At 39.8% G+C, this 541,774-nt stretch overlaps 4 protein-coding genes, 2 non-coding genes and 1 pseudogene across 13 annotated transcripts; all 7 read right to left on the bottom strand.

Moving 5' to 3' along the window:
- Positions 1 to 3,263: 3,263 nt before the first annotated feature.
- Positions 3,264 to 104,196, bottom strand: CDK13 (cyclin dependent kinase 13). 8 transcript variants are annotated; one of them, XM_045578604.1, is made up of 16 exons: positions 102,895 to 104,196; positions 73,655 to 73,832; positions 73,179 to 73,618; positions 69,073 to 69,243; positions 67,697 to 67,851; positions 66,001 to 66,171; positions 44,996 to 45,185; positions 44,072 to 44,128; positions 33,217 to 33,318; positions 33,046 to 33,123; positions 19,807 to 19,923; positions 19,099 to 19,230; positions 12,960 to 13,007; positions 11,044 to 11,249; positions 5,262 to 5,717; positions 3,264 to 4,695 (listed from the first exon to the last, which is right to left on the bottom strand). In XM_045578604.1, the coding sequence occupies exons 1-16, from the start codon at positions 104,181 to 104,183 to the stop codon at positions 3,845 to 3,847; spliced, it is 4,641 nt and encodes a 1,546-aa protein (XP_045434560.1). In that variant the 5' UTR covers positions 104,184 to 104,196; the 3' UTR covers positions 3,264 to 3,844. The 8 variants fall into 8 exon arrangements, with proteins under 8 accessions (XP_045434560.1, XP_045434558.1, XP_045434561.1 ...); XM_045578602.1 differs by having other exon boundaries at positions 73,179 to 73,832; XM_045578605.1 differs by having other exon boundaries at positions 5,262 to 5,537; positions 73,179 to 73,832.
- LOC118714524 lies at positions 61,269 to 62,334 on the bottom strand (annotated as a pseudogene).
- LOC118714642 lies at positions 85,601 to 85,790 on the bottom strand. The gene has a single exon (XR_004986645.1). It is a non-coding gene; the product is annotated as a U2 spliceosomal RNA (small nuclear RNA).
- A 45,364-nt stretch (positions 104,197 to 149,560) lies between the features above and the next one.
- RALA (RAS like proto-oncogene A) lies at positions 149,561 to 177,427 on the bottom strand. Its single transcript, XM_036429795.2, has 5 exons — positions 177,284 to 177,427; positions 167,247 to 167,395; positions 160,353 to 160,561; positions 154,343 to 154,517; positions 149,561 to 151,310 (listed from the first exon to the last, which is right to left on the bottom strand). Exons 2-5 carry the CDS (start codon positions 167,358 to 167,360, stop codon positions 151,188 to 151,190), a joined length of 621 nt encoding a protein of 206 aa, XP_036285688.1. The 5' UTR covers positions 167,361 to 167,395; positions 177,284 to 177,427; the 3' UTR covers positions 149,561 to 151,187.
- A 17,105-nt stretch (positions 177,428 to 194,532) lies between these two features.
- On the bottom strand, positions 194,533 to 199,778 carry YAE1 (YAE1 maturation factor of ABCE1). Its single transcript, XM_036429794.2, has 3 exons — positions 199,587 to 199,778; positions 198,037 to 198,158; positions 194,533 to 195,136 (listed from the first exon to the last, which is right to left on the bottom strand). The coding sequence occupies exons 1-3, from the start codon at positions 199,713 to 199,715 to the stop codon at positions 194,707 to 194,709; spliced, it is 681 nt and encodes a 226-aa protein (XP_036285687.1). The 5' UTR covers positions 199,716 to 199,778; the 3' UTR covers positions 194,533 to 194,706.
- Positions 199,779 to 231,754: 31,976 nt separating this feature from the next.
- On the bottom strand, positions 231,755 to 231,858 carry LOC118714604. The gene has a single exon (XR_004986615.1). It is a non-coding gene; the product is annotated as a U6 spliceosomal RNA (small nuclear RNA).
- A 19,287-nt stretch (positions 231,859 to 251,145) lies between these two features.
- POU6F2 (POU class 6 homeobox 2) lies at positions 251,146 to 528,477 on the bottom strand. The gene is made up of 11 exons (XM_045575991.1): positions 528,325 to 528,477; positions 525,852 to 525,920; positions 514,376 to 514,697; positions 435,943 to 436,034; positions 434,241 to 434,469; positions 344,600 to 344,955; positions 292,733 to 292,879; positions 275,610 to 275,816; positions 262,081 to 262,249; positions 254,964 to 255,132; positions 251,146 to 252,010 (listed from the first exon to the last, which is right to left on the bottom strand). The coding sequence occupies exons 1-11, from the start codon at positions 528,475 to 528,477 to the stop codon at positions 251,506 to 251,508; spliced, it is 2,418 nt and encodes an 805-aa protein (XP_045431947.1). The 3' UTR covers positions 251,146 to 251,505.
- Positions 528,478 to 541,774: the final 13,297 nt, after the last annotated feature.

The raw sequence follows: 541,774 nt of genomic DNA, 5'->3' as shown, positions 1-541,774 counted from the left end.
TTAAAATTTTATTTTCTCCATCTTCAACTGGATCCCTTGATACTTTTTTAAAGCTTTTATTTTTAATTAAAGTAGGAACAGTTTAAGGAATTATCTGGAGAGGCCTCTGGTATCTGACAAACCATTGCTTCCCTTATAAAACAACTTAAAAATCATAAAACCATGATAAAGTATAAAAGCAATGTTTGCAGGCTTGCTGATATCACTCTTCTTCCTACAAATAGAAAATACTACACTTTAATGGTTCAGTCATATTTTCTAATTGTTGGATATTTAAGTAACTATTATCTTTTTAAAAAGAGGAGCCTCCTTTTTAAAGACTACCCACATATGAAAGTCCATAATTAAATTTTCTATAATAGTTGATTTTTCTATTTTTTCTGGATTGTTTGTTGATTTTTTAAAGTCATCTGACTTAGTGGTTCAGTATTATAAATTTAATTTTTTTTTTTTTTACTAAAATGCTGGTATTTTAATAGTCAATTTTCCTATTGAAAAGTTAAGTATTTTCTGCAGAATTTAGACTTAGCTAGAGGAACTAGCACTGGCAATCCATCTAAGTCTCATTTTTCTTAGCAGTAAAGTGAAGAGATGGACCAGCTGGCTTTAAATTACTTGGACATCCTGTTCAGACTTTTAAAATATCAAAACCAATATCCTAGGGAATCAGTAGATCTTTATTCAAAACATGTATTTCAGACTTACTTCAAAAAAATAAGTAAGTAAAGGACCTAGGGTGAGAAATTATTAAAATTAACTACGCTCATAGCAAATACTGGTCCTCTAACTCATAAATACCAGTGAGATTAGTCTGGAAGCATTTAACCCACTTATCTTCCATTTTTCTCAAGAAATCTTGATATTTCCTACAAATTGGCTTACTACAAACTAGGTAGATGCAACTTAAAATTTGTTTTCTTCAGTTTCCAGTTATTCTATTCTTTCTAGAACCTTATTTCTGTATTCAAATATGACAATAATTTACAAAGACATTCACATTTTCAAGTGGCAAATACCACTAGCTTTTCAAGACACTTTAAAAATCTCCCTGTTTACTGTCAGCCTACTAAAAGTATGACTTAATGCCTTTCATGTTTACTGATGTAGTCCAAGTAATTAGAACATACTTGGCACTTGGTAGGCACTAAATATATATTTACTGATAGAATGAAGCTCTGAATCACAGCTAACACATTATCTTAATTTACATTTGAAAACTATTTTAATCAATAACCCCCTGAAAATGAGTCTTTTTTAAATTACAGGGATGACTATAGCTCTCCAACACATAATGAACTAAATAAAGATGGGAAACATAAGGAGTTGAATGCAGGAAAACTTGCTGTGTCAGGAAATACACAAAGGAATTTCACATGGGCGACAAACATTTTCTTCTTTTGATTGGTCAATCTATTCCGTTTTCATTTTATTTGGAATCCAACTTACCGTGTGGTTGTTTTCCAAAAAAGTTAAGCAATATTTTATGTTCCTTAGATTTCACTCCAGAATACCCAGTGATTACTGCAATTATTATAACCTACAGAATTAGCAATTTCCTAACCCTGCTCTTATTAGTCCAAATTCCTAAAATATTAAATGCTGTAAGATTTTTAAAATGCTATAAGGATTTTACTACCATATCAGGGCAATATTCAAGTAACAACTTCCCTATTCATCCAGCCACTCTCGCAACATAAATACATAACTAAAAGGTTTTGAAAAACTATCCAAACACAGTTCAATTGTATATAAAATATTTAATTTTTAAAACACAGGCTATTCATGTCACATAAATATCTTCAATTTTATGTTAGCTACTATGGTCAGCAGAATTAACAAGTATGACTATTAAGAATAACTTAGATACTGTCACTTATAGGAAAGTCTAAAGCTCTAAGACTCACCATATTAAAATTTCAGATACTTGAATACTGTAGCTATTTTGTAAAATTTCAAAGTATTTCTTCACTTCCTGCAATGCAGTTTCATTATAAGTTGTTAGTACTTAATATCCAAATAAAAGCAAAGTAAGTTTTTCTTTCATTTCTCCCCAACAACAAAAAAGTTGCATCAAAAAATAAAATGGTCAACTGACATCGTTTTATAGCAGTAAAATGGTAAATTATCCACTTTAAAATATTCTTACTCTCACCAAGCTAGAATGCTTCCCATATACTACATTAAACGAAGGCTCGCAAGTCAGATAAAGGGCACAAGGTTAAAAGACTGGCTTTAGAACTGGAGGGATTTCCAGTCTGTAACAGTTGTTTCAATTTAAGATTCCAAATCAGATTCCAGGAGAGAAGAGTGAAAACAAAACGGTTAATTGACACAACTCTCATTTCCAGACTCTCTTTTTTCAGTTAGTGATGTGGAAACACTGGTTATGTACCTTTGGTTCCTGTCTAAAATTATTATAATTATCTGTGTGAGTGTGCACAACAAGTTAGATTTAACACATTACAATTTAAATAAGAATTTCTCCATTCTTTGTTGCTTTTAATTTTTAAAAATGCTGAATTGAACTGAAGTCCTAATAAATCTCACAGGTGAGAGGAGTTTTCTCTCACTTTTTCTTTGCTTGCAATAAATTCAATTTAGGCATTGTTTGTAATTAACAAGTGAACAGTGTTAATTTTTTCTTAAAATATGGTGTTTGCTACCCCGCCCCCAGGTGTTAATAGAATTATGCAAATTATGTTTGTTATGCCCTGTTTCTATGTTACTATGACAAAAGGAAATGGAACGACATGGCAGCCTAAAAGAAAACATGCTCTGAAATTCTCATTAAGCTATTGCTTTCAAAAAAAATTTTTTTTTTTTACTTTCAACATTTAAATGGCAGAACTTTTTAGACCTCATTGGAAGTGAAGTACTGATCGCAGTTCTATTCCCTTTCTTTACTCTCACTCCCTTTTCAAGAGAAGGTGGTAGTGGAAGATAACACAGCCCAAAGACAGGCAGAAAAGGAGAAAGGGTGATAGGCAGACAATGGATCTAACAGGAACTGAACAGGCAGCCCTAAACCCCCAAGAGCTCCCTTCTTCTTCAATACAATGTATTGATTCCCTTCAGAAGACAAATGGGTGTAAAGGTTAACTACTTTTTCAGACCTTAAGCTTACCTGTTAAGGCACTTACTTACCCTCCCCACCCCACCCATATTTTTCATATAAAACCCACTTTTCATTTGAATGCTTTTTGCTAGGTTATGATAATCTGCAAAATAAAACAAAAATAACATTGACCATTTTTTTTTTTTATAAAACTTGCTTCAAGAGAAAGGTTGTGTTTTATTTTCTGAAATGAGCACAAAGTACACCTTTCACAATAACACTGAAAGCAGGTGCAAAGACTGACAGTGACCTTTGACTAAAGGTAGCTTTGTAAAAAGAAAAATACCAAATAAATCAGTGCCCTTTCTGATTGTTGTAAAACTGGAGAAGGAAGGGATTGGTTGGTTGTTACATAAAAGTTGGTCCAAACTTACAAAAAAAAAGCACAAATGTGCATAGTTCAGATCTGCAAGAGGGCCATAAAGAACTTTTATGTCCCTAATATTAGCATCCACTTAAAACTGCAAGAATACAAAATAAAACTGTTAACTAGAATTTGTGAAGATGTACAATCAATAGATCTAGTTTTTAGAACAGCATGAATTTAAGCAAAGGTGGGGTTTTTTTGTTTTTTTGGTCTTTTTAAACTATTGTATGCAAGACCCTTTCCACATAAAAATAAAGCTGTTGTTGAATTAATATTATTCAAGTCTCTTGGATTGCTGCCTTAAACTGCAGCTAGAAAAGTCTTTCCAGATAAAAATGATGTGCCTGAGGAAAAACTGATACTCAGTAAGGCAGCCCTCTGCCTCGACCCCTGCCGGCTGGCGTGCTAATGTGTCCCCTGTATCCTTGTGAGTAGCCAGGTCCTTGGGCAGGAGAAGTCCAGGTCTGTCCGTGCATGAGGCTGGGGCCCCCCGGGTTTTCCTGTAAGGTACCACCATAGTTATAGTTGTGCATCTTGGCTGGCAAAGGATGAGTACTCTCTGGCCCTGTGGAAGGGTCACCGCTGTTCGCCAGGACTGCGATGGGGCCATGGCTATATTCAAATCTGTGGTCCTTGTCTCCACTAAACAGCATGGGAGCAGTGTTGAGGTAAATGTCTCCATAGCCAGCCACTGAAGTGGGAAACGACTCGGAAAAGGCAGGAGGCTGGGGTGGACCACCAGAATGAGATGAAGTGTTACTGTAGTTATCCAAAGGCTGAATATCTGAGTTCCCAAGGAAGCTACGTCGTTCCAGTGGTAGCGCAGAGCCACCTCCTAGACCATCATTACTAATATAAGGAGCAGAAGAGAAAGAAGAGGATCCAAAATTGTCCTTGTAGTCCGAAGGGGGTGCATAAGTATCACCTGCCTGGTAGTCAATACCACCTTCTCTTTTGGGGTCCTCCTGGGGTTGGTGCTGAGTGAGCAGCTGCAGCAGGGCTGCCTTCACTCCGGCATGAGGGTCAGTCAGGGAAGAACCAGTGGCGGGAACGTGCTGGTTTTCTGTCCGATAATCCAGGTCATCTTCAGTGACTGGTGGTGGTTCAGGTGGTTCCGGAGGTCGTTGGTCAGGAGGCAGAATACGAGGCCGCTCTGGTTCTGGTGTGAGCTCCAACATCCTCATGTCTTGGTGCTGAATGAGATCATTTTGCCCTAAGTGAAGAAAGAAGAAGAAAAAAAAGAGTCAAAATATACTGTGGAAAATCAAATGTTCAAAATAGTTAATGTTTCCTATGGGTGGTCCTAAAAGACTTCCATCTCTGTGCAACCACTCACCGCCACCCCCCCCCCCAAAAAAAAAATAGAAAAGGGAAACAGTATATAAACCCTAATACTGCCTACTAACATTTAAATGTCTGGTGACCAAAAATTATATTATATTTGACTTTATAAAGGTATCTCATATATGCCTGTTTATTGTTTGAAGAACAAAAGCTACTGTATATGCAAAATTTCTGCCTTGGTCAATCATCCTGTTATAGCTGGAGTAAAAGATTATTTCTTAACCATAGAAATCCATGATATTCATAATAAGTTATATCGCACATGGATAATTTGCTAAAGAATCAATGTCTAGAAGTAAACAGATTAAAAAACCTAAGACCTGAGAATTTTCAGACATTTCCTTGCAATGCCACTCAACAATACACATTACAGATAATCAACAGTAAGAAACCAGTGTGGACGCAGCTCCATTGGTGGTCCATCTGCACACTCACCCGACACCGGAGTGCTAGGTTCTGGAGGCGGTCTGAGTTGTAGCGATGCTGCTTCGTGGCCCGATCCGTTTTCCCTTTCCTCTAGTAGCACTTCTTTCTGCTTTGACTGCTGAGCCTTTATTAACTGAGTCAACAGAACTGCAAATGCACTCTGCACGGCCGCCTGGGCAGCATCAGCTTCCACTTTCGGCTGGGCGCTCCGAGCCGAAGGCTGAATTCCTCCCAGCGGTTTTGAAGACTCCTGTTGTGGTGTTGATGGATCTGTCTGTTTTTCACCTGTTGCCAAAATTCCAGCAGGAAGGTTTATTTTATTTAGCTGTTGTTCAGTCTCAGAGATAACCTTAATGTTCAACACTTGAACAAAATCAGCCATATTAATACTTGTTTTAGATTGTAGTAGGTTTAGTAGAATTGCCAATTCAGTGTGGTTTAACTGCTGTCCAGGGCCTGTTTTTACTAAAGACAAAATTTGTATTGATTAGAATTGCCATAATCATGGCTGCCCCACCCACAAAATGGCTCTGTATGACCACATGAAAATGTGTATTTGTAGGACAGTGTTTAAGAAACACTGTAAAAAGGGAATCTTATTTTAATTTAATTTCATATTCATTTAAGACAGAACTATATGTAAATTTTTTTAAAAGACTGTGGTCCATTCTGAATAAATTATCTTTAGGAACAAATATTTCAAAAGGGAAATCAAGACTATCACTAGAACCCTATACTATAAAAGTAACTAGGAAATGTCACCTGTGAATGGGAATGAACGACGATAAAGACGACGATACTCCAGTGTCAGGTAATTTCCAAGCATTTTTATATCCTCTATTACAACAATATAAGGCATGCTCTATTATTAGCCCCATTTTTAAATGAAGAAGAAATGTTATATAACTAGAGGCCGAATGCATGAAATTCATGCAAAGGGCTCAGCCCTCGCAGCCTGGACAGCTTGCCTCAAACCCTTGCAACCCTGGCTTCATCTGGAAGGATGTCCGGAAGGTTGTTTGGCTGTCTGGTCTAATTAGCATATTTTGTTATTATTATTATAGATACCAGTTTTAGATTAAATCAAATCAAACTTTTATAAGTTATTCTTGTGACCTGTAGCATTAATAAGGAACAAAGTTTGATTACTATACCCCAAAGGCCATTTTCCCTCATTTTCGCTTTCATTTCTCTATTAACAGAGGCAGACTCTGTGAGCTCAGAAGTACTCTTTATGGTGTCTCCTCTACAGAAGTGGCATTTCCCTATTTCAAGACACTTACTGATTAATGGAGAAAATTAAGCAAAGAGGATACATTCCTATTTCAAAAAAAAAAATCAATTTTCACTTAATAGTGAATTTTTTTAAAAAGGAAAACAATAAAATAAAATTAAACTCTCCACCATTAACAGGGTTATTAAATATGTAGATAACAAAATGAGCCCAGAAAGGGCAATTCATTTTTTACCAGCTAAAATAGAATGAGCCGAAACCGGTTTGGCTCAATGGATAGAGCGTCGGCTTGGGGACTGAAGGGTCCCGGGTTCGATTCCGGTCAAGGGCATGTACCTTGCTTGCGGGCATATCCCCAGTAGGGGGTGTGCAAGAGGCAGCTGATCGATGACTCTCTCTCATCGATGTTTCTAACTCTCTATCTCTCTCCCTTCCTCTCTGTACAAAATCAATAAAATATATATAAAAAAATAATAATAAAATAAAATAAAATAGAATAGAATGAAATAACTAAACTTCCACTAGGTTTGCTAGTGGACTAAAGACAACAGTTCCATGAATAGGAGGAGAAATAAAGACCTGATAGTCTTGTTAAGGAAGATGACAACTGTAACCTGACTACCATCCACACTTCATATTACTGACCTCTCAGATCCTGTTTCAGTAGATGGTATATAAAATATGTAGCTTAAGTAAAAATTAAGAAAACTTCCTGTTGCTTCTCTTTGCCTTTCTCCATATTTTACAAATTTTAACATGAAAATAAACTGAACTTGATTTAGATAGCCTTCATAATATGTACAATAGAAATGTTTTCCAGAGCTATGAATAAAATATTTTAATGTATAAAGGAAATTCATTTTAAAAAGAAATTCTGAATACTCCTCTACAAGAAATAAAAATTGCTGCTGCTTTTTAAAGTAATATTTATCAATAACTTAATGTTGTCTGACTAAGGTCAAGTATGAGCTTGCAGATTATATCGGAAAGCATTAATGGTAATCTTACTCAAGCTTTCTCAGCTAATCTAGTCTATATTTACACCCAACCACCAAAAGTTAAATCTGATTCACGGATCCTTTATCATCAATTAACTAACCAACCAATATTTACTCACCTCTTACTATGTGCTACGCTACCTTTTCAGGTTTAATAATTACCACCTACACACACACACACACACACACACACACACACACACACACACCTACATACAGGCAGACCTTGGAAATAGAGTGGGTTTGGTGCCACACAAATAAAGCAAATATTGCAAGTCAACACACATTTTTTGGTTTCCCAGCACATATAAAAATTATGTTTATTCTATATTGAAGTCTATTAAGTATGCAACAGCATTATTTCTAAAGTATGGCTTGCATACTTAATAAAAAATACTTAATATTATATGAAAACTTTATTTAAAAAAATACTTTATTACTAAAAAAATGCTAACCATCATGAGCCTTCAGCTGGTCAATAACCTTTTTGCTGGTGGAGGGTCTTGCCTCAATGTTGATGGCTGCTGACTGACCAAGTGTAGCAGTAGCTGAAGGTTGGGGTAACAGTTTCTTTGCAGCATACAATGCTATTTGATAACACTTTACCAAAGTAAAACTTTTTTCAAAATTGGAGTCAAACCTCTCAAACCCTGAAGTTGCTTTATCACCTAAGATTATGTAGTATTCTAAATCCTTTATCATTTCACCTATTGTCACAGGAGTACCACTTTCTTTTTTCTCTGAGTAACAACTTTCATCTGTTAAAAGTTATATCAGTTTGGTTACAGCAATTCAGTCACATCTTCAGGCTTCACTTCTGCTTCCAGGTCTCTTGCTCTTCCCACCACATCTTACTTCCTCCTCTGAAGTCTTGAACATCAAAGTCATCTACTAGGTTTGGAATCATCTTCCAAATGCCTGTTAATGTTCTTTAGATATCGTCCCACACATCATGAATGTTCTTTATGGCATACAGGTTTTTACTTTGCTCAAATCCATCAGAGGAATCACTATCTATGGCAGCTATACTCTTACAAAATGTATTTCCTAAGTAGTAAGACTTTAAAGTTGAAATTGCTCCTACATCCATAAGCTGTAGAATGGGTGCTAACAGGCATGAAAACAACATTAATCTCGCTGTAGATCTCCATCAGAGATCTTGGGTGACTATGTGCATTGTCAATGAGTAGTATATTCTGAAACAAATCTCATTTTTTTGCTGAGAATTAAGCCTCAACTGTGGGCTTACAATATTCAGTGACCTATGCTGTAAACAACTGTCCAGTCCTCCAGGCTTTGTTGTCCCACTTACAAAGCACAGGCAGAGTAGATTTACCATAATTCTTAAGGACACGGAGATTTTCAGAATGATAAATGAGCATTGGCTTTAACTTAAAGTTACTAGCTGCATTGGCCTCTAACAACAGTTAGCCTGTCCTCTGAAACCAGGCCTTGACTTCTGCTGTCTAGCTATCAAAGTCGTAGATAGCATCTTCTTTCATTTTAAGGATGTATTTCTACATTGAAAATCTGTTGTTTAGAGTAGCCACCATCATTAATTACCTTAGCTAGATCTTCTTGATAACTTGCTGCAGCTTCTACATTATTACTTGCAGCTTTTCTGGCACTTTTATGTTATGAAGATGGCTTCTTTCCTTAAACCTCATGAAGCGCCCTAACTGGTTTGGCTCAGTGGATAGAGCATCAGTCTATGGACTGAAGGGTCCCAGGTTCGATTCTGGTCAGGAGCATGTACCTTGGTTGCTGACACATCCCTGGTAGGGGGGATGTGCAGGAGGCAGCTAATCAATGTTTCTCTCTCATTGATGTTTCTAACTCTCTATCCTTTTCCCTTCCTCTCTGTAAAAAAATCAATATATTAAAAAAAACAAAAAACAAACCTCATGAAGCAATCTCTGCTAGCTCCAAATATTTCTTCTGCCATTTCCTTACCTCTCTTAGCCATCACAGAATTGAGGAGAGTTATGGCCTTGCTTTGAATTAGGCTGTTCCTACCATTTGTGGTGTTTACTAGAGTAGTACTTTTAATTTCCTTCAGTAACTTTTCTTTTGCATTCACAACTTGATTAACTGGTGCAAGAGGCCTAGCTTTTGGTCTTACACTGCTTTTGGCATGCCTTCCTTACTAAACTTAATCATTTCTAGCTTTTGATTTAAAGTGTAGCTCTTCCTTTCCCTTGAACACGTAAAAGCCATTATGAGGTTATTGACTGGCCCAATTTCAATTTACTATTGTGTCTGAGGAGATAGGGAGGTCCAAGGAGATGGGAAGAGATGGTCAAAAGTCAATAGAGCAGTCAGAACACATATAACGTTTATCAATTAAGTAAGCTATCTTCTATGGCACTGTTGGGGCGCCCCTAAACAATTCGAACAGTAACATCAAAGATCACTGGTCACCGCCCTGGCCGGTGTGGCTGCAGATGGTTGAGCGAAGTCCCACACACCAAAAGGTCACCAATTTCTCATCAGGGCACATAGGCACCCCTGGTTGGGGTGCATACAGGAGGCAATCAATCAATGTTTCTCTGTTACATCAATGTTTCCCCCTCTCCCCCCTAAAATCAATAAAAAATATATTTAAAAAATAAAAGACCAATCACTGATCACCACAATAAACATAATAATGAAAAAGTTTGAAATATTCTGAGAGTTACCAAAATGTGACTAACGAATAAATGCTGTTGGAAAAATGGCGCTGAAATACTTGTTCAAAGCAGGATTACCATAAACGTTCAATTTATGAAAATTGCAGTATCTATGAAGTGCAATAAAGTGTAGCACAATAAAACAAAGTATGCCTGTATTTATTTCATATCTGCCTGTCTACACACACACACACACACACACACACACACACACACGCTAAATCTGAATGCTTTCTGATCTCTTGAGGCCAAATGAGGGAGTAGATTCCATTTTTGAAAAAGTTAACATTGAAGAGATTGATTTCTCATGAAAAAGCTTACTCTTACAACAGATTGAGTCAGAGGGAAAAATTTAAGTTTTTCCCAAATATCCTTCTTTGTAACCCTTCAAAGTCATTTGTGGCACAAAATCAGATTCCAATCTTTTGAGATTCTATAATATAATGGGAAATATATTAAGAGTAATTTCTGAGGACATTATAGACAGTACAAAAGAGCTTCTATTATAATTTTGGCTGTTTTCTTATATCCCTCTTACTTCTTGAGCATTCAGACATTAAATGCTGAGCCTCAGTGACAACAGTTTTAGCAAAAGACCTACTGATTCCTGTACTAAGAGGAAAAAGAAAGTAGAGAAATCTGACTAACAATTAGTCATATATAATTTGAGACCCTCTTTGTTAAGTTCATCTTACCTTGAGGTTGCTTACTATTGTGATGCCAGTACCAGTGACACATCTGTACTGGCACAAGTAAATAACAAAGAAATATCAAGTTCAGTGAATAAACCTTAATGTTCAACTTTTAACCTCCCACACTTTAGCATAAGAACAATATAATCAACAGTAGCCACAAAACAACTGGAAGAAAACCATGGGAGCATTACTGACCAGGTGCCACATTCGAGTTGCCCTGAGATTTCAGTTGTGAAGTTGGCAGCACACCCTGGGGTGTGTTCGTTCTGCTGTCATCCAAGCCCAGAGACAAGTCCTTTTTGGGGGCTTTAACTGTGGAAACATCATCAGTCATGCCCATTTGCTTCTGTCTTCTTCGCTTTTTACTCCACAACTCATGACAGTCTTGCCATAAAGGAAGGCTAGAAAAAAAAGAATAAAATGGTTTCTCAGTGGCATTTCTTAACAACAAAATACTAATATTTCTAAACAACCAAAATGCCACTCCCACACCCCTGCAAGTTGTTCTTGAAGACTTGACACACAGGCTGTACAACTGTTCCAATAACAATTGGCCTTGATGCACACCTCCTTCAGTACTTCATCTTTATAAATAGACTGTGGCTTCTGAATAATCAACAAATAATCATTTATTAAAACTATAAATGAAGAGTGTAAGGTCAGCCCTAGCTGATTTGGCTCAGTGGATAAAGTGTCGGCCTGCAGACTGAAGGGTCCTGGGTTTGATACCGGTGTCAAAGGCACATGCACAGATTGCGGGTTTGATCCCCAGTAGGGGGAATGCAGGAGGCAGCCAATCAATGATTTCGCATCACTGATGTTTCTATCTCTCCCTCTCCCTTCTTCTCTGAAATCAATAAAAATATATTTTTAAAAAAGAATGTATAAAAATAGGTTACATTTATCCTTGGTACAGTCTTTTAAAGCCAATTCTTATCATAGAACATCATACATTGAATACGATATTACAAAAGGCAAAAAAAATATGCCATTTGCAGAAATTAGACTAGACAGAGGATTGAAAGTACACAGACTAGGACATAACAACTATGAAAATTTTTCTTGCAAAAACTTTTAACTTTTTAATACCCTCGTATTTGCTTCTGTAAGCAAATGTCCTAGAATTAAACTGATGCTACAGGAATTTCAAAAAAAGAAAATCCAGGCTCATTATTCATCAACGAAAGTTTTGAATAGCTAGCAAGTATTATCAAAATTACCTTCAATTATGAAACAACTCTACCTGAATGTAATTTCATAAACCTAACAACAGTGCAGAATAACTTTTGCTTAAAAAGAGACTTAAGTATTTGATTTATAAATGTTTCTGTTTACCCTAATAATCCAATATTATGTCTATTTAAAGATGAGAAAATTAAGGCTTGGAAAGGTTAATAAACTTGCCCAGAATAACTACAATTTTCCTTAAGAAGCCCTGACCTGATGATGCAAGTCTGCAGTCTTCAGCCTATATATGTTTTCCTCTAAGGATACATGAAGACTTTTTTTTTTTAATTGTTTTAAAATAATTTCTATATCCACATGTCCTTTTTCCTACAACTGATCTTTGAGAATGGCCTGCACATTCAGCAAATTCTTTCATACCTCCTCTTTTACAGTTATTCTTATCTCATGTTATAAAAGAAAAGCATATGCAACAACATGGTTGAGTCTTAGCAATGTAATATAGTATTACGTTTAAAAAAAAATCATTCCCAAAAGATTACAAATAGCATGACCCCCTTTTATAAAATTAAAAACTAAAATTTAAAAATATAAATTACTATGAGTACATGTAGATGGCAACAAAAAGTTTATACAAAAGAAAACAGGGATGATGGTTACTTCAGGTACAGGAAGGCAAAGGGATATGGGTTGTGGAGTAGGGTTGGAGTGGGGAAAGGTATGATATGATTAAAATAGATTATTTTCAAGATTCTAGCTTTCATTTGGTAGGCTCATAGCTGCTTATCAACATCATTTAAAATAACTAATTAGGTAACTAAAGGGGAAAAAAAGAGAGCCATGCATGGACCAACAATGAGTGATACAAGGATTATGATTAAACCAAGTTTATGCACCTGAGGTCCAAAAACAAAACAAAGGCATACCTCTTAGCCATCTTACTATGATGCATTGCCTCAGCGTGTAATAACCTCCTGGAGTAACAAACAAAGGGACAATTTGAAATGTTGATATAGGGAAGCTGTAAGGCATCATAATCCCACCAAAGCCTTTCCTCTCTGTTTTCTCCCCTAGCCCCTCTCTCTGTGTGTGCCTGTGTTTTTTATAAGACATGCAGCCTTAGCCTCTGCTGGGACATTCTGAATTCAGACGAACTGCAGTAACGAGTGACTTTACTTCCACCATCCAAATATTCTGGGAATGCATGGCTCTTATGAAAGAGTCCCACGAGTGTAAAGCAAAAAAAAAAATCCACTAAAAGGGCCGAAGCTGGTTTGGCTCAGTGGATAGAGCGTCGGCCTGCGGACTGAAAGGTCCCGGGTTCGATTCCGGTCAGGGGCACATACCTTGGTTGCGGGCACATCCCCAGTGGGGGTGTGCAGGGGGCAGCTGGTAGATGAATCTCTCTCATCGACGTTTCTAACTCTCTATCCCTCTCAATTCCTTTCTGTGTAACATCAATAAAATATATATTTTTTTAAAATCCACTAAAAGGGCTTTGTTCCCTCCCATAATTTAAAGGCAAGAGATTCTTTATGGATGATTTCAACACTCATCTTTAGGTCAGATAAACATCACCCAACAAATAGCTAACACAGTATTAAGTCAGTGTTGCTGATTAACAGATGTACCAGGAATGTTTTCTAGGATGAACACATTTTTATGTTCTTTTCTGAAGGTTCAAATACTGGCACAGCCAGTTATTGTGTCTCATTAGGCAAGTAATGACCTCTGTGCCTCAATTTTAAAAATGAGATAACTATACAAGATAGGGTAGAGGTAATATATGTTAATATATGTAAGTGCTTGGGCATGGTTAGGCAATATATTCATGTATGATTCCATTTATCATCATTCAGTAAGGTAGCTTAAAGCTATTGTTATTAAATCATACCATGAAATATTTATGCAAATAGAGCTGGTCACATTTTACTTTATGCATTATTTAATACTTTATACTTGCTATGAAGAAAAAAAAATTATAGGCTAGGTGCCATTCTAATTCACTTTTTAGCAATTTTTTTTCTCTTCATTAATTTGACAGGACATCTAACACAATTAAGAGAGTTACTTTTTTATATTTTTTAATACTCCACTCTCATTTGATTATTCTTAAAATATTGATCAGAAGAGTGTTTACACACACATATTTCCTAAAGGAATACCATACCTTTCTTCATCGTCCTTAGTTCATAAATAATTTGTAATTTTAATTATCTATTACATATTATAAAATGAAAGATAAGATAGTTTATAATACTTTTATTTAAATATTAGATTGACATCTTTATAATTTTACCTGACTGCCTTAGTGATATATCCCATAACTTATTACTTGTTTACAGAATTTTCATCAAAATGTGTATTAATGTTTATTTTTAATGAAAAAAATGTAGTCAGGTACATTCTGATAAAAACAGTGAATTTAGGTATTAATTTGACAATATGAACAGTGTTTCCAATTAAGTTATGTGGGAGACACTTTTCATAAGTTGAAGGGAATACATCTATAGTTCCAAGGTTTTGACAGAAACATATAGTTTAAAAATGTAATAAGAAAAATTTAATAAATTGGCAAAGTAACACTAGAATGACATGCTAACTTCCTAACCTTTTCTAAGTATACTGGTTTAAACACGTATGAATTAAAAAACAAAAAAAAAGTAACAAGTATCAGAGGTATTTTAATAGGTATTCATAAAGCTTCTTTGGTTTACTTTCCCAAAATTTGAAAAATTAAGTGATTAATGACTGAATAACTTATCTTTTGGCAAGTCATGGGGTTTCCAGGCTTTACTGTCAGAAAAATTAAAGGAGGAAAAAATCTTAAGTTTATATTTTAAAGATCATTAAAATAACATTAGATGACAGATTACTTTGTGGTTTTGGAAATATAATATGGAGGGAATTTAAAACTCAGTGATGTAACTATGACAAAACTCCACCTATTCTCAAATGCTTGTTTACAATGTACTTATTAAAATAATATTAAAATTAATGTGGAACTGTTGCATTCTAGGATAAGTACTATTAATTGATATGCAAATTACATGGGGAAATTAGCCCTATTTATTTTATTAGGTTGCTTTTCCAACAAAATCTAATATTTTTCTCCTTTTCTAAACTGAAATGTATGCTATTAATATTTGCAATGACAAATTAATCAAGAAGAAAAAGAAAACTGTAGTCAGTTTTTAAAAATAAAATTTCCATTTATGTGTATACATATGTTTTAAAAATGTATAACAAGGTAATCAATTAATACTTTGGAGCAAAAATATATGTTGCATTAAAAATCTACAGAAGCAATATAAGTTCAAAATGAAAAAAAGAGCAATGTCAAATTGTTAGTTTCTTCATACATTTTTCTTGTTGTTGTTAATCCTCACCAAAGGATATTTTTCCACTGATTTTTTGAGAGAATGGGAGGGAGAGAGATAGAGAGAAACATTGACGTGAGAGAGACACATCGATTAATTGTCTCGTGCATGTGCCCCAGGGACCCTGGATCAAGCCTGCAACCAATGTATGTGCCCTTGAGCAGAATCAAACCTGAGACCCTTCAGTCTGTGGGTTGACACTCTATCCACTAAACCAAACAGGCACGACTCTTCACATATTTTCTAAGGAAATGTTTGGGAATATAAAGGTAAGATATTTTTATTTCATTGAATATATTTTTAAGAGTGATATAACTGCTCTATTTAAGTGTCAATGTTTATGATACATTGAAAATTACATCTTTTGCAACTATTTAAACCATTGATTTTAAAAATTTAGATATCAATTAAAATGTACTTTTATACAGTTTTACCAGAATTCTTTCATGTGTACTACTTAAACCAATATGTCAATTTAGATCAACTTAGACATTATCAATATATAAGAAAAATTACATTATATTCCTCTTGATATAATAAAGCAGAAAGCACACGTTACTATCTAGCTAATTCTTGCAAAAAATAAATAAAAAGAAGTTACTCTAATCCTGATATTAAAAAAAAAAAAAAACAACAACAACAACAAAAAAAAAACAATTAAAGTCAGATTTTAGGCTGAAACCGGTTTGGCTCAATGGCCTGCGGACTGAAAGGTTCCGGGTTCAATTCCAGTCAAGGGCATGTACCTTGGTTGGGGGCACATCCAAGGGGGGGGTGTGCAAGAGGCAGCTGATCAATGATTCTCTCTCATCGATGTTTCTAACTCTCTATCCCTCTCTCTCCCTCTCTGTAAAAAATCAATAAAATATATTTTAAAAAATAATAATAAAGTCAGATTTTAGAATGTTTTACAAAACAGCTAGCCTGGTGTCAATATCATAAAAATCTTTTCCAAACAGTGGTTAAAGACTGAAAACACATGACAGCTAAATGAAATATGTAAGCTCTGCCCTAAAACAAAGGCTATAAAAGAATATTATTATGGAGAAATTTGACTATAGGCTATTAGATATTACAATGTTAAATTTCTTATGCTTTATACAGAATTAGTCTTAGTTCTTATAGAATCACTTATAAATGAAGCATTACTTCCACAATATATTATTCAAACAGTTCAAATAAAAGTTTACATAGATTGATAAAGCAAATATGTCCAAATATTAGCTGTTAAATCTAGGAGAACATATGAATGCTCATTGTATTATTTTTTCTATTTTAATGTAAATGAGAAAATTTTCAAATCCAAAATTGAAAAAAATTCTTTAAAGGAATACTAGAGCCAGTTTCATGACAGCTAATAGCTACTGATGAGCAAAACAAACAAAAACCCATGAGACAATTCAACATTTAATAATTCGGTCCCTCAATATACCAGACTAGAGGCCTAGGGTACAGATTTGTGCACCAATGAGGTCCCTCGGCCTGGCCTGTGGGATTGGGCGGAAACTGGCTAACATCCCTTGAGGTGTCCCAGATTGCGAGGGCGAAGGCCAGGCTGAGGGACCCCACTGGTGCACGATTGGGGCCAGGAAGGGACTGTGAGAGGGCTCTAGTGCATATCTGACCCATCTTGCTCAGTCCTGATTGGCTGAACTCCAACAGCAAGCTAACCTACCAGAGTGTCTGCTCCCTGGTGGTCAGTGCACATCATAGTAAGCAGTTGAGTGGCCTTAGCATATTATTAGTATACTAGAGGCCCAGTGTGCAAAATTTGAGCATGGTGGGGAAGGGGGTAGTTTCCCCTCAGCCCAGCCTGCACCCTCTTCAATCTGAGACCCCCTTGAGAGATGTCCAACTGCCTGTTAGACATCCCTCTCACAATCTGGGACTGCTGACTCCCAAACGCTTGCCTGCCTAACAGCCTGACCACCCCCTAACTACTCCCCTGCCAGCCTGATAGAGGTCTGACTGCTCCCCTACCTGCCCTCCCCTGCCAGCCTGGTCCCCGCCCCAACTACCCTCCTCTATAGGCCTGGTCCCCCCAAAGTGCCCTCCCCTGAAGGCCTAGGCATTCCTAACTGTCTTCCCCTGCAGGCCATCTTGTGGTGGCCATCTTTGACCACATGGGAGTGGCCATATTGTATGTTGGGAGTGGTGGTCAATTTGAATATTACCGCTTTACCGCTTTATTAGATAGGATTATGCTTTGGTTGAACTGATGACTGGACAACCAGACACTTAGCATATTAGGCTTTTATTTTTTACTTTTTATTTTTTTTAAGTAGATTTTCTTTCTTTTTTTTAAGACTATTATCCCATGTTTTTAAAATATATTTTATTAATTTTTTACAGAGAGGAAGAGGGAGGGATAGAGAGTTAGAAACATCGATGAGAGAGAATCATCGATCAGCTGCCTCTTACACACCTCCTACTGGAGATGTGCCCGCAACCAAGGTATATGCCCTTGACTGGAATCTAGAAACATCCATGAGAGAGAATCATCTATCAGCTGCCTCTTACACACCTCCTACTGGAGATGTGCCCGCAACCAAGGTATATGCCCTTGACTGGAATCGAACCCGGGACCTTTCAGTCCGCAGGCCGACGTTTATCCACTGAGCCAAACTGGTCTCGGCTAGGCTTTTATTTTATAGGATATATCCTTTAAGCCTTTCAAATCATCTCCACAAAGAGATGATTTGTATACAGCAAAAACTTAATGAAGCTGAGTATGAAGGTCTCACAGAAATATTGTAAACCCAATCTAAGTGATAAGTGAGAGAGTCAGGATTTGAACTTCAAAGCCCATGTTTGTTCATTTATAATATGTTCTGTATTAAGTGGAAACATTTTATTATTGTACACACAGGCTTGTTTTATGACACTCATCAACATTTTTTAAATTATTATGAAAATGCCTTCTAAGTTTCTAGATCTTGCCAAGAAGAACCACCAAATCATCTGCTTTGTCCTCTCTCTGTCTCCAAATCAATATTAGAGAAATTATAGGAGCCACAAGAGAGTCAAGTTTAAAAAAAAACACAGCTATTCTGACTCCCAAACTTGATGCATTCCACCCTTCCCTTCCCCACTGGACAATAAACTAATTTTATACAGGCTTTTAATACTAATATTCTTTTATCCAGTGATTAAACATTTATTATATAGTCTGCCAAGGAATATATTAGAACTCCTTTCTCTTACTGGACTAACTAGAGTTTGAGAGCGGGGTCCACCCTTTACTGTATTTGTATTCTTGGGCAAGTTTCTTAACCTCTTTGAGCCTGCTTCCTCCTCTGTAAAATTGTGATGATGATAATAATACTCACCTCAGAAGACCATAAAGATGAATGTAACACATCAAAAATGTTTAGCATTCGCACTCAAAATTTTAGCAACACCAACTAATAGTATAAGCAGTAGTATGGGTACTACAATAAGCTGCAGCATTAATATCTTCTTTGAATTAAAATATATTAATAAAATTAGCTAGAGAAAGACTACTTTTGTTAGTCCTACGGTTAGCTGAACATTAAGCATTCTAGATATGCAAATTATATATTTTATACTGTTATTCTATTTCTTTTTATTTATTCTTTTTTTTTTTCCGGATAGTTACATACAGATCTTATTGAACCCGTCCCGTTTCTTTGCATATGGGATCCAATGATAAAAAGTCACTTACTCAGGTGGGGGCATCTTTGAGGGTTCCACATCCCGTAGGAACTCACACTGAAGAGCTTGCTCTGCAGTGCAGCGCTTACTAGGATCCAAGGCCAGCATGTAATCAAATAAGTCTAGTGCGGCTGCAGGAATACTGACATGAGAGGATTAGAAAAGTTATTCGTGGTCTTTGACACAAGTTTAATGTTTCTTTAGAAGCTTATTACAAGTACTAGCATTTTATAACATGTTCATAACAACTTATTCCAGTAAATACCAATTTTCTTTTGAAAAATACGTTCACATATTTTTATAACTATCATTCTAATAATTTTAGTTTTGGCAAACAACAGTATATTTTATTACTCTATGGGCAATTTGCTGTCATAACACAAATTAAGAATTGAACAGAAAAGTTTCCTACAATAAAAATAAAAGCCTGAGCTCAAGTTGAAAGATGTTCCAACAAAATTTAAAATAATGTTAAAAGTTTTTTCTATGTAAACACCAAATCTAACACACAATCCCAAACCAGTGGTTCCATAATGGTGGTGAAATGGTAATTTGCACGTAGCAAAGGGAAACTCAAAATAAAATGACACAGAATAATTGTGATAGATCTACTTTGAGTCAGTAGAGAATTGAGTAACATTTAACATTCATAGTAAATTACTAAAAAACAAACAAAAACATTCAATGCAATATGGATGTTTAAGCAACCCCTTCTTACAAAACAAATTCTTCTCTTAACTTTCGACGATATTGCTTCTTTGGTTTCATGGTGTTGAAATACGGTAGTTTGATTACATCGGGCCACACTGCAGGACATGGACTCCCACATATACGGCTAAACACACAAAAAGAAGTACATCACTATAAATTACACAGACAAAATAATACATACAACTGCCATACAATACATCAACTCATTTAAGTCCTGACATAAATATAGAAATTTTATTAAATATTTCACTCAGCTCAATGTAATTACTTGTTTTAAGAAATCAATTTATTTTCAGTGGATACATCTAATACTCCAAACATTCCAGTTCCTAGAAGGAAACCTTATTTATAAAATCAAATCTTAAAGGGTAACACTCAAAATATGCTGATCATATGTTAAACAAAATAATTTTATCCCAATAAATTAAGAAACAAGAGTTTAGTATATGCTTTTCTCTGATTTTATAGGTAGCTGTCATTTACCTCTTTTCATGAATATAATGAAGTTTGTAATAAAAGCAGAAACAGATATACTGCACTCAGGAAGATAAGTACATTGTAAATGAAGACTATTAAATTCTGTCAACTGGTTAACCCTAAAAGTAACATTCTTGAAACATTTAAGTTCTTTAAAATGACGCCACAGATTTCAAGGTATTAAGAAACTTTAACTGCTTTACTCTCTGCTTATCTGTATATTGAAAATACTAATTTTTAAAAAGGTATTTTTTAAATAATCTCACCTGAGATGTTTTTGAACACACACACACACAGAGAGAGAGAGAGAGAGAGAGAGAGAGAGAGAGAGAGAGAGAGAGAGAGAGAGAGAGAAATTGAGAGAAATTGAGAGACTGAGAGAGAGAGAGAAATGTCAATGTGACAGAGAAACATCAATTGGTTGACTCCCATATGCAGTATGTGACCTGCTTGGGAATCAAACCACCACCTTTTGCTGTTCAGCAAGCATGTCAAACTCAAAGGCTACCATGGGCCAAATAAATAAGATTTACGTTTTTGTGGGCCGCAAAAAAAAAAAAAAAAAAAAAAAAAAAGCAAGCTTTAATTTTCATAGAAATATAGGTTTATTTCGATAAAGACATGTTAAATACAAAGAGATGAAATGAGTAACCATTAATATAAATTATAGAACATTTTAATAAAAATTAATATTTTTAACATTAACTTACCAGACACTGAATAACTGCACAAATTAATAAGCATATCACAAATAAATCTATTTTTCTTGTTCTCCAAAGTCAAAATACTTCCTGTTGCGCACACCAAGCAAGTCAGTACATGACTAATGACATGGCAATTGACTGCTAAAATATTCGTAAGGCGTGTAAGGAAAATGAATGCAACACAGTAACAGTAGTCAGTCATTAGCGAACACTGTAGTTTGTTATTAATAATTATGTGTAACAGAATATTTAAAAATCAAACTACAAAATTTTTATTAAAATGTTTCTTACGTAATTATATTGGCTGGGCCACAAAAATATTGATTGTGGGCTGCGAGTTTGACATGCTGGTTTGGTGTACAGGACAACAGTTCCAATCAATTGAACCGCCCAACCAGGGTGAAAACCCTCATAATTATTTTATTAATTAGTAAGTCTTTGTTACAATAATTTATAGAAGAAATGCTATAACAAATAGGCAACTCCAATTAGTAAATAATTAAAAACTGATTTTGGTAATAGATAAAAAAAAATGGTTAAATATGCTTAACTTGAATATACTAAATCTCAAGGATAAAATATATAGTATATAAAATAATCAGCTGGTCTTTAAATGTAAAAAGAAAAGGCCCATGTGTTGCTAACTAAAAATATTCTATATATACATAATTATGAATGTATGTCCCAAAGTGCATAAGCATTTGACAAGTGAAACTGCCATTCTCAGAAACACATATTTATTAAGAGAACCTCTGACACTTTTAAAATTACATGTCAACCAAACTGTGCTTTTTGATAATCTCCCTTATCTATGAGGGATATGTTCCAAGACCTTCAATGGATGCCTGTAACCACGAATAGTAATAAACCCTATGTATGCAATGTTTTTTTCCTATACATGCATACACACTAATGGTCAAGTTTAATGTATAAATTAGGCACAGCAAGAAATTAACAACCCTAATAATCAAATAGAAAAATTATAACAATATTCTATAATAAAAGTTATATGAATGTGATCTCTTTCAAAATGTCTTTTCTTTTTTTATTGATTTCAGAGAGGAAGAGAGAGTGAGAAAAAGATGGAAACATCAATGATGAGGATTGGCTGACTCCTGCATACACCCTGATTGGGGATCGAACCCACAACCTGGGTATGTGTCTTAAAAACCTGTTAACCGGGGAGTTCCCTTTTTAATTACGCAACATACAATGGGCGCATACTCTTTCACTAGGACGTGTCAGTACGTCACACCAGTGGACCTAATTTTATATTATTATTTTTTTAATTTATACTTAATTAAAATAAATGAAATATGTATTTTTTGTTTATATATAAAGCACAAAGGAAAATACAAAATTACGAACAAATAGAAAAGAACAACAACAAAAAAATGGAAACATCGAATTAAAAAATTATAAATTTTACAAACAATTATAAAGATTATAAAAAATATATACTATCCCTCTCAGGGTGCAACATATATTTCAAGGACGTATTCATACGTCCTACCCGTTCCCGATATTGTTTATGTTTGACGTATTTATACGTCACGCTCGGTTAACAGGTTAACCAGGAATTGAATCTGCCACTTCTTTGTGTACAGTATGATGCTCCAACCAACTGAGCAACACCAGCCAGGGCTCTCTCAAAATATCTCATTGCACTGCACTCACCCTTATACAGTGTGGGCACCCTGCACAAAAGGATGATTCATGTTCCCCATGGGAAGAAATGGGCTGACGTAAGATTTCATCATTGCACTACTGGGAACATCACATAATTTAAAACTATGATTTATTGCTAGAATGTTACATTTAATATTTTCAGACCAAGGGTAACCAAAATTGAAACCACAGATAACGAGGACTACTGTAGCTTTTTTTATTTTTATAAGCCCAAGCTTTAAGAAAAGTACCCAAATCTTATTCTTTGTCCACTTCCAATCTTTTCTCTCTTAAGAAAGCAAGCCAAACTCAGGAGTACGGCCTTTTATAATCTGGTCCCAACTGCCTTTCCTACTCTCATCTCCCAATATCTCTCTTCTCATAGACCAACCATGCCTGCATACTGCTGCTCATATTCCTTTCTTCCTGGATGCTACCTAGCTGAATCTTTATCATTTCTCAAGGGTCAGATAAAAAGCAATTCATTCAGAGAGGTCTTCTTTATCCCCAATACTACTCAAAATGATTGCTCTTTGCATGCTACTTGTTTCCTTTGATACTATATCATCCTACTTTGTATTTTAGTTGTTTATATGTACGTTTGTCTTACTAAATTATAATTTGGGAACCATGACCTTTAAACAATATACAAGTGGGAAAAGAAATAAGACAAATATGTTAATGTCAAAGAGAAGTACTCAGGCAAAAGCATGGAAGTAGCTAAATTTAGACATTTAGGAGGAAGACTAAGAAAATCAGTACAGGAGGAATTTAGAGCTCAGGGAGGTTTACCTGGAAGATAAACAGATGCCACACAATTCAGTTTTAAGAGGCAGTTTGCCTAACTAAAGTTAACCCTTAAACATACAGTTCTTATATTATACAGAGATCTTTTTCAGTAAATTTATTTTATAATTTTAACATCTTTTCTCTAGCTTACTTTATTATAAGAATACAGAATATATGTAACAAAATATTTATTAACTGACTTTCTATTATTTGACAAGGCTTCTTGTCAATAATAGGCTATTAGTAGTTCAGTTTTGGAAGAGTCAAAGTTATACTCAGATTTGACTGCATCTGGGGTCGGTGCTCCAACTTCCCATGTTATTCAAATGTCAACTGTATAATGAAGGCAAATTTTAGAACTGAATCCTGTGTGATAATGATCAAATTGCACTGCATAAGAATTTGTTTCTTCTTTCATAAAACAGAGATTAATTTTACTTAAGAGCTATGAAATTAAATGAGCTAGCATTCTGGCCCATTAATCTACACTAATAAAAGAGAAAGATGCAAATTGACCATATCTTCTCCACGCCCACCAGCAAATAAGAAGTATGCAAATTAACCCATCAAAGATTGTGGGTTAATTTGCATACACAGGCACTGAGTGGCAGGGGGCAAGATGTTTGCATCATCGCCATGGCAACGACACAGGCATTCTGCACCACCCCAGCCACTCAGGGCAGCCTTGAAAGGTGGAAAGGCGGCTCCCGGCTGGAGCGAAAGCAGTGCGGCCAGCCAGGGGAAGGAAGGCCCGTTCTTGCACGAATCTTCGTGCACTGGACCTCTACTAGCCTTCAATAAATATCAGTTTCATTACCTCTTAGCTAAAGAGTTTCAATTATTTCATTATATATGTGGTGAAAAATTATCTAAGTCTTAAAGTTATCAATTGGTAGCAGCATACAGGATGGAACAGACATACTGAGGCTTGGAAAGTTACTAGAAACTAGGGAAGCAGATAGGAATTGATAATAACTATATATTAGTAACATCTGTGCCTGATGATCAGCGAGCTATCCCAAAATCATTTACTGAAGATGTCCTAAAATGTATCATATGGTAAAACCCAAATATCTGAGGTCTAAATTTGGAATCTATTCTTATCTGATTTTTATATTCTGATGTCAATACTATATGACAGTTTTACATTTTTTATGAGACTGGCAGGACAAACCCGTCTCTCTACCTACCTATTCCTCTAATTAGTCCTCCCAGAATTTCCTTGCAGATAAAATATAGAATCAATACTGCCACACTCCAAAAGTAAGAGCATCCTATTGGAATTCAACTACTGCTCTGAATTTATAGATTAATCCAGAAAGTATTGCTATCCTTACAAAGCTTAAAATTTCTATCACAAAAATATTAAACTTTATACTTCATTCATTTTAATATATATTTTTTCAATTAGATCTTGTATATTTCTTTTTACAGATATGTTTTGTTTTTACTTTTTAAAAACTTGTTCCTATCCTTATTGTATTTCCTAAGCAGTAAGTAGGAAAGTTTTACTGTAGGAAAAATTTGAGATAAAAATTTTAGGCAACCATCTGAGATTCTATGATCCCTAACAGTTTTAACAGTTGTCTCTTTGAGGCTTTCTAGGTTAATACTAGTAACTAAAGTTGTATTACCTATATTAATTATAATTAGTTGTATTAATTGTATTGCCTGTAATCAGAATTCATCCATTTTTTTTCAAATGAGTGTACCTCTTTATCATTATGGGATGTTACATTATATAGTAATTTCCAATCAATGTTAGAATGATATTGATGCACTACACAATACTGGGTAGTTTTGTTATGTTTCTGATTTTAATGGGAGTACTTTCACCGTTTACCACTGGAAAAGATGACGACTTTGGTGTGAAAACAATACATAACAAAGATAGTTACAGGTACACAGAAATTCACCCACATATTGTTAAGGAAACATTTATTTATTCCTTTTTACTATAGGCTTTGTTTTTGTAGCTTTAAATATTTAAAGGATGCTTTAGGTTAATCAGTTTAATTTTTAGAAACCTTATAATCATTACCTGCATTTCCTTCCCTAAGCTACTAATGTAGTAAAGGATTTCCTTAATACTTGATTGTCCTTACATTCAGACAAGGAATACCACCTAGGCCTAATAAAAGTACTATTATTTTAGTAACATGCTGCATTCTACTTGTTAATTTGTCCTGCATCAATACTCATGTGAGATTGGTATAAAGCAGCAGTTTTCAAAATTGAGGTCCTAAGACCCTTGGGTGTGCCTTAGACCCTTCAAGGGCCTGGCACTTTGAAGGTATTAACTAAGCCTTTATGTGCCCTTTTCAATGTGTTGACTTTCTACTGATAGTACAGAGCCAATAGTGGGTAAAACTACCAGAACCGTAACCTGATTCAAGGCAATGACAACAAACAAGGCAGTAAGTACTCTTCACTACCACACAATCTAGGGACAAGGCAGAAGCCAGTTCTACTTAAGAATGTATTTGTTGAAGCAGCAAAAAATATTAATGTATTAAACACCAATACTTTGAGAAATCATCTTTTTAACAGTCTCAGTAATGAAATAGAAAATACTCATAAAGCACTTCTGCACCACAAAATCTGATAGCTACCTTGAGAAGCACCTGAACAATTATTTGAGTTGCAAGCTGAGGTAGCTGCTTTATTCACGGATCACCTTTTTTACCTGCAAAAACAACTAACAAACTATGATCATTCAGACTTGGGTATCTGTCAGACATTTTCTCAAATACGTTCAAAGTCAGTTTGTTACTTCAGGAAGACAATTGCAATATTTACTGCCAATTACACAATTCGAGCTTTCAGGAGAAAAATCAGAATACTAGAAAGCTTGTTATCTACACCATGAAATTGACAGCTTCACAATAAATACCTACAGGGTCCTCTGCTGAGACCAGTGGTGATAATAAATAATAAAATGTTACATGTGGAAAAGATGCTCAATTCAGTGATACAATATTTTCCAAATGAAAAATACATAGTTTACAAAATCATCAGATTTGTAAAAGATCCATTCAGATGGCAAGAGAGACCAATGGATTCAATATATTAGAGTACAAAGTATTCCTTCATTTGGTTTCAGATTGCACATTATAACTAACCTATAAAAAATTACCATTTATTTAGTACAGCTTCAAAAAAGAATATGCACAAAGAGTTGAAAAGACTGAGAATAGTGTATCACAGACATGAGGATCCCAGATGTATCGGGTCTAGTAATAATTAATGTCATTTTTAAACATTCGTTTAAAATCTTGCTTGGTGTTGACTTGTATTGACATAACCTTCAAACACGTGGTATCTACAGAACGTGTGAAGTGCAATTAACAAGTTTTGCTTGAAAAAGTTTGTGTTTGGTTTGGTTTTTGTTGCAAAACTAGGGCTAAGAAGATGGCGGATGAAGAGCATATTCGGCACTACATGCTTTACGAGTTCCAATTAGGAAGAAAAGCAAGTGAGGCTGCAAAAAACATCTGTAGTGCTCTTGGTCAAAATGCCAGCGTTGGTTTGAGAAATTTTGCGAGGGAAATTTTTCGTTAGATGACAAGAGTAGTTGAGGCCGTGTGTCCAATTTTGATCAAGAAGCTCTTCAAGCTCTTTTGGTGCAAAATCCTCAAATTACCCAACAAGAGCTTGCGACAACTTTAAATTGTTCACAAAAAACAATTTCCAATCAATTGCGTGCACTTGGCAAAGTCCAAAAGTTTGGAAAATGGGTTCCTCATGAGTTGACCGACAACAACCGTAATCAAAGAGTCACAATTTGCAGTTCGCTCCTCTCTCGTCAAAACCGTTTGCCGTTTTTAGAGCAAATTGTTACCGGAGATGAAGAATGGGTGCTGTATGTTAATTTGAAAGGGTGGCCTCAATGGTTGGACAAAAATGAGGCTCCGCAGCCCACGCCAAAACCTGACTTGCATGCGAAAAAAGTGATGTGTGTTTGGTGGAATTTTAAAGAAATTCTTCATTATGAACTTTTACCATCTAACCAAACCATTACAAGTGCAGTGTATAGTGCCCAATTGGAAAGGTTAGCCCAAGCTTTAAGAGAAAAAGAACCCGCGCTGATTAATCAGAAGGGCGTAATTCTTCACCACGATAACGCACGACCGCATACTGCAAGAATCAATGCTGAAAAACTGCGCCAGTTGGAATGGGAAGTTCTCCCTCAACCTGCATATTCTCCTGATATTGCCCCTTCCGATTACCATTTGTTTTGTTCTTTGCAAAACTTTCTTCTTGGAAAAAAATTTAATAATGAAGAATGCCTCAAAAATGCATTGACCGAATTTTTTGCATCAAAATCACAAGAATTTTACAACAGAGGGATTAAAATGCTTCCTGAGCGTTGGGCACAAGTAGTAGAAAACAACGGCAACTATATTGTTGATTAAATTTTGTTGTATTGTTTAAATAAATTCGATTTAAAAAAGTATTAGAAAACGACATTAATTATTACTAGACCTAATACTTACTAAGCCAAACAGTAAAAGATTTGTACAAATATACAAATGCTACTCATTTCACCAATATTTATTTCCATTTAGGAAATAATGATTTTTTACGATTTTAGATGTTATTTTCAACCTATTCTTTTTAAATGAATTAAAAGTACTTTTAATTTCTGATGTGGTAAATATCAATAAATACTACCAACATAAACAAAAGCTCCTGGGACCTTTCATAATATTTAAAAGTGTAGATACGTTTTGATTAAGAAGCACAAGTTTACGGAATTTTTTGTTATGATTTAAAAATGATATATATGCTTCATTTTTTTTAAAATGGGAACTTTCCTTCTTTTCCTATATTCTGAAAAAAGCCAAAGCCTGTGCCTTTAATGTTTTTAAAATTTCACCTGATTCACCAAATAGGCCTGAGGCTTTGGAGGGAAAGAGTAGTGGGGGGAATAGGGGAAGGTTGGATAGAGAGAAGCAGGATTCTTTTTACTCCAATCTATTTTCAATTTCTTCCATGATTATGTCTTTTATTTCATATGTAACGTATACTGCGTGATATATAAACGGTCTTTCGCTGGCAGCTAGAATTCTTAGAGTTAAAAGGGTTGACTCTTGTGTAAAAGCATTTTGCCCTCATTCATCCTATTATGTCCTCACCTTTGCTTTTCACTCTTTTTCCATCATTTTTTAAAAACTTTATTTTAGAGAGGAAAAAATCGGGAGCAGGAAAGGGAGAGAGAGACAGAAACGTCGATTTGATGTCCCAATTGTTTATGTAATCACTGTCTGATTCTTACATCTTCCCTGACCAGGAAGGGACCTGCAACCTTGGTGTATCAGGAGGACACTCTAACCAACTCAGCTATCCGGCCAGAGCTTGCCATCACTTTTTAACTCATGCCCTTCTATCACAAACTTTTTGTGATATGCCCAAGATACTTTCTGGAGCAAGGCAACATACAGACTACTTGCGTACTATAGTATGGTAGTATAAAGCTCTTTAAGACAGATTCTGATTAGTATTCCCACTCTTGATCAGTTTACACATTATTTTTATAATCAAACTCTAGACCTCATCATTTCTGAGGTGTGTGGTGTTTTTCTTTTTTAAGATGGCAGAAATATCCCATTACTGCAAATAAGATGAGGGGGAGGAGTATGTATTGGAAAACTTACATTTATTTAATTCTTATAGCCCTAAGCATAAGTCCTATTTTACTTGTGAAGAAACAAACATTACAGAACTTACCGTAAGTTACAAGTGCAGGAAGTAGCTGATGGTCACTAGAACCGAGGTCTGTAAGGTTCCAAAGCCCACCCCTTTCAATATACTCTGCTGCCTCCTTCAAATCAGAGAGACTTGTTTCTTTTATCAGAAACTTCCATTTTTTCTTCATATTTTAAAAAATAATGCTATAGAATCAAAGTTGAAGCATCTTTTTCTGTTTTAAATATATCTTACCAACAAAACAAAAACATTCTGAAATATATAAATTGGATAGTAAAACAGATCCATGTTGAGATAAACAATTCCAGACTCTTGATGTGTTTGTTTTACCTAAAAGGGATCAAATCAAACATAGACTTCTGGAAAACTGCTCTTTTCATGGAATTATGCTGCTTTTCCATGTTAGTATCTTCAGATTTATCACTTCCTTGTTAATTACTATACACTTTGCTGCTAAGCAGATGGACTGAGCTTGCTTTCTTTTCCCATGTGGTTCACACTAAACTGAGTTAACGTGCTCATAAATAACTCAACTACACTCATGCCTCAGGATTTTGATTACTTTGCTGTTGCCTCATTTCTTTCAGATTTCTGCTCAAAAATTCCCTTCTACCTACAACACTACCTTCTACCATTTTCCATCTCCATTCACATATAATCATTTGATATATTTTATTGTTTGTTTGTTGTCTTTAACTAGGAAGTAAAAGAAGTTGAGTGCCAGTTATGAGACACTGAGATAGCCTTGACCCTCCATTGTATCCTAAAAGAACCTATGAGCTGGAACACAACCAGCAATCAATAAATACTGTTCAATTAATCTCCTAACTTGAAATGTCTTCTGTATTATAATGTAAGGTCCATATAAACTAGTTTTATTTCTGGACTTTCCATATAATCTTATTGATTTATCTATGTATCATGTGCCAGTAGAAAATAATCTTATTAGTGACTATAATTTTGCTTTAACATAAGCCAAAGTTTCCTTCTTTTTGAGAATTTTCTTGGTTATTGCCATATTTATCTTTCCAGGATGAACATAAAAAAATCAAACATCATTTTAAAATATGTTTTTTAAGTTCTCATTAGAATTACGATATAGAATGAATTATCATCTTTAAAAACAATTAAGCCTTCCTAGTCAAAAACAAGATATAGCTCTACAATAGTTATTCAATCTTCTTTATAGTTTTAAACAGGACATTGTAGTCTTCAATATATCTGGAGAATATATTGTGGTGGTTTTTAAAAAAGCATCTTTCCTACCATATTTCTAACTGGTGATTATTGGTTCATATTTTATAAAAGCTATTGTTTTTAATATGTATATATAACATATACGAGAACATTTTTGTGTATATACACACACACACTTTTCTTAACACTTCCCATTTTACCAAGTTTGTTATTTAAGATAGTTCAGGTAATTCCTTTCTGTTGCATACATGCATATATGTGATGTTATCTATAATAATAAAAGCATAACATGCTAATTAGACCGGACAGCCGAACGACCTTCCAGACAAATTTCATGCATTAGGCCTCTAAGTCATACATAAATTATGACAATACTGCCTTCATTTTTCCACTATTATACCTCTTATTGGACCCCTTTTCTAATTCTATTAGGTAACTGGTTAGTACTTCTAAAACACTCTTAAATAATACTAGAAGACAACTTTTTATCCTTCTTGTCTTTACTTTTAATATTTCACCACTAAATATTATTGAGGCTACTAATTTGTGGTACACATTTTTATCGGGTTAAAGAAATATCTCTCTACACTTCCTCAGTTTAGCAAGTTTTTATTTCTAGAAAATGCCTATTTTAACACCTATCAAGATAAACTTATTATTTTACTTCTATTAAAGTGTAGTTATAAGAACAGACTTCCTAATACTGAAGTATCCTTGTATTCTTGAATTGAACTTTACTTGACTTTCTGCAAGTTAATTTTCTAATGAAAAGCCTGACACTATTGAATTTTTGGACTAATATTCTATAGAAATTTTTCATGTTGTCATTGTCAATTTGATGTTTTTATCACACTAACTTTCTATAAAGTTTTATTTCTTATATGGTACTGAGAATTGGTTAGAAGTTCAGATACTAAGGTAAAACTGTCTACATTTGAATTTGAATTTTGTCACCATTCTAGTTGTTTGACCCTGGACAAATTCTTTATTTCTGTAAGGTCCATTTTTCTTAACTTATAAAAAGAAAACATAGGGTTGTCACAGAGCTCAACTGTGGCCAATTCAGGTGAAATTCTTAGAACAATGCTTGCATCATATGTGTGAACTTATTATTAAAATAGATGCCCTAGTATCCAATACAACGAGAACAAACAGTAACTGAAAAAAATGGTTAGAGGGAATCATTAAAAAAAAAAAAAAAAGATACACAGATACATAATTTAAACATTTTATTTTAACATGAAATTTATAATGAACATTTATTCTCCAATCTCCTGACAGAGCCAAGGCTTTCGCTTTGCACAGAGGATTCACTGAATGGGATTCTACATTAGCTTTCTTACACAAACCACATTCATACATATCAAAAACAATCAGAGTGTCTTCTAAATTTTTATGACTTTTCTTTCTAATTTATATCTATTTGCCAAACTTTAAGTCCTGGCAAAGCACTGCATCTGTCTATATTTAATTAAATGACAAATATACAGTAATAAAAAGTAGGCATAAAAGAATGGAAACAACTGCCTATTGGTCATCATACTCTTCAACTAGTGTGATAGTTAACAGAATTACTAGCTGCAAAAATTCAGCTTCCCATGTTACCTAAGCCAGCATTATTTACAGAAGAAATGAAAAGTTATCTATTAACCTAACAAGTCTATTGAAGAAAAAATTCATAGTATATTGGTATCTATGTCTCATATCAATTTCTTTTCTAAAACTTGTCATGCATATTTTGAAACACTTATGCAAATATTACAAATTGTAAATTAATCCTATATAATAAAGGGGTAATATGCAAATTGACTCCAAGAGCGGAACAACCAGTCGCTATGATGCGCTAACCACCAGAACACTCAACGCAGGAACTGTCCCCGGGTGGTTAGTGCGCTTCCACAGAAGGAGCGCCACTCAGCCAGAAGCTGGCTCATGGCTGGCCAGTTCAAAGGTGGTGGCAGGAGCCTCTCCCACCTATGTGGTGGCGCTAAGCCATTAGTCAGACATTCCTGAAGGGCTCCCGAGTTGCCAGAGGGATGTCTGATTGCCACCTTAGGCCAGATCCCCTGGGGAATGGGCCTAAGCCAGGAGGTGGACATCCCTGAGGGCTCCCAGACTGCGAGAGGGCACAGGCGGGGCTGAGGGATGAATTTTCATGCACCAAACCTCTAGTATTGTATATTATATTGTAAATGAAGAGAAAGGTGACAATGTATGATAATAACTTATAACCTAGGTCATAGGGTGGGCTCAAATCATGAAGACCTGTGCTTCATGATGAATAAATTTTGCTGTGTATACATACGTAGATACATATAAACATATATGCAAATGTATATAAGAGTATTTCTTTGCAATATCCCAAAACATTAATTCTTCCATCCTGTCATACTTAATAAAAATGTACCTACCATTCATTTTCTCCTCCCTCATATTTACTCAACCTATCCCTGTCCCATCTTTTCTACTTCAAGCCCTGTGATTTAATCACATACACAAAAAAAAGATTTAGGGACTTTAGATCCTTAATTTTACTAGATGAGGTATCAAAGTGCCTGCAATCTAGTTTCTCGATCATTCAGCAGTCATTAGAGCCTTCAAATTACCAAGCTATTCTCCTTCTGAAAACACATTCTGAAAGATTTTAAATATCCTACAGTGTAACCACCTCCACTCAGCAAATATTACAATCATGAGCTTACCTTATTAATTCTAGTTGTGCAAGTTCCTGATTTGCTTGAAATATGGGTTTTTTAGTGAAGAGTTCACCAAGGATACATCTAATGGAAAAAATAGCCATCAGTAGTAAATGATATAGATTTTACTTAACAAGGGTTTCAAGTAAATTAAACCAATCAATAAGCCTATCTTACCCACAGCTCCACACATCAATCGCCGGTGTATACCGTTCTTCTCCCAACAGCAGTTCAGGTGGACGGTACCATAAAGTGATGACCTTGTTAGTGTACGGCCGACTAAAACAAAAAAAACAAGCAAAAAAAACAAACACCAACTTTTTAGATCTGTTAGAATAAGAGAAATTCTCCTAAGAAATATTAGTTTGGCTGCTCAAAAAAAACTCTAAAATCCTAATTAAAATCACTTTCATATGCCTACTAAATATAGACAAATATATGATTATAAAATATATGAGAGCAATGTGATTAACTAAAAAATTCCCTTAATATATAAAAATAAAAATTGGCTGGTTTTAATGGTAATGTGGCCAAAAGAAAGATCTTTTTATCAACTCCACTGCTCAGTACTGCTTTTCCTTTCTATAATAATGTTTAAAGAGATTAACTGGCTTAAAGGGAGTTGATTTTGACCAAATCCGGCAAATTACTAATATATAGCAAGATAGTTTCAACTGGAACACCTAACAAAAGTTTTCAACATAACTCTGGCAATCTTTCATTGGTTTCAATCCACTTTAGTATGTGAACAGAAAGTACAGAAATGTAGATTGTAGTGCTGAGGTCTATGCTGCAAAAAATCACTAGCAACAGATATGATATTTGGTCAGATGATTCCTTTGTCACATTCATACATACAGCATATATATATATATATGCATGCTGTATGTATATATATATATATATAGCTACCTCTTTATTTATCATAGAAAAGATTATCTAGTTGCAATAGGGACAAGTTTTACCACCACAGTACAAATTATCTGGCAAAATGTTTTCAATCCCTAAAGATTGGTCATATTCTACTGATTTACATGATTAAAGAGGGTCTGAAGAAATTAGAGGTGGTTCTTTCACTGATCATTTTTAGGATATATACTTCAGGGTGTTCATACATGTTTAGATCAATTCTAAACCTCATTCTGGCTATCATCGGAATCACAAGAATGCCAAAGCCATCTCAAAGGAAATGCCCCATTAAGGCTGTACTCCACCTGAGGTTGGCTTAGCCCTGGACCAGTTATGGGAGTATCCTATATAATAAAAGTCTAATATGCTAAGTGTCTGGTCAACAGGTCGACCGTTCAACCAATCAAAGCATAATATGCTAATGATTGCTAAGGTCACCCAACTGCTCCCTATGATGTGCACTGACCACCAGGGGGCAAATGCTCCAACCAGTAGGTTAGCTTGCTGCTGGTGTACAGCCTATTGGGACTGAGCAAAAGGGCCAGACACCATGGAGACCTCCCGCAGTCCCTCCCTGGCTGGCCAACTTCCAACATCCCTCCCTGGCCCTGATCGTGCACTGTTGGGATCCCTCAGCCTGGCCTGCACCCTCTCACAATCCAGGACTACTTGGGAGATGTCAAAAAGCCGGTTTCAGCCCAATCCTGCAGGCCAGGTTGAGGGACCCCACTAGTGCACAAATTCATGCACTGGGGCTCTAGTATAATTTATAAAGTGATTTCCTCTTGATAATCAGAGGTCTGAAGTTCCAGATAGCATAAGACCTCAGCAGCCTGCACCCAGCCAAATTTCTCCAAACAATTTCAACACTTGTGCTATATGCCATCAATCTGGGCATCACAGCATTATCACAGGCAGGATTATAGTAACAGTGTGCCAGAGCAGGAAAAAAGATTGGCCTTGGTATAAATTATAAAAATAAGGAATACAGTATAAGAAGTATATGTTCAATAGCAAATTAGAATTTGACTTTTCTAACATTATTAAAGTTCTTTTTTTTTTTTTAGTGGTTTTTGTTTACCAGAATCACTTATTTTCACTTAAGGACTTTTAAATTCTAGACACTAAATTTGTATCACACTAGAATAATTACTTGTAAGCTGGACTTATTAGTAATTATTGTAGTGTGATACAAATTCTTTAAAAATGTTTATCTCTATTATCTCATTCTTTAAAAATATGTTTATCTCTATTATAAATTTGAAATTCCTTTCCTATTTTTCTCATTCAAATCCTATACCTCTTTCAAGGCACAGTGAAAGACCCATCTCCATAATGACTAATTTCTGTTTACAATAGATTAATTTTCACATTCTGAAATTTGTATCACACTACTATATTAGACACTCCATTTTAATTTTTTACCTTCTTAAGAGTCAAAAGACCCTAGAGACCATTCTTTTTTTTTTTTAATAATAATAATACCTGCTCAGTGTAGTTATTTTTTAAAGATATATTTTTATTGATTTCAAAGAGGAAGGAAGAGGAAGAGATAGCTAGAAACATCAATGATGAGAGAGAATCACTGACTGGCTGCCTCCTCCATGTCCCCTACTAGAGATCGAGCCCATAACCTGGGCATGTGCCCTTGGCTGAAATTGAACCTGCGACCTTTCAGTCCACAGGCTGATGCTCTATCCATTGAACCAAATGAGCTAGGGCCCAGAGACCATTCTTTACTATGAACCCCACACTCAAAGCCTGAACAACGCTGGTATAGGGTAGACACCTTAATGATTAGAGCCTGCAACTTTAGGTTACATACATGAATTAGTGAGCTGGGTGAAAGAATAAAGCTTGTGAAAATTATGAAGACTGGTTGTCTAAAACATTTCAAGCAACTATAAGTATATGAAACCCATGCTCTTATTACTAAAGTGTACCAAGATATCTATAGTAAAGAAAATGTTTAAATTAATATAAACCTATCTGTAAATAGCTAATTTTTAAATCTTTTTATGTTTAAATGTAGCCTACTCCAATCCATTAGGGCAAATAAATAAATAAATAAATAAATAAGAGGACAATTTAATCTGGTTAAATTACAATTAAATCAGTAATCTAAATGAGAAAGTCCCATTATTTGTCGTTATTCATGGTATGAGTGATCTTTTATATTACCATGGTTCCAACAGTGTCCAGTGTCTCCCAGATATCCTCTTCATTATCTATAATTCCCAAAGTTACCTGCACTAATCTATACCAGAAGCATCCTCCAGATCAGGATAACCTTTTTACAAATCAAAATTAATGAAAGTTACTATGAATGTATCTTGAATTTTAGGGTATATAAAAATATAAAGTTTAAAATATGGTCCCTGTTTTTAAAAATAACTATAATTCTAGCTTGAGTGGAAATGAAAGAACATAAGTAATAAAATCAGTGCTAAGGTGACAGTTTTATCATTAATATAATAATTTCACCCAGTACAAATATCGAAGAGGCAATACTTCTCTACCATTTAACCTATTAATATACAAAGAGCTTTGGAGAAATTTACTTGTTTTTAATGGCAGTTTTATGAAAAAACACTAGATGGCGACATTGCCTTCCAAAAATGTTCTCTAGTTATTTTGATCAGTTTTTAGAACCATAAAATGTTTTTCAATACCTTATAAATAAGGATTTTAGAGATTTTAAATCCTTCACCTTAAAGTTAAGAACAATGAGGTCTAGAGAGATTAAGTGACTTGCCCAATATTCCACAACTGGTTAAACAACAATGCCAGGACTAGAGCCTACAGGTTTTATGTTACTTGCATTAAAAAAGTAAATGTGCTAAATTATAGTTTTTTTCTATAGAAAATGAAATTAATTTCAACTTATATGGAAAGCACATACTTTTTTATATCGGACAATCACATAAAATGAAGATATATTCCATCATTTGGAAAAGCACTGGAGTAATTTAGTAAAATAAAAACTCAAAAGAGGGTCACAGCAAAAGTTAAGCTTAAAAAAGCTACTAAAAATAATTAATCAAATGTAGTAATTGATGGGAACTTCTGTTCTCCAGATCTATATTTCCCAATGGCAAATAAAATAAAATATGAATAACTAATGTTCAAAATGAGAAAATGATTCTTTGAGTTTTTAAAGGAATTGTTTTTCCTTCTCATTTTAATCTAGTAATTCTTTTTTTTTTCTTATATTGCAGTTCACACAGCGTAAATCCATCTTGTTCACACCCACACAATGTTCAATTCTTCCATATTAGCTGTAACTTCATCCAGTTTTCCTCAAACTCAAAAAAGATACCCAAAACTACAAGAGTGAGAAGATGTGGTTGATGCTATTAGAGTGATAAGCTCAAATTTCTCTATTTTTAAACAAATAAACCCTATAGTAATTTCTTGAAACCTTTAGTTATTCTGTCCATTGCTAATTACTTAGAAAACATTTCAAAGTAATATTTCTTTGATTTGACATTTGAATGGATAGGAATTATGGTCAAGCCCTAACTTTCTGTTTATAATTAAAAAAAAATATGAATGAAAAATCATTTGCTGTATGTTTAGTTCAATATCCAGAAAACTTGGGACAACACAATATAATCTGGTAAAGGCAGGTTTCAGTATGTTAGAAATCAGTTGTTATTAAACTTTACTGGAACTATTTTTATCTCAAAATCATCCCATTAAAATAATCCTACTTCTCTGGATTTTTAAAGAAATTGAAATTATTCAAATTTGAAAAAGGTAAGTTTTAAAGGAATACATGAACTCCCGAAGGATATGATATTTACTTATGAGATAAAATTAAATACCAAAATTTTACCTTACAAATTTGATTAAGTAGAAAAATTCAGTATATATTATATAAAAATGCAAAGATTTAAAAATTTCCTACTTTTCTAAGCTCAAAATTCCCATATTACTTCAGCACGGCAATAGTAATGGCTCAGTGAACATACCACACCCACGGCAAAGCCAACATTACATTTTAAAAGTTTTGATAGATAAAATTTGGCTTTAAAATTAGATTTCCTGCCCTAACTGGTTTGGCTCAGTGGATATAGCGTCGGCCTGTGGACTGAGGGGTCCCAGGTTCGATTCTAGTCAAGAGCATGTTCCTTAGTTGCAGGGACATTCCCCTTAGGGGGTGTACAGGCGGCAGCTGATTGATGTTTTTCTCTCATAGATGTTTCTAACTCTCTATCCCCCTCCCTTTCTCTCTGTAAAAAATCAATGAAATATAATTTTTTAGAAATCACATTTCCTGGAACATATCTATTCTAATGTGAATAATTATGTGCATAAAAAGAAACTGAGATGGGAAATGGTAATTTAGCTGTTCTCCATCTATACTGGCACCTAACATAAAAACAAAAAAAGTGAATTTATATTCAAGTATGACAGACACATACTGTATTATGAAAGAATGATTCAATTACAGTGAAATCTCAACCAGCTAAGCAGATAGACGCCTTAATTAAGTAGAATATCCCCCTAAAGAACAGGCACTGAAATTTAGTCATTCAAAAACCATACTTCAAGTGAAGTGCTGGATTAAGTACACATTTGGACCAATTCATTTTTTACCATGAGGCACTATTATATCTGAAGGAAAGAATAAAAAATTGGGAGTTGGAAACCCTGAACTCTATATATACTCTTAACTCTGCCAAGAACTTATTTTTTTATATTTAAAGTCACTCAACCCTTTCTGGATCTGTTTTCTCAAATGCAAAATGAGGATTATACCTTTTAAGCTCTAGATTAATTTTAAATTTAAAATAAAAGTCAACTGTACGTTAAAATAAAATATTAATTAAAAGTGTAGTGGGTAAAACAAAAGCAAAAAAAAGGCTCTGGCTAAAGTAGGTAGAGGGGACTGCCACCATGTTCACAATAACCCATCCACACTACAGTTTCTGAGGTTTTCACGGAACTCAAATGGATCCAAAACACACTATTTAACAACCTCCTGAACAGTAAACAATGAAAATAACTTTCAGAATGATGTCATGGGCACTGCAAGATTAAAAAATAAACAGATTTTTTTCACTCTAAAAAATTCAAACAAAACTGGATTTTTTTTTCAACTAATCTGAAACTTGCAAAAACTCAGTGAAAGTAAATATCTATTTTTAAGAATTCTAATGAACTAGTATTTCATTATATTAAATATAGTTACACTGAAGAAATTACAGAGTTGCCATACATAAAGAATGTTAGAATTAAATATGTATTTAAAAGTAAATTATACTATCTGAAAGGAAAGAAATGGGCTAAACTAGAGCATTATAAACTCAGTTGATTCCAGTTTGTTTATATAAAATAAGCTACTTTGCAAAACATGTTTTATAATTCCACACTAGTTCTAATAAAACAACTCATATTTCACTACAACCAGGCATAAAAAGTACCAAAGCAGGATATACATGCCAACTTTCACCAGAGAAACTCGACACAAAAAAGTTACTAGTATACACTAAACTTCTTCACAAGTTTGCTTAAATAAAAGGCTCTAAGGAGCTTAAAACAAACAAATACAATTATAGATATAACTATAATTTTAAAAAAAGAAGTTCAAAGTAATAATTAAAACAAAATGTATAGGTTTAAACATGCAATATAAAAAGCATATACTAGGGTTTTCCATTAAAGACAAAAATTGCAAATGACATTAAGTCTCAGTAAGTATAAATTTCTAAAATATTCCTAAATTCACTGAATTACAACTGCAATATCAAAAGGCTTCCTGAATAATCAATGGAAAACTCACAGGAGAGAACCCTGATACCCAAGGACCAAACATGGAGACCACACAGAAACTGGTAGGAGAGCCGTGGGCACGAAAGAGCTAGATGGGCACCCACAGATGGCAACTGAAGCCCCAGAGAGATATCTCAGCTGTTGGGAGGTGTCACTGAGAAAGCTAGGATCTAATCCTGAAGCTGAGCTCCCCAGCAGAGAGCACCAAACTAAGGAGGGTACTCACGTAACATTTAGCTATGAAAAGCATTGGGGTGCTGTCTGCCAGGGACACCCTCTTGAAGGGCCAAGACACAAAAATTCCCTGTGGAGCCACCCACCTTGTGCTCTGGCAGAGGGAGGGTGAAGTGGATTGGAGCTGTGAAACAACCCAGGACTGAGGACTGGGTGGGGTGGGGGTTAGAGCTCAGAAGGCAGACACCCCAAGTTTCCTGGGCTGAGTCATTCCCTCATACAGAGGAGGACATCTTTCCCACTAAGACATCTGTCTAGCCTGCGGGGAAGACAATCAACACACCCTATTGGAAAACATCTTGCCCTGAGGCTACTTAAGAGATTAGCAATTAGCCTCCAGGCATAAGAAACTGCCCCGCCCTATTAAAAAAAAAAACAAAAAAACTCTCCCTACACCTGAGGACAGTTGCCTGGAGGCAATTCAAGTCAGAATGCTATCAGTCTGTAGACAGTCTGGAGGCTTTGCATCTTTGCCTGATCCAATTAGTCAGAAACAGCCTTTAACAGTCTTGCACTAGAGATTGAGAGGTGTAGAGGATCTACCTAATACATAGTGACAAATCCAAAGAGACAACCAAAATGAGGAAACAAAGAAATAACCCCCAAATGAAAAAACTAGTGAATTCTCCAGAAGAGATAAATGAAGCAGAGAGAAGAAATTTATCTGAAACGGAGTTCAGAGTAATGATGGTTAAAATGCTCAACAGTATGAAAAAAAGATACAGTACCTATGGAAAAAAAAATAGTCTGAGATAAAGAATGAGATAACACAAATAAGGAACACATTGGAAGGAATACACAGCAGATTAGGGGAAGCTGAGGATCAAATCAGTGAATTACAAGACAGAGTTGAAAATATCACTCAATTGGAGAACCAAAAAGAAAAAACAATTAAAAAACAGGAGGTTAGCTTAAGGCAACTGTGAGACAATGTGAAATGTAACAATATTAGAAGAGTGGGTGTGCCAGAAGAGGCAGAAAGAGATATCGAGAAGGTGTTTGAAGAAATAATGGTAAAAAACTTCCCTAACCTGATAAAGGAAAAAGTCACATAAGTTCAGGAGGCACAGAGAACCCCAAACAGACCCATACACAGATACATCATAATTAAAATGCCAAAAATTAAAGACAAAAAATTTTAAAGGCAGCAAGAGAAAAGAAAACTGTTACCTACAAAGGAGTTCCCATAAGGCTGACACCTGATTTCTCATCATAAAATCTGCAGGCCAGAAGGGAATAGCATGAAGTACTCAAGGTAATGGAAAGCAAAGATCTGAGACCAAGGTTACTACCGTGTTTCCCCGAAAATAAGACCGACTTACAGATTTCCTTCTGAGTGAAATATAAGGCATCCCCCCGAAAATAAGGCCCCCTCTAGGCTAACCATGAGAGATTTGGTCCCCTGATTCTGAAAAAAATGGAGTCACAAGAAACTCACCAGGAAATTCAGGAATTGGATTGTTATGATGATGTTCCAGAAGATGATGACATGATTGTCATTGAATAAATGAGTAAATTCTTGATACTGTAGGATTCACAGTTTGCCTGGTTTTTGTTGACAACTACCGTACTACCCTATCGTATACAGGTAATAAATTTCCTTTATTTTCATTTAACAATAATGTGTACCGTATTCTTCTTCATGGAAAAATAAGACATCCCCTGAAAATAAGACCAAGCGCATCTTTGGGAGCAAAAATTAATATAAGGTACTGTCTTATTTTCAGGGAAAAAGGGTATAAACAGCACAGCTATCATTCAAAATAGATGGTTAAATAAAGACCTTCCCAGCCAAAAAAAAAAAAAAAAAAAAAAAAAAAAGGCTAAAGGAGTTCATCACTACCAAGCCAGCATTACAAGAAATGCTAAAGGGGTTGCTGTAAGGGATTGCTAAGAAGCAACAGAGAGAGAAATCTAGCCATACAGAATTAAAATGGCTATTAATAAGTACCTCTCAATAATATTGTAAATTTAAATGGATTAAATGCTCCAGTAAAAAGGGGTAAGATAGTTGAATGGATACAAAAACTTGATGCTGTTTACAAGAGACCCACCTCAAAACAAAAGACACTCACAGGATGAAAGTAAAGAGATGGAAAAAAATTTTCCATGCAAAATGGAAAAGAAAAAAAGCTGGAGTAGCAATATTCATATCGGACAAAATAAGACTTTAAAATGAAGGCCATCACAAGAGACAACAAAGGTCACTACATAATACTAAAGGGACCCATCCAACAAGAGGATATAACCCTGGTAAACATTTATTCACCCAATATAGGTGCACTTAAATATATAAAAGAAATTTCTAGAGGACTTTAATGGAGAGATTGACAACAATACAGTCATAGGAGAAGACTTTAACACCGGTCTGACTTCTCGGGACAGATCTTCCAGACAAAAACTTAACAAGGAAAATAGACTCTAAAGGACACACTGGATCAGACAGATTCAATAGACATTTATAAAACATTTCACCCCAACACAGCAGAATATATATTCTTCTCAAGTGCACATGGGTCATTCACAAAGATAGACCACATGTTAGGACACAAAACAAATCTCTATAAATTCAAACAGATTGAAATCATATTACACATCTTTCTCAGATCACAGAGGAATGATACCAGAAATCAAATACAGTAAAAACCCCCAAAAACATTCCAATATTTGGAGGCTAAATGGCATGTTATTTAACAATGAATGGGTTAAAAAAAAAAATCAAAAACTTCCTGGAAACAAATGAAAATAAACACACAAATCTCTGGGACACAGCTAAAGCAGTCCTGAGAAGGAAGTTCATAGCACTACAGCCGTACTTCAATAAAAACAAGAAAAATCAGCAATAAATTATTTAACCCTACAAATTAGAACTAGAAAGAGAACAAGAAAAGCCCAGAATAAATAGAAGGAAGTAAATTATAAAGATTATAATAATAAGAAATAACACAGAGACTAAAAAACAATATAAAAAAAAATCAATGAAACCAAGAGCTGGTTCTTTGAAAGGATAAACAAAATCAATTAACCATTAGCCAGACTCATCAAGAAACAAATAAATAAAATCAGAACCAAAGTGGAGAAGTAATCACAGGTACCACAGAAATACAAAAGATTGTAAGAAAGTCAAAATAATTATATGACAACAAGCTAGACAATGTGGATGAAACAGACAAATTCCTAGAAAAATTACAATATCCCAAAACTGAATCAGGAAGAAACAACAAATCTGAATAGGCCAATAACAACCGATGCAATAGAACATTAATAAAAATGAATAAAAAACTCCCAACAAACAAAAGCCCAGGTCCAGACAGCTTCACAGGAGAGTTTATCCAAACATTCAAAGAATATATAACACCTATACTCCCCAAACTATGTCAGAAAATTTAAGAGGAAGGAACACTTCCAAACTCTTTTTATGAGGCCAGCATTATTCTAATTCCAAAACCAGATAAAGACACTATGAAAAAAGTGTTACAGGCCAATATCCCTGATGAAAATAGATGCTAAAATCAAATGAGCCAGGGCTTCATGTAACATTTATTATATTTAAAATAATTTTTCTTTCTTTTTTTTAATATATATTTTATTGATTTTTTACAGAGAGGAAGGGAGAGAGATAGAGAGCTAGAAACGTCGATGAGTGAGAAACATCGACCAGCTGCCTCCTGCACACCCCCCACTAGGGATGTGCCCGCAACCAAAGTACATGCCCTTGACCAGAATCGAACCTGAGACCCTTCAGTCCGCAGACCAACGCTCCACCACTGAGCCAAACCGGCTTCGGCTAAAATAATTTTTCTTGAAATAAAAAAAAAAACAACTGAAAAAAATTCCCAAGTTCAGTTAAGTTACATTTACAATGGCACATTTTAAAAGAAATTATATTTACCTCTGTGTTAAAAACACTATTTTAGAATTGAGATAGGATGTAAAATTCTGTAATTAAAATAGTCAACTCAATTATGGTATAGATTTATTACCCCATTTATTAAACTAAAAAAAGTAAATTTCCTTTTTCTTAAAAAAACAACTACTATCAATAGGTATTCTTACACAGCTTCTAAAACTGGTCTCTGATGTCTATAATATTCATTTAAAGTTCTCTTACCTTTCTTCTGAGCTATACAATCGAGCGAGTCCAAAATCTGCAAGTTTTATCTGCCCTCTGGTGGAAGAAAACAAAATGAATAGAAGATATTATTCTATTTTGAAGTGATCATATAAAATCATGTTCTTAGAACTAATAAAAAATATATAAACTTTAACTTTGATCACACTGCATTACTCAAGGTACTATAGGTATAGGAAAGTATATAAACTTGGGATAAAATAAGGTAAAAAATTTTCCTTTGGAGAAGTTCAGATAATACCACAATATTAGTACTATTTTTATTATTATTATTATTATTACTGTTATTACAGTAGTATTAATATAACAGTATTTCAGCACTATTTAGTTGCTATTTAGAAAAGTATACTTCAAAGAAAATTACACAAAATGAGGCAATTACTACTACTCAGTAATAAGACAAATTACTTGTTCAAGTCGATAATGTTCAAGATCTAAATCACATTGTTTTAAATTTAAATTTATTTTCCGGTTCTTAGAGGGGTGAGGTGCCTGGAACACTTTACACTAACTAAAATCAGGACCAGACATGCTTCACTTAAACTAACAAATCATACCAATTACAATAAACTTATTAGGAGTTCAGGTGCTATTAGTAAAATACTCAATATAAACTGTGTGTGTGTGTGTGCACGCGCGCACGCACGGCGTGTATTCATCAACTATTTATATTCTCAGCAAAGCTTCCAGTCAAAAGAAGGCTATTAGTAAAGTATTTGGAATAAAAAATTATATGCAAATTTTCAGCTGTGTGTGTTTAAGTGGGGGGAGGGGGAGGGCAAAGGAGGTTGGCAGCATAGCCCCTCAGTTGTTCAAGGGTCAACTGTAATCTAAATTTAAAATCCTAAACAAAATCAAGGTAAACACTATATAACATTCACTTTGAACATAGTTATGTCATACCTATTATTTAGAAGAATATTTGAACATTTAATATCCCTATGCAAGAAGTTCTTCTTATGACAATAATCCAGACCTTCCATGAGCTGTCTCATAAATGACTTTATGTGATTTTCATTAAAATGAACCAAGCCTGATTCCAGTAGTCCCATCAGATCATGGTCCATATATTCAAATACCAGATAAAATGCACCTAAGAACAAGAACAATTGAAATATTAAAGATTTTAATTCTTACAACTTTTCTATAGGTTCAAAAAATATTTTAATTCTATAGTGAAAACCAATCCTTTCCTTATCAATATCACTTTGATAATGTTCATCTTTCTCTCTGAATTTACTATCAATAAATACATCCCAAGGACACATTTAACCCAGTTTTTGTCTCGTAAACAAAACTCTTACTATATAATCATCCCTGTTGATTTTCACATAGCACAGTTTCTGGATATAAATAATGTAAAATAAATTCTTAACTGTTTTTACATATTGAACAAATTGTCTCTCAGCAAAAAGGGAATAAAATCAGTGCAACTCAAAGACAATTTGAAGGTGGCAAAAGAGTTGTTTTTAATTTTAAAAAAATCTAAGCTCAGTTGGACTTTAGATGACTCCCTTTAAGCCTTCTATATATAATTTCATTCTATCTATATAGCACCAGAGCATTTGAAAGCATACAAATTACAACTTTATATTATAAAGCCAGCTTAATCCTATCAAAACATAACATAGCACATACACAACTGTACTTATGATATTCAAAAATCCTAAGTGAAACTTACATAAATTGAATCCAAAGCTGTATCAAAAAATATCCCAATTGAGTAGAGATTAATTCAGCAATTCAAGAATGGAAAAGCGGATAAAATTTAATACTACATCTATTTGTCAAAAAGAAAAAGTATCAATATGTCCAAAAAAGGCATCTGAAGAAAGTTTACAATCAGTTTCTAATTAAAAACAAACTTAATGACTGTCTAAAAATCCAAAAGAATAAAAAGTTACAGAAAACCTTACAAAAGGCAAACAACTTCATATATGTCAGCAATAATTCATTAGAAAACAAAATTTAAATGATTCCATAATAAAAAAAATTGTATTACAAATGACTAGGAATAAATTTTAATAAGAATTAAAAACCAGAGTACCAGCCAAAATGCTTCTGATAAACATTTGCTCTAACAGAAATTAATATGACTTATTATACTATTAGAACAAGATAGAGTAGTGTAATATACTGAGTGGCCAGATTATTATGATCTCTGAATGCATAATAATCTTGGGGGGCGGGGAGGGGGGGGGGAGAGAGAGAGAGAGAGAGAGAGAGAGAGAGAGAGAGAGAGAGAGAGAGAAAATATATATGTGTGTGTGTGTGTGTGTGTGTGTGTGTGTGTGTGTGTGTTAGAGGCTCAGTGCATGAATTTGTGCATGGGTGGGGTCCAGCCAGCCTGGCCAGGAGAAGGAGACATGGGCAGTTGATGGGCCTGCCTGCTGGTTGAACTCCTGGTAGAGGGGACAATTTGAATATTAGCCTTTTATTATATAGGATATACACTGAGTGACCAGATTATCATGTGTTCAGAGATCATAATAACCTTGCCACTCAGTGTATAATAAACACCAGAAAACAAACACCAAATACACAGGGTGTTCCAAAAAAATGTATACCAGTATATACAACTTTGAATAATTATAAATGCATTATTAAAATACATTTCATTTTCAAAATCATGCTATTAGCTGTTAAATTGTGTATACATTTTTTGAGGATACCCTGTATATCTAATAATTATGAAAACATTTTAAGTCAGTGAACAAAAATAGAAATTCTAAGATAGAATCAAAAGGATATGCTGGAAACCAAAAACAGCATAACAGAAGTAAAGAAAGCCTTGACATGCTCATTAGTTTGAAGGATATGGCCTAGCAAAGAATAAGTGAGTCTGAAGATAGATCAATAGAAATTTTCAAAACAAAAATGCAAAGGAAAAGACAAAATATCTCCAAATTGTGGACAATTACAAAAAGTGTTAACATATGTGTAATGGGAATATAAGAAACAACAGAAAAAGAGAAAATGGAAAACAAGAAATATGTAAAATAAAAATGACTGAAATTTCCTCAAATTAATAAAATATATGAAAACCACATATCTAAGAAACTAGGGAGGACATCAAGAGGAACAGCAAAACTGCTGAGAATCAAAGACAAAAAGAAAACCTTGACAGAAGCTAGAGGGAAAATATCCTATATAATAAAGAGTTAATATGCAAACTGACCCTCATGCTCTCGCATCACAAGATGGCCGCCCCACATCATCACAAGATGGCTGTCCCCACAATGTCACAAGATAGCTAGCAGAGAAGGGCAGTGGGCGGGAGGTTGGGGAGGCGATTAACCAGGCCTGCAAAGGAGGGTAGTTGGGAATGATCAGGCCTGCAGGGAAGCAATTAGGTGTCAATCACGCTGGCAGGGGAGTGATTAGGTGTCAATCAGGCCAGCATGCCAGCAATTAGGGGGCTATCAGGCTGGCAGGCAGAATGGTTAGGGGTAATCAGGCAGCCAGGCAGGTGAATGGTTAGGAGTCAGCAGTCCCAGATAGTGGAAGGAACTAAATTGGCAGTCAAACATCCCTCAAAGGGTCCCAGATTGGAGAGGGTGCAAGCTGGGCTGAGGGACACCCACCCCCCTCCAGTGCATGAATTTTGTGCACCAGGCCTCTAGTCTTACCTATAATCATATTCAAAGACTTAAAGTGTTGAAAGAAAAATCCACCAACCTAAAATTCCCTATTCCATATCCAGCAAAATCATTCTTCAAAAGTGACAGAGAAATAAGAACATTCTCAAAAAAAGGAAGAAATTTGTCACCAGATCTGCTTTGCCAAAGGCCAAAAAAATCTTCAGAAAGAAGGAAAATGATACAAGATAGGAACTCAGATCCACATAAAAAAAGAAAGAACATTAGAAAGTAATAAAGGTAAAACAAAATTTTCATTTTTATTAGTTGATCTGTTTGTTCAAAATAACAGCAATGTTTCCTGTGACTAGCTTATGAATGATTAATAATAATGTTATACCAAATGGGAGCGAGGAACTGGAAATGCTCTGTTATGAGGTACCTATACTACCTATAAAGTAGTACAATGTTATTTTTTAAATTATAAATGTATTCTGTGAACATAAGCACAACTACTATAGATAACTTTAAAAATAAGCCTTTGTTGATATGCTAAGAAAAGGAGGGGGAAAACTGAATCATATGAAAAGTTTAATGAAGGCCACGGAAGGCAGAAAAAGAGTGGAAGGGGGTTGAGGGGGGGGAAGACAAATAGAAAAATAACAAATATGGAAGATATTAATCTAACTATATCAATAATCACTTTCCATACCAATGGTCTAAATATACCAATTAAAACATAGAGACTGGTAAAGTGGATAGAAAAATAAGACCCAACTACATATTTCCTACAAACATACACTTTAAATATAAATACAGAGAGCCCTGCAGTTGTCACCAACTGGTGGTCCGAAAAGTTGGTGACCTCTGAAGAACATCCTCCCATACACCAAAAGGTTACAGGTTTGATTCTTAGTCAGGACACATACCTAGATTGTGGGCTCAACCCTGATCACAGCGTGTAGAAGTGGCAACTGATCCACATTTCTCTCTCCTCCCCCCACCTCTCTTTCCCCCCCTTCCTTCTCCCCTTAAAAATCTTTTCTCTCTAAAAATCAATAAAAACATGTCCTTGGGCAAGGATTAAAAAATAGAGATATACAAAGATTAAAATGAAAGAACAGAGAAAGTTATGCCATACTATCACTAATTTTTAAAAAAAGCAGGAGTAATTTATTAATTTCAAACAGACCAGATTTAAGAGCAAGGTAAGTTATCAGAAATAAAAGGGTCAATTCTCCAAGAACATATAATAACCTTTACTGTGTTCACTCCTTATAAAAGGCTGCCAAAATACATCAGGAAAAAAAACTGAAAGCATTACACTGGTAAATAAATATATTACGTCTATATGGTACTTCATCCAACAATAACAAAATACGTATTCTTCTCATATTCACATGAACCATTCACCTATACAGAGAACACTCAGGACCATAAAACACACCTAAACAAATTTAAAAGAAATAATACAAAGTATGCCAATGAAATAAAACTAAAAATCAGTAACAGGAAGATAGCTGAAAAACCAAAAAACACTCAAGAGTTTAAAAAAATTAAAACTTTTAAATGACCCCTGGGTTAAAGATGAAGTCTAAAAAGAAGCTTTAAAATATTTTGAAATAAATAAAATAAAAACAACTAAAATATGTGGGATACAGCAAAGCTACTCCTTAGAGAAAAATTATAACACTAAATAAATGTATTAGAAAAGAAGATCTATAATCAACAACCTAACTATCCTCTTTAGGAATGTAGAGAAAGAGCAAATTAAATTTATAAGTACGGTAAGCAGAAAAGTAGAAATACAGTTAAACCTTGGTTCTCGAACATCTCCCCAGTTTGAATAATTTGGTTCCCAACCAAGTTGTTCACAGAAAAAAATGTCATTACCTTGTTTCCCCGAAAATAAGACATCCTCCGAAAATAAGACCTACTTACAAGTTTCCTTCTGAGTGAAATATAAGGCCTACCTCCAGATTCTTGATATTGCAATAAACAAGCCATTCAAAGACAATTTGCGCATGGAAATTAATGACTACATTGAAAATAGAATGGAGAGAAATCAGCACGGAAACTTTTGAAACCTAAACTGCAAGAAGTTGTGACTTGGGTGAAAAATTCATGGGAGAAAATCACTGACAGCTGCATTGCAAATGCACTGTGAGCAGGCTACCTTGACTAGAAGTACTCATTTAAAGACAGTGCTATTGCTAAACTTGAGAGATTTGGTCCACTGATTCTGAAAGAAATGGAGTCACAAGAAATTCACCAGGAAATTCAGGAATTGGATTGTTATGATGATGTTCCAGAAGATGATGACATGTCATTGAATAAATGAGTAAATTCTTGATACTGTGGGATTCACAGTTTGTCTGGCTTGTGTTGACAACTACCGTACTGTATACAGGTAATAAATGTCCTTTATTTTCATTTAACAATAAATGTGTACCGTATTCTTCTTCATGGAAAAATAAGACATCCCCTGAAAATAAGACCAAGCGCCATCTTTGGGAGCAAAAATTAATATAAGGCACTGTCTTATTTTCAGGGAAACAGGGTAGACATGTGCTGTATATAAGCAAGGTTAAAATGGAATCATTTGTGTCTAAAACAGATTAACTCATTTATTTATTTTAAATCTTTATTGTTGAGAGTATTACAAATGTCCCCCACCCCCATCCCCAGTGCCCACCGCCTCCTTATTCCAGCCCCATCCCAGGCCAATTTACATTTCAAATAGGAAAAATGGATTTACTTTTCAAACAAATCACTTCTCAAACAGCCTTCGGATGAAAGAAGTTTGAGAACTGAGGTTTTGCAGTAATAAATATCAGAACTTTAAGTCAATGATATTGAAAACAGGAACTCAACAGGGGTGGGGGGAAGATCAACAAAACTAAAAGCTGTTTCTTTGCAAAGATCAATAAAAGTGGTAAACTTTTTTTGATATTTCCACTGCAGAAGCCTTCCATGAGAAGCAAGGATCCCAGCCCCACACCAAACCCCCAACCCAGGATTTCCAAGTTTGGAAGAGAAGTCTCCTTAACTTCAAGCTGTAAACACCAGCAGGGATTGTGGCTGAGTGACAATGGAGGCTGCTGGAGACCCATACACCTCCTCTTAAAGGGCTGACTTACAAAGTTACATGGTCCTACTTCCTCTGAGCTCCAGCACCAGGCAGTGGCTTTGGGGAATCCACTTTAATTCAGTGGACATACGAGGAGGAACTGGACTGTCTGGCATCAGGGCAGGAATTCAGAGGTGGCTTTCACCCAGACAGTGGTGCTCACAGGGATTACTGTTCCTATCCTGAGACCTCCCCTGTCCCAGAGCTGACTGGCAGCCATATCTGAGATTCTAACAGCCTGGCTCACACTGTTTACTCTGCCCTGGAGATTACCTGAGACCCCCCTCCATCCAATTTGCAACCCCACCCAAGTTGTTTGCAGTGGGTTTTCCTTATTAAATAGCCTGTTCTACTTCAGGCTTCAGACTTTGCTAAAATCTCTCAGACAAGCAGCAGCTGGCATGAGTTTGCCCCAAACCTATCAGTAAAAAGCTCATGACTTGGCACTAGCACCAGCCTGCATTGCTTCACAGCAGGGCCTCTTCCAAGCCCAATACAAAGAGCAGCCACCTACAGACCACTCTGAGGCTCATGATAGGTGGCCCTAAGTAGTGGCTGACTTGCACTTCCCAAAGGTCCCAGAGCCATTTTAATTCAGTGGACAGCTTCAGACCATGCCAGATTACATTTCTATATATGCACAAGTGACATACTCAAGGGGCAGATTCAATTAGCACCAAAACCCCACTGATGCAAGTCCTACTCCATAGGGGTGTCTCCTGCACAGCAACTCTTCCACTGTAGTCATAGCTGGTCCTCAGAACCAATTGGTCTAGACCTGAGTTCCTCCCAATGATGCCAACAGCAATCAGGGCTCAACTACAACAAGACTGTGAACACCACCCACACAGGGACTCACCTAGAGTGCCCAGGTCAGGTGACTGGAGAGGTTGAACCACTGGGCCCTATAGGACACCTAATAAACAAGGCCACTCCATCATTACAGGAGACACAGCAGCTCTATCTAAAACATAGAAATAAACACTGGAAAGCAACCAAAATGTGGAGGCAAAGAAACACGTCACAAATGAAAGAAATGCAAGCAAGCAAACCATTAGACAACATTCAAAACAATGATTAAAGGTTACTCAAGGATCTTAATGAGAGCTTCAAGGGACTTGAGAGCTTCAAAGAACTTAGTGAGACTTTCAAGGATCTAAGTATGAATTTCAAAGACATAAAAAAGGACCAGTCAGCAATTAAGCATACACTAACTGAAATAAAGAATAATTTACAGGGATTCAACAGTACAGTAGAGGATTCTGAGAACCAAATCAATGATTTGGGATATGAGGAAGCAAAAAACAACCAAGCAGAAGAGAAAAAGAAAAAAAAAAGAACCCAAAAATATTAAGAGTGTAAGGAGCCTCTGGGACATACCAACATTCAAATAATGGGGGTACCAGAAGGAGAAGAGAGAGCAAGCAAAATATTGAATAACTATTTGAAGAAATAATGACAGGAAACTTCCTCTACCTGGTGAAAAAAACAGACTTACAAGTCCAAGAAGCACAGATAGTACCAAACAAGAAAAAACCCAAAGAGGCCCACACCAAGACACAGCATAATTATAATGCCAAGGGCTAAAGTCAAAGAGAATTTTTAAAAGCAGCAAGAGAAAAGCAGTTAGTTACCTACAAGGAAGTGCCCATATGATTGTCAGCTGATTTCTCAAGAGAAACTTTACAGGCCAAGAGAGAGTAACAAGATCTATGAATAGAAAGGACCTACAATCAAGATTACTCTACCCAGCAAAGCTATCATTTAGAATTGAGGGTCAGATAAAGAGTTTCACAGACAAGAAAAAGCTAAAAGAGTTCATCACCACCAAACTAGGATTACATGAAATGTTAAAGGGTATTCTTTAAGAAGAGGAAGAAGGCTCTGGCTGGTTTGGCTCACTGGATAGAACGTTGGCCTGTGGACAAGGGCACATACCCAGGTTCAAATATGGTCAAGGGCACATACCCAGGTTGCCATTTGATTCCTGGGGGGGGCAACCAATCAATGATTCTTTCTCATCACTGATTTTTCTATCTCTCTGCCCCTCTCCCTTCCTTTCTGAAATCAATATATATATATATATATATATATATATATATATATATATATATATATATTAAAGAAGAGGAAGGAGAAGAAAAAGAAGAAAATGGCAATAAATACATATCAACAAATGAATCTAAAAAATAGAAATAAACAAGAAATCTAATGAACAAAATAAAATGATGAATAAAATATAATCAGAGACATGGAAACCTGTAAGAGACTAACAAATCTCCAAGGGAAGGGGGTGAGGGGTGGGAAGAGATTAACCAAAGATCTTTATGCTTATATGCATTACCTATGGATAGAGACAATAAGGTGGTAAACCTGGTGCAGGGCAGGAACTGGGTGGCAGGGGGACAATGGTGAGAAAAAAACGGGGAGATTTGTAATCTTCTCAGCAATAAAGATTAAAATAAAATAAAAAAAAGAATGAAAACAATTTCTTTTGCAATTGTCACAAAAATAAAATACCTAGGAATAAACTTAAAGAATCTGAACGACCTATAAACTGAAAACTACATGGCATTATTAAGGGAGATTGAAAAAGACACAAAGAAATGGAAAGATATTCTAATTTCATGAGCTGGAAGAACCAACATAATTAAAATGGCCCCATTAGCCAAAGCAACATACAAAATCCCAATGACAGTTTTTAAAGAAATAAAACAAAAAAATCATCAGTTTTGTATGGAACTGCTAAAGACGCTGAGTAGCCGGGACCGGTTTAGCTCAATGGATAGAGCGTCGGCTTGGGGACTGACGGGACCCGGGTTCGATTCCGGTCAAGGGCATGTACCTTGGTTGCGGGCAAATCCCCAGTAGGGGGTGTGCAAGAGGCAACTGATCGATGACTCTCTCTCATCGATGTTTCTAACTCTCTATCTCTCTCCCTTCCTCTCTGTACAAAATCAATAAAATATATATTTTTTTAAAAAAAATAAATAAAGACGCTGAATAGTCCAAGTATCCTGAGAAAAAAGAACAAAGCTGGAGGTATCACACTACCTGATTTCAAATTATGCTACAGAGCTATGATAATCAAAAAAGCATGATATTGGCAGAAAAATAGATACACAGATCAATGAGACATATTGGGAACCCAGATATGAAACCACATGTATATGGATAAATTTTTGACAAAGGAGCCAGTAGCACACAATGGAGTAAAGAAAGCCTCTTCAATAAATGGTGCTGGGAAAATTGGAAAGCCACATACAAAAGAATGAAACTGGATTACAGTTTGTCCTCTTGTATAAAAATTAACTCAAAATGGATCAAAGATAAACATGAGATCTAAAACAATAAATTACAAAAAAGAAAACATAAGTTCTAAACTTATGAACCTTGGTCATAGAGAACATTTTGAGCTTGACTCCAAAGGCAAGTAAAATAAAGGCAAAAATAAATGAATGGGACATAACAATCTAAAAAGCTTCTGCATAGCATAAGAAACCAACAAAACATAGGCAACAGACTGAAGGGAAGATATCTGTAAACAATAGCTTCAACCAAGACTTAATATTCAAACTATAGCAAAAAAAAACCAAAAAAACGGTTTGGCTCAGTGGACAGAGCGTTGGCCTGCGGGCTGAAAGGTCCCAGGTTCGATTCCGGTCAAGGGCATGTACCTTGGTTGCAGGCACATCCCTAGCAGGATGTGCAAGAGGCAGCTGATCGATGATTCTCTCTCATCGATGTTTCTAGCTCTCTATCCCTCTCTCTTTCTCTCTGTTAAAAATCAATAAAATATATATTTAAATATATATATATTCAAACTACATAAAGAATACATAAAACTCAATATGAAACAAACAACCCAATTAAAAAATGGGTAGAGTACATGAACAGACACCTCTCCCAAAAAGACATACAAACAGCCAAGAGATAAATAAAAACATGTTCAACCTCACTAGCAATTAGGGAAATGCAAATCAAAACTACAGTGAGGTATCATCTCACACATGTTGGAATGGCTATTATCAACAAGACAATAACAAGTGGAGAAGTTGTAGAAAAAAGGGAACCTTCATTCACTACTGGTGTGAATGTAGACCAGGATAGCCACTATGAAAAACAATCTGGTGACTTCTCAAAAAATCAAGAACAGAGCGACCACATGACCCAGCAATCCCTCTCCTGGGTATGTACACCAACAACTCAAAAACATGTATTCGCAAAAAAACACATATGCACCCCTATGTTCACTGCAGCATTATTCAGTGCCAAGTCATGAGACAACCAATGTGACCTTTGATAGAGGATTGGATAAAGATGATGTGGTACATATATACAATGGAATACTACTCAGCCACAGAAAATACAAAATACTGCCATGTGCAAGAACATCAATGGACCTTGAGAATATTATGCTAAGTGAAATAAGGTAGGCAGAAATTGCTAAGAACCAAATGATTCGGGATATAGAATTGAAACTCGTGGACACAAACAACAGTGTAGTGGTTGCCAAAGGGTAGGGGATAAAAGGAGATCAATATATGGCAACGGGAGATGATTTGACTTTGGGTGGTGGGCACACAGTGCAATATAAAGATCTTATAATGCAGAAATCCACACCTGAAACCCAACCTACATGATCCTATTAACCAATGTCATCCCAACATCTATATATATATAAACCTAAGCGACCGAGGGACCGAATGGTCGCTAGATGCGCACTGACCACCAGGGAGCAGACACTCAACGCAGGAGCTATCTGTCTTCTGCTGGTTCGTGCGCTCCCAATAGCAGGAGCACCACTCAGCTGACCATTGGGCACCAGACACAGGGCTCATGGCTGGCAAGTGCAGCTGCAGTGGTGCAAGCCTCTCCCACTGGGCACCTCCCCAGCCACCTGCTGCTTCCAGCACTACTACATCCCTCGGGGGATGTCAGACTGTAGCTTTCGGCCCAATCCCTGCAGGCCAGGCTGAGGGACCCCACCGGTACACGAATCCATCCTCTGGGCCTTTAGTATTTAATATAAAAAATAAAATAAAAAAATAATAAATATCTGAATAGCCAACAGAATATTGAATACAGTATTAAAGGAGAATGAAGTTAGAGAGCTGTTACTATTTGACTTCAACACTCACTATAAAGCTACAATAATCAATATTAGTGTTGTAGTATTAGCAAAAGAACAGATAAGTTGGTCAATGAAACAAAACAGAAAGTTCACAAAATAGACCTTTACAAAGAGTCAACAGATCTTAGATAACAGAGCAAAAATACTTCACTAGCATAAAGGTGGTCTTTTCAACAAATGCTGCTGGAACAAGTAAACACAGATATAAAAACAAAAACAAACAAGACTCCTTCCTCACCTCACACCCCCTCCCCAACAAAAAAAAATTCTAGATACAGATCTTACATAGATCTAAGGATAAAATACAAAACTGCAAAACTCTTAGAAAGGGACATAGGAGAAAATTTAGGTGAACATACATTTGGTGATGACTTAGTAGATACACCACCAAAATCAAAACCTGTAAAGAAGAAATGATCTTTTTGTGTAAGATGTTGAACTTCATTAAAATGTAAAATGTCAACTCTGAGAAAGACACTGTTAATAGGATGAAATGACAAACCACAGACTGGGAGAAAATCTTTATAAAGCATATATCTTTTTTTTTTTTTTTTAAGTATCCAACATATGCAAAAAGTCTTAAAAATCAACAATAAGTAAACAAACAGCCCAATTAAAAAAGTGGGCAAAATATATAAAGAGACACACCCCCAAAGAAAATGGACACCCATATAAGCATATGAAAGTATTCTCAAAATATTTCATTAGAAAATGACAAATTAAAACAATAATGGGAAATCATATATACATCAGAATGGCAAAAATCTGAAACACTGATAATACCAAGTGCTGATAAGGATTTGGACCACCATTCATTGCTTGTGGCAATACAAAATGATACAGCCACTGAAAACAGTGTAGCCGAAACCGGTTTGGCTCAGTGGTAGGGCGTCCGTCTGCGGACTGAAAGGTCCCAAGTTCGATTCCGGTCAGGGGCATGTACTTTGGTTGCGGGCACATCCCCGGTAGGGGGTGTGCAAGAGGCAGCTGGTTGATGTTTCTCTCTCATCGACGTTTCTATTATAGCTCTCTCTCTCTCTCTCCCTTCCTCTATGTAAAAAATCAATAAAATATATTTTTAAAAAAAGAAAAGAAAACAGTGTAAAAGTTTCTAACAAAATCCAACATATTCTTATCATATGATACAGCAATCTGACTCCTTGGTATTTATCAAAAATAGCTGAAAACTTATGGTCTTCCCAGAAACCTGCACATGAATATTTATTAACGCCTTTACTCACAATCATCAAAATTTGAAAGCAGCCAAAATGAATTAAAGAAAAATAAACTGTGGTACATTGAGACAATGGAACATTAATCAGCACTAAAAAGAAATGATGTATGAAAATCCATGGAACAAACATACATGCATATAATAAGTGAAAGGAGTCAACCTGAAAAGGTTACATACTGTATGTTTCTAACTATATGACATTCTGGAAAAAGCAAAACTATGGAGACAGTAAAAAATTCAGTGGTTGCCAGGGTTTCAAGAGGTGAGAATGAACAGGTGGAAGAGAAGATTTTTAAGACAGAATATTATGTGTGTATGTGTCTATCTGTCAGTCAGTCAGATTCTCTGTATCTATGGGATTTCCTATGCCTCTGTCTTTGTCTCTATTTCTGTGTCCTGGGTCCAGTGGAACTCTCTCAGACTCCACTGAACTCTGTGCCTGTGTTGGACTCTGTCTCTGCTTGGCTTACCCGAGTGGACGGGAGGGAAAGAGAGAGAGAGAAAAAAAGGGGGGAAAAATGACAAGAGAATGTGGGGAACCGAGCCTGCAACCAACGTATGTTTGAGTACCCGTGACCCCAATCGAACCCAGGACCCTTCAATCTGAGGGCCGACGCTCTATCCACTGAACCAGACAGGCCAGGGCTCAGTTTCCATTCTTTAGCACAGAAGGTCTAGAAGGATACAACAGGCTGATAACAGTGTGTTGGGCAGAAAGTCGCAACAGAAAACGGGAAATTTTTTTTTTATTCCCATAGTTTAGCATTAGTTCAACAATTATGGTAAGCTAATAATACTTTTTACAGAGGAATTTTACTTTCAAAAGAAAAAATTACAGTATAGTTATAAGCCGTTAAGATACACACTATTTTAAATTCAGTAAAAGCTAGTCACATTAAACTCTATTCTCATAGGCAAAGCAATAAAATGTAATGAGAACAACCCAGGGAAATAAATTATTGTGCTACTTGCATTTCTGATCCCCTTCTTTGAGTAGTACATGATACAGTCATTATTGTTCACTGTAATTAGGTTGAATCCTTCAATATCTGCCCACCAAAAGATCTGAACAACCATTGACAAGAAGTCAAGCCAAACATTTGAGGATTGAGAATCAATTTGACCTGACTTCTACTTTGTCAATTTCCAATCATCAACTCGAGAACAACATGGTGCTACTGAGGCATTCTAAGACAGGCTATTTTAGGATGGGCCTCCCTAAATCTATACCTCTCATCCAAGTTTTAGTCAAACTTGGATATTCTACAACCCAAATGCACACTGGCTTAAATAAAAAAAGAAAAATTTATTGATCTTCTAAAAATTTTTCTTGGTTTGGAGTAAGGAGTAAAATAGAGCTTTTAAAAATTTTATGGCAAGAGTCCCTCTCTCCATTTCTCAGTGCTGGCTGTATCTCAGAACCCATACTGCTCAGGTGGTCGCTGCAACAACAGACCCTTCTTGTTTTGAGGCTCACATCTCATACTTATCGACAGGACATCGTTCTATCTGTGAAATCTTAGGAAAAATCTCAAACTCTGGGCAGAACTGAAAGGATCCGAGTGACATATCGCTAGGGAACTGGAAGTGGAGCCAGCTACACAGCTACATGGACTTAATTAGATAAAAGGTGGATCCTCACAAAAGGCCAATGTATTCTATCTATGACTATATTGTCCATTCAGAAGCCATTAGCCACAAATACCCACAAGAGCATCTGAAACATGGCCAGACTCACTAAGATGAGACATACTATGGATTTTGAAGACTCAGTACAAAAAAAAAAAAAAAAAAGTAAAAAATAATCCCCAAATTTTAATATTTATTACATGTTAAAACAATATTTTGGGTAAAATAATTATATTAAAAATATATGGCAAAGGGAGCACAGGATAAACAAAGAAAGTAAACAATTTCTCTGGCACACCAATTTAAATTAAACTAAATTGTCTACCTATTACTAATTCCAAAATCATGACCAATTAGGAAAAGGTGAAATCATAGCTAGCACAATTTACAAAAATGTGTTTTAAAATTCTTATAATAAAATTATTCCTAATTAAAAAAACATTTCAAGAAAAGGATGTGAAAGACCAATCTACTTTCAGTTATGCCTTCTATAAATGATATATATTAACCTAGAGACTATTTGTTCAAAAATAATAAATCAGTAATGGCTGAAAGCAAACATAAAGAATAGGAATAGAAATAGTGAATGTGAACCAAAAAGCTACAAGCTTCCCTTGCAAATCCTAATTTATTTTGTAATATATATTTATAAGAACTCTTTATATTATATCAATTATTTTAGGATTTTACTTTTGTGAGACTTTATACAAAACAGTCAACAGAAATATATTTTTATTAATTACAAAAATGAGTAAGAGTAGCCTAATACAGTAATACAAATAGATAAGGTAGCACTGCAGATAACTAAATAATTATATCATAATGCTTGAACTAATAGGCTTTAAAATGCAGTGGTATTCTGAAAGATGAAACCTGACTCAGGAATCATGAGGAGAAATTTAAGCTGAGATTTATAGCAGGACTTAGAGCAAGCAACTGATGGGGACAGGGACATGCTCAGTCTGAGATACCTTTGTAAAATGTGAACATGGAGGGATCTACTGACTAGAGTTTTTTCAGAAAAGCCAAAACATTCGAGAAGCAAATCAATATAATAAATATTGCCCATTAAAAGAAAAAAACTGAGAAATTACTACTGGTTAGGCAAGAGATCATTAGTGACCTTATTTTTATAAAATAGCAGGAAAATTCAGACCAATTAATGAATGAAAAAATGAGAAAGTACAGACAGCAAATATTAATTACTCTTTCAAAAAGTTTGGCAACAAAGAGTAATGGAGCCACTGGCTGACTCAAATCAGAGAAAGATTTGTCTGTTTAAGACAGTTATTTGAGGTTTAGTGTTGCAAGTAAGAAGCCAATGAAGAGGGAAGAGTTTGAAGAGATGACACACATCACTTCCTAAGAACCTGAAAGTTATCAGCTCTGACCAGGAAGGAGAAATAATACCTACTCTAAAATAAAGGAGTGAAATGAGTGAAGAGTAAAGAAAAGGCATGGGAAGTTAGAAGTTGAGAGACTTGAAAGAGTGAACTCTCATTGGTAAGTGTAAGCTTCTTTGTAGAGAATGAAGCAATTTCTTCTTTAAGAAAACAGGAATGTTTGCTTCGTAGAAAGGAAGCAGCAGCTGACTAAGGACTGTCCAGCAGTCCTCAAGTTCCAGCTCTATAGGCCAGAAATCTGAGCAGAAAATAATCTACATGGTTATATGATTTCCCCCTTGTTAAGTTTAATATTTAAAAAAAGGTGATCAATTCAAGATTGAAGGTTAGGACAGGTTTATAACAGAAGGACAAATCAAGAGGTATGAATTTATTTGTGAAGAGTCTTAGAAAATCATTAATTACAACTCCAACTATCTTTATAAATTCAAAAGTGTAACGTGTATTAGAATTGTTTCTCAAATTCAAATCAGAAATAATCAATAAAGAAGTTAACAGACATGATTTAACAGTTCTAACTGTAAAACTAAGGCTACAAAAAAAAATACATTGTTCTTTGAGAAAACAAAAAATCAAGTACTAAATATTGGTAATATGTAAATTTTCAAGACATTTGTATCAAACTCAAAAACATTTCTACCTGAAATCTACAAAGAAAAAAAACGAGGCAAAACATTTCTTCCTGTGGCCATCTTTGCCTTTAATCCATAACTGCTAGAAAACATTTCTAGCTTTAACAGGAGGAAGTGAATTAACCTAACATAATATTTGAGTCCCAACCTATATATTATCACTGAGGATGGATGGGGACACTCCTCCATTCTCCTTTGAACTTGTGTTCTTTTCCTTGTTCCTTTAACTCCACCCCAGCCCCAATCCTTAGCTCTTAGGTTAGAATATCCAAGACAGCCCAAGTCATACTCACTATACTGGTAATGTAGGCCATAGGGTAGAAACCTTGTCTATCTAATTTATTGCCTGTTCCCAGCAAGTAGAACAATGCATGGAATTTAATAGGTATTCAACCAATATTTTCTTCTAAAAGTATTCATGGATCTTATTTCAACACACACATCACTCAGAATATTCTGCAGCTCACTCTTGTGTGACAAAATGACAACTGGTAAAGAATGTATAGGCAGACCCATATTCTAGATAAATTTCCTTGTATAGAAGATCCACAAAAATGCTGTCAGAAGTATACCAAAGATCACCTTTGGTATACTTCCCTCACTGATCACCATCCAATTCCTTCATAGGAAGACTTCACAGAATGTCAGGGGATTTCTAGGATATACTAAGATGTGTTCATCATACTCAATTTGAATAATTTAAATAGGAAAGACAACTGTTTTCGAGGGTTGAACTGACTTTTGTCTTTAAACCTAGACTATACCTTGCCTACTTAAGGACTTTTGAAGAGAAAACTCCAGTATTTGTTTTCATTCTTGAGTATTCTGCTTCCATCTGAGACAGAAAATTGTCCATTTTCTTTTAACCAACCTCCTGTCCACACACCCCCGCCCCTCTCTAGGACTGCTTTCAAGTTATCTTTTCAAGTCCCAACTACTTCCTGCTCAATTCTGCTTCTTTAGTCAATTCCTGAGCCCTCCTTTTCCTAGCATTCATCTTTTACTTCAATTCTCTGACAGAGGCATTATAGGATGGGACCACTAACAGCTTGATGAATAATATTCCTTTATCCTGGTTCCTCTGTATACTGCACACATAGCATGGACTCCATGACCTGATCCATGTCCCCATTGAAGTCCAGATAGGCCTATTTAATATCAACCAGCTCTTCTTCAGAATCTCTTTGTCTACTTGAAAGCTTGAATGTCTTAAAGAGATAATATTTTTAAAGAGTATCCTCCAATATATCTCCCAATTCTTATCTTGGTTGAGCACACATCAGAAACCTCATCCACTCTCCCTGCTCATCATACACGGCTCTCTGTCACTCAGAATGCAATACTTTCCCAAGAATCTGGAAGTGGCATCTGGCATCCTCCTTGTTGTCATCATCCACCTGGTCTAGGAGACCTTGTGGTGGCCATGTGGGACTGTGCCTCACAGGGCACACCCAACACTGGATAGAGATAGGTGATGGCGAACACTTCCTTATACAGCTAGTTTAACCAATCCAATCACAGCTAGTTAGATGTGACTAGAGCTTTTTACTCTTCTTAAAACTTTTAATATTAATAATTAGAGACTACCTCTTTTTTTAACTTCTGGGTCAGCACCATTCCTGATATCTGATCTCCACATAAATTTCAGTAGAGCACTAAAACTAAAATATTAATTTCTCCCAAACTTCCATCCTCTCTGCTTAATTATAAACTATTATTATATTTATATTAACTATCTATTTCTGCCCTCACGATGTACCAACAAGCTATAACAGCAAATTTTACTGTGTACTTCCTATGTGCAATATTCTAAGATAAGTGTTTCTTACGCATTATTTCATTTATTATAACAAATCTATGAGCTAGGTACCATTACACCACTTCCAGATGAGGAAAACTGTACGTAATGATGGAAAAAGCAAGGATTCAAACTATATTCTTAACCACTACATGTAATTCCCATTACTATTACTTTATTAAATCTGCCTCAAAAGAACATTATTTCTTATTCACCGATTTAGGAAATAATTGGCAGGGGAAAGCCCCACCTCCAGCCCTTTCTATTTCCACTACACCCTCCCTACTTTGCCACAGATTCCTTTTCCTTTAAACTCTTTGCCATTGGTTATCTCCTGGTAGACACCAATATATTCTGATTTCTCTATGTTTTATAAATTCTGAATTTCAACACATGATACTAACTCTGTTTCCTTGTGACCCAGAAATGGAAGTCATTTTCTCCCCTGAAAAGGATTATTTGCTATAATTCACTGAATATAACTAAAGCACCTTCCTATATCTTTACCTGATTATGCAAAATTCACAATCATGATAGGTTCATTTGGTTAATCTGGAACAGATTACAATCTGTTTTATAAACACTTTTCTCCTCAATTCAATTCAACATTTACTGAGTACTAACATAAGAAACACGTGGAAAAGAAGGAAACCAGATGGCTAGGTAGTTTTTCTGTAAGTCACTCAAAATATCAACATTCCTACTATGTAAAAACATTTAACATCTGTGCTAGCCAGTTTGACTCAGCGGATAGAGCGTTGGCCCAAAGACTGAAGGATCCCGGGTTCAATTAGAGTCAATGGCAGGTAACTCAGCTGCAGCAGGCTCTATCTCTGGCCCTGGTCAGGGCATGTGCCGGAGGGAGGCAACCAATCGATGTTCCTCTCTCTCTGTCTTTCCCCATCCCTTCTACTTTCTCTAAAAATCGATGGGAAAATATCTTCGGGTGAGGATTAACAACAACAACAAAAAATCATATTTAACACCAAGAAAAACATTAATATACTAATAAAAATGGGCAAAAGACATAAACAAGTATTTTAAGGGTAAAGAAATTATATGGACACAAGAAATCATCAATCTCCATAGTAATAAGCAATTAATTATTAAAAAGATAAAATACAATTTTTTATCTATCAAATTACTAAAGGTCAAATAAAATTACTAAAAATGCTAGTTCAAATACACGATAAGCACTGTACTATTTTTGTTTTAAAGAAGGTAAAAGTTAATATTTTAGTTTCTTGGCATAGATTTAAGGTCAAGAACCATTTTTGGTCCTAATCTACTTCTACAGCTTCATTTTCTACAGGTCTACCACTTCCCCCACCAGTTATCCCTCTCAATTCACACAATATTTTCATCATAATATGGATTTGCCCCCCCCCCCTATATTTTTACTGATTTCAAAGAGAGAAAGGGAGAGGGAGAGAAGCATCAGTGATAAGAGAGAATCATGGATAGGCTACCTCTTGCACATTAGGAATCAAGCCTACAACCTAAGCATGTGCCTTGACTGGGAATCAAACCGTGACCGCCTGGTTTATAGGTCAATGCTCAACCACTTAGCCACACTGACTAGGGTAGAACATGGAATTATTGAAAGCTAGTTGGGATTTTTTTGTGTGTGTCTTAAATAATTTTATTGCAATCTAATTCATATACGGTACATTCACCCATTTAGAGTACACAATTAAACTGGTTTTAATGTATTTGCAGTTATACAGCCATCTTCAAATTGAGTTCTAGAGCACTGTCATCACTACAAAGAGAGCCTCGTCTCATTAACATTCAATCTCCACTTACAACCCCCTCTCCAAGTCTGTAGCTAGGGCTCTTAAATTGTGTGTGTCTATATTCAGCAGAAAATGGAAAGACTGGTCAAGTAAGGCCTTACTAATGAATAAAGCAACATTCAAATTGAGACCTATTGGATGAGAAGTTAGCCTTTTAAATCAGGTGCATGCATATTTGTGTGTATGTGTGTGGTGTGTGGTATGTGTGTGCTGAGAGTGCAGATGTTTAAGTCCAGGGAAGCAGCATGCTTAAGGAAGAGAAGTGAAATGGCGTATATAACAATTCAAAAGGTCAATGTAACTAAAGTTTGGTGTGCAATCAAAAAAACGGCAAAGATGGGATTGAAGAATGGTCAGGCAGTGTGGCTACACAGATCAAAGAAACAGGAGGTTCAGGGTATAATGGAGAAAAAGCAAGTATTAATTTGATTATAATACGAGGGTAATAAACATTTCCACACAACCCTCAGATAAAATTTTTAATTAAATTTTAGGGAGAGAGAATATGTGTAGTTGAGGACAAAAGGAAGCTAAGACCATGTTCAATCAGAACATACCCACTTAAAACTCTTTTATGTTAGAGTTCGGTGTTGTTGTTTTTTAATATATTTTTATTGATTTCAGAGAAGAAGGGAGAGGGGGAGAGAGAGATAAAAACATCAATGGTGAGAGAGAATCATTCATTGATCAGCTGCCTCTTGCAAAACTCCTAATGGGGATCGAGTCCACAACCCATGCTTGTGCTCTTGACTGGAATCAAACCTGGGACCCTTCAGTCTCCAAGCCGATGCTCTATCCACTGAGCCAAACCAGCTAAGGCTACTAGAATTAGTTTGAAAAAAAATTCTGCTCTTCAAAAACCACAGATTATAAAGTAGGTAGCATTGGCTCCAAAATCTTACTCTGAAGATCTAAAAGCTACTGGCAATAGAGCTTTTCTTTTTTCTTTTCTTTTTTTTTTAATTAAATATATTTTATTGATTTCTTATAAAGAGGAAGGGAGAGAGATAGAGTAAGAAACATCGATGAGAGAGATTCATAGATCAGCTGCCTCTTGCACACCCCCTAATGGGGATGTGCCCGCAACCAAGGTACATGCCCTTGACCGGAATTGAACCCAGGACCCTTCAGTCCTCAGGCTGACACTCTATCCACTGAGCCAAACCGGTTTGGGCAAGTAGAGCTTTTCTTTCACCCATCATGTTCCCTAATGATAATTATTTTAATAAATACACTAATTTCTTTTCAGCTTTTCTGCTAAAAGCCAACCATGTAACAGGTACAATTTATTCAATGCAATTTCAGGTAAGATTTTTGACTCCACACTTTTAGAATTAATATATAAACCTACCATAAAGTTCCTTGTGTGTTAAGACATTATAACATTAAAAATGTAAGGTATAAATATTCTACTACTACTATAAATTGTTTCTCGATCACACTGATGCTCAAAAACCACTAACATAAATAAACTCTTCAACTACGTTTACTTAAAAGGTCAACACCTATAACAAAATCTGCAAGATAGCTTAATCATGAATACACAGAATGGTCCTGTAAACATGCACACATACCTTTATCCTTCTTAAAATCCAAAGCATCTTCTTTATCGGTAACTATCTCCTTCATATTAATAATACTCTGATGAGTAAGCTGCCGAAGAATTTTAATTTCTCGAATTGCTGTAATCGGAAAGCCTTCCTTTTCATTATCTAGACGTACTTTTTTTAAGGCAACCATTTCTCCTATTAGAAAATTAAATAAAATCAAGTTACTAGCTGACAAAAACCACATGACATTTTTCTTAATTTTAAATTTATTTTAATTCATAATATTTGTTACTCTCTTCAAATTACAAGCCCAAAAATATATTTTAATTTCCAACATACCACATTATAATGTTGATAGCTTAAGGAATTAGATCTCTGGCTAAATAACTTATGAGATATTTATCTAAGCTGTGATACAACTGTATAAAAATATAGGGTAGGTGCATATATACTGTTACTTTATGCTCTCTAAGATAAATGAAAAAAGCATGATGAGAAAGATTAGATACATTACACTGCCATTTTTGGTAAGTAAAGAAGGGGAAGATAAATATATACAATAAGGTTATATATGCATAAAATCCCTCTGAACAGAGGAGAAAAATTCTGTAGACTGCACAGGTGAGAAATGCTAAGACTATTATCTTGCCTAAAGTTGTCCAATTATCCAGTAGTGAAAGTGGGATTCAAAATCTGGTTTAGCTATCTCAAAATTTGCTCTTCCCACTCCTCTAATAGCCTAATAATTTACACATATTTGTGTCAGATAAAACCTAAATAAGTAAAATACACACATGCATATATACAAATTTTATTATAAGAAAATATTCATCACTATAATAAAGGTTTGTTCATTCTACTTTGGAGAAAAAAGAATCCTGTATTTACAAATTTTTTTACAAGAAAAATATTTTTATCTTTAGTAATTGAAATGTATTTGACTCTTTAATAGGGAATTCTAAAATGTGTAGTAACTCCTTGTTTTACTAAACAGCTTTAAAGGTTATAATTTAATCTCATTTTGATAAAGCGGAATCATCATTATCAATACTATTACTTCATGCTGTAAATGCCTTCAGCAGGTTCTAAGTATAAGGTAGTCCAACCCATATTAAATGGCTTGAAATAGCTATACTATTTTAATCTACTGATTATTTCAACAAGGAATTATAAGATTATACTCTGGCTCAGAGCATTACTTTGTTAAATATACAGCCTCTGACAGTTACATTTTCCTCTTCAGTAAGGCCTTTTAAAACTTTCTCTCAGGTTCCTGATTATGTTCTGAAAGATTCAGCTGCTAAATCTGGCCTCCAAATAAAGGGTAATTTCTACAGAAGAAAAAAAAAATAATTTTGGCCAAAATAAGTGTTGTATAAGGCTTACTACAACAGATTCATTACTAAGTCTAATAACATCGATATACTTTTTTCCCTCTGATTACTGACAATGTAAGAATTTATTCACCATAAAAAAAGAAACCTAAATCCCAGCATACTACATATTACAGATACTAAACACTTTTAGAAAGTATAAATGATTGCACACCCACTTACATATACTCAATTCTTACATAAGTGCATATATAAAACAAGAGGAAACAAAAATATAATAAAAATTTAACTGTTTTCCTAAAAATTGCTGAAGTTAGTTATCCATTAGAAAAGAAACACAAATACATTCCACTGTCCTAAAGATCCATAGCATTTGGCATTCTTACCAGTGTCTTTATCCCTGGCCTTGTAAACTTGTCCATAGGTTCCTTCTCCAATAATTCCGATGATATCAAATTTATCCACGCATCGTTTTCCCCAGTCAATATCTTTTTCTTTGATTTCACCATAGCGAGGCCCACATATTCTATCAAATACAGTTCTCAAGTTTTTATATACAATCAAGCAAACTGAATAAACTGCTAAATACTCAATCTCCTCCCACCACCTTAATCCTACATCCTTTATTTCCCCATACCCTTCCACATTTGAATGCAAGTAACTCTGGGATTTGGTACTATAGAGTATCATGAAAGTCAAGGTATCAATCTCCACACTGACTCTTCTTTTGTACCATAGCACTTAAACTGAGGAAGAAAAGAAGTAAAGCTTGTATGAAGGACTTTCAGAAATAAAACCTCATTTTGCAGTGAGTGGACAAAACCAACATAAGTATGAAGAGTCAAAGTTAAGTTCTCTAACCAACCTCCAGAAAGTTTTCTTTTTCATTCATGACTATATATCTGCTTTCAAAACACAGAATTTTAATAATGAGCATTACCAAAAATCTAACTATAAGTCTCACTGATGAATTTAGACTCATGATAGATAAAATTATCTTAAAAATGGAAACACCAGAAACACTTGTCTGAAAGTACACAAGTATTAATAAAATCAACGCTCAAGAATCCACACTTTAAGCGTGTGTATGTGTGTGTGAGAGAACTACATATATTAGATGTTCTTTTAAAAAATGTAGTTTTATAGTAATATTCTGTAGTAATAGAAAGCTATATAATGGGATAAAGCTATTAATACTCAAAGAAAGACTATTTTGAAAGTTTTCTAGCTTTCTGCTCCATACTAGAAAAATCATCTCATATTCTTGTAATAGGTGCTACCTGAATAGCAATGCTTACATTGGATGTAACTCAAACTCTTACACATTTGATTGGTTAAGTTAAAAAAAAAAAAGATAGATCAACCTTCTCCCCGTTTAACTGATGCCGCCAAGGAAAGACCAGCAGCTTGTCCATTACTAATTTTGTTTGGAATTACTTAATGCTGACTGCCACTTTGTCCAATTTCAGTGTTTCTGTTATTTAAATATCTTCATTACTAAAGTTATCTTTAACACATACAATAACCCCCAAAATCAATACATTACAAACTGTGAGAGAAAATTTAATTTAATTTTATTAATCATTTTGAATAGGTATGCAGGCTATTATGAAATTTTCAAAACTCTAATAAGAGTTTATTCAGATATTTAAGTAGGACAAATAAATACACTTTTTATTATTTTAAATCTTAATTTTGTGTTTTATAATGATCCAGAATCACCTCTGGCCAATTTAAGAGCAGGTAGAAAGCAAGCACATACTTAGGCCTCTTTTTACTATGTAACTGTGTTGTTGTTTTCTTTTCCTCTGGACTCTTTGAGAGATCATCTCCTCCTGGTAGCTCAGGGGGCAATGGTAAATCAGCAAGTAGACATCGTAATTTCTTTTCTACTTCTTTTTTAACTGCTTTTACAGAAATATTTCCTCGTAAGCTAAAAAAAGAAAGGAGTCAGACAAAAATAAACAAAAAACACAAACCACAAAACTTTATTTCACTGAGAAATAAAAATGCAGCCATGTCTTACATTTAAGTAGCATACAATAGCAAAATACTGAACTAAGTTTCTTATTTTCCAGATAAAATATTATATCATAATCAAATGCAAATTTAAAAATATGTGGTAAAAAGTATGTAGAATTTCATAACTAAGGAAATTTGAACAAAGTATGGATTACCTATATTGGCTCATTAATTTTAAGCTATGTACCATACAAATGTTGTTTATAATGAGGAAATTGAGTGCAGGGTAGATGGGGGACTCTAATTTTTCTGTAAAAATGTGTGTATTTTTAAAAATAATATATAATTACTATAAGGCTATATTAGAACAAAAAGTAAACTGTTGTGTTTTTTTTTTAGAACACAGTCAGGTAAGCAACAGGATAAATACTACACAAATGGATTCCAGGGTAAAGTAGTATCTAACGGGTATTTTATTCAGGGTTGAAAGACAATAAGAGCTTCTTTCTAGAAATGGGAAAATTTGTACTCTGTTTAAAAATAAGCTTATTGCCAAGACCTGTTTGGCTCAATGGATAGAGCGTTGGCTTGGGGACTGAAAGGTCCTGGGTTCGATTCCGGGCAAGGGCATGTACCTTGGTTGCAGGCATATCCCCAGTAGGGGGTGTGCAAGAGGCAGCTGATCGATGTCTATCTCTCATCGATGTTTCTAACTCTCTATCTCTCTCCCTTCCTCTCTGTACAAAATCAATAAAATATATTTAAAATAAACAAATAAATAAAAATAAGCTTATTTATTTATAAGACTAAGTTGCTAACTTGTAATTAGGCTTTAGTAAAAAAAAAATTCTCATTTATCTCAGGATTCAAAACATTTTGGGAGGGAAAAACTAAACTAAAAGTCTTAACTTTACTTACAACTTAAAATTTAAAAGACTGCCTATATTCCAATATGTCATTATATGAACTATTAAGTTCAGCAAGATTCACAGATTTAAGAGAAATGAAATACTGTTTTTGAAGAACAACATTACATAATTAAAAACATTGTATCTTCACTGAATACCTGCAATAAGCTATTTGGAAATGTGTGTTTTTTTTAAGTTTCCATATACTACAGCAATAAAAATAAAATGCATTAACAAGAAATGTATAAGACCTAAAGAAGAAAATGAAAACATTTGACTGATGAAAATAAATTTGACTGAAAAGAAACAATGTTTTTGTATGGAAACTATAATATTGTCAGTCTCCAAGTTAATTATTACATTTAACAGAATCCCAAACAAAACCAAAGAAAGAGTCTTTTTTAAAAATATTTTTAAAATTGATCTCAGAGAGGATGGGAGAGGGAACTGATTGATGATTCTCTCTCACATTGATGTTTCTTTCTCTCTCATTCTCCCTCTAAAATAAATGAGCACACTGAGACTCAGAGGAACTGCAGAAGGCAGAGGTACTGAGGCACGAACGCGGAGAGGGCTGGCAACTGAGTACACAGCTGGCTTTCTCAACCGGGAGGGAGACAAAAACTCCCAACGGCTCTGAACTCCAGATTCTGGCGACTCAGACTCAATCGGGGAGAAACTGGACTGCCTGGCAGCAGGCAAAACTCGACGGTGGCTTTCTCTCGGAGGTGCTTACAGTGATTACCTCAGGACACTGAGACCTAGGGCCTCTTAGGGCAAGGCAGATGGGAAGCCATTGCGGTCTGGTCCACCCTGGGACTCCGCCCATCCAAGCTGATAACAGAGGCTGTTGAAGAATAAAAGGAGACAGCCAAAACCGGTTTGGCTCAGTGGATAGAGAGTCGGCCTGCGGACTGAAAAGTCCCGGGTTCGATTCCGGTCAAGGGCATATACCTTTGTTGCAGGCACAACCCCAGTGGGGGGTGTGCAGGAGGCAGCTGATCGATGATTCTCTCTCATCAATGTTTCTGGCTCTCTATCCCTCTCTGTAAAAAAAAAAACAAATAAAATATACATTTAAAAAAATAGTTTAAAAAAAAAAATCCCCACAGGCCAAATTTCCAACACTTGGATCATCAAAAGGAAGAGTGACTGTAACTGGTCTTGAATTAAACTGTTGACCACCCACGTTAGTAGTAATACTTAGTAGTCCTAAGAAACATCTATGCCCTGGCCGCTGAGGCTCAGCTGGCTGGAGCACTGTCCCAGGTTGAGAGTGCAATCCCTCATCACGGTGCATATAGGAGGCAACTGACTGATGCTTCTCTCTCACATTGATGTTTCTTTCTCTCATCCTCCCTCTAAAGTAAATGAAAACATATCCTCAAGTGAGGATTTAAAAAAAAACAAAAAAAACACACATATATCCAGTAAACATACAAACACAAAGAAATAAAAGCAGAGACACAACAAAGAGAAAAACAGAAAAGGTAGATCAAAAGAAATTTTTTAATAACCAAATATGAAATGTGTCACCATCTTATTAAAAACAGATGCACAGAGAATATCCTCCTTGAGCATTCACATGGGTATGGCCGGAGTTCTTGAAAATATCAGCAGTACAAGTTTACCCCTAAAGCACATATGAAGAATAAAGTAGAGAACAAGTCTCACTGGCCCAGAATCCCTGGATTCTCAGGTACTAATAATAAGTGACTCAAATCTGCAATCACTGTACTGAAAAGCCCATTCCAGCACTCATGAAAATTCAAAATCACTGTTATGAACCTTCAATGCTCCTAGATAAAACCTGGAATTATCACAATAATAGCAGTAAAATGCAATAACACCAAATTAAGTTGAATGGGATATCTTGGTAACATTTTTTTTATTGTAGGAAAAAAGAGCTCCAGAAAGCATGAGACAGGAAATTTTTTTTTTCAAGTTATAAAATTTTCACAATGCTAACCAAAGCGAGCACTTGAAAGAACTGCCCACATGGTGTTTTTATCTGCTTGTTTTAGAAGAATTCTTTCTGCTAGGAAAATTGTCCATATAGTTGCTTCTCAATAGAAAGTAAGAAGGAAAACAGCTCTAATTTCTTCACAAAAATAAAAATTGAAAAAATTAAGTAGTATAATAGGCAGATATAACACAATAGCATAATACATCTAACTTAGCATACATTTCAGAAATTTACACATAGTTTTACCTTCATCCTCTTAAAAATAAAATGTTCCAAAATAAAAAGCAAGCCACATCCCCAATATTCACAATAAAAATCTGTAAATATATTAAAGGAAAGCATAACCACATTACGGGTTTTCTGTAATATATAATTAATCTCCAACTGCAAAAATTTAAAAGGCCACTAAAGAAACTTAAAAAAGCAAGATACATGCTTTATATCACCTAGGGCAGATTCTCTCATAAAATATCCTGTCTCTAACACTATCATCAAGGAATATTAAATTAAAGTATATACTGGCAGTTCTAATTCTCAACCTCAAACTGATATATACATCGTATTCCAAGACAATGGCTAAATTTTCCAGGGAATTCTTAACATAAGCTATAATTTTGTCATTCTACAATGTGCTTCATTTTAAGATGATATATTAGAAAGAAAATTAATCCACATATTTTTTGTAAGTTTTTTTTTTTGGGGGGGGGATAAGTCAAATAATTTCTCACTTCAAACTTACATATTTTTTTTTTTAAACAATTATTGACCTGCTCTAGCCAGTTTAGCTTAGTGAACAGAGCATCGGCCCACGGACTGAAGGGTCCTAGGTTCGATTCCAGTCAAGGGCATATACCCTGGTCCTTGGTCAGGACGCATGAGAAAGACAATCGATGTGTCTCTCACATCAACCTTTCTCTCTCAGTCGCTCCCTCTCTCTTCCACTCTTTCTAAAAGTCAATGAAAAAATATCCTCGAGTGAGAATTAACAAAAAAATAATAATAAGCAGTTATTAACAAATTTTCTGCACTTACCTATCAGCATCTTTATCTTCAGGCAGCATTGGAGGCAAAGGTAATGGTGGTAATGTAGAGGTCACTAGAGCCACATGGTGTTCCTTCTCCTTGGCGCCTGTGCTTGGTGTAAGTGGTTTGGTTTTCTCTTTAAGAGATACTGGTTCCTCCTTTATAGCAGCAGATTTACTCTCCTTCCCAACTGCTTTCTTGGTGGTTTTATCTACAATCAAGTTATTGTCCACCTTTGTTACCTGAATAAGTGGCTTTGTTTTTGCCTTGTCATTTTTTAAAGTTCCACCACTTGAGGGAGAAGGTGCAGGCTCAGTCTTAAGTTTCTTCACATCCTTCACATGGTTTGTCTGTGATGCGCTGGCACCAGTTTCTGTGTTCGCCTTGGTAGGTGTAGAAGTGTTTGAGGCTTTGGCAGCTTTGGCAGCGGCCTCAGCAGCCTTGGCTGCCTCTGCAGCTTTCGCTGCCTCTGCAGCTCTTGCTGCCTCTGCAGCTCGTGCTTTTTTATTCTTGTTCAATTCAGCTGCCAGGCTACTCTTCAGAGTTAGTGTGCTAGGAGAAATGCTAGAATGACGACTTCTGGATCTAGACAATCTGTGCCTACTACGAGATCTTGAATGCCTAGATGAATATGGGCTTCTGCTTCGGGATTTGGCAGACCGTCTGGCAGAAAATAATTAAGATTTAAGTCAGTAATTCAGAAAAGTTCAGTTAAAATTTATAAAAACTGCTAACTCCAGCCTGTGAAATGAAAGATTTATTTAATTTCAAAATCATAATATAGTTTTTGTGGATTTTTTTTTTAAGTGCTTTTAAGTATAACATTGTCTGGTGATCTGGTGGCTATGGTTTTACTGAAACTAGAGCGAATATCTTAATCTTGATCTAGCCTACAAATGCTCAAAGGTGAGGTTGGATGAAAACAGATTCTGAGAGAAGAAATACTGTTAAGAATTAGGAGAAGTCCATCAGGTGTGGCTCGGTGGTTGAGCACTGACCCATGAACCAGGAGGTCATGGTTCAATGGCCTCGATACCCAATGGGGGGGCCAGGAAACTGATCAAAGATTCTCTCTCATCATTGATGTTTCTATCTCTCTCTTTCACTCCCCCATCCTCTCTGAAATCAATAAAAACATTAAAAAAAAAAAAAAAGAATTAGGAGGAAAAGTGTGACAAGGCATCACTACTGTCTAAGAAAACAGAAGCAGGCAACAAGGATACTAGGGATAGGAGTAGCAGAGTGACTGATCTTTTACCAGGGAGACAATCTACACCTCAAAAGCATCTTTACCCATTAAATTCAGGAGGTCTGTCTACAAGAGTGAAAAAGACAAAACCTGTCATTAGGCAATAAGTAAAAGTTCCTAAATCTTGGGAACTGCTTAATGACTATGCAATTCACTTCTCACTTCTCAGAAATTATTGGAGGCCCAGCCTGTTTGGCTCAGTGGTTGAGTATTGACCTATGAACCTGGGGGGGGGGGGGGGGGGGTCACAGTTTGATTTCCAGTCAGGGCACATGCCCAGGTTGCAAGCTCAATCCCCAATGTGCAGTGTGTAGGAGGCAGCCAATCAATGATTTCCTCTCATCATTGATGTTTCTATGTCTCTCTCCCTTCCTCTCTCTGAAATCAGTTACATATATATATATATATATATATATATATATATATATATATATGCAAAGGACCTGAAAAGGTATTTCTCCAAAGACAATATACTGATGGCCAAAAGACATATGAAAAAATACTAAATATCACTAATCATCAAAGAGATGCAAATTTAGCGGAGACCAGTTTGGCTCAATGGATAGAGCGTCGGCTTGGGGACTGAAAGGTCACGGGTTCGATTCCGGTCAAGGGCATGTACCTTGGTTGCGGGCATATCCCCAGTAGGGGGTGTGCAAGAGGCAGCTGGTCGATGACTCTCTCTCATCGATGTTTCTAGCTCTCTATCTCTCTCCCTTCCTCTCTGTACAAAATCAATAGTATATATTAAAAACAAAGAGATGCAAATTTAAACTACAATAAGATATTACCTCACACTTGCCAGGATGGCTATCACCAATAAATCAACAAACATGTGCTGGCTGGAATGTGGACAAAAAGAAACCATCATGCACTGTTAGTGGGAATGCAAACTGGTACAGCCACTGTGGAAAACAAGATGGCATTTCCTAAAAAAAAAATTTCTTTAATGGAAGTGCCTTTTGACCCAGTGATCCCATTTCTGGGAATATATTCTAAAAAGCCCAAAACACTAATGTGAAAGAATATACGCACCCCTATGTTTGTTGCAGCATTATTTACAACAGCCAAGATCTGGAAACAGCCCAAGTGCCCATCAGAAGATCAGTGGATGAAAAAGCTGTGGTACATTTACACAATGGAATACTATTCGACCATCAAAAAGAATAAACTATTATGCTCTGTGACAGTATGGAGAGCATTATGCTAAATGAAATAAGCCAGTCTGAGAAAGACAAATACCATATGATCTCACTTATATGTGCAATCTAATGAATGAAATAAACTGACAAACAAAACAGAAACAGAGGCATGGATACATGGAACAGACTGACAGCCGACAGAGGGGAGGGACACCTGGGGGCTAATTGAAAGAAGATGAAGGGATTAGCCAAAAACACATATATACAGCCCAGCCAGTGTGGCTCAATGGAGGTCATGGTTCAATTCCCAGTCAGGGCACACCATGGTTGCAGGCTTGGTCCCCATCGTGCAGGAGGGCAGCTGATCAACTGTTCTCTCTCATCATTAATGTTCCTCTCTCTCTCCCTCTTTCCCTCCCTCTCTGAAATCAACAAAAATATATCTTAAATAAACCACATAGATACATAACACACAGACAACAGTGTGGTAGCCAGAGGGAAAGAGGGTTAAGGCTAGGTTGAAGTGGACAACGTGGGAGGGTATAGAGACCAAAAGAACTCTGCCTAGGGTGATGGGACACAATGCAGTGCACAGGTAATGTTTTATTGAATTGTACACTTGAAAACTGTATGGTTTTACAAATCGATCACCCCAATAAATTCAATGAAAAATAAAGACCCTATGATTACATAGTACCCAGTACCCATTCAGGATCATATCTCCATCACAAGTTCCCTATTTTAATCACATCTTAAAAAGTAAGTCCCTTTTTGCCATATAGGATAACATCTTCACAGGTTCACAGGAATATCTTTGGGCAGGGGTGGGGCATTATTCAGACTACACACCCTCATCTTCAATTCTCCAAGGTACTGTTCTATTTCAGACCTCATTAACTCTCCTGTAGGTTTCCTTCCTTAACTTATTAAAAATAACTCATCTTTTCACATATCTAATCTTTCCCTGCTCCAATTATTTATATGGACATGATAACTAAAGTAATCCTCACTGTTCAGCGATTATTACATGTCCCCAATTCACTCACCTTCCTTCTCTTTTTAGTACCTATTCCAAATCTTCAAAACTCTCAAGTTCACCCACTATTCCCAATGTCTTCTTTTCTTTTCTTTTCTTCTTTTTTTATATTTTATTGATTTTTTAAAGAGAGGAAAAGAGAGGGATAGAGAGTGAGATACATCAATGAGAGAGAAACATTGATCAGCTGCCTCTTGCACACCCTCTACTGGGGATGTGCCTGCAACGAAGGAATATGCCCTTGACCGGTATCAAACCTGGGACCCTTCACTCCACAGGCAGACACTCTATCCACAGAGCCAAACCAGTTAAGGCCCAATGTTTTTTTTTTTAACATCACCATACTTCTATTTCTCAGAAAAAATAAAAAGATTATCAAAAGCATGTCTCTCTCTCTAACCAGTTTGGCTCAGTGAATAGAGCATCAGCCTGTGAAGAGCATCAGTCCTGGGTTCGATTCTGGTCCAGGCACATGCCTGGGTTGTGGGCTAGATCCCCAGTGTGGGGTGTGCAGGAGCAGCCTATCAATGATTCTCTCTCATCCCTGATATTTCTAAGTCGCTCTCCCTCTCCCCTTTTCTCTAAAAACCAATAAACATTTAAAAACAAACGAAAAACATGTCTCTTGCCTGCAAATGTAATCTTTATCTCCATCCAAGTTACATTACACCTGAGTAGAGGTGTTTCTCTTTCTATCCAAGGCTAAGTCCTCTAAAATGCTATCAATCTCATACTCTCTAGATCAGTGTTTTTCAACCTTTTTTGGGCAAAGGCACACTTGTTTCATGAAAAAAATCACGAGGCACACCACCATTAGAAAATGTTAAAAAATTTAACTCTGTGCCTATATTGACTATATATAAAGTAATTCTCTTGAATAGGAATCAAATAAACACAAAGAAAGTATTTTATAATTACTTTATTATGAAATATTAAGTAAACAAAATAGTGAAAAATTATAAAATTCTTGTCTTGTCTGCACCTACGGCACACCAGGCAACATCAGTGTGCCGCGGAACAGCGGTTGAAAAACGCTGCTCTAGATCAGTGGTTCTCAACCTTTCTAATACAGTTCCTCATGTTGTTGTGACACCCCCACCCCACAACCACATAATTATTTTCGTTACTACTTCGTAACTGTAATTTTGCTACTGTTAATGAATTGCAATGTAAATATCTGTGTTTTCCGAAAGTCTTAGGCTCTACAAAGAACTGCTAGCAGGGTTGCCTAAGACCATCCAAAAACACAAATATTTACATTACAATTCACAACAGCAGCAAAATTAGTTATGAAATAGCAACGTAAAGAATTTTGTGGTTGGGGGTCATCACAACATGAGGAACTGTATTAAAGGGTCTCAGCATTAGAAACGTTGAGAACCACTGATCTAGGTCTAAGAGTGTGGTCTACGGCCAGCAACACTGGCATCATCTGAAAGCTTGTCAGAAATGTATCTCTGGCCTCAACCCAGACCCTCTGACACAGAACCTGCATTTAATAAGACCCTCAGTAAAGTTTCAGATGGACTATACTGAACACCTCTACTGCAATAGTCCATTTGCTTTCTAGTCTCAAGGAATAAATTAAATCAAGCCTCTAAGCTTTTAAAATACAGGCCAGAAAAAAACATGCAAATGATGATACCTTGATACTGTATTTTTACCTCTTCTTCCAATTACAGCCAAATTCTGGCTCATACCTTCACTGTAATTACTGAGGTGACCAATGATCTACCTTTCCTTTATTTTGGGGGGTTGGAGAAAGGAGAGAAGAAAAATATCAATATCTGTGATGACAATGTTGATCACACCCTTACAAAACACTTCCTAACTACTTCCACTACTTTTTTCCTGATTCTTTTCTTACTTCTATGATTTTCAGTGCTCTTTAAGGTTATCTTCTTCACTATACTCATTCTCCCACAATAATTTATTTTATGCTAATGGATAGCTTTAATTATCACTTAAGTATTGATTACCCCACCAAGTCATCCTCCCTCTTATTTCCGACCTCACCCATTTGGCTCAGTGGATAGAGCATCGGCCTTCGGACTAAAGGGTCCTGGGCTCGATTCTGGTCCAAGGGCATGTACCTTGGTTTTGGGCTCAATCCCCAGTAGGGGGCGTGCAGAAGGCAGCTGATGGATGTTTCTCATCTATGTTTCTAACTCTCTATCCTTCTCCCTTCCTCTCTATAAAAATAAAATACATCAAAAAATAAATGTACTCTCAATAACGTAAGATCTCTGTACATCAACATTCCTCATCTATAAAAAAGATAATAAAATGGGAATAATCTTAAATCAACAACACACTCTTGTTTCCTCTCCAAACCCACCCTCCTTTCTCCTTAAATATATCCTATTCTCAGGCAATGGCATTCACTGAAATAGCAGAAATCCGTAAGTCATTCTACATTTCTTTCCTCCCTTCTTCCATATCCACTGATATCCAAGACCTGCTACATATAAGCATCTCTCCAGTTTCCCAAGCTCTTCATTCCAATAGTTACTAGTTCACATTAGGGCTTATATCATCTCTCCCTTGGCCCAATTATAATAGTATAGAGACCAAAACCATAAAACATCCATTTCCAAAATATCCTTTTTGCCAGGTTCCCTACCTCTAGTCTCTACCTTTTCCAATGTATTCTCCATACTGCCACCTGCATCTTTCAGTTATCCCTCTACAAAACTCTTCACAGCCTTGCACTACATACAAAGGCCTTGCCAAACCATCCCAAAACGCATAAAGAGAAACATTTCTCCGACACTCCTCTCACCTCTTTTATCTGCTAAGCAAAGAGATACTTCATATCAAAGCATCAGGTCTACAAGATCTCTATATAAAGTTCTCCCTTAGGAAGTCAGGCAGCTGAAGATGTTCCTTTTCCTTTGATTCTACTACCTTTTGGTCATATCTCATCAGAATAATTGAATCATCTGTCTTCCCTAACTAAACTGAGATCACTGTGACTTCATAGCCCTACTTAGCACAAACATGGCAATAGCAGATGCTTAATAAATATTTGCAGAATTCAGTATATTGCTGATAGTATTTTTACCAAGTTAATTCACTTTCCTTAGCCTGGAACCCTGCCATTCTTATCAATTTCTGAATCTGCCTAATGCTTCTTTCTATGCCTTTACTCCTACAGATTCATCTAAGAATTCTCTCTTCCTTCCATCTCCTATTAAAGTCCAATCTATCTTTTAAGGCCTAATTCAGGAGTCTTTCAGAAACCCTTACCACCAACACCAAGAAAGCAACAAGCTCTCCTTGCTTGCTTGAATCCCCACAGCACATTATATGAGTTTTATGACTCAACATTGCACTTTGTGTACCACAGTAGAGGCCCAGTGCATGAATTTGTGCACAGGTGGGGTCCAGATGGCCCACCCTGATTGGGGGGGGGGGGGGGGGAGGCTGCGGGAGGTTGGCCGGCTGGCTGCGCCCCAAATCTGGCCCATTGGCTGATCACAGTGCAGGTCATAGTGACTAGTTGTTCTGGTTGCTTGGCTTTTATATATATAGATTGTCTACTAGACTACATCCTCTTTGAGGAGCAGAATAGACCTCTTTAAGGTCTTTTTTTTTTTTTTTTTAATCACTCCATACCTCTTAGCATAATACCACATAAAATAGCAGTCTTTTACTAAATAAACAAACATACTTCATTGAATCTCAGTTTACAAAACACTTTTCTAGACATTTTTTACTTGCTCTTCATAGCAACCAAGATATAAAAGAAAGCGGATGGGGGGACTAAAATAAAGATGGTTAAGAAGTTTATTTAGAATCCAGGAGCTATGAAGAAATACAGTCAAACTCAAGACCAAGTTTTCCAATTCAAAGTCAGGCACTACTTATTGCTACTACACCATACTACATCCTTCCCCTTCACTTATTTGATTCTTATTTATCTTCATGGATCAAGCTAAAGTACCATCTCCTCTATAACCTCCACATTTGCTGAAATCACCTAATACTTGTTACATACTGCCTTGTATTTTATGTCTTGGCTTTTAAAAACATAAGCTGGATTGTCTTAAGACTTTCCAATGCATTTCGAATAAAAGTCAAAATCTTTGTCATCCACAAGACCCAAACTGCCTCTCATCCTTGGGCTCCAACCATACTAGACTCTTCTGATTCTTCAAAAGGTCATACTTCTTCCTGACTTGATATGTTCACACATACTGTTTTCTCTTGGGATGCTTAGATCATCACATGGCTGATTCTTTCTCGTCATTCAGGGCTCCATTTATCAACTGCACAGTGAGACCTCCCCTCACCAGAAAGATATGTGAACACATCTACAATATACCCCTCTCCTCCACTAGTATGGGTTAGCATTACATTGCCAGTGTCTAAAGCTTTTACTGTCATGCAACAAGGGATCAAAAGATTTCTATTGAATTGATGAATAAAAACAAGTAAACAGGTTATCTTCTCTGAATACCTGTAAATACTAGCAGAATAGTTTGCGTCATTGATAACCAGCTATCAATGGTCATAGGTCCAATGATAAAATTCTACTTAAACTAAAAAAATAGAAAACAATTACATTTAGTTAATTGGTATCTTCATATAAACACTGAGAAGATTTTATTTTATATCAAACATCTTACACCCATTTTCTAATACAAAGTTAATAATCAAAACTAGTATTTCTAATGTAAACATTTCCTTATTTTTAATAACAGAGGGTCTTCATGATTATAAAAATAATACAGTCACATAAGAAACACAAATCACCAGTAAAGAAATTAAAATGCTCCCTTCTCTTTGGTAACCAGAAAAGGCAAAATAAAATAATGGTGATAAATTTCCATCCATCAGAATGGCCAAAATAGAACTTTCGAAAATACCAAGTATTCATGAGAATGCAGAGAAATGATCACACATAAATTATCAATTTATAAATATAAATTGTTAAAGGAATATAAAATTCTTAAGGCTTTTATTTTTTTATTTTTTTAATATATATTTTATTGATTTTTCACAGAAAGGAAGAGAAATAGAGTTAGAAACATCGATGAGAGAGAATCATCGATGAGAGAGAATCATCGATCAGCTGCCTCTTGCACACCCCCTACTGGGGATGTGCCTGCAACCAAGGTACATGCCCTTGCCCGGAATCGAACCCGGGACCTTTCAGTCCGCAGGCCGACGCTCTATCCACTGAGCCAAACCGGTCCCGGCAAAATTCTTAAGGCTTTTAAAAAGTCGGTTTGGTAATATCTATCAAATGCTTTTGATCTGCAATTTTACTTACAAGAATACTTCTTAGAAAATATTTTCAATTTTGTCAAAAAGTTATTACACAATATCCTTTAAAGGATAGCTTGTAATATGGAAAAATCAGCTTAGTACCCAACAACTGATAGTTAAATAAAGCTTGATAAATTTCATTATGGAATATTATCTAGCCTTATGGAAAGACCTTCAAATCCTACTACTTTTTATAAAAGCATGTAAATAATATTTATGGCAAACACTCTTAACATTTATATGCATATATGTTTGTAATTATATACACAGAAAAGGATGTACTTCAATCTACTCACATGGTTATATGATTGGAAGGTAATGGGAATGAAAAGACATAAAGGGCTTCTTTTACATCTTGCTCTGTATGCGACTGTACTGTTTTCAGTGATTTCGTATGTGATTTAAATATAAAGAGAGGGCAGATTAAAAGAAGCAAAGTAACTTCATAATGGAAAACTAAAGAAATACAGAAAATTTTAAATAACCACCACTGGAAATTACTATACACCAAAACATATAGTATAAATTAAAATTTAAAAGGTTGTACAGATTTATTCTTACTCCACTATACCAACTGCTTAACTTCAAATAATTAAATCTAGAAAACGAGTGCTTTTAGTAATACTAGCTAAATAAAGAAAATACTACCAACATTATGCATATATTTTTCATTAACAAATAGATGATTTCTTTTTTTTTCTAGCCCCTAGGATAGTAATGGGTAATAACATAGGCTCATGTTTCAGGTCAACCAAAACACCCAGAATTTTTTACTGCAAAAATTACTCTCTCTGGGAAACAACTTTCATCGAAAAATAAAACTGGGCCCTAGCCGGTTTAGCTCAGTAGATGGAGCATCGGCCTGCGGACTGAGGGGTCCCGGGTTCCATTCCGGTCAAGGGCACATGCCGGGTTGTGGGCTTGATCCGCGGTGGAGGGCATACAGGAGGCAGCTGATCAATGATTCTCTCTCATCATTGATGTTTCTATCTCTCTCCTCTTCCTTCCTCCCTGAAATCAATAAAGAAATATAAAAAATAAAAATAAAAAATATTTCTGGAAATTTCAGAGCTATCATTTTGTGGAGAAAGACTGAATACATTTCCTATATAATCAGGAACAGGACAAGGAAGTCCAATTTAACACTGTACTTGAGATTCTAGCTATTTTAATTAGACAAGACAAAAATAAAAAGAATCCAAGACTGAAAGGGAAAAAAGGTAAAACTATACCTCTGGAGAGACTTAATCTTGTATATAGAAAATCTGAAGGAATCCACTAATAAACTATTAAGACTAAGAAATAAGTCAGGAAAAGAGAAGATAAATGAAAAATATTATTATAGAAAAATATTATAGTTCTATACATCAGCAAATGATCAAAATAAAATTACAAAAAAAAAAAAAACACAAACAAACAAACAAAAAAACTCCTATTTTCAATAGCCTTAACAAGAAATCCAGGAATTTAACAAAAGTGCAAGGATTCTGAAAACTTCAGAACACAATTGAAAATATAAAGGAAACTGTAACTAAATGGAATGAAATTTAATGTTCATACGATTAGATGATTTAACATTAAAATGTCAATATTCTCTTATTGATCAACAGATTCAATGCAACCCTTACAAAAGCCTCAGTTACCTTCTTTGCACCAATTGGCAACTGATCCTAAAATTCACATGGAAATGCAGCCCCCACACATCAAAGAAAGAAAAAAAAAGTCAAGCAATCTGAAAGAAAATTGGAAGACTCCCTGTTTCAAAAATCACTAAAAAGGCAGAATAATCAAGAATGTGTGGTATAGTAAAACCTCAATTTTGTGGCCTTTGATTTAACAGACTAGATTTAATGGACAAAATTCCCAGTCTGTATGTCATATGTGAAAATTATAACCCTGTTCTTTTTAAAATGCTTTTAATAGGATGGTCTTAAATATTTTTGTTAACTCACTGTTATTTTTAATAAATTTTATCAAATAAGCCATATGTTGGAAAAAAACACTAATAATTTCTCAGACATGAATTACTATTACGTTTATACAGCTATCTATGAAACCCTAATTTGCAAATAGACCAAGCAGCAAAACAACAAAACAATCAGTTGCTATGACAAGCACTGACCACTAGGGGGTGCGTGTGGAACATGGTATCGGCCGTGGTGGAATTTGTGGAGCAGGTGAGTGGGGGCGCCAGATCAAGGCAGGGCACAGGTCCCTGTCATCGGGGCAAGCCTCTGGTTGTTACTGAAAATTCTTTGCTCCTGTACGCCAAGATCCCGCCCAGCGCTCGCACCTGCTGCCGGCACTGGCCCCACTCGCACCCACTGCCAACACTGGAGCTGCCACATTATGCCAGTCCCAATCACTTGGCACCATCAGCAGCAGGTGCAAGTGGTGGTTGCTGGCCCCGATTGCCCCTGCAGGTTTCTCCACTTCCCCCTGCTCCTGAGGGGTGATCGGGGCAGCAGCCACCACTTGCACCCGGTGACAGTACCAACCCTGCTCACACCCACTGCTGGCACCAGCCCCTTTTGCTCCATGCTGTCAGTGGGTGCGAGCGGGGCCAGCGCCCTCAGCACATAAGAGCAGCAGTGGTGGGAGCGGGGCTGCCAGCAGACAGGGGACTGGGGGCCATGGCAGGAGGGGCCAGGCGAGGGTATGGAGGAAGGGCCGAGACCAGCCCTTGTGCCCACACCACAGCCTCACGGCCCACAGTTCCTTTCAAGGTGCACAAATTCGTTCACTGGACCCCTAGTAGTCTACATATATAAATCCAAGAATCACCACTCTTAAGCAATGTCATAGAATGATTAGCAAGTGATCACGCTGCATCCCTCAGTAATTGGTTCTGTTGCTGCTCAGTAATTGGTTCTGTTGTTTCTAGTGGAACTCTGCAGCAACTTTGCCCAGCTGGGCTCTAGGCCATGCCTCAGCTGTATGCATTTGTTTACTATAAGTTACTGATGAATTCATGCATTTAAATTCAGTTGAAATTTAAAATTACAGTAATACATGTAGAAAAATCTTTTGTGAAATTGAATTTTTCATACATGCTTAATTTTAATTACACAAATGTGTCAGCATAAGTAAAAACAAATAAACTAATTTATCCATTTTTAACATGCTCATTCAGAAAATCCACTTTATGACACTTTCGCCTTAACAGATACTCCCTAGCCCCAACTAGTCTTATATTGAGGTCTTACTGTATAGGTATAGCTCAAGGACACAGAAAATAGTGCTGAAGGTCTGCAGCAGAGTAGGGGAGCAAAGGAGGAGTGTGAAATGGGGAACATCTGTAGCACTGTCAACAACAAATTTTAAAGAATGCCAATGAAGAGAGAATTGTCATTTTAACAACTGGGACAACTAAATATCCACATGCAAAAGAATGAAGTTGGGCCTCTTTCTCTCACCATAAAGAAAAATTATCTCTAAACAGATCAAAGACCAAGATGTAAAGTTTAAACTGTAAAACTATTTGAAGAAAATATATTTGTGACCTTCAGTTAGGCAAAGACTTGTTTGATATGACACCAAGGCATTAACAAAAGAAAAAAACAAAGTGAACTTCAACAAAATTTAAAACTTTTGTGCTTTAATGGACATCATCAAAGGGATACAATGGGAGAAAATATTTGAGAATTAAGTACCTGCACCATAGTTTATTTTAACTATTCCTTTATTCACTGTACTTAGGTTGTTTCAAGTTCATTTGTTTGTTTTTTCCCCTTGGTGCACTGTTCCCAAAGGTACTGCAATACCGGGTTGATTCGTGGAGTGGCCGGAGCAAGCTCCAATTCCATCTCCCTATTCCAAAAATACATTTAATATAATGTTCTCAGATAGAGAATGTATCAGATATTAAACTGATAAGAACAGATACTACACTTGATCTTAGCAAAAGGCCGAGAAGCGATCAAGTTGTTTTTCAATTTGGTAGGCATTATTCATCCCATTTTATAAGAATAACCAAGTTCAAAAAAGGTAAGTTAATGGAAATGCTTACTATTACTCTGCTACAAAAGCACCTAAATTCATATCTGTGTAATTTCTAAGCCCTTGCTTTTTTTTCTACTGGATAATTACCCATCTAATAGTCATTTGATTGTTTTTTGACATCCTAGAACTTCTTTCTTTTCTTCTTCTTTTGAGTCCAGAAACAATGACTCAAAAGCTAAATGACTTGTTCAATGTTACACTATCAGAATGGCCAAAATGGTTATGAACAAATCACCTGGGAATATTCCACTTCTTTATATTAAACTAAAACTAACTCTCCTGAATACAAGAATTCCTCTCTCTAGATGAAGAATGTTACAAGTCATTTAAGAGATTTGTATCCAGAGTATAATAGGAATTCTTAAGATTCAACAATAAGAAGACAAACCAATTTTAAAATTCGTAAAGGATCTGAATGAACATTTCCCCCCCCAAAAAATATATATAAATAGCCAACTAACACATGAAAAGATGTTTAGCATCATTAGTCATAATGAGATATCATTTTAAATTCCAGGATGATAATAATAATAAAAGACAACTAATGCCAAGGATATGAAGAAATCAGAACCCTCATATATTACTGGTCAGAATATAAAAATGATATAGCCACTTTGAAAATAGTTTGGCAGTTCCTTAAAACGTTAAACATAGAACTACCATTCATCCCAAAATTTCATTCCTAGGTATATACCCAAGAAAAATAAACTATACATAAATGTTCACAGAAGTATAATTCATAATAGCCAAAATATGTAAACAACCCAACCAATAAAAAATTCAATATATCCATACAATGGAATAATAGTTGCCATAAAAAGGAATGTACTGAAACATAATACAACATAGATGAGTCTTAAAAACCTTACACTTGAGTAAAAAAAGAGCATGAACTGTATGATTCCATTTATATGAAACTAGAAGCCTGGTGCATGGTGCATGAAATTCATGCACAAGTAGGGTCCCCTAGGCCTGACTGGCAATCAGGGCCAATCTGTGGGGTGACAGGCAGGGTGATTGGGGATCCCACACTGGCACCTGCCTTGGACCTGCAGGCTGGGAGCAGCTCCTGTACTGAGCATCTGCCCCCTGGTGGTCAGTGCATGTCATAGCAACTAGTCATTCTACCGTTTGGTTGATTTGCATAGGTTTTTATTATATAGGACTATTGGCCAGGTGCATGAAATTCAGTCCTCAGCCCGGCCTACACCCTCTCCAATCTGGGACCCTTAGAGGGATGCCAGTTTAGACCCAATCCCTTTTGCAATCCGGGACCGCTGGCTCATACCCATTCTGCTTGCCCTAAACTGCCCCCTCAACGGGCCTGATCGTCTCCAACTGCCCCCTTGCCAGCCTGCTTGCCCCCAACTGCCCCCCTGCTGACCTGATCGTCCCCAACTGCCCTCCCCTTCTGGCTTGCTCACCCCTTACTGCCTTTGCTCCACCATGGCTTTGTCCAGAAGGACATCCAGAAGGTCCCCCAGTTTAATTAGCATATTACCCTTTTATTAGTATAGAAGATGCCCAGAATAGGCAAATCCATAAAGACAGAAAATAGTTGCCAGGCACTGCAAGAGGTGGGAATGGGGAGTGATTACTAACAAGTGCAGTTTTGTGTGTTTTTTGGGGAGAGGGGGTGATTAATATGTCCTAAAATTAGTGATGATGGCTGTACAGCTCTGTAAATACACTAAAGACCACTGATAGTAGCACTTAAAATTAAAATAAATTGCCTGGTGTATTTGAATTTTATCTCAAAAAAGGTGTGATTTTTAAAACTAGGGGGGAAAAAATAAAACTATTTTGTCTGTTCTAAAAGTATACTTCCTTTCCTTTATGTTCCTTACACAACACTAAAAGTTAAAAAAATGAAAGACACATGGCTGACTTTTTACAGAGTGGCTCAACTAAACAAGTTCTAATTCACTGAGCATAAAATCTACGACTGTCTTCATGTTTCACTTTAAAAGATGGCGAGGAGTAGAGGAAGAGTGTAATACTTTATTTGCCCAAAGGCACATACTTTTGATTAATGTAGCTCTATTTATTGTGAATTTATTCATAAGCCAACATTGGACCCTGTTAATATCAACAGGACTTTTTTATTCTTTTTTAATTCTGAGGTTTGCTGGCCAGTGTAGCCAGATGGTTGAGCATCGACCCATGAACCAGGAGGTCACGGTTCAATTCCTAGCCAGGCACATGCCCAGGTTGCAGGCTCAATCCCCAGTGTGAGGTGTGCAGGGAGCAGCTGATCAATGATTCTCTCTCATCATTGTTTCTATCTCTCTATCCCTCTCCATTCCTCTCTGAAATCAATGAAAAAATATATATTTTTTAAATTCTGAGATTCTGGATATTTTCTTATCTCCATCACTTTAACATCATTTTCTGGGTGCCTATTACCTATCAGTGCTTAAAAGACATAAGATTTAAAAAGAACCTCATGGGACTTACAATCTAGTGACTAAAGTAAAAACAAAATATTATGAAAATAGTTGTCAAGCCAGAATCAAAGTACTGAGGGATAAAAAGTACATGTAGAACTCCATACCCAGCAAAAATGTCTTTCAAAATGGAGGTTTTCAGACAAATGAAACAGCAGACCTACATTATAAGAAATATTCAAAGCCATTCCTTTTGACAGAGGAAAATACTACATATCAAAGTTTGAATATGCACAAAGAGATGAGAAAGTATTTGCAAAAGTAGCTTTTCTCATTTTAAAATTTCATGTATGTATAATACGCATAAATTATACATATGTAGAAATAAAGCATGAAAAGAATAGTACTAGAGAGGAAGAAAATGAAAGTATACTTTTGTAATGTCATATTATGCATGAAAATAGACTGATCAATTGAAGAGAGATATTTTAAAACATGGAGAAAAACTGTGTGACCATTAGGTAAAGTTTTTTTTTTAGGGCGGGGGGAGCCTACAAAAAGCATGTTATAAAAGAAAAACTACTAAATTGGATTTTATCAAAATTTAAAATCTTTGCTCTTTGAAATTAAGGAAAGGCAAGCCACAGTCTGAGAAAAAAACATTTGCAAAACGTGTCTAACAAGAAGCTTGTTTACAGAATATGCACAGAATCCTTACAATTTAGTAAGACAATAAAATTCATGAAGAATATGGACAAAATATTTTAAGACACTTCACAAAAGATATGAAAAGCCAATAGGCATATGGAAAGATGCTATACATTGTTAGTCTTTAGAGAATTGCAAGCAAAACCACAGTGATATGCCACTACTCATCTACTACAATAGCTAAAATCAAAGACTGGCATAAACTGAAATCTTAGTGAGGATGTAAAATTACCAATGTTCAAGTAACTAAAACAAGAGCTGTATTCCTATGTTCACAGCAGCTTTGTTTAGCCCAAAACTAAAAATAACTCAAAATGTTCAACTTAGTGAATAAGCAAATTAATGGTATGTCCGTAAGTGGAGTATTACCCATAAAAAGGAACAAACCACCTGAACATGCAACATTGATGAACCTCAAAACCATATTAAGTGAAGGTAGACAACAAAAACGACATACTACGGCCCTGGCTAAGTAGCTCGGTTGGTGCAACAATCCCTGGTTGTGGTGCTTACAGGAAGCAATTGATCAATGTTTCTCTCTCACCCCGCCTTCTTTTCTCTCTAAAATCAAAAGCATATCTTCAGGTATTAGGATTAAAAACACACACATACATACCATGTAATTCCATTTACATAAAGTTCAATACAGATAAAAGCAATGTGATGGAAAGCAGATCAGTAGTTGCCAAGAACCACAGGTAAAAGTAGGGGACAGAATGAAAGGAATGTGGGAAACGTCTGGAGGGAGGCTGGAAATGTTCTTTTTATAGTGATTGTGGTGGTTACACAAGTGTATCTTTGTCAAAATCCACTCAATTATACAATTAACATTGATGAATTATACTGTATATAAATCATACCTCAACGTAACTTATTTGTGGTTTTTTTTAAATGAATTACTGAAACATCCAATATATCTAAGAAGGAGAGGCAACAACTCTAATATAATCTGAATACAGTAAGTATTCATAAAAGTGATCTCAGTGCTAAAGAAATTAAGAGAAATCACTTCTGGATGAGATTAATGAAGGCTTCATAGATGACACCGGAACTATGGTTGGAAGAATGGTCAATAGGATTGGCTAATTGAGTCAAGGGCATAAACTAAAGAACAGAGGGCTTTCAATTCCACGCTTTTAAAACAGTAGGAAGTCTAGACCCATTGAAATAGAGAACAATCTGGATGGTTACCAAAGGGAAGGTGTAGAAGGATGGGTAAAACAAAAAAAACACAAAAAAACCTGAAGTGGAAGTTATCTTATTCACTTTTATCATGTTAACTTGCTCTACAGCTGCCATTACAGAAATGTCAGTGGTCAGTGATTCAGACTTCTGGAGTAAAGGGCTTTAAGAAGCTTCCACTATTAAAAGTTCCCAAGTTTTTATTATTATACTAGAGGCCCAGTGCACAAATTTGTGCATGAGTGGGGTCGGGCTGGGCCAATCAGGGGCAGGGACGGGGGCAGCCTGGGGGAGGGGCCTGAAGACCCACTGAGCTGGAGCTGAGCATGGGCCCCACCAGGCTTCCCAGGGAGGACGGCCTCAGAGAGGAAACAAATCACCATAAGGCTCTGCAAAGAGGTCCTGAGCTTCCTTTAGCCAGGCAGACTCAGAGCTGGTGTCTGTGTGTGCATTAAACACAGCCCAGCACTCGCCTTTGTCTGCTGGTCAAATCCATTGCATCAAAAAATGTGTTCCCTTCTTCTCTTTGGGCCCTTACAACAAATACAGCCCAACTGGAAGACACAGTCCCCAGCAGCAGAGCCAGGCCCCATAATCACCAGGAATTTAGGCCTAAGGCAACTGGGTAGCAATCACCACCAAAGAGAACACACTTTTAAAGTCTTAATTCTCTCCTAAAATATGTCCTCTTTAGCTGGGCTAGATTGAACTAAGGAACCAAAGACCAAGTTTCCTTTGAGGTGGGATCCACTGGGAGCTGGCTGGTGGCAAGGCCTTCCCCACAAGCTCAGGTGCTCTGAGCCGGTCTTTTTCTGGTGGTGCCAGGTCCTGGGCTGCTGGTTGGGCAGCAGATCTACAGGGCTTCTCTCCGTCCCCTTCCTGGCCTCCTGAGCAGTACCCTCCGGCCTGGCACACCAGGCAGCTGTAACCAGAGCCAGGACTCAGAGAGCAAAGGAGCTGGCCTGCGCCAAGGGGGACCTGCAGGTGGCCAGGCTGCACCCCATACTCCGCTTCTCAGTCTCACTCACATGGATCAAGCCAAAGCCCGCTGCCTGAGACTGGCGCCATGGGGAGAGGGGTGCAGCAGGGAGAGGGGTGACCTGCCAGCCTTGGTGACGATCAACTTGGTATCCAATTGACTTAATTCATTCCACTGAGCCTTCATCTCAAGCTGCACACTCACGGTGGCCACCTTTGTGTTCTTCTTTACCAGCGCCTTGGCGGCAGCTGTACAACTAACCCTGGGGCCCCCGGGCTCACGTAGCGGCCCCTGCAGCTCACGTGTCATAGCGACCAGTTGTTCGCTATAACGGTCGCTGGGCTTTTATTATATAGGTAAACTTAAGATAGAGCAATAAACCTCCATAGGGCAAATTAATGATACTTCAATTATGAAGGGATGTCAGTCCCACCATCAAGGTTTCATTCATGAATACCAATAATTGGGAATTTATCAACCAATAAAACCAACCAGCATTCTAAGACTGAAAAATAATAATCTCGCTTTAAATAGCATATGAAGTTGTGAAGGGATTGAGCAAAATGGAGCTTAAAAATTCATGGACTCAGTATAGTGATTGTGGGGAGATAGGGGGAGATGGCAGAGGGTATGGGAGGATAAATGGTGATGGACAGAGACTTGACTGGGGTGGTTAACACACGATACAGTGGACAGATGATGTGTTATAGAATTGTGCATCTGAAACCTATAGAATTTTAACCAGTGTCACTCCAATAAAGTCAATAAAAAGGGGAAAAAGTACCATATGCAGTGCTGTTCAACCCCTTTAAAAAAGCTGCTTTTGTTTATTGAAGTATTGCTTATACCAGCAAATACTGAAAACAACTAAAGTGTCCATTTGTGAGGGCTGGTTCCATAAACTAGGAGGCAGTCACACACATAATGGAATACTACACAGCTTTGGAATAAAAGAATAAGAAAACTCTTTCTGTACCTACATAGAAAGGTTCCAGGACATATTGTTAAGGACAAAAAGCAAGTTACCAGCCAAAACCGGTTTGGCTCAATGGATAGAGCGTCAGCTTGGGGACTGAAAGGTCCCGGGTTCGATTCCGGTCAAGGGCATGTACCTTGGTTGCGGGCATATCCCCAGTAGGGGGTGTGCAAGAGGCAGCTGATCGATGAATCTCTCTCATTGATGTTTCTAACTATCTCTCTCCCTTCCTCTCTGTACAAAATCAATAAAATATATATTAAAAAAAAAAAGCAAGTTACCAAAAAGTTATATAGTTTGCTGCCTTTTGTATAAAAGAATAGGAAGGGAAATAAGAACATACGTTCACCTTTGCTTTTGTTTAAAAAAAAACAATAGACCAATATGAGACAACTGAGTGGCATATAAGGGGCAGAGAGAAAAATTCTATTCACCCACATCAAGTGAATCTTTATATCCTCCTAAAAGAAAAAATGAAAGGAAAATAAGGAGTCCAGTTTGTATTTTGATCAGCATCCTATATAATAAAAGCCCAGCGACCAAATGGCAGAATGACCAGAACAACAGGTCGACAGTCGCTGTGATGCGCACTGACCACCAGGATGCAGACGCTCAATGAAGGAGCTGCCTGCCCCCTAATGGTCAATGCACTCTCACAGTGGGACTGCTGCTCTGTTCACTGGGATGAGTGGCTGCTACCCCTGTGAGAGCAGCTGCTCAAAGGGCAGGTCCACAGCCACTCGGCTGACCAGAATGAGCAGTGCTCCCGCAGCAGGCTGATCCCCGCAGGCCGTGCTCCCCACCAGTGCACAAATCCTGTGCAACAGGCCTCTAGTATATAAGAAGAAGTCAGGGTAGTTTGGGTGAATCTTGGGTGGGAAATCTTAAATGCCCAACACAAGAATTTGAATCTGGCCTGGCTGGCATGGCTCAGTGATAGAACATCGACCTATGAACCAGAAGATCATGGTTCAATTCCCGTCAGGGCACGTGCCCAGGTTGCATGCTCGATCCCCATTATAGATGATTCTCTCTCATCATTGATATTTTTATCCCACTCCCCGTCTCCCTTCCTCTCTGAAATAAATACAAATTTATTTTAAAAAAAAGAATTTGAATCTGTAAATGTTTTATAGGAAAATGGCAGAATCAAAGTGATATTTTAAGATTAATTTCAAAGCAGAAGACAGTAGGAGCTTGAAGAGGAAAGGCCCAAAAAAATGCAAATCCAACAATAAGAAGATCCACAAATTAAGAAGATTTAAACTAAATCAGTGTGGACTAGAGACCATTGCAAAAGCACCAACAGATCAAGAAATTTATTAAAAGTGGGGAAGAAGAAAAGATAAATATTTACTTTAAGCATTGGCCGTCTGGGAGAACCGACTACCTCTTAAAACACTTGCACACACACATGCAAATCAAAAACTTCTTCAGCCCTAGTCAGTTTGGCCCAGTGGATAGAGGGTCAGCCTGCGGACTGAAGGGTCCCAGATTTGATTCTGGCCAAGGGCACATGCCTGGGTTGCAGGCTCGATCCCTAGTAGGGGGCATGCAGGAGGCAGCCAATCAATGATTCTCTCCTATCATTGATGTTTCTCTCTCTCTCTCCCTCTTCCTTCCTCTCTGAGATTAATAAAGAAATGTCTTTTTAAAAAAACTTCTTAAAACATAATCAAGGTTAAAAAACAAAAGACGACTTATGAAAAATACTTACTAATTAAAGCCATGCACACACAAAAAAACAGTTAATATCTCTAATACAAAAAAAAGATTCTTAAAAACTAATATGAAAACAAAGAATCAAAATAAAAGAACCAAAAAATAGGTAAAAATAAATTTAGCATTATTAGATATTAAAGAACTGCAACTGAAAACAGGAACAGGATAACTGACAACTCCACAGACAGTGGAGACTAAGGAAATGGGCACTCGCACATTTGGAAAATACAAATTGATAAAAGCTTTCTGAAGATGCAATATGACAGAATTATCAAAACTACAAATGTGCATAGCATTTCTGGCCCAAAAATTCTACCCCTGGGAAATGTAATCTAGAAGATATTATGGGACAAATACACATAAAATTTGCAATAGATATATAAACATAGCAAAAATAAGTCCTCTAACCGAAACCGGTTTGGCTCAGTGCATAGAGCATCGGCCTGCAGACTCAGGGTTCCCAGGTTCAGCTGAAACTGGTTTGGCTCAGTGGACAGAGCATCAGCCTGCGGAATGAAAAGGTCCCAGGTTCGATTCCGGTCAAGGGCATGTACCTTGGTTGTGGGCACATCCCCAGTATGGTGTGTGTAGAAGGCAGCTGATTGATGTTTCTCTCTCATCCATGTTTCTAACTCACTATTTCTCTCCCTTCCTCTCTGTAAAAAAAAAATCAATGAAATATTTCTTTTTAAAAATAAGTCCTCTAGGTGCTTACAGTGTAAGAGTAGCAAAATAGACTTGGCCAAACAAGTTATAAATATACCAATAGAATGGAATCCTAGGAATCAATAAATAGAATATATACTTATGGATTACAGGGAATAAAATAGCATTATAGTATGTTCCCATTTACATAAGGTTTTATGTCCCTATGTACATATGCATAGAAAAGTCTAGAAGACTGTTTGTTCATCAAAATATCAAGGGTGAAACATCTCAAGTGTTCACCTTGAGTCTCTTACCCTTTTCTATACTAACTGAACATTTCTAGAAGCCTCTTCTATCTTTATAAACAAGTGAAAAACAGTATCTGAAAAAATATGATTCCAATAAAAGTAAAATAATTCATGTAATGTTGGACAAAATTAAGTTTTGTCAAAAAAAAAAAAAAAAAAAAATCTCAGTGAATGTGTCCCTATGCAACTGAAACTAAAGAAACAGAAAAGTGAGAAGGCACACAGCCCATTAACTATTTTCAGCTTTCAGTTTATCTCACTATCCTTTTTCCATTTTATAAAAATTCCAGTTTTAATCTAAATTTTACCCTCTAATCTACATTTTATTTTCCAAATATATTAAGAACATGAGATTCTCCCACAATTTAGATATGCACAATTTAGAAATTTAACAAAAATCAGTGCAAACAATACTAATATTTCTGATCATTTTGCTTCCAAAACCCATTTTAAAGCTTACAGGTATCTACATATGAAACAAAGCAAAACAAAATAAAAACTTAATATTTATTTTAAAAGCATACAAGAGAAAAAACTAATGATCTTAAATCCAGACTTAGTGGTTGAGCATCGACCTAATGAGCAAGGAGGTATCTCTCATCACTGATATTCTCTCTCTCTTCCTCTCCCTTCCTTTCTGAAATCAATGAAGTTACTTTAAAAAATAAAAAAGTAAGTAAAATTATCTTAAATAGTGAATGTTAAGCAACTAATTTTAAACTGGTTTTTCAGAAATAGCTACAACTTTTCATTTAGCTCAGAAAATTTTAAAAAAAAAAAAAAAAAAGAAAGATCACTAATCATTTATCTTTATCAGTATACAACAGAGCACAAATAAAAACACTAGATGTGAATTTATTATATTCACAATAAAAGTGATTCCCAGCTTCAACCTATTTGGTAAAGAAGCTATAAAAAGGTTCTTAAATTCTCTCCTCATAAATCAGTTATTATTTTCCCTATCCTAGCATATATGTGAACCAAAATAGCAAGTTTAGAAACACAATTGATATCTGTGCAGAGATTAATTTGCATTAATCTGTAGAGAAAAATTGTATTTCAATCTAATAAACATTTTAGTGTAATTACTTTAAGAAAAAAGGTATTTCAATTAATTCAACCACTAATACACTTTGGAATTTGTCTTCTAGGAGCTTACAGTCTAGTAGGGAAAACACAAATATAGCCAGCCAAGTAGTCAAAATATTAAATAGGGTTTTTTAAGCCCCATAATAAAGATAAAGCAAAGTGCAAGGAATATAAAAAAAGGAATAAACTTTTTTAGATGAATGCAGAAAGGTTACAAGATGGAGTGGAATTTGAGTTGGGTTTTGAATGCAAAACTGGAGACAGAGAAGAGAAAAAAGGGCATTTCAAGCTAAAAGAACAGCAAGAGTAAAATTATAGAGCAATGGTTCTCAACTTCTCTAATGCCGAGACCCTTTAATACAGTTCCTCATGTTGTGGTGACCTCCAGCCATAAAATTATTTTCATTGCTACTTCATAACTAATTTTGCTATTGTTATGAATTGTAAATATCTGTGTTTTCCGATGGTCTTAGGCACTACAGAGAACAGCTAGCAGGGTCACCTAAGACCATCAAAAAACACAAATATTTACATTATGATTCATAACAGTAGCAAAATTAGTTATGAAGTAGCAACGAAAATAATGTTATGGTTGGAGGTCACCACAACATGAGGAACTGTATTAAAGGGTCTCGGCATTAGAGAGGTTGAGAACCACTGTTATAGAGAAATGAAAGTGCCTCTAAAAACAGAATTCTGATAGAATGGGGCCAGATCTTAAAAGGCATTACCTGATTATGCATTAGAAAGCTTGGACTTAATTCTACAATATATAATGAAAGTGACACATCTACCCAAGACTTTTTAAAAATTCTAATAAAGAAATATATATATATATATATATATATATATATATATAAAGGCCAACATGCTAAGTGTACCTCTGCTCACCTGATCAGTCGCTATGATGTGCATTATGGGACAGATGCTCAACACAGGAGCTGCTGAGCTGCAGTGACTTGGCAGCGGCAGTTCTTGGGTGACGCACCCCGAAACCAGAGAAGAGGGAGTCCAATTCCAAGCAGGGCTGCGCAATTCTACCTTTGACCATGGGTTATCAGGCGTCTTCAAACTACGGCCTGCGGGCCACATGCGGCCCGCAGAGGAGTCTGATCCGGCCCGCCAGGTTTTTTGGGCAGTGAGCGCAGCCGAGGTGTTACAGTAGGAATTAGTAGTTCATATAGTCCGGCCCTCCAGCTCTCTGAGGGACCGTGATCTGGCCCCCACTTTAAAAAGTTTGAGGACGCCTGGGTTATGTTGTTGTTGGGCACTGTCAGCCCCGAATCTGGTTTGCTGTATACATGAGTTTGTGTTCCACACCCTGTACAACAGCAACTTTGCAGAGTGCCCTCTTGCACTCTGGGACCCTTTGGAGGATGTCAGAGAGCCAGTTTCAGCCCGATCCCCACAGGGAGGGACCATGGGAAGTTGACTCTAGGGCGTGTCCAGCCTGTCTCACCAATCCCACCCCACCAAGTCCCACCCCACCAACCACTTTCTAATTAATTTCCTTTCAATGTGCACAAATCTGTGGTCACTAGTCCTCCTATATAATAAAAGGCTAATATGCAAATTGACCAAACAGCATAATGACCGGTCGCTATGACATGCACTGACTACCAGGGGGCAGACGCTCAATGCAGATGCGTCCTGGTGGTCAGTAAACTCCCACAGGGGAAGCACCACTCAGCCAGAAGCCCTGAGCCAGGCTCATGGCTGGCAAACACAGTGGTGGTGGTGGGAACCACTCCCACCTCCATGGCAACAGTCGGGGGATGTCCAAGTGCTGGCTTAGGCATGCTCCCCATGGGCACAGGCTGAGCTGAGGGATCCCCCTCAAGTGCATCAATTTCATGCACCAGGCCTCTAGTTAGAAGTAAAAGAATAAGTGAATAAGGAAGAAATAATAACAGGAAGTGCAACTTAAAAAAGAGAGAGAGGGCATGAACTAAAGAGCTAAAAATGGAAATGGGATAAATAACTTGTGTTAAAACAAAAATGTGGTAAGGGCTGAGTAGATATACCGTATTTTTCGGACCATAAGACGCCCTTTTTTTCCCCCAGAAGTGGGGGGAAAAAGTCCCTGCATCTTATGGTCCAAATATAGCCTACACATATACTTTTAAAAAAAAGTTTTTTTACTTGCCCGGCTCTGTGTGGTCTCTGTGTGCTTGCCCGGCTCTAAAATGGTTCTAAATGCTGCTGTTTACTTTACAGGGTTGATTACATGTGTTTATGACTGTGATGTTGGGTTTTAATGCACATAAAATATTTTAGGACACTATTTGTTTCAGAATATTTTCTTCTTCATTTCCCTTCTGTAAAAACTGGTGCGTCTTATGGTCCGGAGCGTCTTATGGTCCAAAAAATACGGTAAATGTCAAGTAAGGTTTGGTCAGAAAAAGAAGCAAAATACAAGGCCATCTTAATAATGAAGAGGATTAAAAAAATTTGGAGTTAAGAGAGTTTACCTAAAGTTACAGCCCTTCTGAGTGTTTCTGCATTTATTCTAGTATGCCATATTTTTGACACTTTTAAAAGCATTTTAAGAATTTGCCGGGACCGGTTTGGCTCAGTGGATAGAGCATTAGCCTGCGGACTGAAAGGTCCCGGGTTCGATTCCGGGCAAGGGCATGTACCTTGTTTGCGGGCACATCCCCAGTGGGGGGGGTGGGGGGGAGGGGTGTGTGTGTGCGCAAGAGGCAGCTGGTCGATGTTTCTCTCTCATCGACGTTTCTAACTCTCTGTCCCTCTCAATTCCTTTCTGTGTAAAATCAATAAAATATATTTAAATAAATAAATAATAAATAAAAATAAAAAGAATTCCATTCATCTGAGGATACCCATGACTTACTTCTAAGTATATATTAAAAACAGTAATTTTAGGAGCTTCTTTTTTTTTAAATTCTTGAATGTCTTCATTTTGTATATTTTAGAACAGTAGTGTTTAGAACAAAACACTAAATAATCCATGACAGAGATGCCCGACATCATATGCAAGTGAATACTAATAAATTCACTTACATCTAGGTCCACTCATCTTTAGATTCTCAGGCTCTTATTAATTTTCCATAATGGAGACTCTGCTACTTCATGATAGAACAGAACTTCAATAGGTTCAGAGAGAGAACCAATTATATATATAACAACTTACTATATTAATTGTACCTGATCTGACTTGATCAACTTCGGATCAAGAATCCCATTGCAAAACAACCATCAGTAACCAATAGTAATTATGTCTTTAAGAAATGTGTTTTTTTTTAGCCTCCTATTCATAAAAGCTATGAATTAGTAAAGACAAAATGAGATGAAAGAATCTTTAGAAGAATTTGTTTTTTTTAAATCCTCAAATGTTGCAATGGTGGCCAGGAAAACATAAATTAATAGATAAATTTCCAAACAGGAATGAAATTTTAGCAAAACAAATTATGTGAGGTGGCCAGCTCCCTTGAATGCCAGGTAAAGTTCGATACAGCATAACACCAAAAGCATATATACTTTAGAATAAGACCGATCCAATCTGACCTTGGAACAAATCACTTAACTTTTTAGAGTTTCCATTTCCCAAACTATCAACAGAAGTGTTTCTAACTACCGATAACTACCGTATTTTGTTTTGGGGGTGAATGTACTTTAAATATTTATCAATGCCTGGCACATAGTAAAACTCATCTTAGTACCTTTCCTAAACAGTGCACCCTCACATTTATTACAGGGCCAATCAACAAAATTATGTGACTTTGCACGCCCCAACATTCAAGTATTAAAGAAAATATGGCAAACTGGTTATACAGGGGGGAAAAGTAAAGCTACAAAAGGAATGATTAAAAGAAAAGCCTGAGCAAAGAACTGAAGATTCAAATAAAGGCAAAGCGAAAGAGCTATTATAACGTAGATGTCATAACATGGAGAGGATTTATTCTAGGAACTAATACCAAGAAAAATATCAATCATGATTTCAATACTAGTATTTTGAATGTGTTTGCAGTTCCTTAAAAATATTTACATTGACAATTTATTCATATGTAAGCTCCATGCGGGCTAGAAAAAGATCCAATGCTTATTTCCTGCAGCATAGCATGTGGTCTATAATAAATACTTATATAATCCAGGCCCACATGAATATTTCTTATGCTCAGTAAAGTCTATCATCCCTTCATTTACCCTTTCAACAATTATTGAGTCTACTTCTGTCCGACACTATGATTAGCACTAGGATTAGAATGGTGGTCAAGATAGGCTAGTTGCCTTCATGGAGCTCCCAATCCAGTAGTCTATTCCTTAAACAATATGGGTCACCTACCACAAATACTATATTGTAAAAATAAAATTTTGTATTAAACTGGACAAGTGAATTCAATTAATTGTTCCTGAACAATAATTAATACATTTGCTATATTAAAAAAACCTTATGTTTTTCAACCAACTATGTTAGCTACAAATTCTGGGTCCCACATTTTAAGCAGGACATTTGACATGTGGAAAATCTAAAAAGCATGCCTTATGAAAAATGAGTTTTGAGGCCAAGAAAAGACTCAAAAGATATGGTAACTGTCTTTATATTTTAAAGAAGCAGCATACAGGTGTGCTCTGTATCATTTCAAATAGTTAAACTTGAAGCAATGGGTAGAACTGTCACAGAGCTGGATTTCTGTTTCAATATGAAGAATTCTAATAATTCAATAACATCTAAACCACATTAGATTTCTTAATACTCTAAACTAGGGGTGTCGAACTCAATCAGAGAAGGGGCCAAAATCTAAAATCCAGCCTAAATCTCGGGCCGAATGGTTTACTGAACAGTCATAAACTGTCATTGTGATGGAAACGCAGCGGAGTGCAGTGATGACAGCGCGGTGCGGGCCACATTGCAAGGCCTGGCGGGACGGATTTGGCCCACGGGCCTTGTGTTTGACACATGTGCTCTAAACTATATCTATACATAAATTTTCATTTAATTCTTGAAATACACACCACAAAACAGATATTTTCCTGTTACAGCATAGGAAACTGAGTCTCCAAGGATCTTGCTTAAAACCCAGGCAAATCAAGACTAGACTTTGAGCCTTAGATCTAATGAAATAAGCTGACTTCAAAGCAATATCTTCCCAACTCTAGATGTATTCAGGGACACACCAAATCATCAGCTGTCAGGAATGTTAGTCAAGATATTCTCAAGTTCATTCCAAATCCAATCTTTTAGAAATACTAGTGGTCAATATAAACACCATGAATATTTCAGTCATGAATGGTCCTCTAGAAGTTAAGTTTCATAAGGGCAAGGACCTTGTCTTTCTTCATTGCTATATCCCAGTCCCTAGAACAGTATCTGGCACATAATACATACTCAATAAATATTTGCTAAATATGAATAATCCTAACACACGTACCACTACTATGTCAAATTAACGAAATGCACAGCACTATTAGATAACAAAGGACCTTGTAAAGTATCCAGCAACTAAAAAGCCTACTAGACACAAAATCCATTCTTAATATTATATCCTACTTAAAATCACTATCTAAAGTCCTGAAATTTAGCCTAATCTATTTTCAAAAACAAATTCAATTAAAAGAAAAAACACCACATAAACCATTTGGCAAACCTAAAATATCTTAACAAAAAGTAAAATACAAGGTCTTACAAGATGTAAAGAATGAATTTGGTGAAATGACTTTTCAGAGTTGACAGTCTGCTTAAAGCATAAATCAACTAGCATTCTGAGAGTGCTTCAACACTATGAATGAAGAGATGTATACAGCTGTTTTAGTTTAAAGATAAACGCACACCTGTATCTCTATTCACATCACATCTTTACAAACACTAGGCTGGCACTTCAAAAACATCTGCTAATTTTACATATATTATACTGAGTCAATATAATTCACACATAGAGGTACATTAATGAAAGAAAACTAAGACCAATAGGAAAATCACAATCAATGCAAATGTCACTCTGTAAGAGGCCTAGAGTATTCCAGACATCTTAAAGAATTTAAGAACATGCAAAATACTCAAAAGTTCCTTATAATTCAGCGTGCTTACAGATAGTCATATATCAATGCTCACACTTTTTTTTTTTTTTGGAGAAATACAAAAAAGGCATAATAGCTATATGAAAAATTTACTCCAATGTGCTAGGTTAAATTTACCTTTTAAAAGACTTTTAAACATAGATTCTGATATGTAAGGGTCCACTAGTATTTTACTTTAAAGTAAATGTAAATAATAACTCAGAATAATAGTTAATGTGAGAATGTACTAGAAGATTCACTTGGTTACACTGGACTACATCAACTAGATTACATTTGCACGTAATTAACAACTGGGTGTCATAGAAAACCTACAACCTTAAAAAAACACACACACACCAACAATCTTGTCTTTGTCATTTTTCTACTTTTTGAAATAATGACTGAAAGACTGCGTAAGAAACTATACCACCAAAAATACTGCAAAATGAACTCTTTCTTGTCTTCAAGAATTTAGAACTAAAACCTTTTTTCCCATATTAATTCACTTTACAGAAAAGCTCCTTTTCCATGGATGACACACTAGCAATCTACATCTACACCGGACATCATCACGTGACTCAAATCCTCCTTTATAATACTTAGTCCCTAAACTGCAGTGCATTCCTATCTTCAACAATGAAACCTCTCCAGGTGGTTTTCAAAAAAAAAAAAAAAAAAAAAAAAAAGTATGACAAGTTAAACACGCTCTAGGCTTATCCAAGTGAACTGTGCTGGAAAAACAAAGAGCAGTTGGGAGAAATCGGTTGACATATTAATGCAACAAGTTTAAAACTTTGAACCCTTCCTTAGGAATCAGAAAAAGGCTCTGTGGACCTGTTGCTCTGTCCCTCCAACCTCCCCTCCCCCCAAAAGGCATCACGGGCGCCCCAACGCCTCTGGATACTAGGAGCGCCCCGGGTGGGGTGGGGTGGGGTGGTCTGGTCTCGGGGGCAGGGGGTCTGAGAGCCCAGGCGCCCCCTCCCCTGGCCCGGGGCGGCCACTCACCTGATGGGCGGGCTGTAGGGGCTCCGGGAGCGCCGCCAGCTGCTGCTGCTGTAGGGGCTGGGGGACACGTCGCCGCCGCGCTCGTACGAGCTGTGGCGGCTGTAGCTGGGCGAGCGGCGGCGGCTGTAGGGGCTCGGCGAGCGGCGCCGCGAGTAGGGGCTGCCGCCGCCCGCGGGGCTGGGCGACTTGCGGCTCCGCAGGCCGTGCGAAGCCCGGTGCGACACCGGGCTGTCGTCCCGGCCGCCCAGCGGGCTCAGGGAGCGCTGCCGCCGCCGGTAGGCCTTGGGCTCGGTCCTGTCCTCGCGGTAGGCCTTGGGCGGCTCCTTGTAGGCGGAGGGCGGCTCCTTGGACGCCTTAGTCCGGCTCCGGCGAGCCTTGGCGTCGCGGTCCTTGCGGCCGCTGCTGCTGCTGGACGTGGCCGAGGCGCTCTTGCGGCGGCCGCCGCTGCTGCTGCTGCTGCCGCTCTTGGCGGCCTCGGCGCGCTCCTCGCCGCCGTGGCCGTGGCGGCTGCGGGACTTGGAGGCCTCGCCGCCGCCGCCGCCGCCGCCGCCCGCGCGCTGCCCGTCCCGCCGCCGGTGCTCGCGGTGGCGCTCCTTGCTGCGGCCGCTGCTGCGGCGCCGGTCCCGGCGGGGCCTGCGCCCGGACCCCGACCCGGAGCCCTCCCCGCGCCGCTGGGTGCCGGAGGAGGAGGCCGGACTCCCGCCGCTGCCCCCCGCCCCCCCGGCAGCCGTGGGCGCCGCTGCTGCCGCCGCCGCAGAGGCCGAGGCCGAGGCCGGGGCCGGGGCCGGGGCCGCGGCGGCGCCCCCCAGCAGCAGCCCCTGCTCGGACTGCGAGCTCACATCCTCGTACTCCACCAGCGGGGTCACACCCCCGCCGCTGCCCGCGCCGCCCCCGCCGTCCTGCTGCGGCTGCGGCAGCGAGAAGACCCGGCGCTTCTCCGCCTCCTGCCCGGCGCGGGGCCCGCGGCGCCGCTTCTGCCGCCCTCCGGGGCGCCTCTTGCCTCTCGCCAGCCGCTTGACCTCCAGAGGGGGGCCCGGGCTGAAGCAAGAGGAGGAGGCCGCGGCGGCGGCGGCGGCTGCGGCGGCGGCGGCCGTGCCGGGGGCAGCCAGGAAGAGCAGCGGCGGCGGGGGCGGCGGCGGTTGCAGGAGCTGCGGCTGCAGGAGCGGCAGCAGCAGCGGCGGCTGCTGAGGGGACAGGAATCGCCTCCGCTTGCGGCGTTCCTCCAACTTCTTCTCCGCCCAGCTCAGGCCCCCGCCTCCCCCCAGCGCCGTGTCCGAGCTGCTCGGCATCGCCTAGGGCTGGCCGCAGCGGAGCGCGGCGCGGGCGCGGCCTCGTCCTCCCCCCGGGTCAGACCCCGGCCATCGCTCCCGCCGGAAACGGGGCCGCAGCGGCGGCGGCGGCGGCAGCGGCGGCGGCGGCACACGGAGCACCGGGGCGGGCGGTCGGCAGGCGCGGCCACGATAATCCGGGTCGGGACGCGGGTCCCCGGGTTCCAGGTCACCGTGGGCTGGTAACGCAGCGGCCTCCAGGCCCGAGGAGCAGCGAGGATCCGGGCGAGCAGGCAGGCAGGCAAGCAAAGGGGCAGGCGGAGCTCCGGAGTCCGCGCCGCCGGTCGTCCGGTCCCGAGCGGCACACACAGCCGAGGCGCCGGGCGCTGACCTGCGGGGGGCGGTCCCGAGTCCTCCAAGTGCCCCCGGGGCTCGGGGAGCGGCCTGGGCCGCGCTCGGCTCCGGCGGCGCAACGCGGAAGTACCACCTTCGTCGGCGTCGCTTCACTCCATCGCGCCCTGACGTTGGGTGCGAGTTCAGGGGAGGAGGGGAGGGGGCGAGACAACAACACGCCTCCTCCGCCTCCTCCTCCGCGTCGACGTCGTCTTCCAGGGGGTGGCGGTGGCGGTGGCGACACACGGCGGGCGCCTCGGAAATGGCTGGGTCTTGACAACTCCCGGCCTAGGGCCTCGCGCACTTTGCGGCCCGCAGGGGCGCGGCGGCGGCGGCCGGGCTGCGGCGGCTCTCGGTCGGGACAGCGAGTGTGCGGAGCCGGGCGGGGGCCCGTTTCCGGGGCGATGGGGGCGGAGATGGGGTCGGAGGGGGTTGTGAGTCCGTGGCGGGGTGGGCAGAGGAGCCCCGGACTTTCTCCTTCCTTCGCCGGCGCGAGCAGAGGTGGCGGCGCTGCCCCCTTTCCTCCTCTCCGCTCCGCCTCCCACGAGGAGGTTTCTGGGGTGTGTGGCCGGGTCCCGCTTCGCTCCTCCCCTTCCCTCTCCGCTCCCCCGTCGTCAGGCGGAGGGAGGGCCGCGGGGCTCGGTGGTTGGACCCTAACCTTCACAACCCCTCCTTCTCGCCCCGCTCCCTCGGCCTCTCCCCGGGCCCCGACGCCGGGCCGGGAGCGCGCACGCAGGCCGCGCTCCGAGGGAGCCGGAGGGGAGTGGGTGCCGGGCGCGAAGGAGGCGGGAACAAAGCGGCCTCGCACGGGGCGGGCTCGCTCCCGCCGGCGTCGGGCGCCCCGACCGGATGTGACGCGCTGACTTCCGGCGGGGGCGAGCGTGCGTGTGATGCGGGGTGAAAGAAAGGAGAGGCGCGGCGCGCCGCCCACCGCCGTGGGCCGTGCCCGTTGCTGACGTCCCGGGGTGCAGGGCCGGCCCCGACCCTCCCGCAGGCGCCGCCCCGCCCCGCCGGCCTGTGGAAAGGTCAGAGCGAGAGACCAGAGCCTGGAGGCTCGGGCTGGAATAAAGAATGCCGTTCGTAGGCCTTGGGGCTCGGTAGTCACCCATCCTCTTGCCCCCAAAGCCAGCCCCGGGGTGGGGACGGCTGGGCGCAGGAGAACAGCCAAGGGGAGCGAAGGTGGCGTTCACTTCAGTGGCCTCACGTACACCCAGATTCAAGGCCGCATCTTCACCTGAAAGCACACTTGGAAATCACTGTGTCGAGCTTTATAAACGCTTAAGTTTACTTTATTAAAAAAGAAAAGAAAAAGCCTTAAACTAATTCTGGGGAATAAGTGAAACGTCAAAAGGGGCCGTTGGAAACTGTCAGGATTACCAACGACCTTGAAGTCAGAACATCTTGCTCAAATGAGGACTGCCCTCTCTTAGCTCTTCACCCACTTTCTTCTTAACATCGAAATCTGTGGGGCTGTCAAAAAGTAACTGTTCTGGAACCTCACATCTCATTTGTTGTCTTTTGTGGGGGCGGGGAAAGGGGGTGTACGATTTTTTAAAATATACTTTTATTGATTTCAGAAAGGAAGGGAGGAAGAGAAAGAGATACATCACTAATGAGGGAGGATCCCGGATTGCTGCCTCCTGCACACCCCACACAGGCAGATCGAGGCTGTAAACCCCGGCATGTCCTTCTGGGAATCAAACCGTGACCTCTTGGTTCATAGGTCAAGCTCAACCATTGAGCCAAGCCAGTAGGGTTCATTTCCTGTCTTGCCAGGCTTGCTTTTTTATTTATAACTAGAGGTCAGGACTGCGAGTGTGCGGAGCTGGGGGCAGTGGGTGTGTCCCTCAGCCCAGCCTGCACCCTCTCCAATCTGGGACCCCTCCAAGGATGTCCAACTGCCTGTTTAGGCACGATCCCAGTAGGGGGTGATCAGGCTGGCAGGCAGATCACCATCCAGGACTGCTGGCTCCCAACTGCTTACCTGCCTGCCTTCCTGATTGCCCCTAACCGCTTCAGTATGTCAGCCTGATCACCCCCTAATCACTCCCCTGCCAGCCTGATTGATGCCTAACTGCCAGCCTATTTGCCCCTGACTGCCTTCCCCTTCAGGCCTGGTTACCCCTAACTGCCCTTCCCTGCAGGCCCGGTTGCCCCCAACTGCTCTCCCCTTGTAGGCCTGGGACTCCCCTCCCCGAACTGCCCTTCCCTGCAGGTTCAGTCGCCCACAACTTCCCTCCTTTGCTAGCCTGGTTACCCCTACTGCCCTCCCCTCAGGCTTGATTGCTTCCAACTGCTCTCCCTTGCAGGCCTGGTTCCTCCCAACTGCTCTCCCCTGCTGGCCATCTTGTGGTGGCCATCTTGTGTCCACATGGGGGCAGCCATCTTTGACCACATGAGGGCAGCAATCTTGTGTGTTGGAGTGATGGTCAATCTGCATATTACTCTTTTATTAGATAGGATTGGACACTTCGAATAATTAGGTTAAAAATATAAATAGCTTACTGGGTTTTAATATGATTTGTTGAAAATAAAAGTTAAGTCCATTCAATTGGCTACATGAAGTCACCCCTTTGCAGATTTTTGTGTTCAGACCATTCGGTTCTTAGTTCTTAAACATCTGGTATCTATCCCTCATTCATACCTTAGTTTAAATATTTTAATTAGCTTAACATCCACTAACACTGTACCTCAAACTGGACTGATCTAAGAGCAGACTTAAATGAAAAAATGAATACAAAGGGTATTTGTTGCTGAAAGAAAAGAGGAGCAAAAGAATCCATAATCTAGAAGTCAAAGCATTTCTTAAGAGTTTCTTTTGTTTGTTTAATTTGTTGTTTTAAACAAGATCAACCTACCTTATCATTCTACTTTGAAAAGCCTGATGTAACAGAACAAGGAGCAAATACAAGATTTATCTAGAAGTTCTTCACATCTATAACCAATTCCACTTGAGAAATCATCTATCATATTCTTTCAAAGAAAACTTGATCCTTAGTAAATGGATAGAAATTTGCAAACATTACAAACAGAAAACATGTATTAGCCGAAACTGGTTTGGCTCAGTGGTAGAGCATCCATCTACCACTGAAAGGTCCCAGGTTCGATTCCGGTCAGGGGCATATATGTTGGTTGCGGGCACATCCCTGGTAGGGGGTGTGCAAGAGGCAGCTGGTCGATGTTTCTCTCTCATCGACATTTTTAGCTCTCTATCTCTCTCCCTTCCTTTCTGTAAAAAATCAATAAAATATATATATATTTTAAAAATATCTTTAATGGGGGTTTTGCCAGCTACATGTTTCCACAAAGAATCCATCTTGGGGGATATGTGGAGAAGAGGAAGAAATGAAGCATTTTGAGCTCTGACAAAAATACTTGACCACATGCACAGATATGCTAATAGGATTTAAACTCCCAAAATGAGAAAGATTTTTAAGGTAGAAGCCATCTTATTTTATTTTTTATTTTTTTAATGCATTTTATTGTTGTTGTTTTTTTTTACAGAGAGGAAGGGAGAGAGATAGAGAGTTGGAAACATCGATTAGAGAGAAACATCCATCAGCTGCCTCCTGCACATGCCCTACTTGGGGTGTGCCTGCAACCCAGGTACATGCCCTTGACCGGAATCGAACCCAGGACCCTTCAGTCCACAGGCTGACGCTCTATCCAGTGAGCCACACCAGCCAGGGCTTATTTTATAATAGGCTTGTGTAGTTGCCTTCATATAAAGAGATTTGAAATTGTCACTCGGGACTATATTTTAGTATTTTGCTAGTTGTCTCCTGGTTTTAAAAACAGGTGGTAAGTTTTTGGCTTTAACGGGTAATATCAGCTATTCTTAAAGTTTAGTCTGAAACTAAAACCTTTTCAATTAATAGCATAGTCAGGACTATAATGTTATGATTTGTCGTTTTCGCTCTCATTCTTTCACAAATGTATGGTGGACTTTTCTGGAGGCAATATAACATCATCATTCTAATGGCTAATGGAATGTGTGCTTGTGTGTTCACATTTTCTAGAATGTTCTAGGTATCAGGTTTCTGAAGTGAACCAATATTTTCCACATGAGTAATGAATATTACAAAAGCATGAGTAGGCTATCATGCTCAGAGGTTAGAGCATTGGCCCACACACTTGAGGGTTGAGGGTTTGATTCCCAGTCAAAGGCACATACATGGGTTGCAGGTTTGATCTTGGGCCTGGTTGGGATGCATGCTGGAAGCAGCCAATTGATGTGTCTCTCTCACATCGATGTTTCTCTCTGTCTTTCTCTCCCTCTCCCCCATCCACTATCTCTAAAAAATGAGGGGCGCTGGGGGGGAGAAATATCCTTGGGTGAAGATTAAAAACAACAATAACAAAAAAGCATGAATAAAAGATTCATTCAAACTATAAGACAAATTGTTTCTAATGTAACAGCACAAAAAGTTCCTTGATATAATTTCAGAGTCCACTTCGCAACCTTTAAGACACTACTGTGGAGTTTTAGTATAGTGTCAAAAAGTAAATACAATTATCTTGAAAGGTTATTAATATTCCACCACTTTTCCAAAAACATTGTGTTTATATATTTCCAGTAAAACAACATATTGCAAACTTGCAAAAAAAGGCAGATATTAGAATTAATTTCATTCCTATTAAACCAGTCAATAAAGAGTTCTGCAGATGTTTGTAATACTATCAACAATAACAAATATATTTTAGTAGAAAATAAACGTTATTTATATTCATATATGGTGGGATTATTGTTTTAACTGTATATTTTTTAATTTTCTCAATTTTTATTTCTACATGAATATATATAACTCACATAAAGAAAAGCTTCTTTGTGGTCCTCAAACATTTTTTTAAGAGAGTAAAGGGGATCCCCAGACCAAAACCTTTGAGAAATGCAAAATGCAAAAATTGTTAAAATTCTTATTCTCCCTTTTATGCTTCTAAATGGTACAAAGAGTTCATATGCACTGTCATTTCAGAATCTTCTAACTAGGAATGTCTGCAGTGCCTTTCAATGTTATTCTTCTTTTAGAGGTTGGTTGTTTGATTTTAAATTGGGCTTTCCTCAGTCTTGCAAAAATTTAAGTTCTTTTCTCAGCCCATTACTCTCCATTGTAAGGAAGAATACCAGGCATATTATATTGTTAAATGAGAGAAAAGCAATGCTGAAATAATGGAACTTTTCAATTCAATGGTAAAAACCAGTTATGGCAAGTATTTACTCAACATTGTATGTCAGGCTCTGTGCTTGGTGCTTTATATCTATTTTCTTATTTAATCCTCTCAACAGTGCCTACAAGTAAGGTGACCATAGCCGTGAGTATGCCTGGGTGGGACTGGTTTCTGCTTCTTGTTCAAACATAATTATCAATAGCACTAGAGGCCCAATGCACAAAACTTGTGCAAGAGTAGGCCTTCCTTCCCCTGGCTGCCAGCAGGCATGGCACCTGGGACCCGGGCTTCCCTCGCAGCCCTGGCTTCCTCTAGAACACATGTGTCAAACACAAGGCCCGCGGGCCAAATCCGTCCCGCCAGGCCTTGCAATGTGGCCCGCACCGCGCTGTCATCACTGCACTCCCCTGCGTTTCCATCACAGTGACAGTTTATGACTGTTCAGTAAACCATTCGGCCCGAGATTTAGGCTGGATTTTAGATTTTGGCCCCTTCTCTGATTGAGTTCGACACCCCTACTCTAGAAGGACACCCTGAAGGACCTCTGGTCTAATTAGCATATTATGCTTTTATTATCATAGATTCCCTTTCCAGTATACACGTTTCCAAGTCTGGATATAAATTATCTGATCATCCTGCTTGTCAAAATTCTTCCGAGATCGGGCGCGTTCAGGGTGGTATGGCCGTAGACCTGCTTGTCAAAATTCTTATCCCCATTTACAAATGAGAAAACTGAGGCACAGACCGAGTATCTTGCCCAAAGTACACTATTAATAAACGTGGGTCTGGAATCCTAAAACAAGTCTATCTTAGTAGTCTAGCTTTTTAAGAATTACAAGATGTTTAACAGTGATAACAGTGCTCCTGGAATTTATGTCGAATCCAATTATAGTGGATATTCCACAATAAAAGAAATGAAGAATTTATGATAAAATTTTAAGATCCATTTTGCTAGTAAAACTGAAGTGATAGATGTGCCTTTCCCATGCTCATCTTTGACACAGTTCGAGGCTCACACTTGCTATTAGCCCTTGTAGAAGAGCAACATGGGGAATTAGAGGGACTTCTCACCAGCTCGATAAAGGTGAAGGATATGTAGTTTGCATTTTTCAATTACCAGTGACATTCAATAGTATTATATACTAGAGCCCCCTTGCACGATATTCCTGCAAAATAGGCCTTCCTTCCCCTGGCTTCACTCCCAGCCACCTGGGAGCTGGCAAGTCCTTGCTTCTGTCTGGAGCATCACTCCTGTAGCTCCCTCTGCTGTCCCCCCTCCCTCTCATAGCTAGCGTCCTTCCCCTCCTGGCCGCTCCATGCCTGTGTATGCAAATTAACCTGCCATCTTTGTTGGGTTAATTTGCATACTCTGGCTGTGGGTGTAGTGGAGGTACAGCCAATTTACATGTTTGTCTATTATTAGGTAAGATTAGTTTCAGGTGTACAGCCTAGTAGACAATTCTATAATGTACAAAGTGATCCCCCCAGTAATTCTAGTACCCTCCTGGTACTATACATAATTATTATAATACTAGAGACCCAGTGTATGGATTAGTGCACCAGTGGAGTCCCTCAGCCTGACCAGCGATCAGGGCCATCTCGCCCATTCCCTTTTGGGGAAATCAGGCCAGCTGCCCCAGGGGGGAGGGGGGGTACTTTGGGAGGATGGCTGGTCAGGGGTGAGGGGCTGATTGGGGCTGACTGGAGGTGGGGGGTAGGGAAGGGACTGTGGGAGGTTGGCCTCTGCTGGATATTGGCTGTGAGAGTGCACTGACCACCAGGGGGCAGCTCCTGCATTGAGCATCTGCCCCCTGGTGGTCAGTATGTGTCATAGCAACTTGTCATCCAGTCATCTGGTCATAATATTCACTTAGACTTTTATATATATAGATTATTGACTATATATCTTCCATATGCTGTACTTTAGATCCCTTGACTACCAATTTGTACTACCAATTTTATAACTACCAATTTATATGTTTAATCCCTTCACTTTTTTCATCCATCTCCCCAACCTTCTTCCCATCTGGCAACCCTCAGTTTGTTCTCTGTATTTATGAATCTTTCTGGATGCTTTGTTCACCTATTTTGTTCTTTAGAATCTGTTTTGTTTGTTCATTTATCTTATTCTTGAGGTTTTGTTCTTTATTTAGATTCATATGGTTTGTCTCTGTTTGACTTATTTCACTTAGCGTAGTACCCTCTAGGTCCATCCATGTTGTTGCAAATGATAGGGTTTCATTCATTTTCATTCATTAGTTATAAAATTGGTAGTACAAATTGGTAGTACAAATTGACTGAGTAATGTGTACTACATCTTCTTTATCCAGTTGTCTATTGATGGGTACTTAGGTTGCTTCTATATCTTGGCTATTATAAATGATGCTGTAATAAACATAGAGTAAGGATAGCTATTTCTATTAGGCCTTGCTAATATAGCTTCTCTATGATCATAATTAATGAAAAACTAGCTGTGGGGTGTAAATGTGCCTAGCTAAAACTACATCTCCCAGCACTCCTTGCAGATGAAGGAAATGACCATTTTATGCAGTTCTGGCCAATGAAACATAAGTGAAAGTTGTTGGATGAGGCTTCTGGATATGTTCTTAAAATGGAAGCCCAGCCCTACCTGGTTTGGCTCCGTGGATAGAGCATAGACCTTCAAACTTAACGGTCCCAGGTTCAGTTCCAGACAAGGGCACATGCCCAGATTGCAGGCTTGATCCCCAGGAGGGGGCATGCAGGAGGCAGCCAATCAATGATTCTTTCTCATCATTGATGTTTCTATCTCTCCCTCTCCCTTTCTCTCTGAAATCAATAAAAACATAGTTAAAAAAAAAAGAATTCCAAATGTATTACCTCAATCAATAAAGAAATTAAAATGAAAAAAATAAAGTAGCATAATAAAAAATAAAAAAAGAAGTCCAAGATAGTTGACCTGTGCCTTTTACCCTTAAGCCTTATTTTTCTTTACAACTGAAACTCAAATGTAATACTGGAGTTTGACCACCATCTTGTTACTAGAAAGGAACAAACACATACTAAGGATGAGAAGAAAGAAGAGCCTTGCTCCTTGAGAATATTGTGGATCTACCAAACCACCCTCGGACTGAAAAAGACATATAAAACTGGCAACATGTTTAAGCCACTGCTTTTTCAAATTTTATTACAGCCAAACTAAATTCCAAAATATTACAGTGTGACCCCATGCTCCTGTCCTTCCTCCATGATGGTTAGCTTTAATTAATGATAGCACTTCTTCCTGCTAATCTAAATACAGTCTCAGTATCCTTCTCAACATATGTACCTGAAACCCATACTGCAGCAGATGTGCTACATCACCCAGAAGCTCGAGTTAGAGAAGAACGTGGTCTGAGTGTGGTTCTGTAACCGTCACCAGGGGGCAAATGATCGACAGTGACGACTTGCAATGGGAGGAGTCTCAGGCTGCTGGGCCTCCTTTCTCGGGGGACCAGTATTCTTTCTCAGGCACCATGGACCCACTTTGGTATCCCAGGTTATGGGGGCCCCCACTTTACTGAGTTGCAGTCAGTAGCCTTTCCCTCTGCATCGTTCACTACTCTGGGTTCTTCCATATGTTATACTGAAATACCTCCCCATCCCAGTACTGGGAGGACAGAGGAAAGGGGAAAACTAGAGAAAGAGAACCCTGGATTTATACCAGGGCTTTGGGGGTTAGGTTTTTCATTCAATAAGAAAAGGATTTATATGTCTTAATCCCTTCACGAAGGGTACAGGGGCAAGGAGTTTTGGGGAATTGGTTAGAGGGAAGGTTAAGCTCAGTGATGCTCTTAATTTTAATTCCACATCACTCATCACTTTGGTCTTAAATAAAGAAGCTTGGGACAGACATATACACACACACACTGTAATATATTCCAAAAGAAAAGAAAGTATAATGCAAAATTGATGGTAAAGTTCTCTGATTAATTTCTCTAGTGAAGCTCGGAAGTGACAGATGTGCTGCTCCCACACTCATTATTTACACACTTAGAAATCCATTACCAATGGACAGAGCTGGTACCATCAATGAAATTATTTATAACGCCCGTCCTGGAGCAATGCTTGTGATTATTTGGGGATTTGGTCAATCCAAAAATTTAGGATTCACATCCTGTCATAACACTATATACATCACAGTTATGCCATATTAGCTATGCTTTCTAAAGATGCATCAACACAACACATTGAATTATGTCAGAGTTTAAAGGGAACATGATGTATTAGAATAAATATTTTCTTAATGTTTAATTTCATAAGAATATAGAAGATAGATATTCAGGAATTTTTGGAGGTTCAACTACAGAACAAAAATATTTTAAATTTATAAATATATCAACAGAGTTGATGAAGAAAACATAAGCAAACCTGAAAAATTCATCTCTGTTGTATTAAAAGTTCTCATATGTCATGCACTTTATATTAATATACTAGAACTCTACAAATCTGTTTTGTACTTCTTACACTGTTGGATACTTATACTCAAAAACTTTTACTAGGTTATTGGATAAATTTAGTCTTACTAGGACAAAAGAAAAAAAGGTCTCATAAATAAGGTCATTATAACCTTACAATAAATCAAAAGAAATAATTTCTATCAGCACTTTTTAACTGACAATGTGTCTCTTTATTTTCAGAGCATTATACTAAAAGTATTAGAATTAGCATTTAAAATTGATTTACATTTATATTTATGGTCAGATGACTTTCCTTTCAACAAAGTGCCAATATAATCCAATGGGGAAGAATAGTCTGCAACAGATGGCACTGGCACAACTGAATAGCCGCATGCAAAAGAATGAAGTTGGACCCCAACTTCAAACCACATACAAAAATTATCTCAAAATGTATTAGAGACCTACTAGAAGAGCTAAAACTCTGACACTATGAGAAGTAAACATAGGAATAAATATTTTCACAGTTGGGTTACACAATACCTTCTCAGATGAGACATCAAAAGCACAAGTGACAAAAAGAAAAATGGTTAAGTTGGGCTTCTCAAAATTAAAACAAAATTGTGCCTCAAATTACACTGGTAAGAAAGTGAAAAAGGCAGCCCATAAATATTTACAAATATATACCTATCATGAGACTTACATCTAAAATGTATAACCACTATAACTCAATAATGGAATGATAAATAATCCAATATAAAAAGTGATTACAAGATCCAACTAGTCATTTCATACAAGCAAGATATACAAATGACTAATAAGAACATGAAAAGTGGAAACCAGTTTGGCTCAGTGGATAAAGCTTCTGCCTGTGGACTGAGAGGTCCCAGTTTCAATTCCAATCAAGGGCATGTACCTTGGTTGCTGGCACATCCCCAGGAGGGGGTGTGCAAGAGGCAGCTGATTGATGTATCTCTCTCATCAATGTTTCTAACTCTCTCTCCCTCTCTCTCCCTTCCTCTCTGTAAATAAATAAATAAATAAATAAATAAATAAATAAATAAATAAATGAAATATGTATATATTTTTAAAAAGAACATGAAAAGATGTTCAACATAGCTAGCCATTAAGGAAATTCAGGTAAAAACCACAATGTGATACCACTTGAAACATCAGGATGATTATAATCAATAGACAAGTTTTGTCGAAGATGTGGAGAAACTGGAATCCTCATACATTGCTGGTGGGAATGTAAAAATGGTACATCTACTTTGGAAAACAGTTTGGCCATTCCTAAAAATATTAAACATATAATTACAATATAACCCAGCAATTTCACTCCTGGGTATATACCCACAAGATATGATGAAAACACATTTCCATATAAAAACTTGCACATAAATGGAAACAATCCCAATATCCACCAAAAGATTAATGGACAAACAAAATATAACATCCATACAATATAGTATCTTTCCAGCAATAAAGAGGAATTAATTTCTGATACATGTTACAAAATGGATGAACTTTGAAAACTTCATGCTAAGTGAAATAAGCTTTATTTTCTCTCTTAACCTAAAGTAAAGCTCAGAGATTGAGTTGTCTATACCATAGAAAAACAATAATGTGAAACTGGAATTTTAACCCCAATATACATCCTAAACACACAAAAAAACACTTGTTTAAAAAAGTGTTTCTTGATCTATATCCAAACAATCCCTACCTTGTCCTTTATTGTCCTCTGTGACCACACAAGTACATGTCTTTTCCATGTCTCTATTGGTGCCTGGCCTTCTTCCCAGTGTCCTGGGTGTAGCTAAAAATTTCCAGTGAATATTAAGGAAACTTAGAGCTAGAAAGAATCTTTAAAAATTAGCTCTGTACTCCTCTTTTTGCTATTGATGGGAACTGAGAATTACACAAATCACATGTCTAAGCTCTTCCTGATACTTTGTCAAGGAAGCCCCATTTATTTCACCTCTCTCTTACCCAGTCCTCATGGTTTTCAAACTCATTAGTGGTGCCCAAAGACATTCTAAGGAACGCACAGTTTACAAAGTTTTGAAGAAATCAGTTCTCAGATCCTCCACTTCAATACTTCTAACATTGACCTGCCTGAAAATGTGATCAAGGTATTTTGTTGGTTCTCTTTGACCCACTTTACAAAACAAAGACACGATTGTCATTCATTCTCTAATATTATTGACCAAAAGTGTAAGAATAAAGGCAAACCAGGCCAAGGTTCAAAACATTGGTGTAAGAAAGACAATCTGTCTCATAGTAAGTGATATTCTTCTACATGAACGAGTAGGGGTCACATTAATGTTTAAAAGTTATTCATCAAAATGTGAAATATACTTGCTGTTTTAATCAATTGTATATTACTGATAGTTGTAATTATAACTCAATCTAGTGAAAAAATGAACATAAATTCCCATTTACATACGTATTTTATGGCAGAATGATAGAGTGATCAACAAAAGACTTCAAAGCAAAGAAGGATGTTAGTGTATTATCTTAGGATAAGATTGTGAGAGTAATGGAATGGAAATATAAATTGAAAGAGTAAAGGGAACAATGTAAAATCCTGCCAATTCATATCACTTTACTAAAAGGATGACAGTGGGTATCAAATAGATTTTGTTTGAGAGGCTTCTGGATACATTCAAGAATGATATAATATATTATTTTTAGATGTTAAACTTTAAAAAACCACAAAAAATTGGCATCCTTTGCAACTATTTAAATTTATACTTAAAAAGAATCTTAAATGTCAACATCAAAAGGTGCAAAGGGATATATATACTCTGGAACTATTTTAGGACAAGCAAAAAAAAAAAAACAAAAACAACTAATGAGCACTGTCTCAGGCAATCTTCTGTACAATAATGTACACATTCCTCTGCATGAGTCCCATTATTGCTCCAGACTCATCTTTCTCTCTCTACCTGAACTCTGTGCTTCAGTTACGTGGAACCTTTTTTTCCTGTTTGTTTAAGGTTCTGGTCTTCTCTCAACTCTGGGCTTTCACACGGGCTGTCCCCACTATTTGGAATACTCCTCCCACTTCCTACATATCAACTAGGCCTCATTTTTTTAAAATTTTATTTTATTAAATTATTATCTGTGTACATATTTTAACATTGCCCTCCCCCCTCCCATACATACCCTCCCTCCCCAGAGTTTTATGTCCATTAGTTGTACTTATATGCATGTATACAAGTCCTTCGGTTGATCTATTATCTCCCCCGGATCTCCCTCCCCTACCTGCTGTAATTTGACAGTCTGCTTGTTGCTTTACTGTCTCGATATCTATCTTTTGGTTCATCAGTTTATAATGTTCTTTATTATCCATAAATGAGTGAGGTCATGTGGTGTTTCTCTTTCATTGACTGGTTTATTTCACTAAGCATGATGTTCTCCATTTCCATCCAGGTTGCTGCAAATGATGAGAATTCCTTCTTTTTTTATGGCAGCATAGTATTCCATTGTGGAGATGTACCATAGTTTTTGGATCCAATCATCTGCTGACAGGCACCTAGGCTGTTTCCAAATTCCGGCTATTGTAGATTGTGCTGCTATGAACATAGAGGTTAGGCCTCATTTTTACATATTTAAATCTCAATGGAGCTATCTCTTGAAGCTTTCTCTGATACCTCCCCCCAGCACTGAGGTTGGATTAAACACTCCTCCCTACTGTTCCATTGAATAATGTCTTCCCCCATCAGACATGTACTGCAGTCATCTTTTTCCTCATCTGTACTTTCCAGTAAACTGTAGGTTCCAAAACAGTAGAGATGGTGTCTACTTTACTCATCACCATATTCGTAAGCCTGGAACAATGTATGGTACTCGGGGTAGGTGCTTAATGAATATTGGGAGAATGAATGAATGGATTGATTTTGGTGATTCATCAGTTAAAATACTTCTATTGGAAGTAACAGCTGCTCTTAACAATCTTACATCAAAAGGGAATTTATTGGATACGTGTAAAGGGCTCACAAATTGACAGAAAGCTATAGGAGCAAGCTTAAAAAATAGATAAAGACCAGGTAACTCTGGGAAGCTGGGAAGCTGGAAAACGTTAGCAGAGAATAGCAGACCACAACTGCCTCTGTTGTAAGGGCACCGCTGTTGCCTCCTTGGGATTCTGCCTCAACCCCCTTGGAAATAACCTCCCCACTGCTATGAATTATAGCTCATACCTCATTGTCTTTTTGTCACTTGGTCAAGATTCAAATTTCTGGGGGCAAATGATCACTGGCTAAAGACCAACTGCCCATGTTCAGACTGCTAGAGGTGGGGAACATCAGGATATGGTTCCTCCCCACTTCCAGAGTGGAAAGGAGGGCATGCCTCTCACCGAGATAGTGGGGGAATGCCCCCAAACAGGAAGAAGGGTTTGATTTGGGGCAACCAAGGAAGTACAGCTGTCTGTCACAGCTGTGTAGAACTAAAGCAAGACATGTGTTCACACAAAGCAGTCTGTTTTGATACATTTAGGGCCTCTGGAATGGCTTAAAAGGTCATGAAAACACTTGAATTGATTGATGTTTTTAGAAAAACAATCTTCATTCTGTAGTCAAATGGAATATTTAGTAATTCATTTGTGCTGTGCTAGAAGTTTTACTTAATGAAGCTTTCAGTTAAAGGTAGAAAATATTACAGAATAGATCTTTAAGGTATCAACAGAAAAGAACTTAAAATACTTTTCATTGCATTATGCAAAAGTTATTTATTATTTAGTGTTCCAATCTCAATTATAGCACACAATTCTACCTTTCCGTAAAAATGGCCAGCACCTGGAAATCCAAAAGACTTGGAAAATCACTCAACAAATTTTATAAATTTTGTATGAATTTTGTGGAAACCTTGTGGTAATATCTACTGAGAACCTAATAAGAATTCAGGCTCATTATACAAGATAAAAGAGTTTTTCTCAGGTGTGGAAGAAACAAGCCATTTAAGAAAACTTGAAGAATCAGGGATGAAAAGCTATGTATCCACACAAAGCCTGCACATTAATATTTATGCCAGCTTTATTCATAATTGCCAAAATTTGGAAGCAAACAGGATATCCTTCAGTAAGGGAATGGTTAAACAAACTGTGGTACATCTATACAATGGATCATTACTCAGCATTAAAAATAATTGTCAACAAGCCACAAAAAGAAATGGAGAACTCTTAGGTGCATATTACTAAATGAAAGAAGCCAATTTCAAAAGGCTACATACTGCATCATTCCAACTATATGACATTTTAGGAAAGGCAAAACTAGAGAGAGTAGACAGATCAGAATTTCAGAGGGAGAGGAGAGCAAGGGATATTTTTCAGGAAGTAAAACTGTACTGTAAGAAAATATGTCATTATACATTTGTCAAAATTCATAGATTGTACAACACAAAGAGTGAACACTCAAATGTAAACTATGGAATTTAGTTGGTAATAATATATGAATATTGGCTTATTAATTATAATAAATGTACCACACTAATGTACCATATTAATAAAAGAGGCTGAGGGATGAGGAGTATAGGAGAACTCTGTTTCTGGCTCAATTTTTTTTATAAACCTAAAACTGCTTTAAAAATTCTATTGAATTTTTAAGAGAGAAACACGTACAATTGTACTTTAAAAAAACACCTATAAACGTCTTAGTTATGTTTCTTGTAATAACAAAATTGATTAGTATTTTCTTCACAAGTGGCAGGTGAAACACCTGTGAGGCATAAAAATGAAGAAGATGGACATAAACACACAAGTATTTACTGACTCTATTAGTCAACTTCCAAGATGATCCTCATTTCCTTTTTATTGTGTTTTAAGCCCCTAAATTTTATGATATTTGTGATGCAGCAATAGACAATTAATACAATGCTCTTCAACTAGGATAAAATTAATGGATGTGCATCCAGAATAAAACTCAACCAAAGGGCTTGTATGCATGCATATAAGTCTAACCAATGGACACAGACACCAGGGCAGGTGAGGGCATGAGTGGGGGGGGGGGGGGGGGGGAGTGTGTGGGGGAGGGGAGACAAAAAGGGGAAAGGATAATACCTTAATAAAGAAATCATTTTTTTTAAAAGGGAGGCAAAAACAAAAAGTAAAGTTAGAATGACAAGTAAAGGATTACTGTTAAAATGCTAAAATATTCTTAAAAAAATGATTTCCCTTAATAAATCAGGTTAAATCACTAAACAGAGGAAAACACACACACACACACACACACACACACACACACACACACAAAATCCTCAGAAAAAATTAACACCTTTGAATTTGCAAAACTTGGGAAAGGTTCTGGACTTGAGTAGAGGAAATATTACAAAGTGAAGGAAGGAGAAGTGAGTCAGGATGAGACTGGTTTGAAGCTATAATATAGGGGACAGAACAACTGCCGTCCAAACCCTGAAACACAGAATAGCTGGCAGTCAGGTGATTGACTACACCTAGATGGGTGGTGGTGCAGGTTGGGGAGGAGTGGAGATTTCTTTTCTAAAGAACTGCCTAGAGCAGTGGTCGGCAAACTGCGGCTCACAAGCCACATGCGGTTCTTTGGCCCCTGGAGTGTGGCTCTTCCACAATATTCCTTGGCCTGGGCAAGTCTATTTTGAAAAGGTGACATTAGAAGAAGTTTAAGTTTAAAAAATTTGGTTCTCAAAAGAAATTTCAATCGTTGTCCTGTTGATGTTTGGCACTGTTGACTAATGAGTTTGCTGACCGCTGGCCTAGAGAGACCTCGGAGTGCTAGGAAGGAGTTGGTTTTTTGTTTTTTTAAATTGATTTCATAGAGCACATGTGTCAAACACAAGGCCCGCGGGCCAAATCCGTCCCGCCAGGCCTTGCAATGTGGCCCCCACAGCACTGTCATCACTGCACTCCGCTGCGTTTCCATCACAATGACAGTTTATGACTGTTCAGTAAACCATTCGGCCCGCAATTTAGGCTGGATTTTAGATTTTGGCCCCTTCTCTGATTGAGTTCGACACCCCTATCATAGAGGAAGGGAGGAGAGCAATAGAAACATCAGTGATGAGAGAGAATCATTAATTGGCTACTTCCTGCAGGCCCCTACTGGGAACTGAGCCTGCAACCCGAGAATATGCCCTTGATAGGAATTGAACCTGGGACCCTTCAGTCCACAGACTGGCACTCTATCCACTGAGCCAAACCAGTTAGGACTTTACCGGTTTTCTTAAAGGAGGTCTTTCAGTTGAGAATCTCCTTTGTGTGCAGATCATCCAGCCAGCCTTTCTACTGATATACCACCACCACATGGCCTCAGGCAAGTTACTCTACATTAGTTTTCATGTTCTAGAATTTCTGGTTAATTGAATCATAAGACTATGCAGATCTGTCTTCTCTTGCTCCTCGTGATGTTTTTGAGATTCATCATGTTGTCCTTCCTTTCTGTTGCTGAGCAGCATTCCATTGTATGGATACACACATTGTTTATCCATTCACCTGTGGTTGGACATTCAGATTGTTGTCAGTTTAAAGCTACCCTATATAATAAGAGAGGAATATGCTAATTATTCGTTATGCCATGGGGTGTAACCAGCAACCGCGTAATGACAGGATCACAGATCTGCAGAAGGGTGGGGCAGTGAACTACTAGTGGGCAACTACAGTTGGGGGCAGGACAGCAAACTATGAGGAGGTGGCGAGGAGGGGGGGGAGCTACCGGAGGTTGGCAGTGACCTACTGGCGCACGGATTCATGCGCAGGGCTATTAGTTATTTATAAAACAGCTATGAAATCCATGTATCGGACGTTAGAGTATCACATAGAACAGTTTAACTGCCCTAAAAAATACCCCTCCCCCACACACAACAAAATATGCCCTGCACTTCACCTATTTAAACCTTTCAAGCTCCCCTCTAACTTCTGGCAATCACTAATCTTTTAAATTTTTTTCTAAGTTACAGTTGATACACTATTATATTAGTTTCAGATGTGCAACTGAGAGGGCAGGGCGGGCGAGGATGAGCTCCCGACTCCGCCCCTCAGGGCGGAGTTATCCCTGGCCCTCACCCAACCAATCAGGGTTAGCCGAGGCAGTGACATCACCACCGACCGGAGTAAAACCCCTGGACTGGGCAAAATTCGCTCTCTCTTCCGCCATACTGCAGGCGTGAGTGAGTGGGAGGAGCCCATGCTAGCATGGAAAAGGCTCTTTTGTTTATTGCATCGGACTCGGCTCCCTGGTGGTCCTTGGGGATCACGAAGTCTGGGTGTAACACAACACAGTGATTAGACCTTTATATAGCTTACAAAGTGGTCGCCCAATAAGCCTAATCCCTGTCTGACACCATACACAGTTATTGCGATTTTATAGACTAGATTCCCTGGGCTGCACTTCACACTTCTGTGACCGATTTTCTTAACAGGCAATTTGTATATCTGAACCCCTTCCACTTTTTTTTACCCATCTTCCCGAACTCCCTTCTCGTCAGGCTACCATCAAAATGTTCTCTTTATCTATGATCAAGATAAAGGTGGCTGATCAATGTTTCCCTCTCATCAATGTTTCTAGCTCACTATTCCTATGCCTTCCCCTCTGTAAAAAAATCAATAAAATATATTTTAAAATAAATTACCACTTTTAACTTATTTTAAAATAAAAATTTAAACTAATTACCATTTTACTAGAAATACAAAGATAAAAATGTAATATCTAGCCTGACTGGTGTGTCTCAGTGGTTGAGCATCAACCTAATAACCATGAGGTCACTGCACATGCCTAGATTGCAGGCTCAATCCCCGGTAGGAGGTGTACAGGAGGCAGTCAATCAATTATACGCTCTTATCATTGAGGTTTTTCTCTCTCTCCCTCTCCCTTCCTCACTGTAGTCTATTTAAATATATATATTGATATTTAAAATAATGTCATCAGGTAGTACAGAATAGTGTCAAAAGTTTTAATGATGATATTAGTAAGAATTTATCTAAAGGAAATCACTTAACATGTGTTTCAAGAATTAAGTGTAAGGATAATTATCATAACACAACTTTTAAAAACCTGAAAGCAGACTAAATAATACCGTTTCCCCGAAAATAAGACAGTGTCTTAAATTAATTTTTTTCTCCCAAAGTTGCGCTCGGTCTTATTTTCAGGGGATGTCTTATCTTTCCATGCGCTAAGTCTTATTTTCGGGGAAACATGGTAGCATTAGGGAACTTATTAAATAAGTGGCATAAATTTGTTCCTATGTAGTCATTAATTATGACTCATTTATTCTCATGGAAAGCGGTCCCCAGGGAAGTGTATTTTGGCTTATATACTAGTAAAAGTTGAAACTTCTAATAGCTGGTGTTATGTAGCAATGAAATGAAAAACCTGGGGCATTCTACCTGTCAGAATGGCCAACATCAACAAGTCAACAAACGACAAGTGTTGGCGAGGTTGCGGAGAAAAAGGAACCCTCGTGCACTGCTGGTGGGAATGCAGACTGGTGCAACCACTGTGGAGAACAGTGTGGAGTTTCCTCAAAAAACTGAAAATGGAACTCCCATTTGACCCAGTAATCCCACTCCTAGGAATATATCCCAAGAAACTAGAAACACCAATCAGAAAGGATATATGCACCCCTATGTTCATAGCAGCACAATCTACAATAGCCAGAATTTGGAAACAGTCTAGGTGCCCGTCAGCAGATGATTGGATCAAAAAACTATGGTACATCTACACAATGGAATACTATGCTGCCATAAAAAAGAAGGAATTCTCATCATTTGCAGCAACCTGGATGGAATTGGAGAACATCATGCTGAGTGAAATAAGCCAATCAATGAAAGAGAAACACCACATGACCTCACTCATTTGTGGATAATAAAGAACATTATAAACTGATGAACCAAAAGATAGATATAGAGACAGTATATCAACAAATAGACTGTCAAATTACAGCGGGGAAGGGAGGAAGATCTGGGAGAGATAATAGATCAACCGAAGGACATTTATACATGCATATAAGTACAACCAATGGACACAAAACTCTGGGGAGAGAGGGGGTGTGTGGGAGGGGGGGGGGCAAAAAAATCAATAAAATATATTTAAAAAAAAAAGAAACAACCAAAAAAAAATAAATAAAAAATAAAAAAATAAAAAATAAAAAATTTGGCTCTCAAAAGGAAAAGAAAAAAAACCAAAAAAAAAAAACCTGGGGCATTCTAACAAGACCTGTCATGTGTCTCACAGCTCCATGAGCAATAGGATAGGGTTGGCCAGGAGGGGAAGAACTAGGAAGAGCCAGATTCATCACGTGGTCTGGGGAAGTGGTTAAAGCCCCAAAAGGTTAGTCACAGAAAAGAACATTAGACAAATACCACAGGTTTAGACCAATAGGGTCAGAGCCATGCTATGTCATTTTAAATTGCCCAATGGTAGCCAAATTTAAAAAGGACAAATAGATGAGTAAAATTAATTTTAATGATGTTTTTATATAGCCCAACATATCCAGAATATTATCCTATATAATAAAAGGCAAATATGCAAATAGATGGAATGGCGGAACAACCCAACAACCAGTCGCTGTGATGTGCGCTGACCACCAGGCAGCAGAGTGCAGAACATGGCGGGCATTGGCCAGGGCGGGATGGTGGAGCATGTAAGGGGGGTGGGGGGGCACGCCAGACCAGGCAGGGCACCTATTGCTGTCATCAGGACGAGCTTTTGGTGGTCACTGAAAATCCTTTGTTCCCACAGGCCACAGTCCCGCCCGGCGCTCACACCTGCTGCCAGCACTGGCCCTGCTTGCACCCGTTGCCAGCACCTGGCGCCAGTCCAGGCCACTCACTGCTGTCAGTGGGTGCAAGCGGAGGCTGTCAGCCTTGATTGCCCTTCAGGGTTTCTCCACCTCCCCAGCTCCTGAAGGGTGAGATCAGGGCAGCAGTCACTGCTCACACCAGCTGATGGCGCCCGCCCCAGTGGCTCCACGCAGTCAGCTGGTATAAAGTGGGGCCAGAGCTGTCAGCATGTGGGAGGGGCGGTGGTGGTGGGGCTACTGGTAGACAGGACCTAAGGCTGTGGTGGGAGGGGCCAGGCAGTGGCAAGGAGGAACAAGACTCACCCCTGTCCCCACTGCAGCCTCGTGGCCCACAGTTCCTTTCAAGGTGCAGGAATTCATGCACTGGGCCCCTAATGTGTGTGTGTGTGTGTGTGTGTGTGTGTGTGTGTGTGTGTGTGTATTAACTAATATAGTGGTAGGACTTTCATTCAGCTAGATTTCGGGCAGTTCTGAATGATGGTTGTTCAGTATTTTAGTTGTAACTTTGCTGTGGTGGTGGGAGGATGGGAGTACCAGCGTTTGCCTATACCATTATCTTGGTTCCTCCCACATGAGCTACATTTCAAGTGTTCAATGGCCACACGTGGTCCTTGGCTATGGTGTCAGCACTCCCCTAGCATCTGTGAGCAGCAGCACTCCAATGCTACTGACCAGTGTGAGTGAGCTTGTAGGCTAGTTCGTTCTCTTCGCCTTTTGTGAGCCTTTCTGAGCGAGGAAGCACTTAGGTATTCAAATGAAAAGTATACCTGGACATGGGTCCCCGGACAGGCAGCTGCAGAAGTCGGTAACTAAGATAATGTCCCTGGAGTGGCCGTTCGGGGAAGGGCTTCCTGCCCTGAGGAAGAAGCTAGACTTTACTATCCTTCCCAACGTGGGCTCCTGGACCCTGGGGTGCGTTTCTGTCTAACAAAAATGCCAAATGCTCACTTTCAAGTTTTTCCTGTTAATGAAAGAGCAGAACTGAGTGCCAGGCCTGTCACAGACGGAAAGACAGACTGACAGACACAGACTGACAGACACAAATAGAGACAAAGGGTCTCAGCTGAGCAAAGCTTTTATTTTGCCTAAGTATAAATGGTTCTGGGGATATGTATCTATCAGCTTACCTATGCCTTTATGACCTTACAAGTTCCCTGACATTTTTTATATTAACATTAGGGGCATAATATAAAGTTGCTCAGCAACGAGTTTTGCTGCAACCTCAGAAACACTAGCCTGATGGAAGCAAAAACGGGTCCAGAAAAGAGCTGAGAAACTTACTCTTTGATATGTTTATTCTGTTTCTCATTGCACCCTGGCTGGTGCAATTCTGTTGGAGGTGGGGTGAGGTTGGGAAGTGGCAGCAGACATGAAGACACGTATTATGTGGACAGAGGGTATCATGACGGTGAGTCACAGATCCATGAAGCAATTTCTAGATCTTGGCTTGCCTAACCATCATGTAGGGAGCTTGTTTGAAAGGCACAATTCTCATCTCCACCTTGAGATTCTAGTGCAGCAGCAATTCCAGGCCTGGACAGGAGGGGGCATTCACAAGGTGAAGGGTGCCTTACTCTGGAGAAGTCACCAGAGGGCGACAGAGCACCCTTCTCCAAAAGGCGTTTCCGTGGAACACAAAACACCGTTAAGCTTTGATTAAACAAAAACACTTGCCCCAAAGCGACCATCTCCGCTGAAGTACCCCAAAGACAGAAGAGGTGGCCCCTGAAAGAGTCTACTGAGGCATTGCAACTTCGTCATCAGCTTTATGTTAAACATTGGTGTGACTTTCCCACTGAATTTCCCGGCACATCCTGGCTTGTTGGAACTTGGCAGAGGATGTTTGTGCATTTCTCACACCAGCTACACAGGATGCTCCGGACGGAGGGCGCCGTGTTGGCGTTGGCCGGGCACAGCCTGGCGCGGACCCATGCATGCTCCCAGCAGCCCTGCAGCCCGGGGAGCTCACATGGCCCCGCCTGCTGTGGCACCTCCTGCAGGCCTCACTGTGAACTTGGGACCCCTCTCCCCCTGCGGGCTGTCAGGGCTGAGGATCTCAGAGAGCCCCCATTCCGCTGTCCTCGTCTTACACAGAACCCAGAGGGGCACAGGGGCCAGTTTAGAGTCCCACTTCAGGTCAGAGTCGCTGTGCTGCGGTGGCGAAACTTGTTTTCTAACCCATGAAAGTACATGGAGTCCCCAACAGGAAGGGAGCTCAGTCCATCCAAGGTCTAAAGCCTAACTAAATAAGAATATTAAAACCAAAACTGGTTTGGCTCAGTGGATAGAGCGTCGGCCTGGGGACTGAAGGGTCCCGGGTTCGATTCTAGTCAAGGGCATGTGCCTTGGTTGCAGGTACATCCCCAGTAGGGGGTGTGCAAGAGGCAGCTGATCGATGATTCTATCTCATCCTCATCGATGTTTCTAACTCTCTATCCCTCTCTCTTCCTCTCTGTAATAAATCAATAAAAAATGTATATTTTTAAAAAGAATATTAAAGAGTCTGAGACCCAGAAAATGGGCCTCAAAGTGCAAAACAGCCAGCCTTGGGTGGGAAGTGCAGGTCGGGACGGGGAGACAGAGCAATTCTCTCCAGCAGAATTCCCGTGTAGTGCTTCCACCCTCTGGTCAACTAGGAAATTAAACTAACACTTGGCCTTAACATGAGCTTTTCCTTTTGAACGTTATGCTTATGTGTTTCTATCATAATGTGTTTTTTTCCCCCTAGTGCATTTGCTTGGCATTTCCAAGTTCTATGGTTGTCATTAGAGAAGTCTGCAGGGACAAATATGAGAAGACACAACAATTTCACAAGGAATTCCTGAGAAATTCAATAAAAAAAAACCTTCAATTTCTGCCTGGCTAGTGTGGCTCAGTGGTTGACATTGTCCTATGAACCAGGAGGTCACAGCTGGCTTCCCTGTCAGGGCACATGCCTGGGTTGTGGGCTCAATCCCCAATAGGGGGTGTGCAGGAGGCAGCTGGTCAGTGATTCTCTCACATCATTGATCTCTCTCTCTCTCTCTCTCTCCCTTCCTCTCTGAAATCAATAAAAATATATATTTTTAAAAAACAAACAAAAAAGCCCTCTAATTTCCTGCTGATTCTACCTTTATAAATATGAAACACCCGTGGATCTGGAATATTTTGTAATATGCATTAGCTACATAGTCACTGATGCACAAAACATCCCCTGAATTAAAATAATAGCAAATATTGGAGTGCTTACTATATGCTGTCTCTATATTTTATATGGATAAGATATTTTATGGATAAATACACTATCTGTATCTTATGTGGATTAATTTACTTAATCCTCATTGAAACCCCCAAAAGTAGATACCATTAGGTCCCCATTTCACACAGCAAGAAACAGAAGCATGACGACATGGAGTAATTTGGCCAAGGTCACACAGCAGAGAGATGGTGAATTGAGAGCCCAGCCCATGGAGTCTGGCCTCGAAGCCTGTCATCTTAACTACAAGGCCATTGGTTCTCAAAGTATGGCCACCAACCGGCACCAACCATCGTTATCTGGAAACCTGCTAGAACTGCAAGTTCTCAGACCCACCCCAGACCTTGAGAGTCAGAAACTCTGGGTATGGGAACCAGCAGAGTTATCCAACCCTCCAGGCGGTTCTGCCGCAGGCAAAAGTTTGAATCTGACCTAAGCTACGTTAACTCCGATTGTTAGAATATTTAAATAAAAACAACCCTGGGCCTAGGCTTATGCTGGAGATTAGAATGGGAGATATGATTACAGTGTCACTTAAATTATGCCAGGTAACTGTGGCATATTCAAAAGACACTGTTCAATACTTAAGGGGCAATACACTGAGTGGTCAGATTATTATGATCTCTGAATGCATAATAATCTGGTCACTCAGTGTATATCCTGTATAATAAAAGGCTAATAATGCAAATTGTCTCCTCAACCAGGAGTTCGACCAGCGGGCAGGCTGGCCAACCGTCCATGTCCCTTCCCCCTGGCCAGGCTGGCCAGACCCCACCCCTGCACAAATTCATGCACTGGGCCACACACACTGAGTGGCCAGATTATTATGTGTTCAGAGATCATAATGATCTGGCCCCTCAGTGTATATTTTGAAATATAATCCTATATAATAAAAGCCTAATATGCAAATTGTCCCCTTGACCAGGAGTTCGACCACTCGCTATGACATGTGCAAACCACCAGGGGACAGCGTGAAACATGGCGGGTGTCGGCAATGTGGTTTTGGCAGTGGGAGGCAGTGGAGGTGCTGTTGGCCCTAATGGGATAGTGGAGCAGGTAAGCTGGTGGCGCCCAGCTCCCAGGCACTGAGGGAGCTGGGCGGGGGCCCGATGACTCAGGTGGAGAGGAACATGCAGGGGTCTAGGGGCCCAGGTGCTGCCCAGGGCCCAGAAGTCAGTTGGGACCTGTCCTTCCAGGCCAGATGCTCACACTTCGATCACTGGCCAGGCCTAGGGACCACACCCATGTACGAATTTCATGCACCAGGCCTCTCCTGCTTATATAATTAAGATCCTAAAAAAAACACACAAATCAGTTGCACTTCCCAAACTGGTGACTGTCAGTGATTCTCTGTTCATCGTAACTGAGTGTTGATTAGGATGACAACTGCTTCTGCGGAGAAGAGGGGCCCACCCGGCTGTCCCCACCAGAGGCTCTGAGTAAAAGACAAAGTGGATCCAAGGTGGTGGCAGGTAAGTCACCAGAGGGCGCCAGAGCATGCTTCTCCAAAAGAAGTCTGGCCTGGATTAAACAAAACACTTGCCTGAAGCGACTGTCACACTCACTTCCTCCCAACCTGGAATTACAACTAAATTATAAAATTTAATTGTAAATTATAAAACAATTTACCTGGAATTAAAACTAAATTATAAAAGTTAGTTAATTATAAATGATAAAACAATTTACCTGAACAGAGAAGGCTTCTAACCAAGGATATACAGAAGCCACAGCCAGACTAGCAGGAAGGGCTGAGATGCGAAAAGGGTCTTCTTTGCACCCACACGCAGTGGTTGGGATATCTCAACTGCAAAGGTACCCACGGAGGGTGTGAGGTCAAACCTATGCCAGCTCCCCAGCCCGAGCACCAGAGCCGGGAGGAGGCGCCCACAAAACCCCTGGCTGTGGAAATCAGCGGGGATTCTGTCCTCCAGGGCGTCTGCTAGAGACACAGGTGCCGTCTTAAAAGGCCAACACACAAATTCTTGTTTGCAGCCAGTCCCATGAAACTAATACCAAATAATATTAAACATGAGCTATAATTGAAAAGTAACACTATGTCCAGGGGTGGGGGAGGGAGGAATAAATAAAACACAAAGGAAATATTAAAGAAAAGGAAATTTTCTGGATTCTACCCCCCCTAACACCCTGGGCGTGTGTGTCGTCACTTCCCCCCCCCCTCCCCCCGCCCCCGGATTTTAAAAGCCAATGAAAGACCAGTGGGGCTTCCCCAGCATAAGCAGAGTGTCCCATCCCAAGTAGGCGGCTTGGTAATGTAGTAATTTAGTTAAACTGGAACTACGTTTCCTGGAATTCCCCTCCCCGCAAAGTCTCTGTCGGCATGGGCCGCAGGAGACATCTGGTAGGGAATTTGGAAGGCGGAAGTGAAACAGCTGCCAAATTCCTTCTACACGGAGTGCTGCAGGGTGAGGCACGGTCGGTTGCAGCTCCTCCTCGGTTGCCCTCCTCTGCTGCCTACCTTGTCATTGTGGGCAGCCCCTGGGCTCCCGGACCCTCCGGCTCCCGTGGGAGCCTCGTTCAGCCTCAGACCAGGGCCAGGACCAAGCGTGTGTTTCGCACCATAGTGGCATGTCTGGCTTTCCTATGGGTCACCCACTTCCCTGAATTTGGAGGCTTTTTGAAAGACATGCATGGGTTGCAATCTCTCCTTTGGTTCTGGCTTTATGGTTGTGGGTTCAAGTTTGTCTTTGTCCTCCGCTTCCCCTGTCCCTCCCTCCCCACCATCTTCACTTCCAGAACATCATAGTAGGCCTTTTAAACCAGCTCCCCACATGATTTCGAGCCCATGGTAAGTCCCCTGTTTTATAGCACTTCTGGTGGTGGTGGTGTTTGTTTCTCTGACTGAACCCTGCCTGATTCACTGGAACGGGGATAGGACACCCCATCTCAGAACAGGACAAGCCAAGAGGGACCCAGGGGCTGGATGTGAAGGGGTGGAGGGTGGGGCGGGGGAGAGAATGCTAGAGATCCACAGTGTCCTGGCTGAGTAAGCCAAGGGCTTGGAAAGGTGATCCAGTTTCAGGAGAAGGAAGATCAACCAGAATTTGTGACTCTGACTTCTTGTGCTTTCCTCAGCACAGGGTCACACACAGACACCATCACTCGTGGTCGGGTGGAAGGATATGAAAACAAGCCAGGCTTGTTTGTGACAGCCCCACCATTTAGCAGCTAGGGGACCTTGAGTGAGTTATCAATACTTAACTGCTCTTCACCTCAGCTCACTTACATGAAACTGGAGATGTACATAGTCCCTACAGGATAGGTTGCTGGGAGGTTTATCTGATTTAACATATGTAAAGCACCTAGAATAATCATTGGCGCATGAAAGCACTAGCTCACATGTGTCAAACACAAGGCCCGCGGGCCAAATCCGTCCCACCAGGCCTTGCAATGTGGCCCGCACCGCGCTGTCATCACTGCACTCCGCTGCGTTTCCATCACAATGACAGTTTATGACTGTTCAGTAAACCATTCGGCCCGCGATTTAGGCTGGATTTTAGATTTTGGTCCCTTCTCTGATTGAGTTCGACACCCCTACACTAGCTAAATTTCTCCTATTTATTTATAGAAGAAGCACACATTTACAGGTAACGTGGGTTTGTCCCTGGGAGAACACCTCCCCCTTTCTTTACCCTAGGAGCTCCCGTTGCCTCTCTTGCAAATATTCTCTTCATCTCCTTCACTTAACACCCCACCACTAGCCCCTGGGAAGGCATCTCCTGTGCAGCATACCAACCATCCCCTGGGTCTTCTCCGCCCTGACCTTGCCTGCTAGAAACCAACGATCACTTCTAAAACCCAAGGTGTAGGCTTCCAGTCAAGATGACAGAGTTGATAAATGTGATATTGGCATCCTCCCATCACCATATCAAAATTACAACTACATAGCTCAGGCGGCATGGCTCAGTGGTTGAACATCAACTTATGAACCAGGAGGTCATAGCTTGATTCCCAGTCAGGGCACATGCCCGGGTTGTGTGCTCAATCCCCAGTGTGGGGTGTGCAGGAGGCAGTCAATCAATGTTTCTCTCTCATCATGGATGTTTCTATTTCTCTTTCTCTCTCCTTCCTCTCTGGAATAAAAAAATATACGTATATATTTTTAAAAATCACAACTAAACAACAAACAATTATCATTCAAAACTGCCTGAAATCTAGCTGAACCAAAGTCCCATAATTAATGATATACAGAAGAAGCCACATCAAAATTGGAGGAGGAGTGGAAACCCAGAACAGGCTGGTCCCACACTGTGTGGTGGTTAAAAGTTGGGAGGGATATCTTAGTGGCAGAGGTCCCCCCTGAGGCCCACACCAGGCTCCCCAGCACAGGGTGCCAGTGCCAAAAAGAGAAGTCCCCATAACTTCTGGCTGTGAAAATTAGCAGAGATTGTCCCTGAGTGAGACAGAGGGCTTCAGGAGTCCCAGGTGTTCCTCTTAAAGGGCCTTCACACAGACTTACTCGGGCTGACTCATTCTGAGCTCCGGTGCTGGGACGGAGGCTCAAAGGGTGCCAGGACACACATGGAGGAACTGAATTATCTAGATTCAGGGCAAAGACTGGAGGGGCAGCTTTCTTTCATACAGAAGTGCCGGCAGCGGCCATTGTTCCATTGCTGAGCCCTCCCTCCACAGAGATATGGCAGGCATATCCAAGTTTCCATCAACCTGGCTAATGCTGATCACCTGCCCCCCCCCCCCCAATTGATTAGTTGATTCCCTGAGACCCTGCCCACCAAAATTGTGGGCCCACCCAAGCTGTTTCCAGTGACTTTTCCATACAAATAGTCTGTCTTAGCTCATGCTTCAGTCTTGCCTAAATCTCTTAAAGATTCACAAATACCCCCAAAATAACATCTGGCTTTGAGGTGCCCCATATCTCCTGATAAGGGGGTGCAGGGTTGGTACTCGCAGCAGCTAGCCTCAGTTTACAGCTTGGGTTCTCCTGGGCACCTCCAAGCCCAGCACAAGTAGCATCTATCTGCAAATGGCTCCGTAGCTCATACCAGCTGGCCCACAGCAGGGCATAGACTGTAGCTGGCTTTGGCCTTGACCTTCTAGTAGGTCCCAGAGTCAGCACACCCAGTGGACAGCTTCAGACCATGCCAAAACACCACCCAACCACCTCCACAAGCAACACACTCAAGGGGCAGACTCATCAAGCACCAGAGCCCTGCTGAAGCAAATTCTGCTTCGTAGGGAGTGAGTATTTCATGAGTATGGGGCTTCCTTTTACTCATAAAAGATGAAAGATTTTTGGAATCTTCAGTAGGTGAATGGATAAATAAACTGGGTTATATCCAGACAATGAAATATTATTTAGCACTAAAATGAAATGAGCTACAATAAGCCAGTCAGAGAAAGATAAATATCACACGATCTCACTCATTTATGGAATATAATGAACAACATAAACTGATGAACAAAAACAGATCCAGAGACAGAGAAACATCGATCAGACCATCAATCCTTGGAGGGAAGGTAGGAAAGAGTGGGGGGAAGGGGGAGAGATCAACCAAAGGACTTGTATGCATGCATATAAGCCTAACCGATGGACACAGACAACAGGGAGGTGAGTGTATGAGTCGGGGGGATGGAGGGTGATGGGGGAATAAGGACACATAGGCAACACCTTAATAAAGAAATTTTTAAAAAATGAAATGAGCTACTGAGCCATGAAAGGACAGGCTTAGTATAAATGCATTTTGCTATATACTAAGTGAAATAACCCAATCTGGCATTCTTGGAAAGGCAAGACTATGGAAACAATACAAAGGTTGGTGGTGGCCAGGTGTTAGAGAGGAGGAAGGGATGAAGAAATGGAATGTAGAGGATTTTTTAGGCAGTGAAACTGCTCTGGATGACACTATGATGATGGTACCCGTCATTATAAATTTGTCCACAGCATGTGCTACACAGAGCGTAAACCCTAGTGTAAACTATGGACCGGGGTGGCTCCAATACTTTGGCAGCGTATGTAAACAAACCGCAGCCTACACCAGAGCCAGTGCACTTGCATCTCAGAAAACAGACTTTAAGAACAAACAGCCAATTTAGGATTTCCTAAATAAGGCAATGCTCAAGCTACAGCCAACCAAGTAGTTTATTTGATTTGCGTTGGCATCTTCTCTATAAAAATCGCTCTCCTCACACCCGTTGATGGAGGGCTCATCGCTACTTTTTTGTTGGGTACAGCCTGATCCAAACTGATCTTTGGTCAGATAAGCTCTTCAAATCTTAATGTATCCTGGTTTATCCTGTGCCAATCACCGTGTGCTGAGTATACACACTGCAGATGGGAAGAACAGCTCTCATATGTCCTCCAGCTCCAGCGTGCGGTGATGACGTGACACCAGGCGATTCAGCAGAAAGCTCAGAGGAAGTCTCGGGTTGTTAGTTGGGTATTCTAAACCCACAAACACTTTCCCTGCCAGACTACAGAAATGTGGCATTTTTTTTTTTATACCTTGTTGGTTTTGTGTGTGTGTGTGTGTGTGTGTGTGTGTGTGTTTATTACCTTGGTTTTTTTTAACCTTACAATTTACTTTAGAGCTATTTTCCTATCAGCACCTTCTTAAGGACTGCATTCCAGTCTTCCGGCAGAATAGTCAGTTTTGCTGCTAGAAAATACACATTTGTTTCAGGGTGAATTGATACATGAGGGAACTTGATTTCTTCTGCAAGAAAAGCTGGATGAACACCGAAAACGCACGCTGCTCAAGTGAGCCACGGAAAGAAAGAATCCACTAGCTGCACACAGGTTCACACCGCAGCGCCCTGCAGAGGCTGCAGCTGGCGGCCGTGCGCTAAGCCCCGCCTCAGGAGGTGTGGTCCCTCAAAGAAGTGGTTCCAGCCGAAACCGGTTTGGCTCAGTGGATAGAGCTTGGGCCTGCGGACTCAAGGGGTCCCAGGTTCGATTCCGGTCAAGGGCATGTACATTGGTTGCAGCACATCCCTAGTAGGGGGTGTGCAGGAGGCAGCTGATGGCTGTTTCTCTCTCATTGGTGTTCCTAACTCTCTATCTCTGTCCCTTCCTCTCTGTAAAATAATCAATAAAACACATTTTATAAAAAGAAAGAAAAAGAAATGATTCCACTCCAGGAAGAAGAGACTTACCCAGTCTGCATTTCTCTTTGGCAAACAAAATGCCTGAACCTCCTTCTCTGGCTAACTCATTCCAAAACACTGGAGCAGGAACATCACAAGGAGCTGAGACAATTAAAGGGACTACATTTCTCAAATGTAAGAGAATCGCATTTCCTTCTGACATTGAACGTGTTCTGAACACTGACATTGGAGGGTCTGATGAACCCAAGCGGAGAAAAGGAGTGACAAAGGAGTGTGATTCTTAGGTCACGGCTATAGTTATTTTAGGAGAAGAAAGCACATTTTACAGCTCTGTGTTTGGGTACGATAATAACTGACGGCGAATCTTACCTCTCTGTTTACAAATGGGCTTGCAACCGAGGTCGTAGTTGAGATCAGAATTACCCTGAGGAGTCAAACCCCATATCCAGGGCTGCCTGTCTGCAAATCCCATGCCCTCTCCTCAGGACCAGACAGCCTCTCCGGTCAGAACAAGCAGAGGCATGGGTTACCACGATGGCTCTCAAAACACGAGAGTCAGATAACTGGAAACTTGTTAAAAGTGCAACTTGGGGTACCCCACCTCTATGGACTCTAAAGATTCTGGACCAGGACCCAGAAATCTCTGTTTTAACAGCCCTCCCAGGGGATGCTGAAGCTTGAGAACCACGAGGTTACTCAAGCAGACAAACCTAATTGTCATTGTCATTCTCATTGTTGCATGAGAGAGAGAGAGAGAGAGAGAGAGAGAGAGAGAGAGAGAGAGAGATTTGTAGTTGCTTGATCCTTGTATGTGCCCTGACTGGAGATCAAACCCATGACCTTGGCTTCTCAGGATGATGCTCACTAACCACCGAGCTACCGGCCAGGGCAGCCTCCTTCGTGTGTAGCCCTCCACCACACCCTGAGCACAGCCTGCAGTTGGGGAAAATCATGGACAGCGAAGAGGCTTGGAGGGGCGAGCAAGGGCAGGCCTGTCCCTAAAGGTTGTCTTCTAGGCACACCTAAACCAGTGCCTGGGGGGTTGCCTCTTGTTGCCGCTTCTCTGCATGGCCACCCTCTGTCCATATTTCGACCTCTCTCCCCAGGAAGTTTATCTAGTGTCATAAACTTTATAAAAGCCTCTCTGGCTCTCAGAGCCGCCCTTCCTTCCCGAAGGCTGTCTAGAGGCCCCTGACCTGCAGACCCAGCCTGAGCCCAGGTCCTGGGGGAAGCTGTCCCTCAGAGGAAGGAGCACCAGCCCCATCCTCAAGACCCTGTCATCCTTTTGTCATCTGCCCGCCTGGGTCCTGCTGCTGTCTCACAGGAACTATTCATCACGGCTGATTGGCTCCTGAAAGCTGAGAATTCCCTGCCTCCCGCATGGAGATATCTGATACCTCCTCTTCTCTGCAGAGCCAGGCTCCAGGCTCCAGGCTCCAGCAGCTCCTCCGTGGCAGTTTTCCTGGTACCCACCCCCTTCCCTTTCCAGGGGAAGCCAGCCACGTCTTCCTCTGGGCGCCTGTGGCCCTGGAGCTCACCGAACAGCATTTACCTCGCTGAATTATGTCTTTATTTACTCTCCTGGAATTCATTTTGGGTTCCCAAGATTTATGACTGACTGCTCCTAGCCCTAAGGAGGGCATCAGCAAATGCTCGTTAGATGGAAGGAGTGTTTGATTTCTGGTGAGATGGAATGAGTGTTTCACAGGCTGAGGTCAGTGCTTCGTGCATCTGGGTTCCTAGTACGTGGAGCAGCCCTGTGGCTGCCCAGCAGGCAGGGTGACCGGGATGGAGATGAGGGGGCCTCACACCAAACCTGACAAGCTCAGGGGAGGCCTGCCTGGTGGCCTTACAAACTCAGATGGTCCGAAATGGAAACTTTTTAACTAGAAGCTGTTTATGGTGGGTAGTCATGTTGTAGGCCAGAATCTTCCCCGACGGAAGAAGGTCTCTGCCTTAATGAAGCCGGTCTCTGCCTCAATGAAGCCTGCCTATTGCCTTTTTGCATCTGCAATAACATCCCTTTGGAATGTGAAGGTACCTCCCCTTTTCCAGACCTCTCTGGGCACAGCAATCACACCAGATAGGAGACCACAGATGCCCTCACTGTTACTGTTATTGTGTGAATTGGTGACTGTTTACTATCCTGTACCCACCTCTGTAAAAGATGGATTTTTACTTTTTTTTTTTTTTTAATGTTTTCATTTATTTATTTATTTATTTATTTATTTTTAAGAGGGAAAGAAAGGAAGAGGGGTAGAAAGACAGAAACATCGATGAGGGAGAAACATAATCGATTAGCTGCCTCTGCACGCCCCCTACTGGGGATCAAGCTCGCAACCTGGGCATGTGCCCTGACTGGGAATTGAATCAGTGACCTCTGGGTTCAACCACTGAACTACACCGGCCAGGCTTTCATTTTACCAACTTTCCTTTCTACCACCTACCTAACCTCTCACCAACTGATCTCATGCAAACCATTCACACCTCCTCTTTTGATTGTGACATAAAATAAGGTGCGGAACTGCCATTCTCTGGAGCATTTTCTCAATCTGTCGAGTCAACCACAGAATGCATAAATAGGTGGAACTATAAATCTCTCTCTCTCTCTCTCTCTCTCTCTCTCTCTCTCTCTCTCAATAAAAAAATAAATAAAATAAGAAAATTTTAGAATACAATGCTGCTTTAGGCCCTCTCCAAAGGTTATTTCGCCTAGTTTTACATTCAAAAGGTGTGAGGAGTAAGACATGCAAAAACAGTTCCTCTGGAATGGTGGCTCCAACTGCCTTTTGAAGTGACTCAGTTTACATTCTTTTTCACGCCCCATAGGTAACCTCTCTCCCAGTTCCTATCAGCCTTGATTTTTTAACTTTGTATGTAAACAGATCATACAGTGTGTACTCTTTGAAGACTGGCTTTTTTCACTCATCATTGTATCTATCAGATTCACCCTCATTGTTGAGTGTAGCAGGAGTTCATTCCTTATGCAGCATCATTCTATGAATATACAACAATTCATTTATCCATTCTACTGTGGATGGGAATTTGGGCATTATCTAATTCTTGGCTATTGTCAATAATGCCACTATGAAAATTCTCGTCCATGTCTTGTATGAGTGTTTGAAGTGGGGGCAAGTCTCCCTTCTATTATTTTCCTTTTCAGAATTTCTGGGCTATCTTTGCATTCGTTTTGTTAAGAGGATTTTAAAGGATTAAACATATATAAAGCATTTGTCATTGACTGACATACAAAGGACTCCAGTGAATGTCACTGAGCTGCTTTTGATAGGTTCAAGGTACTTATATTTAGAATTTGAATTTCAGATATAAATCATTTCAAAAGATGCCTGGTTTTCCAGAGTATTGGATAATAGTCTACAGTCTCTCTTGTTCTAACACAGTATTCTCCCCACGCCCCAACCCCTATGTCAGTTGGTTAAAATTGTTGACAATTCCTGGGCCTTTATTTTTTTCTTCAGGAGGACAAAACCAATAATGGGACCGCTGGGGGAGGGTTGAATTCTCTTGTTTAAGCCTGTTTGTCCGCAGGTGGAATTGCAGTGCTTGTGCTCAAATTTGAGAGGTCAACACCCCCAGGGCCTAGGAGGAGCTCTGTTGATACCACAGACCTGAACCTGCGTGGGTATGAAGAGCATCAGGTGGGCTCCTTCCCTGCACCCCTCTATTCAGACCCAACTGTCCCTGGCTTCAGAGTGTCAGCCTCCTCAGTGTTTTTTGTTCCCAAGAAGCTGATTCAGGAGGTCAGGCTGCCGGTAAAGGCACAAAGGTTGGTTGGTAGAGATGGACATGAGGTCCCTCCCAATCACTTCCCCAACGTGACAAGTCCTGGGATATACCCCAGCGTCTTGCTGCTTGCTCTGCAGGAGGAAAAGGCAATGAAGTCCGCCAGGACACACATCAAGTCTGTGCATGAAAAAGACATGGCTTACAAAACAGAACTTTGTTTACACAAAGGCAGTGCAACCACCGCAAGTGTTCTCAAGACGACAGGAGCTAAAAACAAAGTAAACGGTGAGCACCTTCCCAAGAAGAGGCCACACGGGGAGGGAAGAGATGTGCGTGAAAAGCCTTCCTGTTTCACCCCCGGACACAGCCGCCTGCTTCCTCACCTCTGCACACAAATGTAACAACAGGGAAGCCCTACACACCACGTAGCAACACTTCCTGCCCAGGAACTCATTTATTCCCGGAACTGCTTAGGAGGCGGGCAGTGTTGGTAGCACCCATTTACAGACGAGGACACCGAGCTTGTCGTCCAGGCAAGCCCTGGCCAGCGCCAGCCTTGCCATCATCCAGCTCTTCCAGCAGCTTTTTTCGGGCTGGCTACAGACCAGTGTCCCCTGTCCGGGCCTCTGGGGAATGAGATCAGAGCTGCCAGACCTTGATCCGCCCCAGAGATGGCTTCCTGTCACCGGTCCAGATTGGCACCACTGGGCTGTCTGCGGCTGTCGAGAGGTGCCATCGCTGAGATTGCTGGCAGCACTGCCAGTCCGTTTGCCAACCCCAGCGAGGTGCCACTGAATGGAGACTCGCTCCATTGTCCCATGATGCTGCCGGGAGGGGACACAATGGTGCTCTGCCTCCGTGTAACAGTGACCCTCACTGTGGCTGCATATTGGAATCATTGGGTACATTTTAAGACTCGGTAGCCAGGCCACCCTCTGGACCAATTGCATCTAAATCTATAGGGGTGGGGCCCAGGTAGCATTTAAAAAAAAAACATTTTATTGATTTTTTACAGAGAGGAAGAGAGAGGGATAGAGAATCAGAAACAGCGATGAGAGAGAACCATCGATCAGCTGCCCCCTGCACACCCCCACAGGGGACGTGCCCGCAACCAAGGTACATGCCCTTGACAGGAATCAAACCTGAGACCCTTCAGTCTGCAGACCTACTCTCTATCTACTGAGCCAAACCGGTTTCGGCGAAAGACTCTCAGTGAGCTAAGGTGGAGAACCACTGTTAGCCGTCTGTCATTGCAAAAGGGGGAGCCAGACTTCCATGGAAACAATCTTCGAACTGGATTGCCGGCAAACCCAACACAGCGCTATGCTCTACTCTCCCCTCCTTTCAGTTTGTTTATGAAAAGTATAAAACTTTTACATGGGATCAGTTCCACGTTCTTGATACAGAGAACAGAAAGATAAGCATTTTGCAATAAACATACGGTATGCATTATTCCTTCCCACTAGGAAGGCTGTCTGCTAGGTCATTATTACCAGACAAAAAGAGTCACAGATTGACTATTTTTAAAACTTTAAATAAATAATGATTGAGCATCTACTTTATGCCAGGCATTGTGCTTGATGCAGGGGAAGACAGACAGACAGGCAATTACAGTTCATCCAGATAGCTCTGATGGAGAGGATTTCTATGGAAACCATAGATGGGACTCCAGTTAAAGACAAAGTCCAGACAAGGAAGTAAAGAATTTTCTTCTATTTATTGCACTCGGGAGAGCCCCGGGATCTGAGGATGGGAGAGTCTGGGCAGTGTGGTTTTGCCTCAGACATTCCCGGGGAGACGTAGACAAGCTGCAGGTGTGAGGATTTACTGTTGGGGTTGTTTTGCAATCAGGAAAAGTCCCAGTCAGCTAAACAGGAAATGTTTATCTCTGAGTCTAGCTGGTTTAGGGGGACAAATGGTTCTAATCTTAGCTAATCATTTATATTAGACAAAGAACAGGACATTGGCCAGAAGCAAAAGTGGAAGTGTCTGGTCTGGCCTTGTCACTCCTACCCAAGATTGTGTGTGTGTGTGTGTGTGTGTGTGTGTGTGTGTGTGTGTATTTATATGCTTTTCCTCTTTTTTGTAATTGGCAAAATTTCAAATATATGCAAAGGAAAAAGAATAGCATAGTAGATGCTCTTATAACATTCTAATTCCAATAAGTATCAGAATTTGGTCAGCCTTGATAATTATTTATCTTCTTTGTTTCTGTTTTTTAAATCAAACCCTAGACAATGTGTCACTTTCATTCCTACGTCCTTTACTATGCATCTGTAAAGAATATTTAACCAATTTTTGAGGTTCAGGAAGGCTTCCTAGAGGAAGTGACATCCTGGCTGAGATGAGAAGGATGGGTAGCAAACAGCCTGGTGGAAGTGTGGGTGGCAGGGCTGGACAAGGAGCAGAGAGGACGTTCCGGACAGAGGACACCGCATGTGCAAAGCCTTGGAGGGACACGTTGAAGAGAAAGGGCGCCATGAGAGATGAGTGTGGAGAGGTAAGCCTTTCATACAGTGGTTTGTGAACTCTGGGGTCCAGAAGGCCTAAATTAGCTCCAACAGTAGAATCAGAGGTATGGAAGGGGAGTTGACAATTCTTGGGGAAAAGGGGAGTGGGGGGTGTGGGAAAAGACTGTACATAAACTGTGCACCTGTGGATGAGGACAATGGGGGGTGGGAAAAGGGCAGAGGGTGGGGTGGGAACCTGGTGGAGGGGAGCAATGGAGGGGGGGGGGGGAAGAGGAACATTTGTAATAATATGAACAATAAAGATTTATTTTAAAAAAAGAAAAAAGAAAAAGGAAGGAGAAAAGAGGGTGTCAGACTGTTTCTCTAAGCCACCTCCCACATGGAGTCCTCCCGGACCACGGCCTACTGCTCTGGGGTCCTCTTTCAGCTCTTCCCTGAGGCGGGAACGTAGCGACTCGTGGGTCTCAAAGCTTCACCTGGACAATTCACTTTAAGGGGCTCCGTTGTCACACAGAACATTCCCATTCCTGCTGGGGGAGGTAGGCAGGCTGGTCTGCCACCCTCCAGGCTGACAGGTTAGAAGTGGGGGCTTGTCTCTCACTGGTTTATTCTCCCTGAGACCCCCTCAGAGGAGTGGAGAGGCCTGTTTTCTTGAGTGAAAGAAGGAGGACATCACACCATACAGTGCCCAGGTCAGGAGAGGTCCGGGCTGGCACCAGAGACTTGGAAACTACCTGCAGCGATGGCACTTGAGGTGAGAAGTGAGCTTAGGCCAGTGCCCAGAGGGGTGACCATATGTAAGCGCCTGGCTGAGGCACCACCCCCTCCTGAATTCGGTTTCAAAGTGGGCACAGCCGTGCACACTAGCTGCGGTGGCCGTGAGTGGGGCAGGGCGAAGAGGGGCAGGGGCGGAGAAGGCCACGCTGAGGGATCTGGCTTTGGATTCTGCTGGGAGGGATGCGTGGGCTTCAGGCGGCAATGAGAGGAAAGGCTGAGGAGGGCTTTTCCCGACCGGGAAGGGACATGCCACCCTGGAAAACCAAGAAGTCGGTTCAACCAACCGAGGTGTGCCTAGGGGAGGGGGGCTTGGCCAGAGTGGAACTTATAGGGAGGCTAAATGCCAGGCTGGCTCCGCGGGTCCGTGGAGATGGCCAGCAGACAGTGAGAAATGTGGGTCTGCAGCCAGAGGCAGGCTGGGGCATTCCTGCACGGCAGGCGTCTGTCCACAGGGATTTCTGGAGGGCAGGGCGGTGGGGAGGGCAGTGTCTGTATCAAGTACTCTTCGGGCCCAGAAGGCCGAGGTGTTTTCCTCGGATGGAAATAGAACCTGGCTCAGCCCAGCGTCGGGGAGGGGCCCTGAAAAGAGGTCAGGCCTCCCTTCCTTCCTTCCTTCCTTCCTTCCTTCCTTCCTTCCTTCCTTCCTTCCTTCCTTCCTTCCTTCCTTCCTTTGTATGAAGAAGGGCCAGCTATGAGCCAGGCCCCGTGCCAAGTGCTGAAGATACAGGAATGAATGAGACAGCGAGGTCCCAGCCCTCGGGAGGCTGTGTTCCCGGATGCAGGAGAACCTGAATCCTAGGCTCTAGCCCGCAGCCTCTGTTCTGGGAGACGTCATCTGTGCTGAGCACAGGGAACAGATCGGGCCAGGTGTGGCCCTGAATTCCAGCTTGCTTTACTGCGGTAAATTGGCACATCAAATTGCAGTCCATTTTACACGTACATCACGGTGGTTTGACATACATACGCGTTGTGAAAAGACGCCCCTATCTGGCTAGTGAACGCATCCATCACCCCACATATTTGTCCTTTCACTCTCTATAAATTTCAGTGAAACAATGCAGGGTTTTCGGCGACAGTCACCATGTTTTACATTAGAGCCTCTTACTCACCGTATCATTGAAGTCTGTACCCTTTAACCAACCTTTCCCTGTCTCACCCTCTTCCAGCCTCCGGCAACCACGTTGCTACTCTCTGTTTCTATGAGTTCGATGTGTGTGTGTGTGTGTGTGTGTGTGTGTGTGTGTGTTTTAAAGATTGTACATATGAGTCATACCGTGCCATATTTGTCTTTCTCTGTCTGGCTTATTTCACCAAGAGGATATCCTTTCTTAATAACACCCTGACCATTTCCCCAAAACTGTCTCTTCCAAGTGCTAGGATCTGAGGCCTTAGGGCTGTCTCCCCAAGCCCCAGCAAGGTATCCATCCCACCCCCTCTTCTCCGTGTGTTCCCCCCTCCTCTCAGTGTGTTCCCTCCTCTGCTGTCTCTGATGGACCAAAGGATTCACCCAGAAGAACAGGGCTGGGTTTGAGGAGGCCCCTCACCCTGTCCTGAGCTGCAGTCCCAGGAAGGAGGAAGTGGGCATGGGCAGGGACAGAGTGTGGAGGTTCCAGGGATTTGGGGGGGGCTGGTAAAAAAAAAATTATATATATATATATATATCCATCATAGGTGATAACACACACGCTTTAGCAAGGTTGTGCTTGAACAGGGTTGCATGGGAAAGGAAGTCCCCTTAGTACAGACCCATAGCGTGAGACCACCAGATTGGTGGCCACCATCCCAAAGGGGAGGAAGGCAAGGGAATCCCGGGGCATACGGGACATGGAGAGGGGCTCGCATGGCTGGGAGGAGTTTCTCAGCAGCATGAGGAGTCTCTGGGTTAGAGGGCAGCTTGGGGTCTTTTAACTACTAGGCTCTCTCATATTTATGGCTGGCAGACATGAGGCGAGCCACTTTTCTCAGGATGCACAAAGCAGGAAGGCTCTAATGGTTGACATCTGTTTTGGGGGAGCTATTTTAAAAGTAGTTTGATGTATAAAAATGTGAGGTACACGTGGCTTTTGAGCTAGTGGGTCTTGGTTCACAATGAAGAAATGAACCTAGGGATGTCAGGTCATCTTTGGCTTATTTATATTACAAACTGCGAGCTGCAGGTGGCCGGCCACTGGACTAAGCTACCCTCCATCAGATTGCCTCCGCTCCTTTGTCAAAAGTCAGTTGACTGCCCTAGCTGATAGGGCAGAGATTGAGCGTTGACCTATGAACCAGGAGGTCACAGATTAATTTCCAGTTGGGAAATTAATGCCCCAGGTTGTGGGCTTGATTCCCAGTGTGGGGCCGATGCAGGAGACAGCCGATCAGTGATTCTCTCCCATCATTGATGCTTCTTTAAAAAAAAAAAAAAAAAAAAAAAAAAAAAAAATATATATATATATATATATATATATATATATATATATATATATATATATATTACTGATTTTTTTTTTTCCAGAGAGGAAGGGCGAGGGATAGAGAGTTAGAAACATCAATCAGCTTCCTCCTGCACACCCCCCACCTGGGGATGTGCCCGCAACCAAGGTCCATACCCTTGACTGGAATCAAACCTGGAACCCTTCTCATGGCACACATAAACTACCAAAATTCTGTAGCACACCAAAAAATATATTTTTTGCTAATCTGACAAAGAAAGGTATAACTTTGATTCATTCACATTGGATGGCCATGGTTGACTGTTGTCATTTTTAAATTTGATGATCTCATGGAAGAGAGGTCAGCGCCCTGACTAAACAGTCAGTTATTGCATGTTTTAAAAATTCTTGTTGCACCCAGGTTGAAAAGTGCTCTCCTATGCTGATAAACATCTTTAGTCATCTTTAAACTACTTGCACAGTCAGTAATTCATTGTATGACTATGCTACATTCTGCTTAGTCATTCCTTTGTTGCTAGGCACCTAGGGAGTGGCTAGTGTTCCTCTAGGAACCTGCTACAATGAACCACACCTTGTACATGACTCTGCGATTGTTTCTTTAGAGCAGGAGTGAGGAACGTGTGGCCCGTGGCTGCAGAAGGCCCCGAGAAATCCTTAAGTCTGGCCCTGCCCAAGACATCAGGGGTGAGTGAATTAGATGCCTGACCAAATATAGCAGGCTAATTTTTAAGCTGATAATTTTGTGTGGCTCACGAATGATGTTATAAATATCCAAGGGCCCTGCCCTTGGCAGAAAAAACAAAGCCCCATACCGCTGCTTTAGAGAGACAGAAAAAGTAAATTTTGTGCATGAAGGTATGTGCTTTTTATATTTTCATAGATCCTGCCAAAGTGCCCAACAAGATGTGTGTTTCCCGTACAGTGGCCAACAACCACATAGCTTTTGAATATAAGACCCACTTTTTTGTATTTCAATTGCCTACCACTGCAAAGAGGAGGGGTGTTTGAGGTGGGCAGGAGTGGGATTTAGGCATGTAGCTGCTGAGGGTAAGGTGGGCAGGCCTTTCATACTTACTGTCTCTGTGTCCCAGGCCACATGCTTTCAGTTCATCTCTGCTGGAATAGTCATTGACCGGCGGAATCTATGGAAATATGAAGACTAAGTTCAATGCGGACTCTGGATTAGACTGCGAAACAGAAAAAATTTTCTGGAAAAACTGGTGAAAGTTAATAACGTCTGTGGTTTAACTAATTGTCTTTTGTACAAATATTAATTTATTAGTTGTGATAAGCGTGCCCTGATTGTGTTAACAGTAGTATATAGGAACGACATATAGGAATTTTTTGCAACTTTTCTGTAAATCTAAAATTCTAACACAAAAACTTATTTAAAAAACTTAAACATGTAATAAAATACATGTGGATATATTTGGACCCTGCTTCATACTATATATATATATATATATATATATATATATATATATATATATATATATAAAATTGATTTTTTACAGAGAAGAAGAGAGACAGTCAGAAACATCGATGAGAGAGAGTCATCGATCAACCGCCTCTTGCACACCCCCCACTGGGGATGTGCCTGCAGCCAAGGTACATGCCCTTGACCGGAATTGAACCCGGGACCTTTCAGTCCACAGGCTGAAGCTCTATCCACTGAGCCAAACCGGTTTCGGATATATATATATATATATATATATATATATATATATATATATTTTTTTTTTTTTTGAGAAAACATCAGTAACTTGAATATAGATTGGGTATTTGAGAATATTAAAAATATTAATTTTGTTAGATGTGATATGTTTATGAACAAAAATCATCTTGACCTATTGAAGGTGCATACTGAAATATTTATAGGTGAAATGATGCAAGTATTTATGGGTAAAGTGATATAATTCCTTGGAGTTACTTTAAAATACTCAGGGAGAAAGATGAAAACATTTGGGAAAATATGAATACCTATTGAAACTGGATGAAAGGTACATGGTGGGGTCTATTATACTATTGCTTTCTTTACTCTTATGAATAACTACATTTTCTCTAGTAAAAAGCTACATGGATAACATTGCTCCATGGGCGTGACTCAGTGACTCCCCGCTTTTTGAGGAGTCAGTCCTGACAGGGCTTTTTCACACCGTGATAGCACTTCCTATGTGGCCTTACACTATTCACAGAATCTGTCTCTCTTTTCTGGTTTGAAGGCTTCTTGTGCCACCCCCCCCCTTTTTTTTTTTTTTTTTTTTTTTTTTTTTAACAAATCTCTACACCAACTCTATTCCCTCCAACAAATACTCGCTGAGCATTAGTATGTGCACCCGGCCTGTGCTACCAAGGGGCCGTGATGAGAAAAAGCAGACACTGCAGCAAACACATTGAAGTTACAGTCCAGAGGCACCCACAGATGTGAAGTACTGTGGCAGTCAATGTGATTGCTACGGAGGGTGTTAAATGGGAGAGCTCTGGTGTCGGTTACAAAGAGGAGTCCACCATCCGAGGTGGCAGGTGATGGAACTGCCGGGCTGCAACCTGAAAGTCCTTTCCTCCACGGAGGTGCTCCCTTTCAGAAGCCCAGAAGTCAGCTCTCATACCTGCTCCTTCACCTTCCAATCAAACAAGCCTTGGCAGCTCTTTGTTTTGTGGCCTGCCCAAACACTGCCCTGAGGAGCGTTTCCTAACTGCTAGGTGCTTGGTGAAGCACCAAAACACTTCAGCTGTTTATGCTTCTTGGAGCTTCTTGGATAAAAGCAAGCTTGTCCCTCTATCATATTAACGATGCAAGTGAATCACAGGTCTTGCAGCCTCTTTTAAACAGAGGTGCAGTGCCCTGCCCCCTCTCTACCCCCAGAAATAGAGTTTCTGTAAAGATGGAGAATGCAGATGACTAACCTTCCTCCCATCCCACTTGCCATGCATCGGTAGTCCACCACAGCTGCATGCAGGACTGCTGGGGCAAAGGCTAGGAACAGGAAGTTATTCCGCAGTTAAAAATGGGATGAAAGCTGCTGACCTGCCAGGGGAATGCCGCCTCTTTACTGAGATGATGGAAAAGTCGCGGCAAGGCCCGGCTCTACATTTGAGCTCTGCACCAGCCCAGCATCTGATCTGTTCACAACCAGGCTGTCCACACAAGAGGCCTCTTCCCTGCAAAGCAACCTCTGCGAGCTCTTCGAAGACAATCACTGAACAAGTGGTCGCAGCCTTGGGGAAATCGGGCATTTCCCACCTTCGTACAGGCTGCTGCGTAATTAACTCTAGGCTCCACTCTGCAGTGATAAAGAGCATCAATGTGAGGGCCAGACTACTTCACTTCCAATTCCAGTTAATAACCACTGCTACTAGCTTTGTAACCCTGGGAAAGCTATTCAACTGCTCTGCATCTGCCAAACAGGGGTTAACAATAGCACCTACTTCATAGTGTTATGAAATTTAAGTGTATGTAAATAATCTTGATATTAGATGCACCGTGTTTGCTGCCATTATTGTTAGGGTTAAAAATCGCAAGAAATGGATTTAGCCCATAGTGAGAACTAAACTTGGTCTCTTACCTTCATTTCCTCTCCTAATGCATGTGGCTCGTGACTCATGTCCTTCACCAGACCTGTTGGATTCCCAGTAGTGCCCACAATAGGTGGTCCATAAAAACGTACTCAAAACTAAAGGCACGAAGACCTCTATGGACCTGCCCCTTCTGACTTCCAAAGTATCTGCTAAAAGATTTCTAGTACTTAAATTACTTTGAAAACTTTTGGGAAATGTTTTGATAGTATTTGTCAGGTAGTAATATAAAGTTGTCAAATTTTAAGTTTTCTGTCCTTGTTATAAAAACGTGACATTAAATTTTGATCCAGCTTAAGAGAAATTAATCTAACCTTTGGTACACATTTAACATCAGACTCATTGGTGTTAAAAATTAATCCATACAGTGAGGTTAAAATTATGCCAATTACAATTTGCATGGGCTCGTTCTGGCACTGCTTAAGTGATAAAGTGAACTGAATTTTGAAAGACTTTGCTCCATAATGGACCAATCATTTCTAACCCACTGGCTGTTGGATAGTTAACAGGCCTCCAGCTCTCACCAGACCCCGAATGTGAGAATGGCCAGAAGCTTGGTGAAATGGTAACAGGGCGGTTACTCCAGCAACAACTTGGAAATAAGTCTCTGGGGGTCATTCTGATCTGCACAGGAAAATGAAGCTGTCACTATATTCATCCTAGAGTTTAAAGTATTCTAAAACGAATGCCCACTTTAGTGAATTTCACGGCAGCTTGAGGATCTCCTATGTAACTGTGCACGTGGGAGTCTTCCATTTCTGAGCCTTCATTAAACCTGAGCAACGATAACACTTATTTAGGAAATCTGGTATTATACAAAGTCTCTAAAGAGATACTTCAAAAGATCTGTTTTCTAAATCTCTGGTAAAGATACCCGGGGTTGATAAATCTGTATTTTACATGTCATATTGTAAACATCAAGTAACACCACAAACGTTTTTTAAAAAAGGAAGTTTATTGGTCTTTAAATGGCTCAAATTGCAAATAAAGCGACTGGGTAGTGGCATCAGCCCGAGACACGTGACATGTCTTTGTCGGTTGGCTTCATAGCACCTCAGTACCCAGGAGAGGGAAGGTCTCAAAGCAGTCACAATGTTAGTGGTTAGGCCCCCTGGTTAAATAAGACCACAATGAGTACACATGGAGCGCGCAGGGCCCACAGGGCCGGTGTTATTGTACATTGGTACTTTAATTCGGACATGGCATAGCCTATGAAAAATACCAAATAAAAGATGTACATCTCAAACCCTTTAAGGACAAATATTGAACATAACAAGCCAGGTGCAATATCCAAAGAGCTGAGTTTCTAAAAAGCCTATTTTCATTAACTTTACTTACACATCTGTTACCTGGAATGCCTGAACTATTGAAATTAGGACTGAATACGAAAAGGAAAAAAAAAAGCTCTGTGAATCAATTGTCTTAGCTCTGTTTCAAAAAATAAAAGAAAAATCTGACAGTGGTAGGTTTCCCACTGAAATTATGTTCCTTAATAGCATGCTAGAATTCTTCCAGTGGGTGTACACATAATGGTGACACGGGCCTAAGGTTTAACCTGTGTGTATGCTGCTTTTCTGCACTGTACTCAGGCTTGGTTGCTTGATGTTAACTTGAAGGAAAATATAGCTACAGCGTTCTTCATTATGAACACAAACAGGAGACAAATACACCTAATAATGCCCATATAGCCAAAATGTAATCTTATGAGTACAAATTTAAAAATTAACAGGTGGTGCCCTGCGGGTGGCTCAGCTGGTCGGAGTGTCATCTTGTACACCAAAAGGTTGCAGGTTCAATTCCCTGTCAGGACATACATGGGAGGCAACTGATGGATGTTTTTCTCTCACATCAATGGTTCTCCCTCCCTCCTCTTTCCTCCAAAAATCAATAAAAACATATCCTGTGGTGAGGATGGAAAAAAAAAAAAATTACAGGTGGCAAGCATGAATATTTCCCCCAAGTTCTAGTACTTTCCCCAAAATGTGTTAGTACTATTGATGTTTTTCCTGTGATTGCTCCAAGGAGATAAAAACCTTAACATGCTTACCACTTGCAGAAAGGGATTTCCAGCAACTAGCATCTTAAAGAAAAAGAGGGTTCACTAAAATATAACTGGTGTTGAATCCTCATAGTCTAAAATTATAGGAATATGCTGGCCCTTTGCTTTAAACTCCCGTATTGTTAATTAAAAGCATTCAGGAGCTCTGGAACCTTACTTTGAAGAACCAGAGTATGGCACACATTTTAAATTTGAACAGACTACCTAGCAGACAGTAATTTCTCAAGAAACTTTGTATTCCTTACCAGGTATAGAGTCTCTCACCAGGACACATGGGTAATGGCCCATGGCACCAAGGAGGACACACCCAGAATGATGTGACTGGGTATTTTTTAGTTTCTAAATTAAGGCATGTTAAAAAATTTCCATGTGCAAGTTTACACCACTCTTCTAGGTCAATCACCAGGTAATTAATGCAGGTCCACAGATAAATTACTCTCATAACTATATGCAACAATCATGCCAACAACTTGTCTTCTATATTTTGCATAATAATGGTTAAAAAAAGTGGTACAGTTTAACTATCGTTCACAATTGTCATTTTCAAGGCAGTAAAATGATATAAAATAGCTTTACCTCCCACTCTCCAACCCAGCACACCCCTTTAACAGTTTAGTAAAGACTGCCCTCAAAACACAAACTCATATGTTCCATTCAGGATCGTGATAATGTAGGCAATTATGAAAGGAGTTGAACTTTGCTTCTTGAGAAGCCACCTTAATTTCTTTTTAAAGCGAATCTGACTTTCAGTGCAGTTCCAATTCATGCTTTTAGTGATACATAACCATTTCCAAAATGTTAAAGTAATTTCAGTCAATTGAGCCTTCAATGGCAATGCTTATAAATTATATTTATTAGTATGGTCAAGATAAGTAAGGAGTTTGGGCTTTGATTATAAAATGCAGCATCTTTCTCTGATTCTCTTGGCTAAACTTTTCCTTTTCTTTTTTCCATTCTTTTCTTTGCTATCTTCCATCTTCCTGGCTCGAATTTCCCTCATTAAATCAAAAAATACCTAGAAAGAAGAAAAAAAAGTAAATCAAACAGTATGAGCTTGGTACTTCTCAGGATCACAGCAGTAACCCTTAGACATAATCTAAGAATAACTATTTAAGGGCTGTTTGGGGAGCATAGGAAGAGGAAAACTAAAGTCTACTTCTCTACATATAATGGGAAAATGTAAAAACTGGAAAATTTTCTGAATTACACTTTTTGGTAAAAATGTTCACATAATAAAACCTGATCTTTCCATTCCAATATTTAAGATAAAAGTGACGACAGCGCCAAAGATAAAACTCAATGGATTACATCTGAATTATGAAAAAGCCTAATTATGGAACACTTTGCAGATCTAAAAAGAATGTAGTGCATTTATATATAATGACATGGAAAGAACTACAAGTCCTATCTGTCGTATAATTTAAAAACAAACCACAGAAATTGTCTATCTTTATACACAGAAATGCTATACATACAATATGTAAGCACACTATACATTTATATACTACATACTGTAAAAACTCTATTTATATGGGGAAAAGCAAGCGAACACCCTCTCCCTTAGACTCTGTATGCTGGCCTATAAATGCAAGCAAACGTCTGGAGAGATACATACATGTTGGCAGTGGTTACCCAGAGGAAGGGGAGGGGATAGAATCTGGGTGAAGAGTGACTCACTTTTCCCTCATATTTCTCCGTCCAAATTATGACTTTTTTTTTTGCACAATAAGCATGTTCATGTGCAATGAAAAAACAAACAAAAATAATATTAAAAAGGCAAAGCCTTTAGCTAGAAGGGTATTAAGAATGTCCTCAGATGAACCTGGCACCCAGTTGGCACACAAGCAGGTCTGTCAGAGGGTCCTCTAAATTCCTCTGTCACAGGCAGAGCCTCCTGGATCAGGCCAGGCTCTAGCTCAACAACTCTGATGGTCAGGAAGCTTTTCACAGGGTGGATTCACATGGAGGGTTTAAAATCTGCCTCTCGGAAGCATCTACTCAATGGCCCATTTGGAAACTAGAAGAGGACAGGCATTTTGTAGGGAGACGGCATCTGTTTTCTGTGACAAGACATGATACTTTTCCACTTACAGACAATACGGTTTAGAGTATGTTCTATAACCTGCTCAAAACATCAGTGAGGAGAAAACAAGGTATACTATATTAGTGTTTTAATATATATATTAAAACACTAATGCTATGATAGTGTGCAACACTGCCTTTCAAAACCCCGAACATACCACCTTAAAACCTATTTTCATTAATATTTTAAAAAACATTGGCCATAACTTTAAAGAAAACTTGTATACTGAGTAGAAATTTTACAGTATTCATTTTGTACACATATCTTGGTTCTATAGGAATCTCACCATGTGACTAAAAAATTTTGATCAGCTTGAGACAGTAATGACACTGTTTTAAGACCTACAATAAATGAACAAAAAAAATCTAATGTTTTTAACCTTCTGAATTCTGAATCGGGGCTGTGACTCTACAAGCACAAGCAGAGCCATCTAGAGCAGCGCTGTTCTCAGGCAGTCCAGTCTGCACCACCTGGGAGACAACCAGTATGCAAACCCAAGGTTCCACCCTAAACTAGAGCAATCAAAATCCCTGGGGGGTAAGAACCAGGAATCTATGTTTTTATTTATTTTTTTAAATTTATTTTTATTTTTTATTTTTTTTTAAATATAATTGATTTTTTACAGCGAGGAAGAGAGAGGGATAGAAAGTTAGAAACATCGATGAGAGAGAATCATCGATCAGCCGCCTCTTGCACGGCCCCTACTGGAGATGTGCCCACAGCCAAGGTACATGCCCTTGACCGGAATCGAACCTGGGACCTCTCAGTCCACAGGCCGATGCTCTATCCACTGAGCCAAACCGGTTTCGGCGGAATCTATATTTTAAATATATTTATTTATTTATTTATTTAAAAATATATTTTATTGATTTTGTACAGAGAGGAAGGGAGAGAAATAGAGAGTTAGAAACATCGATGAGAGAGAGTCATCGATCAGCCGCTTCTTGCACACCCCCAACTGGGGATATGCCCGCAACTGAGGTACATGCCCTTGACTGGAATCGAACCCGGGACCTTTCAGTCCCCAAGCCGATGCTCTATCTATTGAGCCAAACCGGTTTCGGCTAAATATATTTATTTTTATTTATTTTAGAAAGAGGGGGAAAGAGAAACATAAATGATGAGAGAATCCTTGATCAGCTGCCTCTTGCACGCCTTCTGCTGGGGATGGAGCCGAAACCTGGGCTTATGCCCCTAACCAGAACTGAACCGGGGACCCTTCAGTCCATAGGCTGACGCTCTATTCACTAAGCCAAACCAGCCAGGGCAGAATCTGTTTATCAAGTGCTGTAGGCATTGGTGGGGCCTAGATGGTTGGTGGCTGGAAAAGGGCTCTAAAACCTGTACTGCCTCAGCCCAACAGGCAGTTTGCCTAAATACTGGAGACAATCGCTGGCAGCAGGATGAAATGCCCCTGGGAGGGCTCCTAGAAACCAGGTACGGAGTTCCTCACCTAGTCTCCAGGAAAGACCAGTCTGAACAAAGTAGGACTATAAGGAAAAAAGGTAGGTGGTTTCCCTTTCCATTCAGGGCAAAACAGAGGTTGAGGATGGGGAATAGAGTTATACAGGGATTTAAAGATCCTCTAATCTAGGGCCCCTTCATTTTTGACACTTAAATGGGGCCAGACAGGTGGACTTATACAATTCCTTCTAAATCATCCAGTCAATTAAGGAAAAAAAGAAAAGAAAAAAAGGCAAGAATTCAAGCCAGGAATCCTAGCAGTGCGACAACAACAAAAAATACGTTTACTATGGTGTCTCCTGTTGTAATGTCTCTTGGAAACCAAGGGACAAAGGGAAGTAAGAGATCCCTAACATGTTGCACTCAAGCATTCAGGGCCGACAAGAAAATCAACACATATTAAATTGTGATTTGAAGGTCTCAGAATTTCTGGACAAAATGGAGCAGAGTGAAATAAAATCAACCTATTTTTAACATGCAGTACAGCAAGCCACCTTTACCTTGTCAACATTAGCTCGTGTCTTTGCAGATGTTTCCACATAGTTAACATTCCACTGATCAGCTCTGTTTTTCGCCTCTTCTACAGAAACCTGCCTTTTATCTTCTAAATCTGATTTATTACCAACCAGCAGAAAGGGAACATTCTCATCTTCTTTTACTCTTAAAATCTGCTCCCTGGATGAGAGAAAATGAGAAACATTAACTGTATTTGTTAAAATAGCTAAAATACCACCTGCTTTTGGCACTTATTTGTTTCTGCATAATAACAATCAGCTCATTTATTCCATGGTAGAAAGTGTGCAACACTTCTTCCTTATCCTACCATCAACCATTTAAGTTACACATTCAACTTAACTGAAAAAAGTAAAAATACCCCAAGGAAGACAGTATACAATATGGCAGATGAGGTATGAAATGGAAGTATCAAATGCAACTTCTCCCTGAACGCTTTCCAGAAACCCATCTAGGATACATGACCTTTTGCCATCCTATCTCCTCAGCTTCCACGTGGCCGTGACAGTTCTCAGACCTTCCTCGTTTTTGATGACCTTCACAGTTTTGAAGAGTGCTGGTTAGGTAATTTGTAGAAAAATATCTGTTAGGATTTGTCTGATGCTTTTCAAATGATTAAACTGGGGTCATGGGATTTTGGAGGAGGACACAAATGGAGAGAGCGCCATTGCTATCACACCATGTCAAAGGTCCAACTAAATGTTCTTAAAGCCCCACATGAGCTGGGAATATCTGGAAGCCAGCTCCCGGGTATAGACTTTGCATTGAGAGATAAGTTTTCAGCTTTGAAAGTGCCACCACCGCCAATTTTAAAGATATCACGGCTCTGCCCTTCCTAGTCATGCGACTCTGAACACAGCCCTTTTTTTTTTTTTTTTTTTGCCTCAGTTTTCTCATTTGTAAAGTAGGACTACAATGATATCTTCCTTATACAACTGCTGTGAGAATTAAACATACAGTGCTTAGAATTGTGCTGGCACACAGTAAATATTCAGTAAATGCTAGCTACTCTTATGGATTATTATTAATCCATTAGATATTTTCTTGTAAAATCAACAAACAAAAGAAATTTGTGAGACCTAGATTTACTAGATTTACAGATGCTTCTCCTTTGAAATCAAGAGACATTGAAACTATAGAAATGTAAATACTTTAGATTAAGAGAAAATCAGAAAATTAAGGCGATTATTAGAATGACAGAGCAGCCCATGCATCTGATTTTGTAGGAATCTTACCGTGATGTTTGACAGCATCAATCTTTGTCATGGTTTATTTTCAGATTAGTTTATTTTGTGCCTCTTAGCATCTGCTAAATAATTTTGAGTGCTCACAATGCAGCAGGTGCTTTAAGTGTTTTAAATGCTTCACATATATTATCTCATTTAATCCTCACCCCTAACCTACAGTTAGCACTAGCATTGTCATCCTACTACAGATAAGAAAAATGAGGCACAGAGAACTTATGTTATTTGCTGAGTCGCAGTTAAGTAGAAGTAGCATATGAGTTTGAGAAATCTAACTCCAGAGCACACACACAACTTCTACACTAGATACTATGGGGCCTCCCATTATGGAAAGTCTAGCGGAACAAACCCTGTTCAAAGAGGTTTAGTTCCCAAAAGTTATTCATCACAAGAGACCCCTACCTCTGATATGGAATGAACACCGAGGTGTCCACTGGGCATTATGGTGAGGGTCTCCACGTGACAGGACATTTCCCCTGCGTGGCAAAGCTACAAACTGGCAGAGGGAAACCTCTTTATTCTAGAGCAAACCTGTGGGAGGAGATGAGGTAAAAGAAAGGTGGGAGAAAAGTGTTGATCATATAAAGACATTTACCTTTCTGAAAAAATGTTTTCAATTAGTTGTTTCAACTGAGGGTTAGGACTGGTAGTAACAAGATAACGAGTGATACAATATGATGTCATAAAATGCTTTAATTACATAGTTTAAAAACAATGCTTTACATAAAAATGTTTAATACATTAAAAAATACACAGTAAGGAAAAGGACTGCATTTTATTTTATTTTAATAAATGTTTTATTTTTTAAAATATATTTTCACTGATTTTTCTACCGAGAGGAAGAGAGAGGGATAGAGAGCCAGAAACATCGATGAAAGAGACATCGATCAGCTGCCTCCTGCACACTCCACACTGGGGATGAGCAATCAAAGTACATGCCCTTGACTGGAATCCAACCCAGGACCCTTGAGTCCACAGGCCAACGTTCTATCCACTGAGCCAAACCAGTCAGGGTAGGGCTGCATTTTATAAAGAAAATTCGCCATATTCCATTTTAGCAATATGAAATGGGATGGCCATATGTTGTGATAAAAGAGGCATTATTTGTTTAACAAGAGCCAGTATTGCAGTTTTTAAAAGCAAGAATAGGGACCTGCTGACTTTTAACTGCATTGCCACTCCTAACTGGATGACCAGGTAGGAGGTCACTGAGCCTTTGTGTGCTTCAGTTTCTTCATTTATAAATTTGGGTAATACTTAACACACAGACACACGCACATTTAAGAAGTCACTAATGATACGCATTACTTACTTCATGCACTACTAAGAAAAATTGCTGCAATTAAGATGTCATACAATCTGACGCAGCCCTGATTTTAGATGACAAAATGTAAAAAGTGTGTGTCTTAGCATCATTAGTACTACATTCACCTGATTACTGATGAAGTGATAAACACCGATTCAATGCTTGCAGGACACTCTTTGGATCCGAATTATTAGTTTTTCTAGTGTGAATAAACTATGGACCACACATACAGTCACCTCTATCCTTCACTGATTTGTAGTTACCTTAAATATCCTTTTGGAAAGTAAAAACATTGATGGAGTACCGTATCTGGGTGACAGGCTGAGCTGCACAGTTCTAGAGTGCCGTTTCCTACCACTCACATGATTTCTTGCAAAAAGCATCTCAACACTCAGCATTACTGGTATAAAATTTCTGATGGATCTGTGAAGAGGATTTCAGCCAATCACAATCTTTCCCAGTGCTGGTAACACCAATTTGCTGTTACTTTCTTACCCAGTTTCCTTTGTGAACAAAAGCCTAAACTAAGATGTTAATAATAACTGACTTATGACTCAGTTTCACTAACCACCAGGACTGTAAGAGTAACTCTAATTTGTGACTCTAGCACTTCTGGTCATATTATATATAATCAACAATTTATTTCTTAATAAATACCTACAAAACTACTATGAGTCAGGTGTTTCAGGAAGACCTAGTATTGAAATTACAATGTGATTAATGCTTTCAGAAACATGGCCATGGAAAACTTGGACATAATGGGTTCAGAGGTGAGAAGACAATATTCTTTGAAGTTATTAATAATTTGGTTTTATTAGCTACTTTCCTGAATGTCAGAGAAAGATACTGCTGTGTCTAGAACATTCATACACATTTGCTTACTGTGATGCTCTCTTTAAATAGAGTTAAAGAGACTTTAGAATAAGAAAGAACCTTTACAAACTGGTCCAACTTCTTCATTTATGACATAGGAAAAATGAGAATAAAAAAAAGCAAGAGAGTCTTCTAACATTTCTATCATTTACCAAACATTGTATATTATTAGAGGCCCAATGCATGAAATTCATGCAAGAGTAGGCCTTCCTTCCACCGGCTGCCAGCACCAGTTCCCTCTGCACCTGGGACCCGGACTTCCCTTGCAGGCCGTTTGTCCGGAAGGTTGTCTGGAAGGATGTCCAATCTGATTAGCATATCACACTTTTATTATTATAGCCTAGAGGCCCAGTGCAGGAGATTTGTGCATGTGGGTGGTGGTGGTGGGTTTCCTCAGCCCAGCCTGCACCTTCTCCAATGTGGGACATCCTTCTTGAAATCTGGGACCGCTGGCTCCTAACTGCTCGCCTACCTGCCTGATCACCCCTAAATGCCTCTGCCTGCCAGCCTGATTGACCCTAACTTGCCCTCCTGCTGGCCTGATCACCTCTACCTTGCCCCGATTGACCCTAACTTGCCCCCCTGCTAACCTGATCACCCCTAACTTGCTCCCCTGCTGGCCTGATCAACCTTAACCACATCTGCCTCGGCCCCCGGCCTAAGCCACAGTCTAGCCTCCCTCTGCAGGAGGCGACCTGATGGATGAGGGGAAGGTGCCGCTCCCATTACTCCGCTGCTGCGACTGCCGGCCTGAACCTGACCCTTCGCAGTCACCTGCAGCTGCCTGAGCCTGGGCCCAGCCCTCGCAACAACCGCCATGGCTTTGTCCGGAAGGACATCTGGATGACCATCCAGAAGACATCTGCTCTAATTAGCATATTACCCTTTTATTAGTAAAGATATGCTAGCAACTGTGCCAAATACAGGTGCTAAGAACACTGACATGGGTAAGAAATGAGTTCTGCTCTCAAGAATCTTTACCTATAAAATCAAGCTCAGTATAAGTGCTATTGGAGTTGGGGAAAACACATCACAAACAGAGATAAACAATGGATTCCACCTTGGTAGGGGGAGGACCAAAGATTAAACAGAGGAGCGGACAAAGGTGCACTTTGCAGATTTGATCATGTGGACTACTGACAGTCTCAAAATCCCCTTTCAATGATGGCTGGTCCGTCATTAAGACACTGTTATTTAAGAGAAGGGCAACATATTGGAGGTACAACAGAGGAGTAATGAATGATTCACTGTAATAGCCATAAGCCCAAGAGTCTTTCTCTTGGCATAAAAACACCTTCTTTCCTTGAAATACCACTTTGGCTTTGGTAACTATGATGATAAAATTTATTCCATTACTTATAATAGAACTTGCTATGACACAATAAGCACTCAAATATTTGCCGAATGAGTAAGCACTGACATTTATGTAACTTTCAACCTGTCTTCCAGCGTTACAAGCTACCGGTATCTGCCACCCTTTGCAGCTTACCGCATACAAAACTGCTTCCTTATGGAAATCAACAAACTTAATTTTACAAATAAACACATTATTTTAAAAGGTTCTCAATGATATGCTTTTGTAAAGAATGTTTTTCTAGAGTCCTTTAAGTTCTTGAGACTTTCAAGTATACATAAAAAGGAATACTTTGTATAGGCTCAGGTTCAGTTCTTTACTCAGCCATCTGAAATAATTTCTTTCCTCAACTGTGGAAATCCTTCTTGTCTTCCAGGCTCATCCATTTCATGAAGGCCTTTCCTGGATCCTCTGTAATGATGACTGTTCATGTCTCCTACTTGTCACTAACTTGCTTTTGGTTTCATGTCTTACTCAACTAAGCTGTATGAATCTTAAAAACAAGACATACTTCTTTTGTGTCCCCAATACCAAAGCAGGTACTTAACACAGAAATAAAAACATATAATTAAAGAATACTTTTGATTATGCATGAAGTATTTATGAGACTACTCAGGAGCTTATTTATGTTACATTTCTCTTGGATATAAAGAGAACCCCTCTCTCCTATACTCCCCTCTCCATCAAACCAAATTGGTGTCAGATTTTGATTAAGCAAATGGTAAATAAGATATAAAAGATATACAAAATAATCTAGTGTGCCAATCTACAGTATTATTATTTCTATTAAAAATCTCATTTCATGCTGTCAGGATATCTATATTGTGAGGAGGATGGCAATATGCCTGCTGAGCACTCTACACAGGTCCTGAGAAAACAGTGACTAACGAAAAAAGATTTAAAATGTGGGTCAGAAATCCATTATGTGATCCAAACGTTAACTATTATGGCAGTAGTAATATTCTATTCCAAAGAGAAATACTACTATAATGCATGAAGAGACTACTATAATGTTGGATAGCGAGGCTGTCTCAAGGTCCAATACAACTGGAACTGAGATAGCATCTGAGTGTAAGTATATAGTGGACAGAGCCACATTTCAAAGAGGGAATAAACAAATTTAGAGTGAAAGCTACCAAGTAAGAACCTCTAGTTGTCCACTTGCTTCTGGGGAAGAAACTGTTACACAATAAGAGCAACAACATTACTCCCTGACATACCTGAAGTCAGCTGTGGCTGCAAAGGATTCCATTTCTGTAATGGAGAACACACAGAGGAAACCTTCCCCGCTCCGGAAGTAGTTGTCTCTAATGGCAGCGTAGTCCTCCTGCCCAGCTGTATCCAAAATATCGATCTGCACTTCCTCCCCATCCAGCACTACCTTTTTCCGATAGCTGTCTGCTTTGGTAGGCTCATAGTCCTCCACAAACTAAAAAAAAAATGAAAAATCCATTTAAAAATTAGCTTTACTTTTCAAAACTTATTTTGAAATACAAATTCACATAAAGTTTCCAAAATAACAGAGAGAGGTCCTGTACCCTCAATTTCCCCCAATGGTAAAGATGGTATTAATTTAAGTTTTCATGTTAAGACAATTTGGCAGCTTCCTCATTTATAAAAAATGAGTGGTGAGTTATCAATTCTAGGCTGTTTACAGCTTTAAATGTGTACCCCTTTTCTCCCTTAAAATACTACCTGCAAACACTATTAGATAAGTATAGGCATACCTTAGAGATATTGAAAGTTTGGTTCTAGACAACCACAATAAAGCAAGTTGTAATCTTTCTGTTGGTGGAAAGGGTCTTGCCTACAATTTGGGAAACATAAAACCTGTGAAGCGCAGAAAAGCGTGATGCTATAAAAAGATGTATGTCAGTATTTTATTAAATGCGTAAGAATCCCTTTCTATGTGATTCTATAATAAATATCAATTTTCATGCCAGAATTGTGGAAATAAAGAAATAACTTGAAAGTAAGTCTATATTTAGGTAAACACTGAAAGTACCATTAAATCTTTTCTTACTCCAAATTGAATCAAGTCGAATTTTGAGATTTCTCCTCAAACTTTTTATATATATCCTTTATAATAAGAGTCTAATATGCTAAGCATCCGGTTGTCCGGTCAACCATTTAACCAATCAAAGCATAATATGCTAATGATATCTAATGTTGGGAGCCATCTGAGTTGATACAAGCATCTTAGAAAATACAACTCCATCTTGGGAGGTAAGTTTCCAACTCCTCTTACAACTCACAGTCACCAGAGATCACGTGGTGCCCTGCGGTTTGGCCAGAAGCTAAAGATAACTTATCGCTTAACACATCCTGCTGCTTAACACATCCTGCTCCGGAAGATCCCTACAACACCCCTTCCCTGATTCTCCTTCCCACAGTTTGCCCCGCCTTGGAATGTCCCCGCAGCAACCTCCCCCTACAGCCTGTATATATATATATATATATTTCAGCTTCAACAATAAAATTCGAGGCTTGATCAGAACCCTGTCTTGCCTCCATTTCTTCGCGGTCTCCTGTCCTCTATCATTCCCTTCTAGGTGCCTCCTTGCCCCCACTTTAATCTCCCGCTGGTCGGGACAATCTAAGCCTGCTCAACTGCTCGCTATGATATGCACTGACCACCAGGGAGTAGAAAATATAAGATCAGAGCAGAAATTTTTTTTTAAAAGATCAATGAAAGCAAGAACTGGTTCCCTGAAAACATAAACAAAACTAATAAGCCTTTAGCCAGGCTCATCATGAAAAAACCGAGACTAAAATTATTAAAATCAGAAATAAAAGAGAACCAATAACTGACGCTACAGAAATATTAAGAATTGTAAGAAAATACTATGAACATTTGTATGCCAACAAATTGGGCAACCCGGAAGAAATAAAAAATTCCTAGAAACATACAATCCTCCAAGGTTGAATCAGGGAAGAACAAAAAATCTGATGAAATCAAATCAGTACTCAAAATCCACCCAACAAACAAAAGTCCTGGAACAGATGGCTTCATCAAACGTTCACAGAAGATTAACATCTATCTTTTTTAACCTATCCCAAAAAATCAAAGATGAGGAAAGACTCCCAAACTTATTTTACCAGGCCAGTATACTCTGAAGAAATTAGACAAAGAAAATTCTAGGTCAATATCCTTAATGAACATTGAAGAAAATTCTCAACAATGTATTAGCCAGTTGAATTCTGCAATACATTAAAAAGACCAGACACTGTGATCAAGTGGAATATATTCTCAGGATGCAAGGTTGGTTCAATGGAACAAATCAATTAACATGATAGATAACATCACATAAATAAAATGAAAGCCCTGTTTGGTTTGGCTCAGTGGATAGAGTGTTGGCCTTCAGACTGTAGAGACCAAGGTTCAATTCTGTCAAGGGCATGTATCTTGGTTGCAGGCTCCATCCCTGGCCTTGGTTAGGGTGTATGTGAGAGGCAACCAATTGATGTGTCTCTCATATCAATGTTTTTATTTCTGTGTCTCTTTTCCTCCCTTCTACTCTCTAAATATAATGGGAAAAAAATCCTCTAGTGAGGATTAAAAAAGACAAAAAGGAAGATAAAAATCATATGATCACTTCAATAGGTACAAAAGCATTTGACAGAATTCAACATTCATTCATGATAGAAACTCTCATGAATGAGGATAGGGGGAGCAAATCTTAACATAATAAAGATCATATATGACAAACCCACAATTACCATAACTTTAACCATAGCAATCAGATAAGGAAAAAAAAGGCATCCAAATGAATTCCGTAAAGTAGGACACAAAATTAATATTCAGAAACTGGTTGCATGTTTATACATCAATAATAAATTGTCAAAGAAATTAAGAAAACAATACCATTTACAATTGCATTGAAAAGAATGAAATATCTAGAAATAAATGCAACCAAGGAGGTAATAGACCTCTACTTGGAAAACTAGAAGATACTGAAAGAATAAAAGAAGATAAAAACAAATGGAAGGATATTCTGTGCCCATGGATTGGAAGAGTTAACACTGTTAAAAATATTCATATCATACTAACCAAAGCAATCTACAGATTCTATTAAATCCTTATCAAAATACCAATGGCATTTTTCACAGAATTAGACCTAAGAATCCTAAAATTTATGTGGATTCACAATAAACCCTATATAGCCAAAGCAATATGGAGAAAGAATGAAGTCTAAGGTATCATGCCACTTATTATCAAACTATACTACAAGGCTTTTGTAATCAAAACAACATGGTACTGGCATTAAAAACAGACATGAAAGTTAATTTAACAGAATAGAGAGCCCAGCTATGCTTCTATGATCAACTAATATATGAGAAAGGAGGCAAGGATATATAATGGAGTAAAGATAGTGCATTCAATAATAGATGGTAGGTCGGATCCAGTTTGGCTGGCTCAGTAGATAGAGCGGCCTGCGGACTGGAAGGTCCAGGGTTTGATTCCGGTCAAGGGCATGTACCTTGGTTGCAGGCACATCCCCAGTGGGGGCTGTGCAGGAGGCAGCTGGTCGATGTTTCTAGCTCTCTATCCCTCTCCCTTCCTCTCTGTAAAAAAATCAATAAAATATATTTAAAAAAAATAATAGATGTCAGGAAAATGACAAACACATGGAAAAAAACCAAAAACTAGACCACTTTCTTAAATTATAAACAAAAATAAAATGGGCTAAAGACTTAAATATAAAACCTGAAATCATGACATTCTTAGAAGAAAAATAATAAGCATTAAACTCTTTGACATCAGTCCTAGGAATATATTTGGGGGCTATGACTCCTCAAGCAAGAGAAACAAAATAAAAAATGGACTGTATCAAACTAAAATTATTAGTAGAAAATTAACAAAACAAAAAGAAAACTTACTGAATGGGAGAAGATATTGACCAGTGATTTATTCAATAAGGAGTTAATATGCAAAATTCATAAAAATTCAAACAACTTTTCACCAAAAAAACAAACAATCCAATTAAAAAATGGGCAGAAGACTTGAACAGATATTTTTTCAAAGAGGTCATACAGATGGCCAACACACATAAGAAAAAATGCTTAATGTCACTAATTATCAAAGAAATGCAAATTAAAGCCAGAAGGAAATACAACCTCACACCTGTCAGAAAGTCTATCATCTATAAATCAGCAAACAATAAGTTGTGTAGAAAAGAAAACCTTCATGCATTGGTGTTATAGGATTCTAAATTGGTACAGCAACTGTGGAAAACAGTATGGAGGTGATTCCTCAAAAAAACTAAAAATAGAACTACCACACGCCTCAGCAATTCCATTTCTGGTTATTTATCTGAAGAAATCTATTTTTTAAACAAAATATATTTTATTGATCTTACACAGAGAGGAATTGAGAGGGATAGAGAGCTAGAAATGTCGATGAGAGAGAAACATCGACCAGCTGCCTCTTGCACACCCCCCATTGGGGATGTGCCTGCAACCGAGGTACATGCCCTTGACCAGAATCGAACCCAGGACCTTTCAGTCTGCAGGCCAACGCTCTATCCACTGAGCCAAACCGGTTTTGGCTATCTGAAGAAATCTAAACCACTAATTTGAATAGGCCTATGTACCCCAATGTTCACTGCAGCATTACTTACAATATCCAAGATATGGAAGCAACCAAGGTGTCTACTGATAGATGAATGGATAAAAGAAGTGGTGTGTATATATATATGTGTGTGTGTGTGTGTGTCTATATATATTAGAATATTACTCAGCCGTAAAAGAGAATGAAATCTTGCCATTTGCAACAACATAACACCCTTCACTTAGATTAATATTCTAAGTGAAGTCAGAGAGAGAAAGACAAATACTATATGTGAAACATAAAAAAAATAAATGAGCAAACACCACAGACACAAACTCATAGATATAGAGCAGCGTTTTTCAACCACTGTTCCGCGGCACACTGTTGCCTGGTGTGCCGTAGGTGCAGACAAGACAAGAATTTTATAATTTTTCACTATTTTGTTTACTTAATATTTCATAATAAAGTAATTATAAAATACTTTCTTTGTGTTTATTTGATTCCTATTCAAGAGAATTACTTTATATATAGTCAATATAGGCACAGAGTTAAATTTTTTTAACATTTTCTAATGGTGGTGTGCCTCGTGATTTTTTTCACGAAACAAGTGTGCCTTTGCCCAAAAAAGGTTGAAAAACACTGATATAGAGAACAAATTAATGGTTTCTATATCAGAGAGGGGTTTGTGGAATGGGTGAAAATGTGAAAGGAATTGAGAAGTACAACTTACCAGTTACAAAAATAGTTATGGGGATGTAAAGTACAGCATAGGGAATATACTCAGTAATATTTTAATAACTAGGTATGGTGTACTAGACTTATCAGGGTGATCACTTCATAAGTTATTTAAATGTCTACTCTCTATGGTATACATGTGAAAGTAATATAATACTGTATATCAGCTATAATCGAAAGATGAATTATAAAATTTTTTAAAAGATTACAATGATTTTTAAAAAGAAAAAGAAAATATTAACTAGGACCCTAAAGCAAGTACTTTGTGGAAAAATGTCTTATGAGCCATAATTTTTGAAAAAGGAAACCATTATTCTTACACTTGACAAAAGTAAATAGTTTGTACACTTTGTTTTTTTTTTTAAAAAAAGAAAGAAGAGCCCTAGCCCATTTAGCTCAGTGGGTAGAGTATTGGCCTGTGGACTGAAGGGTCCTGGATTTGATTCTGATCAAAGGCACATACATGCTCGGGTTGCAGCCTCGATCCCCAGTGGAGGGTGTGCAGGAGGCGACCAATCAATGATACCCTCTCATCAATGGTGTTTCTATCTCTCACTTGTCCTTCCTCTATGAAATCAATAAAAAATAAATTAAAAAAAAAAGAAAAGTAGCTGTTAAATGAATAGTATGGACAACAGAATTGAACAGATAAAATTAGTAATTTCATTTAAAGTACTATTTCAAATTTCCCTCTGTTCAAATTATTATAGTCACTGACAAGTGGGACAACTGATGGATTTAAGATATTTGTGTGTATGAAAAATATGGTATAGAAGGATGAATAGAAGGAGACAAGGGGTGTTAGAAATCTGCAAGATTTTTTCAAGAGACCAATTTAAGCAGGTTGAATAACCTGAGGGTTTGTTTTCTCATCTGTAAAATGGGAATACCACTACCTACCATGCAGGACTGTTATGAGGAATAGGTAAGAAAGAGTAACCACAAAACCCTGCTTCTATTTGAAGAAGAATTGAGGATAAATGTTTAAATTAGGTGACCAACTCTTAAATTATTTAAGACTTGATAATAGTCTTCCAGGGAAAAAAATCTGGATCGATAAAGTCTGATATATTATATGCACACAAATCTGATAAACTGTCTAGTAATTACATTTTAGGGATACAGCCTTTACCTGTTTAATGGTGAAGGTAATAATATCATGCCAAATACACAATAAAGAATCTTTTAAGTGAAGTTATTATAGGACACCTTATGTATGTTAACCTCAAGTCTCAATTAGGTACTATATTCATCAGTTCTATTAATTCAAGGTAAAAATTGCCATTAAAACTCTAAAAATAAAGGCTCAAGTTAGATTGCTTAAAAATAGGTACTGTTTCTAGATCTGTTTTGTTTTTTAAAGGATAAGGTTTTTGTGAACCTTGAGTTCTTGACTTGGTATATAAATCTGTATATAAATGTTGGCTCTGAATTTAAAAAGGAAAAAAAAAAGATTAATTTTCAAAGATTCAAGGAATTAATCCAAAACAGCACCAACTAAGCTAGAGAAATATTCTCTGAAAGCCCAAACTTTGATATCCATTATAAAATTATTATAGCACTTACAAAATAATAATAATAATAATAAATAAATAAAAAGCCGAAACCGGCAGAGCGTTGGTCTGCGGACTGAAAGGTCCCAGGTTCGATTCTGGTCAAGGGCATGTACATCGGTTGCAGGCACATCCCCGGTAGGGGGTGTTCAAGAGGCAGCTGGTCGATGTTTCTCTCTCATCGACGTTTCTAGCTCTCTATCTCTCTCCCTTCCTCTAAGAAATCAATAAAATATATTTAAAATAAAATAAAATAAAATAAAATTAGCACTTACCTCATCATACATGAACTGCAGAGTCAGAGCGGACTTGCCAACACCACCACTGCCCACCATGATGACTTTGTGTAAAGCCAAAGAATTCTGACCCTTGGGCTTATTTGTGGCCATCTTATGTCAGTTTTCACCAAAGGAGTAAGGAGAATCTAAAAAGAATGAGAGAGTAAATAATGCTCAGTATGTTCTTCTTCAGAATCCAGTAAAGGAAAGAGAGATTATGTTCTTATGCTTCAAGATACTAGTTTTCATCCTGCAGTCATTTGAAACAGATGGCAAATGAAGTGTGCTCATTTAAGGGAAAAATCACTTATCAGAGGACACCATGCCAATAAAACAAATACATAACTCAAGGGCATTTCTCTTATAATAGTTTTCAGTAATGAGCTGTGACCAAAAGTGAAAATATCCCAGTACAACCACATGTTGACGATAATAAGAGTCGTATGAGAATATAATCGCATAGATTATAAAAACCAGTCAAATGATTACTTTGTTTTCATATTAACAATAATTAGCAATAACTGAAGACATATTTTTCTAGTTCCAGTAAGAAAATGGACAACAAAAGAAGACTGCCAACTGACAGGCTTATTTTCAGTTTAGAAAAGAACCACATCCCAGCAATTTGGTGGCAAAATTATCAATACAATCCAACACCATCTACCCCAACTCTAGAGTATCCTAGCACTGGAATGTTGGCTAAATGGCTAATAAACAAATGTTTGAAGTCCTGGATCTTGTGTCCTTCCACGGAACATGCATATTTGTTTACTACATGCATTGCTCAGTGCGGAAAGGCCAGATTCCTTCAGAAGCTGTGCTGGTGAGGTACATTAATGACATCCTGTTCCCTTTGGCCAGGGTACCTTTTCTAAGGAAAGGGAGGCCATGAAGTCACACAAACACTGAGTCTGTGTGGAGGACCAAACAAGACGAGTTTATCTTATCAGAAGACCTGGGGACTGTACCCTTCCTTCTCAGCATCTCTCTGACTTATTTTGGCTACAGATACAGCTTTCCCAAGTCGCTGCTCACTGGGCTGCTCTACGGACGAGACGGTATTTCCCCTTCTCCTTTTTAATAGTTACCAGTTATAATTCCATGTATGAGCCCCTGTAATTCTCCTTTCCTTCCAGTAACCAAATGTCAAAAAATAGAGAACTGTACAAAATCTCAGAGCTATAAATAATCTAGTTATTCCCAAACATCCTGTGGTTCCAAACCCATACACCTTAATATCAGACATTTCTGTGACTGTCAATATTTTTCAGTACAGATAGTAGAAAAAGACAGTCAATATTTCTTTGCTTTCACCTAGGAAGAATACAAGTTTACTTGGACAATAATGCCCCAGGAATATACAAAAAGTCCCTCTTATTAGATACTACAATAAAAGCAGATTTAAATGATATTAAATTTTCTAGATATTACACTCTTACCCTACATGTGGGTGATTTAGTTTTATTCTCTAGAAAATTATTAGACTCTCAGAAGGTCACAATATACCAATTACAATAGCTAGCTATAAAGGGACATAGATATATAAGAACAAATCTGGTTCTATTTACCTCAGGTCAAATACTTTGGTTATCTAATATCTAAAGATGGGCTACTAATTAACTTTGAAAGACTCAGAAGAATTCTATCTTTTCCTCATACAAACAAACAAGCAAAAACCAAACAAACAAGAAAGCAGCTTAGAAGATCCCTGGGTTTGATTGAATATTATCACACTAGGTTTCAAAATTTTCATTAAAGGCCCAGCCTCTGTAAGTCTTACTAAAATCAAATTGACATGACCCAATTTTGTGGAACCCAAAAAGGAAACAAGATATAAAGTCTCTAAAGAATTATTTAAAGCTTCCACTCTGGGATACCTTAATACAAATTTTAACTCAAATATATAGATCATCATAGACCTACTAGTGGCCTGATGCACAGATTCGTGCACATCGAAAAGAAATTAATTAGAAGAAATATTTTAATATCGCTATTACCCTTTCTCTATAATAAAAGCGTTAGAGATGAAAGAAAATTAGTAATGTATATTAAAATAATATATAAATTGATTAATAAACAGTAACATGATATAACAACCAAAGACATGATATAAAAACAATAAAAACATGATATAACAACATTGATAAAAACAATGACTGGTAAATTGATTAAATTTATATTATTCTAATGTCTCTGTATACCACATTAAGAGTAAAAACACTTTCAGAGTGCTTTACTAATCTCCACTGTGATGAAGTATTTACAACTTTAACTTTAACGTCACATGCTCTTCGAACTTGAGAGAAAGCAACGTAAAACTGACCCTGTCCGAAAATAAGTTCAGGTAGGAGTGAGTATTCCTATTCTGTCTAGAGAGTCTCCTTGTGATTTATTAGTAGTCATTGCAAATGCTGGCATCACGGGAAACTGTCTTTGAATTAATTTAAATGGGACGCCAGTGTCAGATGGGCACATGTGCGAGTCAACAAATATCGCACATGTGCGAGTCAACGTTTGTTTTTAAATTGCGGGCCGAATGGTTTACTGAACAGTCATAAACTGTCATTGTGATGGAAACGCAGCGGAGTGCAGTGATGACAGCGGGGTGCGGGCCACATTGCAAGGCCTGGCGGGACGGATTTGGCCCGCGGGCCTTGTGTTTGACACATGTGATAAAGTAACCACAAAGGATGATCTGAAAGTAAAACTTTTTAACTAAAGGCAGTTGACAGTGGGTAGTCATGTCCTCGGCTAGAGTCTTCCCTGACTAAAGTCAATCTTTACCTTAACTTAGCCTACTGTCTTTTGCACCTACCATAACATACCTTTGGAATGTCAGGGCAACTCTTTTCCCCAGACCTCTCAGGGCACAACCAATGCACCCCATGGAGAACATAATTCCTCTCATTGCTATTATCATACTAATTGTTGACTATTAACTATCCTGCACCCACCTATGTAAAAGATGTATATGTCTATCATTTTACTTTTAATCCAACCCCCACTTTGCTTTCTCCCATCTCCCTTATCTATCACCAAGGACTTCATGTAACTCACTTTTGTCTTCTCTCTTGACTGTACTGTATAAAATAAAGTAAGTTTTTTATAGCATCCCTAGGTCAAAAGAAACAAGTAATGGTTTTATTTCTTACACTAGTAGCCCTGTGCACGAATCTGTATGCCAGTAGCTCGCTGAAGCATCATCTTAATCTGATGAGATTTTGCTTCTCAGCAATTGTTGAAAGTTTGGCTCAAATAAACTCACAAAAATTCTCTATAGGTTTGAATGTTTCTTACATTGTCAAGAGAAAGACAAATCCAGTATGATCTCACTTACATGTGGGTCTGAAAAATAAAACAAGAAAAGAAAAAAAACAAGCTCATAATTACAGAGACCTGACTGGTATTTCCCAAAGGCAGGGCAAAATGGGTGAAGGGGACCAAAAAGTACAAACCTCTAGTGAAAAAAATAAGTCAAGGGGCTTTAATATATAGCATGGTGACTATAGTTAATAATACTACTGACTTAGTTGAAAGTTGCCAAGAGGGTAATTTTAAAAGTTCTCATAAGGAAAAAATATTTTTGTAACTATGTGTGGTGATGGATGTTTAACTAGATTTACTGTGGTGATCATTTCTCAATATATACTAATAGCAAATCATTATGTTGTACACATGAAACTAATATGATGTTAGATGTAAATTACATAGCACTTAAAAAAGACTACATATTGTCTGATTCCATTTATGGAGTCCAGAAATTTCCAAATAGGCAAATCTGTAAAGATGGAAGTAGATTAAGTACAGTTGACCCTTGAACAACACAGGTTTGAAATGCACATGTCCACTTATACATGGGTTTTTGTCAATAAATATGTACAATGCTGTACATTTTTTCCTTATGACTTTCTTAATGACATTTTCTTTTCTCTAGCTTACTTCATGGTAAGAATATGTTACTAGAGGCCCCGTGCACGAAGAGTCATGCAAGAATGGGCCTTCCTTTCCTTGGCTGCCGGCGCTGCCTTCGCTCTGGCTGGAGCTACCTTTCTGCTCCGGACAGAAGCATCCTTTATGCCTTTCCACGCTACCCGCTACTCAGACGCTCAGAGCGGCTGGGGTGGTGTGGAATGCCCCGAGCCACTTGGTGCCTGCATATGCATATTAACCTGCCATGTTTGTTGTGTTAATTTGCATGCTCACTTCTGATTGGCTGGTGGGCATCACAAAGGTTAGCACGTTACTTTTATTAGGTAGATTTGTATATAACATACAAAATATGTTAATCGATTGTTTAAGTTATTGATAAGGCTTGCAGTCAACAGTAGGCTTTCAGTAGTTAAGTTTGGGGTGAATTAAAACTTATACACAAAAAGAATAGGGTATAGAGGGGATAAATGGTGATGGATGGAGACTTGACTTGGGGTCGTGAACAAACAATACAATATATAGATGATGTATTATTAATCTCAGTACTTGAGTTCGGAAAAGAAAGAATTCAGAACCAGGAACTCAAGTTATTAAGAGGACGTTCATTTAGAAGTTACAGAGGTAGTAAAAGTGAGCCGTAGAAGAAATGGGCTAAAGAAACAAGTTATAGAGGCAGAAGAAGGGTCCTTGGAGCTTGAGAGAGAAAAAGACAAAGATAATGCACCTGGGGGAGTAGGGGTCAGCAGGGCAGAGGAAAGGGAAAAGCGTGGGTACAGAGACTGGCGCTCTTATACACTACTGATGGAAATTCAAAATAATAAACTGCATAGGGGGAGGAATTTAGCAATATCTAATAAAGCTTACACAAGAATTTATCTTGAAGATATAAGTACCTCCAACAATACAAAAATACATATAAACAAAGTTTTTCATTGTAACACTAGAGGCCTGATGCACCAAATTTGTGCAAGAGTAGGCCTCTTTCCCCCAGCTGCCGGCACTGGCTTCCCTCTGGCACCCAGGACCAGGACTTCCCTCCAGCCACTGGCAGGCACCCAGCTTCGTCTGGAAGGTCATCTATTCTGATTAGCATGTTATGCTTTTATTATTATAGATTATAGGTAATTTGTAATAGAAAAATATTGGTAAATACTTAAATGTCCAAGTACAAGTGAATGGCTGAATAAACCTTTGTACACACAAAGTAGCTCTATGCAGTTAAGAAGGAAAGTTATTTATGTGTATCAGTTTTTCAAACAGCTTCTAAATTGTTGGGACATAAATGTATATATTAAGTTGTTTCTAACTATCCCATGTAATAAAGATGTAATGTGCAAATGCTATGAAACACAATGACCCACCGAGTAACAACCGGATCATGGATCAGTAGGAGGGTGGGGCAGCAAGCTACAAGCGGGCAGCGGAGGGGGCTTGGCAGCGACCTATTGGGGGTGGGGGTGGGGGTGGAGGGAGCTACAGGAGGGTGGCAGTGAGCTACTGGCTACCAGCGGGCGCGGTGGAGAGCCAGGAGGGGGCAGGGGAGCAAGCGAAGAGCTACTAGCACAGATTCGTGCACAGGGCTACTAGTGTAAGAAATGAAACCATTACATGTTTCTTTTGACCTAAGGATGCTATAAAAAACTTACTGACTTATAATAGGCTGCCATAAACTGAGAAAGTTTGGGAACTTCGGATAAAGGCCTGTGAAGGCTTTTAAGAGTGTATGTGTACGTAGTTACGAGGTTACTGTGGAGTGGTTAACAAAATTTACAATAGGCTAATGAAGGCACTGTCTGCCCATAGTGTAAGAGCTATATTTTTATGATGGCACATAACTAGTCATCTTGAAAGTTGTTTTTTGTCTGTCTCTCCATTCTTCCACCAGAAATGATGTTAAGAGAAAGAAACTAATCAAGATGCAAATTTTGGAGACATAATCTAAGCTGAGTTCTGAAGGACCAGTAGAAGTATACTAGACTGGCGGGAAGGAGTGGCTAAAATGACAGGAAGAGAAAAATCGAGGACTGAGAAAATGCTGGATTCCAGAAGCTTGTCATTGCTGAAGCTGAATCTCCTGGAAAGAAAAGAGATGACGCTCTGAGGTCAGGAAGGAGGATCCTGAAGGTTCTGTATATGTGATTGAGGATAAAAGGAGTCTGGAATTTATTTTAATGGGGAAAGAGGAGTTGCAAAAGGGTTTTACGCAGGGAAGTATCATGATTGCTCTGACAACACGGGGAGGAAAGAGGAGTTGGTGGTGGGGAGCGACCAGAGGCTAAAAGGCGGCTGCCGTAATCTAGAGCAGATCTAGACCGAGCAGCTGAACCAAAGCATTTGCCATCACTCAGCGGTGTGGCAACCTCCACTTTCAATGCACTATGTTAGCTATTCAACTGCTTAACACAGAGGCAGAGATCCTGTGGGTTGGGTGACGACAATCATGATCTTTGTGAAAACCTGGGATCTTTTTGCCTCACCTTCATAATGCATTTGGGAGTAGAAGTCAGTTCACAATCTTGCTGCTTTATTCTTCACGATGACACTGTCAAACCCTGATATTTAGCTTCAATAAGTGAACTCAGCAGTGAAATTGGATCCCACATTTCAAAGAGATTACTTGTGTCAAAGGTTATATCTACTGAATCTAATATAGGATTCTAGCTGGGAAAGCCCTTCAGGATAGTATTATAATATTTTAGGGAAATTTGCTTTTTTGGCTTGTACAGACTACCTTCTTGACATTGAGAAATTAAGTCTTCACCTTCAGGTATAATTAAATCAAAGATTAAAATTCTCTTCTAAAATTTACTCACAAGTCCTTTAAAAACTCAAAGCTTTGATTGTACTTTTTATATATTATAACCAAATCCTAATGAGTACGATAAGGTGTCTTAGAGCTAAAAAGAAATAAAAAATAACTGTTACTAATGAGGGCTAGATACTGAGCTATGTACCTTTTTTTTTTAATTATTAAAACCAAAAGATGAATACATTTGTCTTAAGCCCATTTAAAATTGATTTTTTTTCTTTTTTTAAACTGCACAGGCTTAGAGAGAGTGAAGAGAATTCTTCCAGCACTGAACAGCAATTAGCCCCTTACAAGAGTTCAGCCCACTTTAAGCCTCCATATTAAAACCAAAAAGAAAATGGCATGTGGTTTAAAACGGTAAAAATACACTCAGTACACCTTTGCTTCTTTTACCATTCTTCCCATTCCCCTACAACCTCTCCCCCTTCAATCTCTTAGTGAAAGAAAGAACAACATGCTTTAAGGAAAGATTACTATAAATAGGTTTCAAAAAATCCTCTCAAATTTCAAATACTTCAGAGGTAAAAAGCAGTCATCCAACACTATTAGCTGAGTTCCTAATAATGTACTCTATTTTTCCAGGACACTTATATGAATAAGGCCCAACCATTTTTTTCATCACAGCACCTATAAAAGGTGATAACGCTGCATTTGTATGTACACTGGAGATTAACAGGAGAGATTAACTGCTACTGCACTGCCAGCTACTTGACCAGGGTTGCTAGTACGTAGCCGCAGGCCCCACTAGCCAACCGTGTGCTGCGATCAGTATCTTGCTTTCCCGAATCTCATTCCTCAGCCTCTTAGGATTAATTGCAATACCCAAGCTTTAAGAAGTCATAACTTTAATATTCAGACTTTACTACGCACTAGCTGCCTAGCCACTGGCAAATGGCTTCACTGAGTAAAGAGTAGGAAAACTACCTATCTGGCAGAGATTTGAAATAATGTACGTAAAGCTCTTATCACAGGACTTGGCAGGCAATCAATGTATGAGGAATGTTATTATCAGGAGGGTTGATACATTCAAAAGGGGAAATCTGACCACTGTGATAATGACAATGAGGTAATAAATTGCAGGCTTCCTTCCTCTCCTTAGCGTTTAAAAATTAAAACATTTTATAAAACAATGGGAACCATATACTGTCTCCCTACTTCTTCAAAATCATAAATCTTTTTCCTCACTAACAGACTCTTATTCTAGTATTTTAAAAGTGATTGTCCTTGCCATCCAACTAGTAAGGGTTACTAGTACATAGTACACTGATATGCACATATAGAAGAAATGATATTGGTATATTTATTCAGAAGCGGAGCTTAGGAAACCAGTGGAGAACCACCACCAGATATTTGGAAAGGAAAGAGGATATCAGCACTTTTTTACTTGGACTTTCCTAAGTGAAAATAACCCACCTACCTACAAACATTACCCCCCACACACATGGTAGGCAAGGGTCTTTCCTATCATTGGCCATTTTCCACCTGAAAGTCCTTCAAAGAAAGTGTTAAAGAACTGCTTCAAAATAGATGATACAGAAGACTGCACCCTCAGCAGACACACTAGAGAGCAGCATCTCTGAAAAGAGGTGTGAATGTGGCTATTGGTAAATGATGCCAAGGTCACATTGGACGTCACAGGATTTCATGCATCCATGGGAAAAATGAGCCGCTATAAGCAATTCTGGGATGCACCATGTTTTCCAAACAATGGCAGCTCCCAATTTCCTCTTTTTATTAAGACCGGGTACGGCTATCAGCACCACACTTAAACTTACTATCACCAGGAAATCTCTTGGACAAACATGCTCAAGTAGTAAACCTTTAACTCTGGGATACAAATTATTATAATTCCTCATCACAATTCCACAAATATAATGTTAACCTTTCAAGGGAGGACAGAGTTTTGAAAGGAGAGCGAGGGATTCCTCTTGAATTGTTCTTTGACCGTGTTAAAGAACAGACGGGCAAAGCAAAGTCTGTATGTGTCAAGAAACTGGAACACACCCCCCCACACCCACACCCACCCCAAACCCAGGCCAATAAAATAAATGACTCCTGGAAGGCAACTGTGAGCTCACTTACACTTTCATTCATTCAATGAAGAAATGAATGAATAATGTCTAGGTTCTAGGCCCATCACAGGGAAACAGACGAGTAAAGACATGGCTTCTGCCCTGAAGAAATTCTAAGTCTAAAAATGTTTTAAAGTTGCAGTCATTTTATAATAACACTGTATTTAAATAAATACATAAACTAAACGAAACATAAGCTAAATAAAATGCCTTCTCCTGTGAGTTCACTGAGAAAATTTGTTACACCCCATTTTTGGAACATGATTCAAGTTGTAATGAAGGACAAGATTTCACCTATGACACATGCTGTATAGCTTCCCCCTACCACCATCACCAGACAGAATGTGTAACTTAGGTGTTGTTCAGGTTGACAGGCTGGGTGTGGCACTGGAGTTCTCACACAACCTCCATGGCACTTGGATGAGCTCTCACAAGTCTGGACATTCTGGTTCCCGAGCAAAGGCCAGTTAACTCCTTAGTTCTCCCTAAACCTTAAAACACAGGCGGCCCCGCCTCCTTAGACACAGACACATATGGACCAGCCTAACGCGTACACATCACATCTGCCACTTCTGGAAAACCTACGGGGGCGGACTACCCTTCGCTCAAAATACTTATATTGTCTCCCTCGTTGTAGGGGCGGAATTACCCGAATATGGGCCAAACCTGTGCAAGAGCCCAGAACCGGCTTATTGAGTTCAGTGCGTACAATCTAATAACCCTTCTGAAACACACACACACACACACACACCAAACAAACAAACAAACAAACAAAAACCCCCAAAACCTTTCCTTGAGCCGCTCTAGCACAGGCCAGGGGCTGAAAGAAAGGATGGAGGGGAGAGGAGCGGAGTGAGGCGCAGAGACTTGGGTAGCGGCGGCGGCGGGTCCCCCCGATCGCGGGCACCGCCCAGGCCGGGTCCTCCGCGCGGAGGGCCAGAGATGCGGGGTGACCTTCCGACCCAGAAAACTTGGAGCGGGTGTCGGGAGCGGGGGACCTCCCCGCCGCCGCCGCCCGCCCTCGGAGGCGCGCCCGCCCCGGGCTCCGGGGAGGCGAACCCTGCGCCCGGATTCCATCGCGGGCTCGCCCCGGGCAGAACGCGGGCGGTGCAATCTCCGCGCCGGGCCCGGCGCCGGGGCCTCGGCCCGCTGCCAACCGGACACACCCCCGCCGACCCTCCGGCCGCCCCCGCCGCCCGAGGGGCCCGGCGGGCGCCGCTCACCTGCACCGCACACCAGTCCGCCGCCCCACGGGCCCCGGAAGCCGCGGCGGCGCTGGCGCCGGCGGAGAAGAGCACTCGGTCCTCGTCCCGGAGGCTCTGCGCCGCGAGCAGCTGGAGGAGGAGGAGTCCGACGGGCGGCGGCGGCGGAGGCTGGGCGCAGGGGAAGGAGGAGGAGGAGGAGGAGGAGGAGGAGGAGGAGGAAGAGGAGGAGGAGGGGGAGGAGGAGGAGGACGAGAGACGCCCTGCTCCCGACAGACCCACCCTCCTCCAGCCCGCTCCGCTGCAGCCGCCGCAGAGCACTTCCGGGGCGCTGGGGGTGGAGCCGGCCGGAGGGGGCGGGACTTCCGCTCCTGTGGCGGCGCCTGGGATGTCGGGGGTCGGAGCCGGAGAACAATAGCTTGCGGGGGGGGGGTGGGGTGGGGGGGGGTGGGGTGCTGCCTTTGGGGCGTCCCCACCCCCAGCTTTCGGGACCCGAGGAGATGAAATCACCTCCCGGGGGCCTGGGAGTGGCCGCAGGCTCGTGGGGTTTCCCGGATCTCTGCGCCGGCGCCGCGACGTCTCTCCCTCTCTCTTATGGGGGCCAAGAAGAGGGGGTTCTTGGAGGAAAGAGGGAAGACCGAAGGACGCCATCTTGCTGCCGGGGAGCAGCCCCTTCTCTGGGGGAGAGGGGGGGCTGCTAGATGGAGGCCCTTCCGGCCCAGGCTGCCGCAGCGGAGCCAGCGCCGCGGCTGGTGGCGGGGGGAGTCCTAGGAAATGGGCCGCCGGCCCGTGGAGAGGCTGCCTGCTTGGCGGATCGAGACGCTTAGATCCTTGTGTGAGGGGTTCGAGCCCCCCCCCCCCTCCCCTCCCCTCCTCCCTGACCCTGCAGGTGCGCTGCGGCGCTGAGCTCCTCCCTGCCTGTTAGAAGTTATGTCCGCGGTGTCGGTTGCAGTGTTAAAGTCCAGCCACAGGTTCAACATAGGTCATTTGCTTAACATTTGTTAGTAATTTCAGAACCTCCCCCTCCCCCCCTCTCTCAACTGGTATTTGTTCTCTTATCTTTGCTCCCTGCCTCCAAACTGAGTACCAACTCAGTGATGGGCAGGGCCCATTCAGTAGGCAGGCAGACATGAAAGCATGTCATTATGATGGGAAGGGTGGTCTACCAAGATTTACGGAGAATAAATGACTTGACAACTCTGCAGTTAGATTTTAAGGACAAATGCGGTTTCCCAGCCCAAAAATGGGGGATGGGATGCAAATTCAGATCCTAACAGAAAAGCCATGCAGCACAGGGACAAATGATGTGTTGAGAAATTCACTTCCGGCCTGAATTTCTGGGGGAAAAAGATGAGGCTGGAATAAGCAGCCAGAAGACAAACCATGAGAACTGTGTCTTCCCTACCATGGCCAGGAGGCAATGACTAGAGTAATGACGGCGAATACTTGTACCAGCTGTGGGTGAGGGGCAGGTTAGTTGGGAGGAGTAGGGCAAGAAGGGTACTTGTAGACCAGAGATCAAGGATGAAAGGATCATTAGGTGAGTATTAGTGATCATGCCAAGAGAAATTCCAAAAATATTCAGGAGGCCAAATCAACCGATTTGGGTAATTGACTGTTGGGGTCAGGTGCAGGGTAAGAGGGGGTGTGTGGCAATGATGCTGTTTTGGTTTCGTGGGGAGGATCCAGGCAGATTTTACCAGATGAGATAAGTAAGGGTGGCAACCAGATGGGGGCGGGGTGCAGCAAATGAGGGCCATTTTGGACTTGATGAGTCTGAACTGCCATTTAACCACACACCGCAGTGGTGTGGTCAAATGGCAGTTGCAATATGGATCTAGAGCTCTGGGGAGGATCTAGGCTGAATTTAGAAAAACCCCAGGTATTGTATGACCACATCCAGGCAGACGGCAGTCTCACTTCATGGAGCAGTTTCAAAACTGCTTCTCCTTTCTTCCTATGTTTTTCTTGGGAAAATCGCTGAAATGTTACACCCTCCAAACCTTCCTCCATGAGATGATTTCTGCACATCTTTAGACTTAATATCTAAAGGCTTAATGGTCTGAGGATCATAAAGGTAAGGCTTACAGGGAACTGAATATGACAGTGGCAACAGAATAACATCAAAAACTTGTCAAATGAAATGTTATTTCAATGAAAAGGTGCTTTAAATTTGGTCATTGACATAGGACTGGTCAGTTAAGCTGGCCACAGATTAAGGATTGAGGATGGCAGATTGTGCAAGTAACTGCTGAATGGAGAAGAGGAGGAGGATGTCTTTCGGAGTGAGCAATGGGTACACAACGAAAGGCAACTTTGAAGTCATTAGCCTGTCTCAGCTGTCGGGGGTGTTCACCGCTGTGCTAGCCTGTCTTAAAGTCTTCAGAAACAGTATGGATCATTTTGAGCAGAGGCTTCAGAAAACCACAAATAGCAAAAGCCCTTTAAATAATAGCTACAGTGTCTAAGATTATTAGGTCTTATTTTATATACCTTTAGAGCTCATTGAAACAAAAAATGAGGAACTCTCACTTTCAGTTCTTAGATTATTTAAGTACATTATTCTTAATTTTCCTAGAGTAGAAATATACAGGGTATCCCCCCAAAATGTATACACATCTTAGGAGCTGATAGCTCAATTTTGAAAATGAAATGTATTTTTAGAAACCCTGCCTTTATAATTATTCAAATTTTTGGGACACCCTGTATTTAGGTATATTAATAAACCTAGATGATCTTGAGCGTGAGTTCCTTTTATGCTTGTTTTTTTTTTAAATATATTTTTATTGATTTCAGAGAGGAAAGGAGATGGAGAGAGAGATAGAAACATCAATGATGAGAGAGCATTATTGATTGGTTGCCTTCTGCAAGCCCCCTACAGGGGATTGAGCCCACAATCAGGGCATATGTCCTTGACCAGAGTCAAACCTTTCATTCCACAGGCCAAAGCTCTACCTTGGTTGCAGGCACATCCCCAGTAGGGGGTGTGCAAGAGGCAGCTGATGGATGATCCTCTCTCATCGATGTTTCTAACTATCTCTTTCCCTTCCTCTCTGTAAAAAATCAATAAAATATATTTAAAAACAAACAAACAACCTTCTTATTATGTTTTCGAATCATCCATCCCATTCCATTTCTACTACTACTACTACTTCCCTAATTCAAGTTATTATTTATTACCTGCTTACCGTTAACTGCAGTATAGATAGATCTCCAGTGGGTTCAGCCTTTTCCTCCTCTAAATCCAACATTCATACTGAAAGCATCATAATCTTTCTGGAAGGCAAATAGGATCATCTATCTTCTCTGCCTAAACTCTTTCATTACTTCCATTAATCTCAAGATAGTCTGTATTCCTACAATCTAATTTCTATTTCTTTTTGTAGTCCCATCTCTGGTCACTGTTTCCCTCACTACACACACACACACACACACACACACACACACACAACTGGCTCCAAAAATATAGGTGCCTGCTTCTGTACATATTACAGTCCAAAAAATGAAAGTTAAATGATAAAAGCTAGGTTTTAAAGATTATAAAGATATAAAAATTCTAAAATTCTCAATTGTATAAAAGTTTTAGATGTGTTGTTTTTTGTTTATTTTTTATTTTTCTTTTTTACCCCCTCTTGTTTTGTTTATCTTTTTTTGTTTTGTTTTTGTTTGTTTGTTTTTAAGCTTCAGTTTTACCTGGCTGGTGTTGCCCAGTAGTTGAATATTGACCCATGAATTGGGAGGTCATGGTTCAATTCCCAGTCAGGGCACATGCTTGGGTTGCAGGGTTGATTCCCAGTAAGGGGTGTGCAGGAGGCATCTGATTTATGATTCTCATCATTGATGTTTCTATCTCTGTATTCCTCTCTCTCTGTCTCTGAATTCAATAAAAACATACTTAAAACAGTTTTAGTTTTTAATCCCTTCCATGTGTATACATATATATTTTAAACATAGATTAAACATAAAATATCATAAATTAATTTCTTTACTCACATTCTGGTCTCATTTGTGGTGACATTTAATAGATGAAATTTATTTTCACATTGGAAAGAAGTTGATAATGTAGATTTTGCAGTATTGAGTGCCATTTCTGTTACTGTCTCCCCCCCCCCCCCCCATGGCTGAGTAATATTTTTATTGCATATATTTACCATATTTTTTAAAATTTCTTTATTGATTAAGGTATCACTTATTTGTCCTCAAACCCCCATTCCAATGTTACTGTCCTATAAACTTTGAAAAATTACTGAAAATTTTGAATTCCTGCTTTCTGTTGATAGAGTCCTTAGTAAGTTGCAACCCTATTTTCATTTATCCTATGTTCTTTCTGTGTTTAAGTTTTGGAATATTTATGGATGTAATTATCGATTGATAATTTTAATGATCCATCTCTTTTGTCACTGTATTGTATGTCTTAGACACAATTGTCTAGTATTTCCCAAATGTTCTTTAATGTAGTTCTTTTCTTTTACATATTCTTAGTCAATTTCAAGTCCAATAAGCATCTGATTTAGGCTAAAGATGCACAACTTTAAGCCATCCTAATGATTTTTTTTTTTTTTGGCCTTTGTCTCAACTATACTGTTGTTAGCAGCACTATAATTTTCTCATTAAGTTTTGTAAAATATTAAGTTCAAATGCAGAAATTTAACTAATTGCACAAATAATGTTTTGCAAAGGTGGCATTACTCTGAAGTTAGACTATTCATTGACAATTACCACTATGTAATAACAGCTTCACTTTTTATCAGTGGATGTGTTGTGATCCCAATTCAGCCTAGAAAAAGTAGAGGGTGGGAAAGGAGGAGATTAATGTGTAAAGTCCAATGCCACCTCACTGTGCTCTAATCCCTGCCGTTTTTTTCTGCCTGGAGGAAAATCTCATACTCCTCTCCCTTCAACCCCCTACTTTCCCTTCATTCATTTTTTTATCACCTCATCCAGGAAACTTCTCAACTTCCCATAAGTGGTTGGTGACAGAAGCTTGAGCTCCCTTTGTGCTCTGTACTTTTCTTGGCACACATCACACTTTATTAATTCTTAGGAAGGCAGGAATTAGATCTGTTTTGTGTACTGTAATCGCCCTATATTAGATCAATATTATTTTTAAATGAATGAATCATGGCCAAAAAAATTATGAGGGAAAGTGCCCTCTATGTTAATCAAGATAAGTAAAAGAGATTACTCTTGATAATGTGGGTCGAATTTGAAGGCTTTGAGAACAAAAACAAAGATTTCCTGGAAAAGAGAAAATTGTGTTTCAAGTCTGCAATGGCAACGCCTGCTGAGTTCCCAGCCTGCCCAATGAGTATATGGATTTGGGACTTGTCAGCACCCACAATTACATGAGCCAATTCATTAAAATAAATTCCTCTTTATGTAATTGGTTCTGTTCCTCTGGAAAACCCTGACTGATAGAGGGACCATTTCAGGATATGATAGAATCACTGGACTGGAAGCCAGACAGTTATCTCAACTGTATATCAGTGACAGGAAGAAAGAAGATACATAGGGAGTGGGGAAGAAAAAAAGGAAGGAGGAATAATGAAAAATATATACGGGAAAGAATATTAGAATGTGGCTAAGCATTGACTCGCATATGACTATCCTTTAGTTTCCTAACCTTGTCCTAATGCATAATAAGTGATCATGTAATCATATTCAAATGATACCTTTCTAATTCAGATTAATTTATTCCTTCATTTTGAACTTTTGCCAGTAGCTGGTAAGTTTCTATAATTCATGTCTTAGCATGTTCTATTTTTTCTTATCTATTTTCTAAATAAATGTATTTGTTTTCTCATGCTGCTGTAACAATTACCGCAAATTTAGTGACTTAAAGCAGACAAATTTATTATTTTACAGTTTTTAAGCTCAGAAGTCTCACGTGGATTGTTGGCAGGCCTGTGTTACTACTACAGACTTTAGGGAAGAATCCTAGTTGCTTTTTCCAGCAAAGAGTGTCCACTCACATCCTTTGGCTCATGGCTCTCTTTGATCTTCAAAGTCAGCAATTGTATCACTCCAACTTCTGATTTATCATCACATTTCCTCTTTGACTCTGCCCCTCTTGCCTCCCTCTTATAAGAATTTTTATGGTTACACTGGGTTTATGAGAAAATCTAGGATAATTTCTCGATTTAAATATCCTAACTTAATCACATCTACCAAGTATTTTTTTTTCTTTTTTTTGCCATATGAAGTAACATAGTCACAGGTTCCAAAATTTTAGGACATAAACATCTTTGGGTGTGGGCAGTATTCAGCCTACCACAATAAATCATTATCAAACTGATACACACACTGTAAATAAAAAGATAAAATAATATTGAAATCCCTTTTAAACTTTTATACTGTTTCCCTCCCCTCCCCAGTATTTATCTTCATGTTTCTCAATAATGGGCTTGCACTGTCATTTCTTATCAGCTGTAAACATTATCTGTTGACTTTCAGTTTGATAGATAATGATTTGGCTCTGTTATAAACAACCCCCTCCACTTTTCCATTCCTTCCAATTTGGTAACATCCTTATCCTTTTTTTTTTTTTTTTGGTAATTAACGCTTTTATTTATTTATTTTTAAAATATATTTTATTGATTTTTTTATAGAGAGGAAGGGAGAGTGATAGAGAGCCAGAAACGTCGATGAGAGAGAAACATCGACCAGCTGCCTCTTGCACACCCCCTACCGGGGATGTGCCCGCAACCAAGGTAAATGCCCTTGACCGGAATCGAACCCGGGACCTTTCAGTCCGCAGACCGAAGCTCTACCACTGAGCCAAACCAGTTTCGGCAACATCCTTATTCTTAATAAACCAATAATGAATGTTTATATCATGATGATGATGTAAATATTGTTCATTATAGAGCCAAACAGAGAACTGTGGTTGTATTTCCTTTTTTAAACACTTGTTTGTCTTCATATACCTGCTTTGTTTTGCTTATATAATTTGCTATCAAGGTGCTCTTGGACTTTCAGATTATATTTTAATCTTTTTTTTTTTTACAGTTTACATTCAATATTATCTTGTATTATTGTAGTTTCAGGTATAGAACAAAGTGGTTAGACATATCCGTTACAATGTTCCCCTGATATTTTCAGTACCCAAAGGTTATCATATATAACCGAAGGTTAATATACAAACAGACCTAACAGCAGAGCCACCAGTTGCTATGATGTGCACTGATCACCAGGGGCAGACGCTCAATGCAGAAGCTGCCCCCTGGTGGTCAGTGCACTCCCGCAGGGGGAACACCGCTCAGCCAGAAGCCCTGAGCCAGGCCTACGGCTGGCAAGTGCAGTGTCGGTGGCGGGAGTCTCTCCCACCTCCGTGGCAGCGCTAAGAATGTCCGAATGCCGGTTTAGGCCCATCAGATATCCTCCGAGGGCTGCCGGATTGCAAGAGGGCACAGGCCAGGCTGAGGGACCCCACCCTTCCACTGAGCGCACAAATTTTGTGCATTGGGCCTCTAGTTATTAATATTATGTTATTAATAACCATATTTCTTGTACCGAACTTTACATCTCCATGACTATTTTCTAAGAACTAATCTGTACTTCCCGATACTGTCACCTTCCTGTCAGCCTGTTAATAGCTGTGGGCCAACTCTGACAACAGTCTTTCACGGACATTTATATCTGTTGGAATTTAAAATTAATTTCCAGGTGGTTATGTCTGCAATTACACAAAAGAGGGAACAGCCAGGCCCCTGGGAACTCCAGGAGCTCCACATCTTCACACATGAACTTACCTCATTGTGCTGCAGACTCTGCTGCAGAGCAGCCCTGCTTCACTGTCTCCCAACCCCAGCAGCCATCGTAAATTCCTCCTGAATGACTTGTGCATCGAAGTGCTTGCAAAACTCTTGGGTGTTGGACATGTCTTTCCTACCTAGCCAAACTGCTGGTAGTTTAGATTCCATGACTCAGGACCGGTATTTTTTTGTTTTTGTTTTGCTAGCAATGACCTAACCCTTATTTTTAAAAAGGCTTTCAGTTCAGCAAGTTAAATTTTTTTTTTTTGCTTAACAGTCGAGAAGTAGGGAGAGAAGAAAGGGAAAGAAAGGCAGCCAATGCAAGTGTTATATTAAGCTCTGTAAACAGCCAAAGTGGGCACTCCACTGTAAAGACCCGAGAGGATATTTCTAAAGATCATAGTAATTAAGAGGACAAGCTTTGGAGTCTGGCAGATATGGGTTCAATCTTACTGGCTATTTATCAGGAAAATAGGAATAATATTATCTCTTAATGAGAATAAAATAACAGTCTATGTAAATCCCTTAGCCAGTATTTGACACATTTTAAGTGCTCACTAAGCACCATTATTTTATCATTTAATTTCATAACAACTCAGATCATGTAAATGATGATTTCTTTAAAAATATCTCCAGTGCCCTAACCAGTTTGGCTCAGTAGATAAGAGCGTTGGCCTGCGGACTAACGGGTCCCAGGTTCAATTCCGGTCAAGGGCATATATACCTTGGTTGAGGGCACATTCCTAGTAGAGGGTTTGCAGGAGGTAACTGATCAATGTTTCTAGCTCTCTATCCCTCTCCCTTCCTTCCTGTAAAAAATCAATAAAATGTATTTTAAAAAATATCTCCAGTAATTAAAATGATTAACATTTAAGTTATATTTGACTGACTATGATGTTAACTATGCTATTATGGTTTACAGTACTTAATACAGTGTCATTATAAATACTTAAAATACTAAAAACTTACATAGTATATATTCATTAATAATTCATTTATATACACAAATTTTCACATTGATGGGGTGAGCTGTAATTATATTCCTTTGTGTTTGGAACCTCCTGCTTCTATAATCACATAGATATTTTACTAGTGACAAATGTCAGGTGTTATCTGTCTCTAAATTCCAAGGTTTGGAAAGGGGATTTTGGTGAGTCACTGTCTTATGTCTTGTGGTGATACGTGACCTTTTCATCTGCCTACTGCCTCCAAGCAGAGCTTCCTGAAACAAGGCTGCAGTTCCCTAAATGCTGGCTGATCGCAGTAGCTTTGTTACTGATGTAGATGCTGCCACTCACATTTCTGAAATCACCCTTGGTAGGCATCCTGGCAAACAGGAGGGCATTTTGTTACAGAGACGTCAGGCACTTTAGTAAATTACCTTTAATTATGGAAAACAAAAAGGCTCACAACAGAATTAATGATCAAAATTGATTATCCTCTTATTTTCAGTAATTAAGAGAAATAAAAATTTAAATATAGAAGATTTAGCCTCACATTTTAAAAACAATGTTCAGATCATATAACAGACTGAAAGGCCCAATTTACTTTTAAAAAATGTATTATTTATGAGAATGTTGAAAACATATTTTTAATAGTTTTATTTTTATTAAAAGCATGACAAACATATAAATAGCATGAGAAGTTGGAAGATTTAAAAAATGAATTATACTCTCAGTAATAAATATATTTTTAAAAAATAATGAATTGATTAAAATATTCACTTACAAGAGATCAAGATGGCAGTGGAATAGGTAGAAGCTACACTTACCTTCTCCCAAAACCAAACTGGAATTACAACCAAATTAAAGAATCATCATCCTGAGTAACCAACTGAAGACTGGCTGAAGAGAGCTCTCACAGAAGAAGCCATATCTAGACTGATAGGAAGAACGGAGTCATAAAAAGGACCGGCCCTGCTTTCATGGGAAGTGGCTGAAGTTCTGGAGCAATATTTCAGCTAAGGGGATTCCCCCTGAGAAGCATGGAGTCTAGACTCTAAGCTGGGCTCCCAGTCCAGAGCACCAGGAAGAGGTGCCCATATAACATCTGGCTGTGAAAATTAGTGGTTCTGTTCATCAAGGAGATATGAGAGTCCACTAGAGACACAGGTGCCCTCTCAAAAGGCTGACACACAAAACTTCACTCACAGCCATTCACCTTGGGCCCCTGCAAAGGAGGAGTGGAGCAGACTAGATTTGCATGAGCAGGGTCTGGGGCTTGTGTTTCTGGCAAGAGAGCTGAAGGGCCCAAACTGGTTTGGCTCAGTGGTAGAGCATTGGTCTGCGGACTGAAAGGTCCCAGGTTCGATTCTGGTCAAGGACATGTACCTTGGTTGTGGGCACATCCCCGGTAGGGGGTGTGCAAGAGGCAGCTGGTCGATGTTACTCTCTCATTGATGTTTCTAGCTCTCTATCCCTCTCTCCTCCTCTCTGTAAAAAATCAATTAAAAAAATATATAAAGACTTTGAGTTAAAAAAAAAAAAAAAAAGAGAGAGAGCTGAAGGGACAGGCACCAGGATCCCTGTGCTGAATTATTTTTCTATACCTCAGATGCCATCTTTCTTGGGTGGGACACTCCCCTATGAGTAGGATCTGCCTGGAGGCCACAACACAGTCTTCCCAGATGCCTGCCCAGCATTCCCCCTTACGGAACAACCACTTGCCCCAACCTGGTGACTCATTGTGAACCTACCTCAAGCAATATGAGTACTGCCAGCGGCTCTTAGTGACTGAGCCTAAGAGCAGCAAGTAGATGAAGGCCAGCAGAGGCAGATTTCCGAGTGCCTTGAGATTTTTACTGACCTTTCCCGAGCTTGGTGCTGGTAAAAGCCAGTCTTGGTGTATAGCTTCATCCTTCCCTCCTTCACACACTCAGACCTTGAAGAGATAGCCACAAACTGGATCACTTGTAGCTAGAAACAGGTTGCCTAGGGCATCTTACATTTGCCTGCACCAGATTCCTTCCCAAGAGACCCAGAACCAACACACCCAGTGGCCAGCATCAGATAACATCAGAGCAGAATCTAATTAGCTTTACAAGCAATATTTCTAAAGGGTGATATCAGCAGGCACCAAACACAGGTAAGGTAAATTCTGCTTTAGGTGGTCAGCATCTGCACAAAAGTTCTCATGTGATGGTCAAGGTTGAGCCTCAGAGTCAGCCAACTTGAGGGTCAATCCATGCATAAAAGTGTTTATCAACTATTTATTTCCTTAGATAAAATTTCTTGGGATATCTTTGATTTGATACATACATTGCTGTAGCAGACCAAAAGCTATATTAAGGTTCTTCTTTGTCAGCATATCTGCTCATTCTTTCAATCAATTTTGAACGTTTGTCAATGGCCACTCACTCTACCTGACTTTTTGCAGTTGTCCCTTGGCTACCTCCTTGGAGACAGCAGTAAACTGTGATGAGGTGAGAAGTCTCAGGTTCACAGTGAAGAGGCAGAGCCTGTGAGCAATTGAGTGAACATGGCTCATATCTCTGACCTCACTGCTGCTGAGCGCAGGCCCGTGTTAGCATACTGGAAGAAATGAATGAATGGGGTGATAATGAACACTGTGCCAGATTCCAGCTATCATCTGAACCTCACACAGGCCTATAAGATGACAAAACACAGACTAACAATATATTATTTGGCACCTTGAATAGCAAAGCGATGTGATTTCAAATAAACATAGTTTAATTGGCTCCCACTTGAAATTTAAATGTCTAAATTCATTAAATGAGTTTTCCTTCCATATTAACTCAATGTCAGTAATTTCTAGTACAGCTAACAAATTAAATTTTCTATGGTTAGTTTTTAACAAATAAATGATTTCATCATTGAAGGTTCCTAAGTGTAATGTGATGTTTCACAGTATAGTTTATAACCACAAATTAGAGTTCCTGATTATTTTAGGATCTGATTTAAAAAAAACACACACACGTATTTTGCAATGCCTCCAAATAAGAAAAAGAAAGGTATTTTATTTTCAGGTTATTTACAGTATGCCCTCATTTCAGTCCAGTTTCATCTATTGCCAAGAACTGTCAGTACTATTGTTGTAAATCTCTCTTATTATTACAAGGGATTTGATAAATCATTTGTTTAAAAATTCCTTACAGAATCATATAATTATTTTATAAATAACAAGGCAATATTATATAATGGTGATTATGCAATTCATAGGGAAATAGGCTTAAATATTAGTTGGAATGAGTTGTATTTGATGTGAGGCAAACTATTTGTAGACTAAAATAGAAGGGTTATGAAATATTTAATATGTTTCCAAGATAACTTGTCTCTTCATATCTTTAAATTGTAACTAATTTAAATATATGGAGACCTCTTGTTCATGGGTTGACACTCAACCACTGAACTACATGGGCTAGGCTGTGCTGAAAGTTTTGATCTAGTTTTCTGAAGATGAGAGAAAGAGTTGAGAGAGAGAGAGAGAGAGAGGAGAGAGACTAATGTTTATTTTTAGGTACAGTCCTGCCTGACAAAGATGCTTCAAGCATGTGAAATTATAATTTTATGTTATTTCTGATTAAAGGCTGTATAATTTGGATTCTAGGTGTTTATTTTTAGGCCTCAGGGTTTGGAGAGAATAAAATGTGCTTTTTTTGTGTGTGTGTGAATGGGTTTCCTTTTCATTGGTTTCTTTGCTTTAGAAAAATTCTCATCCCAGAATTAAAAAATGAAGGGTACCCTAATTTCCTGAGTTTTTGGATGTACCTCAGAAAACTCCTCACCCACCCAACCTGACAAATGACTGTTTGGCACAGTTTTAGGAATAATCACTGGCCTTTGTCTTTGTGACCATGAAAACTCAGCAAAGAGCACATTACAAATCAGGATGCACCAGCACCACCCAGTGGCCTTGAAGGAATTTAGCAGCTCCTCGGCAATATGACCCAGAACTCCAGCGCCTCTCTGGATGGTGTATTACATAGGCATGCATGAACGCACCAGGATTTAACTTTTGCAGAATTGAATCCATTGTAGGTAGTTCTGATCTTACTTTGTTATCCTACTTTATGGAAAGATCAGACAATTTATAGGACAAGAAAATGGAGTTTGGTTATGTTAAGGACTTTTGGCTCTTTTTGGCAATACATATCTTTGTAAGTAATGAGCTAACGTCTGTTTTTGAAAGTTAAATAGTTTATGAGAGCTAAGAAGCATCACAAAATGAGTGACACAAATTATCCTCTCCAGAAAGAGTATGGCAAGTCTAAGGCATCCAAGGAGAATTTGGCTTCTGTATAAGCTCAAGACACCTTTCTATACCACTTCCTAGATGACAAAGATTCTCTTCTTCCAATAGGGAATGGTATTTCTTTTTCTAGATGGATAGTAAACAAACTTTTGGTAATTTTTTTGTCCTTTGTAGCTGCTGATTAATATACACATTGTAAACAATACTTGTGACTGGGTTAGATTTGAAAAGTGCACAAAAGTAGAAATTAACAAGGGGAAAATATAGTTCATAGTCCCTCTACTAAACACAATGACTGCTACTGTCACTATTTTGTGTGCCTCTATCCTAAGCAAACTGTGGAGCTAGATTTGTCTTGCTTTAAATCTCAACTGGACCATTTGGTGGCTGTGAAATGGACAAGTTACCCAATTTCTCCTCGGTGTCTCGGTGTCCTCATCTCTAGGATGGGGATACATAATAGTTATGCTGATAGGGTTATGAGGATTAAGCAAATTAATATATGTAAAGTTTTCAGAATAGCGCCTGCATATTGTTAACACCATGTGTTAGCTATTACTTTTCCATTCTTCTATTTCTTTCAACTCCTTCTTACAGTTATTAGATACTATGCACCAGACATCCTGATAAAAAATAATATTTTTTGGTGTTCTTTCAAGTTTTTTTTTTAGTTTCCTTCTGTTCTTTATTATGTAAAACTTTACTATAAGCATAATTTTGTATCTTTAAATATTTGTTGTATTATTATTCATTAGTGCAATTCTTTTAGTGATTGATAAATACGATTGCCTGTTATAATTTAGCCTGGTATAAGACAATTTGTAGAAGTGGACTTTCATTAACATGCAAAATGAAAATAAACATTTTAAAAAAGGCAACAAAATGTTTTGTTTTTTAAAGTAAAAAATATAACATGATGTATTTTGGAATCTTAAATTTTTTATTTTCATTGGTAGATGCACTTAAATATGTTTTTATCTCACCTAATACAACCTATGCATCTATGTACAGGGTATGGTGCTAAGTACTGGTGATGTAACAATTAATAAGGCACTTTCTTGAAAAAACAAACAAACAAAAACAAAACAAAACAAAAGTCTGATATCCTCAAAACAATGCAGAGGGAACACTGGGAAGAGTAACTCACTCAATTGAAATTTGAGCTGTAATTGAAGGATAAATAGGACTTTTCTGGTAAGGAGGGATGTGGAAAAGTATTCTGGGCAGGATAGTCAGCAATGAGTAATATTGCAAGTTGGGAATTATCCAAATTGCATTATCATCCATAATGATAATCCATAATGTGTGTATCAGGGAGCAGGAGGCAAGATGAGATCAGAATGACAATGTTGCTTGGGCCTAGAAAAACTCAAGTGTATAACTGGTCCAGTAGAAATAAGTAGTAATAATAATAAGAAAAAATGCTGCTGTAGAAGGAAGGATTATGAAAGTAGAGATGGTTCATGCCCAGTGATGGAGACAAGTGATAGAACTAAAGTAAGTCAGGGGCAGCCGTGTGACTTTGGCCACCAGTGACCATAGCCAGAAGCAATATGAATGGGAAGCTGAGGAATATGCACGGGAAGAAAACAAGTTGAGACAGTGACAAGACTCCTTTCCTAGTATTCTGGGCAGCACAGCCAGGAATGAGGAAGAGGAGTAAGTTGCTGGGGAAAGGCAGTAGAGAGCCAACTGATTGTGAAGTACCTTTATGATGGAGCTTTGAGAATTTCTGGTGTGCAAGAAGTCTGGTTGATAGTTTATTAACATAGCATATGATATTCACTTCATTGGTCTGAAATTAAGAATGAATTAGAATTAAGTTAGACTCTATTTCTATATATATCAATATATCTTCAGTCCCTTAGACTGGAACACAAACCTTTAATTTGTTTGAAGATGGGTGAGGACCGCAACTTGGATTTGGTTCAAAGCCTTCATTTTGGTTTACCACAAGCAGTTAATAAGCAGGGTTAGGATATAAATGAAATAAAGATTCAGGTAGGTGAATTTAGTCGCCCAATTCCTGTCAATCACAAAAAAGTTTGGCGGCCTCAGCAGCTCTAGCAAATGAAATGCCAGAAAAGCCTAGAATTATGGGCTTCTTCACCCTCACCTTTAGGAAAACAACAAAACGCCAGATATATCAGCATCTAGAAATAATATACGTGAGATGAAAGTTCTGTTTTTTTAAAAATATATTTTGATTTTTCACAGAGAGGAAGAGAGAGGGATAGAAAGTTAGAAACATCGCTGAGAGAGAATCATCAATCAGCTGCCTCTTGCACAACCCCTACTGGGATGTGTCCACAACCAAGGTACATGCCCTCGACTGGAATCGAACCTGGGACCTTTCAGTCAGCAGGCTGACGCTCTATCCACTGAGCCAAACCGGTCCCAGCTGAAAGTTCTGTTTTTAAGGGAGCTCTATCAACCAGACCCAATGACTGTGTCCCAGGCCTTAAAACTCTGGCTGCCTGTCCTGGGGCAATTTTGCCTTGCATTTATGATCAGTCAGGGCTCTTTTCCGGCAAAACTTGTCAGGCCTACATGTGGGACAACACACAAGGTGAGGAAGGTTTCTTTCCCTCTCTCTGGTTGGTTCTAAAGGAGGTTCACATACTGTATTTTCTTACGCCGGAAAATACGGTAATCAAAGAAACAAAAACACAAAAGGAAAATGAACAAACAAAAAAAGGGGAAAAAATAGTAGAGCCTCACATTCATAGAATATAGGAATAATGAGCATACCACTAATATTCCTTGCACTCCAGGAACTTCTGTGCTTTTTAAAAGGCAAAGTAAGTTTAAGGAATATTTTCAATCCAAAAGCCCTGTCAACTCAACTAATTTTCTTGATTTTTCCTATGAACATCTCCACAAAAGCCCATTTCCAATGGTGGCAAGGGCTGTTATCTTCAGGGAATCTTATCAGAATGAACCCTTTAAAATCTCAAAATTGGATACACTCATGACATTTTTTTACTCAGTGTCTTTCTTGAGATGTATTACCAGATATTTCATATCTAATATGCAGGGCAGAGCAACATGATGACTTTAGAAACTGATTATAATAAATATTCCATGAAGGTTTAAGATTTTTGCTGCATCTATATATGAAAAAAATTAGTAAATCTTTGAAATATTCCCTACATTTGGAGATAAACATACTTTTAAAAACCCAGCTGTCACCCTAACTGGTTTGGCTCAGTGGATAGAGCCTCGGTCTGGAGACTCAAGGGTCCCAGGTTCAATTCCGGTCAAGGGCATGTACCTTGGTTGCGGGCACATTCCCAATAGGTGTGCAGGAGGAAGCTGATTGATGTTTTCTCTCTCATCGATGCTTCTAGTTCTCTATCCCTCTCCCTTCCTCTCTGTAAAAATCAATAAAATGTTTAAATCCTGAAAAACTGTAAATCCTGAAAAACTGTATGATGTTCTGATTTCAAATTTGTTTCAATTCCTTACTGTTCTGTGAACTTTGGAGGTTGTAAGATCACAGTAGTACATTTTCTTAATCTCTTAAAAGACATATTTTATCAATTTCTCTTACTATCCCAGGATGTCTGTTTTTTAGAGTAGATTGTAGATAAACATTTTAGTGTAAAAACAATGAAGGCTATCAGGATGGGCAATTGTTTGGGTGTCTCTGAAGTCAGGTATCTCACATAAAATGTTTTAGGCAACCAAGTGATGAAAAACCTTTTCATAATTTTATACGCTTAGGTCCTGGAACAAAAGTTTGAATATAATTTTATCTATGCCAGACTAAGAATATTGTTACAAGTTAGAGATTCCAGTGTTTTATTCCTAAGAGGATATGAAGTAGAGCCTCTGCCACATTTGATAGGCAAAACTAACTCCTAAATACTTGGAAAGGCTAAGTAGTACTTGAGCATGAAATGTATTTTCTGTATTTTTCAGTATTGTTTTTACTTTTAATTAACATTAAATTAAAATCGATTTTAGTATATATTCCATGTTTTTAATCATCAGTATAAACATGTCTTTAGTTTCTTAGGCTTATGACCTCCTATTTTCAATATATTATCTACATATCTTTGTGTGCTTATCTATTTATGATGTTAGCCATTATATTTGGTAACCTTGGTCTGACTAGTTGGAAATGAGGTCCTAGCTGATGGTGACAGTGCAGAGAATAGGATTAGGTCCTTACCAAATGTTTGATTCACTTTTGCTAGTGAGTCTGAAAATGGTTTTGATCAGAAATTTGGAAATGACAATGATAACTGGAATTTCTAATCATATAATAAACTTTGTAAAAATTACCAGTGACAGAGAAAAAAAGGCTTATATTACATTTAATAGTGTTAATTCTGAAGATGTTTCAAACTTCCACGAAGGCTGGCGAAGTGTTCAATGGAGAAACCAGTACAAATTTCGGTAAACTTGTTAAGCAACAAAATGCCCAAAGGAATGTCCTGAACATTATTTTCACCAGAAAAGTGAAGATAATTTTCATAGTCGTTTGAGGTGCTGTAATATGTCTACCGATACTCCCAGCTGTTTTACCAAACTAGCTGTCTGTTCTAAAATCCAAGTGAGGCTTGGGTTTTCAGAATGTGTATGCTCCTGTGTTCCACAACATTCTAAAGATGGACAACCTACCCCGCTAAGACTATTGCTACAGCTTTTGTTAAACTCAGCATTATTTTCACAGAGTCTTTCATCTTCAGCTTCATAAATCTTTTTCTCAGCTGGAGAAACATGACAAAGGTCCATGTCCTGAATGGAGTCCAATAAATCTACAACATTCGGCTGTGGGGTGATTGATTTCAGTTGTTTGAGCACATACTCTTCACAATGGCCAACTGCATCCAGAAGATTATTTATTTTACTGATCAAAGCTGAGCTATTATCATGAAGGTGACACCAGGAGAGCAAAGCACTGAATGAAAATATAAACAAGAGTTAAATAGGGAAAAAATTAAGCAATCATAGGCTTTTAGAACTTTTTATGCTACGTTTTCTTTTCTAGATAACACCATGCAAAAGCGAATTAATAAAAATAATGCAAGTCAAAATAAAGAAAGTAATAATGGCAAAATAGTATTGAAAAATATATCTTTCAACAGAAATTAAACAAATGGGCTTAACCATATAAACTTTTCTATATCATAACCCCTCCTTCACAGATGTACATCCACTTCTCCTCATTTTAGATTTTCCCCTTATGACTGTGTAGCTTATGTTGAAGAGGGATACAACAGAGAGAGAGAGAGAGAGAGTGAGAGAGAGAGAGAGAGAGAGAGAGAGAGAGAGAGAGAGAGAGAGAGAGGGTGGGCGGGGGGGGGCAGGGAGGGGGAGGAAAGGAGGGAGGGAGAGAGAGACAGAGAGACCAGGAAAATTAGTTTTTCCTTTAAAGACATCAAACAGCTTCTAAACTAGTGATTCTCAATCTTGGATGCACATTAGAATAATGTAGGGAGCTCTTGAAACTATCAAGATCTAGGTCATACCCCAGACCAATTAAACCAGAATCTCTAGGGGTATTATTTTTTAAAGCTGCCTAGCTGATATCAAGGTGCAGCCAAGATTGAGAATCACATTGTTCTAATCATATGCAGCAGTTGCTTGCCATTAAAACCGAAGATTAGGGAAGTAAGTTTTTAGGCAACTTCACTTTCCCAACTTTGTTATAAGTAGACACTGTTTGCTGAGCTAACTAATGATTTTCTTGAAGAAGGTAAAAATCATTCTATTCCTAAGAAATATATATATTTTTAAAGATATATTTTTTATTGATTTTTTACAAGAGGAAGGGAGAGGGATAGAGAGTTAGAAACACCGATGAGGGAGAAACATCAATCAGCTGCTTCCTGCACACCTCCTACTGGGGATGTGCCTGCAACCACGGTACATATCCTTGACCGGAATTGAACCTGGGACCCTTGAGTCCATAGGCTGACGCTCTATCCACTGAGCCAAACCAGTTAGGGTAAGAAATATTTTTCTTTACTTTTTTAGTACAGATAGTACTTTTGTTTTTTGATAGTTCAGATTGTTCAGATAATCATGGCATAAAATGGTTGTGAAAGTAATGATGTTTTAAAATGGAATCAATTGATGAAAAAGATTTAGCAATAAGCTTTCTTAGCTTATAAAAGATTTAACCTGATGTAAAGATGAAGATGATCATTTTCCTATGGTAATATACTACATATTCTGATTCTTACCACTGAATTTTCTAAAACCTTAAACACAACACATTTTTTGTTGTTTTGATAACTTATTTTCTACCCTTTTAAAAACCATCTTTGCTGCATTTTCTCTATTGAGGGCAATTAAGCTCCATGTGCCGTTTGGCCACTTGGCTCTGAAATATGCCATTACTGCTGTGGATCTTGACAAGTATTAGATGTTCAGGACTAAAGTAAATGGGATCATTTTTCTCTATTACCAACTATAATTTTCATTATGTACTTCTAGTATAGACTTTTGTCATGCTGTGTTTTGCCACATGTGCAAGACTAAAAGCTTTATTCAAAACCTGAAGATCTTTTAAATGACCTCTAGATATACACTGAGTGGCCAGATTATTATGATCTCTGAACACATAATAATCTGGCCACTCAGTGTAATATATAGCATGTTTATGCTAGGTTTATACATGTATCATATATATATCACATATATATTACCTCTAATACTATTTGTATTAAGGTCTACTTTACTGGCTGATATATTGATAAACTAACATATAAGTTTTTTAAAAAAAATATATATTTTATTGATTTTTTACAGAGAGGAAAGGAGATAGAGAGCTAGAAACGTCGATGAGAGAGAAACATCGACCAGCGCCTCTTGCACACCCCCTACCGGGTATGTGCCCGCAACCAATGTACATGCCCCTGACCGGAATCGAACCTGGGACCTTTCAGTCTGCAGACCGACGCTCTACCACTGAGCCAAACCGGTTTTGACTAACATACAAGCTTTATTAGTTTTTTTGTCCAATGTTTGCATTATATACACTGAGTGGCCAGATTATTATGATCTCTGAATGCATAATAATAATCTGGCCACTCAGTGTTTATCCTATATAATAAAAGGCTAATATGCAAATTGTCCTTTTGACTTGGAGTTTGACCAGCAGGCAAGGCTGGCCAACTGCCCATGTCCCCTTCCCATGGCAGGCTGGCTGGACCCCACCCATGCACAAATTCATGCACCGGGCCTCAAATACACACACACACACACACACAAACAAACACACACACACCCACCACATATATATACACACTGAGTGGCCAGATTATTGTGTGTTCAGAGATCATAATAATATGGCCACGTAGTGTAAACTGGTGATAGTTCAGGTAGTGAAAAATATACACCTTCCTATCTTTTCTTTGCTATAAAGGAGACCTGGTCACATATTAAAGTGGATGAACTGATAATCTTGACTTTTTTTTTTTAAAATATATATATATTTTTTTTTTTACAGAGAGGGAGGGGAAGGGATAGAGCTAGAAACATCGACGAGAGAGAAACATCGATCAACTGCCTCTCACACAACCCTTACTGGGGATGTGCCCACAACCAAGGTACATGCCCCTGATGGGAATCGAACCCAGGACCCTTTAGTCCTCAGGCCGACGCTCCATACATAGAGCCAAACCAGCTAGGGCAATCTTGACTTTTTGAAGGCTCTCTTTGCAGCTCTCTTGTGGATTTAACAGTAGGAAAAGCACTTTCGTTTAAACACTTGGTTTTTAGATACCATTTAAAAAAAAATCTCCCAGTAGCCCTGAGGTTAAAATGACTCCAGATCTAAGTTTTAAAAATTACCTCAATGTCCCTCTGAGTTGTCCATAGTTTATAATGACTTCTGCACCTTCTTTGTAGCCTTGATTGAAGCCTTGTTGAAGGGCAACTGCTTTGCCAGCCTGTAGTCCATCTCTATAGCCTTCCTAAAGAATAAGCAATGAAGAATTGCAGCTGAAACGAACATCAAGTGAACCACTGTAGGTTTTTCTGGAAAGTCATAGAATCAATTTAGAAAAATCAATGAAAACAAGCTTTTCCTGTGTTATTTAATATCATGGTTCTAAAACATATGGCGTAGCTACACAAAGTAGACCAGACTATACTTCTCATGTAAATGTATTATTGGTCTACCAGTGTTTCCCAAAGTGTGGTAGGCGTACCCCCAGGTGTACGGGAAGAGTTTGGTGGGGGTACGCGTTGCACCGGAGTTTGGTGGGGATATGCACTGCACCGTGCTTAGCTGCGCCTAATTCTGCGTTCTCATGAGTACGAGGGGTACTCAGCGTTACGAAAATTATAGAAGAGGTACACATATGTCAAAAGTTTGGGAAGTCACTATCCCATTGAACATCCTATGTTAGCAATGGCTTCACAGAAAGGCTACATAGAGAATTTCATGCCTGGCCCCTTTTGCAAATGACTGGACTGGTAGGGTAGGTGAGGAAACAAGGCAGTAAGTAGTGTTATCAAAGGCCTTGGATAATTAATTGACGCAGGGAAAGAGGAAATCGGTTCAGCAAAAGGAAAATAAGAAATCTAGCTTTAGAAATTTTGCTTGATATCTGAATTCAGCTAAACTGCAAGTTCACGGCAGGCATGGATTTTTGTCCTGCGTCTTCTCTGCTGCCACAGCACCCAGAAGATGCCCCAGCCTCACACACAGCGTTTCTGAAACTGACAACATGGCTGTTGGGCTAAGCAATTATTTGGCTGAAACATTAAACAAAGGCAGACTCAGGGCAATCTAACCGTTGGCGATGGTAGTGAGTGGAAGTGGACCTCACCATTTGGTCCTGCAATGGATAGTTGGAGCGCTCCACCTGGAAATTGGGGGCGTGGCATTAAGCTTCATCTCATGAATAGTGAGACAAATCAGAGATGGGTAAATCACACCTAACCAATAAAAAAACCCAACGCTAACACTTCCTCCCCGAGTCGCCAGTATTCCCTATTTCTTCCCCTGACAGCCCTCTGACAACATCCTCACACGCACTGATCCCACATACGCACATGGATTAACATCAGCCCTAACTTCAGGCTCCTCCCCACTCAGGCAATCCTGTACACGGTGTACAGTCCTCTGACAGCCATGATTAGTGCAATCAGGGCATACATCCCCCACCCCTTCCCTGCGACCCTCGCACACTCCGATCTCGGCGAAGTCTGGGCAGTTTGCGGCGGTCGGACCGGCGTCCACCGCAGAGGAAGGCGCGCTGCGGTTTCGCACGCCTTAAAGAAACCCATTAAAGGGAAATCTTGGCAGCATGCGGGCCGCCCTGGGCCAGGCCAAACCCCTGTGGCCGCTCATGTCAGGCCGAGATTCCTCCCCAGCCCGCGCCCCGCAGCTTCACCTGGACTCGTCTCCGCATCTGGCTCCGCCATTCCCGCTGCACCAGGAGCGACTCGTCTGCTTCCTCGTCAAACACTTCCCCCTCCTCGCCGCCAGCCCGGATCGCCGGGGCTGCCTGGACCCAGGACATCCCTGGGCAACCCCGCGGCCCCGGGAGCAGCAGGAAGCGCCTGCAGCCCCTTCCGGTCTGAGGGGCGGGGAGGACCCGAGTCCCGACTGGCCGGGCGTGGGGCGCCGCGCATGCGCAGAGGGAGTGTAGGTGGGCGGGGCGGGCCCGTGGGACCTGGTTAATTGCGGGAGCTTTCCCCTCCCTTACTGGTGTTCCAGGGCCTGCCAACTTGAGAAACGTTTAAAACTGCAGAGAATATTTATATATATAACATACATTTTAATATATATAATATATGTTTATATATACTATTGTATATTTATATAGATTACATAATATATAATATAATATATGTTATACATGTTAAATATTTTATTGAGTTTTTACAGAGGAAGAGAGTTAGAAACATCGATGAGAGAGAAACATGGATCAGCTGCCTCCTGCACACCTCCTACTGGGGATGTGCCTGTGACCAAGGTACATGCCCTTGACCAGAATCGAACCTGGAACCCCTCAGTCCGCAGGCTGACGCTCTATCCACTGAGCCAAACGGGTTTCGGCTGCAGAGAATATTTAAAAGTTTATTTGAGCCAAACTGACAACAATTGCTGGGGAGCAAAAGCTCAAAGGATTTGGAAAATGCTCCAGAGAATGGCAGCTTTGTGCTTCATTTTATGCATTACCCCCAAAGGAGGAGGCCTGAGGGGTTACATGAAATCCATTGGTGGTAGAATAGGGAGGTGGGAGAAAGCAAAGTCTCCGGAATTGGATAAAAAAGTAAAATGAATAGACACAACGATTGCGTGTCTTTTAGAATCTCTCTCGATGTATATAAGGGATTTGACAGCTGATGTTTTAGTTATTAGGGGTGTGGAACAAAGGAAAAAAAGATTTAAAAATTAAATACCACGGCCACTTTGAGATCAATATACAGGGTGGGGCAAAAGTAGAGTATGTTTATAAAACACACATTTCTTATTAATCACAGTATCCTTCCCTGGCTCCCTAAAAGTAAACTATTGGCTGGATTATACTCAGCACCAACAACTATTATAGTAAACACGAAGAGCCTAATTATACTAGAAAAATAGGAGATTGAAGGTTTACTGTAAAAATAGCATGGAGACATTTTACAGTTAAATCCTTTTTAAGGAACAATAGATAATTAAAAAATTTTTTTAAAAACTATTTTAGGGCAAAGGAAAAGATGGAAACTCCTTAAATAACTTAATGAAGCCAGCCTTACTGTAACCTCATATAGATAGTATCACATCCTCTCTCTGTCCCCACCAAAGTTCAAATTAGCTTATGAATATGTATTCAAAAAAGAATTGCATACTTTATCAAAAGAATAATTCAAGAGATTTTATTCCAGGAAAGTCAACTGTTGCAATATTAGGCAATTTATATGGATATTTTATTTCTTCAACAATTTAAAGGAGAAGAGCCATGTTATCTAATAAATGCTGAAAAGTTACTTGAATAAATTAAAAACCATTCTTAACAAAATAATATGGAAACTACAAATTGATAAAGACATTATTTAAAAATCCAACATCAGCCGAAACCAGTTTAGCTCAGTGGATAGAGAGTCAGCCTGCGGACTGAAAGGTCCCGGGGTTCGATTCCAGTCAAGGGCATGTACCTTGATTGTGGGCACATCCCCCATAGGGGGCTGATCGATGATTCTCTTTCATCATCGATGTTTCTAACTCTCTATCCCTCTCTCTTCCTCTCTGTAAAAAATCAGTAAAATATATTTTAAAAAAAATCCAACATCAGGTAGTATTCTAAACACTCAGATGTTAAGATATTTCCTTTTGAGAAGAGAGAGAGCATCTAGTGATCACCATTATTTAACATTCTTTTGGAGACTAGTGAGTGCAATATGAGAGGTAAATACAGTAATTTGTATAAATGTTGAATAACAAGAGATGAAATTATTTTTTTTTTCTGTGTATAGATTATATGCCTAGAAGACCCAAAGACCTTCAGTTAAAAACAGCAGAATAAGGGAATCTTATAAGGTCTTTGGGCATAAGAAAAAATTTATTTTCTGCAACAACTGTCTAGAAATGTAAATGAGATCAATAGTCCACCTGCAATACCAAGAAATACTGTTAGGTATAGTATTTATATATTTGTTTAGTATTTTATAGTTAGTAGAGTACTTATAAATGTCGGGAATATAGTTTAAAAAGTCAGCTTTAGTCCTTAGCTGGTGTGGCTCAGTGGATAGAGCACTGGCCTGTGGACTGAAGGGTCCCAGGTTCGATTCTGGTCAAGGGCACATGCCAGGGTTTCAGGCTCAATCCCCAGTGTGGGGCATGCAGAAGGCAGCTGATCAATGATTCTCTCTCATCATTGATGTTTCTCTCTCTCTCCCTCTTATTTCCTCTCTGAAATCAATAAAAATATATTTTTAAAAAGTCAGCTTTATTGCGGTATAAAATTCATTATACACAGTGATATGCATACATTTTGAGTGTACAGTTTTGAAAAATATACATACCTGTGTAACCACTCCTAATCAAGATATAGATATTTTCATTACCCTGTAAAATTGCCTCAGACTTCTTTGCAGTCAATTCCTCACCCTCTGAGGCAACCCTTGATTCAATGTTTATCACTCAAAATTAGTTTTGCCATCTTTAAAAAAAATATATATATATATTATTGATTTTACACAGAGAGGAATTGAGAGGGATAGAGAGTTAGAAACGTCGATGAGAGAGAAACATCGACCAGCTGCCTCTTGCACACCCCGCACTGAGGATGTGCCGGCAACCAAGGTACATGCCCTTGACTGGAATCGAACCCTGGACCATCCAGTCCACAGTCAATGCTCTATCCACTGAGCCAAACTGGTATTGGCAGTTTTGCCATCTTTTATGTACTTGGTTTCTTTGATTCAACAAGTATTTGAGATTTATTCATGAGGTTGCATGAATTAGTAGGCTGTTATTTTTTCTTGTTAAGTACTTTTTCATAATTTTTTCTTTCACAGGTTGTTGGACATTTGGATTGCTTCCAGTTTTTGGCTATTTTGAATAAAGCTGCGATGAATATTCTTGTACAAGTCATTTTGTGTACACGTTTTAATTTCCCTTGGGGTATATATCTAAATGTGGGTTTATTGAGTCAAATGGTAAATAAAAACTAACTTTATAAGAAGCTGCCAGACTGTTTTCCAGAGACTTTACGCTCCCGCCAGCAGTATATTTGAGTGTTCGTTGCTCCACATTCTCTTTCTCACTTGGAATTGTCAATCGTTTTAATATTAGCTCCTCTGATAGCTGTGTAGTGGCATCTTATTATGCTTTTTCATTTTCATTTTCCAGATGACTTATGATATTGAACATCTTTTCATGTACTTACTTCGCATTTTTCTGCTCTTTGGAAATGAAGTCCTTGTCCTTTAAAAAAAAATGGGTTGTCTTATTGCATTTTAAAGTTTCTTTATATATTTTGCACATAAGTTCTTTGTCAGGTACATGAATTGCAAATATGTTCTTTGCAGTAGTTGTAATCCATCAGGATATTGCTGTGCAGAGACAGATAGTTAAGTTCTTGAAGTGTTGTAGGGGTAGGGAGCATTATGCCTGTGAAAGATAAAAAGAGGAGGAAACAGGGAAAGCCCATAAAAAGGGTTGCTGAAGAGCGAAACAAGCCAGTTCAAGAAAGACAAGTATCACATGACCTCATTCATATGTGGCATCTAATGAACAAAATAAACTGATGAACAAAATACGATAGAAGCAAAGACACAGAAGCATGGAACAAACTGACAAATCTCCAAGGGAAGGTGGGGGAGAGATTAACCAAAGCATTTATATGCACAACCCATGGACACAGACAACAGTGTGGCAAAGGCTTGGGAGTGTGGATGTGGAGTGGAGGAGGTCAATGGGAGAGAAAAAGGGGACATCTATCAATATAATAGGTTCAACAATAAAGATAAATTTTTTTGAAAAAAGGGAGGAGGATGCTGATCTTATCCCTACAATAGGAAAGGGAGAAGGAAGCAGGAATGAGCTGAGGAATCTTCAGATCGGTATGTGGATCTGACAAAGTCTTGATCAATATAAAAGGGAGCTTTGGGGCAAAAGGTAAAGGGAAGTTCTGCATTATGCACACAAGGCCTGGCCTTGGTACTCCTGCCATGCTCAGGTATTGGCTGGGGCACAGTTTTGTAGCGTGTGACTTTGGTAGGAAATCTGAGGCAGATTTCCACTTACCAGTAGTCCTGTAGGTGCAAACAGCTGGAGGCTGACAGCTGTATGCCTTTGTCAAGAACAAGATGATCTTTCAAGGTCCTTTCAAATGTGATTCTATTTTTTTCCAAAACAGCGTTTCTTTTTAAAATGAACGGTAAATAATAGTGACAATCCCCTGCATAAATTTTGGTGAACTTAAAGTATTTAGAAACTTATCTTGCAGTTCAATATTTCTTATATAAATACTCTATGATGAAGAGGTCAACCGTTAGGATGCACTAGATTTTTTTTTTTTCTATTCTGTTTATCCTTCATCCTGTCTTTTCCTTCAAAGACCTCCAACAATTCTTTTTTATGTCCTTCTATCTCCCATCTCCTGCTAAGTTTCATTCTTTATCTCAGTTTTCTACACTTTATTTGTGTCTTTGTAAACTGCTATTTGGTAGTTGGTATAATAAACTCTAAAAGGGCACAGACCTTTTTCTTGGTTCCTTGTCAAAGTTTCTAGCATACTGGCTTTAATCATTAAGTCTCTGGCAACCAGCCAGTATAATTCCTGATTTCTGTGTCATCTTTTAATTTTAATGTTTTCCCTTAGAGAAAACATGATTTAAAATTAAAAGATGACACCCAAAGACTTAGTCAACTGAATGGCACTGAAGTTCATAGAAGATATGAAAGTTTAGAAGGGACAAGGCAAAATGAAAAACTACTTCCCTTGACACATAGAAATCAGTAATTCTATAGACCTGTTTCATGATGGGGATTTTTTTTCTGAGCCTGCTTTTATGCCAGTAAAATACTATATATATATATATATATATATATATATATATATATATATATATATACATATATATATATATAAAATTGATTTTTCACAGAGAGGAAGGGAGAAGGATTGAGAGCCAGAAACATTGATGAGAAAGAAACATCAATCAGCTGCCTCTTGCTGACTTTGTAATCAAAGAAAACACAATAATTTCAAGAGAAACATCAAAAGTGCTTTATTCAAAGTAATGTCCATCACTAGTTACACATTTCCCCCATCTTTCAGGTAATTTATGGATACCATCCCAGTAGAACTTTTTTTGTTTTGAGGCAAACCATTCAGAGACCCAATTTTCCACTTCTTTGTACATTTTGAAGTGCTGCTCAGAAAGTGCATGTGCCATGGTTTGGAACAAGTGGTAATCTGAAGGAGCAAGGTCTGGTGAATACAGCTGGTGGGTTAATACTTCCCAGGCAAGATCTTTTCATGTGTTTTTAACTGGTTTTGAAGTGTGTGATGGTGTGCCATCATGAAGCAAAACTGCTGTGTCTTCTGGAACATCTTGTCGTTTCACAATCAAAGTGTGGTTCAAATTGATTATTTGCTATTGGTAGTGATCAGTATTAATGGTTTCACCTGGTTTTAGAAGCTCATAATATAACCCACCTTCCTGATCTCACCAAACACAGAACATTATCAATCTTCTTTCCGAAGTGATTTGGCCTTGCAGTTGATATTGATGGTTGACCTGGATCAACCCATGATTTTGTGCAGTTGTGATTCTCAAAATAAACCCACTTTTCATTGCCAGTTAAAATTCAATGCAAAAAAGACTTTCTTTTGTGCCATTGATGCAACATTTTACTGATGACTTTTCAGTTTTCCATTTGTCTTTTGTTCAGTTGATGTGGCACCCATTTTCCTTCCTTTAAGATCTTTCCCATTGCTTGTAAATGATAGGAAATTGTTTGCTGAGCAACGTTTAATCTTTCTGCAAGTTGTTTTTGAGTTTGACATGAATCTTCATCCAATAATGCTTGTAATTGTTGGTCTTCAAACTTTTTCAGTTGACCTGGACGCTCTTTGTCTTTCACATAGAAATCATCACTTTTAAAGCCTTTAAGCCAGTGTTCACAAGTTTCTTGAGATGGAACATGTTCACCATAAGCTTCCCGAAGTATATGATAACTTTTTCTTCAAAATAAAATAATGAATTAAAACTTCCTGCAAACGCTCTTTTTTTTGGCACGAAATATGATATTTTTAAGTGTAAAAATATCTATGATGTTAACACCTTTAGCAAATTTGACATATGAAGTTTTGAAGCTTGCTGTTAATACAACAAAATAGCATACATATCAAATCACATACATATAAACATATGTGTAACTCTGCCGATTGAAAAAAATCCACATTATTAACTGGTACACCTAGTATAATTTGCCAAGTGATTGAAGGGGCCAGGTAAGTGTGTATTACCCAAGTAACATCACTAATTCCTAGTTTTTAAAAAGGAAGAGAGGACAGTAAGACTTGTTCTTTGGGAAAGTATATTCTCTGTAAGTTGTTTATATTTTTCTGTACAGCTAAAGGAGTGAAGGGACATATTTCAACTTCCTGTTGGCATGGGCTCCCAGTTCTTTTATAAGGATTTGTAAAATTCCACCCCTTTGAATCTTGTCAGTGATCTCTGGATATCCTCTAGGCTTTCTCTCATAAAGCTTTCAACACACAGAATTCAGTGAACTGGGCAGGAAAATGTGTATGTGAAAGTGTGTGTGTGTGTGTGTGTGTGTGTGTGTGTGTGTGTGTGAGAGAGAGAGAGAGAGAGAGAGAGAGAGAGAGAGCGCACCTTTGTGAAACTGCCTTGATTGAAATGCCGATATTCTGTCACTTTCTGGTCTGAATTTACTCTGGTAATAAAATGGAAGCATCCCCCTGCATAGTGAAGTGTAGCAGTCAAGTCTCACCTTTTATTTAGTTCAGCTTAATGCAGTTCAGTGTTGTTCTTCCCTTTGTTTCCTTTCTGTTTATCTTCTCTAGAGCCTCCCATCACGTGTTGAGTTCAGGGGAAAATCATTTCCCTGGAGCTGTGACAATTCTCCATGTGAATAAAGACAGGGATCATGTTCAATCTTCAGGGATGACAAGGGTGAGTGAAATTTGCCAAGCGTTTTATGGTTTCAAAGTGTCTACATTTTCTATTTTCAACTTTTCAGGGGAAAGCATAAATCACTTAAATATTGGAGAGGCAATGTTTTCCTTCACAAATCATCAGGCAATAATTGGTGATGGAGGTTGTCCAGCCACACATGACTTTTATGACACCGCCGGGGCAGAAACCATTTACTTCACACTCTTGCTGAGGAGGAGGAGGAAAGCACCCAGAGCAGGCTTGCGTTTATAATTTTGGAAGCTGGAGGTCCCAGATCAGGTGCTAGCCTGCTTGGTTTCTGGTGAAGTCCCTCTTCCAGGTTGCTGACTGGTAACTTCTTATGTCCTCACTTGGTGGAAGTTGGGCAAGTGAAATCCTTATGCCTTTAAAAAAATAAAAATAAAGTTTAGGAATTGAAAACAGGTTAGTGGAGCTGGAATATGATGAGCCACGGAGAGACTGATAGAAGTTGGAGTTACAGAGGTAGTCAAGGCGAGATCTCGTGTAATCCACCAGGAAGTTTGAATTCCAGTTGAATGCATAGGAAGTCCCTGAACTTTCATAAGCAGAGGAATGACCTGATGTTATTTAGTTTTTAAAAGATTACTCTGACTACTAATCTGGAGAATGGTTAGGAGGGAGATAAAGAGCCAAAAGAATGATGTACCCCACTCTGGGTAAGGAATCCCTCCTAGATATTCCTAAAGAACCTGATACATTTTTTTTTCCTTCTTTTTGAGCAAAGCACTTATTCATCACAAAAGCAATTTTCCGTTTATTTGTTTATCATCTCCACCACTCTGAGAGCTGTTCCTTCAGGGTAGGGACTGTGCCTTAAATCTCCATGCCATACAACAAATGTATTTTTAAAAAATGGGGAAAAAAAGCACTAAACTGAGCATCAGAATTAACTTTTCCTTTCTGAGTCTCTAGCTCTGTCATCTAAAAAAAAAAAAAAAAAAAAAAAAGTCTCAGTTAAGGACCTGTCCAGATATAAATTCTGTAAACTATGTTTGGTAGAGAAAAATAAACATTTCCTATGAGGCATCTCAGTAAAAGGTCTGAAAGAGAGTGGGATGAACAGAGTGCATATATAGTGGAGGTAGGGTGTGGATAGGAGATAAATTAGGTGGCTAAAGAGCCATTCTTTTCTGTGTTTATTGTTGAACTGTAAAAAATTTATTCTTTAATTACAGTTGACATACAATATTACATTAGTTTCAGGTGTACAACATAGTGATTAGACATTAATATACTTTATACAAAGCGATCATCCCAAGGATCTAGTACCCATCTGACACCATAATACTTATTACAGTGTTATTGACTGCATGACCTATGCTGTACTTCACAGCCTTGTGACTATTTCAGTCACTGGCAGTTTGTACTTTCTAATCTTCTCACCTTTTTTGCCCATCCCCCCAATTCCCTCCCACCTGGAAACCAACAGGTTGTTTTCAACGAGTTTGTATCTCTGAGTTGGTTTTTTGTTTTGTTTGTTCATTTATTTATTTATTTATTTTTAGATTCCGCATATAAGTAAAATTATATGGTATTTATCTTTCAATGTCTGATTTATTTCACTTAGCACAGTACCCTCTGTTGCAGATGGCAAGGTTTCATAGTTTTTTTTGTTTTTGTTTTTAAAAAATATTATTTATTGATTTTGTACAGCGAGGAAGGGAAAGAGATAGTTAGAAACATCGATGAGAGAGAGTCATCAATCAGCTGCCTCTTGCACACCCCCTACTGGGGGTATGCCACCAACCAAGGTACGTGCCCTTGACCAGAATCGAACCCGGGACCTTTTAGTCCCCAAGCCGACGCTCTATCCATTGAGCCAAACCGGTTTCGGCAGATTTCATAGTTTTTTATTGCTGAGTCATAGTCCATTGTGTATATGTTGCTTCCATATCTTGGCTATTGTAAGTAATGCTGCAGTGAACATAGGGATGCATGTATCTTTCCTAATTAGTGGTTTGGATTTCTTTGGTTAAATACCCAGAAGTGGAATTTCTGGGACATAAGGTAGTTCTCTTTTTATGTATATGTTGTTATTCCTCAGCCACCATCTATCTTTTGATTGGAGCATTTTATTCATTTCCATTTAAAGTAATTGTTTATAGAAATGTAGTTATTGCCATTTTATTCATATATTTACCTTTTTTCCCCTTTCTTTTTAAAGAAGATACTTTAACATTTCTTGTAATATTGGTTGGGTGGTGATTAAATTCTTTAGTTTTTATTTGTCTGAGAAGCTATTTATCTGTTTTTCAATGGTAAATAATGACTTTGTTGGGTAGAATAATCTTGGTTGTAGGTCCTTGCATTTCATCAGTTTGAATATTTTGTGCTAATCCTTTCTGACATGCCAAGTTTCTATTTAGAAATCAGCCAACAGTCTTATGAGAGCTCCCTTGTAGGTCATTAACTGCTTTTCTCTTGCTACTTTTTAAGACTCTCTGTTTGCTTTTAACCTTTGGCATTTTAATGATGATGTGTCTTGGTGTGGGCTTATTTAGGACTCCCTGCACTTCTTGGACTTGTATGTCTATTTTCTTCATCAGGGAAGTAAGCTTTTATTTATTATTTCTTTAAATAGGTTTTCAGTTTCTTTCTCCCTCTTCCCTTCCTGGTACCTATATGATGCAATTCTTGGTACATTTGATGTTGTCCTAGAGGTCCTTTAAACTGTCCTCATTTAAAAATTTTTTTTTCATTTTTTCATTTTGAGTGGATGTTTTTTTTGCTACCTTGTATTACAGATCACTGATTCAATTTGCTTCATCTAACCTGCTACTGATCCCTTGTAATGTGTTCTTCATTTCAGTTATTGCATTCTTCATTTCTGACTGTTCTTCTTATGTTTTCTATATCCATTTCTATGTTCCCTATTCTTTTTTTATTTTATTTTATTATGTTTTCTATTTCTTTGGTGATGTTTTTACTGAGATCATATATTCTTTCCCTAAGTTCATTGAACATTCTTATAACCAGTGTTTTTAACTTGGCATCTGGTAGATTGTCTTTTTTTCTAGAGTTTTGTCCTGTTGTTTCATTTGAGACAAATTTCTTTGTCTCCTCAGTTTTTTTTTTTTTGACCTCCTGTGTTTGTTTCTGCTTATTAGGTAGATCTGCTATGTCTCCCAGTCTTAACAGGGTATCCTTATGTGGAAGGTGTCTTGTGGGGCTCAGCGGTACAGTCTCCCTGGTCACTTGTGTGGGTTTTGCATGTGGATGAGCCCCAATTGCTCTGGTCAGTGCTTTGGGTTGACTCTCAGACTGACTGTGAATACATCAGATGAGCTATTGTGTGGGGACTGATTCCACTGAGTGCTCTCAACGTTAGCAAGGCTCTGGTGCCAGCTGAGTCTGGCCTTAGGCATGTTATTTGTGAAGCTGGCTGGGTGGTGCTCTGGTGTGGTCAGAAGCCAACCATCAGGTGTGCTGGTTATAGAACCTCCTGTGAGGTGTTTCTGGGAGGCAAGGCCAGCCATTCTTTTGCCAGGCTTGGGGCCCTTTGGTAGGCGCTACAAAGTGATCTGTGGTTGGTTGCCACTTGTGCTGTGCTTGGAGGTGCCTAGGAGAGGCTATGTTGTGATTCAGCTGCCACTTGTGCCATGCTCAGAAACCCTTGATGGGCATCCCAATGTGCACTGAGGTCAGCCACCACTTGTGCTGGGTTTGGGGCCTCTTAGCAATTGCTACAAGGCACAGTGAAGTCAGCTGCTGCTGTTGGGGATTTGTGGATCTTTAAGAGGTTTTGGGAAAGTCCATAGCATGAGCTGAGGCTGGCTGCTTGTGGGGAGGAGCTGCTGGAAGACATGGGTGAGTTGGCTCGGGTAGGGTCTCAGGGAATCACCAGGGTGAAGTGAAGGGTGTTAGCTATGTTAATGGAGAACATAAATTTGACATCAGCCTGTTTCTGGCTGGCTAGGTCAGAGGGTGTTCAACAAAGGAACAACGGCACCTGCGGGCACTCCCATCCCCAGAGAGAGTTGTCCTGACCCTTACCCCTTCAACCATTCGCCCTGAAGCTAGCCAATTCCACTTCCCTTCAAGCTGCTGCTCCAGCATGGGAACTCACAGCCAGTGCGTTTGTGTGTGGCCTCTATAACAGGACGTCCCTGTCTCCATAAGTCCTCTGTCTCACTCAGCTGCAATTCCCATTGGTTTTCACAGCCAGATGTTATGAGGACTCCTCTTCCAGACACTGGTACCTTCATCTGAGAAGCCTGATGTGGGGTTGGAGCCCCTCACTTCTTAAGGGGGACCTCCATAGCTGAGATATCCCTCAAGATTTTTAACTGCCACACTGTCTGATCCTTATCTCTGTCTCTCCTGCCAGTATTAGGGTAGCTTCTTCTGTGCATCCTTAGTTATAGGAATTCAGTTCAGTTAGTCTTCAGGGGTTTCCTAATAATGATCGTTCTGTAATGCAGTTGTAATTTTGATGTGGTTGTGGGAGGACGTGAGCACAGAGGTTACCTACCCCACCAGCTTTACTGGAAGCCACATAAATAGCTATTTTTTAATTACTAGAGATTTCCTGGGTCATGAAAAAAGATTCTACATGTAGGGAGAAAAGAGCCAAATCCCTCTACCTTCATCAGGGTCAAAACAGGGCTAATGTCCACTGGGGCAACCCACTCTCAGAGCTCACTTTGACTTGTTTACCTAAACCAAGAGCTAGCAAGCTCTTAACTCTCAAAAGTTTCGTAGAATGAGAATTTATACACCAGGTCCCTGTTTTCATGCCCTACCACAGTGAAGATAAAAAGTACAACAAGTTGTGTGAATGAAATTAAAGATGGCTATAATAAGATAAATTTAATGTTTCATAAAAATCATTTTGAGAGAGGGAGAACTCATTAGGTTGTAAAAAATGAATCACACGGAAAACAGAGTCCCCATGGCAGAGCATCAGTCACTGCAGAGTAATTCTGCGGTTGTCATGGGCCTCTGCTTGGAGGGTGGATTGATGATGAGCCCTTCTTTATTGAAATGTTGTTCTCACATCTCATTTATGTTTATGCCTGCCAGGTGGCAGAACTCGTATTTGTCATTGCATCTCTTAGCCGTTTCTTAATCTCTGAGGCTTGAGTGCACAGAAGCTGAAGTGGCACAGTAAGTATGCCTGGCAAATGCATCAGTAAACACTAAGATAAAAAGACAATGCTGAGGACATAAGCTTATTCCTCAGAATAACAGGGATGAAGTTACGAAAAGGAAAGATGGATGTTCAATATCAGGAAAAATACCCTGGCTATGCTATTTGAAAAGGATAACTTCCCAAGGGAAGCTGTGAAAATCCCATTGCTTAAGGCATTTGAGAAGCGGTTGGATGACATACTGAAGATTATCCTTCAGGGAATCAACTGTGCTCTGCTCCAGAGAGTGAGCTAAAATAGCCACAACCACCACAAAATGCTCTTTTGTGGTTATGATTCTGGGTATCCAGTCAGCTCTTGCTTTATTGAATCCTTTGCTGCAACCAATATGAATTTCTCCAGGCTGAACGGAAGAATCACACTTTAGTGTTTGAGTCTTGGGAAGCCCACAGGCCCATGTCCTGGCTAGTTAGATGTGGCACCTGTCTTGCACATTGCACCGGCTGATCCCCTCCTCACCTCTTCTCACATCTCCCCTCTCCTTCCTTCCTCTCTCCACTCACCTTCCTTCCTCTCCTCCCCCAATTTCCTTTTTTCCTGCTCTTTCCTCCCTTCCTCTCCTCCTTTCCCTTACTTTCTTCTAAATAAAGAAAATGATGTGGGATGGCCAAGGCTTGGAAAACATTCCTCTGAGAATGAGTCATAATGGTGTTTCTTAGGATGTCTGCTCTCTGCTTTCGGGTTTGGTGTTGGAGGAGAATAGAGGTTTAAGCCCACCAGAGTCAACATGAGATGTAAGAATTAATGAGGTGTGCTGGCCATTTCACAACAGATATGCATACACTATTTAGCCTTAAAAATGGTGCATGAAATCTCGCCATTTGTGACAACATGGATGAACCTTAAGGCTTTATGTTAAATGAAATATATCAGACAGAGAAAACCAAAGATTTCATCATCTCACTTATTTGTGGAATCTAGAAACCAACCAACCAAAGAAAAGCAACCAACTAACCAACCACCACACACCCATATTATGCTTTTACTATTATAGATGATGCTGTACACCTTAACTAATATAATCTTATATGTCAATTATACTCCAGTTTGAAAAAGAGGCTGAGAAGGACTCAGGTCAGTTCTTGGGGAGTTCCTCCTCATTAGTTCAACTTACCTTGCATTTTCTCAGTTGATTGGGCTCTGCAGCCATTTTTCACATCCTAGTAGATTCTAACCATTTATAATGGTAACTTACAGTTTAAGACATTTGAGTGTGATTTGGAAGTCCATGCTATAAGAAAAAGTGCAAAATGTTGCTTGGGCATATGTTGGAACAACCAAAACTGTAGCTGAGAATCAGTTACCTAGTTACCAGATCTATCTTGTTACCCAGCTTCTACCTTTCAAAGCAGCCCTTTCAATTCTTTCTTCCTGTTTGGAGACCTATTCTTGGTAAATACCATGCTTCTTAAATTATTCTGTGAAAGGTTTGGAGACTATCCTTGGTGAATGTTATGCTTCTTCTTCTTTTTTCTAAGCATGGAACGAAAAAGTCTCATAGCCATTCCCCTGCCTCTTTATTGGTATCTTCAATCACAAAATAGAACAATGTCAACCCCCCTGGAAAGAGTGTGAATTACCTCTCAGAGGACAGGGACTTCTTTCTGTACAGTGTTGTTTGGTTTGCTTGTCTATTTAGTACTTTATAGAACTTAATTATGTTGCCTTTCTACCCCCTCCCCCCGAGAAAGCACAATAAGATGAGGAGATTACTGCTTGAAACTTGCAATCCCATTATCTGTCAGCCTATGAAAGATAGAAAGTGCCACTAGCGTATCCAGAAAGTCATTTTTCAGTAGCCATGGGTGACAATAATTACATTTCTTTACCAGGACATCTTGATGTGGCATATCATAAATATTCAGGTTCTGTAGACTTTAAAAAAAGATACAATCTCTCTCTCCCTGTTTTTTTTTTTTTTTTTTTTTTTTTTTTTTTTTAATAGAACACTCCTTCAAGGTCAGATTAAAAAATAGAAACTAGGGCCTTAGCCAGTTGGCTCAGTGGATAGAGTGTCAGTCTGTGGACTGAAGGGTCTGGGTTTGATTTCAGTCAAGGGCACATATCAGTTGCAGCTTGATCCCCAGCTCTGGTCGAGGGGCGCATGCAGGAGGCAACCCGTTGATGTGTTTCTCTCACATCGATGTTTTTCTCTGTCTCTCCTCCTCCTTCCCACTCTAAAAGTAAATGGGAAAATATCCTCTGGTGAGGATTAACAACAACAACAACAAAATAGGAATTAGGAATTCTTAACATGAGAAAAAAGAGCAGTTGGGAGTGGGCTGAAGAGAACTGAGAAACTAGAAGCTGAGAAGTGAAGTAAAAGACAGGGTATGGGTTTAGAGAGCACATATTGGGTGTATCCTTAAACCCAGGCCGATGGGCCTCTGCTCTGATACCATGCTCTCAAGGACGTGGCTGTGGCTCTCTTCCAGCTGATGCCTTTGCCATGGGATGAGAAGTCCAGGAGGCCAAGGGATGTGCCCATCTGGAGCCAATGCCATGATGTCTAGACTACTACCTTCTTCCTCCAAGAATGTGTGCACATGTGGAGACAGGAGCATCCATGATGCGCACACATTCTTAGAGGAAGGAGGTAGTACTCTGCTGAGTACCAGGGACACTGGACTTACCTGCCCAAACAGCAAGCCTGGCATGAGTTTCTTCCCTAGTTCTATCCTTCGAGGGCTAATGGTGCCACCTGTGTGCCCAAGGTGTAGCTAAGCAGATTGGCAGGGGAGGGGAGAAATATAGATTGGCTGAGTGAGCTGAGATAGCCATATGCATATGGAAAGGGGCTTTTATGATCTGGGTAGAACCAGGGGTGGAAAGAGAGAGGAGTGGGCTGTGAGCCAGGGGCCTACATTTGCATTATTACCTTAGGTCTGCAAATGAAGTAGTGAGTCCAGGCTTATAATTTACAAAAAAACCACGTTGAATTTTCAAATAGTTCCTGTTAGAATTGAGCTGCTATGTCACTAGTAGCGCAAATAGTTCAGGGTAATGAACTAGTCCATAGAATGATCCTTGGTATACTGGAGTTACTTAAAAGAGAGAAGACTCTGGTTTAGAATTTAGGAGCATCCATGATGTGCACATGTTCTTAGAGGAAGGAGGTAGTATTCTTTCTGAGACTGACTCAAAGAGGGAGACCTTTTGAGGCTTTAAAAAAGTATACCTTTATTATTTTATGTATTTATTTATGTATGTATTTATTTATTTAATATATTTTATTGAGTTTTTACAGAGAGGAAGACAGAGGGATAGAAAGCTAGAAACATTGATCAGCTGCCTCTTGCACACCCTCTAGTGAGGATGTGCCTGCAACCAAGGTACATGCCCTTGACCGGAATCAAACCTGGGACCTTTCAGTTTGCAGGCCGATGCTCTATCCACTGAGCCAAACCGGTTTTGGCAATCTTTATTGATTTTAGAGAGGAAAAGAGAGGGAGATACAGAAACATCAATGATGAGAAAATCACCAATTGGCTGCTTCCTGCATGTCCCCTACTGTGGATCAAGCCCACAACCCAGGCATGTGTCCTCAACCAGAATCGAACCCTGGATCCTTCAGTCCACAGGCCATGCTCTATCCACTGAGCCAAACCAGCTAGAGCTCACAGAGGCTTTTGAATGAAGTGCAGTGCTGTCCTAAGACCTAGGCCCCTGACCCAGTCTTATACCTCAGAGGACTCTATGGGATATCTTCCTTGAACTTTTCTTATTTCATTTCTGATACTGGAGAGAGGCAGGAGTAGCAGGGCTGTCCAGGTGGGATTCATGGGCCCTGTACCAGGACTCATGTGGGGCTCGGTGGCCATTTGTGCCCTTTAGGGCATTCTCTTATCCTCCACCATTCACAGGGGATTGATCAGATGCCTCAGAAGATTTGCAACTCATGCCTGTGATGTTCTGGGACTGGAGACCCAGATCCAGAGGGCAGCTGGCAGGGAGGGTAGCTCGCACTCATCGGCTGGCATTTCTTTTGTGGGATCACATGAGAAACTGGGCCCACAGCTGTGCTGATACACAGGTTTTGGTGACTCAAATTGTTTATGTAGACAGAGGCTCTGCAATAAAATATTTGATAGGGCCCCACACATCCTGACAGGAACTGCCCTGCTTAAGTGCTTGTGCAAACAACAATTGCTTCCCCCAATTTTCCTCCTAATTCTGCTGTCTCCTAAATCCAATAACAAGGACCCCAGTTCTAAAAAGAGCAAAAACAAAGAGTCAGAGGGAGAAATCCTGAGCAATTAATCCCCCCCCCCCCCCCCCCCCAGTGCTCTCTGACATAGATGGCATAGCTACCTGACTTCCCAGCTACATGGAGCCTTGCCTTTGATTTTCACATCGGATGGTGGCCTGGTTGAATCTTGGCAGGGACTTTATGGTTGGCAATGTCAAATCCCTGTCAGCGGCCAGGGGAGCAGGGGAATTGAAAAAGTCTTCTATCAATAAAATGGAGTTCCTAGCACATTCTGCTAGGTCCAAGGTGGACCCTTTCACTACCCAGACCTCCGAGAAAGGGAGGGTGGAGGAGAGAAGATGAACCCCTACTGCTAATCATGTGGAGAAAGCAACTCATATCCTCTGGGCACATTATGTTCATTATCTGGTTTAACCCTAATTACAAAGCTTGAGGTGGGCACCGCTATAATTTCTATTTCACAGACAAGGATGTAGAGGTCAGTGTAGTGAAATAATTTGCCCAAGATCACCTAGCTCAGTAGTTGGCAAACTCATTAGTCAACATAGTGGCAAACCGCAGCTTGCGAGCGGACCACTGACCTAGCTGGTTAGGGGTGAAGGCAGGAGTTGACCGGGTCTACCTGCCTGCTTGAGGCCTGCTTGTGCCCCGAGGGACTTAGCGCTGTGGGGAGGTGAGAAAGATCTATTTTGCCAGAGAACACCTGGGGCCCCAAGGGTTTCACTGGGGCTCAGGAGTAAGCTCTTTTGTTGTTTTTAAAAAGCTTTAAAGTAAGTCCTGTGACCAAATCCTGATGCTAAGTGAGCAGCGTTGGAGCACCACAAACTTCAGCTGCTCTTAAAAGGTAACTGAAAAGTGGATGAGAGTTATTGACATAAAAAAAAAAAAAAAAAAAAGAAGGAAAAAGACAAGACAAGACTGTGTTATGGTTCTTTTCACCCAAGCACTTCAAAACCTTTCTAAAACACCTCCTGGGGAATCCTGTTATCTCACTTTGCAGAGGAACAACTGGCCATGCTCACTCAGGGAAGCAATGGCGGATCAAGTTTGCTTTGGAGAAATGGAGCCAGGTGTAGGCACAGCTCAGACCCAACCCTGCCCTCAATTAACCACATCTCCGTGGGGCCACTCCGGACCCAGGTCACTTAGAATCATTTTTCCTCTTTGCTTTTCATCCAGAACAAGGCAGATACTTGGGAGAAGGCATCTCTATTTCTTTTTTGCTCATATTCCTGTTCAGCATACCTGTAGGCTTTGAGAAATGTCTGTTTTTTGGTCTTTTTTCTTCTTCTTCTGGAAACCATTATCTATTTAACACTTTTCTTCTGCGAAATAGTCCTACAGACAGAATTGCAGAGGTTGCTGTTTAGAAACATTGTTGTTTCCTTTTTTTCTATCACCAACAATTGCCACCTTCTTTCCTATCAGCCAAAGGGGGAAAGACACCTGCACACGGCAAACCCATGCTGAACTCACCACCTCTGTCCTTTGTACTTCAGTGGCCACACTACAAGAGTGGATATAAAACTAAATATTTACCTGAGGTGTTATTTTTATTCTTGTTAGTCAGAGCCTTTGTACGAACAGAAGCCTTCCTTTTAATAAATATGAGAGGAATTGGAGTCCAATGGTTCCCATATTAGGAATGGACACAGATTATACTTTTAAAATTATTTACAGCCAGTCAGCACCCGTGGCTTTGAATTGTTGATGCTGTGATATTTCCCATTCATGAGACCATGTCCCTCCTAGAGGCAGCAGCACTGGTGACAGCTGAGGAACTCAAGGCTGGCTTGATCCAGCACCTTACCCGTTCTGGACAGGAGAATTGATTTGTGTTGTTTTTGACATAGGTCTTTCCCGGGAGAGGGTTATTCTGATTCTTTTGACAGAAGTGGGTTCACACGGAGCTTTGCTGCTAACTAGCATCGACACTGGGCAAGTAACTCTCTCAACCCCAGTCTTCTCTTCTGTCAAACGTGGGAAGAATAGTCAACACGAAAACTTTTGAGGAATCAGAAGAATCAGGTGTGAAGATAAATGAGATGGTGCACATTAAACGCTAAGAACAGTGCTGGGCAGATAGCAAGTGCTCCAAAGTTATTTTGATGATAACTATTTGTTTGACCAATTCCCTCTTGGTTTGCCCTCTCCATTTAGAACAATACACTATTGAAGAACTTATTTCAATGATATGATTCTCATCATCCAATAGCTCAGGGCCTTCTTCAGTTTCTTTCAGGTCTTGTCTCCATGGGACAGGTTCTATGTGAAAAATTTCAAATATATATTCGTTTGTAAGTTCAGCCATGTTTGGCATAGTCTGGTTTAATTAGTAGAAATGTTTTGCTGCACTCAATTTTAGGGAATAGTATAATGAAAACACATACATCAGCTTTTAAGGTATATCCTGAGATCTGAGTACATAGGTGTTTGTCTTTTGTATATATACTTTATTTTCATAATGATAACTTTAAGGCCATATCAAAGCTTCTATTATTATTATTATTTGTATTTTCTCAGGGAGATGAGCACTAACATCCCTATTTTATAGGAATATTCTAAAATATGAAAAGAAACAAACTCAACATTTTTTTTGGTTAACACTGCTATGGATAAGAGTCAATTAGATCAGCAGTTCTCAATCTTTCTCATGCTGCGACCCTTTAATACAGTTTCTCATGTTGTGGTGACCCCCAATCATAGAATTATTTTTGTTGCTACTTAACCCCCACAGGTTGAGAACCACTGCAGTAGAGCTTAAGACCATGGCAAAACACAGATATTCACATTATGATTCATAACAGTAACAAAATTACAGTTATGAAGTAGCATAATATTTAAAAAATATTTATTGTTGGAAGTATTACATATATCTCCTTCCCCGCTCTTACCCTGCCCCCAGCCATCACCACCCTATTGTCTTTGTCAATGGGTTATGCATATAAGCATGCAAGTTCTTTGGTTAATCACCCCCCTTGCCACTTTTATCATTATTTTCTAATTTTAGAAAGGGAGGATGGGAAAGAGAGAGAAACATCAATGTATCTGCGGTTGCCTCCCACACACTCCCCAACTAGACATAAAACCACAACCTGGTTATATGCCCTGACCAGGAATCGAATTCATGACCTTCAAGCCAACTGAGCCTCTCTGGCCAGGGTGGTCAAATTGCTTCTTTACATTACACCATTTCAGGTTACAAAAGGTTTCATAGGAAGGCTCTACTTTCAGATAATGGGAAACACCTATATTTGTTAGATTTTTCAAGTATCTATTATTTGTGCCTCACAAAAGGCAATTCATTGAAAATTTGAAAAGCTACTCTATCTTCTTCACTAAAACTTATTTTAAATTCCCCTCTTTTGAATTCTTTTGAAAATAACAGAGGTGACAATAAAAACAATTATGGTTGCTCTCGCTTTTACTGTGTACTATGCCCTGTGATTCACTGAAAAAAATGGCAATGCTAATGTTGCTCTTTCATCCGAATGCTACCTATGTACTCGGCACTGGATAATTAGACTTTTCTGTGGTTAGGTCTTTTAGAAAATAAATTTATAAAGGTATTTTTAATTTTGTTGGATAAAAGACTTTTTAGAGTAGTTAACACCAGGTGGCGCTAAAGGACTGAGCTTGGAAAGAGATTATTTGGTACAAACATGATGCTTTTTTAGAAGTTTTATTTATTATTAAACTTTTTTTTTAAAACATTGAATTTATTGGGGATGCACTGGTAACAAAATTATACAGGTTTCGGGTTCACAATTCTACAACACATCATCTGCGCACTGTGTGTTCCCCACCACAGTCAAGTCTCTGTTCATCACCATTTATACCCCCTATACTCTCCTCTACCTCCTGCATACCCGCTGCCCCCAGCAGTCATCACACTGCTGTCTGTGTTCATGATTTCTTTCTCTTTTTTTCTCTGTTGTTCCATACCTCCACTCCTCCCCTCCAAACCAACAGCTCTCAATTAGCTCTATGAGTCTGCCTCTATTCTGCTTGTTAGTTCATTTTATTCATTAGATTCCATATATGTGTGAAATCAGATGCTACTTGCCTTTCTCTAACTGGCTTATTTCACTTAGCATAATGTGCTCCAGGCCCATCTATGCTTTCACAAAGGGTAAGATCTTTTTCTCCTCTTTCTCCTCCTCTTCCTCCTCCTCCTCCTACGGCTCCTCCTTCTCTGGTTGAATTATATCAACTCATCTACTGATGGACATTTGGGATGCTTCCCAATTTTAGTTATTGTAAATAATGGTGCAGTGAACATAGAGTTGCATATATTCTTTCAAAAGTGCTGTTTTGGTTGTCTTTGGATAAATCCCCAGAAGTGGAATCACTGGGTCATGGGACAGTTTCATTTATAATTTTTTGAGGATCACCTATTATATGTTGGGCGCCAGATATAGTCCTGTTCGTGACGCCAGATGTGGGAATCTCTTTCACGGCCCACGTGGAAAGAGTTCCAATCCAGGGTTCGGGTTCTGGAGAAGGGCCGCACACAAATGAAGAGACTTGAGACTTGAAGAAATTCAACTTAGTGATACAGGAGGGCCAGGCGGTAGTCCAACTCCAGTGGGAGAACTACTCCTGCTCTGGCGCCTGCCGTCCCTTTTATTGAGGCTTTGGGGAAAACATCTTAGGCAACATAAACAGAAATTTACATGTTGCCCTTAGGCAGGAAATAACAGAAACTTACACGGGTCAAAGAAGGTGGAGGCTGCTTCAGATAACAATGTCTCAACTAAAGGGTGAGTGGTTAGAGCAATTAAGGTAGTTGACCAGCCTTCCTGGCTTCCTGTCAGCATCTCTTTTTAGTGAAACTGATTTGTTTTCCAGCAACCTATACTGTTTTTATAGTGGCTGTACCATTTTGCATTCCCATCAACAGTGCATGAGGATTTCCATTTCTCTACTTGATATTTGTGGACTTATTGATAATAGCCATTCTGACAGGTGTGAGGTGATATCTCATTGTGGTTTGAATATGCATTTCTTTGATGATTAGTGAGGGTGAGCATTTTTTTTTTTTTTTTAAATCTCTACTGGCTGTCTATATGTCCTCTTTGGAGAAGTGTCTATTCAGGTCCTTTATCCATTTTTTAATTGGATTTTTTTGGTGTTGAGTTTTATAAGTTCTTTATAAATTTTGGATACTAACCACTTGTGAGGTGTATTGGTGAATATGTTCCCCATTCAGTGAGTTGCTTTTTCATTTTGTTGACCGTTTCCTTTGCTGTGCAAAAACTTATTAGTTTGGTGTATTCCCATTTGTTTATTTTTTCTTTTATTTCCCTTGCCCAAGGAAATATTTCAAAAAAAATATTGCTGTGAGAAATGTCCAAGATTTTACTGCTTATGTTTTCTTCTATAATTGTTATGGTTTCAAGTCTAACATTCAAGTCTTTATTCCATTTTATCTTATTCTTGTGTATGTGTAAGAAGGTGGTCTAGTTTCACTTTTTGCATGTATCTGTCCAATATTCCCAACATTTTTATTGGATAAACTATCTTTACCCCATTATATATTTTTGCTTCCTTTGTCAAATATGGATTGACTATAAAGGGATGGGTTTATTTCTGGTCTCTCTATTATGTGCCATTGATCTATATGTCTATTTTTATGCCAGTACCATACTGTTTTGATTACTATGACTTTGTAGTACAGTTTTATATCAGGTGGTTCCTTCAATTTTGTTCTTCTTTTTTAAGATTACAGTTGCTATTTGGGTTCTTTTGTGGTTTCATATAAACTTTTGGGATATTTGTTCTAGTTCTGCGAAATATGCCATTGTTATCTTGAGTGCATTGAATCTAGAGCTACTTTTGGGCAGTATAAGCATTTTAATGATGTTATTAATATTATTCCTATCCCTGAACACAGTATATGCTTCTACTTATTTGTGTCTTCTTCAATTTCTTTCTTCAGCATCTTTAGTTTTCTGAGTACAGTTTTTTTCTATCCTTGGTTAAATCTATTCCTAGGTATTTTATTCTTTTTGAAGCAATTGTGAATGGGATTATTTTCTTAGTTTTCCTTTCTGATGGTTCATTATTGGTGTATAACAGTAATCTTCAGCACTAGAGGAGTTTGAACCCATAGAGAAATTCTTCCTAACGTTCCTGACACTAGGCAAGGCACTTCCTCATGGTGGCTGTGGTAACCAAGGTTATTTTTTGGCAGAGTTAGTCCTTTCATACTTTTGCAGAATGGTTTCTGTTGATGCTACTTACTATCTGGTGATTACAAGGAAACACCATTTCACCAGGTGGAAGGTCGGAAAAAGCATCACCTGTGTAATATCTGAGGCGGTTACAGCCAGCCATCATCTCTAAGAGAACGTAGCTAAATAACCAAGGTGTGGGCACAGGCTCACCACACTGTCAGCCAGAAAAGATGATGCAATCCAGACTTGGGTGGTCTGGAGGAAGGGGCACTGGTGGGCAAAGCCATTGCAGACAGTGTTGAGGGGAGTGCCTCTTATTCTCCTTTTGAAGGCAACTCTCACTGTCATTAAACACTGACAAATGCCTTGATGCTTTGGGGGACGTCTCCCTGGGTGGATTTTGTTAAAGTTGGGGGACCCACCATATAAATCAGTATTGTACAAAACCACCTCTAACTGGGAGGAGATTTGAGGCTGGAAATTGGACAGGGGCATATCAACGACTCTACTGTCCACTCAGAGCAGAAGCCCCTGCTGTTCTCGGTGGACAGTACCAGGCAGCACTGAGGGTACTTATGAAACATCTGAGGCATTGATTGCAATTTAATGTGATGTGCTGAGAGTTTGTATATATCATCCAGGTCTGTTAATAACTGTAAAGCCTGAAACATAACGTGCGATTAAATATCTCTACATTTAAGCTACTGTGTGTGTGTGTGTGTGTGTGTGTGTGTGTGCACCTGCTAATCATGCTCATTGTTGCCACGCTGTTTGTATTTTAATGAATACGTTTGTCATTGCAGGGGGTATATTGCAGATGCATTACTGTATTCCTTTAGTCACTGAAAGCTTTTAAGAAGTCAGAACATTTGAACTAATGGAGATAATGTTTTATGTAGTCCCTTAGTGCATCAGATCATGTAGCTAAGGAGTTCATTGAAATAAATGCTGCGGTTGAGTTTTTAACAATGACTGCATAAATATGGGGCCGTCTGTAACCTTCATGCCCGTGGGAGCTCGGAAAATGATCTGTATAATTAACCCCTTGATTGATCTGGTCTTTCAGCTGTCAGGGTGGAGACTGATTTCCCATGCACCTGTAGAGTAGGATGCCGGTGAAGCCCAGGATAGATGAATATTTTTTTGTAGGGGAAAGTTTCTTTTGAAATTCTAAGGAGACATTCATTTGACAGAATCCTTCAGATAGTCCACCTCCTTAAATTTCTCAATTTATGCAGAACTGTTGGGAGGTATGGAGAAATCATCAAACATCTCAGGTTAGTTACTCTTGACTCACAAGGTGTGATAGATAGGAGTTCTGAGACGGCCTCAGATTCCCACCCTGTGTAATACCCTCATTGAGTGGTTTTATCCTTTGGCAAAGGTGAGATAATCATCATTATGATATATTGGCATTATATTATTTGTGGCTTTTTCTTAGTCCACAGAGATTCAAAACAAGAGAAATCTCCCGCGCAAATTATCTGTGGAGAAGGCCGCATGGCATCCTTCAGGAGCGAGAATGGCCGCTGGCTGACCGCTACCAGGAAAGCAAGAACCTCAGTCCAGTAGCCACAAGGAACCGGAGTTTTCCAAAACACAGTGACCTTGGAAAAGAACTCCAAGCTTCAGGTGAGCTGACAGTCCTAAGCAATGCCTTGATTCGGCCTGGTCAGACCCTGAGCTTCTAGAAGCGTGTCCCTGACTCCTGACCCATGGAAATCGTGGATGTGCTGCTCATGCTGGTGTGTTGCTTTAAGCTGCGGAATCTGTGGTGATTTGTGAAGTAGTGATGGAAAACCAAAACAATAGTCTGGGTCCTGAGACTTTGCATCTGTAAAACTTCTCAGGTGATGCCCAGGGTGTTGGTCCAGGAGCACTTGGAGAAATGCTGTTATAGTTCAACAGCGAGAGCCCTGCTTAATCCTGACGTATTTACCTCTCTCCTAATCATCCCGGTTCCCCCTGGTTTACTCGAGGTTTACTGCTGGGACTCTATTAAACTGAGCCATCTGGATTATTGTTCTCTTTAATACTGTACTCATCACCCAAATAGGAAGGCTCTGCTCTCTCCAGCCAGGTACTTCATATAGCCAGGTCAAGGGATTCCAAGGAAAAAATATGAAACTTGATTTTGAAGTTATTTTTAATGTTGCATGATATAATAACTGCCCAGCCCAGGTCTTTTGGACTAGGAAGTAGGAATATGAATGTAGTGTGTGAGAGCATGTGTGTGTGTGTGTGTGTGTGTGTATGGTGGGTGTAGTGGGGGTAGTGAGGGACTGGAGGATAATAGTCATTATGTGTATGATGGGAGAGAGGGCCTGAGGAGCCCTGTGGAGTTATTTATCCTTCTGATATAAATACCACATTCTTTTATTTAGAGCCAAAGGCAGTTTACCCAGCTGAGATTTTTTTTTCAGGCCCCTTAAAATAGCAACTGCATTTTATAACTCTTTTTTTTGTTGAGATATGCAGATTCTCAGACAGCAGTCAGAAGGCAAAAGTGTGCAGGCCTCTGACCCCCTGCAGCGCCTGTGCTAGATCCTGTGTCCTTAAGAAAGGAGTCTCTATGTGCACCAGCTGCCTTTTCAGATCCATGGGCCTGAATCTGCTAAGTTAGTAATTGAGTATGTTTCCTTTTCTGGGTAAGATAGGAGGTAGGGAAAATAGAAATCTCATGCATTTTCCTTCTATTTTAACTTCAGTATCCTCCCTCATTAGTAAAGCTTTATAAGCGGATAAAAATGTGTGTGTGGGACCACTCCCTAAGGCCTGGAGAATTTTATACAAATTTGTCAAACATGGATATGAATCCTAAGTGTAGACCCTGTAAGGTGGTTGGATGCTTGTGATGCTCTCTGTTTTATAGATTAGGAAATGGAGGTGTAGAGGGATTGTCAGCTTCCTAAGATAGTCATGGGGACTCTAGTCCTCGCTGCCAGTCTGCAGATAGGCAACCATGGCAGATAAGATTATCATTCAAATTAACACACAGGGGGAAGGACTTAGCTTGATATGATGGCTTTAGAAATCTCAAACTTGGCAAGCCGAATTCCATTTCCATTTGGGAGCAATTATGGGCCCTTAATAATCATGCTCTTTGACAGTGATGTTGTCTAGAAAATATACTCAAATTGGAAAATACTTCTTGTGTTCTAACAAATTGTTTTGTTTAGTGATGGCCATTTAAAGACAAGAGGTATTAGATCTATATGTGGTGGTGAATAGAGATTGTGAACTCTACTGAGTTTTGGGTTCTTGTAAGCCCAACTCACATGGCAGACGTATTCTCTGTCGGACTAACTTCCCTGACAATGGCTCCTTGTCAGCACTGCCTGTGCCAGTCTTGTCAAACTGTTGCCATTGGAAATACATTATCAGCTAGCTAAGAAGGATGGCAGGATATCTGAATTATGAGTGGGCTTTGGAGCATGGATCTTAAGTTTGAAGCGTTTAAACCTATTTGTCAGTTAATCTCGTAAATGATCCATTTATCCATGGGCACATCATGTTTTCAACTTTGTGCCTGGTGTTAAGTTGCCTGGGACATTTATCCAGGAACAGCTTCAAGAGCTTCACTGTGAGGAGACTGTCACCAGCTTGGCTGAAATTCAAGATATGCTCTATCTAGAATATGTGAGCTCCTTTGGAATGAATATTTGATGATGCAGAGTGGATCAAGCCAGCTCAGTGACTCACAGGTGAAGATGGGCATGATCTAGCCTGGTGAATCAGAACTAAGAGAAATGGTTGATATTTAGGAGGAAGACTGCATTAGGAAGAGGACTTGAACTTCATGAAACCGCTTGGGTTTTCAGCTTTTAGCCCACGATAGTTTAGATGGTGCTGATTAGAGTGCAGGGAAGACTATGTAAGAACTAACATCTCATTTTAACCTTTCCAGGGCAAAATTTCCTGACTTGAGTGTTACAAAACATTAGGGCTTCTCAAGATGTTGAGACATTTCCAAAATCAAGTAATTTTTACAAACACTCTATACAATATCTCAGTTATAAAACTTATAATGACTATTGGCTTACTAATGGTGATCAAAATTCTGTAGAATGAAAACATAGTATAGTAAGAAGACCAATAGATGTTCAATGGGTGACCCAACCTTTCTGGGTTCAGATTTATAATCTTGTGTTTCTCCTCTGCTTGTCTCTAGAAGATTCTGAGGACAACAGGAATAAGGGCTAATTTACATTTTCACTAGGGCCAAAATATGTAAAACATACTATAACAGTGATAGTCACACTTCTATTTACCCTTCCAAGTTTACCATGATTTAATTTTTAGTAATCTCTTGAGGCTCCATCAATTAAGAAGATGAGTAGACTGACTATTTAAAAATCCTAGAAATCTGTATCCAATATTCAAAGAAATGAAAAGCAAGGACCTACAACCAATACTCTGCTCAGCAATTCTATAATTTAAAATTGAAAGTGAGATAGAGTTTCATATATAAGAAAAAGCTAACGGAGTTCATCACCACCAAACTAGTATAATATTACAAGAAATGTTAAAGAAACTTCTTTAAGAAGAACAAAAAAGATGAACATAGATATGAATAATAAAAAGGTAATAACTACCTATCAATAATCACTTTAAGTGTAAATGGATTAGGGTGATAAACACACAATACAATATACAGATCATATATTATAGAACTGTATACCTGAAACTTATATAAATTTACTAATCAATGTTATCCCAATAATTCAATATGAAAAAACTTAACTAAAAATAAAAAAATAAATGTAAATGGATTCAATTATTCAATCAAAAGAAATAGGGTACCTGAATGGATAAGAAAAGAAGACTGATATATATTCTGTCTACAGGAGATCCAGTTCAGATCAAAACACACACACATACTCAGAGTAAATGGAAGCAGGAAGATATTTCATGCAAATGGAAAGGAAAAAGAAAACCTGAGGTAGTAATACTTATATCGGACAAAATAGACTTTAAAATAAAGATGAAGAAAACATTTCATAATGATAAAGGGATAAGTCCAATAAAAGGATATAACCCTTATAAACATTTATACACTTAACATAAGAGCACCTAAATATATAAAGCAAATTGGCATAAGTCCAATAAAAGGATATAACCCTTGTAAACATTTATACACTTAACATAGGAGCACCTAAATATATAAAGCAAATTCTGACAGACATAAAAGATCAACAATAACACAGTCATAGTGGGGTATCCTTAATACCCCATTGTCATCAATGGATAGATTTTCCAGACAGAAAATCAACAAGGAAACAGCAGCCTTAAATGGCATGTTAGACCAGATGGATTTAATTGTTAGTTTTAGAGCATTTCATTCCAACATTTTTCAAGTGCACATGACACTAGCATTGTCCTATCTAATAAAAGGGCAATATGCAAATTAACCATCACTCTATCACAAAGATGGCAGTACCCATAGCCACAAGATGGTAGAGCCCAGTAGTCTCAGTCCTGCAGGAGTCGCCTATTCCTGGGGGGGGGGGGAGGGGGAGGGGGATGGGGGGGTGGCAGCCGCCGATAGTGGGCAGCATGAGTGGCCTGGCAAAATGCTTGCTTCACTGCCCGGCCACAGATAATCCTCTGGGCTGTGGAGAGTCTCTGGGCAGCAGGAGCAGAACAGATAGGCCCTGCAGAGAGCTACTGGTACACAGATTCGTTTGCAGAGCTACTAGTTTACAATAGTCAAGAAATGAAAGCAACCTAAGTCCTCATCTACAGACAATTGGATAAAGAAGATGTGATGCATACTATATACATGGGAGTATTACTCAGCCCTGAGAATGAAATCTTAACATTTGCAACATGAATGGACCTACAGGATATTATGATAAGTGAAATATGTCAGACAGAGAAAGACAAATGCTATATGATTTTACTTATATTTAGAATTTAAAGAACAAACAGATTCATAGATATAGAGGACAAATTGATGGTTGTTAGCAAGGAGCAATGTTGGGAGCTGGGTGAAAAAAGATGAGAAGTACAAACTAGTAGTTACATAAAATATTTATAGGGCCCTGGCCAGTGTTTCTCAGTGGTTAGAGCATTGGCCTGCACACTGAAGGATCATAGGTTTGATTCCAGGTTGAGGGCACGTACCTGGTTTGTAGGTTCGATCCCTTGTCCAGTCGGGGTATAACCAATCGATCTATCTCTTTCACATCTGTCTCTCTCTCTCTTTCTCCCCACTCCTTCCTTCCACTCTCTCTAAAAATCAATGGAAAAAAATATCCTGGGATGAGAATTAACAAAATAAATAGCAATGGTGATGTAAAGTACAGACTAGAGAATATAGTTAATAATATTGTAATAAGTAAGCATGGTGCCAGGTGGGTACTTGAAATATTGGTGAGATCATTTAAAAAAAATATATATTTTTATTGATTTTTTACAGAGAGGAAGGAGAGAGCTAGAAACATCAATGAGAGAGAAACATTGACCAGCTGCCTCTTGCCCACCCCCTACCGGGGATGTGCCCGCAACCAATATACATGCCCTTGACTGGAATCGAACCTGGAACCTTTCAGTCCACAGACCGACGCTCTACCACTGGGCCAAACCAGCTTCGGCGGTGAGATCACTTTTTAAATTATATAATTATTGAAAGAAAAAAGAAAGAATGTATTAAATAAAGAATCATTAGTAAGTTAATGAATTGAAATTCCAAAAAATAAAAATTAAAGAAGTACAAATTGGTAGTTACAAAATAGTCATGAGGTTGTAAAGTACAGCATAGGAAAAATAGTCAATAATATTATAATAAGTATGCATGAAATTAAATGGGTACTAGATTTATTGGGGGGAATTACTTTATGAATTATGTAAATGTCTAACCATTATGCTGTACACCTGAAACTAATATAAAATAATATAGCATGGTAAGTATAATTGAAAAAAATATATTGTTTCCCTATAACTTCTTTTACATGTTTGTAAAAAAAGCCAATTGCCCACATATGTGATGGTCTATTTCTTAATTCTCTATTTTGTCCCATTGATCTATTTGTTGATCTTAATGCCAATGCCATATTGTCTTGATTACTATAGCTTTATAATAAGTCTTGAAATCAGCTAGTATCTCTTTCAAAGTGATTGTGGCTATTCTAGATGATCCTTTGCTTTTCCATATGTCAGAATCGGTTTATCTATTTGTACAAAAAAAGTATGCTGAGGTTTTGATTGAAATTGAATAGAATTACAGATCTAGTTGGAGAGAAATGACATCTTAACAATATTTAATCTTCTGAACATGACACATTGTCATTCTCCATTTATTTAGGTCTTCCTTAATTTCTCTCAATAGGATCCTGCAGTTTTTCATGACTTTTGTCAGATTTACCCCTAATTATTTAATATCTTTTGATGTAAATATTATCTTTTGAATTTCAATTTATGATTATTCATGATTAGTATAAGATACAATTGAGTTTTGTATATTGACACAGTATCCTGTCACCTTACTAAACTTAATTATTAATTCTAGTAGCTGTTTTTCTGGTAGATGCCATAGGATATTCTACATACATGATCATGCTATCTGTAGAAATACGTCTTCTTATTTCTATAGAAATAAGGCCAGAACCTCCAGTACAATGCTGAATGGAAGTGGTGAGAGTGGCCATTCTTGTCTTGTTTCTGAGTTAGGGGAAAAGCATTCAGTCTTTCATCATTAAATATGATGTAAGTTGTGGGCTTTTCTACTTCGTCTGATAAAGGACAATGAACTTTATGTATGACTTTCCCTTAGAATTTGCAGATGTAGTTCAGAGAAGTTAATTACTTTCTTTCTCTTCAATTTCACCTAGTAATACGACAAAACAGAGCTGCCCCAGAGTTTTCCTATAGCAGAGTGACTGGCCAATTCCTTGCTTGCTACTTGTTCTGTCAATGCCTTCAAAATATTATTTAATAGTTTAGAAACAACCATGTAATTTTCTTCCCCAGCAAGAGCAAATTAGGCACTTACTAAATAATTGACAAAAATACTTAATTCTAGTGATGTCTTAAAGATTTGCTATTATTAAAAAAGAATTTGAAATAAAATTTGCCTTCAACTATTTGACATGCTACTTTTATTTTCATGCCTGGTGATGAAAACTATAATATATTAGAGTTTGTCCCCCTACCAATCCCAATTTCCTGACTCAAAAGTGGTTTACAAGTGTCTGTAGGGTAAAAAGGCCTCTTCTTTAGGCCTTTACCAACCAGGAATACCAATAGGGGCACCAAGAAATGTTGGTCCTTAGAGTTCTAATCTCAAATAATGAGACGCTGTCATCAAGGAGAGTCACACGTGGGACCCTTTTCCCTGGCCGTCTGCCAAGGCAGGTGCTCTCACAGGGTCAGGCTGTCAGGCTGAGATCTATCTATTCAGTCAGGCCCTTTCTTAAATACCCCATTTGCAGGCATTTTACTCAACACTTAACTACTGAAATGCCCTGGGCAGACTTACAATTCATAGGCCAGCATATTAACACTCAAACTTTACAAGTTAAAGGGGAAGGGAAAGAGTAGTACCAAGTCTTCTGTTCCCATTTCATTAGTCATTTCTAGAATGTTCTATTCTCACTGTTCCCTCCCAAAAGGACAAGTCCAAGAATAATATGTTAAATTATTCAAATAAAGTCAGTCTCTCTCTCTCTCTCTCTCTCTCTCTCTCTCTCTCTCGCTCGCTCCTGAACACTGCAACTTCCCGAGGAGCTGACATTCCTTCAGTGCCCATCATGTGCTGAGTACTGTTCTTGCCCCATTGGCAACATGAGTCACAGGTTGTTCCAGAATCCTTGGACCCTACCTCAGTTACAGAGACCCAAAAGTTATTTAGATACTATCTTGATGGATGATGATACAATCAGAATTCCAGCAGAGGACGATGTTTTTTTTTGTTTTTGTTTTTGTTTTTACTTAAAAAAATTTGTCAGTTACAGTTTGCATTCAATATTATTTAATATTAGTTTCAGGTGTATGACATAGTTGTTAGACAATCATATACTTTATAAAGTGTTCCCCCTGACATTTATTACAATATCATTGACTATTTTTCCTATACTGTATTTTGCATCCTCACCGCTGTTTTGTAACTACCAATCTGTACTTCTCAATCCCTTCACCTTTTTCACCCAGTCCCCCAAAACTCCTCTCCCCTGGCAACCATCATTCTGTTCTCTATATCTGTGAATATGTTTCTGTTTTGTTTATTTGTTTATATTATTCATTAGATTCCACATATAAGTGAAATGACAGGGTATTTGTCTCTTCTGATTTACTTATTTTACTTAGAATAATACTGTGTACGTCCACTCATGCCGTCACAAATGGTAAGATTTTGTAAAATTATGGAACACCACAAATTTGTGTGCCATTCTTGCACATGGGCCTTGCTAATCTTCTCTATATCATCCTATTATAATATATGTACAGCCAAAGCAAGCACCAGGCTTGCTTTTTATACAAATACACACATAGCAGTTGAGATAACTAAAGAGTATTTTAACCTTTGCTTGAATCTCTCCAAGAACATTAATAACAGCACATGTTTAAACGTCTTGTTCTTTTTCCCTCTTCTTTTCACACATCTTGTGGCCCTTGAGAAATCCTCTCTCTATAAACCTCCCTCTCTCAGCTGTTTCTCTTCTTGGCACCTGCCCCCGTCCATGTTTTGGCTTTTGTTTCTGATGGCCTCAGAATTAGATTTCATTTGATTTAAATATCACAGCAAGTGATACTTACAGGTATTAGGGAGTGGGATGAAATTCATCCCTGCCGCAGATCTAATGGCACCAATTGGGAAAGGCCCCGATGGTTGAGGACATTAGCATAAATAAAGAGCTGAAACTTCCCTCTTGCAAAAGTCTGTAGTTGAAGAAACCTAACAGGTCGGAGTGAGAGGAATGTTACTTTATGTATGACAAAGACATTACATCGTCATAAATATTGCAGGTCACTGCTTTGGGAGCAAGGGGGGAATTCTTGTTTTATTTTAAGATTTTTAGTAGGGTTTATTCTGAGGCTTAGAAAACTCAAGAGAGTCGGACCTTCCAGACAAATGCATTTGCCTTGACAGAACACATTTGCAATAATTTCCCAACAATGGCCTGGAGACTACTCCCAATTCACATTGGACTTTTAAAAATATATATTTTTTTATTCTGTTTTGAAAATGGACCAGGTTTGGGGCACTGATTCACACAGCTACCACACCCACTCCTCTGCCTAGAGAATGAGGAGAATGAATGGGTCAACCGGCTGATATATTTCCATCCAATTTCAAGCATGGAACGTGTTCGTTTTCTGACTAATGGCATGTCATTTTGCAGAAGCCTTTGGTCGCAAATTAATCCTGGAATCAAAACAGATTTTCCGGGGAGCAATCTTCCATCAAGTATTGATTTTTTTACACTCATGGAGTCTGTACTCCCTAATTTAACCTGACAATGATTCTGCACAATGGCCTGGGAGCACCTTGGCAGCTTGCTGAAGGAACTTTTTGCTATCTTTTCTTTCTGAAAAGTAGAAGGGAGAAAACCCACACCAGCTAGCCCAGGCAGTCACTGGGGGGCACTTACGACTTGATACTTCACTTCTGGCAGAAAGCTGCCTTCTGACTTTTACAACAGTTCTAGGAGCAAGAGCTCAACTTTGCTGAGCCTGTTCAAAGGAACATTCCTTAAACTGCCGATATTAAGCAGATCTGTAATGTATTGTTCAGTCATTGCCAATGTTTTCAAATGATGCTGTCTTGCTGTGCCCACCAAAACAGGAGAAAATGAGGAAGGATTTTCCAAAGGGAGGCTTTGTTTCTGAATTCCTATAAACCTTGCTGTTTTTATTTTTATTTTATTTTTATTTATTTATTTATTTATTTATTTATTTATTTATTTATTTATTTTACTTCTGTTTTCTTAAAGGTGCTTTCATATCCCTATGTTCCTTGGTCTGTATCTGATTCCTGTGAACTCGGCAAAGATTCTTGACCAGGTTTTAAAAGGGGCCTTAAAGAGCTGAGTATAACATAGTCCCTGACTTCAAGGAGCACAGGGGTCAGGAAGTGTAGAAAAAACAAGTACTTGCCACCTGTGGCAGAAAATATAAACCTTGGAAGGCATGAACCTGGCCCTGTGTGTTGTTGGGTATTTGGAGCTAAAATGACACCTATTTGAGGAGGATTGCAGAGAACGTTGTGGAGGATAAAAAAAACAACAACAATTTGAGTTGGGCCTTGAAGGATGGTGTGCCATAGGCTGTTAATAATGTCTATGTGCTGCCTTCCATTTCTTAGCTTCTCTTGTAAGCAAGTTGGGACCATGTGACCAGTTCTGACCAATGGATTAAAAGTGGAAGAGTCATAGAGTCACTTTTATGTTAATGTGTAAGAAGCAGTTATAGGGTTAAGCCTGGTATTGACCTGTTTGGAAGGCACAGCCCTCTAAGCATAATTAAGCTTGATCTTGTGACTGGTCCCTAGATCCTTCCTGGGTAGCTAATGGGCTGTGGGAGGGGCAGCAAGTGCTGCCAAAATAAGTGAAACTTACATTGTAGATTACCTTGTTTGTCCCTGACTCTAAATAAAGCCTCAGCTTTGCAGGCTAGATCTGTTCTGTGGCCTCAACCAGGCACAGAAGACCCACCTAGACCCAGCTTATTCTCTGTCTATCATTTCTCCTTCCTTCACCGCCCTGCTCAGGCTCGCCAAACACTTGGCTGTGCTGGCGGGGCACATTAAGGCAGTTGTCCTTCCTCCCTCTGCTCTCTTCTTATGTTATAGGGACTAGAAGAGAGTCTTGCTATCAAAAGCAAGGACTTGTGTGAGCTAAGGCCAAACTTTTAGGTTACAAAACCACCAAGAAATCTTGGTTTCTTTGATATCACAACATAGGCTAGCTGAACTAACAAATGGGCAGAATTACTTAATGAGAATTGATGTCAAAATCCAGAGTGATGTGATTAAGAAGATTCATTTATAGACAAGAATTTTGATAGACCCAGGAGCCCTGAGTTCATAAAAAATAAGTGCTTAAGCAGCTCATAGAAGCCAGTGGCAGGTTTTAAGTGAAGTTGAGTTATCTTGTACTTAGTGAGCTATTGTTTGGGAAGAGGACATGCACATTTATTATAGATGGAAAATAGAATCAATAAACTAGATAAATAATGCATTAAGTAGTGTTAGTGAGTCCCTGAGTCATAGGTATCCTAATAGATTAGTGTGGTTTGGAAGTCATGTCCTCTGCATTCAATATTTTTCACCTAAAGAAGAATAAAATTATTATTAGTGCATTAATTGAACAGGCACCTGGAGAGACAGAGGAAGCAGAGGTAAACTTTTGGCCCTTGGAGAACTTACAGCCTGGCTGGGGAAGCAGGATTCCAAGCCGTGTGTGGAGCGATGAAAGAAAGAAGCGAGAGAGGATTAGCATGGACAGTAGCAGGTCAGAGGCTGAGAGCTGGGTCCTGGAGGAAGTGAGGATTATAGGTTGCCAGAGAGGGGGTGAACAGAGAGTCCCACTGAAGGAGTGAGCAAAGGACTGAATGGCCTAAGTTTTTGTTGGGCAGAATTCATTACAAATTTTCAGATCCTTGTGGCCAGGTCCCTTCTATGGGCACAGTGGAATCCATGTTGTCTTTCCTATCTGCGCATTTAGAACAAAGACAATTTGGGGGAAGAGTTATTTCTCCCCCACCTAAGGCCTGATTCTAGAATAGAGAGTTTTCTTACTATACATTTCCCCCCCCTTTTTGAACATCTATATTAAGAACCCATCATTGGTCATTGGTCAAATCTAGTTTCATTTAGATTGCTGAATAAAACCAGGTAGACAAAAATTACGTTCTGTATAAAAGTTTGGAATTAAATGGATTTGGTGTGTTTCAAAGAATATAATCCCATGGTCAGAGGAATGAGTAAAGTGTCTAAGCTTGAATTTTGAAACTTTAGAAGCCATTCAAAAGTGCAATAACACATAGAATTTATTTGCATGGTTCAGAAACAGTTGAAAAAAGAAAGAATCATAACTTTGTATTTTAATCTGATGTGGGTATGTATTCCTATGGTTTAACAAGAGCTTTATAATGTAGAATGTTTTTATAAAAAATAGCTTTGGGATCTATTTTGTTCACTTTTATCTAAAAGATTTGCCTATGCTCACTAAGTGATAGATAATGATCATTTGAGATAAGGAGTGTTAAAATCCCACATAAAAAGTATGAAGCCATGTAGTAGTAAATAACATTAAATTTTTTTTGTGTGTTTGAAGGTTTATATTAGGTGAGACTAGAAAATAACACTTTAAGAAAATAAAAAGGCTAATAAATCTGGTTTTCAGTATGTAAAAAGCCCTACAGTAGATACACAGTAAAACAACTTGCAGTTGGCATTCCTCTAGGATGTTTGCATTTTAATTTGGGGATTTGAAATTCTTGGGGTGACATTGCTTAATAAAATTATATGGGTTTCAGGTGTACAATTCTACATGAGATCCTTTTTTATCAAATAAAATTTTTGTAACAAAATTTGGTTGACATAAGCAAAATTTCTGATGTGTAATGGGAAAATAAGAATCTTAAACAGTTAGAAAGCACACCATCTTTGTGTACTTAATTGCCATTGACAGAAAAAAGGCCATTGGGTAGGCAAGATAATCATTGTTCAGCCAAAAGGCATTATACCATTTGAAATTAAGGAAAAAAAAGTCTATTAAATGAAAAAGAGCTGGAAAATGAAATCTAATAAAGAAACTATTTAATTTAAATGATTTGCTTTATTTATTTATTTTTTTTGGTCAGTGAACTTTTTCACTGCAAATGTGACATGAATGTCGAAATATCACATGTCTAGGCCAGTTATAAACTGATATTTATTGATAAATGTCAATCTTGAGAAAAAAATAATGGGCCTACTGCTTTTAAGTTTATTGCATTTCCATACCAAGCCAATTTCTTTCTTTTTTTTCTTCTTCTTCATGGCTTCAGAAGAACACTGGCTCACCTTATGTATGGGCCCAGGAAAGGCATTCCGGGCAGACGTTTTGATCCAGCAGTTCACTTGTAACGGGATTCAGACAAGATCACAGCAGGTAGTGTTCCATTTCCCTTCCTGAGTTGGACCATAGCTCAGATGAAGGTATCTGTCTTTCCCAACTGAGGCTTGGATTTGGGTTTACGAAGTCTTCTGTTTCTTCTGTCTTCCTTTCTTCTTCCTCTCCCTCCTCCTTCTCCTTCTTTTTCTTCTTCTCCTTCTCCTCAGTTTTCTACTTTATAACTTTCCTTTCAAAGCCCATCCATCTGCCCTTTGAAGACTACTCCCTTGTAGTCCTCAACCCCCACACTGAAGGATTATGGCAGGTAAGGCTTTTCTAGGTGACCATGTGATTTAAAATATTGTTAAGTATTGATGTGTACATGGCTGAAGCTGCGTGAGTTTTTCCTCCTTCCCCAGAGTTAAATCTCTGTACTGAAGACAGGCAGCATCTCCCACATCCATATCCATATTCATGGACCCAGAGGAGGTTCCCGGACCAATGTTCATCCACTCTGGACTCAGACTTGCTCAATCTGCTTTTGCTCCTTCTCATCAAGACTCCCTCCAACCCCGGATGGATGCTGTAGTATGTTTTCTCTTCCTCATTCTGATTATTCCTGTCACAGGAAAGCAGGTCAAGAATTTGCACTTAGTATTTGGAGGTGAGGCAAGAATGGTAGAAGACTATATTTAATAGTGTTTATTTTCTCTGTGGAGTGGGTGGCAAATTCAGTGCACAGAGGCGGGTAAAGATTAAGAAGCGTATTCAAGTGTAACCTAGGTCACTCTAGCTCTACATATTTTTCATTAGGTCTAGCAATTCTTAAAAATGTCCCAAAACTGCCGAAATCGGTTTGGCTCAGTGGTAGAGCATCGGTCTGTGGACTGAAAGGTCCCAGGTTCGATTCCGGTCAAGGGCATGTACCTTGGTTGCGGGCACATCCCTAGTAGGGGGTGTGCAAGAGGCAGCTGGTCGATGTTTCTCTCTCATCAACGTTTCTAGCTCTCTATCCCTCTTCCTTTCTCTCTGTAAAAAATATTAAAAAAAAAATGACCCAAAACTATTTCAGGAGTTACCAGAGTGTTTTTCATATGCTTAGGAACATGTTCCTTTTGTGATACCAGGGTCTCCATATGCTTCCTGGGCACCGTTGGTTTCTTGCCAATGACCCCAGTGGGTGGCTGCTACTGTACAGCCACATTCAGGGGCCACTCCTTTGACCCTCAGCCGCTTTTCTGGGCTTTGTTCTACCCACTGCTTCTTCTGACCTGGCAGTTTCCTACTGCTGGTTCCTCGGATTATTGGCCGTTAACATATTCCAAAGCCTGCATGGGCTTCAGTGTGAAGAGAAACAGCTCCTTCAGTTTTTATTTCTTTCTCTCTGGTATACAGACAAATACCTGAGGACTGGATTAGGCATACATTTGAATAATAGCCTCACAAGATTTCTGTCTTGAAGGCATCTTCAGATTCCATCATCATCTCCTGCCTCACACCACTGTATCATCTAAAACTTAGCTATGGGCAAATCTAGGTCCCATGTCAGCAGACTTCAGAGAACCCTCTCTTAATATCCCCCCTCAACATATCCAGACAGGCCAGAACATGACTGCATCAACCTGAGGCTTAAGTTAGACTGCATGCCAGGAAAGTTTTAGAACAGCTGCCTAGGGAATGAAAAAATCTACAAGACCAAGAAAAAGTTTCAAAATTGCTGAACTCCACTCATTGCTCCATGGAGACCGGAGACCTTTGATTGAAATGGTTCCTTTCAGCATTGGTCTGTAATTTTTCTGGCAGCGTTGGCAGCCCAGGAAGAAAAGAGAGGTTTGAATTGAATCAGGGTTGAGGATGAGTGGGGTGTAGGCCTGGTAGGGCATAGAAATACAGAGTGAGGGGACTGAGAAAGTTTGTAAAACTGTTGGAGTGATTGATTGGGAAGCGCAGCAGGGTGGAGCAGAGAAGGAAAGGGAATCTGGGGAGTTGATGGAGCTATTTGTTTAGCATTTATTGGTCATTGACAATATGCCAGGCAGCTATAGGCACAGGTTCTGGGAAAACTGCCCTTGAGAAGTATACAGGCTAGTTGGAGGGGTAGATAATGAAATAGTATAGTGTGCTAACTGCTACAATGATCTGGGAGCTGGAGGAAAACAGATGAGAAGCACCTAACTTTTCTCTGGAAGATTGGTTGAAGGAAATTACACTACATGGAGACCTGGTAGGCAAGAAGGAGCTATTGCAGTTAGGAGGAGAGAGGAAAGTGTGCTCCCAAATAGAAGGACCAGCTGGGGTGAAGGCTTGGAGATGTGAGAGAAAGAGGATGGGAAGATCAGTGCAGGATGCTGAGGCATACAGGACTGTGGAGGAGTAGTGAGGGATGAGGTTGAGAAGTAGTCAGGAACCCCATCAGGAAGGGAAATAGGGTCTTATAGGATACATTTAGGGCACTCTATGCAGCCCAGTCCCTTTCCCTTTCACCGAGACCATCATTAACTACACTGCCTCGCCATCAAGGGCAGAGTCCAGAATCTAAGTTTATGCTTAGAGCTCAGAATCATGTTGACTGTGCTGCCCTAGATATAGCTGATTAGACCCGGTGGATATTTAGGGATCATCATCCAGCATATTTACAGAGGAACATAGAGAGCTGGTTTATAAAGAGATAGAAATAAATCAGTGAAATTCAAAATCAGGAAGCCACTGAGTTAACAGATAAGAAAACCGAGTCTCAGAGAGGCTGTATGAGTCCTACCAGCCCTAGCTAGTGCAGATAAAGAGACAGACCTAATTCCCACAAGTGCATGCTGCTTCTTCCCATCGGCTCAGGGATATGTTCCTTCTGAGAGACCAGGGTCTCCATATGCTTCCTGGGCACTGTTTGTTTCTTGCCAGTGACCCCAGTGGGTGGCTGCTACTGTATAGCCACATACAAGGGCCACCCCTTTGACCCTCAGCCGCTTTTCCGGGCTTTGTTCTACCCACTGCTTCTTCTGACCTGGCAGTTTCATCCCTGTGTGCACCCACCCCACTCAGACTTGCTCACTTTACTTTTGCTCCTTCTCATAAACACTTCCTCTAACTCCAGATGGGCACTCTAGCATGTTTTCTCTTCCTCATTCCTATCATTCCTGCCACAGGAAAGCAGGTCAAGAATTTGGACTTAGCATTTGGAGATGAGGCAAGAAATGGTAGAAGACTATATTTAATACCATTTATTTTCTTTGTGGAGTGGGAGGCAAATTCAGTGCCCAGATGTAGGGTAGAGATTAAGAAGAGCATTCAAGTATTACCTAGGTCACTCAAACTCTCCATAATTTTACTAGATCTAGCAACCCTTCAAAAAGCCCTACAAGAATTTCAAGAGTTATAGGCTAAGAAAAGGAAGGAACCAAGGAGGCTGGGAAGCTAAGCATATAGCTAAGGACCCGCTGCTGGAGTGTCTGGTTAGGTAGGGAGATGCCTCTGGAGCAACTGGCTCTTTGTGCCTCTTTTGCTGACTCTTAGGTCTGTCTCCATCAAAGAGTCTAATAGTCACCATGCCTCTAAGTTACTCTTTCATGATCCAAAGTTCCAAATGGGGGCATCTGAGCCACCTTGCCTGGCCCAAGCATCCACACCCTATAACTACCAGAAAGTGGGGGAGAGGAAGGAACCTCTGAGCTATACAGCGAGGAGAAATTTTCTAAAGAGGAAAACATTTTGAATTGGAGTAGCAAGAAATAATTCATATCCTCTGAGGACTTAAGTGGACTTCTCAGAACCCTGGCCGATGGAAAGAAGCAGCATGCACTTGTGGGAGTTAGGTCTGTCTCCTCATCAGCACTGCTAGGGCTGGTAGGTCTCATTTAGCCTCTCTGAGGCTCAGTTTTCTTATCTGTTAAATGTGTGACTTCTTGCTGAAACTGGTTTGGCTCAGTGGATAGAGCTTCAGCCTGTGGACTGAAAGGTTCCAGGTTCGATTCTGGTCAAGGGCATGTACCTTGGTTGTGGGCACATCCCCAGAAGGGGGTGTGCAAGAGGCAGCTGATTGGTGATTCTCGCTCATTGATGTTTCTAACTTTCTATCCCTCTCTCTTCCTCTCTGTAAAAAATCATTAAAATATATTAAAAAGAAATATGTGGCTTCTTAACTTTGAATTTCGCTGACCAATTTTTCCCCCTTTGTCAAGTAAAATATAATATTGCTTAAAACAACTATGTTAATACTAAGAATTAGGAAGAACATTATGTCAGAGTACCGATTAATTCTTTAATTGAGTTAGGTTTTGGAAAAACTTACTTAATTGTTTTTTTCCTAACTTTACTTGGACCAGTGAAAGACTGGCTTTACACCATGGGCTAGTGTTTGGAAACAGTCAGTCTTAACAGCTTTACCAACATTTTAATTCTGGAATTTCTGAAGGCTGAAGAGAGGGATTTTTGCATAGATTTGTCAATGGCATTGCAAGCTTTTCCTTTTTGAATCCCAAGCAAACCTTGTTTGGATGACTCTCAGTGGAAGGCATAAAGTCTACCTTTAAATGTGCATTTAAGAAACTCTCGCGTGACAAGAGGAAGCCTTTGGGACAAGAACAATTTACCTCTTTATGTTTCTTAATGTTACTATTATAGAGGTACCCAGAGACCTTGGCAGTGAGTACACTTTTATAAATCTTAAAAACCAATCAACTGATCAATATGTAGGGAGGGCAGGTAGAAGTGCCCACTTAAAGGACTAAATGCCTGGCCCAGGATGGCCTTTCTCATTATTGAGAGGACATTGATAATGGGGATATGCAAAGGATCATAAAGATGACTCTCGTCTCTCCTCCCACTCTTTTTCAGAATCATTCATTTTGAAGGCAGCTGGGATCAAGGGAACTGAATCTGCATATTTCGAAGGAAAGAGACCATTGCTGTGTCTATAAATAGTGAGGAGTGATAATGGAAGGAAAAGAGACAAGTAATCAACTGTGGTTAAAAGTATAGTAAAGAATAATGGGTTTCATCAGAATACTGGAGACTTTTCAGTTATGAGGATCCAACTTCCTAACAATGGGGGGAGTAGGGAGAGGTGAGTAGACAGATGTCCCTCTCTGGATATTCAGAGCCAAGAAGATGAAAAACAAAAGGTTTAGGACAGAGAACAGTGTCCCTTTGCCAGGAGCTTTGTATGGCCCTCGTGGTTTGCTTTTTCAGCTCTAAGATCTACAATTCTATTTTACTTTGTATATTTTCTGTCGACTAATTTTGAGTTCTTTATTTCTTCCCTCCCCTTGCCCTCCTGTGCCAGTGGTTGCCTCTTTTTAAAATTTTATCTTGTATAAATAAATAAATTAAAAAAAAATTTTATCTTGTGAGTCCAGTTTGCTTTCCTTTTTTGTGCTGATCCTTTTGGTTCATTGAATGCATGTCCAAGTTATTCCTTCTTATGTTTTTCCTTCCAACTTTCTCTTGCTGGCATGGATTCTAGGCTATTTGAACACAATGACTACCTTTTAAAAGAAATCTTTCTTTTACTTTTTTAGCCAAATTGCCTATTGCTGCTCTTTGCAAAGTTCATGACTAACAACAATATTGTCTTTGCACATAAAGGATATATATATATATATATATATATATATATATATATATATATATATATTTATATGTGGGTACATTTATTCTGGGACTGTGAGGTAAAACAAAGTAAAACTGATTTCTAAACAAACACTAGCATTTACTTACAAAAACAAAAACAACAAAAACCCAAACTATCTCTCCCCCAATAGCCTCTTTATGCTACTGTCAAAGGTAAAACAACACAAACATTCAAAACAAACCAAAACACCTCTGGATTCCTCTTTTGAAATTGCCCGTAGAGCTTATCTATAAATCATACTGAAAAACGAGCGTCATTGCTTATTAATCACATCTTGGTATTTGACAAAAATTATGATTACTTAGCATTATCAACCCAACTTATTTAGAAGTATAATCTGTTTCATATAGTTATATATATGATGATATTGAAAATATTTGACAACACAGGTTGATTAGAACAGATGCTGGCTATGAGGCATACTTATAGCGATGTATATACTCTGAACATCAGTTCTGCTTTATGCTATCCCAAAAATTAAAAAAAAAAAATCACACATATGGTGAACTCTGATTTTTTTTTTTTTTTTGCCTTTCCAGTGTCCAATTGGGGGTAATCTCCACTGTGTGGGGCTTTCATGATGTTGTGGCTGGAATCCACTCTCTTGCTACTGATGGTAAAAGGCCCAAGATTTTTCTCTCACCACTCCCTGGCTTTGAGGCAGGTGGCAGTCTTGGCTAATTAGATTCTCTGTTTAGCAAATTCAAGTAAGACAAAGGGATCTTCATGTTTATTCAGGATGGAGGCAGCATCATGTCATGGGTAATGGCAATGATGTCTGAAGGTAGTAGCTGAAGTGGCTTAGATAGATTATTTCTACTAAAAAAATAACTGTCCTTCCTGCTTTTAAGTCCTCAAAAGACAGTTCCTATCCATTTTCTTAGCCTGGTCATCTGGACACATTTCAATTCTCTGAGGTCCTAGTTCCCTCTCAATAAGTCTTTCTTTTTAATCTAAGAAAGTTATAGATGATTTCTTTAACGTGTGATGAAGACATCCACTTAGGAGCTGCAAAATGTTGGCCTTTGATTTTGAGAGCAAGCAGATATTTTATTCAGTGACCAAATCAATATGAGAAACATATTGGTGGACTGGGATGTGGGCCCAAACTAATGAGATGAAATTAAACAGGAATGCATACAAAATCCTGCACTTAGATTAAAAATAGATTAAGTTTATGAGGTGAAAATGTGGCAATAGCAGTTCATATGACTGTTCTGTGGTTTTATCTTGACTTACAGCTCAATGAGAGAGACCCTTGAGGTGACAGGATTGCCAAACAAACCATTATTAAGGAAAGAAGGTGGTTCTAGGAGCTTTATATTTAGTTCTGGGTATTTATTCTTCCTGAAACAAAATTAATTTTTAGAACATTCAATCTGTCTTTCTATTGTAATTTTTCTAGCTCTAGTAAACAGCTCAGGTGCCCATTAGTAGATGAATGGGTAAAAAAGCTGAGATATCATCCTAACTAATAAAAGAGTAATATGCAAATTGACTGAACCTTTGCTACACTCACAAGCCACACCCATCAGCCAATCAGGAGCAAGTATGCAAATTAACCCAACCAAGATGGCTGTGGCCATGGAGTGAGCAGGAGGCTTGAGTTTCCCCAGCAATGGAGGAAGCCAAGTTTCCTGCATACCGTGGCCGGTCCTAAACTCTACTCAAGGCTACGAAGTTTCAATTATAGAAGATAAATCCCAGATACCAGGACATCCACTTGGGTTGCCGGGTGGCATGGCTGACATGCAAACCACCACAGGCCCCTCGCCCAGGCTGCCCCACACCCCCAGGGAACCCTCACTCTGATCCAGGACACCCTTCAGGGCAAACCAGCTGGCCCCCACCAGTGCACCAGGCCTCTATCCTATCTTATAAAAGAGTAGTATGCAAATTGACCATTACTTCAACACACAAGATGGCTGCCCCCATATGGACACAAGATGGCCACCACAAGATGGCAGTTGGGAGGGACCAGGCCTGCAAGGGAGGGCAGTTGGGAGCAATCAAGCCTGCAGGGGAGGGCAGTTAGGGGTGACCAGGCTGGCAGAGGAGGGAAGTTGGGGGTGATCCGGCCTCAGGGAAGGGCATTTGGCGGGGGGACCCAGGCCTGCAGGGAAGGGCAGTTAGGGGTTATCAGGCCTTCAGGGGAGGGCAGTTTTAGGCCATTGGGCTTGCAGGGGAACAGTTAGGCATTAATCAGGCTGGCAGGGGAATGGTTAGGGGGTGATCAGGCTGGCAGGCAGAAGTGGTTAGGGGCAATCAGGAATTATCATAGGCAGTCCTAGATTGTGAGAGGGATGTCTGACTGCCTATTTAGGCCTGATCCTGGCAGGATCTTGCCTAAATGGGCAGTCGGACACCTCTCGAGGAGTCCCAGATTGGAGAGGGTGCAGGCTGGGCTGAGGGACATCCCCCAGTAATATTATAATAATTATGCATGGTGCCAGGTGGGTATTTGAAATATTGGGAGGACCACTTTGTAAAGTATATGATTGTCTAATCACTGTGCTTTACACCTAAAACTAATATAAAATAATATTGACTTTAAACTGGAATTGAAAAGGGGAGGAAAAAAAAGAAAGAAAGAAAAAGAGAGAAGTAGAAAGCCAAAGGCTAGGGAGAGGAGAAGCATGTGTTTATTTATTTATTTTTTAAAATATATTTTATTGATTTTTTACAGAGAGAAAGGGAGAGAGATAGAGAGCTAGAAACGTTGATGAGAGAGAAACATCAACCAGTTGCCTCTTGCACACCCCCTACAGGGGATGTGCCCGCAACCAAGGTACATGCCCTTGACCGGAATCGAACCCAGGACCTTTCAGTCTGCAGACCGACGCACTGAGCCAAACCAGTTTCGGCAGAAGCATATGTTTAGATAGATTTTTCATTCAATACACTAGAAACCTCTTCAGATGCCTTGTTCCTCTGACCAGGACTTTCCTCATGACACAGCAGATAAGCCAAATGGGTCAGAGGTGCTGTTTGCTTGGACAATGGATGAGGAGCCCAAACCTGCTTGGGTTAGTAAGGAGCTGGTCTCATCTACTTTGTGACTGATTGCTTTTAAATTCTTCCCAACCATAGATTTTTTTAAACAAAATTAAATGTATCAACCATTGTCTCACTAGATTTGCCAAAGGTATATGGTTGGCTTAGTGGAAGATTATTATTGGAATGGCTTTTGGAATCATTTAAAACAGATACTGCTGATTGACTTGTAAACCTAGGCTACTTCTAACCATTCATTTACTGTTTCAAAGTCATCCTCAGAACCGCTTTCCATCATTTTAATTTGGAAATTGATTTTATTTGTGAAATGTTGTAGTGCCAGAAACATGAGATAATTTTAACTTCTGGAGAAATATTACTGGTTTTTGCACAGTGAATATGAGTTTTTTGAAGGTAAGGATTCATTTTTAAAAATTTTTTATTTATGGATCCCTAACACATAAAAGTTTATGGCACATATGAAATGCTTAGCAAATATTTATGGAATATGAAACTAATTGAATAATGGCTATCTTTAAAAATTATTTTTATTTTTTAAATTGATCTTGAGAGGGAAGAAGGGAAGGAGGGGGAGGGGGAAGAGAAAGAGAAAGAGAGAGATATGGATGTGGGAGAGACACATGGATAGGTCACCTCCCACACACACCCCTACTGGGGATCGAGCTCACAGCCCAGGCATGTGCCCTGACTGGGAAATGAACCGAGACCTTTGGCACAGGATGACACTCCAACCAACCGAGTCACACTTGCCAAAGCTGGTGGCTATCTTTTTAAAAGAAGATACTTTAGTAGGGGTGTCGAACTCAATCAGAGAAGGGGCCAAAATCTAAAATCCAGCCTAAATCGCGGGCCGAATGGTTTACTGAACAGTCATAAACTGTCATTGTGATGGAAACGCAGCGGAGTGCAGTGATGACAGCGTGGTGCGGGCCACATTGCAAGGCCTGGCGGGACGGATTTGGCCCGCGGGCCTTGGTTTGACACATGTGCTCCAACCAACCGAGTCACACTTGCCAAAGCTGGTGGCTGTCTTTTTAAAAGAAGATACTTTAGGGTAATACTATGTATTATCATAGGCAGCACCTTCACCCAGAATATTTTTAGAGTACTTTAGATGGAATGAAAGCTTGAAAATGACTTGATTTTCTCCACCCATGAGAGTAGAAGCACAGCATCTTTGTGCTGCTCTTAAAGCCAGTCTGGGAGCTTCCCGCCCACTTTCCTTGACCGTTTATAATGTATGGGCACCCAGATTTTTGGTCCCGTTGCTAGCTCCAAAACGCTTCTTATCAATCATAATATGAAGTTGATGTATGGGTCTCTAGATAGTATAAGAAATATTTGCTAAAGCTCACTAAAAGTATAAAGATTATGATCCTCACTAAAAAAAATTATTGGTATTTTTAGCAAGAAGCTCCTATTTTACTTTTGAATTAGCAAATTACCCAGCAACATTAACTCACCCCTCCCATCCACATTCAACTTCAAGCAGGAGCATGTTTTGCATTCTAACTTTTCTAGAATATATGATGACAGGCGGTGCAAAGAGTTGCAAACCTCTTTCCCAGCAGAGTTCTCAACAACACCTGGCACACAGCTGGGTCTTAGAAGCAGACTGAGATGGCTCTGGGTTTGCCTGCCTACACATTCCTTATCTTCTGACTTTTCATTGAGACATCTTCCTTCACCCTGTGGTCTGGCAAGGTTGTTATCATGAGGACCCTTACCCTATCCCACAGACAGGGCTGGGCCTGTGGTCCTGAATGGTTTATTCAATTAGACCAGTGGCTGGCAAACTCCAGCTCTCGAGCCACATGCGGCTCTTTGGCCCCTTGAGTGTGGCTCTTCTACCAAATACCATGGCCTGGGCGAGTGTATTTTGAAGAAGTGGCGTTAGAAGAAGTTTAAGTTGAAAAAATTGGGCTCTCCAAAGAAATTTCAATCGCTGTACTGTTGCTATTTGGCTCTGTTGACTAATGAGTTTGCCGACCACCAAATTAGACCATACCCCAACACAGTGCTTAGTGTAGAGGCAGATGTATGACAACATCTGTGGTCTTTGAGAAAGAAGCCCAGCAGGACAGGCTGATGGCATCTTTGGAACCACTGTATCCAGCTGGTCTTGTGGTTCACAATCACACTCCCCAGTCAAGTCAAACAACATAGTTTCCTTTTGGGTAAGCACGTTTGTGTTGGATTTCTGTTACTTGCAACCAAGGGAGTCCTAATTCATATGGTATTTCGTTTAAAGTAATCATATTAACCCCTTCCTTTCCTTAACATCTGGGGTTGTAGCATATTCACATTTACATACTTCCAATGTAAATGACGTATATGGGTTTAAGACACAGTTAGCCCAGAAGCTCATGTCAAACAATTCTTTATTTTTTTATGGTACAAATTAAAAGTGACAGATCTGAAGCTGTTAAGAAATACACAAAGTGCAGCTTTACTGACCATACAGATATTGCTCTAGATTAAGTACAGTTTTGTCAGTTTTTTTTTTTTTTAAACGTTAAGCAACCTGTGCAGATAAATCAGCTTTGGTTTCAATGTTAGAGCAAATAAGGAGCTTTTAAATATCCAGTTTGGCTTCTTGGTCACAAGTCCATCATGTCAACTTCTCATCATGATCATTTTTCAAAACAACCCAGTCTGTTTTCCTGTCCTCCAGCCTCTGCCTGCGCCAGGCAGGGAGGCGGCTGCTTCGTGGTGCCTCGTCAGGGACCCTGGTGACCAGTCTAGATCATAGCACACAGGACAAAAAAAAAATTAAATAAATAAAAAATCACTCTCTTAGCAACAATTAAACAAATGTGCCTCACGTACTTTCAGGTTGAAGACAAACAAATCACATGACAAAAAAGCTCATTACAAAATACTATCCAAACAGATTTTACAGTCAAACATTTAAAAGAAAATCAATTTCCTTTTCTCCATTTGTTTAAGCTTGGTCATTAACTGGTATAAGTAGAGTGCTGAGGTAAAACATTGATGAACAGTTTGTACTTTTTTTTATTTTCTTAAAATAGGAACAGTGTAGTATTGCGAGATTGTCAGCAACATTTAGCCATATCTATACAATGTGCATATACCTACAAATATTGAGCTTTGGTCCAGCATAGAGAAGATGAGCAAAGGCATTTCGCAATTTCTTTTTGGTTATAGCTTGAGTTCTTTGATACGCCTCTACTTGTTTGTTTGTTTGTTTTTCCTAGCTCCTTTTGCCTTTTTTGTTTTCTCTTTTGGTGTGTGTGTGTGTGTGTGTGTGTGTGTGTGTGTTTGTATGTGTGCACGCACACACTCGAATGTGATTTATGTGATTACACTAGTGAATCCAAAACCTTGCAATGCAGTTAAAACTCTCAACTGTTCAAAATGTTTTCTTGTTGAAAAAACAAAACAAAAAAACTCCCACAAAAACAGTGTAAAATATAACACCAGTTGTTTCTCTTTTTCATCGAACAATAGAGAAAATGAAGATGACAGTAATTTAAAAATATGCAAGAAAAATATTGAAGTTTGAAATACAATCACATATGCCCAAAGTGGCTTTTATTTTTTTGTTAGTGGCAACCTTTACCTTCAGTTCATGAAAACATATAAAACACTTAAATGCTATTGGCCTATGAAGTTATTTACTAGTGAAAATAAGAAATGTCATAATAAAATTAAGCAATAGATGTGGTTCCGAAGACTTATATACACAATATAATTGATATTCTTAAGAATCTGTTCAGGCACCTTTTTATGCCTTGTAGCAAAAAATTTATCTGTAAAAAAAATCAATATAAGAAGCATTACAACACCTTATAAATAATTTATAAAACAATACAAAATTATAAAAACTATAAAAAAATGAATGGGTTTACGACTGTGGGATAAATATATTTCTTTTATATTCCATTTTGGAAGACTACTTTTATTTTGTATCTTCACTGTCCTAGTTGTATCCTCCCAGGTATAGATCTTGAAACGGAGCAGGCCTTATGTCACTGCTGCTAGCGCGTGTTTGAACACTGAGCATTCTGTTATCTTGTTGACTTTTCCTTGGGAGCTTTTCCTGGTGAAATTTGGAGCAGGTCTTGGGAGAACACATTATCTGTTTAATCCATATACGTTTGGATTTCTGGGTTATTGGTGTCTGCACAGTTTTGGAGGTGGCGAAACGGGTGCCATGATGTGATTGCCATCGAAGATCAAGTCAGCTGTGGTCCAATTAGTATCAGAGTGGCAAAATGGAAACACCTTTGCAAGTGACCACTTCCTCTTCCAGGCTTTTTCCTTTTAGAGTTTCCATGCTGGTGAAGTCCTGATTGCTGCATGAATCATCCGGGGGAAGGGGGCCAATTATACCATTGCATTTACACAACCAGCAAAGGGGCTACCAGAAGAGACTCAAACCCTCATCAGGGAGGGAACATGGCATTTCTCATCAGTTGGGCAACTTGAGGTGGGCTTTCTTTTTTCTTTTTTTTTTCTTTTACAATTGACTTGTAAAGAGTACATGAGCATGCGTATTCATTAGTTATTCAGGAATATTTACATTTTAACAGCAGGCATATGGATGGTTTTTCCTTTTTCCTGCTTCTTTAGTGGGACACCTTTTGCCTATACCTGTAGAAACTACCAACCACAAGGTTCGAGTGCTCGCCTGCCCAGCCATCCTCCCATCTTGCCTTTCCTTCTGGCTTATTAGGCTATTTTGGCCCACAGATCTTTTGAGGAACTTATTTTGAAAAAAAATAATAATCCCTAAGTTTTAATAGTGAAGGCTATTCTGACGTGGTAGATAAGCCACTCTGTATTTTTCCTTTGAGAGGAGGCACTTCATTATTAAAATGTCTTTTCGCCTCAAGAACCCAGAGCCCAATTCCAGTGGTTTAAATTTGTCTGCCAACTTTCTGCTCCATTTATATATTCCAAGAATAATTGACCACTCCCCCCACCCCGCTGTAAAAAGTCTGCCATTGTTATTGGAACGAAAGAACTAGCAGAGAAGATGGGATTTACAGGATACGTGAAGGCCTTTTAAGATCCAGTCACTCTATCTTCCTTTTGGCCTGTTTTCTTTGTGTGTGTTTATGTGGGTCTGTGCATGCTATGTGTGTGTGTAGGTGTGTGTGTGTGTTATGACTGAAATCTCGAGACATTTCTTTGGCTATCAGACTTCTGAGAGAAATTGCTTTGCACAGAAGCATAACATAGACGTAAGTATTGAACCAAATGTGCAGCTTATGTTTGTTTATATTACAAAATTAGTTTTGATCAGCTCTCCACGTACGTGGCCAGCAGACTGAGAAAAATCCCAAGCTCGGGTGTGGACCGTGAGCACAGTGACAGCTTATGCCATTGCTGACAGTTCGTCGAGCAAAACTCTAGTTATTCTGGAGTCTCTCCTGCATGCCACTGGGATCTGAGTGGAAGGGACACTGTTCACACTCTGTGGCCTTCCAGCAGACTGGAGGCCACGTCTGAGGGAGATGGGAGATGGAGGGGAAAAGAGAAGTGCAAGCTCCATTTTTCTTTTCTCAAACCCACAAGTCATGGTGAGAAGAAAGCAACCAATGCTTTGGCACACAATCCAGGATGGCCCCTTTCCCGAAAACAACAACAACAAAGAGGAAAGAAAAGAAAAAAGAACCCTGTCCAGACAAAGTAAAAGCAAATAGCCTCACAGAATGGAGTTCACCAATGGCACCCACTCCATAAGTGACAGTAGGTGGGAAAGATGGGAGAAACTAGCTTCCCAGTTTCCCCGGAAGCACAAATGTAAAAATTTGTAACACAACTTGACACGCAGAGAAGAGCAGACTGGTGATCGCATTGGCAATGACTTTGGTTAATAGGTTTCAGAGTGAATCAGCACTTAGAACCCGAAAGAAGGCAATCCTTCCTCCAGGTGGCAGGCTTGTCTTCGCTTTGAACAGATCAGTTTCTGTTGGTATTTCTTGTGTGTGTGTGTGTGTGTGTGTGTGTGTGTGTGTATGTGTTTGTTTGTTTTTTGGTTTAGTTTTGCTTTTTTTTTTTTTCCTTAAAACGTGTTCACATTTTCATACTATACAGAAAAAAGTATGTGGTTATTTGGTTCGCTTTTAGTCCATTACAAAACTGGTTGTGGGGAGGCAGATGGGGGAGGGAACTAGCCTACCACACACATCTGCAGTGTGGTGCATTCCTTGTTTAAAAATTCTCAAAATCAAATTCTTCTTTTTTTTTTTTTTGAAAACCAATGGACACCTATAAACCACTCTGTCCACTTGGTAGGTTTCTTAGTCTTTGACTCATAAGGAGGATGACGAGGGCTATTTTAAAATGTTACATTTCGTTCGTTATGTGTTCGTTTGTTTCTTTGTCTGTTGGTGGGGTCCCAGGGATGGAGCTTCGTTTCTGTGGAGTTAGCTTCTGATTCCGGGCGGGCGTCCCTTTAGGTGGTTTCTTCCAGGGAGTCTGTTAAGGGCTCCAGGGGGACAGCCGTGGCAGGCTCGTGCTGTTTTAAGCGTTTAATCGTGTTCTTCAGGGCTTGCCTCTTATTGCAGAACCAAACTCTAACTACCTCCCGGTCATAGTTCAGCTTTTCGGCAATCTCGGTCATTTCCTGCCCGGAAGGGTGTGTGTTCTTCTCAAAGTGGGCATTGAGGATCTCAAGGGCCTGGGGTGTGAAGGAGGTGCGCCGCTTGCGCTTTTTGGACGGTTCACTCCCAATAAACTCGGTCAGGTTCTGCATGCCCGCTCGATGGCGGGCCTCAGCCTCAGCCATCCACCGCTCAAGCACCGGCTTGATCTTCTGGGCACTTTTAGGGGTGATGTCCAGCTTTTCAAACCTGGCAGGATACAAAAGGCCAGGGTTCAGTTTGGCTGTCAGACTGCTAGCTATAGTGTTCTCTTGGGCTTCCTGTGGTAGGAAAAAGTGGCTTCTCAGGATGGTGTGTCTGGGGGGAGAATTGAGAAAGAACAGTCTTAAACTGAGTCCTCTGCCAGGGTGGGCCTCCTGCCTGCCTGCCTGGTTGACTGGCAGAGCGAATCCACTCCAGATTATCAGCCAGCTGCAAGGTAGCTGTGCCCGCTCAAGCCAGCACCCGCCCGCCCGCATGCCTCATGCCAGTCCATGCAGCCCACATGCGCGCGCGGACACAGAACAGGACGGGGAAGGTGGGGACAGCGCGACGACGCAGGAGCCTTCACAATAGAAACAAAACCACTCCTAGATCTTTCCCCGGCAAGCTTTTGGAGATAAAAGCTTTTCTTTTCATCACACCTCACCATTTCCCCAATCTTCAGAATTCTAAGGTAGAAACCAACACCAGAAAGAGACATCAAAGACAACAGCTCTCCCATTCTTCCATTTAAACCGATTCATTTTAATGTTTTCCTTAATTCCCCCATTCATCGGACTATAGAAATATCTCTTATAACAGTTAGTGATGGCAACGAGAGCCAGTTTCTTCCACAGCTCTCTTTTCATCTCTGTGTCTCAGTGTAAGCTCTCTCTCCCCTTTCTCTCACTCTATCTATGTCTTCCACCCCAACCCTCTGGTAACAAACAGTTTTCACCATATGTATGTCAACAACATGTTCCTTTTTCAGGTCAAACATGTCCTGTTGCTACTTTACTGCTGGACTCAAACAGCTGGACACACGGTAATTACCATGAACACCCCTCCCCAGATGTGTTCCGGCCACCTGTGCCTTCCAAACCCTGCCCAGCACCCGTGAACTTTTGCTCCAGGGCACCAAGCTGCGTTTAGTGTGTGATATCTGTGCTTGAATGATATCATTTTCTGTAAATGAGGCCTTCTGTACATCAATTGCTATCAGCAACCCTTTGCCACACTGACTAAAAAATAGGAAGCATCTTGGACAAAATTATGCAGAGCGCTTCAACATCTTGGTATAAAAGTCATGCTCATTTTCAATGAGATGCAAAAACATGCAGTTCCTCTTGTTTGTTGTTTGTTTATCCTAAATCCAAATTCACGGCCCCCTCATCTGACAACTTTGGGCACACAGAATTCTCCTCTCTCTTTTAATGACCATCATTCACTATAAACTCTCTACGCCATGGCACAGGGAGAAGGCCTGTGATCGGGGCGTCCAGTCCTACGGGTGGTGTGTTTTCCTCTGTGTCTCTCATTAGGAGGAACTTATCAAAACAGCACCTGGGAGTCCCTGCAGCAGAGAAGGGAGAAGTGAACCTGAGTGTGCAGGCTCAAATGCAGATTTCTCTTCACCTTCGAATGAACTTGAACTCTTTCTATGTCAGATTTTGGTTTCTTTCAAGACTTTGTTTTTTTCCTCCCCATGGTAGTGAGCTCATAAAATTACCTCACTGAAATACCAGGAGCTACAGAAAGGCCAAAAAGTCAAGGCATTGACATATTCTTTTATACAACGAATCCCCAAGTCTCTTTTCATTTCAGCCATAGCTTTTTGGCCTCCCCTGGGGGGAAGACTTTAAGTATCAACATATTTGACTGGGAATGCCCAGCAACACTCCCCATGTCAGTGAAAACATTAAATAGCACTGAAACCTATAAAAGGAAATCAGATTTTAGGACTGAAAATAAGCCAAAGAGGACTTTAATAACAATAGCAAATGGGCAACAACTTAAAAAAAAAAAGCACCTTTACGGCTGCCTTTATCACCAGGCTGTCAAGATGAACCAAAATTAATGTTTCCCGACAGGGAGCAACCGCGTTCGTATCATTGATGCTGCTTGTTAGTGTTGATGCTTCTGTACATATTGTTTGGAATAACATATACAAGCCTCAGAAACAAATTTCCCAGCAGCAGCCTCCTTGTGCGGACTGAATAAAGGTTATTTTCTACAGGGAGGTATCTTATAAGAAAAAACAGTAGGGGAGGCCATAGAAGTGAGAGGATCCTATGGAGCTTTTTGTATTTAACAACAATCAATGGGTTTTATGGAAAATCATTGAGCAAAATGTAAGCTGCAAGCGACTACCCCATACTGATGTTATTTATAACCTTAGTCTCAAACTGCAGGAAAAGTACACTTCCGTCCTTCGGGGAATACATTAAAAGTATAAAGAGCAGATAAAAAGACAGCATTTCATGGATCACCAAGAACAAAATCCACTTAAATGAGTGTAGAGTTGGTTTCTTGGCTTTTCCTGACGGAGGGAGGACTCGGAAGGCATTGCCCAGGAGGAAAAAGCTCTTACCGAAGTGCCTTTGTTGCCTCATACATAAACAGCGGATTAGTGCAACACACGCATGCACGCGCGGGGCTGCTTCTGGCGGCTTGACCCAGATCAACGTGAACACAACCAAGGCTGGATTCTGTCCTTTATTTATTAAAAAAAATTTTTTTTTTTTTTTTGCGGGGGGAGGGCCAGACGAGGCCAGATTCTCAGTATCCCTTTTTGGAGCCATGGAAAGCAGGTGCTTCTTTTTTTAAAAATGTGCTTTTAAACGTACAGCTGAGAAGGAGAGTTCAAAACTCCTTCGAGGTCCCAAGGTGGTTCATTTGTTTGAAGGTGAGTTTTCTTGGGAAATCCTGAATAGAAATGGTGGGAGCACTAGCACCCACGGGGACCGGCAGCTTTCCATTTGCACACGACACCCACCTGCAGACAGGAGGCGGCTCTCAGCTGCGGAGGAGGAGGCGGGACAGGGGATTTGCTGGAGGCCGCCTTGGAGGTTTTTTGTGAGTTGATGGGGGTCATCGAGCCAGGGCCCGCAAGTCTGGGTCAGCACCCTCGTTTCCAGCGACACCACCGATTTGCACGTAGAGCCACCCTGAACTTGGTTCCCACCCTTGACCCCTCCAGCGTTGCCCACCCGGAGAAGAAAAGCCGAGCTGCGAGGGCAAAGGAGGCCCAGGCCGGCCGGGGGAGGCGAGGCATGCGGGCGCGGGTTACCTGCAGATGGCTGACTGGCTGTAGGCGGGGCCCTCTGTGGCACTGAGGGCCTGTCCCACCTGAGTCTGGGTCAGGCCCAGGGACAGGCGCCGGATTTTAAAAGCTTTGGCAAATTCTCGGATCTCCTCCAGATTAACCCCATCCACCTCACCCGCTGCCGTTTGGGGATCTGTGGAGATGTTTTTAAAAATAGGATCAATAGGTCAGCATACATCGGAGGAATTTCTGTTTATTATGGCTTATGGGAAAAGGGTCCTCTTTCAACCGGAGCATTGCATGATGCTCCCTCTGTCTCCCAGGTGAGGAACCCAAGCCCCCAGCCTCAGCACCTCCATAGGTCATCCTTCAAGATGTTCCTACCCCAGATAAAACCAACCATAGGCTGCTCACGCTGCCACGTCCACAACATAAGAGCGTCTTCCTTAGGGCTTAACTAATAGCCAGGGCGGGAAGGCACCTGCTATGGGAGAGGAGACCTAAATATGTCCAAATATTGTGCAAAAAATATACGATGGGCAAGTTTCCAATTTGAAATGTTTTCATTGGGATCTTGAATGCTAAACATCGCCCTCGAAGGAAATAGCATTTTGTATTTTTCCTTCACTCGGTCACCCATGCAGCCAGGCTAACAGATGGCAAAATTGCCTAATTTCTTCTGTTCACATGAACCCTTCCAAAGAGCGTGAGGATAATATACCCCCACCCCCACGAAGCAGCGTCGGGGCCCAGCCGCCTTTGTCCCCGGAAAGGGCATGTCTTAAAAAATGCCTACCGCAGGAAGGCTCCTTTGGTGCCAGATAACTCGGTCAATTAAGGACTTAGCGAGGGAAATGACACAACAGCTGGAGAGTGAAACTCCCCTTCCCTGGCTACTGATCCCTGGATGAATGAAAGCATACCCCAAGCTGGAGACAGCATGGACTGGGGATGGTGCGAGATTTCAAAGTGCTGCCGGACCCTGCCTGGAGAGAAGCCATTCTCCCTGCCTGCCGATGCCATTGTTCTCCAGCTCATCCCTAGGATGCACGGGGAAAGTTTTCCTCTTCCTTTGTCTGCACAAGAACCCATCCATTTCAATAATGTGGAGTACTTGTCCAAGGATTGCGGTGGACTACAGTACCCTTCTGGGCTCAGGGCTCTAGTCTGGACACTCTTGTTATTATGAAAAGAAAGAAATATTTGCATCCCAAGAGCCAATGTTTCTAGGTCTGGATTAGAGCCCACCAGCATAGCAGCCTGGCGCAGCTTGAAGGGTTTGCTAGGGATCCTGGGAAGTCTTATCCACACACAACAGCCTTGAATCCCTCCTCCAATGCCTTCCTTTAAACAATAACTAGAGAAGCTAAAAGCGAGCAACTTTTCAGCAAATAAAACTCTGCTTTTCTGATACTTAAACATTGGTTTAATTCCTTGCAACATTTAAACAATGGGAAGTTTCTAGAGAAAAATCTAGATTTTTTTTCATGTTCTTTTGAAACGTTAGACGATTTGGCTGCAGCAGGTTAGCTGGAACTGACTCTGGCTGCTCCTTCACCTCCGCCTCCTCCTCCTCTCCAAGCCCTTTCAGACCTGCTTCCTTGCTGAGCCCATTTTGCATTGCCAAGGCGAGACTGGTGCTGGGTGGTGGTGGGGAAGGTGGAAAAGTCTTAGCACAATGGTTCTGGCCCCCAAAAGGCCATACTATATACACAGAACAGGGGTGCAGTATATCGGTGGTATTAACATTTCATGGGGAAGGTGGGCAATTAGGATAAAAAACGTGTAAACATTTCCTTATGGGGTTGGGTGTGGGGATGGACTATCCTATATAAATAAAGGGTAATATGCAATTTGACCCTAACAGCAGAACGACCAGGAACAACTGGTCACTATGACACGCACTGATCACCAGGGGGCAGACACTCAATGCAGGAGCTGCCCCCTGGTGGTCAGTGCGCTTCCACAGGAAAAGCACTGCTCCCACCTCTGCAGCAGTGCTAAGTCGTTAGTTGGACATCCCCAAGGACTCCTGAGCTGTTAGAGGGACGTCCGACTGCCAGCTTAGGCCAGCTTCCAGCAGGTGGACATCCCCTGAGGGGTCCCAGACTATGAGAGGATGCAGGCTGAGCCGAAGGATCCCCCTCACCCCTTGCCAAGTGCATGCATTTTTGTGCACCAGGCCTCTAGTAGTAAAATAATCATGGAAACACTCTGGTTAGAACAGAAAGGGACACATTGTAAGAAATGGCCCAGTGAAAGCGGGGCCTGGCCTCTCTCCACAAGAGCAGAGGGGCTTGGCAGACCTGCAAGCGTGGGCAGTGTAGTTTCACAACTGAGGGTGAGAGAATGGAAGCCAGAGACGTCCCTTGTGACAGTGTGGTGTGTAGGAAGGTGGTGGACTTAATTTGGCTGGTGTGAGAGTTACCTGGGATTCTGTGGCTCTGTCATGACCAAGTCTGGGCATGCCATCTTCCACAGGTCACTGTCTGTTTTGAATCCTTTTGCCATTTTTATTCACCAATTTCCACTCCACAGAGAACTTGCTCTATCACTTGTGTAAGACTGGTGGGCCAGAAGGGAGGGGTTCCTAGTCAGGCACCCAGTCCTTGTTCTTTCCCAGCCCAATCTACACTGTATACAGCAAGTGGCAAACTTCTGGGCGCCAGTGGGCTAGGGTGAGCAGAGTGTAGTCTGGAGTTGGGGAGAGAGTTTGTTTCTGAGCAAAGCTAAGTAGCCTGTGTGGGAAGCAAAGCTGTTCTTTCATTAGGCCCATCTCTAGATCAATGGGAATCCATTGAGTCCACCAGCAGGTGAGGGGTGGGTCTTGAATATGGAAGGATGTCTCTCACCTACTCCAGTCCCAGGGCCTGCACTGCCACCAGAGTTAGCCATGCAGTACCAGGCCGGTTTTTGACTTAGGCTAAATTTTAAGTAAATCCATTCAACCTTACTTCTCTCTCTTTCCCTGCTGCTTGTATCATTTGTCTCCTTCCTAGTTCCTTGAAACTAGGAACTAAATCTGTGTGTGTGTGTGTGTGTGTGTGTGTGTGTGTGTGATTGTGTAGGTTGCCTTTTGCCAGGTCACTGACAATAATCAGCATTGGGAAGAAAGCTACGAACTCTCACCCCCCGCGCACTGGGCAGTGTTGCTATCGAACTTGACTAAGGCTCGCAGAGGTGGGCGCCCGTTTCACTGAGCCCAATGGCTTCCACGAGGCCCCCAAGAGGCATTTATTACACCAGAGACAGAATTTCTTCTTCCTCCTCTCACATGTTTTCCATGCTTGTCCTTTTCCTGGTTCTACTTAGGTAACTGAGAAGATAGATTTCCTTATGGAATTGAAACAGGGTGATGGTCTGTTGGACAGAGGTCCAGGGAGGAGAAATCAGTATCACATGGCATAATTCGTTGATTGCTGGAGATGAGCGGCCTGGCTTTCTTTATGTTAGTACTCTTACCCATAAAATCAGATGGCAAAATGTCTTACTATGGTTTTGGTCCATACGCCTCAAGAACACAAAAGTCTCACCATGCAAAGAAGGTGCCCACCCATGGACACATATTAATTTTACCACATGTGTAACTTGTCTTCACACATTGTGAGAGTTCATTAGATGATGTCTATAGATGTTTTGAATTAATTAAAAAAGCTGTTGCTATTTTTTCTTTTCTGATCCCAAAGTTTCTGTCTTAAACTCTTGAGTTTTTTTTTCTTTGTCTCCCCCCCCCCCCCCCCCGCCCCCTGCTGTTTGAACAGTTCCTCTTCTTTAAGGGATAAAGGGGTAAGGCAAAAGGCAGTTTATGTTTACAAAAATACACAAGAATAAACTCTTGTGCTTTGCATACCCACAACTGTAGATCTAATTTGCCCACCTCCGTATGCTTTTCTGATTGAACAGGGAAATGAAAATAAAAAATGAAGCCTTGTAAGTGGAAGGTCTCCGATTGTCACCTCAGCTCTCAAATTAGCTCAGAAGTTGACATTCCACCCTGGGATACGTCAATCCGGCTTTCTGTCATTCATCCTCCTGGCTCTGGGAGGTTGTATCAGTGTTAAGGTTGAATTGGAGGCCATACTGATGGGGACCTCAGAGGGAGCCCTCATGCATTCACACGGTGGATTCAGCACCTCCAATCAGCCCTAGGACCACTTAGTCTGGAGTTTTTCTGCACTGAAGAGGAAGTGGCATCTTTTATAGAAGTTTGCTCCAGATTAAGTCAGCCTAATATATTAATTTTAGGGCCAGAAAGCACTCGCAATGACTGCCAGGGTCCACTCTGAACCTTTTCCTTTTTAGAGGAGCCAGAAGATCAACCTAAATGGGGTCTAACTGACTTGGAGGTTTAGAATGAACTGGCATTGAAAATCGGCAGTAACTTGTAATATAGTCATGATGTTTCCCAAATGAACCTGGAATGCATGGGCTGAAAAGCAAAAAGATTTTTATGGGCGCTAAATGCAAATGGTGTGAGAGCAAACTCACTCTGTAGAACCCGGATGAGTGGTCACTGGGCCAATACTGAACTGAGTGCTCAGGACAGATGTTTTGTTTAGTTTTTAAAATCTAACTGTTAGCCTGGGCTTCTGTGTAAGGGGTTATCAAATGGGTTGTTGAATAATCACCATCTCTCAATATCACCCTTCTATAACCTGCTTGTGGGATTGTTATAGGAGAAATATGCATCTTTTAAAAAGATGCCACACATGAATTAACTGCCTTACATAAACATCCATCTGCTTTTTAGTGCTATTCTCACAGCAAATAATGGGCATATTTACCAAGTATTTCTGAGAAACAGGAAACCATTTGGGAACTTACAATGCAATTTGGGAGAACAGCTTACTTGCAATATGGTGACTTCATTGGGTTGTGGAAAACTATGTGAATTATGATTATGTGAACCAGGGGCTCCTCTGTGCCACAAGCTGTCGCCATGCATCTTTAGGTTCACTTTATAGTTTTGGTTTTTCTGGTATTGACTATCATCCCTTTGTTGTCTAAGAATCAAGTTTACAGATCAGGGATTCAAGACAAGTGTACTGAAAAATCAAACCCAGCAAAGAATAAAAAAATCCAAAATCTACCTATATTTAAACAGTACTGTGTAAATCAATGCAATTTGGGACATTTTTCAAGTCCATTGTTTGAGTCTTCTAGACTTTCCAAAAGCCCTGATTATAGAAAGTATATTCACCTCTGATGACTATAGAGACTGATGAAAGTTTAACATAGGGCAAGCTGTGTAGGTGCTGTGAACAGGTATTGTGCAGATGTCTTAATGAAGGTGCATTTCTGGTAATTGTGAGCCCAGATGTGGTGTTCTTTGCACAGGAAAATCCTGTTATCATCGCTAGCACATTAATTCTCCATTGTTTTTGCCTGGAGTGGGGAAGATTTGTGTATGATTTATTTGCCCACTACAGTTCATCTGGAACAGTGAGAGGTTGTTCAATCCTTTGACTAGGATATGGGGATGTTCATTAACCAAGGTTTCGACCATAGGTCCAGCTATGACCTTGCTTTTTGGAGGGATTTGTTGCTCCATTTACCATCTGAACTCAATTTAAGGATTAACTGCTATAGCAAGTCCTTCCATTCTATCTCAGCTTCTAAAATTGAGATATCCATCTACTATATCTTCACTGCCCCTTTACATATGTTGATCATAGCATTCATTTTGCTTTTTTCTCTGTATTTCTTTGTAATCAGTTCCCCAGTGTACACATAGTGCTCAATAAATGTGTGTGTGTGTGTGTGTGTGTGTGTGTGTGTGTGTGTGTGTGTTTTCCTGTTTAGGTCGACTGACCCTTTGTTTTCCCTGTAATTTAACCTACATAACAACTACATCTGAAGCCTATGTGCAAATTAGGTGCATTTAACCTTGGACAAAAGAATTTTAATTGCATATTTCATGCTTGATTATATATTTCATAATATGCAAAATTCCTAGTTTTCCTCTTCCAGTTGGCTCAGAGAAAAGCTTTTATGTTTTAATTATAAGGCATGGGCCCAGGCTTTTAAAAATATTCAAAGATATTCAGGTGATTTGATATATTTTACCATTCAAATGTCACTGGATAGAACTCATGTGTAAGCATTCTATCATTTATAGCAGCTCTGGTGTATAGAATTTATACAATCCATTGGCTCAGATGTCTTGGGTTATCATCCTGGCTTTGTCACCCATTATATTGGTCATACTGGGTGTCAGGGTCTCTCAACTAAGACTGAATCTGGTTCCTCTGACATAAGATGGTCAACATGGGTTGCAGTTTCCAAGTTCTACTTGATGCTAGGTTCAATGTCTAAAAAGGAGGATTTTACAATACCTTGTGAATATTAAAATGAGTAAAACATTGAAAGGGCCTTGGAAATTCTACAAGTGAAGGCTCAAACAGTAGTTTGAGAAATTACTCTATGTACTACAATATTATTCATCAGACAGAATATACTGCACGTGCTATTCATTCTGTAGTCAGGTTTTGAGACGTTAAGGGAATTAACTAAGTAACATGCTCAAAATGTGTAACACCTGTAAGTCCAGCGATGGATCTAGCCCACATGCCACTGGAGGCAGCTCATTGTGCACACACAGCTACCCACCCACAGGCGCGCTCTCTTTTATTTTCTCCGACACCTACAAATAGAATGGCAGGAGACTTCAAACACTCCGAAAAGCATTTTGACCTGTGGGCTGAGTGCCTGCTGTTGGTTATTTCAGTTCTGAGCTATTTGGCTCATGCCCTGCAAGCTGATCAGTTTCTCCCTTCTGAAGTGGCAGGACTGACTCAGCACAGCAGAAAGCACTTGAAATGGAAACCAGTCCCTACAGGTACTTGTGGAAGGGCTGTGCTTTGGGGGGCCTGCATCCCAAAGGAACCATCTGGCCCATGGCATGGACTTTGTAGAAATATTGGCTTAGCAGGGCCAGAAAATTCCTCTTCGAGGTGGAGATAATAAAAAGGAGAGAAGAAGGTAGAGCATGGAAAAGAGAAAGAGAGGAGAGTGGAGAGGAGAGGAAAGGAGAAGAGAGATGAAAAGAAGAGAGGAGAGGAGAGGAGAGGAGAGAGGAAAGCATTGCAAACAGGCAACAAGAAGGCCATTACGACTTAACTGAGCCAGAAAGGATACTTACTGCTGACTAACTGGCCCACACTCAAAGCTGAAGAAGAGGAGGACGAGGAGGAGGAGGAAGAAGCCTGCCGGACAGGGCTTTGAGACATGGATGCTTGGCTGTGAGCCAGGTGCAGAAGATTGCCTTGGGAGGCTGCTTGACCCACTGACGTCTGGGAGGATTGGTGGAGCTACACGGGAGGATGTAAAAAACACACAAATGAATGAAAAAATTAGGAGAAAAATGCTAGGGACCAGAAGTTTCATCTGAGATTGAATCATTTTATTTCCAAGAATATGTACTTCTTAGGAAGGCTGAACATCCTCCTACACAGCAGGCAGGATTTTTTTTTTTTTTTTGTATGTAATGCGTTGCTGCTTGCTTGACAGGCATTTTATTAGTAATTTTAAATATATTATTAATCCCCTACTTGGCTCACTGAAGCACCCAATTTTCTACATTTCTTCAACACCGGGTATAGCAGAAGCCTTTCTACCTATTCAAACAATAATACCACATTTGACCAGCTTTGCAAGTACATGTAGATGAACTATAATGTTTACAATAAACTTGGAATGCAAAACTCAATTATAAAGGTCTGGCTGTGTCCAGCCATTTGTCTTAAGTAACTGGTACTTTTAGGCAATTCCTAATTTAATATGGCTGAGTGAATGTGAGAACTTTCTGCTCTCCCAGACCAAAGAGTCTGGGTGTATTACTGTGGAGCTAGGAAAAAGGCTAATATCTTATGGAAAATTAAGAGAGAAATTAGAACAGTCAGACAAAAATATCTATTAACATTTGTAGATCTCATTGGTCACTTTTCTACTCTCGGCCAGCAATCCACTTAGGACTTTCATGCACTCTCTCATTTAATTCTCATATCAGCCTGAAAATTTTTTTAATCCTCACTTGAGGATATTTTTCCCCCCATTGATTTTTAAGAGAGAGTGGAAGGGAGAGAGGAAGGGGGGGAGAGAGAGAGAGAGAGGGTGAGAGGGAGGAAAGGGGAGAGAGAGAGAGGGAGAGGGGGGGGAGGGAGGAAGGGGGGGAGGGAGAGAGGGGGGGAGGGAGAGAGGGAGAGAGGTCAGTTGCCTCCCATACTGGTCCTGACCAGGACCAGGGATTGAACCTGCTGCCCTTCAGTGTGCAGGCGGACACTCTAACCACTGAGAACATCGGCCAGGGTGTGGGTTAATATTTTGATGGCCTTTTTTTTTATAAACAAGAAAGCTGAGACACTGAGCAGTTAGAAGTGTCGTAGGTACATCTGGTAGGTGTGAAGGAGCTGGTCCCTGGACATATGACCTCTGACCCTGGGCTCAAGCTTTTAGTCACAATGCCACAAGCAAGAATTTACTTAATTTAAAAATTTTTGTGTGACTTAAGGAACTCTGTTTTTATGTCCATGTATTCATGACTCCTTCACAGGTTATCAAAGGGCTGCTGTTCTGAGAGGTGAGGAGTGCTGCGCTGAAGAGAGGAAGGAGAGAGGAAAGGAAATGAGTGCGGGTGCCAGGAACACGAAAGACCTGGGAGGCATCTCTTTTGATCCATGCCTTGCCCTCCTAGAAAGCTAACACAAAGGGCAGCCCGGGACCCTGAGCAGGTGCAGGAGAGGCCTCAGCAGTGGCCACCTGCCACCTTTGTTAGCTGGACACAGCGCTTTGTGGCTTGCAAAGTGCTTTCATGGCCATCATCACACTCATGATGCGATAGAAAGGAAGATTTTTAAGAAAGGAAGTCAGCCTGGGAGTAGAATCAGATCAGGCTTTGAACTTTGAGGTGATAGCCAACTACAAAACAGTTGCCAATCTTTGACACCATCTCAGGATGTGAGAGCCTTAAATGTTACAATGTCACGTTTGCCTTTGCTTTCCCAATGTGTGTGTGTGTATGTGTGAATTTCTTTCACTGAACTTTACTGAGATATAATTTACACATAATAGAATACAATCCATTTCAAGCATACAGTTTGATGAATTTGTCAAAGACATACACCCATGGAACCACCATCATAAGCAAGATATAGAACCTCTGGATTATTCCACAGAATTCCCTAATTCCCTTTGCAACCAGTTTTCCCTGAACTCCCAGCCCGAGACAACCATTGCTCTGCTTTTTGCCAATGGACTTGTTTGACGTGAATCTAGAAATGGAGTAATTGAGGGTGTGCTTTTTTTTTTGTACCTGGCTTCTTTTGCCTGGATACTATTTTTGAGATCCATCCATTTTGTAGCTCATTCCCTTTCTATTGCTGAATGGTATATATAGCATATATCTATATCTAAGTCTATGATATAATTTGTTTATCCCATTCATCAGTTGAGGTACATTTGGGTTATTTCTAGTTTGGAGCTTTTATGAATGAAGTTGTTATAAACAAGCCTTTGTGTGTCCTGTGTTTTCATTTCTCTTATGTAAGCACCTAGGACTGGAATTGTGGTGATCGCTGGATCATACTATAAATGCATATTTAATTTTTAAAAAGCTACCAAGCCAATATCCAAAGTGATTGTGGCATTTTATATTCTCACCAGCAATGTATGAAAATTCTAGTTGCTCCACATCATTGCCAACACTTGGAAATATCAGTGTTTTTTTTTTTTTTTTTTTTTTTTTTTTAATTCCCTAAAGTGTTTTGAACCACCAATTAACGTTTGTTTTCAAACAATTGTTAGTAAGGTGCTACTTTGGAAATGTGTTTAAGAAGCTATTCCCTTTGCCGAAACTGGTTTGGCTCAGTGGATAGAGTGTTGGCCTGCAGAGTGGAAAGTCCCAGGTTTGATTCTGGTCAATGGCATGTACTTTAGTTGCGGGCACATCCCCAGTAGGGGGTGTGCAGGAGGCAGCTGATCGATAATCCTCTCTCATCGATGTTTCTAACTCTCTATCCCTCTCTCTTTCTCTCTGTAAAAAATCAATAAAATATATATATTTTTTAAAAAGAAGCTATCCCCTTTGTGGTTCCCACGATAATGCTTTTGCTCCCTGGATTCACACCATAGTCCTATGCGGCAGGTGTGCCTCACATGATTATGAGACTTAAACGACTGGTTCAAGGCCATGTGGTCTGATAAATGTTAGAATCCAGATTCCTACTGTATTCAGGGCTCCACAATGCCATCCTGTCCTCTACAGAATTGCCGGCAGTTACATTTCAAGTGAATATCCTTATCATTATAAGACTGTGCTATGTGGAGGCTACTCAGTAAACTAAAGATAGTTATAATCAACATGGAATCCAAATTAATATGCATCAAGCATCTGCCTAAAGTAACTAGCCAATCTGCTGAGCATATAATCAACAATTATATCCAGTAAATTTCGTTCTAGGGACACACATTAAAGATTAAATCTATTTTAATTTGCACAATAAAATGTGATGGATACTTGCATGTCAATCTTTTCCCCCTAACCTATTGAGTTGTCCTTCTAAATATTGTTATGAGACAAAAGCTTTTTACAGTTTTGAGTTTCTGAGTCATGAGATAGTCTTTAGTGTTACCACTTCATCAATATTTTATTGGACCTGGGTATGGTAAAGTACCATCAAGGAACTGGATAAGGCAATAATCAATTTAAATTTTCTTCCTCAGAACAACTCAGTAAAGAAAAAATGACAAGGCTGCAGCCTCACTTAGAAGTCACTAAAGCAAGCTAAGTTTTATGCATTTAGCTATGCAGCAGGAGGAATTTGAAAGGAAAATAAAATAGTTCTTTTAAAAGCTTATTCTATGTCTACACAGTCAAAGAGAAAGATGAATCTAAGATATCCAAAAATATAAGGAAGATATATTTCTTCCAAAGGAAATAAATCTATTTTTAAGGACTCTGGGGGTCCTGCTTACTTTCTAGAGTTCAATAAGACAGTTCAGAAAAATCAATAAAAATTAGAAATGTTTCTTACTTGTCAAGAATCAAGATTATATAAGCAGTATCATCCTAATGGAGCCCATCTATCTTCTTACAACCGCCAATATAGACACATATTTGTTAATTCCAAAATCACTTGTGAGCCCAGATAGACTAGCTTATTAGGCATATCAAAGTCATCCCAGAGATTGACTTCTCTTTCATAACCTTTTCCCTCAATAAAAGAGGATATTAGAGGTAACATTTCTGTTACCTCCCATTCCTAAAACTGCAATTCTTTTAGGTAAACTCTACAAATAGTCCTAACTTTAATATGTTTGGTTTAAATATTTTAGTGCATTAATCTTTAGAAAGAAATATTTATATTAAATCACCAAGTTTTTTCTTTCTTTCATGAAGTAGTACAAAACTGAGATTAAGCTACTACATGAAATATCAACATTAGGATTTACTATAAGTATTTAATAAAATTTAAATAAGTAGCTTTAGAAAATGTTATTTATTTAAAAAATATATTTTATTGACTTTTTACAGCTAGGAAGGGAGAGGGATAGAGAGTTAGAAACATCGATCAGCTGCCTCCTGCACACCTTCTACTGGGGATATGCCTGCAACCAAGGTACATGTCCTCGACTAGAATTGAACCTGAGACCCTTTAGTCTGCAGGCTGACGCTCTATCCACTGAGCCAAACCAGTCAGGGCTCAAAAAATGTTATTTTATTGGATTTAATTATGTTGTTTTTGCGTACACTGACAACTGTAAAAATCATATGTACTTGAATAGATAATTATTGGCAAAACAAATAGGTGTATAAATACCTAAAACATAACTGGCCACAAAAATTGAAATAGATTAGCAAAAGAAAATGCAGGAGTTAGGGAATAACTGGAAGCACAAAAGCTCCTTTTTTTCTTGGAGAGAAAGGGCAACTTAGGAGTTTCTCTAAAGGCAGATGTTTCATTGTATTGCCTTAATCTTAAGAGGTCACCTTTATGGACACCATTTATAAGATGCTTCCTACCTGTGTTTATATACATTATTTTAAAATCTGGAGCTAGTGTTCTTTTATAGGTTCTGATAACCATCACAGAAGAGGAAACTGACTTCAAAAGGCTACATGGCTTATCTGGTGTAAGTACTACACAGCTGGTATAAGTGAGATTTGAATCCAGGTAAGTCTGATTCAAGAGTCTGATTTATATCATTGTTGATTATATGCTCAGCACTCCTTCCACCAGGAGACTCTTAACTCCTGGCGACCACTGAAGATGAGTGGTTATGGGTCCGAGAAACAGCAGGAAGCCTTAGCTGAGAGGTGTGGGAACAAATGAGATGTGTTCTAGCTGAGCATGGTGACCTGTGCTTTAGAGTTGATAGGTGGCACTTGTGTAGATCATGGTCTATTAGTTTGAACACATCTCATCTGTTTTTTGAAATGTGAAAATGTAAATATTTTTCTAGTTTAGGATTATTTTCTGCAGGTTCCATAGTCTGTAAAACACCATATTTTAAACATGATACTCTTAGGTGGCTAGAATGTTATCTAAAAATGTAACAATTTTGGGGTAGTCTAGGACGCTATAGGAGTTGCCTATAGATTGTCCTTAGTTTAGTAAAATTAATCCTGTTTACCTGTTGTACCCCAAACTTACTTTTCTGTTTTCTGTTTATATGGTCATATTTTCTATTTATTTCTGATAGCCTCACTAGACTGCCTAAAGGAGCTGGAGTTCACCTCTGAGTCCCAATAATCACTTTGTTTTTGCCTTTTTTTTGGAGCTGTAAGTCAGATGTAAATAGGCTGAGTTAGGAGCTGAATTGTGTCTGACCCTAAATTCATGTATGTTGAAGTCCTAACACCCAGTACTTCAGAATGGGACAATATTTGGAGATAGGGTCTTCAAAGAGATAATTAAGTTAAAATGAGGTGATTAGGGTGGAATCTCCTCTAATAGGACTGGTGTCCTTACAAGAAGAGGAGATTGGGACACAGAAAGCTAGAAAGGAAAGATCATGTGAGGACACAGGGAGAAGATAGCCATCTGCAAGACGAGAAGCCTCAGAAGAAACCAACCCAACTGACACATTGACCTTAAACTTCCAGCCTTCAGAACAGTGAGGCAATACATGTCTGTTGCTTAAGCCGCCTGGTCTGTGGCACTTGCACTTTGCTATGGCAGCCCAAGTTGACTAATGCAGGCTGAAAGAATGGAGAGTCTACAAAAAAAGAGGTAAGAGGCAGTTCATGTTAGCCTGGGGCTCAGCATTATCAGAGAGGAGGGAATGGTGTCCATTCCAAATAGGGAATGAATGAGACACACCAGGATTCAAAGTCTGAAAAGCTTTATAATAGGCATATCTTGTTTTTATTGTATTTCACTTTATTGTGCTTCAAAGACACCGTGTTTCTTAAAAAGTGAAGCAAGACCCTCCACCAGCAAAGAGGTTACGACTTGTGATACTTGCTTTATCGTGCTGGCCTGGAAATGAATCTGAACTATCTCCGAGACGTTCCTGTACTTCCTGCTGCCACTCTCAGGCTGGCTTCGTTGGTTTGTTAGTGTTGGCTGGCACTGCCAGAGTGTTTAATATATTCAACAAAAATAGATTCAAGTACAAGCACACTTTCAACGCTTTCTTGATTTTCTGTGCCGCTGCTCCCCATATATCTTCCGTGTGTAACACAGTATATCCTTAATAATGTTTTAGTTTCTGGAGTAAAGCACCTTCTAATTAAATTCATGATCAATATAAAAATAAGTGGTGTGACAAGTGTCTTGGAAAATGGAATAATATGCAGAACGTGCTAGCCAAGTTGGAAAGGTAAATGCAAATAAGCGGTAAAATTCAAATGGGATTAAATATAGAGAAAGTCCTTTGGGGAGGACAAAAATCTCCAACAGCTCAAATGCAAAAGGAGGGAGGTCTGGCCTTTTCTAAATGAGCCAAGAAGCCATAATGGACCACAGGCTGTCTCTGAATGTGCCAGGGAGCCATAATGGACCACAGGCTGTCTCTAAATGTGCCAGGGAGCCATAATGGACCACAGGCTGTCTCTGAATGAGCCAGGGAGCCATAATGGACCAATGGAGCAGTGGAGAAAGTGAAGTTAAGCAGAGGTGAGAACAAGCAGGACACTGATTCTCCCTGCCCTCTGCCACCCCCTTGCCACCAGATTGGCATCTTTGTATTTTGTACCTTGTAATAGCTGGAAGAGAAATTAAATTGGTGGTGCTCAAGATTTAGCATTTGGCTGCCCCATCCCTAGAGTGTCTGATGCAGTAGCTCTGGGATGGGGCTCAAGAAGTTGTGTTTCTAACAAGTTCCCAGGTGCTTTTGGAAGAAGCTCTCTTAGGAAGAGGGGTAAAGAAAATGAATTAATTGTGTCTAGACCAGAGAAGCCAGAACTCATATTTAATAAGAACTGTCAATAATTAGGAGAACATAACGGACACCTGGATGTTATTGAGGAGTCATTTCACTGTGGATAGGGCAAGAATGCAGGTCTTAGTTTTGCTAAAAGATTTACAGTTGACATCAGGACAATCTAACTTGAAAAAAAAATGTGAGGAACATGAGATCTAGGGGAGAGTTTAGTTATCTTTGTGGAATATTTGAATAAGCAAGGAGACAGTTATCCTTCTGGTGGAGTTTAGGAGACTTACTGGGTCTCCCTTCCAACTGCCGTCCACAACTTGGAAACAGCTCTTTAACCTAAGCAGGAGGAAGAACCCTAAATAGGAGGCTCCATTTCAGACACTTCCTGTCTGCAGGGAAGTAAGTATGGGAGGAGCGACCATGGTCTCAAGAAAGAGAGCTGAAAGCAGAGAGGCTCCTGCCAGGCTGTGAAGATGTGAAGTGAGGGGAGTAGAATAAGAGCAGGATCCAGGGGAGAAGACCAGGCACAGGCAGGGAAGGCCAAGGCAGTCCTCAAGCAAGGTTGGGACACACAACCGGGACTCAGCAGGTACAATGACAAGCCGGGGGTCAGATATAAGTGCAGGAGAGAAAACGAGGGATTAAATGTCGTTGAGATGATGAGGTGCAAAGGTGTGGCAAGAGGAGGGCTTTGATAATTTAAAAAAGAGATAAATAGAGAAACAGTGCTGTGTGAAAGCTCTTCCCATACTCCCTGCAGGGGCTATCCTGGAACATAACAGAAAACGACACAGAATCAAAAAGCCACAGGAGGGCCTGAGCTGGGCTTCTCTGGAAGCGTTGTTCTGGGATGCTGATGTCCTGAATGGAGAAATGCAGTGAGGATGTGGGTGAGGCGTTCCTGGTCAGGGATTCAGACCCTGCAGGGAGCATGTCCTCTGTTCGCTGAGCTTGACAGGGAGTGACAAGGGGAGACCAGAGAGGTGAGATGCCCAGATGTGTGGCTGGAATGTCAAGGGCTGTTTGCATAGGGGCTGCTAATACGCATTTCATTCTTCTACCCTGTTTCCCCGAAAATAAGACAGTGTCTTATATTAATTTTTTCTCCCAAAGTTGCGCTAGGTCTTATTTTCAGGGGATGTCTTATCTTTCCATGCGCTAGGTCTTATTTTCGGAGGATGCCTTATTTTCGGGGAAACACGGTAGGAGCAATACCCCTATGGTATTTTAGATCCTCTGTGGTGGAAACACTTTGTTTATGTCTTGTTCTGGGTAGCTCTGAGAAAAACTTGGAACCACTAGTTTAAGCAAGTGCTGGGAAGAGAAGTGGATTTTCAAAAACAGATAAGCAAGGATAATTTTGTATTTAGTTGAAAAAAGAAGAAGATAGATTTGGATAATCATATGACATTTAGAAAGCTAATTTAAACTATCCTCCTTTCACTTCCTATTAACATGGCTACATTTTGAAGAAAGATTCAGTGCCTTCATGGACTGTACTCTCCAAGTATTATATATTATAGCTATCATTATAATTTCAATGCTTTGATTTTACAAATTGCAACATGTTTCCTTCCAAATTTTGTTAGGATTTAGTCAACAGAAGAATACATGTATACAAAAATGATGTCTGTGCTACTTATGAAGTACTTATGAAGAAATAATTCATAGTCACAGGATGATAAGGGTAAACCAGGGGTTCTAGGGCACTCTAACTATGAAGGATCCATCTTAGCTGAAAAAAATCCTACGGAGGGAACAAAAAGTTACTTTAGAGCTCCACCAAATATTTTTTAATCAAGTAATTTCTTTTCATGCACAAGAAGATATTCTCTCTCCTCTCTCTCTCTCTCTCTCTCTCTCTCTCTCCACTCCCCCCCCCCCGTGTGTGTGTGTGTGTGTGTGTGTGTGTGTGTGTGTGTGTTTCTCCTAGTCCTTTTCTGACCCTTATTTTCTTGTATTGCTCACCAAGGATCTCTGATGTGATACTAGAAGCTATATCTAGGGCTATCAAATCCTGGTACTATATATATATATTTTAAAAATGTTTGTATTTCAGATGATGAAGTTGCAGGTCATCGAGCTTTCATCATTGAAAAAAATCATCATCAAGAGTGGTTGACCCTTCACTCAGATTTTACTCAGGCTCTCTTAATTAGGTGAGGCAGATAGAAAAATTAAGGATGTGATTATCTCTCATCATCTGATCAGAGAGCCCTGTACTTTACTTCATAAAGTGGGACTTCCTTCTGAGTGCAAGTTAAGGATCTCTATGCTCCTGAAACTTATGACTTATTTTATTGTTGGAACTATGCTCTTGTGAGATCAAGCATTGTCATAAATCACATGAAAAAATAAATTGAGAAACTTCTCTACTGCATGATAGCTTATAGTTAAAGAAAAAATTGAAGAACACTAACCTTACATCTCCAGCTGTGAGCTTTTTACTTTAGGACTCTGAGCATTTTATGATCCTTTATCCTCAGAATCCCAGATTTTATAAATGGGACTTGTGAATCTCCTGTCAATTCATCCAACTTGTTAATTTACTACATGTTCTAAGGCATTTTAACCACAGATGATGCAAAAAAACAACAACCAACCAACCAACAAACAAAAAAAACCACACCAAAAACCCCCCAAAACAACAACAACAACAACAACAACAACAACAACAACTATTCATCTATTTCCACCATTTCCCTGATATTTCTGACCAGGTTCACCACTGGTTCCCTTGATCTTACTGGAACTATGATAGAATAAATAGCTGCCACATGCCCTGAACAAAAGGGATGGGCTCCTGTGATTTGGAGATTCAGAAAGGTTCACGTGCCACCCTTTTGACCTGTGAGTATGTGTCCTCTTAGTGCTCACATCATGCAAGGAAACTCTACTCTCTGGGATGCTGGCTGTAACTGCCATGAGGTGGATTTGCAAGGCACCCCCTACCTCCCAAGAGGCAGTCTGTTTCTTCCCAGTTGCTAGGTCTCCAAATCTACAGTGAAGAGGACTGTGGTGGTGGTTACACCAATAGAGGACCAGAAGTTCCCGCAGAGGTAATGAGGTTTCATTGCAGGGGCCAACAGTGCAGTATGAGAAAGCTCCGGAGGTGCATTTGTGCTTATGAGAGAGAGACTATGGAAATGGATTAATGATGTTTACTGAGGGCAACGAGTTGAGGAGTGGCTGCAGACTTGCCTCTTATTTGCCATTTCTAGGTTAGGTTCTTCCCCTGGTTTAAAACATGACTACCTCAAATCTAGAGCTCTAATTTTATGTAACTGCAATAGTTTATCACCCAAACATCCTCCTTCAAAATTCAAGGTGAAAGTGGGAACTACTTTGTATTAAATGTTGATGATTTCTAATTACTTCATTACTTTTTTGGGGGCAATGTACAGCTTGGCTTTGCTGACAGAAATAGTTTTTAACAGATTGCATGAAAAGAGGTAATCTCTTCATTTACCCCTAGAGGTAAATTGAACGTAAGTTTGAATAGAGAGAATTAGGGTTTAATGCCTAGCAGGCCTGGCTCAGTGGTTGAGCATCGAACTATTGACCAAGAGGTCACAGTTTAAATTCTGGTCAGGACACATGCCCAGGGCTCAAGCTCCATCACCAGTGGGGGATGTGCAAGAGGCAGCCAATCAATGATTCTCTCTCATTCTTGATGTTTCTATCTCTCCCCCTCTCCCTTCCCCTCTGAAGTCAATAAAAAATATTTTTTAAAAAAGAATTATGGCTTAAAAAGGCAATGTAAGAGAGAAAGAATCTTGCCTTATTTGGGGAACTATTTAGAAAACAGAGAATGCAATGGAATCTTGTAAATAGCAAAATAAGTCAACCAGCTGAGGGATGGGGGCTGTGGAGGGGATGAAAATCCTCAATGACATATTTAGCCAGGGCTGCTCCACTGGCTGAGACAAAGCTGAGGAAGAAGAATGTGGCTGGGAACGTTGGCTCCCCAAGCAGTGATTTAGATTTAGAGTGAAAATTAGAAGGATTAAGACGGAAGTCTCATCCCTGGGAAGTGTGCTCAGATCTAACTTGTTTTTCCTTGTGTTGAACCCCTCACTGGAGGAAGTCCCTGTGCTGAACACTCATAGATCCCCTTACTACTCCCCCTTGGCATTTACTCAGGATCTTGGGTACATATTTGTTGATGAATGTCCATCTCTCTCACTAGACTGTAACCTTCAAGAAGGAAGGGCTCATGGTATCGTCTTGTACACCAGCCTAGTTTCCATGGACAGTGCCTGACAAATAGTAGTGGCCAATAAATACTTATATTTAAAATGTTTTATATTTATTGGACAAGCAATTGGATATTTCAAGTATAGCCACCAAGAGAGCCACCACGAATAGGCTGTTTCCATGGCTGGCTCAGAAGCCAATGGCTGAGGTCTCTGGAAGGACAACTCCACGTTGTTGCCAGTGAATGACGTGTCAATGGTTTCTTCTTTCCTTTTCCTTTGTATTTTATTTCCTTGCTAAATCCTTTACATTATACAGTCTCCCAACAGCTCATCAAGCCCTGTCCTCAGCCATGCACTCACTGCCTCCATCATTCTCTCCACCACCTTTAATGAGCACCTTCCAGCTGTAAATCTGGGCCTTAGCTGTGCCCACCACCTCTTGTGGCTTAACTCACCCAGTTACTCGTTTCAAATGTTTCAAACACAGACCATCCAGGCTTTAAGACATTTCACAAAAGAAACAGAGGAAATCATGTTTCTCCACTGCTTTACCTTGTTTCATCTCTGCAGCTTTGACACTGTTGTGCACTTCTACCTTTTTAAAACTCTTGGATGCTAGATCATCATGCTCTAGGTTCCTTTCCTACTTATCCAGCCATTTCTTCTCTCCCATCCCTTCCCCTTTCATTCCTTAAATATCGATGTTTCCCAAATGACTTCTGTGTCTTCCTTCCACACTTGCTCCCAATGATTTCTCTGGTTGTCTTGCTTTCAGCTACAATATAAGTGTTCATGATTATCAGATCCTGTCCTGAGCTCTACTACTATCCCAGACCCCCGGTTTCATCTATCCAGTGCCTGCTCTTATGAATTTCTATTCATATTTTGCTATAGTTTCCAAAATGGTGTGTTTGCAACGAATGCTTCACCACTTCAGTTCAACTTCCTTCTGTTACCTGTTTTTTTTTTTTTTTTTTTTTTTTTTTAAATAAAACTGAGAGTGCCAACTTTCTCTTCAACACCTCCTATGGATTCCCAGGTCTGCAGGGTAAATCCTCATCACCATCATCATGACTATATGAGTGTCTGCTGTGTGCTTAGCAGTGTTCTAATTGTTATATTGTGGGGAGCCGGCAAGGCCATGGCATCCTCAGCCCCCGGGCGCCTTATGTGCTGTGCCAGCTCAGTCAGGTTCAGCGAACCCCAGTGGGGATGGTAAAGGATTGAGAAAAGTCAGATAAGAAAATGAAAGCTGGGACTCGGTGGGATGCTGCTTCCCTGATGGGAACCCAGCAGCGCCACGGGCTACAAGCTGTGTCTTTATTTTATAGCCAGATGCCACGAGGCAAAGTAAGGGCGTGGTCAACGATGTTTACAACATTCTTGTGGGTTTCGTTCCTACTCAACTACACGCAGCTGACCAAGCTTTGTTTACCAGCAGCCTCTATGATTCAGGCACGTGGGGCCGTGTGTTCAGACCACAGGTTCAAGCTTGCAATGACAGCTGTTGGCTATCATTGTGCTGGGAGGGTTTTGCCCTCGAGGCTGGGACTTGCATGTGGCCACGAGAGGACTGTGCCCTCTCATCAGTCCAAGGCTTGAACCTGTCCAAACACTGTAGCCGCACTCCATATTTCATATACAACATGTAATTCTCATACCACACTGTGAGGTAGGTACTGGTTATCACCATTTTACAGATGATATGCACTGTGTTCAAGATCATGCAGAAACAGAGCCCATCCTTCTCAGCTGGATTACAAAGCCCTTTTCACAACCGCTCTCAGCTTCCTTCTAGTCTACAATTGCATGAATCCGTTCTTTCCCTTCTTTCTCAACAACACTCCTTTCACATTCCCTTGCCTTTGTGCCTGCTGTTCCCACTGACTAGAATGTTTGTTAACTCATCATTTACCTGGTTAAGTTTTACACGTTTTATATTACAGAACCATTTAGCTCTCACCCACATCTGCTAAAAAGAAAAAGAAAAGCTAACTTGCTTCAGAAGAATTGATATATTAGTGAAATTAAAAATTACTTTCCATTGATTGAAACCAAACAGGGGGACGGTGGTGAGGAGAGGCGGGACCTTTACCTGCTGGCCGGGCTTGATGGGCGAGAGCGTGATGCCCTGGGTGTTGATGACGGGCAGGATCTGGTTCCCAATGACTGTGGCGATGATCTGGCCCTGTGCGTTGGTCAGGAGCTGCGGGGTGATGGACTGCACTTGGAGGCCCTGAGTGCCACTCGCCGCCTGGCTCGATGGCCCCGCGTTTGGCATCAGAGGGATGGTCCCGATTATCTGCAAGAGACAGGCCCGGAGGTGAGGCGCTGGCTCTGACCTGCGTTTAGTATACCTGCACCAGAGACCGCTCCTCCCCGGTCTCCGTAGGAGGTTCCGCTTAGGATCTGTGAACAGATCTGGGGACCGGGAGATGCAAGCAGGGGAGAAAGTGGGAGGAATGAGCATCCGAAGGACAGGAAGGCACACTGTGGACTGAAGGGGAAACATCTTATTCAAAAACAAAATCAAGCACCGGATATGACAGAGATATGTGACTGCTGCCAGGGCATCACAGATGTCTGCTTTGTCTCAGCATCAGCGGGCACTCACGGCCTTCATCCCGCTGGGAGCCCGCAGCCCTCGCCTGCAGTGTCTCTGCAGACATGATGTCCCTTCCTCCTTTTCTCTCCTCAGTTCCCCTCTGCTCACTCCCTCTTCTTCTCCTCCCCTTCATCACATCCTGTGCCTCTCTAAATCAGGGTCAGCTCCCTGACCCCCAGCAGGATGGGGAGCCTCAGCACCCTGGTGCTCACGGTCGAGAGGCCAAGTTTTGGAGTCAGGGGGTGGGGGGGATTGGGCTTCCAGAGCTCCCCACTAGCTCTGTCACATTGGTCGCAGAGCCTAAGCTATCTGAGGCTTGAGAGAACTGGGATCATCAAGGTGAAATGACTACTGAGGGCTGAGATGGGGAAAAAAAGGTGCCTTTTAAACTGGGATCTGAAGGTTAGAGGTCCAGGCCTCTGTGGCAAGTGGCAGGGAAGACCCTCTTCCCATTTGCTAGCCACTGGCTTCCAAGGTGTGATCCTATGGAGCGCCACACGCGGGGTCTTACGGGATCCCGTTACTGCGCCAAGGGGAAAGGGAGCATGAGTGGAGGCAGCAAGCCTGTAGGGCCGTGGTCGCCAAACTGCGGCTTGCGGCTCTTTGGCCCCTTGAGTGTGGCTCTTCCACAAAATACCACAGCCCGGGCGAGTCTGTTTTGAAGAAGTGGCATTAGAAGAAGTTTAAGTTTAAAAAATTTGGCTCTCAAAAGAAATTTCAATCGTTGTCCTGTTGATATTGGGCTCTGTGGACTAATGAGTTTGCCGACCACTGGTGTAGAGTGTCTGCGAGATCTAGATCCATTCAGACATTGGCAGAGATAAATCAACTCCGCAGAAAACAGAGGGCTGATCTGTGTTTCCAATGTCTGACCGTCCTGGAGGAGTTTTGGAGCCTGGGGCTGGAGGCTTTGCCCTCCACACTTCTCAGGCTGGTTAAGCAGCGCTGCTCTGCTGGTCATCTTCCATGGCCACGTCCCAGACTAGCGCTGTGGCCACGTGGCCTGGGGATCACCATCAAGACATATTACCAATGCTTTCCCGTTGAAATGGTTTCATTTCAACCCACATTCTTACAACAGGGGTGGCTCTGCTGTGACTTGATGGAGGACTTTGTAAGTGATGCAGCTGGAGCTGGAGTCCAGGTCTGTCTGACCCCCAAATGCTTGCTTTTCCATAATGTCATCTGGCCCCCACCACAGGGAGAATACTTTAAAAAGACACTGCATTTGTCCTGGCTCAGTTAGTTGGGCATTGTCCGGTACACCAAAAGGTCACCCTTTCAATTCCCAGTCAGGGCACACGCCCGGGTTTCAGGCTCCATCCCCAGTAGGGGGCCTGCAGGAAGCACCCAATGGATGCTCCATTCTCACATCGATGTTTCTCTCTATCTCCCTCTCTCTAAAAAAAAAAAAAAAAAAAAAAAAAAAAAAAAAAAAAAATCAATAAAAATAGTTTAAAAAAAATATCCTGTACCTTCATCCCTTATAGCCATCTTTACCTGTAAAATCTTAAAAAAAAAAAAAAAAAAAAAGACACTACATTCTTCCTGCCATTTCCCACCAGACAATAAGCTGCTCGGGGACTGAGTTTACATATAAATGATACTGTTTTCCACCCCCACGCTGCCCCAAACAGGCTTTTAAACACAGCCTCTCAATAAGTGTCTTTCAAATAAATGGCTTCCAGACTCTGTTGTCACTGGATTCAAGGTGAAGCTTCAGCTCTGCAGAAGAACTATGAGACTACACATCCAGTGACAAAGATTAGGACTGCAAATTGCCCCCTCATTTGGCCATTGCCTCCACCACAAAAGCCTTATGGGAGAGCACAAATGGAGGAGCTGTGTGAATATCAAGTATCAATGGCAGTTGTCAATGGACGCGATAAAGATCGAGGAATTACTGTGAGAGTGGTCAGCAGGCCCGCAGGGAGTTTGCAGGCCCTCAGCCTCACGGACTGAGCCTGTGATGTCTATCCCACAGAAGCAGCAACGAGCATGTCCCATCAGTGCAGGCAAGGTCAGGAGAAGTCCACATCGATAGGTCAGAGCACGTAAGTACTTTATTGATGAGTGGTCTTGCATTAAGCAGCTGAGTATCCAAAGGCTGTTCCTGTGACCCCACAGGCAATGGGAAGAGGCCTGCGGAGCCCTCTTCCTGCGCCCACACTGTATACATCACCGCTGCACACTTGCCCCGTGGACTGTGCCGCCCCCCTCTGCATACTTGCCCCATGAACTGTGCCATCCCCCTCTGCACACCTGCACTGTGAACTGTGCCATCCTCCTCTCCTCAATGCGCTGTGGAACTCAATAGCTGACCCATCAACTCTGGCTTCCCCATGTCATAAGCCTGAGGAGCCCTACTCTGTCTGACTGGACTGAATGGAAAGCTGGGCTCATTCAGGTGGCAGGGTGCGTGTCCTATGTTAGGCAGGATGCCAGTGCATTTAGGGAGCTATGTGAGTGAGGAGCCTGGGTGAAGGCTTCGGGGTGAGGCACAGCACCTGACAACTATCATACATACTGTGATGCAGAGGCAGGTGTTCTGCTTCTGGAAGATTGACACGACTCTGTGCTTTCTTTGTGTAATGAGACGCTCTGCCTGCTTTCTGAGTGGAGAGAAGGAGAAAGGCAAATGCAAACGACTCACCAGCTCCTTCCCTATGTGCAACCTCGCTTCCACACACGGCGCGGGGACATTACTAAAACATGGCACTGCTTAGTTCTTTCCTCCCCTGCTCCCCTCTTCTTTCTTTGCCCCCTAGCACCACTTCCTGAGGGTAGGACAGCACTAGTGTCAGAGCCAGAGGGATCTGGAATGGCATGACTGAAGGAAGCCTTTAATAAAGAGAGTTTGCCTTCAAGGTGGGGGCAGGGGTAGGGGCCATTCTAGTCAGAAAGCTTCTGTGAAGTCAAGAATTTCTCATTCTTGAGGGCCTTTTGGGGGAGCTGGGATCACTCTCTCAGCATGTCAGAAACTCAGCAGGGCACGCTGATGACTTTCCTAGTACTCCGCAATGTATTACAACAAGCTGCTTTTAATTGGCTCCCATTAATCCAAGAGTAGAGATGACTCCACATTGTGTTGCCCTAAACATTGATGGATGTGCTTATTTCACTTAGGCTGGTTCCTACCCATCCCTTGACACTTCCACAGGTGTCCCCAAAGCTCCTCCTCAGACTCTGATTTCAAAGATCAAAGAAGGAAATGAGAGGAACCGAGGCAGCCAAGGCGTGAGGCTGTTGGGACTCCTGACTAGTTGGCAATTTTACCTGTGGAAATTGTATTTTAAATGAAAGGCCTTTGCTATTCAAGGGAAGTATTTGCATCTACACATATTTCAACTATGTCAGGAAATTAAAACTGAATTTTGATATTAGGGAAATTCTGACTTGAGGGCGAAGATAGAAAGAGGATGCTTTGAAACACATGTAGTTCTGGAAGTAACTTTTAGAGTTTGAGTTATTCACTCCCAGAGCTAAGGATTTACTGATAAGAGAAATCAGTGGAAAGACGCGTCACTGAGCAAACACAGATGCTAGGTTAGGGCTCCCACTCAAGGCATCCACTTCCCAAGACAAATTGCAGCTCTGTTTAGATGCTGACGACGCAGGTAGAGCCACCTAGTACCTGCAGACCATTCTCTATGTAAGGCATGATGATGTCATGTGCCATGGAGGACACCAGAAGATGCTAATGGGGCAGGGGAAGGGGAGATAAGACAGGTACATGGCATGCAAAGATTCTATGCTCCACAGGAGAGTCAAGGACTATTCCCCAAGAATCTTTGTACCCATGTGGTGGATGATCAAAAGAATACTGAGAATGAGTGAGTGATTTCAGAGAAAGAAAGGCGGGAATGGGTGGGAAAGATTTCACAGAAGAAATGGGGGCAGACAGTGGCTTGGAGATTGAATGAGATAGGGAAAGGCAGACAAAACAATTCCAACCAAGCTCTAGCCTGAAGGTGAAAAACATGGATGGATACCAGTGAGGGTAGAGAAAGTAGAGCAATGACAGGTTAGTCAAATTTCATCTGGCAAGGGGTTTCAATGAATGGTTTTTGAGGAAATGAGGAGGAGTGCCGAAATGGAGCTATTTCAGATGTGAATGTGACAGTGTGGATGGAATGGACTGAAGTGGCAGGAGACTACAAACCAGGAGCTCAGTCACTAGGATGCTATTGTAGTCGTCCAGCTGTGAAGCAAATGCCTCAATGAATCCTCGACATAGGGGTTGCTTGATTGGTTCACTTCCACTTCAATTCAAAAGCACGGCCTACTTTATGCCTGGGTTGCAACATTAGAAATTTTTGAGTGGGGTTATTGCCCCATCACTCCCACAGCAAATAGCTAAGGCATCGTTTGCAATGATCCTATATGTCTTTGCCCTGACTCCAACAGCAATGATTCATCTCTGATGAATGCTTTAACCAGGCCAAGGCCCACACTGGTATTGTGATGATAATTTGTGACTTAAAGGAGTTCTGGCCTCTCTGACAGGAGACTTACTTGATTGTTGCTATTCATGTTCACCTGTCTATTTCCTCGGATGAGTTAAGAGCATGAAACACCACTGAGAATAATGTCCGTGTTGCAAGAGCAACTAAAAAAAAAAAAATCATTAAAATGACTATTAGTGGTCATTAACACATGTATCCATATTTCCCTAAGAGTTTGGGTGGCTTACACATAAATGAGACTGTTAATGCAGCAGCTATTATAATTTTAGCCACTGTAAAGCTTATCTTGCAATTGTAGAAAACTCTGGTAATTCAGGGCCATGTAACTGCTTTGAGTCACCAGGTTATTATTACTATGCCCTTACAGACTTTAGTCTAGTTCAGGTATTCAGTAGGAATGAATTATGACTAATGGAGGACAGCATGTGCTGAATTTATTCCCTGCCAACATGCAGGTGTCATCAGTAGCAGCTGAAGGTGATATCACAGAAGTCCACAGCCTCCAGACAAGTTGTCTGATTGGCCCCATGTTGTAATAGTCTATGACATGCTGTTAAACTGCTACAGAGTCTGAGATTGCAGATGTCAAATTGACAAGTAATTTTGCTGCACACATATCTTTAAGAAAAGGACCCACCGATGCTGTAGATTGGTGTCTTCCCCAGGTCTTTCAATCCATCACCAGAGACAAATATTTGTGTAACCTCAGTCCTTTTTGGACAAGAGGCTTTTGTTAATAGTACCATCACTCTGTCCATTCTGGAATAAAGTGCTTACAGCATTTGAGAGCCAAGGAGCTGGTGGTGAGCCTTCACCAGAATGAAAACACCCTTCCCCTTCCTTGGTCTGGCCTCAGCCACTCTTCTCTCTTCCTCCAAGGGATGATTTTGTCTTCTTTACAAAATACATTCACTTAGTCTCATTGTGCTCCAAGCTTTTAAGGTTAAACTTTTTTAGCAACTCTGATGTTGATTCCAGGAGGAGGAGGATACAATTATTTCCCAAACAAGATTTATTTTTGCAAGATGCAATCTAGTGCCTTCTTGCATTGAGCTTTGTTCAAGTTGGGGAACAAGAGAAGTGTGAATGTTGAGAGGGTCCTCTAGCAGTGTGTCTGAACCAGAGAAGAGTAAAAGCATGAAGATAAGCACATGAAGGAGTTCAATTAGCGAAGCCACTCAACTAAAGACAAAGTAGAGTTAACATCACAGGCAACATCCATAAGTTGGCTTCCTCAAGCTCTGGAGGTCCCAGGGTTTAGGGAGAAACATCTCCATGACTGATTACCAATGTCTGGCATGGATATGGGCACAGGGAATGGCAGTGTATACTGAAAGGCTTTGGATATATGAGTTTAGTTGCTTATACAAATATTAATACTTTACATCAAAAGTATCCCTACATAAATAGATAATACAGACATATTGGCAGCAGAAGTGGAGGGATTGGGATAACTGTAAATAATTCTAGCAGATGAATAAAAACCTCCTCCTCTTTGTCTGGAAATCTAGTAAGTTGCTGGAACCTCTCTGCTTTATTCTGAATGATTTCAGAATTGAGAGTGTTGTCTTATTGATGCATTGATTCATGCCCAGATTGATCACTCACATACTCACCCACCCACTCTCTCAGCAAAGCCTTTCTTGGGCATCTGCTGTGTGCCCAGCATGAGGCCACACCACATGGTTCACACTCCTATGTAGAAGATTGGGAAATTAGCCATCTGAATTCACGAAAATAGTTTCGTTTGGCTTAATAAGAGTATTCTGTAAATCTTGCCTTCTATGTCACCAGTAACCCATCAGTGAAGAAGAAAGTCTATGCTTTTGATAGTTAGGATAGTCAAGATGGTAGCCTTTATGCTAAAACCCCTGCTCCTAAAAAATTTTTTTTTTTAAATTTTAAGTTACAGTTGACATATATCATTATAGTAGTTTTAGGTGTGTACATATCCCAGTGATCAAATCATTCTTAATTAATACATGATCATCCCAATAAATCTTGTACCCATCCAGCACCATACCTAGTTATTGACTATATTCCCTATGCTGTACTTTACATCCTCATGACGATTCTGTTACAACTAATTTGTACTTCTTAATTTATTCACCTTTTTCACTCACCCTTCCTCCCAATCCACCTCCCCTGCTCTTGACAAGTGTCCTGCCTGATCTTTTCTTATACAGGGAAGTTGCTGTAATTGTGAGGTGATCTCCTGTGACTGTTTGCATGCTCAGATATGTCATTGGACTACTGAATTCACCCTTCACTGAAATACGTTCTTATTTTCTCCTGAAAAATGATAGTTTTTTAATCTTTGAAGTAGTCCAATGTTATAGAAACTTGATATCAGGCACTGTTTTAGCCTTTGGAAGTCCGAGAAATATCTGATGACCCTAAATTTTGTCTTTAAACCCACTTTGATTAAAAAAAAGGAAGATGACTAAAATGCTTGCAGAAGTCATTTAATAAACAGGGCTGAGTAAATTCATGGAGATCTCTGGTACCCAAGAACATAACTCCCACTGGAGAGTAGAAACGGCAGACACAGTGCCCTTCAGTTTGCACAGAACAATGTCCCTCCGCAGTGACCACATCACTTTGCTCAGTGATGTTACAAAATGCCCAACAGAAGATTCATTGGGAATTTAGCTCCGAAAGGCTCACTTAATGAGCCCCACTCACCATGCATTGTTTTCTCTCTGGACAGGATGCCTCCTGAAAAGCAGCAGCAGACCTATGGATAGCCAGACCCAGGCTGGTTTTCTCTGGCAAGATTAAGTGGAGACCTAAGGTCAATTTATCAAGATTATCTCATTGCTTTAGAGATTTCCTTGAACCTACTTGTCCAGTTCCTTTGATCAGCAAAAATAATAATGGTGAGAGTATTGATTAAAATACCCTACATTTATTTTGGCAAGCTTTACAGCTCTTTAAAAATTTCAAGTGTGTGAGTGTTTATATACCTTCAAGAGAAATCTGAGGTGGACAGGTCAAGAATTAAAGTTCCTGTTTGCAGACAATGACACATTTATGGAGCTTGGAGGAAGTGAACCTAGGTCTTTGAACCCAAGACTGGGAGGGAGGTAAGAGAGGATGGGTGTGAACCTTGGGCTCTGATCTCCTCTACACCACTTGCTGAAAGTGTCATCCCTGGGAGCAGACTTCACTTGCAGCATTCTGAGAATTTGCTGATCTGAGCAGCTGGGATAATCACACCCACAGATTACAGATAATCAAACCTGAACTCCAACTGGATCACAGATGGTAGCAGCCTGTGGTGAGGGCTCAGTGCAAGGGAGATATCATTATTTTCATTATCTTTTATAGCAATCACTTAGCCTGAAGGAACAGTTAGCTGAAACCTAGCGCTGCTCTAGGAAATAAGATGATGAAAGAGCACTGCACACTGAAAAGAGCCGCATGAACCTTAGCGTGATATTATTTTGCCATCACGGTGCACTAATTAGAACATAAACTATGTTGGTGAAACAGAGATCCCAGAAGTCATACTAGCTCTGAGAAGCTGTCTGTATTTTTGTGGACCTCGATTTAATGAACTTCAGATCTAATGGACAAAATTTCCAGTCCATATGTCATATGTGAAAATTAACACTCTGTTCATTTTATTTATTTACTTATTTTTAAAATATATTTGATTGATTTTTCACAGAGAGGAATAGAGAGTTAGAAACATCGATGAGAGAGAATCATCAATCAGCTGCCTTTTGCACACCACACACTGGGGATGTGCCCGCAACCAAAGTACATGCCCTTGACCGGAATAGAACCTGGGACCTTTCAGTCTGTAGGCCGACGCTCTATCCACTGAGCCAAACCGGTCTCGGCCACTCTGTTCATTTTAAAGTGCTCTTAACCAAGATTTGCTTATAATTAACAGATTATTATTTTTAAAATTAATTTTCTGTTATTTTCAACAATTTTAGTGACTAGGCCATACATTGGGAAAAAATACTAGTAATTTTGCCGACATAAATAAATGTTACACATCTACAACGATAGTGTCTACATACTTAAATCCAAGAGTCACCACTGGTAAATGATGTCTGGGGAATGATTAGCACGTGATCACAGCATGTGATCACACCATATCTTATAGCAATTGGCTCTGCTGTCCCCTGGCACGACTTTCTGCAGCACTTTCCACCCACGTGGGCAGATGCTCAGAGGAGCGCCCAGCCACACCCCGGCGTGAGTGTTTGTTTATTCCTGGTGACCGGTGAACCCTTTACTAGACCTATCCAGTATAAATTTAAGATGGCAGCAATACCTATAGAAACCTTTCCTTTGAAATTAAACTTTTCACACATACTGACTTTTCGTTACACAAATGTGTTTACATCATTAAAAACTAATTTACAATGTTTTAACATACGCACCCAGAAAACCTACTTTATTATATAACAGGCTTTGGGCTTTCACGGACACCCCACTCTCCCACCCCCAATTAGTCCGCTAGAGCAAGGTTTTACGGTCATTGATTCCCTGTTTAGAATGTATGGCTGTTAATTAGGTTACTCCAATAGTCAATTGGCCCTTTTCCTATTCATTAGCTGAACGGATGTGCCAACAGGCTTGATCCAAGAACCTACACAAGAAAACATGTCCCCATTCCCAGGAAAATGAAACACTCATGGGATGAAGAATAAAAAAGAAAAGGCAGTGGCCAGGGGAAAAAAAAAAAAAAAAGGTAACAGCACAATAATCCAAAGTCCTGCTCTTTCTGGCTCAGTCTGGGGAGGCAGCCCCGGAGCTGGCCGGTTTATTGTGGGTTGTCCCGCACCCTTTAATTACAGGGATGGTGGTCCTGCTGGGGTGCTGGGGAGGACCGCAGGCAGGTTTCCGAGGGTGCTGACCTTTCACTTGGGGCTGAGGACACTAATGGGATTAACCCTTTCCTTTCAGTGGGGGAGATGAGGGGAGAGGGCCGGAGGGCCGGGAGGGGCGGGAGACGCTGGCGGGACGGGAAAGGGAAGGTCACAGTGAGGGACGGAGCCTCACTCCCGCTGATGGCGCTGGCCCCTCTGAGGCCGGCGATGTACAGCGTCCACAGAGTCACAGGAGCAAGGCCTCCAAAAAAGCCACCTCATCAGCGCCCTTCTCCATCTCGGGCGCCCCACTCTTCAGCTCTGCCAGAGCCGGAGGGGCAGTCCCGTCTCACTCAGCCCCAGCCCAGCCCCCCACCACAGCCCCCCATTCCCAGCCCCCCAGTCCCAACCCCCCAGTCCCAGCCCCCAGTCCCAGCCCCCAACCCCAGCCCCCAACCCAGCCTCCAGTCCCAACCCCCCAGTTCCAAACCCCCATCCCAGCCCCCCATTCCCAGCCTCCCAGTCCCAACCCCCATCCCAGCCTCCCATCCCAGCCCCCCATCTCAGGCCCCCAGCCCAGCCCCCAGCCCAGCCCCCCAGCCCCAGCCCAGCCCCCAGCCCCAGCCCTCATCCCAGCCTCTAGTCCCAGCCCCTCATCCCAGCCCCCCATCTCAGGCCCCCAGCCCAGTCCCCAGCCCCAGTCCCCAGTCCCAGGCCCCAGTCCCAGCCCCTCATCCCAGCCCCCCATCTCAGGCCCCTAGTCCCAGCCCCCAGTCCCAACCCCCAGTCCCAGCCCCCAACCCCCAGCCCCAGGCCCCAGTCCCAGTCCCCAGTCTCAGCCCCTCAGTGTCAGCCCCTCAGTCCCAGCGTGTGGCTGTGCGTCCCGGGGGGGTGAGGCTGGCGCCCGCTCCCCGCCCTGAGGGTGCCCTGGGGGTGCCCTGCGCAGTGTGGGAGCTCCGGACCGCGGAGAGAGCCCCCCAGCTGCCAGCCCGCTGTGCAGGGGTGCTCGCTCCAAAGGCCTCTGGGAGCCTCCCTGGAGGAGGCCGCTCCCTTCTGATGGGAACCCTGATCCCCGGAGCAAACGTGGGTGGGCACGCATATGAACGGCTTCCTGCAGCATTTCCAACGTGTGCCCCGCACCCTGTTCCTAGGACAGTACGTAGGGAAAATCGGGGTTAACCTAGCCAAAGGGGGTGCGGGCCAGCAGGCCCAAGTCGCAGCTGCAGTCCCAAGTCGCCCCCGGGGGGTTGAGCCGGGTGTGGTATTTTGTAGAAGAGCCGCACTCAAGGGCCCAAAGAACTGCATGTGGCTCAAGAGCCACAGTTTGCCGACCGCTGCTCTAACCTACTCTTTCATCTTCTTGAGATATCATTTAGCTCACTATTGCTATCATCCAGAGGAACATCCTAATGTAAGCATCATTACCACTTTTCACCACATTTGGAAGTCATAATACTAGAATGGTCTTCCAGTTGGTGTGTGGAGCTGGTGGTGGTTGGCATCTCTACCCAGCCCTATCAGGCTCAGAGCTGTTGAATAGAGGGGACTCCCCAGGAATGGTTTTGTACCATCCAGGGGATAGCTCTAACTCACAAGGCACAGGCCTCTGTGAGTATTAACAGACTGTTTTTCATTCAGCAGGGCCTTGTGGTCCTTTTAGGAGTCAATGCCTATCTTATAGCAAATCCTTTTCCCTCCCCAAACCAGCTCCCCTCAGCCACTGTTTATTCATAAAATGGTGTGCGTATTTGTGGCTAATTTGAATGGATCCTTTTAATTTTTCTTCTTTTTCTATATTAAAAATACATAATGTGTAGTTGATTTTTTTTTACTTGACTGGCTCTTTAAAGACCCAAGGGGGGTCTTGGACTTGACTTGGTGCCACTTAAGATAATTTCACAGCAGTCAAGAGGTAATTTCATCAAGAAACATTCTGAGTTTCAGTAAAATGTAAGAGGCATTTTTTTTGCCTCAGGATAAAATAAAATTTCATTTGCTTTTATTTTTCTGCAATAATGCCAATAAGGAGATATTGCCAGGGGCACAAGGGAAGCCAATTCTATAGCTGAACAAATCGATGGTAAATCTACTTGCCAAATCCTAAACTTACCCACTGAGTGAGTGTTATAAACACACACACACACACACACATACACACACACACACACACACACACTGAACTATCCAGGGTAAGGATGAGTTCCTCTAAAATAACTTAATCTCCTATTATTAAGATTCTCACATTCTCATACTCTTAACACATGAAGTGGGTTTGTGATGAACAGTTATGAATTGAAACCACATAGCATCTTAATTATTAATAACAGATAGCACTTACTGAGTGATAGCATTACTGAATGGTGACTCCGTGCCTGACTCCATTTTTAAGAACTTTAATTCTTGAAGCTGATGCCATTATTATCCCCATTTTTCAGATGAAAAAACCTGAGGCACAGAGAGGGTAAGTCTATTGTCCAAGGTCTCACAGCTAATGAACGGCAGTCTTAAAACCCTGTATTTTATTTGCCTGTATACTGTATTGCCTCTTGTTGTATCTTCAAACCAAATATAGAATTCCAGAAAATACTACACAAGGCTCTAAATGATGATGATGGTGGCAACCACTTACTGAGTATGTATAGGCACTATGGTGGGTCTTTCTTTTTTTTTTCTTCTTATATTTTATTGATTTTTTACAGAAAGGAAGAGAAAGGGATAGAGAGTTAGAAACATCGATGAGAGAGAAACATCAATCAGTTGCCTCTTGAACACCCCCTACTGGGGATGTGCCCCCAACTAAGGTACATGCCCTTGACCGGAATCAAACCTGAGACCCCTCAGTGCGCAGACCGATGCTCTATCTTCTGAGCCAAACCGGTTTCAGCGGGTTTTTCTTTCTTTCTTCCTTCCTTCCTTCCTTCCTTCCTTCCTTCCTTCCTTCCTTCCTTCCTTCCTTCCTTCCTTCCTTTCTTTCTTTCTTTCTTTCTTTCTTTCTTTCTTTCTTTCTTTCTTTCTTTCTTTCTTCATATCTAATTTAATCTTACTAATCTAGGGATTAGAATTTATTATCCTTAGTAATAAAATTGAAGTTCAGAGAGCTCAAGTAATTTGCTTTAGGTCACAGAGCAAGTTATTGACTGACTTGGGAATTCAAGCAAGTCTATTGCTAGTGCTCATTGCATGGCCTAGCTTCCACACTTGCTAATTTGTTAAGGAAAGAGAATTAGAATATTCTTCTCAGCACTATAATGTCATTATAAAATTCATGATCACTAATTACCAATAGGAAGTTTGTTATCTTCCCACCTCAGAGTGAGGTTGGGTATAATTTTAAAATACCTTAACATGGAAATGTATATACTTTGTGGCTTTATAATTTAGTATTTCTGTTAAAATTAATCACTCTGTAGAATAGTGTCTGACTTTTGAATTAAATGCAAACAAATAGCACTTTTTTTTCCTTAATATTTGCTCATAATTATTGATTGGGAGGGGGAAAGAACAGAAAATAAACATTCTTGAATAAATCAAGATTTCCCATCCCTTTACATTTACTGAGATCCAATAAATGGAAACATAGTCGGATTCCAAGCAAAAAAATTCCCAGGTGGTGGGGTTTCCTGTTGAGAGTTGAAGGCTGAGTCTGAAGAGTGATTTCAAAAAGTCTCCCTGTGAGGAGAGACATCTGTCTCATAGGCCCCTTGCCCAGCAAGCACAAGCCATGGCCCAGGTGTCTCATAGAGGTCACCTGAGAACTTTGAGGATGAGGTTCCGGTTTAGGAAGGTTAAGTCACTGCACCAAGTTCATCCAACCAGGAAAAGGTAAAGCCTAAAGCTAACCCCAGGCAGGTCTGAATTCAGTCAGGGCTCTTAGCCATTGGGCCGTTCCACCTTGGTTTCTAGGTAGCGAAGAGACTCTTGGCAGTGGAGGTGGCTTCTTCAGGCTTACCTCACCAAATTATTAGTGGAGTAAAATATGCTTCTCAAATGTCCACTGGACTTTAATGATATTACTTCTGGGTGCATTTTCAAATATGAAAAATAGTTAAGATAAAAAACTTACAAGAGAAGAATCTCTAAATATATGAAGAGTTTTCTTTTCCTACCTTTTCTGGGAAAGCTCTTTGGAGATTTTTAAGGAAATGAAAACGGGCTGGATATAGTAATCCTATATTATGCAGTATTTTGAGCAAGGCTAATTGTATTAACCCGATTACAACATATTTTTACTTTTTGTACCACATGAACACAAGCAAAAAAGAATACACACTGAACAACTAATTTTTGCCCTTCTTTTTCGTTGTAATCTGACCACTTTGTAAGACCTGGATAGGTATCTTTGTATCAACAGATTCAGGCATGTACTTTTTTTCTGAAGAGATGATGGTGTTTATATTACAAAGATTAAAAGACATACACATACTGCTACATGAATGTGGTCAAATTGTCTATTTGGAACTGTAAGTATCTTGGTCTCTTCTGGCACTGGAGGAAAACATGATGCTGTTGAGCATGTTTCTAAAACTCTCAGACAAGATCTCCTGAGTGGGCTCAGCCAGCATGGCTCAGTGGTTGAGCATTGACCTATGAACCCAGGTGGTCACAGTTCAATTCTTGATCAGGGCATATGCCCTGGTTTTGGGCTCAATTCCTAGTAGGGAGTGTGCAGGAGGCAATAGATCAATGTTTCTCTCTCATCATTGATGTTTCTATACCTCTCTCCTTTTTTAATCTCTGAAATCAATAAATACACATTTTTAAAGATTTCACAAGTAGGCAATATTGTTTTCTCTGTAAATGTATTTCTTTAAAAAAATATTTATTGAGTTTTTATAGAGAGGGAGAGAGAGGGATAGAGAGTTAGAAACATCGATGAAAGAGAAACATTGATCAGCTGCCTCCTTGTACACCCCCTACTGGCGATGTGCCCACAACCAAGGTACATGCCCTTGACTGGAATCGAACTTGAAACCTTTCAATCTGCAGGCAGACGCTCTATCCATTGAGCAAAACCAGTTTCAGCTGTTAATGTATTTCTTTTTCTTTTTTTCACTTGAGAAGGTTTGTGTACCCATATAAAATCAACTATTTTAATACCGTTTCTAAAATAAAAAAAATTAAATACAATCAATGCTTACTCACTATATGCAGAGTACCAATCAAGCGTCTACTTTGAAGCTCATTTCCTTATGGGTAATTATGGGCTGGGAGAGATGGGAGCAGGCAAAGGCCAAAGCGAAGGATGGAACTCTAGCCCCTGATAAGGAGATGGGCTTGTCATTGGCAAAATGATCAGCCATTAAATTATGAGAAGAACAAACTCCTACTAATCCTTAAGGAATTTTCTCCATCACAAATTCTCAAGTGGTGGTACATTTTACTTGGACACTGGAACAGAAAAACCAGAGGGAAACACGCATCAGTGGATTGGGTTTCTATCGCGCACTCTTAAATTCTACCTCGCAAGGGCCTGTGTGTGGCCTCGCAGGAATAAATCAGGGTGTTCTATTTTGGGCATCACTCTAGGAAACAGCTTCTAGGATTGACCTGATCTGAGAATGAGTTATAGATATTATAACCAACTTTCCCTCCACGCCAATACCCGTCCCTCCAGAAATCTTAATAGGCTTTTGAGAGCCCCCATTTAGAGCCGCTGCATAAAATGAGGCTTTGATGAAAAGGGATTGGAACACGGGTTAGAGCCGACATTGAAAGGTGACTGTGGAGGGCACGGCGTTCACACAATCCCCCTTTAATATGTGTGGTGTGCACCTGTGATAAGATGATTCATTACCTGGGGCCGCTCTCTGACAAGCTCTATCGTTCAGCCCTCGGGGTTCTGACGGGACAATCCTGCACCCGCCCAGGAAATATAACAAGGTCAGCTTTTTTCCCTGGGACCTACCTGGAGATGGGTTAGCTTATAATGCATCTCTGTTTACTCTTTATGTAAAATAAAAGCAGGGTTCGAGATATCACCATTCCCGTTCTCCACAGAGCAGGCCAAGCAGGGATGCCTAAACTCTGTCAGGTAAATAACTCTGGGAGGAAAAATCTTGGGAGAGGGTGCAAGCTCCTTCTTCCTTGTGAGTCACTATCAGAAATACTTTCAATAAAGATGAAAAATGGATGTAAACTACATATATATGTACACACACACACACACACACACACACACACACACTAATACAATAATAGCTGGAGAAATAAGATTAAAATGGCGAGCCTAGGACCATGGTTGGCAAACTGCGGCTCTCGAGCCACATGCAGCTCTTTGGTCCCTTGAGTGTGGCTCTTCCACAAAACACCACGGCCTGGGTGAGTCTATTTTGAAGAAGTGGCGTTAGAAGAAGTTTAAATTTAAAAAACTTGGCTCTCAAAAGAAATTTCAATCATTGTCCTTTTGATATTTGGCTCTGTTGACTAATGAGTTTGCTGACCACTGGCCTAGGAAGGAAAAAAAAGAAATGGTAACATTTGAGATGGAGTGTCAGGCCTCTGAATGGAGGGCGCCCTGACACCATCAGCTTCAGCTCTGGTTTGTTTTTCAATCAGCTTTTATATTAATTGGGGTTTTGAAGATGCAGCCACCCTCATCTTAAGCTCCATGAGTGTTTTGGTGACCACCATACTGGCACATAGGTGGTGTACAGGAACACGCGTACCGCTCAGGACGTGAGGAAGGGTTGTCGGCCTGGCACACTGAAGGAAGCCTACAAGCATACAAGAGGCCACCGAGCTTCCATGAGAATCAGCAGGAAGCTAGGCACGTGCATCCAACTTGCAGTGGGCTTCACCCTTCTTCTTTGACTTTTTACACAAGTTTGTCAGTCTTTTCCAATCACCTCCCCATACATACAGAAACTGGCTTATAATGTCAACTGATTAAATCTAAAAATTTTAGAGCAATTAGAGAAGGAAACTTACCAATTTCCAAAATTACCCAAGTTTTAAAAGAATGAAAAAATAAAAAAGCAAAACCAAAATTCTATTTTTAAAGTTTATCCTTTTTTTTTTTTTTAAAGAATACCCTGTTATGAAAAGTTAATTTCTTCAATTAAGGTCTGAAAACAAGTCACCATATAGAAATAAAAACAAAAATGTGACAGACATTCTGAGAAGGGGGAAAAAAAATCTTCCTTCTAAAATATAGAAAAACCTCCCAACCCTTCTCCTATTCTTGACATTGCTAAAGTAAACATTATTTATTTGCCTCATATAAATGTGGTTACATATCACTGTCATGCAAAAGAAATTCATTTCCTTTCCGAGTTCAATCTGCCATAAATATTCACTCTTGTTCCCATCTCCCACTCACCTGTCCTTGTGCATTAGTAACTAGTTGACCTGTGACCCCCTGAAGACTGGAGAGGGCATTGCCAAAGGCCTGTGAGCTTGCTATGGAGCCCATGGCTGCTGCTGCTGCAGCCGCTGCAGCCTGACTTGCTAGTGGATTATTAACCAGCTGCAAAGAGAGAAAAGATCAGGGTGAAACCACCGAGAGACGCACAGGTACAGCACACGAATACAACATTCACTGGAGGGAGAAAATTCTCTCCCCAACTAGCTCATGCAAAGGGCCTGGAACCCACCGGAGGGGGCCTGGGGCACATTCCCTCAGAAGCTGTGGGGGTTAAGGGGTGGTTGGAAGGGGGGCTGGGAGAAAAATATTCTCCACCAAGACTAGGGTGCTTAAGGGAGCCTGGGTTAGGACTAGGCCAGGAGAGAGGGAGGTGGGCCATTAGGATCTTCCGAGGTGGAGAAATGGTTTGGGAGAAGTCCCTGCATTTTGTCCTCTAGACTAAATCAAACCCTGAGGAAATGTCCACTTTTGTGAGGGAACCAAACAGAATGTGGGATTTCAACAGGAGTAGAAGTGAAAGAGAGGAATATTTGTTTTTTTTGGATTTTTTTTCAGATACATTGATCTTTTTCATTTGGGAATTGCAGTTTCTTTTAGGGTTATTGGGTAAGGCAGATAGATGGCTCACTCTACTTCCTTCCCTAAAGAAGAAGGAAACCAAAGTCAGCAGAAATGGAAGCCTCCAACTTCTGTGCTTTCCGAGGGTGAGTCTAGAGTCCCTTTTGGAGGGACTCACCCTGACCATGAGATTCAAGGCCAATGAGAAAGGTCCTATGGTGAATGGTCAGGCTGACATCTGCTTACTCTTTTAGCTAATATATACCGTTCCATTGGCCTCTTTCCTGGGACAAGAGTGAAATAGAAAGAAGAATTTGATTGGGGAGGGGGGCACCCAACGGGGAGGTTATGGCTGCCAAAATCAGTTTTTCATGGAGACCAATTCAATATTCTTTATCCTGCCAATTTTCCACATCACAGGTTTTCAGGCCTTCTGACCATGAGGCAGAAGTGTAGCTTGAACTAAAATCTGCATTTAGGTTAATGACTAGATATAAATTCAAGAAATATTAAAACTATTTTCACAGTATTGGTTTTGATACATGAATTTCATTTGTATTTATTCTAGGGTGTTATTTTTTCCCATATAGTTCCTCTCAAGTACAACACACTGTTGTGTGTAGCAGTGCATTTTCCATCACCAGTTCCCACATCTATGAAATTCCTGCATTTTAGCAGGAACCTGCCAAGACTAAGACTTGGGAGAAAAAAAATTATGCCATACTTAATTCAACTCCTGGAAGCTGTTTGAAAGATGCCTTTTTATTTTCTTTCTTTCTCCATTCTTTGTCATAGTCTCTTTTCTTTCTCTCTTTCTTCCCCCTCTTTTCCCTCAAAAAATATTTCATTATTTAATAACTTTGAAAATTTGCCTAAAATTTATACTATTTCACAACGAAGGAAATACTAGTTGTCAAAGAAACATAAAAAAGAATAGGAATTAATAATTATTTTTTAATAAATGTGATATTCTTATCTTATTGGTTTCTTTATTCATTTATAATCAATTTTCACATAACTAGTTCTACAGTAATTCCATTGACCTAGCACATTTTTTAAAAAAATGAAAACCCATCTTAAGTTCATTCCTTTATGTCTTTTGCCTTTATCTCTCTCCTAAAAGACAACAATGATTTTCTTTTTTAAGGAGAAAAAAAATTCCCATTCAACAGCCTATATAGAAACCCTGTCTTATGCCAGATTACCACCATAAGATTTAAAATTCAGGTTGCCTTAGTTTTCTGAGTATATTTTTACAGTGTCTATGAGGCAAGTAATGGTAATATTAAGAGAAAACTCATCTTGTTTTTGGCTTGACTACCTAAAGTGATAAAGTTCATAGTGTGTTCATTTTTGACTCGTAAAGAGATCTCTTGAGGAATCTCATCCCCAAACTGCCAGATAGGAACTGCCTATTGATATACTAGTCTCAGATTTGTCTGCCAGCTGCTATGTTTACATTTCTTTTATACAATACAAGTTGAAATCATAATGAAATTCCCGAGTTTCAAGGAGATCTCAAAATAATTTTCTTAATATTCAAAGAAAGATTAAATTATGTAGACTCAGTTTGGTTTCAGTGTTGACTATACAATTTAAGTCAGCATGTATGGAATTCTCTCTGGAGAAAATAGACACTGATTCCTATTTAATGAAGGGAAAATATTTTTAGAAGTTGTAAGACATTTCTTAACACCTAGGTCAATCAAAAATTCATATAGGAAATTATGGAATTGCTCTCTGGATACAATACAACAGTGCAGAGTGAGAATTTCCTCCATTAAGACACTCGTATGTTGTTCAGCTATAGTCCCATGTATTTGCTGTAAATACAGGCATCACATAAAGGTTAAATTATTATTCTAAATGTAAAACTGTTGGAAGCCTCCCATTGTCCTCACTAGCAGAGAGGTGTGGACAGGGAACACAGAAGGCTGGTCAACCTTGAAACTCTGTTTAGTTGAGACAATGGTAGCTGAAGGAACTTTCACCTTCTAGTTTTATGTAAATTCTTGCTGATTGGCTATTATTGAATTGGATATACCAATAGCTTTTAGGCAGGCTAAAAGCTATCAGTATATCCCATAGTCTTAATAAAAGGGATAGCAAAACCAGAGCGGGGTGGAGTCCTTCCCCTTGAGTTGGGCTCCCACCTGGCCCCCAATATTTCCAAATTAATATTTTCTAGTCTCTTTCATTCAGCCTCCTCCAGAGCCTGAACCTTGAACATGGACCCTGACCAACACCGGACACGAAAGGGGTTCACTACATAAAACTAAGTAGACACTTCATGGTGGGCTCTGAGCCTTTGTGTTATGGTGCCAGGAATGGGTACCCTTCTGCTGCTTTGGAAGATTGCTTCAGCAACCACAAAGGTACAGATTTTGTTCATTTTTGATGTTAGTTTCCTTTATATCTGGGCCTCGATCAAAACCCAATTTGTTCTTTTTTGCTGCCTTTTTTTTTTCTTCATGGTGCAAATGCCAACTGGATGACTCTTTTATCTCCTGTCTTGCATCCCTAGGACTTTGTGAAAAGTGAGTGGGCTCTCGGAGATGCCTTGCTGACCCCTAGAGTAGAGCTGGAACTAGAGGCGAGGGAGTGTGGTGCATGCAGACAGCGGCTACAAGTCCATCTGTAAGCTGACAGCATTTCAGGTGGACCATGGGCTGTTGATGGATACAACTTTATATCTTTTGGCCTTTCTGTCTGCAGCTGCCAAGGCAGGGATGTTATATGCATAAGACATGTGGCAAGGAGGGGGGAGGGGATGTACTCACAAGTGTTCTCTTCATCACCTCGGGTCATGTCACCCTGTATTGTCCCCAGTCATGTCATATTAGCAGTGTTCCTATCAAGGCTTCCTCTTGATTGGAGACTCAGGGTAGATTTGGACAGCGGGGCACCCAGGCACAATAAATGCAACATAATGAGCATGCTCACGTTCTGGGATCAACTGGATATTTTGAAGTTGCTGCCAAGTGTATGCCTTCAGATCTCTCATTGCCAGTATGCCTGACCAGCCGAGGATGGCCCAAATAAAGTCTGACTGCATTACGTACTTGTGTTTTCAACAGACCAGCTTGAAAGACATGCTGAATTCTGATGCATGCTATCTATAAATGTGGAAGATCTCAAAGCAAGGATGTGCAGAGGGCCAGAGTTCTCATGTTCCATCCAAATGGATTCTGGCCTGTGAATACCTCAAGCTCTAATTCTGGAATCCTCAGATAGTCTAGAAACCTACTAAGAGAAACACTAATTTCTTAAGATACTATCTCCCAAACTTTTAGAGGAGAAAATAACAGAATAATTTTTAAAAATAGTTTTGTTCAAGTAAAAAACCTCACAGGGCCCCGTCTTCCATTCATGCAGTTGAAGGCATCTTCTCTGAAACCAGACTGCCTGGGCTGCGACTTTTAGTAAACCATGCCTCCTTTTCTCATAGTGGAAAATGTTTATGATATAAGTGAATAAAAAAATACAAAATGAAAAAATATGCATTTAAAAAAAATAGCAGTTCTTTCAGGTACACACAGAGTTATGATGAAAATTAAGTGAGATTACACAAGCAAAAGTTTGAGAACAATACTTGGGACATATCACATTCTTAATAAATGCTCGTTATCATTCTCACAGTTTATATTATGCTTAAGAATGTTGAACTAATCAGTTTATCAGAATTAGAACTCAACTCAACAAATACCTTTCCACTTTTGAAATATTGTAAGCCCAGCTATATTCTCTATTTTTATATTCTAAGTGTATTCTCTAATTTTGCTGTACTTACTTTTTAAAAAATATCTTCTTATTGGTTTCAGAGAGGAAGGGAGAGGGAGAGGGAAAGACAGAAACACCAGTGAGAGAGAATCATTGACCAGCTGCTTCCTGCATGTCCTCCACCCAGGACTGAGCCCCCAACCTGGGAATGTGCCCTTGACCAAAATCAAACTTGGGACCCTTAGATCCGCAGGCTGACGCTCAATCCACTGAGCCAAACTTTTTAAAGGGCAGTTTAAAAGAAAATATTAGCTAACTAACACAATTATTAGATAAGGTGAGTTTCATTATTAAAAAGACAAATAAGTTGTTTAAAAATAGTTCAGACTGGCCCAGCCAGTGTGGCTCAGCGATTGAGTGTTAATCCAGGAACCAAGAGGTTACTGGTTCATATCTGTTCAGGGCATATACCCAGACTGCGGGCTCAATCCCCAGTAGGGGGCATGCAGGAGGCAGCCGATTGATGATGTTCCTTTTTCATCAATGTTTCTATCTATCCCTCTCCCTTCCTCTCTGTCTCAAAATCAACAAAACATATAAAAATATTTCAGACTGGAGGACATCATAAAGTAGTATTTAAAACATGATTTATCCTGCTTGTCTTGGGATTCTCATGTTTATTTACAGAGAACTTTATAGAGAAAATGGAGTTTTAATTTTGAGGCCAGGGTCAGTATATAACAGACCAGCAAGGGAAACCTCCTTTCTAGTACATTATCCGCACACTTAGTTTATATTTGTTAGATTTCTACAAGGATACCCATTTTGGAGTTTAATTCCTGTCTTTTGTCAAAATATTGTGAATAAGTCTATCTCACACTTGTTGATTTGATAGTGGAGCCATGCAGGAAGAAGATTTATTTAAAATTTTTTTGTAGGATTTGCAATTTCTACATCAACATGTCAACATTGGTCATTGGGTATAAATCTATAGTGCTTTTGTGCACATCCTTGTTATCTGTGGACACTAAAGGTAAATGGTAGTGAGAAGAAAAGCTTTGATAAAGTCTTTTGAAGGCACACTCTTAAATGATGTCATATATGTATGACACCAAATAAATGTCACCATACATGGTGGAGGGGGTATCTTGATCGAAGTTGTGCCCCATCTTCTCTTTCTCAGAAATATACACATTCTCCTGCTTGGTAAAGAATTCAGCAATTCAGCTTTTTTTTTTTTTTTTTGAATTTGAACATTAGTAATAGCAATACTTTTCATGAAATTTTGCTGATGATGTTATTCTATTATTAGGAATCTTATTTACAAAAGTATGAGAGCAGGATGAGGCAGTATAGTTGTAGTATTATATTCCCATGTTTGTGCCTTTATTCCAAGATGGCCTTATAAATGCAGAGGCTCAAAACTTTCCTTCAGAGCATAATGGACCCATGATCTATAGTTTTATCATTCTCTTCATGAGCTATGTGGATTTTATGGGGTATGGATTTTGAAGCAGCTCTCTTTGCTACTAACTTTTCAATTTAGAATCCTGAAAATGTGGTGCAATTTGTTTTTAAATGAAGATGTTCATAAATGCATTCATCTCACTCTACTCCTTATTTATGGTACAAAGTGACTTGCATTGGCTGCCTGGAAACAGGAAGACAAATGTATTTTTTTGAGTTCATTCACTTACATTAGCTTTTCTTACCCTGTATATGTGAAAACTGTGTCTCAATTCCTTAGGATTCTTTTAACCAAATCAGGCTTTCCCCCATGGTCTCATGATTATGAGAAAAGGAAAATAGGGGGCGGAGGGAGGAGGTCTGTGCAACCTAGTTCAGTATCTGGTTAAAAGGAATCTTACTTCCCCACCCTGACCGACAAGATTGGAGCTGCAGAGCCTAACCTCAAGGCCCCGCCAAGACCGACTTGGGCAGAGCTGCAGGAAAGTTTAACCTACACATGTGTCAAACACAAGGCCCGAGGGCCAAATCCGTCCCGCCAGGCCTTGCAATGTAGCCCGCACCACGCTGTCATCACTGCACTCCGCTGCGTTTCCATCACAATGACAGTTTATGACTGTTCAGTAAACCATTCGGCCCACGATTTAGGCTGGATTTTAGATTTTGGCCCCTTCTCTGATTGAGTTCGACACCCCTATAAGTCAGTGCAAGACTAATGATGTGGCAATTACCTGCTAAAATATTCGCTGCTAGTATCAATGGAGGGAAATGCTGAGCCTGTGTGTAAGGGAAATGAATGCAATACAATTAGAGTAATAGGTCATTAGCGAATGCTGTAGTTCATTATTAATAATTATATATAACAGGATACTGTAAAAATTAAGCTAGGAACTATTTATTAAAATGTTTCTTACATACCATTATATTGGCTGGGCTGCAAAAATATTTATTATGGGCTGCATGTGGCCCATGGGCTGTGAGTTTAACATGCTTGCTTTACTGTCTCCTACACCATGCTGACTGGTAAAAGCCTGGAACGTGGGTGACATGGTTCTGAGGTTCTTGGATAACCCCTGATGTGTCAATCACGTGAGTTTCACCAGTCCTTACAGTTTTCCTGCAGCTGCCCAGATTCCCAAAAGGTGGAAGGGGGACTGGACAGCCTTTCTGACTGGTTGGGAATGCGACAGGATATAAAACTCAACAATGACAGCATCTAAAGATGAAGACCCAGAGATACCTTTGGCATCTTGGATCAAAAGTCCCCTAACATTCTTAGAACATGCATGGCTCGAATTGAGTGGGGACATGGGTGGGAAGAGGGCTTAATCTCTAGGTCTGATGTTATTTGGGAACTGAAGGATAAGGTGGCAGTGAATGAGGATTCTTACATCCATCCTTGGGCTGTGGTGGAAGAGGTAGAGTTGGACGATGGGGCCTACATTTGTACCCAGCCTTGTGGACTGGAACAAAGCCCATGCAGACAACAGCATGGACAGAGGCAGAAGGATGGACTCAAGTGCTTCTGGGTACAAGCAATGCTGCTTTGAGGCCAGGTTATGGGGGCGACATCAGTGAACGAGGGGACAGGCTCTCCCTTTGTGCAACCTCACTGTGGTGGACCTTCACAGGATGTCTGGCCACTTGGGCATTTAGATGGTTTGTGGCTCCTAGAACCAGTGGACACAGGGTCGAGGGTAAGACTCTAGTCAGATGACAGAAGCCTTGGACGTCATTGCATCTATGAGCACATGTGGACACGTGCAGGAGTGTTCCAGAAGCACACTGAAGAAAGAGGTAGATCCTGCAGGTCAGATTGTGCAGGATTACAGATGAGACCAACACTGAGGAAACAGGGACCGCTTGAAAGAGGAGAAGGGAATAAGTCTGGTTGGCACACTATGATTTGGTAGCAAACTATAAGGAAGCTCTCCAAAGGGAAGCATTTCTCTTTTAGTTTAAAATTTACTGATAAAATAGTCAAGTCCAGAGTGGAGGAGGGAAAAAATAGCTTTTAACTTATCCCGATACATTTGATTTTGAAGCAGAGAGGTCAGCATTATGGAAACACACCAACTCTAAATCAGATTTCATCTAAGTTATATGTAGACAAATACTGTGTTACCACAAGCCTACACATCTCATTTCCTTTTCTGTCTAGTCCTCCATTTAATAACCTGAAAATCTATCTTTTTATTGAGTTTGGTGCTATTTTCTTACTTACACACAATAGTGCTCCTCTTACCAATTGCCTATTGTCATGGCACATTAGTTAGCTGAATTTGTTGATATTTCTGTGTTTTTTTTTTTTATTCTATCATCCAGTTTAAACAAGTGATTGGGAGCTCTCCTGTGATGAAAGAGAAAAGGTTATACTTAAAAAAAAAAGAAAGAAATACATTGATGCCACAGTACAGTAGTTGGTGTGATTTTAGTTTAGAGTAGGGGTGTCGAACTCAATCAGAGAAGGGGCCAAAATCTAAAATCCAGCCTAAATCGCGGGCCGAATGGTTTACTGAACAGTCATAAACTGTCATTGTGATGGAAACGCAGCGGAGTGCAGTGATGACAGCGCGGTGCGGGCCACATTGCAAGGCCTGGCGGGACGGATTTGGCCCGCGGGCCTTGTGTTTGACACATGTGGTTTAGAGCTACAGGAACACACAGCACACTCTTTTCCTGCCCATGCCCAATTTACTTCAGCTACTTTCCAACACTTGTTGAGGCCCTGCAGGGGAAACGGGTGCTCTCAAGGGCAGAAGAAAGAAGAAATGGTCTGACCTAGGGAGCCTCAACTCTGTTCATTAGCTATTTCCGATAAACAGCCTGGCCCCCACGCTAAAGCAGTGGCGAACAAGGCAAGAGTCTCTTGCCTTGAGGAGCTTCCAGTCTAATTCATTTCTGTTTCTGGAAGCCCTGCTGTAAGAATGTGGAGCAGGGAGTCCAGATGAGGCCTCAGGCAACCAAACCACTTAGGAACCAAATCTGAAGGGAATTTTAGGAGTTGACTGGGAAAGGGGAAGGGGAGAAAAAGGCCTCCCAATCACTGGGAATAGTGTGGTCACAGATGTGGAAGTGAGAGACAGCGTTTTGTGGGTGTGGAGCACACTAGGCTGGCTCTTGGGTATCTTGGGAAACAGAAAGTGAAAGAAGGGAAGTGCAGAGGATGAGGTAAGGAGTGAGCTGTGGGTATGACACTTTGTAGAGTTTGCCCTTCATTCTAGGGCAGAGGAACATGATCAGATCTGGTTTAGAATGGTCACTTTGGAGACTGAGTTGGACTGGGGTGGGGGCAGATTGGACTGGAGGAGGAGAACTGGAGGCCCATGAAGCAAAGACAGGCAGAAGGCTGCCTTTCACTAGGAGAACGGTGTGACTTGGACTACTTTTGTACATAGAAGCACAGTCTAGCTCACCATTCATTGCTTCAGCAAACATTGAGAATCAACTATAAGACATGTATAGAGATGTAGTCTCTTTCTCAAAGATCTTCCAGGATGTACAGAAATAGATAATGTAGACAGATAAATTATGAGCCCATGGGTCCCACGGTAGGGGTGGGCTCAGTGAGCTGTGGAAGAATTGGAGAATTGGCTAGCTCAACGCAGGAAGAAGAGGGGTGTCAGGGAAGCTTCACAAAATAATTGATAGCTCAATCTGGAGTAAATGATAGGTCTAGTAAGCAGGCATTTAGAGCTGAAATAGACCAAGTTCTAAATTATGGGAACATCTAAATGTCTGGTAGGTTCTAAATGTCCAGAGCAAATTAGGCAGGAAAATTTTGAGCTGGCTCAGAAAGAAGAGTGTGTGTGTGTGTGTGTGTGTGTGTGTGTGAATGGCAAGCATGTGTTCATATGCTATAGAGTATCTCCTGGGCAATTTCCCTATAAGCTGTTGCTATGAAAACACATAAATATTCAGACACTTATACAAGATTATGGAGATAACCTTAACAGCTTTGCAGTTTAGGTAACAACACTGATTGCTAGTCAGCAGGTCTTAAAATACTTATTTTATTAAAGGGAATCTAAACTGCTAACCAAAAATTAACTATTGGATTTTGATTAATCAAAACAAAATCATCATCTTTTGTCCGTTAAAAAAAATTACAGACATGTATGATGAAGGGCCACCATTGGATCCATGGCTGCATCTGCATATGAAGACTGAGCTGTGAATTTTTAGAAATTATAATGTATATATAAATTAATTATAAATTTATAATAAGATTTCAGGTCTCTGAAAATCTATCCAGACAAGATGGAAGTCTCTTACTTACTTTGGGGTTATTTTATTCCTGAATATGTGTATTTTTTATAGATATTAGTTTTACCATTGAAACTTAAGAAACTTTTTATAAGTTCAATCATTCAATTGATCACTTGTAAAGAACAAACAATATGTGCTTTTTTCCCTTCCATCCCACTAACTACATTGGTTATTAAAATGTGATTGTAACAAATGTTATGCATAATGTCTTGGTTTTATCCACCCATGGGCAAGCTGTTATTAAATTTTATTGTTATGCATAATGGCTTGCTTGTCTCATAAAATTTATTCACTGAACAGCTGTTGTAGGAGAAAGCTAGTCAGAAGACACACTATTTTCCCCACAAAACACTACTACATTTGGGTCATGCATTTTTTCCCCCCAAGGACAGCAGAAATCAACCCACTTATTGTTGGTGTGCAATTAAACTCTTGAATATCTACTTTCTTGAATTCACAATAAGGATCAGATTTTCCATTTAGACTATAAGGAGAAGGAAATGGCGTTTTTGGACATGTCCTCTTTAAGTGAGGGTCCATATGCAGCCATGGGGTAAAAACCTATGATGCTTCCTTTATTGTAAAGAGGGCAGAGGTGCCCTGGCTGGTGTGGCTCAGTTTGTCAGGTGCCATCCAGTGAGCTATTCCTGGTCAGGGCACATACCTAGGTTTCCAGCTCAATCCCCAGTAGGAGGCATGCAGGAGGCAGCCGATTGAGTGTCTCTCCCTCTCTCTCTCTCTCTCTCTCTCTCTCTCTCTCTCTCTCTCTCCCTCCCTCCCTCCCTCTAAAAAAAAAATCAAAATCAACTAAATAACAAAGAGTACAGAAGTATTTTTGGCAGCTGCCACACCCATGTCAGATTAGGTGTGGCCTTGGTGCCCAGAAGAGAACTCTACCATTAGAAAAAACAAATGGTCCAAACTATTAGAGACAATATGACTGTAGAAAGAGGAAGATAAATACATGAAAGAGAAAGCAAAAGAAACAAAAAACAAAACAAAAACAAAACAAACAAAAAAAACCACACACCAAAAACACATTAGAATGCTCAGAAAAAAAGAAAGTTCTGTGTTCACAAAATATATTGGTTATAGGTTGTTCTAAAAATTAAGTTAATGGAAAGGACCACTACCTGTAGGGGCTGTAAGCCCAGAGAATATAAAAAGTTGTTGTATAAATTGTTTTGGAACTTCTCATTAATAAAGCCAAACATAGGCTAAAAAACCTTAAAGCTTAATCTCACCAAGAGCAAAAGCAAAGCAGTGTCAGAATTTTCCTCATTTAGAGAGAAGAGATAGAAAGTCACTGACTGAAGAAATCAATCTACTAATCAGCAAAGAGGAATATCTGTTTAAAATTTTTTTTGCAATAAAAAAACCACACCTGGTACCTTTGAGAAAGGACTGGCTGTGCATTTAGAGTAGGGGTGTCGAACTCAATCAGAGAAGGGGCCAAAATCTAAAATCCAGCCTAAATCGCGGGCCGAATGGTTTACTGAACAGTCATAAACTGTCATTGTGATGAAAACGCAGCGGAGTGCAGTGATGACAGCACGGTGCGGGCCACATTGCAAGGCCTGGCGGGATGGATTTGGCCCGCGGGCCTTGTGTTTGACAAATGTGATTTAGAGGCAGAATCTAGGTCAGTGTTTCCCAACCTTCTCTCATGATGAGAATCACCTGGTGGAGTTGTTAAAACACAGATTCCTGAATCCCAACTAAGAAGTGCTAAACTAGAATTTTTGGGAACATATAGGTAAAATTGCATACCTAACTTAGTGCTCTGTATATAAAATCTGTCTTAGAGCACTAGCTAAGTATACAATTTTACCTATATGTTCCCAAAAATTCTAGTTTAACACTTCTTAGTTGGGATTCAGGAATCTGTGTTTTAACAACTCCACCAGGAGATTCTCATCATGAGAGAAGGTTGGGAAACACTGATCTAGGTAACTAGTGATGGAGGAGGGAATGTGAAATCATTGCAAGTCATGGCACCTGGGTCCTCTCCTGAGTCAGCAGCTAATTGGGCATGCCATCTTGCCTTGCCTGAGCCTCCATTTCCTACTGTAAATGAGAAAGTTGGACGCATCAGGGGTTCTCCAAAATGATCCCCGATGGGCAGAGAAAGGCAGATGGTTTTAGGGATCTGTGCTACTAAGTTAGGCTTTCCTAATGAATGCTTTGGATAAGCATAGAGGGCCACCAATTCGTCATCCCTCATGCTACTCTGAGGTCTGGAGAAATCACGATTTCCTCTCCTCTCTCACAGCTTCATGGGGTTTGGGTTGAAGGCCAGCTCCAGGAATGCTCAGGTTCTCCAGATGGGCTGGAACATAGGGATTCTATCACAGAGGTTCTCAGCGTGGGGGGCCTGGGACTAGCAACTTCAGCCTCATCTGGGAACTGTTAACAGTGCATTTCTTGGCCTCTACCCCAGACCTGCCGATTCAGAACTTCTGGGGGTGGGAGCAGCAATCTGGGTTTTAACTACTCATCAGGTGATGATGATGCACATTAAAGCCTGAGAACCTTGCAGGCGTCTTCAAACTACGGCCCGCGGGCCACATGCGGCACGCAGAGGAGTCTGATCCGGCCTGCCAGGTTTTTTGGGTAGTGAGCGCAGCCGAGGTGTTACAGTAGGAATTAGTAGTTCATATAGTTCGGCCCTCAGCTCTCTGAGGGACCGTGATCTGGCCCCCACTTTGAAAAGTTTGAGGACCCCTGATGATCTCTAAGGCTTCTTCTACCAGCAAAATTCTATCACAACACTAAAATAGCTGAAGAACATTCAGAACAGTACTATAATTTTTTGAGTTCTAGTCCTGCAAGAGTTACTAAATAAATATGTTATGTTTTCTAAATCTGCTTAAGCAAGTGGGGACAAAGGCTGGAAGTGAATGTTTAGGTAACAGCTTATAGCTAGTTTCTAACCATAGTGCTGTTCATTGACTTCCAGCAGCCAATGGGCAGCAAGCAGCACAATTCCCTTCCACCTTGTGCTGAGACTGTGGCTATGAGCCTTTCCAACATCATCAGAGCTCTCACAGTGTTCTTTCATAGGGAATAGAATTTGAATTATATAATAGGTTTTTAATAAAAAAACAAGTTACCTGATGTTAAAAATTAAATAACTGCAAGTCAATCAAGCAAAAGCTTTTGATGGTGATCACAAAAACTAAGAACAGGCCTAACCCAGTTTTGCCAAACATTGAAGAAAACCAGTGCAGAAGGGAGAAGAGGGCTGGTCATCAGGCAGAAATATAGCTGAAACTTAGGCTGGTCATCAGGCAGAGATATAGCTGAAACTCAGGCAGAGATACCTGCTGGGGATTAGTGTCAGTATAACTTTAGCTGGAAACACTCAAATTATTTTGCTGGGGAATATATTCATGTACCTGAATGGTAGAGAGTTTTACTCATGCTTTATTTGATTTTTCAGATCAGCATGTACACAATTTAGCTCATGTTGGAATATCACTTTAAAAAATAAAAGCACATTTTAAAATTATTTATGCCTTTATGCTTCTCTATTGCAGTACATGGAGGAAAAATAAAGCAAAATGGTCAAGTGTAAAAAGGGAAGAAAATATATGTACTCTTTAGAGGTGATTATATAATCATTTTATAAAAATATCACTTAAATAAAATAAAATATAGAAATAGAAAATTAAAAAAAACCCTATTAAATAAACAGGTTTACTTTTCCAAGATTTTGGTTCAAGAACTCAAATAAATTGACCAAGGCAGTCATATATATACTAGGTTTAGTGGGGTGATAACTTTGTAAGGTATATAAATGTTTAATCACTATGTTATACACCTTACACTAATTAATATTATATGCAACTGTAATTAAAAAAATAAAAAAGCCCTCCAATAACAAAGGGAAATGTAATTTCTAAGAATTTATCAAAATACATTGGAAGTTCATGTCTTTAGAACAATCTTTTTTTAGCTTGTAGATATGTGCTATCAAGAAATGGTATTTTTTAGAACAGTTGAAAATTATAGCAATTCCCAAAGTGTGTTTAGTGAAACTCTGGTCCTGGGATTTGTTGTGGAATGCAAAGTTTGGAAAACACCACGTGAAGCAATAACTTCTTGGTGATTTATTTATTATTATTAAATATACATTTTAATTGATTTCAGAGAGGAAGAGAGAGGGAGAGATAGGATTAATGATGAAAGAGAATCATTGATTGGCTGCCTCCTGCATGCCCTCTAATGGGGATTGAGCTGGCAACTCAGGCTTGAGGCCTGACCAGGATCAGGAATCGAACCGTGATCTGATTCATAGGTCGACACTCAACCACTGAGCCACACCAACCAGGGTCTTGGTGATTTCCAATGCATCTCAAATGTTAAAGCTTCTGAAAGTTGTCCACATGTAAAGAAATCTGTTTATTTTTTTAAACTCTGTATTTCCCAAGAATATTTGATCCTAGTGTCCCCTTTGCATGCAACACTAACTTTTGTACTGCTATGCTCTTTGAGAAAAGTTGGATGATTATTGCTTTGTTATCCAAAGATTTAACAAATGTGCTAATGGCACAAGCTTGAAATCCACCTTTGCTATTCTCATCAACTATATCTACAGAAAGGACTTTATATTCCAAACCTAGATGCTCCACAAACCATCTAGGTTTGAACAAAATTCCCTCTGGTGCTTTTGTTAATGTTCATGCAAATTGGCTTGGATAAGATTTACTGATTTAAGATGAATCCTGAAGAGGAACCTTTGAGAATTCACAAATACATCTGCGTTATCATTAAGTGTGCACAAAGATACTATTTATCCTTTGCTACTAGGTGAAATGTCATTATTAAGAGGGCATGATAGTGGCTGATGGTATTTTCATGATTACCACCTGAGTTAGCACCTTTCACATCTCAAAAAAAAAAAAAAAAAAAAAAAAAAGAAGAAGAAGAAGAAGAAGAAGAAGAAGAAGAAGAGGTCAGAATGGAATAGAATTATAGAATTCAATGGAAACAGCACACCTGTTAGAGAAAAGTCTTTAAGAAAGGAAAACTCAAGGAGAGTTTACTGTACTGGCGTGTGGGGCTAGGTCCAAGTGTGTCCGTGTGTGTCTATTTTAAATCCTATAACCTTTAAACTTGATCTGTGACTAATGTACCTACTTTTAGCTTCAAAATAATACTCTATTATTTTCTATTGCATGTACCCTAGTAAATAATTGCTAAACCGAGGGCAAACAAATGGCTGCTAAGGCTTTCATTTTGTTTTTAAAACCCTCAATGTTAACAAAACCAAGAAACACACATTTTCATATATCTAAGATTTAAATTAAGAAAAATTATTTTTTGTGTATTTAGAAGCAAATTTACATTTGTTCCTCTATTTCCCTTTGTTTCAGTTACCAAAAATACTTTTTAACCTTAGAAATATTGGTGGCTAAATTTATCTGCATTTATTGACCTATTGCTTTAAAGGCAAGTTATTCAAAGATGTTGATTTGGCTCTATCCAAAGTTCCAAACAAACAACCAAACCAAAAACTCAGTTTTCTTAACACAAAGTAAAGTTATTGTAAATTGTGATTAAATCCTATAATGAGAAGCCTGGATCCTAAAACAAATCAATTTTGTTTAGAACTTGTTAGTGACAAGGTTGCATTGAAGCATGCCAACATAAAACAAAAGCATGTGAAATTGTTGTTCTGGGAAATACATTTATTTAAAACATGATATGATCATATGCTACTGTATTTTCCCTTAATTTTCACTATGTGTGTAGAAAAGTAATATAGTACAGTGACTTGATACTTCTGAAAATGGATGACACTATTTTTGCTTGCTACTGCCACTGTTACTAGCACTATCACCATTGCATATATAGTCTTTGTGACAAACATCATCTTTAGGAGGGAGGAGAATCAATAAACTGATGGATACAGATGTCTGTAAGTTGCCTGAAGTAAAACAATAAAACTATGTTAAGCAAACCCAGGAAATGTAGTGAAAATTGCATTTCATTTCAGAAAAAAAATTTGAAATAATCCTATAATTTTCTAAACATTTTTAAATGCACCTCTCTCTTATGAACTTTGTCACCTAGTACTCAAATAGTAGTCAGGAAGTACATTATAAAATAGGTTATTTCAAGTAGAGATGATTTCAAATATAAAATTGGGTTAATGTGCTATACCTTAATATTACAGAACTGAAAAAAGATGAAGTTGGCAGTAAAATAAGGGTTTCACCCAGGGAATTCAATTCATTATTAAGAGAGTCATTTCACAGCCCACTTTACTTTGTTAAAAAATCATTTTTTTAAAATAAACAAATAAGGATACCAACAGGACATTCAAATAATAGAGATTAGGAGATGACTTTTATTAGTTGGGGTCTGTGAGGACTCATTCAGAAGTTCCCACCTCTGTTCTTTGGGTGGTTAAATTTTCCACATGAGCACTGCACAAAACAGTGAGACACTGCATTGTAAGAACAGACACGTGGTCAGAGATGAAGGTTGAAAAGCATCTATTCGGGTCCTTTCTTCAAGGGTTATAACCCAAGGTCTTTGAACTTTCAAGAAATAACTTCTTCTGGTGCCCCTTGTGTAGACAAAGTTAGGATTTTCTGCCATATGGAGATTCACAGTGACACCACGTTTGCATCCCCAACAGTCTAACCTTATGCCAGCATTTAATTGCAATTCCCTCTTTTCTTTAAAGGGGAAAATGTTAATGACATAATGGAATTATAGAAAGTATACTATCAGCTCTGTTTGTGGCATATCTTCAAAGATGGAAAGATAGACCATAAAATAAAGATGAAAAGCACCTTCTCACAGAGACAAGGACTGTGGAGAGTTAGGCAGGACTTCCCACCGGGTGAACCAGGCTCTGGGGGATGAGTGTGAGGCCCAGCAACTTCCTGTTCCCACAGCAGGTTGTGCTCCCTGTCGGCTCCATCTGCCACAAGGCCTCTCAGTACAACTGGTTCCAGGCAGCTCATGCTCCCAGCTGGTACACAGCTTCTCTGAACAGTTGATGCTTAGACTGTTCCTGCCCCACATTCAAGGCTGACGCCAGGCGCCCGATAAAGGGGAGGGGCAGGAGGAACGCAGCATTAACTGTGAAAGCCATCTCCCTACTGTTCCTACAAGGTGGGCTGTGTCCTCCAAGCCCGCTTTGTGCTGAAAACAGACAGGGAATCAACCATCTCTCTGTTTTATGCACAGGTTAAGTGTGCTCCTTGCTGTAGCCCATCGCTGACCCAGCTTATTCTTGCTCTTCTGCGTTACTTTCAGAACGTTAAAGAAGGGATTGTAAATAAAACAAGGAGGAACTGTGTGTGACCTAGCCACAGCCATTATGAAGATAAAGCGACCTTTCCCCTTGTAGCCTTGTCCCTGTGCTATTGGCACAGTGACTGTCCTAAAAGATAGGCTGACCTCATGCTCTCACTTAAAAATATTTGCTTCTTCTTCCTTGGACACAAGGTAACTTCTCACCTCTTCGCAGTGACACAGAAGAGCATTCACGGTCTGGCTCAAATTTACAATTCCAGCCTGATCTTCACTCTGCCTCAGGTATCAGAGTAGGACTAAGAACTCTGGAGTCGTAGGGCTTGGGTCCTGAACAAGGTTTCTGTGTACCCAACCTGTCACCTTGACTGCGTTACAGGTGGGCTCCACGGACAGCGGACTCGGACAACTTGGCTGGCAGGACCCTGAAGGAGGGCAGTGGAAGCAAGAGAGAGGGGATGCGAGGCTCACAGGGATAGGTTGCCATGTTAAAAACCTTATAAAGAATCACAGTTCTGTGCAGAGGGAGGACAGCAAGTATAAAGGCGCAGAAATAGAAACAAGCAATGATGTTTATAATCTTAAAAAACAATTGTAATTATGTCAATATTGGTTAGTTTAATTTGTACCTGGTACACATAGCAGATTTTTTTTTTAAACCTTGGTAAATAATCACAAATCAGCTGTAAACTCCAACGGACTCTTCAGTATCAGCTCGTACATTTGTATAGACTTCAGCACAATCACCAAGATCAGCACACTTTGAGTTGCAGTTGTATTTCCTTAAAACTTTTAGAAAAAACTTTATAAGGTTTTAGCATGGCAATCTGTCACTGTGATTGCAAAAAGGAAACAGCCCAACCATGGTGTCTGGTTCAAGCCCTGGAGCATTCGATCCAAACCAATTGCAAGCATTTCTAATGATGGAGTATCTATTATTTTATGAACCACAACCAATAAAATTCCTTTCTCAATATGTTAGTGGAACAAACCAGAACCACTGGGGCCAGTTTGAATTTATCCCCCACTCCCTGACCTCTAACTGGGCAGTGCTTTAGATTATTGAGTGAGCCTTTGGATCAAAGATCTTTGCACTCCTTATGTTTGAATTTTGTTATTTACCGTCCATTTTAAGACAGCTACCTGGGGCAGAAGGAGCATTTGGGGAGAAGATAGAATTAAGTTATGCTGCCCTTGCAGAAAAGGGTAAGTGAAAACAGTAGAAGTTAAAGATGCAATTCCAGGTGTTCTCATGCAACAGGACTAATGAGAGGAAGGCAACAGACAAAGGAAGAACGGAAGCTCAGAGAAGTTGTCCACGTTCTTACAGGCGCAGAAAGCCCTGACGACAGATGCTTCTTGATTTACAATGGCACTACATCATCAATTGAAAGTATTGTAAGTCAGAGCATCACTTCGTTCTCCCAGCCCCCCATGGAGTGTGGCTCTGTCCTGTCCCACAGGGTCTGCGTGGTGCCTGACTAGTGACTTCCTGGGTGTGGGGCTGTCTCCTCCGCTGGGATCTGCGGCTGAGGTCTGTCCCTGCACCTCGGTTTCTCTGGATCCTTCCACCCTGAGGCTCAGAGCTGGTGTTGCCCTCATGGCTACATCCTTTGCACCCTTTGCTTCCACCCGACACAGGCGCCGAGGGCTGTGCTTTCTGGGTTGTGTGTTTCGGTATCGTCCTGTCCTGAAAGGCGGTGACATTTTTCTCAGCCGTCTTTGGCCCTGCTCTAAGAGCACCTCTCCCTCTTCTTACGTGCTGCTGATAATACTGGTGTGATTTTTGCAACCAGATACAAATCTAATGGGATCTGGATGAGAGATTGTCTTTTCTGTCCTCTAAATAATGTGAATGGATATTCTGATAAACATTCTACAATTTCATCATTACTTGTTATTGCTATTATTATTATTATTATTATTATTATTATTATTTGCTTGTCTTTCTGTTTTCAACTGTTTCAAAGAGGTAAGTTGCTGACCAGATGAGTTTTTGATAGGGGAGTTGTTATCCTGGTTGTGTGGGAAAATTTTTATTTCTTTTACATTTCATCTGAAATTATGTAGCTCAGGAGAATTCTTAAAGATATAAACAGTTTTTAGAAGAGTTTGTATAACTTTACTAGTGACAAAAATTGGGTTAATAAACAGAAATCAGGAATCTAATCAACTGATTATGAGACTCCATTTCATAATTAGGTCATTTTTCTGTTTAAATTAGAACAGGGGCATGGTCCCTTGCAATCATGCAAATACCCTGAGGAAGAAAGACATCTATGCATACAAAACAGTCTTTTGCAACCCATAACAAAAGGCTTTATTGGGGTTTCCTTGAAAATAGCTTTGGATGGACTGGCGAGTGGTGGCTCAAGCTGAAACCCCAGTGTCTAGGGAGGAGAAAGAGAGAGCCCACCACGTTTATAGAAGTGGGAAAAGAGTGACTGGACAGACTGCTGATCACATCTTTCCTACATCACATATGTGCTGGGGCTCTTCCCCGGTAGATATCCCTCATCTGGGGGTGAGGAAATGGAAGGGCAGAAGACTCTCCCCTAAATGCTATGTGGCAACTTCCACAGGGGACCACTGGAGAAATCAATGCTCTGAGTGTGAGTGGAATCTCCGATGGACATGGCGCCATGAAGCAGGACGTGGGTATCGGTTTTGAAAATCTCATTTTACTAAATATTACAAAAAGGGAAGACCTCTGAGAGCAAAGGGTAAGAGGCAGTAACTTCTGAAACTTTTCATAGTTTTGCCTCTGTATAGATAGATATCACAGAAAGAGATAAATGTTGATATGAAAATAAAAAACAGTTACACACATGAGGATTCAGTTTATGGTTATTATTACTTTTTTTGCTCTCATCTAGTTCTCTTACACTTAAAATATTCTCATTTATGATTCTTTAGGCACCTCTTACAAGTTGCAATGCAAGCAGTGCTGAGCTGAGAATCAAGGTGTGAAGCATAGTACCCACTCCCCAATAGACTAGTACATACCAACAAGACTGGAGATACAAATGAATTCCTGCAAAATATGACTTTGTGCATGTGATAATATTTACCATGTAACATAGAATAGGTTTCAGGTGCTTAACATCTCACAGAACCCCATAGGACTGTGATACATAGATCTTATTATGCTTTAAGTTCAGTAACTTGACCAAGGGGCATGGACACACCTCTAATGAGAACCTGGGTCTCACTCACTGCAGGGATTATGCTGCCTTCTTAGAGCATAACAAATAAAAGGCAATTTTGTAGGCCAGCTTACACAGCCCAAATTAAATGAAAATATCCAGTGAGAGTATCTACATTCCTCATGTGAATAACACAGCAATTTTTTCTGAGTTATCTATATTTCCTCAATTGGGTTGGGATGAATAGATCATTTCTAAATAAAACAGGAGAGCATAAAAAATGAAATGAATGGGCTCAATCCCAGTTGAAGGAAGAAGAGTAAAATACTTTTCCCTGCTTGAAAGAAAGCGATTCATCTATTTGAGGTTCTATAAATGCCCTCTTTCTTAAAGTCATACTGCTCTGTCTAGAAGGGCATTTTACCTCTAAATGACGAGAGCCTTCATTTTGAGGAAGAACATCCTCTCACGCACTGGCCCAAGTGAAGGGCGGCTCTGAAAACCAGCGGAGTCAGTGCTGGTGATGTGGGGGTGAGGGGCAGGGTGGTAGAACTGAGAGAAGAAACTGACTCCGGATTTCATTTTGTTTGGAGAAAATTAAAGAAAGAAAAAGAACAATAGTAATCATGTGGGAAATAGAGTTTGTAAGCTATCTGGCTCCACTGTAGGATTATGGGAACTGGGTAGAATTTTACCTGAAAGCATTTAATAATGGGTCATGCACAAAAGAAAAATAAACAATTTACATGTGTTCCTAGACATCTAATTTAGGAACTTAAGGAAAAGAGCTGAAATGATACTGAAAGAAAGTAGGTGAGAGGTGAAGAGGGTGATCGTTTGGGGAGAAGAGGAAAGTGGCTATCTCAGTGGCTCCATGGACTTTCAAACATGCAACAGTGCCTACAGAGCTCAGAGTGTAAAAGCAGGGAAGTGACCGCGGGAGGACAGGGGGTCAAAGGCCATGTTCACTCCTGGCAAGGTTCTAGGAGCTGTGACTTCCGTATGACAATCTATGGTTCTAGCTCCCACTTGGCCCACCTCCAGACAAACTGCAAGAGCATGATGTGTATTTTCATGTAGTGATACACAGCTCCCAAAATGCAGCTTGTTCAAATGGAGCTCACGTTCCTTCTCCTGGAGCCTCTCCTCCTCCATCCATGGGTCATTTTCCCTGCTTCCTCTCTCCTCACCAAGATTCAATCAGTGACCAAATCTTGTCATTCTAACTCGGAAAATCCATCTACTTCTCCTTTTCCTGCTGCTGGGTTAGTGAAGGACCTCACCTTTTCTCCTTTGGATGATTGCAAGAGCCTCCTCCTGAATCTGCCCTTAGCATGCTCCATGTTTTAATGTCTCCCACAGGAGAAAAATCTCGAATCACGGTATAACTCAGTCACAATATGAACATTACACATTTCCGTGCTCACATGAATTTCCAAGAATGACTTCAGTGTTTCAAAAGATCAAAAATAATCTAATAAGCATCTCACATTGGTCCTCTGAACATTTGGAGAGTTCTTGCCACTTTTTGAATGAGTCAGGCTCCGAGGTCAATAACCATGTTTCCTTGGGTAAATGTCACAATGGTGGAGAAAGAAGGGGTTTTACAAATGAACTATGGATGGGCTCATTTTTCAGAAACAGAAACTGAGGCTCAGTGAAGGTAACAGATGGACAGGGCAGGGTGAGAGGCAGAGGCAGGGCCTGCTCGAACACTCTCTTCTGATTCTTGGGGCTCATGCTCTTCCATGCCACACCATACCATGTCATGCCACTTCACACTGTCATACCACACCTTGGCACGTTATGCCACCAACATAAAGTGATCATTGCTCGAGTTCCAGGAAGACTGGCTGGTACAGAGGATGGGTTGGGTGGCATCTCAGGGAAGCAAGGACTCTGGGAAGACGGTCGAGAGCTAGTATATCCTACTTGTAACCAGGATGGTGGCAGTGGGGGGCAGAGAGGAAGGAGTGAATTTAAAAAAGAAAACATGACCACTCACTCCTCCAACGCTTAGTAGTGTGTTTGTTTTATAGCACTCAGTGTTACTTTCACTATTCTGTCTCATGTAAGGTTCAAGCAGCACTGTAGTCTAGAAAGAGCACCGTTAGGCTGGCTGATGGGGGGAGAGGGGGAGGAATCTCACTGTATGGCCCCAAAAGCTGGGGGATGCCAGGGGCACCAAAGGTTCAGGGCACAGCCTGCATGGAGGCTGAATTTCCCCACCCTGAGCTCATCACCTGAGTGAGAGCTGGAGAGTAAATGAAAATAGTCATCCCCAGGAGAAAAATACTTATTCATTTAGCGGTGGAAACAAAATGCCATCTCTGTTGTGATGACAAAAGGTTTAACGTGCATTACTGTCGGCTCTCAGTACACTTGTGGTCTGGCTCCTGGGTCATACGGTGTAACAGTCCATGTAATCCCCTGAACGGAAAGAAATTAGGCTCCAAGTGCCAAATGGACACCCACAACGTGATATCTGGTAAAACAAGCATATTTTTTCCTCCCGCCCACCCCCCTCCCCTTTCAAAACCTCCCCAAATGTTAGAGAAATAGAGAGAAATTCCAGTCATTTCTCATTACTGTGAAGGTCAGCCTGGCTGGGAAAATTGTTTCTGCTTTACAATTCCCCAAACTGTAGAAAGCAGTTAGACTTCTGGACAAAAACTAATGTTGCATTCAAAGGGAAAAGAGGCTGAGACGGCATTGCTGCAGTAATAAGAGAATTTTTTACTCTTTCCACTTCCCTGTGAACCTAATCAACTGTGACATGAGAAAATATACTGGGCTCACCCAGCCAGAATCGGGCTGCCACCTGAAAATGTCCTTAATATTCCACTGTTTGGGACTTTACAATGATCCTCCCGACATCAATTTTGTGCATGTGCATCAAAATGCCATTAGAAATGCCCACACACTCCCCTGGTCACAGGCCTGCCCTGGGCCTCCGATCGGAGTCTCCCAGCAAAGATTCCCCGGGATTGACGAATGGTTCTCTGTAACTCACGTGAAAACATTTGCTTATATGGGAAGTTGTATCTTACCTCTAAGGTTCTCTAGCCTGCTCTCTCTCTCTATAAAATAACTCTTGAAAATCATGGGGATACTAAGAATATGAGGGGATTTAAGAATCTACCCTAAACCTTTGACCAATATTCACTGATTAATATTCACTGAGTTATTGAGTTCCAAGGCTTTTCTTGAGACCCAGAGAGTGGTCAGCATCCCACTGCAGATGGGAGCAAAAAAAAAAAAAAAAAAGAAGAAAAAAAGAAAAAGAAAAAAAAGTGAACCACGTATGTTTGATCAGGGGCTGCCACACAATCCTAGCAGCTGTCAGACACTGTGCTGCCTGGACTGGGGTAGGTGGACAGGTACACAATTGCTCTTCACTCTCTTCTCCTCCATGTCACACGTGCATGTGTGTTCCCTGAGCTCATACACAGACACATATATGTGCATAAATACTGTGCCGCTGTTTTGACAAGTGCTTGGCATATGCAATGAAATTCGTGATGACATTTTATTATTTTGTCAGTTATGTGGAGTTGAACAAATCTGATGTGACTCTTCACAATGGCATTATCATCTGTTCCCTTTGCCCTAATATTTACAGGAGGTATTACAAATGTTTGACATATAAATTCAGCATTTGACTGACTTTAATAACCATGTGATCAATAAGAAGTGATATTTTTATAGTCCAAGTTCAATATTTAAAGGGTCATGGATAGCAAATCTTCATCAAGGCAATAAGGCTAGATGTTTTTCAGAATCCATTATTTCATTTATTTTTTTAATTAAAAAAATCTTCTATTTGAAACGAATAGAATTAAGAGTTAAGATCTAAAAACATTGGCCACATTACAAAGGTGTGGGCATTATAGGGGCACAGCTATATAGATACATAAGCTTTAACAGTGGTTGGATGTGGGGATATAGAGAAAAAATTCAACATGATCAGCAGAGATAGAAACTGGACAGAAAAATCAATGAATGTAAGTCTGGGAGCTTATCCTTTATTCAATAAGAACACCATTTCCTAGCCTCTTTGTAAAATTATTGCGACTCTATTAAACTCACAGTTGGCTAAGACTAGGTAGGCAAGTCTGTCTTTCTGAATAATTTCTGAAGGTAAGTACCAACATTCTTCCATATCCTTTTCTCCCCAGCCCATACTCCTCTGAGTTTATAGGGTCTTCAGAGTGAATGAGACAGGAATAATCCTGATGGCTGGGCTAGAACCCAAGACGAGGACTTTTGGTGCTTGGAACACAAGAATGAATCCTACATTTGAGTTGCTAGTAGGGCTAGTACTTTTATTTGCATTTTAAAAGGGAGCAAACAAGCATAGAAGAGCTAAACAAAGTGCCTAAGATCTTACAGCTACTAGGTGAGAGTCAGAACTCTAACCCATGCAGTTAGGCGTTAGCTTCCTCTCCTAACTGTACCCGATACTTATTTTTAAGGGCATACTATTATTATTATCATTAAAACATCATTCTGTAGCAAGCGTTGGCAAGCTACCGCTCACAGACCAAATCTGCCCCTCAGCTTGGTTTTTTTATGGTTCACGAGTTAACATTTGCATTTTATTTGATGAGGAGGACCACTAATTCTGAATCCCAGTTAAGTAAAAGCTGTGATAGCTAGTGATAGCTGTGATAGCTAGTGGGATGATTACTTGCTCACACATGATTCTGGATGTTTCTATGTTTTTTTAGGTGAGAATTTACATTTAAATGGGTGGACTTTGAGTGAATAAGACTGCTCTCGTTCAATCAAGTAATAGTACTGAAGGTTGAGCCTCCCCTAAGGAAGAGGGAATTCTTTTGCCTGTAGGCTTTAAATTCTAACTGGGGAATTGGCTCTGCAGATTTTGGACTTGTCATCTTCCATAATCACATGAGCCAAGTCATTAAAAGAAATACCTTTTTATATATAGTTAATATTTATTACATGTATCTTTATATATAGTAAATGTATTTATTATAAATCTTCATATATAATATATAAAATACCCCCAAATAATTTAATTCTTCTTAGTTACCTGTATTACAAAAAGTTTTACTCAGTGTCTATTACTATATTTTTAATTTCATCAATAAAAAATATATGGAAATTTACATTCTTTTGTTATATAACTACAAAAAGATAGTCTTTAATTTTGCCTCTCAACACTCAATGTCTAAAATATTTACTATTTGGCTCTTTACATGAGATCGTTGCCATTTCTTGCACTACAGCAATGAGCCGGTGGTGGAGATCTGAACTAGTTAGTATTAGTGGATCAATTGTTCAGACTGATTGAGTGTTTGGCAAAAGGTGACCTCAGGTCTTAGGGAAAGCCACAGCACTGGCTCAAGGGTCAACCCTGTATAGGTGACATGATGACTGGTGACCTGCTTTTGAGTAGAGCAGTGAAGGTTGAAAACAGAGCCTTTATGCTCTGTGATTTGGTTATGCTCAGGCTGAACTTGGAGAATCCCTGCCCAGAGTCTGGCTTCTTTTGCAACAGGAACAACAGGAACATCTTTGAACCTTCCTACTTTCTTCCTTTTACCCATACTCTGCCAAGGAGAATTGTATCACGTCTGTATTTCTGAAAATTCATGATTTATGAGAAAGATATTAGTCAGGATTCTACAGAAAAGTGGTACTAATAGTGTGTGTGTGTGTGTGTGTGTGTGTGTGTGTGTATGTATGTGTTTATCTTACAGAAAGAGAGACATTTGTTTGAAGGGATTGGTTCATGAGAATACAGAAGCTGGCAAGTCCAAAATTTACAGGGTAGGTTAGCAGGCTGGAGATAGAGAGAAGAGCTCATGTTGAAGTTCAAGTTTGAAGGTTGTCTGTTAAAGAATTCCCTCTTGCTCAGGGGAGTCAGCCTTTTGTTTTATTCAGGCCTTCCACTGATTGGCCCACCCTCATTATAGAAGGCAATCTGCTTTATTAAACTTCCCCTGGTTTAAGTGTAAATATCATGAAAAAAATACTTTCACAGAAACACCCACAATAATGTTTGGCTGCATGTCTGGACATGATGGCCCAGTCAAGTAGACATATACATTAATCATCACAGGGACTTACTTAGGTGGGAGGGTGAGTGATGGGAGAGAGGGACATTGGACCAAGGCAACAGTACACTTCTGCAGCAAAACAGAGATAGACAATTAAACAGCTACTGCTGATGCAAATACCCAGGAGCACGCTTACTGTGTCCTCTGGCTCTTCGTACCCTTCTAAATTCTGCTACAACTTTGGAGCCCTGCTTAAGGCCCACTGCCTCTGCAAGTCCTCTCAGGCATTTCAGTCCCCCTGGATCTCTGGGGGCACTTGCTATCTGCCCACAGAGTAGTTTGATCCTTCATTACCTTCTCTTACATTGCATGTTGTTCTTGCCTTCTGGGAACATCTTTATAATCTATATAGACAAAAATGGCCCAGAGTCCTCAGAAAGTAGCAATTATGTTCTCTTTCATATACATTGGGGGAAATTCACACCCTGTGACTGTCCATCTCACCAATCTGTCAAATCTGTGTTATGCCTACTTCACCGGGATATTGGAGGATAATATAAGATAATGTTTGTGAAAGTACTTTGTAAACCACAAGGAATGATACAAATAGAAGATTTTTATTACTGTGATACCGTGGTTAAGAACACAGGGGATGGGAGTAAAATGCTTTTAAATTATTTTCATTTTAGAAGTTTTATAGTTATAGCACTAAAAGGTTTAACCCTTAGCTTTTCTGGGAAAACTCGGCTATCAACAGAAACTTATTTCTTTTTGAGAGTAATGGATATCAAAGATGTTCCTGTACTATCCTGATATTCTTCCATTATGTGTTTTTTTAAAGGTACATGCCTTCTGATATTTAAAATTATGTTTATTTTCATGTAATGGGCACTTTACCTAGTAGATAAATGGCTTCTTAGGTTCATTATACATTTGAATGTTTTCATTTAAAATTAAAGATTAAAATTTAAACACATTAGAATTTTCTGATTAATCAATGTATGTTTTTTAATTTTTTAATATTTTTTATAAATGACTTAAGTGTTTGGCATGAGTGAACAGGGCCCCAAAACCTCCTTGTGATTCTCAAAATATTGCCCCTCTCCTAGTCTCCACCTCTACCTTTGGGAGTGAAAATAAGTCCCAAAACTTGGGACTTCTGAAAAAAATCCCCACTCCTGTGTCTTCTGGGCTCTTAAAACTCCCTTCATAGCCTGTGTTGGAGGCCACTAGGAGGAAGTAAGTAATCTATCCTATATTCTTATTTGTATTTGTCACCTTTTCCCAGACTAGACTGACAGCTGTCAGAGGGGAGAGGTTTGGGAGATGGGTGAGAAAGGTGAAGGGAGTAAGCAAAGCAAAAAAAAAAAAAAAAAGCTCATAGACTCAGATAACAGCCTGGTGATTACCAGAGGGAAAGGGCTGTGAGGGGTAGTAGAAGAGGGTAAAGTGGACTCTTGACTTGGGTTGGTGAATGTACAATACAATATACAGACGATGTATTATAGAATTGTACACCTCAATCCTATATAATTTTATTATCCAATGTCACCCCAATAAATTCATTAAAATCTCTATATAAAAAGGGCTAATATGGGAGTTAGACCAGGAGTCCAGGAGTTTGATTGCTTGCTATGATGTGTGCTGCCCATCAGGGAATGAAGGGAGACTCTGGCCAGCAGCCGGAAGGCCCTGATTGGCCCTGAACACTGGCCAGGCCTAAGGACCCTACCCATGCACAATTTTGTGCACTGGGCCTCTAGTAAAATAATAAAAGTGACTTTTGATTACTTAATTCATATTTTTATTAGTGTTAAGAAGTCTGCTTTGTAGAGCTCATACCTATCTTTATACAGCAACCCCTGATCTGAGTACAGCTGAACACAGGAAAATCACCACATACGAACAGAAGTACATTTTATAGTGAGGGCGTCATTAGATGAAAATCTTTTGTCCCTTGTGGTAAGCTTTTGTATTTTTGAGTTTACTTCAGCCATGAGAAAACTCTAGACTCTCTACCCTTTGGACTATATGCCTATCACAGGAATGCTGGCAGGTCACATCCTGTCAAGCTCTCTGTGCCTACCAAGAATGCAGAATTGGATGTCTGAGCAGGGTCTCCAGAGGCAATGTGGTCTCCATGAGAACAGACACGTGAGTGCTCAGACTGAATTCAGTCAGCAGAGGAGAGGGGAGAAAGGGAGCAAAACGAAAATTCACTAGGTGAGAATTAAGTCAGAGGTACTGAAAGATGCTTTATCTATGTTATTTAATCCTCATGACAGATTGAGTGTACCGTGTAGTATTTCACAGTTGTAGAAAGTCTCCAAATATTTGTATGTGACTTGAAAGTTTCTACTCTTTCTAAAACTCTAAACTGGGTACCTGAAATTTAGAGAAATAATTTACATTTAATGCTTTTTTTTTTTTTTTTCTGTTTTAACAACTGTGTATGGCTTGTATCTCATCTCCAAGAATATATATAGTGTATTTGTTACAAACTTTTTGCCCAATACTAAGTAATATCAATTAACAAAATCCTAATTAATAGATAACTACATTTGTGGGTGATATATCTCAAAAGGGACACTTTCTCTTAGTTAACATTTCATATTTGAAAATACAATTCTAAATAAGGATATTAACTACTCCCTTAAAAAGTACTTGAATACTTCAGTGCAAACAGATCTTGCACATAATATATAAAAATCCTCTGTTGCATCCAAAATCTGATAAATATTTATTGTCAATGCTGTTTGCTTTTAATTGGTTCAGGATATCATTTCTCCAGCTCCTCAGTAGTTAAATAAAAATGGCATTTACATTACAATATTGCTTGCCAACAATCTCATTTTCTGGTTTAGTCAGCAGTCCTTCATGCTTGATTAGTCTTTAATTACACAAATACCTACATATTAAAAAAGTTTTCTTTTTTCCATACTTTGAGCATGTAATTATTTTCTCTTGCATTCAATAACCTTTAATTTTAGGATTAAGCAACTGATTCCTTTTAGTATGGATGGATCTTTTCAAGTGTTAAAGCAAATTTGGTTATTGTATTATGAGAAAAGTTAATTTTGGGAAACCTTTCATCAATGCATTTAGTAGTACTCTGATCAGCTGTTACAGAAAGCATCAGGTATCCAAAAAATAAAACTTTATTCTCATTTTTTTTCCTATTTCCCTCTCTCTTTGGTCTAAGAATGTGGTAATTTAAGCAATTAAAGCCTGTGATATTCCTATTTTCTCAGTTCCATAAATTGGGGCTGAAAGCAGATGCTTTACATTAAAAATATTTCAATACAAAGGCTGTTTATAGTTTTGGTAGGAAACCCCACAGGCTATGAACATTTGTAATTTTTCTATAATAAATCCACAGAATGCTCAAAAGTATAGGGGCATTTTATTGAGTGAGATAATGTTTTTCTCAACGTATCAGCCTAACATGAGGCCCAACAGCAATGAGATGTACAAGTGGCACCTTACTTTCAAAACTAGCAGTGGAGATAGGGAAATCCTTCATATATAGTCTGACACAGTGTTGGACACTTATTCGTTAGTAGTTTCTTTTTCTTTTTCTTTTTTTTAAAATACATTTTATTGATTTTTTACAGAGAGGAGGAGAGATAGAGAGTTAGAAACGTCGATGAGAGAGAAACATCGACCAGCTGCCTCCTGCACACCCCCTACTGGGGATGTGCCCGCAACCCAGGTACATGCCCTTGACTGGAATCAAACCCGGGACCCTTCAGTCCGCAGACCGACGCTCTACCACTGAGCCAAACCGGTTTCGGCAGTAGTTTCTTTTTCTATCCTTGACTACTAAGTCTAGAAAAAACAATAATACCCATTTCCTTGTGGGAGTCATCTGAAAGAAAAGACTAATTTGAGAACATCCCAGCTTGCAATTAGCCACATTTAGTATGTAGCATGTTCTAGGCTCTGTGTAAGACATAGAGATGAGTGACTCACCGTGCATTAAACCAAGCCTATGGGGTAGTAAGACAGTCTGTGTTTAAAGTGCACCAAGGAGTTTGTTTGTTTTTGTGTTTTGTTTTTAACTTTCCTCCATCCACAGTTTAATTCAGCTGGAGATAAAGTGCCTTCCTCTCCAACCCAGTTTTTATACAGATGCCTAACCTTTTTTGTTGATCTACTCTCAGGGATGAGCTCAGAATCTGAGTTTTTTCAGGATTGCCAAGCTCTTTTGGCCCAACATCTCTCACTACACGAGAACCAGTAAAGTGGTTACTGATTCTCCCTGAGGGTCATCTCAGCAGCTCACCAGACAGCACAACCTCTCTTTGAACACATCTTGCAGGAAGCTCTAGAGTTTGTCTCCTCTGTCCTAGTTCTACTACTGTAGGTAATTTATTGTTGTTGGAATACTGTAATAGGTAAGACCAAATCCCTAGGATTATGAAATTTACATTCTATTTGGAAGAAAATAAATAAAAAAGCAAATCGGTTTCAGGTAGTGATAAGCCCTCTGAAGGATAATGGAGAAAAGTAAGAAGAGTGATGGCCTTAGCTGGTTTGGCTCAGTGGATAGAATGTTGGCCTATGGACTCAAGGTTCTGGGTTCGATTCCAGTCAAGGGCATATGCTGGAGTTGTGGGCTTGATCCCCAGTAGGGGGCTTTCAGGAGGCAACCAATCAATGGTTCTCTCATCATTGATGTTTTTATCTCTCTCTCTCCCTCTCTCTTCCTCTCTGAAATCAATAAAAAAATATTTTTTTTTAAAAAAGAAAGGTGATGAAACAGAGATACCATATGTACAACTTTTACATAAGATGGTAAGTAAGAATTCTTTGATGAAGCAAAAGTTAAGCCAAGACCTGAATAAATGAAGTGAGGAAACAAGCTAGATATCCAAGGGAAATGTTTCCAGGCAGAGGAGACAGTAAGCACAAAGGCCTTAGTATAGAAAGTCAAACGTTGACATAGTATAAACTTATATAACTCAATTTTCTTGGCCCCTGAGGCTCCTCTCCAAATTCTTCTGGATGTTTCTCTGGTATTTACCTCCAGAGAAATAAATATCTATAATAATAAAGGGTAATATGCTAATTAGACTGGACATCTTCTGGATGTCATTCCAGATGTTTTTCCTGAGAAAGCCAGGGCTGGTGGGAAGCCAGCCCAGGTCCTGGGTGCTGGAGGAAAGTCAGTGCCAGCAGCTGGGGGAAGAAAGGCCTACTCTTGCATGAATTTTTGTGCATTAGGTCTCTAGTATATAGTAGTATATATATATATATGGAGAGAGAGAGAGAGAGAGAGAGAGAGAGAGAGAGAGAGAGAGAGAGAGAGAGAGAGAGAGAGGGAGAAACATTGATGTGAGAGAAAATCATTGATTGCTTGCCTCCTGTATATGCCCTGCCCTGACTGGGAATTGAACCCACTACCTTTTGGTACACAGGATGATGCTCCAACCAACTGGCCAACTGGCCACCTGGCCACCTGGCCACCTGGCCAGGGCTAGATTTCCTTTATTATAAAAAGTTTTTGTTCTTACCAAAGTCAATTATTGCTTTCCTGTTTGTTTGCTTAGTGTTCTTTGTTTCTGTCCATAATTCTCTCCAAAGTCATTACAAGAAAGGCAAAGTTTCTGTTTCCCACAAGACCAACCATACCAACCATTCTTAGTTTCTCTTCTCCTCCCTTCCTCTTGCTCCCCCAAGGGACATCCCTCCTGAGGTCCTCCACATTTTTGCCCCAAGATAGACTGGTGGCTTTCTATGTCCATTATGTAGCTGTCAGCCTGGGACTTAGTTTGCTCCTTTCATCTGCTCAACCTCCGATTTTCCTCTTTTTTTGTTTGTTTACTTTTTGTCATGGTGGAACACTGCCTGAGTAGAGTTGAAGGATGCATGACAGTTCATTTTGAGATAAATCTTCCAGAGACTCTGCATCTGTTTCTAGTTTACACTCACATTTGGTAGCTAGCTGGGCAGTATATAAAGTACAAGTTGAAAACTATTTTCCTTTAGAATTTTGGAAGGTTCAAGTTTTGCTATGGAAACCCAATGCTATTCTGATTCTTGATTCCTTGTATTTTACCTACGCCCACCACATTCCCTCTGGAGTTGTTCACAATGATGTATTCGAGGTGGATCTTTTTTTTTTCTTTCATTTATTAGTTTTGCATTCAGTGACACTTTTAATGAGGTAACAGATTTTGAATCTGGGAAATGTTCTTGAGTTAATTCTTTGGTGATGTCATCTGTCTTTTTTTCTGTTCTATTAGTTAGAAGTTGGACTTTCTGGATTGATCTGCTATTCTCTCCTGCTTTACTTGAGTGTTCTCTGTTGTCCTTTTGCTTTACATTCTGAGGGATTTTCTTTATTTTGTTGTTCTAAACCTTCTATTGAACTTTTGTCTCAGCTATAATGAAGTATTTTAACTGTTATCTAAACATTCTTCAAATTGCTTTTTAAATGTTTCTTGTATACAGCACCCACTAATGTGTTTTGTCAATGCAATGTCTTCTCTATGGATATTCTATAGGATATTATTTTTAGGATTTTTATTGTTAATCCTCACCCAAGGATATTTTTTTCTATTGATTCTGGGTACACAGGATGATGGGAGGAAGGGAGAAAAGGGAGAGAGAGGAGAAACATTGATATGAAAGAGATACATCAATTGGTTGCCTCCCATACTTGTTCCAGGGTAGGGGATTGAACCAGCAACCAAGGTACATGCCCTTGTCCAGAAATTGAACCTGTGACCCTACAGTGCTCAAGCCAAAGCTCTAACCACTGAGAAACAATGGCCAGGGCAATTTTTAGTTTTAGGTTTTTGTTTTTTTTTAATGAAGTTTTTCGCCCTCCTGTGTTGTCCCTGTTTCCTGTGAATTCTGTTTACTCTACAGTTTATTTTGGTTTCTGATTTCAGACAAATGCATTCCTTAAATATCTAGTCCTTCTTTATTGTTGTTTTATAAGAATATTTTATAAGAATATATTTTATAAGAATATTTTATAAGAATATTTTATAAGAATATATTGTTGTTATATAAGAATAAGGCAGTGACCTTGACTATGTTGTTGGAGACCCAAAATATCAATAAATAAGTCTTTCCTCTCTGATTAGCTGGGGAGTTTCTTCAGACAAGAATCCCACAACTACCTGTGGGCGGTGGTGAGGTCCAGAGGTAGAAGGATGCTTGCTTACTTGAATACCTGTATATAAAATCTGAGTGTCCCAATGAGGGCAGGCCTAATTATTTAAGATGTAAACTTCCCTCCATGCCATAAGGAGCTCTACCAAGCATATAGCTATACCTGATATCTCCAGGTGTAGAGTTTCTCATTCAATTTCTCATGTATACAGTTGCTGGAGAGAGAGCTGAGGGTCTAACTATTCATTACGCTGTCACTATCCTATCCTCCTACTTTCAGCAACATGCCTTCCCCTTCTCATTTTCCATAGCAGCTGGTGTCTCCAACCCCCACGATTTCTGGGGTTCTAATGTTGCCTTGCTTCTCATTGTGTCCCTCCCTCTGGCCCTTGGTACTTAGTTTTTTCAGCTTGGTTAATTCCTCCACCTGCTTTTCTGAATGTTTATTGACATGACTTTTCTGCTGTTGTCTTGTTGCCACTTAAAAAATTTCTCTTAATGTCATTTTAATGTGATTTCAGGAGAATGTGGAAATAAATATTGTATACTTAATCAATCTACCTTATTTAATAGAAAGTCCTCCCATTTTTTTCTTTTTGAGAATTGAAAATATATTTCCTAATTTTAGTTTTATATTACCTTCTCCACTCTTTCATTCCCCAGATATTAACAATCATCTTCCATTAATCTTTCACATCTTAAATATACTGTATTTGAACCCATTAACCATTTTTGTTTGTGTATTGCCCCTGAGCCTTACTAACCTATCTTGAACTAATAAATTGTTTATAATTCTATGGAGCAGGAGTTCTTAAATCTTTTTGATCATCAAAACCTCTGGCTTTACCTTAGGGATTCTGATTTTGTAGTTCTTGGCTTGAATAAGGGGAATCTATATTATGAAAGAATCCCCAGGTGATTAAAACGTTTTCTTTAATTTTTTTCTTATGGAAAATAGTAAACACATATAAAAGAAGACACAATACTATAATTAACTCCCTTAGACCCATCACTCAGCTTCAGTAATTGTCAGCTCATAGTCAATCTCCTTTCATCTGTACCCCATCCAACCCACCCGACTCATATTATTTTTCCCCTCCCATAGATGTCATTTTAGAAAAATTCCAGACATCTGATCATTTTATTTGTATTTCAGTATGTTCCTTCTATAATACTCTTAAAGAAACAAAAACTACATATTACTATCACTCCTAATGTTATAGTCCCTTAATATCATCTGATATATAGTCAGTGGTCACATTTCCAAATGTCTCATAAATTTCATAAACTTTTTCTTTTAATCTCAGAGAGGAAGAGAGAGGGAGAGAGAGATAGAAACATCAATGATGAGTGAGAATCATTGATCGGTTGCCTCCTGCACACCCAACATTGGGGATCACGCCCACAACCCGAGCATGTGCCCTGACTGAGAATTGAACCCTGACCTCCTATTTCATAGGTTGAAGCTCAACCACTGAGTCACATTGTTTGGGCCATATTTTTTATTTTTTTACAGTTTGCTTGAATTGGAATCTAAATAAGGTCCACATAATGAGATTGGGTACTGAGTCTCTGATCTATAGGTTCAAATCTCTCAGCCCTTCTTCTCCTTTATTTCCTTTTCTATTTCCCTCTATCTTATAATTTATTTGTTGAAGAAATCTCCCATTACAGTTTAATGTGGCCATCCTGGCAATTGTGACTGCTCAGACCCTCTGGGCCCACCTAGGAGAGAGGCTGGAACTCCCACCTTGTTTATGAAACCTTGTCCCCCTTCCCCTCATGTCATCTGGAAACATTTTAATAACATTGCATTTTTGAGTCTTGTTCACCCTGAGATTTAAAAACATCATTGGTTCTACTCGTGTGTGTGTGTGTGTGTGTGTGTGTGTGTGTGTGTAATATCTTTCCCTCTCCTTACTGTGCATATTTTTTTTTTGTGTGTGTGTGAGGGAACCTCTCCATTCTAAATTACAGTTCTGCTAGCATGGTGTTGGCCACATCATCCAGGTTCCTAGAAATATTTATGTCAGGTTTTCCCAAATGATTTGGAAGAAGGGGATGTCTCCTGTTACCCTTCATCCAAGGATTTTCTTGTCTAACGTAAAATCACATTTTGAAAAATGATTAGTTACATTGTCCAGTAGCGGGAATACAATATATTTACAATGATTACTATTTCCATCTTTTCAGTATATTAGGAGGAAATGCAAATGCCTTAGCTTTTGTGGTGTTTAGTGGAGTGAAATCAGGTGGGGACAGTTTGCATAAATGCTGGAGGTGGCCTAGTGAGCATGACAAGTTGCCCACATAATTTACTGCCCAAACCAGCACAGTTTTGAGAGTGAAATAAGTGTTATTCATAACTACACTGGACAGCAGACACACACAAAGACTGCCCAGCTGATAGGGCACGTGCAGAGACAGGGCTCAAATCCCAGCTGCACCCCTGACAAGCTGCAGACCTGGATGAGTTCTACCTTCTCTGAGCCTGTGTTTCCTAGCCTCCTGAAGGGGATGTCAAGGCCTAAGTAGGAAACACATACACAATGACTAGCACAATGCCTGGTACATGTTAAGTGCTCAACAGCATTTTTATTTTTTAAACTGGATCATCATTTTCTCCTGGGAGAGTCTTTATGCGTTTCTCCAGTTACCGGCAGGGTCCGGGCAGCCAGAGCACGTCAGTGGAGAGCCTCCAGTATCCAATGGTGGGGTCAGAGGCGCCCCCATGGAGAGAGCCACCGCTGTTTCCCTTGGGCCTACCTGCTTTATAACACTTTTATGCTTTGACAAATACGATTTACCTCACAGGTGAATCAGATCTACATTCTATTAAGAAGGCTTGCTTCTCTCTCTATTATATTCTGAATGTCAAGAATCACCATATGTGTTGAAATGGAGGGAGAAAAGGAAACAGGAGGTTAACTAGAACACGATGATCCTTATTTTGATGTACAGTTGATGTACATTTCTTCCTACATGAAAGAAGCTGGTTTAAAGCAGTCTAAGTCGAGTCTGCATTTCCCAAAGGCCATTGAGAAGACAGTATAAAGAAAAATGGGGCTAAAATAATTTCCGAGGAATCATAGTCACATAAGATCTTTTTATTTATAGACCTTACTATGTACCAGGAATTTTCTAAATACAAAAATAAATAGGTGACTGAGGAAAGTTCTAGGCACCTTGAATATGGAGTTCCTACTGCCCAAGGTTTCTCTGTCCAAGGTCCGTGGACCTGGCTGCTGACTTGCAACTCTCAAGGGACAGAGCTTTTTTACCTTGATAAATCTTCTAGGAACCAAAATCAGTTTAGGGCCCTGTGCTTCCTTCCTACCATTTTCTCTCTCCTCCTTTCTTTCTCTTTAGAATTATCTACTCATTTTGTGGGACTACATTGTCAGCTTTTAATATATTATTTAATTTCTCAGTTTAATAGGTTTGTCAAACTAGTAATTTCACTTTTCAGATTGGGGATAAAAGAGTACGTCTGGTCCAGTATGTGTGTGTGTGTGTGTGTGTGTGTGTGTGTGTGTGTGTGTGTAGGGGTAGTGATGGCATCACTGTTTTGTTTCTCTTTGCTTGTTTTTAAAATATGTTTTTTATTGATTTCAGAAAGAGGAGGCAGAGAGATAGAAACATTGATGAGAGAGAAACATCATTTTGCTGCCTCCTACTGGGGATCAAGCCTGCAACCCAGGCATGGGCCCTGACCAGGAATTGAGCTGGTGACCTTCTGGTGTTTGAGACAATGCTCAACCAATTGAGCCACAGCACAGGGCCTGTTTTGGTTGTTTTTGACTATTTGGTACAGTGTTCAGTGTTTAGGAGCTCATCATCACAATAAATATGTTGGGACATTGATAAATTTGCTTCCTGAGCTGTTACATGTCTAAGAGTTCCTGCCTTCGCCTTCCTAAATAGCTGTCTTTCAAGGCAGTGTTTTTCAAATTCTTCTGAAACCACATAGTAAGAAATATATTTTACAATAGGAGCCAATAAATACATATATACAAAAACATAGTTATAAATATTCCTGTCTATATGTAGATGTATATCTTTCTCTCTCTCTATAAAACAGAAGCTTCAAGAAAAAAGTGCATAGCATTACTTTTTAATTTTTAAAAAATTCTGGTTGAAACAACTAAACTAATATAATAACCACTCACAGAATAGTCCACAGAAAGGTCCAGAAGGTATTGACTCTTGAGTGCCAAGGCACTTTGTTTTCTGTGATTGCCTATGTCCCTCACTTACAGAACATTCCATGTTCATTCCTGATGGGATAGAGAGAGAGGACTAGGGCCTTTTCAGATAGGGGGTAAAAGAGCACATCTAGTCCAGGAATAAATATGTGGAATGTGGGCAACACCTCAGATGACCAAAAAGAAAAGTCTTAGTGCTGCAGAGCCACCCGATGACTATTGATTGGGAATGAGGCCCCCTCCCCTGATCCTCCCCAGTCCCCTGGTTTAGGGTGAGTCCCCTCAGAAAGGCTTATCTAGTTACTTATTAAAGCAGACCTGGTTGGAGAAAAGTCCTACGTTGCTCCTAAGTTTTACCTTTGCAGAATTCCCAAATGAATGTCTAGATGGGGCCATTTTAGGGCCCTTTCTTTAGGTCACTCATGAGGAGGTGTGTTTTATAAAATGAACCAGTCATGATGAATCACAGCTCAGTGTCAAGGTTGCACATGGAGAAGAATCAGGGCTCTTATTTGTTTCTTAAAAAAAAAAAAAAAAATAGTGTCCTTCCCCCATCTTCCCCCAAACACGAGGTATGGTATAAAGTGGTATTTCTTTAAACAGTAGGACACCAGGACCGGACCTCCCTGGGAACTCCGCATTACAGCTTAGGGTTTTGCCTCCCTGTGCGACACTCCAGATTATTTCAATCCATACCCCAGCCGTGGAGTCCTTTTGGCAAGGAGATTTTTCTAAAGGATTTTTCTCATTGCTTAGAGCCAAAGGTTTTGCCCTCTGACCTTTTGATTCTCATTCTGCATCTGTAATCAATGTCAGGTCACGGAGAGCAAAACTAAAAGGAAGTTAAGTGGGGGCCGGGGGTGGGGTGGGGGAGAACCCCAAAGCAGAAAGCCCTACAAGCACAAAGCCCCACGCCTGCCCAGTTTTAGAAGCTCACCATTTTGAAATAGCACAGCCTGCTTGGATAAGAGAATATTTCCGGCCCCAACCCCATTTGTTTGGTGCCTGATTTGTTTCTAGTTGCAGCAGGGAGGTCAGAGCAAGCCAAGAAAATGAATGGCGCCAGCCTCCTGCCAGGCTGCCTGGAGCGGGCGGGTGCTACGGATCAGCTAAAGCCAGCTCCCTTTCCCGGGCCAGGCCGATGTAACTCACTGGAGTGGCAAATTACATCAGACCTACAGCTGTAACCCGACATTATGATTAATTTGATCAGTAATTTCTCCTGTTTTTCATTTTAATCGGTGTGACTATTCTGCTGTGGCAGGTCTTTCAGATCTAATTAAGATAAATATCCCAGTAAAAGACTTGGCAGACTTTCCGAGTCAAATCCAGGCATCAAGTGTGAAGACCTGCAGCCCTAGTCAATCACGCTGGGGGGGGGGGAGGGGGGGGATGGCGCGGCTCTCAGCAATCAGCCACTCACACTTAAGCAAATTCATAATCTCCAGCACTGTTTAGTCATTCTCTCAAAACATGTCCCGGGCAGAAAAGGAAAGCCCCGGACAATGTCATTCCTCCCCCCATGCTCAGACTCCGCCGATGTGCCCAGACTCCATGGACAACCCTTGAAGTGGACACTTTACAGAATCCCTGAGTAGGTGTTTCTAAACAAGATTCTAAATAAATCCGTGCATATGTATATCTCAAATAAACATAAACATGCGTACACTCAAATATGGAATGCAGATACCTATAACTATGAAGATTTAAAGTCCATATACACACATACAGTCTGACCCTTTAATGCAAGCACACAGCCATCCGCTGGTTGAATTTGCGTTGACAGGGTTTAAGAGTTTATTTTCCCAGTTTGTTTTCTTTTAAGTCAACCAGGCATGTATTTATGAATCCTAGTGGCTAATATTTGTACATGTTCTGTTAAGTTTCTGTTCTTTTGAGGATGAAGGCGTTAATGAGATTTTTATCCTAAAGCCATCTAAGCAGCAGGTCCTGCCTGTCCAATCTGGTGCCTGCAGACTTTGGGCAAGTGAGAAGGATTTGCCTGGGTTACTGGGTCTACATGCTCACTCATAGGAAATACGTAACAACCAGGAACTTCAAAAGAGTGGATACTTTTGAAGACTTCTTTTTTCTTTTTTCTTTTTTTACTTTATGAAGAAAAAATTACAATGATGGCATAGTTCCCAATAATCATAAGTCAAATTCCCCCTTCTAATAGGAATGGCCATTTTGGAAAACAAACATGTGACTGGAGTACAGATGCTTCACACAGCTCCCACACCCCTGGTTCAGAGGGTGAAGAATGTCTACAGACTACACTGTAGGGCCTGTCGCCAGGTAAGCGGAACCACGCTCTGACTGTGTATGGCCTACATTTGGAGAATGATTCTGCTACTCTTTTGGCTTTTGCTCCTGAAAAAGACTGTTGAAACAATGGTGTCAAGGAGTCTCCTCGCCCCCTGCTGAGGCAGACAGACTCAAATGCACTTTTATTGCTGAGGGAGAGGTGGGGGGAATGTAGGGAGGGTGTGGTCTTCGTGGTCCTAGAGCTAGGCAATCTTGGGTCTGAACGCTGGAATGAGAGCTTGGACTTCTCACAGAGATCCTGTCAGCCATCTCAGCTCTACTTTGGTGGGTGGTTGCAGACCACTTTAATCTCTTTGTGCCTGAGTTTCAATTTGGTAGAAACGGCTTGAACAAAACTAACATATTTACTAAAGAAAAAGAAGTGTGCCACATCCTCATCCCCACGACCCCCTTTCAGAGTTACTGGTTCTTAAGGAATGGTAAGATCATGATTTAGATCAAAAGCTGCAAGAAAGACCAGGCAGGGGAAAGGAAGGGTCTTTCTCCCAATAGTGTGTGTATCTCCATCTTCATTTGCAAGAAAAAGTAATTACGTGATCTCTTATATGCAACTTCCTTTTCTTTAAAAAAAAAATTTTTTTTTAAAAATTTTACACAGAGAGGCAGGGGGTGGGAGGAGAGAAACATTGATCAGTTGCCTCTTGTATGCACCCTGACCAGTGATCGAACTGGCAACCTGGGTATGTGCCTTGACTGCAACCTTTCCGGTGTAGGGACAATGCTCCAACCAACTGAGCTACACCAGCCAGGGCATCTTTTAAAAGATGGAAATCCACAATAGAAAAAGAACTAAACGAAAAAGAGGCAGATGAGTACAGTGGACAAGGTTTTATGTCAGATCTTGGTTTGAATCTTGCCTCTTATAGCCCTCACCCCTAATTTCCCTCATCTATAAAATGGGGCTCATGGAAGGAATTTCAAAGATTCATTTACTACTCATGAGGTGGGCAATGTCAGCAGTGTCAGCATTACTGAGGAGCTGGTTTCCAAAGCAGAATTTGGGGTGGGCCCTCTACTCCAGAACTACCAAATCAGAGTCTACATTTACCAAGGTCTCAGGGAGATTCACCTGCAAATAAAGCTTGAAAAGCCCTACTATAGTTTAGGTGAGGTGACATTTAGCAACAGTTGGACATCGAATAAGCTCTCAATCAATAGCCACTATTCTTATTTGGAGAGGATGTTAAAGAGTTGAAAAGGATTATTTATTTCCTCAGTTATGTTTTTTTTTTTTTTTTTTAGTATAAATCACCAGGTTTGAGCCCTGGCCAGTGATCAGGAGTTAGAGGTCATCCCTCACACCTAAGGGTCATGGGTTCGATTCCTGGTCAAGGGCATGTAACTGGCTTGTAGGTTTGATCCTCAGCCTATTATAGGAGGCAGCCAATTTATGTGCCTCTCTCATATCAATGTTTCTTTCTCTCCCCCTCCACCCTTCCACTCTTTCTAAAAATCAATGGGAAAAAAATATCCTTGGGTGAGGATGAAAAACAATAAGAAATTACCAGGTTTGAGTTTTTCTGTAGATATTGGCTAATAACCCAATTTCAGGGTCTAGGAGAGGCTCAAATGAATGACAAAGTACAGACATGACTGTTTTTATTCACTGATGGGCTGGGAATCTGGGGGCAGAGTGAGGTTGAAGTAACAGTGGTTCATTCTTTTTAGAAATCAAGACCTACTTTTATTATATTGCAGCAGTAAAGTTAGCACAAATTGATACAACTAACACTTTAAATTAAAAAAAAACATTTTGTTTAAATAAGAGGTAGAAATCTGCTAGTTTAAAAATGAATGATTGGAGGCCTACTTGCAAGACTATAAGTCCTTGTTCTTAACCCTGGCCCCACATTGGAATAGCCTGAGTAGCTTAAAAAATGTGATGCCCAGCCCTGGCTGGGTGGCTCGGTTGGTTGGGGAGTTGTCCTGTATACTGGAAAGGATGTGGGTTCAATTCCCGGTGAGGGCACATGCCTAGATTTCAGGTTTGATCCTTAGTCAGGGTCCATATGGGAGGCAACTGATGGGTGTTTCTCTCTCACAGTGATGTTTCTCTCTCCTTCCCTTCCTCTCTCTTTAAAAATCAATAAAAACATATCCTCAGGTGAGGATTACAAAAAAAAAAAAAATGCTGATGCCCATACTGCATCCCACTCAGGTTCAATCAGAATCTTTGGGTGGGACCCAGACATTAGTATTTTTTAAAAAACTGTTCAGACGATCCCAATGTGCAGCAACCCTAAGAACCACGGCCATTGTGTTTGGAAATTTTCTCTTGAAAAAGAAAGCAAAGGATTGAACAAAATGCTAGAGGTAGGAGCGCGGGCATGGCCTCACCTGTTTGGAGATGGTGTGGCTTGAGTGAGTCAAGAAGAGGGAGGAAGGTCAGGCCAGGTAGTGAGATGGCACCAGGGCTCAGAGAATACTCACTAGTGATTATCTGGTGTGAAGATACCCACTGTAATCCTAAGGAGTCTCACTGGCAATGAAAATAGTATGCAGATCGTGCCTTGAAGATGCTTAAAATGGATTCCATGTGATTGTGACATTCAGGGAGCTTGGAGAATATCCTATCTTTGCTTAAAGCCTTTAATAACTTCCTGCCTTGCCGAAACCAGTTTGGCTCAGTGGTAGAGCGTCGGTCTGTGAACTGAAAGGTCCCAGGTTTGATTCCGGTCAGGGGCATGTATGTTGGTTACGGGCACATCCCCGGTAGGGGGTGTGCAAGAGGCAGCTGGTCGATGTTTCTCTCTCATCGACGTTTCTAGCTCTCTATCTCTCTCCCTTCCTCTCTGTGAAAAATCAATAAAATATATATAAAAAAAAAACCACACAAAAAAACAAAAAACAACAACTTCCTGCCTTGTCCAGGTTGGGTCCACGACCATCTGGAGCTGTGCACCCCCTCCTCCCCCATCATGATCAGAGTGGTGCTGTTTTCCTTCAGAAGTTCTAACTTGCCTTGTTCAAATGCTGCAGGAATATTTCCACCCCCATTGAGTCTGGCATCCTTCCCATCTATCAGTACTTGATGTGAGCTTCCATAGTCAGTGATGTGAACATGCTGGCTGCTTTGTTAAACCCCATTCTACACGATTTGACTACGACAGAGCAGCACCCAGGAATGGGAAATCTAGACAATGACAGAGAAGCACCGGAGTATATAAAGTATATTCTTGGTAAACTAATTTCCCCCCTGCCACTCTCAAAGCAATATAAACTTTGTTGTTCCTCCTGGATCTCAAATGCTTGCAATAAATTCTTTGAAATGTCAGTAATGTGAACTGAGGGTTGTTGTTTTTCAAAGGAGGTTTTCTTTCTTTCATAAAAGAAAAAATTGTCCCTTGCAGACAATGTGGATAAGTATGTTTTGTTTATTTTATTTGTGCTGAATATGGTTGGGTAAAGGGACTCCCATTTCCCACTTGACCTCTTCCCAAACGAGTGAATAATGAATCAAGTGCTCAATTTGCTGGATGGTAGTATAAGTAGAAATAAATTCATGGCCTTTCATATCTGTGGTATAATCAACATTTGCATAGCAAACTTATAGCATGAAAAGCATTTTCATCAGTATGTTTTATTTAATCTTCACAATGACTCTCTAGGTTTGGATGGATTTTCTCACCCACAATAATAAAGTGTCCTTTGGTTTTATAGCCCAAGAGGAAGCCTTACTCAGTCTGTGTGAACTCTTCCAGTTTTTTTTTTTTAATATATATTTTTTATTGACTTGTTTTTACAGAGAGGAAGGGAGAAGGATAGAGAGCTAGAAACATCGATGAGAAACATTGATCAGCTGCCTTTTGCACACCTCCGACTGGGGATGTGCCCACAACCAAGGTACATTCCCTTGACCGGAATCAAATCTGTGATCTTTCAGTCTGCAGACTGATGCTCTATCCACTGAGCCAAACCGGTTTCGGCTCTTCCAGTTTTTAAAAATTTCTAAGGGCCTGGATTGTCCTGGGAGAATGTTATCTATGTCCATCATTTTCACCAAACATACACAATTTCATAAAACCATAAATTAGTTCAGTGAAAAATGTCAGAGCCAAAAGAAGTTACTTGATTGTCCTAACATTTAAATTCAATAAAAATGACTGGTTTATTAGACTTGTGCAATACACAGGTAAGGAGGATGGATTTCTACCCCACCTCCCTACCCCATCTATTATCCAACATGTACTCCTATTTTTCTACTGCACCAAATTTAGTGTCATTTTCAAGTTAAACTAGAAAGTGAAATCTAAGTTCTGACTGAAATTTACAGTGCACAGAATGCCACTGTCCTTGGGGAATATTTACTAACAAAATCATTTACACAGCTGGAAGCCAAGCTGGAAGGGACTAGGTTGAGGTGAATGAGTCACTCATCTGGGGCACAGAATTTAAGGGTGTGCCCCAAAACAGAGTAATCAAGATGAATAATATCTAATTTAATACTTGTAAAAATATAAAAATGAATGCAAAAGTTCAACAGAATCGATATTACTGATTTTTTCTTTTTGCCTCAGACTCCAATATGGCACAATACTGTTACTAATTCCAAATATGACATTTAGTTCACCCTGGATTTTGGCATTCATTTTTGATTTTAAAAAATATTGTATTAAAATATCATTGATTTTAATGATTACTACATGTTTGGGTGCACCTTGAGTTTTGCATCTGAGTTGAGTGCCTCAATTGCCTTGGACTAGGCTGGGAGAATTCTACATTCAGCCCTGTGTAGGCACAGAGATTTCTGAGTTCTATTAGTATTTACAACGACCACAAAGCGGTATATCAGTGGTCAGCAAACTCATTAGTCAACAGAGCCAAATATCAACAGAACAATGAATGAAATTTCTTTTGAGAGCCGAAAACCAACTTCTGTGCGTGGGCCACGAAGTTTCAATCGCCCTGTTCGTGCGCACCCGCACGTGGTATTTTGTGAAAGAGCCACACTCAAGGGGCCAAAGAGCCACATGTGGCTCTTGAGCTACAGTTTGCCCACCACTGAATTATATGTATATGCCTGAAAATGGTAGCAGAATATGCCACCTCAAAGTGTGTCATTGCAACATGAGGATTTTTTTTTTTTTTTTGCACTGAAGGCAATTGAGAAAAGCAGATATGAGAAAAGGTCTCCATTATCCTCCTATTTACCTAAAAGCAGGACATAAATTTGTAAAAGTGTCCCCCTAACCCTCTATATAAGGAAGGACATAAATTGATTACTGGAGACAATTCTAGGTTCTTATCGACCCAGAAATGGCACCAAAAGAATTTATGAAACAAATCTTTAAAACTAGCCCTTATCTACTATTAGTTTCCCCATGTATTTCCACTTTCACAACTGTGTTGTTCTTTTGGTAAGATGCTGTCAGCCAAAGTTCTGAACACCTCTTTTGAGTTACTCATTACTAAATACCCTTAGGTGTATATGTGATGCATGTGTTAATGAACTTCTGTTTGTTTTTCTTTTGTTAAGGTCGTTTTTTAGTCTAATTTATGGAACTCCAGCTTCAGAACCTAGAACCTAGAACATTTTCTCCCCTTGCACCAGCATACATCACCCAATTGTTTTAGGGGTTTGTGACATAAAACTCCAATTGGAGTGGAAGAAGTTCTAAAAATATTTTATTTTACCCCCTTCCTTTTATAGATGACAAAAGTTAGAGTCACAAAGCTTTGACTAATATTATGTTAAATTGATTAAGACAAACTGCTGGGGAGAGAAAGGGTTGGCCCAGGACACTGAGTCTTTTCTATAATATAAGAGGGAGCCATGTTTGGAGACCATTTGCTTTAAAATGGATGAAAGTCACGTAGGTCTAGGTCTAACTATTTCTCAAGGGTTTGGGCTCTTGGTTTAAAAAAGTGAGCATGTACCACTCTCTGTATCACTCATCCACTTTGGAAATGAGAAAGTTTGCCAGTGAGAAAACATCCCAAATGGGAAGACCAGGAAGGAGGCTGTGCCTACTGCATCACTGAGGTGGAATTCGGAGGCAATGTGTATTCTTAGATACCTGAGTAATAACAAGACCTTTCCATTAGCATAGGTACATAGTCAGGGACAATTTTACGCCCTCTTGAGCAACCTCACTGTGGAGAAGGTGACCATGCTCCTCATTCCCCAGACAAGCACAGATAGCTTTCTCTCTCCTAGCTGCCTCCACTGAGCACTCCCTCCCTCTATTATTTATTAAAATGTGCAATACACCAAGAAAGGGAGAGATTATCCTGCTTCCTGCTGTGCAAAACGGTGTGCCGATGGCCAAGGTTAAATGCAGCATTTGGTTTCTTAAGCTTCTTTAATGGGTAAGTGGAAAAGCAATCTGGGACCAGAGCTTGCAGCAGTGACTTTCTGAGGATTAAAACTTGACTTTAATTTGGACTCCATGGCTAAGATTAAATCTGCTTCTTCTATCATTATCCCACTTATGTTTGTCCCCCACTCTGTTTCCACTCTGCCAACCAGCTGAGTGGGAAGAAATTTACCTGACCTTGAAGAAAACTCACAGGGTCGTTAAGACCTCAGGTTTTCAATAGCCAGCACGATTCTAGAGGCCTGCTAACATTTAGATCATAGATTCACAAGTCTGAAAAGGATTTTTCAAATCATATAGCCCATACATTTAACGGATGAGGAAAACAGAGTCCAGAGAACCAAGGTGACGTGTTCATACTTGTCAGCTAGTGGGAAGCCGGTCTGAACTAGAATGAGGCTTCAAAACCCCAATCTCCCCATCCCTGTGGCACCATGACTCGGCTCCAACCATGTTCACTTCATCCCCAGATCACCCAGGAAGGAACATGCACACATCAGGGCTTTGACACAATGTTTGGAATTTTCCTTGTGCAATTAAAAACACCCAAGGAACAGTCTTATGCTTATAAGGTCTTTATCCAGATCAAAATTACATAATGAAATTAAAAATTTACATGTTTTTTTTTTCTACCCAGGATGGATTAGGCCATATTTCTCTCCCACAAGTTAGCTCCTTCCATTTATGTTTCTGATCTGTTTCTTACCAATACTCAAGTTTTAAATTCTGGCACAGCCTAAGTTGATAAACTACAGCAAAAATAGGAGTATGATTATTTATAAACACCCTGGAACGCAAAGGTTCAATTCAGCTCACAGACGCATTTTGTTTGTCTCATACTGTTTTTGAAATTTGACTTTGAGTTTTATACCCAAGTTGCTTTCCTTAGTTATGCTTACTACCTGCCCCCTGAAAAAATCTTTGTGTTTATGATCCATGTTTGGCAAACTTCTTTCCAAACATAGGTAGGGTAGGCAGGTATAGTGTCTCAATGCAGAATCTAAAGACAAACCTCCACTCTGGACCATCAGCCCTCCTATAACCCTGAGGATTAAAAGTAGTTAATGAAGTCAGTCATCTGGTCTTCTGTGAAGTGATAACACTTTAAACTTATATCTGCCTGGAAACAACAACCTGGTTTTGTAAATGTGAGTTATTGCATGGAATTGAGCTAAACAGTGAAAAAAACTATACTGCAATACTATGGGAAAACCTGATGAGAACTATTTGGAGAATTTTAGATTTTAGAGTAACCTGCCAGTGCTGCTCTCTCTCTCTCTCTCTCTTTTTTTTTCCTCATCTCAAATTACCTCACCTAAATAAACCTACACAAGCCACTTCCATTGATTTCTTTCTGAAGACATCTGTACAGTTTCAGAAATAATTGTTATCTTTCAAAGTTTTTTAAAACAAAGAACCTGAACTATTGGCTTTCCTTGAAAATCTAACTTGCACAATTCTAAATTAATATCTCCCAGACATATTTTGAATAATGTAAAAAGGTAAAGCCCACATGAAAATAAAAAAAAATTAAATAGAATTTAAGCTGTCCTATATAAATTTAGTTTATCTTTATTCCTTTAATAATCTTCAAACAAAAACACTTTATTCTACTTCAAAAATATCAGTACCCTGGCAGTTTCTTTTAAATAGTTTTCTTCTTGAAAAGTTCAAATATTCCATGTTCCACAAAACATGTTTCAAAAACAGCATTTCAAAATCATGGAATTCTCCATTTCCTTTACACATGCCTATAGTAAAGGAAAAAATTCCTTTTATTCTTAGAGATATAGATTTATTTCAAATTAGTTTTCTTTATGTACTTGGTAATACTTTTACCAAGTCACTTTTTTGGTTGTTATCCATTAGATCTGCAGAAGTTGGAGTACTATCTTACCAGTGGACTTATTAAGTTTATCAGTTAAAGCTCCAACAGTAAAAAATAGAACACCACCTCAGAGTTATAGAGAAAGAATTGAGGCTCCCCGAGGCTTCTTTTGTTGCAGAAACAAAACAAAACAGTCTTTGGATTTCCATGGCAAATCATTAAGAGAATTTTTGGAAACTATCCTAATACAACTTATTTTCCTGAGCCTGAGTGGTCACCTCTTCTAAAGCCTCGTCAACAGTCATTGAAATGGATTGTCTTCATTTGGCATTCACTGGCTGATAGAGATATACAAGCTGTAAGTGTTCAAGAAGGCTGATGTCCACAGACCTCGCTGAAGGGCCTACTGGATTACAGACAATGACTGAAGTCAGAGCTGAGTAATCCCCTCCCTCAGACGGGAGCAGGCTTTTCTTTGGTAATTGCACTTACTTTGATGACTTGGAAAGAGGAAGTGTTTAATTACATGGTGCATGGATACATCTAATTTAACTGGTCTCAGAAAGTATTAAAGTCATTCTCTGGGATAATAGAGTTGAATTCCAAATGCAGAAAACATTAGGATTATTGTAATCATGCATCTTGTACATCTGATTATGTCTACTGTTTCCGTAGCTGTCGAGGGTACAGTAAGGACTTTTAAAACTCATTTCAGCCCTATGTCAAAAGTATGAGGTTGTCTCTTGTGATATTTTAAAAAAATACAACTTCAAACCCGTCTTAGGAAAATGTTCACATGGAAAGTAGCTATGACCCAAAGTGTCAGGGAAAACACAATTATTCATCTCACCCAAATGTTTTCATTTCCAGGAAAACTTTGGGCCACCACTGAGAATCCAAGTTCATACGAAAAATGTTGGTTCTAAAATAACAAACAAGTTGATTCTAAAAGGCTAAGTCTCTAATTTACTTGCCTTCTGCCTGTGTACCAAGTTATTGCAACTTTTGTATACTTTCCTATTTGGACCCTAAGAATGCAATGGCTATTGCATCCTAGGGTAGGAGGACTGCATGCCCACCAACAGGCAGGGGGAAGTTGGCTTTGAAATGAATGCATAGACTGCCCACTCTGCCAGACTTTGTCACTGCACTGCAAATGTACTATCAGGTCTAGTAATAATTAATGTCGTTTTTAAACATTCGTTTAAAATCTTGCTTGGCGTTGACTTGTACTGACATAACCTTCAAACACGTGGTATCTACAGAACGTGTGAAGTGCAATTAACAAGTTTTGCTTGAAAAAGTTTGTGTTTGGTTTGGTTTTTGTTGCAAAACCAGGGCTAAGAAGATGGCGGATGAAGAGCATATTCGGCACTGCATGCTTTACGAGTTCCAATTAGGAAGAAAAGCAAGTGAGGCTGCAAAAAACATCTGTAGTGCTCTTGGTCAAGATGCAGTTAGTGCCAGAAAATGCCAGCGTTGGTTTGAGAAATTTCTCGAAGGAAATTTTTCGTTAGATGACAAGAGTGGTCGAGGCCGTGTGTCCAATTTTGATCAAGAAGCTCTTCAAGCTCTTTTGGTGCAAAATCCTCAAATTACCCAACAAGAGCTTGCGACAACTTTAAATTGTTCACAAAAAAACAATTTCCAATCAATTGCGTGCACTTGGCAAAGTCCAAAAGTTTGGAAAATGGGTTCCTCATAAGTTGACCGACAACAACCATAATCAAAGAGTCACAATTTGCAGTTCGCTCCTCTCTCGTCAAAACCGTTTGCCGTTTTTAGAGCAAATTGTTACCGGAGATGAAGAATGGGTGCTGTATGTTAATTTGAAAAGGCAGCCTCAATGGTTGGACAAAAATGAGGCTCTGCAGCCCACGCCAAAACCTGACTTGCATGTGAAAAAAGTGATATTGTGTGTTTGGTGGAATTTTAAAGGAATTCTTCATTATGAACTTTTACCATCTAACCTAGGGGTGTCGAACTCAATCAGAGAAGGGGCCAAAATCTAAAATCCAGCCTAAATCGCGGGCCGAATGGTTTACTGAACAGTCATAAACTGTCATTGTGATGGAAACGCAGCGGAGTGCAGTGATGACAGCACGGTGTGGGCCACATTGCAAGGCCTGGCGGGACGGATTTGGCCCGCGGGCCTTGTGTTTGACACATTTGATCTAACCAAACCATTACAAGTGCAGTGTATAGTGCCCAATTGGAAAGGTTAGCCCAAGCTTTAAGAGAAAAAGAATCCGCGCTGATTAATCGGAAGGGCGTAATTCTTCACCATGATAACGCACGACCACATACTGCAAGAATCACTGCTGAAAAACTGCGCCAGTTGGAATGGGAAGTTCTCCCTCAACCTGCATATTCTCCTGATATTGCCCCTTCCGATTACCATTTGTTTCGTTCTTTGCAAAACTTTCTTCTTGGAAAAAAATTTAATAATGGAGAATGCCTCAAAAATGCATTGACTGAATTTTTTGCATCAAAATCACAAGAATTTTACAACAGAGGGATTAAAATGCTTCCTGAGCGTTGAGCACAAGTAGTAGAAAACAACGGCAACTATATTGTTGATTAAATTTTGTTGTATTGTTTAAATAAATTCGATTAAAAAAAAAAAAGTATTAGGAAACGACATTAATTATTACTAGACCTAATAAATCACCCGCAATCTCATGTGGGAAAACATCATTATGTTAGTCTAAAACCGAGCTATTAATTTCTAGATCTGATGTGTTGATATCATAGTCACAATGTTTTGAGAAAGCTAATTATTTGAAATGCTTCTAAGTTAAGAATGGTATTCTGAACTCTATAAAGTTATATATTCCTGAATGCTCCTCTTCATTGCTCCTCAACGATAGTAGGTTAAAGATGAGCATTCATGATAAGCCTGAAGTTTCTATTTTGGGTGTCCTCAAGCTTCACAGCAATCATACAGGAGCCTTATTAATTTTTAAAAAATAATTGTTATAATGCATACTCGTGAGGCTCTTGGCATGAATCTAGAGTACTTGTTAGTCCATGGAGTGATGGTTGGAATCTGGGACATAAGACTGGGGCTAAATTTCTTTACCCTCCTAACCCCAGAGAGTCTTTAGAAAAATAGAAACAAAAGAGCACAAAGTACTTAAGGTAAGACACTGTTGTATTCATAATACAGAGAAATAACCACCATGCCTCGCGGACAGGAGATACAGTTCTCCGCGGGGCTACAAAACGGTGCTAGTAATAATTTTAATTGGATGCTATCTTTGCTGCCTTCAAAAAAGTATCATAAAGTGGAATTATTACAGGCTACAAATGCACTTACAGTGCTGGCCTCTCACCGGAGGAAGCGGATCACATTTATCCTTGGGAGGGGAACATCAACGGGGTTCTATTCGCTCCCAACACATGCATCCCCAGCTGCCTGCTATTTGCTTCTCTGTCTAAGAGATCAATTGGAATTAGGTGCTGCAGACAAGGATGCTAAGTTTTGCTGGCCTTGGCCTTGGGGGTGGGTGCAGCCCCATGGAAAGGGCCTGTGTGCTCCTGGGCCGGGCGAGGACATACCTGCAGAGGACTGGGTGGCGTGAGCTGTGACGGAAGGCCGTGTCCCGGAGATGGGCTGAGTTTCTGAGGGGGGCTTGCATTCTGCTGAGTTGGAGACGGTTGGTTCTGGTTCTGGTTCTGGGGGTGAGGGTGGCACTGAGACTGCGGGGGCTGCGATAGCGGAGCTGGCAGCTGCTGGGAAGCGGGTGGTGGCTGCTGGGGTGGTGCTGGCTGGGGCTGGGGCTGCGGTGCTTGGGACGACTGGTGGGGAGCCTGCGGGTGGCTGCTGGGGTGGCTGCTGGGCTGTGGAGGCGGCGGCGGCTGGAGCTGCTGCAGCTGCTGGAGCTGCTGGAGCTGGGAGTTCAGGGATGAGGTAGCTGCAAGAAAACACACACACACATGTGGGGGTGAAGCCATCACAACAGAACATTTTACTGTGTCTAACAGAACACGATACTCTGGCAGCCGGTCTGGTGTGAGCAGCTGCCCTTTAGGAAAAGTTTACCCTCTCACCTTTGGTGCCTGAAAGTGTTGTGGGGCCCTGGCAGGAAGAGTCACTTTGCCGGTGTGGCTCAGTGGTTGAGCATGGACCTATGCATCTAGAGATCATGGTTCAGTTCCCCGTCAGGGCACATGCCTGGGTTGGGGGCTCCATCCCAAGTGGGGGGGCTGCAGGGGCAACCCATTGATGAGTCTCTCTCATCATTGCTGTTTCTATCTCCCTCTTTGAAATCAATAAAAACATACATATATATTTTTAAAAAGAGTCACTTCTTGGGAAAAATGTAAAAATTCAAGGAAGATGAGGATGTACCACATCAAGTTATTACTTTGAAAGGTATTGAGCAGTGCCAGCCAAGATATCACTAGAACTGGAGGTCATGTTGAAAAGTACTTTCTCTCTTCCTTTCTACACTGCTTGGGCAATACACTTAGGCTTTCAAGATTTGATTTAAGGTTCAACCAGTTTAACTCTCTTGGCAAATGTTGGACTGGAGTTAAGAACAGAAAACAAAATAGTTTGCAAGCTTTTCATCATCAACGCCATGAATTCTGTCATTTTCACTTGCTAGTTCAGACCTCTGCCCACGGGCTTAGACATGCTAGTTTCAAGTTCCACCAATACATGTTTCTCTGTTTTGCAGTCAGAATCCTGACCGTGACGTTTTTGCCTGATCATCACAGATATAGAGATACCCCTCCCCGCAAAACGAGGTTATTGTAGGCAATTGTGACCTGTGTACTGTGGTAACTAAACACATTAACACCCAAAGGACATGCAAGAAACTGAGAAAATGAAATCATCTTTAAAGATTTTCTTTCTTTATCTTTTCTTTAAGATTGCTTATTATGTGAAAAGTAAGAATTGGTAGGACGAGCTGTCTTAACGCCGAGCAAACAAAATTTGTTCTCAGACTCCCCATCTAGCACTGAAGAATTTCTACAGCAGAAAGGCATTCAGTTCGGCCAAAGAATGATCTAGAGAAAATTGCTGCTGCAAGTTCACGACCTTCTTTGCCTGACTCTCAGTCTGAAAACTTTCTAACAAACCTACACATAAATATAAGGATCAATGTTGAATGCATAGGGCTGCAATGTTGTCCTGCTCCTCCCTTACCTAGAATTTGTCAAGATTTCCAGAGGTAAGAACTCATGGTTGCAACATTAAACTAGTCCCTGTTTTTAGAAAATGTTCCTTTAAAAAATAAAAACAACAACCTAGTGATTCCATAATGACATATACGTGTTTTTATATAACAAGTATGTTCTCAAGAACATATCTGTGTGTACTTGGTCCCTATGTTGAGGACACCTGAAGGACGTTCTCTGTAAGGAAATCAACCAGTGACTATCTTTGTAAAGTTAAAAACAATTTTGTAAAATTCGAAGAATAAGGCACTAACTACCATAGTACTGTGCCAGGTAATAGGTAATATTTCAAAACTGCCTTTAAGGAGATTGTAGTCTATTTGTGGAGATAAGATTAACTCGTAAGAAATGATCAGGCTGGAGGTAAATGCTACAGAGTCCTGCTAATGATAGATGTTTGATACATATCAACTGATTGACTAAGGGGTCAACAGTGTACAAACTGACCAAAATGGCCAAGAGGAGATATTCCGGGTGGAGAAACATCCAGAATGCAGCAGAGCTCAGGTGATATTTCTGAAGGACAATGTGGAGAATAGACTGCTTGGAACAGAGGCTTTGGGAATATTTGAGTGACTTTAGACTTTAGAGAAGGTGAGGAACTTATCCTGTGAAAGTGATGGGAAGAGGGAACACTCCCAGTTAACTCTGGTGTAAGTCAGATTTCAAATATACAGCAGATTTCAAATACACAGTTAACTGGAACACTCCCAGTTAACTCTGGTGTAAGTCAGATTTCAAATCTACAGCAGACTCACGTTAGTTTCAACAAGGCATAGCTGTAGTGAGGAGATGTAACTTGGTAATTCTTGGGGATACCAAATATTAATTCTGTGCTCTCAGCTACCAAGTAGGGCTTCCATGTTGGACCAGCTGGGATGGCAAGTCCTCACTGGGTCAATGAATTACTCTAGGCCTGCTCAGCGCCGGGTCTGGCGTGTGTCCCTCCTTGTGTGTAAACCCAGGGTGCTCTGAACTCTAGAGGCAGAGGTGGTGTGCATCAGAGAGGGCTGGAAGATGCCCAGTCAGTAGGGACTCTCTGAACTTTTATACTCAGTTTTGCTGAAAACCCAAAACTGCTCCAAGAAATAAAGCCTATATAATAAAAATTCCAGTCATCATGCCATTTATTGGAACTTGAAGAGTGTGGTTTGGTTTTGCCCTTCTCTGCACACACACACCCCCCTCCCCCCTCCCTGCAGCTCCTGTTGTACAAAATCACATCTTATTGAAGATCTGGGAGCCCAGCTCCATCCTTGCCTCCCAGGATCTTCTGTATTCATCTGGGGTGGAAGGGGGGTTGTGGGGGGTGGGGCTGGATGTCTCCTTTGGGTGGACTTATACAGACTTTGGGAAATAATTGCATCTGGCCTCCTGCCTGATTCAAATCAATCCCGTCCTGATTTCTTTCAGGTGGGAGGCACAGCTGTCAGTGCTTATTCTCATGGTTGACTTAAATACCATCCTGTTTCATTTTGGTTAGAAAAGCATTTATCTAAAGCAGCCTTTAGACACAGGAAAGACTGGGGAACATTGGCAGATAGATACTGGCCGGCGGGTAGGTGCAACAGACCTTAGCCTACTGAGGAGACATGGTCCCAAATCTGTCTTCATCCATTTCTGTTGGTGAGTTCACATGGATTGTTTCTTTCCCATGACCTGCAGCCTGCCTGGAGAGGCAAGACCTAAACTAAACTTCTGAGTTAGATCAACTAATTTGGCATCTGCATGCAAAGTGGACAATAAAATATGTTCAGATATATCCTGATGCAAAGGAAATCATGAGTAGGTCATACAAGAATGTAATGTAACTTTTGTCTAAAAGTGCCAGATCCACCTACACAATAGTATGAAAATAAAAGCTTAAAAATGCTAAGTCTGTCAATGGCTAATTGTATAAGGCACACTGAGACATGGACACCAGTGAGGAAGGTTCAAGAACATATTTGAATTTTAGGGAATGTTTGCAAATAAAATGGTAATTTTGTAGAATAAAACTCTGACTCATTTATGATATATTAAGAGTTCAAAATAAGTGCTTTATAGTTAGAAAAGTAGTTTCATCGAACATGCATTTATTCATTTTTCAAGACAACCACGTGGAGAGATGCTATCAGTGCCATGTTATGCACATAGAACCTGGGTTCAGAAAGTTAAGTGACTTTCCCAAGTTTACATAGCTAGTGAGTGCTATGAAAAACTCAATCCCAGGCCTGTCGCCTCCCTAAGCCTCTTAACATACAGAATCCCTTACATAGACAGGGAAACCTATTTCTCCCCGAGAGCTGAAACAAAGATAACCACCTGCTCGTACACAGGTGCCCTCCTCAGCCCTGCTCTTGAGCAGAGGTGGCACCGGTACTTGGCCACAGAGGCTAATTTGAAGGTGTCCGCTCAGTGATGAATTGTTCAGCTCTTGGGAAAGTGTGTAAAGTCGTACCTATGTCTTGCTGCAGGCAAAACCTTTTTTAAAACATGCTGATATGAAACACAAATGTGCATTCTGAGGATAAAGATGCTAATTTGGGGGTGAATTGTGAGTTATTACAGAGAACAGAGACACGGAGTTGCAGGAACAGAGGTGAGAAGTAGGACTGCAGGGAAGGCGGGGAAAGGCTACAGTACCTTTATTCATGGCACACGCTGGCCTTCATGGTAAGAGAATGTTTCCTTCATGCTGAAATAGGGCGGCACCAGCTCTGTGACCAGGCTTGGTGACATTTTAAGGAAAATAACTGAGTAAGATATCAGCTTATGTTGTCCACAGAACTCTGTGACGTGTTGCCTCTAAGGCTGGGTGGCAGCCCTGGCTGGTTTGGCTCAGTGGATAGAGCATCAGCCTGTGGACTGAAGGGTCCCAGGTTCGAATCAGGTCAAGGGCATATGCCTGGGTTACGGGCTCTGTCCTTAGTAAGGGGTATGCAAAAGGCAGCCAATCAATGATTCTTTCTCATCATTGATGTTTCTATCTCTCCCTCACCCTTTGTCTCTGAAATCAATAAAAATAAAAAAATATATATATATATATAAAATAAAGTTGGGTGGCAGTTATAAGTTCCCCAGATGAATTTGTTCTTCTTTTTTTGACTGTTCTCTTCATTACAAAAAAAAAATAATAATTATATATATATATATATTGATTTCAGAGAGAAATGGAGAGAGATATAGAAATATCAATGATGAGAGAGAATCATTGATTGGCTGCTTCCTGCACTGGGGAACAATCCTGGAGCATGTGCCATGACCAGGAATCCAACTATGACTTCCTGGTTCATAAGTCGACTCTTAACCACTGAGCAATACTGGTCAAGCACTAATGAACTCTCTATCTGACTATCTATCTATCTATCTATCTATCTATCTACCTATATAAAAGGCTAATATGCCTCAGGAGTTTGATTGGGAGACTGGGAGTTTGATCACTCACTATGACATGCGCTGACCACCGGGGGGTGGCGTGGAATGAAGGAAGGCTTTGGTCGGCAGCCAGAAGGCCCCTATGGGCCCTGATCACCTGCCAGGCCTAGGGACTCTACCCATGCACGAATTTTATGCACCGGGCTTATAGTTTTGAATATAAAATATGCTCAATAAAATTTTTTGAGATATAATTGGTATGTAACATTTCATTAGTTTTAGGTGTACAACATAATGATTTGATATATGTATACATTGTAGAATGATTATCACAAGTTTTACTTAACATGTATTACCACACATTGTAACTTTTTTGTATGATGAGAATTTTTAAAATGCACTCTCTTAGCAACTTTCAAATATACAATACATTGTTGTTGTTGTTGTTGTTGTTGTTTTTAACTCCCTTTCCCCATGCCCCTTCTCTGGCAACTGTGAATCTGTTCCCTGTATCTATGAGTTTGGGTATTTTTTGTTTGTTTTTATTGATTTTTAGAGAGAGAGAGAGTAATGATGAGGGAGAGATAGAAACATTGATGTGAAAGTGAAACATCAATTACCTGCCTCCTGCACACCCCATAACAAGGATTGAGCTTGCAACCTGGGCATGTGCTCTGGCCAGGAATCACACCAGCAACCTTTCAGTGCACAGGATGACACCCAACAACTAGGCCACACCATCCAGGGTGTGTTTGGGTGTTCACAAGATTCTACATGTAAGACTGTACATGTCTTTCTCAGACTTATTTTTACATAGTCTTATGGCTCAAGTTCCACCCATGTAGTCACAAAGTGCAGGATTTCCTTCTTTCTCATGGGAGAATAATGTTTTATTATATATATACAAGGTGGGACGAAAGTAGGTTTACAGTTGTTCATACTATGATAATGATACAATAATAAATAATAATACAAGAATAAACTCTGTGTTTTGCATACTCAGACTGCAAAGATACTTTTTGCTTTATCTTGCATATTACATTTTCTTTAACCATTTTTCTGTTGATGAATGCTCTAATAAGGCTGCCTGGATTAATCTATAGTCAAGCTTATCCAGTGTGATGAAACTAGTTAATTCATGCTGCTGAGAAGCTTTAAATTAGTGTAATAAACATATTTGATTGATTAAAATAGCAAATATGTATTAAGAGGGAATATGCATATGAATTTCTTTAAAAATGCAGTTTTCTTAAAGGAAAAACCCCTTCAGAAAGTCTAGTAGAAAAGGAGAATTAACTATAAAAAGGTTCTTGAAGGGCACAAAGGTGGGAACCATAGTGGACCTTCTTCTGACTAGTTAGGACAACCTGGGCCTAGCTGACCTCTCCCTAGGCATAAGCAAATGTTAGACACTTTGAGCTGTGAGAAACCTGGTGTGGATGCCCTCCTCATTAAGTAAATGTAAAACATGAGTAGAGGAAGAAAATGCAGTCATACTGATGCTAACTTTATATATATATATATATATATATATATATATATATATATATATATCTCCTATATAATAAGAGAGGAATATGCTAATTATCTGTTATGCCTTGAGTATAATGACCAAACGTTTAATGACCAGATCACAGATCTGCAGGAAGGTGGGGCAGCGAACTACAAGCAGGTGGCGAAAAGCTACAGGAGGGGGCAGGGCAGCAAGCTATGAGGGGGGAGCTGAGAGGAGGGTGGGGGGAGCTAGAAGAGGGCGGAGCAGTGGGCGGAGAGCTATAGGAGGGCGGCCCAGAGCTACTGGTGCACGGATTTGTGTGCAGGGCTACTAGTATTAATAATAAAAGCATAATATGTTAGACTGGACAGCTGAACAACCTTCTGGATGACCTTCCGGATGAAGCAGTTGCTGGGAGGGCCAAGCCTCTCGCATTTGCATTTCTTGCACCAGGCCTCTAGTGTGTGTATGTTTATATATTTCAGAGAGGAAGGGAGAGGGAGAGAAAGATAGAAACATCAATGATGAGAGAGAATCATTGATTGGCTGCCTTCCACACACTCCACACTGGGGTTAGAGCCTACAACCTGGGCATGTGCTCTCACCGGGAATTGAACTGTGATCTCCTTGTTCATAGGTCAATCAATGCTCAACCATTGACCCACACCAGCTGGGCCCAATGCTAACTCTTTAAATAAGATTCCTTTAGAAAGGCTTTAAGTGATTCCCTCCTGCCATTTCCATCAGATGTTCAACTCCTCTTCAGGTGGTGACACCAGGTCAAATGAGAACTCTTAGAATTTGAATGTGTATTTTGACTAAATTCTAGCGGATAGATGCTACATGTCCTTTGGTTTTGATTGATTTTTGCATAGCCTGCAGGGAATCATTGTATATGGAAACATTTATTCTTGATTTAAAATCCATTTGTTCAACAGATAAGATTAAATTTATTCATCAGCAAATCCTAACCTCCCCATAATCACTGGTTTCCTTCTCTTACGGACTTTGGAGATGTGGTGAGGAATACAGCTGAGACAATGGGAGTCTTGCTTGTCAGTTCTCTATGAACTTACTCATTCTCCAGTTCTCCAGGAGTAACCATGGGTATTTTTGTTTTGTTTTGTTTTGAGAGGTTTAAAGTTCACAGTCCATCACTGACTATGCCACCTTCCCTTCTCAATACCATATGAATTCAATGATAGAAAGTACATTTGCGTGATCCAGGAAGCAGCTCAAAGGAATGCTCATGTAACACTCAATCCCATTATTTTTCCTCCATAAATGTGAAAAACAGTTATCTACATCCTTGGTGACCCCATCTCAGAAGGCCCATCAACCTTCTAACTAGAGGTTAAAAGGTTTAAAATCATAGGCCACATTTATTGAGCATGGTTTTTCCAGGGAAACTTTTGAATTATTAGGGTAGAAGTAAAGCCATAGTCACTAAATTCCAAGTTGTTCACATGGAAAGGGAAGATTTTATATTCCTGTGCTAACAAGCAATTGCATAATTCTTTAAACCTATCTCACAAAGTAAGATGTGCCCAGGTCAAAGCATCAGCAGTTCCTCTCTCTTCCCATGGACATCTGCAGGAGAACACAGCACAGGCCATCCTGTGGATACTGCGCCTGGTTGAAACACAGCACTATGTTCACTCAGATTTCTCTTAGGCTATAGGCACATGGGCCAGTGCTTGTACTCACGGTTGATTTAATCCATCCCCTCTGCCCGTGTGGGATTATTCCCTACAGCTATTCTCCAGTGATCTGTCAGTTCAGATTAAAAAAGTTAAGTGAGAAGATGCAATGGCTGATTCCTTTGGAAGCCTGTGGATGCTGGAATGGAGAGCAGGAGCTTCCCTTTGAGACTCTGACTAAGCTCTCCTCTTTTTAATTTCTCCTATAGCACCACAGACCTTCCTTACAGAGGCCGAACTTCCAACCCTCTAAGCAGGTAATTCAGCTTTGTTCTGATACAACATCATGGTTGCCTAAGAGATTCATAGATTTGATGACACTTGGTTGTTATTTTAAAAGATGGGGAGATGGCGTGTGTGCCTTCTCACTTTACAAATGAAGAAATATGAACTCAGACATGATCCTAGGACCATGTATGTCCTAGTTTTTCTTAGCCTGCATAATAAATTATAATGTTTTCCTCAGGCTACATCTATTTTTATATTTTGGGAAACATAGGAATTAAAAATATGCCCTTGACAGATTTGCAATTCCATTCCATATTCATTACAAAAGAATTAAATGACTTTAATTGTGTAGCAAAATGTTTACCATTTAAAATGTACTCAGATTGCATCATAAATATTATCATTCTCATTTTTATTTTCTCTTTCCGTAGATATAGTAGAATTCTTTAGCAGGAAAATTAATATACTTCATGGCTAATTTGGTTATGTTGTATTAATGTGCACATTAACCATTAATTTATTTAGTCCAGTCTAAGCTTTCATATGTAATAGGGTAAAAAAGAAGATAACTAGTAATTTAATGGAATTATTAATTACATTACCGATAATCCTACTGGAAGAAGAGTTATCAAACAAAGAATCTTGGGAAAATTCAGAAAAGCAAGAGAGGCTGGAAAATTAATGAGGTTAGGACATAATATGCTCTTACTTATGTGAGTACAAATGTTTTTGCGCATGTTTCATGGATTCCCGCCAGGCTGGTTGATTTTGCTTATGGGAAGGTAAAGTAGCCTTATTTTCACTTTGTTGTTGCTGTGTCGACACAAGAGGCAAACACAAATGTATCAGTAAGGATAAATTAAGTTACGGGGCGGTAGCAGCAGCCCTAAAACCTCAGTGGTTGTGCCCAAGAAAGTGTATTTCTTTTCATGTGACCGTAAGTTGGCAGGAGGGCTTACCTTATTAAAGAGGTGTACAAGCTGATGGAGCAGCCACTATTTAACTACTGGATGATGACAAAAAAAAAAAGAGAGCTCTTTAGGGTGGGAATTAAATGCTCTGGCTCAGAAGTAGCCCTGCCTCTCTCTCACAACTCATTGGCTAGCACTAGTCACAGGGCACCACTCAAAGGCAAGGGCACCAAGAAGCGCCATGCTCTCAACCCCCAGAGAAAAAGAGTCAGAAAAAGTTAGCAAGCAGCATTAATTTCCACAAAGGCTTCACTCTTCCTCTCAGATAGTTTCTATGTTTATTACTCTCTTTCCATTTCCATTTTCCTAAGTTAACCTCCGTGTGCCTCATCTGGATCATTGAAAGAGCCTATTTCCTGGCCTCGAATCTCTTAGCTTCCCTAATCTTTCTCTTTCTCATTCATTAATTCAACCACTGCTATTAAGTTGTTTCAAGTGCCATTTCCATCAGAATTATCCTTGTAAAACACAGACAGGAGTGTACCACAAGTTTTTTACAAGTGCACAATAGTTCTCATCATCCAGAGATGAAACCGTGGTGCTTGGAACGTCTTGGAGAAAGACTGCACTGTTCCAGACTCATTCTAACCCCCTCTGAACACTCTCACTTCTAGTTCAGAGACAGACACTTCTGGGATATGGCTCAACACGGCTTATGGAAACAAGTCTTAAAAAAAGTTTGAATTGGTTGACAACATTAAAAAATCAGGAGTGTCTACATAAATTATGCATTGTCATTTTTCTTTAAAAAAAATCTAGAATGTCTGGCAACGTGATCCTTGTTCCTGCATCAGCATTGGAGCTGAGTCACAGCTTCCCTGACAGGGAGGGCTGGCTCCCCGGGTCATCAGGAGGAACTGCTCTTCTCTGCACCCTCATAGGGAAACATACATGTGGTGCCGCCTTGCACTACAATAAATAATGTGCATCTGGTTGCCTCTTTTACCCAATAACTTCCTGCCGAAGGCAACTTTGTTTTAGTCAGGTCTTTTATTCTCTTAATCTTCCTGCCTCCTCTCAGGAATTGCTGTTCACTAAATAATTGAGAAATTATAATTGCAGGGAACTATAATTTGATTTGCCATTTGCTAACTTTAGTTTATTCTTCTTACCCCCACCATGTCATGTGCTTGCTGTGGCTGGGTTCAAAAGTGAAGAGGTACCATGAGAGAATTCCTGAGTTTGAAGAGCTCCACTGTTCATACTTCCAGGAGACTACATGCAGGTGATGTGTTTTTTTGAGCAGGCCAGGATCTACAATGGACTGTGGGAAATATTGTAGATGAATTTTTTAAATTAAGTAAAATTTTGGTATTTATTTTTTATAACTATATAGACAAAGGTCGTCATCCTGACACACCTGGAGCCATGTCCTAAACATTTTGTAGAATAATTCTGTTTGTGACTTAGCCAGTCAATACAGGAAGTGAATGTGCCATGCTTTTAGAGAGGAAGAATTCACATCATTAAAATGTCCATACTGCCCAAAGCAATCTATAGATTCAGCAAAATTCCTATGAAGTTGCCAATCGAGTATTTCACAGAATTAGAAAAATGTTTCAAATATTTGCATGGAACCACAAAAGACTCCAAATAGCCTCAGCAATATGAGAGAGAAGAACAAAGTTGGGGGAAATCACACTACCTGATTTCAAACTATACTACAAGGCCATGGTAATAAAAATAGCCTGGTACTGGCATAAAGAGACATATAGATCAATGAAACAGAATAGAGAGTCCAAAAATAAATTCATGCCTTTATTGTCAATTAATATTTGACAAAGGGGCAAAAATATAAATGGATAATTTATTTAATAAGTGGTATTGGGAATATTGGACAGATACACACAAAAAATGAAACTAGACAACCTTTTTACATAAGACTAAACTAAAAAATAGATTAAATACTTAAAAGTTAAACCATAAAAAGCCTAGCAGAAAACCAAGGCAATAAAATCTTGGACATTTTTTATAGCAATATTTTTTTCTGATATGTCTCCTTAGGCAAGGGAAACAAAAGAAAAAATAAACAAATGGGACTTCATCAAACTAAAGAATTTTTGCACAGCAAAGGAAACCACAAACAAAATGAACTGAAAAGACAATCCACTGAGTGGGAGAACATATTTGCCAATTACACATATGGATTTAATATCCAAAATTTATAAAGAACTTATAAAACTCAATACAAAAAAGCCCAAACATTCCAATTAAAAAATGGGCAAAAAACCAGAACAGACACTTCTCCAAGGAGGACATACATCTGGTCAATAAACATATGAGAAGATGCTCAATGTCATTAAAAATCAGAGAAATTCAAATTAAAACCACAATGAGATATCACCTCACACTTGTCAGAATCCCCATCATCAATAAATCAGCAAACAAATTGATGGGAATGTGAAGAAAAAACCCTCATGCACTTTGTTGGGAATGACGATTGGTGCAGCCACTGTGGAAGGCATTATAGAGTTACCTCAATAAATTAAAAGTACATCTGCCTTATGGCCCAGCATTCCACTCTGGGAATATATCTGAAGAAACTCAAAATACTAATTAGAAAAAAATATATGTACCCCTATGTCAACTGCAGTATTATTTACAATAACCAAGATTTGGAAGCAGCTCAAGTATCCATAGGTAGATTTGTGGATAAGAAAGCCATAGCACATTTACAGAATGGGATATTACCCTTCTGTTAAAAGGAATAATACTTTACTCTTTGCATCAGCATGGATCGACCTGAAGAACATTACGCTAAGTGAAAGAGGCCACTCAGAGAAAGACCATATGATTTCACTCCTATGTGTAATTTAATGAACAAACTGAACTGTCAAGCAAAATGGAGATTGACTCAGAAAGGGGGAAGACAGCTGTGGGGAGGAGGCGAGTGAAGGTGGAAGGAATGAGCCAAAAAAGAAAAAAAGAGAGAGAGAACTCATGGACATGGACAATAGCGTAGTGACTGCGGGGGCAGAGGAAATGGAGGTGGAAGAGAGCATAGAGGGGATATGTGGTGATGGAAAAAAATGAAATAAAAATAAGTAAACAAATAAAAATAAAGATAGATTTCTGGGGGTAAAAGAAAAGGAAAACAAAGGGTCAAATTTGTAAGACACCAATCACAGTGAAAGAGTGACTTATAATTTGAGAATTTCTCTCCCAGAATCCTACCAAGTGTATAAGAATCAGAGCTGACAGGGTTCTTGAAACTCATCAAACCAAACTTAACCTTTGAGAAATATGGAAAATGAAACCCAGAGACTTTAAGTGGTTTGCTCAAGCACATACAGAGGGAAGGGGAGGATTGTTTATTTGTATATTTTCGATATATCTTGAACCAATAACCACTTATCCCAAGGAAAGTCTTTCATTGGCTTCGAACTCTAGAGGCAGTCCTAATTTAACAGCTAAAAACCTCTGTAATTATATAATTAAATGAGTGAAATAATTAAGAGTGCTCTAAAACTTCCTTGTTAAAGTACTATTTTATCTAAGATAATGCAAGTAAGTGAAAAAAAAATATCCCCATGCAATTTATCTCCTAGCCTTGGACCATAAATTATTAAACTTGAAAAATATCATTGGCACCAAAACTGAATTGTGTATGCATCTTCATTTGTTCAGTCAACACATATTTACTAAGAGTCGACTGTGTTCCAGACACTCATTCATTGCTCCCCCACAAATCTGAAAATGTAAAGCAGGAGGCGTCCACATGATAAGGGATTGCAGCTCTTTCGAGGTGCAGCCTGTTTCTAGGTCCAGCTGGCTGAGAGTCCATTTTACATGCTGCTGAATTAGGAGGTCCTCTGGGAAGCACTATTCCTCTACTGCATTCAAGGACAGGTAAAGCCTCTTGTTGACATCTACTTCCTTCTAGCCTCAAGGAAGGCTCACTGCAGAGGAGGGGGATTCAGGAAGAAGTTCCTGTTCTGGAATGGAGTGTCTCACATCTCAGGAATGTGATGCCTAGCAGAGTGAGACAACCCTGTATCACTGGGAAGTTTTTATAATATTGGGCCATCCTTGCATTGGTGCCCTCTGCTTGCCTCCGACCCATTGGGGGTGCTTGGTCAGAGGTGGCTCTTAACTGGTGTGTTTTCTCTTTTGTCTTTCACTCAGCCAAATGCATGCTTTGTGCTCGGAGTGACTCTAAGAGTCTGACTTTCCTCCTGGCCGGGGGACAAAGCTAGTGTAATTGAACCATCCCCTTCAGCATAACAAGTGTAAACTGACAGGTGGTGGTGATGTTCCAGTAATTTTAAAAAGAATCCGTCCTGTTTTCAGGGGACTGCATTTTCATTTTGATAGATGATTTTCATCAATACTTGAGAATTCAAATTTCTCTATCAGACTGGCTGTGGAAAAGAGGGCTTTTTATGAATAAGTCCATGCTTAGGAATGATAATCTCCTTTTTGTTTCTGAGTCTTATGAAATGAAAACATAATAGACATTTGTGTATAATCAATAAGGACGCTTATCTCTTCCACCCCTTAGACATGAAGCTGTCATTTTCCTAAGTGTGTATAACATGTTGAGACTTAGTTTAGTTACTTTTCAACCTTGAAAAGTTATTTTTCAAAAAAAGAAGAAGAAGAAGAAGAAGAAGAAGAAGAAGAAGAAGAAGAAGAAGAAGAAAGATCCAATGCAGAGATATGAAAGGCTTCCCATCTTTTACAAGATTTTTTTCTTTTCTTGCTCATTGAAAAACGCTGTGAAGTATTGTGCTAGGAGGCTATATACTCTGAACTGCCCTAGATTCAGGGAATTCAGAGTTAAGGCTCCAGCAGTAACCTTAACATTGCCTTCTCCAAGGGTTACAGCAGCCTTTTGTTACGTGATTGCATCTTCCCAAAGAGCTAAATTCTCCACCGCTTATCTGCCATTCCACCTGCGAACCCCTCTTTGAAGCTGATGGGGCTCTGGGCATGGTGGGGGACCAGATATACTACAGGAGAATTAGGCCCTGTGCATTCAAAACTACAAACTGACACACGTGTGTGTATTTCTTGCCCGTGAGGAAAGGTTTAAAAGGCCAAAATGTAGCTACTTGATGGTGCCTTCTGGGAAGAAAAAAAAAAAAAAAAAAAGATTATGAGCTCTCCCATTTATGTAAGTCACATCCTAAGTCATGTCACCAACTCATATCTAGTTGTTGGATAAAAGCCTCCATTGTACAGGAAAGGTAACCTTGTAAAAATGATAAGTGTGGTCTTTCTCGGTGTTTTATGCAATTAAAATGTTAACCTTGACATTACACTAGACCTTCAGTTTTCTTTCAATACCCTTCAGTTTGTGAATCTGAAGGAAAAAAGTTTTTTTTTTTTTTTTTTAAGTGTCGGATATCTGTAGCGAGGCAATCTCCTTCTTGTCGGCATTCTCTCTATGGGGAGTCGTGGGGATTGCTCCCTCAGCCAGTGGCCATGGCCACTGTTTGGCGTTTCCCTCAACATCTCTATTCCCTCGTTTCTTTCAGAACTTTCTTTCTCACCTTATCCTGCTGTTTAGCAACTGGAAAAAAGAAGGGAGAGCACCAACAGCTAAGGTCATTCCAGCCCAAGTCTTCCCCAGTGTGGGTGGTAGCAGGCTCCCAGGGCCTCAGCCCTGGCTGGGTGGGAGAGTCACGCCCTTATTTGCATCCTAGGTAACCATCAGCAGCCATTTGTGTTTGTGAGAGGGGGAGAGGGGAGCAAGGGAATAAAAATTCTCACTATTTTTTTGAATAAGTGTTCTGATTTTGCCGTTGAAATAATGAGGCTATTTTTATTTATTATTATTATTATTTTTTTTTACAGAGAGACATGGGCTAAATTCTCATTCATCTATAGCCCAGACCCAACTTTGGGTTCTGAATTAGGATGGTTGTAGGGGCCGCCTGACAATTTCCCTTTTACTGTGAAGTTATTGAAGATTAAGCCCCACGCCCTTCACTGGTGAAGGTCCCAACAATACAGGGTGGGGCAAAAGTAGGTGTACAGTTGTTCGTACGGAAAATAATACAATGATTACTGAATAATAATGCAAGAATAAACTCTGTGTTTTTTGTACTCACAACTGTAAACCTAGTTTTGTTCTAGCCTGTGTGTTCTCCTGATACTATCCTTGACTCAGATACTTTAGCTGCAATTGGTTATAGTCTGTCGTGTCTTTCCACTTTGTTCACTGTCTCATTCCCTAACCCAGTCCTTCCCTTCCATCTGGTGGTCCTTGGAGTGGTTGTGAGGATTAATGGGGAGGTTGAGCTGGGGCTATATTTAGAACTAGAGGCCTGTGCATGAAATTCATGCACAGAGTGGGGGTCCCTCAGCCTGGCCTGCACCCTTTCATAATCTGGGACTGCTGGCTTCTAATTACTTGCCTGCCTACCTGCCTGAACACCTGTAACCGCTCATCTGCCTGCCTGATCATCTGTAACCACTCACCTGCCTGCCTGATAACCCTAACCACTCTGCCTGCCTTCCTGACTGCCCCTAACCACTCTGCCTGCCTGATCACCCCTAACTGCTTGTCTGCCTGCCTGATTGCCCCTAACCGCCTCTGCCTTGCCCCCCCCCCCCCCTGCCTTGTCTGGTCTAATTAGCACATTATGCTTTTATTATTATAGAAGATTGGCTTAGTGGGATGTCTTTATGTGGTTTGAAGTTCCTTATAATAAACAGTTAAGTTGCTGCTAGATGTGTAGGTGTAGAAAGGGCTGCAAGCAATATTCCTCCCCTCATTCTTGTGACAGTGATATGCACCAACATAAGAACTTGTTCAGTGGTGCCTAGCACTGCAGATATGTTAGTGTAGACTACAATTGAATGTGCAAAGCCAGAAGCTAATTTGTGAAAAATTCTTTTCAATCTCACAATTCTGATAAGGAAAATAACCAATAAAGATTTTTCTAAAATTTGACAACAATCCTAAAACTTTACTTGACCAGTAACAAATTAAGCTCTAAGAAACTTTTATAAAGTATCAATATTTTTTTTAAAAAGATTAACTATGACAGAGGAAACACTGAATTATTATTCAATAATCACTATAGAAATTGATGTTATACTTTTTGTCATTTGAAGAGGTGATCAAAGATATTAACAAAAAAAAAGCAGAGATCTTAGAGAGTATGATAGGTTATATTTGTAGATTTTGTGATATTTATGGCCTTTTTAAACTTTTACATTTGTAACATATTATGACTTCTTTTCCCATTCTAAAAAATATCAACTTTAATACATACATTTATTCTTAATTTTAAATTTGTTTTCTTAAATATAGCCCCTTAAATTATATAAGCTTCAGGTTCTACAACCCCAGACCTGCCCCTGAAGACTAATTTTTTTCAGTTTTAAAATATCGACCTAGCAAAGATATGTTTGATTTTTAAAGTGGTAGCTCATTGTCAATTGTTTTAAATGTATCACAGTAACTGCAGAAACAGTCTTCTGAGAATGTTGTAATTCAAATCCACACCTCATGAGCCATTATTTGGTAGGTCTCTTGGATATCTGAACAATCCTGTACCCTCAGACATCTCTCATGACTGATGCCTTCTGAACATCTTCTAATGGATCCTCCAAGATCCTACCCCAAATCAGAGCTCAAAGTTTGTGATGTCAATACTAATTTTAGAAAGGAGCAAATAAAATAAATAACATAAATCCTAACTTTGAAAGAAACAACCAATAGACAGTGTCCTCTATTGGTATAAGAAATAGAAGTCATCTCATTGGGTTTAGGCAGAAGTCCTCCATCTAAGGATGAACATTAAAAACAAAAGATGCTCCACCCATTCTTTGAACACACACAAATAGCATGCCTTTCTCTTTGGAATGGATGCCCCCTAGGCTTTTGGTGTTCTGTAGAAATTTCTGAATTCCAGTCAGTTTTTCTGAATTTAGTAAAATATTCAGATTAGGTTGTGACCCCAAAAGTGGGACTGGAGCTAAAATCCCTGAGCCAATGATTACAATGGATGTCAGAGTGAAACAACATATTCTATTCTAGAAAGTGAAATCATACAGATGTAGGGGAGTGTAGTGGGGGGAGCATGCATTTTGGAGACATGGGTATAAGTCTTTAAACTTACTAAGTGACCCTGGCCATGCTACTTAACCTCTTTAAGCCTTGGTTTTCTCATTCACAAAGCTAGCATTATACCAATTATCAAGTATGCTAGGAAGAACAAATACAGTGCTGTAGGTGAAATGTCTGGATATTGGTAGATAATAAAAAAATGATAGCTATTTTTTTTGTGGGTTTATGACACCACTGCTGTTCGAAGGTCAAGGTCTTAGACTCATCAATAATAACTGCTTTATAAGCAAGCGTGACTTATTTTCAACAATGATAATTTATTGGCTACTGGCAGTTCTGGTTGACTTAATGGATTGGGCTGTCTTGATTTGTGAACCTGGTTTCTATCTGTTAGAAGCCCAGAAATTTTCAATATTGTTCATGCATAGGATTTCATGGACTGAATTTGCAAATATAATGTCTCTCACTACAGTTAAGTAATTACAAATAAAAGAGAAAAAGAAAAAAAGAGGAAGAAACAATAATGAGGGTTAATCTTAATGGAAAGAAAATTACATCATATTTGAGTGGCTAAAGAATTTGCTATTCTATTTCAACAACAACAACAACAGAAAAATCCTGTCTATTGAAGTATTCTAAGAATAAATTTAGCTCATTTCTCTTTTCTTTTACAAATATCTAGTGGAATTCACATACATGACAATTCAAGTTATCATGCTTCAGGATGTTCTTAGAAGAAAGATCTATTCACCATCTTACATTTTTTCTTTTTTGTGTGACTATAAATAATTTTTTACTTTTAAATTACAGTTGACATACAATACTATATTACAATAGTTTCAGGTGTACAACCCAGTGATTAGACATTTTATAAGTTGCTAGGTGATCATCCTGATAAATCTCATACCTATCTGACACCATACATAGTTATTACTCTATTATTCACTCTATTCCCTATGCTATACTTTACATCCCAGTGACTATTCTGTAACTATGAATTTGCATATCTTAATCCCCTCACTTTTTCACCCATCCCTTTAACCCCCTCCCATCTGGCAACTATCAAAATGTTCTGTTACATTTGTTAATACCTTAATCAATAAAGAAAAAATGTTCTCTGTATTTATGAGTCTTTTTCTGTTCTGCTTGTTTATTTTGTTTATTAGGTTAAATTTTTAATAGATATGTATTTATTTCCATTTTATTATTCATATTTTTTATCTTTTTTTATTCTTCTTAAAGAAGACCATCTAACATTTAATGGAATACTGTTTTGGTGGTGATAAACTCTGTTAGTGTGGCTCCCCAATCCAGCATCATCAGCATCACTTGCGATCCTGTTGGAAATGCACACGTCAGGCTCCATCCCAGACCAACTGTTAGAAAACTGGGGGTGGCGGGAAGGGACCCAACAGTGTGTTTTCACAAGTCCTGCAGCTACTCTGATGAATGTCAAGAGTGAGAACCACTGGACTAGATGAGTGCTCAGACCCAGATCTCTGACATGTAGTCACTCATCCCTCAACAATCATTGAATGCTACCAAGTGTTCAGTTCTCCAAGCACCTGTTATATGCTGCCTGTAGCCAGTTCTAAGGTAGAGACTCAAGCTTCATAGAAAGGAAAGATGCACGTGCACATGTCACTTATGAAAAATGTAACTTTGCTTTTACTCCACTTTCTTGGCTCTCACTGATCATTTCTTTCAAGTCCAGACAACTAGTGCCTGTTGGAATTCGGCAAGTCTTACGTTGTGCTAGTCACTGTGGAGGCCCCTGGGGAAGATCGGCCATAACCCGTGCCCTGGAGGAACTTGGAATCGCATCGGGACCAGTCAGACATGCAGGAAAGAGGCAGTGCCAAGACCAGATGTGGTTTAAGCACACAATTCAGCAGTGCAACCCTGGAGTACATACAGTTCCTCCTTCCCACTCTATTCATTTTCAAATGCCTGCCTTAACCAAACACTTTGACATTGGCCAAAAAGTCCCCAAGCACAAAGAGTGTGAGGGAAATAGATATCATAAGTAAAAACCAGTGTTTTGGGTATCAGGCTATCTCTTTTGAACTTTATTCCCCTGTGGTCCTTTATCCCCTTTTTAGGGAGTTCTTAGGCTCAAAGTTTATTTGAACACAATTTGTCTCATACCTTTTGAATTTGCACAGGAGAATGAGGTGTAAGATTGAGAAAATTTGTGAATTTTTTCAAGAGGAAAAATTATGATTCCTGAAAAATGATAGACTGGAGAAAACAGACCTTATTCTCATGCTAAACTCACAACTATTGCATTAAATAAGTGACGTGTAGCTGCCTAAAAGAGGCAGTGTTGACAACTTAGAGCTGGCATACATGAACTATGAACAAATTAAAAGGAAGAACTCTTTGCTTTTTTTCTTTAAAAAATGTATTAGCCTTGTAGATTTGGGAAAAATTATAAACAAATTACTATCATTATCTGGGTTCAGGAAGAATAATCAACAAAGTTTCTCATATGTCCGTGTGAGTAAGTTAGAAAAATGGAGGTTACTGGTGGTTAAAGTTCATAAATGACTGAGCAAGCAAATGGGGCAGCGCTAACCCGGATGGAGCTCCCTGATGCACTGCCTTAAAGATCTGTCCCTGGCCCTTCCCTATTTAACATTTTCTTTAAAATATATATATATATATATATATATATATATATATTTTATTGATTTTTTACAGAGAGGAAGAGAGAGAGATAGAGAGTTAGAAACATCCATGAGAGAGAATCATCAGTCAGCTGCCTCTTGCACACCCCCTACTAGGGATGTGCCCGCAACCACGGTACATGCCCTTGACTGGAATCAAACCTGGGACCCTTCAGTCCACAGGCCGACGCTCTGTCCACTGAGCCAAACCGGTTTCGGCCTATTTAACATTTTCATTAGTGACTAGAATAAAGGCCTAGAGGGAATGACTGCAAAGGGGATGACTAACAGAATGAAAAAGTTCATGACAGGCTGGTATAACAGCCTAACAGTCTTGATAAGAAATGTGTCAAAATAAAATATAATAAAGGTAGAGTTACACTTCAAGTGCTAGTTTAAAATACACACATGCACGTGCACATGTGCCTCGGCAGAGGTGCTTGAGTGGGGACCCACGGGGGACAGCAGCACACATTAAAAGGCCTTACAGGTTCTGGATGACAATGAGCAGCAACATTTCACAGAATGATGTGGTTGCCCAAAGCTAATGTGATCGATAAAATCACAGAGCCTGGAACAAAGGCTATAAATGCACCTGCACGCAGAGCCAGCAGATCCTTTTGGGGAACATTGCGTTCAGTTCTGGATGCCGTGATTTACAAGGGGCATTGAGAAGGCGTCCATCGTTTCTTGATAATGCAGAAGGACCCTAAAATAAACAAAACCGAAGCTTGTAGGCATGGGCCAATCCTAATGCCACAGGATGACCGAGAAAAGGAGTTGAAAAATTATTAAACAACACTGAAAAACACTTTTAAATTTCTAGGTAGCCTGTTTTCCCATCACAGAGAACTGTAATGCAATAAATAAATAAATAAATAAATTAATTAATTAATTAATTAATTTAAAAAAAAAGAAGGAGAAGAAAAACCCTAAGAGTAAAAAGAGCCAAAATGACAACTTTTCATGAAGAGACATATGGAGTTCAATTTTCCCTATAAAATTGCAAACAGCATTCCAAGGAAAATGACTGAATGGTAAACTTTCCACTAAGAAGGTTGTTATGGGCGGAATTGTGTCTCCCCCCACATTCACATGTGGAAGCCCTAACTCCCAGTACTTTGGAATCTGACTATGTTTGGGAGACAGGGTCTTTAAAGAGGACATTAAGTTAAAATTATTAATAGGTCATTAGACCAGGCCCCAATCCGGTTTGACCAATGTCCTTAGAAGAAGAGATTAGAAGGACACAGACACAGACAGCAGGCTGTAGGAAGACCCAGGAAGAAGATGGCCATCGACAAGCCAAGTAGAGAGATCTGGGACAGACCTTCCCCTTGGAGTTCTCAGAAGAAACCAACCTTGATCTCGAGAACTGAGAGAAAACACACTTCTGTTGTTGAAGCCCCTCAGTCTGGGGACCTCTGTTTTAGCAGCCTGATCAGGCCAATGCAGAAGTTCAGTGAGGGCTGAATATGATGGCTGTCCTCTGGCCCCTCCCCCATCACTTTTCATTCCGGGTGTGGCACCGGGTACTCTCACTCCTCTACCGGCTTTCCATGCCTCCCTGGTCTGCAGGCATCTTGCTTGCCCTCTATTATTTGGGACACCTCCATCCCACTGCTAACTGAATTCTGGCTGCCACTTTATTTCAGGCTATTTTTATTTTTTAAATTTTTATTGATTTCAGAGAGGAAGGAAGAGGGAGAGAGAGGTAGAAACATCAATGATATGAGAGGAGCATCATCTATCGGCTGCCTCCTGCACAGTCCCTACTGGGGATCAAGCCCTCAACCCAGGCATGTGCCCTCACCGGGAATCAAACCGTGACCGCGTGGTTCATACACAGGTCAATGCTCAACCACCGAGGCAATTTCAGGATATTTATTACAATGTTTAGTTGAGTCATGTTTTAAACTTTAATAAAATCAAATTCATTCACTTTTTTGTCTTACAGCCTTTTTGTGAAGGATCTTCTTTTCTACACTTGGTTTGAGATTCTCATTAGTGAGAGAAGGTGATTCATTTGGGAAATGTACCAAGTCACAGGGCCTCCCTGATTGGCTTGCTTTGGGGAGGGAACCAAGAGCTTCGGTTCTCCAACCAGAAATGAGGGAGGCCGCTCTGGGACTGCTGGAGAGGCAGGCAGGATGCTGAGAAGGAGTGTGCCTGCTGGCTGGGGAAATGAAAGACCAGTGGCTGGCTGGCAGCAGAAAGCATGGCCTGAAGGAAGCTGCCTAGGGCACATGCCCCGAGTGCTGAGTTAATCCAGCTGTGGCTCACCACTCTCTTCCTGGCTGAGAATTCTCCCCGAGAGACCCTGACATCAGCAAAGGCCCTTTTGAGTGGAATGAGAACCCACGTGCAGTCCCTGCAAATGCCAGTAAGATGGGGAACCTCTGAGCAATGTTTAGGTGTTAAGCAAATGTTCCATCCATCCAGTGTATGCAATTCTCACAATTTAAGATGTCAACATTCAATTATGAATGAGGCTTATGCCACATGTGAAACAATTCCAGTCCCTCATTACCTATTTATCAGGAGTTTTCTGCTGGGCAGGGAGGGTCGTTTTCATGGCCTGCTGCGAAATTGACACACTTCTATCTGCTTTTATTCTGTTTATTCTCAGTGTCTCAGTGTCTTTCAGAAACCTTAATGCTGTGGACACCATTCAGGAGATGGGGTTTATTAATTATTTGGGCTCCTCTTTAAGTGGACCCAAACAGAGCTTTGAGATAGATGAAATACACAGCAGTGGCCAAAGGGTGGACAGATAAGATGGTCTGTTTATTCAAAAAAGATGAAATGCGAAGTAAGCAATGAAATAGAAAACTGCAAGGAACTGATGGGCCAGACTTCCAAAGCAGGTGAGGGGTGGTTTATTGGACTGTGCTGGGAGGATCCTAGCCCAGACTCCCGTGACATTCCAAAAAGAGGGAGCTCCAGCCTGGCAGCTGTCCTGTAGCAATATCTGGCATGACACGCACTTTTATTTAAGGCTGGAATCAAGACTGGGAAATGTTTGTCACAAGGGTCTCCCAAATGAAAATCAGGCTATGATTCTATATGTTAAAGCAATGGCTTTCTGGCCCCTGTATTTTTGGTTCTAGGACTAGTCTGATAAGAGACTGGTCTGAGATAAAACTATATACTTAACCAACTTTCTCTTTTATTGTAATAAGTAGAGGCCCAGTGCACAAAATTTGTGCACTCAGTGAGCAGGGGCAAGTAGTGGGAGGGGGCCTGGGGGTCCTCCAGCCTGGCCTGTGCCTTCTCAGTCTGGGAGCTCTTGGCCTAAGTGGTCAGCCAGACATTGTGATCCCGGCTTCTGGCTGAGTAGTGTTCCCCCTGTGGGAGCACAATGACCAATAGGGCACAGCTCCTGCATCTGCCCCCTGGTGGTCAATGTGAGTCATAGCAACTGGCCATTCCGTCATTTGGTTGATTTGCATATTAGCATTTTATTATATAGGATGTGGCCTATGTTACCACCTGTTTAATGTGAGCTTTGAGTGATTTCTGTCTTATAGTAAAGGTAAATGCCAATAGGAAACTGGATGATTATGATGTAAAATTCCAAACTTCTAACAGGCAGGCTTAATTTAGCTTAAGGAAAAAACGTTTATATGTATGTGAGTGTGTGTGTATGAGTGTGTGTGTGTGTGTGAGTGTGTGTGTAAAAAACACTATTAAAATAACCAAGCACAACATTAAAGAACACAACTTAAACAGGATTTTTATTTTGCTCTAATCATTAACTCTTAATTACTCCTTAATCCAACTCTTCTAGCTCAGGTTTAAATATACTTAAGACTTTCAAAATTATTTAGAATAAAAAACTCTCTAGGCTTTCCATATTGTTGTGATACTTTAGGGTTTCTTGTGTCCTTCAATCAGATCAATTCACTGAGCCTTTATTCAATAGTTATAGCTATTCATTCATTCATTTATTCATTCATCCATCCATCCATCCATCTGTGGGTCTGTCCATCTATCCACCCATTCCTTGCCAAACACAAGCCAGACACTAGGGCAACAATGGTGAACAAAACCAGACATAGAGCCCTGATTGGTCTGACTCAGTGGTTCGAGTGTCAGCCTGTGAACCAAAGGGTCATGGATTCAATTCCAAGTCAAGGGCATATACCTAGGTTACAGGCTCGATCTCTGGCTCCGGTCAGGGTGTGTGCAAGAGACAGCCAATTGATGAGTCTCTTTCACATTTACCTTTCTCTCTCTCCCCCCTCCCCTTCTCTCTGTTGCTTCCTCCCCCTTCCCTCTACCCTCTCTGAAAAAAAAATCAATGGAGAAGAATCTTCAGCTGAGGCTTAAAAATGAAAAATCAAACAAAACAAACAAACAAACAAACAAACAAAAAAAAAACAGACATAGAGCCTGTTGTCACAGAACCCTGGGTCTCTAACTTTCAAGGGGGGAAAACACATTAGCCCATAATCACACATATGAAAACAAGATGGCACCCCCTCTCCCTCTGGGAGCCGGGCATGTGGAGGGCAAGGGTTGCCCTGAGGATGAGCCTGTGCTGATGAAGTGGAGACGGGGGAGCTTCCAGTCACTGTTTGCAGACTCTGAGCAGCGGGAGTGGGCATGACTGGCGGTGGACCTGGAGAAGGAGGCCTGGGGCTGGGCTCAGAGATCTGGGATTTTATTTTAGAAGCCATAGTGGTACAACATGGTAAGGTTTGAGTTTTGAAAAGATCACTTAGGTTGCAGTGTGGAGAACAGATTGGATTGAGGGAAGGGAAGGAGAGAGGATGGGACCTTTTAAGTGCATTTATGATTATCTTGCTTCGCAGGGTGCTTAGTAGGGGAGGCAAACATCAAGATTTAAAATTGTTTGGTAGGAAAAATAGAGGGGACATGATTGATTTTAGCATTATTACAATTGATGAGTATCACTCTTCTATTTTTCTTATGGTTCCACAAAGCATACAATTTATGAGGGGAAACTGGAGTCCACTCTGAAATAACCCAATAGCAAACGGCATGTTTAATATCTCTAGGTTTCAATTTCCTTAAATCTATAACGTGACTTTGTTCTCATTAGGCTATGACAGCAGACACTTGTGTGATAAATTAATTCAAATTAAAGTGTGAGGGACTGATACCAGCATCATTCGCTCCTCGTTAATTCCCACTAAGGTGTGAAAGGCTGATAATAGTGACTGCCCCTCTGCAGAGGCAGGACAGGGGTCCTCTTTCTGTCCTCAGATCTAGTCTAGTGTCTGGCACACAGATGTTGTTATGAAATGCAACTGTATTATCTTAAGTTGCTTGTGTTTTAAAAGAACGTGTTTAATAATATAATATATAGGAAGAAATGTCTAAGGGATGGATTTTAGATAATCTGGCATAAAGACTGTGGAGATCATGTTAAGTAATACGGCCTTCCTAATACTTATCAAGACAACAATGCACAGGACTGCTCGATCTCAATATTCGGTTTGGGTACCCACTTTTCTTTCCCACACCCAACTTTAAAAAAAAATTTTTTTTATTGATTTTTTTTTTTTTTACAGAGAGGGAGGGATAGGGATGGAGAGTTAGAAACATGGGTGAGATCAGCTGCTTCCCTGCGTACCCCCTACAGAGGAGGTGCCTGCAACCAAGGTACTTGCCCCCTTGACTGGAATCGAACCTGGGACCCGTCAGTCCACAGGCCAATGCTCTATCCACTGAGCCAAACCAGTCAGGGCCACACCCAACTTCCTATTGTCACCTCACGATTCAGTTTCCCAAGAAAGCAGGGAAGCGGATTTTCCTGTGTTGCTTAGAAAACTCAATAACACATATAATCCAGGTTTATTATTCAAGAATCTGTCAACTATATACTGTGCAACAGGCAATCAGACTAACATTATTTTGGTGGGGAAAATAAAAACTCTTAAAATAATCATGCTTAGCACTACAGGAATTCAAACTCATAAACAGAGTCTTTTGGCCTGAGAGTAACTCATAGCATGACCCACCGATGAGAATATAACAGTCCTTTCCTCAGAGTGCATGCTGTGGGAGGCCCTGACTCCCCCACCAGGCCGAGGGCTCTGTCTCCCTGGACCCAGCCCTGACCCCACTGCACAGCATTCACTGACACAAGTCCAAGATGGACTCTAGAACGTTCTCATATCATGGGCAACATCCAGCAGGTGTCTCACAAAAGGCCTCTCCTGGGTTCAAATGCAAGTCAGTCTTGAGGCAGGAGGAGGTCAAATGACACCTGCAGACCAGGCTTTGTAAATACCAGTCACCTGTGTCAGGCAGACTATGGGTCCCGCAGGCTCATGGTGATTTGGTTCTACCAAGATCAGCCTGCCTCTTTCTTGAGCTCTGGAATGATCCAGGATGCATTTGGCGGACCTCAGTGGTGCAGCAACTAGTCAAACAGCCATCATTCTTAGTCCATGAAATTCAAGAGTAAGATAAACATTCCCACCCCTCCCCCCCCTTTAAATCTAAATTGACATAAACTTTGTTCTGGAGTCAGACAAACTCAGACCGCTTGCTACTTCATAGGTCTTGGGTCTAAATGGACAGAGAAAAAGGGAGTGTGTTTTTGTTTTTTCTTGTCTGAGATCACTCATTTTCTCTTTTCTTTTTTGCAACGAACAGCGAAGTACTGTTAGTAGGAAAAATTATACATGAGGCATCTTGTTAATACCCTGTTTCCCCGAAAATAAGACAGTGTCTTATATTAATTTTTTCTTCCAAAGTTGCATTAGGTCTTATTTTCAGGGGATGTCTTATCTTTCCATGTGCTAGGTCTTATTTTTGGAGGATGTCTTATTTTCAGGGAAGCACGGTAATGTGGCTGGGAAAACCCACTTGTAATGGACAAGTAATATTGGCTTGCAGTAGGGGGTGGGGTTCGGACTCGGCCTTTGATTCTCCCATAGGGAGACCATCTCATGAGACCTAACTCCCAAAATGAAACGACAGTCATTCTTTTCTTCCCTGTTCCTAATCGACTTAGTCTGTTTTAAATTTCATAATAAAATCTATCAGCAAGCTGTCTACTTATTTAGTACCAGAAAGGTACCAGCGTATCCTTTTTCCTCCTTCCCGTACCGTTTTCAAACCTTTTGCTCCATGCTTGTTCAGCCCAGGCTGTACCTCCCCACCCAGTCTTCCCCGATGATTCAGGCTGGGATGCTTTTATACCAAGAACAGCCGCATTCACCCCCACGTCAGAGAGTTATGACAAAGGAGATGTCCCCATGCATCGGAAATAAAAGGACAACGGACTTTCAAAAGAAACGGCAACCAGTTGCTTAATTTAAGCTGAACATTTTAAATTGGTCCTAGGATGCTGCCAATTTGAGACCATATTTAGATTTTGCACAAAACCTGATGCAAGGACTCGGCCACGGAGCTCTCCCCGGTCACCGTGTTCACCCAGCCCTGAGAGCAGGCCCAGCGATCCTCACGAGGGAGCGTGCCTTCTAACCCAGCTGCCAGGGCGCTCACCGTAAGCCTGGCTCATGTGCATCGGAAAGAGAAGCCAAGAAGAGCCGGTCAACAAAGGAATGAAGGAAGGAAAACAAATTCAAGGGGAGCAACACGGGCCCCCAGTGGCCTTATTATATGAATAGACTGCAGATAACTCCATCCTTCTACCTGAGCGCGTCATAAATTCTGTCATCTTGTTAGGACTGTCAGTAGCACTGACCTCACTTCCTCCATTAACGAGCTCGCCCTATTTTGAGGGGGAGATTCTTTCCAAACACACAGCGGCAGAAACACCTCATAAACAGCTTGTCAGCCTTGTGATTCTGGAAGGAAACGAACTCCATGCCAAAGAGAGAGAGGGTGGTGCCTGGAGACTAGCTGGCCAGCTGAGCAGACTGCGAAAATGTGCCTGGCCCGGTCACGGCTGGCCCCGGAGGCAGGCACTTGGCTAGGTCTGGGAAGGGAGCGGCTAGAGGCAACGTGTCATCTGTTTCCTGAGAAAGGTGTCAGGGACAGATTGGTGCATTTTCATGCAATAACCCGGGTTTTCTTCGTCTGTCTGGATGCTTTCTCTCTCTGGTGAGACAGGGGAAGCCAAGGTGCATGAGTCAGGTTGGAAATGTGCTACTGAGAGGGCCCATTGGTGCACAGCCTGCTGTGATGTTTCATTTTGTTTCCAAGAGCCACTCAAACGCCATCCATCTCCACACCACCCACCCTGGCTCTTCGAAGTCAGGCTCAATGTGAGAAACAGCGGTGCATTTCCAGGGATCTAGGATGGATTAAATGGTCGGAGATTGCATGCCACTTCCGCGAGACTGGGCTTGTGCTGAAATCTCCAGGACAGCCATGAAAAGGAATCTCGACTCTATAAAGGCGAGAAGACATCCCCATGGCCAGCTTATATGCCATAAAGGCGAGCTCCATAAAGTTGCCTCTGCTGATGAGCCTGGGTTTGAGTACCTTGAGACAAACCGCGTCAAACTATATATAAAAACAAAGCACTCGGACGGCAAAGAGGACCTTATCTCTCATTCCTGAGGTGTCTGCTCTCCAGACACTCCTGATGATTTATGCCCCCTTCGTGGACTCGGGGTGGATAGAGCACAGACTGGTTAGCGCTTGCATTAACACCTAATGAAAACGGCTTGGTGGCCCGGACCCAATGCCCTTTCCTTCCTGTAATGATGGTGCTGAAACCCTTCACAGCACACACCACAATCAGAGTCTGCAGACCATCATCAAAATTCATCTGATGCCTGTGGTGGAGGGGGAGGCAGGGAGCTGGGCTAGGCTGAGCTGGGAGGCTGGCTTAGATCTCACCCCTGCGCTCCTCGTTGCACATCTAGACCAGGTATATGGGGTTATCAGTTATTTCCACTAGCTATTTTGGTCAGCCACATAAAAAATATCCCTGACAATTCTGAATTGCATGTATAAACCATTTTATGGCTGTTGGTCTTGTTGCTCTCTCTTCCCTTTCTCAGTCTCTTCCACCCCCCCAACCCCCTCTTGAGTTTCCCATATTTCCTCCTCTCTGCTCTATACAACATAAACATTTATCTTCTTGGACCATGTATTAAAAAAAAAAAAAAAGTAAAGCGAATAGTAAAAACTCAGAGTCAAATGTGAGTGGCAGAGCTATAATTCTTTATGAAGTAGCAGGTAAGATTGATTGTCAAGGGTCAAAAGGCTAGGTCAAACCCTGCTCATTCGTCAGCTGAATGTCATTTTTGTTTTCCCTGTCACCAGATAGCTTTAAAAAAATTGCAACTCCTTCCTCATTATCTGGGACTTGGCTTCTTTTCTGCCATCCAGTATTAATGAAACCGTGCTTCAAGCCTGGCCCTCATCTTCTCTGGTCCTTCTTCATGTGCTGCCTTCCTTTCTTAAGCATGACAGAGAAAGCACCATTTCAAAGGCCATTTTCTCCCACAGCCACATTGGAAAATTGCCACTACCAGTAGCGTGAGGATGGTTTGAAAACACACTCGAGGTTTAAATGTTTGACTGAACAAAAATGTAATTAAATCCTAGCAAGTGCAAAGCTTGTGATCCAATATAATTGGATGGTTGCAATATTTTTGCATCTCGTAAAGAGGAAAACAAAATGAGATGTAATATCTGGAAGCCATCTTATAAAATTACGTTTTATATATAAAGCACCCCCCCCCTCCCCTATCATTACAGCTGGTCACAACAATGTAATGTGAAACCTAAAATAATGAATTGTATTTTTTGGAAATTTAACATGTCATCCACAGCAGGTCAAATGTAGGTCAACACTGTCAAACAATTTCACTTCCAAAAGACTCGTTTAATTAGCTCATGTTTAAATGTTCGTAAAATGAAAGAGAATTATGATCAGTTAGATGGGAATTAATTTGTGAATGCTTAAGCATAGGTCTGCCAAATATTATGTTATTAGATAATAGAGGTAACTCATGCATATCCACAAATTTACATGAACAGCTAGATAGTAGCTTGAAGTAGAGAACCTTAAGCAATGATGATGAGTTCCTTATTTTTGTATCTCTATGTTCTGATTTCTGTCCTCTTTGCCTCTAAATATTGTTAGTACAGACACTCTGGCCAAAGTTAAATCTAAGTTAGACTTTTCTTTATAGTAGTGACATTGTTTGGACCAACTATCTAATCTTTTCTACAGTATTCGTAATTTTCATTAGCCCAAATCATTCTTATTGGTTGGCAACTGTATAGTGTAACTAAAGAATATGTGGGCCAGCAAATTTTGCTTTGCTTCTTTTTCATTACTACAAGCCCGCAGTCCCTAGATCAGTGGTTCTCAACTTTTCTAATGCCATACCCTTTAGTACAGTTCCTCATGTGGTGGTGGCACCCAATCATAAAATTATTTTCGTTGCTACTTCATAACTGTAATTTTGCTACTGTTAATGAATCATAATGTAAATATCTGTGTTTTCTGATGGTCTTACAGCAGCAGTTCTCGACCCACGTTGAAAACCGCAAGCAGAGTCACCTATAGCTGTGTTTCCTGGTCTGTAAGATGGGAGTTCAACCCATGTGGCTACTGTGGGTTCCAGGGCTGTGTGGGCTCGGCAGAGACCCTTCCGTTTTCACTTTGTCTGGACCACACAGGTCTAGCTGAGAAGCAATGGCTGCCAAGAACACCCTGACTGAGGACTCAGGCCGTCCAGGTGTTGAGGGCTATCTACACCCAGGGATCTTATATGGTCATAGGAGGAGGAGACAGCCCCTGAAGTGGCAAATATCATATTATTACCAACATTGACTGAACTGAGCTTGGGAGGAAAATGCCATTTCTTATTCTTAAGTGTCATGAAGAAACCCAAACCTGTTAGGATTTTAATGTTCAGCTCTTTCCAAACAGAAAGCATTTGAAAGCTAGCAGACAGAGAAAGAGATGTATATTTCTCCAGTGGCTATAGTATCTTACTCCCACTCAGAAGGCTGCTATTTTAAAGAACAAAGATCAAATTAAATGTTTAGTGCTATGAAGCGCTGTTGCCACGTATGTCAGTATACTTATGAACAATTTATAATTTGAACTGTTTTCCAGACAGCTGGTCATATGTACCTTAAAGTAGTCATAATAACCTGTCAGGAGAAATTTCCTACAGCACATTCATTGGAGAAAATACAGGTAAGCGTGGCAGCCTTTCAAATTCTACCAGATTCCTTTATCTTGTGAACAGCTACTGCCACAGCTACAAAACCCACAGAGAGCTCAGAGCTCACAGGGTTTATTGCATCCATGCCTTATAAATTTGCTCCCCATTGTGAAGACTTTGGACTACAAATATCCATTTGTGTCTACAGAGTTGCACTAGTCCCTTGTATTCAATGAAATCCACCAGATCTCCAACACACATATAAAGGATCTGCCTTAATCACATGCATGCAGGGAAAATATATCTCACTATCCATGTTACCAAGACTACAGGATCTTGATAACGTGGGCAGGTCTCAGATGGTATAAGAAAAAGCCTTAAAATCTGAGAGAGAGACAGACAGGATTTGGTTCTGTCAATTATTCGATGTGTGCTTGGGTGAGTCACTTAAAAAGTTTAAGTTTTTGTATCCTCATCTAAAATAATGGCAATAATAATGCATGCTTCACATTTTGATGGAGCTTAGGTGCTAAATTTTTTCAGAAGTTAAAAAGGAAAAAGGGTTGTCTTTTGGTGGAGCAATTCAGAACTATGTTTCTTTGTTATGTTAAGTAGACAAAAATCTGTAAGTCTTGGGAGTGAGTTAAAGTAAGCTTAAAAAGTCATGATTTGGCCTTGGCTATCTAGCTCAGTGGTTAGAGTGTTGGCCTATGCAAAGGGTAATGGACTCCATTCCTGGTCAAGGGCAGGTGTCTGGGTTGCAGGTTGGATCCCTAGCCCCGGTTGGGACACTGTGCAGGAGGCAACCAGTTCATGTGTCTCTCCTACATCGATATCACTCCTTCTCTCTCTCTTTTTCTCTCCCCTCCTCTATCCTCTCTCTCTCCCCTGCCTCCTTCCACTCTCTTAAAAAAAACACAATGGATAAAATATCCTCAGGTGAGGATTTAAAAAATGTCATGATTTGCACAACAGCCAAAATGTGGAGGAAAAAAAAACAAATATTCAGTGATGGATAAATGGGTAAACAGAATGTGATATAAACATGTATTAGAATATCATGCAGTCTTAAAAAGAAAAGAAATTCTTTAAATGCTGCAGTGATGGGTGAACTATGGAGACATTATGCTAAGTGAAATCAGCAGATGCAAAAGGACAAACACTGTATTAATATAAGGTACTAAGAACAGTCAAATTCATAAAGTCAGAAATTCATAGAAACAGAAAGTAGAATGGTGGTTGCCAGGGGCTGGAGAGAAGGAAGAATAAGTTATTGCTGAAACCGGTTTGGCTCAGTGGATAGAGCGTCGGCCTGTGGACTGAAAGGTCCCAGGTTCGATTCCGGTCGGGGTCATGTACCTTGGTCAAGGGGCACATTCTCAGTGGGGGGTTGTGCGGGAAGCAGCTGATTGATGATTCTCTCTCATCGATGTTTCTAACTCTCTATCCCTCTCTCTTCTTCTCTGTAAAAAATCAATAAAATTAAAAAAAGAAGAAGTTATTGTTTAAGGGGCATAGAGTTTCAATTTAGAAAAGATCAAAAAGTTCTGGAGATGTATAGTGGTGATGGTTGCTCACCAGTGTAAATGTACTTTGTACTACTGAATTGCACCTTAAAAAGATAGTTAAAATGATATGTTACTACAATTTAAAAACTAAAAATAAATAGCCATGATGTATAAATGCATTTGCTTTTATACGCAGTGCATTCTCCGTGTATATTTCTGGTATTTCCCTTTAGTAAATGCCAAAGCTTTTAGAAGATGTGTTTATCTTCCCAAGTGTCCTTCTGTGTCACCCTAAGAGATGTTGCAGTAGGATGCTCTGGATTCTAGCAAGATCATGAATGTCTGCAAATTCACTGGTATCTGCCAACTCAGAAGAATTCCTGTTTTAGGGACCTAATACGGTATTTAATGATTGCTTTGTAGGCAGAAGATATCTTTACCCACGGATCTTTCCCAGTGTTTCAATGTGAGATTCCAGTGAAATCCCAAAGCAATCAGCACGTTAACTTATTTTTCTCTTGGTTGCATTATCGGAGGCTCACTTAGGTAGTTTTCTTCCTCCATTATGTTGTTCAATTATCTAGTGTGAGCTTTCAGCGAAAGAAGCCACCTATCCAATCTCACTGCCCCCTTAAATTACCTATGAGAAGTATATCAAATACATAATTTCAGATAGTAGTCATAATTATTTCCATTACCAACATGCAGCTGTAATTGCCTCTCCAGCAAATTTCAGGAGTAGTTGAGAGGAGAGTAAGTTCCAGAGACATGGTCTATTTGAATCTTTATCTTTGGGCTTGTATTCTATGTGAGTGGCATGGTTCCACACTCTGGGGTTCCTAAAGGTCAGCTGTGAACTCGTGTGGGAGGGGGAAGAGCACCAATTGTCTTTCCTTTAATGAACACACACGTTTAGTTGACCGCTCTAGACCCAAGAGTTGTCCCTGAGAATAGAGGGAGCAAGCCATCTCAACACACTGTGGGACAGCATGGGCTTAGCACTGACCTAATTGTGTTTTTATTATTTCTCGCGGGTTGAATTAAGTTCCCTCCAAAAGCTATGCTGAAGTCCTAACCTTAGACTATGACCTTACTTGAAATAATGTCTTTACAGAAGTATTCAAATTAAACCGAAGTCTTTAGGAGGCCCTCATCCATTACAACCTGTGTCCTAATAAGAAGGGGAAATAGGGACACAGATATGAACCATGTCAAGACAGTGGATTGGGGTGAGACAACTCTAAGCCAGAAATGCCAAAGACAACTAAAAGCCAGGAAGAGACAAGGAAGGAATCTTTACAGTTTTCAGAAGGAGCAAGACCCTGCCAACACCTTGATTTTTGAACTCTAAGCCTCCAGAACTGGGAGTCAATGGCTTTAGGTGGTTTTAACCTACCCAGTCTATAATATTTTATTAAGTAAGGCAACTCCAGGAAACCAACACATTATTTAATTGTATTTATAAAACCACTCGATGGGACAGGGGTCATTTTTCTCTCTCTTATTTTACAGATTTGGAAACTGAGGCTCAGAAAGGTAAGGACTGGACCAAAAGTCATGCGGGTGTGGTGAGAAGCCCTGGGAGAAAACTGCTTAGAAAAGTTGATAGTGGCGTCTGAGTCGGGCTTGTAGCATGAGCAGAGTCTGCTCAGGGGAGAAGGAGCGCATCCCAGGGTGATTTGAAGGAAGAGGATGCTGCCTGAAGAGAGGTTCTAGCATGCATGTTGACAAAGTGAGCACAGAGAAGTTCTGAATGACTAGAATATAGTATGTGAGGCAAGGAGGGGATGAGAGGACATAGAAAAGCACAAAGGATCCCATTGGCTATGCCTTGCCAGGAAGTTGGGAGACACAGCCAGTAGGGAGAAGTTGGGAGGCTGGGGCAGTTACTAGTTCCAGTTAGAAACAATGTGGGTCTGGATTCCGACTATGAGAGTTGGGGGATGGGAAGTGAATTTGGGTGCTATTTCAGAGCTCGGATCGAGTGTGGGGGTTCATGGGCTTGGAACTGATTGGCAACGAGGGAGAAGGGAGTCTGTCTTAGTTCTCCAGCCTTTTTCCTTTCACACTCTGTTATGGAAGCAAATCACAGAGCCTGGACCATCCTGGAGAACGGAGTGAGGAAAGAAGCAGAATCGAGCTCCACCTCCTGGAGGGCAGAGCTTATCTGTATATTTTATTTGAAATTCTTCTCTAGGGAAGACTTGAGACTCTTTTTTTTAAATCTTCTTATCTCTGACCTGCCTGCGTTAGTATCTAAACGTCATGGTTAGTATCTGGCAAAGGATCACATTCCCAAGCTCTTCATCACCATCTCCATATTTTCAGACTCTAAAATGTTTATAGTTTACTAAAAGTCATCTTTTATCCTGATTATCAAGGAATTCTGGAAGACAGCGGCTCTCACTTGCTCACGGCTTGTTGTGTAACTAATGTCAACAGCTTTTGTGTAATGTGATCAAAATGTTCACTAGCTCCCTTTCTATACCAGTTTTAGAAGAGAAAATTTGGGGACGGAGAGTTTTTGTCACTAAGCAAGTTATCTTTATTTCAGAATTGGCCTTTCTTCTTAAAAACTGGACCTTCTAAAACTAAAAAAAATTATGAATCCAAAAGTAAAGCATAGCATAATGCTTCTTATTTTTTAATGATGTGCATTTAACCAATGTTTGAGGAAGTCGATCTTGACATTTAGGTTTAAAGAGTGTTTGGTGCTGTAATACTTAGCACATTTATTTCCAGAGAGATCCAAACTCAATAAAGTACCTCTTCCCTTTACTATCCTCCCCAAATTGAGGTAATTTGATACTTGGTTTTACTTCACACTTTATTTATTGGGTATCTATTATGGCTCTGGCTTTCAGGGCAGCCGGTCCATGGATCCACTTAGAATAAAACATGACCCTGTTCTCCAGGGGTTTCAGGGTTGGCAGGAAAGGAAGACACATCAACAGAGACATTCAATGCAAACTGGCAGGTGCTGTCAGGGCACAGGAGCGGGTCCCCGGCCCAGAGAGAGGAGGACGGATGAAAGTGTCTGGGAAGACTAGCCACTGCTGTGATGGAAGTGCAGTAAGAGGTAGCTTGGACCCTGCCCCTGCTGTGGTACCTGGGGGAGGAGGGAATGATGAATTGACTAGGTCTTACTAAGTTTTTATTTGGCATTTATGACTCATCTCTTTCCAACCAACTACTAAGTGCTGCATTAAAAAACAAACAAACAGACAACAAACACAATATAGGTTCTTCCTCCCTGGATTGTTTATGTAGTTATCATAATACTTATATCTATCTTCACGTTTACCACCTATTTTTTTAAAAAAACGAAAGAGCCAGGAACACTAGCCATTTTGTAATCTGACCTAACAACAACCACACACATTTACAAATACCAGTTCCTCATCCCCTTCATAAACCTTATGGAGCCCCCTTCTTGATTAGAAATGATCAAATCTCTCAGTTGTTTTTTTTCTTTTCTTCCACAGCATTTCCATTTCCAGGATTTTGAGTTAAAATAAAGTACAATAAATTGAATGGCTGGTTGAACTACCTCTGGACTTCTCACCCCCACATTACGGCCAATTACTCCTCCTAGCAGAGATCATGTTTGAAAATGAGCATTTAGGCGTGTTAGTGATGGGAAGTTGTGGCACATCCAGCTGGTCTCCTCCGCCACGAGAGGGGGATTCTGAAAAGCTCACGCTGCTGTGATAATCTGCGCTCCCTGTGGCTCACAGCTGCCCGGCCACTTCTGCCGGCACACAGCCGGCACGTGGCCTTTCTGCAGTTTCTTGACTATGGGGACTGCTCCTTGATAATAGGAGACATTTGTTTCACTGATTGAACACAGGGTAGTACCTAGATTTCCTTTTTATTTATTTTTTAAAGGAAAATAACTTGGAAATGTTTTCTCTTGCTGTTCATTGAGATCCAGGCCCACAAACTTTTTTGTACAGAGCCAGCAGCAAGCAAAGGTTTGGGACTTTGTAGCCTTATGGCCTCTGTTGTGACTATTCAACTCAACCATGGAATGCAAAAACAGCCATGCACAAAATACAAATACATGAGCAAGGTTGGGTTCCTATAAAACTTTTATACTGGACACTGAAATTTGCAATTCATATCATTTTCATGTGCTATGAGAGATTATTCTTTTCTTAATCCCCCCACCCCAACTATTTAAAAGCAGGGCTGGGCCCTAACTGGTTTGGCTCAGTGGATAGAGCATCAGCCTCTGGACTGAAAGGTCCCAGGTTTGATTCCAGTCAAGGGCATGTACCTTGGTTGTGAGCACATCCCCAGTAGGAGGTGTGCAGGAGACAGCTGATTGATGTTTCTCTCTCATCGATGTTTCTAGATCTCTATCCTTCTACATTCCTCTCTGTAAAAAAAAAAAATCCAATAAAATATATTAAAATAAATCAAATAAGAGCAGGGCTGGGCTGACCCTTGATTTAGATGAATACAGGGACACATTACCCAGCTGCCTCGGGGCAAGACTAGTCCCCTTCCTGGTGGAGGGGTTTCTCTGTGCTCTGTGGGCTGTGTGATGGGGCACTGAATGGCTCAGGACACTGAAATAGAGTTTTAGAGTCCTCAGAGAAGGAAAAGATCTCGAAGATCATTGAAACACAACAGCCTTGCTTCACAGGTGAAGAAAGTGAGCCTCAGAGACCTGCTGACCTCAAGTTAGGTGTCTAGATGCAACCTGAATACCAGTGTTTTGACACTCTGATCTAGCCAACTTTCTGTTAGTCCATATTTTAGAGAATGTGAAATAATTGATTGGAAAATGAAGTTTGAGTGGCAAGATGACCCTCCAAACCTCACAGTGATCAACAAGGATGAGTGTTGCTTTCCCACCTAATTTATTATGAAATAAGAATCAGGTATAGGCAGGGTAAGCTGGAAAAACCCAAGTGACACTTCATTACTTGAAAAGGTTCATGCCCTTCACTTTCCCTCCAACCCACCAGAGAAGGGAAAAGAAGGAAAACAGCAATAATAATAACAATAGCACCAATGACTACATACATTACATATGTACTCAAAGTATGATCTCTGAAGTCAAACTGCCTGGGTTCAAGTCCTGTCTCTACCTCATGCTCCCTGTTGGAACTTGGCAAGCCTTTACCCTCTCTGTGTGTCAGTTTACTCAGCTGTAAAATAGGATTGTTATGAAGGATAAATAAAAGGTAAATAATTTATAGGGGGGGAAAAACCACACTTATTTCCACTTGACTATACGAAAAGACATGGTGAAGTAGTCTGATTTTTGTACCTATAGGTAGAATCCAATGGGGTTATGTTCTTAATAGAATGATGTAGGGGCATGAGATTAGCGATTTAAATACACAGCAACATCTGAATTGGAGGCTTTCTCAAAGCAGTAAAAACTTGGTAAATTTGGTAGCAAACCCAAACAAAACAAAGTTCAGTCCTCCCTTGATGTCACCATTACGGAGTTGCACTCCTGGGAAATTTCCTACGTATTAACTCTGTACATAACGTGATTTGGATTTGTATGTAACATGGATTTATCAGCTCAGATCATTATAAACTTTTTTTTTTTTTAAGAACATGATGTCTGGCCAGACATCTGAGAGGCCTGCCGGATTGGGGCAGCTCTTCCTTGCGTGAGGCTGGCCCAAGTGTTGTAGGACATTAGCTTCTCTGTCCCTCGCCCATTATTCTATGCAATACGGAGCCACAAAGGAGCTCTTTCTAAACACCGCCATCGAGTGTTCAGAAAGACTCTTCTGTAGACACTTCTGCTTGAGCAACTTCATGACAGTTTTCTCTCTCAGACAAAAACATCCACTAAAAGTCATCAGGCACCTTTTGCCTCAGTGCATTCTATACTTCCCTCCCTTTCCCCGTGTGAGCCATCATCCTGACACACTTTCTATGATCGTCCCACAAGTATAAACACTCATAAAGAGAATATCAGGCAGGTCTAAACTGGCACCAATTAGTGTCCCGGCACTGAAATTCCAGCTTGGGTGGGTGCAGAATGGGCATGCGATTTTGTTTTATCTATTTTCCATTATCTTTGATGGACTTTACAGCGGTAACAAAATCGCAGCCCAGGTGTCACGTGATTCAATGACTTTCACACTCTGTTGCCACGTCTCCCTATGCAGACAGTACATAAAACAGGGCAGGTTATCTCAGAGGCTGACATTGGGAAAGTCACTAAGAGTTAATGCTTCTCTGGAATTAGTATATTTTGAAGAGAAGTTCAGCATTGTTGTAGGATGCACCTCAAGGACCAACCTCAGTAACCCCTTCGGTTCAAACTCTACTCACAAGCAAGTGGTGTGCTAGTTACCTCACTTTACCACCTGACAGACAAAGGCTGTGGGCAGGTAAACCTCGTATTATGAATAGATTTAATAGTGAGAAAATCTGACAAGAGGAATTGAAGTGTCAGCACACTGGCTATTTATGGTTAACAGTATGTGCTCAATTAATCTTCAAAAATTTTATGGAAATTCCACAGCAAGTAGTTATCTATTAGGCATATTACTTTCCAGAAGACTATCTTGTCTACATAATGCAAATTACAGAAAGTTACCTGGATTCTCCTTATGTCAGACTGGTCACAAATTAGATTTTCACAGGGTGTGTGGTGACAGCAACAGATGTGGGCACCTTGCAGCCCCCAACCCCTGGCCTGGCTCATGCCTTGCTCAAAAAAGGCACTTAGTGAACATTTACTGAACACACAAGTCAATTAATTTATGAACTAAAAATCAGGGATTTCCAAAGGATATGAAACCTACAGAAAATGACACACACATAATTGAAAAAAAAAGAGAACCCAGGAACCCAATTCCCTTTGTTTTTTTTTTTCTACAATATAATCTTTTAAGTAGACTTTATTTTCCAGAGCAGTTTTAGGTTCTCAGTAGAATGTACAAAGATTTCCCATAGATCTCTGTTCTTGGCCATGCATAACCTCCCCCATTACCAAAATCTTGCACCAGACTGGCACATTCCTTAACCATTTATTGCACCATTTATTTATCCATTCACCTATTGATGACATCTTGGTTGTTCCCAAGATGTGGCAACAGAGTGTGAAAGTCATTGAGTCACGTGACACATGGGCTGCGATTTTGTTACTGCTGTAAAGTCCATCAAAGATAATGGAAAACAGATAAAACAAAATCGCATGCCCATTCTCTGTTCTTGGCATGCATAACCTTCCCCATTACCAAAATCTTGCACCAGACTGGCACATTACTGTGACTCACCTCAACTCAACTATGCAATACAATGAACCAGCATTGATAGATGTATCACTCAAACTCCATAGTTTACATTAGGGTTCACTCTTGGTGTGTACATTCTATGGGTTTGAACAAATATATAATAACATGCATCTGCCATCATAATATGATAGGGAGGATGCTCAATGCCCTAAAAATCCTCTGAGCTCCGCCTAACCCTAACCCTAATTCCCTACAACCACTGATCTTTTACCATTTTCATTGTTTTGTCTTCCCAAGAATGTCATTAGTTGGACTCATTCAGTGTTTAGCTATTTCAGATTGGATTTTTTCACTTAGTAATATACGTTTAAGGTTCCTTCATGTCTTGATAGCTCATTTCTTTTTAGCATAGAATAACATTCCACATTTTGATGTGCACCACTTATTTATCCATTCACCTACTGAAGGACATCTTGGTTGCTCCCAAGTATTAATACAATATAATTTTCATGTGTGTGTTTTCTTTCTTATTCCTCCTCTTCCCCACACACTGCAATTCACCTCTTCTTTTCAACTTGCCTCTTTAGTTTCCATACTGCTGCCATTTTACTCCCCAGTTATGCTATTTTAAGCAAGTACTACATCCCAGCACCCACCAAAATCATCCTTGGTCATGATAATGATAAGATACCAGGCAGTTTGTGTTCAGAAGATGGAAACTTCAATTTAAAATTACTAAACAGATAAATGAATGCAAAGATCAAAACCCTGGGCTGGTTGAGGACAACTCCTGAAGGCCCGATGAGCGGTGTGGAGGACAGGGACTAGTCATGGCCCCTCTGTGATTTCCTGGGGAAATCAGCTCTTTGCTAATGAGCCATTACAACATCCTTCTGATATGGTGCAAAATAATGTCTGGTGACCTTGCCCTTGCTCATACGAATATTCCCCCACACCCAATTAACGTTGTCGTTCTTGGACATTTTTTTCTTAACCATAAAAACTTTATCAAAGTCTCCCATGGATCTTTGCCAAGGGAACTCAGTTGATGGGTCAAGTACACACCCAGCTGGATTCCACTCCATGAAAAGGGCCTGGAAATCACAGTGTCTTCACAGGAATTTTTCCTTCCCAGGAGGGTGACATCCAAAAACCTACCCTTGGAAGACAAAAGCAGACTCGCCTTCCTCTCCCCATGATTGCTTGTTAGATAGGTTAACAAATAGAAAATCTGTGCAGACTTTGAACACGAAGGGTTAAAACAGACTTGAACTGAGAAGGGGGGAATTCTTCCTGGAAACTCCTTGGAGACACTTGTAATTAATTTGATCTTCTGCAGTCATTAGCTCAGACCTGCCGTGCGTCGTCTGCACACCGCTCTATTAATTCACTGGAGATCACTTCCTGGGATTCATTTAGTTAAGCAGCAGCACTGTTGGATTACATTTTAAAACCCTTAAAACTGGTTGTAATTGATGTCTGTTTATGGAGGCTTACTTTAATGGAGCCAAAGTGAGACGGAAACCTCGCCTGCCCACCTGGGATCCCGCCTCACCACAGAAAGCCCAGCTCTGGGAGTACCCGGCCAAATAAAAACCACCACCGATTAAATGAAATTATTAGTTTAATCTTGATAATAGGTTCTCAAATGGGGAGTATTTCAGTTGTAACAATATGGGTAACACTTTAAACTGCACGCGCCTCTTGAAACGTGCATGTAAACACATGCAAATGTATGTACTTTACTATCAAAGGAACTCAATATAAGTAATGCTAACGTGGGTTACAGTTGGTGGAGAAAAGCCTTGAGCCTGGGATTTGTGGAGTTCTGGTTTTCTCTCTGCAGGAAGGCAGGGTGGAAGGGTAGCAATGCCCCAGGAAGACTCCAAACACCCCCGAGGCCTGCTGACCCTGGGAGGGGGTCACACTCAGACCAAACACCCTGAGTCCCAGGCCTGAGGCTCACCTTGCAGCTGGATTTCCTATCCCAAATACTCAGAATCAGCGTATCCCTGCCTTTGCAATGGTCTCAAGGCGGCGTATCTTTATTTTTTGAGAAAACAGCAAATCAAGAACTGCCTGAGGTACACAGTCTGACCTTTCCATTTATCTCACCGGCCCGCTTTCCTCTGCCAGGCCAAACTCTACCTTCCCCTCGAAGTTCACCTCCGGGCCTAACGACCTCTCTAATAATCCTCTGTTGACCACAATAAAAGCAAATGCGTTCTGTTCAAGGGACATTTGCAGTTTTGATATTCAATTCGGATACCTTTTAAATTTAATATTTGGAATAATTCTTTGTGGTACATAGGGAGCATATATGTGTGTGTGTTTATAAACATACATACATATACACATTTATACATACACATGTACCCACTGAACACCTAGACTATTGATTGAATGCTTTTTAAAATTTGTGTTTTATTGACAATATTGCAGATGTCCCCCATTTCCTCCACTTTTGTCCACCTCTACCCAGGGCCTCCCCCCTCCCCCACAAGTCTCTTTGCCCTTGACACTCCATTGTCTGTGTCCAAGGACTATGCATATATGTTCTCTAGCTAATTCCTTCACCTTCCTTGATCCAGTCCTGCCACTCTACTCCCCTCTGAGACCTGTGAGTCCTTTCCATATATCTATGCCTTGGATTCTATTTTGTTTGTCAGTCTATTTTGTTCATTAAATTCCACATATAAGTGAGGTCATATGGTATTTGTTTCTTTCTGACTGGCTTATTTCATTTAGCATAAGGCTTTTCAGGTCCATCCATGCTGTTGCAAATGTTAAGAGTTCCTTTTTTTTTTAGTGCCGTGTAGTATTCCATTGTGTAAATATACCATAGTTTCGTTTTGTTTTGACTTATCTACTGATGGGCACTTGGGCTGTTTCCAGATTTTAGCTGTTGTAAATAATTCTGCTATGAACATAGGGGTGTATAATATTCTTTCTGATTGGTGTTTCAGGATTCTTAGGATATACACGCAGAAGTGGGATCACTGGGTCAAACAGTGGTTCAATTTTTAATTAGTTGAGGAAACTCCATACTATTTTTCACAGTGGTTGCACCAGTCTGCATTTCCATCAACAGTGCACTAGAATTACCTTTTATCACATCCTTGCCAGCACTTGTTTGCTGATTTATTGATGATAGCCATTCTGACAGGTATGAAGTTATACCTCATTTAATTTGCATCTCTTTGATGATTAGTGACCTTAAGCATTTTTTTTTTCATGTGTCTGTTAGTCATCTCTATGTCTTCTTTGGAGAAGTATCTATAATATTTAAGTCTTTTGCCCATTTTTTAATTGGGTTGTTTGTCTTCCTAGTGTTGAATTGTATAAATTCTTCATATATTTTGGATATTAACCCCTTATCAGATTAATCATTGGCAAATATGTTCTCCCATATAGTGGGTTCCCCTTTTATTTTGTCGATTGCTGGCCTATTTTGCTGTGCAAAAGCTTTTTAGTTTGATGTAATCCCATTTGTTTATTTTGGCAAAAAATTTCTCTGAGAGATATTTGAGATTTTACTGCATATGTTTTCTTCTAGGATTTTTATGGTTTCAGGACTTGAAACTGATCAGCTGCCTCCTGCACACCCCATACTGGGGATGGAGCCCACAACTCAGGCACGTGCCTTGACCAGGAATCAAACCGGCAACCTCCTGGTTCATAGGTCAACACTCAACCACTGAGCCATGCTGGCCAGGATATTTCTTCTTTTTGTCTGATTGCTATATATATATATATATATATATATATATATATATATATATATATATTTATTTATTTATTTATATTTATATATTTGTTGGGCCTTAGAAGAAGAGAACCAAGTGCCAAAAGTCAGATTTTGGAAAAGGACAGCATAATGGGCCAGGACTATTGGCCCTGGAACTGCCCCAATGCACTTGTGCTCATTGACACAGTGGCTGGAGAGTGCACAAGTTCATGTCCCAACAGGTGCTTGTTTGGCCTGAATTTCATACTGGTTTTCTTTTCCCAGTGTGCCTCGAGATTAGCAGAAATTCTTCTTTCCAGAGATGTCACATCATCATCCAGAACAACTTTGTGTTCCTTTTTAAATTTATAAATAACTAGTTTTTTTTTTAATATGCAAGAAAAGCATAACAACATAATGATCAACACCATACCAGGAAAACTTTAAAGTTATCAGTCCAGAAATGTGTAGAATTCTCATATCAGAACATAAACTTCTTTACTTTCATGTCTTATAATATGCATTTTATTTATAGCATCGTTGTATTTTTTTTTTTCCCAACCTACATGAATCATGGAGTTGGACTTTTTTTTTTTTTTAGGATATAAAATGCATTGGAACCTGTAACATATACTTAACAAAATTACCCAGTGCATTTTCTGTGAATAGTACCCAACTCTCTCTTCTCTTCTGACAACAAGAGTGCTATTGCTCAGAAAATCGCCATTTCCTTTCACTTTTATTTGACTGAAAACAGCCAGGTTTCTATGGGTTTCCTAAGGTAGGGCGTTCAGCTCATCTGATATGAGATCACATTAAAGATGATTGTGGCAATTTGTTCCCTCTTGGTGTGAAACCACATGCTGTCCCCAGAAATTCAACCACATTTTCAGAGATCTCTTTGTGTGCTCCTATTATTATATAGACATATATGCACAATTTGAAAATTCAAAAAAATGCAGAAAAGTATTAAAGAAAACTAGAATCACTCCTAATTTGTTGTAAGATTACAGAAAATTTTCTTTTTTGTTCTTCTCAGTATTATTAAATTTAAAAAATTGCTTTGATATCTTTCAGAATCTTTTTAAACCACAAACAGGAATCTTCAGAGCTCCTGTTTTCCACTTAGGAATGCAATAGATGAGGTTCATGTGTGGCTTTACACTTATTTAAGAAGACATATTTTGAACCTCCAGATGTGTCCCCAATCTGACATGGTTGAGCAACTCTTGTGTCTCCCAGGCCCTCTTTCCAGCGTTACTTCACCCTTCCGCATTGCTTCCTGACGAAGCCAACTCAGAACACATATTCCAAACTCTCCCTCACCACCACTTCCCATGAAGCCTTAAATCAGAAATGAAAGAAAACAGTGAACGTGTTTTAGATTAACTGGCTCATTTGCTTTGCACTGGCTGAGACTCCTTAAAGGTATAAGAGTAGTGAATTTTCTGGTTAAGCCGATCTGCATAAATATGACAAAAATAAAAACTCATTTACCTGAACAGCATAGAATAAAACGGATCACAGAACTAGAGAGATGAAAAGGACCTAGGGAAAGTACTCTCTTTTGCCATTTCTTCAATGAGAAATGACAGCAGAACAAAATGTGGTTGGATCCAAGTTCAAGGCCTGCCTCTGCCACTTACTAGCTGAGTGGCCATTGAACAAGTTATATGTTCTGTACCTCAGTTTTCTCATCTGTAAAAAGAAGGTCAATGACAGCATCTACCTGAGGGCTGAGGGGAAGATTCAGTGAGTCTCTTCAAGAAAATTGATGAGAATAATGCCTTATAAAAGTGAGGTTTAGAAAAGCCAATTCAGAATAGCCCCAAATGAGAAATGGGTTCCAAGCAATTAGATAAATACATATTACGGCTTGGATAAGTACTTAAAGGTAGCCATTGGAAGCATAAACTTTAATAAAGTGACATAAGGTGTTAGCTGAGAAGGTATTAGGGAGGAATTACACATTTTGCAGGTGCCTGACTGAAGGGAGCAGAGCTGGTGAAGCAGAAAGAGCCCCTGTTATATCACATTCCCTGCAGGACAGACGACTTGGCTGAGTCCTGGCTGCTTATGGAATTGGAAGCCCCAGAACTTTTGCCTAGGATTGTTACCATGGCAACTTTTATTGTTGGCTGAAGGAGGCAGGAAACAGATTTTTTTTTGGGGGGGGGGCCATGTATGTATGTGTGTGCGTGTGCTCACACTAGCATATACACACACAAATGGGTGCACATGGGCTCCCAGTCCCACCAGCATCTCATAGGGCTTGAGGCTGCAGTTAGGGTCACAAGACGAGGAAGCCCTGGGCCTCTGGTTCTGCTTTGTTTGTAACAAAGCTGGGGATTGGGGCTGGGTGAATAGGCTGAAGTGAACACACAGCAGGTTTTCCTAAGGAGTAGAGGAGGCTGTTGAAGAATAAAAGGAAACAAATAGAGAGCTATAAGCTGGAGCAGCCAGATGAAGGGCTTTGACTCAGACATTTCTAGTACATACACAAGTACACCCATGGCAAGAGCATGCTATAAGCAGATGGCAATGGCAATGATGTGGAAGGGATTGGAGGTAGTGACTGGAGGAAAAAGGCTTCATTCCGGAAAATAAGAGTTAAGTGTGGAAGCTAAGCTGGTGCTTATTGGGCTTCTCTGGATCCCACATTTCTGCTCTCAAGGTCTGAAGAAACTGAGAATGCACAGGCCAGTCTACTTGTGTGTCCCTGAGCAACCTGATCACCACTAACTTCAGAGAAGTAGCTTTGCCCTAGGGCAGTGGTTGGCAAACTGCGGCCCGTGAGCCACATGCGTTGCTTTGGCCCCTTTGTTTGTGGCTCTTCCACAAAACACCATGGCCTGGGTGAGTCTATTTTGAAGAAGTGGCATTAAAAGTTAAAAAAAAATTGTCTCTCAAAAGAAATGTCAATCGTTGTACTGTTGATATTTGGCTCTGGTGACTAATGAGTTTGCCGACCACTGCCCTAGGGAAGTCCCCAGGGAGAAATCTGGTGCCAAGATTCTGGGCGGGGAGCGTCCCTGAGCTTCCTGCACCCACTAGGAAACTCCTGGCTGGCCCCCTGGGCTGGCCTCTTGCCTTGATTTACCCATATAATCTGAATGACCCTGCCACCCCCCTCTAGGGCCCCACAGGCCATTTTGTTTTCTCTCTCCTCAAGGGCAAGAACTGAGAAGCTTCTCAACACTACGTCTGGCTAAAGAACTCATTGAGGATTACATTTGGATAAATAGTTCATTGGCTCAAAAAGCTGGCCACTGTTTTAGTTTGTTTGTTTTTGTTTTCATTTTTGTTTTTTCTTCTTCTGATTACAGGACAACACTGAGACTGGGGAAAAAAAATAAGCTGTTTAGAAGTTATGCATAGACCATATTGTTATGAAGGCAGAGCTGGTTGTTGTTAGTTTTTAATTAATCTATGATCTTTAAATGTCTCTGCTTCTAGATAATCATCTAAATTTTGAGAGAGTGATTACCAGCTAATGCTGCCAAATAACAATCATAATTAAACAAGTTACATGAGTCCTCAGGCCCTGAAGCAATTTCTGTATAGAAATGAGTTTGTCCTTCAAATGGTATAACAAGCAAAAAATTAGGTGCAATTCACCCAGAACAGTATGTTATACCGGGAGAAGGTGATATGCTTACTCATTCTTAACAGTTATAAATGGCCTACAATTAGTTTTCTTCCTTCCTTGCCATTCTTTGTGCTATGAAGTGAGCAAGGTGCTTTAGGTCCACCTGGATCAACATTCCAAATCCTGCCCACCCCCCTTACCATGTAGGGTAAAAATACAGAAAGAATCCAGAAAACAATTTGGGGTTATCGGTGATTTTTATATCTGAGATGTCAAAAAAAAAAGTTAAGCATAATTTGAGCTCTGTAAGAAATTAGCAGGTGACAATAGTGTTACCACACTACAGGTTGTCCTAGAAGAGTCTCTACAGAATGAAATGGCCAGGAAAAAAGATGGGTTCGTTTATTTAGGCATAAAATTCTCGAAATGTAACACTTGGGGCTCATGCCAGCTGCCACTAAGGACAGAATAAACAGAAGCATGAGAGATCTCTGAATCAAACCCAAAGCCCCAGCATAAAGATATTAACGTGCTTTCCCAACTTTCTCATCTACACACAGCAAATGTTTTCAAAAAGTAAAAGGCAGATCTCTCCCCTTCAAAGCTCTCAGAGTCCAGAGAAGTGCTGCTGCCTCTGGGTATTTTTTTCTTTCTGGGAGAAAAAGAAATGAAAACAGAAAAATAGGGGACTATTGTTCCTATTGTGAGTTACAATCATAACCAAGTCATTTGCATGGTATCATCTGAAAGTTAATCCCACCACCCAAACATATGCGAGCTAAGAATATTTGATATTTTTTATCTTATGTTTAGTTTCAATGCATCCTAAATTTCTTCCCCATTGCAAATCTGGCAACAGATATGAAATGGAGAGGGATAGTTTAGCTGGTGGATCTAATCATTTAGTTTCAAAATCGTGGCTGTAAATAGTATTAAGCATTTTTTTAAAATGTATCTTTACTGTTGACTGATATTTTGTTAAAAAGAATTTGTGAATGCCTTTGCATGTCTCAAAGCTTTTACACACATGAAAACTTACTGATATAAAAGAATAGACGTAGAATAAGCATGGGGGTGCAGTGCACATCTAAATTTCCCCTACGAAGCACTCTGCTTCCTAGACACACAAAGTTTCAATAATTTTTACTTTCTGAGTGGAATTTATTATTTTATTTGTGATTTTTATTCAGATGCACACATACTATCCTTTTATTTTAGATTTGGGGTTGCGATTTAAGGCTCTATTTTAAGCCCATTTCTCCCCCTTTTTAAAAACTTGCTTTTTTTTCAGTAGGCATCTTTTTCAACCTTGATAGGTATTTTATGGGGCCTAAGGTTGTGCTTTTCACACCCATCCACAGCTGGATTGTGGTGTCTAATTGCATGGAGACACTATGTATGCAGTTTAAAGAAGGTGGGTTATGGTTTTTGTTACTGGATAATGCCTGATAATTTTCAGATGGGTAAGCAGAAAAACAAAAAACAATACAAATAGGAGTTTAAAATTTCACTGCATTAGGAAGATGTTTCCCCTTCAAAAGTTGAAAATTATATCTAAGCATACTTCATTATTTGAAATTCTAACTAGTTTTACCGTGGCTAATATCTAGATTTTCTAGAACTTAAGTTACTCTTGACTTTCAGGCAGATGTATTTTTTCCAAAGTAGTAGGAAGTATGCCAGTCACAATAGGAGAAAGTAAAAAGTCTCCACTGCTTCTTCCCTCAAGTACCCATCCTCCTTTATTATCTAGGCCAACCTTCCCAAAATATAAACATATGTAGTTGTTGAGCTTAGCTTTGGCTTGTGGAAGCAAATAGATGGGACCACCTTCATTTTGAGAAGGTCTGATGGGAATTCCTCAGAAGAGAGCTGGTAAATAGTTAGATGCATATATTCCAATTCATGATAGACTCCCATGGTGTGTCCTAGTTTTCCATTTCTGCTGTAACAAATTATCATGAATTTAGCAGTATAAAGAACACGAATTTGTAACCTTAGATTCCTGGAGATCAAAAGTCCAAAATGGGTTTTCCTGGGTTAAAATCAAGATGTCACAGAGCTGCATTCCTTCTGCAGGCTTGAAGGAGAATCTGTTTTCTAAGTTTTTCCAGTTTTTAAGGTTCCCCTTAGCTTATGGCCCCCTTCCTCCATCTTCAAAGCCAGCAATGGCTTGTTGAGTATTTTTTATGTTGTATCACTTTGACTTGCTTCTGTCATCATATATCATTCTTTGATCCTGATTCATTTTCCACTTCTCTCTTCTGCTTTTAAGAACTTCTTTGATTGGTTCCACCCAATAATCAGGATATTCTCCTTATATTAAAGTCAGCAAATTAATAACCTTAATTCAATCTACAAACTTAATTCCTCTTTGCCATTTAACATAACATATTCACAAGTTCTAGGGATGATTACATGGACGTATTTGGGAGTAGGGGCAACATTATTTTGCCTACCATAAAGAGAGTTTAACATGGAATGCATTCTATTCTGAACTTCGTAACTCATTTCATACCCCCTAAAGAATTAGTGACCTTTCTCTTTTTCCCCTCAACCCCATGCCATCTTCTCTGGGGGATTTAAACATCTAGGACTTCCTTTACTTCCTTGAGCACATTGCTTATTTGCTTCATCAGATTCTATCCTTCTTGTACCAAGTACTTGTTGAGGGTACACTGTGTCCAAGGCCACATGTTTTATGAAAAAGAAGAATTATACAAATAATAAGCTGAGAGTGATGAAAGCTCTGAAAGAGAACATTGACAGGGTCTAGAGTACACCTAAAGGTCTCAGTGTGGAACAAAGAAGCATCAATGGAGAACTCGGGACTGAGTTGGGAGGGGCAGAGATCATTCTTTTACTTGTAGCCCCCTCAACTCTACCAACCCATTGAGACACTGGCCTGCACTCCTGGGTGGGTTTTCATTTTGTCTAAGTAACCCATTCACTCAGCAAACAATGTGCTAGAAGCTGGAAAACAGAAGGAGCTCTCAGTCCAAAAGCTGGGAGGGAGGCAGAGGGCTGTTTTCAAAGGGGAAGAAAATGAAAAGGCAGATATCCATACACCAGCTTCCATAGACTAAATATCTGAATCTCCAAAAGGGCCCTTAGCTTTGGACAGAGAACTGGTCTGAAATATTTTTTCTTTACCCAGGACCATAACTGTCACTTCTAAAGTTAGACAGGTGCCAGGCTAACAATGATTTCTCTGAAGATCTGTCAATCAAAACCAGCATTTAGCTGGTTTAATTTTTAAATAACTTGAGCTAAAACCTTTTTATTTCCCAAAGTAGTTTACATTCTGCTCCATTTCCCCAAATATTAAGACCATATTCATTTATTATTAATTCCCTAAACATTTATTGACCACCAACTATGTGTCAGATTCTGAGCTCAACACCAGACACACAAAGATGAAAAAAGGCGTGCTTCTTTGTCCTGAATTATAACATGGAGAATAAAGTGTTTTCTTTCCATTAGGCATGTCTAATAATTCAGTGGAGCGTACACTCATTCACTCTGTGAAGGTGTACTTTTATACCTGTGAAAATAATTTTGACAACAGTAAATGTTTATCACTAAGTGAGAAGGACACTTGTACTTTGATTTAAAGAAGCCATATTAATTTCAGACATTGTAATGATTCCTTTAAAACCAAACTTTTGTATCTTTTCCTTAGGAATGTTTTCAATTATTATTATTTACTTGTATGCTCAATTATTAATCAAAGGATATATTCACACTATCAAAATTATTTTGAGATACTTTATAAATCAGCCAGATTATTTAAATTCTCCATAGATTAATCTGTGTAGTTGTTCTTGGGCTGCAAAATGATCTGAACAAAGTGAGTAGGATTATAAGATCGAAAAACCCTTTATATTTAGAGCTCATGTATCTGCTAGGGCTCTGAACTGGGCCCAATTTCTCCATAACGTCTCTATGGTATTCCAACTCACAATTTTCTCTTAGAGGATGGATATGTTCTGGCTTAAAGGAATGAGCAGGGCCAATCATATTTCACTCTGAAATTTGAAATTAGGATCCGAGAGATCTTTGGCAATGGGCACTGACACTGAAGTTACAAAAAGGACCAGAAACCAGAAGGAGGGTGGGTAAGTGGCTGCAGAGGCCAAACTGTAGGGCAGTTATGACTAACCAGAGTGCTCCAGGTGCAGGGAGGTAAGTCAAGATGCTGTAGAAAGCAACATGTTGGCCACTGGAAGCACAACACAGGTCTTGGTGGTTTCTCAAAGTTGGATCCCTGAGATTCTATTGTTCTGCTTTTCTTTTTTAGAGTGAGCCTCTTACTCATATGGAAAGAGCAAGACCAGCATGGAAAGGGGATGGACCTATTCAAGCCCATTCATTTACAAACATCAATTCTTTTTTTTTTTTTTTTGACAACTTTTTGGTGATAATGCAAGAGCTTCCCCGACTTTTGAAGGAAATGTGCAAGACAGATTGTGGCTGGATGAGCAATTAGCTGTTGAAATATTTTAGCAAAGAAATAGGAAAGAATCAAATCATGTCATTGGTTTCCAAATTATTCAGTCTTTCTTACTTTCTGCAAATATTTGTGCAAGGGTCTGGGCTTGGGTTTCAAATCCAGAGACATATAAGTCAGTGCCTGCCCTCAAGATGTCTAGCTTCTGGGAAAGGGTTGGGAGATTGCACAATGAAAAAAATGATGGCACAAAGTAGCATGTGCCATGGGAGAAGAAAGCATAGATTCATGAACACTTTCTTGGCACTGGTTTTATAATGACCCTAAAACGTGTCTTGAGTTTTGAATGGGTTCATGGCAACAACTTGTGGCTTACTGTCCCATCTTTACAAAACACATTCTAGGCAAGATATATTTTAGCAAATCAATGGAGATGAATCCAGATATTAAGAGGCAGAATTTTGATAATAAATAAATTCTAAGAGAAAAGAAAAATAATGGTTTAATTATCTCAATGGGGAAGCATAATAGGTACCAAACAGTTAAATAACTTCAACATAAACTTAAGAAGAGAAAGGGAATAAAGGTTTCTCCAGAGTGCCACATTTTTCAGTGGTTGCTTTAGGCATTTCCATGCTCCCCCACCTCCCCTTCTATCCGCTTCACCACTTTGCACGACACTGGGGTCCCTGGCTTCTCAATATTGTGACTTACATTACATGCTTCTCATTTAGGTGACCATGGGCAATAGTGAACTGCTGTTGTTCTGGGCTTGATAGCAATTCTGTAATTTCATTCCCTCATTAGAAGGCGTGTGTTTATTTATTAAAGCTGCACATTGCCCAAAGGCAAAGTACAGAAAATGGAGAAATACCAAAATTAAATAAAGGCTATTATTGCTATTATTTTTATAAGGCTTGTCTATCACAAGCCACTGCAGACCTCTGCAGAAGAGAGGCTCTGTTAGCCAGGCGCTCCCCAGCACCTCAATCAGCAAGCTCTGCACCTCCCCAGCGCCCAGCCTTTGCCAGCCCACAGGTTCTCTCTCTGAGGCAAAGAAGGCAACAGACATGTTTAGGGTCTGGCATCTTGGAAATTCTCTAGCCTCCAAACCACCCCTCCATGTGGGTACAAGGGTCCTTCCTGGAGTCTCTCTGTTGAGCTCAAACATTCCTCATGGGATCTCTCTGCTGAGCAGCATACTGGGGACTGATGGGATGTTTCTGTTTCTAGATGGGTTCTTTCCAGTGGAAGAGGGAAACTGAGTCAGTTAGGCTCCCTTCAGCACAGGAATGTTGATGGAAGGCTCACAGTGGGCAATGTGGCAGGAGCTGGGAGGCCAGTAGAGAGCAGCACCCATAGTCACTGCCCTGCTAGAACTTACATTCCATGGGGGAGACAGAAAATGGACAAATATGCCAGGAAATATATGGTCTGTCATGTGTTGTTAAGAACTATAGCTAAAAAAAGAAGGCAGGGAGAATGGTATAAAGTGTGCCAGTGGGTTTATGTTCTATAGGTAAAAGAGGTATACTGATAAGATGCCACAAGCAGCCCCTGGAATAGTGAGCAAGCCAGCCATATGGTCATGAAAGGGAAAAGCATTCTTGGGGGGATGTAAGGGGGGAGGAGAGCAAGTGCAGACTCTGAACATGCATGAACAAAAGCAGATGTGTATGTTTCTCCAAATCCAAGTGTCCAACCTCTGCACACAGGAAGCTCTACACAATTTGATGGAAGGATAATCTCCATTGGAGAAAAAGTTGTGTGGACTCCCAAACATGGTTTTGGTTAATGTTTTCATTTCAAGTAAAGATGTCTCTATTTCAAGCTGTCAGCCTGTTGGATTCTACCCAACCCCCGCCGAATCTGCAATACTTATGTGTAGAATCAGGGTCAACTTTACCACCCTTACCCTAAGCTGATCTGTGCAGACAGGCCCCTTCCTCCTCATTTTATCTCCCAAGCAAACACCAATGCTTTTATCAGATTGTGATGCAGCTGCTGGTACAAAAGAGCCTTCTCTATGAAACAGTGAAAGAGAGCTTTCAAATTAGACCAAAATGCAAATCCTGATTATGTTATTTATCGGCTGAGAGACCTTGCCAAGTCACTTCCTTCTTTCACCTTGGTTTTTCATGTGTAAAATTAAAAAAATGCTACATACTCAGAAAGACTGTTATGAAGACTAAATTCTACAGCATTTGTAAACACCTAGCTCCCTGCCTGGGACTTAATAAACAAGTATTTTTCTCTCTCTCTCTCTCTCTCTCTCTCTCTCTCTCTCTCACACACACACACACACACACACACACACACACACACACACGCACGCCACAGTCACTACCACTATCTAGCCAGACCTGCCATCAGAAGAGGCTCTAGGACTCTAGGAAGCTGTTTTGGCAGCATTCTGTAATGCTTTCTTTCTAAAAAAATATTTTAAATTGATTTGAGAGAGAGGAAGAGAGAAAGAAACATCAATTTGTTATTGCACTTATTTGTGCATTCATTGATTAATTATTGTATGTGCCCTGACTGGGGATTGAACCTGAAGCCTTGGCATATTGGGACAATGCTCTAATCAACTGAGCCAACTGGCCAGTATGCATAATGTTCATTCTTAAATACCCATAGGGTCTAGGAAAGTCCCAGGACTGCTCACAATGTGTGTGTGTGTGTGTGTGTGTGTGTGTGTGTGTGTGTGTGTGTCTGCTTGTCTGTGGACCTAAACTTTATACCTAAACTTTGTAACTGGTTTATAGGGTTATCCAACCTCCTCAGCACTTTCTCTGGGTCACTGGGAACTGTGCCCACATTCAGACTGAGGAAAGAAGTACATTGAGGTATTTGTCCCTTGATGAAAAGGTAATGAGAAATCCTCCGAAGGCTCAGTGGATAGATTCTGGGAATTTAGTCTCTTTTCCCATTATATGCTGATCTCTCTGCAGAGACTTGAGGAGACGACAAGGACAGCCATGCATCGAAAGGATGTAGAGCTGGCCATTACATTTCATTGTTCCTGCAATGATGGGGCAGAACAAGTTTTGGACATAGGGATGGGTTCAAGGCAACAGGTATTGAACCCATTGAGGTGACAGTGCCGTACCTGTTACTGACCCTTAGTCTCCTTATTTTCTCCATAGGGTATAATCCAATTTTGTGGGTTGGGGGCAAGGGGCAGTGAAAGGAGCCAAAAAAGAGAGGAAGGAAGGAAGGAAGGAAGGAAGGAAGGAAGGAAGGAAGGAAGGAAGGAAGGAAGGAAGGAAGGAAGGAAGAAAGAAGGGAGAGATAGAGGGAGGGAGGAAGGGAGGGAGGGAGGCAGGCCATGCTGGTGGTCTGGAGAGCCGATTCTGGTTTCTCAGGTACAATCCTGGTGGGTGTCACAGGCCCCCATGTCTTTATGAACATCTTCCAGAATCTAAGACTTGAAACTGCATTTTCTAACTTTCCTAAATGCAGGGAGGAACCTCAGAAGTGGGAGTTAGTTGGGTTAAGAGCTCTCTCGTCTCATTTTTATTTCTTTTAATTTAACCATACAGCATCCTTTTTTTGACCAGTTGGTATTTAAGCTGATTTTAAGGACAGGGGTTTATCAAATAAAGCATTAGCAAGAAAGTTTACTATATTTTCTCTGCAGATTTTTAGTTTCCTATCAAGAGCAAACAAACTGGTCCTTTCCCTTCACTCTCTAGCCTGGAGAACAGGCTCAACTCCAAGCTTTGGCTTCCAAGAGTCACTTCGCTCATTCTCCTTGGTTGAGACTCATATCAAGAGCGCCACTCACTGTAATAACTTTGGTTTTAAGTAGGAATATCTCCCATGATACCATCAACTGGAAATAAAAAGAATAATTTTCAAAACTATTTTCAAATAATGAGCAGCATTGATGAAGCTGATTACAGAGGCAGGCAGCCCCTTTGGAACTAGGAAATAGTAAAAGAATTGAGGATGAGAGAGTCCAGATGTCCTCTCTGAGCAATGGAAAGACTCCAGATGAACTCAGGTCCACTTCTCCTTGAAAATAAACCAGATAGTCTTTGCATTTGCCAAAGCTAATACTGCTCACGTGTGGAGTTTATATCCTTCGTGAGATACTGAACTCAGATTCTCAGCACCTCTCTTCCTCTAGGTGAGCAAGCTTAGAGGGGAGTGGTACTATTGCTATTCCAAATGGTTGCACAAAGGGAAAAAGAAACACATTTGCAATTATTCATTACAGCAAGACCCTGCTTTGTACCAGGATCTTTATTTAAAAGAAAATAGTGACCTCCTTTTGGTTGACTCTCCCTGGCTTATAGATATTTTTAAAATAGTTATCCCCAACCCCAGGCCAATTCAACTTAATCTTGAGAATTTCAATATCATCATATAAATTAATTACATCTGATTGCCCAAGCTCATGTGACTGGGCAGGTTAGTTGTGACCTAGCAATTATGCCTTCTGGGATACAGTGGTATCAGACACTGGGGGTAGGATTACACTCGCCTCTTGTTTCCACTGGTGAAATCTCCTAACAGAATGATTGAACTCCACACAGAACATTTTAAATCATAAAGACACGAGATAAAGAACTATTAATGAATAAGGAAATCTCAAACAGGGCCAAGGCAGGTTAAATGGAATGGGGCTATTAAGGAGGGTTGCTTTCTCTTGTACTCGTGTATCAATGAGCCACATCTTTAGATAAGGCTTTTTTTTCCAGGAAGTTAGCAGATCTTATCGAACGTTACACACTGTGTAGTTTCCAGAGCCGACACAAAGGACAGAACACAACAAAACAATGTGGAGAAACACCAGAGGGAGGTGCAGTAAATGGGTCTGGTCTTTACCACAGGGGCTCTTTATAAAGCCCAGTTTCACCTGGAGTGGGTGGAGAGGCTAAGATGTGTGTGAGTGTGTGAGTGTGTATGCATGTGTGCGTGTGTGTGTGTGCGTTGTGTGTGTATGTGTGTGTGTGTGTGTGTGTGTGTGTGTGTGTGTGTTGTGGGGGATTTTAGAAAGGAGATGTGAAAATACAGGAGGGAAGTAGGAAATAAAATTGTACCCGGGCTGCCAAGATGGAGATGGTATTTGTTTGCTCTCACCCTGCACCAGCCAGGCAGCGCCCTCCCCACGCAGCTTTTGTCCTTCAGAGCTGGGGGAACCCACGCCGTAATGCCTGCAGGTTGACCGTGCATTGTTATTATACAGTCTTCATGTTCACATCATGTGTCATCTGACCAAAGGAGAGTCTACAAAGTGAAAGGCTCATGCAAAATTTATGCTTATATGGCTGTTTCAGCCGGTGGAAAAATCAATACTGCAGGCTTGATGCACAGAAATGACTGAGTGCTCTCTGACTGACACTAAAAGCACACGGAGATTGAGAGCCGCGTTTGCTGCTGGAGGAATCGAGTGTATTAGAGCTCTTATAATGGTCTGCTCACCTTATATTAGCCTTTCCTTGGGATTATTTTTTGATAACAATTATGATTGTGGGGTTTAAGGCAATTACACTATTGCAAAGAAAAAAAGCTGCTTTTTATGTCCTGTAAAGCTGTCATATATTTCACACCGCAACTGCCTTCCAATTATTTTGCTACAATGCACTTTGGAAGCAAAATGTCCTAACTGATATATATTAAGTCCTTTATGTTTTATAAATAAAAATCAAAGCCATAGTGTAATCCTTCAAAAGGAGCTTCTCAGTTTCCCCAGACATGGTTTTCGAAAGAGCAGGGAAGGCGTGGGTGCCGTGCGTTTGGAAAGAGACACATGACAGGCGCTGAGGCTCTCTTTGAAGGGAGCACACAGAGTGCTAGGGGTGCTACCGAAGACCCAGAGGGAGACCTGGTCCGAACCCTGGTTTAACATGCTGGTAGCATATGCTCAGTGAATGCTCAGTGAAGGTTCAGGGAGGTTTACAAGTTGGAATTTAATGATCTAGCAAAAAAAAAAAAATCCTTGAAATTAATTCAGTCAGAGAGGAACTTGAAACGTGTTGTGACAGCACATTAAGTAGTCAGCAACAACACGGATTTCTCTCTTGTTCTTGAAGCCCGGCTTCAATAAAGATTCTATGGCTACACTGGGGCCCAAAGGTCAGAGGAGTGGGTGGGTGGAATACAGAGGCTGGCGGGGAACCTGGTAGAAAAGTCAGGGACCAAAATGAGTCTCGGGAGCAGGGGTCTGGAAGTTAAACTGTGGCAGGAGAGCGTTCCTTGCTGGGGAGCCATGAAAGACGGGGCTTATGTGTCCCAGGGGAGGGAGGGGAAATGCTATTGTTTCTGACTCTGAGAACCATGGAGCAAGATGGGCAGGCAGCTCAGTGGGGATAAGAGAGCTCCTGTGTGGTGACAAGCAAAGCTAGCCTGCCTCTTTCCCCGTGTGACACACAACGACACCGCGGCAGCCAAGGCAAGTGAGTTCAGCCTCTGAGTTAACGGCATGAAAGTTGCTTTATGTATGTGTTCCAAAAATAAACAGCAGAATTACTGAACACTGCTGGAAGCACACTGGTTTATTCTGATGGCAAGAATTTAAAATGTGGAAATGGCATGCATTGTGGATGCATTTCACAAAAATTACCCAACCCAAAATGTTATCTATGCAAGCATCGCATAGGCCTTTGGGGCTCAAAAACTCAACACATGAAGGATGTCTGTGATGGCTGGACCACCATGTTGTGGTAGAGAGGCAGCTATCTGGCAACCCTAGGAGTATTCTCACACTAGAGTTCTGTGATCGGCTGAGGTCATCTCTCATCCTTCGTGCGTTCCTGAACACACCTCTCCATTTTGAAATGTCCCTGGTAAGGTTCTTTCCTAAGTTTTGTTTTTAAATTGGGAAGATACTATTTGAACAATCTTCCATTTGCTGATGCTTAGTATTATGAAAGTGAGTTCATTGGCTAGAAATATTAATTAAATCCCATATCCTGTTAAACATCTTTCTGGCACTTCAAAGTTCAATGATCTCTCTCTCTCTCTTTTTAAATCTTTATTGTTGAAAATGTTACATATGTTCCCTTTTTTACTCATTAACCCTTTCTAGCCCTCACCTGTTCCCCACCCCAGGCCTTCGCCACACTATTGTCCATGGGTTATGCATATATGCATACAAGTTCTTTGGTTAATCTCTTCCCATCCACCCACTCTTGCTTTCCCTCGAGATTCAACAGTCTGTTCCATCTATGTCTCTGCATCTATTTTGTCCATCAGTTAATTTTGTTCATTAGATTCCACAGATGAGTGAGATCATGTGATACTTGTCTTTCTCTGACTGGCTTATTTCATGTAGCATAATACTCTTCAGGTCCCTCCATGCTGTCTCAAAGGGTACAAGATCCTTCTTTTTTCTTAAGTCACTATGTCCCTCTCTCCCAGAGTGGTAACACTATCCTGCTTTTAGTCCTGGAAAAGAGAACACTCATTTTAAGGTCTATCTGAATTTGCACACTGAATCCTATCTTTAATATTGGGTATATTTTGAGGCTTACACATGGCATACAATCTGAGGAATTGAATGTACCTTATAATCTTTTGGGGAAAAGATCCATCTCAGACTTTCAAGAAAGACCTAACCACTCCCCAGTAATGGCAGAGGTGTCCAGGAGACAGAAGATGACTTTCAGGCTCCAACAGGGATGCCACTACTTCTTGATGCTCTGGAATACTGTGTCATAAGTGACCATTAACTTGAGAGTATGTAACCTCTTGATTTTGATTGAAGCAAACTCTAGCCTAGGAAAGGGTTTGCTAAGACATCTCCATGGTCTCTTACGGGAGAGAAATTGGTCATTAAATAGGTGTTAATGAGTACCAGTTGTATCAATGAATGCACTAATGCCTTGGTGACTACATTGGAGTAGAAAGGACATTGGATTTGAGGTGGGAAATCCTCAATCTGAATCCTTTCCTGCCATTTATCAGCTGTGTGGCATTAAGCAAACTGCTTGAGCTTCTTTGAGCCTCCATTTCCTCGTCTGTAAGGTGGAAATAATAATCCTTAACCAACTGAGGTGGTAAATAAATGCTAACACTTTCTGAGGCAGTACCTAACACAGAACTTGGGCTATTTGAAGGCATTGAAGAAATGTTGGTTCTTTAACTTGTTCCTCAAGCAGAGTGATTAGTGGCTAAAGAAAAGAGCCACCCTAGATTTGAGGTGAGTTGGAATGTACCACAAAACTGATCAGAAAGACAACTTTCAACCTCTTTTTGGCTAGCAACATCCATTGAACAAATGGCTAAGGAAAAACTGAGTGAAAAATATTGTCCTGTTTCATGAGATTTTTTGGGCTCAGTTTACTACAACTACTGGTTACTACTGGTAACAAAACTATCGATGGTAATGATGATGATGGTGGTGGAGGTGGTGGTGATGGTTGATATTTATTAAACTAGGTATAGGAATTAGCACATTCTCAGGGCAATCAGGCCATTAATTTCATGAGATAGATAGTTGACTTTGTCATCTCGATTTTACATGATGAAACAAGTTAAGTAGATGAAATAATTAGGGCTGGAATAGAAACTCAGTACCAGGCACCATGGATAAACCATTGATATTCCTCAAATATTACTTGCAATGGGTGTGTGTGTGGGGTGTGGGGGATGCGAGGGTGGTAAACCTGCACTATTTCAATCTAAATAACAACCCCCTGCTTTCTCTATATGACACTGTTTTCTCTCTTCACACTACTGGTAAGTACTATGCAGTATGTACAATTCTTTGGCTAAAGGACTGCCCTTCAGTGGAATGTCCCTTGGGAAACTGGACATTTTTGGGTCCCTTATTATTTATAGTCTCAATGCCAACCTCAATGCCCGGGACATAGTAGTGACTCAGTGCATATTTGCCAATGGAAGAAAAAAACATGATTTCATGAATCATGTCTCCCAGGTTGATGATTATTAATCCAGTGAGACAATCTTAAAAGGTGGCAAAAAAAAAAAAAGCCTTGAGTTCAGTTTTAATCATGTTAAAATTTTGTTTCTTTCTCTCTTACCAGTTACCCCAAGACTCAGGAATATGAACTTCCTGATATGGTCAATGAGGAGAAAGGGAAGCTGAATCACAAAATAAATTTTAAGTTTTTCCTCAATTTATCTATTGCATATCTTCAGATGTCATCTTTGTTCCCTTCGCTTTGTACAAAAAAAAAAAAAAGGTTTGAAATTGTGGTGAAGGCATCAATAAAGACCATCAGAGCCATGATATGCTTGGTCAAATCATTTGGTCTTTTTCTCCTTCTTAAGAATTGCTTTTCTCCCCATCAGTAACCTCTACTAATCTAGCTGGAACTGTGTACAGTCTCTTGAGCTATAGGGGGACAACCAAGGTTTTTATTGGGGATGATTGATTTCCTGCAACAACTAAGCTCTTCCTAGATAGAAAGAGACTCACCTTTGTATTCAATCCTAATCCAGCATGTAAAATTAAGAGACTGTCAAATAAAGAAAAACTTATCAGGGACAGCAGTCTCTTGTTGATAGGTTTAAGTAGAAGGTAAAAAATTGATCGCAAGTCAAGTTGTAAAGAAAGATTTTCTTTCACAGTGGTAAATATTACTACTAAGACAAATTCTTGGGCTAACAACTTTGCTAATATTCTCCCAATGGGTCTAAATAATAGATAGAATGAAGAGATTCTGATGATGTGGTACAAAAGTGGAGGGATGGACAATCACATATTATTTGCAATTTTTGGAATTCAGAAGTATAGCAGAACTGGGTAGTCCTCATGAAAATTGTACTTGGGCCATGTTTTATGAAGCTATTTGCTTGTGTGGTGAATAGATTAATTTGATTATTATCTTCAACTCAAGATCTTAAAACAGGGCCACCAGATATTTTCTTCTAGCAAGTTTAAGCTTTAAAAATATTTATCTACATGATTTATAGAACCAAAGTGGACATTAGGCTTCCTTGTTTGCAATTCTCTCAACAAAATTCTTAACTTGGGTAATTCATTATCTAAAGCCCCACATTATTCCTATGAGATACATACAAGGTAATAGAATGTTTACATTTTCAGAAGACCTTTTTTCATGCACTGCTGGGAAGTTCAGAGATTCCCAATGTTCCTTTGGAAATATTAAAGAATATTTGGAGTGTTTGTGGCTGCTATTGACTTCTGAATCACTAAAACATAGAATTTTTATAAATCAAATATTTTTCATTCCTGGGCAAGGGACAGCTATAAAGTAATATGGAAGAAAAAATGGGCAGTTTTAGGTCCTCTGAGTTGGAGTGATTCTGTTCATGATAAGTATGAATAGAAATCAAGATTTTAAATACCAGGCTTGGATTTGGAAACTTCATATTGTTGATAATATTGAGCTGTGATCTTTCCTGTATTAACATTATATGCCTCATTTGAAATGTGTGAATTATTGGTTTACACAGGATTCCTTGGGATTGTATGATATTATAAAGAAACTATCAATATGTTAGTGACTATTCTGTTCCAGGCATTTCACACACATTAATGTATTCAATCCTCACAACAATCCTAAGTGTAAATATTCTTTTTTAAAGTGCAAATAATTTTATTCAGGCACTAACAATTTTACTAAAAGGATTAATAATGATATTTATGCTTCAGATTTCATTATACACTAATAGATTTTATAGCTAACACTATTTACTGACTCTCTACCATTTTCTTTCATTGACTTTAATTATCCTCCTTTTTACCTAAAAAAATTATTTTCAATTTATTTTTTGATTGTATTTAACATAAAACACTGTGTAGATGTAAGGAGTGTAGCATGTTTACTAGGTACACTTATATATTGTAATATGATTACCATTGTAGAAATACTTTAGCACCTCTATCATATTACATAATTTTTTAGTGGTTAGAATACAATTCTAATCTCCTAGCAAATTTGATGATTATAGTACAAAAATGTTGTTTATATTCATCGTATTGTGCTTTAAATCTCTATGGCTTACTTATTACTCATTGCAAGTTTGTACCCTTAAACGGTCACTTAGGCTTTTATATATATAGATACCATCACAAAATTGGTTTTTAAAAAATATGCAGTTGTAGTAGTCTTTAATTTTTCTACTTTGCAATCTTACTTTATATGGAAGTAATATAAAAATTTCCCTTGGGAGAACAAATCTTTGATTTCACATTGGGCATTACTGAGAAAAGATTAAGTGAGTTAATGTGAATTTATCAAATAATGTTACCATTTTGATTAAAAGTTTCTTCAAGTCTCCTCTCCTAACAAGCATTTTGATTTAAGAAGTTGAAAACTAATGTGAGTTTTGAATGTCAATGGTGTGAAAACTTTCTGGCACCAAAAATAGGCCTGAATAGCCTCCTACTCCCTCATTGTCCACAGATGCATCTTAGAGCAAACATCAAATACCGGTTTGAAGGAAAGTTCCCAGTTAAAAAAAAAAAAATCAAATTCTCAATTTCCTAACTGACTAAGAGACAAATCACATGGATTCCAGGAACTTCATTTCTGGAGATTAAGTACTATCTTAACAAAGTTGGGCTTTTCATACTCTTACGATATAAACTCTCTAAAAATGTGTCTGTTTTGATTGAGTGGCAACAATTGACCTGGTCCTTAGACTAAATTATTGATCCTACAATGAGCACCTTATCTCTTTTTTAGAGACTCGGGGAAGCAACTCTCTTATAACTGAGCCAAGAAATGAGAAAGGATAAAAGGACTTTCTCCTGTGCTTTTTATTTGGTTTGCTCATTCTTTTGACTCTGTAGAGTGCTTTCAAAGGTGGGTGTTATCATGCTTCTCAGGGGCATAAGTGCTCCCACACAGTGATGCTAGACTTCCATTGGAGCCTGGCGTGGAGAGCGTGCACATCTGGCCAAGTGAAGAAATTCCTCAAATATGCAGTGGCTAAGTGGCTAAGGGGGTAAGATGTCTCCCCTTTCTATCAGCAGCAGGACGGATTTAAGACAGAATCACAGAAAATGGATAAAGAACCCTATAGTAGGTTAAGTTTGGAGACCTCAACTCTTGATTCAGTTGGATAAATAAGAAAGAGCATTGTCCAAACAAGATGGCATATATGCCATATATTATTGAGAAGAGTTATATCTGATGTCTCTATCAAACCAGTTTTAATTCTGAAAAGGTATGCCTGGTGATTTCTTTCTTTTTAAAAAAATATATTTTATTGGTGTGTTTTTTGTTTTTTTTACAGAGAGGAAGGGAGAGAAAGAGTTAGAAACATCGATGAGAGAGAAACATTGGTCAGCTGCCTCCTCTACACCCCCTACTAGGGATGTGCCCGCAACCAAGGTACATGCCCTTGAATCAAACCTGGACGCTTGAGTCCGCAGGCTGACACTTTATCCACTGAGCCAAGTTGTTTTTGGCTGGTGATTTTTTATAGTTATTAATTTGGTTAACTCAACAAATGTTCATGAACCTGCTTCAAGAAGGTCAGTATCATGTGATGAGCACCATGGCAGATTATCAGCGTTCAAATACCCCAGCAGCCACTTACTAGTTGTCTCTCCCCCTTCCTCCCACACTCTCTAAAAATCAATGGGAAAATATCCTCAGGTGAGGATTAAAATACACACACACACACACACACACACACACACACACAGATGCTATAGTAAGAGACAAAGAAGAACACTACATAGTGATAAAGGGAGCAATTCAACAAGAAGATAAAAGCATTGTAAACATTTATGTACCTAATATAAGAGCATCTAGATATGTAAAGCCTTTACCAGCCCTTGAGCCATACCAAACCACTCCAGTTCAGACAATGCACCATTTTCTCAGTGGCCCCTTCTTACCCACACCAGTCCGCAGTTACATCTCCATTCAGTGAAATGCTTTACACCTGTATGCATGGCCCAGCAGGAACACTGCGAATGGTGTGGTTTCTAAACTCTGGGCAGAATCAGCACTAGATAAAACCCCTCTCCTGCTCCTTCAGAGAAATCCTCATACCTGTTCAAGGACACTTAGCAATTTCTGTCTTAGTGGAAGAAGTAACCACTTGGTGGTGTGATAGAAAACAATCTCTTTTTAAGAGAGTCCCAGTTGTGCACGTTGCCTGGTGATTCAGGGCTTTGACCCTCTGTGAGTTTTCCACCTCTTTCCCGTAAAGTTTGCTCAAGGGAAAGCTTATAGATGATAGTCCTTAGAGACTGGGCTCATGATGGTTTTTTATAGTTGGTGTCAACTGGCCCTCTGGAAAACAACAGTCACAAGCTTTCTTGGAATGGGAGCAGAGACCACAATTAATAATATTGTTCTCAGTAGAGAGTTTGCATGGACCAAGCATTGTTCTAAGTCCTCTTTGGGTGTTAATCTATTTAATTCTCATAAACTCTGTGAGCAGCCATTAATCCATAATCCCTCATATAAACTCTTGGGGCCGGTGTTCTAGAATGTTTCTGTATGGAGCAGCAGTTCATTCTTCTCATTGTTGTATGTCATTTCACTATGCAAATACACCATGATGTATTGACCCATTTTCCTCTTGTTGAGCATTTGAGCACTAGGATTCAGAATTTTCTACAATTTAGGAAGTTTGTATGGAAAATATATATCATACATCACATAACATCCTTAATACACTCTAGGACTGCATTTCATAATAGAACACAGTCCATGTAAACAAGTGGGTGTGCCTGTGTTTTAATAAAGCTTTACTTGAAAAAGCAAATCAGATTTGGCCCAGCCATACCTTCTAGTGGATGCCTCACTTCCTGATATTCTAAGAAAGGATACTGACAATGACTATGCAGCTACCGTGGGACAGGCAGAATTTGTCCTTGCACACTTACTGTCTCATTTAATTCCCATAACAACCCACTCAGGCAAGTTCTATTTCTACAGATGCTCACACTGAGTTCAGAGAGGCTGAATCACCTGCCCAGTTTGGAGCTAATGATTCGAATCCAGTGCCCTTTCCACCATCTTTGGGGATCCATGGGTGAAGCTGAGATTATTGCACCCCGTGAATTACATGCAAGACTGTGTGCCCCAGTCTTGCTGCTAAAACATACTGTTGTTTCTGAAAAACATTACGTAGTCCCATATGAATAAGAATGCCAGGGCCGCTATCTATATTTTAAATCTTTATATTAGTGCCTGTAGCCTTCGTTTGTCCACTTGGGTTCTATTCGGCTAAAGCACTTCATAGCCTGTAAGGAACAGGGAGACAGCAACCAAGTAATTGTTAGCTGTATTTCACGTTCACAATTCCTTCGAGAAAGGTCCTAATTAGTCGAAGTGGTGTTTAATGTAAATCAAGTTTTACTTTCAAAATTTCAAGGGCCCCATTCTGACAGAAATGTAGATTTTTTTATACTGCACATAAAGCACGATGCTAGTAAAAGCACTGCAATGACAGGCAGGGGAAGAGCAGAAATCAATACATGAAAAGTTACTGAAATTAGGTGAGCCTGACCTCCTACAGCAGCCTTGGAAAATCACTCTTTAAAAAAGACTTTTTAAGCGAGGCGCTCACTGGGAGCTTTGTTTTTCTTGCTTTCCATTCACAGAGGCACCCCTCCTCCAGCTTAATTCCAAATTCTCAGAATGCTGGTTCTGACGCATGGCAGTCTTCACTTAAGGTAACAGGAGGAAAATACTGAAGGGCCTCTTCTGGAGAGAAGTGTGGCACCAGAGAATCCTTGAAACACTGTTGAGATTCCTATGCCCTGATTTATTTCACAATGTAATTCAATTATTGAAAATAGACAGCATTTTTATATCTTCCAATTCTCTTATACACCAAATCACAAGTGCCAGGTCCTTTCTGCTAGTGTTCCATAGCATGTGGTTAGCAGGGTTATAAAAAAAATAAAAATAAAGGTTATTTCCCGATTTAGTATAAACTGTGATGAATTTTTATTAAGAGGATACATTTATATATCAAAAACTGACAATTCATTTGGAGATCTTTTCCCCCCCCCCTGTGAGTAGGGAAGTTCCCCTCTGTGCGGAATGCAGAATTGTATATGAGATATTTGAGTGTCTAAAACGATGTATGATAAATGAAGTAGCATGCTACTTATACGCTTATCATGTTCCCTGACTAGCAACAGGTTCAGCAAAGGGCACAACCAGTAAATGAAATTTTCCACCAGGACAATATATCATCACAAGAAATGGATGCGCTGGAAACTTACAAGCTTGCTCAAGATGCGAACAAGGTGTGAAATGGTACAAAATGAAAAGCAGAAGCATCCTATAGTAAATTCAAATTCAACTACATATTGGTCTGGGCTGATACTTTTAACTGTTTCTAACCATAAGGATGAGGAGGGGAAATGCAAACACCTTCTGAAGGCAGGACTAGGTTTCCATTATTATCATCATTCCATTAAAATAATTTATATATTATTTTTATCACAGACAACACTGAAGCAGAGAAAAGTAAGGAGTACAAAAATGTATGTAACTGCCATGATATTCATGTGAGAGACACCTGAGTTATATTCTCTGAGGCGTCCTCGTCATGTTCAGCCTTAAGCAAGTTTCTTGATATTTCTGTGCCTTGATTTCTTTAGTTGTTAAGAGAATGTGGGGACAAATAGTTTCTAAAGTCTCTTCCACTTAAAGAAAATGCTGCAGTTCTCTGACTCTTTGAGCACTCAAAAGGAAGTGGTCAGTGCAGTTTGCTTTTCTCATATATGTTATATCAATAATTTCTTAGAAGAATATTACAATTGCATCTTGCTACTTAACAATGAGAGAAAATCCAGAAAATGCAGATGTGCCTGTTTAGTATCCTATTTCCATAATGATCATATCTTAGAGGTTAATCTTTCCTTCTGTTTCCTTCAGCCATCAAATGATGCTCTTGCTAAGAGACAAGACATCCAAGTGACCCAAGAGGTACAGGCTCATCTTCCCCCAGGTAAGCATCAGGTGACACCAAGGCTCTCTGTTGATAGGCACCATGCATAAGATTTCCCTTTGCTAGCTGCTTCTGGTGACAGTGGAAAGTGACAGTTTGCAAGGGTGAATTACCTGCAGGATAGTGTCAATTGGTATAAATTACAATAGGTGACAGCTAATTTAAGGAAGGGCTTCCTATATGTTAAAAAGCTCAGTAGAGACATTGTAAGGGGAATAAAGGGATGAAACATAATGCGATCTAGACAGAGGTCTTGTCAACACCCAAGACCTCCAAGAGAGGACAAGCGGAGACTTTGACTTCTGGGCAAGAAAGCACAGGGAATTAGAAGAAGTGCGATGCTGTGCAGTGGTTAAGGCATGGAGACCTTGGTTTTTAATCTCAGCACCAACATTACTAGATGTGTGACCTTGAACAAGAGTAATGCAGGTGATAATAACTCCATCACTAAATTGTTGCATGTAAAAATAAGATAATAGATGGAGGGTGCTGAGCATGTACTTGATACTAGGATGATAATTTTAGTAGGATCTGCCCAGATAAGTCTATTATACTGTTTTTGTCGCTTCTTCCCTTTTTTTTTTTTTTTTTTTTTTTTTTTTTTAATAAAATGAGTGGCTATAGATCTGAGTCAAATAAAGGTAGGTTGCTAAGAGAAGTGAGGATGTAAGCAGTAGGTATTTTATGGGGAAGAAAGGAAAATATGGTGTAGTAATTAGGAAGCTAAAGGTAGCCATCACAGAATCAAGAGGCTGAATCAGAATCATCACCTTGGTATATAGCCTCAAAAAGACAGCAAAGTAGGGACCTACAAGGCATTAGAAATACATGAACTAAAAGTAGGAAGACAGGTGTTTTGTTAGATTAGCCTAAAAGAATCGGCTTCTGATCACACTGATAGAGCCAAGCCCAGGAATGTCCAAGGTAGCTTGTATTCAGTTAGCAGTTTGGCGAAAAGCTACTTCATTGGCTGGTGCCTTATCTGGATAATTTTACTTCTAGAAAAATGTAATATATAACAGAAGTAGATGGAAACAATGGCATTATAAGGGTGCATGAAAAATGCAATGTGTTGGCCAGAAAGTTGACATTAGTAGAGAGAAAATTTCTTGGTAAGTCTGAACTAAATAGTTTTGCTCATATTGAAAAAGGGTAATTAAGAGGTATCATTGGAACAAAGATGCTTTAGAATCTAAAGAGTGGCTGCCTCATATATACTAGCACGCTGCACAAAGAAAAGTGAATTTCCAAAGCATCAGGTATAATGTCATTCCTTTACTGTCAATCTCCTTTCCAGAAAGGGACTCTCAGCTGCATGGCCACATTTGTGTTCATCTGAAAATAATACTAAATCCAATAATGGATCAAAATAATTTTCTGCATATCAACTGTCATAGAGGCAAAGGCTTAAGTGTGCACAGGCCACAGCACTGCACAACATCAGGGGGCATGATTTACACTGTCTTCTAGAAGAGGGGCATTCAGTTTGAATACAGGGAGAAGGGTGCTCAACAGGCCAGTACTGAAGGCACCAAGCCTGATCAGAGGCATGCAAAATATTTCCATCCAATATCTAATTTTCTTCTCAATAATATAACTCTAATCATAAGAAGTCAGCCCTGACATGTACACATAAGGAACTATTTGACATTGAAATTGGGACTCAAAAGAACAGTTGGCCCAGAAAGGAACTCACTACAGACTGATTCATTTGCCTGTCAGCATAACCATTATGGTTGTCTCAGTTTCGGTTCTTACAAGGGTATTTCTTGGATCACATGATCTCACACATCTAGAGGAAATAATGAACAACACAAACTGATGAACAAAAAACAGACCCAGAGAAAGAGAAGTAGTGATCAGACTCTCAAACCTCAGAGGGAAAGTAGGGGAGGGTGGGGGTAAGGGGAAGAGATCAACCAAAGGACTTGTGTGCATGCATATGAGCCTAGCCAGTGGCCATGGACAAAAGGGGGATATGGGCATATTTAGGGAGGGGTTTGGGATGGGAATGGGGGAATAAGGACAATTATGTGATACCATAATCAATAAAATAAGATTAAAAAAAAGAAAGAAAGAAAAAAAAAATAAGAAGTCAGGTCTGGCTAAGTTGGTTGGAGCATCATCCTGTACACCAAAACGTTATGGGTTCAATTCTTGATCAGGGAATATACCTAGGTTGTGGGTTTGATCCCCAGTTGGGGTGTGTATGGAGACAACTTATTGATGTTTCTTTCTGACATCAATATAATATATCCAATAAAAATATCTCCTCGGGTGAGGATTAATAAAAAGAGAGAAATCCTTAGAGTACCATCCTATTCAATATCTGAATGGGCCCATTTATCATTAAAAGGGAAATGTGCATTTTACCTGAGAAATTACAGTTACTTTCCTCAGGTGGAGACTCTTAAGATACTGTATGCTTAGCATGTGCTAAATATGTGGTGTCCATAAAATTCACATGAAAACAAGGAGGACATATATATGGGCAGCAGGACATTAAAGATTCAACACTGCCTTTTTCTGTGTTGAATACCATTTAATGAAAAGTCTCAGAGGAAATATCCACATCCTCTTATTTCACAACCGGGAGCCTGGAAAACACAAGTGGGAACAACTGAGCAGATGGATTGATATAATTAAAGTTATCGGGTTTTATGTGTTGTTTTTTTTTTAAAGACTCAGCTGTGCAGGAGCAAATGAGTCATCAGGAGGTTCAGTAATGTAGCTGTATTGTGTGGGGTGACACTCACTTGCTCACTTTCTTCTGGGGAGATGATGGCGAATGTTAGCAGAACCCTGCTGCTGACATTAGAACAGAGAAAGGCAGTGTGAAGGGACGCCTGGAGGGGACATAGATATCCAGTTCTGTCCCCTTCAGATGGACTAGTTCTCCATCTAGTAACCATGGGGCTTAGTCATTTCAGAGGTGTGACCCTTTGTTCTCCAGCTTGGAAGTCTTCCTAGTTCATGGCCTCTCCCAATCATTAATATAGTCAGCACTTTAATATGCTTTGGAATAAGAATGGGAAAGCTGCACTTAATTCTTCTAGTCCAGAAAAGTTTTCCATCTTCTTTCCATTTCTCCCTCCCCCACCTCCCCGAAATCTTTGTAATCAATTTAACTGTGGTGTGTGTTTTTTGGTTTTTTTTGTTTTGTTTATTTGTTTTCTTGGAAAGCTGAACAGCTGGTAGGCATCTATTTAGTATCTGAAGAGCATATCAAGAATAGTCTCTCTTTGTATGATGTCTCTTTGTATGAGGGGGCATATAGCCTGGAACTTGGACAGTTTTGTGGTAGGGTGAGGAGGGGAGAGAGAATGAGCATCCCTGAAGAGGACAGAGGAAAACTGAGGGCTCAGAAACAAACCTGGCCTTGCTCACAGTTTTGCCTATGGATGACGCTTCAGACAAGAGTTTTTCCAGCTCTTACAGACAGTGCTGAAGTGGGGCCTGAGAATACACAAACAAATGCGGCCCTGTTATTTTCTCTCTCTCTAGGGCTCTTTAAACATTCACACTACATATCAAGAGGGCTGCTGTCTTTCTTCCCACCGGAGCTATGAAGCCACTGGAAGCAGCATATATTCAAGGCTCGCTTTACTACACAGGAACTTAGTGCTGAAATGGATCTCCTCATCCTATTCCTCCTCCACCACCACTTACTGCTCTGTGGTCTGTGGAGAGAGATATCTGATCACCAGGGATGTTCCTGTGGTTAGGAAGAGATGGGGGCCAGGAAGGTCCCCAGGGTCTGTTTAACCCACTAACACTGTCTGCAGAGCCCAAAAGAGATTCCTCAGACAGCAATTGCAAACTAACCTATGCGCCCAGGGGCAAGGGTCCCAGGTTTAGCAGCTATTAATTAGGCTAATGATTCCCAGGACTGCAATTACAAACCCAAAGAGCCACTTAGCATCTCTTCTGGAATCTCCTGTTCCTGTAATGCTGATGTCCCTAAAAGATTCATTTGCAACCACTTACTGATTACATTTACTCCAGTATATTGTTTCGGATGGACAGGACGGAAAGCCAATACGGGATATTGACCTCGGCAGCATTCCGTGATCACGCAGGCTGCCTCAGCTATCATTAACCGCCCCATTTTATTTCCTGAGTGACAAAAACACTGCTGGTGACAGACCCGTGACCTTTCTCCTAGAAATGTTATGAACAGAACGAGCTGCAGAAATGACAGGAGGGGATGGATGTCAAATGGGTCGCTTTAATGCTACGTCAGCATCCACAGTTCCAGGCTTGGGTCCTGATGTCAGAGGACATTTTGGTAGGGGGCTATGTACTCTCCATTTGAACAAAACAACTGGAAACCAAGCTAAGAGGATGGAAACCATAGGCCATTCTCTGTCTACAAAAGCAGACACTTCTAGCTGGCCCTCAGGAACAAGCTTTTCAACATTTTATTTTAAACCAGAACAAAAATAAATCTCAATGTAAATAATCACATGTTAAAAAAAAATCAGCTCCAAAGTACATTTTGTGCATACAGTTGAAAAATGCAATGAAATAAACAAAGTGGAATTCTCTTAAAATCTGCTTGCAGGTGCGTTTGGATCAAATCCAAATTTTATGGGTCACGTAACGATTCCTGACACACAAGAACTGCGGCGTGTAGGAAAAGAAGGCAGAGCTGTGTCCTTAGTGGACCCACCTGCTCTCCGGGCCTCCCCTGGTCTCTCCCCCCGTTAACTTCCCTAAGCGTTTCCCTCTGGCCTGTCCTTACACAGCTGTATTTTTTAAAAGGCTCCAGCGTCAGGATGTACGCTGGGCCCGTGACATCGGAACTCTGATGGGGGGCTAGGCATTGACATTCTCTATAAAACTGCCAGTGATTCCAGTGGGCAGCCTTGCTTGATAGTCAGCACTGTAGTAACAGGGATAAAATGTTATCATTCTTGATGAAATAAATGTGATACTATTTTAATCTACAGGAAAAAAAACTAGCTATTTTCTTAGTAGATTAAATAATAAACCAAGTAAAAGTAAGAAAGTTCACAAATAAAAAAGTACTTGAAAATAATAAATATATTATTAGGGAATATATATGGAAAATAATATATTAATAAAACACACACACACACACACACATTTCTTATATAAAGAGGAAATATACAAATTAGGCTGGGACTCCATAACGGGTCACGACCAGACAGGAGGAGGTTGCGTGCACAAGTGAGGCCTGGAGCAGATACGGACAGGGACAGGGGAGCCGGCTGCAGCCTTCAGGGCCCAGTGTAGGCCCTGAGAGAAGAGAGCAGAGCGGGTCCGCCTCCTGCACAAGCGGCGCGGCTCCCTCCCAGCTCCCATGGGTGCTGGTGGCTTGCTTCTGCCTCCCACGGCAACCACACAACTTCCGTGGAAGCAGCGCAGCTCCTGCGGAAGCGACGGGTGGCCTACTGCGCCATTATCGCTCGATGGGCTACTAGTTTAATATGTTAATAAAAGAAAGCAATCCAAACTAGCACTCCTAAAAGGGAGATTTTTAAAAAACATTTTGTGAATTTGTTTGTTTAAATAGAACAAAAGTAAGTATGAATTTAGCCACAGACCTTAATGTTTATAATTTTTAAGTAGTTCTACAATATAATACTTATTTGCAGCTGTGGTTCATGGAGGAAGAGATGAAAGAAAAGGAAAGGAAAGAGACAGAAAATAGATTTAGAAATTCTAAGGCGAATAATTTCATGGCTTATGCTTTAGCACAGGGTCAAAGCACTTTAGTTATAAAGTTTAAGGTGCAGCAATTCAGAAATAATTAATAAATAACTTTCAAAAAGTCCTGGCCACCTGTACATGTAAAGGGAAAAAGAATAACATGGAATTAAATCCACCATGCATTCTTTCTTTAAAAATTCACACCAGCTAATTAACACTAAAATATGGTGAGCATTTCTTATCAAACAGAAAAGGGAGAACTTTCACTTTTCTTTGACCACAGAAACAATTGTGATTGTTTTTTAAAAAATAAGGGAGAAAATGGACAATTTCTGAATGATCCATTTCTAGGAAGATATAAATGTACCATTCGCTAACATGTTCTAGGTTTTGGTGAGGTGTTAATCATACTTTTGAGGAAAAATATGCAACAACAATAACAACAAAGGGTGAAAAAGCTTTTTACTCACTCCACTTGCCTCTTTCAAGTACATTTCAAAGGTTCATTGTCGGACATTGCCTAAACAATGCAGAACTAAAGGGGAGCTTTTAAATGTGTGGTTAGATTGTATTTGTGAGCGTTTGATGTTCTTCTTTAATAACCTCAAGTAAAAGGCTGAATGCATTCAACAACAGAGGCTGAAAAAAGTGCAATGAGTCATATTATAGGAAAATGGAGAAAAGGATACAGGACTCTCCACTGAACACAATCCTATATAGGAGGCAATCTGTGATAACACCCTTTTCATTTCAGTTCAGTCCCATAAAATTACCACTAACATTACAACTCATGCAGAACACAGATAAATGTAAAAATGTCACAGAATTCTTCCAGATGGGACTTTTAGTTCCACTAGATCACCATCTACTTTTTTTACTTGTCTAATATATCATTACCACCTTCCATAAGTTAATTTTCTTTCCACTGACCATGTAAATCACAAATCAATTTTCATTTAAAATGCCTGACTACAGATTGCTTCTGAAAGCTCAGAGCATATGCTTCAGTGAACTTCTCCAACATCCTTAATGTACATTAGAAAAATGTTGTGCTTTAAAATTTTTTCTCTTAAAGGAATTTAATTTTACATTAAAAATCTAGCCTGAAACCTGAAGCATCCCATTCTTCCCCTGAAAACCAGATGCATTTTCAAGGCATGGAGTCACTCACATGTGTTCAAACATTTGTCACGATAAAACAAATAGGGCAACATTTTACACCTGCGTAAAGTACAGCAATGAGCCCACACATTTCTTACACACACACGGGCAGATAGCCATACAGTGTAGTTTTAAAGATCAAATTGTAGATCACATTTTAGAGAAAGTCTCTTTTATACCTGATAATTCTGTGAATGTGGTGGATGAAAATTTTGCTCTGTGGAAACACACTTTGAAATCTGGGGTTTCTCTTTAGTGAGGAAAAAGGAGTTCAACCTCAGAACACTGAGATTTTCTGGGAAAAGGTCATCTGAAGCTTTTGTTATGAGAATGTAAAATATTCCGGTTAAAACAATAACTTGTGAGAGAGTTGCATAGTTATGAACCCCCCAAATCATTACAAAATAGTAGCAATGATTGTTTTGTTGGTTTGCATTTCATAATATTATCAACCTTGTGGCCAATAGATTATATTTTCAAGTCGCTGGTCCGGATAAGATAAGGTTCTATGATTCCAAGATGTGTGTGTTGGGGACAGTCTATGGGGTCTCAATAGTAATACTCTGCCCTAACCACTCCTTTTTATTCCCATAAAAGGGGTAGTTTAGCTGAAGATATAACTGAGTATAAACTTGGGCAGAAATGCTGGACAGGTTAACAATTTCAGTAGCTACTTTCATTACTTTTTTTTGTTAGTGAAAAAAAAATGCAATAGCATTAGTGTTTTGAACTGCAAATAGTCTCATGGCAAGGCTTTGCAGTTAAAAGAGAATGCCACTACCTATGAAACACAACTTTCTGATTAGAATTTGGCTAAAAACATTAATCCTATTTTATGACCCACCCATCTAAGAAAGCATGTAAGATGGTTTTATGAGCACAAATGACTTTATGATTTTCGAGGGGCTTCTGTACACCAGCTCTTCTCTTTGAGGCGACTTGCCTACTGCATCCTGCGTTCTGTTCTCTGTCAGGGTATACGGTAGATGGTATCAACTATGAAAATGCAAAAAAATAAAAAAAAGCTTGCTGTTGAAGCGTAGGTCTGCTAAGTGCAGTTCACATGTGACTTCAACAATACCATGTATTGCATATGAAAATGCATAAGGAAGGTCTAATAAATGTATTAGGCATATAAGATTGGAAAGAAATGGTATAGGAGAGAATCAGTTTCTTTCCAAAATATAACTTGAAGCTTAAATGATAAAAATTCAGGCTAGAATAAAACAAGAACTAGAGCACAGCATTTACTAGAAAAGTAAATATCATATTTCAATTTACTAGAGAGTGGTCCCCACCAGACCGAAGCATGAACATTGTAGATACATTTATAGCATTCGAAGCAGGAAGTAAAGCAATACCAAGCATGGATGAAATTCCCATGATTTGGGAAAGAACTCAAAGGAAGGGAACATTTCAAGACTGGAAAAAATGCTGCAAAGAAACTCTGGCTGGAGTGGGCTCAATTGGTTGAACATTGTCCTGTGCTCCAAGAAGTTGCTGGTTTGATTCCAAATCAGGCCACATATCCAGGTTGTGGGTTCTGTCCCAGGTTAGAGTACATGTTACTCTATCTCCCTCTCCTTTCCCCCCTCTCTCTAACAAATCAATAAAAATATAGTTTTAAAATGCCGCAAAGGAAAAGAGAACTATTGTTTAGGTCCTGAGTCTTTTCAAACATTACTTCTGTTTAATTTCAACAGTTAGCCTACCACTGAGCAGGCCACTATTTGAAAATTTTCTTTAAGGAACTTTTTAATTTTATATAAAAATATAGGTAATTTATTTCCCCAGAGAAATCTTTAATTGTAATGGAAGTCAATAGGAAAAGAACATTTGCAGGGCAGGGGTTTTTCATGGCAAATACTGCTAGCATCTGCATTAATAACACATTTATATATACCTGAAAATTTAAATCCAACTGCAATTATACAAATATAATAGTAATATTTACCATCTGAAGGGCATACAGCAGAAATAAGTCAACTTCTAAAGTGTACCTTCTCTTTAATATTATCTTAAATTTTGGAATCAAACACAAATATGATTAAATAATATCAGGAGTGGGTAATTAATTAGTCTCTCAGAAATGTTCTTTCAACCACAATGAGATACCACTTCACTCCTGTTAAGATAGCGATGATAAAAACATAAGCAATAAAAATCAGAGAATAAGTGCTGGCGAGGAAATGGAAAACTAGAACCCTGAGCATTGTTGGTGGGCATGTAAAAGGTGTAATCACTATGAAAAAAATCATATGGCAATTCTTCAAGCAATTAAGTATAAAATTACCACATGACTCAGTAATTCCACTTCTGGGTATGTACCCCAAAGAATTGAAGGTAAGGACAAGGTTATTTCTATACCCATACTCATGGATGGCAGCATTATTCACAGTAGCCAAAAGGCAAAAGCAGTCCGAGTATCAATCAACAGATGAATGGATAAACAAAATGTGGCATATACATAAATGAAATGTTATTCAGTCTTAAAAAGGAAGGAAATTTTGACAGATGGTACAATATGAATGAATCTTGAAGACATTATATTAAGTGAAATAAGCCAGTCAGAAAAGGACAAATATTGTACAATTCCTCATGTAGGAAGTTCCTAGAGTAGTCAAATTCATAGAGACAAAAAGTAGACTGATAGTTGTCAGGGGTTGGGGGTTGGGGGTCATGGGGAGTGATTTTTTAATGGGTACAGAGTTTTAGTTGTTAAAGATAAAAACGTTCTACAGATGATAGTGGTAATGTGAAATGTGTTTAATGCCACTAAATTGTACATTGAAAAATGGTTAAAGTGGTAAATTTCATGTTATCATAATTTTTTAAAAAGAGAAAAAAAATAAGAGAGAAGAATGGGATATGGGAATGTTACAAAAAGTGATTCAACTGTATTTATAGTACTTTTTAAAGAAACAAAATAAAGCAAGAAGGGCAAAATGTTAGAATTTGATAAACGGTATGGTAGGTACACAAGTGTTCTTTATGTTATTCATTGTACTCCTCTGTTATGGTTTAAATATCCCAAAATAAAAATATTAAGAATTTTTTTTAAATGCAAAATTCCCATATTCTTAATTTAAACATTAATAAATATAATTCTATTTAATAAAATTTAATTTTTAAAATACCCTAAATGTAGAAATTTAATAATAACCTAAAAATTAAAAAATTTTAAATTCTACATTTTTTCCTAAAATTAAAAACTTTCTTAACCTTTTTATGATTCCTGTCAATTACTTATTTTCAAGACCAAAGGTTAGATGAATAACCTTAGGCAACCACACAAAATTTGTTTTTTTTAAATAAGAAACATAAATAGGTCTCAAGAAAACCACTCAAAAATATCCCAGAGGAAATGCTAGAGAACAATATTAGATACTAGAGGCCCAGTGCATGAAATTTGTGCACTGGGGAGGGGGGATGTCACTCATCCCAGCCTGCACTCTCTCCAATCTGGACATCCCTCTCACAATCGGGAATGCTGGCTCCAATCACTTGCCTGCCTGTTTGCCTGATTGCTCCTAACTACTTTTGCCTGCCAGCCTGATCACTCCCTAACCACTCCCCTGCCAGCCTGATGGATGTCTAACTGTTCCCCTGCCAGCACGATTGCTCCCAACTGCCCTCCTCTGCTAGCCTGATCACCCACAATTGCCCTCCCCTGCTGGCCATCTTGTGGGCAGCCATCCTGTGATCACATGGGGGTGGCCATCTTGTATGAGGGTGTGATGGTCAATTTGCATATTATCTCTTTCTTATATAGGATATTTATAGTGGGCCTGTTGCTTTCCTACTAAACATTTCCAGTACTTCCATGAAGGATATTTGCAAATTTATAAAAGTTCCAAGAAACATTTGACTTAAAACACTACCATATTCAATTCAAATAATTGAAAATATTAGGAATTTTTATTTTGCTCTTTTCCTATTGGCTTAGAGAAATTGACAAAAGGAAGATAAACAGATTTTCATAGCAAAATATTAAATTGGCCCAACATAGAAATTGTGGATAAAATATATCAAAAATTGAAATATACACACAGAAAGGGAAATTCTCAGGCATCAGAAATCAAGAACAAGAAGACCATTAACTGCCATCCTGCCACCATGAATGCAGACATGGGTAAAAGCTTGGTCAGCTGATGTTTATTATCCAAAATAATACTATATATTTCATGTATGTATATAGTAAATTTATAAACATATGCACTGGAGAGATATTTGGAACTTTCTAGAAGGAAGGGAAAGCCAAGGAATAACTGTGGAGAGAAGGAGGGGTAAAGGAGCAGTTTAGCATTATTTATGATATTTAATTTGTAAGATAAAAGATCTTAAGCAAATGTGGCAGAATGTTAACATTTTAAAATTTGAGATCATTTTATTATATATTTTCCTTGATATTTGAAACTATAAAATATAACAAATTTTCAAAAGGAAAGAGAATTTTAGATTCTGATCAATGGGAATTGGTCTTAAAATTGTCAGCCTTTTTCTTTCTATATGGATAAAAATCCCAAGCAGTTTCTAAACCATAACAGAGGACTCACAAAAATGTGTTCTCTCTGATTTTTGAGACCGAAGAGCATGCTTTGTGATATTCTATTTGAAGGTCCAAAATTCAAATATGTGCTAATTACTTTTATTTTAATAAACACAGCTTTTAACCATTGCTACATGTATGTGAGATGGAGATCCTCCATGCCAGATCAATGCTATCCAATCCTATATAATAAAAGCCTAATTTGCAAATCGACCGAATGGAGGAACAACTGGTCGCTATGACGAGCACTGATCACCAGGGGGCAGATGCTCAATGCAGGAACTGCCTTCAGCCCACAGGCCCTAGGCCAGACAAAATGGGTGCTAGCAGGGGACCACCCCCTGATCACCCCTCTGGTCTTCCCACAGATCAGCTCTGATTGCCGGCCAGGCCTAGGGACCCTTCCTGTGCATGGATTTTGTGCACCAGGCCTCTAGTAGAAATATAATGTAAGCCACATATATAATTTAAAATTTTCTAGTATGCATATTAAGAAAATAAACAGATGAAATTAATTTTAATACTATATTGTATTTGACCTAACATATCCAAAATATCATTTCAACATGTTATCAAGATAAAGATATTAAGTAGATTTTTCGCATAAGTGTGGATTTTACATTTATAGCATATCTCAGTTCAGACTGGCCACATTTCTTTCTTTCTTTCTTTTTTGGCTAATTCTTTCTTTCTTTCTTTTTTGGCTAATTCTCACTTGAGGATATTTTTTTCCCATTAATTTTTAGAGAAAATGGAAGGAAGGGAGGGAGGGGGGGGAAAGAGATCTCAAGAGAGAGGAGAAATATCAATATGAGAGAGGCATATCAATTGGTTGCCTCCTACCATGCCCCAACTGGGACTGGGGATGGAACCTGTAGCCTAGGTACATGCCCTTGACTGGGAATTGAACCTGTGATGCTTTGGTGTGCAGGCCGATACTCTGACCACCGAGCAACACAAGCCAGGGCAGGACTGGCCACATTTCTGGTGCCCAATAGCCAAACGTGGCTCCTTGCTACCACACTGGCCTTTGCAGCTCTACATAAGAAAAGTAGCTCTCATTCAATGTGCACTTACTAAGTGTCAGCCTCTACACTAGCATGTTCCATACAGCTCACACTGTCCTCAAAACAGCTCTGTAAAATATCTGAGGAAAAGTAAAATAAAAAAAAGAGATGCCAATAAACATTTTTGCAGAATTAAAATACTTGTTAATAACATTTAAACAATATATGTGAGGAAAACAAAGCTCAGAAATCAAGAGTGCCTTGCCCAGGTTACACAGCTAGCAAGCTCCAGGACTGAGATTAAACCAGGTCAGTGTGACCCATGGCACACGCTATTAACCACCATGCCCAGAGGTCACTTAGGGACAGGGACTTTCTCCTTCAGTCATCTTCTCCTGACCACTTACGAGTAGCGTCTATATCAACTGGAGACCTCAAATCTTAGTCTTGGCAGACATTTGGGTTTTTAGTTGGGAAAACACCTAATCTGGGCCCAGAGCTGGTGATTTGTACACCCCTCTCTTTTGCCCCTCTCTTGTCAAGGGGCTGGAAAATGGGAACTGATTCAGCATCCCTTCAAAATAAAGTAAAATGAAGGAAAGCAGCAACTTGCAAAAGAAAGGGAAAGGCTGATGTAATTAAGCCCAAGCGCATTATAACCATCTTTGATCCTTTTGTCTATGTCTACTGCTCAACTGTTTGACAAACTTCTATTTCTAGCCTCTCCATAAAAGTCTCCCTAATTGGGGAAGTGGTACACCTTTTATGGCTTTATAATAAACTGGAGGTGAGTACCAATACGGAATCAAAGGAAGGAAAGCTCCAGTGGCTGCTGCTGCCGGGCTTGCCTTGTGAACATGGCTTATACAATATTTCATCTGTGCTGACACCTTTCATTCTCAATTATTTGGCTGCTGTCAAAACAAATCAATCAAATTATAGCACTGTGTCTTCATGTTACAATTCCATTGTAAAGTTAGGGACATTAGCTTTGAAATATATGGAAGTATAAATTTTATCTCTATTATTTATTTAATGCAACTTTCTCCCATGTGAGTTATTTTCCAAACACAGCAAACTCAAATTATCTTATGTCAAATATTGAATATATATGCGTTCTGCTAGGAATTCCTAAAATAATGGCACACAGGGGAACGAACGGAGATGCCTGAGTGTATTAATGCACCAGCACCTGTGTGCCAATCTTAATCCTGTGACAAAAGGCAAACATACAAAGTTCTTTTTCTCTGGTTGTTTATTTTTGTTTATCTAAACTTGGTGAGCACAGCTGATGAACATAATCTGGGAGATGAAGATGACACGACACCAAAGGAAAAGGTTCATGTGGAAACAAAAGGTTTCCAGAGGTTACCTTTGTTTACAGTAAGACATAATTGCCCAAGACAAACCATTTCCAAAAATTAAAACTATATTATCTAAACTGCAATTTTCTCAAGCACGGGCATCCTCTTCTTTAGCATATGTAACAATGCCCTGTGTAGCTACAGTCTACAGTCGGCATGAACCAAAGTGTTTTAAAAAGAAGGAAGAAAACACACACACACACACACATGCACAAAACAACCTCAAACATTTTCATTTTGAAATTTTAAGGCTACAACTACATTTTTAAGTAATAGATTTAAACGATTGAGTTGCTTTTCAGGAAAAGAGAAAACACTGTTGATGCCTTTATGTACAGCTCTTAAAATAGCTTCTTTATACATGGAAACTTGGCATGTCTTTAGAAGATAAAAACCAAACTGACAGTTGTTATTTTTTGGCTTCTTCTAATTGCACTCTGGCTATATAAGAGTAAGTAACAACCAAAAGTTCCATCGCGGATGTGCAGATTATGTCCAATGAAAGAGAACTAACCCCAGGGAATCACGGGCCCCAGCCTAACCTGGTTCAGGGTAGACATGCATGTTGGGAGCTCTTTCTCAGTCTCCACTGAGCCTGCATCTTCCTCTGCCAGTGGTTTGAACTGTTGTGTTCCTTCCCTACTCTGTTCTCCCCAGAAGTCTCTCCCCTCCCTGGCTAAGATCATATATATTGATGGTTTCAGGATCTCCTGCACCAAACCCTATCCTGAATTCTAGATCCATATATTTCCATTGAAAATTTATTTTCCCCCCCTTACTGTATACTTCATATTATTAATTTTCCAATTCCTAGAAACAATCGCTTTCTTTCTTTTTACTTTTTGTTGTTTGCTTTTGTACTTATGAAAAATAATAGCTCTAAAGAACATGATTATATTTCTACTTCTTGATTTCTTCAGCTTCAGGTCCATTGAAATTTTCTACAGGAAACTTGAACTAATCATGTCAAACTGAATTGGCAATCTCCCTCTCTTTCCTCTTATCATTCTAAATGTAATCCATCACAAAGTTAAGCCTCCTAAACGAGTCCTCTGCCTTTCATCCGTGACACCAGCATCCTTTCTGTCCTGGCTGCTGCAAAATCCTCCCTCCTAAGTAGGGAGTGCCTACCACAGCTCCTAGCAAATAGCAGACGCTTAGTAAGTATTTGTGCACAGCTCCTGGGAAGAGAGGAGGTTAGCTTTTCCCCAGAGAGGGCTGAGGAACAGTAGCTGCGATTTCTCACTGGGAATCTGCTCTGCAGTAGTAAATGCATGCATAAGCGAAGGCAGGACTGTGGGGAGCGGTATGGAGTTACCTCAAAAGATTACAAAAGGAACTGCCTTATGACTCCATTATTCCTCTTCTGGGAATTAACCTGAAAAAACCCGAAACAGTAATTCAAAAAAATATATGGACCCTCATGTTCGGTGCCACATTATTTATAATAGCCAAGAACTGGAAACAGCCCAAGTGTCCAGCAGATGAATGGATTAAAAAACAAAACAAAAACAAACCTGGAATACTATGTGGCTGTAAAAAGGAAGAAAATCTTATCCTTTGTGACAAAGATGGACCTGAGAACATTATGCTAAGTGAAATAAGCCAGTCAGAGAAAGACAAGCACCATATGGTTCACTCACATGTGGAATTTAATGATCAAACTGAACTACCAAGCAAAATAGAGACAGACTTATAGATAGCAGTCAGATTTCTCTGGAAGAGTGGGGAGGAGTGGAGAGATTGAGCAAAACAAAGGGAGAGACCTCATAACATGGACAACAGTGTGGTGATTGCAGAGGTGGGCGGGATGGCAGGCAGTGGGAAAGGACATAGAGGGGATAAAAAGGGATGGAAAAATTAAATTTAAAAATAAACATGTATAGAACACTTTTAAAAAGAGAGAGAAGGCAGGACTTTCTTGGGGAGTATTATTCCTCTATTCTCTAAACATGGGGCAGAGGGGAAGTGAGGGACCATCTCTAATTTCCCTATTTTCAGAACCTCCCACTTCCTGCCCATACAGAAGTACCCTGCAATTGGTTCCAGAGAAAAATCTGAAAAAATAGTCCCAATGTCCTCTCGTCCGTGACAATGGAGTGAGACTAAGAAACACGTGCAGCCTCCCCTTTTGGCCATCTTGAAAGGAACTCGTCTTGGAATCCAATCCTGATGGCACCTCCCAGTGTACTCACATTGCTAGATATCATCAAGAGCCCTGATGGATTTACAGAATTATGTGCAAACCCGGGTTCACCTTACTCCCCTGTCTTTTGCTTTGAAAATAAATGCGTTGGCTTTGCGTTGACATTTATGTGGCAGCTGGAAACCATTATCCCATGACAATGCTTTATTCCATTGACAGTATCTTTTCCTACCCAGTAGAGTAGTCATACTCCTCATTCATGTGCTTCTGGTTTAATTTAGGCCCCAGTGCCTCAGCAATGCCTGCTTCCAGGATAGTGTACTGGGGAACAGGCTCTCCTGTACTTTAAATAGTCTGAAGCTTCAGAGATACGAAGGTTTAAAAACTGCCAGAGTTAGACACATGGCACCAGCTTTCTGTAACTTCTTTATGGTGGATTTGGCATTCCTGGACAGGATGGCCTGTGGGGCTCCTCTGAGTAACAGTGCAAATATGAATTTATATACTACGTATTTTTAATATTGGACTCTGTGCACATGCCACAAGCCAGAGGTTGAGAAATCATCGCATGCTAAAAGCCAGAGCCCATTCTCCTCATGTCTGTGGTAGGCACTGCATTGTCCTTTACCCTTCCTGTGGCTGATATGAGACCTCTGCCCCTGGAAATGCGATGCCCCTGGAAATGCATTGTTCTGAACGTGAGCATCACGAGACCAGCACCAAAGTAAATCACGAGGAACAGCATCGCACATGGTCGCCTACTTGTTTTCCTCTTCAAGAACAATACCAGAAGGATCAGTCCACTTTCCCATCCCCCTCCCCACCCGACTCCACTCCCTGCCAACAATTTCTCCTGTGGTCAATAAAGTCAAGCATTTAAAGGCAATTGTATTAATATTAAATGTTGCTCATGCATAATGAATGTCTAGAGATGCTTGGTGGTTGTATTGTTTTTAATTTGAGAATTAATCCACTTTGAGTTGAGAGATGCTTTCTTACAAAGGTGGCTAGAAGGTCAAGACAACAGACCCCGAGACAACGTTGTCAATGCTAGTAACGGCGTTTTGGATATGATCTTTCACCTGAATGAATACATAGTATTCTGATTTTGAAGTAATACTTATTAGTGTAGAATCGTGAAGAAGGAAAGCCATCACCCATAACATCTGTCTAGAGTTCACAAGTAACACTTCGTTGTATATGCTATTTCTCTTTTCATATTTCTGTGGTGTATTGGGGAGGGGCTTCTTTTAAACAATTGGGATCAAAATGGTGTGCATGTGAAATCTTTATTTTAGTGTTAGCATTTGCTTCTGAGAAACAGAGCCATCAACACGTTCTTAAATGGGACAATCTGAGTTTCTCATTTCCACGAGGAGTTTCCTAGCTTTCATTTTATTAGTAGTTTTGTACTCAACCGTTATTTTTAATATTTGAGGGAACAGAAGTACTGGGGCTGAGGTACAAGGAAGATGATAGGTTTGATGCTTTCCGGGGAAAGAGTGCTTCAGGCAGAGGGCACAGCCTGAGCAAAGGGTTCCTGGGTAGGAGTATATTCAAAAAGCACCAGGGAAGCCAGGAACCCTCACATCAAGGTTGACTGAATTGCAAGAGAGAGAGGTGTAGAAGTGAGAAAGCAACATAAATTAGACTGAAGATGTATGTCTTGGAAAAACCTTTGGCACATGGAACTGACTAAAAAGCAAAAGGATCAGAAGCATTCTTGGATTCTGAGAGAACTAGATTCCCAAGGAAGCTACAAATCTTTAACTGTTAAAAACTTCAAGCAACTGTTGGCCTACAAAGAAATGTATATTCCTCAAATTTTTCTTCAGATGTGGCCCAGGAAGATAATGAGCAGGGAAGGGTCTCCAGCAGTGCAGACAAGGGTCTTCCCCAGAGGCACTCAATCTCCCCAGGGGAGAGGGCCAGCAGGAAGTCTGCCTACTGGGACACAGGAATGGCTATGGATACACAAAGTGTGGCATATTCTTACAATGGAACACTACCTGGAAATGAAAGAAACTACAGATCTATAATACACAACAACATGAGTGAATCGCAAAGACATTATGCCCAGCAAGAAAAGCCAGGCATGGAAGAATATATACTGCACAGATCCATTTATATGAAGTTCTAGAACAGACAAAACTAATGCACAGTTACAGGAAGCAGATCAGAGCTGCCTTATTAGAGAGAGGTATTGACTGCAAAGAGACAAAAGGGAACATTTTGGAGAAAACGAAATGTGTTATGTACTGACTGTGGTGGATGGAGGTTGCAGGGTATACACAATTATTAAAACTCATTGAGCTGAGCACCTAAGATTCGTGAATTTTATCATATATAAATAACACCTCAGTTAAAACAACAAAGCAAACAAAAAGGAAATATGTAACTTGCACATGAAATTCCTAATCTCAAAATTAGTCCCACATACTTTACTTGGCACAGCCTTTAATTTGGAGACTCACAGAAATCCGAGGCAAGTTTCAATCCAGTGCTAAGGGTAGGAGAAACTATCCTTGGCCTTGAGTTTCAACTTTCTTTGAATCTAATTGCTTTTCCAAGCTCTAAGGTAAGCAGCACTCTCTAATATACTTCTTGGTAATTAATTTAAGTGTTGTGCTGGAGTTAACTGGAATGTTCATAATTTGACATAAATCTCCTAGGTAGCACATTTATATTCTCCATTTATGTTGCCCTTAGTGATTAGCGGGTTATTCCACCTGGCCTGGGAGATGAGAACAAGTCACTACCCTGAATCATCTATCCTAAATGTAGACCTACCTTTGCTGCCCCACTAACCCCTTTGCTAATTGTGGTCACTTGTACTGAGGCTATATTTATCTACATTTTCTCCTCTAATAATAATTTTAAAAAAGCAACACACACACACACACACACACACACACACACACACACACAAAGTCCAACACATTTGCATGAATTCTACAATGAGGACTTTGTTTTATCACATTAAATAATCATCTAGTTTCCATAGTAGGGCAAATACAAATTACATTTATAGTACAGCTATCTGTGTTTCAAAGTAATAAGTAAAATGGAAGACACTGCTTTATAAAGAAGTTTATAAAGTATGTGACAGAGAACACTTAGCCATTTTCTTCATCTGAGGTTTATTGTCATCATTAGTCTTATTTGACAGGTATGGGTTTGCTGACAGTCACCTAATACCAAATCCCCATGAGCACTCAGTAGAAAAAGGATACAAAGTAGTGATAGTGGGAGGTATGTAGAAAGGGAAAAGGTTCTCAGAAGTAAGACGGGAGAGAACACGAACTTCACCTACTTCATTCCTATGTCTTATCTGAGTTTGGGGCACTTCTGGGCTTGAATTCAAGTCAGAATTCCAACTGGCTTCCCTTAAAATATTCAGAACCTAGACCCCACCTTTAACATGTCTTTGACTTCAGGGTTAGTCTCAGTCTCAGTTTATGCCTATAGGAGGTCCTTACAGGTCTGTACTGTTCAGAGCCCCTTCCATTGATGAGGGAGGCCCAAGCATGTTTCTTAAACATGTTGCCCGTGTTCCACGCCATGTCATCCAGGCTTCCCCTCCCACACCCTTCACATTACAGGTAGACACTTCAACATGGAACAGTCAATCTTTAGTCTGGCCAGTGACTGATGAGGCGGCCTGGAATGGAAAGACTCGGTCCAACCGGAACTCGAGTTGTGGGGAATTTTAGATAATCGTGGAGATAAGGATTGCACTGGAAATTTCCTAAAGGTACATGATTTGGAAAGATGCATATTCTCGAAGGAGACAAAATGGGACATGAGTGGCCCAAAATGAGGGGTTAGTCAAAAGTCAACTAATATGGTACAGGACAGGCAAGAGGAGGAGCAGGCTGAGGAGATAGGTTTTAGTCACTCTGGACATGGAGATCAGCCTCTGCCTGCTCAGAGGGGAGAATGATACAGCTTGCAGCCCATTGGTTCACTGGATTGTCTAATCCCCAAGTCTCATTCCATGAGCACGGAGGCAGGGATACAGGGCTATCCCTAAAACTCTGCAAGATTTTTAACTCCCTACTCCCATCTGTTTTCGTACAGGAAGATCCCATCATTGATGAGACAAGAGTGCATCTCATTCTTGAATGGGAAGATCAGAGGAGAAGGGAAAACAGCCACAGGCCATGCAGATGGGTTTTCTTTTTCAGCAACGGAAAGCTTTTGCTGGATAAGACCTTGGAGCAATCGTTTCAGTAATGCTTCAGTTATGCAAGAGAACACCCCTTGGTTTTGGGGACAGAACAGAAGGAAGAATATTACCAATAAATTATTCTGTTCACTCACTATTCCCTTTTAGAGGCCTGGGGTGGTTAGGCACAATAACATTAATGAGGGCCCTTTTCAGTCACATGACTCACCATCACCCTGAGATGCTCAGAATCCAGAGATAGTTGGAGTTTCCAAATGAACTTTGAAAAAGCTCCCAGACCAGCTTGACCATCAACTCCCATACACTTCTGAAGATGCGGCCATAGGGAAACGATGAGCAGCACCAACGGATAAAAGAGCTAGAGCTTTTACTGAACTTACAGCACTTAATGAGGACCTTGGGATCATTTTCTGAAACCAAAGATGCCAAAAAGAGCCAAATTCCATACTATAAGCTAATACTAAAATGGATATTGAGAGAGAGAGAGAGAGAGAGAGAGAGAGAGAGAGAGAGAGAGAGAAAGAGAGAAAAGGAACATCTTGATGGAAGTTCATACTGGACCAGTTGCTAATCCTGAACCCTTAAAATAACAAAGTAATAAAGCCTTAAGAATACCAAACTGTAATAAAGACATAACAAGCCTGTTTTTTTGGACTCTACTTTGGTGTCTATTTTAACCAAGCAGGACTAATCCATGTCCTACAACCAAGCTCCACAAGCTTATGTTTATTTATAATATCCAATATTCCCATACGCGCCAATGTTCCAAATGGAAGGTTGCATTTAGATAATGGCTATTTCTTCATTAAGATTTCATCATCCACCTACATTAAAAAGCTTCTCCCTACACTTTGCTGCTGCTGCTTTCAACTTGTTTATTCCTGCCTTATTTGCTTAATCTTGAGATCCTAGCTTCCCAGGCACTCTCAAATTTGAAACAAGCAAAGTTTGTGCATTAATGTGTCCTGGGCATGTATGATTTATGAATGGCAGCTTTCTTGGCACAGTTTAATGGTATAAAAAAGACTTTGTTTTACATTAAAGTAAAAGTCAAGAAGTGGCAACAGTGGATGGGATATTAGAACATAATAGTGTGTAAAGAAATTTGGGTCAAGAGTTAACCAGTTCTTACTTGGTCTATTTCTTAATCTGTGGACTGATGCTATGACCAATTTAATTGGTTATAAGGAACCCTAACATTTGATCAACTAAAAAGTACTTCATATTGTTGTTCTAAAAACTTACCCAACCAAACTCTCACTCTGCAGAAAAAAACTTAGTCGTTAACATTTATATCAATGCAGAAAACAAATATATTTGACTAATCAAAAATAAATGTTTTCTCTTTGTTAAGCATCCTAACCAAGTTTTTCCTCTTTAGGACTCATTTGTAAGTCAGTTTATCGATTATTGTTATAAAATCTTTTAAATAAAAGTAAAAAATCTTCATACTAACAAGAATAACACGCTTTCTGAGTAAAGTTAGAGTCCAACTTTTGCTATATGCTCATGCAACAGAAAGACTCAATATTCGAATTCTACTTTTCTTATTATAAACTATGATCTCAAATAATATAATTTTAAAAATAATTATAACTAAAATATACTTAGTAAGCAAATAATAATTAAACTAATTATTCCAAACAATACCTTGTTGAGATGTTCCAACCATCTCCTACACAAAGCAGTCATGTCTAACCTTTCTTGGAAGATGACCAAATTGAAGAACTCCTGAGATCATAATTCAAGTCTTCAAATAACAACATAATAATTTTACATGTAAATTTTTATGTCATGCAATGATAGCTCATAAATGCTTCCAGCAGACCTGAAATTAATCGTAGGAAATGAGAACTCATAAAGCCCAGGGCTTGAGCAAGCTAAGGACTCACAAGACAACTTGATACTTTGCTCCCTACAAAAGCCTCTTATATCCTGTATAGAAGAAACAGCTCTGAACTACATTCAATATTCAGAGTACTTGCCCACTGCAATGAACACCAGCCCTACGTGGCACACAGACACAGTGGGTTACCTTGTAGATTTTGCAATGGCAGGGTCATAATGCCTCCAGCTGCAGCTGCTGCTACCAGCCCTTGGATGTTGGTGAGATTCGCAGTAGGTAGTGTGAGGACGAGTCCTTGTTGCCCTCCAAGCTGTCCGGCCATGTTGAAAGGGATGAGAATAGGCTGGTTCAGGGCGGGTGTGCCCCCTGGCATCACACCAGCGACAGCTGAGGCTAACTGCTGTGCCGTCAGAAGTGGCTGCAAGGAAACATAATCCTCGATCACTTTCCATTGGAACCAAGGCATGGGCTTTTAGAGCAAATTTTTCTTCTACTTATGTGGGGTCAAAAAGTTCCTGAACAAGTAGTGAAGAAACATACTCTGGTCCAGGAAAAAAAAAATAAGTTGACTGATAGGGAAAAAGAAAAAAGAAAATCACATTTATTTATATTTTTGGAAAATTCCATTTGGTTCTAACATCCTCTAAGGAGTTCTACAGCCAAAACCGGTTTGGCTCAATGGATAGAGCGTAGGCCTGCAGACTGAAAGGACCCAGGTTGGATTCTGGTCAAGGGCACGTACCTTGGTTGCAGGCACATCCCCAGTGGGGGGTGTACAAGAGGCAGCTGGTCGATGACTCTCTCTCATCGACGTTTCTAACTCTCTATCCCTCTCAATTCCTCTCTGTGCAAAATCAATAAAATATATTTAAAAATAATAATAGCTTACACTTATATATTACTAGTAGCCCTGTGCACAAATTTGTGCACCAGTAGCTGGCCAGTAGCTCTCAGATTACTGCCCTGCCCTCTTTTACTTCCCCCTGACCTCCTCCCTCTGCAGACCCCTCTCATAGCTTCCTGTCCTCTCACCCTTGTGCTCCAATATGGACAGTGGGATTTGAGGCTATCATGGAACTTGGTGGCACTGGAACAAGAAAGTCAAGACAACCCATGTTCTAAACTTGGGTTTTCAAGCCTTGAGCTGGTGAGCCCTCAAAGTACTGAAAGTGATAAATTTCTAGGAACAAAACATAACAAAAAAAGAGAGAGAAAGGCTCGAAGATCAGCCTCTTTTCCCATCAATTAGGGTGAACTCTGAAAGCTTCACACTAAATAACAGAGGTAAAAAGGAAAAAAAAAGCTCAGCCTTTTATAATTGTGTTCTATATCTCCATGCTCTCCATGTAACCATGGGCTGCAAAAACCCCCCACAAATATTAGACTTTTTAAAAAATAATGAATGTATTTCTTTATTAATGCAGGGCTGTATGTGATGTACAGTATTGTCAAACCCAATAAGCTGAACTTGCATTAAAATTGCATTAACTTTGTTATATTAAGTTATGTCTTATATTGCAAAAATGGCTATAGTAAGGTTGAAATAACTTAATTTTCTTCACACTCCGGTCATTAAAGTTTTACTTTCTAGAAAACTGCACAGTAACTAACAGCTCAGTTGTAGTGGGTCTTAAGAAGAAAAAGAAAACAGGGTTCCAGATGATTAAAATGAACATTTCCTGTAAAAAAAGAGAAAATTTCTGCCAACTCACTTCTTCTTGATGGTATCTAATAAATAAGGTAGTCATACAGCTTCCCATACAAATATTAATCACCATCTTTTCTCCGTTGGAGTTAATTGGATTGAACTCATTATTATTTACTTGCTTCTTTATATAGTTAAATCATTCTATCTATACAGCCTAATGGAAAGCACTTGAGAGATACTGACCTGTGGCCCCACCGGGAATGGCGGGTGGGTCTGACTGGCCTGGGGGTGGTCAGGAGTGCCTGGGTCTGATAGTGCTGGGTTTCCTCTGGCCCCTGGAATCCAAAAGAGAAGTGCTCCTTTAATACACAAGCCAGCCTGGGAACTGCACAAGACCCCTCTTCCCGAGACACCCCATAGCATCAAGGCACAGATGACTTGCCAGAGTGGGTTATCAAAGCACCAGCACTCACATCGCCCGTCTACATACATTTTCCTAAGGACCATACAGCATGGCCCAAGTTATTCCAGGAAGTAGCAAGCGATGACTGCAGGGAGAGTGACATTATCGACAGTGGTGCCAATGGGCTTGTGTTACACATCAGTTTGCACAGGGTACACCAAGGCATGGATTATGTGGGAAACTGCATCCTTTTTAAAAATTTAAATATATATTTTTTATTGTGGATAACATTACAAATGTCTCCCACTTTACTGTCTTTTACCCACCTACCGACCCACCCAGGTCTTCACCCCCTATTGCCTGTGTCCATGGGCTATGCATATATGTACATAAGTCTTTGGTTTATCTCTTCTCATCCCCCCAAACCTCACACTGATGTATGTCAGTCTGTTCCATGCCTCCATGCCTTACGCATAGGTGGGAGACAGCTAATCTGATTCTCCAAAGCCAGAGACAGCATGGTCTCAGACATGACCAAGTACAATCACACTGTTCCTTCATATGACTTCATACACTTCCGCTCTTCTCCATACACCGTCAGGAAACGAATCTCACATGTGTGTTTCCTAGAAACAAAGCCTTTTTCAATGTCACCATATGTGATGTCCTAAAAAAAGAATATGGGTCTCTTCCTGGTGCTACCTGAAGCAATAAGAACCCTACACAACCTCTGAGCATGGAACACAACTTACTTCCTTTGCTGAAATCCTGTTGGACACCAAAGCATAGGATAGGAAGTGCCACCCAAACAGCAGCACTTTTGAGCCTTCTTAAACATTATCGCTTCTCTGTGTGGGCTTAGGTGCTTTTTTTTTTTTTTTTTTTTTTTTTTTTTTTTCAGGACAACGCATATAGCAGGTAAGACAGTGGCAGGACAATAAATACACAAGTAAATAAACAAATAGAGCTAGCCGTGAACTTTGAAGGATTTTAGCCGGTAGCTTTTATTTTGTTGGTGGTTGAAACCCAATTCCATGCCACCTTTAACAAGACTCTCTGTCCAGAAATTTATCCTATGAATACAAGTGGAAGACAACTCTGTGTACTGGCATGTCATGGATGACCAAGAAAAAAAAAGATATGACTCTGTCACATTTATAAATTTTAAAGAGGTATTATTGGCTCATTTAGAACAAATTCTCCTATATATTCTCCAAAGGGGCAGACTTATAAATAATGGAAATGTGGGGGAAAAATACTTCAGCACATTAAGATACAAATAAAATTGACTGCTACATATTATTCAATTGACTTCTATCTCCACTGCGATGTGTCAATCATAATGGCATTTCATAACAGGATTAAGCAATAAATGTGCAAAGCCATTATGCAGAAATCTGAAAATCTGATTAATTTGTAATATTTGTGTGTGTGCAGAAAGTCAGGAGTGGACATTGCTTGGGGAATACTTACAAGCATTCTATTGAAATTTCTAAATTGATTTGGAGCAAACTAATAAAAACACAGACTTGCTGACATTTTATAAAGTGAATTCTGTCAAAATATGTTTGGCATTTTAATGATTGCTGTCATTTAATAACAAGGGTTAGATGACCCATCATAAGATGCCAACAATTTCCCCGTAATGTGCAGAAGATCTTTCCTTTAGATTTTTTATATGTGATTTACTTATTGTGCTTGACTAGCAGGGCACTTTAAACTAGAAGCTGTATTGAGCATCGTAAATATCCACAATTTCTCTTCTTATATACCCAAAGTCTTATTTTGTCTTAAAGTTCTCAGCAAAGCTTTATGTATTTTTATAGAACTAACCAGGTCCAAAGTGATGCTTTTGGTCAAATATTCAGATTAGTAAATTCTCAAATAGCTAAAACCCCACTTTAGTTTAGTTTTATGTTTTAAATTTTTGGTCGCTTCCCCATACTCACCAGATATGGGTTTTTACTCAAGACTGTGAAAAGAGAGTTTTATATTGCACAGCAGAGAAAAACCCTTTATACCATTAAAAACTATATGTAATTAAAAAATTTCTATGCCTTGTCAGGTCCTTCAGTTTCATATTTCGTTCATGAGTACCACACCCATTTTGGACTCTGTTCCTAACGACATACCATTGTAGGGCTTAGGATCTGTCCCATACAGGTAACTGTGTCAACAAGAGTGTGTGTTTGTTCCCGTAACTTCACACAGATTACACCTGCTTACATTTTATTCTCTGTGGCTGGAGGCCCTCACTAGCGTACAACAGCTTGTTTCGAGGCTGGTTATTTTGAAAAACCATGTTCAGTGCAGTACAGGGCAATTCCACACAATTTTATGTGTAAAATGAAGTCTTTCACAAGCCCTAGAAGAGATTATGTATGCTTTCCTGCCCGGATCAAAAGGTAATGTTTCTTCTTAATGCACATCTCCATGTTCCCCTAGCACATGTATATCACGCTTAACTTTGTAGGACCATAAACCAATCTGTCTGGCTGTAAGGCAGCTCCCAATTCAGGGGTCTTCTTGGAGCCAGTGGGGGAATTTAGCAGTCAGAATGGATAAATGACGTTGGCAAAGGGTTTCAGAGAGATTTGAAGCAGTGCTTAGCCTATGTCAGCAGAGAACTTGAGGTTAGCTATTCCCAGGGGCACAGATATAAAAACAGGAACTTAAATGGTTGAGCAAGTCCCTCCTGATCAAGTTCTAGGAAACATGTTGCCTCTCTAGGGACCAAGAATGTTCAGAAAGCTCTTAGTGGCCTGCTCAGAACTTAATAGTCTATGTTTTTCAGGCAGCAGCTATGAACTCCAATAGGGCAAGACTGTGTTCACCAGCTCAGCACTTATATCCAGGTGCACTGAAGGCATGTCACTCACTTTGAGTCTTCTCTCAATAGAAATGGAGGCTTGGCTTTTAATGTGGGAGTGGTATGATTCCTTCAAGAGAGGAGGTATTGGCATCCACTTGACTTTTTACTACAATTTAGCATAAACCTTGGAAATAACTTTAAATCATTAGCTTGGTGCCAAATTTTACCTCAATTCCAATTTAGATATTAAAAGCAGTTTGTTGTATAACTTAAAAGCAAGGACTCTTTTTTTTTTTTCTTTTGAGGGAAAGAGCAAGAAAGTAGAAGGGAAGGTCGAAGGTTTGGGGAGAGAGAGAGAGAAGGGAGGGGAGGAAGGGAGGGAGGGAGGATGAGAGAGAGAGTGAGAGAGAGAGAGAGAGAGAGAGAGAGAGAGAGAGAGAGAGAGAAACATCAATGTGAGAGAGACACTTTGATTGGTTGCCTCCCGCATGTGCACCAACAGGGGCTGGGGACTGAACTCACAACCCAAGTAGGTGCCCTTAATAGAGAGTTGAACAGAAGATCCTTTGGTGACAAGCCTGTGTTCTAAGCTAGAGTAACACCTACCAGGACAAAAAGAAAGGACTCTTAAATTTTAAGCTCTGCCTGGGTCTAAATTTAGCTCTGCTACTTCTCTAGGTACATGAATTTGGGCTTGTCTCCTCTCCTCTTTATGTGTCAGTCTCCTCTGGTAAAAGCCTGGGAAAATAACAGCACCTCCCTCATAGGATTGCTGTTGTGAGGACTGAATGAGAAAATATGTAAAATTTGGTACTGTGCATACTTTTCATATTTGTGCTCTTTCTCTTGACTATTATTAATCAACAAGATTTTTTTGTATTTAATATCACTATTTAATTTGCCCATAATATTCACCTGCCCTATGTCAACTCAATACATACTCCCATCCCTGTATGTGCAAATCCACATTCCCTCACACACTACCCGTAATACATACTCTGTACCATTTGACTGGTAAACTAGGATAAATCTTATTTTTAATTGTTAAAATAGCTGCTTGTCAGAGTATTGGCTTATTCAATACCATCCCTCCAGGGCTGATCTCCCATCTGAACCCCACAGGCTGCCTGCAGCTCACTCTGCTTTGGAGGGGCTGGGCTTTACCTGCAGAGCCCAGAGGGGTGGTATCCCAGGCGCTGGACTCCTCCCTTCAGTGCCTTCCTGAGGAGAGAGCCTCACAAGTTCCACCTCCCCACCCCACTCAAGGTCAGAGTTCCTGAGTGACTTCCCCTCGTTCCTCATGGCAAGTTACCTACTGATTTATTCATTGGGTATAACAGGTTTTCATTAAGGCAAACTAGGCCCGGCATCCCTCAGTTACTCTAAAATTAAAATAGATGTGCACCCCGATATAGAGTTCTAAATCCTATCCCCCATTTGGAATTGACTTCCAAATAATCCATTTTAAGAAACAACAAAATATTTAAAAAAATACATATATAAATTTTATTGATTTCAGAGAGGAAAGGAAAGGAAGAGAGAGACAGAAACATCAATGATGAGAGAATCATTGATCGGCTGCCTCCTGCACACCCCCCACTGGGGACCGAGCCCACAACTCAGGAATATGCCTTTGACCAGAATTGAACTCAGGACCCTTGAGTCCACAGGCTGACGCTCTATCCACTGAGCCAAACCGGCCAGGGCAACAACGAAACACTTTTTATGCTGAGAGCCTATACCTCTTTCTGAAGCCTTATCTCATTACCTTGGCAAAGAGGCTACAATGGCCATGCCATTGAGAATGAAGCAGAATTGCACATATAAATTGCTCACCATGAATAAACCAGTTCTACCTTCTCCTATGTGGTGGCCATGCCTCCCAGTCAGTGCACCATATGCTCTTGTCAATGACCAATGTATTTTTAATGAACCAGGCTCTGCAGAGGGAGCCTTTGGCTTTCTGTGCTCTCTGCATTAGCACAAACATAATCACATGAACATTACAGGAGGCCCTCAGCTTTTTCTGGTATTCATATCTTTCCTGCCCACCGTTTGTGGTTTTCACCAGTGAGTCAGGTGGTGCAAAGGTTGCTTATTATAAGATGGACAGTTGAATGCATTATTATTTTATGTTGGGCATGTGACCCCAGCTAAGCAGGGCAGAAATCCCCTCTAAATTAAACTTCCCTTTCTTTCAATTTCTTCAAGATTACTAAATGCCACGAAGGGACTTGGCATTTAGTGAAAGTGTCTGTAAAAGTCTTTTCAAAGCCATTGCCACTGCTTGCCCCTTTTTATGGCCAGTCAGGAGTTCTTCATTATACTGGCTACACACACTATTCAAGAATCCAGTGGAAATGGAGACTTTAAAGTAATAAACACACTTGAAAATCAAACGTTCATTAATTCACATAAAGGCTTGCATGTTTTCATAGGTACTTGCCATGTCACCCATTGAGGCCTGGAGGAGAGAGACTGTCTGAAGACATTAATGTGCATAATGGGTCCCTTTCTTGTCGAGGTGACTAAGTGGTTCTGCTGAGCTTTATTATAAGGCTTCAGAGATGCATGAAAAGTCAAAGTAAGATTTGGGATATCTGGATAAAGCATAACAAGAAACCCTTATGTGGACTTGATTATCTGAAAATGTTTTTGTAATATTTACCAAAGTTATTCAATATCTACTTCAGTTCTACATGGTAGACTTAGTCTACTTGTGGTATAGGAGACTTTAAATGCATTTTGTTCTCTTAAAATTTACTAAATCTTCCTCAGTCTTCTCCCAACAATTTTTAATATAATAAAAGCAGAGCTGAAGTCCTGTGATATCTGAGCCAATATAGGTCTCAATTTCTGTAAATACTTCCTCTCAGAAAGAAAAAAAGATAAAAAGGAGAGATTCATCAAACACACTCAGGTAATATTCCATGACACACTGTTGGCAGCATGTAGGGTGCTTTGGGGTATGGATTTTTCCTGATTACTGCTATGTCCACAAGAGTTTAAATTTTTTCAAGACAAAGACTCTTTCTAACTCAACTTGGTATCTCCTCCAGGCCAGCTCTGGGCCTTGGCATGTGTGTATACATACAGATGTTTACATATGATGCAGACATATGTATATATGCATATTGGTATTTATGTATGCTGTAGTGAGTTGGTATTCTTAAAGTAGTGGAGATATGTATCAATGTAAGCTGAAATCATTCCAACACATATTTTAAAGCACTTAATTTTGTCTAATTTAAAAATGCCTTTTTTAAATCTAAGAAGGCTTGCTCACTTCAACACACTTCTCCCAAGAAATGAACACTTCCTCTAACAAGTTCATTGCTAGGGGAAATGCTCAACCCTACACTCAATCCGGGGATAAACTCTTTGCTCTCAACTGATGGATGGGATTCTGGCATGGCCCTATGAATGCCAGAATCCCATCCATATACACACTGTGCTTTTATGCTCATCTACGGAGTTTTCTTTCTCATGCTCAACCCCTCACCAGGGCCAACTGCATAATTTGTGGGACTCAGTGCAAAATGAAAATGCAGGTTCCTGGTCTGAGGCTGGGAAGTCAATCTCTCTTCCCCAGGACTGCTGTCCAGATCCATGGCAGATGGGTAAAGCCGAGGGATGGCAACCTTTCTTATGGGACACCTGGACCAGGGATGGGTATGAAGCATCTTCTCAGTTGCACACTGAGCCAGGCCCCTGAGACGGGCAGAAGGGAGAAGGTGACATCCACACATGGGCTCCCAGGGCTCTGGGGACTCCAGAGGCAGGAAGCAAGTAGCCAAGAATCTAGCCTGCAGAGCGAGGAAGTAGCAGCTGGACTACTAGATGCTACAAGACCCATCCACCCACGTGCTCTTGCTGCACCAACAGACTTTCCTTACAAAGCACACGTTCAAAGATAAATGACTAAGCATTGCAATGCAGTGACCTCAGGCCACTAATCCTGCTGGGGTGGGAGCCCTATGTGCCTGCAGTGGTCACTGACCCTTAAAACAAGCCCTGCCCACAGTTCACTGTCACCGTCCGTGGATCAGATTCCATATAATTTTGAGTGACTATTTTTCCATCCAGCGGACCTCCTCATAAAGGATCCTCAGATTTTGAGAAACTGCACCTACATTTACAAATTCTTTAAGAGAGTTATTTTTCTAAATCAGCATACAATTTGAAAAAACTGTTTGTGTCTACGGGGGAATTTAGGCCTTTTTTCCCCCAACAAGAAATTGAATGTATAAATCATCAATGTGACTACTATAAATAATTATCATTGACTACATAAATATACCATTTGGTGGAAAATCAAGATGCAATATGGCTTTATTTCCTATCAATTTTCAGTTACCTATGCCGATAATGGAGCGATGGGGCACGAATTCCTCAAAAGAGAAATCATATGGAATATGTCACATGTCTTTTCCCAGTTGTAGACCTAGCTTCCTAACAGTGTTACGCTTTCACCGACAAAAACAAACAAATATTTTTCTCCCCTGACTGCCTGCTGGATCATCAACAAACTTGACAGCAAGAGAGTCCAAGGCAATGAAATTAGCTGTTGCCTATCTTTAGTGTAACATGCAAGAATTACTAAGTACCGACTTTAAATGTGCTTGAAAAATGTTCAAAGCTCTTGAGTAATCTCCTTTAAAATTTATATACTAGCTTAGGTAAAGCGTGTGTGTGTGTGTGTGTGTGTGTGTGTGTGTGTGTGTATGTGTGTGTGTGTTAGGTGGAGAAATGAGGCTGAAGAGAAGGGATGGGGAACTAGTCCTAACTTTACAAGTGTTTTTCCCGTTAAGTCACAGGCTTACTGATTTCCCCTCTCTGCCTGGAGAACGACAGAGCTAACCCTTCAGCAGCTCGGAAGTGAGGATGCAGGGAGCAGAGGTCAAATGCCCGTTTTGATTGATAGCGACTTTGTTTCAGAGCTGGGAAGACAAAACTGCCCACCTGCTTTTAAGCAGGTAAGAGGCAACCTACCTTACCTTTCAAACCCATTCTGCTGGATACGGTGTGAGCCTCCAGCAACATTTGAGTTTGTTTTCTTATATCTTTGAGGCTCTCTTTGCAGCCCTTTAGATGTATAGGGCTGCCCCCTCAAAAGGCTTATGAATTTTTGAACTCTTTTCAGTTTATTGAGATTCTTAGCTTAGCCATCCCACAAGGATACCTGGAAACCCAAGTGTGGGGATGAAGCAGAGATAGCTACATGGTAACGCGAGCCCAAACTCTAGGCTCAGGCCAAAGTGAGATGCCAATCACAGTGATGTATCATCCCTGTTCTCACAGACCTAGATGCCTTCCAGAGGTCTGAACTCTGCACAACCCTTCAGCAGCCAGGAGGCAGCTGATCTGACATTCAGAATAAGATTTAACCATGAGCTACAATAGAAAAAAAACATACATGCACATTATTTCCTTTGGAAATGATGGCCTCTGCGTGCAGTTACTTCTAATAATACCCATGGTACAACATTTCAGAGACCCCCCCAACACAGAAAACATGTGGTCCTCCTTCTTTCCTTTCTGCATCCCTCTCTCCATCCTTCATCCCTTTCTTGTTTCTTTCCTCCCTCCTTCTTTTCTTTCTTCCTTCATTTACTTCAGTGGCACTTAAGTAAAAATATACCTAAAACGTCTAACTTTTATCAGATATTTTCAATCGACTGTCAGATCCTATCTCACAAAAGTCAGAGTGACATGCATGAGAATGAAGGGAAATCAACTGTTCGTGAGGAATGTGCTCCATCACAGTAATAACCCTCGGCCACTCTCACCCCTGCAGTGGGGAAGGACTCCCAGGCAGGAAGTTCACAGTAAGAACCAGTCTTACATTCTTAAAGGGAAGCATATTTATCCTTTTTAGAACACAACCAAACTGAAGTAAAATGTAGCCCAATATCCTTGCTCTGTGATTTATGGAAATTTTCCTGACACCTTTTCCTTCCATATCCATATCTTTGCTTTGTTTTTTTTTTTTTTTCCCTTTGAGAGGGTCCATACAGATAAGAGTCTGGCCTAACCATTTCAGTTATTTGCTCTCTGAACACTACTTTTGTGTGTGTGCAAAAGTAGCCAGAGCGCCAATTTGAAAAGAGGGAATAAGATTTTTGAGTCCCTTAAAGCTAAAATAAAACTGCAGTTCTACACTGATACTGCGAAAGGGTAGCATTTGCAGTCACTCTTGTGTGCAAGTAGAGATTGGTGCAAGTGGGACCATTTAGAACTCAGCAAAGGGCAGGCAGGAAGAAACCCTAAAGGAATTACATCGCATGAAATTGTAGCATCACACACAGTTAGCAACCCCTTATGGTAATGGAGCTTCTCTGACAGCATGACAACACAAAATTGTGCAGGAAGAGAAGGATGTCGCACAACTCAGTAAGAACAAATTACCAAGCGCTACAAAACCGTCTTCAGAGATACAGCAATAAAACATGGCATCTGTAGTAAGTTTGAGTAGATCTAGAATGCTAAAAACTCAAATTAATGGTCCATCCATAGATTATTGGTCAGATTCCCCCCTTCCCCACTTGAGAGTTGGTTATAAAAAAAAAACCAAGCAGCCAAACGACTATTTCAATTCCTGTGTCTCTGGCCATTTTGCTCTTACTTTGTCTATTTATTTCTCAGTATTATGGTAATTGAAAAAGTATCTATTGCTAAAGATGCTATTGAGTGCATCCAGAGAGTGTTTTATCACCAAAATATTTAGGTCAGATTCTTTTATCCTTTTAGCAAAACATTATTTTGTCATCCTCTTGTTCTGAAAAATTTGTTCCACTCAAAGTCAAATAGAACAAAGACTTCACAGGACTTGTTTAGGTTATTTTTCAATTGTTATATTAACTCTATTACATGACAACTTCAAAAGTGTAACAACTTCTCTTTGTTATTTTAAGCTATAATATTTTGGGATATCTGTCAAAGTTCACATTATAAAAATATGTCTACTAAGCATGACTTGGACTCAGATTATAACTTGTTTTGAGCCCAAATAATTTTAAAATCTACTTCTTGGGTTACATTTGACTTTAGAACTGTAGGTTCTGATGTAAAATAAGAAACAGAGCAAGCTGCTCACTACAATGGTGAAAAGGTGAAATAGTGAAAGAACAGGTGTCCAATCATTTCAAAATATATGTCATATTTCATCAAATCCAGGATACTATTGATATAAAACTCATGAATATTTCCACTAAGAAATAAATGATCTTCCAAATAAGCCATGATTACTATAAAAGACATCCCAATTTTTCCCACAAATCTTCTTTTTAAGATGTCACATTATAATATGAAGGAAAAATCAGTGCATCTTGGAATTAATAAAATATAGACTGAGTGGCTTGATTATTATGGTATCTGAACTCATAATAATCTGGCCCCTCAGTATATATCCTATATTAGGGGGTGTCGAACTCAATCAGAGAAGGGGCCAAAATCTAAAATCCAGCCTAAATCGCGGGCAGAATGGTTTACTGAACAGTCATAAACTGTCATTTTGATGGAAACGCAGCGGAGTGCAGTGATGACAGCGCGGTGCGGGCCACATTGCAAGGCCTGGCGGGACGGATTTGGCCCACGGGCCTTGTGTTTGACACATGTGTCCTATATAATAAAAGGCTAATATGCAAACTGTCCCCTCTACCAGGAGTTCAACCAGCAGGCAGGCCAGCCAACTGCCCATGTCCCCTCCCCCTGGCCAAGCTGGCTGGACCTCACCCATGCATGAATTCATGCACCAGGCCTCTAATTCTCTCTCTCTCTCTCTCTCTTTCTCTCTCTCTCTCACACACACACACACACACACAGAGTAAACACTCAATACATGTGAGTTTTCTCATCATTACTATTTTTTTTGGAGGGAGACAGAGACCCACTGGGCTCTGAATTGTGAGGTGTGTCAGCCAGGTTGTCAGTTCTCGTACACACAGCAGGTGGCACTCCAGGTGGCAGAAACATGGTCACAACTGTATCAGCAATGCCTCTAGGGCAGGGTAGAACCCACAAGTGTGTCGTGAGAGGGACACAGGGACAGGAAGATGCAGAACTTGACAGCAACCTCCCTTACTGGTCTGCAAAGACTCTGTGACAGGAGGCTGACAGGCACTATTCACAGTTCAGACACAAGGGAGATGCAGCTCAGGACTGATGTACATGCATCATGTGTGAGCTGCAGTGGAAAAGAATTAAAGCCTTTATATAGAACAGATGTATCATTTTCAGGACAATGTCTGGCAGTGATGGCTTTGGCCCCCAACTGTCCTCCATTGCAGGCCTGGTCCCCGCCCCCCAACTGTCCTCTACTGCTGGCTTAGTCCCTGCCCCCCAACTGCCCTTTCCTGCTGGCCTGAACTTCCCTCCCTTGCCAGTCTCGTTACCCCTAACTGTCCTCCCCTGCTGGCCTGATTGCCCCTAACTGTCCTCCCCTGCAGGTCTGGCCACCCCTAACTGCCCTCTCTGCTAACCTGGTCGCCCCTAACTATCCTCCCCTGCAGGTTTGGTCACCCTTAACTGCCCTCCCCTGCAGGCCTGGTTGCCCCCAACTGCCCTCCTCTGCAGGCCTGGTCACCCCTAACTGCCCTCCCCTTCAGGCCTGGTTCCTCCCAACTGCCCTTCCCTGCAGGCCTTGTGCTTCCCAACTGCTCTCCCCTGCTGGCCATCTTGTGGTGGCCATCTTGAGTCCACATGGGGGTGGCCATCTTTGACCTCATAGGGGCGGCCATATTGTGTGTTAGAGGGATGGTCATTTTGTATATTACCTCTTTATTATATAGGATCTTTATTTTTTGGTAAGAACATTTAACATGAGATCTGAGTCCTAAGATCTGGTTGTGAGCTCTACCCACCTCATCCAAAAATTGGGATGCTAATACTATTCTCTGATCATTCATTCCTCACGATATTAAGTTTTCACTAGGTGGTAGGTGTTTTCAAGGTGCTAGGGACACATGAAAATAATACTGCATTGTCTCATTTCTCCTCATTATTTAATTAATTTGCTCGTTTGCAACAAATATTTACTGAATAATGACCAGATATGCCTCCTGAGCCTTTTAGATTTATAGCCTACCAGGGAAACTATGCACTAAACGAATAGTTAAACAAAGAGTTATTTCAGAAGGTGCCCTGAACAAGGCTCCAGGGAACTCCAGAGAACTAGGGGCAGCATCAGGCTCTCCCTCTTTATTTCCACCATTCCAACCATCAAAAGAAGATGTTTGGGAAGAGTTTATCTAATTCTTATCAAACTTCCTTTGAGACATATCCTTCATGCTTAAAAAGACAAAAGCTGTAATATAACCCTAAAACGGAAATGTAAAGACCTTTAATCCAATGTGCTGGCACAGTGGTCGGCAAACTCATTAGTCCACAGAGCCAAATATCAATGGGACAACGATTGAAATTTCTTTTGAGAGCCAAACCTTTTAACTTAAACTTCTTCTGACGCCACTTCTTCAAAATAGACTCGTCCAGGCAGTGGTGTTTTGTGGAAGAGCCACACTCAAGGGGCCAAAGAGCCGCATGTGGCTTGCGAGCTGCAGTTTGCCGACCATGCTGCTGGCAGGAGAGAGAACGAATCAGCAGTCATCTGGGATCCACCACCCCAGGATGCTTCCAGCAGGGCTGGGGCTCCTGTTCCTGGCCCCTTCCTCTCCTTTCTCACCGAGTATAATGCTGTTCTAATGATTTTATGGAGGTGTGTGTGGCCATCACCACTTCCTTAGGTAACAATGGATAAGCAGCAGCTTGAGGAATCCCAGTCTATATTATTTATGAAGCTGCAACTCTCCTGTAAATAACCCAGTTGTTAAAATGATATGTATGTATGTAATTGAGTCTTCTGTATACAAATAAATAAGGCTTTATTGCAATGTCAGGAGTTAATAGACCAGTCAATAAAATCAATAACTCACTTTTTCTTGCTTATATATCCAACTTTCTCCCACCTCTTTTATGTCCTCTGTTTGTTCTGGTTACATATTACCATGGAAGAGAAAGCTCAGATCTTGTGCTGCTGTTTATTCAATGGTAGGTGAGAGGGGGCCGTGGCAAACAAAAGGAAAAAAGAAACCCATGAAAATGTTCATCCAGGTGGGATTTCAAATTGCACTCTATTTATTAGAGTAAACTAGAGAAAAGAGAAAAATGTCAGAGTGCAGATATTTTTAATGTGAGTGCCCCAACAAAGGCATGAGTAAATCAAGTCACAAACCATGGGCTTGGTGTCCCCAGACCCATGTTATATTGTCTCCTACCTGCTGTCAAAACAACCCTGCTGGAGAGATGCAAATTAAAACCCGATGAGGTATCTCCTCACACCTGCCTGAATGGCTACCATCAGTAAATCAATGATGTGGGAGAAAAGAGAATCCTAGTGCACTGTTGGTGGGAATGCAGGTTTGGTGCAGCCCCTGTGGAAGACAGTATGGAGGTTCCTCAAAAAATTGAAAATGGTACTGCCTTTTGGCCTCGGGATCTCCTTCCTAGGAATATAGTCTAAGAATCCAAAAACACCACTCAGAGAGAATATATGCACCTCTATGTTCACAGCATTATTTACATTATTGGAAACAGCCTAAGTGCCCATCAGCAGATGAGTGGATAAAAATGTTGCGGTACATTTACACAATGGAATACTATGTGGCTATAAAAATGATTAGTTCCGTACCCTTTGAGACAACATGGATGAACCAGGAGATGATTATGTTAAGTAAAATAGCCGGGTAGAGAAAGACAGGTATCACATGATCTCGCTTATATGTGGAATCTAATGAACAAAATAAATTTATGAACAAAACAGGTCCAGAGGCATGGATGCATGGGACAGACTAACTGACCTCAGAAATGAGGAACATGGGGGTATGAGAAGAGATTAACCTAAGAACATATATGCACATAAAGGCAGTGCTTATTAAAACACATTTCATTTTCACAAGTTAGCTATTAGCTGTATAGTATACACTTTAGGAATTGGGGGGGGGGGCATCCTGTATGCATAGCCCATGGATACAGACAACAGTGTGGTGAAGGCCACACTATTGTCTGTATAGGGTGAGGTGGGGGCTGCATGGAGAGGTGCAAAGCAGGAAGAAATGGGGGAATCTTTAATACTTTCAGCAATAAAAATGTAGAAAAAGGAACTTTGTATCAACAACTTTACAATGTTAAAGTGTAAAGCAGAGCATGTTTGTACTTTTGACTATTTAAAAACAAAGCAAAACAAAACAAAACAAAACAAAACAAAACAAAACAAAACACAAAACCCCTGCTGCATTAGGGCTAGAGATGCACTCTTTTGTCACGGAGGCTGAGGTCATGCCAGCATCTCCCTTTTGAGAAGCTGGTAATTCAGCTGGAAAAATTTGCTCTGCATAAACCTTGGCATTACCACCTCTGAAGTAGGGAAAACAGCTGATTTGGAATTGGTAGCTTGTTTTTTAAAGCTTTATTGATTTGGCTCTTGTTGAGCTCACCAAAAGAGCTTAGAAGGGCTACTGAATATTTGTTTGCATTTATTTTTTTAAAAATCCAATTAAACAAAATTGGCATTGATTCAAACTTTCTGCACCTGAAAGGGGAAAGATAACTGAACTAGAGAAAAAAAGAAATTAGTAGAGTGGGTCACTCCAATCTTCATGATGATTCTATTGCTGTGCAAATAAGTTCATGATTTAGTGGCGCACTCATATGGACCAACCTGTCTTCTCCCACAGACCAAATAGGTACATGAAATTGTCTCTCTTCATTACCTACCAGAACAGGACTGGGACTTTTGGGAAATGAAGTCCATGGCATTTACAATACTTGATAGGGAATGCAGGTGTCAGCCTGGACTCATGGACCTTAATTGGATAGATGGAATACTGGATTCTTAGTGGTTTTAAACTGAGAACATTGCTTGGAGCATGAAATAGTAATTTATATTTGCATAGCGTATTCTCTTTTATAATAATAAATTGTATTCATCATTGTGGATCATAAATAGTAATACCAATTTTTAAACTCACTCTTTCGCAAATAAAGGTTCTAGGAGTAGCTACTTTACAAGAACTCTTGGCATCATCAGGGCTAAGAAAATGTGAGAATTATTGGTCTCGAGGATTGCACATCCATGAGGCTGGCCCTGCTCGAAGGGAAGGCAAGTGATCAAGACAGCAGAGATGTAAGGTTGGAATTTCCCATGTAATTCTGGGACCAAGCCTTTGGTGCAGACACAAGTTAATGTGCAGTAGCATCTAGGCTCTCCAGAGACAGTATTAGCAGCCATGTGTGTAGGTTTCATCTGCAAAACATTCCTGGTAAATAGGGGGCCTGTCTGCCAAATGAGCGACCCTAAAAGTCCTTCATAAAATAATTCGTCTTTTGTCTTCAACTCAAGATGCTTCGATCAAGATTTCAGACACAGTGTTATATCTTCTCTTTTATGCTCTTTTACTCAAATGACTTTAAAAAAATACTCATCAATTTTTGAGGTGTACCCCTCACTGAGGAAGCATATTAGTTTACTGTGGCTCATGCATGCATGGACACACACACCCCGACATACTTTCTTCTGTCTTTGTGATATATATTTTTTTCCATTAGCTATTACTTCTCAATTGGAATAACAGCGAATCGGCCTCCCTAGATACCGCCTTCAAACTCAGGATTAGAATTTACTCTTCTGAGGAGCTCTCCATTACCGGTCAAACATCATTCTGCCCGCCCCTCCTCCTGTTATATTGATCCTTTCACAATTGGGCAGCACTTTTAATTTTTCAAAGAGCTTTCACATACATTTTCTCATTTGACCCTTACAACAATCCTGTGAAGTAGGTAGAGCAAGTATTATTATCCCCATTTGGAAGATGGGGAAAATGAAATACAATGCACTTAAGTAGTGGGCCCTAAGTGATATGACATGCAGCTGGTCAATGGCAGAGTGGGGGCCGGAGCGGAGTGTTCTTCATTCCCTGCTAGCTCGGGGGAACTTTTCAGTAGACAAGGAATGATTGTATTATAATTGGGGTCACGTTAATTTCCTACTCTTAAGAATATTTTCTGTAAACCCTGCCCTTCATCTGCTCTAGACTTCTACCATTCCAAGTGTGGTCTGTGAGCCAGCAGCAACTGCAGCATCTCAGGTCACCCTGACCTAACCTGGGGTTTAAGATCCCCAGGTGTTTGTGACAACAGGGAGGGACCTAAAGGGTATTATGCTGAGTGAAATAAGTAAGACAGAGAAAGACAAATATAATAGGATTTTACTTACATGTGGAACTCCACTTATATATACAATCTAAAACAAAAGAAGAAAAAGCAAACTCATAGAAAAAGTAATTAGATTTGTGGTTATCAGAGGTGGAGGGTGAGAGAAGAAGGAATTGGATGAAGGTGGCCAAAAGATACAAACTTCCAGTTTTAAAATAAATAAGTATTGGGGATCTAATGGACAATGACTACAGTTAACATTGCCATATGGTATACTTGAAAGTTGTTAAAAAGAACAGATCCTAAGACTTATCATCACAAGGGGAGAAAACCCTCATTTTTGTATCTATATGAAATGATGTCAATTACTTAAATTTATTATGGTAATCATTTCGTGATATAGGAAAGTAAAATCATATATATATATATATATATTTTTATTATTATTATTATTATTTTTTTACACAGTACTGTATGTATGTCAATTATTTCTCAATAACACTGAGGGAGAAATCCCCAGGTGGTTTCTATGTGTATTATGTATAAAAGATTGAGAATCATTGCTGAGGATCGTGTGTGTTTGTGAGTGTATATTGTCTCTCTTAGTACCATGAATAATAACAATAGTAAAGATTCCCATTTGGGTTTATCAGGTGCCAGACTAAAGATATGACATACACGAATAATCTCCATGACAACCCTAGCTACACAATGCAGCAGGGGTGGGAGGGTACCACTATGATGCACATTTTACAAACAGCCAGAGCAAGGCATGTGACTTGACTTGCATGGAGGAATTTCTGTTTATGCCAGTTATTGTGGCTTAATTATCAGTAGTATACCTTTTCACATTCACAAGTGACCTAATTTGGACAATGAAATAAAAAACGATGCATTAGTTTTGGATATGATTAGTTTGAGGTGCCCTTTGGGACATCTGAGTGCAAGTGTCTAGGAGAAAATTAGAGCTATGAGTTTTGGAAGTCCTAAAGAAAGACATGAAGTCAAAATACAAGGTGTAAAGTGATGAGTATTTAAATTCCATTAAAGCCATGGGAGTGAATGCATGAGGAAAATAGAAGTTAGAAGAGAGCTCCCCCCAGGAAATGCCATTCCAGGAAGGGCCTTGTCAACCAAATAAATTGTGTGGTATCACAAACCAAAGGATAAAGGGAGTAGACAAAAGCATCAAACATTGAAGAGAGGTCACATGAAAAGAGGAATAAAAATTGCTTGCTGCATTTAGCTACAAGGAGCACATTGCTGACAGGCATGGAAAGGGTAATTTCAATGGTCAGTTGGGATTGTAAAGCAGAGAGAAATCAGGATTCAGGAAAGCTTCTTCTTCTTCTTCTTCTTCTTCTTCTTCTTCTTCTTCTTCTTCTTCTTCATCATCATCTTCTTCTTCTTCTTTTAAATAAAGTTGGGAAGGACATGAGTAGATGTAAGAACAGTAATGAAGGAGCCAGTCAAGAGTGATTGGGGTTGAAGCTTGAGAGGAGAGGGGCAATCATTTGGAGGTGTTGATCATAAGGGGAACACATCATCTACTTCGATAAGAAGAAAGGATAGGCATGACTGCAGGTAAGTTTGTAGGTATTTTGAGCACTAAAAACAATGAAAATAAAGAGATCACATCAATATTTGAGTACCATGAAAATTAGATACAGCTGGGCATTGTTTTCTAACTATACTCACCTTTAAAAATAATCCTGATGATAATCAAAATGTAAAAATATTGTGGGTTAGTTTTCAATATTCCAGTATTCAATTTCAGTTTTCAATATTCAAAGCCACTGCAGAAAAGGGGCAACAATTCAACAAGAGGCTCCCAGTTTTGTTTTAAGTATGGGCCTGGGGAGTGCCTGTTAGTTGATCAGCAAGAATGTTTGCCTTTCACTTAGCATTGTCCATCACCTTCCTCGGATTCTCCAAGTAAAAAGGCTATGTGACTGCAGGCAGTGTTCTTCTGAAATCAACCCACCTCTAGGGTAACTGAGGGGAGCCTTCTTCATGCACATCTCCGACATGAGCTCTCCTAACAGGTGTCTCCTTTCATTTTGAGGAAGCACTGATGCACATACACTTGAAACAGCATGATAAATAAGTGCTCTGGCTCAGAAATCTCTGCTAAACTTTTCAGTTGTCTCTGTTAGATCCTGGCTGGGGCTGGGATATTAGAAATTGAGAAGAGGAACAAGATACAATTAAATCTTTGCTAAGTAACCCATGCAAGCTACATGCCAGCCACCAGGCAGAGTAGGTAGTCATGCTAAGTACCTGTGGGTCTCTCTACATTCCCATCCATCGCCTGGAAGAACTGTGTTTAGAACATATTATCCAACAGGCTAGGACAACAGAGTGCAGCCCTCTGGTACAAGAGAACCGTCATGAGTCATGGGGAAGGCCCATCATTAATCTTGATTAAAAATAACAAAGAGTCACATGATTCCATGTTGCTTTGGTCATCTAGGCCAGTGACTTTCAACCTTTTTCACCTCACAGTGCACATATACTAATTTACTAAAATTCTGCTGCATACCAAAAATGTACTTTTTTGCCGATTTGACAAAAAAACAAACAAACAGTATATTTTTTATTTACTCACATTAACCAGATGGCTATTGTTGGCTGTTGTCATTTTTTTTTAATCTAAGGGAAAAGTGGTCAGTGCTTCTGAATAAATAGGTACTGCACGCTTTAAAAATCCTTGCAGCAACCGACTAACAATCACTAATGTAGGCTGTGGGTGAAGTGCTAGTCCCTTTCTCCAGAGCATGAGAGAGGTCATCTTCTAAATAATTCCCTTTTAGGGAAAAATAGTGACAAGATTAATGGGGAAAATCAAAACTACTGAAACTGGTTAAATGACAGTAAGATCACTAGCTATGCTTTTCCATGACTCCTTAACAGGACATTTATTGAGTATTTATTTCATGACTAGCTCATCAATCTAGATCAACCATACACAGTAGCTACTATTATTATTCCCACGTTAGTATATTATTAAAATTAATTTCTTCTGTTTATTTTTATTTTTTAATGCGGCTACGAGAAAATTTAAAGATGTATCAGTGGCTTGCCTTTGTGGCTCATATCATACTGGACAGCGGTTCTCTATCATTTTGAAAAGGGACTTCAGATGACAGGCTTTTGGTAATTCTTACCTTCAATTTTCTGAAATAAGAGGGGGAGGAATGTAGCATTATTTTCTTAGGCTTCCTTGGTTACAAATGTCTTGAAAATAATAATATCCTAGTTAGGAATCACATTCAGTATTTTTTCTATAGAGTAATCCATTAAATTCGATAGAGTCAGCTACTTGTAGTAGCCTATTCTATGTGAGCAAGAAATAAAACTACTATAAAAATTCAGTTCTAAATGTTTCATGAATAGCTGGTAGTAGTATAAATGTCTAACAGTTGAGAATTACTATGGAAATTATGGAATATACATGAGATGCAATGTTAATTAAAATATTAAAAATGATGCTTCTAAAATGTTTCCAGTGATTCTGAAACATGCTTGTGATCTAACGTCAGCTGTGCAGTATGACCTTAAGGATGTGAACAATGAGTCCAAAGGAAAAGCAGAAGACAGTATGCCCAAAAGTTAACAACGACTCTCTCGGAGGAGATGAGCTTTGGGGTGATTTTTTTAATAAAACGAATCTCTTTAAACCTGATTTTTTTCTGATTTCTCTAAAGTGAGCAACTATTTCTTTTATAAAAATGATGCTTTAGAAAGCCGATGACCTTTTCTTTTCCAGACTCTCTCTGCATTCCTCTCTTCCTCCCAAAAGAGTCAATAAACAAGAAAACAAAAAAGCAATCGCCAAATTGTCTGATGGCCAGACTCGTTAACAATCATGGAACTGTTGAGCTCTAAGGAAGTACATTGAGTAGGAAGTACATTGAGTATAAGAAAGTCTCTTCTGGCTTTTAAGTTTCTAACACTTGAACATGTTAAAAGACCAAAGTGATTTTCAAAGAGAAGACGACATAGATGCTGCTGCTGCTGCTGCCTAAGACAGGGCCAAGGTCAAGGTCCCATCCCTGCCTGCCTAAGACTGCATGAAAGACACAATGATGGTGTCCTAGGGCTAACGATTCTGAAATTTGGATTCTTACTGGAGTCTATTAAGGACAGCTGTTAACCAATTGAAAGATTTTTTTGCTTTAGAGTTGAACATTTTTTTTTAAATCTAAGAGCCTCTTTTCCCCCTCTTTCTGATTCAATTTTTAAAATCTAGACAATGCTGAGAAATGCTTGCTAAAGATGTCTAAGAAAAAACCTAAATAATAGACATCTTGTGATTTACAGATTAGTTGTTTGCACATTAGAATGTGCTCTGATACTTTAAAGTCTAATGTTCTATATTTATATATAACTGCTAGTACATTTTGATCAAGATGAACTTCTAATTAATGTGAAAAAAATTCACAGCAGTATTTTAGAGCAGAACTTATATAGATATATATTTAAAAGAAATCTGAGATATATGTGAACACTATCCCAATTCTAATTTTTGTTCTGTATTTGCCAAAAAATCACTTAAAATGGTTAATACTTTTATGGAAATACAAAGAATTTGGATTAAATAAAAATTAGATATACCTTTTTTCTCGATTGTTCTTAGTTTATGGTTAAATATACATAAGGATATTGCAACATTGAAATTACACAGTTGTGCTGTTCAAAGTCAGCATAACCAATGGAGATGTGTAGTTTTCCTGGCCACATGAAATAACCCACAGTACCCAGACCTTATTGTTTTAATAAAATTATTATCAAAGTCTACTTACAGCATATAGTTTGCAAAGCCTTTAGTGTATTTTCTAACTTTTACTTCATTTTTCCCTTTGAAGAAGATAGGCAAAATATAAGAATATGCACTTTACCAATTTAAAAGTATAGTAAGGGACAAAAAAATGGAAAGTCTAAAAAAACAAAACAAAACAAAAAAACAAACAAAAAAAACCTTTCACAACAAGCCATAGGATATTTTATCTTTTAATTCAGTTTCTAGTCACAAAATGTGACATAACGTATTACTAAAAATAATTTTATTATGAAACATAAATATTTTGTTCTGAGCATTCACCTTTATTTCATTAATTTATCCAGTCATTCAACAAAGAATTGTGGCACCATGCTGGACCCTGTTCTGTGTGCTCTGACAGGTAAGATAGAAATCAAACAGGAGTGCTGGAAGTTATGTAATATTTAGTCATAACCCGGCCCAGTGTCTCTAGTAAACCCAGGAAGAACATATCGGTTACATTTTCACGCAGGAATGACTGATCACACTTTATTTACTGCGATGCATGCGTGCCTGCTACATGCTAACTCTCTATTTCCCTCAAACAGGTTGCTGCTGTCTGCTCATTTGTCTGTTTTGTAGGATCCCTGACACTTTCAGACCATGTCTCAGGCCATATATTAATATAGGCTTAGAAACATAACAATTTCCCCCAAAACTTTCATTCGCAAAGTAGAATTTGAGAAATTAAATAAACAAGAGAAATGAAAGGGAGTTTCAAGTCAATTCTCTTAAGGATAGGAATTTTCTCTGAGAATAAAAATCAGTAGGTATGAAGATAACGTTGTAAAAAAAAAATCTAATCAGATCTAAAAACAGTTCTTTGAACAAAAATAAAACTCCTGCGTACTGTTCACACTTCCTCTGGTCTGATTTGCATTCCTTCTCTAGCCCAGCCTTTCTTTGGGGGATTACTATTGAAATGTGCACTGCAGTTAATTCCATGATGCAAGATTGTTAAACATAAAATAATGTACTGAGGTAGAACATCATTTCATCCATCACCACAGGCAAGTTGGGAAAAAGAAAAGCACTGCATCTTCAGAGTAAAACGCAATATAATGACCATTGCTTTGAAATGGATCAATCTGGCCACACCAGCGCAGCAGCGCAGCATTCAAAATAGCAATCACCGCGGCTCTGGTGTGGTACTTTTCTTCCCAATGTCATCTCATTTTATCCCCTCAGAAAATGGCAGTGGGGACAAAAAGGAGCTAGAGAGACACATCAGGTTTTCCTTCGGAGTCCTTTCTATTGTGTTAACAACTCTCAATTGTGCGAGCAATTTCCCACTGTCTGGTATTAGGAATTACACTGGCACAATTTGCACCTCTCCACTTAAGCCTGCACGGACACCCACACCAGGCCCATTTCCAGCAGGTGTGTAACTCAGCCACAACCATTTCTGTGAGGGCAGAGATAGGGAGGAAGGGCTTGTGCCCAATGGTCTTAATAAATCTCTATTACTTAACTTAAGGCTTTCACTTTTATTATATTTAAGATTTTCTGCCTTGGGATTTTTTTCTGGTGCAGAATAATACCTGGTGCCCATGTTACTGCCATTATTATAGTAGGAAAAAATAGATGGATAGTAGAAAGGTTAGGAGGAAAGTATAGAGAATTGGTTTCTAGCAACAATGAAACTATTAGTTATCTTAGAGACCTTAGACAAGTCCTTTAAAACAGATTGGTATTATCTGCTCTATCTACCTCATAATGTCATTATGATGCTGATAAATATTTGGCCAATTTTAAGGTGCAATCAAATATGAAGCATTTTTGTCATGTTATGACTCTTATGCAAATAAACATAGTCTATAATTGATGCTTGGCCAAATAATTAAATTTATTTTTTCTAAGACTTTAAAAAATAGTTTATAAGTAAATAGTGTTACAATTGTCAATCTGTTTTCTGTGGTATCTTCATTTTGAAAATTCCTATCACATACTATCCACAAAAATAAATTCTAGATAGGTTAAATTGCTACTTGTAAGAAACAATAATGAACTTGAGAAAGTCCTTAATGAAAATACAGGGAATAATTTTGTAGGTTTGAGTTATAAGAAGCCTTACTAACATGGACAAAACCTAAAAGCCAAAAAGAAAAAGTGCAACGTATTGACTATATAAAAATATGTAACTTCTCTGAAGCACAAATAAATTTTGGGGACAATGAAGAATTGGTATAAAATATTTTCACATATATAATAGTCAGAGCATTAATATCCATAAAAAATAACATTGCCTCTAAATCAATAATAAAAAAGATAAACTACCGAATAGAAAAATAAGCAAAGTATAGGAATAAACAATTTACAATGGAAATACAAATAGCTAACAAACAAAGGAGAAGTTGCTTAACATCATAGTAATTGGAGAAGTGTTTGCTTTTGAAGGGAAACTTGGTAGCATCTATTAAAGTCAAAGGTGTCCATACAGGGGACCCAGAAATTCTATTTCTAGATGTTCTTCTTATATTGAGAGTCACACTAATACCAAGGTGTTTATAGGATATTCCTGGAGATATTTTCATTATAGGTGAATATTTTGCAAATGACTCAAAGATTAATCAATCAACAAAAGACTTTAATTAACTATGAATCATCCATAACATGAGAAAGTAGGATGCTCTGCAGGCATTAAAAAAATGAGCTCTGCCATAGAAAGATGTTAATAATGTTTTCTGGTATGATTTTTTAAAAAAGCTTTCAATAATATGAGTAGGTTGAGCCTAATTTTTCACAAAACAAAACTATATTTATAGACATATGTATTTATCTAATCTACCTTCATGTATACATATATGTATGTGTCTAAAATTTGTTTGAATATGCATAATGTATTTTTTAAAATATATTTTAATGATTTTTACAGAGAAGAAGAGAGAAGGATAGAGAGTTAGAAACATCGATGAGAGAGAATCATCGATCAGCTGCCTCTTGCACATCCCCCTAATGGGGATGTGCTCACAACCAAGGTACATGCCCTTGGGACCTTTCAGTCACCAAGCCAATGCTCTATCCACTGAGCCAAACCGGTTTCGGCTGAATATGCACAATGTCTTGAAGAATGTAAACCAAACTATTAAAAACCTTTACTGGAGAATGTAATGTGAGGCAGTGTGTTGAAATGTCTGTATTATTTGAATATGCTATAATGAGCATGTGTTATTTTGTAGTAAGTTAACAGCAAAACAAACAAACAAACAAACAAACAAAACAAAAAAACCCTAAAAATGTCCTGACCTTAAGTTTCTCTATCCGCATATACAAAACTCATTAAGCTAACGTTAGGAAACCTCACCTCATGTTGGGACACAATTTGTAACCAAAATGGCTCCTTTAGCCCCTAAGAAAGAGGCCTTCTGCCTTGCTAGGAAGGGTGGAGCATTGCCCCAGAAGGTTTAACTGTTTACTAGTCATAAGCAAGGACCAATTAGGGGTAAATAAGGATCACAGCGTAAAGGAAAACTTCTGAAGGCCTCAAATGTAACTACTAAGGCATGTGGAATCCAGTTCAGGGATAATTCAAAGAATGGTCAACTGGCTTCAGGGATTTGGCCTTTCTCTATCTCAACAGGTGTACTGTGGCCAACGGGTAGGCTGCAAAATCTTGTGAGTTGGGCTGCCAGATTTTGATGAATGTATATCATTTATTTGACCTACAACTGAAGAGGTATTTACTACGATGTCTTTTGGACATAAATTAGGACAAGATGTTCAGACAATTAAAGTAAAATGATATAGCAGATAAAATGTAAACCCAAATGCCTGTGTAATGCAATGTGTGAGAACAATGTGCATCTGGGAGAGAGAGTCATTTGGGCACAGGGCAGCTCTAATTAGATAGTAACTTACTACAAAATAATAAGTTTGCCAGGGGAACAGAGTGATAACTGTAGAAAGGTTGTTTTCTTTTGTTTTGGGGATCTCTTATTCTTTTTTATTAAATGGAAATTGCATTTTTTAAATTAGCAAACCACCAAAAACTCGAGTATACTAAAATGTGGCAAGAATATTAAAAAAAAAAAAAAAAAAAAAAAAAGTTAAGGTACCACAGCCAGAGATGATGGAATGGGGCCAGAGAGGTGAGAAAGTGGAGGAAGAATAAACTCTGAGCCAGTCAATTTTTTCTGTTTGAAGGACAGCATTACTAACCATGCAGGTTCAATGAATGTTGAAGAAGACGACCTGTATACCACATGGGATGATGAAACATAAGAAAACACCAAATTCTTGGTCTTAAATATTATAGCAAAATGGATGTAAGTAGGGAAAGGGCAGCCTATCTCCTGTCATACATGATCAACTTATTCTTTTCCCTAACCTTCATTACTTCTTTCCTGATATTTCCTGATTTCCATAGTACTGCTGTGGAAATGTTATTGGTAATCATGAAATTGTGGGGAGGTAAGGGGTCTGTCATTGACCAATGAGACCATGAATCAACCAACACCCTCATGGCTCTGCTCTCAGGCTTGAAAGTTACCTCATCCGTCTACACAGGCCATTCTGAAGCCAGCTATCTTGAGCAAATCACATGAGCTCTCTGGGTTCCTATTTTCTCATCTATAAAACAAAGACACCAATAGGAATCTGTCTGGCAGGGTCAATCCTATACCAACATATCTGTCATACAGCTGTCTTTGGCAGATTGAAAACTAGGGAAACACTAAATTTTAGTACGACTATTCTACTGACCTTTGCAGGAAATGAGAATAAGTTCACACCAAGAAATACACTCAAGGCAGATTGAGATGACTCAAGTAGCAAATTAGTTTCAATGAGATGCAGGCGAATGTTCTATCAAAAGATCTGTGATGACAAACTTACTAGAGACAAGAAAGACAAGAAAGGGAAAAGGAATAGTCTAACAAATTTTAGTTAGAACTAGATGGTGACTAGAATAGTTAAAGACTAGACTAGATAACTAAGATGTGGTGAATCTTCTCTGTAGTATTTATTACTTAGCGTTTGCTTCTCCCAAGCTCTAAGCAGTTCTGATAGTCTAACACAGAATTTTCATCAGAATTAATCCCTACTTTGTGCACAAAGTGTGAAGACTTAAGGGTAAATGAAAGATATTGGTGATTGCCGTGGACTCAATTTAACATCTGGATTCCCTGCAGCGGTGCATGAGCCAGATGTAGGACAGAATCACTTGTAGTCAGTCATCCAAACCACTCACCTAAGGGATACATTTAAAATGTGCATTATGTGCAACAAAAGGGTAAAACGTTGAAAAGGTTGTTGTTGTTTTTGCCAAGCTAGGGCAGCTGTAAATGACTTTATTGCAATCATCGTTCATTAATATTTAATATATTTATATGAAGGATACCACTTCACAATTCCCTATACATTCAAGCATTTAATAATGTAGAAACAGCTTATCTTCTTCAACTCACTGAGACTGGATTTGCAATAACTAGTAATGTTAAATGTATTTTTTTAAAAAAAATCAATAATAAATAAATGCATAAGCACTTCCCTCTAGGTGCTTCTGATGTTATTTACAAAATTAAAAAAAAGATGACAGACCCACAAGGGACTTGATAACCATTTCATTACCACCTCCCTAATTGTATATGGTGGGACTGTGTAATCTCTTTATTGAAATTGAAATCTTTGGAAGGGATCCTCCCCACAGACATTAACAATAAGCATCTCATGCAATAACATAGTACTTAATGTAATATTAGTACTTTATGCACCAGGCCTTAACCGCTCGCTGGTTCTCCCACAGGAATTGAACATTTTTAACACTCTGTGCTCTGCCTCGGTATTCAATTCTATATCCAATTTACAAGCTGTAAAACACAATATTCACAGATTACAATAAATACAAAGAAGTTCTGAAGACATGCGTGGTGGTGGCTAGGATGAGAGAAGCTAGTTTCTTTCAAGTGAAAACAAAAGAAGCCTCTGCTTAAAAAAATGGTAAGGTCCTTGAAAGGTCTGATGATGAAGAGAGCTGTTACATTTGGCCAAGCAACACAAAAGCATTATGTTGACATCAGGTGGTATTTGCACCTGTGTGGTCCATGGTCAAAATACAGATATCCTCCCAGCTGCCCTTCCTTGAAGAGGTCGGCACAGAAATGAAAGGTTCCTGGATGAGCAGTGGGCAGAGCTAGTTTCAGCCCTGAGTCTTCAGAAAGGTCCCGGATGATATTGAGCAAGTTATTTAACTCCTCGTTAAACAGACTGTCTTGAAGATTCCTTCCTTCTATAAAACTCTAGGGCTACGTCCTTCATATGTATAGCTAATTTGCAAATCCCACTCTGACATTTTCCCATTCACCTCTAACTAGTACCTCTGAAATTTCCAGCTCCTTTCTCAGTAACTGAGCGGTTATAACATTTTCTCACGTTGCACAGTTCCCCAAACTGTGTTTTATATATCATCCCAATCAATCTAGAGCATATATAGGTGTGGCTGGGTGAAGATTAAAGAAAGGACTAAAAGGGCAAAACCACAAGAAGCTGCAAAACAACTACCAAATATTGGAAAAGTTTCAAAAGTAAGTGAACACTAGCCAATTCTTTCAGGATCATTCTAAGTGATATGACAAGGGTCTGTGGTTTAGATGACCTTGTGTAAGACGCATGCTTAGCTACCATATCATAACCCAGTAACAAGATGTGCCAAAAGTAAGTATACAATTGTGATTACATGAAACACAGTTTATTCTTCTATTATTATTTATTAAGTATTGTGTTATTTTCCATACGAACAACTGTTAACCTCATTTTGCCCTACCCTGCATATCTTACCCCGTTTAATTCTACAGAAACTTTGTATGGACATTAGACCTGGGCCAAGAGAGTTTATATGCCAAGGCCATAAATCACTATAGAAACAGGATACAAACTCAGCTCAACCTTCTTCCAAGGCCTAATGGCTCTCTTATAGGCCTTGCACAGCCGCGGGGTCAGAGAGTAGAGTAATGGGGCAAACAGGAAACATAAGCTTTCAAAATGTCTAACACTCAAGACTCAGCTTCATTGAGGTAATGTTTGTACCTTGAAATCTCTCACTTAGAGAATCTGCGTTCATGTTTTAAAGCTTATTATCTCCACAGAAGAGCCAGATTCCCAGTAGATCCTATACATGTTTATTTGTATCTATCACTTAGCTGTGAACGTTATATGTGGCAAGTAATATTAAGTTAGCTGTCACTTATCCTTACGTCAGTGGCAAGGGTACCCATCTGGTCACTCGCCCACACAGCAATCTGGCTGAATACATTTATCAAAGGCCAATGGTGGTACTCTAGTCTCTTGCCGGGATGTTCAGGCACTCAACTACTGATTTGTACATTCTTGTTTTTTAGAAAGAACTGAGCGGGTAGCACCACAATTTTACTTGGGCTGTGGAAACTGAAAGACCATCAGCTTAACCACTGTGCCTGTTTTCTTCTTTCAATTCATATTTAATGAATTACCAAGTGCAATGGTGGTATCGAGACCGACTTAACCTGAAATAGGAATGCACCAAAACTCTTTTGTTTAAATCCAAAAGTTCTGAGTATAAATTTAGATGTTTTGAAATGATTCTTCACTTTTTCAAACTCTTGGCCCCTTTTATTTCCCTAAAGGATGGGATTCAGCCTTATTGTAGCAAAATAAAGGAAGCCACTGTATCTTCAAGCCTTGGCAGGTGCAGGCGAAGTACTAGTGTTACATCATCTCACCTTAGTTTTGTAAATGGATGCCATATCAGTTCAAATACAGACCAGCCTATTTTTTTAAAGCAATAAAAACTGTTATCAATGGTGTGGAATGCTTAGGATTGCTCTTCAACCTTCTAACAATACTACTAACTAACAACAACAACAACAACAATGATTTGACACTAAGTCTCTCTAAACCACCTTTGTCCAACTCACATAACTGCAGAAACAATTTCTTATTGGCTCAAAGCAGATACACTTGACAAAAGCCAGTGCTTACTTCTTTCCCAGGAGACCACACTTGACTAAACGTGAGCAAGCATCACTCTGAGAGTTTTCTTGCCCAAAGTGACAGGCCACCCGAGAGCAGATCTCCGTGCCTCAACTCCACACCCTGGATCGGGATGATTTAACTTTATATAAAGGCAGCACTAGGTTGATTTGAAAGATACATTTTATCAAGTTGTCAGCTTTCCAAGGCCGACTGTTTCAGAATCACTTATAAGTAAACTAGAAAATGATTTGGATTGTAGGAAATTTAAAGCTTACTTCCCCAGAATGTTGTAGCAAATCGCTGAAAAATAGACATGGAATCACACTCTGAAATTAAAGTGTCCTGAGTGTGTCCCACTGGCGCGGAGAAGCGGCATGGTCTAATGGATGGAGACCAGGAGGCAGAGTCAGGGGACCTTGCGACTGATTTCTACGCTGGCAGCAAATCACTGAGTGACCTTGGGAAGCTCAGCCAGACCAGGCATGGAGAGACTGGGGTTCTTGGGCTCACGCCGCTCACTGCCTGTCCACCCACCATCTCTTGGGAGGCTCTGCCCACAGGAATGGGAAGCCTCTTGGTTCAGGGGAACAAGGGAGGAGAGGCCTGGGCCCCACTGAGAACAGCAACCCCGCTCTTTTCCTCATCTCTCTCTCCAGGAACCAGGATGACAGGCAGGCCTTTGGGGACAGAATAGTTCTTGTGTCATTTCCAGACCTCTGAAATAAACAATCGCCACGGTCAGTGCCTGGCAACCATTTGGAGTCCACTTATTCACCCACAGGTCTAGAAGATAATAATGGCCCTTGGTTAATTCCCAGGGGTTCCTTGCGGAGGATTAATATGTACTGACCATTGAGGACCTTATTGAAGGATGCTGAGCCCCTCAATCATGTAAACATTCCTGACACTGTTGGTCTCCGGTTTCAGATATAACCATACCCGACGAGAACTTGTAGTTAGCGGCATTTCTTCATATTGCATCGAGTACACTTATATAAATCACAGATGAACAATGTCCCTGGGCCTGTAAGTCCCTTCTTTCTCTTTCACGTGCCCTCTTGGCTAGTTAAGGCCCTGTTGGCCTGAATGTTACCCTCATCCTGATCATCTGACCAGTTACACGGAACAAGCAGAAAAAAAAAAAATACCTACAGAAATTCCTGTTACCACAAGACAGGGAGCATCTGGGTGGTGGGATCTACAGCACTGCTTTGGGATTATACGTGGCAGGATGTGGTAGGAAGCCAATTTCCCGTCTTTCAGGAGGGTTCACGGCAGTCCCACTCTTTATTAATATCCGACTCAAATCCTCTCCTGTCAATTGGGAACCACCTGATTTGAAACTCTTTCTGTCCTAAACCCTCACATCATCGGTGTGCATAGAAGAGTGTGGGATTATCCGCAGAAAGCCATCATTCTCATGACATTCTGTGTATGAAAGTCAAATTAATTTAGCTATGTCAGAGCCATAAATCTGGTTCATTAGACAGTTACATGGAAAAAGAAGGTATAGGGATAGTCAAGCATTGTCTCATTTTAAATAAAAAGGCAATAGCTATTGTACTGCCACTGGATAGCAGATGATGCTTCGTAGAACTCTCTGTACAACAAACTATGTGAAGCTCAATTTATCTACCTCAGAAGAGCCAAGAGTTACATCAGCTCAACAGGGATTTGAACCTGTGGTCCTCAGGTCTTCTGATCTAAGGAAGCAGATGGTGAGACCACTAAGTCGTCTTCACCAGCTAATGGGCCCCCAGAGAGGATACATGTGATCAGAATGATTTATTGATTAACGTTGACCTCTAAAACTACTTTAGGTCAGGACTGGAAACATAAAACCACTTTCACTGTGTAGTGGCTCAGGCTGTTGTTGCTCCAGCTTTGTAAAATGGCACATGAGGCTGGGATCAATCAATGCTAGACCTTGCAGCTCGCTGACCTCCATCAGGAAAAGAACCTTCTAGAAGAGACAAAAAACATATGCCTATCTTTAATAGCAAAGGAAACAATGCCACCTCAGCATTGTATATGAGATCATGGGACCTCAAAGGGCAGGGCTCCCCACTTCCCATAGGACAAAATACTTCTAGGAAAATAAGGTGGGAAAAGTCAATTCCACATTGCTCCTCGCAGAATAAGTTCTAATATCAGAAAAAGCCTTTTGTTTTTCTGAATGAGGAATCTTCCCTCAATTCTGTCAATTACCTCATACTTTTTCCCCCCAAAAGCTTTTTTGGTAATATTTTGCTATAAAATTCCAGCAAGTAAGTATGTGGCTAGATATAGACTTAATTTGCACATGGGTCATCAATGGAGAGCCATGATCATTCATATATAGCAAGCCCATGTTGTCCAGAGACAGGCTGACTTGCTCAAGGGATGGAGAGAGAAAGTGATGGATGGAACAAAGCAAAAGTATCACAACCACCCAGTCAGCATGGCTCAGTGGCTCAGCATAGATGGATGAACCAGAAGTGGTGTGGAGACACAGCTAACTCAGTTTGGGGCTTTTGCACATTCATTTGAAAATATGGAATAATTTTTTACAAATGAAAATGTGTTTCCTTGTTTGTTTGTTATTTGTTTACAAGCAACCTTAATTGACAGATAGATTAAATTTATATTTTTCAGAACATTTGTGTGCTGTATGCTCAAGTCCAAACAGCAAAGTTATTGTTTCCTACAAATAAATGCATATACATATGTGCTACCCATGCACTAGGGTTTACTCAATTAAGCTACATTTAGTTTCCCTGAAAATTTTATCAGACAGACAGGAAAATATTTACAACCTAAAATTATTTTTAATAATTTAGAAAGTGATATATTCTTATTGTAGAAAATTTGCAAAATACAAATTAATATAAAGAAGTTAATAAAGACTATCCATCATCCCAACACTCAGCTAAAATGTTTAATATACATTCTTCCATGCATTTTTCTATGCATATATGCAAACACACATAGAATATACAGAAATGTATTTACATAATTAAATCCTTATTTGTATCTAGTGTTTTGTAATTTATTTTTTTCATATCTTTATTTGTATCTAGTGTTTTGTAATTTATTTATGTTTTTCACATGCTCCAGGGTCTTATACCTTAAGAGTGAAGCAGAGCTAATAAAACACTTGAAAAACCTCTTCAAAGTGATTCCTCTTTCATTAGGACCTTTTAAAATCATTGCCAGATAGAAGTAGGAAGATGCAAAGTCAGGTAATTTCACTCCACACTTTTGCGAAATAGGCCTAACAAATACACCAAAGACCTTCTTTCCTTCCTTCCTTCCTTCTATCCATCTATCCTTCCTTTCCTCTCAGGCAGGTTTTTCTTGACTGCTTATAATAAATCACAAATGCTGGTCAAAACTATGTAATATAGCTCTCTCTCTCTCTCTCTCTCTCTCTCTCTCTCTCTCTGTGTGTGTATCTCACATATATGCCATATACAACACCAACTCCAAGTATGGTCTACAAAGGTTTTCCAAGTCCATATTTATATAAGTATAATACCTGGCCTGACTGCAGATATCTCAATTAAATATTATATTGTCAACTTATGGAAGGAATAAATTGTTTGGTTTGATATTTATTAAATCTTTAAAAAGACATTATAGAGTGACAAAATTGGCTTGCTTTTATTTCTTTCCCCCTGAAATATCAGATTTGAGTGGAGAGAGACTCCTGAAGAAGGTGCATCTGGGAAACTGGCCTGGAATGTGCACCGTAAATGAGCAAAGGTGTCCTGATGTGAAAGAATCAAGCCTTCATTCCATAAAGCCATCATTGTCTTGCCTGTCAGTCAGTAATGGCCAGACTGGCAGCCTCCTCTGGAAAAAAGGAGGCTATGATAAGCCAAGGGGGTGTCCTGGAGGAGATGCAAGCAGAATCCCAAATCTTCAAAATGTCTAAGACTCTAGCCCCCCCCAAAATAGCCTTGGGTAATTCTAAGAGGATTTGTTTTAATAATTACACCAAGTGAGAGTCCTGCCTGAGGTCTTTCATGTAAAAAGTAAGCATTTGGAAAGATAGTTGGTAATTTCCACAGGGTATTAGAGAGCAATACAGATTATCCAAACCATGAGAGAAACTTGCAACGGTGCTGCCTGGCCACAGATAAATTCTGAGGTAATTATCCACACTCCGAAGATCGCCTAACCTTACATATCTTTCTTTAATCTTCCCAAATAATCTAGTTATTTACTTATAGTGACAATTAGGGGATAGATAGAGGATAAAATGGTGGCAGAATAAACCACAGAGAAATTGAAAGAAGGCATAGCTGACTCAAAGGCTACCAACAATCAAGATAGAGCTCTGAAGAAATTACAATACGTATCAAAGAAAAATAAATTTTATTTTGCAATTATTAGATCTACCCACAGTTTCTCAGAAATAATTATTCAATAGAAAAAAAAAACACTTTTTATTCCAGACCAATACTCTTATTTCTGATATATGATGGGACGATGTAGAGGCTCCCTATTAAAAACGAGCTTTTTCATGTATTTATCCTATGGCTTCAATCAAAAGCCTGGAGAACATAGTAGCTTTCTTTTGATTTCCTTTAATTTTTCATTGAATTTACGGGGTGACATTGATCATAAAATTATATAGGTTTCGGGTGTAGAATTCTATAACACATCATCTGTATATTGCATTGTGTGTTCACCACCCAAAGTCAAGTCCCCTTCTGTCACCTTGTTTAAGAAGGCAATTCCTCAAAGGCAGGGGCCAATTTGTGTTCAAGTTCACGTTCTCAGTGCCTGGAACCTAGCAGCTACTAAATAAACATCTGAAGAAGAGAGGGAGAAGGGAAACAGGAGGGAAGGACTTTTTCAACTATTTCCCATGTACCTTTTGGCAGCTGCCTTCTGATCCTAAGGACCAACTGGGAGACCACTGAGGTCTGGATGCATCGTACCTTCATCTCATGGAGTCCTTAACCCAAAGCCATTTCATCTCTTGAGACCTGCTTCAGGAAAAAAAAAATCTACTAGAGCGTGTGTGAGGACAGGAGTTTCTATTTGTTTTGTTTAATGCCGTATACCCAGCATCTAGAACAATGCTAGATACGCATAACAGATCACTAAAAATCTGTTAAATTAATAAATTATTATTTTAATGAAACCCATATTACATAAGTAATGTATATGCTTTTTAAAATCTAAATATATTTGCATAATTTTCTAAATGTACACAAAAGCACAGGACACATAGAAAATTATATGCACAACTGCTAACATTCATTAGCTCAGGGTCTGAAAGAGTGGAAAGGAGCTGAGGGTGGGAACATAAGTGTTCTATAGGAGGAGAAAAAGGTGATCAAGTAGAGTACTTGAACAAAAAATTGCAAAATTTCTTCTGGGTCAGGAGAAGATGACTCAATGTATCTCTGATAGCCAAGAGTTTTAAAATTCATCAATAAGGAAAAAAACTTCAAGGGCATATAAAGTTTCATGGCAAATCTAATTTCATTATATAAACTTTATTTAGCAATAATTTAATTCATTTCTAAAATGCATTCCTTATCTTTTTTTTTTTTTTCATTAGCTACCAGAGTGAATTCTTTCTCTTCCTTTAAAACAGTAGCTAAATGCAAAGGGAAATCTTCAAGCCTGTATACAATTTTCTCCAGTTCATTATCCATCTTCCTTGCCCTACACACAGTATGGCAAACAGCCTGAGCAGTCTCTTCTGCTGGCTCCCTCAGAATGTTCTGGGAAGCATGAACAGAACACTGGCTCTCTGCAAAGCCAGAGTTTATGCTGCTGGCCACAGAGGCAGGGCTCAAGGCTCCAGCTCATGCCATTGACTTTTATAAAAGAGGAGAGCTGAGCCACACTGGTATTTTATTGAGACAGTGAGACTTGGTTTGGTGTGACAACATTTTTAATAATTTTTTCAGTCTTCTTTAATGACATTCCCAAAGTTCCATCTGTAAACATCTTTTTTCCAACAACACAAATATTCATTGCAGTTATTATTGATAATGTGTTGTGGGACTGACATGGAATTTAAGACCACAGTATTTCATTTTTACTTGCAGTATTAGGGTATATGCTTTCAGGACTGAGGGATAAACCATAAGGATAGAACTACATAGCACTGAAGATCTCTGGAATTACGTTTAAGTCATATAAAGAATGTGATAAGGCCTTTCCTTGTCCCACAGCTCAATCTGTAAGGAAGTGCCAGATGGCTGGTTATGAATTGAGATTTGGGAAAATCCTAAGATCAGGGTGAACTTTGCCCATGGAAGGAGGTACAGTCCATTTCTCCCAAATCCCCTCCAACTGCTTCCTACCGTTAATACCTGAAATACCAACAAAGTTGCTTTAGTAAGACTTGTTGCTCATTAGGTTAGATATTCTCCTGAGAAAGGAGAGACTTTTCAGTAATGGTCAGTGCAGCTTGTGTTTGCTCTCTTTCCTTTTCTGGTGAAAAGCAGAGAACACAAGACCAGGTGCACCACAGGGAAGAACACCGTCCCCTGACTGTCTGACCTAACATTCAAAGGCTTCGGTGTGGATTAGATCAGAGCAGCTGGTGGCATAGGAAGCCCTCAGAATAATGTGTGCCTTTAAGATTGGCCAAAAGAAATACACTCTCCAGAGTCTGGGGGAAGACATGAAGTTCCTTCAGAGTCCAGCATGCACACCTGGCCTGCAGCAGGGCTGTGGCTGGGCTCCTGACTTCTGCTCTGGGCCACCAGCCCTTCTCTGCAAACCTGCACCAGCTTGCAAGGACTCCCCACAGCACTGAGGTAACTCTCACATTCCTGAGCAAGGCTTACACTGTCTTTCAAGGTCCTACCATCTCCCTTCCTGGGGTCTGCAGAATAATGGCTTCTCAAAAGGTACGTACTTCCTAATCCATGGAACCTGTGAATGTCTTCAAAAGGGTCTTTGCAGATGTGATAGGATTAAGCCTTGGAAGATGGGGAGACTATCCTGAATTATCTAGGTGGACCCTAAATGCAATCACACGTGTCCCTAAAAAAAAAAAAAAAAAAAAAAAAAAAGAGGAGCTATTAAGGTCATCATCATGCTCCCAAATCTGTCTCAAATGCCTTTTCTGGTCTGAATCTGTTGTGAATGTTCCGTGTCCCATAAAATTGCATTGGCATCTAACGTTCAGCAGGAGTTCAAATAGTCTAGCTCCCAGAAACAGAACAGCCCTTAAGCACAAGCCAGCCTCAACTATCTTTCCAGAACAGACAGTCTGGGGCAACCTGCAAATCCAGTAGTGACCACTCACAGAGCACGCCAGGAACAAGTGCTGATCCCTGTTACCCACTTTCCTGGATTCAGAAGCAAAGAAGAACCATTCCTGATCCAAGGAAACCCTCTTTCGTTTACACTTAGAGAGTGCAACCTCAGAAACCCTTCCCAGGCTAGCTTCTGAAATAGATATCACATGAGATGAAGGATTTGAGTGCAAATGACAGTAAAACATCATCTAGAGAATCTGGATGAAAAAGGAGCAAATGTCACCATAAGCAAGAGCAGTGTAGCTTTGAGTAAATGCATAAGAAAAAACAGACAGCAAAAGTATAGTAGTCACCCTGCAAAAGAACTCAGGTAGCAGACAGCATGAGCAGAACAGATCTAAGCATGGACTCAAGATCAGCAGCGTATCAGCACCGAACTAAGGCCCTAAACCTGTCTGCCATAATTTATTCGACTTGTTTCTTGTTGCAATCATTTAAACTGAGCTTCGATGCTACTATTACCAATTTTGCAAAGAACATCTCTATTCTTAACATGATCTTCACCTCTACTCACTGCTAGGATTCTTAGAGGAAGAACCACTGGATCAAAGACTTATTTTCATGTTTAAAAATGCATGTTTCAAAAGCACATGAAAATCGCTCTCTTAAAAAGTTTGTTCCAATTAGCAGACAAAACTTGTTTACACCCTAGCCACATTACACTTCAGTTTTTCAACATGTTGATCCCTCCATACCCCAGGACTTTGGCACATGCTTTTCTATTCACTCTGCCTGGAGTATTAACAAATCCGAGGATCTGTTTCAGAGAAGTCTGTTACTGTTCTTTGATCTGACCTTTATTTCTCAGGATGATACCTTTCTGTTATAATGTCTATACCATGATAATGTCCTACTAGCTACCATTTTAGTATCTAATAGGACAAGTCCTACTCCACTCTCCCCATCATTTACTTTTTACATTTTTCTTGTTTTTTTTTAAATTACTCTTTTACACTTCAATTTTGTCAAGCCAACCAGATTTTAATTGCAGTTGTATGAAAACTGCTAATTAAATGAAAAGATAATTTTATTTTATAGAATGAAATATGCACTCCCAATCATTCACATTTTCTTTTATATTGCTCAATAAAATGTTGTGATTTTCTTCATAGAGGTGTCATACGTTTCTTGATAATTCATAGTTGTAGTCGTAATTATATCTTCTAACATATTTATTGTTATTATAGAGGAGTGTCACTGATGCTTGTGTATTTATCCTGCAGCCATTCACTTTTGATTAACTTGCTTATTAATTCGAAACATTATTTAGTAGTTGTCCTGGCTTTCCTAGATGTGTCTAATCATACTGTCATCATATGACCATAATTTTATTTCCCTTTCTATAGTTATTCTTCTTACTTTCATACTTCATTGTATTTGCCTGAACTTTCAGACAATGCTAAATAACAATGGTGACAGTAAGAATTCATCTCTTGTCTCAGGTTTAAATGAAAATGTCTCCACTGCCTTACCATGAAGTATGAGGTTGGCTCTTGGTTTCAAATGCCCTTTATCAGGTTAAGGAAATCCCCTTCTATTCTTAGTGTTCCAAGGAATTTATCAGGTATAGATATTTAACCTTATTGAATACCTTTTCAGCATCTATTGAGATCAACATTCTTAAAATTAGTGCACTTAGTGATTTGATGCATTATATGAATGCATTTGCTAATATTAAACTATCATTATAAACCTGGATGAGTATAGATGACTAGTCTTTGTATATTGAATGTCCTTTACTGGTCTTTTACATACATTTCCCCATCTCTATTTATATATGTGATTGGTCTATTGCCCTCTACATGTGTGTTATCAGAGTTTGACACTAGGATTCATAAAAAGTAAACGTCACAAAGGCAGGATTTTTTCTGTTTTGTTCACTACTATATTCCCACTGCCTAGGACACTGCCTGAAAAGTACTTGATAAATAGATTATATTTGATATTTTTAAAGTTTTTGAGTTAATGTTCATAATTTCTATCTCATAAAATTATCTGTTTCATCACTTTTTGATATTTCTTGAAACCTATTATTTCATGTACTTACTAGAAGTTTCTTCAAGATCTGTTGCCTGGATTTCATTTTTCTTTCTATTTCTTTTGAGTTTCCTAATTCACTGAATACTTTTGTCTTCATTTTTATATAAATCTTCTTGCTTTCTTCATAACTTCTTAAGTATATTGCTTATTTGATTTGTAGGTAGTATACTTAAGAAGTGTAATTAAGAAGTATACTCTCTCTTCCCACCTCCTTTCCACTCTTTCAAAAACCAATGAAAAATATATCCTTGTGTGAGGATTAAAAAAATAAGTAAAAGACAGAGCTCATCCAGGGTCTATTGACTCAGAATCTCTGAAACAGGGCCCAGGCATCTGTATTTTTGGAGAGCCCCATAGGTGATGCTGATACACAGCCGAGTTCACACACATAGATCTTCTGTGCCGGTATCTCACACTCAGAGTTTAAGTGTGGTATAGGGGAATGGCTGGTGACTCTCAAAGATAGCAGATAGCTTTAAGGACAGTGTGGAAGGATGTGGACTTTGTGCCAAACTGTAGATACAAGCACCATCAAAAGTTTGTAGCAGGCTTAAAGTTTAGATTTTTAAAGTTTAGATTCTTTCAGAAAATAACTCTGGAGTTCCAATAGGAAAGAAAGAACGAAGAAGGAGAGAGAGGAACTGTCCCTGGCCTCACTGCTATCACCACCATCACCATCACTCTCTGTGGGGCCTCATTGCACGGTTCTCAGCAGCCTTGGGATCACTGGGAAAGGAAAAATGCAAATTCCTGGGCCCCCTATCGGGAACCCTAAGGGTGAGGCTCAGCAAGTGGTGTTTTCAATTTGTGTTTCTGCAGATGTCTCTCATGCATGTTAAAGAACCAATGCTTCATAGTTATTTTATTTCTTACTCAATAAAGGATATGGCATTTTATCTGTCCACAGTGACATAAAAATGTGTCCATTCATTTCAAAGGTATTTATTATCTGCTGTGTTCTAGGCCCTCAGGGACGCCATGCAGAGCTCACACAGTTAGTACATTGTTCTCTGTGTGGCTAGCACCCCCTGGAATTTTGCGCTGCACAGCACAATCTATCAAACCACAGGCTACTACTTCATCCCAGCTATGTATTAGGTTGAGAAAAAAGCCAGACAATATTATTGTACTCATAGAGTATGCATTCCTTTCAGGGAGATGTTAAATCGGTAAACAATTAAATGCATAAGATGGTTATAGACCGTGGAAGTGCTTTGAAGACATTAAACAGACTACACAACAGAAAAAATATTTCACTCTCAAATCCTTGCGTATATTCACCAATGCACCCACAATCTTTTTGAAATCAGGTAAGGAAAGAGATGGCTCTTTCAAACATACTCCATACCTCTCTTGACTTGCAGGTATTGGCACAGTCCTGCTCCCTCTTATACAGGCCTTCAGAAGTCACAGTGATTGACGTGGGTCCTCATGGCAAACCACACACACAGGCTACACACAGCAGCTGACTCCATCTGACAGGACGTTCTCTGATTGGTCATATGCATGCTGTGGGAGGTGGAGCCCCTAAAACAGCAGACTACAATGCTCAGAGGCACCATGAGCAATGACATTGGGCTTGTTCTCTCAGCCGCGCTAGTTTACATTATTAATTGAATGCATGCAAATGGTGGAAACACTTTCAGAATTTGTAATCATTAAGTAGATCCCTGTTCATAGGCAGAAATGTAGAATGTGGGTTTTATGAACTAGGTTGACTTGTTTCATTGTCCACAGGAATTTATAAGACTTCGTGGAAGAGATAATCTCACCCTGGAGATGTGACTCAGTGGTTTGAGCACTGGCCTGCACACTGGAGGGTCGAGGGTTTGATTCCTGCTCCAGAGCATGTACCTGGATTGTAAATTCAATCAGGGCTTGTATGGGAGGCAATCAATTTATATCTCTTGCAGATTGACATTTTGCTATCTATCTATCTATCTATCCATCTATCTATCTATCTATTTATCTATCTATCTATCTATCTATGTACTTAACCTATCTTTCTTTTCTAACTCTTCCCTTGCCCACTCCCTTCCACCCTTTCTAAAAACCAATGAAAAGAATACCCTCACTGCTTAGATAAGGATTAACAAAATAAAACAAAACAAAGAGGCAATCTCCATATGATTAAGATGTTCCTTGAGTGTAACATGTCTGAACCTTACTTCTTTTTCTTTTTGTTGAATTTATTGAGATGATATCAGTTAACAAAATTATACAGGTTTCAGGTGCACAACTCTACAACATATCATCTGTACACTGTATTGTGTGTTCACCACCCCAAAACAAGACTTCATCCATCACCATTTATCCCTCCTATAGCCACCTCCACCGCCCTCCACCTCTTTCCCCCCACAATCCATATCTGAACTTCTAATGGAAACTACTTCTAGTTCCTTCTCTCATGTCACCAATTGAAAAAAAGTCAAGATCCTGTAAATGTGTTCCAGAGGGAAGTATAGTGACTAGGGAAATCAAAAATCATGTTTTAAGTAGATGGAGCAAAATAATTCTCATTTCTCTTTCCCCTTCCTCTTAAACAGAGTCTAAAGGCTTTCATCTACTTCCTCCCTGAACTCCATTTTTGTCTGATCAATGACAAGTCACGTTAACAGCAGTGTTTAATTCTATCAATATGTGACCAATTGTGCTAGATTGTTTGGCCATTGATTTCACTTAGTCTTACCGTTGCGTCTGAAAGGAACTGCTTTTCCATGCAAAGCCTCACACAGTGGCAAACACTGAGTGCTGGCTTTTGTTGTGGTTTGTACCTACTGATGCCACTTTATTTTATTATTATATTTTTAAAATTTTATTGATTTCAGAGAGGAAGGGAGAGGGAGAGAAAGATAGAAACATCAATGATGAGATAAAGTCATTGATTGGCTGACTCCTGCAGGCCCTCTACTGGGGAATTGAGCCTGCAACCCAAGCATGTGCCCTTGACCGGAATTGAACCTGGGACCCCTCAGTCCCCAGGCCAATGCTCTATCCAGAGCCAAACCAGTTAGGGCTAATTCCACTTTAAGAATACTTAGCTCACATATCAAAGCCGGACTCCATGATATAAATATTATTTCTGAAATCACAGGTCTATCACTTGCCCCCTTAATTAGCCTTGAAAGAGAGCATGGCCCCAAATGTCCAGTGAAGAGATAAGAAAGAAAACAAGAAGTGTTGGAATTAAGCAACTGAAAAAAATTCAGTATCTTAATGGGTCACGAAAAATAGGGTCAAGAACATCCTTGAATTCAAGTGTTTAGGCTTTGACGCTCTTTGATTACTTTAGCCTTAGGAATAGTTTTCCAAAATGGCCAGCCACATTGTTTTGGACCTGGAAATGTTACTATTCACGACCCCACCAAGCCTGCCTGTCATGCACTCACACACTCCTAGGCATGCTGGTCCCTCTCCTCCTTCGCTTCCAAAGTGGCTGTCGCTTTCACAAAGGTGAAGCACATCCCTCTCCATCCAGGCAGAGGAGCCTCTCTCCATGATAAAGGGCACAACGTCCTAAACACCAGCCCACAACCTCCTGAGTTAGTGAATTTTACCGAACACCCACGCCCCATCCAAGATCCGGGTAGTAAGGGCAGCCCTTTAAGAAAGAGGAGCTCCCAGTCATTCAAGGTGACCTCAGATTTGGAGTCTGTGCTCCTCTGGCCCGAGTGAGTCTCAGTCCAGAGGTCTCTTTGACAGCGGGCGGCCTCTGTCCGTGGAGGTGGTCAGAAAGAACAGTCCCCTGAACGGAGAGGCCAAAGCAGCAGCCCGCCATCGCCCAGGCCCCGGCCCTCGCTCGCCCTTACAGCACTCGGCTTATCAATTTACTTGCAAATGGCTCCCTGAAGTATTAACCCAGGTTAATTATTCGTCAAATATGATTATGCAATGGTAATGTAAAAAATCGGAAATGCGGGATGGAATTTTTCACTCCAGCGGTTTGGCAATTGTGGCAGCTGGTAGAGGAGCTAGAGTAATTACCAGGCCATTCCAGTTGGTGGATCAGCGCCCTGGTGCAGGAGGGGAAGGGGGGGAAAAAGCAATAAAGCACTGGAGGAACGGGGATATGAGCCGTGCCAATCGACGTGGGGGAAATTTCACAGCTGCTGGTGGTGATAAATGAGAAACGGTGGCCCTGCTTCTAATCAATACATGTAAATGCTGCTCATTACAGCCTTTATACACACTTCTCAATTAGCTCTTCCTCCCACTGGTAACGGGGAATGTCACGCTTTCTGGACTGTGAAAGTGGTTCACCTGCAGCCGGCAGCCGCGGGGACCAGCCTCGCAGCGGGCTGGGCAGCAGGTGGGAGCGCTGAAGGTCCGAATTCCTCCCTCACCGGGAAACCAATTCCCCAGGGCGGCCTTCTAATTAAATCCCGCCTTTTAAGATACCACTTGTTCATTGGAGGTGCCTGACAATCCCTCCCAAACCCCACTTTAGCATCTACAAATGCAAAAGCCTTTCAGATGGTCCAGCATGGGCTGTGTTTCAAACAAATTCTTTTCGTCCTCTATGGAAAAAAACATCTTTTTTGTTGTGGTTCTGAGAAATAAACTTCATTGTGATTAAGGGCCTTTTCCACATGTGTTTGTGGAACTGTCTTCTAAAAAACAAGCCCTCATCTGTTGGAGGTACTTTCATTTTACTTTCGTGCAGGGAGAGAAGGAAATGCGTTAAATCAGAGAATCCCAAGCCGTGGTCCGTACGCTTAGCTCAGCATGTTGGTGGTACAGACATAACTTCTCTCAAGTGAATTTTTACAGCTCCGATGAGGTTCCATACATTGTCAACAGTGTCCAATAGCGTGGACTCTATGTTTCTAAATCAGGCATCCTATTTTTAAAGAATAAAATTCTTTAAAAAAATTAAAATATATATATATATATATATATATATATATATATATATATATATATATATATATATATATATAATTGATTTTTTTACAGAGAGGAAGGGAGAGGGATAGAGAGTCAGAAATATTGATGAGAGAGAAACATCGATCAGCTGCCTCCTGCACAACCCCTACTGGGGATGTGCCCACAACCAAGGTGCATGCCCTTGATAGGAATTGAACCTGGGACCCTTCAGTCCTCAGGCAGATGCTCCATTCACTGGGCCAAACCTGTTAGGGCAAAAGAGTAAAATTCTTAAGGAAAAGTGCTGGTCTCCTGTTTGATAAGTATGGAAAAGGAGAAGTTATTTTAATTTGATTACCTTCATTTGTTTTGTTTCATCTGATATGAAATATAATCTTTCCCAGTTACTAAAATATATCCTACTGAAAGGAAAAGACACTAAAAGACACTTTTTTAAAGGGTTTTTTAAATTATATATATATGTATGTATATGTATATTTTTACTAGAGTCTATGCTTGATTAAAAGCATTGTTTGAGTAGAGTTTAGAAATTTCACATTGCCCATACTGAATTTAATCTTGGAGAGATGATATAGTTAAAAGATGGATCTTGTCATGTCTTGGCTCAAACTTTTCCAATAAGTTATTTAGAGTAACTTAAAGTCAGAGTCCTTCTAAGTGGCCCAACATGACAATCAACAGTAGACACAAGGGAGATCCAAGGAGCCTGGCATTCAATTCCAGATCCACACTAAATTTGCCTTCACCTTCTCACAGTAGGCCATTCCTCAAAAGCTTACCTGCCCTCTAGGTGGTGGATTTTAAGCAAACACAAGTTCTTGAGTTTGTGAATTCTAAGGAATCCATGCCTTGCCTCCACTTTTCCTTTTCCCGATACCTTTGGATATGACATGGTTTGCACACATGCTCACAATAGTACACCTTACGCCTTTGCCAGGCTGAATTAAAGGTACATGGTGAAGAGGGTTAGGTTCACGGTGCAGATAAAGATGTGTGTCCTCGCTGTCTGATATAAGAGTTGATAATGAGGCAGACTGAAATGGAAGCTGTCACTTTACATCATATCAGAGTGACCTGAACAATGTGAAGAAATTAAAAGCTCCCGGTGGCAATGGATCCCATTTCAGTCATTAGCTCTGTTGGAGGAACAGGCCCCATTCAGAAAACTGGATCCAGTGGGAGTCTGTGGTCCCCAGGGAATGTGCCACTAATGCCACTTTATGCCCCACTTCTTTTTAATGCCCACCAAATAGAAATAAATCTTTATTCTTTGTTTTTCTTATTATTTAGGTTCAGCTACTGTGGATGAAGAAAGAAGAAAAAAAGACAAAAGAAAAATAAGGCAACAGAAGCGAGGAAGACCACATGCATTACAATCAAGACGGCAAAACAAAAATATTTTAACAAATGTATATGCAAAAGAATACTTGTGTTCATCTGAGAAATATTAAAACATGAATGTAAAAGTGTGACTTCTTTATAGTACTTTCTCTCTCTCTCTCTAACAAACTGCCTCTCCCTCTTTCTCTCTCTCTCTCTTTTGAAACTGGCCTGCTGAAAATGAATGAGACAAGCAAGCCTAGGACTGACTCTTATTTCAGGCTCAGAAATATGAAAAAAAAGTAATATATTTTTTAACAGAAAGTCTCAGAATATATGCTTCAATCTTGGGAGTTTCAAAAAAGGCAGCGAATCAGGCAGAAGGACAGAAGGTTACAGATTAGTACTGGTCATTGCTCAAAGAGTACAGGTTATAAATAATAAAGGAGGAAAGGGTGAAGGACACTAAAATATAACTGGGGACCCACAATGGAATAATCAAAGCAGAGAATCTAATTTCAGCTTTAAAAATACCATCTCACATTGAATTCCAACTATATAGGAATCTTTCTGCTAACACATTCCACAGATACATAAATGCCCACCTCAAATATATACAGTTCATACAACTTTCAATGTAAGTACTGGGCTAGTATGTGATTTCTAGTCTAACAGCATGGTATTTTGTTTTAAAGTGAAAAATAGTATTTTCTATGGAAGTCAAAGTGCAATTAAAAATAGAGAGAAAGGAAGAATAAAGAGGGTAGTGATAAATATTTTCACAGAAAGCCCCAGGATCTATAATTTTATATAGTATATAAATTGTTTGATACATAGACATTTTACATTAGGTGTCTCACTCACACTTGGATTATTTTAGTAAATGTACCGAAGTTTCCATAGGCAATATCCAGCTTCTCCTTCCTCCATACACAACCCATATGCAAGAAACATAAAGCCTATCCAGACACTTAAGGATGTATTTGTATCTCAACTAACTATCCTGACCAAAATGCAGATAAATTCAACTGCTGAAAATATATCTGGCTTTATAGAGTTAGGAAAACCTGTTAGATGAATCTTGGCAGGCACCTTTTGAATTATTCTGTGAGTCCATAATTTGTATCCACTGAATGCTTGTGGTGGTTTTGCTACAAGAATCAACAATCGGCTTTTGGTTGTTGTGTTATTGCTGCAACTTATTTGTAATCTCTTTCCATGAAATGAGTCCCTAGTACTGGGTAGAACATTAGAGAATCACACTCTCCAATGTCTCAGAAGCCACTGTTGTCACCAGAATGATGACAGCTATAATGACAATAGCAAGAGTATTCACATTGTCTGAGAAGTTATTCTTATTTATTTCAAAATATACCCCAGCTGGCGTGGCTTGGTGGTTGAGCATTGACTTATGAACCAGGAGGTCGTGCTTTGGTTCCTGGTCAGGGCACATGCCCAAGTTGTGGGCTCGATCCCCAGCAGGGGGCATACAGGAGGCAGCCGATCAATGATTCTCTCTCATCATTGATGTAACTGTCTCTCTCTCCCTCTCCCTTCCTCCCTGATATCAATAAAAATATATATTTTAAAAAGACAACATAAAAAATGCAACTGGCTGTTTCATGAAAGCACAGTGTTGATCATCGAGTAGTACATTTGAATAGTGCAATTTAATTTCTGAAAACGCATAAAGAAAAATACAATTTCCATATCTGTGGTAATTTAGTAGCAAACTGAATTTTGTAGCAAAATAGCCAGAAATGGAAGTGATCTTCACATCCACAGCCTTAGTTTACCACAGTGTTCACATACAATGTCCCATAGATGTTAATATGAATGTGTCCCAGATCCCTGTGAGCCTATATCAGGGAAGCCAGCTCTGTGGACGAGGGGACACTGCCAGGCAGGGTTCTAAAGGGCATTAGAACATTTTTGGTTTCTTTGTCATGGTTAGTCACTATGGGCATGCATATATGAAATTTAATTTATATTCTATATATGTTTATAAATATATTATTACTAGAGGCTCGGTGCATGAAATTTGTGTATGGGGGAATATTCCTCAGCCCAGCCTGCACAGCCTGCACCCTCTCCAATTTGGGATCCCTTGAGGGCAGTCAGATATCCCTCTCACAATCCAGGACTGCTGGCTCCCAACTGCTTGCCTGCCTGTCTTCCTGATTGTCCCTAACTGCTTCTGCTTGCCAGACTGATCACCCCTTAACCACTCCCATGCCAGCCTGATTGATGCCTAACTGCTCCCCTGCCAGCCTGTTTGCCCTTAACTGCCCTCCCCTGCAGGCCTGGTCTCCCTCCCCCCTCCCCCCAGTACTGCTCTCCTCTGCAGGACTGGGTACCTCCCAACTGCCCTTCCCTGCAGGCCCGGCCACCCCCAACTTCCCTCCTCTGCTGGCCTGGTCCCCCCAACTGTCCTCCCCTGCAGGCTTATTTGCCCCCAACTGTCCTCCTCTGCTGGCCTAGTCCTTCCCAACTGCCCTCCCCTGCTGGCCATCTTGTGGTAGCCATCTTGTGTCCACATGGGGGCAGCCATCTTTGACCACATGGGGGCAGCCATCTTGTGTGTAAGAGTGATGGTCAACTTGCATATTACTCTTTTATTAGATAGGATAGAAGCCTGGTGCACTGGTGGGGGGCTGCTGGTTTGCCTTGAAGGATGTCCTGGATCAGGGTGGGGGTTCCTTTGGGGCAGGAGGTGGCCGGGGTGAGGAGCCTGTGGTGGTTTGAAGGCCTGCCACACCTCCCCAGCAACTCAAGCAGAGGCCCTGGTATCTGGGATTTATTTATCTTCTATAATTGAAACTTTGTAGCCTTGAGCAGAGCCAAGCCTCCTGCTTGCTCCGTGGCCGCAGCCATTTTTGTTGGGATTTATTTATCTTCTATAATGGAAACTTTGTAGCTGTGAGTGAAGGCCAAGGCAGGCCAGGGCTGTGGAAGCTTGGCTTCCTCCATCGCCAGGGGCAATTCAAGCCTTCTGCTCTCTCCAGCTCTGTGGCTGCCTCCATTTTTGTTGGGATTTATTTATATTCTATCATTGAAACTCTGTAGTCTTGAGTGGAGGCCTGGGCCATCCAGGGTGTGCAGGAAGCTTGGCTTCCTCCATTGCCGGGGAAACCCAAGCTTCCTGTTTGCTCCATGGCTGCAGCCATCTTGGTTGGTTCAATTTGCATGCTCACTCCTGATTGGCTAGTGGGCATGGCTTGTGGGTGTAGCAGAGGTACAGTCAATTTGCATATTACTCTTTTATTAGATAGGATTAATTTACAGATTCCAAAACTAGTTACTCAACTTTTCTTCTTGTCATATGTGAAGCTGTTGAAATGTTAGTATATATATTTTAATTTTTTTTTTTTTAAAAGGATAAAGGTCTAATCAAGAAAACCTGCAATTCCCCTTCCAAGAAACTGAGGAATCATTGCTGAGGCATTACAATTAAAATAAATGCCTTTAAATTATGCAGGACATTTTGAAAATGAACAAGAAATAATAGAAATGTTACTGTTCCTAAATCCTGACCAAGCAAAATTGACTCTAAAAGCAGCTCCACAAATGTTTTGAAATTGCCCCAAATTTGAAAGCAATTGATTCTCTAATATTATTTGAGAAAAATCATGCTTACCTATAAGAAACTATTTTTTAGTTTTAACTTGGCTCAAACCAAAGAGAACTGAAGAGTTTTTCCACAGGCATCACACCAAACAAGTGTTCTATCTCCTCCCAACTTTGTGAACACTCAATTCCTTGGTTGTTGATAGAGGACTGTGATTGGGGAATTTCATATTTCTCTGATGAAGAAACTAACTTTCCAGTTGTTTTCCCAGGGACTGAGGATGGTGCACCTCTGCCATGGGAAGGCGGACTGATAAGGAAGGAGCAAGGGCCTTTACTGCCTGAGTAATTATAATAACTTCCTAGCTTTAGCTCTTACTGAGACCTACTATTTTTGTCAGTCATGACGGTCAATTTATGCACATTATCTCTCACCTGAAAATCACTAAACATGGTTTAGTATTTACATATGAGAAAGCGGAGGCTCAGTGAAATTCAGTAACTTGCCCAGATCACACAGTTCATAACTGTATCTCTGATCTCCCCAGTGTAGGCCTTCACTGAACCCACTCAGCAGCAAGTTGAGGCAGAAGTGGTCAATCTAGAATAACACCCTGGCCCTGTGGCTCAGTCAATAGGAGCATTGTCTTGTACAGCAAAAATTCCTGGGTTTAAATCCCACTCAGGGTTTTATGAACACACACATAACTGAAAAACATAATTTTACACAATACTAATCACCCTTAATTGCATTCAAAGTTTTTCTCTGTGGGTCATGATAAAAATAATTTTTAAGGGATTGAAAAAATTACTAAGTCACTCTTACAAGCTGCCTAGGAAGTCTATCAGAACAGCAAAACTGTTGGTTCACCACATGTCTCTAGACTTGAGTGTTTTTCACCAGGGCTGGACTCCTGTACCAGGTCCAATGTGGATTGAGGCTCTGGAGAAGTATGGTGAAAGTAGTATGGTTTCTATAAAGGAAGCATAAGGAGTATGCTGTATTTTTCAAATCAGAGTCATAAATACTCTATTTCATTTCCTAATAGTCTGCAATATTCTATTCTATTCCATTTTTAAATAAATGTTGTTATTAACCCACTGTGTTGGCTTCATGACACTAGAGAAGAATTGAATAGAATTATTTTCAATGAAAAGATCACCCTATTGAGTTGAGTCACTAAATTAGAAAATATGGGTTTTCTTTTCAGCAATTTCTATCATGGAATAGCTGTTAAAAGAAAAAAAAAGGAATATATTTTGTCATCCAACAAAATGACATGATCATCATAAATATGTTACATACTAGAGGTCTGGTGCACAAATTTCTTGCATGGACGGGGGGTCCCCTCAGCCCAGCCTCCATCCTCTTCAATCCAGGACCCCTCAGGGATGTCCTAAGCTGGCAGTCAGATATCCCTCTCACAATCTGGACCACTGGCTCCTAATCGCTCACCTGCCTGCATGCCTAGTTACCCCTAACTGCCTCCCCTACCAACCTGATTGTCCCTCACTGTCTCTGCATGCTGGCCTGATCAACCCTAATGCCCTCCTACCAGCCTGGTCACCCTTAACTGCCCCCTGCTGCCAGGCAGGTCACCCCCAACTGCTCCCTGCTGGTCTAGTTGCCCCTCATTGCCCCCTGCCAACCTAATTGGCCCCCAACTGCCCCCCTTGTTGGCCTGGTTGCCTCCAACTGCACCCTTCCTTGCCAGCCTTCCCTGCTAGCCTGGTCGAATCTTACTGCCCCCCCCTCCCACTGATGTGGTCACTTCCAACATCCCTGCCAGCCTGGTTACCTCTTATGGCTCTCCTGTCTTCCTGGTCACCCCATGCAGCTTGCTGTTCAGTCGTTTGGTCATCCCTCACTAACCCCTCTGCCAGTCTGGTCATAGGCAGCCATCTTGTGAGGGTGTGAGGGTTAATTTGCATATTACCACTTTATTATATAGGATGATATAGTTGATTTTTATTGAAGGTACATTTAAAAAGCTTTGCCCTGGGCAGTGTTGCTCAGACTTGAGCAAGGTCTGTGCACCTAAGGGTCATGTGTTCCATTCCTGGTCAAGGACAAGTACCTCAGTTGCAGGTTCGATCACCAGCCAGTTTCGACTTGTGCAGGAGGCAATCAATTGATGTATCAATATATGTATCTCTCTCACATCATTGTTTCTCTCTCTCTCTCTCCCTCCTCCCTACAAACCCACCCCCATCCCCTTTCTCTAAAAATATCAATGGAAAAAAATATCCTTGGATGAAAATTAACAAACAATAAACTTTGAAGGTTTTGAGGAAAACTGAGATTTAATAAGAGAGTAAGAAGTTGACATTTGTTAAGAAGAGAGATATGGTTGCATATCTCACCTCCTCACATCTCATCGTAAGTAGAGAGCTATGAGGAATGCTGGAAGTCAGGAGATCTTGGCTGGGTCTGGCTGTCCCCTCAGCGGCTGCATGATCACAAACAACAATCTAGGTCTTATGGTCTTACCCGCAGAGTGAATAGTAAGGCCAATCATCTCAAAGGCTTGCTTTCCATGGCCGCCTGATATTCAGAGTGGCTCTTCTCTCCTTTCACAGTTGGGAACATAAACTGCTCATTGTATATATTTTAAACTGCTAATACTGTATTTTAGCTAGCTAAATCACTATGATTTATAGCTGTGTAAATCAAAGGAATACAGATATATCACACAAACACACAGACATGCACATATCTACCTACCTATCTGCATATGTTCTCACATAAGTGTGTGCATAATTAATTTTTAAAAATTCCTCTTCAGTTAAGATACATTGGTAATTTCTCAAATTAGCAGCACAGTGTTTCAGCACAAAAATATTATTATTAAACATTAGAAGGTAATCTTCTTTTGGTGTAAAGTTCAAGTTCTAACTCAGCACCTTGTGCACAACAATTTTGTAAATATAATCCCTTGCCTTTAATACCACAAAAAAATCAGTTCCATCTCTTTTCTTCCCCCCGGAAAAATCGCCTTTTCGTTAACTTGAACTGATAATTTCCATGTGAATGATATTGTTTATCTGCACTTTTCCCACATGTGACCTTATTTTTTCTAAGAAATGTAGAATATTGCTTTGGACCTTTGAACGGCAGGAGGCTGGAGGAAGTTTCTGTTAGAATAATCTTTACCTAAAGAGGTTTTAAGACTCACCACCTATCCATTGACCCATGAAGGGTAAATGTTAAGTTCCCACAGTCAAATATTCATTCCAACCCTTCAGAATAGACAAATGAGCTTGCCTCTTATTTAAATTACTCTAAGATGGATAAGATTTTTACTATCAGTTGAAAGGTAATAATCATGACCACCATCATCACCATCACTTGGTTGTTAGAAATGACAAAAATGACAAAGAAATTTGGCTTCACCCAATCACTTCCTATGTAATGTTTATGTGGTGTTTGCATGTGTGTGTGTGTGTGTGTGTGAGAGAGAGAGAGAGAGAGAGAGAGAGAGAGAGAGAGACAGCATTTTTATATGCAAATCCATATTCAATGTTTACCTATGCAATTTTTGTAAACCTTACAGTCTAGCATCCTAAATTGGCCCCAAATTAACATTCAATTAAATTGTTTCTTAAGTGATACAACCCGCTGTCCTCTACAAATTAAAAGTATGCTCTAGATCTAGCCAGTGGGGCATTTTCTTGAATTTTTTTTCCTAATAATGGGTACTTGCACTCCGCTCTCCACACTTGCTCACCTTGTTAGCCTGCACCGTGTTGGAAGCAAATGTGTGCTGGTGAGTCTGTGTTCACAGATTATTTGACACCAGGGTGGACTTCATTGAAAGGAGGCACTTTTCTAGGTTTTAGAAACTAGAGATGAACTATTTCTGAGAACCAATCCCTGAATAGCCAATTTGTAACGAAAAGAAACAAATTTAGGATTAGAGATGCAGTATGATCACATCCAGTTCTTCCAGTTTCTACCTCATTTGTAAGTTGACTGGGGTGGTAGCTAACTCTGTAGGAGCCGTACTATGACCTTGGCTCATTTCAGCTGCTGTTCCCTCTCTATAACTTTAAGAAAAATGTTACTTCCTTTAAGTATTTTCTCTCCTTTTATATTTTCCTTCCTTTTTTATTCTGATTTGATGGGCTACTGCCACCGTGAACTTCTGAGAAAGCAACCAGAAGCCCAGGAAGAGATAGTTTGGTGGTATGTTCTAAACTTCCGGCAAATTTTACCCATTCATTTTACTTAGGTATTTCTTTTTTTATTCCTGATGCTTTAAAAAATTAAATTAAAACTAAGAGCACATTTTCTCTCTTTTTCCCCTTGTTTTGCAAACAACGGTGCTCTATTTTCATAAAGTGGGTGTCAAAAGGCTTTCCTTAATGTAAATTTAAGACAATTATCTTAATAATTATATACTTCAAATGTTTTTTCCCCCCATATTTTTCTTTTTATATCTTGTGGATCTTTGTCATTTACTTTCCAAACTGACACAAGAATAAAATTAGAACATTTATTTGAGTTTTCTGATTCCCAGAAATAGTTCTTTTTCCCTGTAAGGATAAAATTTAAAATTTTTCAACTGCCTTATAAAAATCAAGAATACTTAACTGGGGGGTTTAAAATATAAACATCTAATCCATAATAACTTAAGATGGCAGCATGTTTTCTCTGAGGGACAGAAACTTTAGAAGTCTGATTAGCATTGCTAATCAACAGATCCTTTCAGTACATAGTTATTATATAGCTACATGCCAAGTCTAATTAATATTCCACTCTGCCAGTCAAGATTCTTTTTTGTTCATTTGATCTATGAACTTTTTTTAGTATAGCACTGATTTGGGGAATATAATTGGCCCCTAGAGGGTATAATGTATGTTAAAAGTAGAAAGAAAAACCCACTCTATTCTTATGCCCTAAGCAATTCCATGGGGATACTCATTGAAATAGCTTGACAGTGGCAATTCAGTTTAAACAGTATTTTTAAATGTTTTCTCTCTGCCCTGTCCTCCCCACCTTTTTTTGTTTTTGTTTTGTTATAAAATAACTGTATTGAAAACTGAGTGGGTAAAAAGGGAATTTGTGATCAAGCATAGTACCAATGGTATCAGCATACAATAATATATCATCGACTGTTACTAGATGACAGGGCTTATGTGCTATGTGCTCCTTCCAGTATACAGAAACATTTTTGTTACAGAAAACACTTCTTTGTAGAAGGATTTGTTCCAATGGGATTTTACCTGAAACCATTCATTTAAAAGTCGTATATGGTCACGTGTAGATTTCAGTTACCACATTTGAAAGGCTAATCTTATTTTTAAACTTTTCTGAGCCAACATGTTGAGCCAATTTTCAAATAGGCAGACACATTTACAAGGGCTGGCTCCTCCTTTGTGTACAAGTGAGAAGTCTGGTGACCCACAGAACTAGAGAAGGGGAAGGCTGCCCACAGAGGTCGCCTGTAACAACCCTCAGCTCCGCTTGAGGACTTCTGACGATGAAGAAATCGCTGCCTCTTTAGGAGGCATGTTTTAATTTTGGACAGCTCCAGCTAAGAGATAATTCTTCTTACATCGTGCCAAATCCCCCCCCCTCCCCCCGCCCCACACACACACATACTCTACAATTCCATATACTGGGGTTTGTTAAGCTCTCCGAATCTACCTAGACTAAACCCAATCTTTCTCCAACATAGTTTTATAAACCTCCCAATATTTGCAGACCTCTGCCACGGCCTTCCAAGTTTTCATTACTGCAGGTTGACTCTGTTGTTTCATTATGCAGTCCTTGTGTGACATGCTTATGAATCCTTTTATCTTCCAGAGCACTCTCACCTGAGCATGCTGTAATTCTTCACTTCTACACAGGGAGCATGCAGAACTAAAGGACCCTAGCTTTTAAGGGCATAGCATGTCATTTTGGTCTCTGTACATACATCTATAGATCTAAATTTTTATCTGCCTCTATGTCTGTTCTATTTAAGTACATTGGTATCTAATGCAGCTATATAATATAAAAGCTAATATCCATGGTTTTAATATTTCTTGAATTTCTTAGGCAGAAAAACATCAACCAAAAAGAATCCCACAAATGATTGAGAAGAAATGCTATGTTCGACTAATTTGCTAGAATTTCACCTTCATTTTACTACTCATAAATACTAAGAATAATTCATAATCAGCTGCTTCTTTAAAAAAAAGAATTGGTAATGAAGTAAAAATACTTCTATAGTAACCTTTCCTAAAAAGTCTTCATGGGCACTAGCTGGTTTGGCTCAGTGGATAGAGTGTAAGCCTGTGGATTGAAGGAACTGGGTTCGATTCCAATCAAGGGCACATGCCTGGGTTGTGGACTCGATCCCCAGTGGGGGGCATGTAGGTGGCAGCCGATCAATGATTCTCCCTTATTATTGATGTCTCTCTCTTTCTCTCTCTCTCTCCCTTCCTCTCTGAAATAAATAAAAAATATTAAAAAAAAAAAAGTCTTCATGGTATTTCTGGTGTCAAATAAACCTTAGTAAAACATCTTAACCTCTTTGTGGGTCTTCACAAGCCTAAAACTGATATGTTTGGACCAAGATTTAGAAATTTTCAGATTTCTTTTTAGGGTTAATAATATCCAATCAACTCTGTGCTGGTAACTGCTTAATGGCCAGCTCCTTGGGGGAAAATGTATGCATATATATTATATTTATTATAAATTGAAAAATAATTATAACATACAGTTTACAATAATAATAAGATATACAATACTAAAATTCTGCATACCTATACTTCTTTGATTTACTATTTCTTACTAAACCTATGATAAATGAAGGGAAGGAGCTTAGGTTCAAGGGTGATAATAACATTATGTTATTAGTCATTGGGGAGGAAGGTCCCACATTTATATTTCCCTATATTCTATCTAAACTTTCATAAATACTAATGTTATTAAACTGTCTTCAATTGATGCTGAAAAGTATCTGACAAACTCCAGCACCCATTTATGATAAAAACTCAGCAAGTGGCAATAAAGGGAATATACCTCCACATAATAAGGATCAGTTATGCCCAACGCATAGCTAACAACCTACTCAATGGGGAAAAACAAAAAATACTTCTCTTAAGATCAGGAACAAGATAATCATGTCTGCTTTCACCACCCTTATTCAGCAGTACTCGAAATCCTGGCCATAACAATCAGACAAGAAGAAATGAAAGGCATTCAAATTGGAAAGGAGAAGTAAAACTGTCATCATATGCAGATGACATGACACTGTGTATAAAGAGCCCTACAGATAAAGATTCCATCAAAAAACTACTAGAAATGATAAATAAATTCAGTAAAATAGCAGGATACAAAGTAAATATCTAGAAATCAGCTGCATTCTTTAGACACCAATAATGAACTATCAGAAAGGGAAACTAAGAAAACAATCCCATTTACAATTGCTTCAAAATAATGAAATGCCTAGGGATATGTTTCACTAAGGCGGTAAAAGGCATGTACTAGGAAAAGTATAAGACAGTGAAGAAAGAATTTGAAGAAAATACAAATAAATGGAAGCATATATGGTGCTCGTGGAGAGGAAGAATTACATCATTAAAATACTCATACTACCCAAAGTCATCTGCTGATTCAGTGCAATCCCTGTCAAAACAGCAATGGTGCCCTTGCCAGGTGACCCAGTTGGTCATCCTGAACACCAAAAGCTTGTGCATTTGATTCCCGATCAGGGTACATACCATACCTAGGTTGCAGGTTTGAACCCAAGTCGGGTAGGTAGGGGAGGCAAACCCATTGATGTTTCTCTCACATCACATCTCTCTCTCTCTCTCTCTCTCTCTCTCTCTCTCTCTCTCTCCCTACACCTCTCTCTCCCTCCACTCCTCTCTCTCTCCATCCCTCTATCTCTCTCCTCCTTTTCCCCTCTCTCTCTAAAAATCAATAAAAACAAATTCTCAGGTGAGGATTTAAAAAAAAATACCAATGGCATTTTTCACTGAATTAGAACTAATAATCCAAAGATTTATATGGAACTATAAGAGACCCCAAATAGCCACAGCAATCTCTAGAAAGAAAAACGGAGGTATCACACTACCTGATATCAAACTATACTACAGGCTAGCGTCATTAAAACAGCATGGTACTGGCATAAAAACAGACATACAGACCGATGAACAGAATAGGGAGCTCAGAGATAAACTCACTCCTATATGGCCAATTAATATTTGACAAAGGAGGCAAGAACATACAGCAGGTAGAGATAATCTATTCCAACTGCTGTTGGAAAAACTGTGTAGATATCTGCAAAAAAGAAAAAAGAAAAAAAGAAACTAGACCACCTTCTTGCACCATATACAAGAATGAACTCAAAATAAATAAAGATTTAAGTGTGAGACTAAAACACATAAAACATGTAGAAGAAAAGATATGCAGTAAAATCTCAGGCATTCCTCTTGGTGATATTTCTTAATATATCTCCTTGGGCAAGGGAAATAAAAGAAAAAGTAAACAAATGGTACTATATCAAACTAAAGAGTTTTTGCACAGCAAAGGAAACTATAAACAAAATGAAAAAAAAACAACAATCCACCGAATGGTAGAACATAGTCATCAATTATACATGTGATGAGGGGTTAATATCCAAAACTTATAAAGAACTCATGCTACTCAACACCAAAAGAAATAAACAATCCAATTTAAAAATGGCCAAAAGACCTGATAGACACTTCTCCATGAGGACATACAGATGGCCGATAGATAAATGACAAGATGCTCAACGTCACTAATCATCAGAGAGATGCAAATTAAAATCATTGATATCACCTCACACTTGTCAAAAAGGATATTGTCAATAAGCCAACAAACCACAGGTGTTGGGGAGGATGTAAAAGAAGGAAACATTTGTGTGCTTTTAGTGGGAATGCAAGTTGGTGCAGCCACTATGGAAAACAGTATGGAGCTTCCTCAAAAAATTAACAATAGAACTGCCTTATGACTCAGCAATTATACTTCTGAGTATATAGCCAAAGAAACACAAAATACTAATTCAAAAGCCAATTGTTCAATGCAATTGTCATTTACAAAAGCCAAGTTATGGAAACAACCTAAGTGTTCATCAATAGGTGAGCAGATAAAAATGTAGTGGTACATATATACAAGTGAGTACTAGTCATAAAAAAGAATGAAAGCTTACCATTTGCTACAGCATGGATGGACCTAGGGTTTTATGATAAGTGAAATAGATCAGAAAGAGAAAGACAAATACATGTGACCTAACCTACATGTGGAATCTAGAGAACAAGATAAATGAACAAAACAGAAACAAACTCATAGATACACAGAACAGACTGATGGTTGCCAGAAGTGAGGGGGTTTGAGTGGCTGGATGAGAAAAGTAAAGGGATTGAGAAGTATAGATTGGTAGTTAGAAAATATTCATAGGGGTGTAAAATACAGCATAGAAAATATATTTAATAATTTATAATACCTGACTATGGTGCCAGGTGGGCACTGAATATATCGGTGGAAACATATTGTAAATTATGATTGTCTAACCACTATGCTGTACACTTGAGCTTAATACAAAATAATGTTTAATATAAACTCTAATAGAAAAACTTTTTTAATTTCAAAAATTTTGCTTATAGACACAGTAATCTCTTTTATTATGTAGTTTTTCTAAATGGATTTAAATAAAATGCTTTTATGAAGGGTTCTGTAGACTTGCATTTCATATTTCTATATTTATGGCATATGCCATGATCTAAAGAGAATGGTTGCAAGCACCAAACTCAATATTTTCCCATGGTGCCCTACTGCCCTTCCCATGTATGCACATTTGCTGACAGCACTGTGTGAAGGCAGGCACCCAGCAAAGTTCTATTCCAATCTCTCCTTTCCCCCAAGTATTCCCTGGGGGGAAGGAGGGCCACAGGGTTGGTCCAAGACAAACAAGATTCTGAACTAGAATTCTTATCATAGTAAAAAATAAATAAATCAGAATTCAAATCATTACTCTTTCTGTTAATAGAACTATTTAGTCTGTCACTTGAACAACACATAACAGTTGAGCACATTTTAATTTGCTGGGTCTATATTAAAATAATCACAGCTAAATCAGAGCTTTAATGGGGTCTTTTGCATTAGAAAATATAGAATCAATTTTTATGAGAACTCAATATGCTTGAAGAGGGAATATTCTAGATATAACTAGAAACTTTTGGCAGAATTTATTTAATTCAAATATATTTTTAGAAAACTGTGGTATAGATAATTTTCTTATATACAACAATAATTACTGTGAAATGCCTTCAAACATACCAACTTTCTTTTACCAGCACATCTTTCTTTAGAATGGCCAGTGGTAGACATAAAGCCTCAGAATAGGTTATTATAACTGAAATTTCTGTCTGTTATTACCAAAGAGAAATGTATTGAACTTAATATGTTAGGTTTGGGAAATCTATTTTCATTTGCTATAACCAATGGTCTGTCATAAGTGTGGACATAGTGGACTTCCAGATTCTATCTTCCATTTGTCCCTGATGCCCTAAAATTGAGACTTCCTTTATTTTTTTTTTCATGTTTTATAGAGTAACAACCCACTTTCCAAAAACTAAACTATACCTCTTAATCTCTATGAGAAAAAATGAAAGTGATAAAAAGGTAACTTTCAGTAGAACTTAACACAGAAATATCCAGAGATACTGAGCTGTGCTTATTATGTGTGTATAAGTTACCTCTGTTTAACCTTGCCCCAAACAAGATCTTTTGTTCATTAGGAATGTCTAATTACTAGTAAGAGAATAATGCCTCTAAAATGAATTTATTCATTTTAACTTATCAGAGGAAAAAGGAATAGATGTATAAAAGTCATATTGCCTTTGTAGTGGTTCTATATGACTCCCCTATTTTTTAAACATTCTTCTCATCAAAAAAAAATACAGTTTATTTCCATTCTTTTTTGTTTATGATACAATCTTAATGGTATAATTTCAATAAATAGAAACTGGTGGAAGTGAATGATGTTGACTTCCAAGGACAGGTTAGGAAAGCCACATTTATGAAAGCCTAATTGATTAATATTCTCTCTCTCTTTCTCTCTCTCTCTCCTTCCCTTCCTCCCTCCTTCCTTCCCTCTTGGAAACCACCCACCGTATTGCGAGCAAGCCCATGTCACATGGAGAAACACATGTAGGTATTACAGTCAGCAACCCCAGGTAAGTTAGAATCAACCACTAGACATGTGATAAAACAAGCCTTCAGATAATTCCAACCCCAGCCTTTGAACTAAACTGCCATAGTTGAAACCAAGTGGAAGAAATAAGCGCTGTTTCCACTAACCTCTCCAAACTGAAGATTTGTGAGAAAAATAAATGTCATTGTTTAAGCCACTAAGCTATGGAGGTTATAATGCAGCCACGGATAATGGGAACAGCCATACAATTGTAACCAGAGTCCTTGGACTTGAAGAACCAGTGGTGATTTAAATTACACCTTAGTAGAAGACATTTAGGGCTGGTGGCAGGTGCTCTGGGTGAGTCTAAGACGAGGCAGGAAGAATGAGAGGCAGCTGTAGAATTGTAGCCTCTGAAGTTTCTCTCAAGCTTTCCCAGCTTTGCTAATTCAGAGGCAGATTTACGTATTTGTAGTAACACTCCACCCAGTCCTACCCCTTTTTCTACCAGGAAGGCCTAATTCTTTACTTCCCATCAGAGCTGGTTGTAGCTGAACACAGCTCTCACTCTGTTCCTTTGCCCATGCTGTTAGCTCAACCTGGAATGCCTTCTCTGTTCTAACTTTGAGATCACAATTTCAGAAAACTGCCTTGTCTAAATGTAGCTCTGGAGACCATGAGCATCTAGTACAAAGGTTATTCAGTTGCAGGTAACATGAGACTATTTTGACTTACACAGACAAAAAAGAGAGAGGGAGATAAATTTTGTTGTAAGAGCTTGAGGTAGCTCACAAAGTCAAAGGAAAATGCTACAGATGCAGATCTCTGAAAAGACAGTAATGAGGACTCTTCCAGGAATCAAGGCTGGTAAAAACCAGGGCAGCCTCTAGGGATACTACCGCTGAGACACACTCTGGCTGCTTTTCAGTCCTTGGATCACTCAGTTCAAGAATTATCTTCCTAGTAAGAGAGCACCTGATTAACTACAAGAGGGCACATTCAATCGCTTTATCCATGCAAAAATGGAACATCTCGTTTGATAGTTTCACCAAGACTGTTTCCAGTTGAAGACAAGTCATTTGCCAATGTAATAACCACATACTGTGTACTCCATGTCCACCATAACACCCAATCCTTAAATAAGGCCATGCCCCCTATAATTCATTCCTCTGGCACCCAGTACTTCTCTGGCAGAACATGCCTCACAACAGTAAGGCCTGGAAGGGGGGATAGGGGAAGGTCAACAGGGAAAAAAGGGGGACATCTGTAATACTTTCAACAGTAAAGGTAAATTAAAAATTGGGGGGAGGGGTAATCACTGTTTAATACCCAAATTCCCTACCATCTGTGAACTCTATGAAAATAGGGACCACTTCAGTCTAATATCATCACTGTATTCTCAGTGCCTAGTGTAACAGCAAAAGGTTCTCAAAAAATATTTGTTGAATATGTGAACAAACACTTCTTTACCTTTGTTTTGATATCTATTTTTGCTGATACACAACACACACACACACACACACACACACACACACACACACATACACACACACACACATTCTTACTTTAGTTGAATGGTACATTCCTGTGGGAAGAGTCTATTTCCCTTAATATTCAGTAAGTATTTGCCAAGTGTGGATGATGTCCAGAAACATCCAATTCAGAAGCAGTTCAATTCAAAAAACATTTATCTGGCACTTAATATAGGCAAGATCCATTCTCTGTCCTCTAGGGGCTTGCTACCCTGCAAGGGAGGCAGACAAATGCACAAGTCATGATAATACCAGGCAAACACTGGGAAGGGCTGCAAACGAGGTTAATAAATGAAAGATCTAGAAAGCAAAGGAAGGTGAAATTCATTGGAATGAGGAAATCAAGAGGCTTAGCCAAAATATTTTCACCACAAAAAGGGAGGGTGGCAGCAGATGAGGATATGTACAATAGGTATTTCTAGATAAAATAACCTCTCAATACGTTCATTATAAGCAACTTAAAAAACCACATCGAGATATGAAATGGCTATTTGTACCTGGCTCTTTTATCTATATAGTTGATAAGGGGTGCTATTAGCTAGCAATGTACTGCTATAAAGAATCTATAGGTTTTTTTTCTCTCTAAAATGCAAATAGCTGATAGGGGAAAAGAATGCATCTCTGATGAAACAGAAAACCAAGAACCAAGGTGTCTTTTCTAAGGGTAACATAAAAGGATTGCCATTTTTTATGGGGCAAATCACCTTACAGAGTGCCTAATAGTGAGAAAGCCTTTTTAAATATCTAAATAAAGAAGGTAAACTAGATATTCCTAGGGGTGTCTAAGACTGCTAAAGTCTCAAGGATTTTGAACCCCCATGAAGCATAAAATCAGAGAGAGCAATACTATTTAAAAATCTTACATAGAAGAAGCAGTTTTCCTATGGACTGACTTTTTTAATCAGGACTTGTTAAGAATGAAACTTAGCCAAAACTGGTTTGGCTCAGTGGAGCGTTGGCCTGTGGACTGAAGGGTTCTGGGTTCAATTCCAGTCAAGGGCATGTACTTTGGTTGCAGCTAATGGATGTTTCTAACTCTCTATCCCTCTCCTTTCCTCTCTGTAAAAAAAAAAAAAAAAAAAAAAAAAAAAAAAAAAAAAATCAATAAAATATATATATTTTTTAAAAAGAATGAAACTTAACTTTTATAAAAACATAAAAAATTGGGCTGAAACTGGTTTGGCTCAGTGGATAGAGCATCAGTCTGCAGACTGGAAGGTCCCGGGTTCGATTCTGATCAAGGGCATGTACCTTGGTTGCGGGCACATCCCCAGTAGGGGGTATGCAAGAGGCAGCTGATCAATGATTCTCTCTCATTGATGTTTCTAACTCTCTATCCCTCTCTTTTCCTCTCTGTGAAAAATCAATAAAATATATTAAAAAAAAAAAAACATGGAAGATTCGGCTATAAAGTGCAGTGCTAGATGAAAGTGTCTTTAAGGCGGTGGAGAGAAGGGAGCAGAGTGGGAAAGGCACATAAAGGCTGGCTCAGAGGCTCAATGAATAAATCTGTACCCCATGTATAGCACAGTATGAGGAGGTGGCCTGTGTTCCCTCTGTGCAATAGAAATCCCTTAATAGAGCTCAACCTGGTCTTAGTTTTTCGAATATTATCCTTTCAGTGATGACATTACCCAGAGGCACAGCCACTGCTTAGTGACCCCACGACAAAACCACCGAAGGAACCACAATGAGAGCTGGGGCACCTAAGGGGCAAGCATCCTGTTCACTCAGTGAAGAAAGTCGGCACTGCCAAGAAACACATTCTCCGAAGGAGACAGTCACTGCCACTAGCACTCTCAAGGAGAGTTTCTCTCTTAATATGCACACGAACATGTGCATTAATTCAATCTGAAACATGATTTCATGTTTTTTCAAAATCAACGCATACTTACCAACATCAATGGACACATGTTGAGTAAGTGGCTTTAGAAGTGCCAATAATATCTGATAGGCATGTATGGGGCATGAATAAATACGTAATTTAAAACGTGTGAGGTTGCCATAGTAATAGCAACAACACAAAGATGCTCCCTTAGTGATTCTGACTACTTTGATGTCTGTAAAAGGAAGTAGGTTGTAGTAATCTCAACCCAAATCTCTAAATCTCCTTAATAAAAATAACCATATTTCCCCCAAATATAGTTTCAAATGTCAATTTAGCCTACTTAAACATTCATGGAATGCTCAATTCTTAAAAGTGTTGCTCTGAATGTTTTTTGAGGTTATCTTATTTTTAGTGGATTACACTAAAAATAAGTATATTTTTATTTTCATTCATGCAAGCAGATGGCAAAATGACCAGAACAACCAGACAGACCAGTGGCTATGATTTGCACTGCAGCAGTAAACTGGCCTGATCTGGGCCCTGACTGGCTACCCCCTCGGCTGACCCAGGCCCCGATTGGCCCCCAATACTTTGATCAGGGGTAGGTCAGCCGCCAACCACTCATGGCTCCTCCCCACCTCACCCTCAGTGGGCCTGGATCAGTGGGCCCCCATTGGCAGGCCAGCCAGACCCCACCAGTGCACTGGGCCCTAAATATGTATGTAAAAGATTTTCCCCATCTAAGTATCTCAGTTAGCTAGAGAGCATCATCCTGATACACTAAAGTTGTAGCTTTGATCTCTGGTCAGGGTACATACAAAAATCAACCAATGAACTCATAAATAAATGGAAAAACCAATCAATTGTTTTTCTCCCTCTCTCTAAGAAAAAAAAAATCAATGCATTTTTAAAAAAGTGTAAAAAGGTTTATTCTTAAAGATTACACAATCCTGTGTAAACATTGGCTATACAAATCCCCAAAGGACTGAAGACCCCATAGACATCTAGTCACAGCCATGTTCCAGGACCTAACATACCTAACCCTTGCAGACAAGTGCTTTACTTTGGAGGCAGAAAGGGCATCCCACGAGGACAGAGAAGACTCAGGAACTAATCGAATTCTTTTTACTTCTGGAGCAGAGATAATACTCTCTATATCTAGCTTGAGTTTGGGCCTTTATGGAGAAACTTAGATCAGGAAAGCAGATCTTTTCATATAAAGCCCCTCCCTCATGCCATCATTAATATCAGATCCACACCCCCTACAGGTTCACTTCTCTGACCTGAGAAAGATATACTATTGCTCTAGAGCACATGTGTCAAACACAAGGCCCGCGGGCCAAATCCGTCCCGCCAGGCCTTGCAATGTGGCCTGCACCGCGCTGTCATCACTGCACTCCGCTGCGTTTCCATCACAATGACAGTTTATGACTGTTCAGTAAACCATTCGGCCTGCGATTTAGGCTGGATTTTAGATTTTGGCCCCTTCTCTGATTGAGTTCGACACCCCTACTCTAGAGTCTAAGAAGTGTGTGTGGGGAGGGGAGAGGAGGGGAAGTTGGGGCGAGGGAGAAGAACTCACATTGACTAAGCATTCACATGTGCAGGCTTCTTACTTGCCTTCCTTTCCATAATCTTCAACATCCTATCAGGTTGTTATTTGAACTCTCGGGTTCAAATACCCCTCTGTGAAGGTTGAGAACAGTGATTAGACCTTTGGTTTCAATCCTTCTGTCTTCATGTGACTTCAATGGGATGTTGCTCTTGCTCTGAAATTTTTGTCTAGTTCACCTTGATATGGTCACAAAAGCATCCTTGGAAAGATACCTGAGCATTTAATTGGAGGAAACAGCTATGTTCCCCAGTGTTGGCAACAATGTGGTCAATGTAGAAAGAAAGAAGTGCTTGGTCTAAGAGCTGGTAAATTCCCCGGGAGAGACAGTGAGCACAACTTGGAGGAACACTGCCATCAGGGCATCTGACTGAACCACATGTTAAAGAAGCATTTGCTGTTGCTCACAGGCGTCTGGTTTTAGATCATTTGTTTTATGTCAAAATTATTTTTAAAATCCCTATGATTCAAAAGAATGATATCCAAAATCTCGAATTCAGAGAATAAAGTATGTAACTGCCCCCTTTCCATCCTTGCTCACCACCTTGCCCACATATTGCCCAAGATAAAGATAGTGAGAGTGGCCGGTGTGGCTTAGTGGTTGAGTGTTGACCTATGAACCAGGAGATCAGGGTTTGATTCCTAATCAGGGTACATGCCCAGGTTGTGGGCTTGATCCCCAAAAGGGGGCATGCAGGAGGTGGCCAATAGATGATTATCTCTCATCATTGATATCTCTACCTCTCTCTCCCTCTCCCTTTCTCACTGAAATCAATAATATATATAAATATATATATATATATATATATATATATATATATATATATATATATATATTTGAAGATTGTAAATTACTGTCTCTTCTAGAAACTGGTTGTTACCTATTCATTTTTTCTTGAATGGACAGTCAGAGAAAGCCACATCTACTTTGCCTAAAGAAGGAAGTGGTATTGTCATCAGGAGAAAAGGAGGGAACTTTTCTTGACAGAGAAAGCCCTGGGGCTGATGCTTCCTTAGAGAGGAGCAGGGCTAATGCTGAAGGTCTCAGATCTTTTGTTGTTGGTTTTCTGATGCCTGTTGCTAAAAGGTAATCAAATTCCTTCTAAAAATGGCAAGCTCATTTTCAAGTCTTTAATAAAGTGTGGTGTGACTGCTATTTATTCAGAGCTGGTTACATTCCAAGCACTCAGTAGTCACCTCATTTCAACCGCAAGCCTGCTCTAAGAGTTAAGTGCCATCTCTATCTCCATTTAGAGGTGGAAATGATGAGGCTTGAACCTATATGTACCTTGCCCAAGGTCTGACTCCAGAGCTAGAATTTCCTGAAGAGTCACAGGAAACAATGAAGTAATGACACACTATTATATTACAAATAAGCAAACATGAATTCTAGAAGAAGAATACACACTGGAGAGATAGGGAGGAAGAGATAAATCTAGTTCCTTTTCCCTTTGGACAGGACGGAGAAACAATTACTAAAGAATGGCATTTGACAGCTGTCACAGGGAAGGGGGCTGAGAGGCTGGGTGAAAAAGGTGAAGGGATTAAAGCAAAGAGGGAAAAAAAGGCACCCAAAACTCATAGACAACAGTATGGTGATTAACCCTTGGAAAGAGTTGGGGGTAGGGAAGGTAGAGAAGATAAAGGGGGAATAAATGGTGATGGAAGGAGACTTGACTTGGGGTGGTGAACACACAATACAATATACAGATGATGTATTATAGAACTGTACACATGAAACCTATATAATTTTATTAATCAATGTTACCCCAATACAATCAATTAAAAATGGAATGGCATTTGTGTTTTGCAGCAGTAGGCACCAGACTCTATGATAAGAACATTGTGAATGTAATATGTCCTAAATCATTTAGCAATCTGCTCTTCTTTTTCACATTTTGGGTACTAGTTTTTCTCAAATATTTAGGGTTCTGACCAATGAACAACTTCTGAGTGTGAAGACTGAGATTTCCTGGAGAGTCACAGGAAACAACAAAGCAAACAGAACATCACTATGTAATGTAGGCTGTAGGTTCTTAGAAGGTGGGGTGACTTGTTCATTTTTCCATCCTCAGCATCTTGTGGCTGAGCTAGACTAGGTGATTTAAAAAAAAAAAAGAAAAAAAAAAATATATATATATATATATATATATATATATATATATATATATATATAATTGATCTTTTTACAGAGAGGGAGAGGGATAGAGAGCTAGAAACATCGATGAGAGAGAAACATCGACCAGCTGCCTCCTGCACACCCCCTACTGGGGATGTGCCCGCAACCAATGTACATGCCCTTGACCGGAATCAAAGCTGGGACCCTTCAGTCTGCAGATGCTCTATCCACTGAGCCAAACCGGTTTCAGCTAGACTAGGTGATTGATTCTGTCTGGTGTGTTCCCCACTGAGGCCCCAGAACCAACCCACCTCCTGCTGCAAGCAGGTGCTCACACTGTTTGTTGAGTAGATTAGTTCACTGCATGAACGGTATAGTAGAGAAAACATCTATAGGATAAATAGAACAAAGTATGGGTTTCACTTCTATTGTACCATGCTGTACCTACATTGTATGTATGTACATCTTTTTATAGGGGAAAGTAGCACAAATGTGAGAAAACTATTCACAGCAAAGAAGAGAAATATACTAGTAACAAATGGACACACAGAGTTGATGAAAATTCCTTGAGAGAGTAATTTCAAAGATACAATATAGAAATTATCCCAGGATATTATGGTTTTATTTTCATCAATTGTTTTATTTTGAGAGGAAGAGCTGGTTCTTTTAACTTCTATAAATGTGCCCCTCTCAAAAAATAAATAAAAATAAAAAATGTTTCTTTGTACAGCTTTGTGACTGTCAGAGAGCAAAGGAGGAAAAGTGATAAATTTTGACAGAGAATAATAATAATAATTTAGCACCTGTTTTATTTATTCTCTAGTATCCTCTCTGGAAAAGAGCATATATACTAAGAATGGAATTAAATGACATATGAAATGACATTGTAATTTCAAAGAGTGCAACATGTTAAAAATTTGATAACCATTATAAAATACCCACATAATCACATTTATATTGAAAATGTCATCACCTTGTATCTATATTTTAAATATATAAAGCCAATCTTTAAAGTACTGAAAAATAATTTCACATATATATTTCTTTCTTCTGATGGGCACAACTGTGCTATTTTGCTTTTACGTTACATGAAGTGTTTCACTATATAAGCGCATTTCAAATATTGTTAAACTAAAGGCATTAAATTCTTTTTATGTTCACTTGTTAAATGTTCAAATATGGTTACATTAAAGGAAACAATTTGACTTTCAGCCATCCAATTTTGAATTTTAAGTCATTTTTTTCCTAGGCTGCAATAGTGTATTACCAAATAAATTGACAAAAACATCTCAGCAACTAATAGAAACATGTAATTTTAATGCCTTCTAATCACACAAATTAATATGAGATTTTTCTGCTTGTGCATGACCTTCTTCAAATTATCCCTCCATTTTGGCTGAATCAGAACAAGTGTGGGCTATTTGATAAAAATAAAAAATAAAAAAAACACCCTAAGTGTGTGAAATAAGAGCCCTCGTCTCTTCTGCCAGACTCCTCTTGACAGAAAAATGATAGAAGCATCACATCCCAGGGAGAGTAAATGCAAACTGACAAGAGATGAGCCTTTAGATGTTGAATATAATCTTGAATTGTGCTTGAAGTGTCTTATTATCTTGTCTTTTGATGTCTGAAGGGGTGGCTTATTGTTAGAAAAAGGAAAACCCTAGCACATCTTTTGCCATCTTTAAAAATTGTTTGGCCTTTAACAACTGCTTTTCCAACTAATGTCCATTTCTCCTGACAATAAATATGGCAGGTCGTCGGCAAGTGACAAACAATTTACTTTACATGCCACACTCTGATGGGTTTTGAGAGCTCATGTGGAAGCGTATCTTAAAAGGCCCGTAGAAATTAGCGGCATTATCAGTGTTAAGAAGTCTGTGAGGTCTGCGTGCATATACTGATGCGAAGTTACTCGTCAGGGTTACTTCCTGCTGTTTCTGGTTTTGTGTCTCGCTGGTGCCAAATTCAAAATGCAAGTTCTTTATTTATTGACTAAAAATAGCCAGGCGAAATAAAAAAGGAACAACCCAGGCTGCTAGGTTCCATGAAAGAAATGCAATATATGTATTTCCAGTGCACACTGCGATATTCGGAATAATATTGAAACAAAATCCTATTTCTAAGTAGGATATCAAGGGCAACACTGGCCTTGCTGAATTTTGCCTCCTGTCTCAAGATCCTTCAGCACGTTTTAATTTCTGCTGTCCTTTTGGTACCCCTATTTAAGAATATCTACCATTTTGTTTTTGTGGTTTTTGTTTTAACTTAAAAGTTTAATGATGCTCCCCCATCAATAGGATTCCTTGGCAACTAAATCACAGCCAGGCCCGTTTTCTGTCACCCAGCCAGATTTTGTGAAAGCTTTCAAGATCTTTTCTCAGACCTCCGTCACTCTAAGAATCCATAAGAATTCTCCAAAGGACCATAAACTGTTACAGGGTTCAGGTTATTGTATCATTATAAAAACATATTGATACACCACAGATGACAAGACGGGTAGCTACCATTTGAGGCCCGTGCAACCCCCTCAGCTCAGTGCCATCAGCAGTCTCCAATCGGACCTGTTCTGTGTGTGTGTGTGTGTGTGTGTGTGTGTGTGTTTTATATACACCTACAGATGTTAATCCCTTTGAAAATACTATGCTTACTTCTTAACACTTTACTGATTGCCTGCAGATTCTGGTTGGATTGTCTGAAAATTACTATAAACATGGAATCTAATGGGAGAAGTAAATATTCCAAACCAAAGCAAAGAAATAGACCAGTATTCCTGTAAATTTGAATAATTTCTTAGGTAACTCTTAATAAAAACCTGACTTAATCTTAGGGATCATAAAATGATGAGCCAATTAACATCTAAAACAATGGTGTTTGTTTCTTTCCAAAAGTTTGTGGGAGTTTTCCTATATAATCCAGATGAGCCCTGTTCTGAATATTTACCCACGGGTAGACTGCAGTGCTTCTCATTTTGTAAAGTGTATGTTTCATTCCTGACACATTTATATCTTCCAATATTTTGCTAAATGAAATTAGATACCTTAAGGGAAAATGCAGGTTTGGGAAAGCGTATTTCACCACCTTCACCACGTCCACATCTCTACATTTTTAAATACAGGAAAATTTCCCATTTGACTTTTTTATTCTCTCTTAGCCTCAGTTAGGCTTACCAAGAATTCATTCTGCAATAATACCTTTTTGGGGCTTTTGAGACAACTCTGAATGTTCAAATTTTTAAATCATATTAATCTCTCAACCCCCTTCTACTTCAACAGTGATGATTTTTGTCCTGCCATAGGTAATCACACATCATTCATTTACGAAAATAAGTCTTGCCATATTGAAACTAAAAGACAAATCAGCACACATGTGGCCATCAAACACTGCAAAAGGAGATTAATCACACCATGCTATTTTAATAGCAAATTTTTAAACTATGATTCCTTTATTGTGCATCTATCTTGATATGTGTCCTTGTAAATGTATGTTTAGGCACATGCAATCCTAACAGGAGTGTGTAACAAAAATTGTGCTAACTACTGACCACAAACTACCTTCCATTTAAAAAATGGAAAGATGTTTATCTTGTGATATATGTATTCTACAAACAGACAAATATTTAGGCACTCAATATCTAGATTTCAAGAGTCTTTCTAGCTTGGGCAAGTTTGGTATGCTTGAAGTGTATATAAACCATAGTGTTCAGGAACCCTTAAACCTCCTGACTGAATTAAATGGCACAAATTCTGAGAAATCCTGTTGTCTCTTCTGCTCAGTGTAATAGCAGCCTCAAAGAAGACACTGGAACTTGGATTATCGCCCAACTATGCCTGAAGCATCCTATAATATAATTAGTTGTCTTTATTCACAAGTTTAACTTGAATATGCTTATCTGGAAACTTTTTTTCAATACTACACATAAGTATAGTATAGAAACTTTTTTTTCAATACTATACTTAAGTGATATATATACAGCATGAGCAAGAATATGATCAATTAGGCTTTATTAATTTTATGGTAGAGAAAATACACGCATATTAGTAATTTGACCAGACAACTGGAAGTCTCACACAAATACTGGAAAAAAATATGAAGGACACACTACACACTAGGGTCACACACACATTTTCCATGGGTAGCATCACATTTACTCACTGTGCAGTCATAACGCCCAAGAACAAAAGCACAGAGAAGCAAAAATAAAGTATGGGACTGATAAATAAATAGAATTGCAAGTGGGATTTTAAAATTGTTATTTTAAAACACTCAATATAATCTTTAAACATGCATTTCCTAGCTTTCACAAACTTTTGTTACTGAATTTTCCCCCTCATTAATAGGATGAAACTAAAGTAACACAAGATACTTGGAAAGTAACTCAATCTGGAAAATACTGATTATTTTACAGAAAAAAAAAGATGAACTACTAAGAAAATTGCTACTGCCAAACACATTCATTAAATCATTAAATGGTTTTATGCTGGCTATCATTGGTACATTAAAAGAGTCCTAAAAATATCTTAATTCTACTTATTCTCAGGCAATAGTAATAGGTTTTATTTTAGTTACTTACTAAGGATATTATAAAGCTCTTAATTTAAAAAAAAAGGTTTAATTGCAGAATCTTATTTTCAAATGGTCTTCAGTAAAGCAAGCATCTTAAGCATGTAGTTTATGTGTAATATTACTTAGTTTGTCTTATTGTAATCTATATTTTTTCCTCATATTTTCAAATAGTTTCGATGGTAGTGTAGTCCTCTAATAAAAGAGACTGAGACTGTGTAAGTTATGTTGTTTCCAGTGGGTAATTTTTAATTAAAATTAAAAATTGTATATTCTTGTCACATATAAGATCTTAAAAGCATTTTAAAAAAGGAAAGACTGAAAGAGAAGCTTGAGTATGGATTTTCTTTTAAACTGTCAAATAAAATATAGACTTTCATATAATATACTAAAACTTTTTCAAGTGTGTGGAGGAAGAAGAGAGAATGGGGGGGGGGAATGGTGATGGGAAAAAATAAAATTAGAATATACCTTAAAAAAGAAAAAAACTATGTTAAATGGGTAAAAAAAAAATATATATATATATAAAATAAAAGAGATGTGAATAACTATGGATCTTGATTAGGTAGTTTTTCAAAGTGATTTTTGAATACAAAAAAGTTAATTTCTATTCTCTGAGAATTACAAACTTGCTTTACCTAAGAGAGATTTGGTGTTACTATTATTATTATTATTATTTTATTTCTGTGTCCACACTAAAAAAGCTTATCCATTTTTGATAGCTCACAACAATGTCACAAAAATAGTGCGAGAGATGTCACCAAACTATTATACCCTTGTTTCATACTGTCATGAAAGCTGGCTTTGAAAATCAGAGGGTGGGGGTTTACATTTAAAATATTGAGTCAGGTCGACATGTTTAATAAATGGAGATCATTAGAATGCCCCCTACTGCCAAAGCCTAAATACTCCTTTGTGAATGAATCTTAGTATACATGTTACTTAAAGATATTCCCAAAGGAAAGTCCAGTGTTGACAGATTTAGAACCTCATTTAGGCTCGCAGCATAAGGTATATGTGCAACTGTAAAATAGCATATCGAAACAAATGATGCTCACTTACTTCCCTCTAAAAGCAATGACACTTGAAATTTAAAAGGATAAGCATTTTGAAAGTAGAACTGAAATGGAATTAATCAAAGGAAAACTAAACAAAAACACCTGTAAAACAAGAGAATTCCAGGGCCGCGCTGGATATGAAAGACAAACCCATCTGTTGGAGAGTGGCTGTTACCGTGGGCTTTCTCCAGCTACCTCTGCCTTTGGATATTTTTAAAAAATTTATTAACCTGACAGCAGGAAACTTTACACAGATTGCCCCCCTGACAGGGTGCCAGTTTGGTATGAACGCTTTGCTATCTTTTTTCTTTAGCATAAGAAAACCCAGAAACATGGTCACTGCAGCCAGGTGCCTATTTGGGTTAATGGGACTGCTCCTCCAAAGGTCCTGGTTCTCAGGGAAGATCTGAACAATCAGGGCAGCCCAATAGCGAAACTGCACCCTCCACCCTCCCTCCTTCACATCTACTTTCTTTTTAATGTGCGAGCGTCTGATGTATTATTAATCCCCAAACATAAATCAGCGAGGTCGCCAATGGAAGGAAGTGTCAGTCCTCCCCCAAATTATCTGTTTACTGTCTTAACAACAAGCAAGGCCCACTTCACGTCTTGTTTTTGAAGTGAAAGGAAATTTTATTTGTTCAGTTCTTGAAAAGAGCAGTGCTAACTCTGTAATTAAATCAGGTAATTGGGAAAGAGGGCAATCTACTCTGAGGCTGAGCCTTGGGAGCTTAAATCCGGAAGGCACCTCTATTTATTAATGATGACATAAACTGGCCTGGATGAACTGCAAAAACATCATTATGCCGTGTAACCTTTACATCAGAAACACCCCAGACATGAAAAAGACGAAAATGAAATCATTTTATGGGGTGATGGCACAGATTAATATTTCTAATACGTTGTCTTATTTCCAATTATTGATAATACCACTTAGCAACAAGAAAAATAAGAAGCCTCACAGTCAAAATGAAAGAAAAAATACAGAACTGTATCACCATTTTGATTTGCTAAGGTGTTACACCCAGGCAGTAGCATCCTCACACACTGCACTACTGAACTTTCCTCTCTAAGCAGAAGTCTGATCTGAGCACAGGCCTGGCAAATGGACCAAAGAGGAAGACACTGAGAAAGTCCCCACTGAGTCTGATGTCAAGGTTAGGCATTGTCACCCATAGCTCAACAGTGAACATGATGAAAAGTTTGAACATCACTGCCATTTAACATGAATTTACTTTCATTTTGAAGCTTACATCTGCTATTTAAAGTAGATTTATTTATCAGTGCAGTGTTAAAATGGGGGTAAAAAATACTCAGCTAAAGTTGTTTAAACACACACAGACTCTCACTGGGATGTTTTGTTTTTTTTGTATTTTGTGTGTGTGTGTGTGTGTGTGTGTGTGTGTGTGTGTGTGTGTGTGTGTTTTAAGAAATACCTTAGTGCATTAGATTTTCATAAATGTTAAGACATGTATTTAAAGGTGAATTTCCCCCTCTGTCATCAGAGAGCAGCATGCCAAGGGCTTGTTTGACTATTAAACTCTAATTGATTTTTGACAAATACCTTCCATGCATCCCATTTACTTACACAAATACAGGTTTCTACTGGTTTCTTTTAAATAGCTGTTTTCACCTAGAATCTATCACTCAAATTATTTAGTTGATCTAAAAATATCCTGGTATAATATTTCCCTAGCAAAACACACATTCTTCAGTAAAAAGAAAAACAGTATCAATTTTTAATTGACATAATACTGAAGCTTTCAAAAATATAGAATTACGATGCATATTTTAAGGAAATAGATTTCTCTAGGGAATTTTCCTCATCACCTCTCAGCAAAATCCCTCTTGGGCTTAAGCCCTATATTCCTGATTATTGGCCCCAGCATATTTTATCAGAATATTACAAATATCCAAGGCACTGGAACCTGAAGAGAGACCTTTAAATAAAGTAATAAAGACAGTGATGACATAATGAAGGCTCCACGTATGCACAGGAGAGAGGCAGCATCACCATAACGTGCAGTCCTCATCATGCCCTACCCATGACCTCCACGCTGACCTGCAGAGACCACTGTCTCAAGGGGTGAGAGATAATTTAGTCCTTTATCCTTCTGTCATTGAAAACCACTCTACTGCCATAAATTCTAATCAAGTCAAACTGGAAGGCAATTTAAAAAATAATCTTAGGATGCATGTTTCGATGAGGAAGAAAACAGAGAGGAAAGTAACGGAACAGCCCAGGACATTTTTTAGCAAGCAGGAATCACTGATTCAACTTTCACCCCTTTCCCAATAGCTCACAGATAAATGACATTGACAATACCCACTCGTACAAGCACCATTGCATGCAGTTTCTAATAACCTAGGAAAACATAGTATCATAAGAGAAAAGCAACCACCAATTTTTATTCCAGGGATGATGTTTATATGCGGCTTTTTGTTTACATCTCAGCTGGAGGTTTGAGAGTTGAGTGCCACAATTCACAAGTGCAGTGTGTGATATACAACTGAGAGGGAAGACGCAGAGACAACTAGCCCAGCCACCCAAGGCTAGCAATCATGAGGTTTAACTTGAAACAATAAAAATATTCCTAGGAGGAGAACTGTTAACAAATCATCATTCAAATTTCAATCATATACAGGAGAAAATATCTGGGGCATGTTTTATGTGGTCTCCCTTCTTCGCTGGCACTGCACGGGCACATTTTAGCACAGATATTTTTCTAGGGATATATATGACTTTCATCCTGTCTGTGGCCATTTTCCTGGCCAAGTGGTTGATGCTGCCATTTGAGTTTTAGCATCCAACTTGACTGAATGTGGAACACTGAATTCTTGATGGGCATAACTAAAAATGAAGCACCACATTGACACGGGAGCTATAAATGTCACTAGAGAAACACAGCAACCTCTTCCTTTGAGATTGTTTCCCAAAGTTCCATGTTGAGAATGGGTTTGAATATGTCATCACATATTAAATGACTGGCCCTGTGTGGCATCACTCATTTGATCATGCAGCTGAAACACAGTGAGACATGGAACCAGAATCTCTGGTCATGCTGTTCCCCTTCCCCCCTCCACCCCCCCAACATACATCTGTTCTTCTACAGATGGTTTCCTACGGCTCGGAGCTTAGCATAATAGTCAGGAACAGAAAAAGGAGGTAGTTCTACAGGCTCTACCAGCATAAACAATGCACCACTTAATGATATCACAGAGAACGAGCTAACCACATGTTTCTCAATGAAATGTGGATTCATCTCTCTTAAGTGTACTTTAGTTTCCATGGCTGCTCAAGTTAAGCAAAACGCTGCCTCTGATGTAATTACTCTACAAAACACAAGGGCGCTTTTCTGAACTTTCTACTTAGGCTGGCATATGGCTTCCGGTCTCTCCTTCTGGTATTCTGAGCGGCTCAGAGCACTGAAATATTCTGCACAGTATGTTTCTCTTTGGATGCTGTTAAGTGCAGAGGTGCAATTTAAGGGGAGGCATAAAAGGCCCAGTGGCTCCTGGAATTTCCTTTGTTTATCCATAGAGGGCATCAGCATTAGCCTTTCCCCTGCAGTTCTGTGCTGAAGGTGCCACACTGTGAGAGAAACAGACTTGTCCTCCGGACTGCTAATGTGAACAAGACACAGAGGGAGGAGTGACTGCCAGAGGAATCTATTCATACTGAAACTTCTCCTGGTGCCACTTAATGTCTCTCCACAAGAGTAAATAGATCAAAAGGTACACGATTTGTCATCATCAGCTTCTCCCATTAGAGGAGCACAGCTTTCAGTAATACAGTGCATATAATATAGGAATGATGCTTTAAGAGAGTATATGAGAAAATCATTGTTTAGAAACAAACTTGGATAGTCTCCCATACGCAGGAAATAATGTAATTCTTCATGATCGAGTAAACATTTAATCAGCACTACATAGAAAAGCACAAAAAGTTGAACATAGATATGGCAAATAAAATAGGGGTCTATTAAATGATCACCCGTTGAATGTTGCCAAAGTTGCTAAAAATTCTGGGAGAGAAAGTTTTAGTCAGTTCCATAAGCTAGGATTCCTAAGCTAAGGTCCCAGTGATACGAAAACGTGAGAGCATAACAGACACCAGAGCTCAGAAATCTTAGACAACATGCGATGCTTTCCTTCCAATGTGCATTCTATTTTCTCTCACACTGTCTCCAGGTTCTTTTTTTTCAAGTTTTCAAAACTGTTCGTCTACCTAATTGGAAACTGGAAAATATTCATTCTAGAGGTCAAACACAATTAGATGATATATAAAGAATATGAAATAAAATATATATTGTTCTGGGTTCTCTCTTACAAATTCAGAAGTAGAGAAACCCAAAGTGGAGATGAGTATCTATTATGATTACTAAACTAAACTATGATTCCTAGTTTAACCATAAAGGTTCCACTAATGATATATCTTTAATGAAGTTTTAATTCAAATTTATTTGACCCTCTTGGATTTTTAAAAGCGATTTCACTACACATGCAAACCAGTAAGGAGTGACATAAATCTATAACAATTTTCAATGGTGGAAATTTTAAATAAATGTTGAGAAGCCAAATTAATTACCCCTCCATCAAACCAATGGGGGGGGGGGGGGAATGAGAAGAAGAAAAAACCACGTTGGGCTTATAAGCCAAAGTCTACAACATGCATTTACTTTTTAATAATGCATGGACAGTTTAGGGACAAATAATCCTTTATCTGCAGTTAAATTACATATACAGTCAATTACTTTTGAAAAGTCAAAGTATTAGTTACTCAACATTAGAGAAGCTGGGCATGGCTTTTGCTTTCCTGTAATTTATAATTTTATCTGATTTCTTTCACTAACTCCCTGAAATGAAATGAGTGTTTTAGGACACAACTCTTCCTACACAGATAAAAAGAGACTACAACAAAATATCTCTTTAGAGTGAAAATGCTGACACCTTAATGCCTAGGTATGGAAAATTTATGTCAGAGGTAGAGAGGCTGCTTTTTGAAGAATTGGTGATATGCTAGAATCCCTTGAAGCTGGAATCTACTATCCGACGGTATTTTTCCAGTAGAAAAAATTAGCGAAGTTTCTCTGCAACAACCCCCTGATGTTTGATTAAGTGAGCATTTGAAATCAGAGAAACACTCCTCAGGTGAAGCTGGCCTAGAATTGCCAAATTATCAAAGCTTTTTTCTTTCTACAGGTTAAACAAAAATAAAGCTCCTATTTTAAACTGAATTAGTGACTTTCTTAACAAAGCAGTCTATGCACTGATTGTTTTTTTTTAAGTTCAGGTACACAATTGTTTATAACCTGAGACCAAGCAGTTCTCTGCCTGATTATGTACATAAATAGGTATCAGGTTTATATGTCAGGTTAATATAAATACACACACATATATAGGTAAGTATGTATTATAGAGATATAGATAGATATAGATAGATATAGATATAGATATAGATATAGATATAGATATAGATATAGATATAGATATAGATATAGATATTTAGTGCTATACACACTGGAAAATAATTAAAGCAAGTGTTCCAGGAGCCACTGTTCTGAAAGCCACATGTCACTCTGTCCCATAAAGCGCTTCTCCAGTAAAGACAAGCATCACCATCCATCACTCAGTCACTGGCCCCAACAACCGCTCCCCCTTCTGATTAGAGATCACAGTTCCTTGAGTTGGCTTGCAGAGTGTCATCTGTTTGAAGAACAGATGTCTTTGCTGGAGTGGCACTCTGCTTGTTTTTGTTTTGTTTTGTTTATGAAACAAAGATTCCTAAAAGGTCCTGAGCTGCCTCCACACTTAGGAAGAGGCGAGCAACATGCTAAAGGGGGGAAGGTCAGGAAAGGGACTCAAATAACCTATTTTCTTACCTCAGAGAGAGAGAGAGAGAGAGAGAGAGAGAGAGAGAGAGAGAGAGAGAGAGAGAGACACTAATTGAGATTATAAAATGTTATTTACTTGATCCCCGGAGTCACCTTTGTTTACCTGCCACGGAATGACTTGTATTGATATTTCTCAGCTCCCCTCTGTGGTCTTTTGACTACAGATAATCACACTTGACTCTCCTTCCCCTTAACAAAAGGCTGCAGAGCCAGCTGAAACCGAGTCAATGTTTACCCAATAACTGTTAACCAAGTCTCACAATGGCAAATGATTTCCTGATTATGATTACCATCTTCTCTTCCCCCCCCCCCCGCCCCCACATCCTGTCTAGCTGCGGGGGAGGGGGGGACACTCGAGCAATCTGTGACAAGTCACCCATGGGCAGCGAAGAAGTTCCTTGTTGGGAAAAGTTTGGAGGGCATCCTCCTCCCGTCCCACTGGACCCAGCTGCCCAGGCTCTGCCCCTGCAAGACCCGAGCCTCCTCTTTCTAGGACTTAGGAGAGCCCTGCAGGAACCACAGGGAGAAGAAGAAAAAGAAGAAGAAGAAGAAGAAGAAGAAGAAGAAGGGGTGGGTGTGGGGATGGCTCTCCCCGGACAGCAGGCTAGGACTTGCGATGAAACACCTAGACAGACTCACCGAAGAGCTTGCTGGGAGTGTCCTCGCTGTCATTTGACTCCGCGGGCGCCGGCAGAGGCTCACTCAGCTCGCTGTCTGGAGTCGCAGCCTGGTCCTCACCTCCCAGCTCCGCATTCATCTCACTCCGCGCTGACAGCGAGGGCTTCCCGGCTGGTCCAGCAGCTATCATTGGATCCTGGGATGGGGGGGAAAGAGAGAGTGCCGGGGAGGAGGGGGGAAAAAGTGGCAGCTTCAGTGTGTGCGTGTCCTCTCTTCCCTCTCCCTCTCCCACCGCACGCACACGCTCCCTCTCTCCTCTCCCTCTTATCTCCCGCTGCTCCCGCTGTTATTGCTGGCTGCAGTCAAGTGAAGAGCTATTACAGAGCCGAGGACTTCTCCATTACTCCCCACCCTGGGAAAGCTCCAGGAGCATGGGAGAGACTCGGGAGGCTTCGGAGGGGGGACCCCCAAAAAAGGAAAAAGAAGAGAAAAAAAACTTCTTTGAAAGCACCCTAACCAACGCGGCTTATTTAATTGTGGGGTGTGCTTTTGTGGGGACTTTTTTTTTTTTTTTTTTTTTTTTTTTTTTGCACCTTGTTCTGTCTTTAATGCAGCGAGAAGAAAAGCAAGTGCTGGGTTTGTACTCCAGCCGCAGGCTGAAAAGGAAGGTGCACCCCAGGGAGGGACCGCTGGCTATTTTAAGAAGCCCTCTCTCTCCCTGGGGGACGAGCCATTAAAACCCTATCCCCGGAGCAGAGAAAAAGGGACCAGGAGAAAGGAGCCCGCCAAACTCGGTCCCTGGAATAAAAGCGATTTCTTATGTAAATTCCACGCGCGCCCTTAGAAGTTGGCTCCACCACCCCCGGCCCCAGATGTGGGACGGACGCTCACCCCAGATCCAATGCACATTGCAAAGCAGACAATGTACAGCAACATAGAGAGGAAAATTGGCTTAAACATTGGTTAAAGGAATTGGGAAATACTTACAAACTGTGTTCAATAATTTCTGAAACCTAGAGCATCCTCCACCCCGAGCATGAAAGAAAATGCAAGAGGGGGAAAAATCACCTTCCAAAAAAGGCCAACTTTCTGCCCCAGTAGTTTAAATCTGCTTTCTCTTCAGCTCATGAGAAGGGCAATTTAGGATCAGAGAAACACTGCCCAAGTGTAGCCTTTTTATTCCCTCTGCAAACCAAGGTGCATAGTATGATTTTAGCAAAAAGGATCTGATGCAGGAGGCAAAGAAAAGCAAGAAGTGCCCTCCTGGCATTATCTGGGAGCTATTTATTGCCAAGTTCATGCCTAACTGGTTCCTGGGCAGGAAACAGGTGACCAGGGCAGGAGCAGGTGGGGCTGCATGCTCCCTGGTCCCATCATGACATTGGCTGTGGTTCGCCTGTGGTTTTTTTTTAAACGTATTCATGCCTGAAAAGTGAATTTGATATGACACATGATAATCTATGAAAATGTTAATCAATACAAATAGTTTAAGCTGTCATCAAATGCACTTCTGTAGTCAATACTCATACCACTGAAAACAATGTCACTGTCACCAGGGCTTAATTTGCACAGCACTTAAATATTGGACTCTGTGCATCAATGCACTTCTTCTTCAAATACTGTAGGTAAACACATTTTCTCCCTATTTAAGGCTGAAGCACTCAGCACGCATTTAGCTGAGCCGAATCCTCCCTTTTGAATACCTTGATAGGTCCACTGGAGGGCAAAATTAATACTTAATTGAATCTCGCAGTCATCAAAATAATCAATACTTTTTTATTATTTATTCTTTACAGTCTGTTGACTGTTTCAAACCTCTGAGGGAATGGTGGAAAGGATTCATGGCTTTGAAACACTGTCATTTAACAAGGTAATTTTCAGCGGGGCATTAGGGGTTGTGAAACATATAATAAAACAAAAATGGTGGCTTATAATAGGAAGAAAGAAAAGAATTATATTTCTGCCATCTAACAAAACAGGATAAACAAAAAGCAAGTGCAGAGAGAGAGAGAGAGAGAGCGAGAAAGGAGGGGGACGGGGGTTGCGAGAAAGACTGGCTTTTGAAGGGTTTTATCATATCAAGAGCAGAGCCGAGCTTTCATAATGCTGACATTTCTCATCCTGACAATCCTAAACAAGTGGAAAGGATGAGACCACAGATATCATCTTTCATCACATTCCCCAGCTTAAGAACCAACATGACAGCTCCTCTCCCCTTTACACTGTTAATTACTAAATAAAATACCACTCTCTGTCAGCATCAGATGATTGCAGATAGCAACCACAAACATCTCTCCATTGTCCTCCTCCTCCTACCCCCTCCCCCCGCCCCCAACCCTGAAACAGTGATACCTACCTTGAACTCTTTAGAAAATAAATTAGGCTTGTCTGCCTATATTGTAAATATCTGAAATATAATCAATGCAATCAATAGGGTCCATGCGTAGTATTGGCAGCCTAAATTTGCTGGTGATAGATTAGCATTTCATCTACTGTGTCTGGCTGCTGAGATTTGCAGAGCTTGAAATTCAGGAGGGGAAGCAGGCAGAGGGGAAGACACAAAATTCTCAGATTCTCTCCCCCCTCTCCCAAATTTCTTTCCTCTGTACCTAAGAAAGAATGTGTGTTTGGATTCGTCGGATTCAGTTACTGGAGCTGAGTGGGTTGAGCAAAGAGCGCTTGCTGCTTTATCTCATGGCTTTGATATGTATACTTATCACATGAAGTAAAGAGCCCTGGTTTGCATTCTAATACCTTCTTTTTTCTTTTATGAAATGCTCCATACTCAACATCTGTAATCTAAAGGAAGGGGTATGGCTTGTGCCTTCAAGACACCTGGTCCTTGAGGCCACCCTGCTCATTGGAGCATTTTCTAAGGTAGCGTTCATGGTAAACTGTGTTTAGAACGGCATGCACTACCTCAGGATAAGCCAAACATGGCTATTAGCGTATCAGTGACTATCTTGGGTAATCTTAAAATGAGAATATTCTCTCCTTGCTTTATTTGTAAATGGTTTAACTGAAGCTTGAATCACACAGAAGAGCTAAAATGCAGCTGCTAAGTTCAAGTGCACTTAAATCTCTAAGACATTCAGTCTGGTTGATGTGTGCAAAGCATGTACTGGCAGATGGTATATATACTCACTGACCATGAGCTCTCCTTTTTAAAATTACTTTTATGCGCCTCATACATGGCTAGGTCCCCAGCTAGTATCTTTCAGTGACTTGAGCTTGAAAATTTCAGGAGCTTGTTATTCAAGTATTCATTTGATTTTTTCATCTTGCAACACACTTTACATTTGCCATCATGCAGCTGCAGCCCACATATATATATGTGCCTGACATGGTTAAACAGGAAACCCCCAGTGAGGCAGAAAGCAGACAGCTTTTAATCACAGCTGCAGCCACTGGGGGGTCCATTTGAAAATGTGTCACAAGCAGTAACCACTGAGTACAGTCGTCTATGTGATGGGGGAGTGCCTCTTTCAAGCAGTACAGGGCCTGGAAGTCATTCTCTCCCTGCCAAAAGCGACGGCAGTCTGTAAAACCCCTTCCTGCCAGAGTGAAGAGATGGTTCTCCAATGTGCACCTGCACGGGGGCTTGCAGGGATGTAAAAAGAGCTTGCAAGTTCCACATGTACAAGGATGCCTGCAGCAGCAAACGGGAACAGAAACAGCCAGTGCCAGCAAAAAAAAATCAAGCTGGTGAAGACTTCTTACTTGAAAATCTGAAACTCACATTCCAGTTGAAAGCTGGGACTTCCCTGCAATTTGTTTCTCAGCCCTGATAGAAAAAAGTGACTGGTCCAATATGAACAATGGTGAAATGGGCAAGAATGGGACATGGTATGTGCCAATACAGGACATATGCAAGGTTCACCGGAGACCCAAGAGCCAGACGGTAAGAAAAGCAGCGTGAGAGGAAGTTTCTATCGGCAAAATCTCAATAAAAATTTCGCTATGCCCGATAGTGAAAGGACTGCAATCAACATCAGAGCTGCACAGAAACTGTTTAAATTTCCTTCAGACATTGTTACAGAATGAAAATACGTTCCACGTAGCAAATGCTTTTACCAACTAGGCACCTCAAATATATTTAATGTCACCCAAACTGGGCCAGGTATTAGCCCCATTTTAGAGTTACAAGACTAAGGCTCAGAGAGGCTAAGTGACTTGACCCAAATCCACAGAGCTAATAAGTGGTGAAGCTGTATTGGAGCCCTAGCAGACTCATCTCCAAAGATGGACATCTTTCTATGCTGTACAGGGGGCACTGGGTGAAAACACCCATGGACTTAGGAACTCAAGGCGTTTTCTAGAACTTGAATTATGCACCATGAAGGGTCTTTAAACTCTGATGATGGATTCCCAGAGGATGCTCTGTTGGTACCTCTTCCCTTCAGACTCTAAGAACAAAGCACTTGTCTGTCCGACCCTGCCTGGGTGAAATCCACGGGGCGGTATGGTGTGGTAGAGAGCACAGCAGGCAGCATCAACTAGCCAGGCGTGCATTCAGGTTCACTCTGTATGTGAATTTAGCAAACCATTTAACCACTTTCACCGCTGGTTTTCTCATCTGGAAAATGAAAACATTGGAATAAAACAGCATTTTCCAAAGCCTGTATCAAAAGATATTCTATAATAAAAGAGTTTTGCTCCTGGCCGGTGTTCTTTCTCAGTGGTTGGGTGTTGACCCAGGAACCAAAAAGTTTGATTCCCAGTCAGGGCACATGCCCTGGTTGCAGGCTACATCCCTGGTGGAAGGGTGCAGGAGGCAGCTGATCAATGATGTTTCTCTCTTATTGATATTTCTATCTCTCTGTCCCTATCCTTTCCTCTCTCCCTCTAAAAAATCAATAAAAACATTTTTAAAAAAAGGAGTTTTGCAATTACACACACATAAAAATCACAGTAGAAAAGTCTTCCAGGAAAGAAACAAATTCAACTCTGCTTAACCTAACATTTCCCCAAATTATACAACTATGGAAGGCCTTTCCCCTATCATCTTTATTATATTACCTAATGGATCCAGTGCTTCTTGAAACTCATTTTAGAATGTGCACACTTAAATGATAGTGAATATAAATGAGCTCATGTAAGTCAGTGCTCTAACTTTTAATGATTCTGCCCTAATAAGCTAGAATGCTTCGCCAAGTTAAGTTCACTTCTGTCCAGTGCTTCTCATATTCTAATAATTTTTACCTCATTAACATTTCTTTCCATTTATTTATATATATAACTATTGCAAATTAGTACATAGTAACTACAGAACTATCATCATATATTAATTCATAATATTTTCATATAATTTTTAAATAAAGATGTCCCCGTGTATTTCTGTTGTAAAACCTTTCTTTGAAGAACAGATGTAAGGCACTGTATGAAGGAGGAGAATTCAACTTGGCTTTTAGCAAGTTGTTAAAAATTCCGGATAAACAAAGATATAATTCAGCTAAAGACTATCAGTAATTCAACCCACGGGGTTTTGTGAGCATAATCATTCTCATTTTGTAGTCAGAGAAACGAAAGATAGCAAGATTATTAACTCAGCAAAGCACCCGTGTCGAGTGACGGCCACGCGATGGGAATACCCACACCCCTCTAAACGGAGCTTTAACCAGGTCCAGCATATTTTTATGTACATAGAAACCAGCTATGAAGCAGGCAGTCATACGGGCTTTTAAGAAAATGTACATAAGACAGTCAAGCTTCAAAAATCCAAGGAAACAATTCGTTTGGTTGTGAAGAGCCAGAGTGTGGCAAGGTGATACTCAACAGATCAACAGAAAATTTATATCAATTATATAAAAAAAAATGTACTGGATTCCCCCCTCTCTGAAAATGCCAAGATTCAAATAGGAAAAAGGTGAAAAAAATTGTCTACAGACAATTTAAGAGGCAAAGACAGCATCATATTTTGTATTTAATTTATCCCACTAAGAACAGGTAAAAATCAAAATCACAAATAATTAAGAGGAAGAAACTAGACCTTCCTGGGTTTAAGGTATGTTTTTTTTTTTCTTATTTACTTATTCACAAAGAAAAATAATCTTTATCTTTCTTTTACCAATTAGCAAATATTAGTAAGTAGGTTAGTTTTTGATATTTAAAGTAGTATAAAATGTTTTCTCTCAAGAGAATTTCTAATTTTTTATCATTAATATTTCCTCCTATCAACAATCTTTAAAAACACAATCTATTTGACTTTGGGGAATAAAACATAGTTTATTTTTGTTTTTTATTGATATAAGTGTATATATTTATTGTTGAAATTTTGAAAATTAATGACAATCAATAAACACTAAAAATGTCACTTCCTAGACTACAAACAAAATTGTTTTGAGAAAAGCATAAAATCTCACATTCTTACCAAATACTAAACAGACAGAAATTTGCATAAATGAACTTAATTTCTAAGCTTAAACATATTTACCCTTAAGTATTTCACAATAGATATTCACAGCAAGATATTGATCCCAATCTACATTTCCTTCCTCCCCAGTAATCTCAACTGCCATTACCCTCATCTATCCTCTTTACAGTTAGTGTAGCTGAAATCATTTAATTTATTCCAATCCCAAAATAAACAAGGATTGTGTGAAAACCAGACAAGGTATTTAAATTTCAAAGTGAATCACCACCTCTTCCATCCTGGTGTGCATACCCAAATGGCTTTATATATCTCAAGGGAGGTCCTGTGAGACTAGAGTGAGGTAATGTACAGATAATGTATATGAGTATGTTTGGAACAACAGAAAACGTCACACAGATAGACATTTCCATTATACCACCTCCCACAAAAGACATTAATTGACTGTGGGTTACTTTACTCTCCACACCTTTATTTTGGAAGAGAATATGCTGTAGTGGATGCTGTGGTGTGACATCCAGATCCCCATTTTTAGGGACCAACTTACTAATTACCCAGCTGCCACAGATGATGGCTGAGGATGGCTCACAGCTGAATCCTTCCCCACAACTGGCCTTTGCCTAAAGGTCATGTTTTTTCCTCATGGGCAGCCAACATTTTGCTCATGATCCGCAAAAACCTAAAATATTTACTCTCTGCTTCTTTACAGAAAAGGCTTTCAGATCTCTGAGCTCTGCCTGAGGTTCAGTCAGTTCCCTCCATCAATGCTCAGGTGCCAGGGCTAGCATGCAATCAGAAGCGCCCCCTCCAGGCTTGGCCACCCACAAACTCTTCCGTTCTATCTCTGTTCAAGTTCACTGCTCACCACTCCCTCACCCTGTATTTTACTGATTAGCATAATTTATATTAATTTCAGTAAAATTCCTGACGTGATCAGCATTAATGGGGGTTGAAATATGTACTGGCTAAAGTATTTTGGAGCTATCCCCCATTCTTGTGTGGAACCAGAGAATCTAGCAAGTCCTATCACCTATGATCTTGAGGCCAGGAGACTAGGGATTGATCCTCATGCTGTCCATGCCCAATCTTTCCGTCAGAGAATTCTAGTTGCCTGATGCTGACTATGATAGAAACAGATCTTGCTTCTGGAATCTTGCTCAATCTTCCTTAATGAATCTTCCATCCAAGGTTCATTAGGTTCACTAAAAATGACAAAATTATGACTTTATCAAGCTTACAGACACACTGAAAAAACTATTTTGATATTGTACTTAGGCGGTATCTCTATGTATGGCAGCTTTTGGTCTCAGAGCTTGTTTTCATTATAACTAGGTAGCTAGACTTTGGTGATCTAGTGATCCCTCACCCATCTCCAACCCTTGGGAATTACCATTATCTAACAAAAAGAGCCTAATAGTTGTGCATACAAAATGGGTATAAGCCCACAGATAGAACACTGCCTTAGGGGCTGGCAAGATCATTACAGAATGAAATAGGGTTTAGAGCTTCTGCTCAGAATATGCCCTGCACAAATTACACTTATTTGCTGCCCCCACCAATCCCTAACACCTTATCCAGAAGCTATTTAGTTAAGGTGAATGTCCAGAATCACTCTGAAAGCATAAAAAAAAAAAAGACTGCAAAATATCTGATTTGCATTAGTGTCCGAGGATGGTATTTCATTTAAATGTGTACATGTGGGCACAGTTTGTCTCTTGTCTTTTTGTTGAACCTCAAGTAAATGTGAAATCTCCTTCTTCACCATTAGTCCCCGCCTATGGTCTCTATCATTCTTCCAATCCCACCTCGCGTGCCACATCCTCTTAGCAATGTTTATACTCCAGCAGCAACTCCAATTAAAAAATAAAGCATTAGGAAACAGCAAACAAAACAAGCAAAGAATACAAACAAAATAGCTGATCAGTGCAAACCTGTGGGTTGAAAAAAAAAAAACAGAACCATCAGCCAAAGAAGAATCTGCCAGTTCTTGTCTTCTACAAAGTATCTACTGTTCAGTTAGACACATCTTCCCTGTACCATCACCTTGAATCTCTATAGCTCCTCTGTCCCCAGGAGGTTAAAATGACTGTGTGGGTGATGCTTCGTATATACTTCTCTGGGAAGAAAGGGAGACACTGGTATTGACAACCTAATAGCACCATCAATTCAATTTCTGCTGCCTTTGTGAAAAAGCATCAATAAGAGTTCAATCCAGGCTCATCTAGATCTGGTCTTTTGGTAATGGGTTTATACAGCAGTATCGACATTGCATACACATACCCTATATTCATACATTCTTCATAATCTGATGGCTTCAAATGGGTATCAAAATTTAATCAGCATGTAACTCAGATTAAAGTGAATTTCCATTTAGTTATTTGAATGTACAACCAGAGAACATCTGATCTCTATCCTAAAAAAGCTTACTTTCAACATCATAGAAATTCTAACAGACATAACTAACGTGTCTATGTCTGTATACATATATACTGTATTTTGTGTGTAGTGTATAAATAATTTTGGGGTCTCGACATTTGTAACCTTTGAAGAGAGTGGATGACATAGACCTGGTCTCTGAGCACTGCCCTGAGAAACCTTCAGGTTTTTAGGGAGATGCTTCCAAGACCTCACAGGGAAGCAGGGGAGGACCAAAGTGCCCACTCTGGGTGTTTCACACCACAGTGGTTCCTCTCGCCTATGTTACATGAAGTCTTCAGGATATACAGAGAAAGGCTTTACAGGTCTGCCCATACGTATTGAAAATCATCACAGATGCAATAAAATCACAACACTTTTTCTACTGGATATTAAAACAACAAACATTGAAGTGTTAGACTCTACAGCTGAGATTTTTTGAGTTCTTTGTATAGGCATATGTGTCTCAGAATTCCCAATACAGGGCATTATGTCAGGTAGAAAACAGGCTTTCAATAAAGGTGTTTTGATTCATTGATTAATGGATTGCTTATGAGGAAGAAAGAAAGGGAGGAAGAAGGAAGGAAGGAAGGAAGGAAGGAAGGAAGGAAGGAAGGAAGGAAGGAAGGAAGGAAGGAAGGAAAGGGCAAAGATTGTCCTTGGTTGATGTTTTTACATGTTAAGAATACATTTAATCATGTCTAAAATTATCCCAATATGAAATTAAGGCCTCACCTGCTTATCCTACTTGTCTGGCATGTTCACACCTACACTGACCTATATTCTCCTTCTGGAAATGAAAGTAAATTTGATTTTATGTGATTGTGTTACTTTGTTTTACTGTACGACAAAATGGAAAAATTTAATTAGCAACACTGAAAGGGGGAAAATGTTTTTTATTTTCCCTGGAACTGAGTTTGAATGAGAGAAAAGCTGCCTCTGGTCCAGGGAATAAGCTTGCCCAACCAAAGGCTCAAGCACTGGAACTCAGGGTGGCCCTAAATGAGTGCAGCCTCAGAGCTCTGTCCATGCCCCTTGTTCAGCCTGGAAGCCTGACACCACTTCTACAAACTCACTCTTCTTTCCAGTATCCTCTTGGGCATTAGGAGCAGTATCATCTTGCACATACAGCATATTAGAAACTAAAAGCCTAAAAGACCATTTGACCATTCCACTGGTAGCTATGACGCACACTGACCACCAAGGGACAGATGCTCAATGCACAGGCATGAAAACATGGAACAGACTGATGAAAGGGAGGTGGAGGGTGGGCGGGAGCCCTCAGGGGATGTCCTGAGCTGCTCCCATCACTGCTGTTGTGTTTGCCAGCCATGAGTTCAGCTCAGGGCTTCTGGCTAAGCAGTGCTCCCCCTGTGGGAGCACACTGACCACCAGGAGGGCAGCTCATGCATTTAGCATCTGGCCCCTGGTGGTCAGTGCACATCATAGAGACAGGTTATTCCTCCATTCAGTTGATTTGCATATTAGCCTTTTATTATATAGTATGCTCTAATTCTGTCATTTTTCTCAGAGGCTAACATTCATTTAAATAATACATTAAATATGTGGAGGCATCTAATTATATTCTTCCATTCTGAATGGAAAGGACACACAGCTGAAGAGAAGCATCTTTTATTCAAAATATGCCAAGTTCCCTATCTACACAAATTAACCATCACTCCATTACACCAACCAGCCAATCAGGAGCGAGTATGCAAATTAACCCAACAAAGATGGCAGCCAGCCAGTGACCTGAAGCAAGCAGAAGGCTTGGGTTGCCTGGGCAATGGAGGAAGTCAAGTTTCTTGCCCTCCCTGGCCAGCCCTGGCCTCTCCTCAAGGAGGTGCTGAAAAAAAAAAAAAAGAAGAAAGAAAGAAAGAAAGAAAGAAAGAAAGAAAGAAAGAAAGAAAGAAAGAAAGAAAGAAAGAAAGAAAGAAAGAAAGAAAGAAAGAAAGAAAGAAAAAGAAAAATGGAGGAGCTGGGACTTTGGGTCACCTGGGGGTGATCAGGCTAGAATAGGATGGCAGGGGCTAGTGGGGGTAAGCAGGAAGACTAGTTTGGGGTGAGCAGGCTGTCTTTGGGGGTCAGCTGGAGGTGATCAGGACAGCGGGGAGGGGGCAGTTTGGAGTGAGCAAGCCAACAGGGGGCAGTTGGGGGTGAGCAGGCCAGTGGGGAGGAATCGTGGGGTGAGCAGGCCAGCAGGGTGGGGGAGTTGGGGATGATCAGACTGGTGGAGGGGCATAGTTGGGGGCAAGCAGGCTGGCAAGCAGAGTGATTAGGGGCAATCAGGCAGGCAGGCAGGCAGGCAGGTGAGTGGCTGGAGCCAGCAGTCCCAGATTGTGACTGCCGGTTTAGGCCCAATCCCTATAAACCAGCAGGATATCCTTCAAGGGCCACTAATCGTTCCATAAGTAAATAGGGGAAAAAAGATAGTCACTGCACAGCCACAGAACACGCCATGCACATTTTTGTAATGACTGTAGACATGCTAAGACGATTTTCTGGCAGGTGCCAATCAAGTGTCAGGGCACTGCCTGGTCTACCTGCACAGAGGGGCCTTCCCATTGGCCCACAGTGGCCAGCCTCACCAGGGCCTTGCACATCCGGAGGCCGGCAGTGCCAGGGTGAGAGCTTGGACACTGGAACCAAGAGCTTGTGTGCACCCCAGGGGTCACCTTCTACTCACTCAAAGGCCTGGGGCAAGAGACCTACCGCATCTCTCCGAGCCTCGATTTCCCTGAAGGAAATGGGAGTAATTATAGCAGATGCCTCCTGGGAGAGCTGTGGGGATTAAATAAATAATTCACCAGTAACGCTCAGAATAGGCCGACTGCACAGTAATAATACGAGATGTATACACTGCACTTTGCAACTCTTCTGACAAAGCAGGACAGCTTTCCATTTTGTTATGGAAAAGTTCCTCAGCCTTCCTCAGACTTTCAAAGAGATTAATGATCCACCTCCTTCACCACCCTCTCCCCGAAACCCTCCCCCCCCTAAAAAAAAAAAAATCAGTAAGTAACCACTGCTGCGGTGAAGGGGCCTGTCACTGCATCTTCTTACTCCAAATATTAGGACAGTGCTTGGCACATAATAAGCCCTCACTAACTATCCTCTTACATAAATATTGATTTTATTTGAAGAAAAACAAAAAAAAAACAACAAAAAAAAAACAAGAATCAATATTTATAAATGAAGAAAGGTCAAAACATAGATTTTTGAAAACTAAATTACTTTGACATCTTACAAAGGAATTTACTTTATAAATCCCACGGCTTTATTATTTTAAGAAATTAACTATGGGGGGGGGGGGGAGGGGAAGGGGAGGGAGGGCTGTCCACTCTGTAGAATTGCATCCCTGCACTAAAGCAAGAGCAGGCATTTCATTTTCTAGGCAAGGTTCAAGTGTCCACATTCTCTAAAGGAACCATTCTATGTCTGTTCAAAAGGCCACTAATTGATTTCACTAATAGGTGTTTTCCTCTCTTCCCCTCTCGGGCTGCACCAGCACCGGCCCTGGGCACTGATAATGTAGGCTGCTGGTTGCTACTTCCTGTCCTCCCTTCCTAGCAATCCGTGCAGCTCTCTCCCCACTGCCAGCAGCTCCTGTGGCGCTTTCTCTCCTTTTCTGCCTTGGGTCTGTACGTGGCTGCGCCTGGCCCCAGCTGCTCCCTCTCCCTCTCCTCTCCTGTAATACACTCTCCTTTAATATTCCAAGGGTGACCCTTGACCGTCCTTTGAATGCTGCTCCAAATCAAAAGGCTTCTGAGCTTTTAAACTGAGCAGAGATAACATAATTCCAAGGAGATGGATGAGGGGAGGGAGGACGGGAGAATGTGATTGGAAAGATTAGCTAAATCTCCTCATTCCTGGGGATTTGCGGTCTCACCGATACAAGGACGGGGAGGTGTGTTTTGCTCTGGGTTCTCCCCACCCCATCAGCTACCTTGTTAACCCCAATTAAAAATATCTTCTTTCCAACCCAAACTACACAAAAAGAGGCTTAACTAAGTATTTCTTTAAATCTCTAGCCTTTGAAATCGAGGACAGTTTTAAAACAAGGCTGGCTTTTATTCCCCTTTGGTTCTCAGGATTAGGGTGGCTCTGAATCAGGGTCTGCTTAAAACAAAGTTAAAGCAATCCAACAAATAGTTATGGACCATTCATCCTGTAGGAGGTGTGGTGCTAGGGACTACGGGAAATGTAAGGATCAAGAAACATTTGCTTCCATCAAAAACGTCACAATCTGGTACACATCAGTAAAGGACACATTCCACAGCTTCTGTGAGTCCAGTACCCTTCCTTTCTCATACATTTTCTTGGCTTCCTTACCTCCCCTTTCTGCGAAATGCCAATGTATACTAAACACTGGCACATTCGCACACCCACAAACACACACACAAACACACACACACACACAAACACACACACGCACACACACACGCACACGCACGCAGGCAACACCATTTCTTTGAAGCAATGATTTAACATCATTACAGATGCTAATGAATAAACATGTTGCTCCTCCCAGAGAGCATCAGCTTGGTTTTTCCAGATGTAACGCCGCTGTGTTCTAACTCGCCCGCTAAAACAAGGCATCCACACAGCAACCCGCAGGATCCCCAGCTACCGAGGCTGCATGGCCAGAGGAGCAGCGGAGGCACCTGAGTTTGTCACTGAGCATTTTTGAAGAACTGCTTCCCTCGTATCCTCAAGCACTTCAGTCATGAGAATTGGTACTGTCTTGTCAAGAGGAAAGCAGACTTTGTTTTAACAATTCAGTAAGGCACGCTCATGCAATCACATAAAAACAGATGTGCTCAAATCTTTATAAACACCTGGCTCTTATCCTTGTGCTTAGAAGCCTCCATCTATCCCCGTCCCCACCCCTCTATCATTCATTTGCTTAGACTGATGCTTCATAGATTAAAATAGACCATTTCAACTCAGCTGGCTGAATTATCCCAAATCTGACTATGTAATAGGGTCCATTCCAATGACATCAATGTACCTCAAGAGGGCCCAGCCAGCTCTGCTGGAATGTGACCTCATCACACAACCCTCTTTCATTCTACTCCATGGAGCTTCTGCACTATTCTTCCACATGCTCCCGCATATTGCCCGAGAAGTTTTCTGTTTCCTGCACAAAACAAGTGAGAAATGGGCTATTGCTGAGTTCTCCTACTCTCCCACTGTAGACGACAGGGCCCACGTCCCTACCTTCCTCCACGCCATGACAGATGAATCTGCACTCTGCAGGATCTGCACGCTGCCTGGAAGGCTGGCCCTGGCTTTTGGGTCTTGAGGGGCCACCTGTGGACACTTGTTCCCTTAGCATGCCAAGCAAAGCCTCTAATCAAACCTGCAGAGCCCTCTGTTTAAAACAACCAGCGAGAAATCGTCTTTTTTTTGTTTTTGTGTTTTTTTGTTAAAAGCAAGCAGAGCCGAAACCGGTTTGGCTCAGTGGATAAAGCATCGGTCTGTGGACTGAAAGGTCCCAGGTTCGATTCCGGTCAAGGGCATCTACATTGGTTGTGGGCACATCCCCAGTGGGGGGTGTGCAGGAGGCAGCTAGTTGATGCTTCTCTCTCATCGATGTTTCTAGCTCTCTATTACTCTCTCTTCCTCTCTGTAAAAAAATCAATAAAATATATTTTTTTAAAGCAAGCAGAAAAGTGAATTCAAATTAGCACTGAGATAAAGTAGGAGGCAAATTCCCTAAGTATTTGACGTAAAATACTTATGTATTACGTATTAGTCAATTATGATAGATTTTGAAAAATTGGATAACTTTTTTAAATCCAGTGGGAAACACTTTGGTTTGTTGTTGCACTTGGAAATTTTTTTAATCCTCATTTAACTTTGATATTGGGCGTGTTTTAAATGTTAATTATTCAGTTATTAAAGCAAATATGCATCCAGTGCGTCCTGTATGTCATGACGCCTATGTGGCAAGGCAATGGGAACACATCATTGAACAGTGCAGGCCCTCCCACAACGAAGATGGCAGCGGGGAGACTGACACCAGCAGATCAATAATTCAGCACTCACGCTGGTGAGTGATGAGTGCTATGGACAGAAAGAAAGCAGGCTGAGGTGTGTGGGTGTGGAATTTACATAAAAAGATCAAGAGGTTGCACAGACAAGGGACCCTTGGAGAAAAAAAAAAAGAAAAAAAAAGAAAAAAAAAGCCCTAGCCGGTTTGGCTTGGTGGATGGAGCATCAGCCTGCAGACTGCAAGGTCCCAAGTTCCCGATCATTGGTTCTCATCATTGATGTTCCTCTCTCTCCCTCTTCCTTCCTCTCTGAAATCAATAAAAATATATTTTTAAAAGGTTTTTAACAGCTTGATTGAGATGTAATTGATATACAAAACTCTGCACATATTTAATGTATATAATTTGGTGAGTTTGGATATAGGAAACCAACACTGTATTATAGGTAATAAACATACCCATCAACTGTAAAAGTTTGCTCATGTACTTGTGGATAAATTTTAGATTGCAAACGATTTACTGTGCCACATAAAAGGTCTGCTGTATCATTCCTAGGAGACCAGAAAAAATTTCAATAACTTGAATCTTATGAAAATCCAAATTTAAGCCACAATTGTTTCCTTACTGTGTTACCCCAACAGCCTTATATCCACTTAATTTCTTTTGAGAAGTAATCAAATGAATCATCTCTCAGGGTTACGTGCCTTTGCAGAACCTGCACTGGCTGCTTCCCCCTGGCCTGTGGGGCTTAGCTGAATTATTACAAGAGTCCCCCAGGGCACCTGAGGCCAGGTGGGGAAGGGAGCGGGGCCTTCTTAACCTCGTTGAAGTCCATTCTTGTTGATACCTGATTAGCTCCCACTGCAGTTTTAGAACAACCACTTTAACTTCTCTGAATATTTCCTGTCCCATCCCAGTGGGACGTACACCACCTACAGGACTCTCTCTTTCCAGGCATTAGCGCTCCTCCCAGAGCCTGGATATCATTTGGAAGGATAACACATTTGGTCCCTCAAACTCCAGGCTTCTGACCTAGTCCTTCATGATAAAACCCCCCTTTAGAAACTGTTAATGGCTTGCACAGACCTCAGCTTAGGGACTCTGCTTTTAAGAGCCCTCTTCTTAATGCAGCTGCTGGTACGGCAGTGGCACTAGCAAGAAGCATGTGCTTTTTAAGTCTCCACTTCAACCCTACTCCATCTCTCTATTGTCATCTATTTTGTGTCACTAGGACCCACAATAGCCAGCCCAGGTTCTAGGGATGTAATGGTGAGCCAGGTAGGCACTCTATTTACCTTCATAGATACTATTGTATTATATTGTAAGCATGGTCTCAAAATAAAATATTATCCAAAGCTATCATTTCAAACAGCTGCATAATATTTACTCTGATGAATGTGCTATGATTTATTGAACTCTTTTTCTAACTGCAGAATAGTCCACGATGGGGTCTTTGGAATGGGGTACATGCACACCAGGAGATGTTTCCGATAATACACTGAGGTACAGAAAGAAAGTGTTGGGATTTCTATTTTCACTTTATTTTTCTTTTCAATTCTATTTGTTTTTATTTTTAATTTTTTTTATTATTTCAGAGAAGAAGGGAGACTGAGAGAGAGATAGAAACATCAATGATGAAAGAGAATAATTGATCTGCTGCCTCCTGCACACCCCCTACTGAGGGTTGAGCACAGATCCCAGGCATGTGCCCTTGACTGGAATTGAACCCAGGACCCTTTAGTCCCCAGGCTGATGCTCTATCCACTGAGCCAAACCAGCCCAGGCAATTCTATTTGTTTTTAGTGGTAAAAATGTATAGTACAAAAAAACAAGAAATACACTTATGGATATTATGAGCATAAGTAAAAAAATCTTTTCATTGCCGAAACCGGTTTGGCTCAATGAATAGAGCGTCGGCTTGGGGATTAAAGGGTCCCAGGTTCAATTCCGGTCAAGGGCATGTACTTTGGTTGCGGGCATATCCCCAGTAGGGGGTGTGCAAGAGGCAGCTGATCGATGACTCTCTCTCATCGATGTTTCTAGATCTCTCTCTCTCTCCCTTCCTCTCTGTACAAAATCAATAAAAATATATTTTAATAATAAAAAAAATCTTTTCATGGATAAAACTGGGAGATCACAAAAACTTTGAGTCCCTTGATTTAAGATATGCTCAATTATTTAGACAAAAGTAAAAGTTAGACAATTTTAAATATATTCTCAAGAGTAAAATTGCAGGTGAAAGTATGGACCACTGCCAAACTTCCTTCAAGGTCAGTTCCGGGAAATGTATGCTCCCAGTGTAAGAGAAAGCTTCTCTTTTGTATTATATTTAAAAGTTTTGTCTAATCTATTATCTGGAAACTGGCATTTTATTAATGTTTTAATTTGCATATAATTAGCAAGGCTAAATTTTTCAAGTTTATTAGCTAATTAAGTTTCTTCTTCCACCAATTACTCACATCCTTAGCCTGTCTCTCTATTGAGATTTAAGAATTTTTGTCATTGAACTTTGCAAGTAGTAATAATTATAATAAATAATTGCTGACACTGTTTTGTGCACTGGGCTGTGCTATATTTATTTTTAGCCTTCTAAACACCAACAGCACTATTATTCCTATTTCACTGATGATGAAATTGAGATGAATGAAGTTAAAATAACATATAATTTAGGAGTCTTCCTGATTTCAAACTGTAAGAATTTCAAAGCGTTTTCCTAGAATTCATTATTGTCCTTTAATTTTTATTACTAATGTTGATTTTTTTTTTAAAAGATGTTATGTGGGTATGTGACATTAACTGAAAATCCACAAATAGTCAAATTTTAGAGCACAATTAGTTGAATAACCCATTTGCATATCATGCTTCCTTCTTTTTTGAATCAAAACTAAGTTTTAATGGCATCTCAGTCTGTTTTGAACCATATACACATATGTATGACCATACATAATGCCATTTATACATGCTACGTAGTATGTCAATAAATGCTATAAGTAATACATGCACTTTAATTTTGTATTTCTATGATATATTTTATGTAATTATATATGTATCATATATGTATTATATGATATATATAATATACATATATATAATAATATGTAATAGAGCAAAAATCCCCTATACAGTCTTATGTTTTCTCGATGGTTATTTTCCAGAAGAACTTTAGATCACTTTGTCAAATTTTAAAGTTAAAATTGTCATACAAAAATGTTATCTTTGTAATATTCTGTGTCACCATCAAGAAACTTGGTCCTCTTCATTTATTTAAAATTTTTTGGTAATGTATGGTTATTTTTTTTTTCATATCTATTACAGACATTTTTATTTTAAACATTCCAAACCCTGTCTGGTGAGGCTTGGTTGCTTGGGCATTATCCCATGCCCTGAAAGGTTGCCAGTTCAGTTCAGATCAGGGCACGTCTAGGTTGCAGGCTTTAACCCTTGTTAGTGGGAGGGGGAAGAGGAAGCCAGAGACAGCTGATTGATGTTTCACTACCACATTGATGTTTCTCTCTCCCACTCACTACTTCCTTCCACAATCTCTAAATATCAATGGGGAAAATATCCTCACTCTTTCAGTGTTTATTTAAAAATATTTTTTAAAGAAATGGCTGTTGTATTTTATCAGATACTTTCTCTTTTTCTTTCAGCTAACTTCCTGATGCAACATATTATGCAGACAAGTTTCCTAAAGCATCTTTGGATTCCAGAAATATTTTGTTGAAAATTAACCTGAGATATACCTCAATATATATATTAGAGGCCTGGTGCATGAAAATTCATGTACTAGAGAGGGAGGGGTCCCTCAGCTTAGCCTGCGCCCTCTCACAGTCCAGGAACCCTCACGGGGGGAGGTGACCTGGAAATCAGGGGAAGGTGACACCCCATCACACCTCTGCTGCTGCCTCGGCCGGCCATGGTTACCTGAGCCTCGGGCAGCCCTGGGCATCTGGGCAGCTGCCATCTGAGGCTTGCCTGTGGGGACTGGGAGGCTGGGGTCCTGAGGGGTCTGGGCGCCTGCTGCCCTGGTGGGGCTGAAGACATTGGGCACCGACATCTTGTGGCTGTGGGTGCCGCCATCTTTGAATTCATAAAAATAAATCTCTATAAATGAAATTATGATTCTCGGTGTTAGTCTGGAGTCAGCAGATGTGAATATTAAATTAAAAAAAAAAACTCCTTGTCCCAATATACACTGAGTGGCCAGATTATTGATCTCTGAATGCATAATAACCTGGCCACTCAGTGTGTGTGTGTATGTGTGTGTGTGTGTGTGTGTGTGTGTGTGTGTGTGTGTGTGTATGTATGTGTGTGAGGCCCGGTGTATGAATTCCTACATGGGTGGAGTCCGGCCAGCCTGGCCAGTGGGAAGGGACATGGGCAGTTGGCCAGCCTGCTTAGTTAAGGGAACAGTTTGCATATTAGCCTTTTGTTATATAGGATATACACCGAGTGGCCAGATTATTATGCTTTCAGAGATCATCATAATCTGACCACTCAGTGTAAATCACCCATAATTTGAATTTTCATAATCTCTTTATCATTCCAATGACATGAAAATTTTAATGAACATTTTTAATACAAAACTAGTAAATAAGTAACCCCTTCCAAAGAAGAATTTATTTCCCTAAGACTTTGCAAATGTTAGAATCATAAAAATCTGTTCTTTGTAATTCCAGGTTTCCATAGTGATAGATTCACTCATCTCCAAATTCTATGCATTAAGAGCCCCCAAATGACTAGACACTAGTAGATTCACTCATCTCCAAATTCTACGCATTAAGAGCGCCCAAATGACTAGACACTAGAAATGAGAGAGCAGACTGATGAAAAAAGATGATCTGCCAAATTCCAAGGGAGATGTCCGGCAATTCAGTGTCAGTGGTTGGTGATGAACTGGGACTTTTGCAGAAATGCATTTTCAAAACACAGGCACTTGGCACTGTGCGGGAGCCTGCTTGTTTCATGCCTTCACCTGACCTGGCACTACTGACAGCAAAGATTCACCACTAAGAATCTTTCTTTTTTTCCCCTCTAGTCCCACTTCCCCACCCCTCCACCCCCCTGTCAGTAACTGCACTCACTCTCCCAATTCATTTGAAAATTCTGGTTGACTCTGAGTACAGAACTCACCAACAGGCTGGTGTATTGCCCTCTTTGAGGCCAGTTTACATGAGAGAACTGAGGGTGTCTTGGAGAAGAGGATGCATAGTAGAGTATACCGCCCTTTATGTATTATAGTACATTTAAATAGGGAGCAAAAAAATACTGTTTCTGGTTTTGTTGAATGATGAGAAAGTCTGAGTTGGAAGAGGAGAGACATTAACTTGGGTCAGTCAGACCTTATAGCCTGAGGACATGCTGGGCACCAGAAATAGACAGATTCTGTTCATTAACCTCGCGGGCTAGCCAGGTGCTGAGGGATGGGAGGCTAGCTAGAGACAATACTGATCTCCATGTGGAGGAATGAATCAGAACCCAGCATGGGCCTCGATATGTGAGGAATAAACCAACTTAGAAAAAACACCACAGAAAACATCACCCATGGATGAGAAAGGAAGACATGGTTTAGTTAACGATTTGGGGAAAATGATTATTTGGGAAACTCTCAACTGAAATCCTCACCTCACATTAACAGTGAAATAAACTAGAAAAAAAAAAAAAAGCTAAATACAAAAAGTAGAACTAGAAAAAAAAGAATAAAATTGTGAAAATTAATTGGTCTTAGAGTAGAAAACTATTTTCTAATCTTAGTGCAGTGGAAGAAATCACAAAGAAAAATGTTAATTTACACAAAACTATTAAACTTCTATGTGTCAAAAACACTAAAACAATTAGGAGGCAAAAGCCAGACTAATAACTGCAAAAAATGAGAGATAAAATGAGTTAGTGTTCTTTGGCAAATTGAAAAGAAACAATAAAAATGGGTAAAAGTAAGAAACAAATCACATCAGAAGAAATAAAAACAAATTGAATGATTAATATTAAAGAAATTGCAAATTAAACTAAACCCAAACTCTAGTATTATTTTTTAATCCTCAAACAAGAATATTTTTCCATTGATTTTTAAAGAGAATGGAAGGGAGCAGAAGGGATAGAGAGAGAAGGAGAAAGGGAGGGAGAGAGAGAGAAACACTAATGTGGGACGCATTGATTGGTTGCCTCTCAGATATGTCTTAATCAAGGCCTGGGATCGAACCTGCAACCCCAGTACCTATTATTTTTGCTTCTAGTGGTGTTTTGGGTTTAATTTACACTAGGACCATTTGTTGCTCATCTTTGTGGCAGTCCAAGGTATCCGTAAATCTTTTCTTCAATGACATTATTTCAAATGAATCAATTTGTTTTTGCTTTTCAGCCTTTTTCAGTGTCCAGCTTTTGCCTTAGTACATAGTAAATGGGAACATAAGAGAGTGTGTGGATGATTTTGGTCTCTGATGACATATCTTTGCTCTTGGTTAAAATTAATTAAAAATAATATTAATATGCATATTATTAATATTAATATTTCTGCAGAGTGTCTCTGAAAAGTGTCTCCTATACTCTACTGCTATCTTTCTGAGTCTCAACCTTCTTTTCTATTTATTTAATCCTCATTGGATGATATACTTTTTTATTGATTTTGAGAGAGAGAGAAACATTGATGTGAGAGAGAAACAGGATCAGTTGCCTCTCGTACATGCCTTGACCGTGAATTGAATCTGCAACCTACATATGTGCCCTAACTTGGAATCAAACCCACAACTTTTTGGTGCATGGGACAATGCTCCAACCAACTAAGCCACCTGGCCAGGGCTCAATCTTCTCTTGATTTCTTGGCTGCAGTCACCATTTGTATTGTTGACTGAACCAAGGTAATAAAAATCTTTAAGAATGTCAACATCTTCATTGCCTTTGTTAAAGTTGTGTATTGCTTTTGTAGTCATGATTTTTGTCTTCATGGTATTCATGGTATTCAAGTTTGACACTTTCTTCTTTCATTTTCATCAAAAGTCATTTTAGATCATTGCTACTTTCTGCCAATAAGATGGTGTCATCTATATAGCTTAGGTTATTGATATTTCTACCATCAATTTTCACTCCTCCTTTCTCTAAATCTAGCCTTATTTTTCATCTGTATACAGATTAAAGAAATAGGAAGATAAAAGGCACCCTTTTCTGACCCTTTGTCTACAGAAAAACTGTCTCTCTCCATATTCTGACCTTACAGTGGCTTCCTGTCCATAGTACAGTTTACACATTAGGACAATCAAGTGTTGAAGCACACCTCTTTCTCTCAGAGCAACCCATGGCTTTTCATGACCCATGCAGTCAAAGACTTTACTGTAGTGCGCAAAACACAGGCTAACCTTCCTCTGAAATTCTTTGGAGCACTCCAATATACCTTAATAACATTTTCTAGAAATAAGGAGGGGGGCAAAAAATAAAAAATCAATAAAATATGTAAAAAAAATAAATTAATTAATTTTAAAAAAATGAAGGCAAATATAGAGTTTTACAAGGTCCACTCATTTCTCAGGAAAAAAAATGATACATAACAAATTTTGTTCTTACACAAAAAAAGGGAGATCTATATGTTGTATTTGTGTGGATATAGAAGAAATCTACTATTTTCTGTTTCTGGAATGTTGTGGGGTTTTTTTTTTTCTACAAATGTTTAGAATTTTATTTATCTCCTTTTTTTTTTGTCTTAGGTCAAACACATAGATCACAAAATGAAGGAAATGGGGCTTCATAGAGGAGAAAAAGAAGAAGGAAAAAGTCATGATTGAAGGAAGAACAAAATTTCCATTTGCTCAAATTGGAGGTACCTTCAATAAATTATTTGTTTAACATTCACACTCATGAAGATAGAATTTTTTAAAAGTATTAATCTGGCTATCATATTAGTGTTCAGAACAACAGGATTTGCTATAAAAAAAAATAATAAAAAAAAAGGATTTTGAGTGTTCTGAGCCTGGTGGCTTCCTGAAACACAATGATGAATCATCACCTGCCTTGAAGGAAGAAAGCCTGCCATTGCATCCTTTCTCTTATCCAAAAAGAAAACTGTAAACAACATATAAATCATAGCACCACACAGCTCTTTTATACCTTTATTAATAGCCTAGACCACAAAGAAACCAAACAAAAACATTCTAAGAGTAGCACTCTGAAATATCATTTTCCCTTTCTCATCACCCACACTTCATCCCCAAGGGTAATCAATTCATTTCCTTCACTATCTTTTGACTTTGTCTTCCACTGTGTCCCCATAGTCCCACTGCTTCTAGTCCATGTCACTTTCGGGTGGCCATTCTTGACCCTATCCAATCCATCCTCATTTCTGTGCTTAAAGTGATTTTAAAGAGCAAATATGACCAGGTCATCCTCCCCCATCAACAGACTCCAGCCTCCCCTTGAGATTCTGCAGTGGCTTTCTAATACCCTGAGGATAATGAGTATTCCTTATAGGATGTGCCCTCACCCACCTTCATCCTCAACGTCTCTTAATTATTTTCTGGTCACTCACATAGCTGTTCTGTCAGTTCCTTCAAAAGTTAGGGACTTGCCTCTCCATCATTCTTCCTCAGACCATGCCATAGGCATCTCCTACTCAGCTTTTGGGTCTGCTTCAAACTCCTTCATCATTGCAGCCTTTCCAGAGCCACCGCTCCCCTATCCTCTCAGTATTTGTCTTTTCCAACTCGGTATGCCTATCTGAAGGGCCATCATTTGTGTTAACTCATATTTCCATTCTACTTCAAACATCAGAAAATTAAATAAAAGATGGCTATTTTGAAGGTGTCAGAGACCCAGGATGAACCCACCTCTTTTAGATTTCCCTTTTCCTTTATTTACTCAATTTCTCACCATCCTATATGTTTGAGTAGTTTGCTTAAACTTCCTGTGGCTTAGTGATCTTACCTATAACATAGAAACAATTAATCACACCTCCCTTGGCTGCTGTGAGCGTCAGAGTTGGTAAAAACATTTTGTAACTTTTTATAAAAAATTGTGAAATACTAATTAATAGAATAAACATTATAATTATTTGCAAAAGGCACTACTTAACCAGTCATATATCTGAATATAAGATATAGAAAAGTACCTTGTGGTACTTCAGAAAATAGGAAGAAATGCAAACTTAAAAAAAAAAAACATTTAAGATATGTTTATTAATTTATCTTATTGTTTTGTTTGCCAGTGCTGATTTCTTTAAGGCCAGAGACCTGGAGTATTTTAAAACTATGTAAACAGCATTTCAACCTTAGAAAAAATTTCCATTACACTCAGATAAATGATAAAAGTGAATGTAAGGGGCAGAAAAAAATGAGAAATTACAGTAGTTCCCTCATTTTATTTACTGTTTCACATCCCATAGTTTTAGTTACCTGCACTCAGCTGCGGTCCAAAAACATTAAATGGGAGATAATAAATAATAAATCATTCATTGGTTTTAAAGTGAGCATCATTCTGAGCAGTATGATGAAAGCTCATGTGGTCCCCTCTCAGTCCCGCCCGAGATTCAAATCACCCCTTTGTTCTCAACACAATGTCCACTCCCTGCCTGTTAAGTCACTTACTAACCATCTCCATTTTCAGATCAACTGTCATAGTATTGCAATGCTGTGTTCGAGTAACCCTTATTTTACTTAACAAGGGCCCCAAAGCACAGGGATTAGTGATGCCGGCAATCTGGATATGTCAAACAGATATGCTATAGGTGCTTCCTTCAAGAGAATAGGAAGAAGCATAGTTTATGTAGAATTCGGTACTATCCAATGTTTCAGGAAACACTGGGGGTCTAGGAATGCATCCCCTGCAGATAGTGGGGACTACGGTACCTATAACATGGGCTTGCAGACCATACATATCCATTTCATGTGTTCAGAAAAATATTATATCTAAAGTAACTCATCTTCATCCTAAAGATCTTCTGAGAGAAAAAGGATAGTGGTGTTGCCAATTGTGTATATATATTTAATTCTAGAGGCCCGGTGCATGGAATTCATGCATGGGTATGGTCCCTAGGCCTGGCCTGAGATCAGGGCCATCTTCCTTGGCTGCCCCTAGATGCCACCCACTCCCAGATCCCATTTGCCATAGGGCAATCAGGAGCTCACCAGCCAAGGAGAGCCCTCTGGGTGTGGAGAGACTGGCATGGCAGGGGCCTTGGCCTGGTGCCATCCATGGCCCCTGCCACCCACCCTTGGTTCTCCATTCACCATCGGATGATCAGAGCCTGCCATCCAGGAAAAGGTACCAAGAGGTGGCCAGTGCGCCCCATAGTGACTGGTCAAGTGGTCATTTCACTGTTAGGGTTAATTTGCATATTACCCTTTTATTAAATAGGATTATAATATATAGGATAACTAAAAAAAGAAAGAAAAAGGCAGAAAGCAAGAGAGAGAAGGAAGAAGGGAGGGAAAAGGCCCTAGCCAGTTTGGCTCAGTGGATACAGTGTCATCCTGTGGACTGAAGGGTCCCAGGTTCAGTTCTGGTCAAGGGCACATGCCTGGGTTGTGGGCTCAATCCCCAGTGGGGGTGGGGGGGGGGGTGCAGAAGGCATCTGATCACTGATTCTCTGTCATCATGATATTTCCATCTCTCTCTCCCTTTCCCTTCTTCTCTGAGATTAATAAAAATATATTTTTTTAAAAAAGAAGGGAGGAAAAAGGAAAAAAGGATCAGGGTTCTCTATTAGAGAGGTCCTCAATGAAACTCTTCAGAATAAAAAATTATTCTGAAGATTCAAATGGACATTAAACTATTATAGTCCGATATAGCACCTATCACACTGTAAAGATACAATATGTAATGTTTATTTTCCAATGTTGATCCAAAGTTCCCAAAAGTGACATGTGCCACCTGAAATGCAGTGTTTCAGAGCTGAATCGCCTGGCACCCAAATGATCATCAGCCACCACAACCCTTACCATAGCTACTGGTATGAGTGTGCCTAGCCAGGCTCAGAGTTCATGAATATGTGAGAAGTGAACATCCAGGCAAATGGAAAGCATATAGTGCATTTATATACTTTCCAGGCATCATTTTACTGTGCATTGCAAGCATACCCACATCTTCATCAGCATAGAATGATGAACCGGAAAGAAGAAAAACACTCATCGATACCGTGAGTTTGAGTAAGGAGCTAGAGACAAACCTTTTTCATGAGCTTCCTGCTCACTCCCCCCAACCCAACGAAATCCATATTGCTCCTGAGAACATGCATTAGTAACTGTTTTAACAGCACATTCTTCCTTTTCCTGGAGAAGATGGCAATCAGCCTGAAAAAAATGGCTACACCTCAGTGTTAGATTCACACACCAAGAGCTTTGACTTTTTCCAGATTAATATTTCTGCAAAGTGTCTCTGAAAAGCACAGGTAGAGAAATGTGACTGTTCTTCAAATGTTCTACGTTCCTTCATCAGATACTGCAGGGCCCTGAATATGATGCATATAAAGTAACAAGTAGACCGTTGAGCATTAGTTCTCATGGGCATTTCCTAACTAAGTCCTTTCAAACATACACAATAAGATACAAAACAACATGAAAACTAGCCAGCTCTACAGTTTGATCTTAAGCAAAAACAGGAAATGAGCTGTCTATAGGATTGACAACCTTAGAAGAGTTTCAAGGGAAGTCATCACAAAGTGAGGAACCTATATACCCACCAGAAGTCACTAACCGGAAGTCATGAACCAGCACAGCTATGGCAAAGTAGATTATATAAAATTTGCATCTGTGGAGAGCCCAGAAAGAGGCAAATTCATGTCCCTGAAGTGATCACAGATAGTAATTCACCTTGTGCCATATAAAACTAAGAGCAACAAATGAACAAACAAGAAAAACAAACAAAAATTCATAGGCTCAGACATAAATTCATAGGCAATGGGGTTGGGGCGTAGAAAGGGTGAAGGGGGTCCAGTATAGGGGGACAGAAGATTTCATTTTGGGTGGTGGGCACCCAATGCAATACACTCATCATGTATGGTAGAAATGTGCCCTGGAAACCTATGTAATCTTATTAACCAATGTCACCCCAATAAATTATTAAAAAATAAAAATATGTTACATCATTTCAGTTTTAAAAAGCAAATTTAAAATAATAAAACTTCAATAATATTAAAAATTCAAAAAAGGTGGGGGAGACTGAAAGCAATAACAATTAAGGTTTCCCAGTTAACCCAATCACAATTGCAAAAAATGCCACTGTCATGTGAAAAGATGCCTTTTCTTCTTTGGAAGGCCAGCTCGAACACATTTTTTTCTGCCAAAAAAAAAAAAAGGTGCTCATATTTATCAACTTATTCATGGGCTTGCTCAGCAGCTTTTAGCCTGTGAGAAATGACGTCCTGCGTTGACCACAACAACTTGCAAGAACAGACACAGATTTCTAATTTAATCACATCACAGTAGTGGTGGAGTTCAGAAAACATTTGTTATTTCACAATTTAGTGACAATATTTTGAAAACAATGTTATAAACTTGGATCAGTCTCCAAAAAACTAATGTTTTCATTTCAAATAATAATATTACCCATTGCTCCTTTACTAGATATGATTCTCTCAAAATATCTTGAATGTTTTCATTGTCAAAAATGGCACCTGTGACCCTACACAGGTAGTTCAATTGGTCAGAGCATTGTCTGTAC

The sequence above is a fragment of the Pipistrellus kuhlii genome, unplaced genomic scaffold, assembly GCF_014108245.1.
Source record: "Pipistrellus kuhlii isolate mPipKuh1 unplaced genomic scaffold, mPipKuh1.p scaffold_m20_p_10, whole genome shotgun sequence".
Classification (NCBI taxonomy): Eukaryota; Metazoa; Chordata; class Mammalia; order Chiroptera; family Vespertilionidae; genus Pipistrellus; species Pipistrellus kuhlii.
Note: the sequence above shows the minus strand (reverse complement) of the source record. Positions and strands in the feature narration are given on the sequence as shown.

Coding starts and splice junctions, on each gene's coding strand:
- CDK13 (XM_045578602.1), bottom strand. CDS start 104,183: ATGCCGAGCAGCTCGGACACGGCGCTGGGGGGAGGCGGGGGCCTGAGC. Junction 66,172..67,696: donor GGCCAGGGATAAAGACACTG/GTAAGAATGCCA, acceptor ATTTTCTAATAG/GAGAAATGGTTGCCTTAAAA. Junction 5,718..11,043: donor CAACTCGAATGTGGCACCTG/GTCAGTAATGCT, acceptor TTTTGTCTTTAG/TAAAAACAGGCCCTGGACAG.
- RALA (XM_036429795.2), bottom strand. CDS start 167,360: ATGGCCACAAATAAGCCCAAGGGTCAGAATTCTTTGGCTTTACACAAA. Junction 160,562..167,246: donor TGCAGTTCATGTATGATGAG/GTAAGTGCTAAT, acceptor TTTTTTTTTTAG/TTTGTGGAGGACTATGAGCC. Junction 154,518..160,352: donor GCAGCCACAGCTGACTTCAG/GTATGTCAGGGA, acceptor TCTCTCATCCAG/GGAGCAGATTTTAAGAGTAA.
- YAE1 (XM_036429794.2), bottom strand. CDS start 199,715: ATGTCCTGGGTCCAGGCAGCCCCGGCGATCCGGGCTGGCGGCGAGGAG. Junction 198,159..199,586: donor AGATGCGGAGACGAGTCCAG/GTGAAGCTGCGG, acceptor CTTATTCTTTAG/GAAGGCTATAGAGATGGACT. Junction 195,137..198,036: donor CAACTCAGAGGGACATTGAG/GTAATTTTTAAA, acceptor ATTTTCATTCAG/TGCTTTGCTCTCCTGGTGTC.
- POU6F2 (XM_045575991.1), bottom strand. CDS start 528,477: ATGCTAAGGGAACAAGTGTCCACAGGTGGCCCCTCAAGACCCAAAAGC. Junction 525,921..528,324: donor CTGTCGTCTACAGTGGGAGA/GTAGGAGAACTC, acceptor TAATCCCCACAG/CTCTCCCAGGAGGCATCTGC. Junction 436,035..514,375: donor CACTCCCAGCAAGCTCTTCG/GTGAGTCTGTCT, acceptor TTTGGATTCCAG/GGGCCAGAGGAAACCCAGCA.